This window comes from Planococcus citri, chromosome 1, assembly GCF_950023065.1.
Source record: "Planococcus citri chromosome 1, ihPlaCitr1.1, whole genome shotgun sequence".
NCBI lineage: Eukaryota > Metazoa > Arthropoda > Insecta > Hemiptera > Pseudococcidae > Planococcus > Planococcus citri.
Window position 1 is genome coordinate 69,027,349 of NC_088677.1, and position 576,716 is coordinate 69,604,064.

Here is a 576,716-nt window from a genome sequence, read left to right on the forward strand (position 1 = left end):
ATGAGTCGACTCGTTCGGGTCGCGCCGGGTCGCCGGTCGCAATTTAATCGACTACGAGTAGGTATTTTAGTGTTGGAATTGCGAGGGCGTGTAGTAGGTTAGTGACCGATTCTTAATTAGTTCTCAATTACGTTGCGTTACTACAATAAATAATGTGATCGGTTGATTGAAGTTGATTCGATGATGAGGCGAACAAGGGCTAGATACTATAGATGAGGGGTGTAATTCAAAATCCACTTAAGGGCGAACGAGTTCGAGATGTGTATAGGCTATTTGACCGAACGATAGATAGAGTATATGAGGGTCCCTCTTCACGTCGCTAACCCGCCACCCGCATATTTTTTGGCATTTCTCGCGATTAAGATGCATCCTAAGCTGATAATTTTGTTCCGGCACCAAGTATAACTTGGCAAAGAAATTAGTTTCATCGTTTTAGTTTTGGTTTTAGCGTTGAGCCGCGAATAACTCGGGTTTCGATTCGCATTACGTTAATGTGTTGTCTTTTTTTCCACTCTTTTTGTTTCTTTCGAGCGAATTGTTTATCCGAGTGTTATTTTTTCGCCTCGTCTTCGACCTGTTTACCATTTTAACGCGCTGACTGGAGTAATTTCGTGTTGAAATTCGATTAAGAGAGATGCTCGTCGTGATTGAGAGCGCTTAATTTCGGTTCGAGATGTGTTCAAAATGCATGGTAATGCGATTCGCGACGAGAGATGTTTGATTAAAATATAATTTCGCACGTCGTGTCGAGTATGTTTTTGTAAATTGATATTTGGCCGTATTCAAAATGCCCGTCTTCTCCGATTACAATAATTTATCGTCGTACTCGTCCGCTTATTATTATTCGCCGTATAGTTTATCGGCTCGTATGTCCAATGCTCTATATTCGTCGCCTGTCATCCCATCCACTGCCAGCTCATCTCATCTATACTCCAGCCCAGCATCTGCGACGAGGGGGTATTACCATCCGGCCAGACCTATATCCATCGACACAGCCAACATCGACGTCTCATCGTCCCAATTACCACTTCGTAAAACAAACACGCCGAGCACAGCTTCCTATGGAACGATTCACAGAGGCAGAACGGTTGTCAGATTGAAAATGTCCAACATGAAAGACAATCCAGCCCTGCTGAGGCAAAAGTCACCAGGTAGGAGATTAGTGGAGAAGTTCACCATTCCTGATAAATCGTCGAATGCCAGAGAACCGGTGAAAATAGCCAGCAGTGCTCCGATTCGCAGACATATATCGACCAATCGTCGTAAACCGAGCTTGATCACCGAAGATGGTATCCTGATCCCGGCCAGTAGAAAGAGCTCGGTTACCGACGAACTGCTCAAGGAAGAAGCGGCCATATTCGATAGTCTTATCATGGAGGAGATCGCCAGGACGAATGGAGTACCAGATCGTCGTAATAGTTTCGATTGCTTGCAAACTAGTTCGATTAAACCGAAGAAAAAGAGTAATAAGAGACATTCGGTCGATTTCAGCGAAATGAACGGAGGCGTTCGTTGCTCAGAATCTTTATGCAATTTTATTGAAAAATTAAACGCTCAAGTTGCCAGATCTCCGAGTGTAGATGAAAGTGTACCAGCTGTATCGGTTACCAAAGCTGCCAGCGATATCGATAAGGAAATTAAACCAACGACGATCAGTTCAGAAGCCTCCAAAGATGATGCTAATACTCTGGGCAAGAAGCTAAATTACGACGTTATTATCGAAGAGTCGCCGGAAAGATCTCCAGAGACGACGGTCACATTCGTTTTGAAAAAACCCGAAAAGAAAGAAGACCCTGCTCGAGTCGAAGAAGACCAAAATCTAAACAAACAAACCGGAAAGAAAGTTAAACTGAAGAAAAAAGCTGTCGAAACGTTATCCGAGCAGATAACATTGAATAAGAAAATACTCAAAGATACCAAACCCGAAGACCCTGTTAAAAAACTAGCTCCAAAAATCGAACCAAAGAAATTCGAACAACCTAAAACTATCGTCTCAAAATTGGAAATAACTAAAAGCAAAACTTCTCCGGCCATTGCTCCCCAATCAGTCCTAAGGAAGGAACTCGACCCGCCCAAGTTTCCTCAAAAAATCGAGTTAAACAAAAGCAGCTCTGTAGCTTTGATTAGCGATGTACCCGCTCAAGTGACCGTCGACCCTCCTAAACCAGTCCGTGTCATTGAACTGAGCAAAAGCAGCAAAGCTTTGATCGACTCGAACGAATCTGTACCAAAAGTAGAACCAGCCAAAGCCAAATTACCAGCTCAACCGAAAAAAATAGTAGAAAAAGTGGCTGCGAAAACTGTTTCGAAAAATGATCTGCAAAAAAGTGCCACCGACGTGACTCTGACTAAAAAATCTCCGAATAAAACAAACGCTCAAGTGAAACTGGTCAAGAAGAAGGTTTCCGCCGAAAAAGATGCGAATGCGACAGAAGAAGTGGCCAAAATTGCTACCAAAGTTGTGAAGAAATCCACCAAGAAGAAGATCTCGAATAAATCCGTCAAGGTGAGCACGAAATCGACGGATAAAAATAATAATAAGATATCGAAGAAGAAATCTGCCGCCAAAGTGACCGACGATGTTGCCCCTGCTCAAAATGGTACCAGCGAAACTACCATCCCTGATGAGAGTCAACCGGTGTCTCCGAGAAGAAAACGATCCATTAATTGGAAAATGGTCGATGTTGGCAAAACTGACTTGGAAGAAGAAGAAGAGATCGCCGAAATTAACGGATGGTTCCCGACCGAAGAAAGCGAAAGTGAAGAGTCGGAGGAGGAAGAATCGGATGAAGAGACGGATTCTGATGAAGATAGCGACGGTATGTTGATTTCTATAAGAGTAGTAGTCCCTACCCCTGCCCTTTGGAGTGATTTAACGTCTTTTGATTGCTGGATTATACTTGATTAACAACTCGATCACCCTAATATTCGTCCTGAAGTGATAATTACCTACTCGTAGTAGTGCTGGGCAGGTTTAGATTAAAATCCATACACGAGAAAATTCTCTTGAGGTTTATTTTGTAATTTTTTTCGGAAACCAAAAAAACACGCTGCCATGATGAAAGTACTACTTGTCCCATCCATTAAAGTGCAATTTTCAAATTTTTAGTCTGCACAAGTGAGAAGGGTAGAGATAAGGCCCTCTGAAAAGTGATTTTGGGGACATGGTTGGAACCCCAAAATCCAAGTGGGGTAATAATGTTAAGGGACTTCTCTCGATGCCAAATGTGTAATTTTTTCCTTGACGTCCAGCACAACTGCATTCTATGGCTTTTTGAATGCAATTTTTATGCATTTTTGGCCAATTTTGATGGCAAAACTGCTCCGAGGACCGGAGTATGGCCTGGAACCAAGAAATTGTTGGATGTTTGTTTAAAAAAAGGCTATTTGAAGCTCAAGTACGCAAAAAACGGTGTAAAAATACGATCACAATGCGATTTCATGTGCTTTAATAGGCTTCTCAACTCCCCTCTCCCCCACCACTAGAATTCAGCACTGCATTGTCTATTCGATAATATCATTCGACCCCTCAAAATGGTATAAAATTTTGTGCTGAACTCGAAAATTGCAACCATTTTTCATTGTGACCACAGTGTTGGACTCTTTCCATAAATCGATCAATTTTGCTCAAGTAACATTTTTACAATTAGGTATTTTAATTCGGGATATAATTAAATTTTTAATTGAGTAAGTATCCGTAATTTTTCCAATTTCTATGAACTTTTCGTGGTCTGGCAATACCTTCGTTATTCCTTCTTCGATTGTCGATTGTTCGTTGAGTGTTATTTCCAAAGTTCCCCCTTTCATATTGTTGCCTACAACATTCCCATTGTGTATAGATATATCTTTACCTGAGTTTACGAAACCATACCACCGGATACATACATTGTTGAAACAATTTACTTTGATGCTTTTTTCTCCGTCGAAAACCGTAAAATGGAAGTAGGGTTTGTTACTGGTTTTTCCTGTTAATTGTTCACTTTTCCCTTGAATTCGTCACTCCAGTGCCCAACCAACCATTTCCAATTTCAATTCTTTGATTGTGATCAAAGACATGCCTATAAAATGAAATAGTGAATTAATTTTTTGTTTTGGTTAAAATGTTCAAATCTTTTATGAATTGGAAATGGCATGTTTGTATTCAGGTGAATTTTCAAAATGTGATTAAATTCCTTAATAAATTAAATTATTTAATGAATTTTTATATATTTTATTAGGTTATGTACTATAATGGACTTGGTTTTAAAATATCGAAACTTTTGATGAAATTTTTGCCAATTTTTTTCATAAAATGGTCGAAAACATTTTCTTCAAAATATTATCTGTATTTTTTGTAAAATTTCAACATTTTTTTGATTAATTATTTGGAATTCTTTAACGAATTTTTCAAAAATATTCTGAACATTTTCATCAAAATATTTGAATTAATCATAGGTTGAAATATTATTATTACTTGAAAGTTCTCCATTTTTTTCAAAATTTTATTTTTTTCACAAATTGATGGGCAAACTTTCAAACTTTGAGCATCATGCATTTTATGTAGTTTTTTCATTTTGTAATCCTTTTTGAAAATTGATCTATCGAATTTCCCTCATTTTTCCGAGTACATCCATTCCGAAAATTACATCATAATCTGTAAACAAAAGACGTTTCTTCAGTATATATTTTTCTGCCTTTTCGTTTATTTGATTTTTAGGTGTATTGGTTATATGTAGTACATTTTTCCAGTTTTCTTTCCATTCTTTCTTCTTCGCATTTCCATATTGTTTCGTACATTTGGCCATAATAGGCATCTTCTATAGGGAAGTATTACAAAATATATTACCACAATATTGTTTTTTGAAAATAATAACTATGTACCTGCTCTTCTATTATCGAGGTACTGGTCTACCATTTCGTCATATTTTTTTTGGTACTCTACAGTTGAATAAAGTTTGTAGTTGGAATACGATTCTTTGAAATTTTTCATCTCTTCAAAATATTCGTTTTTCAGTTTTTCATCATTTTCCATCTTATCACCCATTTATTTGTTTGTAAGTATTTTTGACTACTTCTTCTTTTTTTTTTTAGATCAAACTATAATTTTTAAACGTGTATAGTTTTTATAAAATCACGAATTTGACGTGGGTGTGAAGAAGTAACAGCATCTGGGTCACCCAGCAATACTATTGCTCACCAACACACAACAACTTTCACGATTTATAAAGCAATTTACATTAATTACTACTAGGTATAAAACAATCAATACCTAGCACAAAGGTATGTCTCCCTTTCATTTCAAGTTACTGTTGTGGGAGGTATGCTGGTCCGCCATTTTCTTACAAAAACGATTTTTTTTCAAGTTGAAAGCCTACAGCATTTTCAAAATTTTACATCATGGAGTCCATTTTTATAAAAAATGAAAATATTAACAAATCTTGCAAAAATCTCAAAATTGTATGCAGTAAGAACCTAAGATTTTGAAAAAAATGAAAAAAGTTGCAAAATTTTTCTGTTTCAATTATTATTATTATTATTTTAGATTTATTAGGTTCTACAGCATGAAATTTCAAGATTTTTGCATAATTGGTCATATTTTTTCATTTTTTACAAAAAAGGACAACATGATGTAAAATTTTTGCAAAGTATGTCGTAGTTTTTGACTTATGAAAAATTCGCGTTCGTAAGAAAATGGCAGACTAGCATACCCCCTGTTGGAACATGAATATGAGAAAACAGATAATTTTAATCATCATAAGTAAGTATTCTTCAATTTGTATCTCCTTCTTCATGATCACTTTCTAATTCTGGTGTTATAATCGAATCTATTCCTTCACTGACTGCTTCCCATGAGAAAAGTAATTTTTTAAGCAACCAATAGATGATGCTTGACATCAACGCTCCTATAGAAATTCTACGAAGAGATTCTCATTGGCTTCTACTGATAAGAATTTTGACCAATTTTTGCCGATGCATGGCCACCTTGAATCTTATTAAAAGTGGCTGCATTACTAATCCATTCACTTCTCATGTTCTCCAGATTAGTGAAATCAGTTCGAATGCATCTATTTGAAGTGCATAGGCCTGTTACTCTCTTCAATAATAAGCTGTCTTCTATTTCATCAATCATTTTATATACACATTACTTACTGGAAAACACTGTTGAATGCAGCAGGCCCATGCCATCAATCACCAACGCTGCAGAATTTCACTCCCTTCAAATTGAAACAATCAGTTATAATTTCCAAATGATGTAAGAATTTTGACTTTTGAGTAACACTGTAACGTACCACGATGGCGCCTTCTTCTGTTGTTGATTCAATTACCGCCTGCCAAGTGGGGATATCTTCGTCGAAATAACAATTCTGGTACTAATCATTGTACTATCAATATTATAAAGATCAAGTTCGTAATTCAGATCAGATCAAGATCAACATCACTAACAGTGCTCTCAAAATGATGAAAAATCATGCTATAGTTTTTGCAACATTGTACAGGTATTAAATTTGTATGATGGATAAGTAGACGCATACCAAAGTGTCTGGATTATTATTCTCATAAAAATCTGATTGCAATTCATCATCAGTTTTACGTTGTCGGCATTCTGAAAATTGAATAAAAATTTAAAAGTAAAATACATTACACACACATAATTATGAAATTAAATTATTATGATGCCTTTGATAGATTAATTCTATGAAGTTACCTGAGGTTTACATATACAGGGTGGACAGAAATATCGGGTACCCCTAAGAAAGTTTTTCATTGAAAATATAGGTTGGCAACGTGAAATAGATGCATATGATTGGTGAAATGTTATCTCTCCAGTCTAACAACCAATCATGTGCTACCATTATTATCATTCACTGTGACCAACCGAAGTATTGAGCAGAAAACTTTTTTAGGGGTACCCGATATTTCTGTCCACCCTGTATGATAATGATTACTCTAGAGGTGGGTAATAATCCCTCGTATAGAATAACTTGGCTTTCTTACACAAAACAGCTCACTCAAGCACAACCGAAATAACTAATCGTGATATAAAATAGGTCAGAAACGGGTAAATAATATTTATTTTGTCAAAAGCGACAACGTTTCACTTAAAATAAAATAATAACTTTTAAATAAAATTGTATTGTAACCCGAGTAGAATTAACCATGAAAGTTGAATTAAATCAATTATTAACGCGATTATGTCTTTACATTGCCGGTCCGAAATACATAATGACGAGCTCAGCTTTGTTGTTAACAAAGCTGATTCCCAAGTATACTAGCCAATGATTTGTATAATGTCACGTATACAGACCAGGCCAATATGACATCTCTCACCTTCTCCCTCCTACACTACATATCACGTATACAGACCAGGCCAATATGACATCTCTCACCTTCTCCCTCCTACACTACATATCAACCCTTTAGTACAGGAAAATCAGTTCAAAAATTGAAGTGCATTCTGACAAATTGATAATCATAAAAAAAAATTTCAAGCAATCTGGAAGTATTTGATGAAAAGTAACTTTTTTTTATAATGTATTTCACATAAAATATGTTTTATAATGACTATTTTTCCAAAAAAAAAAAATTTTTTGGAGATGGTATTTCACACTCTACATGCGTCACAAGTGGTTGTTGGCATTATGGCACATTTTATGTGAGTAAGGAGACATTAATACTACCAGGTTGACTGAAAACATTTTGTATGTGCATCAATTTGTTAGAATAAAGTCGTTACATTTTTCCTAACCTGGGCCACTTTAAAATTTAATAATGTAGGTAAGGTACCTATACTTTATCAAGATACTATCCGAATTACCTGATTTCTGTTGATGAATATCAATTTCCATATTATCACTTTAGTTGTTTATAAGAATACTTTCATCACTCTAAATGTTCTATGATGTATCAAAATAAAAACAGTAGGATTATATCAAATGATCTCCTTCAATATTCTGTCACTCTTTGAAATGTAATATTGTTAGTGCCTACCGAATTAGCTTCATTTGTGCGAGTATCTACTATTTTTGATTTGTTATTTACTTTCAGTCTTCGCATCCGTTGACGAATATGTACTTGCCTTCCAATACTTTTTTTTTACCTTTCCTATCTGTTTTATCAAAATAATAAAATGAAATTAATATGTGAATGGTGTACTTTATACATTAATTATAAAAAAATACTTACCTTTACTATTTAAAACCACTTCTAAAACACAAAACAAATTAAAAACCACATCACACATTAAAATACTTATTCATTGAAATTAAAAATATAATTTTTCACAATTCAAGTACCGAATGGTGTAGGAAGGAGAACCGTGGGATTCGTCCCCCAGAGCACAAATTTTTGGGGTGCGCAATTTTCAAATGTGCAAATATCAGTGGATGCGCAAAGGAGGAATAAAAGGGGCCATTGCCCTCCTTGGCGTTGTTAAATCAAAATAGAACATACAAAAATGGATATTTTTTCGTTTCTTGAACCTACTATTTTTTCGAAATTTTTTCACTCTTGCTTCGCTTGAACAGTAGGTAATTTTTGTGGTCGTATTTTTTCGCCGTTTTTGCGTAGTTGGGCTTCAAAATAGCTCGTTTAACAAACGTCCGAAAATTTCTTGGTTCCAGGTCATGATCATACTCGTTATTAAAGCGGTTTCATCTTAAAAAATGGTAAAAAATGCATAAAAATTGCATTCAAGGTGCCATAGAATGCAGTTGTGAGGAGTGCCACGGAAAAAATTACATTGGCATCGGGAGACGTCTCCCAACACAAACCAGTTGAGGTTTTGTAGTTCCAAACACGTCCCCAAAATCACTTTTTTGAAGGTCCATCCTCCCTAGTACGGGGGTAAACATTTTAAAATGACACTTTCCTGAATTGGGGAGTTAGTACTTTCATTTTGGTCCATGGATCCTTTTTGAAAGTTATCCATAAAAATTCTGCCAACAGTGAATAATTTCTTTTTTTTTGAAAATTTTTCATTTATGAAATGAGCAGAGATTGGAACCATACGTTAAATGTTCTCAAATCGGTAGAAAGGGACTAATTGTCACACCACATATTCAACATTTTCGATCCTACATTTAAAAATATGGATCTGAAGGGCAGGCTCTTAGCTTCACCCTGGTCAGAAGAATTCGTGAATTCCCTCTCTCCAGAAGTTTGGCTATTTCACCATTTACGTCTGAAAATCTAAAACGAGGTCAGCGAATCGTATTTTTTGAACACCCCATAACTCGTATTCGCATTAAAAAAAGACTAGTACCACTTCGAAGCAAACTGTTGTCGGTTGCTGGAACATTCTTGTAAACCATAAATGAAATTTTATGCGGTAAAATTGAATTAGAGAAAAAAATATACCCTATCATTTGATACACACTCTTGGTTGTAATTCGTGTACATGCGATACCATAAAGATACGCTAGATAAAAACAATAATAAAAACAAGCAGCAAATTTACGACTTCCGTATTAGACTAGTAAATGCAGGCCGATTTTGGCCAACGTTTCCGACGTGTGTAAATTCACTATAGCGAACGCAGACGTGGCGCTTTTTCCTTTGACTACGAGTAATTCACGATGCCCAAGCTTGAAAAGCCCGTTTCAACGAAAATCTACGAGATGAGGTCGCGTATACAAATGTAGCTCAACCTAATATGTACGAAAACGACTCGTAGCGCGGAATATATGTACCAATACAAAATGAACCACAGCCGCATTCGCATAGCCATAGCCACTCGTTCGATTTTTTTGTCCAGCCACAAGTGGCATTTTACCAAATGAGTAAATGCTCGAGCGATTAATAATACGCGTTTTCTATACGAGTATATCGCTATGTAGTTATATTCGCACTTACACACACTCATACAGCATATACAGGTCGTCGAGAAAGACAGAAAAATAGAGATAGAATGGTCCACTTGACACGGTTATTTGTTTTTATTTCCATTCGTACGGAGTTCGAGTGTATTACCGGTTACCTCACTCTTCGTCCGTATTATGCAAACGTATCCGTATCCTACACGTACGAGTACAAAGCTACACACATACTTGAAATTTGACAGAGAGACGCGCATTCCAAATTCAAGCATAACATACCGTGTCTTCATTGCCTTCCTGTCTGATTCATCGTATCGTAGTAAAGCTAAAGCAGTGGTATAAATGTCAAAAGGAACGTTGAGGGTGTTGAAGTTGTGAATCTAAATAATTAGCGAGGTATTCGAAGTCAGCGAGTAGGTATCCTAGAAAACTTGAGAAGCGGTATACCTTATTAGTGGAGTGGCAAACAGCTGAAATACAGAAGAAAACTGCATTTGATGAAAGAAGCGTGAATTTTGGTATGATGAATTTTTGAACCAAAATGAAGTTTTTAAGACCGGGAGCCACTCGAGCTCCCCCCTCCTTCAAGGGGGGTGGGGCTTACAATTTTTAAAATTTTCCTGTGGATAGAGTTTCAATCAGAAATTCAATATTATGGTGTCTGCTGTTAGATATTGATCAGCACTTTCTATTTTCACCATTGAAACCATCGTCCCCCCTCTCCCCCTTGCGTGGGGCTCAGCCCCCCAAATTGTGGATCTGGAAGACGTTGAAACTCGGAAATGTAATTACGTGAAAATATACTAAGTAAAGTGTACAAATAATTCTGGTGGTTAATTTTTTGACTCCCTCCCCCCTCTGCCCCCTGTGGCACCTTAAAACTTGAAAAACGCGCAAAATTGCCACTTTAATGCCAAAACATGGTGGAAACGGTGAGCTAAATGCTAATTCTTCTTGAAACTGGTAAGAAACATTTATTGAAAGCAGTACGTAACTCGAAAAATGATGACTCCCCCCTTTACGCGCCCCCATCAACGCCCAATTGCAAAAAACACCCCACTGGTCAAAATTCCATCAGAATTGAAATATTAAGCCAGTTACTGTTCCATATTGATCGATATGTTCCGCTAAACGTGTTGGAATCATCGCATACCTCCCACCCCCTCATGGGGGCAGACCCCTAAAATGTGGAGTCGATGAAAACCCCACTTATTGAACTGAAATTCTGTAAATATGTACTTCTCTGGTCATGGGAATATATATAACGGTCCATTTCATCGATTACATTCCTCACCCCACCCCCTCCCCTCACCCTTTATATACCATTATACAAAATTTGATCAAAAAGTAACCCCTCGTGCTTTGTAGCACGCTCCATAGAAAAGTTACAGAAGTCGTTGTACACTTAATGGATAGAGAATTTCATCAGCTTTCCAACGGTATGTTTGTGATCATTGTGAGATGAAAACAAGCGAACCTGTGTCCATTAAAGTGAATGAAGGTTTGGGTTGTCTGTCCATGCGAAACCAATTTTTGAGTTTTCTGTCTCCTACTTTGTGTCGCGCTCAGTGGCGGACTGGCCTATGATGTTACCTGGCGATCGCCAGGGGCCCCGAGACACCAAGGGACCCCAGGGGCCCCCATGGGCCATGTTTAAACAACCAAAAAAAAAATGATATTTTCACTTTCTCTAACAAAAATTCTTGAAAAGCTTTCGCCCTCCTTTCGATCGGGCCAGTTTTCTTGCTTTTTTTAAAAATCTAAACCTTCAATTATTAGTATATTCAAATTCTAAAATTGTGTGTTCAAAAAAATAAACTCATCAGTCACCACAAAAAAACATTGTTTTTTACCTCTCGAAATACAAATTTTTGAAATTTTCTGCCCTCGCTTCACTTAGGCCTCTGTGGTTTTTTTTCAAACTGAGGTCTAGCTTTAATAAAAATCTACATAGATATTCAAATTTCAAGAAATGTTTTAACCAAAAAAAAACTGCACTTTTCCACCCAAAAGACGTTGTCTTTCTACTTCTCGAAATTAGTTTTTGCTCTCACTCCGCTCTGAGCCTGTTTGCTTTTCATTTTCAAATTTGAAATTTTTTAAAAACAAACTGTTATTCAAATTCTAAAATTTTGTCTTTGAGCTAAAAAAGTGAAGAAAATTTTTAAAACATCGTTATTTTTACTTCTCGAAATACGAATTTTTAAACGCTTTTGCCCTCGCTTTGCTCGGGTCAATTTCTATCTCTTCTCTATACTTATCAAAAAAAATCCATTTTTGAAACTTCCATAAAATTTCAAAAGTGAAAATAAGAATTTTTCATGAGCTCAAATGTGAATTATATGTACAATCAATTAACAAAGTACTGTAAAAACTCGTCAAAATTGGTAGATATTTTTTTCATATGAAAAATTTTTCGTCCGCCTTCCCTAAAAAAATCACCTCTTTTTTGCTATAATATTGAATAAAAAGACAAAAACAAAAATCAATCCCACAACTTGCATTCAAGTATCCAAACCTTGAAAAAAAAACAGCACGAGAAAGATTCTTAAGGTTGCACTGGCGTAGCCTAGAGAGAGCAAAGGGGGGCATTGTCCCCTTGCGAGCAAAAATCTGAAATAAAACATGCAAAAATAGACTTTTTTTTTGTTGTTTGGACCCATTTTTTCTAAAAATTTTCGCTCGGGCAGAAATTTTGCATTCATCATCACAAAATCATCACACATTACTACAGGGTTCCAGAAAATTACCCCTAATTTCGATTTTGCATGCCTAAAATCTGGTTTTGCCCCCTCCTTGAGAAAATCCTGGCCACGCCACTGTTAAGGGGGAAGGGAAAATTTTTGAGGGCCTCATTCGGTGTATCCGCCAGGGGCCCCAAACCGACCCAGTCCGCCACTGGCTCGCGCTCGCGCTTCAGAGGATCGTTACACTACAGAAGTTGTTTTATACTCGATCGATAGACAATTTTATCAGCTTTCCAACGGCATGTTTGTGATCATTGTGAGATGAAGGCCGGGGTGACCATTTGTCAAAAATTTAACGATTGCTTCTTGCTTGAACCAAACGCCCCCAGAGCTTCATTCACTTTATTGGACACAGATTCGCTTGTTTTCATCTCACAATGATCACAAATATACCACTGGAAAGCTGAAAAAATTCTCTATCGATCGAAAATGAAACAACTTCTGTAACGTAATATTCCTGTAAAGCACGACACAAAGTAGGAGACAGAAAATTCAAAAATTGCTTTCAAATGACCCGAGCATCCCAACCTTTATTCACTTTGTTGGACACAGGTTTGCTCGTTTTCATCTAACAAATATACCGTTGGAAAGCTGATAAAATTCTCTATCGATCGAGTATAAAACAACTTCTGTAATGAAACGTTCCTCTGAAGCGCGACACAAAGTAGGAGACAGAAAACTCAAAAATTGGTTTCGCATGGACAGACAACCCAAACCTTCATTCACTTTAATGGACACAGGTTCGCTTGTTTTCATCTCACAATGATCACAAACATACCGTTGGAAAGCTGATGAAATTCTCTATCCATTAAGTGTACAACGACTTCTGTAACTTTTCTATGGAGCGTGCTACAAAGCACGAGGGGTTACTTTTTGATCAAATTTTGTATAATGGTATATAAAGGGTGAGGGGAGGGGGTGGGGTGAGGAATGTAATCGATGAAATGGACCGTTATATATATTCCCATGACCAGAGAAGTACATATTTACAGAATTTCAGTTCAATAAGTGGGGTTTTCATCGACTCCACATTTTAGGGGTCTGCCCCCATGAGGGGGTGGGAGGTATGCGATGATTCCAACACGTTTAGCGGAACATATCGATCAATATGGAACAGTAACTGGCTTAATATTTCAATTCTGATGGAATTTTGACCAGTGGGGTGTTTTTTGCAATTGGGCGTTGATGGGGGCGCGTAAAGGGGGGAGTCATCATTTTTCGAGTTACGTACTGCTTTCAATAAATGTTTCTTACCAGTTTCAAGAAGAATTAGCATTTAGCTCACCGTTTCCACCATGTTTTGGCATTAAAGTGGCAATTTTGCGCGTTTTTCAAGTTTTAAGGTGCCACAGGGGGCAGAGGGGGGAGGGAGTCATAAAATTAACCACCAGAATTATTTGTACACTTTACTTAGTATATTTTCACGTAATTACATTTCCGAGTTTCAACGTCTTCCAGATCCACAATTTGGGGGGCTGAGCCCCACGCAAGGGGGAGAGGGGGGACGATGGTTTCAATGGTGAAAATAGAAAGTGCTGATCAATATCTAACAGCAGACACCATAATATTGAATTTCTGATTGAAACTCTATCCACAGGAAAATTTTAAAAATTGTAAGCCCCACCCCCCTTGAAGGAGGGGGGAGCTCGAGTGGCTCCCGGTCTTAAAAACTTCATTTTGGTTCAAAAATTCATCATACCAAAATTCACGCTTCTTTCATCAAATGCAGTTTTTTTTTCATTTGCCACTCCACTATATTTTACTATCAATTTTTTGGTATTTTTGTTGTGTTAGGTGTAGTGTGTGGGATGAGGGAGAGGGTTACGGTTGTCAGATCGAAAAAATAAGTCGATATTTGAACTCAGCGCCGTCAAATTAGTAACAATCGATATATTACTCCAGTTTTTAATTTTTTTTAAAATTTGGTCAAAATTAGGGGCCCTGTGCGCGTGAAGAAGTCCCATTTTGAAAATTAGGTTACTAAAAATAACATTAAAAAAAAATTTATTGCAATTTTTTCAAAATGTATTTTCCAATAAGTTTAATTACTGTTGAGTAGTTTCTCGTGAAAATCCCCCCCCCCTCCCGAATGAATGGTTATTCAAGGTCAAAATATAGGTAAATAATGATAAATCCTTCAGTAGACCATCGAACAGAATTTATGAAGAAAACTTTAGCGAATGTCGGAAGAGCTGACTTTATTTTTGGTTCGAATATTTGTATTGAATGAGCCTCCTGGCGCAGAACCCGCCTCACCTCATTTTAAGGTATAATGTGTTGAGATTTTGGACCGGTTGATCTTTGAAACGGTGGTTTGAACTTCATACATCAAAAATTGGAATTGATAAAACCACTGAATTAATTTTTGGTCTGCTTGAGTAATTTGTCTCGAGGTATAGGAGTCTTCAAAGTTGGGTTGTTCGATAAGAAATCCTAAAGATGTGTAGACATCATCCTGATATGATTGCCTAAGTCCTTCAGTTGTCGAAACATTTGGTCCAGCAAGAATAGATTCACAAGCACGCTCTGTATGACAATTTCTAGATATGCTTCGTTGTTTATCTGCTTGATCTTCTGAAGGGGGTGGTCCTTATTTTCGAAGTTGGGATTTTCTTCCCTCCCAACCTCCGAAGTGGTCAACATCTACAATACTAGAAAGAAGTACACAGTATCTCGGAGACCAAACGAATGAATTGTTTATTTATATTTCCGCGTATTTACAACGATCGACGTACGGGACATACTAGCCAACTATTTGTCAATACACCCCATATTTTTTTTTTTTTTTTTTTTTTATAAATTTTAACTATACAGCAAATAATTTTCGACTTTTGTTAAACTCCATGTTCCAAACATCACCATCATCCATTCGCCATCAATATTAACCAAAACAATCAAATCAAATATTCATCGCGTCTGAAAAATAAAATCAAAGATTAAGTATAAAATAATAATAATTTAAATCATCAAAATTGTTCACCAATCTATACTTCGTCAACCAACTTCTTTCGAAACTTCAAAAATTTTATTTTATTTAATGCTTTAGTAAAGAAATCAGCAATTTGATTATCTCCTTTAATAAATTCCAACCTCAAATTTCGCCTTACTACTTCATACCTTATGTAATGGTAACTCAACTTTACAACGTGCTTAAAAGTGTTTGAATCTTCGTTTTTGGCAATTTTGATAGCTGCTTTGTTGTCTTCATACATCGTTGGAATAATACAAATTTTGAGTATCCTCTTACATAATTCCTTCATACATACAACTTCTTTACACGCCATACTCATGCTGGTGAGAAAAAAATCCCTATTTTTGATTTTTTCCATTTTTGAGGTGTGGACCCCTCAATTGTCAAAAATTTTATATAATACAAATTCACTGTAGAATTTTAAAATTGAAAATTGAGTTCTGATATCTCTAAAGAGTCTCTTTCGAGTAAAAATGAACTCTTTTGACGATTTTAGCCCCATGTATTGAAAACCAAACTGACCCCCTAAAATAGCTGAAATGTAATGCAAAATACGAATTTCAGCTATTCTAGGGAACCGACTTGGTTTTCTAGGGACGGAGTTAATATCCTGATGAGAGTTCATTTTATTCAAAAAAGACTTTTCAAAATTGTTTGAACTTGAAATTTTTGAATTTTAAAAATTTTGCTTTGAAGTTGGATTTTTTCAAATTTTTGAAAATTAAAAGGCCCACCGCAGGCCGAATTTTTAAAAATGAAAAAAATAAAAAATTGGGAATTATTTTCTCACCAGAGGTCACCACTTTGAGGGCTAGGAGCAGGTGAAGAAATCGCCATTTTTTTTTTGTCATATGCAGAGATGGAATCGATTATAATCGATGCTACATCGATGATTTTCTTCAAAATAATCGGAAATAATCGATTAATCGGCCGATTAATCGACGGCCAAACGCAGCAAAACATGACGTCATGCGGAACGATCGGTACCTTGGCCCATTGCAACTTAACCATTGACCAATGAAAAAGCCTGAAATATTAGTACAATATAGGTAGCGCCAAGCTTCGATTAATCGGCCGATTAATCGATGCTGTCCGATTATTTTAATCGACCGATTATAATCGACTATAATCGATTATAATCGGTAATCGTTCCATCTCTGGTCATATGTATAGTATTTAAAGACCACCCTAATGTGTAAACTATGCCTGGGGCCCCCTTCCCCCTTTGTCAGCCTTCTGGTGGGTTAAGGTGGGAAAAATGATGAATACTAGTTATTTGAGGTGCTTTTTCAACTTTGGGTCCTCGTATTGGAAACAACCTAAGACGATATCCTTTCATTATAATTATTTTCTAAAGTTGGAAGTGGAGGTAGCCAACTGTCAGAAAATTTTTCAACCGAACAAAGCTAAATTAAAAGATTATATAAAAATTCATCATCGTCTAAAATTTTAGGTACCTACTTGCCAAAGTGTATTCGATTTTTGGTAAATTCTCAAATTTGGGGCAAAATGAGAAAAACTCAAAATTTTACTGAAGTGATCTAGAAAGCTAAAATTTGGTTTGTACCCTATTTTTGACCACCGAATCGATAGGGAACCGTTTCGAACTGTTTCGAACAGTTCTGAAACATTCCAGCAGATTTTTCAAAGTTGAAATTTCAACAAAATGTTATGCAGTAAAGTTAGATGAGCTGAAATTCACTTTATAACTTGATTTCAACCTGCTGAATCGATTGTTGGAGGCTACTTGACCGATTACTTACCATAATAAAATATTGAATTTAGTTTATGGCGTATTTTTAACATGGTGAAGTAGATTAGAGATGGTTTTAAGCCGCTTTGAAGCCTCCAGAAATTTTTGGGGGATTGCATTTTTTCCAAAAATGGTCACCAATACTAACAAGCTTCAATTGAGGTCTATTTTCTTTGCTGACTACCGTCAAAACACATCGTAAATTTGACGAACGAGTTCTACACAGTGCAAGTAAGGGTACCTCGCGTAATTTCCGCGCAATGTTTGTTTATTTTTGAAAAATACTTACATGAATTTTTAAAAATTTGAAAATTATTTGATTATGTTTATACTCTTACTTACTTTTTACTTTTTTCCATTAACGTGCCTTTCGCACTCGATGGATCCTCAAGGACCGGGTGGGCATGGAGGGCAGCTATAGTGATGAAACTTCCGCCGGTGCCCCTATCGGAGCCGCTATGTTGATAACATTTCTCGATCTCTTTCAATTGCACAAATAGGTACGTTTCTCATACGCCGCCGATTTTAAAATTTTCTCCATTATCGCCGTGAATTCGAAGTAATTGGTGTGAGCAGATGTCCCTGCAGTATTGGAGCCACTGCAGGGTACTCTTCTTCACACTATCGTTGATTTTTTGTGGGCGTCTAGCGAAATGTCCGATCCGATGACCATAAAAACATAGTTTCCAACAGGAAACAGATTGGAAGATTCGAATTCTGGAAAAAAGACCTAGCAGCGATGACGTTGCATTTTTCTTTTTTACGAAGAGTTCTTCCTCCAGCGCAGCGTAAGGATTTTCTTTGATGTTGACTCTTTCGTATTTCAAGTTTTCCAGTTAATATTGCGATGTTCGTAACTCATATAACTGGTGTTCGATTAAATTAGCTGACGTTCGTAGCCCGGATGTTTTTCATCAGGGTAGTGTTTTTGTGACGGAGATTGATACTGGTAGTCAGAGGAAATATCTGATCTCGAACGAGTTGGTGTGTGTACGCTGAAGTTTCATTTTTTGTGGAGCCTGCCGATTTCTATCTACACTCGAAAACATAAGACTCATTATCATTACCCATTTGCATCCTACAATTTTAAATTTTGTATTACTTCAAAAACTACTTCATTTTTTCATTTTTTATTTTGAAAACTACTGGATTTTTTTTTTTAAAAATCAGAGCTACCAATGATTAATATTTTGTGTTTTACCAACTGCCAAAGGTGCCGTTCTTCGTAGTATGGGGGGAGTATTACAATGTGGGCAATCTTTCCACACCTGAATTACTCTCAATTTTTGTAACTCGCTTAAAATCGTTATTGGCGTAGATTTCTCCGAAAATGAAATTAGTTCACGGTACATACGAACGAATATTCTCCATCTTCAATAAGTTATAAACAAACCAAAGCAAAACCGTAGTTCAAATTTCAAAAATTCCATTTCCCAATCATCAAATGTTTAAAATTCTAATTCTCAATCAATCATACAACCAAACAGACAAACATTATTCTTATATTTTTCAAAAATAAACAAATCGCGGTAAATATGGTAATAGCGCGAAAATTACGAGAATGTATCCTTACTTTGTGTATGTAGTACTCGTTTGTGAAGGTGCATTTCCTCAGAACGACCACTTTCAGGTAGTGGGGTGAAAGTGGTGTCAATCATTTGTGTTCTTTTGTGCACTTACTCTTTTTTGTGTGCTCCCCTCCGCCCCTCAATTTAAAAAAAAAAACATTTTGGTCGTTCTGGGGAAATGAAAATCGTCCACTTTGCATTAGAGGGGTGAAAAGGGGCGATTTTCATCGATTTTTATTTTCCCAGGTCGACCAAAATGTTTTTTTTCTTAAATTGAGGGGTGGAGGGGAGCATAAAAAAAGAGTAAGTGCATAAAAGAACACAAACGAAGCACAAACGATTGACACCACTTTCACCCCATTTCCTGAAAGCGGTCGTTCTGCGGAAATGCAGCTAATTTTCGATGTGTTTTGACAATAGCCTAGTCGGTAAAGAAAACAGACCTTTCAGTTGTACTTACACTCGTTCGTGATGAAGTTAATTTGTGTGAATTTCGTGACACTTTGAAAATGTTATATTTTCAAAATATACATGAAAGCTCCAGAACGATTTGAAATCTATCTCCATTTCTCCAATCTACTCAACATGTTGTAATTAAGGTATAAAGTAAATTTCAACATTATAATTTCATCGAGTACTTGAAATGTTGTAGAAATTTCAGTGTTGCCCTCTATCCAAATTTCAACTAAAAAATAACTGTCGTAGAGTTATTCAAAAGTGACCTTGTAACTTATCAAAATGGGTCAAAATTTCCCAAAAAAATTGAAATATTTCAATGAAAATGTTTGCTTGGATTATGATTCTTGAGATTTTTGATAAGTGTCATTCAATATCCATTAACGGTCTTAACCAAGTGTGATTGGTGAATACGCATTTTACCACTAGAATATGTTTTGGATCTTTATTCTAGCCGGGAGTGGGCCAAATATGTCAGCTAACAATACTTCACCTATTGTGTATGACTCGATTTGTCCATATTCTATTTGTTTGTGAATCTCGTAATTTTTATTCACTTCACAGATTATGCATGTGTTACATATTTCTCTGATGTCTGATGTATGCTAGAGATCCAGGATGGTAATATAATCTTTTAAAAATCATGTTTAATTTAGCAGCGCCGACATGACCATATTCTTTGTGTAGATATGTTATGGTATCGTAAAACAATTCATCTACGTAGTAGGTATGGTACCCGTGTGCCCTCCTCCGTTATTCGATGTAAGACTTTCTTTTTGCACGAATTTTCTTTAATTAAGTATTTTAGTCTTTTCTTCCTCTGAATTTCGACTAGTTTTTTATTAATAGCTGGGACGTTTTCTTCCAGAATATCTCAAATAATTTGGCATTCCAAGTCTGTGGATTGTGCAAGTGCAATATTCCTCAGTTTGTGCATTAGTTTTGGTACGTTTTCTTCCAAGAAATTGACTTTAAATGGAGCTAATTCTGTTTTGAAGTAACGTATTACCAATTCAGGTGCCTTTACTTTATATAGGGCTTTGTTGGAAAATCCCATGTCATATTGTAAATCGAAACCATTCAGTGTTGTTATCCATCCAGCAGCTTTTCGATGGGTTTGCGCTAAATCTCTGAATTTTTGGATTATTGGATATAAGTTTGTTCTTACATGTACTACACAACCGTAAATCCATCTTTGTAATTTTTTAACAGTTTTTACTAAGCACATTATTTCTCTATCGAACAAAGTAAATTTCTTTTGATGGTCTTTTAGCGCTAAGGCCGTGAACATAATTATATGCCAAATGTGAGAGTTGTACTTGATGAAGTAAGTTTAATACTTACTCCCTGGGAAAGAATGTGATACTTAATTAAAGTAATGCTCAAACCTGAGGAAGTTGGATTCACACAGTTGATCGTGAGTACTTTACTGTGTGAATCCAACTTCCTCAGGTTTGAGCATTACTTTAATTAAGTGTCACATTCTTTCCCAGGGAGTAAGTATTAAACTTACTTCATCAAGTACGCCTACTAAAAAACGACAAAGGCTATAGGTGGATAGGTATGGCAAATTTGGCCCCGAGAGCTTCAGGGTTGATATTTGCATGGAAGGTGGGTACCCTTGAGCACCTTCCGTCACGAAAGTTCAGACCCCCAGACACCCCCTCCCCCCACGTTTTTGAGAAATCCCCCTTTTTTTGAAATTACAATAAAAAAAAAATTCTCAGCCCCATGTGAACCGATTTTTTCAATTTTTTGGTATGTTGTAAACATCCATAAGAGGTATCCCCACAAAAATTTTCATCCCTCTCCCCCCGTATCCCCCTCCACAATGATGTTTTTTAGCTTTGTTTGCCCGTTATAGCAATGATCATGATTCTGCACAAAAATGAGAATAGTATTTTTAAATGTGTTTTCGACCACCAAAAAAACATATATTTTTTCCAAAAAAAAAATTTTGGTGGGTCGTGGTCAAAAATTGAAAAAACCAACAGAGGGGGGTTAAAAATTGATTCTGGTGTAAATTGTTGTTTTCGCTAAACGAGGTGTCGTTTCCATATGAATCGAACCCCCGGAACACGAATATGACGTCCAATTTTGTGCCACCCTCAACCACACCCCTCCAGTGCCTCTGCCCCCACCTCAATTTTTACTATTATATTAAAAGTTGAGCTGTATAATAATATTGGTGTCGTTCTCATATGAATCAAACACCCCGAACACGAATATGAAGTCAAATTTTATGCTACTCTCAATCACACCCCTCAGGTGCCTCTACCCCGCTCAATTTTTTTTTTGGAAAAAATATATGTTTTTTGGGGGTCGAAAACACATTTAAAAATACTATTCTCATTTTTGTGCAGAATCATGATCATTGCTATAACGGGCAAACAAAGCTAAAAAACGTCATTTTGGGGGGAAATATGGGGGAGGGGGATGAAAATGTTTGTGGGGATACCTCTTATGGATGTTTACAACATACCAAAAAATTGAAAAAATCGGTTCACATGGGGCTGAGAAAATTTTTTTATTGTAATTTCAGAAAAAGGGGGGGTTCTCAAAAACGGGGGGGGTCTGGGGGTCTGAAACTTTCATGACTGAAGGTGCTCAAGGGTACCCACCTTCCATGCAAATATCAACCCTGAAGCTCTCGAGGGCAAATTCGCCATACTTATCCATCCACCTATAGCCTTTGAGTCAATTTTTTAAAAAGCAAAAATTTTTGTCAGATTTTGAAGAAGCGAGAATTTTTACAATTTTTGGCATGTAGTGAAAATGTAGAACTTGGTAATTATTGGTAAAAAAAATGATACCTACTTTTTCTTAATTTTTGCCAAAAAAAAAGAAGAGAGAACTATATTGTATTTGCAACTTTCGTTTCACAAAAATAAACGAGACGTTTGGAGTATTTTTGGCGGAAAAGTACGCTTCCTTGGCAATTTTTCTAAAAAGTATGAGATCCATGTCAATTTTTCAAAAAAAAAAACAAAAAAAAGCGAAACTTGTGGTCAATACAGTTGAACAATAATAAATTACTTACGGGATACACTATGCCAATCTATTTCCAATTTGTACAGGCATATATCTTTCCGTTCCATCTGCCACTTTCTTCTTTGTTCCGTGCGTTGTTGTAAATTGGAATCATATTTTCTGAATCGTTCATCTAACTTTTGCGAAATACAATTAAATTCGATTTCCCAGGAATCCATTGCGAATAACACTCGCCGAAGTACCTACTAGGTACGTATCACACTGAATAGATAGAGAAGAGAGCGAAGGATTTGGAAGTACAGAAGCGAGTAGAAAGCATAGAGATGAAGGGAGGGGCAAGATATGCAGAAAACCAGATCTGAAAGTAGAGCCCTGCGTCGACGACGAAATGATCGGCGGCGGCGGCGGCTATGGTGAGTGCAGCGTTGTGGCTGGCGACGCGGTGTAGCCGATTCCAGCCCGCCTCCAATTTGAACGGGACCGCGATTTTTGGAAAGAGCATGTTCTAAAACCCCCCAAATCCAAATTTTCAGCTGCCCAAGTTCATTTTTCGATTTTTGGCGAATTTTTGAAAATCCAAAATTGACTATTTTGGTGATTTATGCTTTTTTTAAAAAAGTACGTACTTGATCAGTAAAAATGTTCAAAATATGTCCTAAAACTGATATTAACGCACAAATCAAAATTTCGCGATTTCCAGCCATTCTGGAGCCTCCAGCGCTATTTTTCAATTTCTCCAGAATTTTGAATTTGCTCCAGAAGGCGTGAATATGAATTTGGGCAGCTAAACATCGAGATCGCGGTATTTCGTCATTAATTAACCACACGAGAGCGAATTTTGCAGTTTCCAGCCTTCCTTGGGCCTCCCTTTAATCTTTTGATATTTTTATGATGAAAAAAGCTGATCAAAAAACCACTCTTGAGGTGTCCGCTCCAGAATCGACTCAAATGTGGATAAACTCGTTAAACAGATCGAGTACAACACACCACTAGATTTTTAGCTGCCCAACTTCATATTCACGCCTTCTGGAGCAAATTCAAAATTCTGGAGAAATTGAAAAATAGCGCTGGAGGCTCCAGAATGGCTGGAAATCGCGAAATTTGGATTTGAGGGTTCATATCAGTTTTAGGACTTATTTTGAACATTTTTACTGATCAAGTATGTACTTTTTTTGTTATACTAAGACGAAGAGATGTTGAGATAGGTACTATCTCAACCATTACAATCGTTTTAAATTATTCAAATTATTTGATTTTTTAACATTTACTTACGGCAATTTCGGAAAACTGCTTTTTAATTACACTTAGGTCTACTTGCGGAAGCGATGACATTGTAGTAAAAAACGAGAAAAACGGCGATTTTGGATCATCTCGACTTTCGATCTTATGTAAAAATAGAGTTTTCACATATTCTTCTGGAAAATTCACTTCCAGTTGATCGTAATCTTCCACCATTTTCTCAAAATCACTTATAAAGCGTTCGACGTCAAAACCAGCTTTGTACTTTAATCTTACGGATCTATCATGTAGCATTACATAATCTTGGGTTCTGCTCCCACCGAACCATTCAATTAAAGATGTCATCATCTTATATGCTGTCAAAATTGTTGAGATACGTTGAGAAATTGATTTACTTACTGATGCTCTGAGATATTGTACAGCCTGTGCATCTAGCATTACTCGTTTTGCTGGAGAAACATTGATCGCCATCCCATAGTCACTTTCAATAAACGGAGTCAAATTTAATGCTCGAAGATCGAGCTCGACCATACTTTTCCAAGCATTAAAATTTTGGTGACCGGACAGCTTTTCGTGCTACGCGATATTTCTAATTTGGAATGGCGGTGTCACATACAGTTTATCCAACGCGAGTAATCTCAAATTTTTGTCATCTTCGGCACTGTTTTTATGCAGAACCTGCTGCTGCTTGGTCACCTGCATTTCTTTTAGGATTTCCCATATTTTTAGGAAATGATGCTTCGAAACAAAATTCAAACAAAATAGAACAAAAAAAATTCAAAATTATAATGGTTGATGTTATATTAAGACGAAGAGATGTTGAGATAAGTACTATCTCAACCATTACAATTATGTGAATGACGTCGCTCTGGTTGATGAGACCTATTGTTTATGGTTATTCTTGATAACCATGTATTTGTGAGTTGGCGGCGCGAAGTATGAAGAGTAGGAATCTACGTCAACATTTCTTAAAAAAGCATAAATCAACAAAATAGTCAATTTTAGATTTTCAAAAATTCGCAAAAAATCGAAAAATGAACTTGGGCAGCTGAAAATTTGGATTTGGGTGTTTTAAAACATGCTCTTTCCAAAAATCGCGGCCCCGTTCAAATTGGAGGCGGACAGCTCAAGAGGTTCCCTTGTGAGATGGTTTCAAGCTAGTAGGTAGGTCTCTTTACAGAGGAACTCCTCTATTTTATTGGATTATGTCTGTGTTATTAAATTAGCAAAAATGACATCGTTATGTTAATTACATACCTAAATCATTCATTCTGCAATAACAAACTATCGTTTGAATTACTTTTGTTGGGCCCAAATGTACCTTGGGGCCCAGGGGGCTACTGCCCCTTTCGCCGCTTGGTAAATCCGCCACTGCAAGTACAACTTTATTATAAATCTCAGAGAATCTCTGGTACAAAACCTCACAATTCAACTATCAAACTGCGTTACATTTTCTAGAGAAACTCAAAATTTTCTACCAAAACTTCTTTATGACAGTTTTGACAAATTTTGAGACTATAATTGGGTCATAATTTTTGTGATTTTTGAAAAAAGTCGTAACGTGACAAATCAGAATGGATTAAAATTCCAAAAATCAAACAAATTTGAAACTAGAATTTTTCAAAATTGCTTTAAAAAAGTTTTTGTGGAAAAATTTTGATTTTCTGGCCAAATTTTAATCCATGTTGATGGGTCGCATAACGCTTTTTTCAAAAATCCCGGAAATTGTCAAAGCTCTAAATTCCTCAAAAATACTCGAAACATATTTATGTTGAAACATTTGAATTTTGCGCTAAATACGTAAGATTAATCCATTTTGAGGGGTAACTTGACATTTTTTCAGACATCTGAAAAATCATGACTGAATTTTGGGTCCAAGATTCTTCAAAAATCCTCGAGAAAACTTTTTTCTAAAAATATTTGAATTTCTTGCGAAATGTTGACCCATTTTGATAGATCGAAAGGTCACTTCTGAATACTTTCCCAACAGTTCGTTTATTCTGAATTAAAGTGGGCACGATCCCCATTGTGCAAGTCATTTTTCACGAACTTTGGCCCAAGGGACGTGAAACGGACTCGTTTATGCTATGGATTTGATTTTTTTTTGGGCCACCGACTTCATAACCCCTGCTTATCCATTTTCGTACTAAATTTGCACGAAAATCACACTCAAAAGGTACTAAGGCCGCCATGATGCAAATTATAAGCTGAAGTAATCATATAGTCGTAATGAGGGGAGTTTCAGTATACTATCCTCCAAAGAGCCCATTACATTTTGAAATTTTTTGGACACCCTGTATACTTGCTGGGATTATTTTCGAATTGAAAACTGAAAAAGGATCCTTTGCGATAGATCTCCTGCATTCAGCTCAAAATTATTATAAAATCAGTCGGAATTTTCGTTTTCAGGACACGCTGTATGTGGTGGAGAGCATAGCGACGTGATAGTTTCTATTAAAAACCGCTCTTCGAGTTTCCTATAATATTTGCCAAGAATTTCTGTATATAATTGGTGTATAATTATTGTAACACAGTTAGCATTCGGAATCGGTGGCTGCAGCAGCGTGAACAATTTTCAGTTTCGTCTTAACGGTTCAATTCGTCGGGGTACAAATAGGAATTTACGTATGTAGACATACGAGACTAAACGTGATGAGGATGACGATAGACGTGAGACAAAAGGGACGTTGAAATCTTTGCATAATAACGTCGCGTGCTCTCTCGTTCTACGTATGTATCTTTCGGTCAAGTATACATAGAGCTATGCACGATGTTGTTTTTATTTAAATATATACGGTATATTTAAAAATACGAACATAAACAAGCCAAAATTTTCGTCTCGACTGAGATTTAAAATTTTTGGCTTGAACGATTAAAAATTTCAGGTACGTGTGACGTATGTATTTTTTTACGCAAAAATTTCTTTCTCGCTTTACTCTTCGTTGCGATTTGAAAATATAGGTGAGAAAATTTTTTTCTAAAGGTGAACACGGTGTCATGTCAACTGATCGTCGAACAATATGCTTATACGAGTGTTGAAAAAAATTGAGAAAATTTACGCGTATTGTTGACTCGATTTGGAATCGAGATAACGATATACTCGTAAAATCTACTCGTACTCTATGTAGTTTAAGTTGTAAATTTTAACACGAGATTATACTTATGTAATTTAGACTGCGACGTGAACTGTCACAAAAAATGTGAAAAGCTTATGCCTAATTTATGCGGCGTGAATCAAAAATTAATCGTCGAAGCGTTAGCCGCCCTTAAAAAAGGTAAGTGCCGACGAAATGAGATTTCCTAAAACAGGTTTTACTTTTATCTCCTCTTGTATCTTTTTTTTTCTGTTTGTATTTTTTTAAATACGAGATAACAGGCCGGTTTATTCGCAAATGGTGGTAAAATTACATCTATCAAGATGTCCTTGTGAACTTGGCGACATTCGCATTTTTTTCGTACCTGCCGTTTTGGCAAGTACTTTAATGCATCTTCGGTTCAAATTCGACGAACGAATTGAGTCGTAAAAAAATTCGAATAAAAAAAGAAACGTACGTATTATTCGAGTTTGATGGAATTTTGAAAAATCGCCATCGAGGTAAAACGAGATGGAAATTGTGACGAAACACGGTGAATTTGAACTAGAAAATTTAGTTGCCAGTTTTGATGAATTTATAGTTTCGTTTTACGAAATTAAAATTAATAGAAGGATTGATTGAATAAGAAAAAGACTCGAGGTATAAATGACACGTGATTTTTGAAGCATTCTCTGACTTTTCTCAAATAGGTAAGCGAATGGGTAACAAATCGAGTTGGTTTGATAGTTGAATCTTGAACAAATTTCCTGTCACTTTTTCTTCTCCTGAACAATGAATACTTCCTTCTTGACAATTCGAAGTTCGTTTACAGTGAAAGGTAGGTACCTATCAATTGCGGTATGTTCGTTTTTAAAGATTATTTCCATCGTGATAAAGTTAACAATATGTAGGTATAGGGAAAATCTAATGGAAAATTCCATTCGAAAGTTCAACTTTGGAATAGCAATTTCACCGAAAATATTATGACAAGTTAAAAAAGAATATGTGTTTTGGAAAAAAACACCACCTCATTGAAACGTCTTTCGATTCAATATACTTACGTGGGGTTGTTTTCGTTAGTGGAAAATTTTTGGTTTTTTTGAATTGAATTTTTACGTAGAATGAAAATCGATGTTAAAATGTTTTGGTGGAAAATTTTTAATCTGTATTTTTTCTTTGTGAGGATATTTTTAAAAACGAAGGGCAATCAGTTAAAGCTAAACTTCCTTTTATAGTTCGTTTTGAAATTTCAGTCGGAGGTGAAGAAGAAATCGAAGCTTAATTACTCCATTTAACCATAACCGTCCAAAATTTAGATTAAGATTTTACCCTATCTTGTTCTTCGGTGTCGCGAAATTTTATTGTATTTAGAGAGAACAGCAGAAGTAAAGAAGAGAAGTCAAGTGGCTCAATTTGTCAAATTGAATGTTTATCAATTGAGCTGGAGTTTGGCATAATAAAAAAGTGAATCATCCACACCTCAAAATCAAATTTTGGGCTATTAAAGTTGATTTTTCAATTATTAATGAATTTTTGAAAATTGAGAAAATAATCTCTGTAAGTATCAATTTTTTACAAAAAGAAGAAATCTCGATATGAAAATTCGAAAATTGATTTGTTTATGTGGTGAAGTCTGCTCCTTGAATCAATTGTGAACACTTTTGAGCCAATCTGAGGCCTCCAGCAAAATTTGGCTCTTCTCCAGCCTGATAAAAATGCTTCAGAAAGCACTGAAGTCGATTTGGTTTACTGTAAAAAATCAGTGCCTCAAGATAACTCAGATTTGTTCAAAATGACCTCAATGGCTTCGAAGGGGAAGAAGATAATGTTTCCTCTATTTTCAAAAATTCACCGAAAATCAAAGAATCAATTTTGGCAGCTCAAAATTTGGTTTTTAAGTGTGGATGGGCATGGTTTTTCAGTGGGTCAAATTTTGGCTCGATCAGAGTTGACAGGTTGTGAAGGCTTCCCTTACTAATAATATTGTTTTTTTCATGCTGTTCTTGAATTTGAAAAATGTAAATGGAAAAATGGTTTCTGATGATATTTCTTTTTTTATTATTGAGAAAAAAAGAAGCAGGTACCTACTTTTCTGATCGTGTGCAGTCCTGATCGGATAAGAATTTTGATCCGGCCGCATCCAAGTAGAACATGGTCAGATTAAATTGGATCCAAGGAGTGTCAAGATATCTGATCTAATCTGATCTGATAAGACAGATTTAAACATTTTCTGATCAGGTTCAATCAGGTCTGCTCACATTTGATCACGCCATTGTGGGATGGATATCATAGGAATAATTTGATCTGTTCAGATATGTCAATTTCTCTTTCATGGGAATGTAAATTTCATTCTAATCTACTTGAACATTGAATCAAAAAATAAAGTACTTAAGTTCTCTTATCATTGATGCGTTTTTTTTTTTTTTTTTTTTTTTTTTTTTTTGTTGTGAAATGGTGTGTTCAGATCCGATCTAGTAAGAACTGATGTCATCTGATCGAATCCAACCAGTCTAAACAAGTCTCATCACTTCATCAGATTTAATCGAACTGAAATAACTTTAAGCTAACCAGATCTGTTTCCATTTGATCTGTTCAGAAATGTACTTATCAAATCAGATCTGCTCAGATGAGTCTTATTTTTTCACTGATCAGAACTTCACTTCATCAGATTTAATCGAACTGGTCTAAACAACTGCTAACCAGATCTGTTCCTATCTGATCATTTTCCCCCAAAAGGGATCATTTGATCTGTTCAGAAATGTGCTTATCAAATCAGATCTCATCAGAACTTAAATTTTTTCCCACTGAGAATGTTAATTTTACTTTACGTAATTTATAAAAATTGATCCAAAAAAAGAAGCAAATTCTCGATTAAGTATAGATAGATATTTTTTTAAATTGGAATTTGGCTGGTTTTTTCAATGTTGAGTCTTTTTTTTTGTGTAAAAATTGAACATTTTTATTTGTTTGGAATTTTTGTATGCTTAACTTGAATTTTTTGAAGTTCAGAAACCATTTTTTTAAGTAAGTAGGTAAAAAAAATTATTCAATTTTTTCATGTACATATTTTTGAAAAGTGCAAGTCAGCTACTCAGTATTTTTTTCCATTTTATTATTGATTTTTAGAGAATGGCTGGATCTGATCAGGTTTGGTCAAATCAAAATGGATTCAAGATATGATCGGATCTGATCAAACCTTTTGATCACACCTGATCACTTTCTGGTGAGAGTCGTGGGTATGATGTGACATGAATTTATCTGTTCGGATAAGCTCATATCAACTCCGATCTCCTTAGATACGGTCAATTTTTTAATTTGATTTGATAATTAGGTACAGACTTATCCCTCTAAGGTAATCTAAACGAAAAATGAGTAGATCTGGTTAGATAAATAAGATCAAATCAGAGCAACACTCACATTCAGTTTTTTTGGTCACATTCAACTTAGATCATCGTAGGGAAAACCAGATTGAGTTTGATCAGATCAGATATGATTTGGTCAGATTTGGGTACCCCCTGGATCCGGTCTGACTTCATCAGATCTGATGAGTTCAAAGTTTTGGTCGCGTTAAATAATCAGATCCATCAAAGAAAAACTCTTATTGAATTTGATCAGATCAGATGAAACCTCGCGTGAATTGATTACATCTGGACATTCTCTACGTTCAATTTTGATCTAACCAGATCTTATCAGATCAGAGTTAGTCTTATTAGATTGGATCTTATCTCATTTTTTTGAAATATGACCATCTCCTGGATCCAGTTTGATTGTATCAGATCTGATCAATCAGTTTTTTAGTTGCATTAAATCTATTCAGACCTGATCATATTATTCTGTTGGGAAAAACTAATTTGATTTGATCAGATCAGAATCAGGGTTAAATCTGGCCTGATTTGGTCAAATCCGGCCATTCCACTGATATAATTTGATCTGACCAGATCTTATCATATCAGCGTTTGATCAGATAAGATCTGTTCAGACCTGATTAGATCGTTCTTTTTTCCTTTGCGAAAATAAAAAAATTTACACTTCAATTTTCCAAAAATTTTATCATCTTTTGTACAACCTCAAAATTTCTCATCAAACGTTACTTACTCTTTTTTTTTCATGAGAAACTATTAATTAAACCGCCCAATATTTACCTGATTTTGAAAACTATTTCTTGAAATTTTCTGCGAAATTTTGCCCGAAATCCTTGCTAAAATTCCCTCTATCGTCGTCGTACCTGTCAAATAAACCAATTTGCACCGTTGTCAAAATAATCTAAAACACCTAAGCTTGCAGCTTAAAGCTTACATCTCGACTTTAGAGGAACGATTTTGGCAAAATTTCTAGCACCGTTGCGTTTATTAAATTATGACTCATTTTACAAGTTCGCCGCAAATTGGTGTATTTCATTCTATCGACCTTTTTTCCCCTCTTATATTCGCTGCTTTTCCATATAGCCTACCAGTAACGAAATACTAAATTCAACTCCCAAAGCCAACACTTTTCACGACGAGGAACGAGGTACGAGGGGTTGCGGCGAAATAACCTCTATCCGCATGTTAGATTGGCCATCGACCTTGAACCTCGCATGGGGCCTTACTCCTTATATGTATACTACTGACCGTTGTGCATTACGGACGAGGGATGATGGAGGGGAAAAAACAATTCCAGACATCGTTTTGCACGTATGTAGGTATGTATTTGTAGTGTGTAAAACAACAAAGGGGAAAAATTGCTAGATATAAAGTCTAATGATCAATAAATCAAAAGCCCAATGTTACGGGTTGCTTGCTAAAGGTACACAGTGGGGTGCAGGGTACGGTGAAAGTAACGTAAAAAATAATCTCTTTACGGTTTTCGTCGTCGAGTCGTAAGTTTTGCATAATAATTAAGCGGCTCATTTAGAAAAGTTTTAGTTTTTGCAAGGTGGGATGTGTATCGAAACCTAGAAAATAAAGAGAGAAGAGATACTGCAGTGTAATCTTTTTTCATTTCATAAATCATAAGCTCTTCGGTCTACACGTATATAAAGTTCAATTCTGAATAGCTCGTGTTTATTACTGCACGATACGACTACGAGAAAGGCATTCGCTGGCAACGGGAAGAGGATGGGTGTAGTTTTAATATACGTTAGATGAAAAAAAAATTCAAAATTTACGGATAAAATTTGTCGTATTGAGTTGTATCCAAAAGCATGGCGAAAAAGTTTTTTTTCCTCTGTAGAGTTCAAGGTGATACGTTCGTTGTATATTTCGTACATTGTAACTATAAATAAAATTAAGTTTATATAGCTTTGCCATTTGCGAATGAAACGTGGTCCTGGTCTCAGGCGCAGGCGGAGGCGCTTCTTGTTTCTTATCGTACGTTTACTCGACGTACAGGGTGTCCAAGAAAAAGGGATTGTGATTTTATCAAACAGGAGGCAAAACTCTCCACTTGAAAATTGGAAAAATGGGTATTCGAGTGGACGACAGAAGCTTTCATAAACGCACATTTTTTCGATTGGATGTTCAAATTTTCAATTCTGACATAGGTAGTGAAACTTTTTCTACCATTCTGGTTTATCGAAACAAATCAAAACCCTATATTCTTGGACACCCTATACATACACAGACTCGTATTTACCTACACTCGATGTTATAAAATTACAGCTTGTTGAAAACACTACTGAAAAAATTCTCGTACGTTGTGCTTGAGAAATTTGAGATTTTTATGCTCTTGCTCACACATTGTGTTCGTGTAGTCTGCTCTTCTAACACGCTTTTCTATGTAAGTAACGTGTTTTTTTAATATTTGGCTGCTAATCAAATGTAAAACGGACATTCGCGTACATTAAACGCTTTTTTATTATTATTATTACCGTTATAATTATTTATATTTATTTACTGTATAAATACCAACAGAGGCACCCCTACCGTAGTAGCAGGAAAAAGCCATTGTGGAAATTTCCACCTACCTACCTGAGCAATTTGAATCAACTTAGTTGTTTTGTTCGCATTCTACTTCCCTGAAATGATAACAGTAGACTACCTGTTACCTTTTAGATGTTACTATTTGACTGTTATTGTACTTAATTTTGGTATTTTTCTAAACGACGAAGCCTTTTTTTGCTCGCAGCTTTTGCACTTGATGAGAGTGAAGAGGCGAGGCAAAGGGGAAGGCAATTTGCTATATTTTTTGGCCCATAGATTATTTTGGTTGTAAATATTGTGATTTAGAGAGAGCGGCGCATGCTACACCATGCGATGCCGCGACCGAAGCCAAATGCTGGGGTTAAGTTCATTTGAAAATGTTATTTATATACCGGTACAGTTGTTTACGTTTCTACTTTTAAATATTATTTATCGTGCGCGGATATAAATTAGCTATAAAGAGACGATGATTTTTGGGAGCGTGTACCTAACTTGGATTTTATCGCGTTTAGTTTGGAAATAGTGGATGCCAAGGGGTAGAAGCGGAGTTTGGTCGAGGTGAGTTGAAGGGTGAAAAGTACTTACGTTGTCTTTTGAGTTGGTGATTTACGAATGTATGTACGTATATTTGGATGTAGTGAATTTGTAATATGATGCACTTGATTGTAGTTTTGAATTGTACGTATCTGTTTATGTGTATGGGTAGGATGGAAGTGGAAGTAGGCATATTTTTTTGAATAATGACTTCTCAATTATACCCAGGTTCAGTGGTGGTTCCAAAAAAATTCAAAACCTTGGAATTGGAGATGTTGCGAAATAAAAGACGAGTTCGACCTACAGGGATACCTCAATACTCTTAAGGTCTAAATATATGGGAGGGATGAGAAACTTGAACAAAGACAGAAACGACAAGAAACGTTACGAATTTCAGTCTACTAAAAGTTTATTACAAAAATACATCAGTTTTAGATTATTAAGAGGGCTCTTGAAAGCCCTTGCAGACAGAGCACAAGGGCTCTTCAACACCCTTTGCGGGTAAAGCAAGTACCTATGGTATTAAAATTTATTAAATATCAATGAAACAAAACAAAAAAAAATTATAAAATGAAACAAAACAACAAATATTATAAAATAACTGGTAGTATTTTGAAGGTTCATATTACTTACAGGTGCACCGATTATTTGTTTTTCTCATTAGCAGGTAGATAAAAGTTGATTTGTTGATTCAAACACTGAATTATATCAAGGTAGATATGTACCTATCAACATGAGCACAACAAAAATTGGAGCTGGTTGTAAAAAAAGGAAATTCCATACACTTGTGGTTAATATCTGAAACAAAACATGGTCATTTTGGGTTAACTAACCACGGAGTTGTATATTTGGGACCTTTATTAAAACATTTTAAGTGTGGTTGAGTGGATAACTGTCCAGGCTTGAAAAAATGGCCTTATCAGGACTACTCCTTTAATAGTAACCTAATACCACTGACAAACTTTTCATTTACATCCAACTTTTCAGTGAGAAAAATAAATCAAAGGAACTTTAATAAGTATTGCAAATTCTTACCCAGGTAATAAATTTCCTGATGAAATCAATATTCAGATTATTTGGTTGATTCTAAGAGTGCCCAAGATTAGTTCTCAATGGACCAATGAAATTGCTGTTCAAATTTTTTTGTTTTTCTTTGGAAGGCACAAAATTACTTGTTTGCTGAGAACAAATCAAAACAATACACATTTTTCTCTGAGAAAAATCAAACAAACTCCAAGTTAGCAAATTTTTACCTAGGTAATAAATTTTCTGAATAAATTGCTACGCAGGTACCTAACAAATTTCCTGATGAAATTGGTATTCAAATTTTTTGGTTAGTTCTCAAACTGCACAAAATTATTTTTCACTGGACACAGTTGTGCTAATACATATCACCATCATCATCATTTCAAAAAAATAAAATATGCCATCACCTTCTATAGCTTTTGTTGCATTATGGTAGACTTTCAATACTTACAAGGGTGGTTCAAAAAGTAAGTTTAACGTGTCCGTTACTCATTGAAGAAGTTGTCAAAAATAAAAAACAAGGTCATTTTCATAAAATTCAGAGTATATTCTATTTCTCTACATAATCACCATTAAGATTAATACATTTTCTATATCGTTTTACCAACTTTGAAACTCAGAGCTTGTAATTATTTCCATTCAGTTTTTTTAGGTAGCTTGTGACTGCAACCTTTATGTCTTCGATTGTCTCAAATCTTTTGCTGCCAAATGCCTCTTTCATTACAGGGAAAAGATGGTAATCACTCAGAGCTAAGTCTGGTGAGTAGGGCGGGTGATTGAACACTTCCCACTTGAATTTGGCCAGTTTATAAAGCGTGACACTCGCGGTGTGCGGGCGGGCATTATCGTGAATGAAAAAAACTTTGCGGCTCAGTATGCCGCATTGATGGTTTTGCCTTTTTTGAGGTAATCAATCAATAAAACGCCGTCTTGGTCCCAAAACACCGTGGCTAACACCTTGCACACAGAGAACACAGTTTTGCATTTTTTTGGAGTGCGGCGACCTTTCTTTACCCATTCCATTGACGATCTTTTCGATTCCAGCGTATAGTGATAAACACAAGTCTCGTCGCCAGTGACCACACGACTGAATAATGTTTCTCCCTCCTCGGCAAACAAATTCATGAACAAGTTGGCGGCTGCCAAGCGCTGTTGCTTGTGTTCTGGAGTGAGCAACTGAGGCACCCATCGCGCGCTCACTTTTCACATCTGTATGTGGTTAGTGGTCCCAAATGATGTCTCGTACCAATGTTTGGCCACATTTGGTTTTGCTTAGTAGTCGGTCACATATTTCGTTGAGAGTGTACCGGTGATCCTCTTTGATCAGCTGTTTTACAAGCTGAACCATTTGAAGGCTCATAATTTTTTCTCCATAAACTACACATAATTCTTCATGAATTTCAGTGGCTGTTTTTCCTTTTGCACCCAAATATTGTATCACCCTGCACACCGCAAACTTGGACGGATTTTTTATCAGCACTTTCATTTTAACACACTGTCAAACACACAAAAAACAAGCTACCGCGTTCAACGACACAAGAAACTGTTCAGTATACTTGAGAGAATATCCACCTAAAATTTCGTAGTCCTAGCTCTTAAGGGGAGGGAGAACGAGCATTGTTAAACTTACTTTTCGAACCACCCTCGGTATATACATTTTTACCATTACCTATCTTCTTAGGTGTCGGAAGTGATCTCAACATCCAATTTTTTGGGTGCTTCTAGTGGTGAGATTTTTGACACAGAGCTTGAAAGTGCTTTCCTCTTTTTCACATGGAGAGTTGGATTTCTCATTTCTTTGACCAGCTAAAAATGTAGGCGTTGGCAATTTCCGTATAGGAGTCAATTTAATTCTTGAATGCTCGTTGATTTTCACAATACATTCCTATCAATCATCTGACACTTGCATGGAGTTTGTATCTTTGTTCAAAACAGCTCTCTCAAAGTACCTATTCCCAATGCAGATGAATCTTGCACAGTATTACATCGTCATAAACAATATTTCAATCATATTTGGTGATTGGTCCAAAGTAGGTGATGTTGCATGAATCCTAGTTCTTCACTTTAACACTAATGTGGGCTGTAGTTGGACTTGCTCATCTTTTTCATATAAGCTGTGGTACATAAAATATCAAATATAATGATTTTCCATTGTTTTTGTTGAATAACTTGAAAAATGGAGCAAGCTCATAGGTGTTGAGAGTAAAAAATAATCTATATTTCATATGCTACAATCTTAGGCTTCAATTGAAGCTGTCCCTAAAACAAGTAGATGAAAGATCAAAGTTTAGTGTACATGAGTACTCACTCATACTCATCTTTAAATTGGAATAGAATGAAATTTTGAGTGAGCACATGGATGTTTGAGGATAGAAAAGTAATCTACCATTAATCCTCTACAATTTCAGATTTTGTTTGACTGTGTTGCTTCATGTTGTAAGAGTCTTAACTCTGAACTACCTTGACAAGTAAAAGCTACAGAGTCAAATAAAGGCTCAAATTGTATAGGATGAATTTATAGATCACTTTTTTATCCTTGAATACCTGTGTGCTCACTCAAAATTCCATTCTATTTCAATTTAAATAAGGCTAGAACTTGTGCACATCTAACTTTGAACTTTCATAATCTACTAACCCATTAAAGGAAGAGTTTTTATTAAAGTCTGTGATGGTGGGGTATGAAACATAGATTATTTTTCACTCATAAAACACCTATGTGCTCTAGCTCAGTTTTTTCAGTTATTAAACAAAAATGACAAAAAAAGCAATCTTTCGCTCATAAGACACCCCCTGCAAATTGATGGGAGGAGATGAGCTTAAAAAATTAATTCACTTATAGGTGGTAAACACTGTACAGGGTTTGTCACTAGAATGTATTGTATTTCAAATCGCCATTACTCACCTCCAAGTTATCCTACAGAAATTTTTTTTACGAAAAGATGCAGAAATCTACAGATTTTTATTTGGTATAAACGTTTACCACATTACTATTTAGTTTTAAAAATTACATCGTTCAAATGACCGCCCTCATTTTCAACACAATTCTCACAGCGTTTTTTGAAAGTTGGCAATCACTTTTTTGGTCAAATCTATTGAAATTTGGACTGTCTTGTGTTCAATGTTGGTGCGGAGTTTGGCTAAGTCTCTGGGTTTGTTCGTGTATACCTTGGATTTCAGGAAACCCCACAAGAAAAAGTCACAACAGGACAAATCAGGGGAGCGTGGTAGCCAGCCAAGATCGCAGGTGTGAGAGATGATTCGAGTTTTGAAATGTTTTTGTAGCAATTCCATCATAGCGAGTGTGGTGTGACATGTGGTGCCATCCTGTTGAACTATGTACACGACAACTTCCTCTTACGTTTCAGAGCAGGCACCAGAAACTCTCTACACCCGTCTTCAAATTCTGACATCTTGAGGGGGCGCTTACACAACTGCTAATTTGTGGATTGTTGCTTCACATGTTGCTCCTTCATTGATTACTCCTTTGTCAGTTGCTCTTTTTTTATTGTTGGAAAGGCTGTTTGTGGTCTGCCACATTTGTATGGTAGGTTGTGGTTTGCTTATGATCCAATCATACTCATAGTTCTGGCTGAGAAGACCTCATATTCATATTTTCTTCTTTTTTTGTAGAAGTCTATTCATTTTTCATTATTTTGGCCTCTTTTGGCATAGATGATATTCAGCACGTATTATGAATGCAAATTTACCATATTTGTGTTTGTGATCTTTTGATTGATTTAGGCAAATATTTTTATGCTGGTTGAAAATTTAAAATTTCTTCCAGCAAATTGTACTCCAAAGCAAAAAAGATGGATTTTGAGATTTTTACATCATTGGAAAGTTCTTGAAAACCTCTTTCCAATGATGTGAAAATTGCAAAATCAAAAATTTTTTCATTTTTATTCATTTTAACTTACATTTTGCGGTTCAGCAGTTCACACTTTTTCACGTGAAAGATTAACAGTTAGGTGAAGTCAAGTCTGAGTCAAGGTCACTGGTTTGATTGTCTTTTTCGGTTTGCTAAAACCTTTGGAGAGGACCTCCTTCAACTCCACCATCATGTTTTCTGCAAAATAAAAACAAAAGAATTAAGAACACCATTATCATTGTTTTTCAATATGTATGTACCTACTTAGTACAATATTTTCCAATTCTTTTTTTGCTTTATTTTGTTGAAACTTTTGTATTTTAATTTTTATGCAATTTTTATGATGAGGAATGCTGCCATTTGCTGATGTTTTTTTTAAATCATATTTCTGTCTTTGTACATACCTGCAGCATGATTTCTTCATTTTCCTAAAAAATTATATCATACACAAACATTTTGATTATCAAATATTTAATTAAACATAACTTTAAAAAGTACATTAACTTATTTACAGTTCAATGTTATTATCTCGGGGGGTCCTGCAGGGTTCTCCATCGTTCTGGGATACAGTTGTCCCTCGCACCTCATCCATCCCCATCATGTTAAATCAATTGCTCGGCCTTTCCATGTTTGAACTTGGGCATAAACTCTTTGAAAGTGGAATTATGCTGAATCGGCTGAAGGGCACAACGTGCGCAGGTCAACACCTTGTCCAGTTTTTGCCATTTTTTTTGTAACAGAAGTAGCGGTAGTCATTGATGGATTTGATTTCTGAGGAGGCTCCATATAATGACAGTAACACCTTGGCGCCTGCTTCGAATATCTGCTCATGAGTTGCTTTTTCATTGTAAAACATCCTTATGGAAGCATACAACTGTTTTTATTTTTTTGCGATTTTGAACATCCTTATTTTCGTTTTCTGGTGGAAAGCTGAAGTCGAATTACATCCAGTAAATGCGTGAAGAAATAAACTGCTACGATTTAGGCGAGTTGCTTTTCCATTGATGGCACACCTCAAAATCAAAATTGAGCCCCTTCTAAGTTCCAGAGGGGGCTTGGGGCTCAAAATTCCTAAAATGTGATACAGATTTTGAGGTTTGTGTTTTCAAGAGCACTGATTCCGATTCTGGAACCAATTTGACCTCTAAAACCAATGTTGAGCCTTGGAAGCAACGCCTTGAGGTCGGAAATTTCGAGAAATCTAATATTGATGTCAAATCATAGGTTTTCGAGGGTGTTGATTCTGATTGTGAAATTTGTTTGATTATGAAACCAAAATTGAGTCTTTCAGAAGGGACGCTTGAGACCCAAGCTTCCTTCTGAGTGACTCAATTTTCCACGTTGAAATTCAAACAGAATTCAAAATCAGAATAGATGAGCCTTCAGAAACCTGTGATTCGATACCATAGATTTTTTCAAAATTTTTGGCTTCCAGCCTCCTGTAAAGACTTGATTTCACTTTAGTTTATATCAAATATTTACCAAGTTCATGTATATCTACGTGTTATTGAACTGATTCATGGTTGCTATAAGTCACTTTAAGCTGTATACAAAATATTACCTGCACAAATTTCAGCTGGCATCGCAAATGCGTTTTGATATTTTGCGCCCCAATTGCCAGGTCGACTTTTGATACCCAATAATTCAATTGAATATCAGATCATTTTCAGATTAGCTCCTTCAATGCATTCTTAGCTCCGAATTTTGAAAAAAAGTGAGGAGGGGAAGCAGCTGAAATTTCTTCCGAGTTATTTTCAGGTTTCCATGCTCTAATAAAAAATGTGAGCGAGATCTACATATAACTACGAACATATAAGTGATCCTTGAGAGATTCCATTATAGCCGTTCTTCTACATACTCGTACAAAAATAATTATTTCAACGTGGGTAATACGAATGTAATGAGGAGTATGAGAAGGTACGTAATTCTAGGTAAGGGGTATGGAAAGGGGAGCGAGTACTATCACCTTGGAATAAACTTCCCAAAACGCAACTTCAAATCGTACGTATCGAAGCGTAAATCACATTTGTCGAGAGACCAAGAGGAAGGGAACTAGAAATTCCACCATTTAAATGAGCCATATCAAAGATCACTTTGAAAAATTTATCTTTACTTAATCGTCATCATCTTTACGTATCAGTTTACTCGCTCATCCCACCCTCGAGTACATAAAGAGGGCGATGAAGGGGAGGGGAAGGGAATGAAAGCGTATATCACAGGTAGCGTTACAAATTGAGTCAAAAATTGTTACGAAATTATCTATAGATATCTTCCGGATGGTAATTATTTTTCTAATACGGTCACTTTCCAAATGCTATAACCCAAGTCGTCGGTGCTGGTAATTTATTATTTTTGGAAAACGTCCACTTTTCTCACAAACTATCTCGCTGTAAAGTTTCGCTGCTCGCAATTGCTTTAACAGGTTTAGTACGTCTCTGACATGTTTATACGATTTATTATCGGACTTCGAACAGACTCCGCGCGAGTTATGAGTGTACCCGTAGTCGTACCCATTACCCCTAACCTTACACCCTTGTAGACAAATACACGCCACCGACTGATAAATCGATGCAAGCACCAACGATTCGTCTTTTTTCTTCAACACGAGCATCGTATCATTGTCGTAAAAAATTACCTAAGTGTTTTTGTCGCGAAGACCAATAAAAAATGGAAGAGAAATATGTATCTGCGAGATGGTAACCTTGAAAATAAAGCTTCATGTCTCAAAATGAACATAACACTTTGGCAAAACGTTGGGAAAATTATTCCAATCGAGAGTGAAATGTATTTTCCTTTATATATTTAATTTTCATTTCAAATGCACCGTACGAGAGATGTAATTGCTTTGTAATTTATTAAAGTTATTTTTAATTCGGGTACTTTGGTCGTGTAATAATCACGTGCTTCATTTACTATCCCTTTGGTGTTCTTTGTAATTCAGCCCACATTTTTTAATATTTCGTCGAACTGAGCAAATTTTTTCCAACTAAAAAATTATAGCATAGTCACGAATTATTTACAATGTTTCATTTATTCAATTATTTTATCTTCACTTTTTGAGGAACTGGTGCTAACGAGTGAGTTTTAATTGTAGAATTAAGGAAGGAAATGGGAGAAATAAATATGGTTTAGAAAATGTTGAACGTTGATAAAATTAAAAACTATGAGAAATATTACGATCAGAGGTTGATATTGCTTTATACTTGAGCAAGTTTTCATTTTTTTGACGGAAGTGCTCACGAGGAAGGTAAATGTAATTTTTAAACTGATAAATGTTGAGTCTTGAGTCGCTATAAAAACAGTGTCATGCCATGTAAAATTTTAAACACTGAATTTAATGTTTCAAATTTTTTAATATTCCATAATTTGTGATTATTGATCAAGTGAAACCCATGAATATTCAGTTTCTTTCCTACTTTTGACCAGTTGATTTCACTCACGAGACGTATATGTATATCAAATAGAGTATAGAGAAATTTAACCTATAATTATTATATGTAATATTAATATCCCGCGACTCAGTCGAAGATTAAATGTGTCGTATCGAAAATGGTTCATTGCCCTCGGCGGAAACCTGTAATATAAAAAGTCGTTTTGCCCATTTTATGTTTTTTCCAACATTTGCTAATTTAGTACTTTTTCTAAAAATTGTCAATTTTGCACTTTTTCTAAAAATTGCCAATTTTGCACTTATCAAAAAATTGTTAATTTTGCACTTTTCAAAAAATCGTTAATTTTGCACTTTTTTTCAAAAATTGCTAATTCTGCATTTTCTCCAAAATGGCTAATTTTGCACTTTTTCCAAAAATGGCTAATTTTGCACTTTTTCTAAAAATTGTCAATTTTGCACTTTTTCTAAAAACTGTCAATTTTGCACTCTTCAAAAAATTGTTAATTTTGCACTTTTTTCAAAAATTGCTAATTCTGCATTTTCTCCAAAATGGCTAATTTTGCACTTTTTCCATAAAATGTCAATTTTGCACTTTTTTCAAAAATTGCTAATTCTGCATTTTCTCCAAAATGGCTAATTTTGCACTTTTTCCATAAATTGTCAATTTTGCACTTTTTCTAAAAATTGCCAATTTTGCACTTTTTCAAAAATTGCCAATTTTGCATTTTTTTCAAAAATTGTCAATTTTGCATTTTTTTCAAAAATGGTCAATTTTGCACTTTTTCCAAAAATGGCTAATTTTGCACTTTTTCTAAAAATTGCCAATTTTGCACTTTTTCTAAAAACTGCCAATTTTGCACTTTTTCTAAAAACTGCCAATTCTGCAATTTTTTTCAAAAATTGCCAATTCTGCATTTTCTCCAAAATGGCTAATTTTGCACTTTTTCCATAAATTGTCAATTTTGCACTTTTTCAAAAATTGCCAATTTTGCACTTTTTCCAAAATTGCCAATTTTTTACTTTTTCCAAAAATTGCCAATTTTGCACTTTTTCTAAAAATTGCTAATTTTGCACTTTTTCTAAAAACTGCCAATTTTGCACTTTTTCTAAAAACTGCCAATTCTGCATTTTTTTTTCAAAAATTGCTAAAAGTTTTTGCTTTTTTTTGCCATTGAAATTTTCAAAAAAATATATTTTTGTTAGAATTTGGAAAAAGAAGTTTTATTAACAGAAGTTGCAGAAAAATCCCCAACTTTCATGTCACCTGTGAACCTTTTATAAAGTAAGCATCTCAAATTGTGGGAAAAATAAGTTTTAAAAATCAAATACTAAAGTCAAGTGTTCTCTAAAGAAAAGAACGAAGAGCTAAATACGAATTAGGTCTGATAAAATGATTTGAATCACTAATCAAATCACCACATTCTAAATCTCCTCATTCTGCCCTTAATACCTCTTCAGCTCCCTCCCCCGCCAGAAGTTTTGTCTGTAATTGAGAAATTGGAGCTGCGAAACTGAGCTGGAACATCGAGGCTTTTCTATTGAGAGGGAGGGGATCAGAGGTAAAATGATCGAGAATTTTCGATCTACTCATCAGAAAAAAATTTGAAAATAGGTATTTTGAAAAACAAATTGGGCCCTCCTACTCTTACTTTTCTCACTGATATTGAAATTGGTCCTTGAAACGAGATTACAGTGGAATTTTTTTTCTGCGAGGTACCCTGAAAATCCCCATGTTGTTGTAGAGTAAAATCGATGACTTAGAGATGGACGTATCTCCCCCCCCCCCTTCTAATCAATGCAGGTATTTTCAATGAAACTAATTCGAGTCATGTTCTAATCGTTACAGATTCCGGCTCATCTTCGGTATCTCCATCTCGTAACTCGAGTAACCAAGAACTGAATCTGGAAAGTATCAGCCTGGATGGTAACAGCAGCAGCAGTACTCCCCGAAGACCGTATTCTTGCCGTCATAAAATCGTTCACGAGTTCGAAGGACGTATCGTCGCTCCAGCATCGACGATCCCGAGATTCAAGAAATACACCGTTTACGATTTCAATTTCCTCAAAGTTCTCGGTAAAGGTAGTTTTGGAAAGGTTCGTATTACCTCTTGCTCTCGAAGTACCTACCTATAGGAAGAATGTTTGTATATACCTAAGTACTACATATATGTATAATGTGTATGTTATATTACGTTCGTCGAACCAGGTGCTGTTGGCGGAGCTCAAAGGAACCGAGTATTATTACGCTGTAAAGTGTCTAAAAAAAGATGTAGTTTTGGAAGACGACGACGTCGAATGTACGCTAATCGAACGTAAAGTTTTAACATTGAGTACCAAGCATCCGTATCTGTGTCATTTGTTTTGTACATTTCAAACTCAAGTAAGTAAAATGGCTTTTCCGTGCTGTGAATTTATTACCGAAAATGTTAAAGTTTAGTATACTTACGGTAGTTGCTCGACTTACACGTTAGTTCACGATTCGACGATTCTGTAAGAAGCATCGCATCGTATCGTCGCTCGTACATGTATAGTCTTTGGAGAGAGTATCTAATATATATTGACGACGATGCGTACCTATATGTACATGTAGTATGGTACATAAGTACTTCTACTTATAAATGTTTTGTTGTGTTATTTTTGCAGTCACATTTGTTTTTCGTTATGGAGTACCTGAATGGAGGTGATTTGATGTTCCATATTCAGCAATCGGGTCGATTCGACGAAGGTCGGGCTAGATTTTATGCTGCCGAGATTGTCTCAGGATTGAGATTCCTTCACAAGAAGGGAATCGTGTACAGGTAATATACAAATGTTGTCATACTCGTACCCACCTAATTTTTTTGAATTAAATGTGAGGAAAAGTCTAGGGAATTGATTCGAGTAAATTTACGTAATTTTTTTTTTTTAATTTTCAGAGACTTGAAACTAGATAATATTCTGTTAGACTGCAACGGACACGTTAGAATCGCCGATTTCGGAATGTGCAAACTTCAGATATATTTAGACAAAACGGCCGATACGTTTTGCGGAACTCCTGATTATATGGCGCCCGAAGTAAGTCGATGTGGATGTGGTTTCAAGTACGAATACGTCGTAAATCAAAGATATACCACGTTAAAGATACATTAACTGTTGTTACTTTGTCGTAAAAAGAATATTTGTAGACTGATGCGAGTCGTTAATGTCCGGAAATGCGGTTTGTTATGTAGTTTGATGACAAATAAGTTGGCAACTTTGATTATAAAAGTATCTATCTAGTGTTTCTAGAGATGTATTACGTCCTACGAAAGTTTTTATTCGCGTGGTGAATCTTTGGAATATGTTTAGAGTGAATTTTAAGGGTAAGTAGTTGTTTTGTGGTTACGAGTCGTTCGTGAATGATTTGGAGTGTTTGATTGTGGAGACTGTTGAAATGTTAAGAGGTCTGAAAAAGTGCAAAGAAAATTTCTATTGAAAAAAAAATGATATTTGAGGAAAAATGACTCGAGTAGGATGAGAGAGCGATGATGCATTTATTCGAATCTCGGTGAACGAAAAAAATTGGGCGTTTTTTTCCTGATTTTTCATTTGTTCAAGGCCTTTTTTTTTGCAGCCCATTTTTAGGAGTTTTTAAATTCTATCTGAATCTAGTTTTCAACAGTTCGCTATTTAGAATTGAATACTTTTATGCAAGAAGGGCCTATACTTCTATGTGTCAAAATTGCGCGCATGCGCGCATCGTGATCGGCCATCCTTTGGCTACCTACTCACCAAGTATCAACTTCGTGCTGCCTTCCTACACCCTACAATGACGTCACAAAATGTAACCGAACACATTTTCATCCAGTTAGTCCAGGAGAATTATTAGCAATATTAGCATTCCATAGGGAAAAGATTGATAACAAGCTGAATGTTGGTATAGGGGGGTTTTTTGATACGCTGAACACGAATTTTGGGTGTCCGGGTTAATCCGATGTACGCTTCTCCCTTTTTTGTGGACCTTTTGCCCCCCCAATTTGGTTTGTGGCGTATTACTCCGAAAATATGCATTTTAACGAAAAATTCCTTGTAAATATGAGGGGAGGGGGTTGAAAATAAATTCCTTTCATGAGATATTACAGTGCAAATGTGTGTACTTCACCTCCAGATAACCAATAGCTGATTAATAATGAAATTTTCGAGTGTGAAACAGTTGTTTTATGCAAAAACGACACATAGGTTTGAGCTTTATGCAAAAAAGACACATAACTGGGGTGTGTATTTCTTGTCGTTGCTCAACCTGAAATCAAGCTTCGGACTCGCCGTTTGCGGCATTTTATAGTCAAGGGATAGAAGAATCACTGGTAAAATTTTCAAAAATTTTGGTCACAATTTACCCACTTTCGCGACGTTCTGAAACTTTAAATGCGTTTTTCTCAAAACTCACTTTTTCGGCATAGGTCCTTCTTGCATAAAAGTATTCAATTGTTTTCCAAGATTTCGAAAAAAAAAAAAAAAAAATCTGTGAGGTTCTTCATTGAGGAGATATGTGAAAAGAAACTTTCAATAAAATTGAGCTATTCATTATTTTTCTCAGCATTTTTCAACGATGAAAACTTTTGAGGAAAAATAATTTACACTCAACGGGTGACAAATTTTGCTCCAATTGTTTTCGTATGGCCCCTGAATTTTTCTGGTATAAATATCGATTAAAATGTAAAAAAATGTCAATTTCTGTCTATTTCAAAGGGACAAAGGAAGAAATAAACTTTGTTTATTTCAGCGGTAATGTTCAACTTCAAGAGTAAAATTAACAAACTAAAAATTTGAAAATTGATTTTTTTTAGAGTTGAACTTTTGAAATTGCGAGCTTTCAAAACTCAAGAATATGGTTCAGACTTCTGAGTAAAACTGTCCTATAATTCAATTTTTATTTTGGTTCGAAATATCTTGTTTTCAAAATGGATACTTTCAATGAAAAGGAGTACCCCCCTCCCCGCCACAAAAAAATTGAGGACAAGATTGAAGAAAACATTGAAGTCATGTGATATGTATATCGAATGGCATGTTTTCAAGACTGATGAACACGAATATGACCTTATTTTTTCAATTTAACACCTTCCATGTGCTCCCGATGCCCCCCCCCCCATTTGGGCCAATGTCTTAAAAAATTGACAAATTACGTAGGTACTCTTAAATATTGAATTGAATGTCTTTAAAGGTACTGAACTACTGAACATACATAGGACATTGTTTTTTCGGCTCCCCCCACTTTCCGTCTCACTCCAGAAATCCAGTCTTTCAATTTTCTTCCTTCGTGAATATAGTGTTTCTTATCTTGAACGTTCGCTTTTTTTATGCTCTCACTCCAAAAGTTGTTGCGTGTTATAAAAAAATAATTCTCTATTTTCTTAATTTTTCCAAGTCTAAAAATGTTCTGTCAAGACTCAAAAACCCTTTAAAATTGAAAAAAAAATCAAAAAAATGATATCTAAGTAATGAAAAAATTTAGATTATTTGAATAACTAGGTATTTTTGATTTCCGTGGCAGAACTCGTTTAAATATCCCCATCCCCACTCATCCTCCTCCCCCTCCTCCTCCTCTTCTGTTTTTTTTTTCAAAAATACCTCTTCCATTGGGCAATGTTGATTCCCGGTAACAGTCCTCAAAATCAAAAAAAATATGTATATTGAGATGAAAGTCGGTGACTATTTTGTAATATTAAAGTCAAAATTCCTCAAATAAATCAGAAATAATAAGGGGAAAAAACTTGAGGTATGATTTTTCCAAAATAATTTAGTAAAAATTCCATTTCAATCTTTGTTCCAACTCTGAAGATTTTGCTCAGGAAAACGAGCATCATTCAACAGAGTGTCTAACAGGTCCTACTGGTCCTATTAGTCCTACTAAAGTCCTACTTTTTTTCAATTAGACCTTTTAAAACTTTCAATTTTTCCCCTTTTTTTCAGAATTTTGAGAGCTCATTTGTTGACTTTTTTAGATTCTGAGTTGCACATTTTTGAGAGCTTTCGCCCTCGCTTCGCTCGGGCTATTTGCTCTTCTTTTCCCACATAAAAAACGTATATTGTTCTAATTCAAGAAATGTTCAAAGTTTGAATCAGAAAATAAACTCCTCCCTCCATAAAGAAACTTTTCGTTTTCACTTCTCAAAACATGATTGAATTTTTGCATTCAAATACCATCGTTTTTATTATGCCTCTCAGGATACTGATTTCTGAGAGCTTTTGCCCTCGCTTCGCTCAAGCCCGTTCGCTTTACTTTGTCAATCTTGGATTTTAAAAAAATCATTATTCGAATTTCAAAATTTTGAAACAAAATGACGAACTTTTTATAGGTACATAACTCATTGGTCATTACTCAAACATCATCGTTTTTTATACCTCTCAAAATATACTTACTGATTTTCGAGATTTTTTGCCCTTGCTTCGATCGGGTCTGTTTGTTTTTTTTATTTATTTTAGATTTATACAAAAAAAAATATATTCGAATTGTATCGTTTTTATGCTTCCTAGAATATTAATTTTCGAAAGCTTTTGCCCTCGCTTTGCTCGGGCTCATTTGATTTTCTTTTTACATTTTCCATTTTTCAACAAAAAGTAACATTCAAATTTTAAAATTTTGAAGCAAATAGTACTTAATATGAAATATTTACCTACTGTCAAAAATTGAAGAATTCTGGTGAAATTTCATTTTAAGCAAACATGATGTGATGTTCATCAATTTTTAAAATTGATAAGCTGAAGATCAAACGAAAAATTGAATTGAAACATTATATTTTATGGCGTTTACGTACTTGTTTAAATAAAATCATAAGGTGTTTGAAGACAAGAAAAGCAAACATTTTTTACAAAAACTTGAATGTGAATTCCCCCTCTCTCTAAAAAAATTTCATAAGTGCCCGAAAAATGACCTGCTGAAAGTCCTGCTAAAAGTCCTACTTAAGTCCTACTTTTTTATTTTGAAATTTTGTTAGACACCCTGTTCAAGAGACCAGAAGATATAATTTTATAATTTTTTTTTTTTGAAAATGAGTCATTTTGAAAGGTTTCAATTCAAAAATTTGAAAACTGTTGAAAAAAATGTTCACTTTTTTTCTACTATGAGAAGGCTTTGGACAGAAAGATGCTCTTTAAATAACACGATTTTTAAAAAAAAATTTCCCCATCCGCTCAGTAATTTTTATCCCTCTGTACAAAGTCCCCCCCCCCAGTTGAAAAAAATTCACAAAATATTGTATGAAAATTTTTTCAACGGTTGTAAATTCCTGAGTTGAAAAACTCTCTTAATCTGAAGCAAAAATCAAACATTTTTGAACAATTCCCACCATTTTGACTTTTCTTTCTTTTAATTTCTTTGATTTTTTTCAATTTTGGAGGGCTTTATGCTGGGAGGATCAACATTGGTGGGGAAATAGGGGCGAATTTTCTTAAAAAGAAAGTTATTTCTAAGAATTTTGATTTATAAATTGAGAATTTTCAGTAAAAATGTTTTTGAATTTTTTCAACATTTGAGGGATGGAGGGAGGAGGTAAAGGGGGGAAATCCCCCAAAAAAATTCTCAAATATGAGCTATGAAGCATTTCTCCAAAAAAACTGCTTGCGAAGAAAGAAGAATTACGTTAAAAAATTATTTCTTTTGTGAATTTTTCTCAATTTTTCCAAAAAATCGTTCAATAAAGAGCCGAATTTGTTCTACAAATAATAACGACCTGGACATTTTTAATCTTAATATTTTGCATAGTTCTTATTCTAGCATAAGCAGAGACACCTACTTTTCTTCAAATGTTTCACATTTTTCGTTACCTATTCCAGATAATCAAAGGCATGAAATACAACCAATGTGTGGATTGGTGGTCGTTTGGAATCCTTTTATACGAAATGGTCGTGGGCCAGTCTCCTTTCAGCGGTTGTGATGAAGACCAGCTATTCTGGAGTATTTGCAACGAACAACCTCAATATCCTCGTTTCCTTTCAACTCACGCTAAATCTATATTAGTCTCAGTAAGTATTATAGCTAAGCACCTGTGAGAAATTTTGTCAACTTGATGCATGTCTATAAATTTCGACCGAAAACTAAAATTAATAATGTGATTCCAGTTACTAGAAAAAGAATCGCCGAAACGATTAGGATCATTGGGATGTAATTCCGGAGACGATGTAATGGCTCATGATTTTTTCAAAGGCTTAGAATGGGGTCGATTAGAACGTAAAGACTTAGAACCTCCTTATAAACCCAAAGTGGTAAGTCAGAACATCTACTAAATTACTCCATTGATTGCGATGATCGTTTTCTAACCTATTTTGATTTCTTTGCTCGTGTAGTTTCATCCTTTGGATACTCACTATTTCGATCGAACGTTCACCAAAGAGAAACCTCGATTGACTCCTATTGAGAAGACAATCCTCCAATCGATGGATCAAACTCAATTTAACGGATTCAGTTACACGAATCCAAATGCAACGGATTGCTGATCGATTATGCAACGCAGGAAGAGTCAAGAAGTCAGGTACAATGAGATATAATTCAGCTTGGGTTCCTGGTGGCGGATGACAAATGTGATTTCTTTTTTCTTAAGTTGATATTTTAAGTAGTCCTGGAGTTGAGGATGGTACGCTTGATTTTAATATTTTACTCGATGATGGGTTACCTACCTACCATTTTTATGTACTCGATGGCGGAAAGAACTATAGACTGATTGTTGTTGTTTTTGTTGAGATTGGTCTGAGGTACCTACGATTGATTTAAATAGGAAGAGAAAGTAAAGAGATGTGAACTGGGGGTTCCCTAAAAATATAACTTAATGTATTAAAAAGAAGAAGAGTAATGTTCGAAGGACAAAAAAAATATGTGATGCGAGACTTAATATTTTGTATTGTTACTATTTTTCTTGTTAACAAAATATAATTTTTTATATATTTTTCTACCGTTTATTTGAAAAGCTGCTGCGCAGGTTTTAAGGCAAATAGGGTAATATAGGGATCACTTTTGTCTCATTTTTATTCTTCTTCGGACTGGAGCTATTCCTGAAGTACGGTTTCATGTCTAAATTGATCTCAGGTTCGACAGCGTTCTCGTATTCGTGGTGTAATTTTTCCAGCTCGTCTTTCTCTCTGTATACCATACAGAAAGCCCTCAAAGTAAAGTAGTAAATCGTTTCGACCGCGCTGAGTAAGCTGAATCCTAAGAAGAGGCCAGCTATGCCTCCAAAAGCCACTGTAATATGGATTTTATCTTAGTTAATTGATCAGATTCGACGATACGATATGTAAAGTATGGTCCTTACTTACCGAATAAATCAACCCAGCCGAAGAGTACGTCTCTTTTGTATCTTATCATTGGCCAAGATACGAAGCTCAACTCTAAAGGATCGTTTTCAGTTTTTTTCCTGCAAGTATAGACTCGTTAGTTGAGTAATATTTCGATTCGTTTGTGTTTAAAATCCTCTTGTTTGACTTACTTGGAGTCCTCTAGTTTCTCTATTTCGTAAACTGTGTACATGCAGCTGAGTTCGCAAGGGCAATTGAAAGCTTTCGTGATTTCTTCTGTAGGTAATTAGAATTTGAAAATTCCATTTTTTTAAAATCAATTTTTTATTATTTTATTTCTTATTTGGTTGAATTTTTGCATCTTACCTTTAAATTGATCCAAACAAATGAGCCCTTCCAACTTACAATACTCGTATCCTTCTGTAAATTAATAATATTTTGCATTCAAACTTGGCAGATCATCTTGATGAAGCATCATTTCAACAGATACGTGATCTTTACCTATATTCGGATAAAAGAAAGGTATGCAACCACACTTCTCCTTCGCCATATTCATTCTGCATTCGGTCATACAAGCTCCAAACGTGTAAATATCATCTGTGATCAATTTTATCTCATCAGGGAATACGCAATGCCTTTGACGAATGCTCAATTGCCTCGCTTCCTCTGTGGTATAGGTCTCTTTAGGGCTGAACATAATTTTACCTACTCGTTTCGTCCAAATATGATGAGGAGCTAAATCGGTGACTATTTTTTCCTCGTAACTGTGTATGAATACCTAAAACAATGGTCGTTATGGTGTAGAGGGACGAAGCTGGAGAGGAATATTGACAGGAAAAAGGCGTTTTTCGAACAAAGCTTACCGATACAGGGTTGTCTTTGACGTCTTCGACGTCGAATTTCAACGACAGGTCGTTATCCGTTTCGTAAATGTATTTTATTCGGAAATCTTCCTTCGATGTGATGTTCGAACTGAAGAATAAATACGACAATAGGCGTAAAAATATGGTTTCGAGACAATGAAGACGGATTTTGTTTGCATAATATGTAGGTACTTGCCCGGAAAAATCATCTTCGTAGTGTTTCGAGTTGAATGTGTAGCAGAATCCGTGATCTGTCAAGACCGGGTAAAAGACCGAACAGCATTCGTAAGGGTCGCTTTTCCATTCGCAATCGGTTATCAAATCTTGGCAGGGGATTACCACCTGAAAAAAAGTGAAATTTAAGTATGGTGGAATTTTATGTGAACTTCTGAGGTGTGAGGAAGGGGAGATTTGCAAACATGACGCAGGTGTAAGGATTATAGCAGGACATTGAATTTTAATATGGGGTCCTATTTTTACAACTATTCAGTACTCTCTTTCAGCCTCCCTGAAAAACTTTCTTTGTTATAAGATCTGAAATGGGGGAAATTCCGTAACATCTGTTATACTCGTATTTTCGAAGAAGAAAAAAAAACAATTGAATACTTCTTGGTTTTGAGCACCAACTTGGAAGTAGGTTTTTAAGCCGAGCAAAAAAATTTTCTATAAAACAATGCCTCTAGTTTTTGTAAAAAATTGCGCCAAATATCCCATCCCCTCGCTCAAATTGAAAAAAGTTCAAATTTTTAAATAGAAATTTTCAACTTCTGCGTCAGAAATCAAACCACTCGAGTAAAAAAAAACTCCCCATCCTCAGTCTCTTGAGCCTCAAAGCTGAAAAAATGAAATAGAAGTGGATGGAATTTTTTTTATAAGTACCTATATTCTTTGAAGGCTCAGTACGGAAAGTTTAAAATTGTTTAGAAAATCAGGGAAAGCTTTTCTTCGAAAGTGAGGTTATTTAAAACGATTTTGTCGTGTAAAGTGAACATTTATCAAACTTTTTTTTAAATTTCGATTTTTTGATTTCATTTTTAAACTTTGGGGTTTTGTTTCGGGAGCGGAATGACTGGGAAGATTTTTTCTTGAACTTGAGATTATTCACTCGAAGGATTTCTGACGCCAAAATTGAAATTTTTTCAACATGAAGGGGGGAGGGAAGTGCCTACACGATTTCATTTTTAGTGGAGGTCTGAAATTGTTTTTTTATGAAACCCATCAATTTTTGAAAAGTTGCGTTTGTAAAATAATTGAAATTTGCGTGGTTCGCTTGAAAATTCGTGCCTGTGGCTCCTGTAACTTTTAAAATCGGCTGTTTCAGTGCCATGAAGCTTTATTTTTTGTGTATCCTACAACGTTGTATTGAAATCAAGATTAAAAGTTTTCATTTTTGCGAATTTTTTTATCCAATTTGGAAATTTGAGCTTGATATTGGGTCATGATTTCCGGTATTTTCGAAAAAGTGTCAAGTGACTTATCGAAACGGGTCAAAATTTTGCAAGAAATGCAAATATTTCGACAAAAAATGGTTTTTTGAGTAATTTTTCTAACTTTTTGAAGCCGAAATCATGATCATAATTTTCTGGATTTTTTAGGGGAAAAAAATGTCAAACCACCCATCAAAGTACAAATAGGTACGTAGGTTAAAAGTCTGTGAAAAATTTGAATATTTCAACAGGAATGTTTTTGAGCATTTTTGAATAATTTTGAAACAAAACCGCGGGTCATGATTTTTGCTGGTTTTGAAAAAGTGTCATGGTACCTATTAAAATGAATGAAAACGTGAGCAAATCAAAAACTCTTTCGAAACCTTTTTCGCGAATTTTTCAAGAATTTCAGATGAAACATAACTGTTCGAAAAATTGACGCTCATTATTCTTTAATGGTTCTCAAAGTCGAGCACAAATTTTTTGATTTTCCACCAAAACTCAAGATCTTTTTATTTGGTCGCGTGACAATAATCAAAAGTTCTTCCAAGTTGCTCTAGAAAAATTTTCATTGAATTTTTTTCTAATTGCCCGCCAAATTTTAACCTAGTTTGAACGGTCGCATGACAGATTTTTCACAAATCCCAAAAATCTCCAAAATTTCTCAAAAATATTGTCTTAAGGGCCCCTAGTTCCTCCTTCTTTTCATCTAGAGACCTCAACTTTTTTTATGAGACACTTTCAACTCGGGTACCTCTGCGCATTTGTCAAAATCCATGTTTTTTTCGATCCATCCTGTTATGTAATGAGGTATTAAAATACTTGAATAGGTATTTCGATGTGCATATTTAGATAAAATTTCGTCGATTAATGTATTGAGGTAAAATTACTCTCGAGTACGTTCACAAATTTCAGGCTATTTCATCTACACTGAAATACTGGTTTCGCACAAGTTGGCCTATAAAATTTGTTGAACGAATCTAGATTCTTTTGGTACCGGTATAGAAAGAATTAGGCATTGATACGATGAGTCGATGACAATTTATACACTACGTAGTACGTAAGTATTTTTTTTTTACGTCGTTAACAAAAAGTTGATCGAATAGAGTCAGTCAGTTGTGTTTTAAGCGCTTACGTCGAAACGATTAAAAATTTCGTTCAATAATTTTTAGCGAAATATCAAATTTGGAAAAATCGTGCGTGTCAAAGATCATGCAGCCGAAATCGTAGATTTTGCTTTCCAAAATATAGGACTTGTACGAAACTTTTTGACCTGTACAAAGTTGGATCGAAAGATCATGGAAAAGCTTATCACCAGCCAAAATTTCAAGCACTACAGTGCATTTTTTTATTTTTGGTGAATTTTTGAAAATTACATGAGTTAAATTTAATCCAAAAAGGAGGAAAAAATCAAAATTTTACCAAATTGATCTAGAAAGCTGAAATTTGGCATATACCCCATTATAGACCTGCCAAATCGATTGGAAACAATTTTAAACCATTTTGAGCTGTTCTAGAGCTTCCAGCAGATTTTTGAACTTGAACACGATATCAAATTCGACTGCTGGTGAGTTTGAGTCATTTTGGAGCCTCCAGCAAATTTTTGAAAATTCGTAGAGCCTCTGGTAGATTTTATAAATTTGGAATTTCCACAACATTTTATCAAATGCAGTTTGGAAAGTCGAAATTGATTCTGTAAACTAAATTTCAATACGCAATGAAGTCGACTGCGAGTAGATTTCAAGCGTTTTGGAGCCTCCAGCAGTTACTGCGCAGAGTAAATTCCGGCATTCAAACTCCATTAAGTTTCAAAAATCCGCTGGAGGCTTAGGAATTTTCAAACAGTCGCTGGAGGCTCCAAAATGGCTCGAATCCATCTGCACTCGACTTGTAGCTTGTTGACACTGGAGTTCAGAGTAAATTTGGGATTTCCAGCTTTGTTCCGTAATATTTTATGGAAATTTCGAGCATTGAAAAATCTGCTGGAGGCTCCAGTAATTTCCAAAAAGTCGCTGAAGACTTTAATATGACTTGAAGTCGACTGTAGGTAGATTTCAAGTCGTTTTGGAGCCCCCAGCTCCTTTTTAGAAATTACTGGAGCCTCCAGCAGATTTTTCAATGCATAGATATTTACATTAAAGTTGGAAATCTAAAATTCACTCTGCACTTCGATTTCAACACGCTATCAAGTCGACTTGCTTCAAAATGATCCGAAGGGTCTGAAATTTATCACGGATCACCCTCGCGTTAAAGTTTACTCGGTGATATTTTTTGGTTAAAGTTATGTGCGAAGAAATTGCTAGAAAATAATATGTAGATTTCTTAAAAGTCTCGTAGTTTAAAGACCCCTGGCTTTACCTTCCTTTCACCCAGATGTCTGAAATACTTGATCTACAATTTTTCTACCCTCAATTCTCACCCTAAAAGTGCTCTTGTACTTGTAAGTATTTTAACCTCTATGCATCAGGAAGATGCATAAATTCAAATCGCATCTTAAGTAAGGACATGCCCATTTTCCTACCCAACGTTTTATCATTTATAGTGTAACTAAAATACGTAACACAAAAACGACACTTTTTTCAAAAATGACTGCACCTCAAGGGCCATGAGACACTAATGTATGTTTTTAGGTATTGAAATGCTTGTCTATTGGCATTTCGATGTATCTATTTAGAGAAAATTTCGTCCATTTATGTCTTAGATAAATATACTCTCGAGCACGTTCACTTTCACCTACTGAGATTGCAATTTTTTTTTTTTTTGCATTCGTTAGTCCTATTGAAATAGGCTAGATACTGGTCTTGAAAACGTTAACGTATAAAAAACTAGTTGAACGAGTTTAGATGGCGCGGGTATCATCTGTCCACTAGTTGTCCGTCAAGAAAGAATTAGGTACCTATTGATGAGATGATAATTTATAACCAATCGTAGTATTTTTTATTACCTAACGTTTGTAACGAAAAGTTGATAGGATTAGAGTCAGTCAGTTGTGTTTTAACCGCCTACATCGAATCGATCAAAGTTCGTTAAATAATTTTTAGTGAATAATGGAAAAATCGTGCGTGTCGAATGTGATCTCCAATTTATTCGTTCACAAAATCAATATTTTCGGCGAAGGAAGCACGTATTACGGATTTGAATCAAAAATCTGCAGTAAGAATGAAAATCTAAAACTTCAGGATGGTTTCAACTCGACCCTACTCTATGGAAAAATCCTGTATAAAAATAAAGACGGACTTATTTCAAAATCGAATCCGGTAATGATTAAACTTACACCAAAAGTAGCCCTCAGCAAATGGACTTTGTCTTATTTCATGAACGAGATGATTTTCTATACAAAAATTCTACCGGTTTTGACTACTCGTGAAATTTCTTTGTATCCTTTATTTGCAAAATATCACCACGGTGAAATAATATTCGACGTCGATCAAGATCACTCGGCCTTAATTCTGGAAGATCTAACTGCCCGAGGATACAGAATGGCTGAAAAGAAATCGTTCCTAGATTATCAGCATTTAGCTTTGATGATGCGTAAGCTGGGTCAATTTCACGCTCATTCTTATAAAGCTAGAAACACGATGCCGGATTTATTTCACCCTTTGGTTAGTAATTATTGCCATGAAACGAACTTCGTCGTGAATGGAGAATTGCCTGGTTTTTTGGCCAAAGTTTGTCAACGAGGATTGCAACATTTGAAACGAGATCCTGATCCAGTTTATTCTGATTTTATTACCAAGATCGATGAAATGATTCAAGACAGCGAGAATATTTCCAAGAGGATTTTAACCGGAGGAGGTAATAATCCTGTATCGGTAATTGTCCACGGAGATTACTTGAGAAATAACGTTATGTTCAAGTATGAAAATAATGTTGTCGATGATTTAGTTATGGTAGATATGGCTACGTGTCGTTATGGATCTCCTGTAATTGATTTACTTAACGTGATGTACTTGCATGCTAATCAAAAAATGAGAAATGAACATTGGAACGATCTAATTAACGAATATTATACAGCTTTGAGGGAAACGTTTCCAGAAAATCGTATCCCTAGCAAGGATGAAATATTCAGGGAATTTGTTGATAAATCATTCAATGGGTATTTGATTGCATCGTGCTTTTTGCCTCATCTTATTGCTGACGATAACGATAATACGTGTTGTAAGAATTTCGACGAATGTCTTCAAACTCAAAATGAAAGTTTTACTGATGTTGTAGATGATGGAGCGTCTACTGTGGCAGATAGGATAGCCAAATTAGCGCTCGTCGCAGGTGGTAATGAGGCAGATGAAGCTTTGAGGGATGTTCTTCGAGATTTAATTGATAGGGGCTTCATTTGTAAATGAATGTAACCTTTTTTTGTTTATTATTATGCCCAGTGTAATAAACTGTTGAATATTTCTTGCTATAAAATTTTGAAATTGTTGGTTTTGTTTCTGAGACACGAAGTAGAAATACATACCTACCTACTGTACTATCTACATAATGGTGGATCGTGAATAAAAAAGTCTGATGGATTTTGGATGATTTCAGTAGAGACCTTCATTTTAAGTTGAAAGTCACTCGGAAAAAAATTTAGCTCTGGAGGTGCCCCTAGCGGGGAGATGTAAATTCTAGAAGGGGAACATTTTTGAAAAAACATCGTCTTTTTTGCTCTTGATTTTACCCAACCTGCTTTGGGAATAATGACCTTGTTCCAAAAGATGGTATGTATTTGAAATTCTGCGTCGACTTGGGCTTTTGCCATCAAACTCAAAGACCTTTTTTTTGCAAATAACTCATTTTTGAGCTCAAAATTTGTGGTTTGAAAATACTTATTTTTTCTTGAATATTTCGCATTAATTACGCTAAAACATTTGAAAATGAGGAAATATTTAGGACTTTAATAATGCTATAACTTTAAAGTCATTAAGTGTTGCCAATATCAAAAATTCGAGATCTGAGATCCAAAAAATCAAGGTTTTTTTCGAAAATACCATTTTACTATATCAGCATGAAACTTACATTTGTTAGAATATCTCTTAAATCGTCTTTGTAGAGATCCACTTCGCCTGAATATTCCTTCATTGTATCCAAGGTGTCGTAGGAAATGTTCGCAATCCTGGTTAGATAAGTTTGATAGAATTCAAATCGATCCTCCGTTACATTACCCCAGCGACTGTAACAATAGAATAGAACTATTTACTTACCAATTTTTGATTTTTACATCAACAACTGATGAATCTTGGCAACCAGTCAACTTCGGTAGAGCTGAAATTTTATTCAATGAAAGAGCACGTCTTCCCGAAAATCAATTTTTAAAACGTCAAAGTTGATGTTTCAATTTTTTTAAATAAGTACATTAATTTTTTACAAAAAAAAAAGAGAAGAAGAAGAAGAAGAATGAATGAATTTTGAGGTAATAATGTACTGATGTCAATCTACCCCCCCCCCACCACGAACGATTTTGAAGACATGTTATTTTCTCACCTGACTGATAAAAACATTTTGTATAAAAATAATCTTTTATAGCAGATGAAAAAATTCAAAAAAAAAGTTTCATTTCTGTGTTTCTGTTTTGTTTTAACTGTCATTTTTGAAGAACAAAAAGTTTTTTCTATTTTGAAAACACGTTTTAAAAATATTGATATGTTTAAATGGAAAATTTTTCAAAAAATTCATGTTTCACTTCTCATTTTTAATTTTGGAATGATGTCCTTCTTAGGCCCTTCTTTTTAGTTTTGAAATTCTGTTAGACATCCTGAAAAAAATTATATTTTTGCGACGAAATTCTTCCCTAAGTATTGATTTCGTCTTCAAAGAAAACTTCTCCCGCTCCCAAGCTATTTTGATCCCCTTGTGTAGAGCCTCCCAAAAATGAAAAAAAAAATGAAAAATGCAATTCATCATATTGGTAATGATTTACATATTTTGGAAATTCGATTTTTTCGAATGCATACGTAGATTGTAATTTAAACGTCTACCTACTAATTATGTAGGTAAGTAATTATTTTTATTTTTCGAGATGGAGATGAGATAAGTCAGACATGATTTACAAAAATCTACTTACAATTCATTCCTCAAATGGTTGATGTTTTACATAATTTCAGGAATTTTACAAAAATTTTCATAGGTAAGTAGTTTCCCAAAGTCCAGCATTAAAGTGTCAAAAATGTCATTTTTGAAAGGTTGATTTGATTTGAGAAATTTCTTGATTTTTGATTCAAAGACGTACTGTTAATTTTTTGGTAAAACTAGTAACTTTTGGTAAATTTCTGGGAATTTTTGGTCAAAAAACTGGTAATCTTCGGTAAATTACTGGTAATTCATGGTAAATGACTGGTAATTTTTGGTAAAGTACTGGTAATTTTTGGTTAAAAAACTAGTAATCATCGGTAAATTACTGGTAATTTTTGGTAAGTTATTAAGGAATGTTAATTAATGGTGAATTACTGGCAATTTTTCAGCAAATCATTGGAAATATTCAGTAGGTAACTTAGTATTGGTAAGTTGTTAATTTTGGTAAATTACTGTTGATTTGGTAATTTGTTTTGAATTCCTGTTAATTTGGTATTTTCGGGCAAATCACTAGTATAATTTGTGCTAAATTATCTACCTAAAAACTTGATGATGGTTTCTTATGCATCATGTTACCTTCTGGAAAACCAATAAATTGCTGTGTCAAACTTTTAAAAATGACTTTCTGATACAATAGTCAAGCTTCTGAAAATGGTGAAAAAGTTCTTCGAGGTTTCATGCCTTAAGTATCAATGATTTTTCATTATACTTGCAGAATTGAAAGAAATAAAAACCGTGATTTGAAGCTTTCCGTGCAAAGCAGACTTTGTACCAAATTTTAATACATTTTTTGATTTTTCAATTTTTTTTGTGAGGAAGGGGGAGGGAAAGGCTTTCTGCAAAGTAACAAATTAGCTTTAGGAAACCTAGACAGATTTTTCTAGAAAAAAGGGTCATTCAAGTAGAAGAATTCTGACGCAGAAATTTAAAATGTTTTGCATAAAAATTGATTTAAATTTTTTTTTCCAACTTTGGATGCTTTCTTGCTAGAATTGATGTTAATTGGGTCGTAAAAACTAACAGTTGTAGGAGGGAAATTGAGTAGAGGGATGAGGTAGAAGCAAACAAAATTACAGAAAAAATTATTTGAGTATAATTCAGAGCCTCACTATTGGTGACTGATCAAAAATGTCCTCAGATGTTTGTATATAGGATATATCAAAGTTTGTCAATTAAAGTGGACGTGCCCTTCCCATTACCCTGCCTTTATGAGGATTTCGATTTTCAATTTTTCCTGAAACCATTTTTTCAACTTCAGTTTTAGATTTGATTGTTACAATAATTTAAGCATGTATCGTAGTTTTTCTTAAATTTTTGGTTACTGTTTTCGATTGGTTGTTCGATCAAAAACTGATTTCCATGATGAGCAAATCATTCGTCAATTTATTTTTGGAAGCATATCAGAATTACTGCGAGGTTTGATTTTTTCCCTTGCTGAACTCGATTCGCTTCCCTTCTTTTCCCTTCCCTTCCCTTCCCTTCCCTTCCCTTCCCTTCCCTTCCCTTCCCTTCCCTTCCCTTCCCTTCCCTTCCGTACACCCTTTTCGCCATCAAAACTCCGTAATCGAACCAATGATCATCTGGAAGCCTACCTTATTCATGATTCAATCAAAGTACTAGATACATATTACTCACTTGGAAATATAATCTCGTACCAACTGCGGATCAGCCGGATTCTGCGGGCACAAGGTGACAGCCGGAAACGGCATATCCCATTTATGAAAATCCGTATCCAATCCGGTGATGGTCGGGCTGGTCTGAAATTTCTCCCACAACGACGATATTATAACCAACGTCACCAATAACCCAATTACGATGAAGCTGAACCATATGAATCTGCGATCCAAAAATAAATCATTTGTTTACCATCGTCATCTCATCTTTTGCTGTTGTGACTCACCAGTCACCACTACTCAGTCATCAAGCTGCGTAGGTAGCTGTAGTGGGTCATTAATTTGATATATACTGACTTTTCGTGAAAAGGTCGATCTTTTTCGGCGATATAGTGCACTCCGTGTAAATTACTATTGTTGAAGAACTCCTTAGCTTGGTATTTCCAACTAGTCTTGAGTAATTCGATTTTCGACAAGGTTTCCGATTCGCGATCTGACGGACGTTTATTCTTGGAGGCGTCCATTGTGTACTAATGAGTTGGCACGTAGGTAAAGCCAAAGGTATAGCTGTGTGTGTGTGGCTGTGGGCCGAACTTGATAGAGGATTTTTGCGATTGAAACCTTCGATAAGGGTAATGTTACGGTCATTTGGGGAAATAATCGTTAATGGGTCCGCGATACTTTAACCCTTATCTTGACCATATATCTCTCGAACGGCTATAGCGACCGTTATGTGTATGTTTTTCTCGTATAGTTGCAATAAAAAAATATACACATCGATTGTACGTAACTATAAGGTTATTAACTTTTTTTCCCTTTCGTTTTCTGTTGTAGCGAGAATATTTACATTACTGGCGACGGTTACGTTTGTCTGAGTCAATTAAAAAACAAACGAATACTTTTTTATATTTTTTTTCAATTTTATTAACTTAATTGGTAACGGGTTACGAGCACGTAAGTGTCCGTTTTACCAAAATAGTTCGTTTCCTGTCTAGTATATTGCTGCAGCAGGCAGGCCAGATGAGATGTGCGAAGTGTGCGGAGATGAGTGTTAAATTGTGGGAGTATCCCTGTGTGCGTTCATATTATATTTTTCGAACACAGTGAACGCGAGACACTGAATGATAGAGAATTTTATAAATAACGCCACGTCGCTGACTGTCTCTCGTCTCTCCAAAGTGTAGGTACTCGTCCCCTTGTATATCGTAGGTAAGTATGGTACTCGTAATCCACACTCCTCTGTAGGCTCCTGAGAGCAGCTAAGCGCCGAATTGCGAGATCGAGACGAAGCACGAATGACGAAGGTATATGTTTTTCTCTCTTTCCGGCTTGTCTCCAATTAGTGGCGTCTTTATGTTTTATCATTTGTCATGCAGTCGCTTCCGAACACGCGTTTCATATACGCCGAATATATTTTTAAATTACGCTAAACCAACCGGATGGATGGAGGATTACGTGGTATTTTTAGCTAATTTTTTTTTTACTCTTTTTTTGCTACCTATTGTATGTCGATGATTTGGAATGATCGAGAGTGAGAGTAATCTCTGGTTTTATCGACACCTACCCTATAGCGATCGTTGCGGCGAATATTTTTTAGTACTGTGGAGTTTGCTGTGGTTTGATTGGTAAGAATTTCATTCTGTTAGTATTGATTATTTTCTGTTTTGTTGTTATACATAGCTGTTGTGAAACAGTAGGTATTTCAGCTGATTAGTGCGAGTAGAGCTTGCTTATACCTACCTATTTTGAAGATCGTCCAACTCATTACTTCTTCAATTTGGGGCTATGAAACGAGAACTTCCATTGTTCTACGTGTCTTTGAAATATTGAATTCGACCAATCAGGGCCTTTGTTTTGACTTTACACTCCTCAAGCCAATGCTCTTACTTACTATTGACAATCCATTATGAAAAATAATATTTCCTCATTTTTAAAGTCAAGCATGCCTACTAAAGAATATGAAAAAATGATACGTATTCACTTCCTATCTATACCAATTTCTAAAATTAGGGCACTGGTGTCAAAAATCATCACCAATGAACTCTTAACTATCTCCTCCATTATCTGTGTATATTTAATGATGGTTTTTTATTAAATTAGTAATACGTAATTACACTTTACTGCTTCCAATCAAACAATTTGTATAGGTATAGGTACCTGTTAATCAATTTGAAAAAAAAAACAACAGATAGAAACACTACGAAAATTTTCTTTAAGAAGAAATATGATCCGCAGGTACTCGTAGGTAGGTACTTAATTTGGTACATGTGCGTATGTGTTTTATGACCCCTCATCTTCTCCTTTCTGTAAAAATAATAATGAAACGACGCGACGAAAAAGCTATTAAATAAAACGTTGGCACCTCGTATAATCATCAAAGTAAAAACGCAACGAGTAGAGGTATATTTGATCTGTGAGCAAAATAGTTTGTTTCAAAACAAAATAAATGTAGATAGATAGTACCTTTCTTTGTCGATCTAGCCGCTTTCGAGTGCACAGTAGCTAGTGAAAATGTACTCACTGAATCTCTTCTTAAACGATATACTCGTAATCTCATCAATGCTTTAGAGTAGGTACTAAAATGTCGAATAAATTACGTCGAAAGTAAACTTTTTTTTTTAGAGTTGCCGATAAAAATATTTATGTTCTTTTTGCTCAGTGGAAGGAAGGATACCTATGTATAAATTTGTTCTCGTCTAAAAAATTTTTTTTTGAAAATGTGGAGGGAAGTATATACGAGTCGATTTTTAAATAATATCTTGATACGCAAGACCAAAAATGATGTAAAAAGAAATTAAAAAATTCACAAATAGTTGTGAAAAATATTGTGAAGTCAAGTGCAAGATTTTTTCGCTGGATTGGGAATAAAATTAAAAAATTTCCTGATAGGTATTGATTGAATAATTAAAAAAAAAACGAACTAAACAGAAAAAAAAATCTAAACAACTCCAAAAAATTTGTATGATACTTAGAGATTGAATTTATGAAGAAATGTTTGTGTATTTTGAAATGTTAGTAAATTGTAACTTTTTTTTTATCATGCATTAAAAAATCTTCATAAAACAAAAAGTTGAAAAAATAACTTTTTGAGTAGTTGAAAATCTATAGATAAAGTTATGGAATTGAAAAAATAATCTTGATTGAAGAGCTTGCTTTGATGTAAGTATGAGTCTTACTTTACTCATAGATACATATTTTATTTTTTATTAAAATAAGAAATTGATACATACTTACATTATTTTTTCTTATGCCAGAAAATTCGCATTAAAATCCAGGAGATACATATTAGAGATCTGGACAACATTTTCAGCCCATTGACTTGTCTGTTTGGCTTTGCAAGGTAGTCTGTCTGTCTGTCTGTCTTATAACCTCTTGAGATCATTGACCCATGCGTCTGGACTCTCAAGGTCAGTGATCTACTTGTCTAGTCTCCCGAGGTTGTGTGTCTGCCTGTCCTGGCCTATCAAGGACTTTGACCCTTATGTCTGGTTTCTTAAGGTCGCTTGGCTTTCTATCTGACTTTCTCAAGGTCGTACGTTGTATTATCTGGCCTCTTAAGGTCATTGGCCTGTCCATTTGGCCTCTCAAGATTGTTTAGTTTCCTGTCTTGCCTCTGAAGGTTATTGACTTGTCTGTCTGCCTTCTCAAGTCTTCCTGCCTGGCCTCTTGAAGTCATTCATCCATATGTCTGGTTCTCAAGGTCTTCTGTCTGCGTGTCTGACCTCTTGAAGGGTCATTGATCCGTTTGGTTGGCTTATCAAAGTTGTCTAGCTTCCTATCTTCCCTGTCAAGGTCATCAGCCAATTTGTCTGACTTCTAAAAGTGGTTTAATCAGTCTTTAAAAGTCTGTGGAAATGAATGAATTTCATATAATCAGATGAATGACAAAACAAGAATGAATCTTTATTATTAAAGCAGGCTATTCAAAACAAACAAGTTTTTATTGAAAAAAGAACAAATTTTTATTCGATTAACACATCCATAACAATAAAATCTAATCTAAGTATTAAAGTAATAAAATCAATGTTCTTAGTCTTACTCAAAACAAACAAGTTTTTACTGAAAAAAGAACAAATTTTTATTTGATTAACACATCCATAACAATAAAATATAATCTAAGTATTGAGGTAATAAAATCAATGTTCTTACTCAAAACAAACAAGTTTTTACTGAAAAAGGAGCGAATTTTTATTCGATTAACACATCCATAACAATAAAACATAATCTAAGTATTAAGGTAATAAAAACAATGTTTTTACTAGAAACAGACAAGTTTTTATTGAAAATAGAAATGATTTTTATTTAATTAACACACCCATAACAATAAAATATAATCTAACTAGTAAGTATTAAGGTAATAAAATCAATTGTTTTTACTTGAAACAAACGAGTTTTTATTGAAAAAAGAACAAATTTTTATTAGATTAACACATCCATAACAATAAAATATAATCTAAGTATTAAGGTAGGTAGCCTACCTAATAAAATAAATGTTTTTACTTGAAAGTTGAAATCAAACGAGTTCTTATTCTTGATTTCTTGAAAAAACAAGTTTAATAAAATAAATGTTTTTACTTGAAAGTTGAAATCAAACAAGTTCTTATTCTTAAAAATACAGGGTTTTTTCAAAAGTGAACAATTTCTTATTAGAAAACAAACAATTTTTTACTTGAAATCAAACGAGTTCTTATTCTTGAAAAAACAAGTTTTTATTCATGGAGATCAGCTCTTTGGCATTTCTGAAGTATCAAAAGTATCAAAAGTATCAATGTGATGTATCAATACTTTCAATTCCTTCCAAGATATTGATAGTATTGAATAGTATTGAACTATTGATACTTTTCGCATCACTACATACCTACTATCAGTATAGGAAAATCGTTTAATTAAATTATTAGTTTATGTATTACACTTATCATTCTGTGGCAGAGTCAAAATAACATCGCTTATTTCAGCAATCACATCACTTTCAATAGCACCTACAACTGAATTATATTTGGTAATATCTGTAGTAATGTAAGCATTTGTGAACTGAGCCTCAATTAGAGCAAACCCGAGTCTTGGATTTGCTCTCCAAAAAAGAGGGTACTGCACTGAAATTTGATTAATAACAACAGACTCATTTGAAATCTACAAAATTGTCTCCGAAACTAGGCATTATGAATGAATTGGGGAAAAAATTGACGTCGAGGTCACCAAAATGTAGAAATGAATGAATTTAAAACTAATCAGATGAATGATGAAACAAGAATGAATCTTTATGATCAAAGGAAAATAAAATACAAACATAAGATCATGGTGTATTCGACAGCCAACAATAATTGAGTCATCGACATGCCGCCACAGGTCATTGACCTTTGTCTGGGGTTTCAAGGTCGTCAATCTGCATATCTGATCTGGTGAGGTCATTGACCCATCTGCCTGGCTTTTGAAGGTCGTCTCATCTGACTTTATATATGTATGTCCTCTTAAGGTCATTGACCTATCAATGTGGCTTCTCAAGGTCAATGGCTTTGTATAGTTTTCTCAACTTCAAGGTTGTTGATCAATATGTCTGACTTCTCAAAGTCGTCTGCCTTCTTGTCTGGCCTCTAAAGGTTGTTGACCTATCGATATGGCTTCTTAAGATCGTCTGCTTGCATGTCTCGTCTTCCCAAGGTCAATGACTCGTATGTCTCGTCTCTTGATGTCATTGTTTATTTGTCTAGCCTTTCAAGGTCACTGACCTACCTACGTGCCTACCCTCTCATGGTCGTCCATCTGCCTGTCTGGCCTCTCAACATTATCTGTGTGCTTTTATGGCTTCTCAAGGCCGCTTCTTGAAGCTCTCAAGATCATTGACCTGTCTTTCGTGTCTTTTAAGGTCACTGACCTACTTGTCTAGCCTTTTACAGTCGCTAACGGTCTACCCAAATCAGATGAATGGTCTAAACGTTGTGAATTGTTGTATTTTTTCAAGTTTTTCAAACTCTGATACGTGATTTATATGTACCTAGTAAGGTGCACCGGGGCAAGTCAGAATGATTTTTCGCAATTTCAACTTTGACCAGCTGTTACTCCCCTTCTAATGAACCAATATGGATAAAATTTATTATGTAGGTTCCCATAAGGGTTCTTAACCTATGGTAAAAATTTGAGCGCGATTGACACAGTAGCTTTCGCTCAGTGGAATAAAATATAAACTGTCCTGACTTACCCCAATTGGGGGAAGTCAGAACAGGCTAAACTTTGCAGAGGCGTAGATCACAAACTGAGCGTCCTAGAAAAATTGCACAGAAACAAAATTGTAGAGAATTTAATTCTCTTTGAGATCACTCTCATCAGATTTTCACTAGGACGCACGGTTCGTCCGCTATATGCGAAAAACTAAGAAATAGAAAGTCTGTATTTTAGACCAAATTCAAAATAAGTTCAAAACAACAACAAAATACAATTGAACCAAAGACATCTAAAATGAAACTGAATCGCGAAAATTTTTATGCCGTGATGAAGTAGGGGTAGTACCCTCAAGTCACCTTTAGTGGCACTTCGCCAGATATAAACCTCTAGGCGCTAGAGCAAGTTTTCTAACTTACCCCAAATTCCAACTTCCCCCGGTGCACCTTATTCAAATGTCAGAGAATGTTTATAAAATTCGTAACATAATGACGACAAGGACTTATCGCATATTTTTTCCAATCTTTAAAAGCCATACGATATAGAGAATTCAACAAAAATTATTTTCCCAAGTTTTCAAAAAATATTTATTCATTTTTTGGATCCGACCCTTCTGTCCCACCATCTTGTGCCCCAAACATGATTAAAATTCAAACAAATTTTGAACGACGCGTGATGATTTGTTTCTTCAATTTTTTGAATTTGAATTTTCGCTCATTTTTCGGACACAACTCTTCAATGACCCCCTATCCTTACCCTATTTTGAGATAAACAAAAGCAAATACGAAAAAGTTAGTTGTGGAGTGTCGATTCCTATTAATTCAAAGTGCTGAAATATACTGTTTTTTCTTTCAATCAACCCTTTTAAAAACCCCCATAAGTTATACATGTAATTTGAATGACTTTTTCTTGGAAAAACCTGCTTCACCATTTTAGTTTTTTTGTGTGTCAAAAATCTACTTTTTATTCGCAATTCGAAGCAGCACAGGGAAAGAATGATGCTCTTACGTAAGTAGGTAATAGTTATAGAAAAGAAGAAGAAAATACTGAAGAGTTGGCATTTAACTAGATTGATTGATTAATTGGCAGATGGCACGATTTTCGTGAACGGTATGGTTAAGTTATTATAAAAAGCACTAGAAAATAATTCCATTCAATTTTTACCCAGCGTCGGTTTGTATTTCGGGTCGAGTACCGGTACATAAAGCTTAAGTGCAGGACGATGAAGACGAAGACGAGGACGACAAGGACAGGGACAGGGACAGCGAGAGAACGCGAGTAGGTACGACTCGACTGTGTGCTAAAAGTGTATAAATATTTACGGTGGTAATTCACCGTTGCGTTATTTTTTTTTGACGATAAACAAAGTCTTTTCTTTTCTTTTTTTCAAGAGCTGGGTGGTTTTTCGTGACTGTGTAGTGTATAGTGGAGGTGGAGGTTAGTGCGAAAATACGCAGAACCTGTGCGATAAGACGAAAAACTGAAATTTTCACGCTAGCGTCAATTAGCCGAAGGAAAATAATTATAAAAGCGTGTACTTTTTGAAGCGAAACTTGCTCGCGAAGTGACATCTTTATGTGTTTTATTTTCGTTTCGGTTAAAACCACTTGCACATCGTCGTTTTTAAAACACGCTCTCGGATCATCATTCTGGCTCTAGTCCAGAATCGTCTCTCAGAGCTGAACTGATGTTGGTTCTTTGCTGTATGGTGCTATCGAATCTGCTCTAACACCTCAAGTGCCGGATCGTTTATTTGTTTGCGTTATTGGGATCTTTTTTTCTACTTCTATGTACGTGTTCGCGAGTGTTTTAGCATCGATTAGATTATTATTATAGCTACTTACCTACTTATCGACGACGTGTGTATGTGTATTATACTAATGCGATCGTAATATGGATAAAATGTTACTTGGTTGTGTTTAAAGAATGTTCGACGCGACTCGAGTGTTTGTTAAGTGGCCTCGGATATGTTCTCGTTCAAATCGAGCAATAATACGTTGAAGAATCGTCCAGTCAGCAAGGAAATCCAACCGATGCCGATCGATGTCCAAGCACCGGATAGCCACGGCGAAGAAGACGACACGACGGACGTTAGCTGCGCACCTTCGTTCAAATGTCAACAACCTTTTAATAAATGTAAGTGTTGGTTTTTATTGTACACTCTACCAAGTACGAAGGTTCGCTCAAGAGGTACCTACTCCGTTGAATATGCTTTTCAAAAGTCACTCTTCTGTGACTATTGCGTGAAAATTACGACGCCGAGGTCTCGTAGGTTAGGTACTTCGGCGTATTTCCTACCGTACCTACTACACAAAAGTATATCGCGATTCGTTAGCACAGCATACCGACAACACCACCATGAATGTAGTAGGTATAAGAAAACCATGGTGTAGTGTTCTCTGTTTCCATTCTATTGTTATCCAACGTGATGTATTACCCTATCCTATTCTACTGTTTTCGCTGTGTTCTCTATGTTCTGTGTTATCGTTTCCCTATTCAAACGAAACCCTAAACCGAGATTTTAATATGCCTCTTTGGTATGCTGTACCTACCTCTACTCTACCTGAGAAAGATATTGAGAAATCAGCCCGAAAAGCTTTTTCAAACTTTGCCACAAACGAGTCCTTTTACCCCCTTCTGCACTTTCTCATCTCGCTGTGATTATTATGTTCAATGGAACGGAATTGTGAAATTAATGTATCATAATGAACAAGTTTCGAAAAAGTATTTTTCGTTGCTTTTTGCGTAAATAATTGGCAGGGATGGGAAGGAAGCTGTTTTTTTTTTAAGATTTGAGAATTCAAAGTGTAAAAAAGTAGGATCAAAAAATGAGAGTGAAAAATTATGTCAACGATGAACGTAAATTTTTTAATTGAAATCGAAATTAGTTTTTATTCATTCGAGCTGGAGGATTGAATGAAATGTCAATATTGTCATATCTTGACTTGGGCTTCATGCCCAACTTGGATATTTTCTGGAAATTCCTTTCAATTCAATTTCATCAATTTGGTAAAATGATATCAAACTAGAGAGTGAAAAAAGTTGACGTAGTGTAGAACGGAAAGGGTCATACGAGTATAATGTTTCAAGTTTCGAAAAGCAATCGAGTTTGAATTTTATTTCTTTGGAATGCCAATTTCCATTTCACGATGCAAATTCTCTCCTTTCTGAATCCGTTCTCTTTGTTTTTGGGAGGTGCAGAGAAGAGTCAGCAGTGTTGGATTACCCACGATTTTAAATTGAAAGTACTAGTAATTTATGGAAAATATTTTTGATTATTAAAATTGCGAAAAAGTTTGACAGTTCTCTTTTTCCAGAGTTGGATATTTGTAATTTTTGTAATATAAAAACCTCAGTTTGGGAATTCTCTGTTTGTTCGGGGCGTCTTGAAGTCCTTCTACTTATCCTACGTACTTTTCCTGTCTTTTTCATCAAGATTTCCAGTTACCAAAAATTTTGATTTTTTTGTTCATTTTTCATCAATCGAATTTCAAAATTTTCTATTCATTTTCTCCTTACCGAATTTTGATTTTTTTTCACTTTCTCTTGTGTGATTGAAAATTTAAAAGTCAAATCTTTTATTTATTTATTTATTGTTTGTCAACAATTCTCGCTTTTTAAAAAATGGAAATCTTATTACTTTTCAAAAAAATTGCCAAGAATTAGTTTTTGGCAAAAAGTTTTAAAAAGTCTCACATTCTTTCAAAAATTGACAATAATTATCGCTTTTTCACCAAAAATAGTAAAAATTCCTCATTTTGTTGTCAAAAATTGACAAAAAATCTCACCTTTTTCGTCAAAAAGTTGAAAAACAGCACAACTTTCTAAAATTGTAAACCATTTTCTGTTTTTTTGATCACTTTTTATCCTCATCAAAATGTTTTACTCGCGTTTTGTATTTTTTTTGTTTTGTTTTTTTGGTTACTTTTTAGTCACTTTTTTGAGCTTTTTTGGTTATTAAAATTTCTATCCTTTTTTCGAAAAAAAATTTAGGCTATCTCATGCTTATACTAGGAATGAGGGAAGAATTGCCATGATGGGTGTTCAACCTCCGTTGGGGGCAGGTGGGGCGGTTTTTTTGGGTAGTTGGAATTTCTCGTTATAATGATCAAATTCGAAGACGGATTGCTCTAGATTGCTTCAACTCGGAAAAAATCTGTTTGCGGTGTTTCAAAAATAAATAAGAATATTTTCAAAAATATTTTCTAAAGATTTCAAAAGTTAAAAGTTGATTTGAAAAAAATCCAAAGAGCAAAAAAGTTTTATGATATTCACAGTCATGAACATTTCGTGATAAATGATTCGTAAAACTATGGAGGCTACCGAGCCCCTTAATTTTGGTCAAAATACCAAAAAAAAATGTCAGATATTGTGTGACATATCGTTTCAATTTGTTTTCGAGTGCTCCAAGTAAGTACATACGAATATCAACTAATTTTTTCGAATCGACCTCTCCACTGCACCCTATTGGTCCCAAAATCAATCCTGAAAATTAAAAAATTGAGAAGGTACAAAATTATCAACTTATTTTTTTTTGATTTATTGGTTCTTCAACGTCCCCTTTTGCCCCAAAACTTTGTTAAAAAATGTAAACAAATGTTGAATGTCGTGTGATATATTGTTTTATGAGTTGTCGAAAGCGCTTAATACGAATATGAAAATTTTTTTTTTTTTGATTCGACTACTCCTCCCTGGTTGACATCTCAATTTCCTAAAAATTGAAAAAAAAAATGTGTGCCATATGACTTTTTTATAAAATGAGAAAAGTGACATTTAAAGAGATTCATTTTCACTTGAATATCAATTACATATAAGTAATTATTTGCTTGAAAAGAATAAAAATGTGAAAAATGAAGTCAGTTGAAAGTTTTAATTTTATGTTAAGATCTTTTGGAATTAAAACTATTAAGAAGTGCTTGGAGGGAGGGGGGAGGTCAAAACCATTGAATAAAGCTTTTCTAATTGAAAAGGACTAAATCTAATGATCACGTAAAAATTCTAATTTTTTTTATTTTCATTATTTTTCGAAAACTTGGAGGTTTCCCCGTTTCCTAACACAACTTATTGAATCGTAAGTCAGAGGGCCGTAATTTTCAAAAGTTTTCCCCACAAAAATTAACTGATTTAGAGGGTCGTAAGTCGTAAATAAAATTCACAAAGAAACTTGGGGAATTAAGTTGTTTTGAAAGCTGATGCTGAATTTGACACCTAAAGTGAAAAACATCAAGGTTGTGAATCTTCATTTTGGAACTTGAGGTGATTCTGAGAGTCATTGTTGCAGAGAACCAAAAAAACAGCCAAAGCACACATAATTGTGTTCCCTCCAATAATTTTTTTTACCAGTTCAGAAAAGAAGCAAAATTGAAAATTTTTGGGTGAATTTTTTAAGTACATAGAACAAAAGTTGAACGATTAATTAACTTGATTCATCATCTCAGGCCTATTATTTTCTCGAAAATGGGAGGTGGAAAACCTTAGGTAATGTAATTTTCTCGGTGATTAGCAGAATTCTTGCATTGAAAAACTCAGCTAGATTAATTTGGCAACGTCGCAAAGAACTGTAATCCTACACCCCCATGTCAGAAATGTGCGTCAAGCGTGTGTAGAAAAAAAAATTGCCAAATTTTCATTCAACGGGATTTAAGATATCCTTGATTTTTATAGTGACGTTGTACTTGTAGCAGGCAAGGCAAGGAGGACTATCGGACGTAAAATCTGCATACTTACTTTTGTATGGTGAAAGTGGTACCTACTTACATTTTTTACTCAGAAATTAATTTTTTCGAAGAGAGTAGATAGGTAATTTACGATGCTGCGTCAACTTCAACGTGGTGTTTGTCAATCAACGACATTAACACTATGTATTATGGTACGCTCTTCATGATAGTACTATGAAAAAAAGAATTTGCGTTGAATCGATAGATGAGCCTGTCCGAAAACCTATTAAAGTAGAATAAAAAACCGCTAAAAATTTATTTTAAAAAAAATGAAATTTTTAGTAAAATTGAAGAAAAATGCATAATCAGAGCGTTAAGTGATGGAAAACCACTCAAAGAAGCATTAAAATCAACATTGATGATGTACCAAAATTAAATGATGTTAAAACACATTATAATACAAATATTGAATCATTGAATTTCTTGTGATGAATGAACATTTGATGTTTCTTTCAAATGAGTTTTTTTGTGATGAATTTGTTGAATATTTTGATGAATCAATCTAGGTACATCTGTTGGTTGGTCACCGTGCCATGTATAGCTGCAAGGCTAGAGGCACGGGTCATTTTATACTGTTACACTAATGAAAGAAGGTTGGATTTTTGGAGAAAGGAGAGTAAGACTGGAGGGTTATGAGCTATTTCTGGTAAAGTTTTGGGAAGGTTGAGTGAGTTTCTTAAATTGGTATGATCTTGACAGGTGAGTAAGATGTGGGAGTAGTGAGTTGGACTTTGCATGTAGAGCATATTGGAGGGGATTTTTTTTTAACAGATGAGAGTTGGTGAGGACTGAGGAGGGTATAGCCTGTATGTACACGGCATAAGGCAACCATCCGCTTCCTGGGTAAATCTTGAATGTTGGTGGTGTGACTTTGATTGGGAATTAACTGTGAACATCAACATATACTGAGAAAAATTTGTTTAGTATAAATTATCATAATTATAGTAAACGTGCACTAGTTTTGGCATTATAGTCGAAATTACTATAACTATAGTAAATGAAAAATACTATAATTATGGTATACTATATTATAGTTATAGTAATTTCAACTATAATAATACCAAAATTGGAGCACATTTACTATAAAATGTATTATAATTTATACAATAAGTACATTTTTCTCCATGTATGGCTTCCATCACATCAGATACAGGGACAGGTGTTTCTGGTACAGGTGAAATCCTTAGTGACTGCTTTGCTGCTAAGTCTGCTGTTTCATTTCCCAAAATTGCTGAGTGGCCTGGAATCCAGGCTATATGGTACATAACATCCATGTCACATTGGAGATATGAGATTTCTGAGGCAATTGGATGTTGCTTAGATTTAGATCTTAGTTGAGAGATGGAATTTAGTGAATCCGTGAAGATCACAACTTTGTCAAGTCTGCTCTCAATTGCCATGTTTAAAGATGTAAGTATAGCATATAGTTCACATGAAAGAATACGTCTTAACAAGCACGGAAGTGGAAATCGCAAAACGTCACAATCACAAACAACTGAAGAACCACAGCAATCCATGGATTTCGACCCATCAGTGTAAAATGAAATGAAATCATTATACTGAGCAATAAAGTTATTATAAAGTTATTAATGATTTGAGTATTGAGTTGAGCCTGAGCTAACATCGTTTTGCCTCACATAGGGTCCCTATATGTTTAATTTGAGACAAAAAAGTCACCTCTATGAGGCAAGAATTGTGGTGAATTAGTCTGAAAATCGAGCGCCATCTATTAGCAAAACTAAAAATTATGCCTTTGCCTTATACAGAGCGGAGGTGAAATGCAGTGAAAGCTGATAGCTGGAACATGTAGCCTAACAAAAGAAAAGATTCTTTTGTAACAGAAAAGACAGAACTACAATTAATGATTTAAACAGGAAGATGAATGTCTGGGGTAGGTGTCTGTCTAGGTGGTAAGGTATGTTGTATTTGCACAGCAACGTTATCTCCTCCTACCCCACATAACTGGTATTGATAGGTAAGGGATGTTTGTCAACTAAGTACTTTTAAAGGAGTACACCACCACTGCAGGTTTAAAAATAGGTCTTAAATTATGCGTAAATGGCAATCGAGCCTCCTTTAGGGAAGTAATTTTTTCCCATCAATTTTGAGTAATTTATCCTTCCAAACATATGTGTTTGGAGGGAATAATTTTTCAATTTTTTTGAGATGTGTTTAAGCACCATGTGATATGTTTATTAGGGTGAAATATTCTTTTGAAAAATAAATTAGTTACCTATTTGTGAAAAATTTCCAGCAAAAATATACTGCTTTTCATAGGTACCTATTAATTTTTTTTTTCAGAAAGTGCTTTGCATTAAAAAAAAGATACATAATTGCATACCTAAGCAGGTATCCACACACATACCTTAATAAGAGGAAAAGAAAAGACAAACGACTGTTTTTTGAGTCAAAAACAATGTTTTTTCAAAATTTAGTCCCAAAAAAGTGAAAAAAATGGGCAACAGTTCCACTTGAAAATTAAAATTGCACACAAATCTTCAAAAAAATGATGGAGCTTTGAAATTTGTGTTACCTATCTAATTTTTTCGAGATTTTTTTAGTCAGAATGTCAGAAAATTCAAATTGTAATTTTAAATTTTCCTATTCATTAGGGGAATAAGCCTGATGAAATTTTAAAAAGCAATAAAAAATCTGCAGTTTCCATTTCTAGGGTTATTTTTATCTCAAACTAAACACTTGATTTTCAGGGATGAAAATGGGAAAAAATTTAAATTTTTTTAATTTGGCAAATAAAGCATCAAACTTAATGTTGCTTGACTCAAAATTATATTTTTTTGGCCTCCTAATATCCAACGAACCCAACTCATTTAAATTCATATTTTTTCCGATCCTCAAAATCCATTTTAGAAATTATTTAATTTAGGTTCCTTTTCACACTGTAAAGACGAATCGCGTCTTTCATTTTCAATAGGGCGCCATCTGACACTCGCGTATGGTACTTAAAAAAATCAAATACCTACGAGCTAATTTGCATATTTTTGTCATTAGTCTCATATAGGTGAGAAAATCGTCTCAAATCGCGAATATAGGCAAAAAAAAGTGCCTCAGTGAGGCAAAATGTCAGCTCGAGAGTGTGTTCAAGTAGTGATGTATCAAATGAGAGAATATTTTTTTTAGTTTTTGTAGGATTTTCTGGATAGAATGGTGGAAGAGGATATAGTTGAATTGAGTTTAGAATATAAGAGGCTTTATGGAGATATGAGTCATAAGCATATATGGGAGATTGTGGTTAATTTTTGAGTGTATGGTGAGAGGGAGACCATCTACAGTTTTAAGTTGAATGAAAAATTTTGAAAGGATGAGTTTTGTTCGTATAGAGGGGAGGATTTCAGATGTTTCCTGATATAATAAGTGTATAGGAGTCGGATGAATTTTCTTGTGACAATCTCAGTGATTTATAGTTTGAAATGATTTTTTTTCTTTTCTTTTTAAAATGAATTTCCTGCTGTTGATTTTTAATTTTATTTCTATTCAAGTCGGTTTAAAATTTTTTTGCCATTTTAAAAGAAATTTTTCATCATTATTTTTGTCTTGCAAATTTTGGATTTTAATGAGTTTTTAGTGTTGAATTCTATGTTTTGGTAGCTAATTGATTTTTTAGTGCTCATTACGGATGAAGAATGATTTTTTTTGCAATTTGAAAATCTTGTTTTTTCAGAGTTGGTTGGCGATTTTTTAATGATTTTTTTCTTAAAATTATTGAGTTTTATTATTTAAATTTCAAAAATTCTCCAAAAATGAACTTTAGAGTTTGAAATCTCGATTATAGGTACGTACCAGCTGGTTTTAGGGAATACTCATACCCATCTAGTTTGATCTTATTCAAATCGAAGAGAGTGAATTCGAAAGGTTCCCTTGTCAGGTAAAATTCGACTTAGGGTTATTTTGATCCCTTGGTGAAAATATATCCATGCTAGACAATTTTGTAAAATGTTCTTCAAAAATACCTACCTAAATTTTTTTTTATTTTTTCAACAGAATGTGAAAAAAATTGGTCAAGTGAGACAGGTAGGAAAGGGGATGATTAAACACAATTTTGGTACTCTCCTCTTCAAATTCAATTTTCAAAGAAGAAAAAAAAAGAAATTTCTTATCTTATCGAAATCTAATTCTATAGATCATTGTACTTGGTAAGTATGATTTTTGGCATCTTTGTCTCTCATTATTAAACATTTTTATTTTGAGAATTGAGAAACTCGATGTAAAAGAAGCTCGTCAACCATGTGCGAGATTTTTTTCCAATTTTCGCACGCTTACTTACTTTGTCTCGGGCGGTGAATTATTTCTTATGTTACGAAAGATGCCAAAAGATGAATATCAAAAACGAAATTCGTCTCATCTGCAAGACTATCGTCACAATGTGTACCTATCCTCTTTGCATATAGAGTGTATCCACAAAAGAACACATCCCACCTATATACTTATTACTCGTATTTACCTACCTATTTGTACTTGAGCATGTAAATTTATACCTACATCTTACGTATCATCGCCTATGTAAACAGTAAACACATCGAGTCACTAGTCATAAGATGGTGTAACTCTGTACAAAGAACTCTGTCGTGTCGGTGGGTGCCATAGAGCATAATTTCATATTAAAAATTTACCTCGGCGACGATCAATCTTGTAAATAAAAGCAGCAAAAACGACGATGTGACGGCGCTCGTGTCGTTATAAAGTCTTTTTAACTGGTTAAACGGTCTGTAACTTACTGTTAAGAAGAGTGAATTCTTCGGTTGTCGGCGGCGGCGTTTAATATAGACGAATTTTCAACATTTGGGTGGTAATAAGTAAGCGTAAGAAGACGAGTGTAGGAGAGCGGACCTTCGGGGAGGGGTTTATTAATTACAGCGTACCGTACGACCCTGTTATTTCATTCAAGAAAGAGGTCTACTCGTAGGATACTCGCGTGTGTAGTTGTGAGAGAGATGATCAGAGCTGCAGAGTCTACTCTGAGGGTAATTTTAAATTAAAAATAAGTTCGATGAAAGACTACGAGTATAAATTAAATATGATGGCGCGCTGTCACAAAGTATACTAATATTTGGCCAGAATTCAAATTTATATGTACTACGGGGCTTTTCGCGTGCTGCTGTCGAGCAGAGCAGACGAGACGCGGTGTGGATATGCGTGTAGATAGGTAGACGAGAGTAGGTAGGTGTGCTACGAGTATATATTGAAAAACGCTATATAAAGTGTTCATTGACAAGATATATGGTTTCCAATAAAAAGAGAGACGCGTTGACGAGATGTTGTAACTCGAAGGGAAGCACCAGTAGTCCTCGGCCAGCCTATAGGGTGACGAAGAATGACAATATATCGCGTTTACATTGGACTCGTTTCAAAATTTCCAAATAAAAGGTAATCATGCCAAAAATGAATCATTAACTAGGCGCACCGGCATGAGCATGGGCATGGGCATCGCATCATCGGTTCACAAGCACATGTGCCTGCCTGGCCGACTCCGACATCACCGACACGAGCTCGACTCTTACCTGATCCGGAAATATACGTATACACACGTACTTGAAAATATGCTTACTTTCTTTGTGTTACAGGTAGTCTAGCCAAAGCTTGCGGTAAACAGACAAAAGCCAGTAAATGTAATGCTCCAAATTTATGCGTAGTCAAGCCTACCACTACGGAGCAAGACTGCTGTACACATTCCGACGCCTTCCTTCCAGTCAACGATAAATATAGTAAGTTTTTAGGTGTACTTTGGGAAATAATGCTCGTATACCTACTAGTACAAAAATACGAGTAGATGTAACTTTTATTTGGTAATTTATGTGTCAAGGTGCTACCAACGAAGAGACTATTTATGTTACTGTCAAGAAAATCGACGTGTTTATCGAACGAGACGAAGAGGGTAATCTGGGATTAACGCTGCAGGGTGGAGTGCATCAGAATCCTCAGTTGAACAGGCCTCTGGTGGTGACTCATGTCAGACCTGGTGGACCTACTGATAAGTAAGAGATTTTATACATATGTAGTTGGTTTGATTTTAATTTAGATTGCAAAATGTCAAATTGTGACAAAAAAAAAAAAAAAATGGGGAAAGTACGTTTTTCTAATTCTAACATTTTGTCATGATGCTACCTCACTTGATAGAATTTCCAAGAGGTAGAATGGACAGCTAGTAGTGGAGAAAGGAGGAAAAATATTCCATTTCCACTTTACAAAAATTAAATTTAGAATGGGTAATCTGGTACAAAGGTGGACGAAATTATGTTGTTGGCGAGGGGGGGGGTAAAGACTTAAATGTTCCATGTTCCCAATTTTCCGCCAAATTTTCCAAACTTTTTACCCCAGATGTCTCCTCTCGGATTTTTTCATCTATATAAATAGCCAAGTGTGGTTCGAACAAATTTTGGAGGGAGATTGAAGTACATTTATATGTGTATACTTTATATTCATTTCATTTAATTACAAATGGAAATTTCAATTTTATTCATTTTTATTTAGAGTAGTGTAAGTATGTATTTTATTCATTTTTTATGTCACATATGAGAATTATTGAAAGTTAGCCAAAAACTACCTTGAAAAAATGTCAGCTTTTTTGGTTAAAAAATAAGGGGGCACTAAAGAAAAAAATCGCAAAAAAATGTCGCGAGAAGTCGCGATTTTTGAATATAAAATTTTGGTAGACACCTTGTGAAATCGAGAATCAAAATTTTACACTTTTTTTCTTGTTAGGTACCTATTTTTCGTGTTTTTTTAAGGCTTTTAGTCTTCGAAAATAAAATTTAAATAGAAGGCAAAATATAATTTTTGATGTTCCTCTCACTTCGCTCCAGCAAAAGCTCTAGAAAACTTACAATTTGTGAGATATCTACAAAAAAATAATTTTTGATATAAGTAAGAAGTTTCAACGCCAAAATTTTGGCGCTTTTTGGTATTTTTGAATGAATTTTCGCTATTTCTTGCTGCATGATAAAATTTTTCAATGTTTTTAACTTTCGGAAGTTAATTTTTCATTTTTGAAAATTTTTGAAAAATTGTCGAGCAGAATTTAAATCCGCCCGAGCAAAGCGAGGACAAAAGCTTTGAAAAAATTGATAAAATTCTGGAAGTAAAACACGTTATTCGTGAAAGTTGGTTTTCATGGCTTGAGGTAGCATTTTCAATTTTTAGAAAAATTATATCATTTTGAAAAATATGAATAAGGCACTAGCGAGACGAGGGCAAAAGCTCTCCAAAATTCTTTCACAATTCTTAATTTTTTCAAGGACATTATTTTTATATTTTTTTAAAAAGAGCTGATTTTGGCAAAAATAGAATTAATTGTTTCCGAATTTTTCCCCTAAAATTGGGTATTTTTTGATATCTCAACCTATTGCCAATATTTTTCTTCGGGGAGGGGGCGGGTTCACACGCCTCTGAAGGAAGATAAAACACACAGAGTTGAAATTTCCTAGAGGTAGAATTGAAAACTTGAACTGACAGGGAACGGTCAGAAGTGTAACCCGCCGATCGGGATGAAACTGCGCCTGTGTGTTGGTGAGTATGCAACTACCAACGCGCTGTATACCTTTTGTCTGAAACATGTTTCCTTCTGCTAGCGGATTTGAAACAAATTATTTTTCAGACTGTTCTTTGGCGGGTCACTTGATTTTTTCCACGGCGCTGTCGTGGGAAAATTCTTACTGACCCCCGACTGATGAAGTGGAATTTTTCTATGGCACTGTCGTATTAAAATTCTTCCTGATGCGCAATCGTTGATTGAAAATTGTCCATCCAGGCTAGTTTTTTTCATTTTAAATAAAATTGGTTCAAGAATTGAGATACAAAATTTTTTTTGAAGCTTATAAGTGAATTATTTAATCAACGATCAACGCAAAATTCAGTTCAGGCATTTAAAATTTGTTTTCAGAAAGTTGGAGCGCAAAATGATGAAATATTAGGAAAAAGCGATCGACGTTGATTGAAAACTAGTTTACTTAGGGATTATATTGAAAAAAAGAAAACTCGTCTGCATATAAAAATTTTACCCACCGAGCAGGGGGTTAGTAAGAATTTTCCCACGACAGCGCCGTGGAAAAAATCAAGTGACCCGCCGAAGAACAGTCTGAAAAATAATTTGTTTCAAATCCGCTAGCAGAAGGAAACGTGTTTCAGACAAAAGGTATACAGCGCGTTGGTAGTTGCATACCCACCAACACACAGGCGCAGTATCATCCCAACCGGCGTGTTACACTTCTGACCGTTCCCTGTGAAACTTCATTATGGTGTCGTAATGGTTGCCTAAAGAATTTGAAAAGCGTTTCTACGGAATTTTTAAAGTGATTTTGCATTTTGCATTTATTCCTTCGAGGTACATACGAGTAGTTTGAAAATTTCAAAATAATTTTGGAATTCTCATTTCCTCTAAATTACAAAAATTTTAAAATTATTATGGGTTTAGTATTTCCTTTAAACTATGAAGATTTTAACATATGGAATTTGTATTTTCTCCAAATTACAAAAATTTCAAAATATTTTCGTATTTTGGATTTTTCTCCAAACTACGAAAATTTCAAAATTATTTTGAAATTCAAATTTCCTTCCAGTTATTGATATTTTATAATCGTTTCGCATTTTGCATTACTTACTCTTTTGGATTTCACGTTTCCTCTAAACTAAAAAAATTTCGAAATGATTTTGGATTTCGTGTTTCTTTCAAATCACCAAAATTCCAAAATTATCTTGCATTTCGTATTACCTTCTAATTTCGAAAATTTTGAAATTTCCTTCAATTTTTGCACATTTTAAAATGATGTCGCGTATTTTATTTCCTTCAAACCAAAAAGATTTCAAAATGATTTTGAAATTCGTATTATTTTCTTTCAAACCACAAATGTCGCGTTCTCTCCAATTTTCAAAATGATTTTTGGATTTAAATTTCCTACAAACTACAAAAATTTCAAAACCGTTTTGGAATTAGCGTTTCTTTCAAATTACGAAGATTTCGAAATTATTCTGGAATTTGAGTTTCCTTCTATTTTCGAAACCTTCAAAATTATTTTGAAACAAAATACTTGTCTCGAAAATTAACGAAAAAAAAACGTTTATAAGTTTATCGTTATTCTTATTTAGACCTATATGTATTGTTATGGTGTTTGATTCAAAATCATGTACTTTGCCCTGAAAATTCTCCATTATTAATTCATGTTTCTTTTTCGTTGTGTTTTCAGAGAAGGCACCATCCAAGTCGGAGATCGTCTACTGGCAGTCGATGGCTATTCATTAAGCAACGTCACACTAAACGAAGCTTACAATGTGCTAAGAACCACCAACAACCAGCCATCTTCCAGATTAACGATAGAATACGATATTACGAATATGAAAACTTTCAACGGACCTTTACTCGTTGAAATGGAAAGTCCTCATCCTCATCAGCTTGGACTCACGTTAACCAATACCCCTCACAATGCTGCTGTACTAATTGACGAAATTAAAACTGCCAGTATTGCCGAACGGTATGAATTCTTATACTTCGTACTTAGTACAGTACTTACCTTCCTGTCTACCTATTTATTAATCTTTCAATGGATAAAATAGGCATAGTATGTTATGTTACATGAGCATTTTATTCAAGTAGTTAAATTTCTCGATTAGGTGTGGAGCTCTTCATCCAGGTGATCAAATCCTATCTGTAAATGATACCAGAATAGAAGGCTCAAGGATGCCAGCGACTGAAGTGTATAAATTGCTGCGAATTTGCGGCGGCACTCATTCTAACCTTTTGCTGCAGATTTTACCAGCTTCTGCTTTCATTCAGAATCAACCAAAGACGCAGACGTCTTTTGACTCGATGTATCATAATTATTACGAAGTTCCTAACGAGTATTTAGTTCCTCATAATGTTCTCCATAATGAACCAGTTTGTGAGTACCTACTTGGATTTCTAATATTCTTATTTATGTACCTACATTTGTACTCCGCAATTTTTCGAATCAATTTTAATATGTATATTTCATTGGATTTGATTTTTTTTGTAGCTAAAAATGGTAAAACGAAGCGATTAGCCATTGCATTACATTCCGACGATAGATTAGGTTACGGGTTATCAATTCATTCTTTACCAAAATTCGGTGCACCGGTTATATCATCGATTACGCCGGGAGGACCTGCAGATCTGTAAGTGAATAAAAATATCTAATGAGATTTTCAGGGTGTTCACTTTAAGGAGGGAAATCCAGTTTCTTTGCCTAAACATCCAACAATAAATGATGATTTTTGCCTTTATTGCCAAGTTTTATTCAAAATTGACAAATAAAATCTTGTTTTTTGACTATAATGTAAAAATATATATTTTTTTGACTTAATCTCAAGAAAAAGTACCATTTTTTCCAAAATTGCCGAAAATGTCTTGGTTTTTGTAAAATTGTACATTGCAGAAAAAAAAATTATTTTCCCCAGAACTTGCAAACAGATTAATTGTGTGTTCCAAAATTGCAAAAAATATTTTTTTATTGAAAAATTGTCAGAAAGTGTTTTTTCTGTTTGCAAAAACTGTTAGCAAGTCCTATTTTTTGCCAACCAAAAAATTTTCATTTTTGTTAAAATTTTCAAAAATCATGATTTTTATCAAAATTGTTTGTTTTTTCCGAAATTTCCAAGAACGTCTTGTTTGTTTTCCAAACTTAAACTTGTCAAAAAGATCTGTCTTGCGCAAAAATTATCAGGAACTTCAGAAAGTGCTGTTTTCTGCTTAAAATACCACGAAAGTCTTATTTTCTATCCAAATGTGTCAAAAAATCTTAAGACAAAGTTGCCTTCAAAAAGATCCAATTTTGCCAGAATAGTAAAAAAAACTAAATTTTGTCAAAATTGTCCAAAAGTTACATTTTTTAACAAAACTGCGAGTAAGTTGGAATTTTTGCTAAGTCCAACTTTTTATCAAAGTAGTCAAGAAGTCTTGATTTTTATCTAAAAAAATATCATGTTTTATCTAAAATTGCCAAAAAGGTCCTGTTTTTCTGGTAATGATCAAAAAGTTTCATTTTTTGTGAAAGTTGTCAAAAAATCCTTTTTTCCTACCTAAACTTTCATAAAAAGTCTTGTTTTTGCAAAAATTGTCAGTTTTGCTTTTTTCATTTCCTCTATTAGGTAACCTTAGTCATTTTCCATTCATTTTTCTTCTTTTTTTCTAGTTCTTTTTGAAAAATGAATACCTACATTTTGAACCCAAAAATTCGAGCTTGCATAAAAAAAGTCTCCTTTTCACCAAATTGACCCCCTCTCCCCAATTTAAGTTTAGTTGGTGTTTGAAGGGTCTGGAAAATTGGAAATATTGTGCTGAAAATACTAGAAAAATGAGGAAAACTCAGCTCTTCAAAAGAGTGGAAATCCTGACTTTCGATGTACTTGATAACGTAGGTCTAGGTATCATTTAATGCTAGGTACATATTTGGGTTACGTGTCATTGGTTGCCTCCTCTGTTAAGTAAGATAGGCAACCAATTCTATTCATAAACCTGCTTCTATACGTTAGATTTTTACATCCATGCAATGTTCTAGTTGTATGTATTTACTTAGGTATCTACTTATCGAATCGATACCTTAATCTTTATTGAATGATTCCCCTATTTTTTATTTTCATTTTCAGATGCGATTGTCTTCAAGTGAACGATCGAATATTATCCATAAATGGTATGCCAATTGCCGGTATCACCAGTGAACCTCAACCTCTTCACAGAGTACCTGGAGTTGCCTTGGGTATGATCGAACTCGAAGTAGAATATGACGAATTCAAACCTTATATGACTTATTGTGACAACACTGTCACGTTAGAATTGACCAAATATAATAAGAAAAATTTAGGAATTACAATGACTGGTTAGTTGAATTATTCTAAAAAGAATATATCTAATCCTTTCGAGTCTGAATTCTAAAAAAAATAATTGTAAAATTATCTGTGTCGCAGGCAGTAGCGAATGTATGTTGATATCAGACATAAAACCAGGCTCGGTAGCTGATCGATGTGGGGTATTTTCCATCGGTGATAAAATTTTATCCATTAATCATCAAGTTCTAGCCAAATGCTCGGTCCAAGAAGCTTTAAGTATTCTGCATTCGTCTTCGGATACTGTATCGTTACAAGTTGAGAAACAATTCGTCGAAAGTAAGCTAAAAATCACAGCTTTAGATTCACTTGAAAGCTGAAAACAATATTCTAATAAATTCGATAAATAATCTGCGTATGTGACAGCATCCTCAAATAGTGAAAATGTCGAATACACTGTGCAGTTAAACAAACAAAATGGACCTATCGGTATAACCATTACTGGATCGGAAGTAATTCCTAGAAAAATAACTATTTCAGCGCTTACTCCTGGTAGGTACCTATTAATATTTTCTGTCAATTGCCAATCGTGCCTACGTATTTTACTTAATTGAACTTTGACAATTTCGCAGGAGGTTTAGCAGAAAAAACCGGAGCTCTACATGTCGGCGACCGTGTTTTAGAAATAGACGATCACGACGTCCGTAACGTATTACTTTCCGAAGCGATTACGTTGTTACAGAACACCGGCGATAAAGTATTATTTAAAGTATGCCGAAACACTCCATCGAGCTACGAGAATTGTTAGTAAGCTCACGTATTTTCTTACAAAATAGTTTTCATTGGTTTTGAAAGTTAAAAAAAAAAAATACTAAGTTGAAAAACTTTTGGTTGCGGCATCGCTTGTATGCGTACTCGCAGTTACTGCAGATGACGTACATAATCGAATCTACGGAAGCCCCGGATTACTTTCCGATGATTCAGCTGTTGAATCGTGGGAAAGTTCAACGCAACGTGACGTGTCGCCCAACGATACACCTTTTCAGCACATACAGCAGCATATTTCCGAAGGTATCTTCGTTTTAGTGAGAGATTTCAATTTCCTAATTGTTTTATCTACATACGAATTTACCTATTACATAGTATAAGTGTACGCTTGTATTTCGTAGAAAATGAACATATCATACCGAACGTTATTATTCCGCAAAATAACACCAAGATACGATTAGACGAGCCGGTATATTCGAATATTCCTTTTCACGCCGCTAATAATAATGTTAATCATCAGTATACGCTGCCTTATTATAACAGAATTCCTTTCCATGAAAATTATAAACTTTTATCGTAAGTTTACCACGTCGAGAAATTCATTAATTATTTAATCGTAACGTCGAGAAGTTCGCTATATTCTAATCAATCCGTACCTATGTACCTTTAAATTGTTAGAAATATTGATATGAGAAATCAACGTGTTTTGATGAGCTCATCCTACGCTGACGATTATAATAACACGTTCTCGAATGTCGATGAGATATTCAGTATTGCTGATTTCCATGAAAACGAGATCGCTGATTCGACGTCAAAAATACACCAGGTTGGATTTTCTTTCCATCTACTTACCTATCTGCGTATTTATAGGTATGAATAGGATAGAGTGTACGTGATTAATGAAAATTTCATTTTTTCAGGTTGTTTTATTTAAAGATCCGTTGTACGAAGATTTCGGATTTAGCATATCAGATGGTTTATACGAACGAGGGGTGTTTATAAATCGTATCAGGCAGGGTGGTCCTGCTGATAAACGTGGAGTGTTGCAACCCTTCGATAGGATTCTTCAAGTATGTTTAAAAATCACTAAACAAGTCTCAAAAATTAATAAATTCATCAAAGAACTTTTCGAACCCTTAAATCAACGCATCTTTTTCTTGTTTTTTCGACACCCTGTACTTACCTACCTACATTTAAATCCATCATTGTGAATTATTATCATTGCTCATTCCTCATACCTATCTAACCCATAAAACTATCTGTTTTCAGGTAAACAACACCCACACCGAAGACTTCGACTGCTGCCTAACCGTACCGCTGATTGCAGCAGCCGGTGAAAAAATCACGTTAACGGTGAAACGAAAAAACCGAGCTCCATCGGTCGATTCGCGAGTTAGTCAGTAATACGTATCCCGCTATTACGCTGATTCGGCGCTATATAACCACCCACACAAAGCTTTGAAGCTTTTGGCTTTTGTTTTAATACGTAACATGTACGCAGAGCATTGTATAAAATTCATCTTCCTATATAGTTTGAAATTAGGTAGAGTTTCTTGTGCAGTTTTTCACGTATACTTTTTGACGTATTGCTTCCAGCGTCATACCAATAGTAAAGTTGTTCCTTGGATGGAGAAAGCACCCAAAGTTCCGCCAAATAGGCAACTTGTTAAGAAACTCAGCACTACTCACACAATTTAGAGAATAATTCGTCCTATGTTAGGATGATGATTGCTTTACGAAGAACTACGAAAATACGAATTTTGCGGTAACCAGCAACGATGAAGATGTAGTTATTATGTAAATTTTGTACACTTTTGTACATGTTAATTTATAAAGCGCGACGAGAGGGATACTATAATGTGTACGAGTGTGAAAATCCATCGTCGTCGTGCGTTGCTTCTCTCGTCGAGAATTTTGTAAGTATACAATTTAAAATAAATTAAAATTGTTGCGTAGTTTTTCAAATGGTGGTGGCGGTAAATTATATGAGAATAGTACGTAAGTAGATATGTGTGGTGATGGAGCTTTTCAAAAATTCATCGTAGTCTGTCTACAACATATTTACTGTGTATCGAATTATTTTCCATATAAACGTAACACTGAGTCATCGTCAAGTGTGATATGTGATTTATGAAAAGACAAAACACCAGCATCTTTTAATAAACTCGTCATAGAAGATCGTGTTTGTTGTGTATTGTTAAAAATACGGATAATGTACTCAAGATATGACTCATCGGAATTGTTTTAAGTGGTTTTTAACTGGCTTATGAATATTACGATGTTTACCGTTCGTCTTAGAAATGTATTTGTCTTCTGTGCTAAATACTCTTGATACGAGTAGGTATTGTTCTATTCGAAGAAAATCTGTAGATGAATTTCACGATGAACATTTTAGGGCTCGTGCTTGATTTGATCACTTTTCAAACAACTAGTCACTGAAGTTACTAAAAAGAAATTTTGTTTAGTCTCGTAGATGAGGTTCTTTTTCAAAAATTCAATTTCTCCGAATATTAGCTTTATATTTTCTTGAAAAAAAAAAAATATTGATCACACTGAGACGTTGAAAATTAACGGCATCATTTTTTCCAACTTCGTAAAGAATTAAAAACGAAACGAAAGTGAATATTATACCACATCATTAACAGCCAAAAATTTAAGAAAAATCTAGGAAATTAATAATTCTCACACTTGACACAAAATCATTTTTATTTAGAAAAAAATTATAATAATAATGACTATCATTTTATAAAATCTACAAAATTAAAAAAAAATCACTTCTAGCTCATTGTTTCTGAGCAATTTTAATACTCAACATCGATACTTTGGCAATCAAACAAAATAATACTCGTAAATATAAATCAGTCTTATACGGTCTTTTTTCGCAAACAGAATCAACTCCTGCAAATTATCGTCTCAATTAATTTGAATATATTGATGAATATCCTGAGTAATGGAAATATACTGTTCCTGAAACGGTTGAGGTTGAAGGAAAAGCGGATTATTCTCATACTCGTAAATAGGTTGTTGATGAATAACTTGAGATTGGGTTTGAGAAATAGGGTAAAGAGGAGGAGGACGTTTTTCAAGTCTTCTCTTTTTAATTGTATTAATTGCTAATCGAGACACTTCGGAGTTCCACTTAGCTTCGTACGCGGTTGTAAAAGCATCTAGATCATCGACGAATTCCTTATCATTATTTTCAATGGCTGCTTCTTTGGCAAAAGATGCCATGTGTTTGACTGAGATGCCACAATGTCTAGCGAGAGTAGGTTTCTTGAGCTGTTTGGTCTCGGTTTCACATTCTGCCAAAACTTTAATCGTCTGTATTAGGTTAGGTACCTCTTCGGATTTCAAGATCGATCTCATGGTACGTTTATCATCGTCGACAAATTTACGAAAACTGATCAGTAATCGAGCCAGTTCTCTCATTTTTTGAGATATATACGCGTTGGTCTTTTTGCCTTTTTTATCTATTTCACGCAGGTTGATTTTTGTATCGTGTTTATTAATGTGTTCGAAGACCTTTTGGCCGTAGTTGAGGATGAGTTCGTCTTGCTTTGCTACTGTTGTGATGGGACCGGGTCTCATGATATTAAGTACGGCGTGTTTGAATTCGGTTGAAACGCCTTCTAAGTTGATTAGAGGAAGGAAACGTTCGCATTCTCTTCTATATTCTCTAGTAGCAGTAGCGTCGTCTGACGCGTTAACATTTTCTGAACTGGACGGATCTTGGTGTTTTCTTTTCAAATGAATTAGGCGCCGATGTCTCGCTAGACTTTTGCTGCGCACAGCAACGTGGCAAATACTGCAGACGATGTAGTTGTCGAGGTGTGCGTTGTCTTGGCTATCACAACCTTGTCGACGTTTAGTGAAAAGTTCGCCTGTACCTGATATGAGTACTTTTTGATTATGCATGAAATTGCCTTCGTTTCTGATTTTATCGATTATTTCTCGTCTTTTTGGATCTTTTGGTGGTATTTGTAGGAATTCCATTACCTCTGCTTCTGTATCGTGTCGATCTTCGAGATGACGAGGTAATTTTAGCACAGGTTTTTCGCAGAACTTGCAGTAATGCTGTTTATCCCATGACTTTTTGAATGATTTTTTTTTATTTATTCTAATGCCGTAGATGAGCTCCGAGGTCTGCGTGGATTCCTTCGTATTTGGATCCTTTTCGGTCTCTGAATCATTTTTCGGACTGGATGGATCTTTATCGGAATCTAAATTATCGACGAGGGGAGCAGTATCTTCGTCTTGATCACCGCTTGAATTGTGGCCTTCGTCATCGCGGCGTTGGCTATCAGTTGATGAAGAATTTTTTAGTACTTTCTTCGTGGATGAATTTTTTGGTAATTCCTTCGTCATCTGAAAACAGATAAATGAAATGGGTTTGAAATGGTGCATAAAAACAATTTTTTTTTTCTTTTTTGAAGTAACAAGCGATACTGCGTAGCAGATAATTTCTGATTTTGGACTCGTAACTTTGAAATCAAAAATACTCACTTCACCTTCATGCTGCCGTGACTTGAGACCGGTAATATCACGTCTGAGGGTTTCTACTTGTTTAGTCAAAGCACGCTGGCCTTCAACGATTTCCTGGTGAGCAGCACGGATTGGTGCTAGACTGGCTTCGAACAGTTGAGAAATGCGAGAAAAAAATGCATCAGCTGACATCGCAGTCACAGCCTGCTTCTTTGTGACAGGTTCTGAGGCAGATGGCTGATCGTTGCATATCCAGGGATTTTGATTATCTGCAGGTTTCTGGTACCAGGAGGTCTGACTCTGAGGAGTAGTCGAGCAGTTTCCACGTCCGTGGTAGTCCGAATTGCAACCGCCACATTTTGGAGTGTAGTTCGGTGCCACGATGATTTGTTCACCACAAGTGCCTCCGATGTAAGCCATTTAAACGATTGTGATATACCTGATGAATTTGTGAAAGATTACCATGAATAAGATCTAGAAACTTGCATTACAGAACAGCTCGGCGTAAAGCTTGTCAAGATGTTTGTTACCCAGAAGTATTTGGTCGTGAAACTTAGTGCATTATTAGCTGCTTCATGAAAGTATTTCTTGATGAAGTTCTATTCGGTTAGATGAATATTGGTTCATGGGTTTTTCATCTCCTATGCCTCTGGTCCCGACACAAATCTGTTATGGAATGACATGATCGATTAAAACTGTTACAGATTTTGCCCTACAAGAAGTGAAGAAGATTGAATTACTATGGATTATAATATTTTTGTTTCATTGATGAATGATGTATTGATATTTTACCTCGATATTTTCTCATTTGACTATTCTTATCAGTTTATTTTCCGGATTTGGGAGATGTTGATGTGAATTTTATGAAGATATTGAGAAGGAGAACGATGGAATGGAGTTGGTTCAAAATATCCGTCTGATTTATTGGAGTCACTCTTCAAAGACTCAACAGTCAATGTCTGAAAAGTGAAAAGCTTTCAAAACTTTTGGATCTTTTGATTTTTTATTTTTTAGAAAAGTTTTCTTTTATCATTATTATCAGCTCGTCAGCTGTTGGGTCAGTTGGGTGAAAGCGAAAGCATACCCGGTGAAATCACCGTCCTACTCACTCCATCATACCTACTTAGTCATAGCTTCAGAAAAAACCCTCCACGTAGCGCTACCGTTTGTAGTTTATCTGTGACTTCGACTTGGTCAAAAGAAAAAATCGTGGGTGTCAAGATGTTGGTGCAGCAAAATCGCATATAAAAAATTTTCGTACAACAGAGAGTAAAGGCTACAATGGCCGTAGCGAAACATCGAAGTTGTTAAAATATTAACGTAATTAATTACGTTCTCGCGTTAGAATTTTTATTCATTCGACGTTGAAAAATTTCGTTGTATGTTTACCTACCTGTCATGATGTTGATACAGGTCTGTTTCTTGTAGTGTTTCAAACAAAACACCATAAACATCGTATCAAAAATGTAACTCTCAGAGTATCTGTTTCGTATTACATCGAATCGAAGAGTATTTATAACACACCGGGAAAATGAGTAACGAAAGGTAAGTTGAACGATTCACGAGTTAATTCGCTTCTTACACCTGAATTGCTTCTTATGGCTTTTGTTTTTTACAGAGTCGAATGGGTGGAAATTATCGAGCCCAAAACTAAAGAGCATATGTACGCTAATCTGACGACTGGAGAATGTGTTTGGGATCCTCCAGTCGGTGTCACTGTGTAAGTTCCCTCTCGTTCGGATGATAACCGTAGTTTATCGAATTACTCGAGTAGTAATTATGTAATAATGATTTTTTCGTAGTAAAAAAACTGATAACAATCAATGGTGGGAGTTATTCGACGAGAACACGAGTAGATTTTATTATTACAACGCGACTTCTCAGAAGACCGTTTGGCACAGGCCGCACAACTCTGATATCATTCCATTGGCGAAATTACAAGTAATTGCAGGATGTTGGTTGCGGTTTGTTGATGGAGGGGCGTATGCGTAATCTAATGTTATTGTTTTTCCGCTCACTCAGACTCTGAAACAAAACACCGAACCTGTGAACGATGCTTCGTTGGAGAAAAAATGTAGAGAATCGGTTTCCACTCAGACTCCGGGACGGAATAGCAATCGTGTGCAAACAGCGGTGGTCACGTCGACGCGTCCGATTAGAACGCTGGTAAGGTCATTAATGCTATGGTCGGATGGCAGCACCAGGCGTCGTGTGCCGAGTAGAATCACTAATTAAGTCATTTGCGTTAATAGGATGGTAACGAAAACACGAGCATATTAATAAAACCGTCGATTCCGCGTCAGGCGGTAGTCAATTGCGAAACGCAAACTTCTCCGATATCTCCGCGTAAAAATCATCATCATCATCACCATCATCACCACCACCATCATCATAGGTTGTTAATTTTGAATACGATTAAAACATCCGTCTTTAAACTCGAAATTAATGTTTTTTTCCTGTTTTAAAATAACCCGAATCTAAATAATCGCGTATTTAAACAATTCGAACGATAAATTTTAGGCATAATCAACAACAACAACAACCACAACCGCCTCCTCAGCAGCAGCTACAACAGCAGCAGCCACCGGCACCTAATCAGGCAACTACTCCCCCTCGTAAAATTAATCAAAATCCTTGGTATAGGAATGCTCAGTCTCAGGTAAGATTATTTCAAATTGTAATTCCTATTTAATGAGACCTGAGCGAGAAATTTGATTTTAATTTTTGATTTTGTAGGATTCGGGTCGATCGAGTGATTCGAGCTCTTTATCTCTTCAATCTGGTTGTGTTAAATCAGTAGATAATGCCAACGCATCGATGCATTTAGCAAATACTAACGCTGCGAAGAAGGCACCCCTCAGTGAAGTCAACAGTATGCCTCCTTCCGGCCAAATTAAACCTCCTCAGATTCAAAGGAGTGTTTCTAGTGCTGGCCAACACCTTAATAAACAGAAGAGCTTCGATGTTGATATAAGTAAGGATTAAAATTCCACCTGTTCGGGCTCATTTGATTCGTATCCACCTGTCTGATTCTACGAATCGAATTGAAGGTCGACTTTGAGAATTTTCTCTAGAAAAAAAGTCATTATGGAAATGGTTTAATTTTGATTTGATTTTCCCCATAGTTCGTTGATTTTGAGAAATAGATCAAAAGAGCTGAAAATTGTCACAGTTTCTAAAAATAGTCTCATTTTTGAGTCACCGATGTATCGTTATCGTATAATCATATGTTTATCAGTCGTCGTTCCATGAATTGATTTTCCAATTGATGTATGGAATTCTAAAATTGATGAATGAATCATTTCTATCAGCATTAAAAATGTTTCAATAACTTGAATTACGTAGAATTTTCTATACTTATCTATTAAATAATTTGTGTTGGAAAATTCCAAATCGATTAATATTATTCATCGTCGACTTTTTCGACAGAATTAATCCCTTTTAATCAATTTTCCAACCATTTCAATGTGTAATGGATTTTTTCCTACCAACATGAAATTTCTGTTGATTAAACCCTATAAATGCTATTTTCTTCGATTTTTAATCGATTTTACAATGATGCTCGCAGGCGTAGGAGGAGGTTACAGTTTGGGCTACGAAAGTCGCGGTAGCTGCGCTCGAAGCACGCCTAAAATCATGTCTAGCAGCTTGAACACCACTAACAACCAAGTAACCCGCAGTCAGAGCTTCGCTCAGCAACGTTCGCCGGCTCCATCAGGGCCCATAAACTCGTCGCCGTCTGCGGTTACAGACAACGAAGAAGAAGACTCGATGCACGAAAAATACTTCTCTCCAAATATACTCGGTATTCACGGTAGTAAAAAATCTATGGAAAGTACTCCTCTGGTAAGTACCATACCGGCTGCGATTCTCGTTAGTCGTTATCTTGGATTTTATCCAAATATTTGCTCGTGTTGTATGTTGCATAACTCGGTCGCGAGCGAACCTGTTAATAAAGCGTGAAAGAGTAAAATACAACTTGAGTATGTATATTTGCTGTTGCAGACAAACAGACGTAAACACCATTCGGAAACTAGTTCGCCTACGGTGAGCAGCAGCGCGAGTAGCATCAAAGCGAGTACACCGGATTACGTGAACTTTGTCAATCCCCCGTTACCTCCGACGGGTACTCAGACAGCGTTCTCGCTTACTTCTCGTTCCTCGTCGTCTAATTCGTCGACCTTGGCTTCGTTCGCGAAACACCAGTTACCCCTGTTGAAGTCCAAGTGAGTTTATTGTCGGCTCGGGTTCGATCGAAGAGGGTCGAATGTCACGAGGGTGAAAGTCAGAAGCGGGGGGGGGAGAGAAGTCAGAAAAATTAACATTCCTCAAATTTGTACTAGAAATAATGATTTAATTTTCTAATCCCCTCCAAAAAAATTTGAAACAGAAATTCAGCAAATATTATTTTATCGACCTCGTTGAGGGAAGCCTTCCTCTTCCTCTCCTACCCAGTCTCAAAATAATTTTCACGATTTCATCACAAATAATTCTGTTCTGTTTTCTGTCTCCGTTCACCAGATCCGAAGCTAAATTCTCAAGCAGCGAAGATGTCCACGACGAGGACGCGAACAGTTCCAGCGTCAGTGCCTCCAGCAGTCCTCCTACAGCTGCTACTCCGCCTCGTAAACTGTATCACTCCAAATCCACAACTTTACCGACGGATAATAACCTAGATGGTTAGAATAGCCTCTTTTTAGTTGCTTTTTTCGCGAATCTTTTCTGACTCATAGATTCTCACATCGTTGACTAATTCTTTTACGTATCACAGAACCTAAAGCGCGTTCGGTTTCTAACCATTCTGGTGGATCTAATCCGCGTTACGGTGGTAGTAATAACAGTATTAATCAATCCTCGATTCCGGAACGTAAAACCGCAACACCGAATACGGATAGTACGAAAATGCCTCTTTACAGCAACATCGAATACTCATTTTTACAAAACAACGCTCAGATGTTACCGCTCCATCAGTATATTCTGGAACAAGCCAAACTCTCAGGTAGTTATATTCATTAGTTTAGCGATCTGCGATGCGATAGTTAGCTTTGCTTTAAATAGGGGGAGGGAGAGGGTATCATCCGTTCGTTTGATTAAAATTGACTCATTTTTATTCAAACCGCATTTCCCTTTTCATATTTTTTGCCGTCTACGTTTTGGGAATAAAGGGGAAATGGGTTACGATAGAAACACGTGTTCGTCAAATGTCGGTTCAAAATCATCCCGCCCTTACTGTGGGATTTACGATGTATGTAAATATTTTCTAGAAAGAGAAAGTACGTAGTATGAAGGACTGTGATTAATTAGGCGAAATTTTATAGGTTTGTATTTAATCTGCTCGGTACGAAGTTCCACGAGTAGTTTACGAATCGATTAATATTATAGAGTATGTTAATTAGTACACAGGTATAAGGTATTGTTAGTGTTACTGAAAGAAAATATGAGATAACAAAGTATGAAGATCGTGTGTACGTATTCGTGAGAGTAGGTGAATTCAATCGTTCACAAAAAAGTGTTTTTCGTAATTTAGCTATGTATGTAGATATTCGGCGAATGTTTTTTCTCTGTACTTACATACTTACTTGGAACTTACATCGGGATAAAAATTGGCCATTTCAGAGAACCGATATAATTCTTTGTTTTTGAAATGTTGTGGTCAAGGACATATTCAAATATTTTTTTCTATTTCTGAATCATTCGCACATTTTGTAGATATGATTCTGAAATGAGAAGAGATGAGATATTTGGATCAGAAGTGGATGAGTAGGGGAGGGGTATCAACTTACAGAAAATAATTTCCGAGCCTTCAATTTTGCTCAATTTTTTTGCTTGTTTTTAAATTTGAAAGCTTATCTGTACCTATTTCGAGACTGGTTTAATTGTGGAAAGTTCTATTTACTAAAATTTGAAAAGCTCTGCGTCAAGCTTTAGCGGCAAAAGCTCAAATTTTCATCGTAAGTAAACGAGCGGAATAAAGAGAATTTCAAATTTTGAAAAATTACAGTGAATACTATTTTTAGTTCTTTTTTTTTCAACGAACCAATTTTCAAAATGGGATCTCAACACCTCTGACGTAAGAGCATAAAAGCCCTCAATTTTAATCAAAATTTCAAAAGTGAAGTGAGAAACACGAATTGCTATCACTTACTTTCGATTCGATGGTTCTGACCCCTCCCTCCCTCCCTCCCTCCCTCCCTCCCAATGTCCCTGAAAAATTATCAAAATAGGAAAAATTACCTCTTTTGGGTGAGAGAACTGAGAACTCCTTAAAGGCCGCATTTCAAAAAATAATGAATAGAAAATATTTCAGGGAAGACTCTTCTTTCAATTTTAATAAAAATTCAAAAATAGAGTGACACCTTGATTGTTACCAATTTGAAGGCGCTGAGTTCGAATATTGCCCTATTTTATCGATGTGACCTCTCTGAACCCTCCCTTTTTCAATGCCCTTAGAAATTTCAAAAATAACAAAAAATTGAGTATGGCGTGTGACGTGTTGTTTGTGAGGTTTGTCAGGGCGCTGATTTCGGATTTGTCCTTGTTTTGTAGGTACGGGGTGCGCCTCCTCAGTGCCCCCCCCCCGCCACCTCATCATTTTGAAGAGGAAAAATCAATTTCCAACGTGACTAGTGTGACGTGTTGATTCTTACTAATTTGCGGTCGCTGAATACGAATATCTATTCATTTTTCGGATTAAACCCTATGGAAAAAAAACAGGACCAGAATGAAAGACATTGAGGAATCGAATCCAAGAAATAATATTTGAAAAAGTTACAATGAAGACTTATTTTCACCCTTTTTATAACCAAAATATTTTCTAAATGAGAATACGATTGCTCCAAATTTGACCCTCTTCTCCTCTGTCTCCTTTTTTTCAAAATTCCAAAAATTTATCGAAAATGACGTGTGCTAAATTTGATTATCAATTTTTATTTGTGTTTTCGTAGCCTCCCCAACTCCCTTCTCCACCGTGTCCTTTTTTCAAAATGCCAAAAAATTTATTGAAAATGACGTAAATACCAAATTCGATTATTAATATGACTCTTCAGTACCGTCTTAGCCCCCTTCAATTTTGGAAATATTGATGAATTATGGAAATGTGGTGTGACGTGTGAACTCGTGGTAAATACTCTTTTTAAAGATATTTTTAACGAAGTATAATTTTAAAAATTGAATCTCAACATTCCTCAGGGCTACAATTAAGAGGCTTCATGGAAATTCAAATAATGTTTGAAAGCAATATAGCACATTGATTGTTACCATTTGAAAAAGCTCATAGTTTAAAAATCGGATAATTTTTTAAACCTGGCCTTTGTGAACCCTACCCCACATCCTATCCTCGAAAATCGTCTGAGTTGAGATCAAAAAATTAAAAATGACGAATAAAGTGTCGTTTGTTGAGTTTTTGAGTGCTCTGAATTCGAATATCAATTTATCATTTTTGCAATTTGTTGCTTCTTTGCAAAAATTTACAAATGTCTCGCTTTTTCCAAAAATTGCTCAAAAGTCTCGCTTTGTTGCCAAAAATTGCCAAAAAGCCTCCGTTTTTTTAATCAAAATTGTAAACGTCTCGCTTTTTGTCATTTTCCAAAAAAATTACTTCTTCATCAAAAATTTGCAAAAAAAGTTTCACTTTTTCAGCAAAAGTTGTCAAAAAATATTACTTCTCTCAGTAGTTTTTATAAAGTTTTGCTTTTTGGCAAAAACACTCGCTGTTTATCGATTTTCTAAAAAAAAATTGCTTTTTTTACTTAAATTTACTAAAAGAGGATTTTATTGAAGTATTAAATACTTAATATTCATTTCAATTGAATTATAAATGAGGTTTTCAATTTTTTTCATATTTCTTAAGTATAGATTATGTATTTCATACATTTTTTTATGTCACATGCGAACTATTGAAAGTTGGCCAAAAACACCCCCCAAAAACTTTATTGCATGGGAACCAGTTTTTTTTTGTTAGAAACTGAGGGGCTACTGAAAGAAATGTCGCGATTTTTGAATATCAAAGTTTGGTAGACACCCTGTAAAAATTATCAAAAAGTCTCACTTTTTGCCAAAATTTAAGAAAAAGCTCTGCCTTTTGCTGATATTGTCAAAATTTTGCCTTTTTTCAGAAATTGTCAAAAATTCTCACTTCTATGCCGAAAATTGCCTTTTTTTTTTTTTTTCTGCGATATCAAAAAGTTGTGAAATAATTTCGAATTTTTGGACAAAATTCTGAAAAATATTTTTTTCAAATGCCAAAAAGTTTTTTTTTACATTTTTTTTTAAATTAATTTTTTAATGACTTTTTTCTTGGTACATTTAATACTGTTTTTCTCACGTCTTGTAACTTTTTTGGTTACTTTTTTGAACTTTTTTAATACTCAAGTTACTTTTTTGGAAAAAATTGAGTACGAACTCATTCTTTCAAGTTTCGTACATTCGTTCAGTTTTTTTGATTTTTATTACGTATTTTTCAGAGAAATTCTCCCTTAGCAAAATATTTTGACCTCGAATTTCGTATAAGTCCTCGCCATTGAAGATTTTTAGAGCAATTTTCACAATTAAATCTTGTTTGGGCAGAATTTTTCATAAAAAATTTAATTCAGAATTTTAAGAGTATTGTTTAATTCAAAAGTTGTGAGAGCCGGAGCTTTGGAATATCGTCCAATCCTCTACTGGTTGAACATACAATTTTTCCACAGTTCAATATTTACGATTTTTTGGTACTTTTTGACCATTTTTTCGTGTTTTTGGTTACTGAAGTATTTTTTTTTCAATTTTTGATTCATTTTGAATTTTAGGAAAAAAATAGAGGTTTGATGCTTCTATATCAATTTGCAATGTATTGGCTTTAAGTTTACGCTTTAATCATAATAGATGAAAAGGGGGGGGGGGGCGTAGTCAGATTTCAAGAATTTTATGTAAAAAAAAACAACAACAACAAATGAGTCATTTTGGTCAATTTTTTCTAATTTCCTAAACTCGTTATTTTTGCACAAAACGTTGTTTTCCATGCAAAAGGTATCATTCTCATGTCTCGTCTATTCAATTTCTCGGTATCGTACAATTTTTTATTCGCTAAGCAAAAATAAAAAACTCGAGAAACGGTCGTATTTGAGAGCAGCAAGGGGCCGAAGGGAATGATCGCACTATTAGAAAGAAAAAAAGGAAGGAAAGGTCGAAAATGGTGCGTGGGGAAGGGAGGAGGGGGGCTATATCGCAAAATTTTATTCATATTACGAAGACGATGATGGTAATGACGACGATGACGATGTTATGAGAAACACGATGAAGAAATCAGTGTAAAATAAAAGCCACCTCGTAGTCGAGTTATATACGTTGTTGCACATCGTATGTATTTCGCGTCGTCGTACGGTAATCGATAAAGTTTATTATTATTTTTTTTTTCTCCTTTTTTTTTTTTTACGAAAGAATAGCATCGATCATCTTGTACATGTACACTATAGATAGAAAACAATGTACGAAAGTAGAAGAGGAGGGGTGAGAGGATGAAATGGCGAAAAAAAAACTATTCTAATGACTCCTTATTTAGACCAATGACTGCTACGCCGTGAAGAGGTGTTTTAACTCTCGTAGTACGTGTGCCGAGCTTTTGGTACTTTTTCTCACCGATATTGACGTGTTGGATTTGTACACAGGTTGTTACAAGTTCAGCGATAGCGTTACAGAAGAAGGAGATTGGTCGTTGCAGTCGGAAGACGAGGAGCAGCTGAGAGTGGAGTACGATAGCGACGAGTTCGCCGACGAGTCGAATGTAGACGACGAAGATAGCAGCTCGCAGGAGTATCTGCATGACGAAAATCCTCCTCCGTTTTTACCGGACGAGTTTCGTAATAGTTCCAGACAGAAGAAGTATACGACTGGTGAGTAAAGATGTTTCAATATTGCATGTGATCGTGATCCTGAGCTGAATATTTAATTAATAATTAATTTGTGACGCAGATACAATTTGCTCGGTAGACGGTAGAGTTTGCGATTACGTCGTCGATGGATTGGAATCGCGTATGGCTGCTGCATCCGGTCACTGTTACGCTACCCCTAGCGGCGACAGTCTCCGTCACGGACTCGGTGGAGGATCGAATACTTTAGGAAATCATCAACAGTCTTCCGCTATAATACACAGACCTAATAATCTAGTCTCTACTGTTTGCTCTGGTAAGTCAACTCGATGTGTGCGTGTGTGTGTCTGAGAAGGTCGATCAGACAACGAAAGAAGCCTTTTAAATGGCTTCGGTTCGCGTGAGCTTTTAATATAGATTAAGACAGATTTAGTATATTAGTGGATAAGAAAGCTCGACTCGTTCGAGTAATTTTTTTTCTATCTATGGTCAGTGTTGTTGGCTTATTTTTGTATATGATTTATTACGTCTTTGATGATTACGTTATGTATTTTGGCTTTTTTTTTCGGTGCAGTTCAAAGCGGCCGAAGTACGTCGCCGAATACGGCAGCTCCGCTGCTGCTCGAAACGCAACATACGTCGCTGAAACGTCGTAAAGATCCGCCGCAAAATATTACACCAGCGTTGTATTCGCCTATCCTAGAACGACACGAGGTAATAAATCATATTCTGTGCACGATGCGTGCCTTGTGTTGGCCCGTTCTTTAATACAACCTAATGTATGTTTATCGTATCGAAAGTAGTATAGATGATACCGTACCTTCTTTAAATACGTAGTATGGTCGCGTTAGGGTATTCCCTAAAGGTGGATGGGTCTTACTAGTTCAGATAGGTTGTGTTTTTTTTTTTTGAAAGTAACTCCTCGCTTTTTGGAGAGTTTTTCTGTCCTCTTCGTAATAAACATGATGGACTGAAGGGTTGTAAATCTTTTTAGTCATTTGGAAATTTTCGATGTGACCCTCAATGCTTGTCTTGAAACGTAGCTTTTTACTTGAGAATTGAGTGACTTTGAAAATTTTGTTCATTTGACGTGAAAATGTTGGAAATTCAGTTCCTTTTTTCAGTTTTTTATCCCCTTTACCCTCTCCTTACCCTTCCATCTCAACTGAGGTGATCTCTGTTTTTTTTTTTTTTTTTTTTGTAAAATTGAGAAGGTTCGCGAAGGATAAAAATATTGAACCATTTTAGGAGAAACCTTATAAGAATCTAAGATCTACATTTTAATCTTGAACCCCTTTTCTATCGATTTCAGGTTGCAAAATTTTCAATAATATTCAAAATCATTATTTAAAAAAATTCTAATTTGAAATGTGCATACTCAGTGTGAATATCTTGATGACCTCGAGAAGTAATTTTTTCCACCTTCACCGGAACCATAGAAGATACTATTTTTTAGTACATACCTATGTTTTCCCATTTTTTGAAGAGAAAAACGAATTGAAGAAGTCTTAGCATTATTGACAAATTTTCATTCATTTTAGAGGATTTTCAATATTAATTGTCTTTGATTTTGGTTTCTTTTGAAACATTCATTTTAACAATGATTGTGATTGAAATGATTTTGCCATTTGAATAGAAATATTTTCGAAACAATTTTTTATATTTTTCATTTCCGATGAAAAAAGTACATTAACACGATTCTTCCTCCATAAGTATGGTAATTTTCAAATTATAGGATAGCGAATTTTGCTTCCATATGCCTTCCCTGCGCCCTCTCATTCTAATTCGGAGGCTTTTTCGCACAATTTTTCGTGTCAAAAAACAAAATTATGTAATTCTCAAAAGTGGGAATAAAATCAACCGAATAAAAAATTTCTGATTTTTTTTTTGGTCAATGGGGGGGGAGGGGCTGAATTTTACTCGACGTTTATTTCAGCTCTCGATGGCACTGATCGAAAGAAAATTCTAAATTACATTTTATGGTTAGGAAAATTTTGAGTACTGAATTTCATGTTTTTAATTCTTGGAATTTTTTTAAAAATTTTAATTTGGGCCTTTTCCCATTAAAAAAAAATAAAAATCGAAAGTTCAGTTATATGGGTTAAAATTGAATAAAAAAAACTGTTTATTTTCGGTCAAACTTCTTTAAAAGTCTTGTTTTTTCCAAACGAAAATTGCAACCAAAAAAAAACAAAATTGCCTAGAAAAATCTGTTTGTAGTCAAAATTTGATCAAGTTTTGTGTGTGTGGTTTTTTTTGCTAAAATTGCTGAAAACACCTGTTATTTTTGGTCAAAATTCCCTTGTCTCGTCTTTTTTTGCCAATTGGTACTGCTGAAAAATTTTTACTTTTGAGAAATAAAAATGCCAAGAAAAATCTGTTCAGAAATTATCAAAATGACTGGTTCTTTTTTATCAAAATTGTCAAGAAAAATCTTGTTTTTGCCAAAATTGCGGAAAATTATTTTTTTTGGTCAAAATTTTCAGAAAATTTTACTTTGAAATCGCAAAAAATCTGTTTTTTAGCTATCAAACCTTGAAAATCCTTTTTTTCCCCAAAACAGCAAAAATCTTAGTTTTTTGTAAAAATTGTAAAAAATACCTGTTTAATTAAAATTTTCCGAAAAGCCTGATTTTTTTATCAAAATTGCTAAAAAGCCTTGTTCTTCTGCCAAAATTGCAGAAAAAACGTTTTTTATTGGTTCAAATTTCCAGATAGTCTTGCATTTTTTTTCACTAAAAATCTGCTTTTTTTGCCAAAATTGCAACATCCTACTTTTTTGTAAAAACCATTTTTGCGTTTTTTTCCTCACAAAAATCTATCCTACTTTTTTGTAAAAACCATTTTTGCGTTTTTTTCCTCACAAAAATCTGTGTTTTTTGCCAAAATTGCAAACATTCTATTTTTTATTTAATTTTTTTTTGTAAAAACTACAAAAAATTCATATTTTGAAAAAATTGCCACACAAACTTGTTTTTTTATCAAAAAAAATTGAAAATAAAGTCCAGTTTTTTTTTGCCGAAATCCCAAAACGATTTGGTTTTTTCTGGTCGTACTTGATTGGCCTAAAAATTTTCATTTTTTTGTTCACTAAAATTGTTTTAAAAAAGTCCTGCTTTTTTATTAAATTGTAGGGAAGACTAGTTTCTGGTCATGATATTATTGTCTGAAAATTGATATTCTACGTATTTTCGACTTGAGGAATCGATTGACTCAAAATGCATTAGGATCTTTTCATTCGTATTTTTTTTTTTTTTTTTTTTTCAAGAATATAGTAATTTAAAAATCTGCCAGGGGTACAAAAACGACTCAAAAATCACCATCAATCATCTCGAAAAATAGAAAATATTTTCAAAAATGATGTTGAGCCTCTAAAATATTTGCTGATATGATTGTGTATTTTTGGAAGCTTTTTCATTTTTTATTTTTTTCATGAATCCTAAAATTTTTTCTCCTCGACCAAGGAATTTAATTAATCACTCAAAGACGTAAAAAATAATGAACTCGTGGCTCATGTTTTTATTCTTTTCTATTCCTAAGCGACTATGTTATGATAATTATCGAAGGTTTGTGTGTTATTTTTATTTTATTTACGTATGTATGTATTTGTTTTTATCGATACACTGTGTGGAATTGAATTGCGGATGTGTGTAGTAATTTTCGTACGTAGATAGCCTTTTTTTTCAACATTGAAAATTTTTAAATCAAAAATTCGAAATATTGAATCTATTTCAAGTAAATAATAAGAAATCGAGTTAAACAATATCGTGTCACCAGTTTTTGGATTTTTAAATGCTTGAATGCGCCGAATTTATATTGTGTGATCACTCGTCACGATGTTGAACGATTGTTGTAGATAGATTATTTTTTTTCTCCAAACTGAATGCGTCTTGTTTGGTCACTTTGGGTTTTCGTAATTCGTACTTGCCAGTTTTGCCATAAATTACGTTCACGTCGTCGTTGTTTTGCGTAATGATAATAATATTGCAATATTTACGTACAAATGAACAATTGAACTCGCATGAAGGAGTTACGAAGGAATGCTCGTTGCATGGTAGTTGATGAAGTTTTTCAAAATGTCGTCAGAAGGGGTTTTTCAAAAGAAAAGGTTGGCCAGAAAATGTGCAAAGTTTATAACAAATTAGTAAAAGTTGACAAATTGGGCAAAAAAATTACAAAATTGAATTTTTAAAAAAATTATTTTTTTTTTGATGATACATTTTATTTTAATTTTAGTTTGAATTTAAAAAAATGAATAGAAACCATGAATTCGTGATTCAATTTTTTTTTTTTTTGAGAAAATGATTAAGTATGATGGATGCTTTAAATGTAAATAAAACGCAATTTTTAAAAATTGATATAATTTGTTTTTTGTGTTTTTTTTATGGTACATTTTATTTCAGTTTTAGTTTCATTTTTCATTTGGGATCCATTTTCATGCTTTTAAATAGGGGGTTTCATCTTGAAATATTTTACTAACAATTTTTTTCCACGTTTTTCACAAATACTCCCAACTAATCGTACAAATGATTGGACATTTTTATGAAAATAACTAACCGTGTGTGTTTTATTTTATTTTACGAGTAAACAATGTAAGGTATTGACTATTTAGTGCTTGGATTTTTCATACAATACGTTGATTATTTGCTTTGCTTTAGCGTCTAGTCAATACCGCTAGTCAGAATATGTATTTCTACCGAAAAGATTTTACTCGCAGATCCGATCATGCGATTACGTATCGAGAAGACGTGAGTATTTTCGTAGGTAGTAGATTTGCTTGAACAGGGTGTTCAGTCTCTAGCAAATTCGAAAAAATTGAAGAGTTTCAATTTTTACTGCCAGATCAGTGAATTTTGTAAATAAAGCTCCCTCTCTAAGTGGAGAGATTTTTGTTATGTGTTGATGTACGTACATTAATTGGTGTGAAAGGGGGGGGGGGTAGTTGGTGTTTAAAAATTGGTCTGAAAACAGGAAGATATTGGAAAAATTATTCAATTCATTATTCATAATATGGTAGAGACTGGACACCCTAGAACTGCATGTTAGTTGATATAATTTGGGTATATGACGTGTAGTATAGAGTGGTACGTTTTATTTTTACACGATGGTACCTACATTAACTAGTATTTAATCGTAATTTTCAAACATCTAAGTAGCTTGGAGACATAATTATTACACATTTTAGTCGCATGAATTATGTGTGGAGAACGATTTATGATTCATCGTAACGTGAAATGCTTAAAAACTGAATTTAATGCATGTAAATTGCAGTTTTTTTTAGTAGATAGTAATAAAAAAATTGGTAGTTTGATACCTATTTTGAATTTGTATCGTTGTTTAACGTGATTTTTTCTTTTCCTTTCGCTTGGGAAAATTACAATTATACAGATGGGACGTGCTACGTTGAATCACGATAAAAAACTACCGTCGGATAGCGATATCGAGAAATACGCGCAGGATAATTTGAATATTCATAAAAAAGGAATCTTCAGGAAGAAGTCGTCGGTTCGAGCTATGCTTTCTTGGTCTAAGGTGAGCTTCGATTCGAGTACGAAATAATCGTGTTGTGAATTGATCGCGCTAATAAGACGTTTTGTGTTTTATAGGATCCTATTAGAAAACCAATGCTAGTCTTGTCGGATAAATCGTTAAAGAAAGACGCTTGCGATTTATTCAAATTGGTTCAAATCTATATGGGAGATCGTAAGGCTAAGATCGGTATGACTTTGAATAACGTGGCGTTGGAAATATGCAATATGGCCTATAACAAGGTGCCTATACGGGATGAATTATATATTCAGATATGTCGACAAACGACCGAGAATCCGAGAAAGTAAGTAGTATGATTTTATTGGGAAAAATTTGCCTCGAGTGAGGAGATTTTATTAAATTGTGTGATTTTATCAATTTTCAGGGAAGGCTTAAGACGAGGTTGGGAACTGATGGCAATCTGTTTAAATTTCTTTCCACCGTCTCCCAAGTTCCAGGTTTATTTGGATAGCTACATGAACAGGTACGTGATGATGGTGAAAAAAAATATAGACGTGTTGTGAATTTTTCTTACCTCATTTTCTGGTGTATTTTACAGACATAGAGATCCATCTTACGACTTTGCCGAAGTTGGAAAATGGCCTATACACGTTCAAGTGAGTCATTACGCCACCGTCTCCGTTAAAAGACTCGAAAGAGGAGGAGTCAATGGTAAAAGGCCGCCGAAAAAGCCTACCTTGGATGAGATCGATCAAGCCAGGGTAAGTTGAGTAGTAATTTTCGAATCCAATATTACTGTGGGAGCTGTTTTGTGACGAAATAGCCTTATAAAGCTCTGGCACATTATTTAAGAGAATCGAGCTCATTCATGAATTTGTGATTTTTTTTTTCATTCCATTTCTACGTGTTCAAAGAAAAACATTTCCTGGCTCCTCAAGTCATTATGATACTCTGGTGTGGAGCCCCTCCTCCAGCTATGAGAAATCATTTCTAAAATGGAATGAATCAAAGTCGATTATTTTTTTTTTTGAAAATTTGCCATTTATGCCAGAATTCATTTTAAGTAACCCTCTCTTCAGAAAAAAACCGTCTTCAGACTCCCGAACAATGCTGAACCCCTCGTTTAGAGCTCCCAAAATCTTTTTTAAAAAATGAAATAAAAAATAAAACGTTGTGAAAATCTTTATTGCTGGTTGAAATCTTTTAAATAACCCCCTCCCTTCCCCTTCCTAGAGAAAACTTTCCCTGCTTACGTCTGTTGGTTTCGAGAAGAAGATCATTTGGAAATTTTTGACACAAAAATTGAAAATTTTCATCATTTATTTTTTTTGGGAACTTTAAATGAGGTGAACATTCTTTAGGGGGCTTGAGGAGTTGAAGAGTTTTGATCAGAAATGAAAAATGTTCAAAAAAAAAAAAATCGTTGTGATTCAATTTTTTCATTTTTTTTCTTTCCAAGTTGGAGGGGGCGGGGGCATAAACAGAAACAAGGGTAGAAGGAAAGGGATTTTTTCAGAAAAAAAAAGGATCATTTTGAACAATTTTAACTAGAAATGAAAAAATTATTTTCAAAAAAAATTACCGAATTTTTGTTTTATTTTTTCAAGTTTGAGGGTCTCAGTTCTTTGAGAGAAGCATTTTTTAAAAAAAAATTGTGACAAACAGACATTTTTTTCAATTTTACAGACTTCAATTTATTTTACTTTTTTAAAAATTTTATCCAACTTGGAGATAGAGACTTCATAGATACAGAGTGTGTCCATTATCTGGAAAACCTGGGAAAGTGAGGAAATTTTATCCTTCTGTACACTCCTACTTATCCTGTTTTCCCTGCTTTTATTCTGCTTGTTTGCCAATACATCCTAAAAATGCTGATAGTGATTTTTATTGCTGAAGAAGACCTCCTGTTTTTCCAAAATTGCCAAGGAATTCCGGCTTCTTTGCTTATAAGCATTTAAAAAGTATCGATTTTTGCCTTAGTGGTCTGAAAGTGCTGTTTTTTTCTCCAAAATTACGGAATAAACTTTTTTTTTTTTAATAAAAATGCAAGAAATCAATTTTTTTCAATTTCCAAAAATTTTGAGTGTTTTGCCAAAATTGCCAGAAAATTTTCCTTGAAATTGCCAAAAAAAGTATCCGTTTTTACATTTTGAATATTTTGTCAAAAGTTTCAATTTTCTGAAAAAGTCCCGTTCTTGCTAGAATTGCCAAAAAGTTCCACTTTCTGCAAAAAATGTCAGTCTTGTTTTTTGGCTAAAATGTTACAAGAAGTTCTGTCAGTTTTTCGCCAAAGTCAACGGAAAGGTTCTATTACTTGCCAAAGTCAAAAAATTCCTAAGTTTGCCAACATTTCTGAAAAAGTCCGGTTTTTTGCCAAAGTTTTCAAAAAGTTCCATTTTGTGCCGAAAATCAAAAATGTCATGAAGTCTTGCTTTTTTGACTAAAATTCCATAAAAAGTTCTGTTTTCTGTCCGAATTGTGGTAAGAAGTCCTGTTTTTTTTTGTCAAATTTGTCGTTTGTCAAAATTTTTTAAAAGATTCGTTTTGTGCTAAAAATTTTATAAAGTCCTGTTTTTTTCTAAAATGCAATCAAAAGTTTTATTTTCTGTCCAGACTGTCACAAGAAATCCTAGTTTTTGTTTATGTGAAAAAGCCCTGTTTTTACCTGAAAAAATCTCCCTCCTCCCCCCTCCCGAAAAAATTTGTATTTTTTGTCTTTTGTCAAATTATCCAAGAGTTCTAATTTTCGTCATTTTTTGCAGATTCAAATATTTCGTCCTAGCATGTTCGGCAGCACATTGGAAGAGATAATGAACTTGCAGAAAGAACGCTTCCCTCATTATAGACTTCCATGGCTGCAGACTACGCTTTCCGAGCAAATACTTCGCCTACAAGGAACGCAGACTGAAGGAATATTTAGGTAAATTATTATTTTTCTATCCTCGTAGATCGTGTATCACCACTTGCATTATGATCTGATCAATGATCATTCGAGTAACCCGCGTTCGTTTTCAATTTTCAATGCAGAGTTCCCGCTGATATGGACGAAGTAATGTCGTTGAAGAATCAACTCGACAGGTGGGAAGTGCCGGACGACATAACTGATGCGCACACTCCGGCATCTCTGCTAAAATTATGGTACAGAGAGCTTTACGAGCCTTTGATACCTGACTCGATGTACGATCAATGTGTCACATATCACGACGATCCTCAGCGTATTTTAGCCTTAATCGAACAATTACCGGAGATCAACAAATTAGTTTTAGCGTATTTAGTCAACTTTTTGCAAGTACGTGTCCAACTACATACCACTGTGAAATGATCTGCTTGGTGTTTTTGTCGAGCTGATGGTGTAATATTTTTCGTATTGCGTTTGTAGATGTTTTCCAAACCGGATATCGTACAAGTTACGAAGATGGACGCCAGTAATCTGGCCATGGTGATGGCTCCTAATTGTTTGCGATGTACTTCGCAAGATCCCAGAGTTATATTCGATAACGCCAGAAAAGAAATGGCGTTGATGAGGACGCTAATTACACACATGGATACGAGATTTATCGAAGGAATTTTCTAATTTAATAAGAAACAAATAAACGAATAACAAAACATACTTATGTAGTGAGTATATAATTTTTAAAATTCGAGTTTACCAACGTAAAGTAATTTTCACGATAATTTTTCCCTTGTGTTTTGATTGCAGGTTTATAAGATGCTGCTGAATAAAACTATACCAAAGTTTTTTTTTATATATTTATACATCTTAAGGATAGTAGAGTTTTTAATTTTTGCTTCTTTTTTTTCTTTTTTTTTCGTTTTATTTTTTTAAACGACCTTTTTCTCTTTTTTTTTTAGTTAACTTAATTTAGGATTACGTTACCATAACCCATTTCTGCCAATTATTAAGACATTTGTTGATTGATTTTTTTCAAGAGTGAAGCTTTTATACTATGTATGTCATGTCATTTTAAAACTAAAACTTGTACGTTATTGACTAGCTTTACAACGTATTTTTTATAATAGAAAGAGGTTTTTCTTTTTTTAGCTTCGTTGTGGTCGATTGCATTTTTTTGATTTTATTTTTTTTCCTGATTTTTTTTATTTATCACTGTAGAAACAAACGCTGTCATGTCATCAATGTGTATTCAAATACGTAATAATTATGTATCTATATCTATAACTACTGATTTCGAGTAAGGATTTGTATTACCATGAAATAAAAGATAATTTGTAAATCGTGTTCTTATTGACAAAGTTGAATTAACTATCAAGATTTTAGTTGCGATCATGATCCAATATCCATGAAGAAGGGGATGATCACCCGAAGATGTGCAAAAATCGATCTTCATTTTTAAGATCAAGAATAATTCAAATTCAATCAGTTCAAAATGGTCAAAGTCAAATAAATACTGGTAATTTACGGTAATTACAAGAAACAGATTTCATGCGAAGTCACAGATCAGAAATTACAGAATCACTTACCGATTGATATGAATGTTTTTGTTTTCCTTCGTTTTTCAGCAGATTTTCGATAATTTTCATTCAGAAAAGTTTAATTTAGTCATATTTCTTTACTTTTATAAAATGTCGTGAATATTTCTCGATGAACGTTTAAAATCATCAACTATCTGTTTGACTTGCGAAGATGAATGACATCGCGAAGTTGGAATATCTTTCGCTAGTTTCAAAGATCAGCATCGAGTTGGGTAACCATTATGATCTCAATGACCAAGACTTGGGTAAGTTTTCTATCATTTTCATATATTAAAATGTTACTGTGATTCGGTTTCATTGTAATTTTATACTGTTCGCAGCTAAATTCATCATTCACTTATCCAAGGACTGCGATGGTTTCGAACAATTCAAAGCTAAACTGGTTGAAAATGGAGCCGAGTTTTCGGTACGTAAATTCAGATTTATTTTCAATACCATTTATTTCAACTCTCACTCAAATGTATTTCTATTTTAGGACTCGTTTATCCAAAACATACTACGTATCATCCAACACATGAAACCTAAAATATCCAAACCGAATGGAATAGACGATAAACCCGAAGAAGCGGAAAAAGAACAGAAACTAAGTCGATCGCCAAGTCCACTCAATGAGAAAAAGATATTAGCAGAACCTCCTTTAAAAGAAAAAGTGAAAAAGAGAAGTCGAAGCAGAGAGCCCGAAAGTTCCAGGGATAAATACAGAAAACGAAGTAGAAGTCGTGAACGACGTAGAAGCAGAAGTCGAGACAGGAAAAGGAGCAGGAGTAGAAGTAACGATAGAAGAAAAGGCTACAACGATAGAAGAAGAAATAGAAGAAGTAGAAGCAGAAGTTACGACCGAAGAAGACGAAACCGAAGTAGAAGTAAAGAAAGGAGAAGAAGCAGAAGTAACGAAAGAAGAAGAAGTAGAAGTAATGATAGAAGAAGAGATAGGGGTAGAGATAGAATAGAAGTAACTTCGGCTAGAAGTCCTAAACGAAATCCTTCTCCTGATAATATCGAAATGCGAATTCGTGAAAGACATCAGTTGGACTTACCTGGTGATAAGAATAATGTGAAGAAAGTCAAACGTATTTCGTCTCCTGAAAGATGGGAGTTGAAACAGGTATGAATTTTCTGAAGTATTTGATTGTAAAAATTAACATGTTGATGAAATGTTGATTATTAACATATTTTATGCTATTTGTATAGATGTTGGCTGCGAACTGTATCGATAAAAGTGAACTTCCTGATTTCGACGAAGTGACAGGAATTCTTCCTAAAGAAGATAGTGACGAAGAAGACGTCGAGATCGAAATCGTCGAAGAAGAACCGCCATTTTTACACGGTCATGGTCGTAATGTTCACGAATTGAGTCCTGTAAGTGTTTATCTTGTTTTGTGAATTTCATCTCGTTGGTATTTTTAATCTAAAATAACCGCTTGTAGGTTCGTATCGTTAAAAATCCTGATGGATCTCTGGCTCAAGCTGCCATGATGCAGAGTGCCCTTGCCAAGGAGCGTAGAGAGCAGAAAATGATAGCTCGAGAACAAGAGGTTGACTCAGCTCCGACCAATTCGAATAAAAACTGGATCGATCCGTTGCCTGAACGTAAGTATTTCATCATTCGGTGAAGCATAACTGCCATGTTTGATTATTATAATTTGTAATATTTACAGCTGAAAATAAGAACATGATTGGAACCTCTCGTGGAATCGGTATCAGTTCTCAGGAAATTCCAGAATGGAAAAAACATGTGATAGGAGGAAAGAAGAGCTCTTTCGGAAAGAAAACAAATTTAACTATTTTAGAGCAACGTCAAAGTCTTCCGATTTACAAACTGAAAGATGATTTGATCAAAGTAGGTTTTATTTAACTGATTCGAATCGAAATGAAAGCTACGTGTGATATTTTATCAACGTTTTTTTTTAAATTTTAAAATAGGCTGTAGCTGAAAATCAAATATTGATCGTTATCGGTGAAACTGGTTCGGGCAAGACTACTCAAATTACTCAATACTTGGCCGAAGCTGGATTTACCTCGAGAGGTAAAATCGGTTGTACTCAGCCGAGAAGAGTGGCTGCCATGTCGGTTGCGAAAAGAGTAGCCGAAGAATTCGGTTGTCGATTAGGCCAAGAGGTCGGTTACACTATTCGTTTCGAAGATTGTACCAGTTCTGAAACCATGATAAAGTGAGTGTTCGTTCAATTGATATTATTAAATTCGTAAAGACATATTTTATCAACGTGTTATTTTTTGCAGATACATGACGGACGGTATGTTGCTGAGAGAATGCTTGGTCGATTTAGATTTATCGAATTACGCGGTTATTATGTTGGATGAAGCTCACGAAAGAACCATTCACACCGATGTACTGTTCGGTAAGGATTTTGAAACTTATTCAAGAGCTAAGTTTCGTTTCGAAAGCATCGATACTGATTTACGTTATTTCTGCGCAGGTTTATTGAAGCAAGCCGTTCAAAGAAGGCCAGAACTGAAACTAATCGTAACCTCGGCCACTTTGGACTCGATGAAATTCTCTCAGTATTTCTTCAAAGCTCCCATATTCACGATTCCTGGTCGTACTTTCCCTGTAGACGTTCTTTATACAAAAGAACCCGAAACCGATTACCTGGACGCAGCTTTGATCACAGTGATGCAAATCCACTTGAGAGAACCACCCGGCGACGTATTGCTGTTTTTAACCGGTCAAGAAGAAATCGACACAGCTTGTGAAATTCTATACGAAAGAATGAAGAAACTAGGACCCGATGTACCGGATTTAATCATCTTACCTGTATATTCGGCTTTGCCTAGCGAAATGCAAACTCGTATTTTCGAAGCTGCTCCTCCCGGTTCGAGAAAAGTACGTAAAATGTTCATCCCGCGTACTTTTATATTTGTACTCCGACGACTGATTTATTAATCTGGTTCGAATTACAGGTCGTAATAGCCACGAATATTGCCGAAACATCTTTAACAATCGACGGTATATTTTACGTAGTCGATCCGGGATTCGTTAAGCAGAAAGTGTATAATTCGAAAAGTGGAATGGATTCGTTGGTGGTTACGCCGATTTCTCAAGCTCAAGCTAAACAAAGAGCCGGACGTGCTGGTCGAACTGGACCAGGAAAATGCTACAGATTGTATACAGAACGTGCCTATCGGGATGAGATGTTACCTACACCTGTTCCTGAAATTCAAAGAACTAATTTAGCCACCACTGTACGTAATTTAGAGCTTTTTCCACGTTTTGAAAATTTAGAAACTAGAACGAATGATGCTAAGTTTAACTTTTTTTTGTAGGTATTGCAACTTAAAACTATGGGAATTAACGACCTGTTGAATTTCGATTTCATGGACGCTCCTCCGGTGGACAGTTTAATCGAAGCTTTAGGACAATTGCATTCGCTCAGTGCTCTCGATAGCGAAGGTTTACTCACCAGATTAGGACGAAGAGTAAGTGAACGATTTGTTTACTGAACCTTTCTATTGGATGAATTTGGCTAAATGTTGATTATTTTCCAGATGGCTGAATTCCCATTGGAACCGAACTTGGCGAAAATGTTGATTATGTCGTTAAATCTGCAATGTTCCGATGAAGTATTGACCATTGTATCAATGCTTTCCGTTCAAAATGTATTCTATAGACCGAAAGACAAACAAGCTTTGGCTGATGCCAAGAAAGCTAAATTCAATCAAGTCGAAGGCGACCATTTAACCTTATTAGCTGTGTTCAACTCGTGGAAAAATAATAAATTCAGTAACGCCTGGTGTTACGAAAACTTCGTTCAGATTAGAACCCTGAAAAGAGCTCAAGATGTCAGGAAACAATTACTGGGCATAATGGATAGGTATAATTCGATTTTTGATTTTTTTATAACCACAATTGATATTGATCATGATTGCTTACGGTTTTTTTTTTTTTTTTGGTACTCGATTTCAGGCATAAATTGGATGTAGTTCCTGCTGAGAAGAATACAGTTCTGATACAGAAAGCGATATGCTCGGGTTTCTTCAGAAATGCGGCTAAAAAAGATCCTCAGGAAGGATACAGGACCTTGGTCGATAGTCAAGTTGTATATATTCATCCTAGTTCGGCGTTATTCAACAGGCAACCCGAATGGTATTTCAATTTTTTTTACTAGTAAATGTAAGGTGAAAATCCTAAATGTAGCCACCTGAAGGTTTTTTTCTCAGATAGATGCAACCTGGCGAGCAAAAGATAACACTTGTTGGCTTCAAAATCGTATCACTTGAAAGCAAAAAAGTCTCCCTTTTAAAAAAAATTGTCCAAAAGTTCAGCTTTTTTCTGGAAATTGCCAAAAAAAAAACCTTTTTTTTGCTGAAATTGTCAAAGTCTTGCTTTTTGACAAAAATTGTAAAAATGTTCATTTCGTTGCCAAAAAGTTGCAAAATTACTCCCAATTTTTTAAAATTGAAAAAACACTTTTTTTGGTCATTATTTTTCTGCATTAAAATGTTTTTTCGTTTTTTTGGTTTGGTACTTTTTCAAGCACTTTTGGTTACCCAAATTACTTTTTTTATACCAAAAATCAACTACGAGCCCTGAACTGTATATTTTGTGATGAGTGCAGTAATGTTGAATTTTGCCAGCTCAACCCATTGTGACTACTTTTGAGTAGGTGGCCACATTTAAGCATTTCACCTTACTACAAAATGGATTATCATACGCCTAGTACTACCTACTAACTCGATTTTTTTTTTTTTCAAAGGGTCGTCTATCACGAACTTATCCAAACAACCAAGGAATACATGCACGAAGTGACGGCTATCGATCCCAAATGGCTTGTGGAATTTGCTCCAGCCTTTTTCAGATTCAGTGATCCTACGAAATTAAGTAAATTCAAGAAAAACCAACGCCTGGAACCATTATACAACAAATACGAAGAACCTAATGCGTGGAGAATTTCTCGAGTCCGAAGAAGAAGGAATTAAAACTGCCTGGTTTGATCATTTATTTATCATCTATTATCAACGGAGCGGAGTTTCTTTTCAATTTTGAATGATGTCGATTTGAGAGTGGAACTGCGGTAGAAGGGTAGACCTAAAAATGAAAGAGGACAGTGGTCTTGTGTCTTTCTTAGTTGTCCATCTTGTTGAGATACTCTTCCTCTTGACGTTGAATGATGATGAGATCGTTTGTGGGGAATCTCCGCATGTTCGAATTTGTACTTGTTTTTTTCTATGTGTGTAACAAACTAGCAATATACGAATATTGTTCATTTTAATGAAGTATTCATTCATCGGTGTAGTTGATAAATATTTTCGAATCCACTTGATTGAGAAAAAAAAAGACAGTATTGATATTCTCGATATTTATTGAATGAAATGTGGAAATCAGTAGGTTTATTCAATTAATATTTCGAGTTTGTTTCGATCGATCAATACTGATTCTTATTCTAAAAAATCAAATTGAATTCAAAATTGAAAGTCGAAAAATAATCTTTAAATAAAAACAAAATCTCATAAGGTTTCTTTAAAAAAAAAATGAATCTTTTAATTTTAAAAGTGATGAAAAAGAACAAGAAAAAGGGGGAAAAATACGAAAATGAAACGAAATTCTATAAACGCATTATCTAGGGTAGGTATACCAAATTAAAATAACAAACTTTCATAATTTAAAAAATTTTATGACCGTTTGCTATGAATACATGTAAATACAATAATAGCTTTAAAAACAATTAATTCAACACACCACAGCTTAGAAATTAAAGTTATTGGAAAAACCATGATCAAAATTCAAGGAACTTTTGATCATGGGACGGTATCACAACAAAAATTTGAATCACATTTTATTTTTTAAAAAAAAGAAGAAAAACATTTTTAGATCACTGCTGCTCTTCCTTCCATTCTATAATAGATGTGATCCAGGGAACGACAGCAATCTAATCGTGAAGATCATCTTTATTACTTAACGTAGGATTTGCCACGGAGTTGGTCTTCTCAATCTCAAGAAACTTCTCTATCTGAGACGAAAACGGGATCGACGACCATATTTTCGTTTTATGTTTGTAGTGATACCACAAACCTGCATCGACTAATGCTGCCTTGATCGTATTCGTTTCACGCTCATCTCGCTGTATCAATGATGTAGGTTGAGTCTTCAATTAATCCGATTTCGTTTTCATCTTTTTTCGCTGTATCAATAATGCACGTCGAGTTTTAATTTTAAATTTATCCGATTCAGTTTCCATCTGTTGGAATTCATTTTAAAAAAAATTAAACATGGTACAAATTAGATAGGTACATTTAAATATTTTTTATTTATGTACATTTCACAATGTATCCTATACATTTACAGTAATCTGAGTAATCGTACCGCTACTGTGTTTTGGTAGTTGATACTTACAATTGCTATTTCCTCATAAAGTATTTCTCTAGCTGTTTCTATACCTTGGACGTAACTAGCATCGTTAGGACTTTTTCTGCAGCCTTTTTCAATTTTGTTTCAAGCCGGATGATTCTTTCACTCTGAAAGCAAGGCATCAAGCGAAAATTAATAAGATTGAGTGCTGAACAAACAAAATAAAAGAACAGAACTTACTGATATCGAAGGTTTTGAAGAATGATTAGTCGACCCTTCGGTGCTATAATTCCTACTGGAGTTCAGAATCCACAATGTAAATCTTTCTGGACTCGCCGCATTTGGAATGAATGGCGCTATATTCTTTAGAATTGACGTCTTCATTCTGTACATGCTTATCTGAAACCAGTTGAAAATTTATTTATATTGAATTATGGCGGAAAGATCGAAAGAAATGAAAGAATTACGAAGTTGAACTTTCAACTTTGATTGAGATTTCGTTTCACGCAGTGTATTTACGGTATTTACAGTATTTTTCGTTACATATTTTTATTGATTTGCATTTTTTTCCATTTTCGATTCTACAACATATCATCTGTGACATCGGAAATCAACAGAAACAACTCATGCGCAAATTAATTTTTGTACGCATTCGCGCCAAAACATTTTGAACGAGCAAAAATTTTTCTTGTTGTGGTTTGATTTCTCGATTTCATTGCTTATCATACTCAGAAAGCTATAATTAACGTATTTTAAATTAATTTAAAGGTAAAATTAAGTTCAGTGGATGTGTTAATTAGCAAATCGTCGCCATGTGGGATAAAATCACCTTGGGCTTCGATGCCGAAGAGGAGACGGTGAATTTCGGCTGCCGGAAAATGGCTGTCTGCAATTCAGCCGTATACGAAACCAACACTTTGGCTATATTTTCAAACGAAGTAAGTCTATCCGATTAATGTTTAAAAAGCATAAAACATTCGTAATGAGTTCCTTAATTGTTGCAGGAAGAAAACGCTGGCGATAAAATCCCCCAAGTTACATGTACAAGGTATTCAGGTTCAGACAGTGGTATAATCGTATCTATCAATGAAACCCTGGCCACTTTCAATAGCTCTGGCGATGAAATGAAAAACAAGTATACTTTCAACTCGACAATAGATTGTTTTGTAGTCACTTCTTCCGGATCTTTGGCATTTATCGCATTGAGTAACGGCGACTTGCACTGTTTAATATTAACGTCTAATAGAAATCCAGTTTTTTTAAGGTGAGTGTAGATTTGTCAAACGAAATGATATTTTTAGTTCATGTTGGTCTGAAATTACGTCATTTTTTTAGAAATATCGTGGGACAACTGAACGAGAGAACATTTACCAATATTTTTATCAGAGAAAATGATACTTGCTGTGATCTAATTCTAACTTCATCGGGTAGAAATATTTATAAGTAAGTTGTAGATTTACCCTGTATATTGGATATTTTGACACTACTTAATCGGTCATTTTATTGACAGAATCAAGAATTTAAATATCGCCGAATTGGTTCAAATATTTATATCTCAAACGCCGGAGAATATTGTTAAATTGACGGATACGTTGGTTGTTGAGGAAACTCCCTTACACGATGCGTATGAAAAAATACAAGTAAGATGAATTTCGGCTATGGGAGATTTCTGATTATCTATCAGTACGTTGATTGATTTTTCTTTTCGCAGATTATTCTATCGTACGAATATTACAAGTTCACTGAACGTCGATTATTAATTATTTGCGAATACGATACGAGGCAAGAATTATTAGTTTGGTCGGAAGACAACGATCTTCTTCATTCTTTATTTTTACCGCCGGAATGTAAATTGAAAAAGCTCCAAATGAATAAAGACGCAAAGTAAGCTATTTTGTAAAATTAGTAGGTATGCTAAATTAGTGAAAATTCTTCATTCTCCGTTTCCTTTCAGACTGATCTATGGACTTACTCATAATGGTTCTTTGTTGATCATTTGCGCCGAAACTTTTCAACCAATTTTACATCAACAGAATTTATCAATTTCCGATTTCGAAATCGTCAACGAGGAAGATGATAGTCTACTGGTTTTAAGAAATGATTCGCACCTGTTGCAGTTACTCTCCATGCCAGGGTTTCAGCCTAAATTCCAGCTTGAAGTAAACCCAGTATCGTTTTTGGCACGAAATCAGTCTTCATTGGATGATTTATTATACCTCGAAGGGCAGAAAAAAGATGCCGAAACGCTTGGCTCGATTCATTTAAAACTCGTCAGCGAAAGTCAGCCAGAATATAGGTAATTTAATTTGTTTGAAGAATTATTTGGTTATGTATTTCGTTAAACGATGAATTATTTTAGACTAGAGAGAATTCTGCGTCGGGGAAAATTCGAAGAAGCCGAAGAATTCGCTAGATCTTTCAACTTAGATATTGAAATCGTGTACAAGGCTCATTTAAAAACACTTTCCAATGATATCCAGCCATGGTCTAGTGGAAAAGTATCGCTTGAAGAAAGCAGCGCCAAGTTTAAAGATTTATTGAAGAAAGTTAAGGTAACCAAACTGTAAGATGCGACGGTTGCGCTAATGAACCGAAATAATGGAGGGTTTTTTTCACAGGATATCGAGTTTGTTGCACAATGCGCTGTTAATGCGATCTCATCTGATTATTCTTTGATGAAAGAAATTCTGAATTATGCTGAAAATCGTATTCGTATCCATCTCAGGGATAAGGTGAGTTGTTTATTTACACGATTATGATTTCGATGGAATTATTCTAACGTTAAAATATCACTTTACAGCGAGAAAAACCAACCAAAACGCTACAAGATCTTTATAATCAAATACGTAACGTGTTGCTCCGATTGAATACCTTCTTGGCCATCTCCGATCAAAATTTCAGCGCCGAAAAGTGGCTATCTTTTTACAAAGTGAACCTAATAGAAGAATGTCAGTCTCTTCTCAAACAAGTGAGTGTTTTCGTTGCATATTTCTGCGAGTTTTAAAAAGTATGTTTTTTAAATGATTGAATTTTTATTCGCAGGAGTGTCTGAATCAAGTGATTTTAATCTGGAGTCGACACGTTCACCAATTACGAGACAAACTGGCCTATGATCAAGCTATGTACTTCCTCAAAGCTATTCCTTCGTCGACCAATATCAAAGATGTGCTTCGCTGGTTACGTATATTTTTATCCGATTGTTTTGTCTTGTTTCCAAAAATGTTGCGAAACGTTGTCAATTGGTGTAAAGAAAAAGTCAAGTGAGTAGGACAATAATGTAAAGAGCTGGAGTAAATTTCGACATTTTTTTTTTCATGAATTTAATATTTTACAGCATGATGGAGTTACGCGGAGGACAAGAATGGCCTGAAAGTGGCGTTACCTTTTTGAAAGAATTGTTGAAAATCGTTCGACAAAATGTGCTCTCTTGTAAAATCTCGTCGGAAAATATTATTCAGTCTGAGTTCGGTAACGAGTCTCCTATTAAGGAAATCCTTTCGTATATAAAGATACTCAGTGAAATTACTATTATTAAGAAGAATCATTGCGTATTGGTCACAATCGCCGAATATACTCAGGTATTGGCAATTTGCGAAAATACTTCCTCTGTAAATTTGGAGGACGTGTAAGACAAAAAATTGACATTTTTATTTTTTCAGGACAACGATAAAGAAATAATTTTTACGATTTTGGATAAAATTCCGTTAGAAGAACTAAATTCCTTCGTGAACGGATTTTTGGCCAAGTTGATGTTGGAAAAGAATTTACACGGTGATGTCATAATTTCAGAGTATATTCAAGTAAGTTATTTTTTGCTACGTTCTCAGGACTCAGATGCAGAAAAAAGTAGCAAATTTAATTTTCTTGCCACAATTGTTAATCATCTGTTTTCTATTTTAGTGCCTTGTTGAAGGATCGGTGAACTGGTGGTATTGGGAAGAAGCCCCATGGGAAGGAAGAGTAGCTGTGTTGATAAATTGCATCTCAAGTATCGAGGTGTGTTTCATTTCATTATTATTCAATTTCACGAAGCTGGAGTTTTTATTTTCAAAGATCTACTATCCGAAAACTAAAATCCAAAGCATAAAATCTTAGCTACTTTTAAACTAACCGTTTGTAATATTTTTTCAATGTTCGCAGGAGAAATTAAAATGTGTATTGTGCGTTTTGAAATACTCTCCTGTGCCTTGGAGTTCGATTGTGAGCAATATCTGCGACGAAGCTCTCAAATACAAAAGCCCGCTCACCAAATTGATCAACGAACAGAAAAAATTAGTCAATTGTAAATTAATCTTGAAGAAATACGATCTAAAAGACAACGTGCTCACTAAATCACACGTTAGTTGGCTCCAATACGAGTTCTTGGGCGATTCTTACATCGAACTTTAATTCTTAACTCATTTCTGTTCAGGTCAATCGCATCATATTGTTTATATTTTCGCAAGCTCGCGATTCGATGCTGGACGACGCTTTACAAATCGCGAATACGTTTGATTTTGAGATGTGTACCGAAGTTTATAAACTCTTCGTTCAATATTTAATCGAAAAAGGGTAATTTTTGTATAGAAAGTATCTCTGTGGATGAAATTTATGTTTCCAATATGGTCGTTATCGTTTTATTTTTTCTTGCAGAGAATTCAACCAACTGCAGGCTTTCTTGGACGACGATAGCATATCTTTGAAGATAGTCGTTAAATGCTGTGAAAAAATCATCCTAAGGGCGCATTGTCTTTCGAAAGCAAAATGTTTTCGAGACGAGTACGAAAATTACATGGAGATCATAGATTCGGCCGATGCCAAGTTACTCAGAGCTCTTCAAAAACTCCAAGCTAACGGAGAACCTATTAAATCGGTCATTACCGCTGGTGTTTGTAAACAATTGAAATGTGTTCATTATCTTAATGTAAGTTGCCATTTATTTTATTTTTTAATTTTTTTGCTATGAATTTAAGTGTACAAAAAATACCTTTATTGTGATTTTTGTTTTATGCAGACTCATTACGATTGGGGTAACGTTGGAAATAATTTTAAGCTATCGCAGCAGAACAATATCTTGGAATATTGTTTAAAATCTTTATTAACGAGTAAGTAACAGTGATTTGAAAATACTTAAATCATTTGTACCTTGAATTCACCTCTTTTAAAAAAATTTTGTTCACAGATATGTCTCGTGAACCGAAATCAGTTGAAAAAGAAGCCCTCAAATTAGCCGAGTTAAGCTCCTACTTCGAATACACGAAGGAAGAAATTTATATCAAGTTCATTACACTGGCAACTCAGCAAAACGATACCTGCGTTGCGATGCACCTATCGAGGTAAGTTCTCGATAATTTTAATTTTTTCGAAATACTTCGTTTTTTGAACTGAAATAATTTTTTTTCATCTTCTGTTACCTTAGATGGCTACTTAAAGAAAACGAATTCACCGCTAACATCGCCAAACAGTTGATCAACTTGGCCTCCATCATTTTACAACACTGTATTGAAAGTACAGAGAAACCTTCGAATAACGTTGCCTTTGTTATACATCAGTTGATCGTATCCGGACTAAATACTTGTCCACCAGAATGGCTTAGCCAGGGATTGGAGATCAGCAATTGGTGTAAATTAACTCGACCATCGCAGAATGAATTTACATCCGAATCGGCCCCTGATACGTTGAATTATACTCATAGCATGAGTTTTACCAGCACCAAAGCTCTACTTACGGTTTATAATGTGTTTTTGTGTGAGTATTTGGATTTTTTTAAAAGTGCTTTTTAAAAAATTGACAAAAATTTCGTTTCTTTGAAAAAATTTCAAAAAACTGCGTTTCTACCTAAAATATCCCCCTTCCCTCCAAAAAAATCAGAAAGTCTCGTTTTTTGCCAAAATGCTGTAAAAATGTCTCGATTATTGAAAAAAAAAGTGTAGAAATATACTTTATTTTTTGCCAATAATTCCCAAAAGGTCTTTTTTGCTAAAAATCTCTAAGCCTTGCTTTTTTAATCAAAAGTTTTCAAAAATTCCCATTTTTCAGCAAAATTTCTAAAAATTGTCGGTTTTTCTGAAAAAATTCAGAAGTACTCGTATTGCTATTTTTTAAAAATAGTTCAAAATGGTTGCTTTTTGCCAAAAATTGTCATAAAAAAAATACACGAAGTCTCGTTTCCCAAAAATTGCTGCTTCTTGTTGAAAGTGTCAATTTTTTTTCTCCCTTCAAGATTAATTTATGCTTTTTATTTAAATTGAATTCGTAAAGACGTATAAAAATCAACGAAATGCGATTTAGTTGGAAAAACCCTTCCACAATTAAATGAAAAAGGCTCGTCGTATCATTTGAATGACTCATCGATGAGAACGCATTATTTTGTCAAGAATTTCTGATTCACTTCTATCTCTCTATTCATCTATTGACAAGTTTAGTTTTGAAAAAAAAATAACAATGGATTTGTTATCTACCCAGACTACGCATACCAGATTATATTCTGTTTCAAATACTTTACCAATTCTCCCCTTTTTCAAATCAAATACGCGATACCAAAATTATTTCTACTCATTCTCTTCATTTATAAATATTTTTGGGTTTTCAGCCGAAAATAATATGAAATCCGCATTCGGAAGCAGCGTCGAATCAAGTATAAATCAAACAACGGTAAGAAAAAAGAAGAAATTAGATGACGAGTTAAGTATTCAAATTTGCTCAATTTTGAGAAAAAATTTCACTTTCCAGGCACCGGATCAAATCTACCAAATGACAGATTTATTACAAAACTTGGTGAAAAACGAACAAGAACAAGTTTCAATGCAGGCGATAACCACTCTTCATTGGTCTCTTCTACATCATTGTTTCTTATCGAGTCAGCCTATGGTGCGAAACATATTGTGTCCTCACTGTCCTCTCATCGTCAACTTATTTGGATCATTATTAAATGTATCCATTTTTATAGGCTGAAGTATCACTGGTATCGCAAACGAAGATGTTGACTGCTCAGTGCATTTCAAAATTGCTGAAAAAGCTCATTGGTTCTAGACACTTGGATTGTCAGTTAGGATTAGCCCTTTTACACTATTTCCCTGTCGAAGAAGCTTCTAATTGGATTATGGAATCGACCAAAAAGTAATTAAATTTTCAAAAACTCATCGGTGCATTGATTGAATATACTGTGATGAATTTTTCATGTTTTCTCAGGTTTAGGCACGATTTCCAACGTTTATATTCGATCACCGAGCTCGGTATGGTGTATTTCCATAAGAATAAATGCACCGAACACTGGAATATAATTTATAAGCTACGTAAACAATGCGTATGGGGAAAGCAAATCATGGAATACGGATTTTCCTACAAAGGTTCGTTCGTTTATTGATCGATATGCCCAGAAAATGATTTTTTTACGAGTATTTCGTGTATTTACAGAGGCGTTCAGAGATAATCCTCAAGATCGTTGTCAGCTTTTACGTAAACTTATGTCTGTACCTTCGATGACGACCGCAACGTTGACTAAATATTGCAACGATGTGAATTTCGATTTGCAAAGTTGTCTTAAATTTTACCTAAAACACGTTTTGTTATCTTGGGAGCCAGAATTCGAAGTGAAAGTCGACGCAGTCACCGGAGAAAAAAGTATGTCTATTTTTTTTTTTTTTTTTTTTTTTTTGAATTAAAGAATTTATTTTGTTTTGAAAATTCGCTTCATCTCGATCGTTGATTTTATTTTCAGCTTTATTCATCAAACCTACTCAAGCCAAGTTGTTGCAGAAATGTCGAGAGATTTGTAGCTTGATTGAAAACACTAATGAAATGTACCAGTTAATCGCCGTCAACGTTTGTAATTCGGTATAGGATCAATTTTTTCAAATCGGTTGATCTTTTTAGAACTTTTACTAACTTTTTTTTTTATTCTTTGTGACAGGTGAATTACTATTATTACGAGGTATTTATGACATTGATTATTCTCCTGGAAGAGATGGGAATGAAACAAGATTCTAAGCTGTTCAGCATTTACCGAACTATTTTCTTGTTTTTAAATTCGTATCAAAGAATAAGGTAGGTGTTTTGGATTTGCTGCGATTCAACTATCGAAAGATTTGTTTTTAATTATGGATTACGTTTAAAAATTTTCAACGCAGTAAACCTCAAGAATTCGAGAAAGAACAATGGTACCAAATGTATCCGAATGAGCAATCTTTACCAGCCATATCCGAATACAGACTACCTTTTAAATTATTGTATTCTAAATTCTGCAAAGGAGATCCGTGGAAAATCATACGTAAGTAATATATTATCCAAATTTGCTCTTTTATTTCTGCAGTTAATCATTTTACGTATTTTCTGCGCAGAACACGAGTTAAATATCAACACCTATACCAAATGGTTCACTGTATTGGATGCTCTAGAGCTAGATAAAAATGTATTATGTTCGTTAGCCATCAATCAAATAGTAAGTTATAAAATAGTCTACGTCGATGGCTCAAACGATGAAAAAATCCTGCTGACGTCGCATTCGAATTGTTTTTTCCAGACTTCCGACGGTTTAATCGAACAAGAGATGACCAAAGAATGGTGTACGCATTTAAAAAATCAAAAATTATTAGCCGATGTGAAAGCCTGCGTAGATAACATCACGAATCTCGAGATGAGCTGTGCCTCTTTATACCACGTTGTTAATCATTTACCTCCTGGTAAGGAAGAAAATCACTTGGTAGGGGAAAAAATACCTATGCAGTGCTTAATGGACTTTTTTTCGCAGGTGCTGATCAATTGGCTGCAGCCAAGTTATGCCATGGGTACGCCAAACAATGGCGAGAAACTGAAAAATCCGACAAATCTGAAGCTGGATTTCAGAAGGTTGTATTCTTTTGTGGCGAATGTTTCAGTGAACTGATTCGTTAACTAATTGATTCGATTTTCGGTGTTACAGGTGCTCAAAAAATATCTCACTATCTCGACGACTCATATATTATACATTCATAATCTAAGAAAACCGCAATACCTTCAACTTGTACTGAAACCTTACGAACTGTTGATTGCCATCTACGGAGACCCTGTTATTTTACAGAAAAATACCGGAAACGTGATCATGTTTCCAGGTGAGTGGTCTATTTTAAAATCACCTCCTTTCGATGGCTAATTTTTAAAAACCATTTGTAAATTTTCCAAAGATATAAACAAAGCTGCCGAAGAAATCAGTCAGATGCACAAAATAGACGTTATGAAAGTACGTATGGAATTACTGGAAGAGTGGCTTCAACCTGAGAATTTCATAGCCAACGTATCCTGCGACGAAACGATGATCAAGCAGCATCAAGGCGACAGCGTTGTAGAAGCTAAATTCTCCGACGTCGAGTATCAGAATTTCCAAAGGTTATTGTCGTATTTGAAATCAAACTACATATATTTCAATTTCTTGTGATTTTCGTTCGATAATTTTGGTTAATTTTACAGAGCTTGTTACGTAATCGAAAGAGATATCGTTTCGTTCGGCAAATACCTGGTTGGAATTGTTTTCGATCAAAATTCCGACGACTCGAAACCAGTCAGTGTGAGATTACGAGCATTGCAATGCTTATACGCCGTCTGTTCGCCGGATATTTTGGAACAGATTACCGAACGATCGTTGGATAAATTAAGGTAAATGAAGAGTTAGAATTATTACATTAAATGCTAGTTTGAATTAGTTTTTAATAATTTATCGATAATTTCTTCATAAAGGGATCTATTAAACACGTTGAAATTCGTCATGGAGCTAGAAGTTCTCGGTTTGACGTATTCGGTACCGATGTTTGAATCATGCGATAAACCAGAAATCGCCAGATCTCTGCTAACGTTAAAGAATCCAAAAGCTATTAGACTAGCGGCTCATCTATGTCGACATTTTAATATCGATCAGAGCGCGATATGGAATTTAATCCTGAGCAAAATGTGTGATTATGAAATGGTAAGCGAATTAGAACTAGACGAATAATAAAGAACATTTTATTTAGACGAATAACTGTACAAATATTATAATACACTATTCTACAACTAGGTTAAAGAGCTCGCCCAAGTTTTACCCGATTTATCGGATAATTATCATACGTTAGACTTGACGGTATTTGAAAAATCATGGAATACGGTGCTGAAGTTACCATTGGAAAAAGGTATAAAACCCAACCTCCCTTTTGACTTAAGTTTAACCCATAAACGAGATATCTAATGGATTTTGTTTTACGTTGTTTTCAGCACCGGCATTTTTATCAGCCGAAGACACCGAGATGATCGAAAGAAGCGTCGAGTTGATTTATTTTTGCCCAATTATCGATCAAATTGACGTGGAATCGATCAAAAAACAATGTTTAAAAATTAACCGATCTGATCTGGCTGATAATATTTGTACCGTGAATTTATAAGTTGTGTGTTTTATTGGACTAAGTTTGTTTTTCGTAGTGTCAGTTTTTTGCTAAGTTTTTTTTACAGTGTAATTTTTTCGTGTAATCAAGTTTTCTTTTTTAATCAAACACTGCCGCCCATTTCTTTTTGTACTCTGGCTCGTAGTTCGTCTAGTTTTTTCTTACGTGCTTGTTCTTTAACTTCTTCCAGCATTCGCATGTCGTCTTCGCTCTGAGGTATGTTGTTCATTTTGTATAAATGTACCAAATCTTTCTCGTAAACGGCTGGATTGCTGAAGTACGTGAATATGGCGACGGGAAAGAATACGTAGACGAACATTTTCGTCGTTTCCCATTTCCATCGATCGAACCTGATTTTCATTGTTGAGCTAGAAATTGAAATAGCGGGAAATGTGAGTAGTGACTGTGTAAAAGGTGCAAGGATTGTGTTGTCATGATGGAAGTTCGATGCTTACCCTGAGTGGTGATGGAATTCAGGATTCCTGAACCGGAGTCGAGTTTGATGATGAAATTGGACGATTTATGCGTTCAAATTATAATTAGAAGGAATTTTGAACGTTGAAATCCGGCATAAAACTGCACAGAACAAGATAAAAATTCGTTCCGTTATCTGTTTTTATTTTTTTTATCAGCTGGAAAATTTTCCCCGAAGTGTTTTGACTCGTTTTTCCCTCATTTCACGCCATTGAAAAATGACGAAGGCACTCGATGCGTTTTCCACAGATAAAAATATTCAGATCAGTGCATCCTAAAATACACCGCGTGAAACGAAATCCAATAAAAAAAATTTATCGTCGGAGTTTCTTTTTGTTATCCGCGTGTTAAATTTTCGATAATTTCGTTACAGAAATTCTGTTTTCACCTTAAATTAATTCTTAAAAGTAAGTTCAATTCGTAATTAATTAATTTATACTTCATTCTGTTCGTTGTGCGAAGTTCGTCAACGTCTCTTGGTGCCGTGTTGTGACGATTCGCTGGTATCAAGAGATGCTTATCGAGCCAACGTTCTAATCATCTACGATTGTATTGAAATTGTGTGTTGATTGCAGAATAGTCTAAAAAATGACCAACAGCAAAGGTTACAGACGCGGTACCCGGGACTTGTTCGCCCGTAAATTCAGAAAACACGGAACTATCCCATTATCGAAATACCTCGAAGTATACAAAGTCGGTGACTTCGTCGATATCAAAGTAAGTGAACTGAAATCACGATTAATCAGAAAGTTGTGCTTTTCGAGTGCAGTATTTTCATATAGGATTTTTGTGTTTCTTTCGTAGGGTAATGGTGCCGTTCAAAAGGGTATGCCATACAAAGCTTACCACGGCAGAACCGGCAGAGTATTCAACGTAACGAAACACGCTCTCGGTGTTATTGTAAATAAACGCGTGAGAAATCGTATCATCCCGAAAAGGTAACCTAAACGTTTCATTCGTATCGATAAATAATTATTTATTTCATCGAGCTAATTGTGTATTACTACAATTTGTATTTCGTTACAGAATTAACGTCAGAATTGAACACGTAACTCATTCGAAATGCAGAGACGATTTTCTCAACCGTGTCAGAGATAATGGTAAAAGATTGAAAGCCGCCAAGAAAGCAGGAATTACCATCAGTTTAAAGCGAAAAGTAAGAATTTCGGATTGATTTTCTAATTAGTGAAGTGATTCGAATCTGGAAGTGATTGATTAATGATCGATTGTGATGTTCTTGTTTACAGCCCGAAGAACCAAAACCAGGTCACATCGTTAAGGGACAAGAACCTATTGTTTTGGCTCCTCTGCCGTATGAATTTATTGCTTAAATGTGTATTTTTAGCGAATAAAAGTTTTTACTAAAATAAGCGTCGGCTCATTTCACTTGTACGTAATTTTTTCATTACGTGTTTTCGCATTACTTGAATTTGAAAGCGTTCGTTGAACGGTAACACTGATATGCACGATGTGCGCCATCTACAGTGGATTTTCGTAACTAGAAACTTGCAATTACATGAATAATGGCCAGGCAACGAGTTGATTTATGGAGGTTATTTATTGTTATCGGTGATTAAATTTTGAGATGATAAAAAACGCGAATTTTCTGCATCATTTTTTGAAAATTTCTTCTCAACTCGATCAGTATGGAATGGTGAAGTTATTAGATTAATATGGAGTGTATAATAGTTGAAGATTTATTGTAAATATTGCTTTCAAGACTGATTTATTTTTACCATAATATGAAATTATCCAGAGCCGCACTACACATCAGTAACTGTATATTTAGAAACCATTATAATAAAAATGAGCTGGTAAGTGATAAATGATTCGTTGTTGAAGCTCCATGCATTCCTGTTTGATTAATATTCACTCATCTGTGCAGATAATAAGACGGTGCTTTAGCACCACATTCATTTGTAACCAAACCGACCAGACGAAACACCGGAAAGTTTGTAGTTCGGTTGCTGAAGCTATCAAAGATGTCAACAGCGGATCTACCATTCTATTCGGTGGTATGTTCTTAAATTTTGATCGTTCCTTTTCTTGAATTGTTCTACAATCGCCATTATCTTCGTAGGATTCGGTCTTTGCGGCATTCCGGAAAATCTAATCGCCGGATTACTGGCTACAGACATCGATAACCTAATCGCCGTCAGTAATAATGCCGGTGTGGACGATTTCGGTCTCGGTTTGCTCCTGAAGGCGAAAAAAATCAAACGAATGATATCCTCGTACGTAGGAGAAAATTCCGAATTCGAACAACAATACTTGAATGGCGAACTCGAGCTCGAATTTACTCCTCAGGTTGGTTCGATATTCGATGGCTCGTCGATTATAAATGGTGCGATTTCAAAGTGAATTGCGTCTAACGATTGTCTCATTTTTTTAGGGCACACTTGCCGAACGTATCAGAGCCGGAGGAGCCGGTATTCCTGCCTTTTATACGCCAACTGCATTGGGTACAATGGTACACGAAGGTGGTGTGCCTATCAAATACACGCCCGAAACTCACCATATCGAGAATGCCAGTCAATCTAAACCGAGTCAAATATTCAACGGAAAGGAGTTCGTTTTAGAGAGAGCCATTACGGGCGATTTTGCTTTCATCAAGGCGCATAAAGCTGATCCAGATGGGAATCTGGTGTTTAGGTTGGTTCATTTTGTATTTTCTCCTCTCCTCTGTTCTTCGTTGAGCTCTTCGAGAGTAGTGATTTAATAAACTAATTGTTATAACGATGTAGAAAAACAGCCAGAAATTTCAATCCGGTTATGTGCAAAGCTGCCAAAACGACGATAGTCGAAGTAGAAGAACTAGTCGATACCGGAGCTTTGGATCCAGATTTTATACACGTGCCAGGCATCTACGTAGACAGAATCGTCTTAGGTCAAAATTACGAAAAACGAATCGAAGTGAGTAGTATACTCGAGCGAGAATTACGTGCTCTTTGAAGCAGATTTATTCGATAGATGACCATTTTTTGTATGTTTCAGAGAGTGAAACTTCTCAAGAAAGATTCCAATTCGGTACTGTCTTCGACACCGGCTGCTCTGATGAGAGAAAGAATAGCCCGAAGAGCTGCCATCGAATTCCAAGACGGAATGTACGGTATCCTTTTTGATAAATGGCCTCGTGCCATAACCAATGAATAATATGTTTTTTTGTTTTGTTTTTTTTTACTCGAAGTGTTATTTTTAATCGCGAGATAAGCGTTATCGTGTTAGAAAGTCGTATATCTTGGGATGTTTTTTCTTTAACTCGCTTCTCAGTTAATCTCGGTATAGGTATTCCGGTTCTTACCAGTAACTACGTGCCGAACAACATGAAGGTCACTTTGCAAAGTGAAAATGGAGTATTGGGTCTTGGAGGATATCCCAAGTCACGCTCCGAAGTCGACGCTGATCTAATTAACGCCGGCAAAGAAACCGTTACGGTTATTCCAGGAGCTAGTTATTTCGGTAGCGATGAAAGTTTCGCTATGATTAGAGGGTATGTTCATTACTCTCTCCTCCCCCCTCTCTCCCTCTCATATGTTGTTTCATTCGAAGATGAAAATATGATTTTTCTTTCTGTTTTAGGGGACACGTAGATATTACTATTTTAGGGGCTATGGAGGTATCTCAATATGGCGATTTGGCCAATTGGATGATACCAGTAAGTAACCTTCTCTTCCGTTTTTATTTTCATTTTTTCGGTTCTATTTTTAATTTTGATTTCGATCTGTTTCAGGGTAAATTAGTTAAAGGTATGGGAGGAGCTATGGATCTAGTCTCAGCTCCTCGAACTAAAGTCATCGTCACTATGGAACACACGTCGAAAAGCGGTGAACATAAAATCATTCCCGCATGTACTTTACCACTAACTGGCAAAGGCTGCGTAGATATGATAATCACTGAAAAGGTACCCTCCTTCCTATCCTGCTCAACCTGAATTATCTTCTAAAATTCGGAGAACTAACGAAGTTAATTTTTTTTTTCAGGGAGTTTTCGAAGTAAATCGTGAATCCGGATTAAAGTTGATTGAAATCGCCGATGGTGTCGAATTACCCGATATCATCGTATCGACTGGATGCGAGTTTTCAGTTTGCGATGACTTGAAGCCAATGCAACAAATCGAAGTTCCAGCTTGAAACTGTTTTATTTATTTTTTGAAAATTATGTAATTTTGATTGTTTTAATAAACATTGTACGAAATAATCGAACGTTTCGTTGAATTTTACAGCGTTCCGAGAATATCGAACTGTGGATCGTGGATCAGCTGGGAGGGAAGAATGAAGAAATTTTGGAGTTATTTTTTTAGAGGTTCTTCAGGGTTTGTACTCTGATACTTTTCAAGTAACTGGGTCACTCGAGCTGTTGAAGGTAATATCTGGTTCCTTTTTCCAAATTTTGGTAATCAAAATTACTTTTTAAGTACGAGGTACAGAGTTCGATTTTGAAAAAATTTTATTTTGAATAAATTTGACATTTCTAGAGTTGCTCTTCTGGTGTTTCGATTAATGTAACGTTAGGTCTAGCTTCTAAGATGAGTTTATTACAAACGATTTCGTGTTCTTTTCGATAAAATGTGTTATTTAAAATAATTTTATATATTTTGCCGAGTTCATATTTGGAAATAATGGTGTTTTCTTTTTCTTTCACTTTAACTCGGGTCACCTCCTCCCATGCCTTGTTCATGCTTACAGCTTTCTTCTTGGCTATTCCAAATATCATATCCATTGAATTTGTGAAATTTGATAATATTTTGTGGCGTGTCTCGAGATTTTTTCTATCTTCGGTACTAATTTGTGTTGCCCATTGTACTAATCCGACAAAATTATAATCATGGCTAAGATCTGGAAGGAGGTTTTGTACGTAATAATGAGTATTTGCAAATGGTGATTTATGGTTTTTCTCAGCTTCGTTAATGTAGCTTCGTAATTTTGGAAATAATTTCACCAAATTATCCGTGATATTCTTTGAGTTAGACGAGGAGGGGAAAATATCACGATGTAACGTTTTCAAAGTTGATTTTAGCTCGACTCTCTTATTTTCGACATTATTGAATTTCTGTATTTCAGTGATTATTTCGAATAAAAGTTTAAAATCTTTTCTGACCCATTCACGTTCCTCCGGAGTTATACGAAAATATATCCAATGAATGTATATCGTCCACGTTTGTACGTTTGTAAACCGAACTTTTTGAATTGTGTTTGGTCGTTCTTTTCGTACTCTCCATATTTGTTCCAATATAATGTTATACGAGTTTTCTTTTCCTTTAAAATTAATGGCCAAGTCTTTTATGGTGTGTTGAATCTGAGGACATGCTAATAGGAAATCGGAAGTATGGAGATAATTTTGAACAAGTGTTACTCTACCGCGGAATACAGTGTAACATACATCCTTTATGTATTGATGCTGAAAATGAGTAGAATTGATACATTATACCTATGAAACAAAATTGTCAAGACTCAAGAGATATAAAGCAGTTGAATTTGAAACAATTAAATTACCTGATGCGGTTCCATTTCCTTTATACGAGCATCGTTTAGCTGGATTATTTTATCTATTTGCTTGATCATCATATCCTTTTGCTCAATCTCATTGGTGAACTTTAATTTTAGCTTTGATATATAATTACGTTGTTCGGCATTAAAATTTAAATGTGCAAGTGATTCTGAAACCGATGAGGCTGCTTTATGAGGATAAAAAAGTATTAGGGAAAAAACAGATACCATATTTGTGGCTCGCATAATCCAAGAAAGAGTTTTTTCTTCGACATCTACACAAATACCTATTAACTAGTGTTTCAAAGAGACTTTCGAGCATTCTTACAGCAATAGCTGATCATCTTATCTCTTATCTGCGCGAAGATTAATCAGCAGATATTCGGATATGATTAAAATGACTTAGAGTGGTGGAACAAAGAACACCTCAAAAAACCCTATTTCCCAATTTTCAGCTGCTCAAGTTGATTTTCCGATTTTTGGTGAACGTTTGAAGTTTTTTTTACCTACACAGGTTTGGAAATTTTTAGAATGAGCTAAGCAAAAGTTGGAAATTTTCTATTGATTTAATTCCACAAGGTCCTTCGAATTCACCAATTATTTTTTTGTTTCTCAAGTCAAATTGAAAAATCAAAGTCTTCAGTGAAGTGATCTCTTATCCCTTCTGTCTTCACAGTCTTAAAAACACATTACAGAAAGGAACAATAAGATAGTCGAACGTTTGGTTTCAACTTTTTTGGTTACCAAAGTTCTTTTATTTATCAATTTTTTTTTTATAAAATTCAATGTTTTCATGCATCTTGAAGCGAAAAAAAAAAACTTGGAATATCAATATGTAAAAAATTTACAAAAGTACCCTAAAAATAGCAAAAAATCTCACCTTTGTCTGAATCGTCAGAGTAGTCTCGCTTCTTGCTAAAAATTGTTGTCTTTTCTTCAGGGATGGAAACATGGAAAGCTAGCTGAAAGCTAAAAGCTGAAATCTGAGGAAGTTTGGGATTTTTGAAAGCTAAAGTTTTCTTTCTACTTTTTTACAATTTTATTCATTTAGTTCAGTTTATGTTTGAGTTCTTTTTTGATTTTCACATTTTACTTTTCTCAAGTTTCGGTTTTCTCGTGTTTTTTTTTCATTTTCCATTTTCCTTTCTATTCACCTCATTAAAAAAAAAAAAAAAAAAAAAAAGTGAAAAGCTAAAAGCTGAGGAAGTTTGAGCCAAAAGTTTAATCTTTCAGCTTCCCATCCATGCTTTTCTCAAGAAATTCCAGTAAGTCTCATTTTAAAAAAAAGAAGAAGTTACCCATACAAAAGTCTGGCTTTTCAATCGAAAAACCATATTTTTTGCCATTAGGTGATATCGACCAATAGATTCAAAATTATTGTTGCTATAGTGTGCTTTTTGTCAAAAAATTGTCAAAAATACTCGTTTTTTTTAAATTGACAAAAATTCTCGTTATTTCAACAGTTTTGCCAAAAACTGTCGTTTTTAGCATTAAAAAAAAATAATTAACTGATTTATCCTACAAATTATTTAAAAGTCTTGCTTTCTGCCAAAAATTGCTAGCAACAAGTCTCTTTTTTTCTTTAGCTAAAAAAACTCGTTAAAAAATGCGAAAAAATAATATAAATTCTGCCAAAAGTTGCTGCTTTTTGCTAGATTTTTTTTAAAACAAAAATTCAAATTCTTGCTTTTCAATCCAACAACATTGCTAAAGATTTGCCCCTCTTATCAAAAATTATCCAATAGTCACTTTACTTCTGCTAGAAATACCTAAAAGTATCACCTTTATGCCAATAATTCCGAAAAATTCGTGCGTTTTGTTGAAATTGTGAAATTCTTGCTTCAGAAGTCGCTTTTCTTCTGCCAAAAATTGCTCAAAAGTATCACTTTTTCGCCAGTGATTTCTAAAAATTCCTGCTTTTTGCTGAAATCGTAGAATTCTTGCTTTTTGCCAAAAATTCTCAAGAATTTGCGTTCGTCGTTTGCGCAAAAAATTCCAAACTCTTACTTTTTTCCAAAAATTTTCCCAACGTTTCTCTCTTTTTTTTTGCCAAAATCTCCAAAAAGCCTTCACTTCTGTTAAAATGGTAAATAAAAATATTTTGTTTTTTTGTCAGAAACTGAAAAAATTCCCACTTTTTTTGCCAAAAACTGCTTCAAAAGTCTGTCTTGTTTAGCAAGAAGTTTCAAAATAGTTCAAATTTTTAAAATTAGATACCAGGACATTTCAATTTGTAATGTTTTGGTTTTTTCTCGTTGATTTTTTTTTGCATTAAAAATGTTTTGCTTGCGTTTTGTTGCTTTTTTGAATTGGATTTTGCTTACTTTTGAAAAAAAAATTAAGTACGAGCCCTGCTATTACATTATGAAAAATATACGAAAAATTTCAAAATGATATGGTGCCATAGTGACGTGGATTTTTACCGAGCAAGGCGAATTGGAGGCTCATTTCAGACTACTATGGCAAGTGTCTGGAAAATTCATGTTACATATTTTGAAATTACATCCCAAAATTGGTAGCAATTAGTCACGTTTTGTATTTTTTTTTTTTTTTTACCATGATGGCAAGAATTGAGTACGAGCCATGGCCCTCCTAAAGACTGAAGATTTTTTTTTAATTATTACAGAATCGAGTGCCAAAAATGTCCTAGAGTATTTATTGGGATAAAATGAAACAATTTGCTCATATTTTTACTGCTTTTATGACAAAAATTAACCAGAAAACGATAACGAAATATAAAATGTACAATTTTACACGAGTTTAGAAATGATTTTTTAAAATGAGAAAACAATAAACATACGAATAAGGTTCAGACATGGAATGAAAAGCATTTAGGTACTTGTGGTTTTTAAAATGAAAATGAAGTAGAAAACAAGTTGGAAATTTTAAAATATTATAATTATTTTATTTGCACATAATATCAAATTTATAATAGGTCTAACGATGAGTTATTTTACTTTTTATTATTGTATTTTTTAAATTAAAACATTGATAATTTTAGGTTCTGCATCGAAGCATTTCACTATATCTTTAAATAGTAGGTATAATTAAAAGCTTTATAGGTCTGTTGATTGTCAGGTTATCCTTCATGTAAAAAAGTTCGAATCCGAACAATATCATCTATTAACTACACATTTATAGAATGAAATGAAAACGAATTATCAAATTACTTAGACACACGATCCTCCAATATTCGTCGCATAACTGGGGCACACGCAATTATTGCCCACCTTTATTTTTCCAATTGGGCAACTAAGTATTGGTTTAGGCTTATAGGTTCTGGACTGAAGCGCAGCAGCCCTTGGACCATCCTGCTCAGATAGTGGGTTCTGATTAACGTTCTCTGATGGAATCGTCTCATCTACCGGAACTGCAGGCTTAGCATTTGTTGGATTTAACAATAAAATAAAACATACGAATACAATAATTGTAAGCATTGAAAAATTCACGTTGAGTTTCATGATGAACAGATTGAATGGTAACTTGAACTTTATAAATGTTAGTTTAACGACGAATGAATGAGAAGCCTTGGGGAATGATAAAATTACTTATCTCGGAGCTCGACCCGTGTTGCACTGCTAAGTAGGTACCTACTTGCATAAATAATAAATTGGTCTATTATTAGGTCAACTTTTGATTTGTTTTAATTATTATTTGACATCATTTAATGCGGGGAATTTATATCGAAAGCGTTGATGCTGATAATAGGTGTACTTAGTATAATTATCTCTTATATGAGTTATATATTTTGCACCAGTTGTTTTGTTAAGATTTCATCAGAGAAAAACACAATTTTCCTAGAACTGATATTAGTGATATTTCAATATTTTATTTATTGTAAGGTGAGGATAATACATGACTTTAATTCAGAAAATTCTTTAATATATACTTAGCATTAGGTACTCAAAATACTTGATTAAAAAGTAATTTTAATCATTTGGATATTCGTAGTTAGTATGATTTTGTAGGGCTACCATTTATTTATTCACGCACCTACCTAATTAAGTGAATTATAAGGATGTAGGTACTTGCGGTTATTCACACGTCGAGGATATTTCCATCTGGTTTTAACGTTGTCGTTATGGCACAACGTAAAATATTCACACTTTCGGTTTGTTCTTCAATAATAGCTACATCCTGGCTAACATGACTATTCGAACCAAGCTCTTGTTCCACATCTTCGTGAATTTGATCATCCAAAGGTTTGGCAGCCATCAAATCCATTATAATATACAAATACATGAGAAACGCATAACAGTACAGGAAAATTCGCATGTTGATTTGAAATTCGCGAATAGATACGTATCAACATCAATGTAGGATGAATAATTGGTCAACGAGAAAATTTTAAATCAACTTGTACATTCTCGAAAGTGCAATTTAGTTATTTTTCAAGAGCCCACGCTTTGATGTTGGTTCTCAAATTTAATAAGGATGGGTTTATTAGTACCGATCTAACTTAACTTAGAATGTTATTATTCTACTCGAGTGTAAATCGTAATAAATTGAGAATGTTTCATCTCTTTCGTTAAGAACTTCGATAGGTACCTACCTAAGTATACTATAATTATATGAAAATACATTTTCGCAGAAATAGTGCGAATAGGATAGTAAAAGCTGAACTTCAAAGTTTCGTTTTTTGCCAAAAATTGTTGAAAAATTTCACTTTCTGCTTCAGATCACCCATTTAAAAAAAATTTTAAAAATGGTGGCCGTTTTGATTGACAGGTCAAACTAAATCGCAGATTTTGCGTTCCAACATAGGACTTGCACGAAATTTTTAAGACTGTACAAAAGTAGATCGAAATAGCAGGCAAAAATATATCACCTGACAAAATTTCAAGTGCTCAAGTGCCTTTTTCGATTTTTGGTGAATTTTTGAAAATCAAAAGGCCAAAAATTAAGGAAAAAATCAAAATTTTACCAAATTGACCAAGAAAGCTGAAATTTGGGATATACCCTATTTTCGACCTGCCAAATCGATTGGAAACTGTTTCAAACCATTTTGAGCAGTTCTGGAGCCTCCAGCACATTTTTGAAACTCGAAATTCCCACAAAATTTCATCAAATGGAGTTGGAAAGCCAAAATTCATTCTGCAAACTAATTGCAATGCGCTAAGAAATCGACTGCAGATGGATTTCAAGTCGTTTTGGAGTCTCCAGCGACTTTTTGAAAGTTACTGGAGCCTTCGGTAGATTTCTGAAACTTGAACTTTTCACAAAATCTCATCAAATGGAGATGAAGAGCCGAAATGTACTGTGCACTCCAATTTTAGCACTCTCTGAAGACGAGTTTAGGTGGGTTCAAGTCATTTTGAAGCCTCCAGCGACTTTTTTGAAAATTCCTGAAATCTCCAGCAGATTTTTGAAACTTGAAAATGGAGTTGGAAAACCGAAATTTCAGATTTGGATACAACTTCGTACGAACAAGAAAAACAGATTATGTGAAGGTGTGGTCTATCTTGAAAATTGAAGGGGCAAAATACTTTTTCAAAATCCAAGAACTAAAATCCAATTTTGACCATGGGGTTCGGTAGTAATTATGTACTTACTTTGGAAAATGAACAAAATTACCTATCATGACTTTTTGCCTAACTTGCAAATTGAAGGGACTACAAATGATTTTTTTTTCACTTCAAAAAAACGCGATGAAAAAATAAAAATAAATGCGGAAATGAAATACTATGTCAAAAAATAAACAAATTTTGTTACGATAATTTTTTTTTCTTACTCTATAATAAAGTTTTTGAAACTCAAATTTTGCCAATTTTATAAACTTTTTAGCGAATCCAAAAATTTTGAATTCCAAAAACTTTTTAAAGTCTGTCAAAATTGGATTTTAGTTCTTGGATTTTGAAAAAGTATTTTGCCCCTTCAATTTTCAAGATAGACCACACTTTCACATAATCTGTTTTTCTTGTTCGTACGAAGTTGTATCCAAAATCTGAAATATCGGTTTTTTAACTCCATTTTCAAGTTTCAAAAATCTGCTGGAGATTTCAGGAATTTTCAAAAAAGTCGCTGGAGGCTTCAAAATGACTTGAAGTAGAAGCTACCATTTAAAATTCTGAAAGAATTCCCAAGGATGTACCTTTTAATGCTTTTTTGAAATATTTAATTTTCGAGATGGGATCTTTTGATGGAGATGGAGCACCTCCTCCTCCAAATTTGGACAAAACTTTCAAAGAAAATCTGGGGCATGTGATGTATCGAATTGTACGTTCACGGTGACGCTGAACACGAATATGGCGTCAGATTTTTGATTGGATCCCATCTACGGTCCCCAACACCTCCCCAAATGGGGTAAAAGTTCAAAAAAGTGTTTTGTTTGATGACTTTGGTAACCAAAATTATGAAAAAGTTAGCAAAAATCAAATGATTGGATAGCAGCGATGATTTCAAGACAGTTTTGGCCTTTGCCCGATCAGTAGCAGGAGTTGAATTGGCCATTGACCAACCAATACTGTAATCAGAAGTACCTACACCATGTGGGTACACACTACACAAACACAATAGGTACGCGAAATGAACAACTCAAAGAAATTTCATACGATCATTTAATTAGACAAAACAAAAACAAAATTCATGGCCATATTGACTATGTACTTGACTAGAATAAACGAGATCTACACATCCCAGATAGGCCTTATATGTATTAAACATTACATTACATTAACTTGAGAAACTATATGATTGATTGTAACATTAACCTGAAAAAATTTAACGTTTAACGAAATAGTACAAAACATGAATAATATAAAAATTTGTCTATCTTTAGACATAATGAAAATATATAGCTAACTTTTATGATATTGTGCAATGTCCCTCAAAATTATCGAAATGAAATCAAAAACAAAAATTTAAAAATTCACATTGCTGAAATTCATGCTCAGATATCAATCAATACTCAAGTGAAAATACAGGGTGTTCCAGGACTCGTCTGCCAAAATTCAACTGTAGATACAGATAGGACTCGAGTAGACAAACAAAAAACCGTTATTACGTAGGTAGGACTGGTTGCCTATCTTGTGAATTGAAGGAGCCACTTCGCAAAACTAGAAATTTACCTATTTTGAAAAATTCATTAACAATAAGGAAATGTTTGAATCATTCAAATGATGCCCAAGGCCATAATCCATCGTACTCGAGTAGAGAACAAAAAGTATTTTTGTGACAGATTGCCTATTTTCAAAATTGAAGGGGCAAACTTGATTCAAAATTTCCATATTTGGGATGCTTCAATTAAAAATTTTCAAATTGTGTTTGCGCCTTCAATTTTGAAAATAGGCAATTTGTTCTAATAACATTTTTTGTTCGTCTATTTCAGCACTATGGGTTACTGAAGTCATTTCAATGATGCAAACATTTTCTTACTATCTGTGAATTGAAAATTCAAAATTTTCAAAATCTAGGACATGACATTTTGTGTTTTGATTCCAATTTTTCAATATTTCTTGAGCTTTATAGCTATTTTATGACGTCACATCTTAAAAATTGATGTCTGGTGAATCCAAAACAAATGAATTTGTGTTTAAAACACATTTTAAACATGTTTTAAACACAAAAAAAAAACGTTTATTTTTTTTTTTAACACGTTTTTGTACAACCCTGAACAGTAACAGTCGTATAATTGTATCAAAAATTACTGAAAAGTAAGTAATTTTTTTATAAATCCATCCTTTCAAATACATTCATAATAAAAATTACTGAAACGTAAGTAATTTTTTTAAATCCTTCCTTTCAAATAATTTCATAATTTTTCATTTCTCAATGATTTTTTAATTTTTGTTTCTAAAAAATTTTCAAATTTTTTTAATGCCATTTATTTTAATAGGTAGATAAGAATATTCCATACCTATTTAAAAATTCGTTTACATTACACGGCAATAAAAAAAATAGATAAGTAAGTAATTTTTTTAAATCCATAAAATCCATCCTTTCAAATATTTTTTAATTAAAAGAATTTTGGAGAACTTTGATAGAGTCCGCCAGCCTCTTCTACTGAACCGATTTCTCCTTTTTTTTAAACGTTCCTTTTGACATGTAGATATGTCATCAAGAAAAAAAATCGAAAATTTTGAAATTAAGGGTCAAAAAAATTAAAAAAACACGTTTTCTATTGTGTTCAAACAAATCGCGTGTTGATTTGAAATTCGCGAATAGATATGTATCAACATCAATATAGGATGAATAATTGGTCAACGAGAAAATGAAATCAACTTGTAGATTCTCGAAAGTGCCATTTAGTTATTTTTCAAGAGCCTACGGTTCGTGTTGAGTTTCAAATTTAATAAGGATGGGTTCAGTAGTACCAATAGTACCATACCTGACCTAACTTGAACTGTTATTATTCTATCTATCTATTCGTGTGTAAATCGTAACAATTAAGAATGTTTCATCTCTTACATGAAAAATTTTGATAGGTGGACAACAAAATATAGAACTACAGAGGTACATTATACTATATTATGTGAAAATACATTTCAGCAGAAATGCTATTTATTTTAATAGGTAGGCATTTTTTCTTACTTCAGTGAATCATCTCTTTCACCCATTTTTCAGAAAAATTCATTCATGTCTTCATTTTTTTAATGGAATTTCTCATATTTTTCAACAGATAAATAATCAAGAATATTCCATACCTATTTAAAAATCATTCAAGTTACTTCACCTTTTATAAAGTAATTTGTCCATTAAAAATGTTCAAATGTTTTAGTTGGAAAATGGAAAAATAAGGGAGGAATCTTGATACTGAAAATTATCATGGTTGTGTAGCTCCAAAAAATCCTTAAAAAGACAATTTTCATTTCATTTACAGAGGACTCTATGTAGAACTAACCATCAACCTACTTTGAGCAGTTCAAATGTTCAAAACTACTTTTAGTGTATTTGAAGGATTACAGATGGGGTACAGTACACTTCTAGCATGGTTTAAATTGAATCAAAATGACCCAAATAGTGTAAATTATAGGTATGCAGAAATACCACAATATCATTATGTGTTTAATAAAAAAACAAAAAAATGGACATCACGAAAAAACCATTTTAATGTTGTTTCACATCTGTACTCAGTTGATCCCAAGAAAGTAGAACTATTTTATTTACGTATGCTGCTTTTACACTGCAAAGGAGCAAAATCATAATGAAGATATTCGAACTATTAATGGAGAGCATTATGAAACATTTGAGGGTGCAGCATTAGCCCAAGGCTTAATTAAATAATCCCTCTCCTTTCGTATTTCACTAAATAATTTATTCGTTTTTTTTTCAAGTTGAAAAAATTTAACAAATTTAAACTTAAAATATTGTAGTACGTTACGTTTACAGGTAAATTATTCTTGATTTGTTTGGCATCTAGTACTAGTAAATCGCTTGTACTTAGCTTGCACAATCGGAAGTGTGAAAAATATGTAGACAAGTAATTTTTTAATTTCATACTACTTAGTATGATCCTAGACTTTAAGTCGCCCAGCTTTGCCTCGCTCCTTAAACTATAGTCTATCTCCCATCTCGTATTTCACTAATTGCATTTTTATTCGTTTTTTTTTTTTTTTTTTTTTGGTTTCAGATTAAAGAAAAAAATTGATAAATGTAGTCTTACTTTTTTAAAAAATTGAATTCTTGATTTTTGACATTTTCGCGAATTTTTTTCTTTCTTGGAGTAAGGCTCGGTAAACTTCATTTTTTCCCCTTGCAATTTTTTTAAAAACAAAATCTATTATCTTCTCTTCTGTGAATGATTTTTTTTTGAACAAATTTGTAAGTGATCAATAGAATTTCAAAGAAGTATAGAGAGGGTGCAGAAACTGTGCCCCACAAAATTTTATCAAAAGACATTAACAGGCTCGTACATTTTTTATTTTTTATTTTTTTTACATTTTTATATTGAATTGACGGAGCTAACTTTGAGCTTTCATAATTTTTTTTTCTCTGGCGCGGATATTCATCCGGTTTTCATGACCTACTCGTAGCGAACTCTTAGTAGGTATTTTAATGAATTAAAATGTCCATGAATTTTATCCTCTTTTTAGTTTCAACTCGTTTTTCACCCAAAGCGTGAAGAGCTTTTGCCCTTGCTTTGCTCGAGCCTTAAATATTACCTAATATTTTAAAAAATACCTATGTAATAATTATAATGATTATTGTTTAATTTGTTTCAAGCTCGGTCTTCTGATGGAAGGCCTTAAGCATTAATCGTGGCGGTGGCCAAGGTATAGCGATGTGGTATGCAGTAAAAAGCAAAATAAGAAAGTAGGCACTTAACTAGGTAAGTAATTTTTTTTCTCAGCAACAAGTACAGGAAGTACATCTAGATAAATACCTCCTATTTTAATTTAATACCTACGAGTAAGTAACTGTTTTTTTAGATTGAAGTTTAAAAAAAAAAATACTAGTTTTTAAAATACAAAATATTTTTGGCTGAATTCCGAACGTAAAATAATATGAAAAAAATTTCACTCAAAACTTTGAACTCGGTTTCCCAAAATCGCCATTTTTGAAGTGACACATTCAATATTTAATAATTTAGAAGCAATGCCAAATTCAGGGAATTGATTTGAAATTTTGTAGTACAAAGACCACTAAAATTACGAAAAATGATTTTGAAAGTTTGTCAATTAGACACGATGTGAATTCCAAAAATTGATTAAAGGTTTTGTAACTTTGTGGATAATGTGAACTTAATAGTTGAAATTTTGTAATTTTGAAAATATACTTACAAACGCTAAAAAGCAATTCATAATTTAGAGGCATTGTGAATTTAGAAAATTGATTGACAATTTCAATCTAGAAGCAATGTGTAATTTTGGGAATTGATTTAAAATTATACAGTATGTACCTACACCTACCTATAGAGCCAATGAAATTTCAGACTATGTACTCCCGTATAAATCCCCCATGTCACCTCTGGTAGGCTAAGGAACATTTCTAGCCCTTGTCCTAAAAAAAAAACCAAGGCCTTACTCACAAAATGGCGGCCATTTTGATTGACAGGTCTGCCGAAATCGTTGATTTTGGTTTCCAACATAGGACTTGCACGAAATTTTTTAAACCTTACTAATGTGGATCGAAAGAGCAGCAAAAAATTTATCACATGTCAAAATTTCAAGAGCTAAAGTGCCTTTTTCGATTTTCGGTGAATTTTTAAAAATCAAATTTATAGGACAAAAATGAGGGGAAAAAATCAAAATCTTACCCAATTGACCTAGAAAGCTGAAATTTGGGGTATACCCAATTTTTGACTTGACAAATCGATTGGAAACTGTTTCAGATCGTTCAGAGTAGTTCTGGAGACTCCAGCAGATTTTTGAAACTCGAAATTCCCACAAAATTTCATCAAATGGAGTTGGAAAGCCAAAATTCATTCTGCAAACTAAATACTAATTTTAATGCGCTAAGAAATCGACTGCAGGTAATTTCAAGTCGTTTTGGAGTCTCCAGCGACTTTTTGAAAACTACTGGGGCCTCCAGTACATTTCTGAAACTTAAAATTTTCACAAAATTTCGTTAAATGGAGATGAAAAGCGGAAATTTCATGTTTCTAAAATCTGCTGGAGACTCCAGGAATTTGCAATAAGTCGCTGGAGACTCCAAAACGACATGAAATCCACCCGCAGTCGATTTCCTAGCGCATTGAAATTAGTTTGCAGAATGAATTTTGGCTTTCCAACTCCATTTGATGAAATTTTGTGGGAATTTCAAGTTTCAAAAATCTACTGGAGGCTCCAGAACTACTCTAGATGGTCTGAAACAGCTTCCAATCGATTTGGCAGGTCGAAAATGGGTCATGTCCTTAATTTCAGCTTTCTAGGTCAATTTGGTAAGATTTTGATTTTTCCCCTCATTTTTGGCCTAAATTTGATTTTTCAAAAATTCACCGACAATCGAAAAAGGCACTTTAGCACTTGAAATTTTGTCAGGTGCTGAATTTTTTCCTGCTGTTTCGATCTACCTTTATATGGTTCAAAAAATGTTGTGCACGTTGGAACGAAAAATCTGCGATTTCGACTCACCTGCCAATCAAAATAGTCATTATAATATTATGAGTAGGGCCATGTTTATTTTAGGACAAGGGCCAAAAATGTTACTTAGGACTCCCCCACTAAGGAAAAAACTGTCCTGGAGGATCGGGGAGGGGGTGCAATAGATCCTTATGCGGGCCTTCCGTCTAAAAAGCAAAAACAAAAATAAAAAAATTCAGATTGCTGAAATTCATGCTGAGATACGAGTATCAATCAAAACTCAAATGAAAAAATGTTCTAGGCACCTGCACAGATACGATACGAGTAACATAAACAATCTGGCTGAAAGTACCTGAACCTATTTTACACCACATTTAATACCTACCTGTGGTACGTACTTTTGCAAACCAATACAAAAAAAATTTGCAATCTTAAATAAACATTTGCTTATGGTTAGTATTATTATAAGTAGGTAACTGTAGTCGTGTAGTCCTTCCTCTTTTTGGAAAAACTTACATAAAATCACCCCATCAAATTAAATTTGTGTACATGTGTTGGGGAGGGAGGGGGGGGGTGGTAAAACATTTTTTTGCAAGATTTTTGCTCCGAAAAATCGTTATTAATTCGGAAATTTTCCTTGAGATCGTTAAAATTTTGATCACCATCAGCAGTCTCATCGACAACTTTCTTCCTTATTATACATTACATTTAGATATGTACATACTACATATATGTATCATCTGCTATTCTATTTATAATCTTAGACACAAATTTGCTTATGGTTATCACTGTAGAAATATTTTTCTTTTGAATTAAAAACGTATCCTTGTTTCATGGTCAATAAACACTGGAAAGAATACATCGGAATTATTTACTTATATCGCGTTATTTTGTATGAAAGCAAATTCGGATTGCAAAGAGGGATACAACGAGCGCTAGAGAGGATGTTAGAATTTAAATTTTCTGAGTGGTTAACGCAGTTAGCTCTTTTAAAAATGAAAAAATTGGATCAAAATAAAATTTTGAAATTTGGTACAAGAAACAAAATAGGTACCTACCTAATTGTCACATGGGGGTTTTCAAAATTTGAGCTTACTATGATGCAAGTAGGTAAGTATTTTAAGAAAAAGTTTCACAATTGGACAAAATGTTGCTCGATAATCGAAAATAATAGCTCGTATTAAGTACTTATTTTACATTATTAAACTGCTAAAAAACCAACATCATCGTCATTTTTCAACTAAGTAAATCAAATCGAATGTGATCAATAACAACGTTTACAATACTGTACAAGAGAAAACCATAACTTGTCTTTAAGAAAAGGAGCATACCTAGTGCAAATTTACATCAGGTTTACAGGAAACCATTGACAGATAATATAAGACCTATCTAAGTACATTAGGGTGGATATGAGAAATGAAAACGTCATTGGATTTTGATCAAATTCAATGGAGACCATTTTGAGTACCTGGAAAGTTACCCGGAAAAAATGTCAGCTCTGGTTTTTTTTTTTTTAAATGATAAAAAAATATGTTTTTTTCTATTTTTTTCATTAAATTATCAGTATAGACAGTATATAATTCTGTTTCGCACAGTTACATTTAAAAAAAATAAAAGCAACACTTATATAGTCTTATATTGTACGAGTAAAGTCGATACTCGCGACTGCCGCAACATTTACAAAACGCTGGCAAAAATAATTACGAGTAGGTAAGTAATTTTTTTTAAATTTCCTATGATCAGAAAATGAGTAGTTTCCTAGACTTCGAATCGATCACTTTTGCGATTTTTTTCTCTGTTTTCAGCGAATTTAAAGAATTTTTATGACATTTCAACAAATTTGAAAGCAATTTTCTTAAAGTTATGCCTGAGTATGCTAATTTTTCACAAATTTAAGGTAATTTCCAGTAGGTACCTGGAAGATTAATTGAACAATAATTTTCATTTTTAATTTCCACATTCTTAACAAATTATCATTCAGCTTTGAGAATATTCGATTAAGCTTTGATGATTGCGTTCAATTTTTAGTCAAAATCATTACTTTTTGATGACTTCGATGACTGGTAGACATCTTGGATGCTGACGTTTTTCAGTGGAGGTATTCTGTACCGGTGATAATTTTTTTTTTTAGGAATTTTCAAATGGTGGTTGCTGTTCCGCCGCCATACAGTTCATTTATGGACTTTTGGTGAATACCTATTCGAAAAGTCAAAAAGTTCAAATAAGCTGCATATGACGAATTTTCAACTTTTTCATGGTATCTACTCTAGTATAGGTAAAAAATAACAATGAAATGATCGTAAGGTTGAGTGACGTTATACTTACATTCATACATATGTATAAAATCATTTTTAAAAAAACTCTCACGCATTTAGCGTGAGAAGACCGACTTTTCGTAAAAAAAAGGTCTTTTACGAACGAATTGCTCCACTTTTTTTAAATATTCATTCGCGAACGAATTGATTCGTATGAGTGACTCGTTCGCGAAGAAATCGATTCGTGTAAGTAACTCGTTCGCGAACGAATCGATTCGTATAGGTGACTCGTTCGCGAACGAATAGATTCGTATAAGTGACTCGTTCGAGAAGAAATCGATTCGTATAAGTGACTCGTTTGCGAACGAATTGATTCGTATAAGTGACTCGTTCGCGAACGAATCAATTCGTTTAGGTGACTCGTTCGCGAACAAATGGATTCATTTACTCAATTTTTGGTGAATCATTCACGAATGAATTGAATTATTTTTTGTGAATCATTCGCGAACGAATTGACTTTTGTTTATGAATCATTCGCGAACGAATCGATTAGTATAAGTGACTCGTTCGCGAACGAATCGATTCGTTTAGGTGACTCGTTCGCGAACAAATGGATTGATTTACTCAATTTTTGGTGAATCATTCACGAACGAATTGAATTATTTTTTGTGAATCATTCGCGAATGAATTGATTCGTTTAGGTGACTCGTTCGCGAACAAATGGATTCATTTACTCAATTTTTGGTGAATCATTCACGAACGAATTGAATCATTTTTTGTGAATTATTCGCGAACGAATCAATTTGTTTAGGTGACTCGTTCGCGAACAAATGGATTCATTTACTCAATTTTTGGTGAATCATTCACGAACGAATTGAATCATTTTTTGTGAATTATTCGCGAACGAATCAATTCGTTTAGGTGACTCGTTCGCGAACAAATGGATTCATTTACTCAATTTTTGGTGAATCATTCACGAACGAATTGACTTATTTTTTGTGAATCATTCGCGAATGAATGGATTCGCATAAGTCACTCGTTCGCGAACGAATTGATTCGTTTAAGTGACTCGTTTGCGAACAAATGGATTCATTTACTCAATTTTTGGTGAATCATTCACGAACGAATTGAATTATTTTTTATGAATCATTCGCGAACGAATCGATTCGTTTAGGTGACTCATTCGCGAACAAATGGATTCATTTACTCAATTTTGATGAATCATTCACGAACGAATTGAATTATTTTTTGTGAATCATTCGCGAACGAATTGACTATTGTTTATGAATCATTCGCGAACGAATTGATTCGTATTAATGACTCATTCGCGAACGAATTGATTCGTTTAGGTGACTCGTTCGCGAACAAATGGATTCATTTACTCAATTTTTGGTGAATCATTCACGAACGAATTGAATTATTTTTTGTGAATCATTCGCGAACGAATTGATTCATAAATTAAAGAATTGATCGATTCGTTGGCGAATGGTTCTTTCAAAAAATTGATCATAGCGCGATTTATTCAATGCCAAAGTTCTTCAACAAATGTGGGACAGTCTCGTTTACATATAATGGCACTTGAAAAACATGAAATAAAATATTAAATAATTGAAATGTGCCTCTGCAGTTTTTTAATGAAACTGTTTACTATAATCAGTAATAATTGACATTTCTGTGCTTTTTCATTGAAAAGTTGGAATACTTATTTCAACTTTTCGATTAGGTATTTTTGCTAATTTTTCAATTACCATTATAAAATAAAGGAGATTGCGTCTCACACCGATGAACATTTTTAGGATCCAGAAATATCTACTACAGCGCGGCGTATATCCACATAAGTAATTAATTAGGTATAGTATTTACACTTGAATAACTTCGGGTATTAATACGTATAGACGTACTTACCGAGATCTCGATCAGCAAATTTTTCAGATGATTGTTATTTATTCGAAACGGAATGTAAGGTGTAAATTAGAAGAATTGTGAAATTCTTACTGAGAGGCGTATACTTGAGACGCGAAATTTCATTTAACAAATACATACAACGGACGAATTTACTCCGAAAAAATTATGAATTTCACATAACTTATCTATGGTCAATAATATTTTTTTTTCGCGAAAATGTAATTGTGATACAGTTAATACATATACTTATCAGAATTTTACAAAGAACATTTCACTACTTAGGTAGTAGTTAGTAGGTACCATTTCGAGGGCTCTACTATTTCTAACTGCGTTATATTCAACGTATGTTTCTTATGCTTTGTACCTTCTTCGAAATTTAGTCACTGAATTCTATTCTTAGCACTGGAATGCTTACGCTCGATATGGCCCTAAACTACCCGAGCAATGATTTCATTTAATTCTAAAAATGGATTCGTGCATTCTTCGTCTTGTGCAAGTTGTGCAGCTCTTGAAAGAGTTTGACTATCAAGTTTATTTGAGCAAAAAAAATGAACTCGCATTATTTTTCAACATCTTTATTTACTTACCTATTTACGTAACTATACGTACATGATATGGATTAATGGATATTAATTTATGCTCCAAAATACATTACATATGCAATTTTCAATTTTCAATGTTGTACCTCTTTTTCTTTTCAGTTACTTTTTGATGTACTCTACACACCTACCTACGTGATAATTTCATTTACATTTTATTCAGCGTATAACGTCAATGACCTAATGTTTCTATCTATCTCTTTCTAACATGCTCGCTCGAGTCACGTCGTGGGAATTTGGCACCCCTGGCTGAAAACAATAATAATTGCAAATTCGAACGCAGTGACTCAAATTTACTCCAGAATCACATTCTGTACTCGTAAAAGGCCTAAAAATATGAAAATATTTGTTAATGTCAAAGAGGTTGCCTACTCTCAAGGCGAAAAAATCATTCGAAACGTGGGAGTTTTTAATCAGTTTTTCAAGAAAAACATTAGCGTTGATTAATACCTACGCGTTTAATTCGAGGTAATTTTTAGACGATTTTGTAATGAATTATATCTATACATACCTCCTCCGTCTTTCACAGTCATTTTTTCAACGTTTAATTTAGGACATTAGGAAGAAAAATGTACAGCGAATATACGTACTGAATATTTGAAGGTGTTAAAGAAGTTGCATACTATCAAGGCGAAAAAATGATTGAAAACTAGTATTTTTTTGAAAGCTTTTCAGGCTATACAAACTGTTGTAGTGGGGGGAGGGGTTTGATACGCGAAGAATACATCCATTTCTGGTGTTGGTGCTGCCCTTAAAGGTCAAAGTTACCCTGAAGATGAAGCTTCTTTCGTACAAGTCGAACTTTCAGGTACAAAAAAGCTCGATCGATCAAGATAAACGAGCTTGACGTGATCAGCGATGCTGAATTAGTAATAATCGACTATTCGTACAACCCTATTTTGCTTTCATTCGGTCAAAAAGCTCAATTTTGAAAAAGCACAAATTTTCCAAATTTGATCATTTTCGAGCATATTTGATGCTAAATGAGACCAATTTCATTACGAGAATATACGATATTAGGAGGTTCGATACTCCTAATACTTCAACTTTTGAATCGGTTTTGCGAGCTTTAGAGAGCTTTTTAGACTGTACGAAGTGTACGAATAGGGGGGTTTTTGGTGTCGGCGAATCCATTTCCGGTGTTGGTTCTGCCAAAAAGATCAAAGTTCCCAGCAAAATGAAGCTTTTCTTCAAAAAAGTTGAGCTTTTAGGCAGAAAAAAGCTCGATCGATCGAAACCAACGAGCTTGACGTGATCAGCGATGCTTAATTAGTGATAATCGACTATTCGTACATCCTATTTGGCTTTCATTAGGCTGAAAAGCTCAATTTTGAAAAATCCAAAATTTTCCAAATTTGATCATTTTCGTGTATATTTGATGCTAAATAAGACCAATATCAATAGGAGAATATACGTAGGATATTAGGAGGTTCGATACTCCTAATACTTGAACTTTTGAATCGGTTTTGCGAGCTTTAGAGAGCTTTTTAGACTGTACGAAGTGTACGAATAGGAGGGTTTTTGGGGTCGGCGAATTCGTTTCCGGTGTTGGTTCTGCCCAAAAGCTCAAAGTTCACAGCAAAATGAAGCTTTTTCTCAAAAAAGTTGAACTTTCAGGTAGAAAAAAGCTTGATTGATCAAAATAAACGAGCTTTACGTGATCAGCGATGCTTAATTAGTGATAGTCGACTATTTGTACATCCTATTTGGCTTTCATTCGGCTGAAAAGCTCAATTTTAAAAAATCCAAAATATTCCAATTTTGATCATTTTTGTGTATATTTGATGCTAAATAAGACCGATTTCATTAGGAGAATATAGTATATTGGGAGGTTCGATACTACTAATACTTGAACTTTTGAATCAATTTTGCGAGCTTTAGAGAGCTTTTTAGACTGTACGAAGTGTACGAATAGGGGGGTTTTTGGGGTCGGCGAATTCGTTTCCGGTGTTGGTTCTGCCAAAAAGCTCAAAGTTCCCTTTGAAATGGAGCTTTTTCCCTAAAAGTTGAGCTTTCAGGTAGAAAAAAGCTCGATCGACTAAAACTAACGAGCTTGACGTGATCAGCGATGCTGAATTAGTGGTAATCGACTATTCGTACGGGCTATTTGGCTTTCATTCAGCTAAAAAGCTCAATTTTGAAAAACCAAAATTTTCCAATTTTGATCATTTTCAAGTAGATTTGATACTAAAAGAGACCAATTTCATTAGGAGAATATAGGACATTAGGAGGTTCAATACTCCTAATACTTGAACTTTTGAATCAATTTTCCGAGCTTTAGAGAGCTTTTTAGACTGTACGAAGTGTACGAATAGGGGGGTTTTTGGGGTCGGCGAATACGTTTCCGGTGTTGGTTCTGCCAAAAAGCTCAAAGTTCCCTTTGAAATGGAGCTTTTTTTCATAAAAGTTGAACTTTCAGGTAGAAAAAAGCTCGATCGGCTGAAAGAAACTAACGAGCTTGACGTGATCAGCAATGCTGAATTAGTAATAATCGACTATTCGTACACCCTATTTCAATTTCATTCGGCCAAAAAGCTCAATTTTGAAACCTTTCGTTATACAGATAGCGCTGCTATCATGTTTTTTAAAAATTGAGGATTTTTCGTTAATTAAGCACGATTACAGCGTATGAGGGGTCAATTACCACTAATTAAACATCGCTGATTACGCATACAGCATTCATTGTACCGTGTATTGACTTTTCAAGTATGAAAGTTCAAACTTTCTACGAAAAGCATCATTATCTGAACTTTCGATCAGTACGTACATCAGAAATGAATTCTCCGTGTCAAAAAAACCCTCCTAGGACAGTTCGTACGCCCTAAAGCTCATCTTAAATCTCGAAAAAAAAATTTCTTAAGATACAACTGTGGCGCTATCTGTAATGTGAAAAGCGAACCAGTTGCTTAAAAAGAGAACAAATTTTGGAAATAAAATGATGCAGCGCTTCAGGCGGCCAAATCAGGAACTTCTTTTGTTATTGGGGAAAAGAGATAGAAAATACCTTTTTCTATATCCAAAATTGAGATTACAAAAGAACTTCTCGTTCTCACCGCCTGAAGCGCTGCAGCATAAATTTCGAAATTTGTTCTCTCTTTAAGAGAGTTGTTTCACCTTTCGTAACATAGATAGCGCTGCTATCACGTTTTTTAAAATTGAGATTTTTGCGTTAATTATGCACGATTACAGTGTTCGAGGGGTCGATTACCATCAATTAAACGTCGCTGATTACGAATATGTCATCCATTTCACTGCATACTGCGTTTTCAATTTTGAAACTTTAAACTTTTTCTCGATGACCTCAACAAATTTCATCATTTTCAAAGTCGAATGAGTAATAAGTCGTACGAAGGGTCGAAATGGGGGGGTTTCCGACCCCGCGAATTCAATGTCGCCATTATTTTCGACCTAGAACGAGTATTTACGAAGTAATTGCCATTTTCAATCGACGAATGATCATCTTAACGTAAAAACACACCCAAAAAAAGGAAACCAGTACGAATATTTTCAAACATAAATATATTTTTAAAAATGATAACATTATATACAATCTATCGAGATATATAAATACATGAAACAGAACGCGAATCGCGTACTCGACCGATGCCAATGACCTAAGGCCTTCGTCGTCGTAGTCGTCGTTAAACGTACGCAAAACTCAAAAACAACAGAATCGAAAAAAAAATAATAATAAAAAGAGAAGAAAGAAAATAAAAAGGAAATAAAACACGCACACAATAAAGACGTAGGTATAAAACAATACATATATACACACAAACACACGACATACAATTATTTAAAGAGTATAATAGTAAAGGTACAAAGTGAAATTTTCAAACAATACAGTCTGATTTGTTTACAGAGATTATGATATGATTTCGTTATCGAAACATCTACGTAGGTATAATAATTTTTATAATAATAATTTCTAAATAATCGTCGCGATTTTTATTTTTTACCTTATTATTTCACCTACAATGAGTTTCGAAGAAGAAGGGAAAAAAAGAGTAACACTAAAATACAAACACACAAGAAAAAAAAATTCACCGTAAACAGCTAGAAAAATAATAATAAATAATGGTAATAAACGTATCTTTCAATAATATTTTCCCTTTGAATTTTTTTTTTTTAAATGGCGTATCGTATCGTATCGTCGACGAGAACACACGACTCGAAAAATTAATAAATAAATTACACAAACCCGCAATAGCAGAATACTACACAACTCTTACGCCATCAACAGATTCACTCACATGCACACACACAGACACACAAACACACACGAAAATGTACTACAATGACACCGAAATAACGTAGAATAATTGTGGGAACGTCAAAAAAACGAAAAAAAAAATCTCTGAAAGTAACTTAACGTTACACTGAAAATCGAATAACCGACTGAATCCAATACAAATGTAAAAATTAAAAATATACAAAAATAAAAGAAAGGAAAAAATAAACAAAATAGAATTTTCGAAAAAAAATAATGAAAATGACGGTAACGTAATTACTCCATTTTTTAAATAAAATAAAAAATACGTTCTTAAAAAAAAAATTAAAATACCATTTACGTAATTTTTTTTTTACTAAATTTAAATATGGTAATATCACTTGATTTTTATTTCATTTTTTTCTTTACTTTATTGAAAAAAAATACGTCTCTTTTTCGATCGAGTTAATTATTGTCAATACTAAAAAAAAAATAAAAAATAAAATCAACGTTATTATGATTCCGTTTCTAAAAAAAAAAAATATTGATGATTTGTACGCTATTTTTCTTCTCTATAAATTTCTTCACTATCGACACGTTTTTTTTTTTGTGCGTTACAATAAATAATAAATAATACAACGTAAACACGAGGGAAAAAAAATAAATAAAAAGAACAAGGATAACGAAAAACGTAAAAGGAAAAAAGGAGAAGGAGAGGAAAAAGACAGTCCAAACAACACGTCGTCTTAAACGCTAACAACAACAACAACAATATTAATAATAATAATATTAATAAATAATATTCGAGGAGAGGAGGGAAAAAAGGGATACTTATATAGTCGAATATTTTTATGGTATAAAATAATAATAATTCGTCTATACGAGGCGTAAAAAAAAACAAAACAGGGTACGTAAGGTAGGTAGGTAAAAATTACGTAGGTAGGAAGAGAGAGAGAGAGGTAAGTTGTACACGATTGGCCTATTTTCATTTTTCAATTAAACAGGTAGTACGATACCAGATAGAAGTTTATCAGTGGGGGGAAGGGGAGCTCCTCGCAACAGCCATCATTTCTTCTCGTTCTGTACCGAGTCAGCACCATTGGCCGCAGCCGCAGACGAATCACCAGTCGCTGACGAAGTTGTTGTGATCGGTGATTTGTTGTGATCTTCGGTCGTCGCAGCTGAGCTGGTCACACTAGATGACACCTGTTGATGCAAAAACAGAAAAAAAAAACACCGCGAATTAATAACTCGTACTCTTAATTCGTCATTTTTTGCACTTTTTAGACCTTTGGTACATGCGAAAAAACCGTGCTTAAGCGATATACATTTTACGTACTTACATCTCCTTCAGCGACTGTAGCAGGGGCAGGGGCAGGAGCGGGAGTTGTGGCACTCGAAGCGGCCGAGTTTTGTTCGTCGACGCGTTGTTGTTGAAGTTGCTGCAATTCGTGCATACGATGGACCTCTTCGCGATATTTCTGCAACTCTTGCCTCCATTTCTCGCGTTCTTCTTCGTGATTGGTGATGACCGCGAAGAGCTGAGTCAAGTTGGCGCTCAACACGCTGCTAATCGATTGTATTTTAGGAACCGGTAGAGGGGGAAATGTGCGGGTAGGTGATTTACCGCCGCCGGCCGCGGTAGTCGCCGTGCTGCTGCTGGTACTACTTGATACCAGAACTTCGGCGCTGGCTGCGACCGTGTCTTCTTCGGTCACTCGCAGACATTCGTTTAGGATGCTGGTTAATTGGTCGGCTGTAATGAGAGAAAATACGAGTCGATTGTTAGGATTATTCATTCGTATAGCTATGACAGTTTACTCTTGAAAAGACGATGATGTAGACAGAATTGCCCCCTCCCTGTCATTTATTGAAATCAATTTGCAAAAAAAAGGGGGGGTCACAGGGAAACGCTCAGGGGCAAGCTGGATTTTGGTATACTGGTCCATTTTTATACACTGAATACAAATCCTTGGTATGGTGTCCCCTCCTGATCGTGGTCAGCTTTCCCCAATTGTACCCCCCCAGCCGACAACGAGGGGGTTTCACCCATATCTCTCCAAATATTGCGGTCCTAGCCAAAAAAAGGGGTTCATGAAGGTAGTTCTACGTCAAATTTCCCATTACGTCAGCAGGGCCTATTCTAAGGCGCAGCTCCGCACATTTTGCGCAGTTCCAAAAAAAATGTGTGTAGTTCCGAATTAGTTTGCGCAGTTCCAAAAATTCAGCTACATAAATTTTTCCATTTACTTATTTGAAAAAAATTTTGAACAAACACAAAAGTCATAAAGATAGACAATGAATATGAGAAGTAGAATTTGTGTAGGTTTGGAAAATCAAAAAAATTACCAAAAATCATGGATTTTTACTTCTTTGAAATCAAAATTTTCAAAAATTTTTGCCCTCGCTTCGCTCGGGCCAAATCACTTTCCCTTTGCATTCTCTTATTCTAAGTTACAGAGTAGAAAAATTTTCTTCTCACATTAGAAATACATGCTGTTTCACTTGAAATTCACCAATAGTTGGTCTTTTCATTCCTGTCATAACTATCCACCAGAAAGTCCCAATTTTTTGCTAAAATACCAAAAAAAATTCCAATTTTTCGTCAAAAATTCGTACACAATCTGAAAACATACTAGGTACCTAACCTACTTCTACTTAATTTTGTCATGAAAAAATGAAGAATTGTGAATTTTTAAGAGCTTTTGCCCTCGCATTCCTACTTTTGAAAATGTTTTAATTTCCTGAAAACAAAAAATGTTGAAGCCATGAAAATTAAGTTTCTGCATCAAAATTGTTGTTGTTTTACGTTTCGAATTATCAATTTTTCCCAGCTTTCGCCCTCGCTTCGCTCGGGCTAGATCATCTTTCTTTTCTTTTCTCTGACCCGAGTTAGTGTAGAGTATAGAATAATTGACTTCTCGCATTAAAAATAGGTACTTAATTTTGTTTTACTTCTGAAAGTTCAGAATAATCATCAATTTTCAAAAGCTTTTGCCCTCGCTTTGCTCGGGCCTTCATCATTATTTTTGATCGGTCGCATCGTGAGCTATGTTTGCGCAGCTCCAAATTTTCCTTAGAATAGGCCCTGATTACGTGACCTATGAACCAAATTACTGATCCTTTTTTACGACAAGATTGTCAAAAAAGTTCTGATATTTGTAAAAATTGCCAAAAATACATTTTTTTTTCAAAATTGCGTAAAGAGGATTTTTTGTGGAAAATGTCAAAGTAGTCCTTCTTGCTGTTGAAATTGTAAACTCCATTTTAGAAATTTCCAAAAAAAGTCCTGCCTTTTAATGTTACAAAAAAGTGACATTTTTTTTGTAAAAATTTGCCAACAATTCTTTTTTTTCAAACTTGCAAAAAAAGTTTTCTTTTCTGCCAATATTTCAAAAATGTAGGTATGTACTACTTTATGCCAAAATTGTAAGTGTCTTTTTCCACTAAAGTTACCACAAAGTCCTTTTTTGCCAAAGTTGAGAAAAGAAGTCTTGGGTTTTTTTCTAAACAGCAAAAAAAGTATTCAATGAAAAAGTATACACAACTAGCTATTCAATGAAGAACAGATTGATGTTTCAATAACAATATACAAAGTCTTAATTTCATCAAACGATGAATTTTCGCATTAGGTTAAATGTAAAAAATCAGGACCAAGGCATTTTGATAATATTCAAGGAATGGTAACTTTATCAGGCGGATTATTCAGCAAATTCTACTGCACTTTCATTTCATTCTATTATGAGAACATCAGGGACTGATAACTTCTCAGTTTTCTAGGATAAGTGAATAGCATCAAGTCACCAGTGAAAAACCTGTGCAGTAGACTCGATTCTACGAAGTCAATTGGAGCAAAGAGGTGTCAGATATGCAAAAAATTCAAATAGTTAATTTTTTTGATTTTTCATTGAAATTTAAAGAATGAAAGTTGTGACATGAAAAGAGTTTCAAAGATGAGTTACAAATCTGGTAAAATGATGTGAAAACTAGAGACTGAAAGCAAATAGCTAAAAGCCGTAAAAAGCTGATATTTTCAAGATTTTGGGAAGACAAGAGAAAGCCAAGCTTTATAAATTTGAAAGCATAAGCCAGCTGAAAGCTTTATTTTTCCAGCTTTCTTACTGTATTTTAATTTATTTATTGTATTTTGCTCAATTTTCAGTTTTGTGTTCAAAAATCAAAATTTCAAATTAGGCCGCAATATTTTGAAATCATCATTAGGTATTTAATTTTAAAATATTTAAATATGTATGTATTAAGTATATTATATCTAATTGTTGAAAATCTATTGCAAAAAAATATGTAAAAATCAAAAATTCTAATCAGAGACCAGATACAGCAGAAAGCGAAAAGCTAAAAGCCGTAAAAAGTCGATATTTTCAAGATTTTTGGAAGTGAAAAGAAAGCTTAATTTTATAAATTTTAAAGCCAAAGCCAGTCAAAAGCTTTATAATTTTTCATCAGAAGCTAAAAGCAAAAAGCTAAGCTTTATTTTTTGGCTTCCAGTCTCTGGTAAAAGCACCTAAATAAGAATCAAAATCAGGCTTGTCAGACCAGACCAAAAAGCCGAACTGATGACCATGACTGGACCCAAAAATGCACACAAGACAGAGTGGACCAGACTTGACTAACCCCTTTGAAACAAGAAACAGACCTAGACTGAAGACCATGTAAAAAAATTGGTCCAATGACCGTGGTTTGGACTCCAGTTACATCCAATTTTTCAACTTTTTAATGCCAGTTTGGATGCCCGTTTTGATAAAATTTCCATTATGATTCAGTTTCTTTTGAAGTTTTAATATTTGGAAATCAAAAATCCCATTTTTCAACTCATCTGATGTGTTGGGAAGTTTTTTTCTTTCTGAACAATGAAGACTGTTTTTTGGACCAGAGCTAACTCATGACCAGGATAAAAATTTCTGGTCAGGACTGGACCTGACCAACCTACAAAGACAAAAAAATTGAACAGAATGACTGAACCACACTGTTTGATAGCTTCAAACAAATACCTTGATTTTAGAGCGACTGCAAAACCTGAGTGATCCTACAAACCTGCTCAAAATCACTGAAAATTACCAAAATGTTTACCTCAATGACAATCCCGTGTATGTACAAACAAAACTGATTTTATGCGTCACTGACAAGGTTCAGATACGAGTATACTCGTACCTGGGAAGGTTTGTTGAGTCCTGATTGAACATTGGTTAGCTTTGTGCATCTTCTGCAGTTCACTTTTGCTGCACTTGAATGCAGATTTGATATTTTCCATTTCAGGGTAACCCAGAACTCTATCAGTGACACACAAAGCCAATTTTTTTTTCTGGACACACACAGAATTGCCTTTAAGGTAATGTTTCAAGGTTTCAACTGATGGAATTTCAGTAAAATTGACCAGAAATGCATGATAATTGAAAACACACAAAAAATATCTATCAAAATGAAGTAAAAGTGAAATTGTTTGTGAAATTGAAGGCAAATGTATAAAAAAAGGTGTAACTGTAAAATTATGGAAAATCACTCAAAGAAGCATTGAAACTGCTGAAAATGACAAAAAATAAATATTGATAATACAGTAAAAGCAGCTCATTATTATTATAACAGTTAATGTTATCAATCGCTTTATGTTATTAAAATTGTTCGGTCCAGATCAGGTGACAAACAGATGGTACCTAGGCAACAATGCGACCTTTAGAAGAGCAACTAGGAAAAACCTGAAAAGCCTAGCTGATTCAAATGAAATAAGACGCAACGACGCTGAAACACTATGGGTCAAAATGAGAGACAAGTCTGAATGAAGCAGCTCAGAAGGTCAAAAAACCAGCCAGGACAAAACAGGAATGGATTACAGATGAAACATGGAAAGTAAAACAGGAAAGAAAAGCGCTGAAGGCAGAGCTTGGAAAGGCGGGAAAGCAGTTGCAATATGAGAGGAAGAACAGAGAGGTTAGGAGAAGAGGCAGAGAAGACAGGAACAAATACATCAACAAAATATGCGCCGAAATTGAACAACATGAGAACAAAAATGAAACTAGAGATATGTTCCAGAAAATCAAAATTATCACACTCGCGTTTGAAGCATGACCACTCCCTTTAAAAAATGAAGAGGGAGCTGTGCTGGCAAATAAAGAAGAGGTAAAGCAGAGATGGCAGAAATACTATGAAAAGCTGATGTCAGATTACACACTAGAAGATGAACCATATGCCACAGAACCCCCTGATGATGATGAGCCGGATATACCGAGAGCAGAAGTAGAGGTAGCCATAAAAAAGCTGAGGAAAAACAAATCAGTGGGAGCAGATGGTGTAGTTGCAGAGATGATAACAGCAGCAACCAATGAGAGTACCACAATATTACACCACATATGTAACAAAATATGGAGAGAATGTAAATAGCCACAAAACTGGACCACATCCATATACATACAAGTACCTCTGCACACAAAAAAGGGTCACAACTCAAATGTTCCAACTACAGAACAATCTCCCCTGATATCTCATGCCAGCAAGGTACTCCTAAGCATCATACACAAACGCATCAAGTCATTTATACTTCCTCAAATAACTCCAGAACAAGCAGGTTCTGTTCCAGGAAGAAGAACGACAGAACAAATCCTCAACATTTGTCAGATAATTGAAAAGGCTCAAGAATTCAACAAAACCATCTACCTCTGCTTCATCGATTATGAAAAAGCCTTTGATAACTTTAAGTGGAAGATATTATGGGGAAACCTTGGAAAAATGAGAGTACCAAAGTACCTAATAGACCTGATACAGAACAGGATTTCAAATTTTTGATTTTTTCCCAGATTTGATTTTGATAAAATTATCTTTTTACAGAAACTGAAATAAAAATTTAGAAAAACAAAACTAAAACAAATCCAATCTTAAAATGAATAAATTTTGATACAGAAACCAAAACCCAATCCCAAAATCAGTTTGGATCCACAGCTTTGATATCAACACACTTCTCAGAAGTAGATACCTTAAGTGAACTACAGGGTGCCCAGAAATATTGTGAACCCCAAAGAAAGTTTTTCATTAAAAATATAGGTTGGCAACGTGAAATAGATGCATATGATTGGTGGAATGTTATCTTTCCAGTCCAACAATCAATCATGCGCTATCATTATCATCATTCACTGCGACCAACCAAAATATTTAGCAGAAAACTTTTTTAGGGGTTCACAATATTTCTGAGCACCCCGTATGTCCAAATAAACAATGTAAAAATTTTTGACAAATAATTCACTTTTTTTCAATTGGTTTGTGTACATATAATAGATAATTCGCTATTATGTCATTAAATTGAGCTGGGACAAACGTTATAACATTTTAAGCTGCTTTTACTGTATTTGTATTCAAAAATAGCAGAAAATATGCAAAAAAAATAAAATGTGAAAATGCATTTAAATCTTTGAAAATGACTAAAAATAAATAACTTTTTCATGAAAATTGGCGGAAATTTATGAAAAGCGTTGACATTCAATAAGTACCTGAATTTAAAGACCAAATAAGGCAATGTTACTGTCCTGTCAACGTTGAAGTCAAGTCAAGTCAAATCAATGTCAATTTGACTGTTCAAACAACATCGAAATTCTGCAGGATATTTTTCAATTCGAATCATCATTTTTTGCCAATTTACCAATTCGATAAAACGAATGCCCAATAATTACATTTCAACGCAATTCCGAACACATCCATCGTCAATTCTTCGTTTCCATACAGGTAAAAAAATACACTACAAAATACAACTAAGATGAGAGCCATTCGCTCAAACTTACCTTGATTGACGGCTGCCAAAACCAATTCGGAAGCTTCTTTGTTGAACGCTGGTTCAGTGGCTAGATCGGATATGGTTTCGAATTCGTCTTTTGGCACGTGCAATATATCGGCAACTAATTTCTGCTTCTCTTGTAGCGCTTCTCTTATCAGTTCATCTTTTCTACGTAGTCTTTCTGCAAACGGGAACAAAAAAGAAGAAAAAAACATACAGAATGAGAAAAAAATCTCTTTCAATAAGCTCCACGCGAATACGAAGAGTAAAAAAGTAGCACCGCAGCCCCGGCATCGGCATCATCTCGTACTCGTATCATCTCTCGCTAAATCCGTAACAGCTTCTTTCCTGCACACGATATCAGGCTCCTGATCCAGCGTCCGATTCGATTTTAACGATAGAGCTGTCACGTTCTCTCGTTCAAACCCCGAGTATAAGTAATAAGGTCTTCGGATCAAATACCTCGGTAATAATTTTCTCTTCATCTCTTAAGCCGCAACAAGCCCCCACTGAGAAAGCAACTCGCACAAAGGGATGGAAATCCACCATGTTTGCCGACGACGCGACGCGTTGGTAAAAAAAAAAATCAAGAAAGAGAGCGAACAAAAAAAATATACAGAAAATGATAAAGTAAAACTTACCCAAAGGAGTGAGTACCGCTTCGGCTGTATGTACGGTTCGCTCGAATACCGAAACTTGCGAAGGTTCGATTAACAAATTCTCCGGAAGTCGTTTACGTTCAGCGTTAACAGCGCCTTTTCTCCGTTGACCCGGGCTAATGCCTCCGCCGCTCGTACCTAAATTACAAACGTACACATAAATTTCCATTTATTCGGACTCCTCGGCTGTGGCCGCAGCTCGCGCCACCTCCCACCTCTGCCTCACTCGCTCTCGTTTATATACCTTTTACTCTACCGAGGTCTTCGGATCTTTACATCTCTCGCTCTCTATCTCGTTTTATCCTTCGTACTACGTATACCGAACCCCTTTGTTGGAGCTTTTCTCTTACATCGAATTATCTTTTCTCTCCATCTCCCTCTTGCTGCTAGACCTCGCCGATGGTCTCTCGTTCTCGCTCTTTTAAGGTATTATACTGTGTACTTTGCTGTTGCTTTTCATAACCACTAGATACATTATGCGAACAAGTTCGCTTACGAATATAATCTGCGCTCGCGGTATGCTCTCCCACTCACACCAATGCAAATACACTCTTCTTGCTGCTTGCCTAGCTATCGTACTTATTTTGGTCTTCCTATCTCGTAGTCGTTTCAGCTTTGCTCTGCAGCTGTGTGGTTTTTTTTTTCACACCTCAACATACCGAGTGTTCTGTTAATAGCTGCAAATAGGGTGCCCAGAAAATTCAGCTATCTGAATCACATACTTGAGTGCAATTTGGTTTGTCGATTTTGAGAACTTAAAGGGGTGAAATTGTCAAGAGTTATCTATTTCGAAGGAACCATCTTTTAAAATGTCATGTTGCTGTTGAGCTCGAAGTGAAGTTGGGGTTGATGCTTGATGCTCAAAAATGCAATCAATGTTGAAGTTGATCAATGGAAGTTTTGAAGTTATTCTTTTGAAGATCAATCAATATTATAAAAGTTCATACCCAAGCAAATTTGAAGTTTCAATAATTTCGAAGTTGATGTTCAGAAGTCGAATTAACATCGAAGCTCGAACAACACTGAAGTTTGGAAAATGTTGGAGCTGAAGTCGATCAATATCGAAATTCCTACTCATTGTTACAGTTGAGATTTGGTCAACGTTGAAGTTTGTTAATGTTAAATCTTAATCTCAAATCAATGTTGAATTTCATGTTCAATCAATTTCAAAGATCAAGAAGTTGAAAGGTTGATCTTCCTGTCAATTTGCAAATTGATATACACTCAATTTCAAAACCAGTTTTGAAGTTTTCATGAAGTTTTGATGTTGATCATCGAATTGTCCATTAATGTTAATGTTGTACGTGCTTCAATTGAAATCAAGAAGTTATGTTCAGAAATTCAATAATGATGAAGTTTGTGAAATTTCCACAGTCAAACATGAAACATGATAGTCCAGTCGATATTACTTATGCATTAATAATCGCATAGTGATGTCGACATTTTTGCAATTTTTTTTTCAATGGGTACTCATAGAGCAAAAAAGAAAATTCCAATATTTTATCGATATATAATATTTATCTAGTAATAGTATGTATTGATAGGTATTTGGAGTAGTGAAACTTTTTCCTCAGTAAATACTAAGCTAAAAGATAGACCACACTAGACCTGAAAACATATCTTCTGCAACAAGGATGTATTTTATTTTTCAGGGCTGGGATAGGTCCATAAATGTTCACCAAAATAACTTCTCCTATGATGTAGGCTTCTATTTGAGCATATTCAAGCACTTTGTGCATAGCGTAATTCTTATTCACTTTGCATACAATGCATGCAAGGGATGCTGCCGATATTACTGATCGTAATTCTTATTCACTTTGCATACAATGCATGCCAGGGATGCCACTGATATTATTGATTGTAATTCTTATTCACTTTGCATACAATGCATGCCAGGGATGCTGCCAATATTACTGATAGCTAATCGATTAATTTTCCCCAATTTTCACGATTATCGTGATATCATGATACTAACAACTTGCAATCTTTTCTGCAAGGATTGCTATTGTGCAACAAGACATTTACGTTAAAAACTGGAGGGAGGTTGTAGACTTTTGGAAGTAAGCTCCACCCACTGTTTTAACATAAATGCAGTGTCTGATTTTTCGCATTCATGTTAGTGATTCTTGTGGAAAAGACCGCAAGTTGTTAGTATCGCGATAACACAATAATAAGCTGATAATTGCAATAGCTCATTTGTTCAATCATTCAGCCAGGCTTGTTAACCGAAAAACAAATACTTCCCGGTAAGGTTATGGTTAAAAATTTAACAAGAAATTCAAAATTTAGGTTAAGGTTACGGCTAAGGTTATTCATTTTTTAAAGTTAAGGTTTAGGTTCAGGTTATGGTTATTGATGATCATTTTTTTTGGTTAATGGTCAAGGTTAAAGTGGCAGTTTTTTGTGGTAATTTTTCCAGTTGAGGTTAAAATTTTGGTTAATGGATAAAATAGCAGTTAAAATTTGAAAATTTTCAAGACTTTTCTCTGAGCTTGAAATTTTGAAGTTTGAAAATTGAAAAACTGGTAGACTAGTACATTTAAATTCAAAATTCAACAATTTTTTCAAGAAACAATTATTTATCATCTCATGTTCACGAGGTACCTGGGTTCAAACCCACCTACAAAGGTAAGCTTGTGTGTGTAATTAAAAATCTTACATGTAATTATCAACATTACACGCCAAGTACTGGGGGACTACCAGTTATTAGCCAAGCTAACAGATCATGCACGCCATCTGTTAGCAGAATCAAAAAGCTGAAACTGGTTTGAGCATCTATAGAGGTCAACACTGAGGAGCTTAGGGTCTCTAAACTACCCAGCTAGCTCCAAGGTGCTTGTGTAGATGTCACTAGTAAGCAAGTGGGAAACTACTAGTGGAAGCTCAAAAATAAATTTCCATGAGATACATCATCAACGCGATCGAGGCAACGCCAACATAAAGGATGTTAGCCCAAATACCCAATTTGGCATAAGGGTATGCGTTGATTTGTACGTGATACCACCTCCAGCAGTTATATGACTCAATGACGATGATCATTAATATATCATTCAAGGTCGAGCCTTAATAGTTCAATGACTAAAGAGTATGATGCAACTGCATATGGTTTCAAATTTTTTGAACTTTCTATTCATGTTTTTTTATTTCATCTTTTGATCATTTTTTTGATTAAAATTTCAAATCACTACAAATCACATTGAAAAAACCATAGATAGAAAGAAATAAAAAAAACAGCACTTTTCAATTTTTTTTGATTTCTAACCGTTTTTTTTTTTTGAAAATTTTTCAGTTATGGTTACAGTTACGGTTCATATTGATTTCAGAAAATTGGTCAAGGTTATGGTTAGTGATATTTCAAAAAAAAAAAAAAATTTTGATCAAGTTCAATTTTTTTTCGGTTAAAAACTGGTTAACAAGCCTGGATTCAGCTCACAATTTTATTGAATTCCCCTCCCCTTTCTTTCTGAATGAGATATTTGTTAATGGAAATTCACAACATATAATATAGATTTATATTGTATAGATCAACTTTCTGTTGATTGCTTGATTCAAAAGTATTAATTTTGCAGTAGATAGATATCAATAAATATCAATATTGGATAATTGATACTTTTGGGTATCCATGTGCCCTGAATACCAATACAGAAATTAGCGGTATCAACATCACTGTTTATGCAATGTTGAAGTTCTCCAATGTTGAATTTGTTGGCTAATCAATAATTTGAAGTTCAGGAAGAGTGACTTTGATAATCAATTAATTTTGCAGTTGATTTGACAAGTTGGGGCAACGTATAAATTGATCCAGTGTCGTTTCTCAAACAACTTACTATCCAAAGATCCAACCTTTTGCCCAAAATTTCCTATTCCAGGACGTGTGAGAGTGAGTGGAACGGTGAAGGAGTCCAGCATTCCTACTCCTTTGATAATTTTTTTCAATATCTATAAACTGGGCCCAGAAAACAGTTGAAGAGGCATCAAGATGAAATATTTCGCCTATTTTTGGTCAAATTAATGTAAGTATAAAGGACTCTAAAATTCACAAAATGGTTAAAATCCTACGAACACGGCATATTCAGGGTTGGAACTTTGGAACACGTCTTTCAAACATAACAGAACACTCTCCGCCGTATGCCACTAAATTCCCTCAAATCACACAAAAACCACTCATCTCCACCTTCAATGATCCGAATCACTCCTCTAGTGAGAGCACATCGTACCGCAATAAAAATCGCAATGGTTTACCTGATTTTCTAGCAGCGGCATCGTTACCATGACCGGAATCATCTTGAGAACTAGGAGCATTTATACTCGGAGGTAAATTTGCGGTATCCGATACGCCGCCATGTTCGTTCCTGTAAAAGAACAAAATTTTCAATTTACACACGATCCAACGTTTATTTATTTTCCACAAAAATACACCATATTATAGGTACCTAGAAACACCAACCTAACGTCCAAAAACTCTGGCTGTCACAACTACATACAAACAACCGCAGATACACAGGGTTTGTACTTTGTATAGTCGAACATACAGTTATAGTACAATCGAAATCGAGTTACGAGCCCGAATCAGTGACACGACGACGACCAAAACAACCAACCATTGTAAGTTGACATCGCTTCTTTGAAAAGGGTTCCAAAGCACAAACGTATCTTGTCTATTTACCCCGACGCGACACTTCGCCGTCCACTCGCACTGTCCTTTTCCCTGCACTCGGCACTCGACCTATGCTTACAATTTGTAATTATTCGAATTTGCGCGCGAATAGAAAAAGCTCAAACGTCGTGCAGCATCCGCCACGCTGAGCCGGCGTTCATTCTGCGAGCTTTTAATTAATTTCGATAACGACGACGAGGACGTCGTCGTCGTCGTCGTCGATTTCCACGCGAAACGACGACGACGACGTTCGCCTCTTTCACCCCCTATTCTCTCCTCTATACGCGCTTTCCATTTCTCTGCGTGCCAGCCAAGCTCTCTTTCTCGCAGGCCGACACACAAGACATGGACCTTGAGCTAATAACTAAACTCTCAGCATACCCAAGTCGATACCGCACCGTGCCCAAGGCTGGATTAAAATCACGTCGTTTGCAAAAAAAATTTTACGGCCCCGTTATCCCGAGCGTTCGTTCCGTTCGGCGTTCGCCGAATGATAAAGTTTTATAAGCTTCCTCCTCGAGTCGAGTCGTTTCAAACATTTATACGATTTTCACAGTTTAAAAAGCGGTACCAGCTACGACAGCGGCTGCAACTGTTCGGAGAACCCGGCTCTACGAGTATAAGAACATCCTACGCAGCTGAGGCCTTTTTATCGTTCTTTCCTGCTCACCTGACCTGTACACTTTTTCACCCTTTGCAGAAGAATAAGCTAGCTAAGTGCACAAGCAGCCCTGGTTTCTAGGTATTTGGTGTAGGTATGTAGATTACAAGTAGGTACCTGCCTAAGTAATTCACTAATTGTTGAAAGTGCAGAGTAGTCTCATAAGTGGACCTTCAGCTGCGAGATTTGAATGTATCGACTATCGAGTATTATTCTAAAACTACATATACAAGTTGCCTCGAAATCCTCGGATAAGTTTTTCAATAATTGTTTAGCCAAAAATTTGAAGGGGCAATGAACCACAAATATTATCGAATTTTTAGAGGATTTGTACGTCTGGAAACGCAAAGGATGGAGGGAAATTTTCTACATCATGAATATTTTGGCATTCGTCACACACTTTTGAAAATATAGTTTTTTTTTTGAATTTTATGAAAATGGGAGAGGATAGAAGCAATTTTTTTTATTGATTCACTTCAATAATTTTTCATAAAGAAACACGTATCATTTCCCGAGGTAGTTCACAAAATCAGAGGAGGAGAGAAGGGACCCATAATTTCAACGAATTCAACTTTTTTTTTTAACGAAATGGCCCAACTTTGAGTCTCTAGACTAGTTCAACTTAAATCAAATCTGTTGGTTGAATTTTTGAAAAAAATAGATTAGAGATTAAAATCAGTACATATTTTTAAAATTTAATCTCAAAACTAAACCTTCAAGGTAAAAGTTTAACATTTCGTAATGAAAGAAAAATGCGTGCCATTTTAAAATTTCCCTCTCCCCCTTCAACGAGAATATTTCTTCATTTCTTTTATCCATCACTCTAAGGCTTCTCAGTGATCGACTGGAGAATGCATTGAGGAGTCGAATTCAAAAAATAAAATATTCCAATTTCCAAATATCAAATTGTTACAAGGTCAAAAAGAAGCTGAATTCGAGCATCAACTTTTTAATTCAACTTCTTCGGCTAAATCTTCCCAGCAAAAATCGATCATGATTGAAAATTGATTAATTGAACCCAAAAATCGATTCATTAGCGATTTTCGATCCCGTATCACTAATCATGTTCGAAAAGAAAAATCAATCTTAGCTGTGAAAATGCGCTTCAGGACCGACAATCGAACATGATCGAAAATCGATTAATCGAACCTCGAAAATCGATTTATTTGCGATTTTTAATCCCATAATGATTAATGATGCTCAAAATTAAAAATTAAATTTTACTTTAAAAATTGGCATTCCGGATCAAAAATCGGTCATGGTCGAAAATTGATTGATCGAACCCAAAAAATCAATTCATTAGTGATTTTTGATCCCATATCACGAATCATGATCGAAAAGAAAAATCAGTCTTAGCTGTGAAAATACATTTCCGGATTAAAAATCGAACATGATCAAAAATCGATTAATCGAACCTCGAAAATCGATATATTGGCGTTTTTTGATCCCATAATAATTAATCATGCTCAAAATGAAAAACAAATTTTACCCTAAAAATTAATCTTCTGGATCAAAAATCAATCATAATCAAAAATCGATTAATCGTCAGGTTCTTCAAAAATTGATTTATTTACCATTTTTTATCCAATAAATGCCAGATTATTGATCATGTTCGTAATCAATTCAGCCTAAACTTTTAAATAAAAAAATCGATTAATCAAACCAAAAAATCGATTTATTTGCGATTTTCGACCCCGATACTTGATGATTATTCATGCTGAAAATGAAAAATTAATTTCACCTTTAAAAACGGACTTCTAAATTAAAAATCAAACATGATCAAAAATCGATTAATCGAATCTCAAAAATCGATTTATTTGAAATTTTTGATCCAATATAGGATACGTAGATTATGTTCGTAAATGAAAAATTAATCAATTCAGCCCAAACTGTCAGATAAAAAAATCGATTAATCAAACCCAAAAATCGATTTATTAGCGATTTTCGATCCCCATAGTAATCAATCCATACTCAAAATTGAAAATAAATTTTATCCTTAAAATTGACTTCTGGTTCAAAAATCGAACATAATCGAAAATCGATTAATCGAACCTCAAAAATCAATTCATTTGCGATTTTCCATCTCATATGTTAATGATCAATCTTGATCAAAATGAAAAATGAATTTCTCCCTTGAAAATAGACTTCTGGATCAAAAAATCGTTCATGATCAAAAATCGATCAAACTGAACCTCAAAAATAATCGATTAATCGAACTTCAAAAATCGATTTATTTGCGATTTTCGGATCCCATCATGATTAATCACGTTCAAAATGAAAAATAAATTTTCCCCTTGAATATAGACTTCTGGATTGAAAAATCGATCATGGTCGAAAATCGATTTATATGTGATTTTTGATTCATCACCTATGATTTGACAATTCATCCCAAACTTTTGGATCAAAAATCGATCTTTCAAACTCAAAAATCGAGTTATGTACTTACGATTCTTAGTCTCACATGATCAATCATGATCGAAATGAAAAACAAGTTTTAGCCTCAGGAACAGACCATCGCGATAAAAAATCGATTTATTAGCGGCTTTTGATGCCATTATGATCAAATGTTCGAGAAAAGAAAAACCAATTTCAGCCCAAATCGCCGGATCAAAAATCGATTAATTTGCGACTTTCAATCTGAAAAGATCAATCAGAAGGTTCGAAACAAAATTTTATTTTCAACAGTAAATCAGGAGAAACTGAATTTTAGAAATTCGGAACTTTTAAACCAAATACAGACAGATTAATTCACTTTCCAATGTATGTACCATCAATATTTTCAAGTCAAAAACTTGTGACATTTTTGGAGAATTGGGGGGGGGGGGGGAAATCACTCATTTTTCCAATTTCATCTATGAATAATTTATCCCCACCGCACCAAATACTTCGACAAAGTGAACCCAACTCGGTAATATTCAAATCTCGCAATTAAATATCCACTAAAACAAGACTAGGTACAATTTACAGCACTCATAATAACCATAAAAAATATTAAAATCCAACTTACTCTTTGGTTTTAGCGAACTGGTTAACTTGATCGATCTCACTATCTAGATCATGCAGAGGAACATTTGATACGTCGGACGATCTGCTCTTATGTTTATTTTCCTTAGCTTTGCTATAAGCGTCGGCAGCTTCCGAAATTCGGTTAAACCATCTGTAAACACAAACAAAAGTTGGCCGAAATTAATGGAGGAAAAACAACATCGTCGTACAAACATATAGCATGTAGTACTATAGCGGTAAAGCTGCGGCCTCTTTTCATCTGCCTCATCTTGAAAGCGAAAACGCCACAGAAGAATATCCGAGGCTCGAGCTGGGAGCTGATGACGACATGAGTCGAGTAAAATATTGTACGCACAAGTTTGATTAACGCCTTTATTGTTGCCTTTTTTGAATAAATTCTTAATTAAACTCGGTTATAGGTACGAGTAGGTATACAGTTGGAGAATAGGTATCAGTACCACGTAATATAGTGTAGATAAATCGTCGAGATTCGGCCCCGAAAAAGGTCTCTTTCAGGTGTTTTTCTGCACAATTCAACACCACCTTGCCAGGACTCGTCAACACGCTTTCAAAGGTTTACCTAAACACTACGATCATTATAAATGAGCCGGAAATAATCACTGGAGCGTGAAAATAATACCTACTACGACGTCGAGTCGAAATACGCGCATATTAAACGCGTAAATAAACACGTACAAAACGTGTATCATCGACACTCTGCATCTAATACGTATACAACAAGCAATCCTCTATAGCTCTTATTTACACGTGTCAATGCTCGACGATTACACAGCTATACCTACGTGATAATGCCATCTCTATACGTATATGTATAAGGAATTGAATCAAATTCCACATTCACCAACTTGTTCTTTACACAACCAATCTGAAAAATCAGTTTCAACCTTTCGGAAAAGTCATTATAAAATGGCTCATCTCTCCTGTCCTCGCTTCACCTACTCGATAAAAAAATTTCCAAACCTCGTTTCAAATACACACACAATGCTCATCCTAATTCGGTACCACGATTTCGATTCGATGCACAAAAGCACACTCGATTATTCTCGTTTACGTATCAAAAACAGCTGAAACAATACAAACTAAAAAGCAACCGAGACAGTCTTCAAAAAAGTAACGCGAAGAAGAAGAGCACTGGTAGAAGAAACAAAACACTTGATACCTCGCTAATTCCGCCCAACCAGCAGAATTGTGAAAATTTCTCGGAAAACGTGCGCAACCCGCTACCGCTTCAGCCAACAGCTATATGTATACGCAACGAATAAAAAACTTTTTTCATTAAATCTTTCCTACGAAAGGAAATTCCGTCCGACATTAATGCTACAAAATATCAAACCCAACGACGACAAAAGTTCCGCAAAACTTGCTCGGATGTGTTTTTACGAACGTAAGTATCGTTATACCGCGACTACGACTACGACGACGACGACGTTTAGAAAATGTGCTGAATAAGAGGTGAGAGGAAGGAGGGGGAAACGAATGTAGAGACGGTTTTCCCAATATATACGACGACGATGCAGTGCAACCTCCAGCATTCGTGCAAATATTACTTTGTAGATACGTAGGACACATGACATCTTAGCAACATATCACCTGAAACCATTAGAAAAGTCACGGTGACATTTACTTCGCAGAGTTTTCAATTTTTACCCGAAACTCGAGTCACGTGTTTGAAATAATCACAAATTTCAACTCTGAAGCACATTTAAAAGAGTGAAAAACTAAGTACATGTCACACGTGGTTCTATATTTTTCTCGAAACGGAGGCTTAGACGCCAGGGGAAGGACTGAGTGAAAAAATAACTCAAAATTTCAAATTCAGCGTCTTCGAAAACATACAAAACTATACATCACATATACTTTTTTCAAAATTTAGACATCCAAGTGCCTATGGAAGGAGTAGGTGGGGTCTAATCGAAAAACTAACTAGAAATTCGAACTCAGCACCCCAAAAACCCAAGAAAACGATATGTCACACAAGACGTTTTGTTATTTTGAATTTTCTTAGAGATTGGGGGCGAGGGCACCTCCCTCAAGGATTTTGGTCAAATTTTGAAAAAAAAAATGAAAATCGTGTGACATATCGATTGATATGTTGTCGATAACGCTGATTTCAAATTTTGACTCAGTTTTTACGTACGGACCCCCAAAACCTTACAATGAGCCCTCAAATTTTGAAAAAATTGAAAATTTCATGTGACCTATGGTTTGCTTGGTTTTCAGTGATGCTGACTTCGAATTTTGACTTAATTTTTAGGTAAGAGCTTCCTGGAGGGACTGAGTGGTAAAATAACTCAAAATTTGAACTCAGCGCCTTTTTTCTTTACTATTTAGATATTCAAGTATCTATTGGTGGGGGGGGGGGGGTGAGGAAGGGTTTGATCGAAAAACTACCTGGAAATTCGAACTCAGCACTCCAAAAACCCAAGCAAACGATACGTCACGCAACACGTTTTGTTATTTTGAATTTTCTTTTTGAAATGAGGGTGGGGGCACCTCCCCCAGAATTTTGGTCAAATTTTGGAAAAAATTGAAAATTGTGTGACATATCGATTGTTATGTTTTCAATAACGCTGATTTCGAATTTTGACTCGGTTTTTAGGTACAGACCCCCGAAACCCCACAATGAGCCCTCAAATTTTGAAAAAATTGAAAATTTAATGTGACCTATGGTTTGCTTGGTTTTCAGCGGTGCTGACTTCGAATTTTGGCTCAATATTTCGATACGAGCTTCCTGGACCCCATAATAAGCCCTTAAACTGGAAAAATATTAAAAAATCAGAGTTATCTATGTTTTGTTCATGATTTGCACTAGAGAGCGGAGGGGGAGGAGGAAGAGAAGGAAGAGGTCAAATTCAGCACCCCAAAAATACAAATAAACGATGTGTCACAAAACACGTTTTGTTATTTGGAATTTTCTTTGAGACTGATGGGATGGGCACCTCCCCCAGAATTTTGGCCAAATTTTGAAAAAAATGAAAATCGCGTGACATATCGATTGTTATGTTTTCGATAACGCTGATTTCGAATTTTTACTCATTTTTAGGTACAGACAGTCAGGCACCCTAAACCCCACAATGAGCCCTCAAATTTCGAAAAAATTGAGACATTCATGCGACGACCTATGGTTTGTTTGGTTTTCAGCGGTGCTGACTTCGAATTATGACTTAATTTTTTGAGGGACAAGGAGGAGGAATCCACCTACATTTGAAACATTTTCTCGAATCATCAGGGTCAGATTGCACAAAATGGTTCTCCAATTCTCACATCAATCATACCTGAACGCTTGCGACGGCACATTGAACAAATAATTCTTAAACGATGCGACCTGCAAAGCCGGCGGCGACGTTGACCTGCCTGACGCCGGCGACGACGATACGGTTTCTTCGGGCACCTCTTCATCTAAACTTTCGCCCGTACCGACCATCGAGTTCAATCCGACACACAACACTTGCTGAGGCGACTGGTGGTCATCGTGGTCGCCACTGCTGCCACCGCCGCCGACGCTTCCGCCTCGTACGCGACGTCCTCCGGATCCATCGCACAAATCGTACGTTCCGGTCGAGGCACGATAATGTAACCGCGTCTTGTACCACCAGCGATACCCTAGCTCCACTTTGAACTTAACCACAGTCAAGAATACTCAACGAGAACTCGCGAGACTAGATGACGACTCGACTCGACTCGACTAACGTACGATAAACTATACGTAATCGCAGCGACAATAATATTTCAACACACGAATACTCGTATATAATCGCAACGATCGATAGTATTGCCAATAAAAAGCGTATATACTCGTTCGATCGTAGCCACCTCCGTGAAAGCACCAGAGAGAGAGAAAAAAAAACGTCTCGATACGAACGAAAGCTTCTGAGGTAGTGGCAATTTAACTTTTTTTCTTTTTTGCGCCACACAAACACCGATATAATAATATGTAGGAACAAACGCAATATTGGCGCTCGTTTTTCTCTCTTTTCCTCTCTCGTGCTGGTAGACTCGACGCAGCCGGCCCATGCCCATGCTGCCGTGTTAAAACATTAAAATCTATTAGTAGAAGCTGACTTTTACACGCTTCGTCGTGCCCGAGCCCAATAATACGCGCGTCCCGCGTCGCGTACACATACGAGTAATTTACGACGACTGTAATTATATCGCATCGCGGCCGAATGGAACGTGCAAACATCGCCACCTCCTTTCATTAAGCTTGCCAACTCGCCGATTGATGTGGGCAGCAGCGTGTAACGCCAGCCATCGCCCAGAAAACCCGCAACAGAAAGAGAAAGAAAATCACAAACATAGAGAACAGCTCGCGTACAGTACTATACACTCGCAGGGATGACTAATGAACGACAACAGTAGGCCTTCTTCATCAACACATACACATCGTGGATAGGCATACCTACTGACTGACTATGAATGCGATGTGATGTGATGCTGTTCTGTAACTACTCTTTCATCGCTCATTCTATCTTCATCGCCATTTCCAGGGATGGCGGAGTAGTGCGGCGGGCTCTGGCAGTAGACCGATGCCATGGTAAACAAACCATTAGAAATCTGCATCATTCATTTGATCAGCAGCGTTGCACAATAAGGTGTCTGTCTTTATGAAATACTACAAACAAATTCGCTCGCGAGACGACATTGAAAAATTTCATTTGCATGCTCGGATACTCGTAATCTGGATCTGGATACGTGGAACTCACACGAAACTCATAATTCAAAATCACAAGCCATAAAGAGCTTGAATCTTGGAAAAAACAATGATTTTGATCAAAGAAATTTCAATATTGCAAACGTCAATCAAGTAGGTATCACCTTTGAGAAGCCGAATTTGGGAAGTAACATTACTGATTCAACAATCACAACGTTCCTGGTTCGAATTTGGGAAGGGGTGGTGAGGAGAAAGTTCAGAAGAATCAACAGGTACACATCACGAGTTAAACCTTGATTTTAACCAATTGGATCACATGGTTTTAATTCCTTTGAAAAATTATTGTCTGTTGAATTTTTTAATCGTCAAGTCGTAGTTCTAGTTTCGTGAAAAAAGTCATGGAAAAGTCAATCTCAATTTAATTCATCATCATGATTTTGACCAAAAAAAAGTCTCACTGTCAGCTGTCTTACGATGACCATCAAATATCATAATTCTGATTCCTGATTTTGACCAAAAAAAGTACCGACGTTTCATAATCACCTTAAAGCATAAGCATTTGGATTCCCATTTCAAAAGCCAAAGGTCATAAGCTTGATTTAATATCAGAAAACTTCTGGTCTAGATTTTAAAAAAATCACGAAAAATCTTTCACTTCAATCATCACGTTTTTGACCAAAAAAACGTACCTTGAATAGCCCTGATTATGGACCAAAAAAAGTCCCATTGTTTTACAATGAGAGAAACATAACGATTCCGATGATTCCCATTTCCAAAGCCCCTAAGTATAGTAAGGTTGTTCAACATCAGAAAACTTCTTGTTTCGATTCAGAAAAAAATCACGAAAAATCCTTTATTTGGAATCATTCTGATTTTGACCGAAAAAAGGTCCTAACGACTTCAGATGACGTCAAAATAACATGATTATGATTTTTATCTTGAAAAGGTCACAATTTCAGTCCAACATCATAAAATTTATAATGAAATTTTTGGCTTTGATCAAAAAGTCATTTATCATAATTTTTATGACCAAAAAAAAGTCCCAATATGACCATCAATTTCTATCTTAAAAATTCACAATTATTTGTAAAACATCACAAAGTTAGAGTTTCGATCGAAAAGTCGTGACATTTTTTGCACTTCAAATACAATTAGAATAAGTAGGTACATTATAAAATGTCTGGTTTTGACCAAAAAGACATGAAACATTCTTCACTTTGGATCAAAAGTCACGTAAGGTTCTAATCAAAGCCAAAATTGAAATGAAATAAAAAATCATTACCTTCACTAAAAAAAAAGTCCAAGTTTTATGATGACCAATGATCATCAACACCAAACATCTCAATTATTAGTAAGAGAAAAGTCATCATTTTGACTCAATTCCTGATTTCGATCAAAAAGTCACGAGCCCCTTTCATTTTGAATCATTATGATTATGGCCAAAAAATGTGAAATATTTTTTTATAATGACCATAAAATATCCCAATTTTTTGTTTGATAATTTGAATTCTAAATTTCTAGAAAGTCAAAATTTTAGTTCAACATATGAAATTCCTGGTTTTAATAGAAAAGTTTTGGAAAATCTTCTGACCAAAAAATGGGTCCCAAAATTTCATAATGATCATCACATTTATCATCATTTTGATTTTCTGCTTCAAAAAATTCACAAAAATTCGCCAAAAATGAAAAAAAAAACAACAGCAAAATAATCACTTTCTTCAGGTATTTACAAAAAAAGTCCCAAAATATCGTAATTTCATTTCATAATTCATCAACTTGAATATTCTAATTGAAAAATCCATATTGTGACTCTTCATCTCAAAGTCACAAAAACTTATTGCTTTGATCAGAAAAAGAGCAGTACAACAAAATTCGTAGAAATTGGCAACTTTAAAATACTCAATTTTTTTTTTAAAAAAGTCACAAATTTTTCAAAGCAATAAAATCAATATCAAAAAATGAAAAATACCTAGGTACATTCTTGATATTTTTTGGAAAAAAAAAGTAATTTAGATACTAAAGGAACTGATGGTCGTCAAAAAGTCACAATTCTGATTCAGAACTCAAAAAGTCACAATTTTTAATACGAGTAATACCCAAAAAGTCACGGTTTGATAGAAAGAGACGACACAATTTTGACATAATTTTAGCTTTTTTTTTACCTCACCAAGATCATTAGTTAATGTATATTGAATCGGAATTCTGACCTTTTTTACACCTAATATTCCATAAGATCGTGATCTTTTTCTACGTTAACATTTTTTTGATCATATTCTGACTTTTTAGCGTTCCTTCAAGAATTTTGACTCTAAATTATCACATTTCCATGACCCAGAAACATGATTTCTATAACATTGTAGCATCGAATCACAATTTGCGTAATAATTATTGGATCATTCAAATTTAAAATACATTTCAAAACTAGGTACACGAGATAACACAGCAGTAGAGTAGTCAAAAAGATATTCCAAATCTCTCAATTGAAAACTTGACATTTTCTGTGTTAGGAAAGAGTATTGGGGATTTTAAGCCCAAACTCGAACTCGATGGGAGTGATCATCGCGTGAAAAATGGAAACCAAAATTATTCTCATATCGTCGTCAGTCTCTCGAACTTTCTCACAATTTTTCCAACCCTCTTGTTGGCTGAAAACATGATTTTTGCTCAACTCTATGACCTCTTATAGTACCTAACATGACCGTTACAGCAATAAGTACGAATACCTGCTTATACCAACCTCTACTCTCCTCCTCCCTCTGACCATCCAACCAAATCATACGACTCTATACACATTACAAATTAACCAACAGTAAAATACGTCCGCGTATCTAACACAATTATTTGTTCAGTCGACCGAATCTTGCGATCGAATATCCTGCTCGTATCGAACTTCGAACAACACGACGAATTCAATCCAATAATTTGATCGTAGTCATGTTTACAAATAAAACATCGTCGTCATCACCGTCATCGATCCGGTACATCGAATTGTAAATACAAAAGTACCAACAATAAATCACAATCGCGATCCATTCCTGCGTACTGAGCCAGTAAGTAAAAGGGTTACTGACTCGTTTGCGATTGAAATCGTCATCATGATTCATGAATCGTACACCATACACAATCAAATCGACCAAAATCTCAACGACAACACTTTGCAACTGCTGGTGCCTCCTTATTTTGAGACAAAATGGATAAATCTCATCGTCAGATTCGGCAAAGCGATGATGATGACGACGACCTTAACCTACAATACAGATTTCTATAATGGAATAGTAGTCGAGTCGCGGAGTCTAAAATAAACATCGCGCTTATTTCGTTGCTATAAAGACCACAAATGTCACGACCAATGTGCCAGTCGCCATCTCTCGTCCAGTCTTTCTCACGTCTTCGTGTTCATGTTCATACATACGAGTACGTATGTATGTACAATGTAAACGCGACGACATACGACCGCGTGTTTTTCCACTTCCTCTGCGAAAAAAAAAAACGACCGAAAAAAAAATCCGCACACGTCATAAACGTCGTTACACGCAGCAATATGGTCGCAGTACTCCGAAAAAATTAAAAAAAGGTCGATTAATTTATTTATATCGTCGTCGTTATTTAATTCTACACGCGATTCTCTCGTTTGTAGCTACTGTTCGTAGTACATACTCGTATTGTAAAGGACACGAGCCAACAATGATAGTAAATATGCATTAAGGCTAAAAAAGTTATTATTGCTGCACGTTTGACTACGACTATGTAGGATTGGGCCGAAACTTTGGTCATTTTATCGTTTCTTCTGATATATCGTGTGTCCCTAGCTCGAAAATTCCGATAAATTCGGAGATATAAGAAAGGATAGGAGGAAGGACCGAATGAGTCAAGATGAATGGTTACTATTTCAAGCTAGAAGAAGGAATCGTGCAAGAACTGCAAGAAGATGAGGAAAACGGGTAGGTAGGTATGCAAGATGCTCTATAAAACACGTTGTAGGCGATTTAATTTTGGATTTACGACCGTTTTCCATTTCATTTTTCTTACCCTTGCTGCAAGCCCTTCGTCAAAGATTGCACAATTTAAAAAAAAAAAGTTCATAAATTTTCCAAAAATGTTATGGCATTGATCACTGCGGAGGCGATCATGCCTTCGTAATAACATTAACTACAACGCCTCGGCATTTCCAATCAATTTTCATTCAATTCAATCCCACTTATTGTCATTCACTTACCCTTATTATGCCTACCCGATGAAAAATTCATCTCCACATCCAACTTATCGAAACTTTCTCACCATCACCACCGAGTTGACCGTTACTGTGACAATAAAATCCTATCCGTATTTCTCTCAGTCTCATCCACACCTACACCATCTTGTAAAACTACAAAGCTTCAATACTTCAGCCTTTGCCCAACCTAACTCACTCCAAAAGCTCGACCATACGAGTTTGATGCGTCTATCTTCGTCAATGTCTCATTAAATATCGTTTATCTTCGACGAAACCATCCATCAAACAAGGATACTTGTTGCTTTTCAAGCAGCTTTCGAAGGATCTGAAAAACCGCAGATATTCATCTTGTGAGCTGCGGCATTCATTCGTGGCACCGCATGCCACAAAATCTTCATACAACTGTGCACTTTCACACTGTCAATGATGAGACGATACCGCAGCAGCTCTCTTTTTCATCATCATCTCCACACACGTGCTAAATAATATATTCGAATCGTCAATGAAAATGAAAACGAACACCAAACACCATCCCTTTCAGTTCGCGAACCCTTTCGTCGACAATAGACATATTTTATGAACGTATATGTAGAGAGATGCTACCTAGCGAATTAATGTAGCATCATTCATTGTCATCGTTGTCACTCGAACGTAGACGTCAATTACCGTTATAATCGGTAGATTAAACATCGTACGCGTATATTATGCTGTAAACACGCAGCATTCATCAATCATCGAATTATATAAGTGTTACTTTGTATACTATAGTAAAGTACACACTAGAAACGGTTTTCGAGAGCCTGTTCAGTATAGGTACGTACTTATGTGTATAAATGTACAATATTATGCGGCGCGAGGACATCACCGGTGCCACCTTGTTGGCTATTTCGGTAAATATGGCGTCTTTATTACGCTTACGCGTACATATAGAGTACCTAATTTAGCAAAATAGATACCTATAACGTTGGCTCGTTTATGGTGTTATGTACCTCACATCATCATCAGTATCATCACCCATTATCATTTTCATATCGCTATGAGAACAGAAACATCAGCACAAGGTGTAATATCGTCGACAAGCAGGGCTGCAATGTTCGAGAAATTCAAATTCAACACACCGTGCACTCCTTTCAGTCAAATTAGGCGATTTTGAGACACAGAAGGAAGTAATCGAAAAAATAACTCCAAATTTAAACTCAGCACACCCGAAACCTAAGAAAATCATATGTCACACGACTTTTCATTTTTTTTCTTCAAAATGTTGATATTAAGGTGCCTGTGGAAGGGGTAGGAAGGGTCTAATCGAAAAACGAAGTCCAAATTCGAAATCAGAACACTAAGAACTCAAACAAATAATATGTCACATGACATATTTTATTATTTTGAATCTTCATCAAAATTGTATACTTTGCTCCCCTGGTCCCATAGTGTGTCAAATCAAATTTCCCCCCGAAATTTGGTCAAGTTTGGTGGGGGCGATGAAAATCATGTGACATATCGTTTGTTACGTTTTCGATAGCGCTGATTTCGAATTTCAACTCAATTTTTGGATACGACCCCCCCTCCCCCTAAACACCACAAGAAACCCTACATTTAGGCAAAAAATGAAAAATTCATGTGACCTATGGTTTGCTAGGTTTTCAAAGGTGCTGATATCGAATTTCAACTCATTTTTTTGATACGAATCCCCCCTCTCCCCTGAACCCCACAAGAAGCCTCGCATTTCAAAAAAAAAAAAATGAAAAATTCATGTGACATATGATTTGCTAGGTTTTCAAAGGTGCTGATTTCGAATTTCAACTCATTTTTTTCGTTACGAGCCCCCCTCTCCCCTAAACCCCACATAAAACCCCACATTTAAAAAAAATGAAAAATCCGTGTGACATATGGTTTGTTATGTTTTCAGAGGTGCTGATTTCGAAATTCAGCTTAATTTTTTGATAAGAGCTATCTAGATCGTACAATAAGCCCAAAAATGTCAAAAAATTGTAAAATCCGAGCGACCTATGGTTTGTTAGGTTTTCAGAGGTGCTGGTTTCAAATTTCAACTTACTTTTTTGATACGAGCTCTCTGGATCTCACAATGCCCCCTCTCCAGTTGAGAAAAATTGAATATTTCGCGTGACTAGTGCTTAGGGGGAGGGGAGGGGGGTTCAGAGATGCAGATTCCTAATTTTGGCTTGATTTTTTGAAACGAGTTCCCTGGAACCCTATCGTCATAGACCTTCATATTTCATAAGGGGCCCTGTGATAATAATTCGAAATGAAACCATCATGGTTCAAAATGTTTTTTTTTTTTTTTTTTAATCTGGTTCGTCAAGAGCCAAAATGAACCCAGAGCGAATGTCAGGTTCGGTTGTTGGCCGTTGGGTAAACAGCCTTAGACGGTAGAGAAACGTATGAAATGAACGAAACATTTCTTCAAAAAATTGAGAATTAAAAATTCAAAAACACGTATTCTTGAATTTTTTGAAACCACTTTTAGACAACACTGTCAACAAAAATTTTTGCATGTCACAACACACTGATCCTTCTCCCACTATCCAAGCAGAATCGATATTCATTCGCATCGATGACAAAAACAAAGTCAACACGACTAGCCACTATTACCAATATGCACTACCACCCCCATCCCTCCATCTCTCAACTCAAAATTACCATCTCATCCGATAAAAACACATTCCCTTTTTTCAGCCCATTTATACTCGTAACCGTACCCTCGGGCGAAAAAAAATTACCTTCCTACGCGAATACATATTTTTCCACCAGCCTGACAAAATGCGCGTCCAGCTTTTACTTTACAACCCTGTATAGCATCTACGTTGGCGCTGGATGGCGCCCACCGAAAAATAAAAAAAAATAAAAACCCTTCCATGGGGATGGCGGCCGATACACTATACGAATATGCACGTCGTTCGGGTATTTATACGATGAAACTTTTTTCCGGCCGATTTTCATTGCTTTTCGCTCGAATCGTCTCTCTCTTTCTCTCGGTATAGTATATCGTTTACTTCTTGTATACTATACTATACTACATATTATATAACTAAATTCTTGACATTTCTTCGCTGCTCTACTACCCTCTTCCTAAGTCGAATCGAAATTAAATACAATTTGCCTGCGTCTTTTCGCCTCCTCTTATAATTTTTTTCCTTTTTCGTAAGCTTTCCTCGACTCGTATAACACGTATATTGTATGCTCCAACAGGAGACTTCATATTGTACATACCTACAGTACACGTAGAGGTAAGAGTGGATGTTTCAACGTCATCTTCAACCCGACGACGACGTAACGTAATACCACGCAAATTCCTATTCACGCTCCTTTCTTTTTTTTTCACCTTTTCTAGATCATGAATATGAATCGAAAATATGTGTATCACGAATCTCTACCTACAACATAACACGTCATCGGCAGTTTTCTCATTTGTAATATATCCAGGTAGAGAAAAACAGTAAGTACAGACAGATACATATCTCATAATCATATCTCTCACATCCATATCCTTCATATATACGCGACGACAAGTTTCAGTTTTATAAGTTCAACCTGTCTTCTTTGCTTATCTATCAATCATTCAGATATATAAGCTTTTAACAAGAAAGTATCTATAACTAAACGTTGACCATATCTGGGGCTCTATGGTACGTGTCAATAACGCATATTACTTGAACTCCGAGTCACCGCGTCCATTCACTTCATCGACAGTGAAAAAATTCACACACTTGTTCGACTCTCGCATCGATTCGATTTGTGTAGCTCGAAGTACGAGTACCTTAAGTCATTTCATACAAAAATAGGCTAATAGCGAATGTACTACTCGTAACTATTTCGAAACATCAGCTCGATTTTGTAGCTTGTAGCTCGTATAGTATTTCGAATTTGAAAGTTTTTTCACGAAACTTTTAGGTAAGTTGTACAGGAACTGTAAATGGGGATAACTTTCGTTCGAGTATTTTATTCGTAAAGTCAACAGTTTGAGAAATAGACGAGTTTTCCACATAACGGATGGATTCTCAGAAAACTGGGGGGAGGGGAGGTGGTGATAGACACACACGCTCGATTTACTCGTATACGTATCAATGCGTAGAACAATAAATCAAAAATGAAATGAAACCTTATCGAGCAAAACGAAATTTCTGCAGTACAAAGTGAACATCTTACGCAGAGCAGAGAAGTCGAACAAGTTGCATACTCAGTTCGCCGTAAAAACAGCACCCAACGCGGTGCCGGAAATTACGAGTTAGGCAATTTCAACGTCACGATAAGCTCGCCAGCTTTCCAAACACACACACAGAGCAAGGAACGAACGGTTGAACGAAACGAGCCAAGTTTCTAATCCATTTCTGGTGGTTTCATCGTTTTGCATTTTATTATCATAAGAGATTCGAATCGAGTGACTTTTGAAACTCGGCGACGCGGTGAACTGATTTTAAAAACAACTTAGCTTCGCTCGATGCGACTGCTGCGGTCTTAGGTAGTAGGTACTTTAGTACAGCAGGAGAGCAGAATCAATTCGGAGTATTTCACTAAATTAGATTCAAATCCTACTTAATGGGAGTTTGAAAAAGTGACTCTTAAAGCCACGTTGCACCGTTACCACCTCTTCTTTACTGCTTCGAGATGGTCTTCCCTCCTTCTACTACGTTTCTCTTCATTGAGAATTACATTCCACAGAGGAGTGGATTTCGCGCGGATTGGATGACAATTTTCACTTTACAAGTGTGTTCTTTCCCAAATTTAGAATCAAGACGATAGGATAGCGACTAGCAGGAAGAGAATTTTTCCAAAATATTCCAACGGGAAATTGCTACAAAGATCAATTTCCTCAACACTTGAACAATTGCTCATTTCGAATATTTAGAAACGAACGATTTGCTCCATTTTAGGAATCTGTCGTGTTACTACGAAAAGGTATACTATTTTAGGAAGATTCTAAATATACGAGTATACGTAGACTGAGAGTGAGACGGATAAATGCAAATATACGTAGAAAAAAATCGAACCGAATCGAATGAAATTAGTATCACAAAATCTGCTATTGACAGCTGCCATAGGTACTGCTGAAATAAATCGAACGGAACTACCTAGAACCTATCCATAGATTACTCACGCGTGAATATTCTCATATCAGAGCGACCAGAAATGAAATAGCATCATTTGTGGATGGTTTAATAAAATCAATTGTAGCAAAAGTAATCAATTTTGAAATAAAAACATCAATTTTTGACATAAGTTTTAAAAAATTTAATTACTTTTCGCTGAAAAAATCAATTTTTGACATACATGCTTGATCAATTTTGGATGAAAAAATCAATTTTAGGAAAATAATCAATTTAAAAAAAAAAACATGTAATTTTTGACATAAAAAATAAGTATACCTTGAGCAATCAAATTTTGGCTGAAAAAAATTAATTTTAGAAAAAGCAATAAATTTTGGCTTAGGCACAAAAAAAACAATTTTGAAAAAAAACAATCAATTTTTGACAGAAAATACTTGATTAATTTTTGGCTGGACTGGAAAATCTATTTTAACAAAAGTAATCAATTTTGGCTTTGGCACAAAAAATCAATTTTGAAAAAAAAAACAATCACTTTTTTGCGTAGAAAATATTTGATTAATTTTGGCACAAAAATCAATTTTTTACATAAAACATACTTAATCATTTTGGCTGAAAAAATTGATTTTAGGAAAAGCAATAAATTTTGGATTTTGCTTTGGGACAAAAAAAAATCAATTTTGGCACAAAAATCAATTTTTGACATGAAACATAGTTAATCAATTTTGGCTGAAGAAATTGAATTTAGGAAAAGCAGTAAATTTTAGCTGGGGCACAAAGAATAATCAATTTTGGAGCAAAAAATCAATTTTGAAAAAAAAAACAATAAATTTTTGACATAAAATATGTACTTGATCAGTTCTCGCTGGAAAATCAATTTTAGCAGAAGTACATTTTTGACTTTGGCACAAAAAAAATCAATTTTTTGCAAAAAATGATAAATTTTGGCGCAAAAAATCAATTTTAGCAAAAGTAATCAATTTTGGCTTTGACACAAAAAAAAACCAATCAATTTTTGACGTAGAAAATATTTGATCAATTTTGGATGTAAAAATCAATTTTAGCAAAAATGATCAATTTTGGACAAATATCAATTTTTGACAAGCAACATAATCAATTTTGGCTGAAAAAATTGATTTTAGGAAAGGCAAATTTTAACTTTGGCACAAAAAATAACACTAGGCAACAATTTTTGACTTTTTTTTTGTTTTCGGGTTGAAAATGGGCTTAATCGATAGTTTAGACCCTAAAACAAAAAACAGAGTGGGATTTTTCAATTTGAGTTGTTTTTGTGGTCAGGAGAGATGATCAAAGTTGCAAAAATGGCCGTTTTTGCCCTATTTCACGAGTTTGTGGCGACATCAGTATTATGTTTCAAAAAAAACCAAGGTCATATTCGGATTCTACGCACTTTTTTAAGTAAACATCTTTACCGGATTTTCGATTTTCGAACATTCAAGCGCATACGGAAGATTTTTGTTTAAAACACGAGATTTTTACTACATGAGAGCATCGCCCGCGTGAACACGGTTCCGCGCCACGATTACGTCGTGGAGTAACGCCAGCGTTGCGCGCTCCGAGTTTTAAAATATGTTTCAAACAAAAATCTTCCGTATACGCTTGAATGTTCGAAAATCGAAAATCCGGTAAAGATGTTTACTTAAAAAAGTGCGTAGAATCCGAATATGACCTTGGTTTTTTTTGAAACATAATACTGATGTCGCCACAAACTCGTGAAATAGGGCAAGAACGGCCATTTTCGCAACTTTGATCATCTCTCCTGACTACAAAAACAACTCAAATTGAAAAACCTCACTCTGTTTTTTGTTTTAGGGTCCAAACTATCGATTAAGCCCATTTTCAACCCGAAAACAAATATGCCGTTGCCTAGTGTAATCATTTTGGCGCAAAAATTAATTTTGAAAAAAAAACAATAAATTTTTGACATACGAGAAATTACTTGATCAGTTTGGGCATGGGAAATCAATTTTAACAAAAGTAATAAATTTTGGCTTTGGCACAAAAAAAGCAATTTTTTTTGCAAAAAATAATAAATTTCGGCGAAAAAAATCAATTTTGAAAAAAATACAATCAATTTTTGGCATAGAAAATACTTGATCAATTTTGGCTAAAAGTACTTAATCAATTTTGCAAAAAAAAAAAAAAAAAACAATCAAGTTTTGACCTTATAAAAGAGTAATCAATTTTGGCAAAAAATGTTGACTTTAGGTATAAATAATTCATTCTTGGCATAAAATCTTAGAAGTAAAATCTTTGATTCTGGCATCAAATGTACAATTTTTGCATAAAATGGTCAATTTTTTCCTTAGAACAATCAGTGTAGGCGTAAATAGACATTGAAAGATTAAATTTTTTGACCTAATAAATGATCAATTTATTGAGATAAAATTAGTCTGTTGTCAGTTCAGGCACGAAATACTCAACTTTGGCACAACATGGTTGAATTTTTAGCACAGAATAATCAACAACTTTCACAGAAACAACATTTCAAGCATATACAGAAGCAATTTTGACATACAGTTGTGAATTTCGATGCAAAATGAATAATTTTGGTATAAAATAGTGAAGGCATAAGAAATTTAATTTCGACGTAAAATGATCAACTTTGAAGCAAAAGTGATTCTCAGCATGGAAAAAATACGAGACGCAACGCAACCATCACTATAATCAAATTCACAAAATTCCCCAATAATAACAACAACAACAACAACAACACTTGGCAGTTTCGAACAAATCCACCGAAAGTCGGCTGTTTTTCTCAAAATTTTGAAATTTGCAACAATTGCCAAAAAATTGGCACCACCCGGTTTCAAAATATTCAACTCAAAGCGAAAGTTTCCGCGGAATTTGGTCACAAACTCTCTAAAAAATTTTTTCACGATCCACCCAAATATACACGTAGATATTTCTATCTACCTAATCTAGCAACCACAAAAATCATTCAAAAAAAACATTACCTCTGCACCAGACTTCCTCGTCTCTCCGGCTTGTACTCCTCGTTCGGATGCAGATTACAATTCGAGGCTGTCTTCACGTTACCCGAAGAGGCCCCGTACGACACATCGTAACTAGCCCTTCTTTCGGGCCCACCTAACGACGTCATCGAGCAATTACAACTGGATCGATCGTAGCTGGCTCTACGTTGCTCGGTCGTGTAATCGGAAAAACTACTCCGGCGATCGGCGTCGAATACCGAGTTCGGTTTCAGTAGTTGATTTTTGTCGCATTTCTTAAATATATTCGATCCGACTCCGCCATTTTTCGACGATTTCTTATGATGCGAATCTTTCTCTTTGGCCGGAGACGTGACCGAGACAGCGCACTCTCTGGTGAACTTGACGCTGCCGGTGCAGTGTGCGAATATGCTGTCGTAATTGTGATGATGATGATGATGATGATGGTGCGATTTCTTATCGCTTTTCTTCGTATTATCGGGCGCCGGCTCGACAACCGCCACGTTTTTATGTTTATCGCGAAGCATATCGATAATCGAATCGAAACTTAATGCGGTGGATGCTCACTGGTCGTCGTGTATTGGCAGTATAAAGTCTCGTAAATCATCTCGAATTCTCGGACGCCGACGCCGCAGCCATAGCCGCCGTCGCCGCCAGCGTCAACTCGCACATGAGAGTATAGCACGAAAAACCAGCACAACAACGATATATGTATGTACGCGAATGCGAATAGTTTATCTACTCGTACGAGTATGTAGTATGTATAACCGAATAGTCGGCCACCTACGTCCTGTAGCACCGAGAAAAATCTGGACGTCCTTCGTTAAACCACCGCCACTGTATCCTCTACTACACTTATCTAGATGAAAAACCGTATACATTGTTTATTATACAGGATGTCCCACGAAATGCCAGTCGTCGATCGAGTATTTTGGATTTGAGTATAACCACAGAGAAAACCTGAGAACTTTACAGAGACCGGATTTCTTACCCTCATATTGCATTTTGGGTTTCAAATTTCAATCTGACACATGAGTGCCCCTTCTTAATTTTGGTCAAATTATGAAAAAAAGTGTGATAAAATTACGTGAAATTTGAACTTAGGGTCGCCAAAGACCGGAAAAAACATTTTCACACAGAATGTCTCTTTCCCTCCGAAAATTTCAATATTAGAGTGTCCGTGGAATGGATAGGAAGGGTCCAATCAGAAAGTGCAGTTGAAATTCGGACTCAACGTCCTGAAAACCCAAACAAACGATATGTCACATGGCATATTTCGTTACTTTGAATTTCGGGGAAATTTATGACCCCCCCCCCCTCTTGTCACATGGTCAAATTTTGAAAAAACATTGGAAATCATGTGACCTATCGTTTGTAATGTTTTCGATAGTACTGATTTTGAATTTTGACTTCATTTTTAGGTACGGACCCCCCTAACCTCACCATAGCCACCATAAGCGCCCCAATTTTGAAAAAAATTGAAAAATCCATGTGACATATGGTTTGTTAGGGTTTCAAAGGTGCTGATTCCAAATTTCACACTCATTTTTCGATACAAGCTCCCTAGGCCACTCAATGAGCCCCCAAGCCCCCAACTTTCAAAAAAATTGAAAAATTCGAGTGACCTATGGTTTGTTGGGTTTTCAGAAGTGCTGATTTCGAATTTCGACCTCATTTTTCGATACGAGCTCCACAAGCCCCTCAATAAGCTCCAAAAAATTTCAGAAAATTCAAAAAGTCGAGTGACCTATGGTTTGTTAGGTTTTTAGATGCGCTGATTTCGAATTTCAACTTCATTTTTCGATACGAGCTCCCTAAACCTCACAGTAGTCTCTTCAAAACAGGTATTTCTTCCCATACTCAGTTCCGGCCATGCACAAATCCAAAATATGGGACACCTTGTATACCGTAAAGTCCTAAAAATCGAAAAACACCCCGCTCGTCGTCTCCCTCACAATGCACGTACACGTACACCCAGAGTATAACTTTTTTCCCCGCTGCACGAGAAGAGCTAAATTAAACCGATGAAACTTCGATACAAAATTTTACGAACAGACACCAACACAAATAAATACTCACACAGGTGTGAGCTTTCCATCGGCTCAGCTAGTTGGACGATACTTGGCTAATTTTCCCACTCACTGCTCCCGCTTCCTACGCTGGACGTCATGGTCGTTTTACCGTACTATACAGACTCCCCCCAGTGCCACTCTTTCTCTTCATTTCGTATGTGTATTTACACGGGGCAAACACATTATTACGCACAAAAGCAAATAACCGGCTATATGTACTTTATTATACGCTATACTACGGTTTTTCAAATAATCCTTTTTATTGTTTTTCTTTCGCCCGCGTCCGCGTCCGCATTTACTCCCTTCACTTCGTCGTCGGCTCAGTTTGATCGAAAGTTTATAATTTTATTATCCGGACCGACCGACCCGACCGTAGCTTTTGCAGTACTACTATACCCATCGGAGAGAAGTAGGGTAAATATATGCCCAAATTTTACCAATTTGGTTGAGAGCTTTTTTCCGCTGGCTCAGCTTCGGTTCCATCTGTGGGCTTAATTTTCGATAGATCGTATATAGGTCGGCATACTACATACTAAGTTATTCACGTTATGTTCTCCTCGAAGAAGGCCATCCCAATTCGACGCGAAAAAGCTGCCGTCTGTCTGCGATGCCTATAAAATTCATAAACCCATCGACCCCCCCCCTCCTCCTCGTCTGCTTGAGAACTCCAATGGGGAATGTTTTCATTCGTATTTCGTACGCACACACAGGCAGGCAGACGGAGGCAGACTTTACGCAAACAAAAATATACACACACGATGTGAAAGTATAAACAACGCGACGGCGACGATGAATTATTTCGACAACTCTCCGAACAAGCGGGCAAAAAATTTCGTCGATTCTTCGACCAAGAATTTAAATTATTTAATTACACCTTATTCGGTCGCGCGACTCGACGTGCCCGGGTCAAGAAGCATACGATATACGCACATCAACCAACGTAGGTAGTAGGCGAAAAAGGTATACGTACGACGCGAACTAATTACCATAATAAATTCATCGAGTTTTGGCATATTCTGGACAGTTTAAGTTTTCCATATCGTAGTAATAATAATACACGGCGAGGTGAAGTAATATGTACATCGCTCGCTCGTCGTATGCATGCGGTTCAGCTCGCGAAACAACGTTTTTGCCGAGTCGTGTTTTTATCCATAAATAAACAAACACGTCCACTCTCTTCTTACTTCTTCGCCCGTTTAGGATACGCGAACACAAGTCGCACTCGTAGTCGTCGTAGTCGCCATCTTCTTCCAAGTTGTAATTAAAATTACTATCTACATACGTTCGTTCGATCTTTCTCTCCATCTCGCTCGCTCATTCATATACACAGCGATAATAATTTTCGTATTTCGCCAGACACCATCCTGACCTTGAAAAAATTTCATCCCAACGAACCGTCGTCAGCTGAAATCGTATACTCCAGCAGCACGCTGCTACAATTATTTATTAGTCCACCTCGTAGTAGCTTCGTAGCTTCTCGCACACATCTATGTATGTACATCTTTCTCATTGCGTCGTCGAGCCGTTGTCGGGAAAAGGCGAATGCCTTTTGAAAAGCACCTACAGTGCGATTTACCTTTCACAAGACCGTTAATCTTCGCTACCGCTACCACTTTTGACGCAACGTAATGGGAGTAAAGGTCTTTGGTTCTTCGGCTGGTTTAAATAATCGTCTTTCACGTCGTCGCTCGACACCTTTATATACCTCTTTTTGGCATTTTCTCCTTTTGTCTTTCCGTTCGTTCTCTTCTCCTCCTCTTCTTCTTCTTCTTCCACCCTGATCTTTCTGTGTGTTAATCTTCGACCTATCCGTTCTGGCGCGTCTCACTGTGCGGTGCTGCGTGTGGCGCCATCGCCATCTTATATAATATCGTATATCTTCTCTCAAGTCGGATGCTGTACGAGTGCTTGCTGAGCTTTCCCAAAATTATCTACCATACCACACTAACCCTATAGTCGACCTCGATACTCGACACGAAAAGCAACGGCGAACGACGACGCCACATGCTGCCGAGTCTTTTTGACATTTTCGAAACTAAATCTCCCCTCCACCCTCCCATCGCCTTTTTCCTTATTTTGGTACTTCGAAGAGAAGATTTACGAGTGATTTAGAGAATGATACGCGAGAAGGTTTCATTTATTCGATAATGTTTAATTACGTAACCTAGATAACCGTCGATTGTATTCATTTTCAGAGAAAGGTGTCGAATTTTCTCACCATTTTAATCTACACCAGATGAAAATCCACATTTCTGCGTCTTATATCGAAAAAACACCACCGGATTCGAATTCGGCATCGTCGAAAATCATGAAATCGATATGCATGACGACTTTTTATCAATTTTTCGAAATTCACCCCCTCCCCCCACCATATTCACAGCCGACTTCAGGGATAGCATAGAACCTGGCGTTTTTTCTCATTCACTCCCTAATCAGCCTCTTCCCCCCATTTTTAGACATTTCAGACACGTTTCATTGGTAAGGAGGGTCCAGGGTGAATGGAGGGGGGGGGGGGGGGTGTTAGTTGGGTCAAGGTTAAATGAAGAATAGGGTGAGGTGAACGAAATATAATAATTGAATCATCTGTATCTATGCAGAATATGGGCAAGATTCACATCATGGCTGAGAATGTGAGAGTTTTGAAGTAGGGAGGGGGTTGACGAGGGGTGATAAGGGGTGGGAGGATGTACGCAATATGGAATTGATCAAAATGAACTCGCAACAACTGACAACAAGAATAATATCAATTTTCATTTGTGCTTGCTTCAATAAGAAAAAAAGTGACATACAAAAAACCGATTGAGGGGGTTGAGGGGTCAAGTGGAGGGGTTAAAATGTAACCATACAAGAAATCATAATATAAAACGCGTACAATCTTAATACATAATGACGTGAAAATACATATTTGGAATATTGAGCCAAAAGCCAACTTTGAACCGAAAAATTATTCTCAACTGATAAAAAAATGGAGGAGGGGGGAGAAGGGGGAGTAAAATTGATCTATGATAAAAAATCGATATGCATATCGATTTCATGGTTTTCCAAGACGCAGAATTCGAATTCGAGGTTCATTTCGATCAATTGTGAGGAGAAAGGGGTGAAAATAGGTTAATGATGGGAAAAAATCGTCATACAGGTCGAATTTATGATTCTGTGAAGTCAAATTCGAATTCCAAGTTCATTTAGAATTTCAACGAGCAAAGGAAGAAGAAGTAAAACAGGAGTACTGTAAATACAAAATCGACTAATATATCAAGTTTTTCATTTAAAAGGAGAATGGATTTGAATCAGAGATCAATTTCACTTTTTTATGAAGGGAAAAAAGTAAATATTTGGGGAGTTTCCAAGAGGGAGAGGGGAATGGGGTAAAAGTCAAATCAAATTCAATGCCAATTTCGTATTCTGATCAGCTGCAGAAGAGAAGGAGGCCCGGAAGGGAGAGGGGTAAAACGAATCCACGTTAAATATCGACATGAAGGTCGATTTAATGGATTTTAAGAAGGGTAAATTCAAATTTGAGGTCCATTTTATGTTTTGGCGAGTTGATGAGAAATCAAATAAAGAAATTCTACGCCTCTTCGGAAGTGTTCGATGGTAATTTTGTGCGCTGAAAGAGCAGAGGGAGGGGTGAAAATGAATCTGTGATGAATAATCAACATGAGTGTCAATTTCATGGCTGTTGAAAGCGTTTAAATGAATGGGATGAAAAAAAATTGACGATGGAAAAAAGTCATCTTGAGCATCGATTCAACGGTTCCTAAGGGTGTGAAATTTGACTACTACGTTAATTTCATATTCCAGTGAATACAGAAATGGGAGAGGGGGTGAAATCATTAAGAATAAATCGACTTCTATTCAATCGTTTTGGTTCTGAAAATGGTTGAATTTGAGTCAAAGGTCGATTTTGGCTCATTATGATGGGAATCAGATGAACGTGGGTTTATGATGAAAAAAATCACCCCCACCTAAATCAAGTTTGTGGCCTTTTGGCTTATCCGAATTTGAAGTCTAATTCGAGTTTTGGTGAGTTGAAAGGAGGGAGTAAAAATAGATCATCATGTTGATTAAATGACTTACAAAGCAACTAAATTCGAATTTTAGATTCATTTAGTCTCATCATGGAAGGGGGAAAAATGAACATGGGGTCAAAAACTCGATACTTCGCTCATTTTACGACTCGAAATACAGAAAAAATGAACTGAAATAACCCTGCACAATCCCTCCAACCCCCTCTCCCCTCATATAACTTCCCATCTACATTTCTCCAGCACTCATTTCACAGTTAATTTTCAAATCCGCGTCGACGCCATCGTCATCGACAACAGAGACGAATACGCATTTAAATTACACACACAAACAACTCCTCGCCTCATACGTATACGTACGAGGTATATTTCCTGGTACCGTGTCAGTGTCAATTTTTCACGCTTCTTTCGCCTCTCTCTTCGCTGCCCCGCGACTAGGTTATTCGCATCCAAATTGCGATATTATTTCGCGGCCGAGCGAATTAAAATACACGAAAAAGAAGAGAAAAAACGCGAGACAGACAGGTTCATATTTTTTTTTCATTCAACGGCGGCTCGGCTTCAGCGTAACAACATCGTAGCACAGGCAAACAACCCTTCACGGACATCTCGAGACGCCTCCTCCTACGCGCCGAGTAATATTTCTTCGGCATCGCGTAGTCGGTCGTGTTTTATGCACGGAACAATGCGGTGGAGGAAAAAAAATCTTACACGAGAAAAAAATTATTAATTTTTCTCTTCTTCGATAAATCTTACGCGATTTACCCGCCACCATGGCTCGTGCTTCTTTTTTGCCAACGAATCCTTATCCTTACGCGATACGATTACTTACGTAGGTACATTTCCAGCCAGCTACTCGGCCAACGCAACTGTGGCCATACCCTCCACCATCCCCCTGTCCCTCCTTTGCTTCTCCATTCTATTCTCTTTAAAGGAAAAAACGAACGGGTAACCGCGTCGCGTCGCCTCGTTGTGCTCTAAGGTTTCTCTACGGGCCCATTTTTACGTCTTCTAGAAAATTTAATTCGTTATTTAATAATCTTTCTGTCTCTCTCTCTCACTCACTCACTCTGCAGCTCTCGTTCTTGAGCCCTTCTTCTCTTGCTCTCTGATACTTTTTCTCCTTCGTTTGCTTCTTAACCGAAGCAAGAAAATTAACGATAAATTATCCCACCCCCGATCACCTGGCGTCGTCGTCGCTAATCATATTTTCAAACTCTATATCGTATTTTGCCCGCCGTTAACTCTCTCTCCCTCCCCCTCCCTCCGCCCTGCTTCATCGCTACCCCCTTTCCGAGGTATCTCTTCGGCGTTACCTTACTGTTCTGTTAGCTTACCTTACGTTGTTACGAAAACGCTACTTTAAACGTAATTACCGACGTATTTATTTCGCAAAATCTCATTCCACGCGGCATCTCAACGACGACGACGTATGACCTTGGACGTAAAAATACGTTAATATAAGACGACATATTTCCCTCCCCCCCTCCTCTTTGGCCTCACTTCTCTTTGCCGTTCAGCATCTTCCTCATCCGTCGAAAATTGAAAAAGGTGCTTCTCATCAAGTTTACCATGTTCTCTTCGCTGCACAGTCAGTAAGTATACATACGATACACATACGAAGCATTTTTTTCTCTCGCGGTTGCTCCATTGCCCCAATTTCGAGTCGGTGCGTTCGTTGGGCTTGGGGGTGGGAAGCGTCTTACGTTGCCTCGGCCTCACCTCGCCTTGCCGACTTGATTAATTTAATAGACGCGTGAATTTTCTTCAGGCTGTGCCTTGCCTTCCGTCGAAAAACCGACGAACGACGAAACAACGAATACACGAACGAATTTGCCATGTGCAGGTGAAAGAATCAATCTTTAACCCTCTGTTCACCCCCTTCTCTGTCACATTTGTTATTTTTTTTTCGCGTAAAAAATATCCATAATACGTGCCATGTACCATACGAGAGGGAGACGATGCAGGGAGGTGGTTTTTCAACAAGCACGCGAAAATCTACCCGCAACGTGAAAACCACGAATAGCAGCAGCAGCAGTAGTAGCAACAGAGTCATGCAGATTTTCTCTTGTGCGAATATTCACGCGGTCAGGTACACCTACTACTCGCTTAATATGCTGCCCTAGGTGTTATTTGAAGATTGACACGAGGCGATGAACGACACGTGAAGTTTGGAATGCAACGAATGAAAAAATTCTCACGTGGGCCTCGTTGAAGCAGGTTGGGTGGATTTTAAAAACGTTTTTGTATCGATTCGATATGCTGTATAAAGGCGGGGAAAAGTCGTTCAAATTTGGAAATCAGGCTGTGCATAATACAGAGAAGTAGAAGGATAGCAAAGTTCCTAGCTCCAACACATTTTTTGCCCATCTCCAATATCAAAGTCGAAATATTGAAAAATCTGCGAAAAAAGCTTTAGAAAGATACCTCCTTTAGGGTCATTTCATCTCAGCTCGTCAACTTCCAACTCAGGAATTTTCAATCCAGTTCAAGCTCAACAACATTTTCCAAAATTTGGTGTCTTTAGAGTTCTCGGGGAATAATCGTAATCCTCTGCTTAGTCCAGCATTTTCAGGAAGGAGAAAAAGGGGGCCAATTTTGTATCCACTTTTAGAGGTTTCATCAAAAGTGCCCAAATTTGGAATCTTGACCTTGCAAAAAAAAATTTTCACTTCATCAAAATTTCATTTTCAGAGTGTCTTAACAAAACTCCCAGACAAAAAAAAACCATTACTTTTTCATGACTTATTTTCCACATTTTTACCGCATAAAATATCCCCCACCCCCTCCACAACCACCAAAAAAATTAAAATTTAAATAACTAGAAGCTACGAGGAATTTTTTTTTAATTCGCAGGCAAGCAGGTATTTCTGTATTATCATTTTTCTAATTTTTTAAACAAATTTTTCATTTTTTGATTTTGTTTTCATTTTATCGGATTTTTAAAAATTTTCAAGTGTGTTTCGAGCAAAACTCGTGACTTTTTCATGACTTTCAAGACCGTTAGACACCCTGATTTTTCATTCATTTTCATGAAATTTTTCAATTTCAAATTTGGGGCTCTTCAATGAGAAATTCCACTTTTAAATTAGCAAAAATGTTTTCGAACCTAAAACACGTAAAAAACACAATTTTTTGATATTTTTTATAAACAAGCAGAGAGGGGTAAAGAGTCAGGGGGGTTTGCCATTTTCATAAAAATTCAAGAGGATGAAAATAACTCGGTTGAAATTTTTCCAATTCTACCCCTCCCCCATCCGAGTTTCAAAACTCAGCCCCAACCAACAACAAGAAAAAAATACTCAAATTTTCAAATTCTGCCATAATTAAATATTTTCTGCGAGCTACCAATTTAAAAAAAAATCAAAAATGGCGCCCTAAAAAGTCATATTCTTCGTAAGCTGTATAACATTGACTCATTTTATCAATTTGACTCCCTCCTCCTCTCCTCCTTCGTGGGTTCCGAGACACTTTGTGTGGCAGACCTATCTTTTATCTTATTTTAGGGGCATCTAAATTCAAATTCTGAGTAATTTTTAAAATTTCATCTTTCCTTACTTTTGCATGGCTCTTTTTCTCAAATTCGAAAAAATCAAAAATGATTTTTTCACGTGTACCTAATTTTTAAAAATTTTGATTTAAAAAAAATTCCAAATGACACGAGACAGTTTCTTTTTTTGTATAAGCTGAAAGAATTGTTTCATTTTTTCAAGTCAACTTCCCCTCTTCCTCTTCTCAAGTGATCCCTAAACTTGGCCAAAAAAAAATACTCGTACATACATATTTCTGTCACATTTTAGGAACCCCATCACTCTGAATCCTCCTTATCTCAAATGTGAAAAAAACCCAAATAATTCAAAACTTCGCAAGAATTTCGATTTCAACCTCCCATAATTATTTTTCAAGTTCCACTTTCCAACCCCAACACTACCAATTTTGAAAAAAAAAATTGAAAATGAGACGAGACAAAAGTTCTTTTTTTAAACGTTGAAACACACGATCCGATTTTTTGCTTCGACTTCTTCTACCTCCTCCTTTTCTGCGAGTCCCTTAATTTTTGGTCGAAAAAAAACCACAAAAATACAATTTTACACAAGAGTAATGAATTCAAATCTCCTCATTTTTCAAATTTCGCTCTCCTACCCTGACAAACTAGGTGTACACGCCCATTTTGAAAAACAAAATCCAAAATGATGCGAGATGAGAATTTTTTTTTTTTTAATGAGTTGAAAATATTGACTTTTTTAAAATTTGAACCCCCCCCTCACACCCATCTCTTTTACAAATTTAAATTTTTCGTTCCCTGCAATTTTCACAATTTTGTTCATTATTTTTTTTTTTCAATTTTATTTTTTGCAAAATTTCTGGTTTTGCTGAAAAGTTGATTTTTTGAGAAAACGTAATGAAGAAAAATCTCGACTTTTTCAACCTAAATAGACAATTTTTTGGGAAAATGGAGAGTCCTAGGAGAAAAACAATTTTTTAAATAAAATTTTATTTCTGAGATATTTTCAGCAAGAAAAAAAATAAAATAAAATTTCTTAAATCGACGACTAACATGAAAATCATAATTTTTTTTCCTTCAGTTTCTTTATCACAAGAAATATATTTTCATTAGAAAATCAAGGGTTGCACCAAAAAAACAGAAAAAAATTGCAAAGCATGAAATTTTCATACGGTTGAAACGTGATTTGTTTTTTCTCAGATACTTTAAGCAAAATTTAAAAAACTCAACCCACTAATCTAATATGTATTCTTTCCTTTCTCGTACACATCCATTCGATTTTCAAAGTTGAACGAAATTCCACCTCCACAAATCGAACCAAAAGTCAAAACTCGAAAACCTTTACTTTCACACATAACGTCATTCGTTGAGCAGACAGAAAGAAAAATCACGCAAAAAATATTTCTACTCGTCACGTTCCAAACTACACGTTGATATATGTACATAAACGTAGGTAGAGGTACTAACCACGAGTAAATCTGCCATGAAAACTATAAAAGATCGAAAAATGCACCCCTACTTCTCCCTTCTCTCTTCACCCTATACACTTCGCAAAAGAACTCCAGAAAGCGAGATAGAAACACGCCGAAGTAACGAGTTCGAATTATAACGAAATTACGCGTACACAGAAACACTATAAGTCTATTCTCTACGCTACTCCTGCACCTTCACTCCTCTCTCTTTCTCTGTCATTCGGGACCATCTCACCTCACACCTACGATCATCTTTCTCTCTCGTCGAATTTGAAAATTTCATTCGCCACCTGTGTACTTATCTATACAACAACGTTACCGAAAGTTGTTCGCGAGCTGGTTTTAATTAAATCGCTTCTATTTACGAGCTAGTGTGACTTGGGTTTGCTCTCTCACTCTTCTCTCTGCATAGATATCTCATCTGCCACCCTGCTCCCTCTTTCTCTCTCTGCTTTAGCTCTACTCAAACGTACACAGTAGGTAAAGGTATAGACAGGGGACACCGTGCTTTGCCAAGTTCCCTATACTCAATCCCTCTATTGTCTTCGTTGTCGCACAAAAGGCGCCCAAAGGATACCTTTCTCCAGCGTATAGTAAGATATAAGCTGCTTTTAACTATTAGCCGATTTCAACATCTCTCTACCTCCTTTCACCTATTCGCTATATGAACCTGTACTTTGAACTCCCCTCCCCCTCCCTCGTCCCAAATCACTCGTCGAACGAACGACTGCCTTAATACCCTTAATACTCTTTGCCTGCGTTTAGTCGACCGACGACGACTGGTGTGTATTTTGCGTGTACCTTACCCCTAACCTTATACCCTGCGAAAAGTCAACTTCGTGCTACACACACATCTTATAGGTACTCAACAAACGCAGACTCGAGCTTACCTGCCTAAAATACCTACCTGTAGCAGATTAAGACGTTAAATTGGCACGCTCGAGTATTTCTCTCGCTTCGACGCCTGCTCGTTTACTCTTCATACTCTAGGATCAAAGCACCTTTCCAGTTTCCATTCGTCGAGTATTACGAGTAGATTATTCTGTTTCGTCCAATTTGTTGACATCGCAGTCGACGTACAGTCGTAAAACGACGTTGCAACAATCAGAAAAAAATGAAACAATTATCGCCAAACGGTAACAAACAACAAAGGCAAAGTGACAAGGGCAGGGATCGTCGACAAAAAAATGAACGGTGCCCTTTTTTCAATTTCTTTCGCCCTCCTTTAATCGTCTAATGCACGAGAAGAAGAAAATTAATAGGTAGTCGAAGTATATAGGTAGGTACAACACGAAAGAACTTCGCCAAGAACAATTGGACGAAGATGATGGTATAAGAGGAGGTGTCGAAGACGGCAACGTGGATGAAAGTTGAAAGAAAAAAAAACAGCGGTCGTATTTATCGATTATGAAGGTTGCGAGTGTGCATTGAAAAGATGAAGTTCGCGTATTCGATAATTATTTTCATCTTCGTCCTTATGGAAATTTTTTTACCAACCTTACCGAGTCTTTATTTTCCCAACGAAAACGTTCCAGGTAAAATCTCGCATCTTCCGAAGAGGCAAGAGTATACAGGGGTAAATCTAGTCGGAAATTCTTGGAGGAGAGCAAGTTCTTAAAGCTGGCAGATTTTTTCCTTTTTTTTTTTTTTGTATTGAAAGAAAAGAAAAGGCGAGAGGGAAAAATAGCGGTTGTTTCGAGTCTCTATATTGAAGCAGGAAGTTTCCATATTTTTTACTGCACAGATTTTGGCTCCAGATTGTCAGATTCAGATTTCAATAACATACCTGCCTAGAAATATTTAACATTTGTATGGAGAAGAGAAAAGGGGGAGGGGGAACTGGGCTTATCGCTACTCGTGAATTTAGATACGAATTTTTTTAATCGAAAAAATACTTACACTTCAAAAATAATGTAAAAAGAAATCGTGGAAAATTTTATTAAAATATGAAAAACTGAGTAAATATTACGAGAAAATAGAGACAGGAGAGATTTTAAAAATAAGTGGGATGGGGTCTTTTAACAAAATACTGGATGCTTCGAAAATTCCAAAATTTTCTCATTTCTTTATATTCGCCATTGGGATCGTAGTATTTTTCCAATTCATAATTCATTCAAAACGAGAGGGGGGAGATTCAAAAACATAATTTTTGCAAGTTGAAGGTTTTTTAGTCCGAACAAGAACACTGGAATGAAAAAAATTAATGAAAATTTTTCAAGTTTGATGGAAAAAAATTAAAAAATCAACACCTTTCTTGAATTTTTGACACGAAATAGAACTCATTTGGCAACAAATTTGAGTCTTTCTGGATTGAAAATACCTAGGACACTTTTTGGAAAATTTTGGTAAACAGAAAAAACCCTTCGAGGCAATTTTGAAAAAAAGCAGAACTTTTTGACCATATTCGCAGAAAACTGAACGTATACTGGTAATTATAGCGAAAAACAAGATCTTTCCTTGAAAATTGCGACAGATACAGGACTTTCTAAAAATTGTGGAAAAAGGACTTTTTTCGTACTTTTTGCAAAAAAAAGGTCTCCTCTTCGAAAATTTGAGCCAGAACAAGATTTTTGAAAATTATGACGAAACAAGATTTTTTTCGAAAAATTATTCCAAAAAACTGTTTTTTTTTAAAGATTATGGCAAAAACACAATGCAAGAATTTCTAGAAATTTTGACAAAAACGAGACCCTTTTTTGAAAAAAAAAAAAAAACTTTTTCAAGAGACAAATATAGATGATTGACAAGAGAGAACGAAGGAGTTAGGAGAAAGAAATGAAAATGAGGAAGAGGAGAGAGGAGAAGGGTTTCCAAAATCAAAATAAAGAACGTGATTTTTTTTGTCACAGTTTTTGGAAAGAATTTAGTTATTTGTGAACTTGCACCCCCTCCCCCTTCACTCTTCTTTGCTATGATAATATCAAAAATTAAAAATATGCTCAACATATCCTCATCTTGAAAAATCAAATTAAAATGCAGCTCAAACTACGAAAATTAATAACAACTATTTTTCAAAAAACAGAATGAATAGACATTATTTTATACGCCATCTTGATTCGATAATTTTTGGAACCTGCCTCATTTATCGCAAACAATTCAATAAGTAAATATTCCAAAAAAATAGACAAAATTGAAAAAAAAACTAGAAATTTTGCTGACAAATTTCTTTAAAAAAATTTGTTCAAAAAAAAGACCAAGTTTTGATGGAATTTTCAAGCCAAGCGCTATTCATTAAAAGCCTTCAAAACCAATGAAATTGAAGCGAGAGGAGGATGGAAGAGGGAAGGAGGGGCAAGGGAATCAAATCACTCAATTAATTTAAAATAGATTTCAAAAAACAAAACAAAAAATTCGAACACTGCCAGCCAAGAAAGCTCCTTTTTTCAAATTATTCTATCTACTTCTCTCTTCCTTCCTCCCCGCCCTCAAAGTTTCAAAATATTTCGATTTTTACAACGTAAACTACAAATAACATTTAAATTTTTCAAAAAAAAAAAAAAACTCTTGAAATTATAAAAAAATTCTCACATATTTCAAATCAAAACAATGCCAATGTTGCCAAAAATTATCGGCGAGAAAAAAATACCAAAAATACAAATAATCCGGAAATGTGATTTTCATTTCCAATCCTTAAAAATCGACAACCTCCCTCACCTGCCTCACTTCATCACTTCAACACATTCGAAACACCTCAAAACCAGCAAAATCAACATCGCGAATTTCGAATAAACTAAAAACTCGTGAATTGTAAAAATTACCACCGATTAAAATTTTTTATTACTTCTAGTATGTATGTATGTACCTAGTCGAACCACGTTCGTTAAACTTGCATTTCCAGCTTCTTTGTTGATTCGAAAAGCCAAAAAAAAACCTACCGACACGTCATTTTAAATATATCCACGGTTTAAAAAAAAAACTTGTCCCCTATAAACCAGGCAGGTAATTTCAGTAATCGGTAATCGATTTCCCAACCTCGTAATTGGCTCGAATAAAAATTGAGAAAAAATTCACACTCGTTTTTTATTTCAATCGATATGTGTAGGTAATCGAGTTCAGATTTTTGTTTATTTTCATTTTTTTTTCTCTTCCTTCCTATCTCTCTCTTTCTTTTTATGTATGCAATGTATATTTCTTCACCCACATAATGCGAAACGCAATTTATGTACAAAAAATGAAAACAAACAAAAAAACACACGTATACTAGATAAATCACAACAACAACAACGACGACCTCGCAACAAATCAAAATCATATTACTCGTATTTTTGAAAAAACGTCGCATCTTCTCTATGTACGTACAGTTTCTTCAAAGCGGAACATCTTCCAATTATTATTTTTTTTTCGCTGACCAATGCGTAATTAAAATTACCTACCACGTAGAGAATATATATAGGTAAACATTTCGACTCGACGTTTTTTTGGCCAAAAAATGAGAAAAATAATTTGTAGAAGAAATTCTCCACCTTCGAAAACTACTTTCAAGGGTACAAAAGAGTACAAGCAGGGGGCGCAGATGCAGACGAGGAAAATTCTAACAGTCGCAGCGTGAAAACTCATTAAAAATGCACTAAATGAAAAGAAAAGAGCAAAAAAAAACAAAGCACCAGTTAGGAACATGTACCTGTTACACGAATCGAATAAGTACCTAGAAATAGGTACGTATACGATCACGTGCGTCCTCTACATAAACACAGTCGGTCAGATTAGCCGTAATTTTTAAAGAGAGGAGGAGTACGACGACGAGGTGCTCGTTGATCTTGACTTTCGTGCCTCATATAAATACATAGTCACACACTCGACCCTTTAGCCAAGGCCTGGTAAGCATTTTACACCGTTTAACCCTCCTCCCCCGTCCCCATATCCTGACGTCCTTTTTTTCACTCACTGCAACCTGCTGCTGCTGCTGCTACAGCGTTACTCCGCGTAGTAATTTCATTTCCCCTCCTCATCGAGAGTGAAAAAAAAAAACTCTAATAAATAAATAAACAGAACAGAACCGGGCGAAGGAGAAAAAACGAAAATAGAAAAACAAACGATACAACAGCTAATAAATAAATACGAGAAAATCACGCGACATTATTCACCCTGCTTATAAATTACTCACGTTTATATGTACCCGTAGTATACGTATTTTCGCGAAATGAAAACAACCACACAGCACAACAGGCACACGTTACAACACGCGAGAGAAGCAACACCTTTTACTCGTATATTTTGGCGCGAATCGAATCGAATCAAATCACACTCGAAGGCAACCAAGAATCGGTGAGGTTTTGGTTTTTTTTTTTTTTTTAAATTATACCGAAAAAAAACACCACATCCGCATTTTTCACACACGGCGGCCAAAATCGACCACGAACCACGACGATTTTTCACCGACGTTGTCGCTCTCGAAGACGACGTTCGTTCGCACGTCGGAGGGAAATTCTCACCGGTCGGTTTGTCGGTTGGGCTTACCGAAGAGTAGGACGACGATTCGAGCCACACGAGCACCGTAAACTACGAGTACATACACCGAGTCGACAGAATTTCCCCAACAACACCGGCTACGAACGAATTTCGCGGCGTGGCGCCACCGTCGCGCGTCTTTTTACTCTATACATTGCGAAGTTGTGCTTGCGCCATTGCCCCATCATCATCATCGCTGCTACTATAGGTATACTATAAGATACTCAGCATCGTCGCTGCTGGTCCTCATCTTGGTCGTCGACGACGATTAATTTACTCGCTCGTTGGCGCGAAAAAACGTAAACGAACGTGTCGATTAGATGGGCCAACGGGCACGAGACGTGCATTTTCTCTCTCTTTTTATTAAAGGTCGAATTGTCTATTTCCTCAGCAAAATAGGACTAAATTCGTATTCGTATATTTTTATATTTGGACTGCTAAGAGAACAGTAGGTACGTATGATTGGTCGAGAAATTTTTCTCAAAAAATAGCATTTGTAGGAGACCTTAAAACACAAAATTAAGAAAAAAAATTTTTATGAAAAATAAAAGTGCCAAATAGTTAGATATTGACCTCAATGCACCTCACTAGCAAATTACAAATTCGTCAGATCCAAAAAAATGAAATGAAATGAATGAGTTACAGGTATGGTTGACAGGACCCAGTCTAACCCCCCCCCCCACCCCCCGCCACCAAATCGCTTTGCATAGCTCAAGGAAGACCAACTCAGCTTGTAAAATCGACCCTCCCCTCCCTTACACTCCCTTTTAAGACCGAGATTTGATCAATTTTGACAAATTTTGAGCCCCTTTAGCCAAAGCACGATACTCGTAGCTACATTTTTTCAAAAAATAAATTCTCAAATTTCCTCGATTAATGAGCGAATATCAGTGATGAGAATGGATTTTATCAAGTACGAAGAAGAAAACCCGCAATCAATTCGACAATTTTTCGTTGTTGTTCTTGTTATTTAAAAAAAAAAAAAAATTTTAAAAATTTTGAATACGACATTAGAAGTGTCCAGCTGGAATTTATTAACTACTGAATAATATTCGTGTTATGAATCTCAAGAGAAAAGCGAAAACTAAATTTTCAAGCCTTCAAAATCAAATCAACTCACGTTAGGATTTTGATAACATTGATTTTTTTTTTTGGGAAAAACGTAAGAATCTCGCTACGAAAAGCTCCAGATCTGCAGAGAAAAATGATGAAAATTTTGTTTTCGAACATGTACGAAATTTTATCGTTTTCATTGTCGGAGTTTTTGTAAATTTTCAAAAATTCGTCAAAAAGCCAAAAATCGAGTTTGATAGCAGAAATTTTCTAATACAGGGAGTTTCGAATAGTCTTTTCAAAAAATAATGTAACATTGAACGAAAAAACATCAAGTGGTACCCTTGTCAGCTGTTTTAACGATGATGGATGCATACAAGAGGGTGATAAGGAGGAAGAGGAGGGTGTGATCTTTAATCCCAATGAAGACTGTAAGAAAATTTTGAAATTTTTTTAATTTCAAAAACTACATTTGATTTAAAAATAAATTGAACCCCATTTCCCTGCAGCTTTCAGAAGAGCAAAAATTTCTGAAAAATTCCAAAATACTGCACTTAGTGGTCCTAAAAATACAACAATGGCCAGCTCAAATTTTCAGCAAAAATACAGTTTTTTTTTTTCTAGAGTAAGTATTCGACTCATCTAAGGATGTCTTTTTTGTTGGGGGGGGGGGAGGAGGGAGATGACCGAAACTTTATTTTTTAAAAGTTGAAATATCAGAAGTTGTCTGTTTTTTGAAATTTTATGACTGCGGATCTCAACTTCAAAAAGTGGTACAAGTTTGAAATTGCTGGCACGTTCATTTGAGTCTATTTCATCACTATCTACCCCCTCCTCCTCCTTTTCCTCCTCCTCCTCACACTTTTTCCCATTAAATACTTCGTAGTGATATTCAAGTTGATCGTACACGAGGTTTGTTTTATTTTGCTGGATGATAGGGGTTGAAGACGAAAAAAAATTATGAAATTGCATATCAAAATAATGAACCCTGCATCACCAATCTGCAGTTCTATATTTTCAAATTTCTAAAAAAAAAAAATGTAGGTAAATTTTTGTTTCATTTCTACTTTTTATAAATACATATAATTATTCGTATAACGATCATTCAAAGATGAAAATTTACATTTACATCAATTTTTTCATTTTTAGAACGAAAAATTGCCACACTTCTAAACAAAAGTATTTTATGAGCTTCTGAAAAACGAAAACATTTCAAAGATAGAAAAACGTTTCCGCTTTTTTTAAATCGCTCTACACAAATAAATGGCCAATTATTCCCCCCCCCCCCCAAAAAAAATTACATAAAATAATAATCTACATTAAAATTTTATAATTTCAAGCGGAAAAGAAAAGGGAAAGGGCGAGGGGGGTTCAGGTTATTGGGGACTGAATATTATCACGTTCTTTCGATGCCTGGTCAAAGATTTTTCGAAACTCTCCCTCTTCTCTCTCACTCTTCAAGATAGGATAAAAATCTAGAGACGATACCCCTCTCCCTCTAGTTCTATTCAAACACCCTTAATATCACAGCCCCCACCAAATAAAAAAAACTCAGTTGAAATGAACGCAGCTCAAAATTATTTAAAGCAATTATGTAATTCAAAATATTATATGTATGTACCTACTTGAATATATGTACAATCAATTTTCAAAATTGACTTGTTTTCAAAAAAAAAAAAATCCACAAAATGTGAAAAAATTGAAGCAATTTTACAGTGAAAACAAAAACTTAAATAAAATGAGAAAAATGATTCCAAAAAATTTTCATATTAATAAATAAAAAATGAACAGAAAAATTCAAAATTTCCAAAAATATATTTTTTTAATTTGAAAATTGACGAAAAAATGCAGCAAGATAATATTACTTGGGGCTACTTTGTAGGTGTACTTGGGTAGGTATTTAATCAAAGTTTCCTAAATCAAAATCCAAGAAATTTTATCTATCATTAATTCATCAAAATCAAAGGCTTCAAAACTAGGTAGGTTTTTAATTGAAAACTTTACTAATAGGTTTTTTTATGATATTTCGTGAAAAATTTTACTATTTATTCATTTCTTGGGAAATCATTTTTTGGCACAAAATTTTCAAAATATTTTACACATTTTTTTTTTTTTTTTTGGTTGAAATTTTATCAATATTATTTGAGAACTACTTTTCGTGATTTTTTTTCAGCCCCTTTAGTAGAATTTTGACACGTAGATTACACATTTTTTTTTTTTTTTTTTTGGTTGAAATTTCATCAATATTATTCGAGAACTACTTTTCGAGATTTTTTTTTCAGCCCCTTTAGTAGAATTTTGACACGTAGATTAGATACCCTATTTCGAATAATTTATTTTGAAACCCATGTTTTTTGAAATTAAATTTTAAAAAAATATAAACAGGTATCGATATCAAATTTCAGGGTTTCTTTCAAATTTACGTAAAACACACAAGTTTGCAAATTCCCTGCCATGCTATATAGATAAACAAAACTCAACTTCGACTCTTCTCCCTTATTAAACGTCCAAGATACCATCATCCCTTTCAAACACTATTTCTAAAAGGGGAAAAAAAGCCCATCCAATTTCAATCCTACCTACCCTTCACCCCACGACCAAAAAGTACATAGGTATAATCCAGTAAGAAAAACAATTTACCAATCCGTCCAAATTTCCTCGTAATTTCAATAGTCTTCTTATCGTGAAAACGAAAACCCATACCCCCAGTCAGCCTCCTCGTACAAGTATCTCAAATCCCTATCCATCCTCTTCTTCGTCGTCATCTTCGCGCGTTCAAAAGTCTGGAAAAATGTTATCCTATAGCCGACCGTCGTCGGCGTCGTCAGCCCTCAGTCTTCGGTATATAGAAAATCCTTCTTGTTCGCAGGTCGGACACGACTCGACCGCGGCGCGATGTAGCCGCCGGCGGATGTTATTATAAAGGTACATAGTGCGTATCTCTACGTTTACGTATATACGACGAGTACAGTACACGCCGAGAGAGGATTTTGACAGTTGCGTAATAGCGTAAGAAAAGCCGAGAGCCGGGGCGAGGGCCGAGGGGGCAGCGGCGGTGGGACGACATTGAACCAGCCAATAACTATGACGTCAATAAAATAATTTTCCAATTTCAAAGCCTTCCTTTGTTCGGCGCGCCGCGCCTTTGCCTGCGTTCGCAGACCCTGGTCGCCTATGTACGGTACGTACGTATTCTCTTCTCCGTAAGTATAGGTATATACCAACGCAGAGCAAATCATCATCCTCATCGTATCCTATCGTCATCGTCATCGTCGTCGTCGGTCGTGAATTCAACTACAGAGCTACGTACACGTAACGTACGAAGGATGTACGAAAAAATGTGCGATGAAATTTGTCGATATTGTACCATAAATTATCAGGGCGTTTTTATTAAAAGTCTGCCATGCTTCAAATTTGAATGTAACGAGGATACTTTGTCAATGGAGAACTTTTTCAACATTGAAAAAAAAAATACAAAAATATGACGAAAACTGAAAATAAAATTCCAAACTTCCTCCCTTAAAGGACGAGCCTTAAAAATTGAAAAATCACGAAAAAACATTTTCTAGCAAAGTGCTCGATGGTATTTTGCTAAAATTTCCAAAAATTGAAGCCTTTTTCAATCAAATATTGGACCAAAAGATGGAAAAAATCAAAATGAAAATGTTCCAGCTTCTAAATTTTCATTTTCTAAGGTTGATTAGTGATTAAATCTAAATCTAAGCTATACATATGAGATTATGAGACGTTTAACGTGACACCCTGTATATACCTAATTCTTTCTTTCAAAATAATCTTATCCCGATTCTTCTCCCCTCCTCTCCTTCATTCTCCCTCAATCCTCATCATCTACTCTCCTGAATCTCTCACACTCAGTAACATCACGGTCCACAAACAATTCGAGCGTACACAACCAATACTCGTCGTACTTTAAGCACTATGCTACCTAATTCAAAAATATACTACGCTTCGTCATTTCATTTACTGTTCGATCGAACCGGTTCGCGGCTCGTAGATGGATTATACACAATTAAACGAGTTAAGCGATTTTTTTCTCTATATCTTCTGGTCGCGATTCGTTTCGCGTGTGCGTGTGTGTTTGAGAAGTACACGCTGCTAATACGAGTACGTATACGATCGCGAACTAACAATAATTTTTTATAAATATGACATTAAAGCACGTACATCGATACTTAGTTCTGTCTTGTACCTACACTACACAATACACATGCATACGTAGGTACAAATACATACGAGCGATCGCCAGGGCACAGGTATCGTCTCTCTTCGCTCCCCTTCCCCCCTACAGTCGTTTTTCTCGCTATGCATTGTGTACTATATGGTGTATATCTATATATGGAGTGAGAAGTATGCGAAAAATTCGTCGTTTAGGGTATTTTTTTTTAATGCTTATATTCTTATTCTTCTTCTTGTACGTTTCGTTGTAGTTGTCGTCGTCGTCATTCGTTCACGTAGCTCGTACTTGACACGTTGACATGATTTTTCCCATGTCAATTCGTCGTCTATCTCTGTCTGTTTTTTCTGTTCGCCTATTTGTAGCACTGGACGCATTACATTATACATTACATAGCCTACACGTTGACGTTTCGACGATAGATATTGCACGACACGATGAAGCTACGGTATGGTTATGATGAATAGATATGACAAGACAACGGGCGCTAATCAACTTGTACATACGTGTATGGTGTACGTAAACTAATAAGAGGTATTTTTTTCTATAGATGTAAGTACAGCAGGTACATCGAGGATCAAAATACGTACATACGATGAAATAGAACGAGCGCGCGATTAAACGAAAAAAAAAGAGAAAAGCTTTAAACACTTACGTATCTCGTTCTGACAACGATGAAGCGAGTAGAGTGTACCACTGAGGTTCGCCCTCTGGTTGATTCACTAGATAAAGGACTTTTTCTGAAACACAAGAAAAAACAATAATGTTAAATATTGTACCTAGACAAATCCAGTCGTATGAATAATTGATTAAGTGTCAACCAAATATACCTAGGAATACACCTATAATGATAGGGATATAAGTGAGGGATAATAGGGGACGTTTTCAGAACGTTTTGATACCGGTTTTCAAAACTTTTCCACAAAGTTACCAGATCACATTCAGAACGCCTCCATAATACTTCTAGAATTCTAGAAAGTTAACATGTTTGCAGAAATATTCATAGAAATTTATCAGAATATTTAAAAAATGTTTCCGAAACCATTCTAGAATTTCTTCACAACGTTTCATAATCTTTCTATAACGCTTTCGAAGCGTTTCTACAACGTTTTCTGAATGTTTCTATAATGTTTTCAGAGCTTTTCAATCGTAGTTTTAGAACATTTCCACAAAGTTATCAGAATGTCTTCATAATGTTCAAAATGTATCAAAAATGTTTCATGTCTGCAAAAAAATTCTTATAAATTTATGACATTTTGAAAACGTTTCCACAGCGTTTCTGAAGCGTTTCCAAAACGTTTCTGAAGCGTTTCCAAAACGTTTCTGAAGCGTTTCCAAAACGTTTCTAAAGCGTTTCCAAAACGTTTCTAAAGCGTTTCCAAAACGTTTCTAAAGCGTTTCCAAAACGTTTCTAAAGCGTTTCCAAAACGTTTCTAAAGCGTTTCCAAAACGTTTCTAAAACGTTTCCAGAACGTTTCTAAAACGTTTCCAGAACGTTTCTAAAACGTTTCCAGAACGTTTCTAAAACGTTTCCAGAACGTTTCTAAAACGTTTCCAGAACGTTTCTAAAACGTTTCCAGAACGTTTCTAAAACGTTTCCAGAACGTTTCTAAAACGTTTCCAGAACGTTTCTAAAACGTTTCCAGAACGTTTCTAAAACGTTTCCAGAATTTCTAAAACGTTTCCAGAACGTTTCTAAAACGTTTCCAGAATGTTTCCAAAACGTTTTTAGAATTTTTGGAAACGATTTCAGATGCCTCCCACAAAGATATCAGAGTGTACAAAAATTGAATTATGCTTGGAAAACACTTCTTTTTTTCAGAATGTTTTGAAAAATTTCTAGGACGTTTTCAATTTTGTAACGATGCCAAATAAATTACAGAAAATTTCTACAAAGTGACAAGAATGTTTCTGTAACGTTGTCAGAATGTTTCTCGAACGTTATTATTAGTTCATATTAACAAATTCATAACTTTTCCAAACCGTTACGTAATGGTACCAAATTCACAAGTTACTATCATTTTCTCAACAAAAAATAATGCTTCCAAGGATTTAAATGTCAAAAATTTGGAAAAATTATGAATGAACCACCATCAAAAAGTTCACCCAATTGGTAAAAAATAATACAGCCTCCATACGAGTAGATAAAAGAGTTCGAGATTTTTACCTGTCTTATCACACATTTCGAGATCTTTTGGAAGAATTTTTTTTAAAAATTGTACTTGAAGATGGCAGTTTTTTCTAAATTTACGTTGAAAGTGACCCTCAAAACGCGTTGAAAAACCTTCAGAGTTTGAATTTTGAGGCATTTTTTCTAAAAAATCGCACCTCTCTCTCCCTCCTGAAAATACATCATCTTCTTCTTCTTCATCAATGTTGAAAATGGACCTTCAAATATGATTGCATGTGAAACATGTGACCACAAAAGTCGTTTTTTTTACAACAACTTATTTCCTAATGCCCATATTCACAGCCCACTACTCCAAACAACTCGAAGATAAAACCTTATGAAGTGGGCAGAAGGGTCCAAATAAAACAATAGCACCGTCAAAAAAAAACCATACTTCATTTCCATTCCAACAGAGAAAAATTTTCGCCGAAATTCGCACCTTTAATCCAACCCTTCGAATATACAAGCCACACAAAAGCGAAAAAATAGAGAGCTCAGCCCCCTCCCTCCATCATCCCCATCTAGGTCTGTCAAACAGCTTTATTTTCAACTTCATATACCTAGCAGCAGCGGCACAAGTACATACTATATTTTCACTTGGCATATGTGGAAACTGGAAAGCACACACAGACACGGTATGTGGCAGAAGAATGAAAACCGCGAAACAACAGAACAGATAGACCGAGAGAAGAAGAGAGTATATCGCACGTGTCTGACGATATTTCAATTTTTTTACCTATAAAAGGATGCGCGTTTTTTTTTTTTCGCTCGTTTCTCCGACACCTTGCTCGTTTTTGTACTCGTATGTAGTATTTTACTTCAACACAATGCTTTCGCGGTATATACCTTTACCTACTACATACATACCTTTCTACGTATGTATACTATGAAATATTGTCGTCGACGTTCAACGTTCGATATACTATACTCACTCTCTTTCGTAGGTACGAGTACATCTCTCTTCTACCTATAGCTACCTGCCTGCCTTACCTGGCAGCAGCAAACGAGGGTGGGGGGAGGGACAGGTGAAGAGAAAAAGACACCGGCATATGGGTTTGATAGATGGGAAAACCCATTACCGAGAGCTTTTACCGACATCGTCGTCGTTGTATCGTGTAAAGCGTTTCGTCACGTTGTCGGGCGCGTTAAAAAATTAAATTCTCCCAAAGAAACAAATGTCAAACCCTTTCGAATACCGGAGCGTGGTGGTCTCCCCTGTCGGATATGTATCATTATTAGATGGAAGAATAATAGTACACACACGTATAAAAGTACAAGGTACAAGGGAGGCAGGGTGCAGGGTGCGGGGAAAGCAAATGACATGTACGTATACGAAGCCAATATTACGTACGGATACACGATAATGCAATATTTATCCTTTCCCTTTCCATCGTCGTCGTCGTCGTTTCGTGTTATTTTGATTCCTTCGTTAATTTACGTTTCAACACCACGGCCACCAATCGCCATCGATTTTACTAATCAGCCGACAATCGAGCAGATTTTTCCGGTATTTACACCGCAATGCGATTAATATCTATGGCCACGCAGGTACAGGTGCGTAATCTGTAGGCTTAATTAGCTCTGCGAGTCGACCAGTGTCGAGATTAACATCGGTATTATTATAATAAAATGGCCAAAAAACACTCTCGAGTCGATGATATCAATCGAGAATTTTTCCCATGAAATTACCATCAAAACCACAACTCCTTCCTTAAGCCCCCCCCCCCAAAAAAACTAGTTTTTCTATTTTTGAATCAGGCTCTGCGAAAAGAAAAAATAAACAAGCTAATTGAACCAGCCCCTTTCCATAATTTCCCCCCTTCAAATTGATAAACAAGCAATACATCATCATCATTTTATAACGTTGAAATTCCTCGGTTTTATGTTCACCCATCAGCTAGGGCGAGCATCTTGGTTGTACATAAACGAAACATGGATAAAATTACAAAGTATAAAAATAGTAAAAATACACAAACTACACCATACATCAAAATACTACCCACTAAAATAAAAGTAAAACTGAATGCTTATTAAGGCTCCACACGAAAAAGAAAAACACAGGAAGAAGAAGTAAGTACAGCAGGCAGAAATTTAATAAGGCAAAAAATACGAAAAGAGAAAGAAAAAACGCGTAAAATTCTATCTATGTAGTAAATTGCGCAACGGTAAATAAGGAACACACGACAGATATCAAATGGTTGAGTCGACTCAGAGACAAGAATAAGCAAGGAAAGGGGACTCGAGCAACAAATTGCAACTTTTTATTCGCCCGCTGTTTTACCAAATAAAAGACTCGTATTTTTTCAATTTTATTCCAAATATTACGACAGATTGATTCGTGTTGTAGAACATGGCTTAACAACAACAACAACAACAACAACAACAACTACGACAACAACGACAGAAAAACGTAAAGGTCCGTATAAGATGAAGAAAGTACAGCAGGGCGAAGAGAGAGAGATATACGAGCAACATCGCGAAATAACGTTGATTTGTCGAGCTTTTGACAACGCACCGCGTACACGTAGGTAAAAAAAACAGGTTAAGAAAATGAAAATTGCAAAAAATTTGCTTCATCGTGGCGAAATAAAAAAAAATTCCTCGCGACCGATAACAACGTAGGTACTACAAATGCTTTCATTATAAATAAGTATTCGCATTCGAGTGTTCCATTTACGCCGCAAAAAAAAAACAACAAGTCTCGTCTGCGAAGTAAAAAGGTATTTACTTCTCCGAATGGAATAAAGTTCCGAGTTTTAATAATCGTACGAGAATAAAAAGCCGGAAAAATTGACGCGAATCGATTCCGAAGAAAATTTCGTTCGCCAGCGTCGAATAAAATTTTATTAGGTGTTTTCTCGAGCGTTCGAATCAATTCGCAAAATAAGGCGGAGGGAAAAAAAAGAGGATGATAGAGGAGATGGAGAAGAAAAACGTTACGTTGCATATTTTATACTTATTTGTCGTAGAAAAAGAAAACCTACGCGGAATCTTTCGGAAAATGGATGCTTCAATGAGTAATTGAATCGTTCACGAACGAATCAACATACTCGTTCGAGATTGAATGAAATTTCAAATTGAAACGATTGATTTTTATAAACTATAAAAGGATCATTTCTAATTCAAATGAATGAAACCGTTCACAACAGAAGATTTTTCTAACAACAAGAAGGGAAGAATCGTTCGCGAACTATTGAATCAGCAGTCCAGTAAACATAAAAGTAGGTAATGGAGTAACATTTTACTCAATTTTAAATCGAATCGAACAATCATTCGCGAAATTTTCACCCAACTTGTTCGAAAAACGTGTGAAAGAAAATTCCGAGAGGATCGTTCAAGAACGACGATTTCCTTTGATTTAGAAGAATCGTTCGCGAACAAATGAACCACCGATGACATTCATTTTTTTTTTTTTTGGTATTCAAAAAAGTTTTTTTCGATAGATCACTCAAGAAATTTAGAAGAAAATCTTCTCAGTAATTTGATTATCAGAAAGTGAATCGTTCGCGAACGACTTCAGTCAATGAAGATGGGCGAATAATAAAAATCCATTAAAAAAACGAAATCTTGAATGACCATCAGTGGGGCAATTTGGAGTTGTTCATTTCTCAAAAAAAATTATAGACGTTGGCGAACGACTCGTTACTTCAAAATGAATCATTTCGTTCCCAAAAGCTTGAAAAAATTAATGCAGGTTCCGTATTTAAACGATCGAATTTATGAAATTCTGAAAAAAAATTTGCTAGTCGAATCGAAGCCACAGAATTGCTTCATATGAGTTGTTTGTGAATCACTGAATCGATGAAGAACGAACCGGAGCTTGACAAGTAACTAAACTTTTGCTGAAAATAAATTCAACTTGACCCTAATACCCGCTTTAAAAACGAGAGGGGCGAGGCAGAATCTTGCATGACATCAAATTTATTAAAAATTGGGACAAATGAGTCGAAATGTTCGCGAATCACGAATTTTCGTTCACCAAGGTCAATTTCATCGTTCTCGAACGAATGAATCATTTTCATTTTCAGAATAAATTTTGAAATTATAGATCTCGATATATGGTTTGGTCGATTTGCTCCAAAATCAAAACCCAAGAAGTTCGCCAACTCATTTCAAGTTCAGGTGTTCACAAACGATTCGTTCGGATAAGAATCCGAATCGAGTCGTTCGAGAAAATTCGTTTGATAAAAAATCAAAATACTAGCAAGCAGTTCCTTCAAATCGTCAAGTTCGGTCGTTCTGAACCCAATTGTTTGAATAAGAGTCAAATCGTTCACGAACGACTCGGCCAAAATTTCAAAGTTCGAATGTGAATGATTCGTTCGGTCAGAAGTTGGGTCGTTCACGAAAGAATTGATCAATTGACAATCGAGTCGTTGATTCAAAAATGCCAAAATTCACATCGATTTTCAACTTTGGTAATTCACGAACAATTCGATTAAATAAGAACCAAATCGTTCTCGAACGACTCAGCTGAGATTTCAATTCTCAAGTTTGATTGTGAACAATTCGTTCGAGCGAAAATCAAGTCGTTCGCGAACGGATTGTTCAACTGACCATTGAGAGTCGTTGGCGCAAAAATGCAAAATTCGTTCCAATTTTCAACATCGATCGTTCGCAAACGATTCATTCGAGAGAAAATGAAGTCGTTCGCGAAAGATTTGTTCACACGAGAATCGAATCACTTTAAAACAGTTTGCTTCAAATTTCAATTTCAGTCGTTCGCGAACGATTTGTTCGAGTGAAAATTCAATCGTTCAGGAACGAATTTCAACAACATTGAAAATCGAATCACTGGTACAAAATGCAAAATTCGTTCCAATTTTCAGATTCAGTCGTTCGTGAACGATTCGTTCAAATAAAATCAAAGTCGTTCACAGAATATTTATTCACACGAGAATTGAATCGCTGGAAATCAGTTCATTTCAACTTTCGAGTTTCAATTTCAGTCGTTCGCAAACGATTCGTTTCAGTAAACAATCAGTTGTTCACCGAAGAATTGCTCAACTAATAAATTTGAACCTCTGGCACAAAAATGCCAAATACATTCAAATTCTCAAGTTTAGTCGTTCGCGAAAGATTCGTTCGTATGAGAATGAGGTCGTTCACAAAATATTTGTTCCCATGAGAATCAAATCACTTGATAATGGTTAATTCCTAGTACCAATGTCAGCCACTCAGTCGTTCATGAACGATTCGTTCAAGTTAAAATTGAGTCACTCGTGAATAAATCGTTCAATGAACAATCGATTCACTTGGTCGGGCGCGAACGAATCGTTCACACAAAATTCGATATTATGAGCATCGAATCACTTGAAAACAGATCATTCCGGACTCTCATTTCAGTCAGTTGCAAACGATTCGTTTGAGTAAAAATTGTGTCGTTCAAGCAAGAGTTGTACCATCGATAATCTAATCGTTCGCGAACGATTCGTTCACAAGAGATTCGATTGGATCAGAATCGATTAATAGAAAAATTGATGATGATGATTGAAAAATTATTTAGTCTAATCTAAATTTCAATTGAAGTATTTCGTGAACGACTCGGTCAAAATTTGGAATTGGATTGTCCATCAACGATTCTTTAAAACAAGAACAAAGTCACATATTGTTTGTTCACATGAAACTCAAATCAACAAAAAAAATTCAGTCGTTCGCGAACGACTCGATTAAAATGCAATCTGAATAGAACAACCAGGAGTTGACAATCGAGTCGTTCGCGATCGCGAATGAATTCTTCGAAAAAGAACCGAGCTATCCGCGAACGATTCAATTCGAGTATCAAGTTCAGTCGTTAAAACGGAATCAACTCGTTCATCAACGAACGATTCACCTATTCGATAATTCGAACCAAAGAATCAATTACTCAGCAATCACATCTCCACGGAAATTTCTTCATCAAAATTCCTTCCACTAAGCAAGGTAAATACCGTTCAATTTCAAAGCACTCGACTATTTGCTATACACGATCCTGTGTATATTTTAATCACGAGTTTATTTTCAGTTTATTTTTCATTATAATAAAATTAACATTTAAATGGCAATAAAATCGACAAACAACTGGTTCTACCAGGGTACGGAACGAGCCGTTATAACCGTGAAAAAACCGGTACCAACGTAAAATTACGACAATTTCAAAACATTATTTTAGAAATACTATAAGGAAAGAAAGAAAAACTCGCACTGGCTCACGATGACGAGACGAGCGTGCGGTACGCCTTTTGCAAGTACCTACTCGTACATGTTTCGAAACATCTCGACTTTACATGTTGTTTATAAGGTAAGTACATAGTATAAAGTTTAGGTAGGTAAATCAATCTCACGAAGTCGCAAATAAACGAAAAACCTTGTGTACCGTCGACGACGAGAGTAAAACAAACACCAAGACTACCGGATTGTACTCTTATACACATAAATGAATGTACAATATGTACACAAACACTACCATACACATGCACCCAAAAACATTATAAAAACACATCACACACAACACACACAAAGCCACGTAGTGAGGGGCATTCCGACTCAATCAAAGTTATAGAAATTAAATCCACCTGCATCTCGCCAGAGTAACAGAACGCTAGTCGGCGGGGAGGGGGGGACAACACGAGCTAGATGAGAAGAAGAAAAAAACCTTTAAAATGACGAAAATTCAACTCGCAGATATCGAGGAGGAACCTGCAGAAAGGATTATTTGTTTGTGTAAATAAAAACTCTCTTAGGTATAGAGAGCTCTCTCGACACGCCAAGACGAGCGGCGGCGACGCCCTAACAAAATATTATTTACTAACGAGTGAAATAGTACCCTTCGCCTTCGCGTCCTCCTTATTCGTCTCACATAGCGAATCTTCGAGTCGTCTTTTCCGAATATATACATGATAAAAGCCAGAAAAAGAGATAGAAAATCGAAACGAATTTCTTCTTCGTAAAAGGCAAAAGCAGCGAAAAAAAACGAAACGAAACACGCGACGAACGCGGCGGCGGCGTTTAGATAGCAAAGTACACAAATAGCGATCCCAACTCCGAAGAAGAGTAACAGGCAGAGAAATAGAGAGAGTAAACGAAGAATTTTCTACACCAATGAATAGTAAATTTTTTCCAAAAAAAAAAGACGTCGGTACTCGAAAATGAAATTTTCCTAGCGTTTGGAAGATACGTTTTACTTTACTCTCCAACGCTATGGGTAATTTTTTGACTTCTTTTACATTTTTTTAAACTCATCTGCCAGATGATGAGATGAATTTACAATAAGCTCGTTCGCGTTGCTTATACCACCATCGTCGTATTCGTTTTCCTATGTAAGTTACTCGAAACGTGACATCTTTTAATTCGCGCCAAAATTGTAAAAACGTTAAATTTTTACGACAATTTTTATCGATTTCTTTATATTCCTTTTCCAGCCGAAAAACAAAAAAAAAAAAATACAATTACGTTTGAGAATACATTATACTCGTAGTAGGTACGAAAAATTTCAGTTTGGCCCACCTAAAGCCTGTTTACTACGTTCAAACGAGAGTAATTTTTAAATGAGATTCGCGCCAGCTGATAATGGATGAAAATTTACTCCGCAACACATTTTCCTCGCCATGTTTGTTAAAAGCGCGATAAATAAATTTCCATTCCTAATGAGCTTTTTCGTACCATTTCATTAATTTGCCCGATGACGAAAAATATACAGTATCAACAAACGGCGCGGCGCGAAAATTATAAAAGCTTATGATTTATTCTGTTTTTATTTTTTTTTCGCAGCCGCAGCCGTTTCGAAACAACGCCGACCCCCTTCCCCCTTCACCCCTCAAATCAACCAAAAATCAATTTCGTCGTTTTAAGAATAATAATTCTGCTCAAAATAATATGATTCGCAGCAAGACGAAGTGAATCAAATCTTCCATAACATAACCAAGAACGTCAAAATCTTCCAAGACAAATATCTCGACGAAAATTTTTTTTGTCGAATTTTTCAGCGAGATCGACAGAAAAATTCTCGTGAAATTCAAAAGTAAACCGAACACCTACCCTCAGATTCCATTTGTTAACAATCAAAGTACGTTAACCCGTGTTACAAAGTGAAAAGGGCAGAGAGGAAGGGGTGGAGAAGAGTGGAAAAAAAATCACTCCGAATTTCGATAAAATTTAACACAGGGTGGTTCGCCATAAAACAAAAACTTTGCATACCTACCTACGTAGGTACACAAAAGAAGTATAGAGAAATTCAGGTCAAAGGAATATGAGTTGACGGAGCCTTTCAAAGAACAGACGTAATAATTTCTAAACCTGTAAACATTTTCGATTCGTTGAAAAAATTCAAAGAAGTTTGAAATTAACCCTTTTCTTTTACAGTAAGAAAAGCCATGCAAATATTACGTTCATTTTATTTTTTTAAAATTTTTTTTGGTGAAAAAATTGACCTAAAATTTAATATATTATGTAGGTTTTCTGTTGTTCAACGTCATTCAAATTGATCGTTTGATCATTTTATTCCCGCCAAAATTAACATTGCATTGACATTCAAATTCAATTAAATTATCTGAGGGACCTTTTTCATTTTTGGAAGTGAGAACTCCCATACTAAGCCCATTTTAATAGGAATTATCATCTCAAACTTCAATTTTCAAATTGCTGGAAATTTTTTGAAACTTTCGCAGTCAAATTTCTCTCGAGTTTTTTCACCAGCCAGTTCAAACAACTTTTCATTAAAATTCGACCGAAAAAAAAATTCGTAAATAATTACCGTATAGTTTATAATAAGGTGACCTATTCTGGCAGATCTAAAGTAATAATAATAATACATACGAGTATGTCTGTACAAAAACGTATACGTATATTTGGAGCAGAAGAAGGGCAAAAAGGGACCAAGCAGACCAGATATTAACGCACTGTGCGTACACGAGATCTTGAAAAAGAAACCTAACGTAACAGAGCGATATTCGAAGAATCCACAAAGAGAAAATTTTCGCTTTATAGCGAAATTATTTGTATTTGTTTTTCGGCATCTGTGGTAAAGAGGCTGCGGTTACAACAGACGCATACGACGTCGTCGGCAACTGACTAAGCTTACAATACTGATGCATTCTCATGCAAAAAAAAAACTATAATAATACAACATGTACGAGAAAGTATTACGTATTTATGAGATTATTAGGACGATGAAATGATATTTTGGATTATTTTTAGAGAGGTTTGTGGCCGCGCGATGCGGCGGATATGAGATGTCGTAAAATCGTAACAGATGACGATGGAGAATTTTATACTTACGCAGAATTTGTTGTTTCTGTTTTTGTTATTATTGTTGTTGTTGGTGTTGTTGTAGTTTCTATCGCGTGGAAAAACTTTCTTCAGTATTGGGTGATTCATTCGGAAGTCGTGTGTTTCTCATTTGTGTAGGGTTTCTCGCACAGTAGCTGTACGAGTATGAATCATTGACACAAAGTAAAAGTTGCGAAGTTTTTGGACAGCCGAGGCCGAGGCCGAAGCGAAAGGGGTGGGGGAAGGAGGGCATTTGTTGACGTGAGTTGAATGTACGAATTGTTTTCGTCGTAGAGGTATTTAATGGAAAACTAAGAGCATCATTTTTCGATATTTTTGTCCCAAGTTGAGGCACACTCGTTGCAAATGATTCGTATTTCCCGAAAATACAGCGATAAATGAACGAAATGAATCATTTGTGAAGAAATTTGATGAAAAAGTAACGTTTTAACTCATACTTTCAAGTCATGATGTAATTTCAATTTATTTTAAAACTGGTTCAAGTCGTTCGTCGGTGATTCGTTTCAGAAATGGGCGATCCGTTCAGTATAATCAAGAACCGAATCGAACACCATCGCCATTTCTTGATATTAATGCAAAAATAATGATCGTTCGTGAACGACTCGGCAGAATTCAGAAGAACCATAAAGTGACTCGTTCGCGAACGAAACTTCATTTCACGTATACTCGAATTTCAAAAGGAGAAAAATTAATGCAGTGCGGTAAATTTCTCAAATTCATTTTATCTCCAATCAATTAAGTCGTTCGCGAACGAATTATCGCATAGTTGAGTGAATCTTTCGCGCGAACGATAAACTCTCTTCAGAAAAGAAAATATAATTGCGGCATAGCAAACCACATTTCACGACTTCGCAACCTGAATAATGGATTTTCCCCTATCGATTCAGTCGTTCGCGAACGAAATATCACGTATTCGAACGAATCGTTCGCGCGAACGATCAATTTCTCTTTAAAAATGAGATAGAGAAAAAATATTCTAAAATCGTAAACCACGTTCATTTCACAACTTCACAACGCGAAAACGATTTTTTCAAAGTGATTCAGTCGTTCGCAAACGAAATATCGCGCATTTGAACGAATCGTTCGCGCGAACGATAAACTCTCTTCAAAAAATAAGATTTAATTGCGGCATCGTAAACCACATTTCACAACCTCGTTGGTTTGAAACGATTTTTCCCTACCGATTCAGTCGTTCGCGAACGAAATATCGCGTATTTGAGCGAATCGTTCGAACGAACGATCGATTTCTCCCTGAAATGAGAAAGAAGAAAAATTCTGAAATCCTAAACCACGTTCATTTCACAATTACACAACTTGAAAACGATTTTACCAAAGTGATTCGGTCGTTCGCGAACGAAATATCCCATATTCTCGCACACGAACGACTCTTCCTCAAAAACGAGATAAAAATAAAATCGTGACACCAAACACCACATGAGGAATTCAGGAACGATTTTTCTTCACTGATTTGATCGTTCGCGAACGAAATATCGCGTATTTGAGCAAACCGTTCTCAGAGACGAACAATTTTTTTTTTTTTAGAAATTGAAACAAATCATGAAATTGCGAGAAAAGCGCACTTCACGACATCACCATTCAGGAACGAATTTTCTCCACTGATTCAGTCGTTCGTGAACAATTACATCACGCATTCGAGCGAATCGTTCGCGTGAACGATCACATCCTTTTAAAAAAATGAGAGAAATCAAGTGACAAAACATCGATAACATCTTTCCTATGACTTCGCTATTCAAAAACGATTCCTTTTCTATGATTCAGTCGTTCGCAAACGGTGATTCGATCAATTTTCGAATGAATCAGTATTTAACTTAATAAAATATAAACCTTCGGTTATCCATGTACTTGAGAAAATATTTCCTCGAGAGTTAATCGAATCGTTCGTGAACGATTAAAATCGCAAATTGACGTAGAAAATTTTCCATAAATTCAGTCGTTCGCGAACGATTCGACAAATTTTCGAAACATTCAGTTAAAAAAATACTTATCATTTTTTCGATCGTTTGGCCAGTAACGTGTCGTTTTCAGAGTTCTACATTGGAACGATATTTTCCAGAGTGAAATTAAATCGTTCATGAACGATTAAAATTACACATTCACATTTAAAAAATCTCAGTTTTTCGTTCAATTTTTCACATTTCAATCCATCTTAACCGAATTAGGGAAACAAACGATTTCATATCAACGTTTATCCAGCTTCGTGAATTTCATTGCCAACTCAGCCATCTAACTCAGAAGCCACATACTCGTAGTCCAGCCCAGTCGTCCGTCCACACATAACAAAAAACAATCTAAAATCTACCCTTTTCTCAACCACCCCGGCACATTTGCACCAAAAACCACACCTCTTCGATTCGCGCCGCTAAAAGTTTCCTTTATCGTGGCTTTTTTCCCTCCTAGTTTCATGTTATTTTTTTTTTGTTTTCCTAAAAACACATAGCGTACGTGTACTGTACCGGCTCCTCTTCGCGCTCGTACCTTCCATCAGCGTTCAGCGAGTTTCCAAGGCACTTAACCAGCCCAGAGAAAGGGAAAAAAACACTCGCTGTATAAACGATAACACAGATAGAAGAACAAAATAGTATACGAATAGAAGAAAGAAATTCGTATATATCTCGTCGTCGTCGTCGGTGGGTTCGCGTATATAACAAAAGCTCAACGAACGAAAATGCTACATTCGCGTGTTTTTCGCAGTATCGTATATACGTTTACGTACGTATGTAAGTATTGTATACAGGGCGTTTCGAAAATGAGCTAAGATAAACCCTTCGAAATGGAAAAATATGGGACATTTTTTCAAGACACTCCAAAAAATTGGTTTGATCATCGTCAACAGCTCTCAAATACCCCAACAAAGGCTTCGTGCTCAAAAAATGTGAAAATTCTGATTTTTTCCCTAGATTTTGATTTTAAAACTTCTGAAATTTGACCCGATTAAATTCGAAAAAATTAGCAAAGGATCAAGCTCTCAAATAGCTCAAAAAAAGAACAAAATTCAGAAACGTAAAAATTTCATTTTATGTACCAATTTTTGTAGATTTTAGTTAGAAATCATGCCAAAAATTCAAAAAAAGAATCAGGAAGATATTCAGACTTCAATAAGAGGGCTCAAAAATGAGGCTTAAAGTAACAAAAAATTCAAAAATTTCATTCTTCTCTCAATTATAATTTCAGTTAAGATCTTTCAAAAAATTCAAAAAAATTACTCGATGCATCAAAAAGGGCTTTAAACTCTTTACAATTTTCAAAATTTCCAAATTCTTTCTCAATTTTAATTCTAGCTCAAAATTTTGCAAAAAAATTTTAAATTGGACTCGAATTCTGGAAATGTTTTAAAAAATGGCTTTTGGCTTCGAAAATTTGGAAAATTTCAATTTTTTACTTGATTTCGATTCTAGTCTGAAATGTTTCCCAAATTCAAAAAAAAACTGGAGAACCTGTATCCAGACCTCAAAAGCCCTAAAAAGTAATCGAAGCCACAAAAAAGTGAGAATTTCGAATTTTGCTTAGATTTCATTCTAAAATTATTTCAGTAGGAATTCTAAAAAAAATTGAATGAGGATATCATTACGCCCCTCAAGTGCCCAAAAAAGGGCCCCTCCAACACTGAAAACGTCAAACTTCATGTCAACATCGAAAATAATGAGCAAATCTCAAAAAAATACTTTAAATTTGCCCCTATCGTTTCAAATCCACCCAAACTATACCTCGTCGCAAGATAAACTGCCTATTCACCAATTCAAAGGTAGGTTATCTCACTTACGAAACACCCTGTACGGTAGTAAATTGTACACGACTATATACGTACGCGAGAACAATTTGATAAGAGAGAAAAATATATTATGGTAGATATACGTTCGTTTTTAGCAGGCATCCGTTCTGTCGGCCCTCCTTCCCTCCCCTCACTCCTCCACCCTCATTCCATCTCAGCTAGTTTTTGTTTTCGTTATTTTATCCAGCGCGGAGGAGTTTTTGCGGCCGAATTATCGCGTCTATTACGGAGGGACGTACGCGGACGCCTGCTTTGCCACCCCATCGTTTAATGGTATAACCAGAGCCACCGTAGTACATAGTGGCCACACAGCTTATCGAAGAGAGAGGATGAAGCTTTTGCGGCGGTTACTCGATTAATTTAACACACCGCTGCGGTATCCATCTCTCGACGACTTAGGCTCCGCTGCTCGCAATTAGAAAATCGATTACACCTCCTATTTTCTCGTCTCTCTTTGCTGTCGGCCAGGCTTTGTAAGTACTTTACCTATCTACCTGCCAGTACCTACCGGTGAAAAAGATGCAAAGAGTGGAGAGAGAGAGAAAGTGAAACCGAGGCGAAAAAAACTAGCTAACAAAACAGGGGCGCGTATAAAAATACAGCTTTGGAAGGCATAGGTAATGGAGCTGAGGAGCGTCGAGTCGCGGTCGTCTCGAGTATACGAGACGACGATATGACGACACAGCATCATCGTTCGCAAGCCAGTAAGTCAGACCAGAATGTATTTACTTTTTAAAATACAGCGTAAAATATTTACCAGAGCAAGAAACTTTTTAACAACTTGTGCAAAAGTATACGACGAACTAGGTATACGAAGAAGCCAGACGTATAGTAGGTAAAGTTTAAAAGCTGCCTGCTGCGCCTCGAGCGAGCTAACTCGTTACGATGAGGAGTCTACCATATACCTCTACCTGGTCGACCGATGACGACGACGACGATGCCGAGTATATTACGAAGGTACACTTTACGATCTTCTATAGTTAGGTATCTCCCACGTACCCTTTGCCCAACCAAAGATGCTGTATAAGGTATACTTTTACCATATCCCTGCAACCCTCTTTCACCTGCTTATGGGGGATGAAGTGTTGGCGATGTCGACGATGTCGAGGTTTCGACGACTACGACTGCGAAGATGCTTTAAATAAATTACGTTAATCTCGAACGTTTCTCTAATTACGCCGAACAAACCGTCTTCTCTTCTTCGCACCTTTTTCGTTGCTTTGGTGCCGAGTGCGAGTTCATTTACAATTATAATTAACGCGATACCTTGCCGCCGCCCTGCGCCACCGATGCTGTTAAGAAGACCTTAGACCGTAGAGGCCTAAAATTATACCATCGTCGGTACCGAGATCGACCGACGACCGTGTTGTAATTACCTTTTCATTTCATCTCTGAAGGTGTTTCGGTTTTTTGAGAGCTGCCAGCGGTTGTAATAATGTTATGGTCGATTTCGGGGTGAAGGTGAATTAGAATTTTGCCCAGCGTTTGATAGTTTGATATTTAGAGATTTTTCTAGTAGGGCTACGTATGTTTTTTTTTTCAGAAGATATCAATAAATTAATGATTTTTATTGAGAGTATGGTTGATCAGTACTGGCAACTAGAAATATTCGAAAAAGCATCGTGGGTTTGATTAATGTAATTTTGTTGAAAGTTTATTCAATTTTTACGGCAGATCTCAGTTTGTGTAAGAGAATTCATTGCTTTGGAATTCAAATTTTAATCGATTTCAAGATATTCGAGGACATTTGGAAGTCATTTCATGAACAAAATATGAACTTACTCAGCTTGATTCCATATTCAAAAATACGGATCATTTCAAAAAAAAGCACCACTTAAATAAATTGTTTATGCTCAATTCTTCACAATAACTTCCATTCTAGAAGAAAGCGTCCACCAAAAAAATGTCAGCTCAATAAGAGAAAAATAATTAGGAGTCTCTGCCCCTCCCTCTCCATTTACAAAATTGTAGAAAAATGAATCCTGCAGCAAAACTTGCCACAAATTGCTCAAAACTTCGCCTATGCCCTACAGTCAACACCCCCCCGCCCCCGTTCACAATGGCATTACTCACCAATGGTATGAATTTGGACTATTTTCATCAATTTGGGGCCAAGTTATGCTTGTCCAAAAAAATGACCTTTCTGTAATTTTCAACTTTGACCCTCCAAACTGCAGGGGTCAATTTTAGCCCCCGAAAGAACCCCATTCCCCAAGTTTGACTTTATTTGATCGATTAGAACCGGTTCCAGGTCATAAAATGTAAAAATTCAAGTTTCGGTGAAACTTCTATTTTATAAATATAAAATGACTGGCCTACCGCAAATAGCCCATTTTTTACAAAAATTTGGCTAAAAATGACTTAAAAAGTGAAAAAACACGAGTAAAACATTTTAATGTACGTAGAAAAAAATCACAAAAAAATATAACATTACAAAATGAAACATTCTGGTTTTTAATTTTGAAAAATTGAAGTATTTCGTAACGTTTTGATTTAAAAAAAAAAAAAAAAAAAAAAAAAAAAAAAAAAGATATCTACTAATAAGAATTTTAGCAAAAAAAGAGAAAAAAATGACTCCTGAATAAACTTTGAAAAATTGAGATTTTTTTGCCAAAAAATAAAAACAATTATAAGCAATTTCGTTCAAAAAAGCGTTGTTGACAATTTTGGAAAAACAAGAATTTCTGACAATTTTTGGAAAAAAAGGAATTTCTACAAAAATGATGCGTCTTTGGAAATTATTGGCAAAAAATTGGTTTTCCACAATTTTTATCAAAAAAGCGATAACTTTTTGATTTTTTTTTTATTAAAAAACAAAGCAAAAAAGTCTTTTTTCAATTTTTAACTATAAATTACAGACTTTAGCACTTTTTGACATAACAGCAAGAGTTATGGTAATTTTTTAAAAAAGAAAGAAAGAAAGAAAAACTAAGACTTTTTGGAATTTCTTAGGAAAAAACGACAATTTTGAGCTAGACGTGAGACTATTTGGCAGTTTTAACAAAAGACAGGACATCCAGCTCAATCAGTTTTGCTTGCTGAAAATAGTCACTTTTTCACAAAAAAATTCCAAAAATTATTTGGTAATATTTTTTTTCTAAAAATAACCTAAAAGTGCTACCTATTTTTTTACTATGAAAAATAGGCAAAAAGTCTCACTTTTTAACCAAAATACCGAGTAAAAAAATTATCCCTTTTTCAACAAAGATTACGAAAACGTATCATCTTTTTGCTCAAAATACTTATTCGATCTTTCTTTTCGCCAAAAATTCTCTGTTTTATAATTGAATAAAAATTTGGGAACGACAGTTTTGATAATGATGCCAATTTTCTTGGAAATTTCCGTGCTTTCTAAAGAAAATTTTCGTACTTTCGAGTTGCCTAGGTCATATTCTTGCTTTCTTCGCGATTTCGAGCCTTTTTTGTGTCGATAAACAATCTGAAGGGGGCTAGGGTGACACCCAGTGTAAATTACTGCTGAATTTAGGATCGAAAAAAAAAACAGGAAATTTTCTCGTGAAAAAACAACAACTTTGCCGACTGGGAGTACTTAGGTAGTAAGTAGGAAGTAAAACATTTCAAAAAAATTGAAAATAATCGCTATCGTTTAATGTACATTAATGCGCGTCCACCTTCACATACACGAATCTGCGATTAGATTTTGATAAAAACGCGACGACGAGACGAGTAGGTATTTACGTATACGTGAGTTTTGCAACGACCAATGAACGACGCAATCGACGACGCCTTCGCTGACGACACGACGACGACGACGATGGTCTAAAGTTAAATTGCGTACATCAAATTCGAGCTCGAGCTCGGTAATATGCGCCTATAGAAGCAGTAAAAATAAACAAAATTTTCTCGCGTTTGTTTACCTACAGCATCTGGTACCTACTTTTGTCTCTTTCAAAAGCTTTTCGTTGGCTCATTTACGGGTCCTCGATTTCTCATTGGCGCTTTTTTTTTTTTACATGTACAGTACTTCACGTACCAGTCTCACACGTAGGGTACCTCTACCTCTGAATTCGGTACATGGTACGATCTCCGAACGTAAACAGAAACACTGAAACCAACTCCATTACAAATGGCGAAAGAAAAGAAAATTCGAGAAAAAAAACCTCAACTCAGCTACTAAATTCTAATCTCTGTGGCTTTGGGTGGTTAACCTTTTTCGTATATTCGGGCTGTCGCCATTGGCTAAATACGTAATATTACGTCTACGAACCAAGTTTTTATCGCGTAAATAGAGGTACATTCGTAGAACGGTAAGTACGTGCTGTAGCCTGTATCCAGAGTATAAATTCTCTCTCTTTTTTTTTTTTTTGTACTCTCAATGGTACGTATATACCTACCTAGAGTACCTACGTCATTCGCACGTCATATTCAATATCTTATTGTATATCTAATTTCTCTGCCTCGACCATCGACCACGATTACAGCGAACAATTCTCTAAAGAGATGTACCCCGCTATACGTTTACCTACGTACAAGACTATACACCGCAGCAGCATTGGCATTTATTTCATTTTGAAACCTAAGAGAGACATGAAAAATAGAGAAACAAAGAGAGAGAGAAAGGGGAAAAAAACTCAACCATTTTATATTTTCAAATGGCAAATAGAATCACTGGATGATGAAGGGGTTCGCAGTACAGTTTGATTTCTGTTCCAGTTGAAAATAAAAACAAACAAAGTAAACAGGGAGTATTGATCATTCGAATCTTATACACCTCAGTGCTACAGTACGTTCAGTTGTAGGTGTTCTGTTACGAGTACTACTGTTGTCTAGGTGAAGTACTAGCTACCTACCTAATACCTTTTTACCTATCATCTACCTTGTTGAGAATAAGTTTTGATTGATTTTCGCACCATTCGTCTTTATCACCATTTGCCAACGACCGTTTTTCTCCTTTTTCCTTTTTTTTTCAATACCCTCGGGAGATACTAGAATTGTGAATCTCAACGAACCAGGCTAGGTTTTGGATTCGAGCTATGTCCTCATACCTACCTACGTGTGGAATTTGTTAAACGCGCAGTTTTTCGAATAAATTTACGCGTGGTCAAGTTTTCTCGAATCGCTCGAGGACTTTTACGCTTTTTTTCGTTACGTTTTCAAACTCTTTTCTCACAAAGGTATCGAGTTACGATTTTGTGGAATTTAAATTACCTACTACACGTGAAAGTCGTCGACTTCTCGTATCCTGCATGCGGATAATACGCCAACATCGAGGCTCGTACTAAATTTTTTCCAAAACAAAGTAACTTTAGTAACCAAAAAAGCTCGAAAAAATAACCATAAAGTAATCAAATTACCAAAAAAAAAAAATAGATCATTACGAATTGAAATGTTCTGATTTTTCATTTTAAAAGTTGCACTATTTTGAAACTTTTTGATGAATAAGCGAGACTTTTTTTTGAAAATTTTCGACAGCAAAATAAAGACTTTGCAATTTTTGGCAAAATCAAACGAGAGACTGACAATTTCAACAAAAGGAATGGTTTTCCGGCAATTTCTGGCAAAAAAGCGAGCTCTCGAGAAAATCGAGGTTCTGAACTCCTGACGTGTCCCCGAAGTAAAACTCTTTTTTATTATTTTCCAACTGGCTATAATGCATTTTCAGCGTTACGTTTACAGAGCATTTCCTTCACTTCTGCTAAAATTGTTAAAACTTATCTTTCTGCCCAAAATGGAAAAAAATCTCATTTTTTTAACATTTTCTAAATTATCTCATTTCTTGCTAAAAATTGCAACTTTTTTCGCAAAAAAAATCCCAAAAAATATTCGTTCAAGTATTTTCCTATAAAAATTACCCAAAAGTTTCGCTTTTCTGCCAAAAGAAATGTCAAAAAGGTCTTACTTCTTGACCAAAAAATTGACCAATAAAGTCACCCATTTTAAATAGAAATCGCAGCCAAAGTATCATTTTTTCCCAATAATTTCCAAAAAATGTCACTTTTTCTGAAGTTGGCAGTCTTGCTTTTTGCCAAAAATTATCAAAAATTCTCGTTTTTTGCAAAAAGTTCCAAAAAGCTTCGCCTACTTTTTTCCAAAAATTGTCCTAAGGTCTTGCTTATTGTCAAAAATTCTAAATTTTTAGCAATTGGAAAGTCTAGCTTTTTTATTCAAAATTTCCAAAAGTTACAGAAAAAAGTAATACGTACTTTTCAAAAAAATGTAATTTCTTTGGCAATAATTTTCAAAAACCGCTGATTTTTGCTAAAATTGTCAACTATTTTCCACTATATTTTTTTTTTTCAAAAATTATCCAAAAGCCTTACTTACTTATTTGCCAGAAACTTGGCTCCAAAAATTTCAACCCCTCTCCAACATGTATCAAATTGGACAATTGCTCAATTTATGACCCCACCACTATTTCAAATGCTTTTGCCCAGATGTTTGCTAAAACCTCTAGTGATGAAGCTCTTGATCAGAACTTCCTCAATTATAAACTAAACAATGAACCTACCCTTCATATTGATGATGCTACACATGAACCTTATAATTCCCCCATTAGCATTGATGAATTTAACACAGCTCTCTCTTCAGCTAGAAACTCAGCCCCAGGTGCTGATTTAATTCATTTACAATTTATTAAAAATGCACCAGAAAATGTGACCCTCTTACTATTGGAAATTTTCAACCAAATCTGGACATCTCATTCTTTTCCTAATTGCTGGAAAACTGCAATAGTTCTACCTCTCTTGAAACCAGGTAAAAACCCATTTGATATCAACAGCTATCGCCCAATCTCTTTGACTTCCAACCTCTGCAAACTATTTGAAAGAATTATAAACAGGTGCCTCTTATGGATCCTTGAATCAACCAAAAAACTATCCCCATCTCAATGTGGTTTCCGCTCCTCTAGATCAACTTTTCATCAATTAGCCTTCATTAACTCTGAAATCAACAAATCTAGAAAGAATAAAACCCATTTCCTATCAGTTTTCTATGACATTAGTCATGCCTTCGATACTATTTGGAAGTTTAAAATTATTAAAACATTACACTCATGGAACATCCAAGGTAACCTACTGCACTTTATAGCCAACTTTTTAAAAGATAGACACTTCAGAGTTAAAATTTCAAGTGAAATCTCTGATGAATATTCTCTTGTCAATGGAGTTCCTCAGGGTGCTGTTTTGAGCCCAACTCTGTTCATTGTAGGAATTAATGACCTCACTGAAGCTATTCCCTCTCCAATCAAAAAAGCTTTATTTGCTGATGACCTCAACATTTCTTTATCTTGTAATGACATAGAACTTGGTGAATCTCTACTACAACAAGCCACAGACCAGCTGCTATCATGGTCACAACAAAATGGTTTGAAATTTTCTCAGTCTAAATCTGCTGCCCTGCATATTTGCAAACGAAATAAATGTGCCCATGAAATAAACATACACTTCAATAATACTCCAATTCCAACCCTTCCCTCTGTTAAATACTTGGGTATCATCTTTGACAATAACCTCTCCTGGTCCTCTCATATAGAAGAAATTAGATCCAAATGCTTCAAAAAAATGAATCTGCTCAAGAAACTTTCACACACTTCTTATGGTTCTGATCATCATACCTTACTCAAACTATTCCGCACACTCATCAGACCAATTTTAGATTATGGATGTTCTGTCTATACTTATGCCCCTGATAGTCGCCTACACAGGCTAAACACTATTCAAAATACAGCTGTCCGAATTTCCACTGGAGCCTTTAGAACTACCCCCACTGTAAGCCTTCTTAATGATGCTTCTGAATGTCCACTTGACATACGTAGACAATATATTTCCACATCAACATACTTGGGCATAAAATCAAACCCTGACTTCAACTTAAAGTTGGAGTATATAATTCCTATACATTCACTATCTGTAAAATTCCAATCTTTTCTCCAACAAATTGAAGAAAATATCATTAAAATACACCACTTGTTAGTAAACCCTATCCCACCTTGGCAATCTTTTAACCCTATTATTGACCTATCCTTGACAGAATTTAACAAAAATCACACCAACTCCATCATACTTAAGACATTTTCTTCTCCTTCTTGACAAGTACGAAGAATTCAGTCATATATATACTGATGGTTCAAAAACTCAACAATTCACTGGATGTGCAATCATTCATGGCGATGTATCTATCCCCATTGCTCTCCCCTCCCTTTGCACTATCCTTACTGCTGAACTATATGCAATTAAATCTGCAATTTCATATTCCCTTGATTTTTCTTTAAATAATGTCATAATTTTTACTGACTCTTTATCTGCTCTTTTATCAATAAAAAACTATAGGTCAAAATATTCACACCCTATATCACTTGAGATCATTGAACTCCTTCAACTCTTCCAAAATAACACACCCATACTATGTTGGATACCTTCACACTCCCAGATTCAAGGAAATGAGCTAGCAGACAAAACAGCCAAACAGGCACACCTCCACCTCCCCCTTGCCAACATACCAATCCCTCTATCTGATTTGAAACTCCATTCCAAAAGACTAATGCACGAAGTATTTCAATCTTCATGGTCTCAAGTCCCAAGTTCAAATAAACTCAAAAGCATTAAAAACACCACATCTTTATGGAAAACTTCTGAGCAACATCAACGTAAATCTGAGGTTCTTCTCACTCGACTCAGGACTGGCCACTCCCTTCTCACTCACCAATTCATATTCCTCAAACAGCCTCCTCCGTTATGCCCAGAATGCAACAACATCCCCCTAAACATTGCTCATTTACTAATAGACTGCCCTTCCTACCAGAATGAACGCTCCAGACACCTAAGTTCTAACCAACTACAGGTCCTCCTCTCTGACAACCCTTCTCGCACAGACGAAGTAATTAAATTTCTAATCTCAACAAAATTATATAAAAAAATTTAAAATTGTATGTACATACTTATCTTTTTTTCCTGTATAACCTAATTTTAAGCTTTTCACTCGTAAATACATACGAGCCTCTAGCCGATAAGTTGCTGTATATGGCTCATTATATGAAATAAATAAATAAGAAATCACTAAAAAGTATCTCTCTTTTTTGCCAGTCATCCCCAAAAAATCTCGCTTTTTTCTGAAATTGTCAAAGTTTTGCTTTTTCCCGTAAAATTGTAAAAAAATGTTGTTTTCTTGCAAACATTACAAAAACACTCGTTTTTTACAAAAAAAAGTTTCAAAGCCTTATTTTTTCAGAAATTGTCAGAATGTTTCGTTTTTTGCTGGAAATAATTATCCCCTTTTTGGATCTTTTCATTTTTTGGATGAGACAGGATGTGATTAGATCCGACTAGATTTCATTGAAAATGTGATCTGATCCAACCGGAAAAAGTTACATTTTTAGACCGCAATTGAAAAAAAAAAGTTGGAAATTTACTAGCCCAACAGTCAACACCCGTGATATAGAACATCTGTAAAAAAAAAATCATCAATTTTCAAGGTCTATTTTACCCTCACCACTTTTGCTTTGATCAATTTTTCAAATTTTAATAGTATATCAATTACGAATTCTACGCTATATTTCATCTGAAATGAATCAATTTTTCTTCCCTTCTTTTTCGCGTCGATGTAATTGAAATATTCAAACATGCACTTCGACAACAGTAAACAACTGGAATAGAAATTACGCAGCTTTTTCAGCTACTCTAATACAAAAACATGTACCCTCCTCGCCTGCCATCCGTCCAAACCATCATACACAAAGTTTCGTACGAAGTAGCATTCGTGAAATATTATTTACTTCATTTTCATTTTTATTTTATTTTGTTTTTTTTCCCCCACAAAAGCGCGAAAAACTCAATATCTGGAATCATTGATGAATGAAAAACGAAAGAGAAAAATTGTGAGCGAGAAACAGCTACAGGGAAACCTCAACCGGGAGTTTATTTTTCATCAAAGTTACCTTACGCGTCCCGTATATGTTCAACACGTTTGTTTATAAATTATGGTACGAATATACGCATCAAAATCATCCTTCCGTATTGACCTCGTCCATCGAGAAATTCATTCAGGTGTGAATTAATGTACACAAAGAAACATACCGCGCTCTCGTACACAATACCTACATTACATTATACGTACACAGGTACCATATACATTTTACCAAAGCTTCCTTTCAATATACTCGTATACGAGTAATATTGTGTTTTCACCCTTCCAACATTATGAAGTTATTTTTCATCGTAAAATATGTACGCGTTTAAATAACACCTTGATGATATAGAATAGTAGGTAGGTAAATACGAGTATAAAACTTGGCTTACCTCTGGCTTGAGTTTTGACTAGCACTTCGGAGACTTTGATGACTGGACACCAAAAAGCCGGACTACTTTCTTTAATTTTACTATTCATGTTGAAAAATTTCAATATGTATTTTTCGTCCGATTTTTGCAGCAGCACAATTATGTCTTGTAACAGCAGCACGTACAAATCCACCAATTTCGGTTTCTTGTCCGGCCTCGTATTATCTATCATCCATTTCAGTACGCCTTCGTGTATTAATTTATGTTTAGTTAAGTCTAAATTCTGTTCAAACAGAGAGAGAGAGAAAAAACAACAAAATTAATAACAAATATAGGCACACAAAAATACATCAAAATTTAATATTGGCAACACTGTTGCGGCGATCCTTTCGAAATACTATTTAATATTCGCGTACCTATACTACCTACACGTATAACAAGAGCACATATTTATAGGTCATACCCTGCTCCAAATAGGTACACACACACACACGGTGGTGCTAGTGGTTTTTTGAAACGACTAAAGCTTCAAAAGCACCACCAACAAAAGCTAAAACCAAACCACATACGTGAAAACCGATCTCTATTTAAAGGCACAAGTACCTACTACCTACTGCGTACGAAAAGTAGGTAGATAGGTAGGCAAAGGTATGGTATTTCATCCAATGACGAGCTAATATTTCGAAAGCTCTACAACTACTCAGCCAAGGGAACAAGAATCACATTTAAAAAGCTTACACAATACATCTACACATTTCAAAAATAAAGTTCAAGTCTTCTCCTCATCACAGCTGTCAGTCGACTATTCCCAAGGAATTAACTTCCAATCGCATTATCGCCGCGTCAAGGGGGAAAAAAATGAAAAATTAACACATCGAAACAACAACGCGAAAAAAATAAAAGCAGGAACTGATGGAGGGAGGTACAAAATACAGAGATACAAGACGATACACACACAAGAAGATACAGGAGATCTAATCGTGAAAAACACTATAGACGTGTACTCGCTATAGAAATGCTATAAACGACACATTAGACAAATTGAATATGAAAGTTTAAAAGCGTCGTTTTGTGGCGACGGCGACGTTTAAAATTACATTACGAGAAAATTTCGTCGCTCGTTTGATCCCCTTTTTACTATAACTCAATATCTCTCTTTCTCTCTGATCAGTTTTTATCCTTTTTTTTTTTTTTTTTTTTTTGACGAATTTCTCCAAATTGGATAAAAGTAGGTAAGCGAGATTTGGCTATTGTGTTCGAATCGAAATTCGATTTTGAAAAGCAATGAGATTGGGTTGGAGAGGGGGGGGGGTGAATTTCGTATGTTTTCAAAAAGCAATCTTAACGAATCTTGCAGTATTTAAATAATCGCTCACTTGAACATTTAGAAATTAGGAGAAGAAATTACGCGATTACGAAATATTTTTCAAGATAAATTTTCAAATACGACAGGATTCATATTTTTTTAGGGGGGGATATGTGGGAAGGGAGCAGGCGCAGACTGGGTCACTTGGGGGGGCCCCTGGCGGATGCATCGAATAGGGTCCTCACAAAAGATTTTTATTAGTGTTTAATCTCAATTGGAGAGGGGGACACAGAGGTCCAAGCGAAACAAGGGCTAAAAAAAATGTCAACAATTCGTATTTTGAGAGGTAAAAAACGATGTTTTTTACGATGAGTTTATTTTTTTGACAACACAACTTTAGAATTTGAATGTACATATTTCATTGATTAAAAATTTTCGATTTTGAAATCCTAAAAGAAAAGCAAACTGGCTCGAGCGAAGCGAGGGCATAAGCTTGAAAAAATTTACGTTTGGAGAGAGTGAAAATAGTACATATGCATATTTTTTTGGTTTCAACATGGCTCAGGAGCCCCCTTGGTGTTTCGGGGCCCCTGGCAATTGCCCCCAAGAACGGAGGGAGACACAGTAAAGAAGGAAAAGATGTCATAATCTGAATGCAAAACGTGTCTTGGATGTAAACATTTAGCTACAGAATAGAGAAAAAGCAAAGCATAAATTTTACTTTCGGATAATCCGAAGAATATCGCAGGTAATTTTTTTCAATCTCGAAATACTCGTAATTCACCTCAAGGTAAGTTCACTATGATCAAAAATTACAAAAATGTCAAAAAATCGAGCATACTTTCAATCTGAAATTCATTTGTGAGGGGAGGGGGAAGGAAGAGGAGTTGGAAATATGGAAAAAATGGCAATTCATCGAAACATTTTCATTAAAGAAGTGCTTTATGGTCTTTGTTTGTAACCCAGCAAATCCATCGCGAAAACAATTTCTATTATTGCCTACCGTTTTCAAGGGATTCCCAAAATCGTCATATTTTTACATCCTTCCAACAAAAAACGGAAGGTAAAAAAAACGTTTTTGAAGATCGCGTAGGTAATGAGTTTAAATAGGCAATATTACGTCCCTCTGCATAATTTTTTTTTCAATTCTTCTTCAATGTGAAATAGTAATTTGAAATACAAATACCTAATTCTCGATGATAAAATAATTTTAATTTTGAACGAATCTTGAAGTCTTTCAAAAAAAGAAAAGGAATTGGATCTTCAATTCGTACAAATCAAATTACTCACTTTATGGAATTCAAAATATTAGACCAATCAGATGATTACACTTTTAATGGAACAAGAAAACGCCCCCCCCTTTTCTCCCTTTTTCATGGAGTTCCATTGTTCTAGAAAACAGAGTGTTTTAGAACGTAGAAATAAAAATCCATTTCATAACGTTTAACAATAAAGCAAATCTTGAAAACAAATTTTAGGCTACGAAAGAAAAATCTATAAAAACTTGAAAACAGAGAAAAAAGAAAAAAATTCATGATCGTTCAGATTTTTGCCTAGCAAATCTGTAAATTACCATTATCATCCAACAGATTACCCCACTATCAGGTAAAATACCGTAATTACCCAGTAAATGTACACATATTACCACAATTACCCAATAAATTACGTAATTATATGTAAATTTTCGTATTTGCCTGTAAATTACGGTAATTACCCTGTAAATTGCCACAATTGCTTTGAAAATTACCGTAATTGAATTAAAATACAGTAAATTATTCTGTGAGTTACTATAATTAAATTACACTTTAAATCAGAGTAATTACCCAGTAAATTACTGCAATCTTCGACCTGGGAGCTAATTTTCAAAATTACAGAAAATTTTCGGAGTTGAAATTCAGTGATTTTTAATCTTCTTTTTTTTCGGTCAGAAAATCAAAATAGTGTTGTAGACTTCTCGACGTTCTAGTTGAAGTATAAAAATAATTTAAGAAAGTTATTTCACTAATTTTTTTTTTTTTTTGAAGCAAAAAATGAGGGGAAAAATTCTATTGTTATTAATAAAAAATTCCAACTCCAAAATTCCCATATCCATATTTCTTCAAATACAAGGATTATACCACTCACTTCCCTTTTTCAGAATAAATACACACCTAGAACTTGAATTTCTCATCCACCATCCCTCCTCCCTCATTCGATCATTCCCTCAAAAAGCGAATTCGAACAAAAGATCTCTCTCGATCCGGCACCCCATTACACTCGAAACAGAAATCCGACCATCATATCGCAACAGCGACGGTATCCTCGTTTTTCTCCTTTCAAAGACATCATTTTTACTCCGTATCGTGACATTAATCGCAGCCGACATCGACACTTCGATACTCGACAAAAGACAATTTCCCAAAACACCTATTAGATGAGACACTATCGATCTTGAATTCTCTCGTGTTTTGATCCAATTCTACGCAGACTGAGACTGACCTGCTCGCCTGCTCGCATAATCTCTGCGAAAACACCGCTGAAAGCATCTTTCAATTTCGCAAAAACCCATTTGTGTATTTTTGGGGGCGCTCGCGATGGAATTTCGTGTACCAAATTAGGTCACGATGGTACCCTGCGTATACTTGTATTATATTGTGGTATAGTAAACGACGAAATAATCCCCCAAGTTTATAAAACGTTTGCAAACAACTGGCAACCCTGATTCCGCTATTGCTACATTTCAAATTACACTCTGGCAAATTCATTACTCATTTTTTCCATTAATTTAACAATAAAATTAATCCGCACGCTTAAGGGTATCGCGCGCATCGTAGTATCTGCTGCAAAATACTCTCGTAAAGTGGAATATAAAAGAGGTGGAATTTTCCTACGACGACGACGGCAACGACGATGATGGGACTGTAGTGACGAGAAACCGAGTAAACTGAAAATTAAAACGAATTCGACGAAAATACAAACCTATAATTTGAAAGTAGGTACATAATTGGAATAAAACGAATGTAGACTGTTCAGAGTGTAAGGAGGAGGGAAGAGGGAGGCAGCGAAGAATACTATCAAAGATGATGGAAAACGCCAAGTTTATAATCCCGTTCGTTCGAATATTTCGATATTTTAAAATACACCAGCTATTCGATTAAATAATTTCAAATTGAAAATAAAATAAAATTGATAATTTAATGACCACACGAGCCACCATCTCGAGAAAAAAAACTACTCTTCGATGCGAAATTCGTTAATAAATTCGTCATTTCGACTTCCTCTTTTACTACTCCTGCCTTCTTCTCACCTAACACGTCATTGGAGAACTGCACGCGATTTCGCCTGCCAACGATTACGAGAACGCCGGTCAGGCTGAGGTATGGGGGGGGGGGGGTACTTCTGGCTACGCTACACGATCGTTCGAATCGATAAGAGAAAAAATATGTTAATTAAATTGCATAACTTTACGCCTGCCTCAAATAAACGCAACAGGGAGAATCGTTTATGCAACACACTCGACATTACAAAAGCCATAACTATGGTCAGCACATTTCAAGTGCAGAACACGGTCGCAGCAAATCGACTTCCTTCATCGAGAAAATGTCAAAATAAGCGACACGCGATGCAATTATTAATTACCCTTCTCACGTAAGAGTTATTGGGCAAGAGTGAGCTTTAACGACGATGGATTTTTTTCTAGCTTTATTTTGGGTTTTCCAAAAATACGGGTCAATGTTATTGATAATGGTTTTTTACGACTTTTTTCGTTTTATTTTTAGAACTCCACAATATTTTACTGTGTGATTTTAACTTCGATATAACCAAAAATAAAAGCAGAAAAATATACATAAATTCAAAGGATATAGGTTTATAACGAATTTAGATCGAATTCTTCAAAATAACATTGAAAATGTACGATCACATTTTTTCGAAATTACGATTTATTTTATATTGTTCTTAAACGAACGTGAAAATAGGAGTAATAAGGGGGAGAGGGGACTTGGCCCATTACAAGATCGTTCAATGAGATAAGTTTGAAGTTTTCGTCAAGATAACAATCAAATTTCAACATGTTTTCAGCACCTATTCTATTTTATTGGGCTTAATTTGGACTTGAAATCAGAAATAACGATTTAAAACAGCTAATTTATCAACAAAAAAATCTGAATGCTCTATCAAAATATTTTCAGTCCTTAAATTGAAAACTTTACCTCTATTTCACCTTTTTTCACATAAATTTGTAACACCAAAAAGGAATTTTGTGGAAAAAACTTCCAGAACAATGGTTTTAACCACCAAAACCTAGTTAACGATCCATCGAAAATCATAATTCATTTCATTTTCAAAAAAATAAATTTTCCTCAACTTTCAAATACGACTTTGAAAATACATTTCAAAAATCATTTTTAATGCAGCTTTCGAGATTTTCATTCTAATTTTCGACCTTTTCAGCAAAGAAAATTTTTTGAAAATTTTTTTTATCAAAGTTCTGCAATTTTTAAAAAGTGGTTTCCAGATAACTAGCAACAAAAATTCTCCTTTCATCATTTTTTTTTCAAAGGTGTTTCTTCATGAAATGCACATACTAGAAAATTATGCAAAAAATTAATTTTTCATCACAAGAAATCGACAAAAATTCAATTTTACAATTGAGAGAACAAAAATTGCTGAACATCAAATTTTTCACAGCCAAATATTTTTTCGTTTCTGAGACTTTTTGATCAAAAGTTGAAAAGTTCAATTTAAATCAATTAAAAGTAACTGAGCTGAATTTGAGTTTTTTTTTTAGTTTTTCGATCGTAAAAAGTCTATTTTTGAGAAAAACTAATACTTATCGCAGGAAAAAAAATAAAAGGAAACAAATCCAAAAACCATAATATTGAAATATTTCGAGAAAAAAAATCAGAAATCCAATTTTGATGAACAAATTTCTATTGAAATCTAAATTTGAAAAACAAGTGCTTCAAATTCACGAGGCTGGCGAGAAGACCTCCCTCACCTTTCTTCTGCGCTAATGAAATAAAAATAATGTTTTCAAAATCGAAAAATTTCTCATGAGAAAAGGAAACAGTTTTATAATTTGATTTTGCAATCTTTTTTTTATGAAAAATTGAAATTATTAGCTTTTTAAAAAATTCATTCCTATGGTTTTCATCCAAAATTCTGGAGCCATGATCTTTGATAAGAATTTTTATCATTTCGAATATTAAATAAAAGCAGATCATTTTTCATGACGAAATTAATGATGTTTTACTAAAAACAATTGATTCATTTGTGCAACAGAAAATGGACATCATTTCATTATTAGATGAAAATCAAAAATAATTTTCAAAATGTATGGGGAATATTTCAATTTTCTCAATTATCTAATCAAAAATCACGATTTCGAAATTTTGTTCGAAATTTCGTCAATCGAACACAATTTATCCCAAACTAAATTTTTATTCTTTTCATTCATTCATCACTTTTTTTTTTTTTTTTTTTTTGTAGAAACGACTGTGGTGAATTATAAAAAAATATGATCATATTATTCCCCTCCCCCGTCTCTATCACAAAATATGTACACACTAAATTTTCTTCAACACTTTTGTGTGAATGTAATATTCAAGACAAAAAAAATCGAAATTTTTCATTCAAAATTACACATTTCTTCATTTTTGATTGTGCAGTATCTAATTGAAGAGGAAAGGAGAGTGGAACAAAAAGATAGATAGATATTTTTCAAAAATCCGAAGGTAGATAACGAAAGAGAGACAGTTTTTTTTTCAATTTCGACTCAAAAAATAGTGAAAAATTAAGAAATCAGAAAATAATGCTCTGCTCCGAATCGCAAAACTAAATGAAAACAAAAAATTGTAAATTTTTGGACACAGATATTTTAATATTTGAAAAAAAATTAGATTTTGTTTTACCTAATCAATGTTTATTCCTTTCTCGGTGACTTTCTAGTGCCAAATTGAAATGAGGCCAAAAAACCTATCAGAGCTTTGAAATCTCAGCAATTCTCTACAGTTTCGATTATCGAAAAAAAGATAATAATATGATTCATCATTTTTTTTTCTTTTTCAACAATTAAAAAAATATCACATAAGTATTTTGATCAATTCGAATTTCGATAGACAATTTTTTTCAATTTTATTTAATTTTCATCAAAAATCAAAATCATTTTCACGGAAAATTTCTGCGTAGGGAGCTCATAAAGTGAATAGTTTAATTCTATCATTTCTAACCTAAAATTGATCATTTTTTTCACCTTCATAAACCTTATTTTGTCATTTTCTACAGAGAAAGAAACAGAAAAATCGAACCTAACAAGCTACTGAGCCACCCATCCACCCAAAAATCTTCACCGCGATAAAAATATGCAAGGATCGCCGCAACACATACATCGCAAAATACATACACATGTACAAATTACACATAAAATATTACCCATCACCGCATAAAGAAAAGACAAAATAATGAAACGTACTCTAAATTCATTGGCTACGGGAATATCCTTATCGAAGTTAGTCTTATCGACGATTAGTTTACGTTGTATTTCGGCTAATTTATGTTGATCTTCGGCGTCTTTCACAGCCTCGTTGACTCGATTCAGTATCTCTTTGCTGCGTTCTAAAGCACGCTGAACGCATTTCTCTTCTTCCGGATTATTCTTCGTATGCTTGGCTAGGTTCTCAAATAATAACGGATATTTGGTTAGCCTGCGTTGAGCAAAAACAAAAAAAAACACAAACAAATCGCATTAATATTCGTGTCGTACATAAGCATTGAACACACAGATTCTCGCATTATTGGCAGCATATTCGAATAAATTTTTCCACGCAGAATGCAAAATAAACACATAAGCTAATACCTAACCCCCCAAAAAATTTGAAACATCCTGTACAAAATAAGTTCGATAATTTTGCAACAGCCGGAGAAAAATTTCAAAAAATAATGCATTTTTTTTCGCAGCCTTAATCTCTCCAGTGTGGCACTCTTGACAACTCACCTAAGCATTCCGGTCGGTATAATATCTTTTAATTGAAGCCGTCTGCAAATCGGATTACATTCGGCGTCGTTTAAAAATTTCTGCAGATTTGGATCTTTTCTTCTGCGTTCTTTCAACGCTTCCAAGGCGATCTGCTGCCTCGAACAAAAGGTAGCGGCAGCATCTTCGAATATTTCGCCTTCGGCGCCGTCGAACTGCAATCAAATATTAATCACGATTAAATATCGTCGAGGTAACATCAAATTATACAGAGCAGTAGGTAAATCAGAATAATTAAATTCTATAGCTGCAGAAAAAGGGGCGGTTCGGCATTTTTTTCGTTTTGCCCTCTTCCCTCCCACCCTAAAGAAGATTCATTGACATCTCAACATTTAAAATATGAACTTTTTTCCCAAATTTTTCGTCAATTTATGTAAACAATAAGAGCTAAAAATTATACTTTGAATTCCAAGTCAAACATTTTTATTTTTTTGAATTTAGTCTCCTCTTCGTTGAGAATTTCAAACTTAGATTTCCAAATTTTCCTACAACTAAACTTGAAAACGTTACAACACTTTGCAGCCATTGCACCCTTTTTCTGCCTTATTCATCGTGAAAACAACCATCCGTATCAGTTTGATTTTGATTTAAGGTAGCTTTCGATCATCTGATCTTCGCAAACTTACCATTTTTAATAAAATATCGCCGATATCGCCAACGATGGAATTTTCTTTTTTCTTCAGCTTCATATTATTATTAAATTGCGAATGTATTTCGAGCATTTCGTCTAAATTAGCGAATAGTAACTGTAGCTGTTCAGGAGGTATTATCTGCAGCTCTCTCATTGGCTGATAAAACAACTGATCTAGTATTTTCAACGCTCTAACGTGAGATCTTTCTGTATGAAATAATTCTGCAAGGGATAAGAGGAAAAAAAATTAATCGACAATTCGACATGTTACGTAATTTAAACTACGTAGGAGTGCATAGCTTGACGTCCCCTTCTCCCCTTCTCCTTCTAACCGCACACTGAACAATTCAAAGCATTCGAAATTGATTCAAAACTGTAACTGGAGGATGCAGAAATTTTTTACTTCCAAAATTCGTGATATTTTATAGTAAAAAAATTCACAAAATAGATTTTGAAATTTAATTGAAACCACAAACTGTTTTTTCATCAATTTTTTTTTCAATATCGTATTTTTGTTTCAAATTTCTCCAATATCCTCAATTATCAACCCAAGAGCTGAAATTTAAAGAAAACAAAATTCAAAATCCAAAAAAATTCCTCACCCTTCCCAAAAATTAACAAACGTAGAATTTTTTTTTGCAAAATCTCGCTGCTAATAATCGGTTATTGGGATTATAGTTGTTTCAATGCCAACGTACATATGTGATAAACAAAATAACACATATACGATGCCTATACAGGAGACTGCGATGTGCGGTCAAGCGTGAAAAAAAATTTCCTTTTCATAACGTGACGACGACGACGACGCTGCCTCTGCCGTGCCTTTACACTCACCCTGCGCTCTCCTCGCCACATCAATCAGAACACTCTTGGGCTAAGGCCAAAGCATAAAAAAATTTCCATTTGTCGCCACAACTCGACGACAGCAGCAGCAGTAGCAGCGGTAGCGGTAAGCAGCGGCTGTCATCGTCGTCGTCATCGTTTATAATATTATTTATTTGTAGATATAGAGGTAGGTAAGGTATGCACTAGAGGTAAATATGTGTAAAAGATACACTGTCTTGACGATTATGTAACTAACCATTAATAACTTCTTGTCTTTTTTTCTCGGACGACGTTAGATTTCTCAACACATCCGGCGGCACGCATTTAGTCCAATCTGGCGGATCGGGTTCGGCTTCTGTATCGCTATCCCATGCCGTTATCCTGCTGACTGGACACGAGATTAGACTACCGGTAGAGGAACTGCAGGTATTTGGAACTGTGACGCTGGTATTCTCGCAGCTTCCTTTGTTACTGCTGCCGACTACTTCTAACGAATTACTAGGACTATCTAAACTTCTGCAAGGTGCCAAAACATAATATTCGAGAGTTAGTACATAAAAAGTTACAAAAAATGATTATGAAAATCTCGTCGATGGAAGAAGACAACGTACTAACTGGATGCCAGCGCCAGATTGAGATTCGAGAATCAATATTGTGGTTTACCCTCCCCCTCCCCTCCATCTTGAAAGATTAAGGAGATTTCTTCAACTCCAGATGTGATGATATTATGCTGAAATGCTCAAAGGACATTCAAATCCAACAAAAATTAAAATGGTAATTTTCGCCATCGTTGATATTCTGATTAAAAAATTTTGACGTCGTAAAATTCCAAAAAATTCAAACTCTCGAAAAACGTGCGAAAAAACTTCTGAAAAAATGTCAGAAAGGTCAGTTTTGAAGCGACAGAGAGAATCGTCGTCATTTTGAGTAAGTAGTATATGTAATCCATTTTGATGAAATGCAAGAAAAATTCAAACTGAAATCACGAAAATTTACAAAAAAAATTCTCATCTTTCGAGTTGAAAAATTTCAATTTTGAAGCCAAAGTAAAAATCACTCCTATTTTCAAGCTGAGCGAAAAAATTTATCACAATTTGATAGGTCACAAGCGTACTAATGAAAGCAGGAGCGCTAGGGATAGCTTCAATAATTTCGAAAAATCTGTCTTCGAAGGAGGGGTGGGGCGAATAAAAAATTTTAAACCATAAAAAATGCAGGGTGTCTAACAAAACTCCCAGACAAAAAAAAACATGACTCTTTCATTACTTTTTCTGTTCATGACATATTTTTCACATTTTGACCGCATGAAAATACCCCCCCCCCCCCCAGAAAAAAGTTGAATAACTTGAAACTGCGAGGACTTTTTTAAAATTGTAAGTACATAGGTTAGGTATTTCAGTTTTTTCATTTTTCTGATTTTTTGAATAATTTTTTTTCATTTCATGGGCTTTTAAAAAAATTTTCAAGTGTATTTCGAGAAAAATTCATGACTTTTTCATGACTTTTATGACTGATAGACATCCTGAAATGGCGTAATATCAAATAATGGGATTTTTATGTACTAATTTGGAACCAGTTTGACCCTAAAATCAGAACTAGTGTCGATTTTAACACCTAAATTAAAATCATGATGTTTTTTAGAGGCTGAATCAGGACTTTCATTTTCTTCAATTTTGAAAATTCCAATTAAGCTTACGAGTAATTACATATCAAAGCAATATCCAATCGAGGTAGAAAGCTGATGCCTGAATTAGGCAGGTTTGAACAGCGCTTAAGTCTTCAACAGATTTCAGCGAATTCACAGTTTCGGAAAAATACCTTTAAAATGACCCAAATACTGCAATTTTAGCCACCCCAACGTGATCGTGCCCCAGCTTACCATCAATTTAGAAACAATTCTTGCCAAAATTATTTTTTTTTCTCTAATAAAATACAATCATAATTTTTTGGAGGAAAAAATGATACATGAAAATTTAGTTACATTATGCATTTCAAGTAAAAACGATTCCCTATTTCCTGATTTTCCTTCAAGTACAAAAAGAATTGTGCCAAGGAGTAGCCCTCGCCTTAAAAAATTCAAAAAATCCCAAGTTATCCAAAAATTTACCATCTCTGTGTTGAATTCTGCTGAAAAATCATTGTTCTAAAAAAAAACCACTCCTGCTCCCCCAAGCTTTTTTGATTTCCCTGTTTCAAGTCCTCCTCAAGTTTGCAATTATTTTTGAAAAAATGAAATAATAAGTCAACGAAAAATTTAATGGAAAATTTTCATGATTGCAGATCAAAATCCTTCTAAATAATGTCTTTTTTGATAAAAAATTCCACTCCTCTCAAAAAAATATTACCTAGTTTACTACTGCGAAGCCCCTCAACGTTGAAAAAAATCAAAAATTAAAGTTCCATACAAATTTTTAAAAAAAATTTCGTTTTAGAGGAATGATGGTTTTTGTAATTCTGACTTTAAATGGAAATTTTTTATAAAATTGTTACGGGGACTTCATTTTTTTTTAAATTTTGAGGTACTTCATATAATGGAACTAATATTGAAGGGGAAGGGGGCGAGGAAGATTTTTTCCTAAAAAAAAAGACTTTGTATTCAGCAGAGTTTTGAACAGAAATGAAAAAATATCAAAAAATGTTCACTAATTTTTATCTATGTACCTACATTATTTACATTTCATTTCTAAAAGTTTTTTTTTCAACTTGCTGAGAAGGGCTCAAAAAAGGGGATCAAAATAAATTTGGGGACCAGGGGAGGTTTTTTTATTGAAACGGGGAGTATTTAAAAGAATTCTGAATGCAGAGATGATGAATTTTTAGATAACTTGGATTTTCGGCGAGGCCAATATTGGTAAAAAGACCGCAAAAAATGAAAAATTTGCATTTTTTTAATTTGGGGGTTTCCTAGCACGGTCTAATTTTCACTTGAAGAGCAAAATTTCCGGGGAATTTCACACAAGAATAGATAAAAAGCACTATCATTTTACATATTTTTTTTAATCGACGACTATTTACGACTCGATCCGTTTTTCGAATCAATTTTTTACCAAATTTTATCATTGTCGAAATTTTTAATCCTTCACAACAATAATACAAACTAAACACCTTCGCATCCCCTCCCCTTCACCACGCCAACGCTGCAAGTAATCCTTCGTTTAATGCTCACTGCTCAAAACTCAAAAGCTACCCACTCATAAGTAGGTACTACACCACCCTCCATCTCAATTTTCACCAATTTACCAACCTTTTTCATGTACCTACTCGTTCGTACTTCTATTCATCTCAAAGTCAACGTCCTTTTCAAAACTCACTCTTTCTTATATACCCATAGAAAATCAAAACCAAAGTCGACAAACTTCTTTGAAGGAAAAATTTCAATACCATCATTCAACCGTACGTACCTTACGACTTACGTATTCAAATCACCATTCACCCTGCTCCTCCTTGCTCCTTCCTCGTGACACCGAGCAAACCAGCATTTATCCAACAATGGCGGTTATACTCGTACTACCACGTGTTCGCAAAACTTTCACAACTACATTTTACTTTCCTTTTTTTTTTCTCTTTCAATTTCTTCGTACACTAACGTAAGTGAAAGAAAAACGAAACATTCTCATTAACGAAACCACCACCAATCGCCCCTCCCTCTTCTCTCTCAACCCTCCTGTGACAAAACTCATTCAACAGGGGGATGTTGATATTAAACACAAAAGCTCTATAATACAGAATTATATAAATCCAGTGGTACCAGTCCTTTCCACCATTTTGCATTGTTACGTCACCAGTACTCTCGACGAATAAACGAGAAGAGCAGAGGGTGATGGGGGGAGGACATCGTCGAGCCTCAAAATCGTAAATGCTACGACTACGAGTTGCGGTTTGCGGTGGCTGTGTGGTGACAAAAGGCACCGAAGAGCTCATACAATAAATAATTTCGCGAACATTTGCTCTTTTTTGCGGCATTCTCGGGTTCGGAAATTGTGGAAAAGTCAAAATAGTTGGCCATTGTTACACTTTCACCACGTCGTCGTCGTAAGAGTAAGATTGTCGCACACATAACCATACAGAGTGATTCTTTTCTCAACATTTCGAATGTGGCAGCCTGCAGTGTTGCCCTTTTATCGTTTCACACGCGGCGTAAAATGTCTTCGGGTCACGAGAGTTTGCTCGATTTTTTCACAATATAAGGCAGTATACAACAATGTCCAAATTGAAAGAATACTCTTTTTCGCACCGAAGAAATTTAAATCAATTCGCACCAAACGCCTGGCTCAGTTCGGCGACTTTATCGTTCGGATATTCGGGTCACCACCTTCTACCCCTTTGTTTTCAAGTCCAGCAGTTTCCCTTTATGGCGGATTTCTTTCTCGTATAAACCTATCTGTTTGAAAAATCTTTCAGTCTCAGTGTTCCTCTTCGTCTTCTACTCATCGCACGTCGTCGTCGTCCTCGCACTCGTAATTTCGCAGCATCGAAAAAGAGATAAACGATTAACAGCAGGGAGGAGCGGTGGAGGAGATGGGAGGAAAGCCCCGCTTTTCTCATATCGATACAGCAAACTTTTCTCCGGTATAGTTTGGCTCGTGGGAAAACTCATCGCAGCGGGAATGCCTCTTTTTAACGAGCTGGAAAAAGCCGAACGCTATTTGCGGTCGCCTGCCGAGCCAGCCTCTCTCGCTATCCGCCGTGGAAATAATAACAAACGATTAAAAACTGCAGAAAATATAGAGAGAGGAGGGAGGGGACATTTTCGCACTGATGCTGACGTCTTGTCCCAGGTCTATATTATAGGAGAGGCTACGGTCGACGTGGTATTCCTTTAGGTATCGATAATTCGCACTTCGTTTTTATCTCTTGCCCCCTCAACCTCACAATATCTGGGATAAAAAGCACGACAGTCGAACGATATTTGTTTCGATGATGAAAAATTTCGAGAGCTTGGAGTTTTTCCCGACGAATCGAACGAAATGTATCGACCTGTTTAAAAATGTCCTACTTCATATGTATTCGTTTTTTTTCACTTGGAATAAATTGGGGGAAATTTTTTTTTGCACCGAAACGCTCAGGATGGCGGAGCTTTCCCCCCAGATCCACATTTGTGCCCCCAAACACAGTTTTTCGCGTTTTTCTTGTTTCCTATCATTTATTTCGAAAAATTAGCTCTAAACAATTTTAGAGAGCGTAAAATTTTACACAAAATTGATTCTATTAAATTTTTTGTACGACCCTCCCAACGCGAGATACGCCCCTCCCCTTCTTTCGTAAACGGCTATATTAATGTTTAAGATAGGTGAAATGGTCCCCAAGAGCTTTATGGTCGATATTTACAGGAATAATGGGTATCATCAAGAAACTTCCACGTGGAAATTTTCAGACCCCTAACCCCTTCATCCCGCGCCCAGACAAAATTACTAATGAATGCTTTATTAAAATAGGAGAGGAAATCGTTACAAAAGTGTTGACCAAATTCTTTAATAAAATCTTGAAAGAACAAAGGATACCCAAAGATTGAAAATATGTACATATTCATGATATCATTTTAATCTGCTTTTTAAATCCGAAAATCTTGAAAGATTATCTTGTGAGGTTCTCTTCATATATGTAGTAGACTAAATATCACACATTTCAAAGTAAGGTGCGGGAAGGCCGGGGGCGGGGAAGGAATTTCCATTTCAATGATTTATCCAGTTCCTTAAAAACTAGTAGCGAATTTTTGAAAACATAATTTTCATACCAACTTTTGAAATCACGGGGTTTTCTTCTGGTTCGCAGCAGACCACCACCCAACAGAGTGCGAAACTGGTTGGTGTCAAAGTGAGAGCGGGGAGGGAAATTTCCCTCCGAATTTCCCTGAAAAAGGGGATTTTGTGATGGCAAATACGCCCCACTGACGAAGCAACCATGCAGATGCTATTTTTAGCTCACATCGCCGAATCGTTTGGGTTTTTGAAATTTCCCAGCCCGTTCCCATATCTACTCGTATATACCTTTGTACCGATTTTTCCAACCGCGAAGAACAAACGAGCGAATACACCGAAAGTGAGAGTTGTCAATCAAAGAGGTAATATTTTTAGCAAACGAGAGAAAAAAAAACACGAAGCAGAAAAAAGTTGGTTTACTCGGGCGTGCAAATTTTACGAGAAAAATTTGCCTTCGACTTCGACGACGACGACGCTACTCTGTATTATTTATTTTTTTCGCATTCTCATTTTGGGAGCAGCTCGATGGAGAAAAAAATACCTGGCGTTCTACCTGTTCTTTGCCCTCTGCGCTCACCTTATATTTTAAGGCTACAAAGATTGGGAAATGTGAATAGTGATGTTTCGATACGAATAGTTTACCCATTTATTTCCAGCCTCCTCGTCGCTAAAAATTCTAATTTCGAACGTTTTTTTCCGGAAAATTGATTACAGGACCGCGATATGATACATATACACAGGTAGATTAAACCAAGCACATATTCAATTTTTTCAACCAAAAAAAAAAAAACTTGAGATACTTACCAAAAAAGTTTTAAAAAATAAACAAAAAAAAATCACAAAAAAAACAATTTTTTTTTTCAAAAATCAATAACTAAACTATAAACATTCCAATTAATTATAAATCTGTAAATAATGAAACTCGATGGAGACTGGCAATTTTAGCAAAAAGCGGGACTTCAATAATGAAAAAAAATAAAGAAAAAGAGAGAATTTTCATCAATTTTTAGCAAAAAGTAAAATCAGCAAATTTTTGGTAAAAAAAAGTGACCATCTTTTAAAATGTAGACAAAAAGCGAAACTCGGACAATTTTAGTAGAAAGGCAACGTCTTTGGCAATTTTTTTGAAAAAGAAATGTCGTATATTTGGAATTTTTTACAAACAACACTTTTTAGCAATTTCGACAACAGCCGGATCGTTTTCGCTATCTTTGGCAGAAAGCGAGACTTGGATAATTTTAAGCAACCGCAGAACAGTGTATTCAATTGAAAAACGAAAAAAGTGAATACATAGTTATAGGGCCAAGGGGGAAAATTGAATTTTGGAAAATCATATTCTTGAATTCCGCACTCCAGAGCAAGAACGATGAAAGTCAATTTTTTTTCGATTTTGCAATTTTCACATCATTCGAAAGAGGTTTGCATAAGCTTTCCAATGATCTAAAAATCTCAAAATCCCCAAAAAAAATGGACTTCCATCCTTTTTGTTCCGGCGGAGTACAGAATTATCCAAAGTCGAAATCGCCTCTCAAAATCGAAAACGAAAATTTGTCACGAGAGCATCACCGAGCTCCTTCAAGTACCAGGATAGGCAAACGTGCATACTTGTACTCAAGAATGGGTTACCTATGTTGCAATGTTGCTAATGAGAAAGGAGTTATTTTGCGACGAGACACTCCGCAGCGCATTTATATTGCATATAAGATGTTCAAAGTTTTGAATTGTGTAACTTACCTACCCAGACCCACCGCAGCTTTGAAGTAGTTTCACCAGTGGTTTCGTTATCACAAGTGATGGTTTATGTTGACTCAACTTGAACGACATTATAATAAGATCATCAACGCGAATCGAAAAAAAAAATTTTAAAAATGCATTCGAAAACGTATGTTATTGCTATAGTCGATTAATAGCGCTAGGATTCGAAAAAATTGACCAGAAAATGCACACGAAATTTATAAGATCAACTTGAAAAAAATTAAACCATGTAACATAGGTGATGAATTTGAAAACCGAATAAATCTGAAAAATTCTCAATGTGATGACCACTCTACACAAATATCAAAACTAATATGAATTTCAACACCCTAGACGAAATCTCAATCCAAATTATAATTTCAAATTTCAACCCCTCGCTCCTCCACTCCTCCTCCCAATCCTCAAAAAGAGGCGAGACATTTCAGCCAATAAAAATTCAAGCCCTTCTCACCATTCTTGCCTACTACATAGCACAGGGATCAAATTTTGTTAATAATATCAAAGAACAATGGGCAAGCTTATTTACGTAAATCAACAGAAAAAATTACAACATACACCTACTGGGCATGAGTAACCAGTCTGTATATTTCCATCATACATAACGAAATGTGTCTAGGGACAATGCTTAATATTAATAAAGGAAATTTTACGACACAATTGGGCAGTAAATTTACAACCCTAAACCCTCCTCGAGTCCATTCCAAAACGCACCCATTTATTTTTTTTTGGGGGGGGAGAGCTTCTGGAATTTTTCAAGCGAAAATCACTAATTTTTCACTATACCTTTTCGCAACTTTTAAAAAAACATTTTACAGGCAATTTTTTACCCCCCCCCTCAGAATTTTTCCCACCTTTTTCTGTGAATGATGCCCGAATGACTTTCCCACAAAAAAAATCAATGCTTCAAATAGAGCATTTCATTAGGTGCTTTTTTCTACATTCTCACAAAATTGAAGGAAAAAAACCGAGGTGTAAAACGTAGCAGAAGTTTCCAATTCAAAAAAAAAATTGATCGACAACCAAATTTTTGAACATTTACAATTTTTCATTCGAATTATTAATCCCACCCCCCCCCCCCCCCCTCCGAGCGAATAAAATATCCGTTGATTAAGACAGTACAGTTCAGACTTTCATGCTGATGAATTTTTAGAGAATTTCGTTTTGGATAAAACATAAATTTTCGCAGTGACCTAAAGTTCAAAAACTTTCAAAAATTTGTTTAAATTTTGTTCCGAATTTTGAAAATAAAAATAGACGTTGGCAAAATATTATTTTTACTTCAAAAAATTCGTACAAGAACTTCCAATAAATTTTCTACAAATAAACGCTCAAAATTTCTACAGGTATTCAAGTAACAATCAGGGACGTCGAGAAGGAGAAGGGGGAAACGGTGCAGTTCGACCCGAACCCCAGCTTTCTGTAATTCCCGGCAAAAGATGGGTATGTGATGAAGAAACCCCATTTTTCTTTTTTTTTACTTCTCAAAACACAAATTTTCGAGAATTGAAATTTCTAAAAAAAAATATAATTTAACATTTAAAGTTTCAAAGCGAAAAAATAAACTTCTCGCGTGAAAAATATCGTTTTCACGCCTCTCGAAATACAAATTTTCAACAGCTTTCGCTCTCACTTGAGCCCATTCTCTTTTCTTTTTCAAAATTAACATCCTAAAAATCAGAACTGCTCAGAACGATTTGAATCTGTTTATAATCGATTCGGGTGCTCGAATAGGCTACGAGTACATGCCAAATTTTAGCTTTCTAAGACATGTTTTTTTTTTTTCATTTTTGGCTCAAAGATTTTCAAAAATCAGAAAATGTATTCAATCAGCTGAGATATTGGACGATGATGTAATATTTTCGCATGCTTTTCCGATTTCGGTTGGCCCGGTTCGAAAAATTCTCTGTTACTTGGAAATTGGAGTAACGCCCACGATGATTGTGTTTTGATTTTTTCAGTCAATTTACGCAACATTCCGTTCAAATTGTAAGTATTTTTTTCAATCGATTTCAGCCTTTCAAGCACGAATGCGTTTGGATGATGGAGACCAAAATGCAAATTCAAAACACCAACCCAGCGGTTTTTGGAAAATAAAGTATACTGTGTAGTCATCGAGAAAACGTTCCTTGGAATCGCCCCTCCCCCCTCCCCCCGTTTGAAGGACAACTGATCGATACAAATTCGCAATTCGATGATCTTTACTCGACGGAGCATTTTTTGAAAAAAAAACCTGAATCTAAATAAGAAAATCACATCACGAGGTTCGAAATTTCTTTCGCAAGAGTTGCCTAGCTTCTTATTCGATAATCCAGAATAATACAACGAAATGAGACGAAATAACGTGGAAACAAACGCACCAATTGCTATAAAACTTCGTTGTTTTTTTTGTGTAATAAAATAAATACGCGAGAAACGGAATAAATGAATAAAAAATTGTACAAAAACACAAAAGTTTCCGCGGGCCAAATGTTTTGTAAAAAATTCCCGCGCCATTGAAAATTGTTACCCTCATACGCCCCATCGATTTTAACACTCACAGCCTCGTTTCCTTAGTGTTCTCTTCTATCGTCTCTTTTCTTTCTAATTCGATAAAGGCGTTTGTTTTAACTTCGGTTAAAATGCGAATAAAAAAATTAATAAATAATCGAGTCTCGACGACTCTGGAGTATGATAAACTGAAAGCTCGAATGGAACCAGAAAAAGGAGATATTTCGCTATCGAATTTGCAACTTTTACGTACGAAGGTACTTTGGTATTTCAAATAGTAATAAAATTTGAAAAATCGTACTTTTGCCGGAATTGCAACAATATTCGTACATACTCGTAGAAATTGACCAGTAGGTTAGGTAATACGAATATCGTACTCGAAACCTTCAAAAATGCATCCGCGAAAAACTCCCACGAATTAGGTATTCGTATCTGAAAAGCAACCCTACCTCAAGGTCACTCTTTAGTATTCGTAAATGAAATTGTAATTCGAAAACATGTATCATTTTTATGACGCTCCAGCACGTTTGTACCCCCAATCCCCATGGCTCTCCACTGTGAGTTGATGGTATATTGATGAATAATATCAGTGATACGTACGTATACAAGAAGGTATGAGAGTCTGGGGAATGAATAATAACGTACTTAAATTCACGAGCAGGTAAATAAGTTATGTCATTTTATTCCAACTTTGTAAAAAAAATAATTTAAAAAATGAATTATTCAACCAATCAACATTCATCTTCAAGTACAAGGTTTCAAAATATCCCATGGGATCGCTGTCGTCGGGCTCTAATACGAAACTAGAGAGAGAGAATGTGAATTGGAAAACTCATTTTTGATATTTGATTAAATGCAGGTGACATTGAAACATTTTCCAAATTACACATTTGTAATTTCAAATTTTTCCTTTTCAAATGATGAAAAAAACATCTATGAAAACGAATTAAAATGATAACATTTCTCGCATCAATCGCGTCGTATCAAATTATGGCAAAAATTCTAAACTACGAGCTATAAAAACCATCTCTCGACAACATCGTCAATGTTGTCAGAATTTTCGCGACACTGGCGCTGGCGCCGGCATCGACATCCCCCGCAGCAGTTGTCTTCGACTAATCTTACAATATTTAAATAAACATTTACCTAAATATAAAGTAATTCGCAATACATAATAATAATAATAATTTATGTAGGTAGTAGGTACCCAAAATATCTCTAGATACGTAAAATATGTACGCATACGAACCTCGAAGATAGATTTGAATTTGAGGAACTTCCAGAATTGGTACTAGGATATGGAAACTGAGAATTATTATCTACTTCTACATCGCTGTAACATCAAGAAAACAAACGCAAACGTGAATTAATTAATTATTCGTATAGTATATAAAACAACACAGTAACATGCTTTCACAAAGAAAATAATACATAATAACGATAATAATACGAATTTTACGTAAATTACACGGCGATGTACGTATACGAGTATTTCACTATGTATAAAACGAAGGGGCAAGGGGCGAAACGAAGATGTTCTCTCTCTCGGAATAATAAAAAATTACACGAGTCTCGATAAAAACGCAACAAAAATTACGAGCTCGTAAAATTACGTACAACGACGACTTGTATTTGTATATGTGTATTGTGTACTGTGTCGTATGTATTCTGTATTCGCGAAACCAACCGTACAAATTTTTTACTGCTTTGGCTCCGCGTACACGTCCGGTAATTTCGCAACAACGTGCCCGAAAAAATTCACGTATTTGATTCGACTTCCTCGAGCGATTAATGCTGAATTCCCAGCCCCTCACCCCCTCCCGTTCGTTGGTTTATTTGTTTTTTAACCGATGGATCGGAATTCCTACTATTCTATGATATCGTTGTCGTCACGTCTTTTACTCGGAAGTCTCCTCAGCGACTCCGTTTTGAGAAAAAAAATCAACTATTGGGTGAAGGAGGCTCTGAGCAATGAAATCTAAAAAATTAATCAATTTTCGAACTCGATGACCCGAAATTAATGGCAATTGACATGTCGCATGTCATTTTTTTCGCAATTGGTGCACTGAAAGGTCACTGCTGAGGGGTTGAATCCAAAAAATAGACCGATATTCGTACTCGACGTACTCGAAAACCAAACAAACGACGGGTCGCTCGATTTTTCAATTTTTTTTCAATTTTGACCGAAATTAAAAGCGAGGGTGAGGGGTTCAGAGTGCGTGAATTGAAAAAATACGCCTATATTTGAATTCGGCACCTTCGAGTTAGTAACAAACGATATACCACTCGCTTAATTGACATTTTTTCGTACTTTGACCGAAATTGAGAGCTTCTAACCCCCCCCCCCCATCCCCCCGTCTTACCAGGAATGTTTAAGTACCATTTTGAAAATTGGTTTACTAAAAAAAGGAACAGAAGAGGGTCTCTGATGCGATTTACAATTTCAGGTTGTTCAAATTTCAACAAGATTAGTGGGCCTTTTTTCCACCAACTACCCTCTCTCCCACTTTTCCTGGGTGTCCACAGTTTTTGGCAAGTCATTTTCCCTGACTTTTTCAGGTTTTCCAGACCATTTTTTCCGAATTTCTATACTTACCCCATACTTTAATTGAAGAAGAAGTTTTTTTTGGGAGGAGGGGGGAGGGAGCGTATTTTTTTTTCATAAGTTTTTCTTCGATACAGTATTCGTATGACTTATGAAAATTTTTCTTTTATTTTTTGGATTTTTGGAAGCCTCAAAATGTGAAATTTGTTTATTTTAAAACGAGAAACAAATTGGCTCGAGAGCTTTTGAAAATTTCTATTTCGAGACAGACGCCCGAAAACAAGGGCTTTTTTAATGCGAGAGTTTATTTTTTGGTTTTTTAAATTTTATAATTTGGAATGATGTTTTTTTGAAGGAAGTTACTTTTGAAAAAAAAACAGGCTCGAGCGAAAAGCTTACGAAAATTTGCATTTCGAGAGGCATAAAAACAAGTTTTTCTTTCCAATGTGAGGACGAGTAATTCTTTTTTGGCTTTTAAAATTTTGGAATTTGAATGTTTTTTTTTTTTTTTTTTTTTTGAAGGAAGCTGATTCTGAAAAAGAAAACAGAACAGGCCCAAGCGAGGGCGAAAGCTCTTGTAAATTTGTATTTCGAGATGCATAAAAATTATGTTTTTTTTTTTTTTAGTGAGAAGTTCATTTTTTGGCTTTAAAACTTGATTTTTATTATCTAGAAATTTTCATCTTTCCTTCGAAAAAGAAAAGAAAACAAGTCCGAGCGAAGTGAGGGCAAAAGCTTTTGAAAATTTGTGTTTCGAGAAGTAAAAAATGAATTTGTTTTCTTTTCATCGCAGATCTTTATCCAAAATTTGCAATTGATCGTTTTTTCAAAATTCCATGGATTTTGCCTGAAAATTACAAAATTCCCTGATTTTTCCAGACTGACCAAATTCTCTGACTTTTTCAGGTTTTCCAGGCTTGTGGACACCCTGTAATTTCGTCGCATAAGCTCATAATTTCTCAACAAGCAGGAATAAAACTAAAACATGAAAAAGTAACGCATTTTTGATTTCAATTTGGAAGGGGTGGGGCAGGGAGGAAAAAGAGTTTCATATTTTTGTTTTTAAAAGAAATTCGACAAAATGGTGAGAAAGCCCGGAAAAATAACGATTTTAAAATGGAAAAAAAGCAGGATTTTTATCATTTTTGTCAGAAAACATGAAACCATTTTTGCAGTTACGACCAAAAAAAAAAAAAATGTATTAAAAAGTTATGAAAAATTAATAAAATGTTTCATCTTTTATTAGCAGGATTTTCAACAATATTTAAAAAAATAGGATTTTTTGGCAACTTCGGCTTAAATAAAATTAGAATTTTTAATAATCTGATCAAAAAGCCAAAATTTGAGATTTTTAGTCGTTTTGACAAAAAAGCAGATTTTTTGCTTAAAAAAATGGCGAGAAAAAATCACAAAAACGAGTAAATGAAGATAAGATTTTAAAGTTAGATTTTAAAATTGAAAAAAGCAACATTTTTGGCAAAAATATGGGGTTGTTTAGCAGTTTTAACAAAAAAGTATGATCTTAGGAAAAAAAAACGAGAAAAAACTTTGAGAAAGCATCAATGAAAAATTTCTACGTTTCATTGGAAAATGAAACGAGCAAGATAATCGAAATTTGAAAATTATATATAGACAAAATAACGGTATTTTTGACATTAAAAAAAAAAAAAAACAGTAAAATAGAAGCAACCCACCCCCAGACTATACTTTGTATACTCAAAGGAATTCGGATGACTCAAAAAAACGTGCTGTAAATTTAAAAATTTTCGAATTTAATTTCGGTTGAAAATGAATAAGAACCACTCTTCAGCCTTCCAAACAGTGAGAAAGGTCGAGAAACTTTAAAATTTTTTATGATTTTTAATACCTGAAAAATAGCTTATTCCGTTGAAAAATATGACGCTGATATTCAACCAAAAAAAAGCACCATTCGTTCGTTTCGTGTTTTCGTACAGATTTCAAAATAACGATAATTAATATCGATTAATTTCCCAAAATTCAGTGTTTTATAAGAGTATTTTGAAAATTATTACATCCATTTAATCGAACTTTGCCGAACAGATGGCGTCCGGTAAAGGGTTTTTGTCGTCTTGTAAATGAATCTTTGGTTGGGAAATGGTCGTTTTTCATTCGAAATTGGACACTAATTGCGCTAAAGCAGCGCGAGATTGTTTCACGCTCGCCTTAATAATATGTTTGCGGCGGTGTATAATAGTAATTATCTCGAGAGTTTATGGGTGGAGCGCGGGGGGGGGGGTATGATTCAGAATTCATAGTGGAGGGAAATATAGTGAAAAAGCGTGAATGAATCCGAAGCAGGGATACTTCTATTCGACGAGGCTACTTGTGCCAAAATTTCACCCCCCCCTCCCTCCAACCAACTATCCTACTATTATTTTATAAAGCTAAAAAAATTGTAGGTTTTTTCTTTTCTTTTTTTTTGCATATCAAGTACAGAACTCGTTTCGTCACTTTCATCGTGCTTAACTTTTCAAAGAACTCGAAGCCAATAAACGTATAAGACCTTTACTATAATACCCAACCGCGCAGCACGACCACCATCAGACACTCGTATCATCTGTCTGGCAATCAACAGCAGACTCGACGTATTCGTCGGCTCGTCGAGTTTTCTCATCAACACCGGTAATGAGAGAATACACATAGTCGAGTCTAAATGCGAATTAAATTCGTCCAAAGTCATCGAGACCAATAAAAAAACAGTCGCCTCGGTAATGGAAAACCTATATACGTAGAAATTTATTGCAAACAGACGATACTCGAGTACCCGAAAAAAAAAAAAAAGGAAAAGGAAAACACAAAAAAACCTTAGCAATTCGTTACGATCTCCCTGCACCATTTAGCCGAGGCGTTTCGTCTTTATGTTGTGCTGCCTTCGTAGGGTAATTTGTAATATAGCGAAATAATAACCCGCAATTCGAGTCGACTTTAATTTATTCTCTCGTCTTTCTTTTCCTTCTGCGAAGACACAAAGTGAGAAAATGAATGACGGGGGGAATGACTATAGAGAATCCAAGTACATAATATACCATACTACAGACGACGACGTACTGTGTTCCAATAATTCTTCGGGAAAGTGAGAAGAAAAAACACGAGCTTTAAAATCGATTTTTTTTTATCGTTTTCAAACGAGCTTCACGTCAGGTAGTAGTTTTCAGTGTTTTCGAACGTCGATTCTTCGACGAAAACGACGACGTCCGAAAAATAATAGGGAACCGTACACTCGTGAAAAGTTTACCGAGTTAAACGATTATTATCGAGAGAGAGAGAGGAGCTGAATAACACACTCGTATCTACACAGTGATGCTTTTAAACATATCTGTACAAGATGTTACACACGGTAGCACTTCATTAAGGCCGAGTTGTTGGTATTTCTCTTCGCAGTTTTCATCTCGTTTCAAGTATCGCAGATACCTTCATCCATCTATCGTTCGCCTTCCTGTGTCTCGATCCATTTTCAACGCTTACGAGGGTGTCGACAACGTCGTCGTCGTCGTCGACGAAAAAGCGTTGAAAAAAAAAAGAGAGAGGAAAGGAAATAATTAGCCCTTGTTGTGGCCGTTACAGTACTTTCGACTGGGGATGGCGCTATACACACACACTCGACGCTACAGTACGTAGCATTCGCACCACCAAAGAGTCGTAATTTAATTAGTCGGCCTACCACGTATCGTATCGTATCTCGCACAAATACGCACACTTCACATACACGACCACCATCGCAGCTGCCCCCGTCTTCCCTCAATACCCGGCGGCCATCGTATAGGCTCAAAAATCGCCCACCTAAAACACATTAACCTTTTCGAAACAGCTGCGGCATCCGCAGCTCGAGCAGGCAAGCAGTCAGGCACATACACACATTCACATCGTATCCCGGTTTCGGCCCCGGCCCCGGCTCCGGCTTCGGCAGCACTATCACGTTTAATATTCGCGCCCCGGTTACCATGGTAACCAGTACCATTCGGCTTCATTCATACGAGATATCGCCAAAAGCTCGTAATATAAATTTCACCATTCCACAAGCTCTAGAGCGTCGAGCACAGATACACAGAAGCCGGCATGATAAGAAAAAAAAAAGTAAACGAAAAACTCTCCCGGAGAAACGCGCTATTCGGCGACGACGACAATGATGCCAGGTTCCCTGAAAAAATTCTAGCACTTTTCCTTTACCTCGACTCGTCTCCTCGCGTGTTCTACATACGACATCCAGAATGGAGAACCGCACCGAGAGAGTTAAAACGTTTTCCCAAGTGTTTGCTGTAGTAAGCAAGCGTCTTTGCTCGTTAACGTATCGTTGGACGACCAAAAGCTCGTCTGGTAGTTCCCCATTTCTAGTCCAATTACACGGTAATTTTGCTAAGTGAATTTCGCGATTATACTGCAGAACAGAGCGAATGCGAAGGAAAATGGAAGCTGGCTCGTATGTAAAAGAATATGCAGATATAAATACCTACCTACTTAACGTGAACGAAACGAGCGAGCTATTTTATAATCGTTTAAAAAGTTGAAAGCACGACCCTTGAATAAAATGCAAGAAGTTGGAAAAAGGAAGGAAGTTTACTGAAAATTTTCCAAGTACAGAAGTATCGGCAAATTACGACAAAATGTCGATTTCATCAAACTATATAAATTACACTGTTCGTTCAAAATTAACAAAAGTAGGTATTTAACAGGGTGACTATTATTCATTTTTTGGTTCTGTTTTTGTCCAACTAACTTTTTTTTGCCAAAACGGCCAAAAATTCTATTAGTTTTTGGCCAAGAAACTGCTGAAAATCCTACTCCATCGCCAAAACTGCCAAAAATTGTTCATGATTACCTCCAAGTTCAATATGGTAGCAGAGCATGGTTTTTTTAGGGTAAATTTTGATTTTCTTTCTGCGCTAGGGAAATTTGTATTATGGATATCTAGAATTCCTCCTCGGTTTCACTGGTTTCACGATTGTGACCTACCTTATTGGAGGCTTACATCCAAAAGTTCAATATGGTAGCAGAGCATGGTTTTCCGGTGACAATTTTAGTTCTTTTATATGCTTAAGGAGTCGATATGATGGTTGCCTAGAATTCCTCTATGGTTTCATAATGTCATTTTTTGACATTTCAACTGCCTCATTTGGGGACACAAGTTCAATATGGTAGCAGAGCGTGGTTTTTTGGGGGAAAATTTTGATTTTTTTTTCTGTGCCAGTGAAATTTGTATTATAGTTAGGTATCTAGAATTCCTCCTTGGTTGCACGATTTTGAACCGGTGACATACTAAATACCTTCATGGTATTCATTTTGATTTTGGAGAAATTGAAAATACCAATCTTCTTATAATCATTGATGCCTATGCAAAATGGCCTGAAGTTTTTGTTGTCAAGTCTACAAATTCTGCTCAAGTCATCGAATGTTTCGAGAAATGTTTCTCACATTTTGGTTTGCCTGAGGTTGCTGTCAGTGATAATGGGCCTCAGTTTGTTTCAGAAGAATTGAGGGAATATTTTCACCAAAATTGCATACATCATCTGACTTCTCCCAGTTATCATCCTCAGTCAAATGGGCAAGCTGAACAATTTGTGCAAATTGTTAAAAAAGGATTAAAATGCACCAAAAATGGTCCCTTTTTCAAATGTCTACAAGTGGTCCTACGTTCATATCACTGTGCACCTTTGTCCAATGGAAAATCATTTTTCAAATTGATGTTTGGGCAAAAAATGCAAACTGTAAAGTCTGCTGTCAAACCAATTTCCAAAATTGAGCAAAATTCTCAACTGCCAAAAAAGAGAATTTTAGGAAGGTGAAAAAGTTAAATTTCACCTATTTTGTGGTCCTAAAAAATGGGAAGTTGGATCCATTTCTGGTAAACTGGGGAATGTAGTTTACCTAGTTAAATCTGGCGGTAGAACTCATCGCTGTCATATTAATCATCTTTGCCAAACAAATTTGAATGAATTCAATTCTGCAATTTTGATTGATGATCCTGCGCCTGTCTCTGCACCAATTGTACCTGATCAAGCTCAGCCCGAATTTCCCATCCAGCTTCAGCCTGCAGTTCATCGATCATCACGTATTCGTCGACAGCCCCAGTGGTTTCAGCCTTCTTAGAGGGGAAGAGTTGTTATGTCGTCAGCATATTCTTATCTTTAGTTAGTATTGCTTGGTGTATCATAGTTTTAAAATATTTGTATCAGTCTTGTACTATGCTTGCTTAATAAAACATTTCAGATGTGGTTTGTTCTGTTCGTTCTCTTCTAGTACGTTTTAATATGACTTTAAAAAGGGGGAGGGGAATCAAAACAACATGAAGACGTATTTTTAAAAAATTTCGAAGTTCATGATACTAAGCCTTTGAAGGTTGGATACCTGACATTTTCAGCACGCTTATTCAAGCCCATTTGACCACTACTGGGACCCCCTTTGCTTTTTCAAAATTTGAGGGGGAAAATGTAAAAACAATTCACTTTGTTATTCACATGATCTCTCCATTCGAATAAGAATGTTACAGTACAAAAGTAATATCCAAAATATTATTAAAAGAAGCAAAAATCGGTGGTCTCAAATCTAACCTCCTCTCCCCCCCCCCCAACGGCACTCAAAATGACGATGAAGTCAGCCAACTAAGCCAATCACTGATGGCTTTCTCAATTATTTTCTTTTTTCAATCTTTCCAAAATACATTGTTTTCTCTTCAAAAATTCACTCCCTCCCCCTTCCAAAAAAAGAATACTTCCACCACCGTTACGACTCGAAACTCCACTCAAACGTACAATAAATCTCAAAACTAGCCATTTCAATTAAATAAACTCAACCTACATACCCTCTCACTCGGTACTTCTCAATATTCTTTACCTTTCTATCAAGCGCCACCACGTGCCTTAACGACCACTTCCAACTTCCAACTACTCGTAGTACAAATAACACGTGTAAAATGGTCGCTTTACAAATAATGACCCAGATAGTGAACCAGTACGTCAAATCTGCTTATACCTTAGCTTACCTTCAGGGACACCTTAAGTCAATTTACGTACCTATTAATCGAGTGACCTAAAAAAGAAAGAAAAAGGCACCAGATACGAGAATAAAAGACCCAACACGACAGTCTAGGCAAAAAAGGAAATAAATAAGGTAATCGCCGATTCGCCTCGGTCAACCTTTTCATAGTACCTCTTTTTCCCCTCCAACAAATCCACTATCCTGAAAATTTCATCAAATTGCCAAGAAGGAATCGCGACCAGCGAAGAGTCGATCTTTCACAATTCAATCTCGAGTTCCCTTAACACTGCAGTACACGATAAATTAAACGCGTTGCCCTTCCCTATGCTGCCTGCCGGCTTCATCTGGCTGTTTTTCCATCCCAATAGTGTACGCCTGACAAATTCGTTTCAAATTATTTTCCAAATGGTACATAGGGAATGCGAGTAAGCATATTATACGCAGTATAGCCACCAATCTCGCCTGCTTCGCCATTATATGTACTATATTATGTAGGTCAACGCAAAATCAAATCCTGCCAACTTTGCTCGCACACAATGTACGAGTAGGTAGAGGTACCACATAATGTCCCCATGGTACATAAAAAACCTGGGCTACGCACTTTCCTTCGTGTCGTGTCGTCGTGTCCGCAGCACACATCTAATCCTTAAGCCTTCATTGCAACTTTCCCAAAAACTTTTTCACCCTTTCGAATGGCCAGAGGGGAGGGGGAATACCGCCGGGTTGCGAGCTATAAAATAAGGAAATTCGATACGCGGCGTCGTCGTCCTCGAAGTAAGAGAAAAAAAGCCATGCATACCCTTTTCTTACATGTGGACTCGAGCAAAGAATGAAAATACATATAACGTCAAGAGGTCGAATAATACATAACCAGAGCTAACGGTAAGCTGCCTGAACCTAGCCTTTTCGTACATTGTGCATAGCAGCGATGAGCGAGTATAAGAAAACGAGAAAAATCGACTTTAATTTCACTTAATAGCCGTCAATCAGTAAACATTATCTCGCTTACCGCCATTCCTCCTGCATCGATACATAAATTTTCCTCCTTAAAGGCTCGCATCGACTAATCAAGTATACGTAGACGTACAGTTAAAGAGCGTCTTTGTTGCGATTTCTCCCCTATCTGTAGGCAAAACAGAGAATCACCTTTATCCAGACCCACCTTAAGACACCTTTGAATTCGATTTTGCTCGACCTCGACAAATGTGCCCCGCCAGCATTTAAAACAAAGAGATACTCGAGGATAGGAAGGTCTTCTCTGGGTACTAAAACATTATCCACGAGTGAGGGAGGGGTAGGGCGGCGCGGCGAGGAGGAGAAATTCGCAATAAATTTTCATTTCAATCGTAAAAAAAAATCGAACTTAATTTTTACTATCTAATTTGTAGGTATCATTGTGCGGTAGTAAGTTCCATCGTCGAATAGTCTACGAAGAGTAGGATCGCGTATAGAGTATTATGCTGCATTTGTGTACGATATAAACGATACCTCGCTCGTGAGCACTTTCTCTGCACCCGGCTCTTTTCCTTTTGCATGGCGTCTTTCTTCTTTACAACGTAAAACAAACATAAGTTACGTCGAATAAATACCATAATCGTTTAATGGGTCCTCGATCGGGCGCCAATATCGCGTAATACAGGATACTCCGAAAAGTTCCTTCGTCGTTTTAAAATGCTATATACTCAATATCTGTGCTCACAATATCCATTTACTTACATCGACGATACAAAAATAGTTCCATTACACGTTGAATTACGTAGGTAAATAAGTTGGGAAGTTGATCTAGGTCAGATCATGCCCTTTTTATGAAGAAACTACATATAAAGAAGTCTTAAGGATTCATTTCAGTTCTCCCATCCTTCTTCCATTTTCGAGAAGAAAAAAAAACAATTTATAGCGGACAAAAATTATTGCAAATTATTGAAAGCAGATCGTTTCACATTTTTCTTTTTCTGACACACAATACAGAGCAATTAGAGATGAGGAAATTCAAGTTCAAAAGCTTACATTTCCTTTGATAAGGCATTTTTTGCTCGAAATAAAAATCTTGAAGATGAAAACTTTCGAACCATGGGTACATTTTTATGATTTAAATTAAATGCATAGGACAAAAAGTGATAGTTGAAACGAAAATGCATCATAATTTTGAAACGTTCGATTTTTCTGCCAATTTTACAAAAAATAAAAAAAAATAGATGGATCATTTTTCAGGATTTTTGAGGGTTCTTCCTTTTACTTTTTCAATCACTTTCCACAGATCAAAAATGCACTCAACATTGAAAAAATTTTTAAAAAAAAGCATTTTCCTCAATTTCAGCAAAAATCGTATTTTTTTCTCATTTTAGACAAAAAAGCGAGTCTTCTAAGCAATTTTAACAAAAAAAAAACAACAAAAAAACAAAAAACATGACTTTTTTACAAATTACACATTCTCGCTCACAACTTGAAAACAATTCAAAATTTTCATTTTTTGATCCATACCATTTGATTTTCCAACTTGCCTACAAAAATACGTTCGAGTTTCCAGCTGGAAACCAATTCAGAATTTGTATTAAATGAAAAAAAGTCCATTCCTTCTCAAGATTGTTATTCTATAAAATATCTAATATTCGACATTTTTTCCCAAGTTTTTCTCTTTTCCCTGCCTAAAAATGCATGCATATCAAGATACATTCGAGTATAACAAATAGAAATTATTACATCTTGAAATTTTTTGCATAGTAATTTCAACTTCCTTCAACAAGCCTCCACCCCCCTCCCACTCCTGAAAAAACACCGGGGAAATATTCGGATTTGTTAGGATCTTTTTCGACCCCCTCTTCCTCCCCACCCCATATGTTTTGATCCCTTTTTCGATGTCAAACGTTTGTTATCCATTTTCTGACACTTCAAAGTAATAAACATTTTTTTTTCATTTTTCCCTCCATTTTTCCAACTTTTTCAAGTTGAAAAAATTTTTTTTTTTTCATTTCAACATCTTTCCATATTAATTTTTTCAGAATTTACTGACAATCAAAAAAATTGGAATATTAAATTTTTTGATATTTCATATCATCTTCAGTTTACAAAAAAAAAGTTCCTCAATTGTTTGGCATTTCAACAAATTTAAAATCATGGTAAATATTCAACGGATGAGGGGGGGGGGGAGAAGAATAGTGAAAATTGAGAATATTTTTTATACTTCTCAATTTTTTCAATTTTAAAGCTACCTATTTTCGACTTTTCAGCATTTTCTTTGGACATTTTCTTCAAGTTTTTATTGTACTTAGCAAGTTTCTGAAGGCTGAAAGTATCTCAATTTTTAAACGCAGTTCCACATGAATATCATTTCATCAAATGATACCTTTACACCCTCTATATCCGAAGATTGTTCAAGGAACAAATAAATCCCTAACACAAGAAAATCGTCGACCAAAAATCTTTCAATAATTTTTACAATATTCGAGGATTCGCATGATGAAAAAACACCATACCAAAATCGAAACTACTCAAACGTTCACATTCTACCAAACTTCGCCCCCTAATGAAATTTCATCAAACGTACCACCAACTAATGAAAACTTCGCCTAACATGATTCTCAATCAGCTAAAAGCCGACTCCTCCTCCTTTCCTTCCTCACTTCTACTTCTGACATTCGTCAAAACACTCGTCAAATTCGCGAATGAGGAGGAGCAGCAGCAGCATCAACAGCAGTACCGAAGATGACGATAGGAGCGGGTATGAGGAAGGGTTATAAAAATCTTCGACTGTACTGTACTGTACGCAACACACGTCGCGTCTGGGCGCTAATAGCGTTAAAAATCGCCAAAATTCCGAATCCGCACGCATACTTATCGGTCTTCTAAATTTGAAACAAGGCCAAGTGTATGGAACGAGCCAGATTTCAAATCGGATGACAGATTATCAAACAATGTGGCTAAAATCGTAATTATCTGTGTCAGAGAGTTCGCCAGCTCCCCTGGTCGAACCGCGAACTAATAAATGATTAATTTTATACTTATATACATAATATACTCGTACGAGTACATACTAAGATGAACACGTAACCGGCCTTCTTCTGGTCTGCCATTCAACGAATGTATTTATTTCTCTGGACATTACACACCCCTGTTCTGCCTCTTGCTCGTTCATCCATCTTATTTACTCGCTCGTCGTTGGTCTCTGGCTTCAATTCATAGATTCTCACACCATCCCTCGTCCGATCCTCTCATCAATGTAATGTAAAAATAAACCTTCTCTCGACGTAAACTAGCATTTTAAGGTGAAATAAACACATAAATAGAATATTACCGCAGCGCCGTATATTTCGCGAAGCGATAGGAGGTGAGGTGAGAGGAGGGATAGAAAAATCAAAACGCTTGTAAACATGATAACTCGCCACCTATTCCACGTAAGGAGAAAATTTCTCGTCGACGAGCTCGTCGCATCGTTTAATACCCCTTTTCCAAGTAGGTACGTATAAAAACAAACCTACTCGTACATTATGTGCGGTTGTACCTCGACTAGGTAGGTAAAGGTATACCTGTGCGTGGTCGTCAGCTTTATCACCCATCCTGCCATTTCCCATCCCTGACCGCGTACTGGTACCTATATTTCTCAATTTCGTCGCAATAACCATCTCGCCACACTTGTCTGTTCTCATATGTGTTCTTCTTTGCTTTCCTTCGAGGTGTATAATGTATTCCTCTCTGCACCTCGCTTCGTCATTCGCGCGTCGTTGTCTTTCGTTCATTTGCTGTATGGCTGTGTCAAAAGATCGCAATATTATTACATTTTAATCGCTCATCACGAACGTTGCGTCACCTTGACAACCACATCATCGAGCTTCGCCAATAAACCTTCTCATTTTCTCGGATATGTACTCGTACTCTCTCCTTCATCGTTATAAATGTACTCTTTCCCAGGCTACAGTTCGCTAATCATAGGTACATGTTTCATTTTCCACCATCGTACGATATTATTTCTCAACACCAATAGCTGCGCATTTACTCCTTTACCTATATTCAACCGCAAATCCTATAGGTGAGAGGTACGGAGAGGGCAGGAAGAAGAGACAGTTTTGACATGTAATTTTTTTTTTCCTGTACGCAGCACATATACGTGTACAATACTTTGGAACACACCCTGAAGCATTTCGCAAGTTGCACGCATCCCTGCGCTACATATTGTGCTTCCCGCAGTAGTTCTGCGTATAACATCTCCATCGTACGTACATATAATGTGACAAATACACCTGCATTTATATAAGCGAGCGTAAAATATTATATTAGATTTTCGCAATCCTGCAACTGTTCCATTTTATCGTTATTTGCTTCCAGCGTGAACGCAATTTCCACTCATTCTCGAGCTTCTAAACAACTTTTTCCTGCCTGCAGAACATAAAACCTGAACTGAGAATCTCTGATATTTTGGATAATCGTATCTCAAGTTACAATGTTTTTGGGTCGATCTACTTCATACAGATCAAAACACGAGCGCGATTCTGAATTTACAAATAATAATAAATGGTTATGGGCCCAACATTCAATCTCCAACCAAACGTATTCGAGTTGGTTGTGGGCCCTCATATCTGTTTCAGCTAAAAGAATCCAGTTAGTTCAAGGTCAAAGAAGAAAAAAATGTAAACAGACTTTCTAATCCAGCAGTCATATGGTTATGGGCCAAATCCTCTAATTCCTCACCAAAAGAATGTGAATAGAATTTCTAATCCAACAGTTAATAGTTATGGGCCCAATCATATGGTTCCTCATCAAAACAATATGAACAGAATTTCTAATTCAGCAACCAGTGGTTATGGGCCCGATCACCTAGTTCCTCACGTAAAGAACTCAAGTCCAAATCAATGATAATAGAGGCAAAATTGGAAGTAATATCTCCATTCTACAATCTGAGAACAAAGATCATGGTGCCAACTTGATTTACTGACATCTTTAATCTGAAGATGATGGTTATGGGCCTTCATGTGCACCTCAGCAAAACAATATGAATAGAATTTTTAATTCAGCAGCCACTGGTTATGGGCCCAATCATGTAGTTCCTCACCAAAAGACCTCCAAATCCAAAATCAATGATGATAGAAGCAAAATTGCAAGTCACATCTATAGCCTATTCTACATATTATGTAGGTACAATCTGAGGACAACGATTATGAGGTCAACATTTTAATGCCACCTCTAATCTAAAAATTATGGTTATGGGCCTTCATGTGCACCTTTGCCAAAGGAATTAGATTGATTCAAGATTATTCCAAGAAAATAACACAAAGAAAGCTGTAAGGTAATTCAGTGGTTAAAGATGAAAGTGGAAGCAACATTTACAATCTGAAGATATAGGTTATGGGCTCAACTTGGTTCAATGACACCTTCAATCTGCAGAAGCTCAAAATCATGGACATGTTTTTGGCTTCAAATTCAATTCGCAGGTTGCCAGGAAGCAGTTGGGAAGTTCTGCGCACATTGGCACTAGCCTTGCACTATTCACTTGAGGAGTATGCCTGTCCAGTGTCCACTCTGTAGACGCTCAGCCCATGTTGATGAAGTGAATGCGCATTTAAATGAGGCATGCAGACGAGTGACAGACAGACTGTCTCAGAACAAACCACCACTGATTCAGCATGAGATTGCATCTGAGGTAGAAAAAATAAAACCAACAAAAAACCCTCTGTCTGCATCCAATGTATGGATACTGTGAACTGGCACAAACAAGACTCAAATCCACGGATTCTAAATTCTGCATTTCACCTAATTTCAGGAAAAAAAGAAGTGGAAATATTTTATAGCCAAAAAAAAAAAAGTGAATGCAAAAGCTTTTGAAAAATTTTCATTTGTGAAAAACAAAGCAATTATTTTCAAGAAAAATGAAGGCAAAAGCGTTGAAAAATTTAATTTGTGAAGAAAAAAGCAATTATTTTCTGATTCAAGACCATACAAATATTAGGTAAATTTTGTGCTTTTCAAAAATGTTGAACAAAGTTTTTCATAATTTTTTTTTTGAGATATTGGGCTGCTTTGTAGGCAGGCACATAAAAAAAACATTTTGAAACTTCTCAGCATTTTTTAGAATTTTTTCAAGAAATTTTGCATACATATAAAAAGGTTCCTATTTTTCTTCCGAATTCGGCAAAATTCAAAAAATTACCTATGTAATGCGTTGATTTCTATAAAATTTCCAAAATGTCCTACTTTTTTCAGTTCTTTCTACTTGAATTAAAAGAAGTCGTGCTTATGCAGAACTTTTTTAAAGCATTTCTGAAAATCAGCACTTTTTAAACTTATTTGGAATATTTATCAGAAAAACAGAATTTTATTTGATTTAGATAAAAAACTGGGCATTTTCGAAACTTTCGTAGAAATAAGTAGGTAGGTATTGTTTTTGAACTTTGGCAAAGAAATGTAGGAATTGGAGATGTTACTCGCAATTTCATAAAAAAATCCAGACTTTCTTCACTTTTGGATGGGAAACCCATTCAAATACACCACCACTAAATACACAATCCTACGCACTAGAAAACCTCAATCCACGCGCAAGCGAATTATAAAACCTTAATCCACGCGCATGCGCACTAGAAAACCTGACCTCACACGCATGCGCACAACGAGAACACACGTTGTCTAAAGACGCTTGTGATGAATGAATTTTGTCTGAGCTTCAGAAGCTAGATGAGATTAGTTGCAAGAACTTGACAGAATTGAAAGACGACTTTCGAGACCTTCATGACAACGATCATTATCTTATAAAACGACACTGTACGATCCAAAAAGATCGAATACCCAACTATCTGAAACCATTCTTCAACACAACACCCACAATGGGTTTGCATTATATGGGGCCATCCAATAGAATATGCAACGAAACAACAACACCTTTCACTTCTGGAATCTCCTCTTTCGCCATTTTGGTACACAAAATCATCCACTACAGGATGAGTCCAGTCTGATACCCTATCTCGGTAACATTTCCGCCATCTCGTCGTCATTCACCCGGATACTTCGTCGAATAAAAATTCCGAAAAAATTCCACTCCGAGGTATTTTTTCATTTCGTCGCCTTGCGACGTGTTTACGCCGAATTGAAATGGGTAAACGAAGAAGAGGAGCAGAAAGAAGGGGGTTGAAACTACAAAACAAAGGAAATAGTTTACTCGATGGGGTTACTCGGTGTGGACGAGTAACGACAACACAATAGCGAGAAAAAAAACACCTACCTACCTATACTCGTCAACTGACCTTTAAAAATCACACTGTTATTGCCCGTCAAAAGTTTGTAAAACTATAGAGGGAAGAGCTGCGAAGCTGCCATGAAAAAAAAAACAAGGAAGCTTTTACTTTCCGCTGAATTATAGGTACCTATGTATTAAACGATAGCTATAGGTATGTATCGAAGGTCTTCGCTTTTCACTCATTCATCGTATTCGGTCGGATTCTTAATATTTTCCAAGTTGGCGTCGCGAGGCGACATTTTTATTTTACTAGGACGACGACGGCGACCATTTTTACTCGTATTTTCTAAGGAGAAAAAAATTTCATCCCAATAAAAATTCATCGGACGTATTCGACGCGAGATATTAAATTATCAAACGATAATATAATTTTGATTAAAGTTCGAACGGTACGAGCATTTTCGCTAATCCTACCCTTCTCAACCCTTCCCTACCATCGACAACGATAAATATTTGCTCTACCAAGTTTTTCGCCGACAACGATGTCGTGGCCGCGAGTAGTTTCCATTTTCAAAACACAGAAGGCTGCAAGCCGCACCTCATCTCTTCGATCATTCTGCTGCCTTTTCTTGACACCCTCTTGAACTCCTCAAGCTCTCACACGTAAACAAAGTGTGATACAAATTAACCAGCGCCTTGGTCGTCGCCCTCTTCGCCTTTCCTTCGTTAAATTTTTCCCAAAATTAAACACTTTTCTTTCGCAGTACATTTACAATTCGCAGCGCAGCATATTGTACCTACGCGGCTCAGCGGGTTTCATTAAAAAAATGAATTCGTTTCGTGCTCGTCGTGTTTTTTTCTCTCTCTCTTGCCAACTTCCACCCCTACTTCGTTTCATCCCCTATATGCGATGATCGAAATTACAGCCACGACGACAACAACAACAACAACTATACGACGATGGATATACGCGTAGGTATGTATTTTTTCCCGCCCGTTTCGCCTCACCTTCAACCCTTTCCCTCCCCCCTGCACCTGGTAGTACTTTTCCCGCACTAGACGTCATTTCTCGTGCTGAGCGTTGCGCTTTTCCCTGTTTAAACAAATGAAAGCGAATTTATCTTTTTACCAGAGTTTGTCCCACTACGCTACGCCTTCTCCCACAACATCTGCTGTACGCTGCCCCTGCCCCATGTCCGTACTACAGTAAACAATATTGAAAATTACCCAAGTTTTTTTCTTTTTTTTCGCCCATCGGACGCAAGTTGCGTTATTTCCAAACATCCCTGCTCGTCTGTCCCTTCGAAGCTCCAACACCTGGACTATACTTTCTTTGCTAATTCGTTCGTCGGTTAAACTTGATATTTTAAGTATTCGAGTCGAGTACGAGCACGTGGCCATCCGAAAGTTAATTTGTTGGAAAATGAAATACTTTCACAACATCCACCCACCTCCTTCTACTGCTCCTTTATGCAAGCACCTTACCTAATATCTACCTATTACGTAATTTTCAATCTTATCTCCCCTTCGAGCACTCAAGTCCAATGAAACTTACCCTAAAAATCACACATTTTCCACTCACTCGTGGGCTCTCGTACAAAAACTTAGAAATTTACTCGTTCCACTTCGAATCAGAACTTCTATTCAAGGAGAAGGTCAGTCTTTAGAAAATAAACGTAATTTCTCGCTGATACAAAATACAAAAAGCATCATTTACATAAATCCCAGTAACGAAAAGGTAGATAAATAACTATAAGAAGCACACCCGTATACTTATATCTCGTTTCACATGTGTACTTATTTGATTTTTTGTACAAATAGTTCATTTGAAATATATCTACGACAAAAAATACCTCGTATATGAGCAAGGGTATCATTTTCTTCAAATAATACGCGAATTACGTGTTTCGAGTCTTTCTTTAGCTGGGGTAACACAATACACGATACAATGTGATTGAAAGGATATCATTGCATATCACTCTTCGCAAACGCAAGTTGAAATTAGAAAATCCTTGGCATTTTTTCACACTCGTACCTTTTTTGATTCCTTGTATGTATATAGGTACTCGTATTATGCGTTTTTTCAACACGACACGGTACTTGAAAATATCCGAATACTTGGCGTAGTTCTTCACAAAAATGTTTCCTTTCGACGTGGTCTCGTATTAATACATACCGTTTCCTTCACCTTTTTTGTTTGTACATTTGATGCAACTACGACGTATTGTTATGTAAGATAAAGATATGTTTACGAAGGGTATCGAGATAGTTACTCGAAAGTTTGTTTTCGTAAAGTTGAGCTTTGATTCATTTCTAATGCATACGAGATGAGAATGTACCTACTCGAATGTCAACATTGACCATTATAAAACATATGTACCTCGTAGCCGAGAGTATCCATTAGCTAAAGTGGTCTTTCACGATACATGAAAAAAAAGTACCTAGTTCTTTTTATAGGGAAGACGAGTTGAGAGAGGAGAGGAATATTTAGGTGGAAATCAGGTCAGATTTGGGTTTGTATCCAAAATTCAAACTTGATTCGAGCATAACGTTATGGCAGATATATTTTGGAAAATACTGGGGGGGAGGGGAAATGCCTGAAATAATTTCCAATAAATGTTATCAACAGCTATACATCAAAACACCAAACTTGAACTCTAAAATCTAAAAATCATATGTCTACTTGAAATTTTGCTTGAAACAATCAAACTAGAAATTTTGAATCCAGAGGGCAGATGCTTGAAATATCCAATCTTGAAATTTCAAATCTCGAACTCATACTTGAAAAATTCAAACATGAAATCTTCAAATTACATAGAATCTCGAATTCATACTTGAAACATTAAACTCTAATTTTTGAACTTCAAATTCAAACTTGAAACAGTCAAGCTTGAAATTTTGAATCTAAAGAATTCATGCTTGAAATATTCAACCTTGAAATTTCAAATCTTGAACTCATATTTGGAAAATTTAAACTTGAAATCTTTAAATTTAAATCTCGAATTCATACTCAAAACATTCAAACTCTAATTTTTGAATCTGAAATTCTAACTTGAAACAGTCAAGCTTGAAATTTTGAATCTAAGGAATTTATGCTTGAAATATTCAAATTTGAAATCCTGAATCTCGAATACTCATACTTGAAACAATCAAACTTGAAATTTTGAATCTCGAATTTATACTTGGAACATTTGAACTCCAATTTTTTAATCTAAAATTTCATACTTGAAATTTTGAATCTAGAAAATTGATCAATTGATGCTTGAAATATTTAAACTTGAAACCTCGAGTCGAGAAATTGCTACCAACTTGAAATATGCAAATTGCAAACTTTGAAAATTTGAATCTAGATAATTGATGCTTAAAATGTTCGAACTTGAAATTTTGGATCTGGAGAATTGATATTCGAAATATTCATACCTGAAATTTTAAATCCGTATCAGAAGCATCTTCTTTCAAACCTCTGCTAGTTGACAAGCTTGATAGCTTGAAATTGGTTAGTAAAATAAAAAATTCAAATTTTCTAATTCATGAAACCAATGACTCGATTTTTTTGTAAGACGACCCCAAAATTTTCATTTTTCTGTCATTTTTTCGAAAGGGTGAGAAAGAGGAGGGGGAGTGAGGAAAGGTTTGAATCGGCCATCAAACACTACCTATTGTACACAATACACAATCATACATCGTTCGACGAATTTTTCGAGCAAGACGCAAATGAAAACAGAAAAAAAACGAAAAAAAAATTCCAAGCGAAGAGCAATCCGAAGAGAAAAAGATAAATATTAAGTGAGGTATTCTCGGTGTACTATTATATTGTAAAATACGTAATAATATTCGCGAAATAACGCGTTTGGAAGACGTTCAAACGTTGTTTTAAAGCATTTTTCGCCCGATACAACCCAACAGGGCGAAGGAACGAGTAGTCGACAAATTAAAAGCGTATAATGGGAAAAATTAGTTACGTTTATAAGAGCGGCTGGTTGGCTGACTGGCTGAAGCTGTAGCAGACGCGAAGCAGCCGTCAAGATGAACAAGGCAGTAGGGGAGGAGGGGGGGCGATCTCGAGCTCTACAAGACGCGAAATAAGCTTTTTCGCCAGAGTACACGAGTAGAAGAGAAAATAATATATATTTCAGAGCGGCGCGGCGCGAACACGTGATAAAGATACGAGCGAGTCTTGATCTAGTAAATTGAAAATTTTAAAAGGGTTCGAATTAATTACGTCGAATATAGGTTAAGGTTCACGCATCGAGATATGCTTCCGAACTAGATGTGGACTGAAGAGGGAGGTATAGCTGGTGGTGGAGTTTTCCTCGTTGCAGCTTTGGTACCTCTACCTATACCCTACGAACGAGGTGTTGCTGCGGAAAAATGGATACGTGGATAATTAATTTCGGATATGAAAGCAGAACCCTTTTTTTGTGGAATTTAATTTTCCACCGATGGAGGAGAGAACAGAAGAGAGGAGACAGTGAAAGCGAGCGTAGAATTATCTTCCCTTATATTTCGAGTTTTGGAAATCCCAGCTCATGGGTTCCTCAAGTGTATTAAAATTGAAAAATTCAAAAATCGATTTAAAAAAGGTCATCTACACTGGAAAAACATCAAAATTGATCGATTGCAAATCCACCCACATCGACGATTTCCCATCAAAACGAGTTAAATGAGCCAGTGCAACTATGGAATAAGAAGAAACGAGACGCGTACGTGAATAATTGCACGCAAACACGCTGCATTATCAGCGCAGGCGACCAATATTTATGCACCATCACACGGATAATGGCCATAATGAACCAAACCGAGTGTAAATTCACCTCGCGCCAACGAATAAACAATAATAATATCGTACTCGTCGTTCGCACGTTTTATTTATACCGAGTTGTGTGAGATGCCATGTCGCGGTAATGCTCGAAAAAGAAGAAAAAAAAACACACAGCATCGAAAACAATGTGATGGTGAAGACGGCGGCGCGGCCAAATGGTTGACCGATAAAACTAGCTCTATACGTACGATGGCCACGCGATCTACTTAAAACGTGCGCGATCGGTTCACCTTGGGAGACGATTGTAGATTTCCGACAATGCCGCTCCTGCTGCAGGTGATTCAAGAATGAAGCAAAATATTAATTATTAATCGCCGGTCGACAGTTGTCGGAGGATAACAAAGTGCGGAGAAATTCTTCAAATGGCTAATGAGAATATCTCGGACACGTCGAATCATTGCGTGTTCCCCGCGTACTTCTTCTAGGTGCAAAATGATCGTGGTGACTTTAGTTTATAGGGTCTTTAGTCGATAGAATGAGTCCAGTAGTCCAGAGAACCCAAAAAAAAGGGGGGGCTCTGCTGTACATATGGTTGTTATCTGTTAATTGAAACGATTTATGGGGCTAGAAATGTCACATGGTAGCAGAGCATGTGTTTTTTTTTTCAAATACGTTTGCAAAATGTAAATAGACATGAAAAATCCCAAGTCCAAATTCTACTCGAACAAAGAAGACCAAGTTGGAAACAACCAAGATGATAAAAATTTCACATGGTAGCAGAGCATGTGGTTTTTCAATAAATGCGGTGGCAGCTCAACAGTGATTGGGAAACACTAGTATTTGTCTTTGCTACAAAAAAAGAGATGTGTAAAACACTGCAATAACTTGCAACTAAGATTTTGGGGACTATAGCAATTGAAATTTTACAAGATTTTCAAAGAGAATAAAAAGTAGCTAACGAGTTACGTACGAATTCTATTCGGAAAATTTCAACAATGTCTATCATAGAAGATCAACATTGGGAACGAACTAAGTGGGTAAAAAATTAAAAATTCCATATGGTAGCAGAGTATGTGTTTTTTTTTTCACAAAAGTGTTCTCAAACTTTTACTCACAGACTTAAAAAATTCAAGATGATTACTATGATGTGTAAGTAGCAGCTCTCTATAAGAAATATGCGGCCACCCATTCTGAAGTTACCAGAAATGTTTGTTATTATTTCATTTTCTGTTGTTATTCTTTGTTATGAAATATACATTACAACTCAACGACTCATCAGCTCTTCTAATTTCTAATTCCAAATGTACCATTACAGTACACTAGGTATAGAAGATCACAGGGCTAGAAACGTTTCATGGTAGCAGAGCATGGTGGTTTTCTTCATATACCTTTGCAAAACAGTGCAAATAGACATAAAAAGCAGCAAATTCCAAATTCTATTCAAAAAGAAGAAAAAAAATTATGAAAATTGCACATGGTAGCAGAGCCGATGGTTTTTCAATAAATGCATTTGCAGTTCAACAGTGATTGGAAAACACTAGTACTCATCTCTGCTACAAAAAAAGAACACTCCAATAACTTTCAAGATCTTAGGGGTTACCCAAAAGAAATTTCACAAGATTTTCAAGTAATAATAAAACCAAGTAAAAAGAAGCCAACTAGCTATGCACAAATTTCATTCAGAAAAATCAAGTTTGCTATCATAGAAGATCAACACAGTTATGAGAACATCTGAGCTGGCACTGTGCTATTCAGTGGGGGAGTATGCCTACCATATTTGGAGTCATTCAGCACATGCGAGTAAAGTTGATATACCCTTAAATGAAGCATGTAGATTGGTGACAGGATGCTTACACCCAACACCATCTAATAATCTGTATGAGTTGAGTGGGATCGCCCCACCAGCAGTCAGACGTGAAGTTGCATCCATGACAGAGAAGACGAAGATGCTAAAAAAATCCGCTGCATCCTAAGTATGTATGGATATGAAGAAGTGGCAGAAACCCGCCTCAAATCAAGACACAGTTTCATGAAAGCAGTTGAAGAACTAAGAGATACTCCAGCACAGATCGTTACCTCAATGCCCAATCCATGAATGTCCTTTAAAAAAATTGTCTGTTTGTGTCACTGATAAGACTCTGGGATGCCCTGAATTGAAAAATTTGCATCTGAGTGCAGTAAAAGTGCACCACGGAAGATGCATGAAGCTGACCGATGTTCAATTAGAACTCAACAAACCCTTCTGAGCATATCGGAACCTTATCAGTGATGCATAAAATCATACTTTTTTTATGGACATACACAGACTTGGCATTAAGGTAATAAGATAGATGTCCCATATGGAATGCAGGTGCTGAGGGAAGAACCAGGCAGGAAGCCCTACCAAGTGGAGAATATCTGAAATATGGACTGTGGAAAACACTTAACAGATTGATGAGCGGAGTCACATGATCCAAGTACAACCTCCATAGATGGCAGTTGGCTGATGATGATCTGTGTGAATGCAGTGATGTTCAGACTGACAAGCACTTATTTGAGTGTGAATTATCAGGAAAAATCAATCCTGGAAAATTAAATGGGACACTTGACGATTACACAGTTAGATTCTTCAAGTACTGGCAGGAGAAGGGTATTTAGATTTTTTTCATGTTAAGTTGGCATGTCAACCGGATACGAGAAAAACCCCACTGGGAACAAAATAAGTGGCTAAAAATGCCATATGGTAGCAGAGCACGTGTTTTTTTTTTCAAAAACGTTCCCAAAATTTTACTCAGACACTTTGAAACTTGAATGAAGATGATTATTATAGAAGATCACAATATTTTGAAAGCATTTTTTTACCACACAAAGCATTTTCCTGATGATCATATCAAAGAAAAATAGACAGGATTAGGCTTTTGAACGTTTCCACAAAACAAAATACAAAGACACGACCACCATCCAATCACAGAGAGTCTAAACCTCAAACTTCGATACATACACAGGTCACTTATAAACATAACGTATTAAAAGGGTCAAGCTTGAGATCTCGAGTGGTAACTTTTGAAAATCCACTTACCGCCACATATCATCTTCGAAAAAGCACAAAGATACGTACAACGTACGTCGTCTTCTCTCCAATCAAACCATACAGATTTGTGACTTATACACTGACAAAGAATACAATATTCGCGACACGAGGCTGCGTAATAATCCACCGCAGGTATGATTTTACAGTTTACACTAATTCACACGCGACAAATGACGAACCGGCTCCTCGTATACTGCACAGTGAGCTAATCGACCGTGCTAAAACGCTGATTCCGTAAGATTTGATTTAGCTGAAAACAACGCCACCACTACACCGTTGTTCTTCCATACGAACACAATGCATTTTACTTTTGTTTTCTCGTCTTTCTTTAAACGTTAACCACGAGTTCTACGTAATCGTAATATTTTCCTCTTTTTTTTTCTTCAAAATAAACCCATTCAACTACGCCCGTGCGCGACACCGAAGTAATACTTCAACCACTTTTTTTTGCGACAATTACCGCGACTCTATTAAGTGGAAATATCCGCCAGCGTCATCGAATATTATACCTTTCGGACACGCGAACTCGCCAGTCGATCGCGAGGTGAAAAAAAAAAGGCCACACACAAAAACTGCTGAGAAATTATCGACACCGAAACGGAGGCGAAAAATGACGTGTGAATTACTACACTACAAACGCATAATAACGAGAAACGAACGACAGTACGATACAGACAATGGTAAAAAAATGAACACCTCTTCGAGCACCAAACACCTACTAAAATATCTTATTACACGTTATATTATTTTTCGTGTCGACTAACCTACTAAAAATACTCGATACGATGGTGATGGTTATTTTCGCATAAATGTCAAAGTCGACCAACCGTTACGAAAATTTTCACCTTTTTATACACATTTTCTCCCAGTATGGCGCAGATAGCAGCATAATTTCCCTCGCAGCTCCTCGTCTCATCTTACCCCTACCAGGTTTCCCTTTTCATTTTCATTCTTATATAATTTTTTCATCACCGAGGTAAGGGTATTAGGGGAGGACATGGTACGAGAAAAAAACCCAGCCACACACGATACGTCGTCGTCGTGCTCCCTGGTTGCTATTTTTTGCTTTATTCTTTCATTAATAGTCGTCGTAGTCGATAGGGATGCCCTCCTCATCATCGATGCCATCAAGCTCACTATCAAAGAGCTTTCGTTCTCGTATAACGGACACCGAAGCCTTTCAATTTCATCTTCGCTGCTAATTATCATCGCCCAGAAGAAAATTAAAAAGTAGCGAAAAATGGATATTTTCAACGAACCGAGGATAGGAGGGCGGAGAGGCAGCTCTTGCCATAGGAAAATTTAAACAAAGCGGGATCAATTTACCATAATGAACGTTCAACAATGAAAATAAAATAGTCTAAATATACCGACTTTAAAAAATATAAAATGAGCAAAACACAGATAGAAGTTTAGACTGCCCGGGTATTTCTACGTATAAGGACATGAAAACAATGGGACATTGAAATTGACCTATAAAAAAAGAATTGGAAAACGTAATCAGATGACGACGAGGAAATCAAGTAAACGTAGATGATCAGACAACAAACATGAGCTTTGAGCTCGTTAAAAATTGAAGAATAGAATAGAAGTATTTAGATGAAAACCCGGTCAAGTTTGAGTGATTCTTTGATCTCGAAAAGTGCAAAAAAAGTTGAATGAAAATCCCATAAAATCGTACCCTCCATCCACAATTTTTCAACGAAAAAAAATGGACTTCCAATAAAGTTTACACTTTTCTTTTGCGAATTTTTGGCATACTACTTGAGAGACGTTTTTAAAATTTAAAGTTGGGTCAATTTTTAGCAACTTTTTGGTATATTTATGTAAAAATCGCGACCTTTTTTATGACTTTCGCGACTTTTTCCGCGACTTTCGCGATCTTTTCCGCAACTTTCGCGACCTTTTCCGCAATTTTCGCGACCTTTTCCGCAACTTCCGCAATTTTTTACGCAACTTCCGCGACCTGATAAATTTTTCAAATTTTTGAAAAACAGAGGACAATTCATGTTTTTTTGGGGGTTTCTTTAGGTCTTGAGGCAGTCTTGAAATCTTGCAATCCCAAAATGAATCTCGGAGGCTGGCAACACTGAGCACGATATAATCATTAATCACACACGATGAGTCCCAAATCATTTGAACCTCCTACTCCTCCCCCTTTTCCACTCAAAATTTCCCTATTCAACCATACTTGATAAATCGATCCTCCGCAAGTGATTTCTTATTACCAACCATTCCTATACCATCAAACTCGAAAAATATATTCCTCATACACACTCCCCTCCCTCTCCCCTCCCCCTCTCCCTATCATACCAGAAAAATAATATTTCAAGAACACACGCGCGCAGAAATACGCGGATTTAAACAGACGCCTTATCCTACAAGAGAAATAAATTACAGGTGTGCGATGAAAAGCAGATGTGCGCGAAAACGCGTATTCTGAATGATTGAGTATTCTCGTAGCGTGAAAATGTTTCGTAGATTTTCGCATCCATCTACAAGCCATACCCACCTATACATCTAAACGAGTAAATCTCTTTGATGTGAACGCCGATAGCGTAAATTGGATCACCTAATGAAACTCGTCACACAGATCCCATCCATCCATTTCCATCTCTACCCGACTCATCTCACAGTCACAATCCAAAAGACTAGCCCGTGAAGTCGAAAAAGGTCGACTAATGAATTGACAAATGCGCGTCACCCTACCCCTCACCACTCCCAACGACGCCTTATACTGCGTAGTTTGTTTCTTGTTTTTGCTTTTACGCGTCTTCTCTTTCTTCTTATATTTATACGGTACGTAAGTATACCTACTACATATTACCTCGACTGTTTCTTATTGGTGTTTTATTGGACGGGGACGACGATGTTGTCCGGTATGTTTGCCAAAGTTCCGGTCACGTTTGGTCCTATATACGATACGTTACGCTACGTACGTAGTAGTACGAGTAGGTTAGGTATGCACGGTGAGTATACTCGTATTATATAGTGTTGTTTTCCCTTTCGCCAAAAGGGATGAAAACACGATGGACAGGACGAAGGATACGCCAGCGGTGCGGGGATTTAATATAAAAGTTATTTCGGTTACTGGTTACTGCTGCGGTACCATAAAGTGTCGATGTCGTGCCGCTTTGGGAGTTTCTCGATGATGTGGATAACGCGCCTAATTCAAAGGAGACCTATTCAACTTTCGCAATTACATAACAATTGGTTCGAGGAAAGGGCAGTGCGCGGAGTGAGGGGGTGGAAATGAAATATTGAACTCCTTCGGTAGTTGTAATGTATCGCCATCAGACCATATATTCCGCCGTCGATCGAAAAACAAAGCTCCACTCCCAACTTTTTAACCTACTCTGAAATGGGGACAAAATTCTCAGACTGCTTCCTCTCCCCCCTCCCAAAATAACATGTGGGTAAGAGAAGAATAGAAAAGGAGTCAAAAAAGTTTCTTAATGTTTCTTAATCGGAATTAACACTTTTAGCCACTTCTGACTTCATTGGAAGTCAAAGATCTATTTTACCATCTTAATAGAAATTTGAAAAGATTTTCTTAGTTACGTTTTTTCATTTTCTCCCCCTCTCCCGGAATTTTATCGCAGGACCCTCATTTTTTTCATAAATCAATTTTATGCGAAGAAATTTTCAACTTTTTGTAATCGTTCTATCACAAAAAATTGTTTTTTGGGAACAAATAAAATTCAAACGAAAAAAAAAAATTAAAGGAAAAAAATTCAGAGCAGAAAATTTTTTACTCTTCGAGTGTGATTGAGTCTTTTTTTCAAATTCAAACGTTTGATTTTAAACATGTACAAAAGCAGAATTTTTTTAATGCTTATTTTGATTTTAAAAAATCAGTACTTTTTTGCAATCACGTAAAAACATTTTGGACACTTCTTCGCAATTTTAGTAAAGATGTAGGAATTGGTAAAAATAAATAAAGACTTTCTTGTGAATTTGGAAAAAAGTACAACTCATGACTTGTTGGAAATTTTGATTGAAAAAAGTAGCATTTTTACGTAACTTTGACAAAAAATCGACACTTTAGCAATTTCAGCAACAAAAGTAGGACTTTTTGGTAATTTTAGCAAAAAAATGGGACTTATTGTTAATTTTGGCATAAAAAAACATTTTTACAACATTGACAAAAAATTCAGCAATATTTTTTTTGAAATTTTAGGAACCCCTAAAGGAGGACTTTTTTGCCTTTTTTTTTTAGGAAAAAGTTGACTTACTTACCGGTAATTTTTAACTAAAAGAAAAAATCATCACTTTTTGGTAATTTTGATAAAAATGTGGAACTTTTTGCTAATTTTAACAAAAACCACAAGATTTCTCTGTATAACTTTGACAAAAATATCGGCCCTATTTTTTGAAATTTTCGGGGCCAAAAGGAGGACTTTTTTGTGTTTTTTTAAAGGATAAAGTTGACTTAAGGTTATTGGTAATTTTTAACCAAAAGTGGATCTTTTTGAAAATTTGGACTTTTTGGTATCTTTTAACGATTTTGGCAAAAATATGAGAATGACTTTTTAGAGATTTTGACAAAAAACCCAACTTTTTACATTTTGACAAGAAATCTGATTTTTTTTGTAATTTTAGCAACGCAAGCAGGATTTTTTGGACATTATTGAAAAAAATTGAGACTTTCTTGGAAATTTTTCAAAAAACCAACATGTTTTGGTAATTTTGATAAAAATGTGAACCTTTTGTTAATTTTGGCCTAAAAACGAGATTTTTTCTTAGAACTTTTGACAAAAAATTAGGACTTTATTCTATTTTTCGCTACACAAATTGTACTTATATTGGTAACTGTGACGAGGAATCTGAACTTTTTGAAAACTTTTACAAGGAATTATAGGGTTGTTTTGCAATTTTAGTAACAAAAGTGGGACTTTTTTGAAATTTCAGCAACAAATGTAGGACTTTTGAAAATTTTCACAAAAAAGTACGACCTTTTTGATAACTTTGACACAAGAAGTTGAACTTTTTTGTTGCTTTTGGCAGAAAACAATGGCACAAAATGCTTCTACAACTTTGACAAAAATAAAATACTTCATAATTCTACTATACTGGCGAAGGGAAGACTTTTTCTCGGTTTTTGAAAAAAGCGAGACTTCTTTTTGGAAATTTTGACAAAAAGTGGAGTTTTTTCACGATTTTTCAACAATAAACTATGCCCAAAAACCAAGCAACTTTTTGGCAATTATGGCTAAAAAAATAAGACTTTTTTTTTTACAAATTTGACAAAATCATAAGCGTAGGATTTTTGGTGATTTTTTTTCAAAAGCTCGCTAATTGAGCAAAAAGTTTTTTTTTGCATTTTTGACCAAAAAATGAGCCTTTGTCGCAATTTTGAAAAAATGAAAGGCAAAAAACTGAGACTTTTCGAGTATTATGTCGAAAACAAACAAGATTTTTTTTGCAATTCTCACAACGAAACAGGACAAGATATCTCCAGATTATTTCAGAGCCACTTTCTCGTCTCCTCCTCCTTCTCCCAGGGCTCCAAACATCAAAAATAAAACATCAAAAAGTATACATCAAACTGGCGACCTTTCCCTTTGCGATCTCTCGCACTAAAACCCCCTCCAAAGCACAGAAAACAGGCACCGCTAATAAACGCCGCCGCGCCGCGCCTTTATTTCATTAAACGGTCCAAAAAACAATTTCCCAAAAACTACCCGAGTCCGCGTAAAAATCTCAAAACCCGTATAAAAGTTTGCAAACTTTTAAAACGATGATTTAAGGCGGCCAATATACTCGTAGTATAAAAAAAAAAGCCCGTTAAATTAGGTATAAAGCGAATAACGACCTCGTTCACGCAGAGTTGTTAAATAATCCACCCATAGCGCCACCCTCACGCTCCCCCCATCCATTCCTCGTATACTTATTACCATTCCATAAGCTTGTAATTCCTCGCCCGAAAAACTTTTTCGGATATATACGATGGCGAAAAAGCTCGTAATGTATCTAGAATCCGCAGAGTGATAATGCGCTGCGTTTTTATATTTATACATCTTATAGTTAGGTACCTACTGAAAACGCAGCTCGTTTCGGCATCGTTATTCTACGTACAAGGTACTACCTATACACACAACACAGACGTATCAATGGGTATTACACGGTGCTGGCATTGGTCGTATGCTAGAGAGAGAGACAGCGAGAGAGAGACAGACAGACACAGAGAGTACTATACGATAATACACAGTTCCACACATACTCGTATACCGAGTAAAAACCACATGCTACTTCCTACCGGCACCTTTCACCTCCTCCTGGCGCAGTTTCCGCGTCCGTGCGAAATACGATAAACGAACAGTCGAACACACCCGAGCCGCGTATTGCGGTATATTTTGGCGTGGCAAATGTTTACAAGCTTTTAAGCATCGCTACGAGTGGCCCTGACAGGCAGAGGGTGGGCATGAAAGTTCATCGTACAAAATTCTGAACACTGACGAACGAACGAGCGAGGATGCTAATGCGGTATCTTCGTCGTGGTCGTCGTCCTGGTCGTGGTCGTCGTTGCATAAGGAGAAAGCATACTGACAGCTTGCTTTCTCTCACCCTTATATACCCTTCGAGAACATATTTTCAGGCTAGCTTTATATTATTCTCTCGCTTTCGTTTAGGGGTAGGAAGATATCCTGAGAGTGGGGAGGGGGGGGGGGGGGGGGGGTCGTTCGCGGTTCATTAGCATAATTCTGCAGAAACCAGAGTTTGCTTCCTTCTTTTTTTTTTGGAGGAAACTGCATCGTCGTCGTCGAGGTTCAAAGTCCGACGACGACGACTGTATTCGTAAGTGATTATACATGAGAGGGGAATTTACCTTTCCGAATGACAGCGTCTGGAATCGATGTAGATATCGGTACTGGCTACCTCGGGACTTCCGCCATTGCTTCTACTCTTGCCTATGGGTATGACATTTGTCATGTCAGCGACACCGGTTTCGCACGAGACGCGCGCACGTGAACACCAAACCGATAGATGGTCGCGATCGACGACCAATTTGGGTGGAAAGGAAAGGGGAGATGGATAGATCGCACGATACACAATACACCAGCACCACCAGACGACGACGAGGTGATCTCAACACTCCGGTTTGATCATCGATTCGCGTGTTTATTGCGGCTCGTTCGGCCAACAAACCATCGCACAACCCTTTAATTTACCTATTCGTACGATGAAAAGTGCAACACGATGACGACGACTTCTGCGAACTCGAACTCGACAAATTACGTACGTAGGTCGCTATTGGATATGCGAGGTAAACCAGCACGCGATTTACAACGTCATCGTCACGAGTCCCCCGGTGAAATAATCCTTCGTTTTGTGGCCGTAATATGCAAATATTCATCCGCGACCGACCACTGTATCGAAAATAACTCCGCTAAGCGCCACGACCACCGACATCCCACCCCTTCGCTTCTCACTATATGTACCGCAAATTGCGAAAATTTCTCTACACACACGCGAAGAAGACGCGATACGGTTGCGATAGGGTGTGAAAAAATTCGTACAGACGGAAGACCCGAATCAACGAGAGAGAACGATGGCAGGATGCAGGATGCAAATGCAGAAGATGATGCCGATGAGGGAAAAAACACACACAAAAATGCTCGAAGGCGACGTCGTTAGCCACAGCTACACAGCGACAGACTTTACCCAAAACACATCCACACAGATGTTGAGAATAGCGCGAACCTCGCGCGACCACCGACGCAAGCGCTCTAGGGGCCACGGCCGCGTCGCGTCGCCGTCGTCTTCGTCGCAGCCACCACCGACACCACCGCGGCCACCGTCGGTCGTATCGTTAACGCCATTCAACAAATTCGTTCTGCCAACTCGACTACTATACGCTCTCCTCCGACACCTTACCCTAAGGTAGATCTTCATACACCCCCGCACTACACCTGGCATCTGTTCCTTTGCCTCATCTGCAGCACGTAGCAATAAGCGTTTTTTTGCGGTGGTATCCGCAACCATAGACAGATACGAGTAGATAGGGACAAGCAACCGTGGGCAGGGTTCTCAGAGGTACCTACTTGGTACATCGTTAATAACCTCTCGACAGCTAATGACACGAATAATTAAATAATTAAAATAAATAACTTCCGAAACGCTAAGCCACCCCCGCGAGCCTTGCGTGGTCACCGGAGACTCATCCTATAGACGATAATTAATCAAACACCGCCATCCATTCCCCAGGACGAGTACAGAAAAGTGTTCAATTAGGTATTCGATGATGATTGCCTTTTTTTTTCGCCCCTTCTGCGTCGGCAAGAGAAACAAATTCTGACGTTTTTTCATCGTTTCTAATTCGTTTTTAGTGAAATGTTTCGGGACACGATCAATTCATTATTGCTGGTTTACGAATTTGATCGAACGTTGCTGGCTTACTAATGATGGGGTGAAACACAGGTTGGATTTTGTTTTCATTATGAGGGGAAGAAATGCCAATATTTAGTTCCAAACCAACAGAAGATTTCAAAAGTCCTGAGTGGAGAAATGAGGATTCAAGTCAGTGGAAGTATAATCATCCCTCCTCACTACCAAAAATATTGTACCTTCCAGAGTTCAGGTATTGTACTCAAATTTTTCTCAAAAAAAAAAGTAACTCTGGTAACCAAAAAAACTGAAAGATTAAGTAGCCAAAAAGTAATCAAAAAAATTTTTAATGTAAAAAAAAAGTGGTATGGTAACCAAAAAACTATAATCCATATTCATACAAAACATGATAGCAGTTTTTTCAAAAAACACAGAAAAAACATAAAAATTCGAATAAAAACCATTTTTTAAAAAACTAGCGAATGCTCAAAACACATAATTATCAACACTTCGAAAGTAAACTAGATCAAAATGCAAAAAGAAAGCATGAAAAAAATATTGGATACCGGAAACATGATCGAAAAATGTGTTGAACTGATGAAAAAATTGCGAAATTTAAATACTCGTAAATGAAGAAGGGGAAGTCTTTAGTCTACTGATACAAGAAGGAACAAAATTCAATCTTTAACCCAAAATCACTTCAAAAAATTAAACACAAAAATACCAATATTGTAAAATTGCAGAAATGTTGACATCAGCGAGGATTTGATGAAAAAAAATATATATTCAAATGTTGAGAAACAATAAACAATAATAATTGTAAAAAATTCAATAAAAATAAGAAGAATTATTTAAGAACGAGAAACTTATTAAAAATCAAAAGCAAAGGGCGAGGGGGGATTGCAATCCAAATTTGGGAAAATAGTGATTTGTGAAAATCACTTTTAAAATTCGAATACAAAAAAATATACTGTGCTTTAAAAAGAAAAAAAATCGTCCATCAAAACCTGACAAAAATTGACACGTTCCAAAAAAAAAAAAGGAAAAAATGCGACGAAATGATTGAAGTTGAGAGAAAATGATCAAAAACAGGAAGCAGAGGAAAGATCAAGATCTGGAGAGAAAAAATTAGTCCAAGTCCAAGAATAATGTTGAAAACCCTCTTTGCGGTCTTATTTTAAAATCAAAATCATAAGTCCCTAAGAATAAAACTCAAGAGCAAAATTCAAAATAAACCCAAAAATCAGAAAAATTCAAAAAGTTGAAAAAAAAACACGAGAATTCCAGAACAAAAATTCGACTAGAAGTAGAAAAACTCCACTGAAAAAAATCGTGCTGAAAAGCACTCAAATTTACGAAAACACATCGCCCGAATTGAAAAAAAAACTCACGAAAATTCACGATAAAAATTACGAAAACTTTAAAAAAAATTAGGCACAAAAGAAAACATGAAAATTTGGAGAAAATCGTCGAAAAATTGGTAAATAAAATCTATGAGAACTCGAGAACTCAAAAAAATATAACGTAAAAACATCGAAACAAAACCACAAGTCTTATAGTCTAAAAAAACTCAAAAAAAAATCTGTGAAAAGGCGAATTTCACAAAAATTTAAGCAGAAAAAATAATCAAAATCTGCAGGAGAAAATTAAGAGAAAATTTTATAAAAAACTCGAAAATTCAACAACTAAGAAAAGTTTTGCCGAAATTAAGAACAAAAATTCAGGCAGAAAAACGAATCAATAAAATTCAACAAAAAAGTCATAGAAATGATGAAAATGGAAAACTCAAAAATTCAGTTCAGAAAAAAACATTGGGAATTCAGAACAGAGAACTCACGAGAATTAAAACTACTAAAAGTAGATATAAATTCGGAAATGAACCAAAAATTTTTGATAAAAGTCATCAAAAAATTTTTAGCAAAACTTGAGAGGATTCACGAGAGAAAAATAATTTGAACTTGAAAAAAAAAGTTCAAATGAGAGGGGAAATCCGGAGGACCTCCCTCCCCCATAACCGGAAGGGAAGGGAAAAATCGAGATGGATCAACGAATGAAAGATATCAAGATGCAAAAAAACCGTCAGTAAAGGTGAAAATGAAAAAACGAAGTCATCAAATCTTGAGAAAGCCTCCCCTCCTAAAAAAAATATTCAAAATATGTAAAGAAAATCATAATTTTTGGAAGAAGAAAAATCACAATTCCACAAATGTAAGCAAAAATAACACTCGTTTTTTCAAAGCACAAAACTCAAAAAAAAAACTGTTGAAATAAAAAAAATGCAGTCAAAATTTAGGAAAAAAATGACCATAATTCAGATCAAAACTAAAATCGTGAAAATACGAGTTAAAAAATCTGTCAAACCTGGAGAAACTTCGCCAAAATTCAAAGAGAAAAAACATGAAAATTCCGGAAAATTCATCGGAAAACTTGAAAAAAAGAACTTGCAAAAATTCAAAAAAATTATACCCGTCACAATTGATAAAAATCTACAAAAATTCAAAAGAAAACTCACCAAATCGAGTAAGAAAAAATTCACAAAAATCAAAAAAAAAGTTATCGAACAGAAATAAGGAGAAATTCCAAGTAGAATTTAATTAATAAACTCGAGGAAACATTTTTACGAAAAAATCTCGACAATGCAAGGCGATGAAATTCCGCGAAAATTCAGGCGAAAAAAATTCTCAAAATTCAGAACAAAATTATTTTGAAAAAATCACCACCAAAATTCAAGATGTAAAAATCAATCAAAACTGGAGGAAATCCACTAAAATCTATCGAGAAATTAAAAAATAATAATACCTGTCAAAATAAGGAAACCCCTAAGAACATTTCAAAAAAAAAATCATCAAATTTGATAAAAATAAAATTCGTAACGTTGAAAAAGCATCTCTCTAGCAACTTGCCAAAGAAAATACCTCAGCATTATCTCACCGACTTATATAAGTACACCATAGGTATATGTACATAAACAAAGCACAACTCATTCGTGTGTACTCCAACTACATACAACCTAATAGCCCCCTTTCTTTTCGAAAGTCGCTCTAGCTTCTACGAGTATACTAAATCTTCGCTAAGCCGCAACGTGATATCGATGCAGAGTCCTGTATCTGTGGCTGGTTTAAGCCGACTCGACGCAAAAAGCTTCTTATCTTCTCCAATCTGTCTCTCTCTCTCTTTGCTGCGATATACTACATACGAGTATAACTATGGGCCGATGGATGGAGCTACGGAGAGGATTTACGCGGCACTGGTGTGTCTTTGACACGTGTTTGTTTGCGACAGCGACGAATATAATCGCAGGACGAACAGGTACCACTCGTACGAGTATATGACAGGTTTAGTGTATGATAGCGTATGGTACTATGTACGATTGTACATGAATAGGTACGAGAAATGCCAAAGCGACAGCCAAAACAAAGGTGTATTTAGCGTAACGTCGATATGGATAGGTTGGAAATTATTCGCGAATTAGACTCGCGTCGTTGGTTCGAGCCAGGGCTGAAGTTCGGATACGAGTATACGAGTATACATCGAGTATGTAAGGGAACTCAGTCTTCCTGTTTTATGACATCGATGTCGAGAATTTATACGATACAGGAGTAGATACGAGTAGCGAGCTGGCGCGAAACGGAGAAGTTAATCCGCAATCTGATTATTTCCTCGGGATAAAATATATTGGCGAAATAGATATACACAGACGAAGAGCGATTCGTTACAGCTATTTTTCCTCGTGAAATAATATGATCTTGCATGGATGCAGCAGTAGGTACCTAACTACCTATTCGACTACCTACCTCGCATTTTCATATGCTTATTAGAAGCGATAAATGACGAAATTATGTGCAGCGTACCCAGTATTGGAAAATATTCTCACAATATTGATGATGCATTTTACGCAGTTGGTAATTTCGATCGAACCGGTTTGATAGACTGAAAAAATGTATTCGATTTTACGACTTGAGGACCTCATTAGTACGAGTATTACAATGCTGAAAAGTTAGAAACACAGCACAGCAACTTTTTCAAGGCTAAGTATGTTGTTCTGATTTGCACAAATTTCTGCAATTCTGAGGATTTGAGGTTACCTAATATGAAAAATTAGTTCAAAAAATCCAACGAATACATCGTACAAGCATCAAATTTCATAGTCAATCGAGAAAGAACCTGTTGAATGGAACCGGTTCGGTGAAATTTCAGTTGGAAATTGAACGCTGATTTGAATTTATTGATGAAACTGCAGTGACCGAGGCATATTTAAATACGATTTTCTATGATGGGAAACCGGTTGCAACCGGTTCTTGAATTCGTCATTGGCATAAAACTGGTTTGAAATTTGATCGGATATTTGCTCATTCAGCGAAAACAGTCTGCGCATCTTTTGATTGACCATAAAAAGCATGTTCCCAATGTAAATGTCGAAAATTGAGAAACGTGTACATAGGTATATAGCAACCGGTTTAAAGCCATGACTTTTGAATGAGGAATTGGTGATTTTTCTCGCGTCAGAAGTGAACTATCTTGCAAATTTTCCAATTTAGAAACCGGTTGCAACCGGTTTCCAAAATCATCACAAAGTACCTTTCGAGGTAATTTCAAGAAAATGCTCTTGTACAATATTCTACATAAGATTTGTCAACTGAAATGACTCGTATATGGATGGACTGGCGTTGATTTTCTAGAAAATGAGTACTGATTTTCTGTCGCAACCGGTTCGAAACCATTTGCTTGTTGTATTATTCGACTAAAATTAGATAGAAAGCGTGGATGGAAAAGTATCGGAAAATTTTCCCTCCGCATGACACAATCATTGCTTTATTTAGTGAGGGGAATTCTCCCATCGAGGAAACGAGTTGTCAATTAATGTTGGAAAAATTTTAAACCAGTTCGATAATATACTGTATAGGTAGGGCCAGCTCGTTTTCAGGAAAAAGTGGCATCACCGTGGTTGCGACGGAAACATTTATTGCTAAAAATTTTGCAATTTGGCCGCAGAAAATAAATCGAAACATGTTGATGGTGGTGTTGTTGTTGTTGTTTCGAAAACTTGAGTAAACGAACAGAAATCCCTTTCAAAAAATTTTCAAGATTTGAATAAACTATGAAGGAATGGGGGGGGAGAGGAGAGAGAATCTCAATGTTTTTCGGAACTCTGCTCACTCAGATTGCTTGAATTTTGAGAGGAAACTAAGCTTATAACTCTCCAACTCGATTAATGCATTTTTACTCGACATTCATTCCCTATTTTTGTAAAATGAGTTCTCGTTTTCATGGACAGGCAACGATACTGTTCGTAGAGTGTTATTCAGGAGTTCCAAAATTGAGAACCTTTGATTTCAAATTTTTCAAATTTTCGATTTACAAAATTGAGAATTTTGGACTCCATGATCGAGAACTTTTGATTCCAAAATTGAGTATTTTTGGTTCCAAAATTAAAATGTTTAATTTTAGATTCCAAAATTTTGATTCCAAAAATTCTCAAATTGAAAAGTTTTAGTCCAAAATTGAGAATATTGTGGACCCTTAATAATTGAATGTTCTGGGCCCAAAAGTGAAAATTTCTAGTCCATAATGAAGCATTTTCCATCACAAAGCCAAAAGTTTTCAACAAAGGTGAAGGGGGAGGCTTTTCAAAAGAATTATCGTCGGATTTTACCGGAAAAGGTAGGATTTTTGGCAACACGGGTCCAGATTAGCTTGAAAAATCACTACTTTTTCACAACCTGGTTTAATCGTCTCTCTACAAAATTTTTAGAAACGTCTTGAGTTGACCTCGTTTTTTTTCTATCCCCCCTCACTCCCAAAAAACTAGCAAGTTGAAATTCACCATAAAAAAAAATTCTTATCACAGAAAAATCTGTTTTTAAATCAAAATTAAGAGGAAAAAAACGTATCCTGCCAATTAATAAAAAAATTTCAACTTTGACAAAAAACCAAACAAACAATTTTTTCAAATATTTTCAAATTTCGGGCTCATGTTCGTATTTTTACTACTTTTACAAATACTACCAAAACTCATCTCGATAGCCGAAAAAACATTAAATCTACACGGGTCACTCAAACTATATACAGCTTACGCAGCACATCAAATCCCTTACTTAGCTATCCTGTGTATCTCAATTAAAAATTCCAGTCACGAAAACTGCTCCCACACGCTTCATCTTCTTCCACAGATAACACAACGCATCGTACGTACAATTAATCGATAAAAAATAAATGAATTGATGGGTGTCGGGTATCCCTTCTCTTCGGCACTTTATAATTTCCTTTGGCCAGGATATCGTATAGATGGATGGATGAAAAGTGAAAACCCAAGTACCTCTCGCGATGCCTGCCTTATCTAGTACCTCGAAAATGTATAATCGAGCTATCTCTCAAAATCCTAAAAATACACTTCGACGAAAGATTACCGGCGCCCTTCGGCTCTTTTCGTACCTCAAAAAAAATGTAACCAAACGGAAGGCAAGAAAAAGGAGTACACGATAGAAAAAAATTCAGCTCAAGTAATGACGTCATAGTCATAAACTACATCACACGCGACATTAACGCGTCTGCTTTTACGTAAAAGACGACTACATATACGTAGACGAGAATACGAGATGTTGAGGTATTCTTCTTTCATTTTTTTTTCTTACACCCATTTCGAATTCGAATATGGAAAAAATTGAGGTAGGCAGCTCTATTCGACGATCTTTTGAGTAAAATCTCATCACTTTCACTCATTCTCATGCCGATGCTGGTCCATAACACACAATATTGTATAAACTTTATCAATCACCGGAGTGAACGACGACGAGAGTCAAAAGACAGTATCTCTTCGTGTAATACGACGTGTATCTTCCTACACAATTTTACCCCCCTTTTCGCCGCCATTGCTGCCAGTATGCTTCCTCATCGTGTAAAATTGAGAATGAAAGAGAAAGAAATTTCACAATGAAACGACGACGACGACGACGAAGACGAGACGACACATACGAGTACGCGAATATTATATAAATGCGCCGCAAAAATAATATACTAAGAGACGATTGAAAATATTTATAAAATTTGGTCGCCCCTGCTCTCTGTTGTGCGCACCAAGGCTAGACACCGCGCCCTCGAGAGAAAATCAGCCACAGCCGGACTACCCGATAATGTAGAAAATTGTGTCACTCACCTATTAGCGCAATTCCAAATATTTTGTCCGTTTGCCAACAATATCATTTCTACGTGTAATATCTTAAAAGGACGCATATTCTTGCAAAGACGTCTGCTTTTACGCCACACCATATTTCGGCGTATTTTCACTCGTAATCGTTTCTTTCTACTGCCCATTGATAATAATGGATATCGATAATCACATCTCCCAGGAACTATCGCATTCGATCATTACACCTCTAGCACTCTCTTTCCAGTTCAGGGCACTTTCGCGTATTCACACTGACCGAGAGCTCGACTTCGGTAGACGAGGGGTATTTTGAAAACACGTCGAGGCGACCACGACCGCGACAGGGACCGGGACCGCGCACCCATTCATTCGTCAAAATATAAACATTATAAACGCCGACCAGAATAGATCTGGCCTGGCGTTTCCCTGTTCCAATTTTTCGACGACGACGACGACGAAGTTTAATTCGCTAATTAAAAAATACTAAAACGTCGAGAAAGAATACAACGACAACGACGACGACCAACACCACTATTTTAACTCGTGTATAAACACACGTAGAAAACCACAACACAAACCGTCCTTGATATTAAGTGGTAATATTTACCGTAAAAAAAAATGTATATTACTCGAGAACGAATAAAAAAATATACAACGTTATCAGCACCTTATAAAAGATCGCGCTTGAAAGCTGCATTACGCTCTAGAAAAAATTAGATCGAATTTCGATTAATAAAGGAAAAAAAATTGAGAATAAAACGAGTTTAAAACGGTGGTTTTTTTTGTCAAGCATTCGTCGAGACAATGGCAACAGCAGGTGTGAGTTTTTATTCATCGTATAAAATTAACCATTAAATAATAATCTGGGTGACAGAAGAAAAAAACATACGAGAGTTATTAATGATAAGTATATTTTATGCTCGACGCGTTATCGAATTATGCTCGATATATCGTTACCTAGACCTATACCTAAGAGTAAGATCTATAAAAAGAAGGGAAAAAACGTGTTATTTCGTCGAAAGTTTTAAAAATCGTATTGATTAATGTGTTATTTTGGTTCGAATCACGAGCGTAGGTAAATTTACTCGAAGTACTGCTATACTCGTATACCTGCAGCACATGTCTCAATGAATTGGAAAATTTAAGTCGTAAAAGTCGCGATCGTCGAACTGGCAACACTGCGTTTGATTGCATATTTTTTAATGCACCTGCTTTGATGAATTGATTGCATATTTTTCAGTGCCTCAGTTCAGGATTGTCACCCCGTAAATCTTGCCTTTATTGGATAATGCATTGTGCCAAAACACAGACGAATATGCAACCAACAACTCAGTACTGACGCTGGAAATGCTTCTGAAACATATTCGGCATCTTCACGGATATCAGAATGATGAAAATGCATCATAGGTCACAGCCGCCTCACAGGCCCTAAGAACCAGGCGAAAAAACTGTGCATTTCGAATAAAATACACACGAAAACACTTGAAATAGGTGTCTGCATATTTCCCCATCTTTCAATTTTGGAACCGCAATTTTTCTGTATCAAACATTTTGTTTTCTATTAGTTTTCTAGCAACAAAATTACAAAAATGTTGAATAAAAAAAAAACTATAGCAGAACATCACATTAAACTTGAAAAAAAATGAAAACTAATTTGAAAAAAAGAGAGAGAAAGAAACGAAAACAGAAAAACTTGGAACTAACAGAAATGTCTGCTTTGATGAAAAAGTATCAAAGAATTTATTGAGAGGTCACTGAGTATAAAATATTGTTTCAAAAAAAAAAAAAAAAAAACTCGACAAAGAGGACAGTGTTTTTAGAACCAAAACCATCAATCAAAACAAATACAAAAAAAAATCAAAGAAAAATTAATAAATAATTTTTCAATTTTCAAAAACATCCTCTCAAGTCTCAACGTACATAAATTATTTGAATTTAGAAATTTTCAGGCCTTCCTCCTCCTCCTCCTCCTCATCTCTAATTTCTTCTTCACAAAAATTCAGACATCAACTCACAGAAAAAATCTCAAAAAGAAATCAAAAAGAAAAAATTTCATATTTTTTTCCAAGGTATTGTTTTTTCACTGCAACTTTTCATAGATATACATTGTTTTTCAGACATTGTACGATCCATTGTTTGTCAAAATCAATTTTTATCAAAATTAACCAAGAATAGGCTATGTACATATTACTTTTTTTAAGCCAATTTGAAAACAATTCTTAGATTTTTTCACCACCTGCCTTCCCTTTCCCTCCCGCGCACTTTCAAAAAAAAATGTTTAAAAATTTCATCATCGAATTTTCAGAATTTCTAAAATTTTAGAATTAATTTCCAAATCTGTTTCGTATCTACCTTTCTATCAAAATTTTGAAAAACGTGTTTTAAATTTCAAAATATTCCAAGACATTAATTGAAATTTTAAAAACAAGATTTCAAAAAATTTCGTTAAAAAATGTAAGAAACAAATTTGGAAACTGAATTCAAAATTTTCAAGATTTTGGACATTTTGATTTCCCAAGTTTCTGCGAGGAATCTATTTTTCATCGCTTATTCTTTCAAATTCATGAAAATACGGATTTAAAATTGACATTTTGAAAGTCCAATTTCAATAAGCAGGTAGGTAAAAAAAGAGAATTAACTTCAAAACTTTGAAATTATGAAAAATTTGAAATGTTTTCTTATTTCTTAAAACAGATTTTCAAATTGTAAATTTCAAAGCCAGATTTTCATAATTTAAAAAAAATAGAAAACAAAAACTACAGATCTAATTGGATTCGAGGAATGTCCGGATCTGACCAGACCTGATCAGATCCAAATTGAATTTTCAAAATTTTGAAAAAATAGTCAATGCTTCTATATTAGTTTGAATTTGATTGAAATCAGAATTTGAAAATCAAATATTCAGAACTTTGAAATACTTAAAATCAAAATTTGTAAAAAAAAAAAAAAAAAAAACATTTCAAACTTGAATGATTGATAAATTTGAATAAATTACGTTGGTATTTCTGATAAAAAAATACAAAACAGGCTATTATTAAAATTAAATTAACACACTTATCCGTATTCAGGATCGCTCAGTCCGAATAAGAAAACATTGGCTGATGAAAATACGGGGAAAAAAATATACCTACCTACAAAGCAAAAAAATTTCCGGTTGTTCAAAATGGTTTATAGAGAAAGTTGGATGATGGCAAAATTATTGGCCACAATACAAATTTATTTTCACTGCTTGTTCCACTGAAAAATTTCAAATTCTCATTTTCATAATTTTCAAAAAAATAAACCAATTAAAAACATGTTTTTTTTTCTTGAATCAAGACCTATAATCTTTAAAGGCTTCTACTCAACTCTCAAAAACTTGCTCACATCTTAAATTTGGAAATTTTCAAGCCCCTACCTCCACTTTAATCTCATTTTCTCACAAAAATTCAGAAAAATGTTGGGAAAAAGTCAATAGAAAAACATCGTATTTTTTGTACAACTTTTCATTGAAAATTTCACCAAATTCACCACACTTTTAATCACCTTTATTACCTACCAGTGTACAAAAAAAACAACTCTAAACTTGCAAAATTTCATACAATTTTATGACCATTTCCATGCCTTCAAAAAAAATCTAAACTCTTGAAAAAAATATTATTTTGAAAAAAAATTGGTATTTTTTTACTTTTTTACAACTTTTTATTAAAATTTTCAACCACCAAATTCATTCCATTTTTTTTTTACAACTTTCGCTACCTGTTGAATACCACAAAAAAAATGCACTCTCGAACTGAATATTCGCAAGTGTTTCCCGTTAAAAAGAAAAAATTATAAATCAAAAACTATCCCCATATTTATTCATTTTTGGTTCGAAATAAATCAAAATTCTATTAAAGACACACTAAAATCAACGAAACTAGACCCAGAGAAATTGAACAATGAAATGTTTCAAAGTGAAGCTAGTTAACTGTTACAATTACCTATGTTAAAATATCCAAAAATGTACTTCGATTATAAAAATAAAAATATTTCGAAAAAAACTGAAAAATACCAGAAAATTTTTTTAAAAAAATGAATAGTAAAAATTTAAACTAGAATTTTTTATAACAAATCGTTCAACTTTACATCTTCCTTTTCTCTCCTATTCCTTCTTGCCAGTTGCCACAGCCACACTGTACAGAAATCTTCAAAAATATCGTCGTCGAGACCAGGTCTCCACACAACATTCAACATCAATTTTCCCACATTCGGCAATAACTTCAACTTCTATATTCTCATAGATCAATGTCAAATACAAATATTTGAATTTTCATCACTGTAATCAAATCACAATCTATACCCTCTTGACTCGAAAATGACAGCAAATCGTACCAGCATTTTACAAATTTGAATTTACAATAATCTTGTCTTTCATTTTAGCTAAATTAGTCGCCCGAACCTTATCCTTATTTCAGCAAATACGAGTAGGTAATTCAAGTACATACACACTTCTATATTTATGCACTTGCATCGCATATTAATTAGATTTTTATCTCGGATCGAGACACTTATCATCTTAATACAGATTAACGTATCACTCGGCGATATTAAAACACTAAAGCACGCTACATTTACCTACTCGCAGAAGTATACTGCACGAGCTTCGCATCAGGTCGCATCATCGCGTTGCATCGCCTGATCTCCTGTCTCTGCTGTCGTTCATACTCGTCATACTAAATTTTACACCAATCCACTTATAACTTCACGTTACTTGATGTATTAATAGATAATTAAACTATACACAGGCAAACGCAGGCATTTTCCTCCCTGTCTCTCTTTCCCTTTCGCTCTCGTAACCTGTAGATACAGAAAGAGTACTCGTACAGCTACTAGTACGTTGAAAACATTACCATCGCATCGCGAGCCCGTAATTTAATACCGATCGTCGACGAATAGAACGAAATACCGCACTCTGATCCCATGCCCAGGTATATACGGCTATAGGTAATTTACAACAACGTACTATACTATAGTAACCGTACTAATCTAATTTGCAAAATGCGTATCGTAGTAAGGTACGTATTCGGTGGCGAGCTATTTAAACGGGTAATTAATAGTCGGCCGAATACGCGAACATCGCAAGAAGCAGAAAAAACCCGCTCGATAACACCACTATCGCATTAATCCGATGAAAATAATATTCGAATGTCGTCCGCTATACGTTTAACGAGTACATCGCGTGAGCTGGTCATTTTCGACTCTGCTAAAGACTAAAGAGTTCGTCATCCATCACGATGGCGACTCTGCAGACGACAAATTCCGATACCCGTAGCTCTGTGCATGGATTCGCCCTTCGTATACGCCATCGCCGCCAGTAAGTATCCGACACCAAAAATCATACATTTGCCCATAGAAGGGTACTTACGTATTAGTTTTAGATAGATTTGGATCGCTGGTCTTCCTCCGTTCTCGAACTTGTCTCTATAGAGGGGAAAAAAGCGAAAAAAATTATTAAATTATATTCTTCGAATAATCTTAACATAATTTCCTGCTTGTATAATAACTCGCGATACCTCTCCTCGTCTTCTTCAAATACCTTGGCGAACTAATCGATGGCAATGAATGGCTATACGTTGGTGAAATTTCACGACTCATTACCCATTTCTCGTAAGTAATCGTCTACGTCCTCGTCGCTGTTACGATTCGTAAGCAACATATTATCGTATTTAATAACCCATCGCAGCAAGTACACGAGCTTCGAAATTACTTAATATTAGGTAATTAGAAGCTCGTTCTAGCCCTTCCTCTAGTTATGCAAAATTAACACATCGTCGTATTCCGCAGGTACTCTAAATAGACGTATCTTCGATACAAAATTAGCATAGATGGTAGAATTACGCGAAAATTAATCACTCCGCTCCCACACAAATACTCTGCCTTATACATTTGTTATTTATATCGCGAATGATAACAAATGACCGTTAATTTATCAATAGCGAAGTTGACCATCGGATAACCGTACTCCTCGCAAACAAGGATACCTACCTTAAATTTTATCCATAAAATAAAACGCAAAATTACACAAATATCTCGTATTTTCCATCCGAATAAAATAAATTGCATCTTCTAAGACTATTCTTACAAACCCTACCCTATTTTTTCCTTTTATCGTCGAATAAATCAAACTAATTATTTATTATATCGCGATAGCTGTCGAACAGGATTACTTAGAATACGACGAGATAATGAGACGAAGAAAAATCATTAATTTCCAAACGCAGATCACAAAGAGAAACAATATTCTTTTGAAACAAAAACACACCGAGAAATTGTCAAAACAAATCTGAAAAAAAAAGAAAAAACAACAACAACCTTACGAAAACAACCTATCCAACGAATCAAAACTTTGGAAAATATTTTCCACACACAAATAATTATACAGGTAGAAAAATACAAATACATTTACACACAAACGAGGAGTGAGGGGGAAAGAGGACGGGAAATCAATCATAAATCATCTATATCGATTAAGTACGATATAACAGCAGATGTCGTTGAAGCTTCGAAAAATAGGGCGTTGTAATTTTTTCTTCTTCTTCGAGCAACTTTCAATTTCTTTCGCAACATGAGACCGAAAAAAAAAAGAAAAACCAACATAATAAAGATAACAAAACCTAGATAAACCGAGGAAAAATTTTTCATCATTGAAAAACTTTACCAAAACCGCACACAACCAAGAGTACCTACTCGTACGTACTTTAATTATACGACAGATTTTACTCGGGGCTCAACACCACCAAGCTCGACTTCAAGATCGGTAAAAATAAATTCAACGATATTGCTAATATTTATCTCGCCTTATCTTTATGTTTTTTAAGCTTCCAGAGTATAGAAATAATAATAATAATACCAAAATTGGTCATTTACTTTTAATATCGTTTAGAAGAATTTAATTCCCGTAGAGTTTGGCGGTAAAAGCGAAATTCTCACCGAGAGTTTAGTTCTCTTTTTTTGGTGGAAAAATCACCACGACGAAAAATAGGTCACGAATAATACGATAAGGTGCACGTTCGACCAATAAAATCACAGCTAATTACAGTTGACGAAAAAAAAACAACCTTGTTACGATATTTTCGACGAAAAAAGCAACGCATTTCTTTGGAATGGCCATCGTTAGCGTTGTTTTTATTTTTCACTCCCTCTGTATTCCCTGAAAGCTGAAGAAACAGAAATCAAATCAATTTTTTCATTTTTTCTTCTCTTTTTTTTAAGCTAACGCGCGATATTTGAGGGTAAAATGTTTTGAGCAGCGATTGGAAATACATTTTTAAGAAAAAAAATTGAATTTCGTGATGAAAATACAATCAAGTATCGTTTTTTCTCCCTCATCATTGCTCAATATGATCATCATCCTATTTATTCATCAACAATAAGTAATTTGGACTAAAATTGAACTGCAAACAACAGACAAAAAATAGATAAAATGTTTGAAATTATTCGCAATAAATAAAAAAATGATAAAAATAAAAATTAGGATTGTACATATTTTTTAAAAAATAATTTCAGCTCCCTTTCCTTATTTTGAAAATTTTAAATTTAAATTTTCGGGTGTTTGCTACAAAAAACAAAACAAAACAAAAAAAATGAATGGATAATATTAAAAGCATGAAATCTTTAGAATTCAGAGACCTCTTTTTTTATCCTACCACATCCTCACATCACATCAATGAATCTTTCAAAAATTATTTCCAAGACGAATGACTGAAAATATATCTAACAATGTTCATTGTCTAATGTTTAGCATTTCTTATTTTTCATTTAAAAAAAAAAAAAAAAAAAAAAATGATGAATTATTTTATAAAATTTACAAAAACGCAAGAACCAAAAATTGAAAAAAAAATGCACAAAAAACTCCACTAATCACATCATATTATTGACCTCTATCTTCACACCTCACTCTTTTTTTCAATCCAAATGAGCACTTACACCCCTATAAAATGCCTCTACCCCTCTCTTGACTCCTAAAAACCTCGACCATCGAACCAAAAACAGAAATATTTGCCAAGACATAGGCAGATAAAATATACAAAAAAACAACCACACATCGACCAAATTCTCGACCCCTCTCTTCTTCACTTCTTCTACCCTAAACCATTTCAAAAAACGACTCCATTAGTAACACACGTGATACACGAATCGATCCCAGTTCACGCGCCGAAAACCACCACATCTTCATCAATGAACCAGAAAAGAAAAAAATCCCCCACAGAAGGGGGATAACTAGTGGGGGGAAAAAAATCACCGCCAAAATGAACCTATCTGAGGCAAAATACGTCACGTACATATCGTAAGAAAATACTCGTGTACAAAGAAGATTTTACCTCTACCCCTGCCTCTGCCATACCCTATGTTCAATACAGTCTACCACGTAGCGCGATCTGATGGAGAAAAAGGATGAGGGAGGGTTCGCCTTCGATATATTAAATTTAGGCAAATTTTATACATAGCTTTCGTCTGCTCTTTTCTTCGTGTATCCTATAAAACATAATGGTACCATAGACATAGACATAGCAGCCGAGGAGAAGACATCACACAGTCGCATCAACGAACGTGACCGAATTTAATTTCAGTATAACATTCCGTAAAGTTCAATAATCCGTTTTAATAAACCTCATCTCTTCGACGTGACGTGACGTGCCGTGCCACGTCTTTTGCAAAGCAAATACCTACCCCACCACGTCACAGAACAAAATTAGCGATACTGTGCGATACCAGAGTGTCTACTAAAATCAAAAAAGCGAATTTCTCGCCTTTTTCTTGCTTTTTTCTTGCTTCCAAAAATGAATTTTCTTACCCCCCTTCAAATTTACGCATCTAGATAATCTTCGCTAACCCCTCTAACCCCCCTCCCTCCCAAACAAAATTTCTCAAAAATTTATTCTTCAAAGCAGAGAAGTGAATTAATTTCTCAAATGAAAAAATAGTAATAAAAAAAGTGATAAAAACAGACGTTGAGGCATGTCTACTGAAGTGAATTCAATTCTATGATGAAAACAGTAACAAAATAAAAAGTTAACTCGAATGCGGATCGAAGTCAGGTTATTTGGGGGAGGGGGTGTATGCTGTATGATGTCATTTTTCCATCAAAAAATTGTTATTTTTCCGACAAAAATCAAAATTTCAACGTGCTAAATACCAGTGACATATACAACAATTACAGGATCAAACCATAAAAGAGCTTATATTCTTATTTGTGATTGAGGGGAGAGCAAAATCAGAAATTTAGACACGAAAAATGGACATTTCAGGTAGTTTTCAGAAAACTCTTCACAATGAATGATCATTGTATTGAAATGAGGGTAAAATTACAGCTCGAGCGAAGCGAGAGCGAAAATTTGTTGAAAAAATTGGTGTAAAAAACGAAAAAACGACCATTTTGTATGCTTTATTTTACATTTTCAGCGAAGCTCAATAATATCAACAATTTTGAAAAGTTAGTCGTTCTGTTCAGAAAATGAAAAATTTGCACTTTTCAAATGGTTTGGGTATTACCTGGAAATGAAAAATTTCCTATTTAATTTTTGAATTCTTGAAAATTTTGAAAATAGCATCTTGAATGGCCTGAGCGAAGCGAGGGCAAAATTTTTGGAAAATTTTCAATTCGAAAAGTAGAACATCATCAATTTTAACAAAATAAAAACTTAAAATTTTGGTGGGATAACTTCAATTTTTCAGAGATTTTGGATGTGAATTCTTGGAAATTTTCTTGCTTTTCGAAGGAATTTCTACACTATTTTCTAACTTTCTTGCCACCCATGTGAATTTCTCGCCTTTTTCTAACTTTCTTGCCTTTTTCTTGCCAGTAGACACCCTGGATACATATTTACAAATTTAGCAACAAATTATTCGATTCGATGTGTTAGTAAGCTCAAAGCAGAAAAGGACGCGATGAGGGGTAAAGGGGATAAGATTAATTTTGAGCTATTTCCGATGCCTGCCTACCTTGCACACAGAGCCTGGCTATAAAATTTCTATTTTTGGATCGAATCGAGTATACGTGAACGTAATTCTCGGAGGAAATTTAAATTACATCCTCCCTCGCGAAAAAAGAAAAAAATTAAAACTGAACAACAAAGTTTTCCAAAAATAAAATTCGTAAATGAAATTAGTGAAAAAAAAAATACAAAGTACGAAAGAAAAAATTATTGCCAACTGTTGGAATTTTTCTCCATCAGAATGAAAAAAATCCAAATTACAAGGCAGTTTTTCGCCCTATTCGTCGCTTTTGCCGAGGTAAATGTAGCGGGAAAAATTGAAGGTAATTAAAAACAAACATTTTCCAAATCTCGAGATTTAAAAATAGCACGATGTGGACTTTTCATCTCCATTTGAATTTTCGAGTCCTCGAGGTGATTAACCCCTCCCCACTCACAAAAAGAAATCGGAATAGCGAGTTTTTTCGAACTGCATATCTCAAGTTTTGGTTTTTTTTTTTGAAAAAAAAATGATTTTTTTCCAAAATATTCAACAGTTTTAGGATTTTATTTATTTTTTACTACGTACTTTCGTTGCTTTTTTACCTTTTTTCATCACCGGAATATTTTCTGAGAAAGAGTTACATTGATTCAAATTCCTTGAAAAAATTTCTATAGTTCAATTTCAATTACGTATTTTGAATTTTTCTACATAAAACTTCATGAAGTTTCTAAAAAGATACAGGAAATTAATTTTTCTTAAGGGACGATCTTCAGTTCACTTCTTCTCATCCTTCTTCACAATAAAAGAATCAGCCAAGTAAAGGTCGTTCACTATGTATTGCATTTTTTCGGAGTGTTTTCGAAAGACTGGCCCTCAAAGGACGAAAAAAAACAATTTTAAAAATTTCAAAATCATCGAAAAAAGCGACATGAATTTTGCAATGTTTTCTCAGGCGATAATTCCGCTTTCGAAATGAATCATTCAACCCCAAACTCTAAATTCAAGATCTCCGCAGAGAGCTACATTTTTTGCACTCATTAGCATTTTTTTATATTTTTTGAGTTAACCCTCCCCCCCTCTTCGATTCTGTGGATTCAGACACTCATATTGGATTTTTCAATATTTTGGACTCCTCTTCCCATCTCCTAATTCACTATGGAGGGGAGGGGGAGGTTTCATTTTTGATTCTAAGATGAACAAATATTTTTCAGACTTGGAATCAGCACCTTCAAAGGTAAATAATTCAATTCAATACCATGCATATTACTTTTTTTGATAGCTTGAAATTTTTTCACCCCTTTACCCTCTCTTTTATCATTTAGGGGTCAATTTTTCAAAAAATGGATACTTAAAAAATGTCAAATACAAAGATGAGAAAACCCCACCACTCCAAAAATTGAAATTTAGCCATAAAAGAGAATCCAGCTGAATTTGAATTTTTATTTTCACACCCAAAACTAGGTCTATTTTCAATTCTTCAAAATCTTCGATCCTTCTCCTCCCTCTCTCCTGCTTGGAACAAATAACCATTTTTGGGTGAAGTCTTTTTCCAAAAAAAAAAAAAAAAAAAAAGAACCAAATTCAAAGACTTGAGAACAAGGCATGTTCACTCAAGTAAACATACAAAAAAGGGTTGTCTACTGGGGGGAGACATAAAAAATATGTCTTGATTTTTAACCTAATTCACTGAGGCGATTTTGAGACTCTTAGGTCAAGGCAAAAGTAGAGCTATGGGACCCCAAACTTGAGTATTTTTCTTAAAAGAATGTGTTTTTTCCAATTCTCCGGACCTCCTCCCCCCCAAATGGCACACCACCTTAAAAAGATGCGTTTTTAGTTCCTGAACATGCTCACTGCAAAGAGATTCAAATCCTAGATCACTTGGCTGAAAACTTGAAAATTGCGAAAATCAAGATTTTCCTAGTTCAAAAAAATGAAAAAAAAAATAGTCTTTTCAACTCGACAAATCCAATCTATAGCTTCCTGATTCGTATTCAAAGAGTCAAATAACCCCAATCCAAACTACTAAAGTGATCACTAGGAACACTTGAACTATCAGATATCGATTTTCGATGAAAATTTCACCAATTCACGATTGAAAATCCGGCCAAAAAACGAAAAAAAAACAGAAGTTTTGCCTATTCGCAACATCAAAGGAGAAAAATCACAAATTTAGTCATCCGAAACCTGTATCAACCCAACTAAATCCACTCGTACGTTTAATATACAAAATCTCGACGTATCACCCTGGCCACCGTCCAGGCACTCTGTGAGGATAAACCCACACCATCGAGATCTCATCGCGGTACCATTTTCAATTAATTAAAAACCAACGCGAAGGCGTTTATGTATCGATGAAAAAATAAAATATTATACGTTTCGATTTTAATCGCATTTCCCTCGCATTCGTGCAGATTTCCCTTTTACGGAGGCAAAACACACCGCTCGCTCCCTGGAACCATATTCCGTCAAAGTCTGGTCAACACAGACTGAGGCAGAGGGGGTGAAGGGGCTTACATAGATGTATCTCTCCATATGCTCGTAATCGTATACCCTGCCCACATATCGTAAAACAAACATAACCTCGAGGGATGTAACAAACATCCATATACCCTACGTATCGTTTACGGCGATGAGGTATTTCATTAATAAAAATCCATTCATCGCTCTACGAGATTCCATTCCGAATGCGAGCTGTTCACGTAACGTATGTATATTGCCACCAATCACCGTAGACCATCGTTCGGCAGGTATTTGAAGACTGCAGATCATCGTCTCGGACAGATAAGGATGAGGAGATGTACCAATTTATACACTAGCATCACGTATCGATGATCTCACCTTCGGATGTATCCTCTCCTTATAACTTTCGGACCTGTTGATCGAAGTGCCAGCTTTGCATCGTTGCGATAAATGATGAGAAGGAGGTGTTCTGCAAGAAGAGAAAAACAAACGACGAGACGAAAATTAATTTACGTACGATCGTAAAAAAAATCTACGTACTACATAAACAAAAGAAAAACACACAATAAGAGGGAGAAAAATATCGAAGAAAAAAAAACGCTTAAATCGACAGTAATTCTATATAATACTCTTCGTTTACGTCATCTCGTATAAATATACGTACTGTGTGTGTTTTATTGGCACGTCGCAATCGGCGTAAGGACATAGCTGTTCTGACACAAAAAATACCAAGAAAATGCATAACTTAATATAAAGCTAGGTAAGTACAGACAGACCTTCTACTCACCTAACCTATCAATAATACTCGTACATACGACAAAATCATTCATTAATCGTTGTCGTGTCTTCTCTCGCTGATTCCACATCTTCGAAACTTTCAGCATCGTACTATTCTTTCATCCGCACAACCTTCGAAGATCTCGCGACTAAACATTCACCCATCATTTGCATCTTTTTTTTTATTTTTATTCATTTTTTTCTTTCTTTCTTTCTATATGAACTCGCAGCTTTGGATATTATTCAATGGCACGGGATCGTCGTCGATTCATTTTTCATAGGTATCGAAATATCGTTTAATGCTGCCGAGCTGCTGTCAGACTTCGTAGTACAAATACTTTATATACACTTGTGTTACATATACAATATACTACCCGAAGGCGACCAAGCGAAAGAAAAATTTATGTACGTCAAAAATACTACACGTCGTCGTTATGTTCTTCCCTTCCCATGCCCCTTCTCCTATCACGTTCAGTTACAAATTTGTACTAGAGCAGTACATAGGTAGGTAGGTAGGTACAAACGAATTCGATCAAATACGAGTACATAAAGGTAGGTATGGTATATAAGACCTACTCATACGAATATAATGTAACAAAACCAAAATCGTGTGTAGTTAAAATAATGACATTTTTGCAAGATCATTTTTCCAATCCAAAGATGAAAGGTTGCGAAAGGTCATCCCAACCGAACACCGAACCCTTCTCGCTGACCTGCAAACGTTTTGCAGGCCAACTGGAAATTTTCATTGTCAGAGATTATTCTTCTATTCGAGCTCAAAATTCTGAGACGTGATAAGCGAACTGTAAATTTATCTATTCTCATTTCCATAAAAATTCAGCTATAAATCATCGAATAAATTTTTTTTAAATTGCGATATCAATGGTAAGTGTTTTCTTTTCTATTATGAGCGAAAGAAAGGTGAACGTTTATCGAGTAAATTAAGATAACTCACGAAAACGAACTTCTTCAGACCCTGACGACTTCAAATCGAGCCAAAAATTGATTTCGAAGTTGAAAAAACTACCCTGGTACCCAAATTTATAGCAAGAACTGGATTTTTGGCTGCCAAAATTAATTTACACGCCTTCTGGAGAAATTCAACAAGCCTTAAAAAAATCAAAAATCACACTGGAGCCTCCAAAATGACTGGAAATGAAAGAGTTGGAGGGGGGAGGAGTTGGTATTGTTTTCAAAATTCATTTTCATAATTTTTACTGAAAAAGTACACATGGAAAAAAAAGTTCTAGAACACCACATTTTTTGAATGTTCAAAAAATGGCCATAAATCGAAAAATCAATTTGAGCTGCTAAAGTTTGATTATAAGAGCTTCAGACCATGTTTTAACTAAAAATCGCATTCCTTCACATTTTCATAATTTTTCGACTTTTTTAGAATAGGAGCTGGGAAGGGGTCACTGAAAAGGCGGGTACCCAATCTGTCACAATTTTTTTTTCGAATCAGACTCAGGAAAATTGAAAGAGGGCCCCAAAATATACCCCTGGAGCCAATTTTAGCAGCTGAAACTCGTTTCTTCATTTTTGATGAATTTTTAAAATGTCAATTTGGTCTATTTCCAATCAAAAAAAAATTGTCCTAATTAACATTTATTAACATGCTGAAATTCGGTTCCTCTTCCTACCCTATCTTCGACCTCCGGATTCTATTGGTGAATTGGAGCCTCCAGCTGATTTTTCGGATTCTCCAGTTTCCGAAAAAATGTCTACAGAAAGGGGTAAAATTAAATTCAGCACCTGTAAGCTCAGATTTTCCATTTTTGAGACTTTTGGCTCGACTTTGATACACATACATACATTTATTTTCAAGATCCGTTAGTGGTGGTTAAGATCCAAAAAAAATTCCCAGCGATCAGAAATTTTTGAAAAAAAAACGAAAAATTTACAGCTAACAAATGATTAGTAAACGAAAAAAGCTCATTTTAAAGTTTTTTTAAGAGATCATTTTACTAAGCTACCTATTAATATAAGGATCACTGAACGAAGTAAAAAGTCCCAACTCAATTTTTGCCCCCTCCTTCCTCCCATTTCACAAGCTGAAAAAATATTAAATTTTCCACTTACCTCCCCCCCCCCCTTCTCCTATCACACATCATACTCGTCTGAGCGAGTTTTCCTACACCTACATCTTCGATTGGAAAAAATTCTACCTTGCGAAACGTTATTTTTAAACGGTAATACTTATTGTACGAAGAAAAACGCCAATTTTACACAGCACACATACACACGTGAAATTTTCGCTCGATTCGTGACCTTTTTCAAGCTTTATACGCCCGTTAGACATTTCGTTAGGCCAAAAATATCCTCCGTCGATTTTGTCTTTTCTTCTCGTATTACTAAATTTTTCGTCCATCAATTTTCTTTTCCCTTCAAAAATTTCATCTAACAGGTAGATTCTATTTTATTAAATTTTATAGCGAAAATAAGGCAAATTATGGCTCCTAAATGGAGGCCTCTATATTTCTGGCGCAGGTAAGTAAACATCTCGTATTCAGGTAAATACACCTGATTACTTTCATTAAAGCTTCTCACAATATTCGCATGGTAATCAAAAATACACCTCTATTCACCTCATCGCTGCTCACTAGCAAATTTTTTTCTAAATTGTTCGCCAAATTTCATCCAATTCGTGTCTCTCTCCTCGACAGAACTGCTTTTTTCTTCGAAACCTGTATTTAAAAACCATGTTTTTGAAAAAAAAATGTAGGTATTAGAACTTTTTTTTTATCGCGATAATCGAAATCATAGAACAGATACGTTTACGTATATGTCACGTTAGCTCGCCTCGCTCGTGTACACAAACACATAAGCTCCCGTGTTGAGAGCTGCAGATAACGCAGGCACAGCAATAACGCTGTAAAATATAAATTTCAAATCTCACACTTCGTAAATCACACACTCCGCAAACCAAACAGTTATTATTCGCTTATCAGTTCGCGAAACTGATAAGTCGAGAACCACTCCATAAAAAAATTGTGGCTTGTTTCGATTACGCGTTCTCTGCTCGTGCTGCTATTATAAATTACATGGCAAATGAGTAAAAAATTACGATAGTTAAAAAAAATGGTAATCGGCATTGGCAACAATACCATTCGTGGTACGATATACGTACTCCTATTAGATTATTCGTAGGGTATAGATAAATTTTTGAATTTTTATTCAATGTGAACGCGAACACCACCATCTTCTCTGGCATCTGCGGACTGCTCGAATTACAAAATTGTCTTTAAAATTTCATCGATCGATACGAAAACGAACAGAAATCATCCGTCAGAGATTTCGTAAAAAAAATAAAAACCTGCTGTAAACGTCGAAGCCGAATTTTTCCAATGTCACTCGATTAAAAAAATACAATTTTTTGTTGAAAATTTGAACTTTTTTTTAAAAAGAGGGACAGGGGAACTTACACTTTCCTTTTTAAAAATATCATTTTTGAATTCTTTCAATTCGAAAACCAATTTTTTCAACACAAACATCAAGTAACCTCCAGCTCAGAGGGATTAAAAAAATAATTATCGAATTGTAAATTTTAAAATGCCTTCTGTTGTACGATATTTCATTCAACTTCGAAAAAAATTACATTTCCTGATTAAAACTTAATTTTCCCAAACTTGAAGATGAATATTCAATATGGCTAATATTTGTGAAATAATCTGATTTTCAAACAACCACAGATGGATAGATTGAGAAATACCATTAGGGAAGGGGGACACAAAAGAAAAAAACACTGAATCCAGCTAAAAATGTTTTTATTTTCCCCCGATTTCCCACCTTTTCGTTAAAAAAATTACAGGTAATTTCGACCATTTCTAATCAGACCTCAATTTTCTCAGCTTGACGACTGATTTTGTCGATATCAAATGAACAATTTACTCATCATGCTGCTGTTGCTCTTCTCTTCTCGATCCTGCACGAACATCCAGTCATCATTCACTACTTCTAGTAAATCTGACTGGAAAATAAAAAGCATCAACATTTTTCATTTTTTGATAGATTAAACATTCGAAAAATACTAATTCAATTTTTTCTAGAAGTTGAAGGTCAATTTTCAAATATGTATTAGATAGAGTCCACAATTTTTCCAGGAATTTCATCACAGAGGAATAGACCTTGGAGAACAATTCGGAGGAGACGGGGGAGAGCATAAAAGCTGAAGTTCCCAGATAAGAGCTGACAAGGGAACCTTTCCAACTCACACTCTCCAATTTGAACACGAAATAAAGCTAGATCGAAAGAGCCAAAGTTCATTTTTGAACCTCTACGGCAAATTTTTGAAAAATGTAAAAAAAAAACAAACTAAAAACCCTGTTTTATGGGCGACTTTCAATTTTCTTCATGAGAGATGATTTTTTTTTACCAGAGTGAACAAATGTGAATAATTCCTTAAATTTCACTCTCACACACCAACAACTGGTAGTTTTGGCCCACTTTGGTGCCTCCAGCGAGTTTTTAAATTTCTCCAGAAATTTCAAATCGCTCTGGAAGAATCAAAAAGGTGAAATTGCTATTGTTTCCGAGTCCTGTGATCGTATAGACACGTCGGACGAAATCTTGCCCAAAAAGTCACTCGTGATACGCCTTCTTTGAAAAAATTGATTTTTCCCACTTTTTTTTGGAATTTACAAATCGGTCAAAAATTCACTTTAGAACTCACACTCCTGGAATTTCGGGGTACCCACCTAAAACGCCCTAGTGAGTATCTACCCAATAAGCGTCAACCAAAGTTATACATTCTAAAGTTGATCTTTGGCCCATCCAGAGCGATTTGTTGTTAATTTCTGGAGAAATTTGAAAACTCGCTGGAGGCTCCAGAATGGTCCAAAACAACTAGTTGTTGGTATGTGAGGATAAAATTGAAAGAATTATTCACATTGGTTCACTCTGGTCAAAAAATGTATCTCTCATGAAAAAAATTAAAAATCGCCCATTAATAAAAGTGTTTTGAGTTTTTTTCAATTTTCAAAAATTCACCAGAGGTCCAAAAATGAACTTTTGAATCTGAAAATTTTGACCAAGTGGGTTTTGAAATATGCTCTTTCGATCTAGTTTGGTTTCGTTCAGATCGGAGAGCGTGAGTTCGAAAGGTTCCCTCGTGAGCATCAACTTTTTCACTGGAAATGAATTTTTTTTACCAATTTTTATAAATTTCCCAGAAAAAAATATTCAATTTTTCCATCATGGAAACCAATTTTTTCAGCATCAGAGAGACAATTTGTCTCCTCTGCGGCTTCTTCAGTTAGTCTCGACCCTGCTTGATCATCAGTGCCATCACACATTGCACCAATAAGATCCACCGCCACCTCAAGAAATCAGACTACAAAGAAGAAAGCAACGAAAAGCTTCACTTGAAGAAAAAAAAACCAAAAACTCAGACAATGCTAAAAATAAAAAATAAAAAAAACGAAGAAAAAGAAAGACCAAAAGAACGTAGCACCGTACAAAGGTTCATAATGCGTACGACTTTCCAATTCGATAGCAGCGGAAACGTTTTGAATGGGTGTAATACTTCGGGGAAACGTATAAGCATTTTTGGTTTCCTGTAAAAGGTGGCTCCTTTTCTACGAGTACAACTCTCACTCGCCGTTCTCTTCTACTCCCTTTTTTTTTACAATCCAAGAACAGTAAGATGGTACGATGTGAGGAAGGTGGAGGGGGTACCTACACGATTTTCAGCGAATGGTTTTTCACGAGACGAGACACGAGACGTACGCGTAAGTATAGTGTACGTAGTAATGCACACACGATATAGGAGTATACGATATAGGAGTATACGATATGGTAGAGTAAGTGCAGCTGTGTCAGCTGCTTCTACATAAAATGCCCAAGTACCTATACGTAGACAGACACACGGTAATTCAAGAAGAGCATTTACTAGTTCAAGTCGCCGGAACACGAGCCATCTGAGGATGAAAGGAGCTAGAACGGGCTCTTACCATTTCAAAAGAGACATGAAAAAAGACTGTCGTATCGAATGTACACGTACATCGTGCCCTCCTTTTTATCCATTCCACCTTGGTCGAAGGTTTAAAATGATTTTTATGTAGCATTTTAAAAGGCTGACGAGATTTTGTTTGGCTAAGCAATGGTTTACAGAAGGATTTGCAATTCGCAGATGAGTCCTGTTTTTCACATACACAGAATGTGTTACGACGACGAGTAATCCGTTCAATTCTTCTCAATACCTATACTCGACTCTTATTCAAAATTGCCGTAGTTCGAGTTGAATTACGATATCGACGGGCGACGAACGATGAACGACGTAAACTATTACCATTCGTACGAGTAGGTACATAATATAAGAGGTAGTTAAAGGTACGAGTTGGAGTGCGACGACGATGACGACGAGTAGGTACGTAGGTGAACTCGAACTTGAATTTGCATACATTATACGTAGACGTACGAATAGGTAAGTAAGTATTTGTATAAATGGCTGGCTCAGAGAGCTCTTCGTAAATAAGCGACGAAGCGTTGCGTATCGTCGTAATCTTCGAATACATTCGTAATATTCGACTAGCGTGAAATTTCGAGAATTGTTTGTAAATATTTAACGTGTGTATTATGTACTCGTTCCTCGTACGTATATTAGGTACCGACTATGACGAACACGAAGACTATATACGAACAAGTTCGCGATTCCCCCGATTCTCGATTCGCATTCGCGCATCTCGAATAGATTATGTCATCTTTTTTTTATCGACAATCGCGTAATCTTTTCTTTACTTCCCTCTTTCCGTCTCCTTTACTCATCCGTTTTGCAAATTTCGCGATATACATACGAGCGAATGCGCGAAAGGAAGGTGCAGGTTTTTAGCGTATTATGAATATTACGCGAGCCAAGGACGCCAAATGAACTATAGGGCAAGGTAGCGATTCAAAAACTCTCGAAAAATCATACATTAGTACCTACGATATCGAAAGTAAACCTACATTTGAATATGTAAATTTATATTTTCATGCAATCTCCTTTCCTTTTCAGTTTTCATTCGTTCTTTTTCAATCTCTTTGGAATACAATTAGTATCAAGGCAAGGTGTTAGTCGACTCATCCTCTCATCCCACTTCAACAAATCAACAAGCGAGGTCAAATTTATGACAAGAGGAAATTTAAAATTAGAGGAAAATTTTTCAATATAAATCAAAATTATGAAAAAAATAAATTCATTCGAACAGTGTTGCCAATTTATTAAAAATTCCATGTATATTTTCAAAAATGAGTTAATGTTGCAAATAGTTTCATTACCTACTTATTATTTCGCGTTTCGGGGTTTTTTCATTTTTTTTTTTACAAATTTTTATTGAAATTTTGACTGAATTTAATACAATAGTTTTCATCTTATTTTTAAAATCACTGCCTTCGTTACTGTTTGAAATTTTTCAAGATGGTAGAAAATCGAGTGTCATGGAAAATTTCAAGACGACGTCCTCGAATCAAAGTTCTCAGACAATTCTCAATTGGTTCTTCAAACTTGAGTGAATAACGATTCATCAAAAGCTACCCGAAAAGAAAAGTGTTTTGATCAATTGAAACATTTTTCGTCGAATTATCACCAAAATACAAACAAAATTACAATCGAAAATATCAGAAAAAAATACGTTATTTCATTTTAAAAACGCATACTGTAATTTAGGTGGGGAGGGAACTTTCCATTTTAGCTGATTTTCTCGTCAAGAGTTCAAAAAATTCAAGAATACAGACTAAAAACTAAGTGAAAACAGTTCAACAAACACTTCTCTTTTTGAGCTCATGTCAGCAACAGGTAAGGAAGGGGGAGGCCGACTTACGTTCGTTTTTTTTTCCAAAATGGATGGAATCCGACAATACGAATTTTTTTGTGAAATGAATTCAAAAATTTGAGAATCCCAAATCAGAGTCTAGCTCACCCCTCCCCCCACCTCACCTCACAAAATATACTTATATTCAACCATTTTAATATTCTTTCCAAAAATCCGAAAAAAGTATTCAAAAAATTCCTAAAATGCGAGTAAGTCAATTTGATATGAATATTTTTACAATTTTTTTTATCAACGATTTTCATTGAATGGAGGGGGTGCATTTTTAACGTGGGCCAGAAAAAGACCTGGATGAAAAAAATTCTTCGAAATCCCTCACTCCCACCTTCTCAAAAGAGATATATAAGAATAAAATCAGGATGGCAATCAGAACCACTCAGCAAAAAGTACATAATATACTTATGACTTTTGTATGGCTAAGTTTGCATTTTTGTAAGTACTCTTTTTAAATAACTGTTGCGGAAAAAAGATACATTTTCAGCCAAAAAATCGATTATTTTTATTGTAAAAATTTTTTTTTCAATTTTCATCTTCAACAATTCAATTTAAACGTAAAAGCATATTCAGACTAAAAAAAATTTAAATTTGATTATTTTTAATACCATAAAAAACAAAATTTTTAAAAATTTACATAATTATTAAATTGAAATTGAAATTTTTTCATGGTGATTTTTGACTAAAAGTATGACTTGTAGGACTGCAAATCTCAAAGTATGACTTTTGTATGACTTATACATTTTTGTGTAAAAATTATGTAATCTGATGAAGAGCAAAAAGCTACGAATTCAATTTATCGATCATCGAAATGACTGCAATGAAAAAATCAATCGATTTCGCTTCATCAAAAATGAATTAACTTTCGATTTCTTGCAAGATGAGCAAACTTTGAAAGCTCGTAAGTTATAACTCGAGAGTCGAGACTGATTTAACTTTCAACTAATTTATTCGCGTTTCAAAGAGAGCAAATAAATTGAAAATTTCAAAACTGAATTTTCAAAATGAAAGCTTAAATTTTCACAATGAGCATAACAATTGAAAGATTGCATTTAAAAATTCCGAAAAATTACAGCGAAAATCACTTTTCTATACCTACTTATGCCTTTGGGATTTCAACACACCCCTGAGAGACCTAAAAGCTAACAATTTTGATCAAAATTTGAAAAAAAAATCAGAAGTTAAAAGACACATTGATAGTTGTTAATTTGAGGGGTGACAAGTTCGAATATATCAACTCATTTTCTCTCTCTTACACACACATTGTGACATTTACCATTTACCCTCCCCTCTCACGATGCCTTCGAACGTAATCAAAACACCAGAAAATTAATAATGCCTTGTGATACATCATTTGACAGGTTTTCCAGCGCATATTCACTCATTTTTGTATTCAGCCTTCAGTTCCCCTCCAGCTACCCCCTCCCCTATTTTGAAAATACGAAATTTGGCGATGTGTCGTGTGACATATCGATTCCTACTAATTCGAAGTCGCTGAATTCAAATATCTATTCATTTTTCGAATTCAGCCCCTCAGTGTACCCCTCCCCCATCGCTCGTCCCACGATATTCCTTTCCTGTAAAATTCTCGAAAAACGCACTTCTTTCAAGGTCCTTTTGTCGCAGAAAAAAATTTAAAGACAAAATTTCAAACGAATTTTCTTTGTGATTCAATTTAGGCTTCTTCACGACGTTTCGTTTTTTCCTTATTGACAAAGTTGTCTTCCGGAAGTCGAAATGAGCAAAAATTCAACATCAGCTTTTTCCGAAACCCTTCCGCGGATTTTCAAACCACCCTTTGAATTTTGTATCTCAATTTAAAATTAAAAATAAGACACGAGACATCAAGCAACGAGCATGGAGGCGGAGACGTTTGACATTTTCGTCTACACACAAAAACAAGCGAGACCATCCTTTTCAAATCTATATAACAAAATCCGGTCAAATTTCCATTTCTTTCGGACGGACACGAATCTATTATTAAATTCAAAACAATTCGAACTTGAGAGAAAAAAAATCCCTGAAAAACACCCAAGGATTATACATAGACATACACTCGCTTCATTTGCAAATCGTACAACAAAGAGCTAAACCTAAATCACAGAACATACGTATGTATATTTTTCAAAGAAATAAAAACCGCTTCCATTCGAACAATACAATTTTTTTTAGCTCGTCCTCCATCTCCAGCCTCGTGTGCTTTACGTCTATACGATTCGATTTCATCATCGCTCGTCGTCGTCGAAACAATATCTGCTTTTATGCAGAGATAGGTACGAATAAGTACGTGTTTTATTAACATTTGAAAAACTCGTCTTCACTCCGTTAACCTGTTTGCATTTCACTTTCGTACAGTAAAATGAAACGGAAACAGCTCGCGGTCGCGGTACTTTGTATATTAAGGTAGGTAACGTAACGTACAACGTAGTTACGAGTATAAAATATATGGTAGCTGGTAGCAGAGCAGCACAACAACACACCGACTAGGTACATTATGAATAATGAAAAATTCTCTTCGAGGCTTTTCAGTTTTCAAAATGCGACTAGTATAGGTAGAGGTGTACTATACCTACACGTCTGTGTACACTACAATTAATAATGTGCTTGTGTACGCAATTACTTTGAAACAATATTCCGCAGCAGCGCGCGCTTTGCTTTGAATGTGCTTGCGCTAGGCCAGCAGCAGATAAAAGCTTCGTCGCTAGCCGCCTAATAAAAACAACTCCATTGTACCTCGTCTACCTATAGATACACGGTTTTAAAAACAATGACAAAGGGAGACATTTTAGCCGCGTTTTGAACTTAGCCTACTGTGAAATTAACTTCGCTATTTATACTTCAAACGTCGTCGCCGCCGCGCCGCCACCATCAACTATATCCCTTTGCCCCAGCTTCGCTGCGCCTTTTTTATACGTACATCGACATCATCGCGCGACAAAACAATATAATATATTCCACGAAACAAAACAAAACTAAACGAAAAAAAAAGTACCAAGGTTAAACATCATAATACATTATGGAGAACTCGACTCATACATATAACAAATGCGCGAACATGTCTCTATTATTAACGATCACGAAATATAAAAAAATCACGCTCAAAATATCGCCAACACTGCGCCTGCCTATGGTCAAGTGATCAAATTTTGCCGCCAAAAAAAGAGGAAAAAAAATTCAAGCCTGATGTACGTTTTTCCAAGTGTAGCTTAAGTAAGTGTATAAGCTCGTAAACCACCTCGGTCGTAAAAAATAATCGCAGACAATGACCTTCGCAGGCTGGAGACTGGAAAGACAAAAACTGAAGAACGACAGGAGGAGAAGCGAGCAACAGAAACGTACGCGGTACGAGAAAAGACGCCAAAGAAAACATTATTATCCGTTTTAATTTCTACGAGTTTGAAAAATTTTACCCATCATTTTCGATAAGTTACACGCGATGGCAATTTTTCTTTATCGACTTTTCAAGGCGTAGCTGGTAGCTAGCTATATGTATAGCTGGATGGGGGCAGGAAGAGGAAGGCGACTGGCGAGGCAAATCTGATGCGTTACTTCACACATGTCCACTGTTTCCAGAATTCATTGAAAATTGCAACGATATTTGCTGGATCCACGAATTTGATTTTCAATATAATACATATTTTTAGCCACAGGCACGTAATGGAGCCAAAGGAGCAGTTTCGAATCCACAAATAAGCCTTTCTGTCAAAATTTTCACTTAAAAGGGTGGGTAATTTTTCATTTTTGTAACAAAATTTACATTTTTAGTCACAAATCATTTTTTTCTCCAAAAATTTGTTATCTGAAAAAACGTTGCCATTTTTGTTAAAAATTGTAATTTTCTGTCTAAAAATTGGCATTCCTTGTCTAAAATTGTCATATTTGTCCTATGTTGCCACTTTTTGTCAAAAATTGGCATTTTCTATAAAAAATTTCAATTGTTGTCAAAAATGGAGAATTTTTGGCAAAATTGTCGTTTTTGTTCAAAGTTGTTATTTCTGATAAAAAAAAATTGCAAATTGCATGTCAAGGTTATCATTTTTCGTCAAAAGTTGAAGTTTCTTGTCTAATATTCCCATTCAACTGTTGTCAAAAATGGTAAATTTTTGGCGAATTGACATTTTTGTCTAAAGTTGTGATTTCTGGTAAAAAATTACAACTGCATGTCAAAGGTTATCAAGGTTATCATTTTCCGCCAAAAATTGAAATTTCTTGCCTCTTATCTAGAGTAGCCATTTTTTGTCAAAAATTGGCATCTCCGGTAAAAAATTTCAACTGTTGTCAAAAATAGTACATTTTTGGCAAAATTGTCAGTTTTGTCTAATGTTGTGATTTCTGGTTAAAAAAATTATAACTGTTTGTCAAGATTATTATAATTTTCCGTCAAAAATTTGAAATTTCTCACCTACTTAGGTATCTGAAGTAGCCATTTTTTGTCAAAAATTGGCATTTTCTGTAAAAATATTCGACTATTGACAAAAATGGTAATTTTTACCAAAATCACCATTTTTAATCAAAAATTGACATTTACCATGAAAGATTAATTTCAACTGTTATCAAAAATGGTAATCTTTGCCAAAGTCATCATGTTCTGTCAAAAATTAAAATTTTTTGAGATAGATTTTGCCAAAATTGTCATTTTTAATAAAAATTGGAATTTTTAGTCAAAAGTTGACACTTTTTGTAAAAAATTTCAACTGTTGTCAGAAATGGAAAAATTGTCACCTCTGGACAAATTATCTTTTTTTGGTACAAATTCACCGATTTTCATCAGAATGTGCCTCATTCACCAAAACTGTCAATTTTACGTCAAATAAATCTTCTCATTCTTCGATCATGAGAACTAATCGCTTCAAATCGAAAACTGTGATTTTAATGTCATACAAAGTGGTCTTTTTTGATCAGAAACTGGATTTGTTGGTCAAAAATTGTCATTCTTGTCTAAAATACCCATTTTTGGGTGCAAAAACAACGTTTTTCGTCAAAACTCGTCTTTCTTTCTAAAAACCGTCGTTCTCCGGTCAAATAAGACTTCTCATTTGTTCAGAAAACCCATCAATTTCAGATTAAAACCAGAGATTTTTTCTACCAAAAATTGTCAATTTTGCCAATAACCACGACTTTGGGTCAAAACTTCTCTTTTTTAGGTCAAAAACTGTAACATTTTTGTCAAAAACGTCATTTTTGTCGAAAATTTGAATTGTTCCTCAAAAATAGTCACTCTTTGGTCCAAAACAGTCTTCTATGGGAAAAAACTTAATTTTTGGCCAAAACACTTCAACTTGTCGTTGCTGCTATTTTTAGCCAAACATTTCTCAATTTTATTTTTCAAGTCCAAAATTGTGCATTTTTCTTTTTTTGCTAAAAATACGCCATTCTCTGCCAAAAGTTGTCATTTTGGTCAAAAATTGCAACAGTTGGTCGCCAAAGATTGTAATTTTCAATTACAAATTTTCATTCTTCAACACAAATTGTCATTTACTCGTATAATCAAAATTTCAATTTTTCAATTCAAAATTGACATTTTTGGGCAAAAATAAACCTTTTGAAGAAAGAGTCTTCATTTTATCCTTCAAAAATTGTAATTTCAGTTAAAACTTGCACTGTCATTTAATGACTCAAGTTGTTTTTCAAGATTTTCATTTTTTGATCCACGATCGAATCGACCCATCACTTTTCAACTGAAACTGTCTTATTTCAAAAACTGTCAATTTCAAGTCAAATCTTATCGCTTTTTAATCAAAACTCGCCATTTTCAGATTAAAAAACAACTGTGATTTTTTTTTTAATCGCAAATCACCATTTTTATGATAAGCTATACTTATCAGTTTTGCTCAAAAGCTGTAATTTCTGGCAAAAAATTGCTTTTTTTGCTGAAAACGAAAACACGTTCATCAAAAGTTGTGATAATTCTCATCACAAATTGTCATTTTTTTTTTCGTCAAAACTCACCATTTTTTTTGTCAAAAAATCCTTTTTAATTTTTTTAATTCAAAATTTCAGTTTTATTCACAAAACTGAAGTACATTTGAAAATTAAAAACACGCCATTTTTACCATCAATTTTCGTATTTTTTTCAAAAAATACCGTTACAGTTTTTGAAGAGTACGTATTGTTTTCATCAAAATCTGCTATTTTTAATTTGAAAACAGCTATTCTCTGCTTGAAATTTTTTTTATTCCTAAATCAAAAATATTTCATCTTCAAGGAAAACTGATATTTTGTGGATGATAATTGCCAATTTCTGAAAAAAACAGCCAGTAAATTTTACAATGCTTTCTGCATTTCAGCGTCTCAGCATCGAACACGAGAGCAAAACATCTCAAAATTTACATTCAATGTTTGCCAATACCGAACTACCCATCAAACATACCCAAAGACCCAGTAAACTACTTTCCTCCCACCCTCCCCCTCCCAGCTATTACATTGATTTCCACCAAATCTACGACCAGCAGTAAAACACGTTGAATTTATCTCAAAACCACCACCATCCACTAGTGGGAATTTCAAATCCCCAAACATGGACTAATTTCATTTACACTACGCCTATTTAATATTAATTTAGTAGGTAAAGAAGACTGAACGTAGGTATAGCGAACAACGTGCAGCACTTAAACCAAGTTCTCATCATGCAACCTCACGTTTTCATTAACCAATTGCGTGTCTCGACGTGAGGAAATGTACGTAGAAATCCAAGTACACGTACATACATATAAATGTAGATGTTATATTCCCACTACATAAATATGTACCTACGAACAATCGTTCGTCATTTCGTCTTACAGCTTCGGCAGCAATTTTGAATTTGACAATCGACACACTCGTACATATTTTCTAGGTATGTAGAGATACTCGTAAGTCGTAGGAAGGTACAAGGCATGTTGTATTACTTCATAATAAATAGGTAGTCTATAACGCTACTTGGTAATCGTTTTACAATGATGTAAAATCTATTTCTCAAACGCTTTGTCTCTCGTCATACTATAATAAAAATACATTCGCAGTACACATTACATACATATTTACAGCCCTCCCTACACCTCCTTCTCATCGTCACAATATAATTTGCTAACTCGTTCGGAATTCTCTTCTTTTTATTTTACTGCCTTCTTTCTCATCACCTCTGTCGTCCTCTGTCTTCCTATTACACGCGACCATAATACTTCTACTTATAATAATTTTTCATATCGACAACTACGTTAAAAAAAACAGTATTCACTTACATATCACGTAAAAAATTCGTATTTTCCGAATCGATGAATTGTTTACTCGTCTGTTTTTCATCGGTTTCTTTAAACGAATCGACCAGATTACTGCCAGCATTGTTGGATTTATTGCTTTTACTACTCGATGACGATTTCTCGCCTGAAACAAAACCAATCATAGAGAAAATAATTAGAATATTATTCGACGTAGGTAATTCTCATCTTTCGGTATATAGACGAACTGTTTATTCTGACTAATACACACGTATGTCGTAGGTATATTTACACGTAAGCTATCGCAAAATTACGTATACGTAGAGTACACTAAACTAACGATGACGAACTATTAATAGGTAGGTAGGTAGTTCACCATACGGATATGAATGTGCATATGAATGACACCATCTCGTAATATCTGCAGCATAGGTGTATCTAATCCTATACTCTATTTACGATGATGCTGCTATATGGGTGATGAAGATGATGATGATGTAGCCACCATAAATAGTCCCAAGATTTCGGTATTTTTTTGCACCTGTTCCTCTTTCTACACATCACACACCAACACACGTACTGAACAAGACGACCAGCAGGCTACATAGCTTCGCATCCGAGTGTGTCTGTGTATCCAAGAACGACAATTTAGTTAAATAAACGTACGTTTTGTACGTAATGTACGAATATTCGGATGCTGCCAAGAAAACCACACACATAATCCTACATACTCCAACCTCACCTTTGCACGTGCTCGGGTAAACATATTATCACCTAAATGAATCTCAACCGAGCAGCGAAATAAATTTGGGAAAAATATCAAAAAAAAAAAAAAAAAAAAAGATAACATACGCGACTAGTAAGCTAATGAAAGTAAGATGAAGGGTAGAGCAAGACGTATTAGGTAACTTAATGTGTAAATGTTGATGTACCAGGAAAACAGCCAGCCACACTTTGCCATGCCACATATGCCAATTACTACTCGTACTCGTACATACATTGTAACGTAACGTAATACACAATAAACACGTTGGCATATGTACGTAAACATTTACATTTACATACGAAGGAAAAGAAAAACGCTCACGATGCAATTTATTTTCCCACACTATATCATTACCCCTATGATAATATGCTCGGCTACATCCGAGACAACAACGACCAAGCCAGGCTAGGCTATTTATGACTCACGAGTCGGGTATTTCTCTCTCACTGTACGTTCGAGTACCTATTTACTATGCGTTTGTCGATGACGAGTGAATTTTTTCGAAAAATGTATCCATCGTCGATTCTACGAGTATATGGTTTTTTTCACATTCGTAGTTCGAAACACAGCTCGTAAATTCATCAATGCCTTATTCGAGCATCTACAATTCCACTGCATAATATAACACAAGATCAAAATAGCGATTCGTTTCGTGAAATTCGAACGTGAAAATTGATTGACAAATTTACGCGAATGTATTCTGAAAAATCTACGTACCCACGTAAAATCAATTCGCTGAAACTGATTCATTATAAACGAGTCAAAATACGTAGTTTGAAAATTATCGGTTTCCTTTTCATCATCATCAAATTATTTGAAAATTTTTCACAACTTTTTTATCGTATGAATTTTCGAAAAAAATCATAAAAATACTCAAACATGTAGGTGGGAAGGGAAATATCACGAGAATCGAACGATGAATCATTTTTAAAAGATAAAAGAGCAGTTGGAAATTAGAACTGATTTCAATTGAGTTTACTTAATTTGTAAATTTTGAATCGAACAACATAGAATGTACTTTCGAGCAATATTTTGAGCGAAAAAAATGAAGACCAGTAAAAAAACATCTCAGAGCAATGTTTAAAAAAAGAGTACTTAAAGAGGATTTTTTAAACCAGTTCAATCATTCACTTCAGCTCTAACTAAATTTTCACATACCATAAGTGAATTATGGATTTTTTACACACAGTCAAGATGGTTGGAATCAATTAGCTTTCCTACATTTAAACCAATTTATTGGAACACGATAAATGCGTTAATTTAAATGATGTGAACCGGTTTGAAACTGGTTTCGACCTCTTATAAACTGGTTGGAACAGTTCAGGTCAAATTGAAAAAATCCAACTGAATCAAGTCCACATTTTATTAAAGATTTTTTGTAAAAATTTACCTAAAATACGAAAAGCTGTTTCAAAAACTTCTAGTTTAAACCGGTTTCAACTATTCTACCTGAAATCAGCTTCTTCAAAGGGGAATTTTATAAATGCTCTCAGAAACAAGAAGAATCAGTTTTGAATTTTTTTTCATTTGAACCAGTTCCAAACATTCAACCTGAATCAAGTCTCTTTATTGGAATTTTTATAGAAATTCTTCTCGTTTGAACCGGTTCTGAGAATTTAATCTAAATTTAGTCTCTCTGTCGGAAATTTTTAGAAAGTGCATCAGAAACATGAAGAACTGGTTATAAAAACTTCTCGTTTGACACGCGTTCTGAATCCAGTTTTTGAAGGAAATTTTTAGGAATTGTATGAATCTGAAACATGAAAAACTGGTTTGAACCGGTTCCGCGATTCAACCCGAATCAAGTCCCATTATTGGAGATTTTCAGTAAGTTCAATTAAAACATTAAAAACAGGTTTTGAAATTTTCTCGTTCAAACCGGTTCCGGTCATTCAACCTAAATTCAATTTCTTTGAAAATTTTATCTGAAACACGAAGAACCGGTTTATAAAACTTCTCGTTTGAACCGTTTCCAAGACGAGTTTTACCTTAATCAAAACTCTATGCCGAATTTTTCCTCAGAAATTCTATCTGAAATAATTATGAAAAACATAATCAGCTATCACCAAAAAAATTTTCATTTTTTTTTTTTTGATTTTAATAGAAATTTGAAACCCCTGTAATAAAGTGATGGTAAGAGCTGGAGACCCAAAATTTTTCCCTCGGTGTTTTGAGGTCACCTGACAACTTTTTTCAAATTCCCCTTCCAGTTTAAAAAAAATTCAAAGTAGCAAATTGGAGTGCCTTTCAGTTCTTTACTCAAAATAATTCTATTTTTTACGACTCGTGGAACCTTTTTTGCCTGATTGGTGATTTTTTAATCATCTTTTATTTTGAACTGAAGTTGAACTAAAATTCGAGTCACCAAAATTATTGAGCTTTCAAAAAAACGTAGAAAAATAACCAACTAATGTCTGACTTGTATAGAAATCAAAAATAACTCACAATTTCTGTGAAATTTCAACTGATAGCGAGCATTTTAAAAATGTTTCAATTTTTCTGATACCTACGAATGAAAAGTGTGGGAAATGTCACAAAGTCGTGTCGCAAATTTCTCAATGCTTCGCTCTACTTCACCTTCTTCCAGCCTGAGAAAAAAATAGAGGGTGTCTGCCTGACTATATAGAGAGAGAGGGAGGGAATCTCCCTTGGTTTTCCTCTTGGCTATCAGAAGTATAACACCTGTGTAGGGTTCCCCTAATGCAAATGCATTAAGCATTATTCAGCTCGCAACGCTTGTGAACCTACGAGTATAAGATTCAGCTATGAATCTGTTTTGGAAAACTGCATCAAATGAGAAAAAATGAGGAGTATTCTCAGTAAGTAGGTAGATTTTAGTTTAGTTTCAATATTTTTTACCCTTTTTAAAAAATACGAAACGTCCTAGTAAAGAATTACTTACAGAAGAATAAAAAAAGACAGCTTTTAAACAAATGAGATCATTACCCTTGACGTCTGTTCGACAAATCCCCTCACACATTACTTAATACGTACTAAATTTGTCTCGATGGGGTTCTTTATGTAGAGTAGACGATACAGCAGAGAGACGACACGACAAACCACACACCGCACCAAAGTTGAAAACCAAAGCACGTATAGAGTAATTGATTTCACAGAATTGGGTTATGCTCGTACATTACATATACATAGGTGAGCAAAGAGATAGAGAGAAATGTACAGTGCATTGAAAAGGTGAAGCGACGAAGGATTGCAGCTACTTAAAAGATGGTCTAATTAATATTAGTGCAGCAGCTTTCAACGCAGGTTAGCATTAGCCTTGCTGCTATATTCGCGATGTAAACATTTCACGGTAACGTGCGGTTAGAAAGAGATGTTCGTGATGAGAGACCGGGGGTTGGGGGGTTGTACGGATCGATCTATGTTCTATGAGACTTGGACTTATATTGGATCATAGCCAGAGATGATTTCAACGAAGCGAACTTCCATACCGGTGGTATTTGGCATGAGGATATGCGTCAGGTAATACACAACGTCGAAAAGTATATATACTCGTACTTTGGGGTTTGACAGCAGCCGAGGGAAGGGAGGGTAGTCGGCAACGCGAAACAAATAACCGAACTCGTTAATCAAAAAGCTTTCTTTCTTGGCTTTTTTCTCCCCTCCCTCCCCCGCCCAGGGTTGGGTTCGGCTCGACTGTGCCCTGCTTGTTAAGTCTCTGTATAGTCTCTCGCACTCTCTCAGTTTGAGCCAAGATTAGGATCGGTGTGGCCGTTTAAAAGGAAGCCAAAAGGTTGATAAATGCTTTAGGGATACGCGAGTCGAGTATATGTACTACACGACGACTAATACGACTATGCGTAATTATAATACAAAATGAGAGAGACGTACAGTCTGGGCTTATGGTGCGCAGAAGGTGTGTGTATTTTTTTCTTTTTCCAAGTAGCAGGTGGCTCTGTGATGCTGGCGGTTTTTTTGTTCGCGTATTTGTTTTAATACCTTTTGTGTAGTAACGCATAAGGCAGCTCGTTTATGTACATTGATCGAGATCGTTTTATTGTGTAGTGTTGTTGTATTAGTATTATAGGAATAGAGAGAATTACTAAATGGCGAATTTTGTATTACGCCTAAAGCGACCTGTTGTGCGAGCAGTTCCACCCTAGTGGTCTGCGTGTCCTGTCCGTGTAGTGTGTAGGTGTACGTTATATGGGGCAGTTAAACGAGAATATGTGAAGGAAGCTTCGGTCTCTCTATCTAACTTTGCATCTGCATAATATAAGTGAGATGAAAATTCGTTCAAAGAACAACGCTGGCGAGGTAGGTAGAGGAACAGGAGTCTGTAATGGCTTTGGTGTGATGTGGTTCGTACAGTACTTTGTCCCTTTCGATGTTTTTTTGCTTTACACCTCGATAAACCGTCGATTCGGTCGCTCTGTGCCGTTAGAAAGACGTCGAAAAGAGAGAGAAGGTCTTCTAATAAGAGTGGCCTTTTGTTGGTGTTTACGTTACGAGCACGTAGGCAGGTGTATCGCTATTTTCGGTGCTGGAAGATAGAAAAATAAAAGCTACGATCAGAGAAGACGAATCGAAGAGGGAGGTGGGTCGATGACTCAGAAATTTGATACAAAATTGCGACGTATCGTGATCCCAAGACTGATGGAAGTGGATAAAGGGGGTTCTTCTATGTTTGGAGAAAATTGCACGTGTCTTTGGATGGCTCTAGCTGACTACGCTGCGTAGAAAATATTTAATATGTTGTGTAAGAGTTTATTTATACCTATCTACATGAGGGGGGAGGGGGTAATCGTTGTATCGACAATGTGTGTCGTCTCCACGTTGATATTTCAAAGAGGGAAGGGGGAAAAATTGGTCGTAATTTGTCGACTTACGCTCCCTTCTACGGATCATTGAGACTTTATTAGCCGTTTTTTTGGCGGATTTCGCCTTACCGAGATGTGGATTTCATAAACCTTTAATTAAGCTACCTTGGTTCGGAGACAGAAAGGAAAAGAGAGAGACTGTAAGGCTCGTCGTTCTCCTTTCCTTGCCTTTCCTGCGATAAGAAAACAAGCTCACGCCTCCATAAATTTCGTTTTAATATTCCCTGCGAAGCGTGGAAGCTGGAATTTATATTCATTAATTTTAATGCTCGCGAGTGTCTGCCTCGTCTCGCCGCGCCGCTCAGGTGAGTGTGTAGCTCTAAAATCCCCGATACAAATGGAAATTATCAAATTACGACGATGTATTTTCGGCGTTACGTTCGGAATGTAAATTTTCGCGACGTGTTGCGGATGTACGAGAAGGTAATAAGCGAATAAGCACAGCGTATATTATACGTACGTATATACGTACTCGACGTGTAGAGGTACGTAGTGTATAAATGCAGAGACAGGCACAATATAGTTGGAATATGGCGACGCAGGTACACGTAGGTAGGTAAACCGGGGAGAAGGGCAGGTAAATTTCGCAGTTTATTTGGTAAAGTTGTAATTTTTCATTTTGAGGTTTTCAGTTTTCGAAACACGCGCTTATACTCTCTCGATATGGTGATTTAGGTAATGAGAAGAGTTTTCGCGGAGCAGATAAGAGAGAGATGAGGAGGATAAGGAGGAGAGCACAGGTATGTACTATACGTATTACGTACGTATATTATACTTGACGTCATTGTAAATTGTTTAGTGTTTACTATCATCGGTGCTCAGGTTTGAAAATTTACCTCTCCCTAGACTCGGTTCATTTTGAAGTACGCGAGGCCACGCGAACGAAAACGTGCTGGCAAAAGTTTGCAAATTAATTTTACCTAAGGTGAGAATGTACTCGGGTAGCTGCTCCGCTGTAGCTTCGATGTAATTGTTGCGAAAATTTGAACGATATGCGTTGATTGTGTTGAAAATAGATGGGCAACAAAGGAGCAGAGGAGGGGTAAAGCTCGTACTGTTTCATGAGGGTGTCTCGTCAATAATTACTTACGAGTATTGATGTTGTGAACGTTTTTGGTTCTTTCGGATGAATTGGTTCGAACTGGTTTTATCGACGAAAATCGTAATTTCGAGGAAATGAACTAAGTAGATAAGACGATTTTTTTCCGTCCATATGAACACTACTGAGAAAAATTCTGAGATTCTGTAAACCGGTTTTGGCAATTCAGATGAACCAGTTTCGAACAATTTTGGATACTCTCTCCCATTAGCATAAAGCTTCAGTTCTTTCTGAACATTTCATCGAAACAATTAGTTTTCAGAAGTTTGTATCGAGTATTCTTTCCTTTTCTTTATTGTTGCTACTTTGAACCGGTTTTGAGAAATTTTCAAATTGGATTTTGAAATCGGTTCTGCTTTTGAAAGTCACGATATCGATATTGGAATTGGTTCAGGTACTCTTTGCGAGAAAGTTACCAATTTCAAAATTAGTTTGAACCAGTTTGAGATGAAGTACTGAAACCAGTTCTTCATGTTTCATATTGAACTGGTTCGAATATGTGAGAAAATAACTGTTAGAAGGGGGAGAAAAAAGGGGTAGAATTTCAAATATTCTTTGAAAAAAATAATATTTTCTCGCATTTTCAGGGTGTCTACTAAATCCAAAAAACAAAATTTCGTACCTTTTTCGTACTTTTATCGTATTTTTTTCGTACAATATATTTTTAATAGTCATACTTTGAATCTACATGAAGGAGAGGGGGTGTATCATGTCATTTCGGACACAAAAATCAAAGTTTGAACGTGCTGAGCAGTGTGGTCTGGGCCGTCAAGAGCCAATGCGAGACCGGAACGTATATAATTTGCCCATAAAGGTCTTTTGAGAGGGGGAGGGGGTTTGATTGAAAATTGGTCAACAGAAATAGGGAAAAAACACCCATTTTGCAGATTGAAGTAATAATCATAAGACTTACAAAAATTTTCACTTTCTGTTTTGAATTTTTGGGAGTTCAAATGCGATGTTTTTCCAATTTTAAAAGAAGAAAAAATTTGATTTCAAAAAACTTGAGAACGAGACTTCGAAAAAAAAGAGTAAAGGCCCGAGCGAAGCTAGGGCAAAAACTTTGGAAAATTCGTAATTCGAGAAAACTATAAAAAAAAACAATGTTTTTAATGCAAAGAGTTCGTTTTTTGGTTTTTAAAATTTTCGAATTGGAAAGATTTTTTTAGGATGTGAATTTTGATTTTTTTTAAAGTCAGAGACAGGCCCCAGTGAAAAAAGTCAGAGAACAGGCGCCAGTGAAAGTGAAAACTATTGAAAAATTGTAGAGAAGTATGCGAGAATTTTACTTTTTCACTTTGAAACTATAAAAATTGAATACTAAGTTGATATATTTTTTTCAAGAATTTCAATTTTCGAAGCGAGGGCAAAAGCTTTAGAAAATTGTAGTTCGAAAAGTAGAACAATATCAATTTTAATGTAAGAAAATTTGTTTTTCTTTTCTCAATTTTTTAAAATTTTATCAATGGTTTTTTGGGGGAAAAGGCATCGGGCAAAAGCTTTTCTAAATTTGTAGTTTCAAGAAGCAAAACAGTAGTAATTTTGATGTGAAAAAACCAGTTCTTCCACCAATGACATTTTAAAAAGTTTGTTAAAAACTAACTATGTACCTCACCTACCTACTTTCCAAACATAATTATGAATAATTTGAGAAATAGAAAACAATAATTTAGCCCGAGCGAAGCGAGGGCAAAAATTTTCGAAAAAATAAGAATTTTGAGGATATATTGGTGATTTTGTCGGCAAACAATCCTTTCAAAATTTCGTACAAATTTCGATTTCGTACATTTTAGACGTTTTTTCGTACTTTTTTGGGTCATTTTCAAATTTCGTGCTTTTTTCGTAAATTCGTACTTTTTTCGTCCTGTAGACACCCTGATTTTTGTTTCATTTCATGAAGATACATATATGTACTTAATTCAAGCCAATTGGTTGAAACCGGTTTAAAGATTCTTTTTTGTGACTGGTCTTTATCGTTACAAGTGGTTTCAATGCTTGAAATATTGTTTTCAAGTTTGTTGGCGGGGATAAATGGCTAAAAATAGTTTTAAACCGGACACAAATTCGAAAATTTCAATTTCGTATTCGATTGAAACCGGTTTTGAGGAAGCTTATGGGAGATTTCGATCAATAATCAATTCGGTTCTTCTTGTTTCAGATAAAATTTTTAAAAAATCCTAGTAAAGAAACTAAACTTGAGTTGAATGATCGGAACCGGTTCGAACGAGACATTTTTTAAACCGGTTTTTCACGTTTTAGTCGAACTTACTGAAAATTTCCAATAATGGGACTTGGTTCAGGTTGAATGGCGGAACTGGTTCAAACAAGAAGTTCTTCAAACCAGTTTTACACATTTCAGGTACAATTTCTAGAAATTTCATTCAAAAATTGGATTCAGGTTGAATTCTCAGAACTGATTCAAACGAGAAATTTTCAAAACCGGTTCCTCATGTTTCTGATGCACTTTCTAAAGATTTCTGACAGAGATACTGAATTTAGATTGAATTCTCAAAACCGGTGTAAACGAGAAGTTTTCAAAACCGGTTGATCATGGTTCTGATGCATTTTCTAAAAATTCCTGACAGAGAGACTTGAATTTCGATTAAATTCTCAGAACTGGTTCAAACGATAAGTTTTAAAAACCGGTTTTTTATATTTCAGCAGAATTCCAAAAACAATTTCCAATAAAGAGACTTCGTTCAAAAGACAAATTTTCAAAACTGGTTCTTGTTTCTTAGAGCGTTTATAAACATCAGAGGTACCAAAAGAAGCTGAATTCCGGTTGAAATGTTCAAAATTGGTTTAAATGAGAAGTTTTTGAAACAAGTTTTTCATGTTTCAAACGTAGTTTTACAAAAAAAAAAAAAACTCCAATAAATGAACTTGATTCAGTTGGAGTTTTTAAATTTGATCTGAACTGTTCCAACCGGTTGATAAGAGGTCGAATCACGAATTAAAGAGTCAAATTATACAAATTTTCGCAGTTTTCAAAATATGTTATGTTCACTTTTTTCAAAAATTTTTGGAGTACAAGATCCTCTCTTCAAAATGGTGTTTATCAGAATGGAGGTTTACTTCTCGACGATCACTTTACACGATGTCTCAAAGGGTATGATCAATTTTCTAAATCAAAATAAACCCATTCTGAAATCAAATTAAACATTTTTTTTTGTTGAAATAAGTACAAAATTGAAACCCTTAGCATCAGATGACGAGGTCGTGGGGGGAGGGGGTGGCTGATGAGGACAATGTTTTCTACACGAAAAACAATTGTGGTTAATTGAACTCACAAGATTCTTTAATTTTTGGGAGAAACTATCAAAATTCTCTGACTTTTGCCAGTTTTCCAAAAACTGAACGCCATGCATAATTCCTTCATGCTTCGTCTGAGGGACAGAGAAGCTCCGAACCTCATTTCTACACTCTCCAAGTACACTTGCACTATCTGCTCGTTGTACTCCAAGCCCCACATGACAAATTGAACGCGAATCGTTTCCGAAATAAACGAAATTCTCCGCGTTGGTCCAACGACCGACGACGACGATGAGGCAAAGATGACGCAAGCACACACGACAGCGACAACGACAACAACGTGACATGACACTACACCACACGTGTAAAATTTCTCGTCTAAAATTTCGCCATTTCGCTATTCGTTGTCGGTGCAAATACGAAATTTTCTCGGATTAAAAACAGTACACAAACACCCTCACACATATCACACATCTCCACTCACATCACATCCAACCTTCTGTTCGTGGTTTCGTATTCGCTCATTCTGCAGTTCGTCGTCACCTAAAATATTACTCAACAAACACCACATATGTACGATGTACGTCTACGTATAGTCAGATCATGACATATACGAGCACTACCACATGTACAGCAAGCAAACCCAACTTTGCAAACTCTACTCTCGCTTCTGCAGCAAAATCTCTCATCTCCCACGCGATGCTACCATAGTACCAGTGAAATCCAAATCCGCAAAGTGTACTCACAGCGACCGAGACTAGGTTTATTGTTCTTTGAGCGTGCAAAACTCTCTCGTATATATATACGTACGTAAAGCCTCACTCTTCTTTCTTCGCCTAACCTACGCCTTCTGGGCTTCGACGAAAAAGGTCAACTCTGGCGAAAAGTATTTTTTTAAATCCTCTCGTCAGTCAACATTAACGACGCTGTAAGCATCCGGGGGATTTTCCTGTCCTATCGTCGCCACCACCATCGCTGAATCGAACCGAACGGCTGCTTAAATAAGTATACCGAATGCTCTTGCGACTATACGACTAAATTATCTAAATTAATTCATTTTCTTCTTCTCCTCCTTCTTCGTCTCCTTTTTTCAGCTACGTAAAAATCAATCGCATACACTCGACGACGGTTCTGCACTCGTCAATGCTTTTCTCGGCAACATTACGTAGTTACGTACCCTTTTTTTGTGTGTTCTTAGTTGACCTCGTAATGTCAACATTACCTTCCTGCATCACTCGTACTTTCTAGCCACAGTACTTTTAGCCGAGTACTCAAAGTTTTCCAATTCAGGCGGATATTTCAAAAGAATCCTCATTTTTTTCATTTTTTTTTTCATTCAAATTGAAAAAAAAATGTCATTTGCATATTCGTTTTTTTTTTACTTTCGGAATTCTGAATTTTTGTTCATTTCGTTATCTTCCTAGTGAGTCTCTTTGAATACGGAGAAATGTCGACAGTAAATTTTGACCCATACCCTTCGTCTTCTTCCTCCTCACCTCCGAAATCGAAACATTTGGGAAAATTCCCTCTTAAAAGTCCTGCTTTTTGACGAAATTTCCAAAAAGCTCCATTTCTTTGCAAGTTACAGAAAAAAAAGTCTGGAAAATTTCTTTAATAGGTGAATAGATTTTTCACCCATTCGAATAAATAAGCTTATTTTTTAATGAATTGAAAAAAAAATGTGAAAAGAACGAAAAGGAAAGGAAAGGAAGAAATTACGTGGGAAATTGAGCGAAAAAACATCGAGCTAATCACTCAAATCTTTTATCGAGGGATACAACACGATTAATCCATATTACGTTGATGTAATTAAATCCAACCAACCAACGAGGCAGCAAACATGAATAACTATATCTAATCGAGGATTTTTTTTCCCTCGCTCGCTTAACAAACAATGTCTAAGACCGGCTATACGGACAAAGATGGACAATAAAGCTCAGCATGCCATCGTCGTCGTCGTCTAAGAATTAATTACTCATCATCATCATCGTCGTGGCACCCGCGCGTATGAAATATCGCCCAGCAAAGATCACTTTCAGAGAGCTACAATAAACAGCAGCTCAAACTGACGATACGACGACATCACACAGGACGACGAGATGAGACGTTGTCGCAGTGACAGACGAGCGTTTTTTATTTCATTTTTTTTCTGCTCGTCGACTCGTCGTCGTTATAGTACTTTATACTTACTTATCCGAGCAGAGGCGATTTTTCCGAGCTTGTGAAAATCATGGTCGAGAGTTAATTGCGGTATCTCGACGTTAAATATAAAAACAGCCCTTCCACCTACCGCCTTCCCCTTTGAAAAAAATTATCCGAGCGGTACCACCCCGCCCCCGGGCCCTGATGCCAAGAAAGACGTGCACGGAGAGGAGCAACAAGAACAAATACAGCGAACAGATTACGCAGCACCCGCAGTTCTGCTCTTCTCGCTCGACCCCTGACGAGAGCCAGGTCCCGGACACAGCATCTTGTTAACGATCGTTTGTCTCTTCTCTTCGTCTTCTTATAGGGAACGAACGCGCGATGAAAAATTACCAGTAATTAAAACTCGTTATAGTTGGCCATTTCCAAGTGTATCGCAGTGTCTCCCGACATTCGGTTTTAATTGTTCGAAAAGAAAGAGAACGACGGAGAGGGGAAAAAACAGTATGAATAAAAACTCGAGTTTAATGGAACAGGCAGAGAGACGGAGGGGTGATGTTTGAGAGGATGATTCTGCGCTGCAATGTCACGTTATGTCATCGCACGATACAGGAAGAATTTTCTTCAACGATGGGTTGTCTTTTGTCTTTTCGATTCGATTTCAATTACGAGTATTTTGGAATTGTGTTTGTTTGAGGGGTTGAAAAAATCGTGAAGATTGAAAAATGTGTTTTTCTATTCGAGGAAGGGGGAAGACGAATACCTTATGCACTTTTTTTCAAGATCTCATCCATTTCTGCGTCCCGAAAAATGTACGATTGTTGAGAGAAAATTTTCAAAACATTTCAGCATGCCATCTACTCCACTCCACCTCTCCCTTTATTTTCGTTTCTTTATTGAAAGGTCAACCAAGTAGCTGCGTGAATTTTGATTTATTGCGAATTTTTGATACTTGATCATGAGTCACTTTGAATCGTCAACAGAATTGTTGAAAATTCTGAATCAGTATTGACGTCATCCAAGTAGATATTCGTAACAGCAATAAAAGAAAAAAATTCCGAGTCCACGAAGAGTTCAATTAAAAAAGCTTAACAAATGCCCTCCCCCTAGCAATCAAAAATTTCACATACATTTTCAGATTTTTGGGGACCTTTTGAAAATCTACAGCTGGATGTGCCTAAATTTTTACTTTTCAAATCGATTGGAAAAAGTTTCGGCTTTTGGGCCATTCTGAGTATAGACAGTTCCGAAGCCTTCAGAAATTTTTTGAAAAAAACAATTTTTACAAAATCATGCGTATGATTAATTGGAACGCTGAAATTTGGTTAATGTCACATTTTCAGCCTCCAAAATCGACTGGAAGCGGTTTCGAGTTGCTTTGGAGCCTCCATATGAGACATTATGGAAATTCCAGTTTTCCAAAAATGTTCCAAAATTCAACTTGAGCACTTACAACGATAATCTACGTACGTGTAGCATTTTCGCGCCCCTAAACAGAATGAAAATTTCCGCCTCTCTCTGTTTTTTTCCAAAGGATTCCCTTACCTCTTTTTCATTTTCAATTTAGAATGTACTCTAATGTAAGAACTTTTGCAAAAAAAAATTAATTATCGAATTCTTTCGCATTTTTTTTGTACATTTTTGGGGCTGAGGGGGGAGGGGGGAATGCGAAAAAAAATCTAAAATAAATTTTCGAAATGATACGGCCATCCTAACTTGAAACAAAATTATAACCAGAGTGATAAAATCTTTGGAAAATCACCTAGAGAGCATTTTTCAGCATCTGAACATAATTGTCGACAATTTTTTTTCGCAAAAAGTGCTTCAAAAACTTGAGATCAGAATGAAAAACCATCGAAAGATGACGCTAAATTTTAGTTTTCAATTTTGGTAAATGTCTGAAAATAACTTTTTTTGGGAGGGAGAAGGAGGAAGAGGAAGAGTCAGGAACCAAAATACATATTACTTACATATAACTTCGCAAATACATGTCGAATAATTTTCATTTTTTTTTAAAGAAGTTTAAAAATTATAAAGGAAATATTACTGAAATTGGTTAATTTTTTTTAATCTTCAAAAATCTTCGAAAATGGGAACATTAATAGAACCCAAAACAGCCCAAATGAAGCAAGGGCGAGAGCTGAAGAAAATTACACTCTTGCTGAAAAAAATGGAATTTTTTAGTTTTAACAGTTTCCTAATTTCAACAATACCTGGCTTTCTAAAAGTTTTGAAGTCGATTTGCACAGCTTTCAAGACACGTCTTTTTGAGAAACCTGGAACTTTCAAAATATTACTGGAGGCTCTTGGACGACTCGAAACCGCCTCCAGATGACGTGTGAGGTCGGAAATCTGGTATATGTACAACTTTTAGGGCACTTTTCGAAAAACTGGAGTTTTCAAAATATCGATGAAGACTCCATGGAGTACTTGAACTAGCCTCCAGTTGGCCTGTGAGGTTGAAAATGTGATATATGCACCAAATTTCAGCTTTACAAATCAATCGGATGCAATTTTGTAAAATTTATCATTTTCAGAAATTTGCTGGAGGCTCCAGAATCGCTCAAAGCTGCTCGAAACTGCTTTCAATCGATTTGAGATGTCACAAAAATAGGGTATGTGCCACATTTCAACGTTTCAAGTCAATCGAGTAAAATTTTGATTTTTTTTCACATTCTAGACCCAAATTATTTTTTAAAAATCGCTATCGAAAAACCAACAACTTTACCCCCCCCCCCCTCGAGTATTCCTTTTATCGAAGAATTTAGTTGAAATTCGAGATATGTACCTCTCCCGCATAAAAAAGTACTGGCAGTAACTGGCAGTATAACTGCAATTGCGGCAAAAATACTGCCAGTTACTGGCAGTTGCCAGTAAAACTGCCAGTAAACTGCCAGTAACTGTGTGTGATAACTGGCAGTACGGAAGTATTTTTGCCGCGTTGCAGTTGCCCTTCCATTTACTGACAGTTCCCAATTAGTAACTGGCAGTTTGCATCCAGTTAATGGCAGTTTATAAGCAAGAACTGCGTGGCAAAAATACTGCCAGTAACTTTTTTATGCGGGCTCGCTAACTAAACCCCAAATATTTCAATTTTCTCGCCAAAGTCTTACATTTTCATAGACCTAAGAAGTTCAGAAAGGGTCCAAAAACTGATCCTTTTACGATCCTTTTAACATAAATGCACCGCGTTTATATGTTTTATCAATGCATTGCAGAAACAGGAAACCTGCTCGCATTAACACATGGTCTAGCCTATCCGGAATAAGAATTAGTCCGTTCGCATTAAATTTTCGATACCAGACTCGGCTAACTATACGTTTTCGGGCAGGAAATACTCGTCGTTTATATTTCCAAAGACACACGACACACGTCACACAGCATATGTGTCCAATTTTCGACACTTTACCGCTGGGAAGTCTCTCTGTTCTCTTTGTATAATATACAGTATGAATTTATGAAGTACGATATGGAATGAATATCCATCAACAACACCGCCACCCTCACTCCTGTCATATTCGTGTCTGCCTCGCATAGAAAGTAAAATAATTAATAATCAGTTCGCGTGACAAAAGTAAAAGTCTCGGGGACCCGCGGACAGCCACGACCCCATGATGAATATTTCATCGGGCCCTGGCTGCGATTGGATCAATTATCGATTTCGCCCCAAATAAACGTGTAAGTACATTTTGGTACATGGAATACGTATTCACGAGTACATATAGGTATGAGATCCCCTGTAACTCGTACTTGTATTTTCCTCTCAGATGAGTACCTCAACAAGGTACAATACGTTGATGAATTTCGTCATCATTAAAATTCCGTGAAAAATTACCTCATTATTTTGATGTCTGATTAATTGATCGCGGATTGTACGCGAGTCGCGAACGCCATAAAAGTGAATTTCTCTCTCGGCTCTCTGCCTCCTCACTCTAATTATTTCTCGTTTCATTAACACGATGGCATGCCTGGACTGAAAAAATTGAAATTGAAAAAAAAAAAAGAAACACATTGCGTCGTCGTTTCCAAGCAGACTTTTTGTCGACCAATTCGCCCTTATTACGAAGCTAGTGCCGTCGAATTGAGACTCTATAGTAAACGAGTCTGTAACACGACGTTTCCGGCTCTCTTATGTACCACTCTAGTTTATTTTAAAAATAAAACAACGCCGAGTATTCATTTTTTTAATTCAGTCCAGAGACCAGGAATACATTTATACGTTACGTTGTGTGATATACCTACCTACATCGTACGAGCATCTGTATCGTTCTGTCAAAAGTTATTGTAGTTTAGTAACCGAGCAATGTACCTACTTATTACGTGCAATAAGGTTGCATACGCACGTGTAGGTACATACGAGTATAAGAACCAACCAGAAACGGTTATCTTACACCATACCATTGCCTATTTACCTACGTCCGCGTCCTACCTTATATATGAATAGCGTGCGATGTGTAACCCCTTTTCGGTGTCGGCGAACCCTTCCTGAACCTTAATATATGCTCCAAAGCTTCCGGTATGAATTTGGTATGACGCATGGTGGCGTGGCGGAGGAGTTGGAGAGGTTATATGTACGGCCATCACATTGGTGGTTCAATTGCCATCAACAACATGTGCAATGTGCATGTGAGGGGGATTCCTTCGCCGAGAGAACCTGACGAAATACACTCTATTACGTACGTATTATCCTAGTCCCATAATTCATACGGTACGCGAGAACCGCCCGCAGAGGAATCGACGAACTTAATTATAATTAAAATCATTTATGACGACGATGAGCATCTGCTTGCAGGAGAGGTAGCAAGGTGCGGGGTGATGGAATCGTATAGTCAAGTTTTTGCGATGTGGTGACCCATTTGGTAAAGTTGAAAATTCAACCCCTTTTCCCAACGTTCATGGATTTTGATATTTTGGGCTCTCTTCTTGAAAAAAAAAGGATGGAAAGTGAAAGTTACTGGATGAAAACGATGGACCCACAATTCAGTGAAAATAATATCAGATGGCTTCATTTCAAAATAATACGTATCTCAATTGAAACACTTTCTTTGAGCAAAAATATTCATAAGAAAGCAATTTTTGTGGCGTTTGTTGGAAAATTTCAAAGCTCAGAGGGGGACTCAACCCAAAAATGAAGTCGAATCGTCCGAATTCGTTCAATTTTTTTCACACGTATATCTGGATAGTACAGAAGAATTCAGCCATTATGATTCCTGTCCTCACTTTTTAGAGGAAGGAAATTTAAATCGTTCATTGATCACGTTTGGAGAGAAAATCTAAGAAGAAACAACAAATTCGTTTCTTTCCTGCTCCAAAATAATATCGAATGCAAGTTTATTTCTGAAAATGCTCCCTGGATGGGAGGTGTCTACAAATGTTTGATTTTGTCAGTGAAGAAATGTACCAAAAAGTCAGTCTCTGGCATGCTCAATTTTAAAAATTCGAAAACAGCGCTAAAAGAAATAAAAAATGTATTAAACTCAAGGCTGCTCACATATGTGACCCGCTCCAACAAAACCGACCATTTCGACAAAATTTCAATAAATGTTTTTTTTCTCAAAAATCTGATCTTTGAACCCTTAAAATACATTTTAAAAGTCATTATTTTGGAAACTTTCTTTCATTGAAATGGTCGGTTTTGTCAACGTGGGTCACATATGTGTTTGGTGATCTCAAAGATGTCATTACTCCAGCTCATTTCATTTTGTAATCAAAGTCACATTTCAGTCGATAATGAATTGGGTGTTGTTAATACAATATACAAATTAACCAACATTTGGAATTCATGTAAAAAGGTTTTACAATCGTTTTGGTCTGTTTGGTACAAATACTATCAACTGACAATACTGGCAATTCCATCGAAAAATGGTGTTTTATCCTCCTAGAGGAATGGGGTGAAACTAAATTTTACCACAACCATCTGATTTGCTGATTTAAATCTCGTGGACACCTGAGATTCAAACCAGTTATAAACTAACAAATCAGAGCAGTTTTGATAAGAGTTAGTTTCAACCCAGACCATTCAGATCGCACTATTGTTGCGACAAAAACGCTCAATGTATTTTAAATGGAGTTGCCAGTATTGTCAGTTGATAGTATTTGGTTTGGTATAAAGATTACTTATCCAATTTATGTAAAAATGACAACTCTACATAGAACAAAGAAATGCTGTTTGTCGCGTACCAAGTGTCAGAGAAGCAGTATTAATAGAAGAGGATGACTCGAGTGGAAAATGGAGATTTGGTGTTGTCGATCAGCTTTGTGTTAGGAGAGATGGCAATATTCATTCAGCAAAATGTTAAAATCAAAATGAGTATTATAACTAGACCGATTTAAAAGTTGTACCCCTTAGAACTTAATTAATGTAAACTTTAAAGTAAATTTTGTCTCTTGTCAGGAATGTATCAATTTAAATAAAAATGAAAATATGATTTCACTAGTTATATGTATTTGGTTTCTTGTAAGTTGAATTAAACTTATTTTTTCTTAGAAGGAGTCTCATAATTTTCACTCAATGTGAAATTTCTCTTATCTCAAAACTGATTAAGCTTAGAGCAAATCTACCTATTAGTTGAGTTTTTAAAAACAGTAGACTGAACATTCAAAATCAGCCATAAAAATTTAGAAAAGCTTAAAATTCAACTTTCATTGTAAAAGCTTCACTTTTCATGATGAATACAAACATTGAAGGCTACCATTTGAATGAAAAAATTACTTCAGAGCACGTCTTTTCCATTGTCCTTTCAACATAACACTTTTTGAAATGAGATCTCAACTCTCCAAACACAGAAAGGTTTGCAATTATGATCAAGTCTTGATTTCTTCAAGATCTCCTCCAGCATTGATTATTACAGCTCATAATTGCTGGAATTCCTTCACATTTTCTTTTCCTTATGAACTCATCTTAATTGTGCTTTTTTTATCGACATTCTTTGTGTCTTTCATGACTTTTGTTTTGCCTGTATTTATGGTCATCCCTTATTCAAGTCCTACTATGATTATTAATTGGTCAATCATTTATCCTGGATTAGCAAACGGTAGCAACTTGTGGTTGATTATAGTTGCAAATCTGAGCTTATAGCTGCAAAATGCAAATGAAGTGACAAAAGGAGTTATTTAGATCTCAAGGTTGTTTCATGAACTAATCAATCTATTTGAAATTTCTATTTTACTAATAGATAATGAAAATGCTATTAGAATAGCAGAAAATGTGGAATTTGAGACCAAATCAAAGAAGATACATATGATTGTGGTATAGCATGCAAGCTCAGAGCAGCAGTTAGTGGACATCTTGACAAAAGCTCTTCATACACGTTTTCAACTGTCCATTTTACGTGAAAAATCTGGACTTTATAGATTTAATTGTTGATCCAATTCATCGAATTAGGAAAAGTATTAAAAATAAATAAAAATTGCATTATCGGAGGTATTTATTTACTTTGTAATTACCTCGTAATACCTATGTAATTCTCAAAATGAACTGGTTGAAATGTTTTCTAAGAAATCAATAATATTTCTACATTGACTTTGGAATTTTCAAATTCGTTTCATGTAACATACGATTTCACCATTTCTTTTCATACATATTTAATTTGTTGTAAATATGTTGTATGTAAAATACATTGTTAAAATCGCTTCAGTGTGCTTATTTTCTACAATTTTTTCTCATTTTCAACTGATAATTATTTTTAGAACCAGACAGAAGAAAAAATTGAGCAGATGAACCAAAATTAAGAATTTTAGAAAACCCTAATACTTATCTCAAAATTGCACATCATTTTCATTTTTCGTACAATGATGAGCAAAATTTCCAAGCTCGTTCCACTACTTCTGCTTATTCTTTCGCAAATAAAACGCATACCATTTTATTTCGTCAAAAAGACGAATAAAAGAGAAAACACAAGCGAGCATTTTCAACCCGTCTTTTTCTTTTTTTAACAAGCTACGGTCAAGTCGACCGCGATTCTTAACCATAGTTAGGTAAAAATAGCCCCTAATTTTCCACTTTTAAAATAAGCGACCGTAATGGATACTAATTCGAGTACTCGAATATACGTAAGGTATATATTTTGAGCATCGTTGAGAAATCGTGCACAGTACGTAGTATGAAAGTAGCTTAGTTTCCAGTATAAAAATCATCCTTGGGCAATCCTCAAGTACCACAACGTAACGCGACGCGGATAATCCTGCAGTTGAAACACTTTTTTCCTTGTTCGTTTTCTCGTTTTATACTTTTCAATCCTCTCGACGTTGTCGTCGTCGTCGTCTTCGTCTTCTTCATTTCTAAAGAATTAAATTAATTAACTTTTATAATACGGTAGGATTCGTCGCTCGTCGCGATGGATGGCGGATACAGCATCGTCTTCGTCTTCGTCGTCGTCTTACGTTAGAGATTTTCCCAACAACGATGAGGACGACGAGCGAAGAGGTGACGTTTAAAAATTATACGTTTAATTCTCATCTGTGACTTATTCTTTTCAACCCTAAATCTCTTCTTTCGAAATCAAGACATCGCTCGTCGTCGTTGTCGTCGTCGTTTCAAAAGCTATACGCGTATGTAAATGTCAGCACTCTGCAGAGCTCAGCTTCCAACCCCATCTTCTCACATTCTGTTTTTTCTCAACAAATAATACAAACTTCTTCGACACGTTAAAGTTGGTCGTTTTTGTTACCGACTACTTATAACGTCGACAAAGTTGCGTACAGAAAAAAAAAAGCAGAAGAAAAATACCTACGTAGAAATCGGATAAACGTGTTTCGTTTTTTCTCGAGTATTAAAAGTTCGGTTCTCTTTTCGAGAAAGCCTAAGAAGTAGGTATTTTTCTCGTTTTATATTTTCCATTCCTCCTCGATTCTTTTCTTCCTCGTTTTTTCCCTTACTTTCCTTCTGTGTTTTCGTCGTTGTCGTCGAGGATGAGAACGTCATTCATGCCTACGAGACAACAACATTGAGGAAAATACTCCGAGAAAAGATATGGAAATTTACGCAGGTTCGCTACTGCAGGTAAGTGGTGAGTACGATATAAAAGAAGTGAGGCTCGACCCGAACACCCGGGCTAACAGGTGCTTGTTTTTCGGGCACCTAGCCATGCTACCTATACCTTAGCTACACCTACCTACCTACTATAAAATTTTCAAACTCTCAAAACTTTGGTCTCGACAACGACGAAGAAGACGACGACAACCGCAAAACCGTCCCAAATATCGCGCCTTATTGTGTCAGCTACGTTTTGGTTTTTTAATTACGCTTTGCTTTCGTATAATGAAAAACCTTCCTTCGCCTTTTTACACCACTGCCATGCCACCCCGTGCGGAGCCAAGCTCTTATTTGCGGTTCTTCGTCCAATATGCAGATACACTGAAATTCAAGGGGTTTCCTCTCTTCTCTCCCCTCCCCCTCCTTCCACCTCGCGAACTCGAGATGATACGGAGAGTTCTATAGTTACTCTAAAATGAATCAGATTTCTGAATTCGGGGTTTCAGCGATATAATTTTTTATTACAACACATCACACGAGTTATTTACGGTAGGTGCGATAATATTTTAAAAAACTGTTATTAGATTAGATAATATGCATTTAAATAATTACAACGTCACCGCGCAGCGATATTTCACCGACCGGATACAAGCGATATAGTATAACAGAATTGTTTTCTTATCTCTTTAACAATTAGATAATAGGTTTCGTTTGTCGGAAAAACATGCACAAGTTGACAGGAAAATCATCGCAGCGGATCCTCCCTTAATAGCCGAATTTCCCAGTGAAAAAAGTCACTTCACCCAAGAGTTGGTTTTGAAAAATCACACATAGGCTTAATCCTAATACATAATATTGATTGAAGGCAGATGGGATCGAATATTGGATGAAGTCACCATCAAATATTTTTCAAATTTCTCAAATCTATTAGCGTATCGCTTGAGGACAAATTCTAATGCATTCGAATTTTCGAAAGAAGGATAAAATGAAAGAAATCTTTTCAAAGTTTGATTTAAAAAATAAAAAAAGGCTCTTTTCTTTGAAATAATGTATTTCATTTTTGGAATTGAGGAGGGAAGGGGTTCAAAAATTTTTGCAATTTTTTTTTTCCAAAAAAGAAAGAAAATGAACCAAAAATGTCAATGTTTGATTTCAAAATGGAAAAAGAAGACTTTTTTCAGATATTTCAACTTTGAAAAGGAGAAAACGGAGAAAGGGTGAAAAAATTTTCAATATTCTACATCGCAGAAAAATTTTTCAAACATCGAAATTTTGGAAGAAGAAAATAAAAAAATTTCTAAAAATGGGAAAAAAGGCACAAATGGTATAACTAACAGAACACCACGAAAACGCAAGACCAAAGCAGGGCTTCCAAAAGGCATTTTTTTTTCTTCAAAATATCAATTTTGAATAGGAGGGGTGTTGAGCCCACAATTTTTCAATTTTCTAGAAAAAATGCAGAATAACTAAATGGAAAATTTAAAAGTTTGATCAAGAAATCTGGAACTGAGACTTTTTTTTTGGGGGGGGGGGGAGGATAGGTCGAAATTTTGCCAATTTCTTCCTCTTAATTTTTTTATATCGCTCAAGAAAAAAATATCTAAAAAATACCGAAATGACTTCTTTTTCAGAATTTTATGACTGTAGGACTGTAGATTGAATTTCCGAAATTTTTGAAACATTCGTTTGAGCTAATTTTTACTTACTGCCAATATTTAACCCCCCCCCATTTTTCCAAAAATTTGAAAAAAATATACGAAAATTACCCATCCTAGAGTTGTAAAAAAATTTCAATCGTAGTTTTGGATTTTTGACAAATTTTTGACAAGAAATGCTCTTCTCCATTTTTAAAAAATATTACCATTTTTAAAAAATATTACATCCTTTCAAAAAATGCAAAACGTGTCAATGTTTTAGAAAAAAATTGTCAACACTTTTATAATAATGCTTTTTACATTAATTTGCATTTTGAAAGGAATAAAAACGACGTTTTTTTTATGTGAGGACGAGTAGTTTTTTTTGGCTTTTGAAATTTTAGAATTTGAATAATATTTTTGAAGGAATTCGATTTTCAAAAAGAAAACAGAACAGACCCAAGGGAGGACGAAAGTTCTTGTATTTGTATTTCGAGATGCATAAAAACGATGTTTTTTCGTGAGAAGTTCATTTTTTAGCTATAAAACTTGATTTGTATTAGAAAAGAAAACAAGCCCGAGCAAAGCGAGGGCAAAAGCTTTTGAAAATTTGTGTTTTGAGAAGTAAAAAATAATGTTTTTCTTTCACCACAGGTCCTTATCCAAAATTTACAATTGATCGTTTTTTCCCCAAAACTCCAGGGATTTTGCGTGAAAATTACAAAATTCCCTTACTTTTCCCTGACTTTTCCAGATTTTCCAGGCTTGTGAACACCCTGAATATGCACTCACATAGTGCTCAAAATCTGTATCAACAGCATTGAAAAGTAGGGCAGGGAAAACGGATAGGGACCACTTCTATCCAAAAATCTACGAGTATGTTCTGTTATTATTATTATTTTTTTTTGAATAAAGAAATACATGACCTAAATATTTGTATTTCAACTTTTCAGCTGCGAAGAAGAAATACCTACATTTATTATTGTACACGGCTTCGAGGGAAAATAACCAGAAATTTGGTCTGTTCAAGAGAAGGGTCACTGTACATAATCTGGTACCATCAAAGTTTCCATCTCAAACTACATATATAATATTCATCGAAACACACACAACGTAACAAAATACATACGACCTTTCCTCTCCCTCGCTTGAAAATCGAGCACAATAGCCTGGGGATTTCGTATCATTCGCAACGTATAGGAAAATCCGGTTAAAATACATATAAGCTCGTTAGCTGGTATACGCGGTTGATTCACTTCACACATACAGCACGCTCGAATAATTTATTTAACTTGATTCATCATACTGTTTACATGATTCCTAGAATGACAACAACCGTATAGGTACTCGACTCGTCCACGATATTGAAAAGGGGGAAAATTTTTTTCAATTTTATTTGTCCACTGTCACGTTTCAAGGAGACCTTCCATTATGTACCCACACGTAAGAAAGAAATTTCCCAAATTACATAACTTCCTCATACGTAGGTCTAGGTAAACGTAACTAACGTATTCTATCAATTTAAAAGCTCGTTTCGAGTCACGTTTCAAAATTCTCTCCCCCCTTCCACAATCCACATCCCTGCATCTTTCTTTTGAATTCTCTACGTACACAAATTTGCTACCCCTTCGAGGTTTAATTTCTCACTTCCGAATAACGAGAAAATGTGTAAAAAGCCTCCATAACAAAGTGTAATCTACTTGGTATTCTCGGTACCGTATCACAATCGTAAAATCATTTCTGGTAATTTACATCGTTTGTGAACGAGCCGACTCGAGACTTGCAGCCCCATTAAAAGGTAAAACACAGGCGAGAATACGAATAGCGAACATACACATTACACAGCGTACGCAGAAAATTGCCACCCCTTCGTCTCCATCTTACCCCAAACCTGCACACGCAACCCCCTTGCCCTTTCTCCTCGCCCAACCGTACGGTACTCATTTCCTGGAAAACATTCGTATTCGCTATCGCCACCGGGTAAGTACTTTCGTTCTTCTCGTTAAAAAAAAGAAAAGGACAACGACAATGATACAGATGTGTGAGAGAGAGAGAAAGCACATAGCAGACGAAGAGACGACAAAAAGCTCATCAACATCTACGCCACGACGACGACGACGACGACAACGAGCAATCGAGCACCGAGTAAAATTCCAGTTCTCCACCGAGCTAATATAATAACTAAGTAATTTTTTCATATTTAAAATTTTTTTTAACGACCTCCTCCCTCGTCGTCGTCGTCATCGTTTGCGCCTAAAAATGCTCGTTCATTTTCTCCGCGATAATTTTCACTACCCTTGCCGCGACACGCTGACGCGTGAAACGAGATATTTCGCTGCCAGGAAATTAAAACCTCGCTCTGACTGCGAAAAACGTAATTAAAGCCTTATGTACGTCGCTCGCAGCGGTGCCGGGCCGAGCCAGGCCACGCCGAGCCGCCGTGGCATCGATGCGACGCGACGAGCACGGTCATCCTTTACCAGAAAATGTGTTTTTTCACTACGATGACGACCGTGATGACGATGACGATGATGATGATGCTGTTGATGTTGATGATGTTGATGACGACGTAATATCTAGGCTTTTGTATAGCCTTTGAGATGAAAAAATAAAATAAAAAGATCTACTAGGTACCGAATATTAAACGCGATAAAAGGAATAATAGGCGGTCTTTTGCTTTATACGTATTACGTACTACGAGTAAACAGCTATAAAGGCCATATTAGGTACGTGTTTCTTTTGGTTCCCGACATGACTGGCTGAGAAATTTGCTTTGTCGGGTAAATTGGTAAGAACGTTGATTTCGCCTGCGAGCAAATTGAAGACATCGTCGTCGTCTTTTTCTTTTACCAAAGGATACACGTACTGGTTCGTTTCCAATCAAATTTCAGCACAAAGAATTCCCGAATGAACGAAGGAGATTTCTAAACCGAAGTTTTAACGAATGAATACGTACAGGTAATTTGCGTACGTAGCGAATTATCCCTGTGAGAGAAAAAAACGTTTATCGAAGGAAACTACCATGCTTAATAATTTAATCTTACTTCTTTTGAGAATGATTCTTTTTGAACGAATGAATCGTTCGCGAACGATATGCTCAGCGCTCATCCAGAAACTCCCATCCTTATAAAAGCTTGTTGTGGTGAGAAAACCTTCTTAATAAATCCATCAATTCCGAAAAGATCAGCATTTGGGAATGATACGATCATTCATTGGAACAAATCGTTCGCGAACGACTCTCTTGTGGAGACTCCATGTTACTTGAGAAAGGTGCTATATCTTCTCTCCACAATGTTGATTCAATTCAAAAGTACCTCAGGCATCGTTCGCGAACGATTCGTTCATTTCATCAAATGAATCGTTCGCGAACGACTTGCTCACCGGAGAAGTCCATACCAATGAAGAAGTTGCGAGTAGGAAGAAAACTGCCTTGAGAAATACAATACATCAATTATTAGGCACATTATCGTTCGTGAACGATACGCACGATTAGTCAAACGAATCGATCGCGAACGACTACCCCACCTTGAAAATAACAATTTCCACAAAGATGCAGTGGTGAGAAAATCTCTCTGAAACATCCATCAATTCTGCAAAACGTTTTATCGTTCTTGAACGATTTGATCGTTCATTCGAACGAATCGTTCGCAAACGACTTTCTCGTGGAGACTCCATGTTACTTGAGAAAGGTGTGATATCTTCTCGCCATAAAATTGATTCAATCTGAATACGTCTCAGTCATCGTTCGCGAACGATTCGTTCATTCGATCAAATGAATCGTTCTCGAACGACCTGCTCACCGAAAAAATCCCATATTAATGAACATGTTGCGAGTAGAAAGAAAACTCTCTTGAAAAATCCATCAATTATTAGGCACATCATCGTTCACGGACGATACGTTCGTTTACTCAAACGAATCGTTCGCGAACAATTACCTCATCTAGAAAATGAAAATTTCAACAAAGATGTAAGAGCGAGAAAAACTCTCTGAAACATACATCAATTCTACAAAACGTATCAATGATTTGATCGTTCATTCAAACGAATCGTTCGCGAACGACTACCTCATAAAGAAACTATAAACTGAACAGAGGAATAGAGTTGAGAGGACATCTACAAAAAAAGAATTCAGCAAGTTCGAGTATGATTTGACCAGCCAGAGAATACATCCAGTTACAGAATCGTTCGCGAACTTATAGATCATCAAATCATTCTAAAACAACTGAAAAGAGTCGAATACTAAAACTTTTGGAGAAACATTTTCATGATTTTCTGACCTTTCACATCAATCATCGTTTGCGAACGATTCAATCATGGAAAATGATTTTCCTAAAAAAAAGAATCAGTAAAAAACGAAAACGTTCGCGATTGATTCGACCATTTCCAAACGAACCTTTCATCGTTGTTTCTCCTTCTTTCACAAATAAATTATTAATATCGAAACATTTCCTTTTTCTTACTTTCGGAAAATATCGCAATCCATCTCAAAAATGATTCGTTCGTTCACGACCGACTGAGTCAATTTACCAATAACTTCATAAAAATACTACTTTCAAAACTTAAACTCATTAGAATATAGGTATTACTTAGGTAGGTAAGTACGTACTACGTATCTACAAAGAAAAACTAGAGTAACTAATCTCATCATGAACAGTAAGTAAAGAGTAAATCTTTTTCCATCGTATTCTCATCATCTCACGTGCAATTGCATTCATTACAACCACTCAATTTTTACCCAAGAATAAAAGCAAAAGCATACTAACGTAATCTTCACCTTAATTCAATTCGAATCGAACAATATACGGAAAACCGAACCCAATTTAACCCTTAAAAGCTCGAATCAAAAAATCTCTCTCTACAAATACATAACAGTATAAACCACGAACGAAATTTCAAATCGTTTTACCTCATAATAAAATATTCAACCTTGCCGAAATCGACTCCTCAATACCGCAATCTTACCTATCTCAGCATGCATATGTCTTTCTCCGTACGTACGCGTATCTGTTACAGCATTTTATATAGCATACATCTCGCTACAGACAGATGCAGGCACACATTCAATCAATCTAGCAAATCGCTCGAATACATTGTAAAGTCAATTTCATTCCGCTTACAACCAAACAAGACCTTCGTTGGCTTCGCTTCGCGTCGAAGTCGAAATAGCCAAGAGAAAAATCTCTCTTTTAAAAAAATAAAACATCCTCAAGACAAAAAAAAAACCACATCGCTATCTTTCGTTTAGTTTCGTTTTATCGCAATAGAGCTTTAGTACATACAATAGATACGAGCAGATATACGCGTACTCCGGTGTAATCTTCCTTATATAGAAAAAAAAGTTACTTGAACTTTAAATCAGCGTGCACTGAACCAAAAAACTACATCGAGTGAACAAATTAAAGGAGCAGTACTGTTTTCATACAAATTGGATCAACGTTAACTTAAAAAAAAATGAAAAAAGAAAAAAGGAATTCGTATTTATTCAAATAAAATTTAATCAGAGTGGTCTTATTTTTTCACCCCTGGTTTTCATAAAATAGAAAAATTTGTTGAAAATGAAAATCGTTCGAGCAAAATTGGGCGGAAAATTATTTGAAATAAAAATTTAAAACACTTAAAAAATTATTTAGAAAACGTGAAAACACCGTCAAAATTATGAAAAAAATGTTCAAATGTTCTAAAAATTGCCATAAAAATATTCATAAATGATAAAAATGTTTAAAATGTGATAAAAATTTAAAATTTGAAAAATATAATATCTATGTTAAGAGTTGTAAAATTATTGAGAAATATCAAATTCGCTAAAAACAAACTGAAAATAATCGATATCTCGAATATTTAAAATTCGAAAAAATATAGATTTATGAAATTTTGAAAAATTTTACATTGGTCAATATCTTTCCCCTCCTTAATGCTCACGTTCTTGATTCTTGTGAAAAAATGAAGTTGAACGTTATGAATTTGACACTCAAATTAAAACTGGGCCTCACAGCACAATTTTTTCAAAAAATGTCAACACAAAACAGGATAAATATAAATAACGAATTATCAAAAATTTTCGTACTTTTTTTGCATCAATTGGTGAGATTTTTCCATAAATCATAAAATTTGTAAAATAACTTACTTATTTTCACCATATACTTAATAATCTATTATTCTTATGACGAAAATTCCAACTCACCTGAAACAAAAAAAAATACAATAAGGATTAGTTATCAAAAATTGCACATCATATTATTATTTTTTGTGCTATACTTCAATACATCTGACGTGAGTCGCAAAAAAGGAAAAATACATAGAATTATAATTTTTATACCAGGATGGCTTGTGGAGGGGGAGGGGGGACTAAAAACTCTCAATTTCTTCACTGGGTGAGAAAACTGAACGGAGGGAAGTCCTCGACTTCAAAATATTCCCTTAAATTGTATTGAGTCATTCGCCGAACTGCATTTTACTGCACTTTCGATGCACTTTTTGGACAATCGGGGCCATTTTTCTGCCTTACCACATCATAAATCAACTGAGCCCAAAAAATTAAAAAAAACTCATCAATATGTTTCATTTCATGTATTAGAATTTCAACGAAACCTCCTTCTTGAAAATTGGTTCGAAGTGCATTCCAACTGTTTCAAATAAAATACTTTTGCGACCTATCAAAATGAGTTAGAATTTAGCCCAGACCTCGAAAACAGCGATGATTTTCTCTTTTGGCCTCAAAACTGACCTTTTTTTGGCCCAAAATGGAATTTTCAAGTGACATTTTTACAATCAATTGAAATATGTCTTTTTCACTCTCAATTCTCAAAATAATTTTTATTCACATATTGAGCTCAAAGTTGACATTTTTTTGCTCCAAATATGGGATTTTTGAGAAAAAATGTCACGATACGTTATAAAATTGAGACTAACGAGTACCTATTCGAAATGAATTAAAATTTTACGCCCAACTCGGAAATAGCGTTGATTTTCATACTGGACTAAACAGGTGCATTTTTTTTTTTTTTTTTGGTCCCCAAAATAGGATTTTTATGATTTTATAAAACAAATCGCTGTGACTTATCAAAATAGATTTAAATTTGAACACATTTAACTTAAATCAGTAAAATTTGTAAAACTTTTTTATCGACACTATCGCAAAACACAACAATGCGACTTGTGAAACAATCGAGAAATTTTTTTTTTATTCTCCCAGCCAATCACCATCTGAAATCACGCGATCATCTCAACCCAACATTGTCTATAGCCTTCAACTCGAACACCACCACTTTACATAATACTCTTACCTCTTCATACAAGACGCGAATACAAAAAACCCGAGAGTAAATTTTGAATTATCAACTCGAGCTACCGAACAATCCACAGGGTCGAAAAGTAACCCGGGGTCTACATAAACTAAAGTACCCTACCAGCATCGCATCGTCGTTGTGCTCGATGAAACTATACAAGATACATCAGCGAGAAATCTCTCATTATCAAGGAGCCAAATTCGACACGGTTTTACGACCGGGCCAAAAAAAAAGAAGTAAAAAAACAACACAGCACACCCTCGACCATCGACATTACTTCGTATCATTTGCAAGCGAGCCATCTTCTCGTCAGCAGAAATATTCGTCGGGCAATTTCGCTTTCGCATTTCAAACGTTTTATTTCGCTCGCGCTAGTGGATTTCGTTCTCTCGTTACTACCCTGCCAATAAAAACCACTCGCAACGAGACAAGATAAACACAAGAGCCGAAAAATTCTACGTGACAGTTTTCCAGCGAGTGCGAGAGAAAGAGGAAAAACAGAAGTACTTACACTGCAGACGATAAAAAAATTCGATATTTTTTTCCTTAACTCTGCGTTCGCGACGCACTGGTTTTCATTATTCTTTTCAAGTTCCTCGCTAAAATTTTACGCGATTTTGTTTCTCCTGTTATTGGCTCTCTACGTTTCTTCATTATTATTTTCTCTCTTTGATACCAAGTATTATTATTTTAGCCAGATATTCTTTTATTCTCGCATTATCATCGTCATAATTATCATCAACGCAATACCCTATCGTAGGTTAAATAAATACAAAACACCACGATATATGTACACAATATATTATAAGCGAACAAATACTACATAGGTTTATGTACGTATCGTTGATTCGTATCAAGCAAGGCCAACTGTTGCTTCCTTATTTACGTGTGTATTTGTGTGTAGATGTCGGTTTAACTGATTAACGATACGGTCGCACGTACCAAAATACGAGTAAGCTGACCAAAAAAAAATCATCGTATCATCTCTACTTCGGCCAGCGAATTGATAATAATTTACGTATCTATCTACGTATCCAAAAAAGGTATCATCTTCCGGTGACATTGTACGTCGCGACGCAGTATCTTATCTACTCGTATACAATATCCCTCACCTACTGGTGACTGGTGCGATAGAAAAACCATGTCAAATAAGCGATACTCGGACGAAAACCACAAACGATTCCATTTTAGCTCATGGGTCAGTAGATAATGTACATATTCAAAATTGGCCAAAATTTGCTCAATTCTGCACTTTCAATCCCTCAAAACGACGCCTGTTTTCAAGAAAAAAAATACCTACTACATTTCCTTAACTGTTTTGATCCCATTGTATGGAGCGACTCGATTTCAATCCTGCATTTTTTGGGCTCACTCATCAGAAAAAATCACAATTTTTGAAAATTCAGACTTGAAGTCGAGTTTTTATATTTTCAGCTGATTTTTTGCATTTTTTTTCATTTTCTCCCCCCCCCCAAAAAAAGAGTTGAATTTGTCAAAAAATCCCCCTTTTTTCATCCGCTCCGTTTAAAGGAAAAAGCTTGCCTCGGGCTTCCAAACAATGTTGGTGCCCTAGTATGAAGCTGAAGCCCTCCCACCTCCCCTAAAAAAAAGGGAAAAATAAAAATTGCATTCTATGAGAATGTTCTGAAACATTTTCGAATTTTTCTCCAGGTCAATCCGAGCAACATTTTTGGTGAAAACCTTTCTAAAATACCTAATTCTCTTTTTAAGAAAAAACTTCTCTCGGTTTACAAAGCAGCGTCGCGTCGATTGGGTCCAGGGGGCAGGGGGCTCCATAAAAAGCGCCCAATATTGTTTACGGGCAATGGAGGTACTTTCTTGAACAGTAGGTAAATTAGGATTCGTTCCAGAAATGAACATTTTTCAACATTTTCATGGACTGCAATTTCCATATTTTCCCTTTCATCAGAGGGGGGGGGGGGGACTTCGCCTTCATACAAGGGCACCAACATTGAATGGATGTCCAAGGGAAGCGTTTTCTTTTAAAAGTGGCGAATTAGATAGAAAAATGGAAATTTTTTGACAGATTGATTTTTTTTTGGGGTGCAGGAGGGGAGAGAATACAATAAAGTTGCAAAATATCAGCTTAAAATATAGAAACTCGATTTCAATCCTGAATTTTTTGGGCTCACTCATCAGAAAAAAATCACTATTTTTGAAAATTCAGGATTAAAATCGAGTTTTTATTATTTTTAGCTGATTTTTTGAAATTTTTTTCTATTTTCTCCCCCCCCCAAAAAAAAAACAAATTGAATTTGTCAAAAAATCCCCTTTTTTCATCCGCTCCGTTTAAAAGAGTATCGGGTCAAAAAAAAGACGATAGAGCGAAAATAGGTCCAAAATTTCATTCAAAAACTTCAAAAGGCACGAAATTTTGACGTCGAAACTTCTTATGAAAAATTATTTCTTTGTACCTCAAAAATTGTAAATTTTCAAAAGCTCTCGTCGTCGCTTCGCTCGGGCAAAAATTGTTATCTTCCATTTTTGAATTCAATTTTCAAAAATCAAAACCCGAAAAAACACGAAAAAGGTGCAAATTACCGATTTTTCATTTCAGTATATCAACCTTGAAAAATTGCAACAGAAATTTCAAAGCCACTATTGCACATTTATTTGTTCACTTGAAAATTCCAGAGAGAGGGAGCGGAGAGGAGGGGGAATTCATATTTAAAAAATCGAGAAAGTATAAAAAAGCAGCATATAAATGTGGCTAGAATGGCAAAAAAAGCTTAGTCCGGCACCGCGTTACATATTTATATTCTCATATCGTGGGCTTACAAACGAACCGAGCAATCGAATTTTTTATTTCCTACACTCCTCTCTCTTCACCCCGTTGGTTTTCAACTTCTACCCTGCTATCGTTAGAGTAGACGAGGTAAATCATCATATAACTAATACTCAGGGCGTTATAGAAGATCAGAATGGGGGATGATGAAGGATCGGTATTGGCGTTTTATTTAATTAGATTCGGTTTTTTTATTTTTTCACCATTTATATGTACATTACGCGGTTATATCGGTACTATTTTTAAATCTTTCGTTCGTGCATTAGGGTTCGCGAAAGGTATTAGAGTGTTCGACTATCACGTTGAATTTCAATTTCGCATTCGCTATGTTCGATTGAAATTTTTTTCTCACTTCGTCACGTCGTTGCTCGTCGTCATTCATAGCCAGGGCAGAAACGATAGAGGGCTGTAGTGCTTTGGATAATATGTATAGAGAAATAAGCAGGAAGACCTGCTCCCTGCTCCACGTCTCGAGTCTATCGAAAATATTGACTTTGATGGCGCGATAACACCCAGACCCCGGAATCCCTACGTCCGAATCTGAATGACTCATACTCGCGTTCACGTTGCCGATGGCGACTGGCAGAGGGAAACCGCACCTTGAATGCAGTACACCACTTATTATAAGCTAGCTATATGTACAAGCATTATTATGAGAAGTAGAAAAGGTATACTAAAAATCTCGTATAATTATCGCCTCGTCTCACCGCCTCCTCCTGTCCGATATTCTGCTCGTTCGCGAGTCATTTACATACTAGTCACATTTGCAGCTGAGCCAGAGCCACGTTTTGCCTGCTGTGAGCGTACTTAAACTTCGCCATGAAATTTCCCATTCATAACACGAAGACGCGTTTACCGCATTAAATGACTGGCGAATATTTTTTTTTAATGTTTCGGAATCGGAATACGAGTTGAGAAGTCGTTCGTGGTAATTGGCAAGTCTATCCAACAAGCAGTATGGTGAGCACCTCCGCCGATTACCTGTTCAGATAAGGTAAGGGAAATTCGCAGCCTGAGGGTAGATGCTGGATAGAGTTCGCGAATGCGTCACCAGTGCCAGAAAACAGCACTGAATTCGGGTTCATCTTGGTCAGCAATTGAGTAATCAACAAAGACGAATAGTTCGTAAGATCGATTCGAAGTTCAGGAGCCAGGATAAGCTTTCACAATTATACGAGTAGATTCTTTGAACTTTCATATCTCAGTTTTCTGTGAAAATTTTTCATGAAACGACCTTGAAATTCAATTTCCAAAATTTTTTTTTTTCAAATAAAAATCCCTACTGTCAATCTCTTTATTTTTGACCATTTTTTTTCAATTTGAGAATTATGTCACTCCAACATTATTGTAAATTAATGTCATAACCACTGCGGAAAATAATTTTTCATTATTTCAAAATTTTGGATTTTGGCATCAAAAATTTTTGAAATGATATATTATTCAAAATTTTTTGAGTTTTAGGTATGTTGGTATTACCTGGAGAAACTTTTCCGAAAATTTTCGTATCCTCATATCGAAAATTTATTTTGGAAATCTGGATAGGAAAAATACCAATTTTGAGCATTTCCACAAATTCCAAAATCAAATTTTGAGCAAACCTCAATTTTTTTGAAGAATCTGCCTAAAAAAGTTTTACTCCTTCCCATATAATGAAGTTTTTCAATTTTCATCCGTCAAATTCTTTTCGGGTCTCAAAGGGGTAACACATCGCCCAGGACAAGGAAGGGTGAAAAATGGAGGAGAGGAATTTCTATAAGAATATTCGCACCTCTACTTAAAAAAATTATCATCAATAGAGATTTTTCATTTTCATAGCGTTTCCGAGGTAGGTTATTCATTTATTCATTATTCATTCATTCATTCATTCATTCAAAAAAATGATTTTCTCGGACTTTTCCTAGTTTTCAAGACCTTTGAAATATCAACTCATTTTTTTCAAAAAAAAGTAATTTTAGTAACAGGGTGTCTTTTGTCTAACAAAACTACCAAACAAAAAATCATGACTTTTTAATGACTTTTTCATGGCCTATTTTTCACATTTTTACCGCATGAAAATACCTCCCCCCCCCAAATTAAATTAAATAACTTGACATGGCGAGGATTTTTTTGATTTGTAAGCAAGTAGGTATTTCAGTTTTTTCATTTTTTTTGGCTTTTTGAACAAATTTTTCATTTTTCATTTTTTTTCATTTTTTGGACTTTTTAAAAAAATTTTTAAGTGACTTTCGAGCAAAATTCATGATTTTTTCAAGACTTTGATCGCTCGTTAGACACCCTGAGTAACCAAAAAAGTGACAAAACATGAACGAAACATTCTGACCCATGATTTATAAAATCCATGCTCGAATTTCGTAGATTTTCCAATCCAGAAGTCGTCCAAAACGTCCCAGCCAGATCTCCTTCTGCCACGTTACCGATCTTTCTATATCAAGTAAGTACCTAATCTATGGCTAATTTTTAATTTTCTAATACGAGAGAAACCTTATACTATTACGCAACAACGATACATTTCGTAATTGTGAGATTAGCGAAGCCATTTGTCGACGACGATGATGAATGCTGACGCGATTGTTTCGGAAAAACGGCACATTCGCCTGTATTGTTTCGACAATTCGCGAAAAGACGATTATTTGTAATTCAAGTCGAATTTAACACTATGACGCTTCGATTGTACGTGTGTATGTGTTTGAAATTGAATCTCTTTCTCACTCTATGTTTATAATGTTTACATACTGCCTACAGATTTGAACAGCGATGAGTGTAAATGAATACAGAGCGAGAGCTACTACCCCCGTAGAGCTCTGACTAAATGTGTGAGCTCGAGCTCGCGCTCCATGATTTGTATACTTCGTATACGTACATACATCGTCGTACGATTCATTATACGGGTCTTTTGTCTATATCTCTGTATGTTTCAAAGAGCACGCTTTAGCTTTAAATCGTTCGCTTTTAATGAATTTTATTACTAGATACTCGTACGTTTTCGTCGTCTTTTTCTGCCTATTACTCGCGACCTCTTCGTCTGGCTATTCCACTGTCCTCTTTTTTCCCTCTCTTTCTCGTACATACAATAATAATACCTTACATTTCCGATTGAAACGAAAGCGTAGGTGTTTACAAAGACATAGACACTTGGACAGCTAGCGTTTGTATGTATCATTGCGCATCGGTCGAGTCGGTAATTTTGTGTCAAAATTTATCCTCTATGTTCCATGAGAGCTTCAATAATGCTTTAATGTACAACAACCAGATCGTTAAATTTAAAATTCATCGTTTGAAAATTTCAACAACATCTGCGCGATCGATCAGTTACCTATAGGCTATAGCCAAACTACGCAGCACGTGTTTTGGAATTAGTACAAATACGAGTAAATGTTGCGCGCATATAAGTGCAGTATTTTCTGAAGGGGAAACGAGCGAAAAATTTTTCATCGGAATTAGATTTATTTATGCGAAAATCTAATCGCGTTCAATGAAAGTAATGGTAAATATACAACGCCTCCCCTTTCCACCTTAATTTTAAACAAAAACTATTATAATTCGACTGCTTGATTGGCATGACCTTTAGAATCGTGAAACTAGTCGGAATATGGCATGGCTAGATATTATAGTACACATTGTATGTACTTTATCGCAAATTTTATCTCCATAGCGCTGGTATGTAGATATCCGGAAGAGTTCGATAAGCTCTTGGTTTCCCGCTGATTGTAAATTAACAACTCTGATTCGGAAATAACGATGGCCATAAACGCGTAAATACGAGTAACAATATCGGATTCAATTTCAGCGTAGTCGAAAACTTTCGCGATCAATTCACATCGTACGTAGGAGAGCGAGGCAGTTTTTCATTATGAAATGCGAGATTTTCGAATGGATGCAGGATCCTTACACAGACATTTTTTGCAGAATAGGATTGGGCTTATTTAAAAGGGTAGCCTAACTTTGAAACTGGAAAAATTAAGCAGAATTTGACGCAAATCACGTTTGAATATCTTAAAATCGACGAATGTGATAAAATTTAATCATTTTTTGGAAATTATCACCCTCTTTTCTAATCTTTTTACTTTCCTTGCCTCGAATAAATGTGGAACACATTCGTATAGTGTGTTTTTAAAATTGATTCTATGCTTTGTAAATTAGGTATTCAAAATTTAGAGTCGTTCACTGTTCAATGTGTTTCACAGTGCTGAAGGAAACTTGTTCATTCTTTCAAAAGAAGTCACAAAAATGATTTAAACTTCACCACAGAACTGGTCAGGAATAAAAAATTGAAATTTTATCATTTTTTTGCCACTTTGATTGAAATTTTGACAAGATTTACAACTTGTTTATTTCTTGAATAGCTTTTTAAAAACACATTCACTTTAGAACTACTTTTCCTACTTTTACTCAACTAAGTATACCACTTATTGTACCTATTAAAAATTTGAATTTTCCACTAATTTTACAAATCATTTAGAGAGGGAAAGAGGCAAGGAATTAGTTCGTCCTTATTTCCAAAATTATTTTTAAAAATGATTCAAATTTCATCATAAAAAAATGATCAGAAAGCAAAATTTTTATTTTTGGAATTGGAAACCCTAAAACAACAATGATTCTTTCATCATAAAAAAATAATCAGAAAGAAAAATTGTTGTTTTTTAAAAATTTTCTTCATTTTTTGAATTAGAGACCTTGAGAAAAAAAACAATGATTCAAATTTCATCATAAAAAAATGATCAGAAAGCAAAATTATTATTTTTTTAATTTATGGAATTGAAAACCCTAAAAAAACAATGATTCTTTCATCATAAAAAAATGATCAGAAAAAAATTTTGTTTTTTAAAAATTTTTTTCATGATTTTGAGTTTGAGATCTTGAAAAAAAAACAATGAATCAAATTTCATTTTTCATCATAGAAAAATAATCAGACAGATTTTTTTTTGAATTGGAGACTTTGAAAAAAAAACAATTATTCAAATTTCATCTTTCATCATAGAAAAATAATCAGACAGATTTTTTTTTTTTGAATTGGAGACCTTGAAAAAAAAACAATGATCCAAATTTCATCATAGAAAAATTATCAGAAAGCAATATTGTTTTTTTTTCAATTTTTTGAATTGGAGATCCTGAACTAAAAAACAATGGTTCAAACTTCATCATAAAAAAATGATCAGAAAGAAAAATTGTTTTTTTTTTCAATTTTTTGGATTGGAGACCCTGAAAAAATAATGATTCGAATTTCACCATGAAAAAATGATCGGAAAGAAAAATTGTTGTTTCAATTTCTAGAATTGGAGACCCTGAAAAAAAATAATGATTCGAATTTCATCAAAGAAAAATAAGAAAAATTTTTTTTTCTAATTTTTTGAATTGGAGACACTGAAAAAAAATGATTCAAATTTCATCATAAAAAAATGATCAGAAAGCAACATTGTTTTTTTTTTCAATTTTTTGAATTGAAGAACTGACCCTAAAAATTAATAATAATTCGAATTTCAGCATAGAAAAATAATCAGAAAGAAATTTTTTTTTTAATTTTTTGAATTGGAATCCCTGAAAAAGAAATGATTTGAATTTCATCATAGAAAAATAAGAAAGAAAATTTTTTTTTCTACCTAAGTTTTTGAATTGGAGACCCTGAAAAAAAGCAATGATCCAAATTTCATCATAGAAAAATGATCAGAAAGCAATATTGTTTTTTTTCAATTTTTTGAATTGGAGGTCCTAAAAAAAACAATGATTCAAATTTCCTCATAAAAAAAATCATCAGAAAGAAAAATTGCTTCTTTTTTTAATTTTTTGAATTGGAGACCCTGAAAAAAAAACACTCACTTTTTTACTATTTCTCCTACATTTACTTCATTTAAAATTTGAATTTCCACAATTTTTCCAACACCAAAAAATGAAATGGTCATCATCATCACAAATGGAAATTTCTCAGCAAGCACTAAATTTTGCCATATTTTTGAAAGAGGAATAAGAACAGGGAAATTCTATAAGACCACAATTATGAAAATTGTAGAAAAATTTACTTTCACCCAACAAGAATGGCTACAATTCAGTATTGAATTGTGTATTTTTCTCATTAAATTCGTCAGAAATTTTTACAGTCACAACTTTTCATCGTTTTCATACCAATTACAACTTCACGAGAGTAGAAGAAGGCAAGCATAGAATCAAAGGCAGACAAAAAAGTGCTTCTTACACTAGTTTCAAACAATTTTTCAAAAATTGTACTCAAATTTAATTAAATTACTTACAGGAGTGTCCAAAAAAATTCCAAATTGAATTGAAAATTGCAATAAGATTTTTCCACGACCTATTATTTCATTTTCAGCACGATTCAACAGGTATTGGAGAAGAAATTGAGGCCACTAGAATCAAAAGTGTACTTCTCCACTTTTTTTCGAAAATGAGTTAAGTATGGTTTGGTATACTACAACATGTGCCGCATCCGATGAAAATGTCAAAATTTGAATTTTGTGCCAGGAAGTATGGTAAAACAGCGTGTAAAGTTAGGTGTTGGAATCAAAACTGCACTTTTTTAATGGAGAAGTGCAGTTTTGAAACCAACCTGGCGGAAATTTAATGAAGGACTAGTGTTATGCCTTGAAATTAGGCTTGAAATTGAATAAATTCATCAAGTGAGGACCCTTCCTACAAAAAACACCTTTCATTTTCATTAATAAAAATTAATTTTTTTTACTATGAAAAATAAGGAAAATTATTTCAATTTCCAAATGAATGGTCTAAAAATGCAGTATTATTTCAATTTCTTAAACTTTACAAGATTTCCTGAACGTTTAGCACTGTATTGCTAAAAAAATGTTGATGAAATGCGCTACAAAGATGTATTAAGTGTAAGGTTGGAGACAAAACTGCACTTCTCCAAACTTGAAGCGGCTCAGGAACTCTTATGGCAACGTGTAGGGTAAAACAAACATGCGGGTCACTATCGGCATGTTGGTACGAAAATATTAGACCTGTTACCTCGGTATTTTATGTTACGATGAATGCTAGGGAGGTTTTTTGCGTTTTTCTCAAAAAGTTCAAAAATGGAGAAGTACACTTTTGATTCTAGTGGCCTCAAATGAATTTTGAATTCACCGACTTCTCTTTTTTTTCGATTTTTTTGTGCGAGTAAAACATGCTTGAAAACAATGATTTTTCTCAATTTTTTTATGGACTTCCCAAACCAATGAGCAATAATTTCTTCAAATTTCACTCATTCAAGAGTCTCAGACTGATCAAGTGGTTGCGTTCAATTCAATTACTATCGAAAAACCCCACCACTTTCCATGAATCATAAATTCAGCTGATATTACAAAAATGGCAACACTGTTTGAAAGGTAAACATCGACACAAATCAAACAAAAAACAACTGATATCTACAAGGATATCAAAAACCATCGATGATAACTACTTGAGAAAACACCGATATGGAAAGTTGAATTTGCTAATTTCGACCTGTTTGCTCAAAAATGACCGAAAATGGCCGGACTTTTGGTCTATATACCATCTCGGGTGAGATAACAGCTCCGATTTCGAAATCATAGCAAATCTTGCATTCAAAAATGACCAGATCAACGGGGATCTTGAACCTCGAAAACAATTTCACGCGACCATTCATCTACCCAACCTTAACTTAATACCACATACTGGAGACTTACTCTCTTGATCGACTAAATTCAACGACTCCTCCGAGATGAAATATCGAGGTAGAGCGATCAGCCACGACGGTGGTCTAGATCGATGACTAGCATTCTCCTTGGATCTTCTAGTAACACCGCCGCCTCCTCCGCCGGCGCTGACGGTAGGCACAGTCAGCTCGCAGCACGTATTCGACGAATTGGAATTACTGCAATTCGAATTCGAGTTTTTCTCATCTTCCTTATCTTCCGTCGTCCCACCAGCACCATCCACAACGATCCTATCCGGTCCATCCGTCATATCCAAATCATTCTGATACGTAGACTGAGCGATCATCGAGTTACGTTTATTCGAGCTGAATATACCCGGATTGAAATTCACAAACTCCCAGTCGGCTGCCTCATCCGAGAATCCGTTCTGTTTACGCGGATTCTGATCTTCTTTGATGGGCGCCGGTCTGTGCAGCTCTTCGACGCTGGTCGCGTGCTTGAGCGCGTACTTCTTGCCGCGTATTTTACTCTTGAAGCTGGACATGCGAAATCCATGCTCCGTCGAGAACCACATCATTGCCGATAGGTTGGTCAATCGATCCAGCATGAGACGCGGTCGGCCAGCGCCCGCGCTCGCGCTCGTTTTACCGGCACCTGGATGCCGCTTTTTCGAGGTCTCCAGTTGGAGAATTTTTTCTAACAGTGTTGGGTTCCTCGCAGCGAAATCGCACCACTGACCCGAGCACTATCACCTCACTATCACTATTTCAGATCACTATCACATTCACCACTATTAATGATCATAATCATCACTGCACTATCACTTTTTTATCATTCGCGTTCACTTACGACGATTTGTATACGATAAATTACGCGATTTTTACGACGATCAACACTACTCTCACTGCACTATAGACGATCGCGATACGAGACGATTCAGGAGGCCGCCGTCGCGATAACCCCGGCGTGTACTTCCAAACTCATTGAGACAATTATACTAATACACGCCGCCGAACAAACCCTATACACAATACGCAACACACATACAAGAAGTACTACTATAATAATACGTTAATAAACATTACACAGCGCCACAATGGTTGTTGCGACAACCATGCCGTGCCGCGGTAAAAAGAAGAAGCACGGACGAGGAAAGGAAGAGAAAAAAACCTCGCGTAGTGGGGGAGTGTATATACACGCTGCCGTCATCGTCATTGATATAGCTACCACAGGGTATCCTAAAATGTATGTACTACATACGATTTGTAAAAACGATTAGCGCCACTTGTATGCTGTACACTAATACAGCATATGGTACTGACTCAAATTCAAATCAACGAGAAGGCTAAGGCCACAGGATCTCCGCCAGTCATCTCTGATAGCAACCGGTTCTCACATCTCTCGGAGCACCTATTTCAAGGGTTACGATTCAGATTTTTCTCTCTCCACTTTCGAAACGTATGGTAGTTGGACTTTGAGCCACGAGCACGAGTCGAGCGACGCGAAGGGTACGAGTGTTTCCGGACTCCAGTACTGGATGACGTAATTTTTGGACATCTCGACTGGACAATGGACTTTAGTACGGTATGGTACGGTGCAGTGCGGTGCAAAGTACTCTCGTCTTCGTTCGTCCCTTTACAGTTAACTTCCCTTCTGACAGACAAACATGGTTCAATTTACACTGGCAGAGGAAGTGGCTATCAGCACCCATGTAATTCTAAGAAGGTAAAGGAAGAAATATACTGGGCAATACTACGTTTTCTTTGGAATTTTCAAGTGATCGAGATACATTTCCGGTGCGGGTGAGAGGGAGGGGTGCACACTTGACGAGGAAACGACAACAAGCAGTGTTCGATAGTGATGGAGATTACAAATTTTGCCTGCATGATGAACTCAAATAGATTTCCACTTGTACCTACCTACCTGAGATCATCAAATTTTGTTAAACACTTTTTCAATGGATTTGTTTTCCAGCTGGATGGATCAGAGTTTTCTCTGCAAATTGAAAAAAAAAGTCAAGAGAACACACTCACCTAACACCTTTGATTGAGGAAGTACATAGACAGTCAGTAAATCTGGAAAACTCACAGGTCAAAGCTTCAAATGACTCAAAATTAGAAAAACCATGAACATCTTACCCCTCCCCTTGCCCTCTATCTCAGAATTTAAGAAGAGGAGAGTATTAAAAAGAAATTCGAGATCAATTTTTCAAAAAATTGGAAAAATTCAAATTTGAACTTTTTTTGAAAAGGTTTAGGTAATAATTTACAAATCATCAAATGAATTTATCTCAAACCATGAAAAAAAATGATACTCGAGGTGTTGGTTTTCGAAAACGCTGATTCTGATTCTGAAAAACGTTTGCTGCCAAAATCAAAATTTAAAAACTTACACTTTGACACCTGTATTGCATTTTTCAAAATTTTGGACTCTAAATGCCTTCCTTGCAGACTATTCCAATGAGAGGGTGAGGGTTGATTTTTGACTTCAAATCAAATGGTTTTTGGAATCAAAGCTTTCAAAACAATCGCACTATGAAACCCACATCACTTTTTTGGATTGTTTGAACCCCCCCCCCCCAAATAAAAATGAGATGAATTTTTCGAAAATCCTAAAAAAAAAAAAAAAGAAGAAATGTGACCTAAAAAGTGAATACATGGAGACGCAACATTCTACCACGCACTTTTTTACCCAGCACTTGGCTTTTTCTAGTGATAACGCAACCCCCCCGCCCCGTTTAATCCATATTTTGAAAGAATATATAAATATCATTTGACACATCGTTTGTCGTGTCTTCGAATGCACTGATTTCAAATTTCAACAAACTTTTTCGATACTTACAAGCCACCTAGAACTCACAATACTCACAATAAGCCCTCAAATGTCACAATAATTGAAAAATTTGCCAGACCTGCGGGTTTTCCAAGTTTTCAAAGGTGATTATTTCAAATTTCAGCTTACATTTTTGAACGATACAAGCCCCTGTGTACCTCACAATAAGCCCTTAAAAAATATTCGAAAAATTTGCGTGACCTGTGGTTTTTTGGAGTTTCAAAGGTGCTTATTTCAAATTTTAAATTGGGTTTTTTGATATGAGCTTTCTTGTAGAGCTCTCGCAATAAGCCTAAAAATTTCATAAAATTGGAAAAAATTCGGGTAACCTCCAACTTTAAGCTTTTTATCTCTATAACGCTCCGTTTGAAAAAATTAATCAGTAATGTACTGCCTTTCTTTAAAACTGAAGAGGTGAAGTTGATTTGAAATTTCCAAATTTGGGTTGGTTGCTCTAAATTTCCAAAATGTGTTTGCCTCTATAGGTATAATTTTGAATAGGTAGTTTTGGAATTTTGAAAACGAGTAAATCAATTTTGAACTGACTTCATCGACAGTTTAATTTTCATTTTTTAGAAAAAAAAAAATTTAGAATGTGTCTCGTAACCTTCTCTTCAGAAAAAGATTCTTAAAATGATTCTAAAAAATGTACATCGTCACCCGCTTTCCCTTGCTCCTTTTTCATTTTCACCTAAACCATTAAATATCTTTCAGAGAAGAAAATTTGGCCTTTAAAAATGAATCTCTTGAAAATAATATTGAAACATCCTGCAAAGCTTCGAAGAGTATTTTTTCGAATAATAACTCATGAGTCATAATTCACTCCATAATTTTTTCATTTTCTTGATAAATGTTCTTGAGGGTATTTTTTGAAATGAATTTTCAAATTATTATTTTCTTGAATAGGTACCTATTTTGAGACATTTTCTCTATATTTTCAAGGTGTCCACTAAATCTAAAAATGAAAAAAGATGACCTTTTGATGACTTTTGGATGATCAAATTTCCATTTTTGAACGACCTTTTCTGAAAAATTACGCAGATTTGAATTCAACTCTGATGGGTGATTTTTGTGAGTAGAATTTTTCGCACTGATCGCAGAAAAAATTTATGAAAAAATTCCATCGCGTCATCAACATTTTTAGCATTGATGTCACTATTACCACTGAAATTTTATCAATTTTTTGGTTTTGTGATAATTTTACGGTTTTTGTTACTCTCTATCTCTATGCGATTTTTTCACGATTTACCCTCATTTCAAATTTCATCAATTTTTTGTAATTTTGCACCATTTTTTTTCATACTTAACTAAGCATTTTTAGGATATTTTTCTCAATTTTATTACAATGTTTCATCAATTTTCAAACAATTCAAACTAAAAACAATAAATTTGCTAGGAGGGGGGGGGTGTCAATTCACCAATAATTTTTATAACGATTTCCGCATCTCTGACAAATTATCATTTAATTTTGAGAGTGTGTATTTGATTACTTTTTGGTAATTATGTTCAATTTTTGGCCGAAAGGACGACTTTTTGACGACTTCCATAACCTACAGTCCAAAATGATGACTTTGATGATCTGCTAGAACCTTGATTTTAGACAATTTTTTAGATCATTTTTCACAATAATGAATGAATGAAAAAATGTTTATTTAAAGACGCCCAACATCTAGGCTTTTAGCGTCTGCAGTAGTTATATACATTAGAATACATAGATTTAAATTTTTAAACTAATCAACAAAATCATAATTTGAGCATGCTTCGAACATTTTTCGAAAGAAAAAATTTTTAAAACAAATTCTTTTTAGACGACTTTTATCAACTTACATACGTGTATTTTTAATTACTCTCCGAACATTTCTTAAAAGAAAGTCTTCTCCAGATTTTTTAGATTACTTGGGGGGGGGGACAAAGTTTAAAATTTTCAATCCAAGAAATGAAAAAAAAAAATACTTAACCAACACGAAATTTTTCCGGATACACGTTGCTGTAATGAGCGAGTAAAACTTCGCCCATTACAAACCTCTCGATAGGCAAACCAAAGCTATACTCACACCTGTGCAAGCATGGCCATCACATCGTCATACGGAAAGAAAATAAAATGAACCGTGTTCCAATTTAAACATACGAGTACTACAGTAATACACACACCACAGAGTCGAGTATAGACTACCTACTAGATGGATACGTATAAGTATAATGCTTCATCGAGAAACTTTTCCTGCACATTCTAAAATTCTACTCATCAAAGTTTTCTACATTAACGATTACCAACAACCAAACAAACACCAACAAAACACGCTTTTCCGCCCCTAACATCGCGTATCGTAATCGTATACGTATAATGAAAAATTCTATTACCGAGAAGATTTAGCCAAGCAGAAGCCTCAATATCTTACGTACGTTCATAGAGAGACCGAGTGACAAGCTCGCACGGATCCATATCCATCGGTAGCATCATCGATAAACTTTATTTTATTTCCCTCCTCGTCTACATCGTATATACGAGTATACATCTTCACCTATCCATAGTCGTCGAACTAAGCGATGAAAATTTCCGAGTTTTAAATATATTTTCTCGAGAGGCAGAACATAAACTATAAAATCAAATTCCCATACAACGCCGAGAGAGAGAGAAATACATAGAATACGTAAGAAGAAATCGAAGTTGGGACGACGCAGCAAGGCAGGCATTAGGCAGAAAGAAGGATTATTTGACGCGGCAAAACTTTTCCACACAAGATGAGGTTTTTTAAACGTAAGACGCGAGCACGAGGCGCGAGCTTTATCGCGATGTACGTGGGTACGTAATCGTACGTATTCTACCTCTTTGCCTACCTATATGTATACGTAGTTTATATACTTTCGTAATATTAAATTGATTGCACGATGATGACAACGAAGACGACGACGAGAACGAGAAATCTCGAAGGAATGGCTCAGAAAATATTCCTAGGTACTTTCGAACGTGCGATGTGCGTGTATCGTGTACCTTTGGTTGGGGATGTACCATACCATACAGTATCTGTGTTTGTTGAGCTTTTAGAGCAAACATATTCGCGAGGTAAAGATTCATTCAATTTTCAATGTGCTTCGATTACCTACGCAATAAAATACACACTCTACACAGTACACACTGCATACTTAGCAACAGCCAATATCATTCTCGCGGTACCTTTACGTACTCGTATGTGCTACCTGACTATTCATTCATTCATCGGGTACAATAATTCAAAACCGCACGACCGTTTTGAATCGTACTACGAAGACAAAATGTGTAAAAGAACGCTCGCGCTTCGATGATTTCTGTATTGTATAGTGCAGATATGCCAACGACATGTAAATAAGTAAGCTATCAGCATCACAACACGACGACAAAGACGACAACCATTCTAACACCAACGTACACACTGCTCTCGAGTGTTGTACTATAGTATTAGTAACCTCGAAATAATACGAATAATTAATACGACAATGAAACCGCGATACAAAACCTCTCTCCTCATTCTCCATCTCCCCAACCGCACGTTCCACTCGGTGTCGGTGTCAGCAAATATACGACAGAGATGTAAAACAATGCGGTCCATGTGTGCGGTATACTCGTCTATACGGATACCGTATATCGTGTATACCTCTCAACATTGTACGTATAGTAGGTACTAAATCTATACATACGCAAATACTTTGTAATATAGTTTACGAAACCGAAACCGAAGCGGCAATGCGGCGTGACAGATGAAAGAAAGAACCAGAGAGGCTGCGGACATGGATGGATACGGAATCGCGGACGTGTGGCAAAGGAGTATGGGGTTTTGTCATCGATGATGCCCAAGCCCACCACCATCATCGCCGTGCCATGCCACAAGACCTGCAGAGTTGTGAGCTGAGCGGGGTAAGGGTACGCTATGAGAATTTGCTCAATTTAGTCTACGACGACCTTGGAATACTTGAATATGATTTAGCAATGACGACGATGACGACGACGACGACGAAGAAGAGGAAGGTATTCCCCGAATTTTACATCGAAAATTAATTCATTTATTATACGAACCTGTCTACCCGCAGTATACCAACTAACTCGAGCAATATAATTTATAACAAGATGACTAATGAACGAACGAATTCAACAGAAGTGATCAGTTTTTTTTCTATTAGAACCTGGGGGAAGGTGAGGGGGGTTCAAAACAGAAAGAGACAGATAGACTAAATTCCACCGCCTCATTCCGTTCCGCGAATGGACTGCATTATGCAAATTGCAACACGTTTTTCGTGTGAAATGATATTGAGCTATTTTCAGAAACCAGAGATCTCGAAGCTGAAATCTCACCATTCGTAATCATTCAAAGCCTATCTACAAGCACAGAGACGAGCAGAACGAGCAGCAGAGCTCTTTTTTCAAATTCAAAAATTTTTGGGATGAATTTTTGTCTAAGAGATTAAGAAAATTGTTGCTCTGTCTTTTGACCACGTAGATGATTCAGCAAAAATATCAGCAGCTTTTCATAGTGCCTGAGCAAAAATCCTGATATTGTTTCAATTTTGTTCCTGAATTGGGCACAAAACTTTCTGAAAATGAGATATTTCTAAAATGAGGATTTAAAAAGTGTTATTGTTTTCAATATAGGTACTAGGTAGCTCAACATTCTCTCCAGAATGCAAAATGAGCGACTTTTATAATAAATGTTGAGATTTTTTCAAATTTCCTAAAGCTAAAATTAATAAAACTATTGAGGTTTCGCTCAGACTTTGGCCCGAAGAAAGATGATTTTTCTTCTGACATTGCGAATCCATCAAATACATATTTTGGTACAAGAATCGTTCCATGTCAACTCTAGAGAAAACCACGATTTTCAACCTCATGATTTTTGGTTTCACTTACACTTACCTTGACCAAATCTACACCCCCCCCCCCCCTAAATTGAGGGAAAATGCCTTCAGTTGGGTCAAGCCTTTCGAAAAAAAGATAGGGGAAAACAGGATTTATTGATGGTATAAACACCAGCTAAATCGAGTTCAGAAAAACAAAAAAGATGACGAAAACTGAAAACTTGAACAAACTAAAAATAAAAACCAAAGCAAAACCTTGACAATAAAACCAAAGCAAAAACCTTGACATAAAAATTAAACTAGAAAACCAAAAGCTATAAAAAGAAAACCACAGGAAATCAAACATACAAAAAAATACAAAAAGTGGACACTAAAAAAAATGAAAAACAAGAACAAAAAATACATAGAAACAAAACTGAAAACCTCAAAAAATATAAACATAAAAACTGAGAGCCCCAAAAAAATTTAAAAACGAAAACTAAAAACCAAAAAAATAATAAAAATAACATGAAAACTGAAAAATCAAAAAAAAAATTAATGACGAAAACCAAAAACACCAAAAACCTCTAAAAAACAGAAACTGTTCACAAAAAACATGAATAAAACTCGAAACTCAACAAAAATTAGATACAAAAAAAAACACAAACCAACCAAAGCAGAAAAAAATCTGAAAATGAAAACAGAAAAACCCAAAAACCCCCCAAAAAAATGAATAATGAAAACGAAAAGTGGAAAGTTAAAAACCAAAAACTCGTACCGATCGACAGCATTTTCAAATTCATTTTTTAATTGAAAAGAAATTGAAAAAAATAAAATGAATTTTTTGAATAATAGACCAGTTTACAAAAAAATTCAATTACAGCACAAAAATTCATAATTTTATCTTTCAAAAGAAGAAAAAATAGAATAAAATTACATTATCGATCTTTAAAAATCGACTTTGGAAAAAATATAAGTGCCGAGACAGCATCTTTCAAAACATCAACCAAAAAAAAAAATACTGAAAGAAGCGTGAAATGAAGTTGGCAAAAAATTCGCAGAATATTTCAAATTGGCATAAAAATTGAAACAAAATTTTCAAATGATTCAATTTTCAGACGAATTCAGTTATTTTTACAATATTACGATAAAATAGGCAAATATATTCAGCTTGAAAATATTTTTGTCGACAGTTTTTGAAAAGTTTTTGCCAACATTTGAACAATTTTTTCTGATTTCGAATCATTTTTACATTATTTTAATATAATTTCCTGAAACCTTACTTGAGGTTTTAAAGCATTTTCAATCATTTTTTGATCAACAAAGTACTAATTTTCGACATATTTTTCATGATTTCAATAAAATTTTTGACCCTCTCCAGCCAAATTTCACCAATATTTATGAAAGTTTTCCAATAATTATTTTAACACAACTTTTTCGAAATTTTCAACAATTTTTCTGAAATTTTCAATACGTAACTTTTATGAAATTTCCAGTAATTTTCCAGGTAACTTGATGAAAAAAATTCAATAAAATTCATTAAAAATTTGGATAAATACATATTTGTTTTTACAAAACGATTATCAAAAGATCTGCACTAAGTATTTTAAACAACAGTAACTTCTCTTTAGCCATTTTTCAATGCGAATTTTCGGAGTGAAAGGATGGTAGGAAAAAGGAGAGACAAAAATTGGATGGAAATGGACCAGTTCAGTTTTATCTTCAAATCGTAAGATTTATAAAATTGTCTATTTTAAAATTTTCTAGCTTTAAATCCTGAAAATCTCGAACTATCTAATCAATAACTTGCTTTCCTCTTCCATTTCAACTGCTCATTTCTCGAGTATCTTCGCTTTAAAGATTTGACATTTTTCAAAACATCGATCCAGATGTTTAAGAACTGTACCCTTGCATTTTGAAACCTTCCTCGTCCTTTAAAAAAGAACACCCTCCAGTCCTGCACGAGCACGCATTTCAAGGGGACCAAATTCTAATAAAAATTCTCAGAAAATTTTTAAAAAAGTCACAAGACATCAATGTAGGTACTACGTAACTCTAAAAAATAGTCTTTGCTCGTGTCAGATACTCAAAAATATTACTTTTTTTGAGCATTCTTTTGACCTTCTGTTGAATTGAAAATTTCCAGTTTGATTTACCACATGTTCCTCAATCCTCATCCTTCATATTTTTGTTCTCAGAAAATTTTTTTTATCAACTTACCCTTCCATTTTCTTCATAAAATTAAATCATTATGATCAGGAAACACTCACCTAGAACAGAAAAAAAAAGAAATTCTTTATTAGTCACATATGCTGCAAATACATAAGGTACTTATATCGATTAAAATTATAACCAGCGTATACCGATGCAATATTCTAAAACCATAATTTAATCATCTCAACATAACCATAATTATACCTTCGTTTCTATTTAAATCCCACACACAAACTCGCAAATAATACTCAAAAAAATCCATCCAAACTCCTCGACGTTGAAAAAAAAAACACACCCCTACAAAATACCTACAACGCAACGAAAAATTCTCCAATTTCCACCCTTACAGCAAAGCAAAAAAAAAAGCACTGCAACGTCTCTCGTACCACCTGCACCTGCTCAGCCTCCCATCCACATCTACTTAAAAATAACCTCGAGGAATAAACAATTCGCAGCGTTCGGCGGAATCGACATTGCTGATACAGAACTCTTCTCTTTATCTAATAACAAACACCAGCAACATTTCAGCGCCATTAAATGAAAACCCCCTCGTGCAATTTACGTAATTTTTCCACCAACCCCGACAACAAACGGCAAGTTGAGTGGGGTTCCAACTTAAAAAAACACACCGAGGATATACCTACCAAATTGTACTCGTATATACTACCACTACACGTTCAAAGTCGAGCGAATGGTACCGTTATTTCATCTTTTTCAAAAGTTCAACACACAAACACAAACTCTTCGTGCAAAAGTTACGAGCAAAAAAGCAGGAAAAAACCTTGATAAAGTACATCGAGGAGAGCGAAAAAAAAATGTTTTTACCGTAATGAAAAATTTTTCTATTACTATTTAAATCGCGTATATATCCCCCCTCCCCCTCTTACTACATGTGGTGTACCCAGATCCCCGACACAAACAGCCCTGACTAATAGCCTAGTAAAGTAAACGACCGCGTCAGGTAGCATCTGGAAGGGGGAGGGGGGTGAAGCGAATGAACAGCTTTAGCTACGGATTTCTATTCGCGCCGACCAACTTTCGGTTAGCTTTTGCTTCTGGTCTGGATATATTTTTTTTCGCTCTTTTGCCACATTTTATTTCACGCTACTAAACAACAGCCATGCAGGGTGAAAAAAAAATACCTACAGAAATATGGCTGTAAAGTTTAGCAATTTCCAGCGTTTTCGAAGCTATATTTTTTGGCTCTGTTTGACGACTACTACGACGACGGTGAAAAAATTTTTCTCCTTCGTTAGGTTGCAGCTTCTGCGTTGCGTCGGATTATTTTACGAGTTGCGAAAATATAGACGAAGAAGGCGAGAAGGGGGAGAAAATGCCTGAGACGCGACGCTAAAGCCATATTTAGAGCTTGGTTTTTTTCTTCAAGTATATCCGAATATACACTTCAATAGAACCTACGTACGAGTATTTCGACGAAAAAAAAATTACATTGCGGGATTTTTTATTTCTTTCGGTATTCCATTAACTGAGTAGGGAAAGAGGAGGAGGGGAGGAGGGCTCCTGTATCGAAGAAAAAAAGGTCCTAGCTTACGTTTAATTGTCACGTACACTACAATACAGTACTTTCGGTCACATGTTGTACGAGTACCAGACTTCGGATACGTGAATTCGTCATTACATGGGCGATTCAAAGAAATACGTACATCTTGAAAGAAGGACGTATACGAGTATTAAAGAAAGAAAAAACGAAATTGTGAATGAAAGTCTAACCTAACGTAGCTCGTAAATAAATGAATGGGAAAAAAATTTCGAAATTTACGATCTCTAGTTTGGATGCCAAGCCAAAATGTGCGATGTGTGTGTGTGGTTTTAGAGCAGTCGTACGTCAGACTAGTCTGTATATTAAGCTCCTTTTATCTTTACCCCTTCGCTTCGTCTACTCATCCTGCTTTTTTTATTCCCTTTGCTTTGATGCTACGTCGTCTAGTTTCTCAACCAGGATTACGTTGGAGTAGATTTACGAGGAATTGCCTCCTCGTCGTCGTCGTCGACATATCAACTAATTACGAGTATTACAAGATTGGAATTTTATATTCTGCATACGTAGGTAAGTACATACGACGACGTTGTATATGTATGAGATTAAGCGAGCGAAGATTTAAGGTCGTTTAAGCGATTTTCAATAATGAAATGCAACTCGCATTAGTCGTCCTATTCATACTAATGTCGGAATTCGTTACAAAATATCTCCGCAGAAATACGACATAAGGAAGCGTGGGTCCATGTGCATTGTACATTTATAACAGGATGATGAATTTAAAATGTACTTTCCATGAATCGTAATACAGTTTGTTGATACACAATCGGAGTGATTCATGCGTAGAATGCTCCCACCCTTCAAACAAGACGATAAGAAACTTTAGCAGAAAAACACGGATATCAATCAATTAGCAAGTAGGTACTCGAAAATTTGATGAATTTGAAAAATGCCAGATACAGAAAAGGTGCAGAAACTTTCTTCGCAGCAAAATGAGAACTTACAACAGTAGATGATAAATAAATAATGAAGCATACGAGTATTCCTGCGAAAATGAATCAGAAGAAAAGTATGAAATTTTTGAATACTAATTTCTTCATCGCCGTGTAAATTTTATAAACGATTTAATGGAATGATAAGAGAATAGAACTAAAGGTCAACTTCTTTTTTCGCTTTCATTCTGCGATTTCGACAAAACTGGAACACTCGTACTTGGAAAAACCGTCTAAAAAATCTTCAAAGATGCTGCCAATGTTCCAAGACGTAGGTATTTCTACTTAGGCACGCCAAATTTATGGAGATTTGATACAACTTCACAGAATCGTCGTTCGTCGAATGAGTGACGTGACAAACAGTATTATACGAGTATGTACCAAGCAAACAACATATAATATTTCAATTGGGAGGAAAGAGCTTCGCAGATTTTCAATTTTTTTCATTGTTTGTCCCTTTTTCCCGATCGTTGATCCATACGAGGGGTCAGATGGGGGGGGGGGAGAAAGTCGTATTATTGTAGGACTTAAAAAATTGGTTCAAGTATCAGATGAAAATTTCACCCTTCCCTCTGATTCGACTATATTCTGAAATTAATTTGAAAAATCATTAAAAATTGAAATAGACGTTTTAAAAACTATCAACTCTTATTTATTTTTTTGATGGACGTATGGGGGAGGGAGGGGGGGGGGGGGTGAAAACGTCACTGAAAAAAGATTTTATGTGCAAGACAAGGTGCCAAACTTTGGGTCACCTTATCAACCGTTTAACGTCAGAGATCAAGATCAATAATAAAGGCTGATCAACGTTTGGCACCCCTGATCAAAATTTGACATTCATGTTATAACCTTAATTAGCTCGAAAAATTTACGAAATATTAATTATTTGACATCAAAAACATAACTGGCAGTATTTTTTCACTGCCTCTCTCCGTTTTGAGGAGAAAGTATTCAAAATGCGCGATTTCGACAGTGTTTTTTGCGATTCAAAAATGAGGATAATCTTCATTTTGCTCTTTTATAGATCGGTTCCCAAAGTTATTAAATTTTATAATTATGAGAAAATTATACATTTTCTGATTCCCCCCCCCCCCGTTCCAAAACAGGGATGTCAAGTGCCTCTCAAAACCTCACAGAAGTTCGAAAAAATCAAAAAAATGTCTCGAGAACTTTTTTTAAAAATCTCCAATTTTGACGTCAAAATTCTTTTAAATGCGCACTTCGTATTCTACCCCATCCCTCTCTCCCTCCCTCCCTCCCTCCCTCCCTCCCTCCCCTCTTACCAAGCAATGTCTCCTTCTCATAATATAATACAAAAATCGGTCAAATTTTCTTTAAAAAATTTCAATTTATACGTTACGTATGAGGTGGCTCAATAATGCTAGTCTTTTTCCATATACAGTTCTACAAATTTGAACAAAAAAGATACATTTTTCCAAAATTTGATCATTTTTGAGTCAGAATTACTCTAAATAAGCCCATTTTCAAAAAAAGACCCCCCCCCCGGCTGTCTTCATCGTACTATTGGTTTCCGTTCATAGCGACCTCAAATTTGAAAAAATGAAGAAAAAAACATATAAATAGGTACCTACCTACCTACCAAAAATGAAAGGGGAGGGTGAACATTTTTTCAAAAATTATCTGCAAAATGAAATTGAAGTGTAGATGAATAAAATTTCAATCTTATTCACGTCTACATTTGGCCACTTACAAAAAAAAGATCTTTCAGTGTCGAAGAGAGGGTGGAATCTTGGAAAAGGCGGATGTTAAAAGTAATTCCGACGCAGAAATTGAAAACTCTCAATTTTTTATACGTGATAAATTTTAAATTTTTTTTTTTAAAAATCTTAGTTGACTTTCATTTTTTGATTTTTTCCCCTCATAATATTTGATTGGAAGCTCTGTAAATGGAGATCAATCGGTGTTTGAGGGGCCGGGGGGATTTTTACAAATACGCATGAATAAAATTGGAACTTTTCAGAAAGAAAAATCACTCCAAATGAATGATCTTTTCACTGATCAAATAAATAAATTACCACATCTTCAGTAAAACGTTCTCAATTTATCAAAATTATTCGCACGCTTCAGATTTAGAAGTGAACGTGGTCGAAAGCCCGAAACTTGACCATTCTCATTTCAATAATCTAATTTCTAAGAAAAAAAAACACATCACAAGATATAAAATATCCCTTTCGGCGGATGGCGTACCCGGTACCTATGGCGGATATTGTCAGAATTTCAAGTACCCCAGTAAGTAAGACGAACCTTTGAAAATTAAAACGAAGGACGCAGACATGAATCTCGAGTCTTCTTCTATTAATTTCCTGAAATTCGGACGAAATTTCGGTTCTCAAATTACCAAGTCGTCGATATCGACATCCCCTTAACCTCCCCCCAATCCCTTGTCTCTAGGAAACTTTCGCATCGGAAACACACGAACACCGATGCAGAGGTCATGGTCAAATAAGCCCGAACCGACTTCGTTGGTAATTTGGTTATTAATGAAATTTTGGAAATTTACCAAAATTCGAGAAATCAATATAAACATCATCTGAAAATTCAGACGCGTTCTAAAAGTGAAGCGAAAACAGCGTATAATTCATTCAGTCGCTCGCTGACGCTGATCAAAATTGAAAACTTGAAAAAAAAACCTCGACGCAGGGTAAAAAATTTCTCAGCGAAAAAAAAAACTTGGAAAATATCCACAAATGTACGAGTACGTGTAATTTTACTGCGATTCTTTGAAAAAAAAAGAACTTGAATAAATAAATCTATTTTACGAGCATGTTTTAACTAATCGGTTTTTAATTATAAGCTAACGCTAAATCAAATAAATTACCTATAACTTCTGACACATATTTATCTTTTCGCGATAACATTTCTAAGTATTCCTGATACGATGAACGTAATTTTAATTCGCCCGAATAAGACTGATAGATATTGATGAAAAAATTAATCACATGATCAACTGGGTATCCTATTACGAAACGGAATTCCGATTTACCTCCTTCTCTACACTGGTTCCAAAAATATTCGAGATTTGGTCATTTTTTAGGAAAATTTCGCGAAGAAGAGGAGGATTTACTGTGAACTAGAAAAATCTACTTCTCGATACACCTTCTTTCAAATTTTTTTCTCAGAATTCGCAAAATATATTCTGATACATGGTTTGCCTATACCTAAAAAATCAAGGCATAAAAAAAATCCATCGATGCGATGTTTTAAATCTAATTCATTCAACATTTTCCTACTCTTGACAAACAGTTAGACTTGATTAAAATTTGAAAAACTAAGGCCCAAATTCGAGTTCAGCGATATCAAAAACATACATACTACATATTTCATGTGTCATACGAATGCAACCATTTTTTTTTTACTTTTACCCCCTTTAGGGAGGTGCTGGGGGCCATGGATGGGGCCCACTCAAAAATCTGACGTTATATTCGTGTTCAGCGTCACCAAAAACATAGAATTCGATGTATCACATGCCCCAGATTTTTTTTCGAAAGTTTTGCCCAAATTTGGGGGAGGGGCGCTCCCCCTCCATTAAAATATCCAATCTCGAAAATTGAATATTTCGAAAAAACATCAAAAGGTACATCAATGGAAATTTTTTCAGAATTTTAAATGGCATCTCCCACTTACAGCGTCATTTTGAAATATGAACTTTCAATTTGAAACTTCAACTTTCAACTTTTGAAAATTTCAAAATACTTAAAAAGTTCAAAATGCAATACCTTTTCGAACTGTGAAATCAGTTTAGATCAAAGTATCATAGTTTTGGTGGTATGCGCTACTGAAGTTGAGTATCTCGAGACAATGTGAAAATAATTGAAGCCTCCTCAGTCCTCACCCACCCCATGAGAGGGCAGGGGCCAAACTGATTGCGGGTTTCTTACTCTCATTGAGTGGGTAGACATTGTAAAAAAAATTTGACTGAAATCGAAGCACAATATGATTCAGAAACGTTGGTCGAATTCAGGTGAAATGACCCAATGGACTCTATGTCATGGATGACAAACTGAACGAAATTTGCCCAAAATCTTTACCCTTTCCCCACCCCACCCTTTTCAAAAACCAAGACTAAAAAAAAATTACATCGTCTCACGGACATTTTAACAAGAATGAAGCCAATTTTTTCATTCAGAATTCACCTTATCTGATGCATAAAAATACACGAGCACTTTCAAAAATCTCAAATCCTTAAGCACCGTTTATAATATCCGGATATGAACAGAGATAAGCGAAAATTCGAATTGAATTTCCAATAATCCGCGTCTAATCGCCTCCCTCACATTTTACGTAAATCTGCACACTGAAAACAAAACCCACCCTCGTCGAACGAATCATCGAAGAAGGTAGCAAAGAGGAAAAAAAATTCCCACATCGAAGAAAATTCGATCCGAAATAAATTTATACGTGTAGGTGTAGGTGGATACAATACAGCCAGTTGGGTACCCCTAATTTCGAGGGTAAATTTCAATAAAGTCCATTCTGCCACCAAATACCTACCGGTATGAGTAAAACAAAGCAATATCCCACGTCGCTCGTCCACAACACCAAATACTATATACCCGTACCTTACCATACATAAAAACATAGCGTATACTTTCCACTTGGCATTTTTACACACTCTAGATGAACTCCTATATCTTTACTCTGATCACATTGCGTCACGTACGTATAACGAAACTCGTCGACAAAATCCACAAAGGTCGTATTATTTTTTTGGATGCTTTTTACGTTATACTCTACTCTTCTTCCTGGGCTCGTTTATTTAAAAAAACCCACACAACACAACGTCGATCTCTATACATACTCGTATAGATCCCCTTACAAGCCCTTTTCATTAAATCAGCCATCATTTTCTGGGCGTTGATAGCGTAATGTTCGTTTCATACTGCTCTTCTCTGCACATCTCCCATCTGCTAGAGCTTTGCTTTCATCACGTGTTCGATTCACGTCGAATAACGTTTCCTACAATGAGTAGGTACGTATTTTCGCAATATTATAGGTGATGGTGATGGTGAAAAAAAAAACGAGTCTCGTAACTCTTATGATTTGGATAAAATTTGACGTTTCACGAATAGGTAACGTAATACACACTCGACGTGTCTGCTCTTCTTTCTTCTGCCTTGCCCTGTTCTAGTGCTCTCGTGTCGATGAGAGATGCTTCGGATCAATTTTCTCTATTATTACATTTAGGAAATTCTCGCCACCATCTTCATCGTGTATCGAGCAGATAAAGGCCGCCGACACACGTCTATCATAATATACAATGTATACTACTCGTGTACTCGTATTATGCACATCTTCATAATATTTAACCTATCGAGCTGCCAATGCGGCGGTAAAAAAAGCCACAGTCATCTTGTCACTAAATGTCGTATAAATTCGTGTAGTACAAGACGTACAAAGCGATGAAAATTTCACCTTCGAGTACAATTTACCTATCCCAGTAACTCTAGAGCTTCGTATACGCCATAAAAACGTCACAATAACGTCATTTTCGTCGTCTCATCCCACAGTCAACATTTTCCTGCCATTTTGCCATCCTGCTGCAGCCGTTCTTCATCAACGTCATCATCATTATCTGCTCTCCTCAGTCCTAGACTAAGATGATATCAATCAATACACATCAGTTACCCTCACACCTCACAACAGTATTCGTACATTTCGACAATGAGAAGTGAACGTCGAAACGTCGTCGTCGCGAGATAATAACGTCAGAGTAATCGACACGTCTGAGTTGATTCTCGCCCTTATAATCTTTCGATTGTACAATAAGAATAAAGTTTCACCTCCACCGGCACCTGAACCCTCATAATAATAAATTCAATGTTATTCTTTCGTCGTTTCTTTCAAAATACATCCTTATATAAATTCACGAAGCGTAATACTTAGTTTGTACTCATCTTCTGCAGCACACTGCATCATCGGTACAACAAGGTAGAGATGCTCTTTTTTTTCACTCAACTTTAATTCATTCGCAAAAGACAAAGTAAAATCCAAGAAAGGGATAAACGGAGTATTAAGAATGCACTGAGGTGGCAAAGCTCGAACTTATTGTACGTAGTACGTACTTCATTTGAAATCGTTTCGAGTTTATTTTTCCAAATACAATAAAAGTGCACTTATCGCGACGTCTCAGCGATGTGCTGTAGTTTTGAAAAGTCGACGAGATTTTCCGCAGTTTGAAAAATAATCCGCGATAGAGGAGCGAAAATCTTTCCTTACCCCTACCTCGTCCATCTCCTGATGAGAAATTTTTATCAAGTTCGAAATTGAATTCTACATCTTAAGTAAGAAGGATTAGGCAGAAAACCAGGGAATCTTACAGAGATATACCTGGGAATGCATTTTTTTCATTTCATTTAATGTTTCTTATTTCATTTTCTTGATTACAAGTTAAATGAAAAACAGCTTTTACTTTTTTTTTTTTTTTTTTTTTTTTTACAAAGGTTGAAGATTGAATTGACGAAAGCATGAAAAAAGAACTCGACAAGGCGTTTAGAAACCTATCAAAAAATCATACGCGAATGTCACACAGCAAAATTTGAATACATCAAACGACTGTCAGCCGTCAGGAGAAAACACGAGATAAACATGTTGCCTATTACGGCATCTTGAAGGAGCAAATCGAAATTGCAACGAAAACTGATCTCAAACGAGCGTTTGACTAACTCTAGTATTTAATGGGATGGACAGAACGTCAAAAGTGGCTTATTCAAGAATATGATGGGCTAAAATTAACTTTTGATATGATTTTAGAACGTAATTGAGGAGTCGTCGTTTGAAATATAGTAATGAAAATTAATATCACGCAAAATATTGGACATAAAAGCTGTTCAACATTTTAACGAATTTTTTCTTAACAGAAAAAAATGTTGTGGAGTCCATAAAAATAATTATTTTACAAATGAATGTAACAGAATTATGTTAAACTATCCAGGACATTTGATTATTTATCGAAAAATTTATTGATTTTACAATATTTTTGAACAAGTTTTACCAAATTTTCAGCTACCTACTTATTTTTATTGAATTTTGATTTTTGAGCAAATTTTAACATTTTTGTGAAATCTTGAATGATATTTTGAATGATTTTTGTGATGCGCCGGCTATTTTTATTTATAGTATTTTTATGATTACCTAAGTATATCAAAAATTTTCCAAATTTTGAACAATTATTATGGCTTTTTAAATATTTTTTCATCTTTTATAATTTTTAAGATCTCCAAATTCCCTAAAGGGATTTTGTAAAAAAAAAAAGAATAAATTATTTCACGATTCTTCGACAATTTCTATGTACTTATATTTCTGCATTTAAAAAAAAATCAAAAATGGCTTTATTACGACCAAAAGATTGGGAGTAATTCGAAGATGTAGTGATTTGATTTATATCATTTTTTTTAGACGTCATTCATGATTCATAATTACTTATTCTTATAATATAACTTATGAGCCATGAATCATGCTCACGAATAATTTTTTTGCTCCTTGTTCTCTACATTATTGGAAAAAAGTTCTACTTTTGCAAATTTGTCAAAAAAGTCTTAGTTCGTCAAAATTTCCAAAAAAGTTTCATTTCTGCTAAAATTGCTAAAAAAAACCTCATTTTTGAAAAATTGTCAAAAAAAATTCAGTTGTTTCCAAAATTGTCCCTTTTCCAAAATTCTCAAAAAGTCCTAATTTGAGTCAAAAATCTTTTTTTTTTTTGCAAGGTGGGAAAAAAGACTAGTTTCAGTCAACATTTTCAGAAAAGTCCTGCTTTTGTAAAAAATGTCAAAAATTCTTGTTTTTTTCAAATTTGGCAAAATTTATTACATATAAAATTTTGAGATAGCTTAGGCATTCTTTTGAAGTGATATTTCAAGCAATTCTTGACAATTTTCAGTCACTTTTATACTCATTATACAAGGTTTTTTTGCGTGAAATTTCATGAAATTCTTACCAAATTTCATTCCAATTTAATAATATTTCATATTTGATAAATTTTATCAAAAATTTTCAAAAATCTACGCAATTTTTATGATTTTTTTTCTCAAAATCCAAGATACGCATGTCATGTCATTAATTTTTACTCCTATTGTTTTACGCAATTTTCGTAAAATCATTTTTTTGGTAATTTTCAAAAAATTTTGAAATAATGCAATCCGACGAAAAATTACAGAGGAAGGGGAAAATGGGCATATCTTGGAAATTTTAATTCACAAACACAAAGATAAAGAAGCAATAGAATCAAAATGATACAAAAATTGCGTGAATTGAATAACTTTTTAACGAATCATGATTCGTGATTCTTAACTCAACGAATCACGAATCACTGATTTGAATCCCTTTTTTTTTGAGCAGTGATTCGGAATTCGTGATTCTGATTCGTATTATTTTTTTCGTGATTCGTCCCAATCCTGAAATTGACCTTCCAAAATGAGGTTCAGAAGGAAGAAAAGAGTGATCTTGAAAAACTGTCGAGTATTCGTACTTCTGAGTCAATTTTTTTTTTTCGAGACCTAACTTGATTTCAATTTTGGAAAAATAAAAATAAGTGCCACGAGCCATATTCTCCGGCTTTCTTTCACTCGTCAAGATGTCACTTTCAGAAAATGTCGACAATTTTCAAGATTTTTAAAATTGAAATTCGACATCCTCACGAAGGAGGTAATCCAGCTAGGGCAAAAATTTTTGGAATGGATGAAGCTATGGATCGAAAGATTATGCGAAAATATATCACCAGCCAAAACTTCAAGTGCTCAAGTCACGAGTGCATTTGATTTTTTTAACAACTTTTCAAAATATTTGGGTCAAAAATGAGAAAAAAATCACAATTTCACCTAATTGACTTGAAAAACTAAAATTTGACGATTGAATGCTCTATTTTGGACACGTCAAACTGATTGAAAACAATTTCGAGCCGTTTTCAGCACTCCCGAAGCTTTCAGCAGATTTCTAAAATATGAGAATTTCCACTATAAATTTTTCCAAATGAAGTTGAAAGTGCTGAGTAGACTGAAATCAAGTCAAAATGTGAAGAATAGAATGTGATCTGAATTTCAGATTTTCACTTCGAAAAGCAGGAGAACAGTGAATTTTTTCAAAATTTCTAACTAAGAAATCGTTGGCAGAAAAATGATGTTTCCGAATTAAAACCTCCGATTTCAATTACAAGGATACAACAACTTCATTTTTTGGTAAAATTCATGGAAATTTCTACTCATTAAAAATCCGCTGAAGACCCTAAAACTGGGTTCAAATTTTTTGTTTCAGACGAATAGGAATTTTTGAAAAACCAGAATGACCAGATACCTCAAAAACTTGATGAGAAAGGGGAGGGGGGGTGGAGAGGAGTCGGATGGATCCCATAAAACACAGATATCTTAATTGTTTATCAACACGTCGAAGCGTACACATTCGAATATCGCGTAATTATCCATAATTTAGTCATAAGAGGACCGAGAGAGGGAAGGTGCAGTCGTACCTCGTGAATTTTTCATCGTGCGGTCAATTTCCGACCTTTTTTGATACAGTCACTATAGTCGTAATGTCGTGTACTCGACGGTAGTTTTACATTTGCCAATGTCGCCATCGTCGTCGTCGTATTTTAATATTCGAAAACATTTCAGCTTGTGTACCAAATACAAAATGTACATAAATAAATATGCATAGAATAGAATGTCCAATCCAAGCAGTACATACGGACCTATTCTAAAAATGTGACGTAATAAAACCAACACACAAACACTATAAAAGGTACACACGGTATAATTCCTAATCCTATACTATTACTAGGTATATTCATTAGTTACTCAATTTTGCCTTTTTTCTATCTCAATTCTATCGCGATCGACTGCTGAGTTTTCCAAACATGAAATTAGCGTGTAACGAAGTTAAATTATTGGCAAACGAGTTTGTCAACGGAACGAGAATTTTTTCCGGTAATAGCATCGCGGCAGCAGCGGTAACCTTTTATACGACCAAATTTCATGACCTACATTACGATATACGAGTACCTATATTACCCATACAGTACAACATATGTAAATACACGAGCGTGGGAGTACACCCTTTTGCATCAATCCAACACTCAGCTATCCCTGCTTGGTTCTTTCATAGCTTACAACATAGTACATATAGGCACACCGCACCGCCATCTTAAAAGCTTCCAGTCTCTTTGATTATGACTAATGAACAAGTAATATGATTTTAAGCGGTTTATCGTTAATTGTGTACCTTCATCGTCGTCTGAAGAAGGGATCCGCAGCAGAATAAAAGGCAGATGTATGCGACGGATAGGTAGGTGAAGTTTTGTTACTTGGCTTTAGTTACGAACGAGGCGGAATTACCTATACACAATTACACCCGTGCACGATTATAAGGCTGACTTTTCATTCCTCTCGTCATTCCGCTCGTGAAAACAAACCCATCGAGCGAGAGCGAGCCGAGCTTCAAAACAACAGAGAACAACACAACATTCTGCACAACAACGATGAAAGAAAAACGATACGAATACCGGATACGAGGGGGAGGAGGGGGCAGGGGTTGAGGTAAATTTCTTTTTCCTCATTCTTGTTGTTCGAGTAGCAGCTATAGCTCAACGTAGACGTATATGAACCTCTCTAACCTACGTGTAGGTATAGGTAAGTTTAACGAAGTGTTTCGACGAACCGTGTGTGGTTTTAAGTAAGTATTTTTTTTTTTTTTACCTTCGATGAGAAGATCGAGATTGGCAAAGATTATCGGCTCGAGAGCAGCATTGTTTTTTAAAGGCTTTAAAACGGAATTTATTGCGTCGGTTTTTTCTTCCAATCCAACCCAACCCAACGTTGAGTAAAGTAACGGAGCGAGATAGTCGAGGTACGAGTAGAATTTCGTGTTATTTTGTATGGTATTATTTTTTTCAAATTATAGTCGATGAGGCCATAAATATACCTATATTTTTTTTTCAAGGTACATTGGTTTGTTTTTGTACCGAGGGTTATTTTTGATTAATAATATTTTATTGATTGCGGCGGACGTATTATCTGGATTCAGATTTTTCCCCAGAATTTTTCAATCAATTCGATGATCCGACGATTTTTTCCGAGGTTATTTCCTGAATGAAACTCAGAAAAAAGTAAGTCCCTGCCGAAGAGTGGGGTACCTCATTCAATACCTCGGGAAAATGTATTAATATCAGCGTATACACCTCTCCCTTCCTGCCGCTTCCAAATATCGTTCTCAGAAGCAGATCAAAGAGACCAAAAAAATACATACAGTTTGATACAATTATCTTATATGACGTCAAAAATTTTGATTATTTGGATTCTTTGTCTCCTCCTTCCTCCTCAAATCCTCCAAAACGGTTTTCGGGGGCGATAAAATGAAATCTTTAATAACTGATTGCATTTTTTTTTCAAAATTCTACTCGACCTTTTTGCCTTTGAATCAATGGTGTTTGTTTAAACGACTCAAGAACACCATAAAAATTCCAGAAAAATATAAGAGACCTGTTGGCAATCACAAAATTAAGTGTTCCCCTAATACAACATTCCTTGAACGCGAAGAAGAGAAAATTTCAGGAAAATGATTGGAGATGGAGATACTCAAAATTATTGCTTTAAATGAATAAATTTTGAAAATATTTCAAGTCGGGAAAACTGTTTCGAATGTTGGAAAACTGTTGATAAAATAATAAAAACTAAGTAAGTACATAGGTACCTGGGCTACAAAAATGTTCAAAATATCGTGAAAATCACTCAAAATGTCATCAAAGTTTCCAAAATGTTGATAAAATTTGCTTAAAAAACATAATAAATATAACTGAAAAATTGTAAAAACTCGTTTAAAAATTATGCAAAATCACCCCCCCCCCCCCCCTCCGGGAAAGTTCACCAAATTTTCAGAAACATTTCAACAAATCACATTCATAATTGACTAACCGTTTTAGTCAATTTTACGACAACTTTTCCAATTTAAACAATTTTCTACGGTATTTTGAATAACTTTTTGCATGCATAATATTTTTTATCGAATAATTTTACGAAATTCTAGAAAAGTTTAAAGCCAGATTTTTTGGAAAATTTTCAAACTTGGAGGAACTTTGATTGATTTTTCAAGGATTTTCTACACTTTGCACATTTTTTTCGCATTTCAATGCTCCTCATTTTTTCTGATCATCTCTTTGTGTTTTACCTCCTCCCTCTTCCTCCCAGACTTTTCTTCTCTTTCCTCCTCCCAACTTCCTCTCCATTTTGTACCCTTTATCCTCTTTCATAAATAAATAATGAGGATGTCTCTCCCTCCTTTTTTTCTCTTCTCTTATTCCTCCTCTTCTTACCTCCTCCTCTACCCCTTCCTTCATCAACTGGTTGACTAACGAAATCTCAAAATCAAAAAGAAGGACTTTAGAAGGTCATTTTCAAAATGAAAAATGGGCAGGCCCCCTCGCCCCCTCATTTTCCCCCTCCTTTATCAACTGGTTGTCTAACAAAATCTCAAAACCAAAAAGAAAGACTTTGAAAGGTGTGGTCATTTTCAAACTGGAAAATGGGCTAAACACCCCCCTCCCCCACCATTTCATGTTTACAAAATCACCTCAACAAATATTGCAAAACATCGTAATTATCAAAAAAAACACATCTAAGATGATAAAGAATTACTCAAGCTCTTTTAGCACTAAATGCAAAATGGATTCTAACAATTTTTAAAATAAGTGTTTGGTAGGAAGTTATTTTTTATTTTCAATTTTCGCTATTTCAATGTTCACAAAAAAATGGAGATTTTTCATTGCTCCATTTCTATTCAAAATTACAATTTGAAAATTCGAAAAAAGGAAGGATTTAGGGGAAAAAACACCCTGAATTCTGCTCCCCCTCCGTCTTCCTCTCTCTCTCTCTTTCTTAACTTCCACTTCTAGAAGAGGTGAGCATTAATCGTTAATCATTAAATTACAAAGTTCCACAAATGAAATCATTCTCTTCACTGCCTCGCCACATCACGCCATTTTCTTCCTCAATCATTTTTTCCACGCTTTTAATAAAGAAAATCAAACCTCAAACATCTAAAAACAGAAAAAAAACCTCCCACGAAGAAAAAATAAATCGAAAATAAAAACCAGTTACCCACATTCTCGGTTCCAGAAAGTACGATTACCTAAAGTAGACGAACCCTCCATGATTTTATTCAAATCGACGAAAAAAGGCCGCAACGCGAGTCGAAAAAAAAACCTCGATTCCATTGAAATTATTCTCGCCAAATCGTCGAATTCAATTCATGCGGATTTCGGTATAGGCTATAAAAATTCCTCTTTTTCGAACGCCTTTTTTCCTGCTATTTCTTTGCGTTTGCGGAATAGGAATGCTTTTCAAAGGCTCTTTAATTTTTTGATCTTCGTTCGGTTGGTTGACTCTTTCATATCTGAGCTATGAGCGTTGTTCGCTGCGGTAAGAAAAACGTCGCGTGGCTGGGTTAAAGGAGAATAGGAGGGGAGGGGGGACGAGTAGTGAAAAGGAAAAAAGCGACTAGACAATCGTCGTCTTCGTCGTCGTAGGTTTTCCTTACAATTTTCTATATACCGGCTGATCGGCCATTCAAGTGGCATACAATTCATATGAAAACAGCGCTGCTGTGCACAATGTAGATGTAATGTATATTGAGTAAAATCGTTTTGTCAACGATTTTCGTTCTTCGGTTATTGACGTAAAACGATTGTACTGTATGCGGATTTTTTTTTTTTTTTTGTTGAGGCAGCACTCTCTATTTCTCTCTATACCTTCGTAGGTTTTTTAGAAGGAGGAGGAGGAGGATGAGGAGGGGGCTCGGGGAGTGTGTTATATGGCCTTTCCATCGACGAATTAAAAACGCAAATACACCATTAAGCAAGCAAATGGCACTTGAGGTATATTAATGTGATTGTATCACTCCATCCCCTCAACCTTTTTGATATTTCAGCGAGAAATTTTCCAATTTTTTTCAACATTGAACAATTTTAGGGGTCTGGAGGCCCAGGAGCATGATTTGTACTTGGTAAGAATTTCCACCTTCCTTTATAATGAGCCTGAAATACGCCTTTATACTTCGTCATTTTCCAACACTAAATTGAGCAATACATAAAACACGATAAGTGGTGCTGTCGACGCGACGTGATGACAATACCATCCAATTCATCCTCCAGCTGTTTCGAATTGAGCACGTACATAGAATGGCAGTTTACTAGTTCTCATTGCGACGACGATGAAGACGATGTTATAGACTATGACGACGACGATAGTGATTTTTATTCGTTATCAGTTGTCATTTTAATTGAAAGGAATGAAAATCCTCGACCTTTATCGATTCCACCACCGCCTCTCCCATCATCGTGTCCTATTTTCATTACCTCCGCTGCTCCCTTCATCTTCCTCTTTCATATCTTCTTCTATCATATTTCCTGGAAGACGAGTCGATCGAATCGTGAAATTTGCGTATCGAGACCATGTCCTTTACCCACGTGTACCCAGCAAGAGCCCACGATAATTAAAACGACAGAGATTGCTATTTCATTTCTTTTTTCTGTAGTACTTTTCGTTCTTTTACTTTTTGAAACAGGTAAATACTGCGAAGAAAAAGGACGAATTTAACACGCTAAGGGGAAAAAAAATACATCTTATTCGAGGTGAGAGTGGGTGGATATAGAGTAGTCGGGACTTCGGGGGAGAATAAACAGGGCAATAGATAAAATACGAAATGAAAAATTCGTTTCCTTCAATCTTTTGTTTGGTACACGTATTTATTCGTCTAGATTTTCAAGATGTTTACCGAGATGAAGCGTCATTTATTTATTTTCAAATTTTTTGCCAATTTGAGAACAAAGATAGAAAATGAGACATCCAATTACGTAAAATTTTCAGTAAAAAAAAATTGGAAATGGACAACGTGACACCGTAAAGTCGCAAAAAACACCTAAATTTGCATACAATATTGGAAAATGTACATCCCAAAACTTCAATTTCGAGAAAAAAATTCACGTTTGTAAAAAATTTTCATCTACGAAGACGTTCCGGTTTCGTGCGAAATTTTACAACTCGCATTCTAGAAGTTTCGGCTGAAAATTTCGCACTTCTTTCCAACTTTCCAGTCACCCATCAATATTCGTGTTCGTACTTTTGTACTCGGCGGCGTACTCAGCGGACACCTTGATGAAGTGTTTTTCACGAGGTAGGTAGGCAGCTTTGCAACGTCGAACAGTAGGTAATCGAATCGGAGTTTTTTTTCTCTCTCGACGGCTGCGAATAAATGCGTTTCCGAGAACGACGAAGAGAATACGTAATTGAATCGGTCAGTGCAGAAAGGTAACAAGTCACATTTTTGAAAAAAATTTTTTTTGCGGAAATGGGGGTTTCAAAGTATGGCGGATCGACTGGTGATGTCAGATTTCCGCAAAACTGCCGGGAAAGTGGTATTTGGGCGCAGAAAAAGGGCGGATCCGCATTTATGACTTTTTTGTAAAAATTTTTAAATTCCTTGAAAAATAACTAACATTTTTGAGAAGACCATTTTTTGAAATTTAAGTTAATCTCTGAACTGAAAAAGGATGAAAAAATTAACAACTTCGACAAAAAGTCTTAGAACTCAAGGGGTTTTTGGTCAATTTAAACGGGATAGCAGTCTAAATGATGTACTTAGATGTAGAATCAAGCCCCATTCGTGCCCGAGAAATTTCGAAAGAAATTTTGTCAATTCAGTGCAGAAAGGGTCTAAGTCCCATTTGTTTAGGCAGCAACAGCACTGGCGCACGTGAATATTTTTTTTTGGAAACTGCGCTAAAAGTTGTGTCTTGGGGTCCTCTTTCAATGACCTTAAGCATGTTTACTGAAATTTTTTGATTTTTGAATGAATCAGTTTTTTGTTATTCCTGAAAAACGCAAAAATGGACTTATGCCCTTTCTGCACTGACCGATTCAATTACACTTTCATTTATTTTTACAAAGTATACACCTAGTATAGTATACTTCTCGATGAATGACCCTCTCTTGCCCAGCTTACGAAATGAAAATCTACGACTATCGAGTCGAGCTATATAGGCAAAGACATCAAGTTCGAGAGCTATTCAATACCGCTATCGAGTTTTAGCAGGATTTGCAGAAATTTCCTCCCTCTCTGTGCTCTAGGTTTTTTTTTGCCTCGAATTACGTGCCTACTGCCTACGCGCTCTTTACCAGCAAACGGATTAAAATACCTGTGGGAGAAACTCTCAAGATCGAATAAAGCATTCATGACGCGATTTCTCGATTTTTTTTCTCAACACTCTGGGAGAGAGGGAGGGAGGGAGGGAATTCGTAGACCGAAAAAAACAAACCGATTTTTTTGACGAAAAAGAAAAAATAAAACGAGAAAATGAGAATAAGGAAATTATTCGTTTCACGAGTTTGCTTCTTGAGAGACTCGTTTCTTCAATCTACAGTTCTACTCGTATAGGTAAATTTGATAATGCACTTTCCTTCAGACTATCGCTAAAATTATTTCGTCTACAGAGAGTTGAAAAAATAATTTTGAAAAAAATTCAACGATCAAAATTTTCCACTGTAAATTTTCAGTTTTAAAAACTCGTCATCTTTTAAAAATCAAAAAATGTGGGATCTTCAGTTCAATTTTTTTTACCAGCTAGAGTTGAATTTTGGAAGAAAAAAGACTTCCAAAAGCCATGACCAAAATTTCAGCAGGCCAAACTGATTTCTCAATTTTCGACGAATTTTCAAAAACTTTATAATAAAACTACGTTTTTTTGAATGAGTTTCAGAAAAAAAGGCAGATTCCACTGTTTGATTGTAAATTCAGTCAGTTTTAGTTTCATTCCTTTCCAATCAGCGAAATTATTCGATTTTTTTGGAGGTCGAGGACGAGAGGAGAGCACTACATAATGCCTCAAAAACCAATCTTCATAATTTCTGGCCTATCTGGAGCTCCCAAGATCCCATTTTCCAGCAAAAATTTTTGAAGTCGTATGAAAGCATTAAAATTAACTAAATGATTTTCCCTGACTTTTCCAGGTTTTCCGGATTTTCCAGAAGGGTGAACACCCTGAAAATGTTAGCTTCAGTCAATTCTCACATGGCAAACGAAAATCTATCATTCCGGAATTCAAGAATTCAAGTCCTGCTGGAGGCTCCAGCTTGGCTGAAAACGATGAAAATCGAGTTCTGCGAAGACAAGAAGACCGACATAAGACTAGAATATTATTTATCATTATCATTTTTTCACGAACTAAATAAAAAACTAAGAAAAAAAAATAGATCGGATGAAACAAGATCACTTTTGAGGTGTAATAGACTGAAATTTTCTGGGGCCTCATAATTTCTGCATCTCAAATAAATTCACGCCTTCTTATTACTACATATTTGGAAAATTTGTAGATAGAATCAAAATTTTGCCACGGGCTGTAGATTGGTTGAAAAGTACGAAATGGTAAACCCGGGTAAAATGGTTGAAATTCCCCATTGGGTATCCATATACTTCTAAAAAAAATGTCGAATCCAAAAAAAATTCCCTTCGCTCCCCCTTCCTTGCCACACATTGACGAAAAAACGCTTTTTTCGAGGAAAAAATCCTACTTCAACGATTCTTGGATAAGAAATCTTTATTTCATCCAAAATTTATACAGAAGAGACATGAATCTAGCCATGTGAATTTTTTTTCAAACTTTTTTGACCCCTCTAGGAGGAGATTCCGGTACACAAATCTTTTTTTTTTCTAAAAATACGTTTAGCAAACCTTACTCAGTATTCTTGGAAATTTTTTCAAATTTTTTCTTCAGATGGGCCATGTTTAAAAATACAAAAAACTTAAAAATATGTTTTTTGGGTCATGGAATCTTCAAAAAAGCACTATTGCCCGAGTTGAAATTTTACATGCAGACCTTTAAAAACAGTACAACACGAAACAACTTCTTGAAAACCTCATTTTGGGCCCTCGTGCACCCCCCCCCAAATTTGGGTCAGAAAAAGATTAGCAATATGGGCGTCCTTATCATATGAATCGAACCACCTGAACACGAATATTAAATTAGATTTATAGTTGGGTCCCATCAGGACCACATTTGGAAGGTGGGGACTGGGGGTATCCTAAAATTAAGTTTTTTGAGAAAAATGCGACAATATAGCGCTATTTACGATTTGTAAGTTCCTTGATCAAGGTTGACCGCTGACCCATGGTCTTTTTAGATAAATTACAAATAAAATTACTCACTTAGTACCATACACGGCTACGAAATTCATTAGCAAACTCTCAAAGTCAAAATTAGCACTCACCTGTAACAAAAAAAAAACAATCATTGATTAGTTGACTTAATCACTACATTAAATCTACTAATTTTACATCAGACATCGAAATCAGATACAAAAAATGACAATAACTGATCAAAATTTGAAAACACCATTTAAATACAAGAAATGGGAGAGAGGAAGGAGGTACGGTATAGAAAATCATACAGAAATGACTCTTGGCTAGCTTCTGCTGCATTCAAATTCGAAAAAATCCGCTTGAAAACAGTCCAACATGCAAAAATTGAACGTAAAATTACTTTAGACCCCTCTAAAAGAACCAGAGAGGAGGCTATTATTTCATCATCGAGTACCCAAATCACACAAGACCCAACTTCCACATTTTGGCAGCAAAATTCGAGCAATACCTTTGTTACTTTACCAGACAGCATACGAGTAATTTACCACCCTTCTCCCTCCACTTTAATTTACGCATCTCCCTCATCTCACAATCGATCCCCATCGTCGTCGTTCGCAAATCCACTTAAAATATTCGAAACCATTTCGCCAACAACAACGCGTACTCAGTACCTAGTACTACGTACATCTTTATCTACATAGACAACTTTTCCGGCCAAATCCTTCAATTAAAATCTCTTTTACACGATATTATTCATCCTCGTCGCTCCACAGTCCACACACCGTTCATCATAGTATCAAAATCCGTACACAAACCACTTAGTCGAAAACTTTGTTAACTTTCATCTCCTAAATTGCATTCCTCTTTAGTCTTTCACACAAGCATCGTAGCTACTAAAGGTACATTATATCGTGCCCGTGCCTCACCATTCTACACGAGTGAAAAAATCCACCTCACAATAAGGTACGTACAAAGCTGACTCGTCCGACAAAACTTTCTTCTTCCACCCAACGGCGTTTAAAATAATAAAAGGAAATGAATATCAAATAATAAACCCGAGTAAAAAGAAAAAAAAAATAACACAGAGAAGAAATAAAAGAAAAGGCGCATCAGCCAAGGTTAAAATGACATAAATCATTATCTTCATAAATCATAATTGACAGTAACAAATGTTCGGTTTTTTACGCGGCATACCTCGCCACACCTTACTTTACACCCCCTAGCTTGGTCGCCCTCATAATATCGCCTCTCTAGGTGCACCCCTGTCTCGCACTTTAATTTATTTTCAAGGCGTTGCTGCCGGCAGCAGTGCTGGGCCATGCCACGAGGGTGCACAAGAGTCGGTATTATTATTATAGATGGATAGACAACGGGAACAGGCACAGGCACAGGCACGGGCAACAACAACAACAGCAACGATACCGAGAAACTGTGCTCGCAATTGGGAAGAAGAAAGAAAAAAAACTTTTATAATTTTCTATGTGTACTCTGAGCGCTCGCTGCTGCTGCTGACTCGTCCCAAGGTAAGTATAAGTACTACCTATACTTCTTTTTTCCCTCCCTCTCTAGATCGAGTTGAAAACTTTTCTTTACTACTCGTTCGCAGTACCTACAATTTCTTCTTCTTTAATATCCAAGTACCTACTTTTTCTACACATCTACTATACACGTCGGAGAAGTTAGAATGCATTCTGTAGCATTGGAATGAATTTTTCGAAAAAATTCACACTCATCAGCCAAACCGAGCAACATTCTGTCCGAACTCATAAAAACAGTACACAATCATTCTGAAACATTGTTCTAACAGTATATAAGCACTTTTCAAGTATTTCTGACTATTCCAGCTGAGGGTAATTGTATTTTTTTTTTCAAAAATATTCAATCTTCTACATTCTTTTTTTCCCCACTCAAAGGCCAAGACATGTGACGGAATGAGGCAAACGCCATATTGTAGCCCATCTCGAAAAGGACATTTGATGAAATTTTCAAATGGATCGTATGTTAAACATTGCATTAAAAAATGTTTAATCAACTTGTGATTTATTTCAAAAATATTCAAACTGTTATATTATTTTTTTCTCAGTCAAAGGCTATGTCATGTGACGGGTTGAGGAAAACGCCATCGTGTAGCCCAACTCAAAGGGGACCTTTGTCGAAATTTTCAATTAGATCGTATGTTAAATATTGGAGTAAAAAAATTTTATTCAACTTGTGATTTATTTCAAAAATATTCAAACTGTTAGATTATTTTTTTTCTCAGTCAAAGGCTATGTCATGTGACGGGATGAGGATAACGCCATCGTGTAGCCCAACTCAAAGAGGGCCTTTGACGAAATTTTCAAATGAATGGTATGTTAAATATTGGAGTAAAAAAATTTAAATCAAAGGAAACTTGTGAATTTTTTTCAAAAGTATTCAAACTTCCATATTATTATTTTTCTTACTCAAAGGCTATGGCATGTGACGGAATGAGGCATACGCCATATTGTAGCACATCTCAGAGAGGACCTTTGACACAATTTTCAAATGAATCGTATGTTAAATATTTGTGTAAAAAAATTTTATTCAAGTTGTGAATTTTTTTCAAAAATATTCAAAGTTCCATATTATTATTTTTCTTACTCAAAGGCTATGACATGTGACGGGATGAGGTCACAAGTCTTGGCCTTTGAGTGATTAAAAAAAGAATATAGAAGTTTGGATATTTTTGAAAAAAATCACAAGTAGGTACATAAAAAGTTTTTTCTGCAATATTTAACATACGAACTCTTTGAAAATTTCATCAAAGGTCCCCTTCGAGATGGGCTACACGATGGCGTTTGCCTCATTCCGTCACAAGTCATAGCCTTTGAGTAAAAAAAAACTGTTGAAGTTTGAATATTTTTGAAATAAATTACAAGTTGATTGAAAATTTTTTTAACCCAATATTTAACATACAAACTCTTTGAAAATTTCATCAAAGGTCCCCTTCAAGATGGGCCACACGATGGTGTTTGCCTCATTCCGTCACAAGTCATAGCCTTTGAGTAAAACAAAAAAAAAACTGTTGAAGTTTGAATATTTTTGAAATAAATTACATTTGATTGAAAATTTTTTTAACCCAATGTTTAACATACGAACTCTTTGAAAATTTCATCAAAGGTCCCCTTTGAAATGGGCTACCAGTTGGCATATGCGTCATCATGTCACAAGTCTTGGCCTTTGAGTGATTAAAAAAAGAATATAGAAGTTTGGATATTTTTGAAAACAATCACAAGTACATAAAAAGTTTTTTCTGCAATATTTAACATACGAACTCTTTAAAAATTTCATCTAATGTCCCCTTCGAGATGGGCTAAATGATGGGGTTGGCCTCATTCCGTCACATGTCATAGCCTTTGAGTAAAAAAAAAAATGAATGTGGAAATTTGAAAACTTTCGTAAAAAAATTCACAAGTTGATTAAACATTTTTTAACCCAATATTTAACATACGAATTCTTTGAAAATTTCATCAAAGGTCCCCTTTGAGATGGGCTACAATATGGCGTATGCCTCATTCCGTCACATGCCATAGCCTTCGAGTAAAAAAAATAATAATATGGAAGTTTTGAATATTTCTGAAAAAAAATCACAAGTTTCCTTTGATTTAAATTTTTTTACTCCAATATTTAACATACGATTCATTGGAAAATTTTGTCAAAGGTCCTCTTTGAGTTGGGCTACATGATGGCGTTATCCTCATCCCGTCACATAACATAGCCTTTGACCGAGAAAAAAAATAATATAACATTTTGAATATTTTTGAAATAAATCGTAAGTTGAATATAATTTTTTTACTCCAATATTTAACATACGATTCATTTGAAAATTTCGTCAAAGGTCCTCTTTGAGATGGGCTACAATATGGCGTATGCCTCATTCCGTCACATGTTATAGCCTTTGAGTGAGGAAAATAACAACATGGAAATTTTGATATTTTTGAAAAAAATTCACAACTTGAATAAAATTTTTTTACCCAAATATTTAACATATGATTCATTTGAAAATTGTATCAAAGGTCCTCTTTGAGATGGGCTACATATGGCGTATGCCTCATTCCGTCACATGTCATAGCCGTTGAGTAAGAAAAAAAAGAATACAGAAGTCTGAATATTTTTGAAAAAAAATATCACAAGTTTCCTTGGATTAAAATTTTTTTACACCAATATTTAACGTACGATTCATTTGAAAATTTTGTCAAAGGTCCTCTTTGAGATGGGCTACAATATGGCGTATGCCTCATTTCGTCACATGTCATAGCCTTTGAGTAAAAAAAATAATAATATGGAAGTTTTGGATATTTCTGAAAAAAAATCACAAGTTTCCTTTGATTTAAATTTTTTTACTCCAATATTTAACATACGATTCATTGGAAAATTTTGTCAAAGGTCCTCTTTGAGTTGGGCTACAATATTGCGTATGCCTCATTTCGTCACATGTCATAGCCTTTGAGTAAGAAAAAAAGGAATATGAAATTTTTAATATTTTGGAAAAAAAAGTTATAGGTGCTTTTTGATGTAAAAAGCCTTACTCGAGTACTTTAACTTTAAGAAATACTCGAAAAACGGTTGTGTAGTGTTTTAGAGATGTTTTAGAAGGACTAGGCATCGTTTTTATTTGTTTAGATATAAAGCTGCTCGGTTTTGCTAATGAGTGTGAATTTCTCCAAGAAAATCATTCTGATTCTGCAGAATGCATTCTAACTTCTCCCACGTCTACTATACGAGCACCTATATCGTATTTCCACCACCAACGCGATCCTCATCGCAATACATTATATCGCGCGTTAAAAAGTTTACAGTTAAATAAACACATATACTATACGCGAGTACTCTTTCTCCCTCCCCTCACCCCTCCCATTCACTTTTGTTTGGCTATTCGAACTTCTTCTATAATATACGTGAGTATTCTCTTCCTCGAGAATTTCTTTTCGAATTTATCCCATCGAATCGAACACTAATGTACGAGTAAGTAACTCGGTGACTCAAGAATTACGTCACGGTCATAAAAAGTACCTACACCCCCTCCCCGGCACCAAATCACCCTTCTGCGAAAATGTTGTCAACATCTCGACTCTCGACCTTTTCGTCGTTCACTTTTTTCATCCGCAAAACGAACAAATATGAACTGAATGAGTTGCATATCTTCGATGCCTGATCTTGGTGAATTGAAATTTACGGCGAACGAATAGGCAACTTGATTAACGTCGAACGAGAATACGCGCGCGAAGGCGTGTCACGTTTGGATGCGGGGCGAAGAGGGGCGGTTAAAATCTATCATAACAGAGCCAGGAAAAAAAATATGTGACGAAGACGCTACGACGATCGATCTTCCGAAAAATGAATATTTTGACGCCAATTACGTAATTATGTTTTTTTTAAAGCGTTTATTTTTTTTCCTCGAATGAATAAAACAATTTCGCCTTTTTTTTCATTGATAAACGTGGTAATCTTCGTGTCATCGAACAAAACACAACAAATGGAAGGTAAGAAGAAGGAATACGTAACAGGATGGGTTGAAAATGATCACGTATGTAAACTAAGGTCCTCGTAGATGGTTCCTCATTCCTTCTCGTAATGAAAGATAAACAAAATACGAGTACAACACACAACCTTCATCAGATTATCACTAGAACAGTTTTCGATCATGATATTTAAATTTATCCATCGTTGAAATCTAGCCTAACAATGTTTTGCTTTGATTCTGTACATATCTGGCCTTCATCGTTTCTTCACGATTCGAAAAACAAATTTTCGTGATCTTGCTTTTTAAAATTAAAAAAAAATTAGCACTTTCCATATTTTTTTTTTGAAGAAAACCTTTTTTCCCCTCTGCTACATAAATACATGACCACAGTTTGCATCAAAATTATATTTTCACACAGTTCCCAAATCCACACTCTACAAATTTTCAAAAAAAAAAAAAAAAAAAAATGAAAACAATCAAATACTGTGTAACTTAACCAAAAAAGATAAAATGCTGCAGCTCCCCCCCTCCGATCTACAAATTATAAAAACACGACCCCCATTTTTTCCAAAATACAAACGGTCAAAGTATTTCTGTAAAACTGAAAAAAAAATTCCCCATGTTTTTCTTCCTCGTTAGAGAAATCAACCGCAGCATGTGAAAAACGGTCGTAAAAAGTTACGTAAATTACACGTAGCGTAGTATAAATCCAACTGCGAAATTAACAATAACATCATACATCGTTTATCATCGTAAAACACAATGAAATGGGTTGAAATTTCATCTAAATTTTCATCACGTTCGAGAACAATTTCCAACAATTTACGAAAACTTTGCGCATTTTGAATAAAATTTTCGTCTTCTTTTAGCGCTCTTTTAAACGTAAACTTGGCCAATTTTACGAAATTTTCTGCAGAAATATATTTATCTCGATCTTTTTCGCAAATATATACGATACAAATTCTAGAAACATTTTTTTCCTCCTTTGTTCCGGTCACAGCAGGCGAAAGGAAAAATACCGAAAATGTAGACTTTTATAGAAAAAAAGGCCATTTATAACCTATCGCAAAATAGCGAATTGTTTATCATTATTTTATTACTCGCGATATTATAATATAATTCGAGCATGAAAGAAGAAGAAAAAACAGAAAAGAATGATGGGTAAAGTTATTTATAGCCGAAAATTCTCGTGCCGACGACGACGACGTTAAGGGAAAATTTTCGATTCTTATTATTATCTGATTCGTTTATTAGAATAGAAGAAAGCTATAAACGAGCAACGAATTTCCAAAATTTTTCGAAGGGTAGGTAGTAGGTACCTACTTTTTATGTCACATCATGTCGTTTGATTTAACGCCAAGTCGCGCTGGGAGAAACTTAACGAAAACGTGGGTGAACTGAAGGAAAGGGAAGGGGATAGGAAAATTGGATGCAGAATAACGCAGGTCCTAGGTACATTAAATTCGATAGGTGAAGAACAGGAATCGAACTCTAGTGATTCTATCAGCTTGAAGATTTGAAAATTTTCGACATTTTTCAAGCCCTCTTCCCCTTCCCTTTCTCCCCATACCAACACTTTTGTGCTCTGAAAAACACGACAATCCAGCGAAATATAAGCGTAAAATCGTAATCAATTTGCCAAACTAGGCTCATTTTTTACCTTTCTGAGCATAAATCTGACCTTTTTTTACTTCAAACTATATTGTGGTAAAGGGGGTGAATTTCTAACCAATTTTCGATGAAATACGCGTAACTTTTCAGCCGTATACAGAGCTTTCTGGAGACATTTTAAATTTTTAACAAGGCTTTCTCAAATGCAGTATATTAAATTAGACCCACTGTTGAAATAATTCATGTTGAGAAAAATCCAAGTCCCAAGTAGGTACCTACTCTAGGTACCTATACCTACTTTGTAATTCGTTTCAATTTCTGACTTCGAAACAATTTCATTCTACATAGAATTCAAGGCTGACGACGACAGAAAATCCATAAAATTGGGTTGAACTTATTTAAATTAGACAAATTTGAAAACATTTCAGTCTCAATAAAAGTTGAGCTTATTCCAATTTTGAAATAATTATTTGAAAAATTTGTACTCCCTTTCCCCTCCGCATTTCTTCGAAATTCAGGAAGTGTATTACTCTTACATTTTTGTACTTTTTTCAATTTGTTGGTGTGGAAATGGGTGTTAGATCAAAATTTATTAAAAACGCAATTTATTCAGGCCATGATTTTTACATTTTCTAAAAATATTAGAAAAATTGGAAAATTTTAGAATTTTGAAAGCAGGAGAAAATGATTTGAAAATTTCAAAGTCTGATAGAGAAAATTGAAAAAAAAACAGAACTTTTTGAAAATAATTTTGGCAAAAAAGCAAGACTATCAGGAGGAAATATTTTCAAATTTTTCAAAGAGATGGATGGATGGAGGAAAAAGAAGGGAGCGAGCGAGTGAAGGAGGAAAGGGCATCAATATTCATTAAAGTCAAAATTTTTCTATTTTCAAAGAGAACTAGATTTTTTTTTTCAAATCCATTTTGAAAGAAGAATAGAATGGATAGAAAATTTTTATCCATTTTGATTTTTAAATAATGAAAAAAGTCGTAACTTTTTTGTATAGCTTTGGTCAAAAAACAGGAATTTCTTACAATTCCTGCAAAAAAAGAGCATTATTTTTGCAATTTTTGACGAAAAGCAGAGCTTTTTGACAATTGTGGCCAAAAAACAGAACAAAACCAAGATACTTGAGCAGAACTGTTAAACACCCAGAAAATAAAAATTTTTCATTTCAATTTAAAATTCAAAAAAAATTCCACAGAACTTTTTATAGAATATATATATAACAACTCCTCAGGGTTAAGTAAATAACCAAAAAAGTTCGAAAAAGTAACCAAAATCGAGACAAAAATTATTATAATGCAAAAAAAAAAATCACAGAAAAAAACTAGAATTTTTCATTTTTAATTAAAATCTAAATAAAAATGGAACTACTCGTAGATAGAAACTTATATAAGTTTAGTTTATAATTAAAGTATAACCACTATTGCTGGCACCTAATTTATAATTATTTAAATTTATTTGTAATGGTTAAAATAAAAAATTAATATTATTTCTGTCGAAGAGGTAAATTTTGCAAGTTTCAACTAGAATTTTTGGCAATTTTGAGCAATCAGTGAGAATTTTGAGATTTTAGACAATTTTAGCCAAAGAAAGGACTTTTCAATAATTTCTGGTACAAAAAAAAATTTAAAAAGACACGTTCGAAAATGAGTGAAATTTTTCGGAATTTTTTGCAAAAAAACACACAATTAATGACCTTGTTTTTGACAAGAAACGTGACTGTCTGGTCATTTATACAAAAGGCGAGACTTTTTGCTACTTTTGGCAGAGAACGAGACATCGATAATATTTTAGCAAATGGCAAAGCATCAGATCTCATCATTTTTTGGTAAAAAAGCATAATTTTTTGGCAATTTTGAAAGAAACCAGGAATTTTTTACAATAAATTTGCAAAATGCAAGATGTTGACTATTTTTGCAAAATGCACAACTTTCAAGGAATTATTAATAAAATGAAATTTTTTGACAATTTTTGGTAAAATAGCGAGATATTTGGGGTAAAAGAGTGAGATTTTTTTGCAATTGAAAAAACAAAATTTTACGTCAGAAAGAAAGTCATCAACGGTTTTAGCAGAAAGCGAATTTTTTTGGCAATTAATTTGTAAAAAAAAGTAATTTTTCGCAGTTTTCGCCAAAATACGAGATTTGAAGAAATTGGATTTTCAAAAATTCCCAAAAAAGTAACCAAAAATAACTTTTAGTAATTTTAGTTACTTGGTTACGTAGAAAGTAACCGAGTACGAGCTCTTTAAATCATTCTTCCTCTCGTTCACTTCAACCATCATTCCTCTGAAAATTTTAATTTTTGGAGTATAGGTTCTTATGGTTGATTTTTAAAACAATTTTTGTGGTTTTTTTCACATCTGCAAGAATTCTGTCAAGTTTCACCATGTGACGTTTCTTTCGAAAAATTTCAACGATTTTCAAAAAAAAAAAAAATTAATTTTGTCTCAATGGGCATCAAATGATCCTCGGTGAGAAAACTCGAAATTTCTAAAACAAACGTAAGACTAAACCGGTTCCAATTTTTTTTTTTTTTTTGCAAAAATTTCAACCAAATGCATCACTTTTTCAAAATAAAACCGCCGAATAATTTTTTTTCAACGATTAATAGTCGTAGTTTCTCTATTAATAATATGAATCACCTCAAAAGTTCCATTCCTTCAGCCACAAAATTCCCCTTCTCCCCCCTTCAAGAAATTATTTCGCAATCACGTGCTCGAAATACAATGGATGAGTAATTTATTCGCCACGAATTACCTGGTAACGTGTTCGCCGACGAAGACGACGTATTCCATAATGGTAACTTAATAAATCGCAACTTCAAGCTGCTACTTCGCTTCAACGATGTAGCCCTAGTCGTGCCAGTGCCAGTGCCGCTGCTACTTGTATTTTCGGACCCATCCTCTTCCATAAATGAGAATGATCTATCGACAACGCGATCGGATCAACGTGACGATCTCGAAAGACCCAAGATACTACACATACGACGAGGAAGACACAAGGGATAGGCAATTGAGACGTCGATCACACCCGATCACCTCGCGACGCGAATAAATACATCTCAATTATTAGGTACATTACTACATTCGCCATTAAAAAAAAAAAAATTGGGGAAAAAATTACATCACATATTAAAATAATTCTCGTACTCCCTTTTACCCCTTCGAGCACAGCGATAGCATTATTACACGAAACTCGAAAAAATTACACGACACAGACGACATATTTTTTGGGGGGAAAAAATTTCACAAATTATACGAAATAATTTTACTCGACTACATCGATACTGACGAATGCACAATTTACGATTATATACGAGATTCGTAACACTGCGAGCACGACGAATACGAGGACGACGACGACGACGATGATGACGAGCTTACCGGCATAGTTGGCTTTTTCATCGTTATGTTTAAGCGCAAGCAGACAGACAGACACACGTACTACGTACGTACGTACTTACTGATAAAACGCCGCCGCCGCGAATAATACGTAGGTATTTTTGGTGTACCCTACCGTGTGTATAGTACGATAGAGAAAGATACGCGCGATGCGATGTGAAGTCGCGCCAGCGTACATCGTACGAGTATTGCGTCCCTTCGCAGCCGGTAGACGTACCCTAACGCACCCCTAAGGTATCGCAGGGCTTTCGTATAGTACACGAGACTTTTACAAAACGCAAAAATGAGCGAAGAAAAAATGCCTTAGTCGAGCCGCCGCCACCCCCAACGTAATATTCGTATACAGCACTCAGTCGTATACTACACGAGAGAGCATCAGCATAGCACAAGGCGAATCATAGTACTGTATTCTTTCTCTTACGTCTTTCGCTCTTCTCTCTTTCCTTTTTAATAAACTTAATTCGTCGTGAAATTTTAAATTTATGCATAAATAATTATCGTAGACAAATAAAGTAAACGCAAACGAGGTGCCCCGTCTGCGCCTTTCCTTCTTTGCAAATTTTTCTTATACTCGCGCCGTCCAAATTAATAAATACACGAGTACGCGACTTTCAAAAACAACTCCCTCCGCATTGCTCTTCTCGTCATTTCTCGCTTTTCCTCCTCGCGGTACCTTTTTCTTCATCCCCTTTCTCGCTCAGTCTGCCTCTTTGCTTCTTCTTTTTTTCCCTCTCATTTTCCCTATGTATACAACGTCTGGTTAAACAAACGTATCTTTAATTACATTGCTATGTATAGTATACCACTTACAGGCACTACCTACTTCGGTATAATTTACTTTACATCTGAGCTCTTCGTCTCTCCGCACGCACTCAGCCTTTTCCTCTCTCTCTCTCTTTGTGCGCGGCTTATTTTCGCTGATTCTTTTTCGCTCTTTCTCTCTCACTACCCCAAAGTTGGCAATTTCGAGTCGTCGAAGCCGCCGCCATCGCCGCCGAGTAAGTATACAGAAGAGAAAATTGTATTTGTTTTTTCGCGCGCGCCGGTTATAAGCTTCTTATCCACACACTTGAAAGCTTTCTACATCTTACCCCATGCCCCCTCCTTTTTTTTCAACCAGAGTTATTGTCACGAATAATAACGAGCAATTTGTTGTCGAGATCGAAACCTCGATCATTCACCTTAGTTTTCACCCATGTGGGAATGAAAATTTTCGGAAAATATACTCTATGTATACATACACTATACAGGCAGGCAACTAAGCAGTAAGGTATTGAGCTTCTCAGAGAAAATTTTTTTGGGGTAAGAGAAAAAATATGTCTGGAAATCCATGTTTTTGAAGACACTATAATTCCAATTTTTCACTCAAATTTACACCGATCCCAGAATCAGTGCAGAAATAGGGGAGAGAGAGGGGGAATACACTTCACTCTCAATTTATTCTAATATTCCATCAAGATTTAAAATTTCATAATTTTTGATTTCGAGTTACAAAATTTCAATTTCAAATTTCAAATTTTGATTAAAAAGTGTCACATTTGACAACAAAGTTTCAAATTTTGACACACGAAATTGAAAAATTGAAAAAATTGATGAAAAAACTTCAAACTTTGATCATAAAATGTCAAACACTTTGATGAAAAATTTCGAAATCTTGACAAAGAAAAATTAAAACATTTTGAAGGTTTGTTAATACCGAAGTTTGATATTTTTATGAATCGCAAAATTGAAATTTTCTCATCAGAATACTCAAATTAACAATATTTTTTCTCCTATTAAAATTAGACTTTTTAAAATCGAAGGTTGAAGCTTTCAGTTTCCTAAAGTTGACGCATTTGAAACTTTTTTACCAAAGTTTTCACATTTTCAAATCCATTTCTTCATCGTCAGTTCAGATTCATGTTTGACATTTTTCAAACAAAATTTCAATCTTTTCATCAAAGCTTGTAATTATTTTCTTATCATGTAAATTGACAATTTAAACCAAAATTTGACATTCTTTTCCATCAAAGCTTCCATTTTTCAACATTTTTTTACAGAAAATTCGGAACTTGTGAAACTAAACTTGGACATTTTTAAAATCAAAATTTTTAGGTTGAAATTTGAAACTTTTTAAACAGATGCTTGACGTTTTTAAATTCAAAATTTGAAATTTTTTTCTTTTTTTCTATTATTAATTGAAAATTTACATCAAAACATAAAACCTTGATCAGAATTTCTTTACTAAAAATCGAAATTTCTCATCAAAATTTTTAATCTGTGATTTGAAAACTTTGCAACAAAAAAGACAAGGCATACATTTTTCAGGGTGTCTAACAAAACTCCCAGACAAATAATCATGACTTTTTCATGATACCACATGAAAATCCACCCCCCCCCCAAAAAAAATTAAATAACTTGAAATACCAGAACATTTCCATTCATAGACGCAAACTGTCTATTTTTCGTTTAACTGTCGCGTCTCTCAAACCCGAGGACTTTGGAAGGGCCTTCTGGAAGGACATTTTCAAAATTGAAAATGTATTGATACCCCCCTCCCCATTTATTTTTACAAAATTGCAAAAAAAACATCAAAAATTTATAATTTAAAAAAAACTAAAAAATAATCAAGAAAATAACATCAAACAATGAAAATAATCAATCGGTTTTCATCAACAAAACATTAAATTTTTTTGACGCATACTTGGGTAAAAAAAAGAAAAATCCTGAAAAATTGCGTTTTAATTTTTCGCTCGATTTCAGTTAAATGGCAGAATTATTTGAATATTCGGAAAAAAGGACGTAAAAATTAAGTATTTCAGATTTTTTGAACAAATTTTTCAAATTTTGATTTTTTTTTACATGGGCTTTAAAAAAATTTTTAAAGTAGGTATGTTTCGAGCAAAATTCGTGAATTTTTCATGACTTTTCATGGACACCTACTAAAATTCATGACTTCTTCAAGATTTTCATGACTTTCATAACCAGTTGACACCCTGTTTTTCCATGTTATGAATTTTAAAACATTTTCATCATCTCACAAGAAACAAGAAAGTAAACAAAAAAATACCAATTTTTTAGATTAAAAAAAAAAAAAAAAAAACTAGAAGTCGCGAATATTTTTTAAACAGAAAAATTTGCTTCGTTAAAATTCCTAAACTTCTACAAAACAACGTGACAAATTCTAGACAACAATTTTTCGAAAAAAAATCACCCTAGTATTTTCAAAGCTGATAATTTTCTAGAAATGATTAATTCCTTCTAAAATAAACCAGCTTTCTAGTTTCTAGTCATGCAATGGCAACAGGTCGAACTTCAGGTCACCAAAGTTTCGCGACGACGCGACACACGAATTAACCTTTTCAAAGTATAACTTTTACACAAAATACTCGGTGTTCCAGAAATTACACTACTGATAAAAACAACAACAACTAAACAGACTAGACCAGTATTTCAGGGAACTATGTATTACGATTTGAAAAAAAAAAAAAAAAAAACACTCATAAGAAAAATTAACGTGAAATCTACCAAGACCAAATTTTTATCATTATTTTGAATCTTTCTTAGATTTGTATTCTTTACGAGTTCTGAAAATTTCGAGTTCAACTCACAATCTCAGAAGAGCGAATAATTTTGATCAATTTTTTTCTGAACAAAAATTCACAATGAAAAACGAGATTAAAATTCTTTTCTGCGAGGAATTTGAGATTTTGAATTTTGAATCCCAGATCCTCAAAAATCACGAAATCTGGTTAAAAAAAAAAGAAGATACAAAACATCCTTTAAAGGCTACACAATCATTTTCAAAAATTCTGATTTGTAAGAAACGACCAAATTAAAATTTTCAACGAGTATTCTGCAAGACTTCAATTCGTTGATATTATACTTTTGAGTTGACATAAACATAGCTAATATGTGTATTGTGTATTATGAGAAAAAATAACACAAACATTGAGAAAATGTTTAAATATTATGAAACCATGTTCTCAAGTTGCAAATCGGACATTTCTAAACAGAAATGAATGAAACAATTGAACCTTGAAATCGAGTATCATTTTCAAAGCAGTCGAGCTGTTCCCTACGTACTGTACGCACTGCAGATTCTCACTCCTTCACGCCTCCCGCTTCCTCGGGAAAACTTAAATCGCATTTTCGAGGCCAGACCGAGTTAATTAACACACTAATGGATGACCAGTTTGAACAACAAAGAGAATTCAAAGACAGTAATAGGAGAAACCAAAAACCCTCTATGAATCAGTGAACCGAATATGGTGTCTCAGCCTCTCAGGGGATCGAATATTTGATCTAAAATTATCACACTAGTCGCCTAATTATTTATACGGGTAGAGTGACCCAAATTCTAAGCCAATACAGTGTGCAGAAACCTTTATTATACGAGTATATAGATTAGGCACCGTATTTCAGCCACCGCCCACCTCAAGGCCAATAACTGAACGTCACATGTTGGCAAAAAAAAACTGTCCACATATTACATTCTTTTCATTTTCCAAGCACCCTGTAACACCTGTAGCGGTCGACCTAGCGCCTCGTGTACATAATTATTCGCAATTACGTGTATAATGGTAGCTGATGCATACTCGTACGCAGGCGAATACTACGAAATGAACAAGGTATTATACACGACTCGTTTTATACTAATGTAGCTATCAACTTGAGCACTTTTCTCGTAGCTTCGTTCGTAATACTCGACTCATACAATACATGTGCATATACATAACATACATAGTTACAATCGACCTCTCCGCATTGTACTAATAGCCTCCTCCTCCTCCTCCTCGTCCTCCTCCTCTTCCACATCAGAGCTCCATTCGTGCGACAAATTAACGACGAATTATCCACGAATACCCATCATAATCCGCGAGTAATGTACCCACATTACGTGCAGTACACCCGACTGCATAAGTACAATTGAAACATTAATAGTATACGAGTACATTATACAGGGTGTCCGGGTGAGAACCATCAGCGTGCAATGATTCAAATTGGGTAAAATCAAAGTATAAAAATTTGAGGAGGTCGATATAAGGCAAAAACAACTTTACACCTTCTGTTTACGAACTGATGAAAAACTAGTTAATTTAAGCATAAATAATGAAAAAAAAAAAAAAACACTTGAGGTGCGAGGCTGGAATTGATTAAAACTTCAAATTTTCACGCAGAGATCCCTCAAAAATATGTGAAAATCAAATTTTTTCTTTCTCAAATAAATTTACATTTTTTTTAGTGAGATTTGTAAAATTTATTCAAAGAACCAGAATTTTGCTGAAGGCTTCAGATTGGCTGCAAAAGACGAAATTCGTTTTTGAAATTTTCACAAATCAAATTATTCTTGCTGGAGAAAAAAACGTATCCAATCTTTTACCCATTATTTCTACAGCTTTTCAAAAAATCTCTAAAAATCGAAAAATTGATTCACACAGCTGAAATTTTGGCTACAATGCTTTTTCCAAAAATCGATTCCAGACTCTCGAATGGGTTGCTGGTGAAATGAGATTCATTAAAATACCCAAGAAAAGAGCATCGTTCATCTTGGACATGGTCACAATGATGATTAGGATTTGTTCTCACAGAGTGACTCATGGAGAGTAATTATTACTTCACGCCATCAAAATGATGTAAGATTTTTGCATAAATTATAAAATGACTTACTCGATCTTAAATATGTCCACCAAATTCTATAGCAACTCTCAGAGCAAAAATTTGTACTCACCTGCAACAAAAAAAAAGTACAATTATGATTAGTTGATTTCAATCACCAAACGATCTCGTGATTTAATAAAATAATTAGTTTATATAATACACCACAGAGTAATTTAGCAGAGGCAGACAGATTTTAAAAATGTTCCTGCAAAAAGTTGGATTGTGAAAAAAAAATTGAATTCAAAAAATTGCTCACTTTGAAGATAAAAGATTCCCTCAATTTCATCAAAACGATGATAATGATTTTCAAAGCCACAAACTCCCTCCTCAATTTTTTTGCACCCACAAAGAAAAAAATCCTTATTTTTGACGTTTTTGACGACTTTTGACAGCTCACAAGAAAAAAATGTTCACACCGCTATAAAATTGAATTGAAACGGGGCCAAATGTTACGAAGAGAGAGGGGGAAGGACCAATTACAAAAAAATTCCGTTTAACAAATTCTAGAATTCAAAAAAATATTGGTTACAAATAAAAACTGAATTTTGAAAATTTTTTTGACAATCAACAAATACTGAATGTTTCCAAATTTGAAAAAATTTTCATTTTGGATAAAATGTAAAATTGTGTAATAAATATCAGAAAAATAAGCCAAGGTTTTGAATATTTGTTGAAATTTCATACTGGAATTTGAAGGAGAAGACGCAAAAATTGAGAAATTAGCAAATTTTCAATTTCAAATTCCAAAAGTAACTATAGGTAAAAGCGATCAAAAATCCAAATGTACAAAATATATTTTTCATACAAGTGCAGTATTAAGTATTTTAAAATTGACATTTTTTCTACTAGGAAATTTTGATACTGCATAGAAATTAGAAATACACGTCTAAGTTTTCTTTCAGAAATTTCAAAACGAAATTCCACAAAAATTTGCGACATTCGACCCGATTTCATCCCAATTTAGTCGAAATGTGAGAAGTTTCCTTCAGAGCTGCAGAAATCACCAAAAAAGTAACGAAATTCGGTGTTTCAGGACATTGAGGACCCCACAAAACAATCGAGGGAAAAAGGACTCGAAAAAATTTCCAACTGATGAAATTTTTATCGCAGATTTTCATTATTTGGCCCTTCATTTTAATCTGCATCTTTAAAATTGGCTTCAGAAATCTACATACTGCCCGATTTTTAAAATCAGCGATGACTCACATTCCATATTTTTCCTTCAAATATTACAATCAAACTGACTGAAGTATCAGTTCATTTTTTCAGACGAGAATTTTTGAAATTCGTCCATTCAACTTCTTCAGTGCGAAGGGGGGGAGGCGTTAAACGATTTTGAAAATTTCAAAGAACACATCTAATGCTTCAAAACGAGCTTCAAATTGATACGAAATTCCAAAATCTTGTCATTTGACCCGATTTCATTCAAATTTTGTCGAGATGGGAAAAGTTTTCCTTCGGAGCTGCCAAAATTACGAAATTCGGTGTTTTGGGAGGTTGAATTTTCGTCTTGCGAGCCCCAAAAAACAATTGAGGAAAACAACTCGAAAAATTTCCAACCGATGACATTTTTATCGCAAATTTTCATCAATTTGGTCTTTCATTTCAATCTGTCTCTTTAAAATTGGCTTTAGAAATCCACATTGCTTAATTGTCAAAATCAGCGATGACTCAAATTCCATGTCAAATATTACATACCTACAATTAAACAGACTTTTCAGTTCAATTTTCCATACGAGAATTCTTGAAATTCGCATATTCTACTTCTTCGTTTGGAGGGGAGGGGAGGGGAGGGGGAATTTTAAAAACCAAAAATTCTAATGCTCCAAAACAAGCTGCAAATCGATACGAAATTCCAAAATCTCGGATATTTCCAAACCCGCAGCGAGTTGAGATGGTTAAGATGTTCTACGGTGCAACTTGTACCTATACGAATCAAATTACATACACTCGCAACCCCAACGAAATTTTCGGCAACCCTTGCTTATTAATAAAGCCGACATGGCGTAGACAACCATCCTTTTAATATTCTCTACCAACAGGTGTCATCTACGAGAGTCTTTTTAATCACTCTTCCTCCTCCTGCTTCCCTCTTCTTTTCTGTTCATTACCTCGTTTCGTAATTCTTTTCGCCTCTCGTAGTCATCTCGACGCCTCGCATACATAATTTCATACGCAATATCACTCACACCTCGATCTCTGTGAACCATATTAGCGAAAAAACAGAGCTCCAAATCATAAACCACCACAGCAGACGCAAAGTGGAAGAAAATTTTTTCACTCTCGCTTCTTCTTCGACAACGTGAACGCGTTTAAAAAAATAATAATAATAAAAAGCGTAAACACGCCGCCGAATAAAACAGCCAGAAGAAAAACGAACAAGATGAGGAACAGAACTGAAAGAAAACATAATACGAGTAACTTACAAACTGAAGGAATGAAGGGAAAAAAATACGAGAACATTCTGCTAAACATCTGTTTTTTCTTTTCAAGGTTCTCTCGTATATACTCGTAGATACAACCAGACCCTAGCTTGGGCTTGGCGCAAAAATGACGAAATTTTCCCGCCGCGATGTTCAACGAGCTCGACGTGACGCCTCCCTGCATCGTCGATCGTCGTTTACACACATTTTTCTCCTATAAATTTGTTTACACCGTAAGAGACGAAATTTTACAACCTATTATACGAAACGTACGTAAAAGCATACCTATTTGCCAATTTTCTCGCACCTATCGATCAAATCAACACGATACGAGGTACATTGACACGTGTTTTTCACAAAATATAGGCAGTAATTGGGTAAAGGTGACAAAAACCCTCGTGTATTTTACTTTCAGTCTTCATTTTCAGATCGCCCGTAATATAAACGAGTATTTTTACATCGTATGTACACGACCAATAAAAGTACACAGAGCAATTTAAAGAAACCGAAATCAATCGATGTAAAATTCTTTTCAAAATATAAACATCATCGTGTGTACAATCACCTTCGACCCTGCACCCTCTTTAGCTTTCCCAGTCCTTCTTTTACCTACGACTATAGCACGTTTTCCTTTTTCCTCGATTATATGCTACGTATTCCTTTAGTCGATGTCATCGTCGTCGTCTTCTCGTTAACGAGCTCATTATCGTGTCCTCGTGTGTACACATTCCGTGTATAAAGCGTATATATACGACAGAACGACGTGTTATGTACATTGCGAGAAATCACCTTGCCCCTTCATGTCGCAGGATACCAACTTATATACATTGAAAATCGCGAAATGCACGCCCATATTAACACGTTTAGGTTATTTTTATCGTATAATTTACGATAAGTACAGTTAAAGCATCGTAGTGTAGTTGCGAAGTAAACGAAGTAGACAAAATGGCCATATCGAGGTAAAATTTGGCTCAAATTTTTAGCCAACGACCTACCAGATATTTTCAATTTATAGGAGTTGAAACGCCATAAAGGTTTAAAATAAATATTCAGAGTATAATTTGAAAAAATTCCCACCTCAATTCACTAAATGACCATGTTATCTTTCAAGATTCTTCTAAACATGCACAAGTACATCCCTCACTCGTACCTGTCTCCAATTCCTAGCACTTTCGCATCTCACACAGCACATCGCGAAAATCTCATTTCAAACGAAAAAAAAACCACAACCACCTCCAGTCCTCCACGAGCAGAAAAATTCCATCATCCAGCCGCAGAATTCCAAGAACGCGAACGCGACACATCATCGTCGTCGGTCCGGTATAATTATGCGAGATAAACGCTGGGAAGGGATCCCACAGAGGATTGAAATTTAGTATGTGTCGGTGTCGACCTATAGCGACCAACCGACCGAGGTCCGAAAAACCGAATATTTTCGGCGTGTTTCAAGAGGAGACGACGATTCGCTTCAGCTGCGAATCCTCGAATCCTCGAATCGAGATGCGAAAGGCGAAAATGAAGCAGGCCAAGTGTATGGAATACGAGCTTTACTACGGATTTAACGAGAACCGAATACGTCCAAGTTGGGTACTTTAGCAGTGATATACGAGTATTTTCGTTTTTATTTTTACGCATCGAAGAAGATTTTCATCCTTTCCTCCTGCTCACTCTGCTCGATATCCTTTTGCACGCTATAGCTGCAATAGTGTGTATACGAGTATAGTTCTATATTATGTAATACAGATACAGATACTCTATAGAAATACCATCGCCACGAGCCAGGAGGCCAGAGCGGCGTCGTCGTAGATGTTGTGGCCGGGGTCGGGGTCGGGGTCGCCTTCGGGTTCGTTATAAGACTGCACTACATATACGTGTATAGAGAAATTTTCTGCGAGAGAGGTACGACAAAATTACCGTAGACTAGGCGTCGGCGTAGTGTGCTTTCAAGGTTATCGAGCCATGCTTCTTTTGCAGGAACTTTTTGGCAATTTTTGGCAGCCAACGAAGCGACAATTTTTGCAATTTGTGGCTAAAAGGTCAATTTTTGGCAAAAAGAAAGACTTTTGCATTCGTGGCCCTATACCAAAAAACAGAACCTTTTGGGAATTACTGGCAAAAAAGTGATACTTTTTAGACATTTTTAGGAAAAAAACTAAAGACACTATAGGGTGGTTCTTCTGACTTAGAAAAGTAATTTTTAGCAATTCTACAAAGAAGAAAGATTTTTTTTTAAAAATTGAGAGTCCATGACAATTTTATAAAAAAATAGAATTTTCTGTTTGGCAATTATGGGCCAAAAATGATACTTACCGATTTTTTTTTTCACAAGTTCTGTCAAAAAATCAGGACTAGGACCGTTCTTTAAGAAATATGAAACTTTTGGCATTTTTTCTAAAAAAATTGGCGCTTTTTCTAAAAAACAAAAATTTTTGTCATTTTTGAAAAAGCGAGAATTTTTGAGAATTCTTGTCAAAATGCAAGATTTTGACAATTCTAGCGATAGGAAAAGCTTTTTATCAATTCCGGTAAAAAAGCTATGTAGAATTTCGGACAATTGATTAAAAACATGGAGGAATACCTATTTGGGGGAAAAAAGGCAATTTTTCAGTAATTTCGCTAGAAAGCGAGATTTGTTGATTTTTTCGAAAACCAAGACTTCGACAATTTTGACAACAGGCTAGATTTTATGGCAATTATTGGAAAAAAGATGTTTTTTTGCAATTTTGATCGTTTTCAATTCTGATTGGAAAAGCAAGGATTTTAGAAAAAATCTAAATAAAAAATGAGTTATTTTGAAATTTTTTTTGCAAAAAACGACAATAATCTGCGGTTATTCTAGAAAAATGCAAGATTTTGACAATCTTAACAAAATTGTTCAAAAAAGGGGAAGAATTTTTGGGGGCAAACGTGTAATTTTTCAGCAATTTCGTTAAAATGCGAGCTTTTGTTGATTTATTTTTACAAAAAGCAAGACTTTGACAATACCAGCAAGAGGCTAGATTTTATGAAAATCATTAATATTTTGACTTTTGATTTTTGACCTTTGATTGCGGTCATATGAAACTAATTACCAATCAATAAACTGATGTTACAACATCCATCCACACTATAGTCAGATTTCGTCCATTAGTTTTGATGTGATGGGCGGTAAAAAAATTCAATTTATTACCTACATTTACAGAATACTTTACTGGAGTGAGAAAATACATATAGATATATTTTTTTTTCGAATTTATCCCTGAAATTAAGTCTAAAAATGATGAAAACATTAGAAATGATCATTAAACACCACGTACCATCATTCAAACACATCATTCAAGAATCAACATGATGAAAAACATATAAAAATTCACCCAAAAAATATTAATTCTACCGTGAATACTCAATGATGTCATTTAATCCCTCTTCTATCGGCCGGGGGTGGTGGCGCACTCCTGTAAATTAAGCTAAATGGTGGCCTGATCGTGACCATTGATCGAGGCAATGGCCGCCGTGATGATCGACCAAGTGATATAGGCATTGGCCGTGATTCGATCATTTTGAGTAATTGATTTTACAATAATTTATTATCACAATATTTGATGATCGATTAATCGATATCAAAATAATCGAATAATCCACAGCGAAATAATCGATGTCGAAATAATTGATTGATCGATGTCGAAATAATCAATTAATCGATATCGAAATAATCGATCAATCGACATCGAAATAATCGATTAATCGATGTCGAAATAATCGATCAATCGATTATCAATGTTGAAATAATCGATCAATCGATTATCAATGTTGAAATAATCGATCAATCGATTATCAATGTTGAAATTATCGATTGATCATTTTGCTATCAAGAAATCGATTATTTTGTATCGATTAATCGATTATTTTCTTATCGAGAAATCGATTATTTCGCTATCGAGAAATCGATGATTTTTATATCGATTAATCGATCATCAAATATCAACTACCCAAAATGATCAACGGCGGCCATTGATCTAGATCAATGGTCACGATCAGGCCACCATTTAGCTTAATTTACAGGAGTGCGCCACCACCCCCGGCCGATAGAAGAGGGATTAAATGGCATCATTGAGTATTCACGGTAGAATTAATATTTTTTTGGGCGAATTTTTGTATGCTTTTCATCATGTTGATTCTTGAATGATGTGTTTGATGACGGAACGTGGTGTTTAATGATCATTTCTAATGTTTTCATTATTTTTAGACTTAATTTCAGGGATAAATTCGAAAAAAAAAATATTTTCTCACTCCATTATTCTTGAAAGTTGTTTTTTTTTTTACCGCGCATCACATCAAAATACTTCGCAGAGAGGAAATGTTGAGGTCCCAAGTACATACATATGTCACAAAAAAATATTGAAGCGGAGTAATTTTTTTCAACTTTTTAATGTAAGCTTTCAACCCTCGCATCATCATTAAAAGTTTAGCTTTGATCTCGAAAGTCCAGTTCCACAATTTTCAAATTTTGACCCACGATTTTGAATTTTTATCTGTTTGGTTTTTTTTATCAGTTTGTTTGTGAGAAAATTTTTGGGGCAGACATTTTTTTTCAGAGGTACCCGGTAATGTTTAATCAAAATTTCAAAAATCCGAGGTCAAGGGCATTTCACCACTTTTACTAGAGAGTACCCTTTGTGATTGTGCGATTTATGGCATCGAACAAAACCTAAACTTTAGTCTAAAAACATTATCTAGAAACATTTCCTAATCTGAGTACCATACCATGCCAAATGAGTTCGCGAAATTTATTACAGACGAGTTGGCGAAAAAATATCAATATAGAATAGTAGGTACAAAATATATGAAGAAGAGACCTCAATAAAATAAAGACGGTGGCCCTAGTCACGTCGCATATCGATTATTAGATTTCGTTTCCGAGTGCTCGCTCGCATACAGTAATAAGCATAGTATGTATCTCTGCTTCTCTATCTCTACCTACCTTCCGCGCTGAGAATTTTGCATCGAGAGAGGCTGCAGAGCAGGGTCTCTACGAGTATATGGTTATTTAGTAGAAAATTGAATTCGTCTAGAATGGTTGGGTGATTTATGAAGCGGCTCGGTCCTCGAAGCGCGACGTCGACTCTTTAATACGAGATTAAATTATTAGCGAACGCTACATATTTTTATGTACTTTTTTCCCACAGAGATAGAGAATTTTTACGGTTCATTTTTGTAGATGTACCTTTTTAGTCGTTTGAATTTTTCTCATCTCTGCAAATTGGTCGATCGAAAAATCGCTACAGAGATGGCATACGTATACGATATTACCCATTGTCCTAGAGGTATATGCTAAAAGTATGTTAGTTCTGTCGTGTAATTTGCATTCTATGCAGTTGTTCGAATCGTAATGAAAAAAAAAAAAAGTAACTAGATTCTAGAATGATTTAATTTCGTTGGTTGTTCCATAAAAGAAAAGTATATCTACGCTACGTACCTCTCTCTACCTATGTATTTGCCACAAATAACAGAAAAAAGAAGGCTTTCACGTCGTATACAAGTTTCTCGATGGACGTGGCAAGCATACCATCATACATATAAATAGTGTCGGAAAATTCTCCTCAAGAAGTAAAAGGTCGCGTAATTTTTTTCCGAAAAGGTCGTACAAAAGTCGTACATCACATTTCGCTCGTCTACATTTATTACAATCATGTTTCGCATTCGCGTGCACAAATTTCGTCTATCTGCGAAACATATACGAGTAGACAGGAGTCATGTACGCTTTAATGGTTGTAAAAAAAATTATTCAATATCGAATAATTTCGTAGTATAAACATCATCTGCCTTAAATGGGGTTGTTATGGTTTCTAGTGGAAAGGAGGAGAGATGTGGTGATCGACATGCGACCACAGCCTTTCAAAATACATACGTAGTAGTGCGAGTAAACATCTTTTTCTTTCGACCATATTCGAGGTTTGTGTGACCGCATGGATGGAAGAAAAAAGCCAGTGTTTTCATCGCGTGTTTTTTACTCGTCTCGACATATTTTTATGTATTTTTCCACTCTCGTTCCACATGTACGAGTACTTAGACCTACAACTATATACATACATGTGGTACGAGCGAAAGGAAATTTGTCGAATACACGACAACGTGTCAACAAAAACACAGAAAGATGAAACGAGCGAGCGTGCACGCGATTTAGATTCTCTCGCAAAGGGATTAAAACAGCTAAACTGACGGTAGAAGGATAAACAACGATTTGGATATTTTTTGAAACAATAGAATTTTCCAGAAAAAGAAAACAAAACAAGGAGACTTTCGCGTTTCACAAAGCTGGTATCCCAATACACAGAAAAGTTTTAGGACTGGACAAAGCTAGATCGAAAGAGCATGAACAAAAAACACTTTGGAGCTTTGAAGAATTAATAAAAATCTTAGACCCAAAAGTGGCGAAAAAAAATCAAAATTTTGCTTCTAAAGTGTTGAAAAGGCTAAAATTTGGTATGCGCACTATTTTTAACCTTCCCCCACCCCCACCTGGATCAATGAAAACTGTGTTTGAGCTGTTTCAGGGTGTCTAACAAAATTTCAAAATAAAAAAGTAGGACTTAAGTAGGACTTTTAGCAGGACTTTCAGCATGTCATTTTTCGGACACTTATGGAATTTTTTAAGGGGGAGGGGGGATAAAAATTCACATTCAAGTTTTTGGCCAAATTTTTGTAAAAAAATGTTTGCTTTTCTTGTCTTCTAACACCTTATGATTTTATTTAAACAAGTAGGCAAACGCCATAAAATATAATGTTTCAATTGAATTTTTCGTTTGATTTTCTCCTTATCAATTTTAAAAATTCATGAACATCACATCATGTTCGCTTAAAATCAAATTTAACCAGAATTCTTTAATTTTGATTGTAAATATTTCATATTAAGTACTATTTGCTTCAAAATTTTAAAATTCGAATGTTATTTTTTGTTGAAAAATGGAAAATGTAAAAAGAAAATCAAATGGACCCGAGCGAAGCAAGGGCAAAAACTTTCGAAAATTAGTTTTCTACGAGGCATAAAAACGATAGAATTCGAATGATATTATTTTTTTGGAAAATCCAAAATAAAAAAAAAGCAAACAGCCTCGAAAGAAGCAAGGTCAAAAAATCTCGAAAATCAGTATATTTTCGAGAGATAGGTATAAAAAACGATGATGTTTGAGTAATGATGAGTTACTTATAAAAAGTTCGTCACTTTGTTTCAAAATATTGAAATTCGAATAATGATTTTTTTTTTTTTGAAAAATCCAAGATTGACAAAGTAAAGCGAACGGGCTTGAGCGAAGTGAGGGCAAAAGCTCTCAGAAATCAGTATTCCGAGAGGCATAAAAACGATGGTATTTGAATGCAAAAATTCAATCATGTTTTAGAGAAGTGAAAACAAAAAGTTTCTTTATGGAGGGAAGAGTTTATTTTTCTGATTCAAACTTTGAACATTTCTTGAATTAGAACAATAAGTTTTTTATGCGGGAAAAGAAGAGAAAATAGCCCGAGCGAAGCGAGGGCGAAAGCTCTCAAAAATGTGTAATTCAAAATCTAAAAAAGTCAACATATGAGCCCTCAAAATTCTGGAAAAAAGGGGAAAAATTGAAAGTTTTAAAAGACCTAATTGAAAAAAAGTAGGACTTCTGCATAAAATTGTTGAAAAGTAGGACTTTAGTAGGACCAAAAGGACTTTTGAAAAAAAGTAGGACTTTAGTAGGACTAATAGGACCAGTAGGACCTGTTAGACACCCTGTGTTTTTTGGAGCCTCCAGCAACCTGGAACGAAACCTAAAGTTTTGTTGGGAGGAGGGGGGGGGGTGATGTGCAACCGAAAATTTGTCGACTGATACGAGAAAAAAACTGCAAATTTTTCCGAATAAAACGAAAGATGAGAAAACAATATTGCCAGTCGACATTACAAGTAGGTCTTCTTATAGCTTATGATGACTTATAAAAAATTTTCGTTTTCCCAGTTCAATTTTTAGAAGCCTCAAACACGGAATTCTTTATTTTGTAAAAGAGACAAATTAGCCTGAGCGTTGCGAGGTCAAAAGTTTTCATAAGTTCGTATTTTGATAGGTGAAAAAACAATGTATTTTATGCGAAGAGTTTAATTTTTTCGGTTTCACAATTTTAGAATTTGAATGATGATTGTTTGGAAATTCTAAGTTTGAAAAAAAAGCAAACAGGCCAAGCTTTTGAAAATTCGTATTTTGATAAGTGAAAAAGCAGTGTTTTTTTATGTAAGAAATTTAATTTTTTTAGTTTCAAAATTTTAGGACTTAGAAATTCAAACTTTAAAAAATAAAAGCAAAAACAGGCCCGAACAAACTGAGGGCAAAAGCTTTTGAAAACAAAAATCGTATTTTGATAGATGAAAAAGCAATGTTTTTTTTTCATGCAAGAAATTTATTTTTTCTGGTTTCAAAATTTTAGGATTTGAATACTTAATGGTTTCTTTTTTAGAAATTCCAACTTTAAAAAATAAAAACAACATGGTATCTAACGGAATTTTTTTTAGAAAAAGATCACCATTTTTTCACTATTTTTCAACCAAATTTTCAAAAAGCTCTTCACTCAACTATCCCCCTTCTCCCACACACAAAAAAATTTAAAAATCAAATTTTTCACAGGAAATTTTTCAAAAAATTTAAATTAAAAGAAAATTTGCACACGAAGTATCTTTCAACTTCATAAAAAATAAACTGTTTTTTCAATAATTTGAAGAGTTTTGTTACGCGTTTTAATTTTTCAATTTTTTTACTACCTTTTTGACTCAATTCACTACTTTTTCACTACATTCACTACCTACCTATTAAATACCCTGGACAAACAGGGTCGTATGAAGCGAGGGAAAAATCTACCAAAAATTTGAATTTCGAGAAGTAAAAAAACGTTTATTTTTTAATTGTGAGGAGTTCATTTCTTGATTTAAACATTTTTTGAGTGTGAATAAGCGATTTTTAGAAAGTTTGATTTCGAAAAAGAAAAACCAATAACAGGCCTGAGCGAAGCAAGGGCCGAAGTTTTCAAAAATTTATAGGTAATTCAAGAAGTCAATTATTGGGTATTTCTTTACAGGAAGTCAATTTTTCCACATTTGGCATTTTTGAAAGTTGAGTAAGCAAACACCTAGGTACATTAAACAGACATTTTCCATAAGTAGAAATTCAGAAACAGAAAAACTACCTATTTACATTTTTAGATCGAGCGAAGCGAAGGCGAAAGACTTTTTCAAAATTTGCATCGAGGGGGGGGGGAGGTCTACCCCAAGTGCTTTAAAACCAGAGTTTCTTCCCTTGTTATTTCACTAAAATTGGTTAAATTACTAATAACAGTACCTTTTGGTCGGGTTTTTCACAATTTTTGCCTTGAAAAAAAAAACATACAGTATACACACATTTTAAAAGTTGAAAAAACTGAAAAACATGGGGTCATTTGAACTACTGTTTTCTTTCAAATTACAAATATTTCATACCATTTGACCAAGAAATGCCCAAGATGAACGCTACAAAAAGTGAAAATCTCAATTTTTTTAGGTTGCCCTCTCTCTCACCCTTCGCAACGTGGTCAGCTTCTAAATCATATTTCACCAGCGAAAATATTTGGCTACAGAAAAATTCTAAAAAAATTTAATGATCAGTGATCACGTCATCAAGTGGGTATAGTTTTGAGTTGCAGTATGTACTGTTTAGAAATACGAGTATATTCTAAAAATATTTAGTATAACATTCGTCACGTGTTCGTTTTGATTTTGAAAAAACAAAAAAAACAAAAAACCATTGATTTGTTCATACCTACTTAAAGAAAAAAATAACTTTAGTCGAATTGGTAGGGGTCAAAGTCACGTACGGTCTCATCCATTCATCAAAAAAAAAAAACTTTTCAAGTTCATCGTCACTCTACGAGCATCTTTGACTCCCCCTTTGAAAAAAAAAGTTCACCCCTTATTTCATCCTCAATCAAATCTTATCGATAGGTATCGCAATACGTTGTAAAAGTATACACAAAATCTCAGTAAACGCGAACCAACTTTCATCTTCTTCTCTTATAAGTACCTAGATAAAACTGAAAAAGAAAATACCAAAGACAGAGTACGATAAAGAGATCGCATAAAAAAAGAAAAGGTTAAGCGCACGCTACGGTATCGTATTTCAAAATAAACACCTCCCTTTGGTGGCTCGGTACTCGTACATGCGGCGGTGTGGCGAAAAATAGCCCGACATTGGGAATATCCCGCCCTTTAAATATCCATAAACGTAAAATTATAACCCGAACAAACATCATTCGCGTCATTTAAATTAACCTCTCGACGCAGATAAAACTTGTAGTTTTTTCCAGCCGACCAACTCACTCTCGTTCGCGTTCGCGGCGTCGTCGCTCGTCGAGCACGCGGCTATAATATCGTAAAAGTACATTGTGCGAGAGTACATCGTACTGTTATCGTCCTCCAATAAACCCTCCCTTCACACCTCACCTCCCTTCATGATGCTTGGTGCCTTTGCTTCAGCAGTGCTGTTATATCCGTGCTCAATATCCATTTTTCAATACTCTTGTAACCTACTAGGTACCTACCTAAATACGGTACATTTCGAGTACATACACGACGACGATGATACGATACGATATACGGGCCATGGAGATGGAGAATACGAGACCATAGAGTGCTGTGTGTGTGTACAGCTTTCCTTTCGCTACCAGAGTGTTGTAAATGCTTGCCTTGCCTCCCTGTCGGCTGCCTTTTGCCTTTTATAAAGTACGTCGTTAAAGGACCGTGCGAAAATTTTCATTCTCCATAAACACGACGTTTTACATGTTGATGTATGGTTTACGATGCCAGAGCGATATGGTATGGTTTGGTATGGTATACGTATTGTTGTAGTATTTCGACGAAAGTACGTACTTTATGCGGTAAAGTATTCGGCTGAAAATCACCCTTATGTCTAGGGCTAGGCGGCGGTAGGCAGGGGCAGGGGCACGGGCTGCGATGTTCTGTTCGGTTCGATTTCCGTGCCATCATTATGGTTTCTGACCCTGCCTACCTTGTCTCTTTCTGTTCTATCATAGGCTTCGGAATACGATTCAATTTTTCAGCCTTACGACGCGACGCCATCCACTACGCCGAGGCGGCAACTGTGCCGGAAAACTTTCTCAAGGCGAGTGTTCTCTTCCCCCCCTCATCCCTTTCCCCTCATATACTCTGTCAACCAGAGTTTCGAAGACGGTGGCGATGGCTGGTGTAGACACAGACGTAATACGCAGACCAAGATACGACAAATGCCGACGATTAAAATACGATTAAATCCTTTACGGTGAAGAAATTAAGGCCATCCCCAAAGTACTGTCAGTTGACCTCGTTTGTATAAGCTCTCTCAGCGTCCTCCAGCAAAGGGTACAACATAAATATGTGGTAGATAAAATTCAAAAACAATTTACAACGGAATCTTGCGCTCAGATTTGAATGAAACTAAGTTACTCGTAAATCGAAATCGAAAAACCATGTTCGTAGAACCCTCGTGACTGGAAGTTCATTTTTGGATGTTAACCCAATTTTTGGAAACTTGAAAAATTCAAAAAAAATCGTCGTTATCACGATTTTTTAATATTTCTAAGTGAATAATTACTCAAACCTTCATAACCAAAATTTTAGTCACCGAAACTGAGTTTTCAATTTTTGGCGAATTTTTGAAAATTGAAAATTTTTGATACGCTTCTTTAAAAAAAAAAAAAATCCATTTCTTTGGGAAAATGATGAAAATTGATTCAGAAACAGGGTGTCAAACAAACCTTCCAGACAAAAAATCATGACCTTTTCATGGCCTGTTTTTCACATTTTTACCGCATGAACCCCCCCCCCCCCCCCAATAAAAAATTAAATAACTTGAAACTGCGAGGAATTTTTTTCAATTTCTACTTAAGCAAATAAGCGTTTCATTTTTTTCATTTTTCTGATTTTTTGAACAAATTTTCAATTTTTCAATTTTTTTTTCATTTTATAGGCTTTTAAAAAAATTCAAGGGTGTTTCGAGCAAAATTCATGACTTTTCATGACTTTCATGACCGTTAGAGGCGTTAGACACTCTTTTAAACCAATTTCCCTGAACTTAATTTCACCAAATACGGTCATTCTGAAGCCTACAGCGTGATTTTCGATTTCTCCAGAATTTTAACCTATTTAATGAGTTCGTTCATAAAATGATCCGATTTTCAGACGGACATCTCGAGTGTTTTTTTTTTGACAAGTAGATATTAAATAGAAAGGTTCAAAAAATTAAGTAAAAATTTTCTGTTCATAGGGCGAATGACTGCACGTTATATAAAAGCTACCTCCGTAAATTCGAATCTCGCAATTTCGAGCAATTCTGAAGCCTCCAGCGCGACTTTTCGACTTCTCTAGAACACTAAATTTCTCCAGAAAGGGTTAAAAGCGAGTTACAACGTACTGAAGACCTATTCAACGAGTTTATTCACATTTGAACCGATTTCCAAGTGGAAACTACGGTTATAGTTTTTCTGATCAACACTTTTTTTCACAAAAAAAAATCAAAAGCTTCCTGTTCCACGAGAAATTTGTGAAATTCGCACGAATGGCTGAATTTTGTCTAAAACCAACCCCCGAATTCGAATTCCACAGTTTTGAGCAATTCTGGCGCCTCCATCGCTATTTTCGACTCCTCGAGAATGTCAAAATTTTTCCAGGAGGAGTAAAACTCAATTTTATCTGCAGCTAAAAATCGAGTTGTGGCTTATTCTCGTCCTATTCAACGTGTTTACCCACATTTAGGCAGGTTTCCAGGTAGAAACCCCAGGTGGGTTTTTTTGACCAACACATTTTCAATGATGACGGAGAATTCTGTTTATGGAACACCTTCCAGGAAGCTGGGAATCGGCTCAAGTCCGAATAAACTCGTTGGACAGGTCGAGAATAAATCACAATTCTATTTTTAGTTGCCCAAATTAACATCTCCACGTCTTCTGGAGAAATTTTAAAATTCTGGAAGGATCTGAAATCGCGGTGGAGGCTCCAGAATGGCTGCAAATGGTCAAATTCGGTTCGCAGGAGCAGTTTGAGAATCAATTTTTATGATTTTTTTGAAAAAATAGGACATATTTTTACAAGAGGCGTACACTAATCGTCGAAAATGGTCAATTTTCAATTTTTAAAAATTCACCAAGCCCAAAATCGAAAATTCAATTTGGGTAGCAAAAATTTTGGGACGGGCACCTCAAGAGATTCCCTTATCAGGAGTATCAGTTTAAAAGTGAATTCTTGACAAACCTCTATACTCCAAAAAAGGCGGGAAAGTTGAATTTTCAATTTTGAGTAGTTTATGTACATATTTTAGGACATTGTTTTGACTTTTACTCTTCTCAACTCAAAATTTTCAAAACCGAAACCTTTATCGAACGTATGATTTCTTAACCTCGCACCCCCCCCCCCCCCCCTCAACAGGCGCAAACCCTAGACCAGCTTTCAATCACACGTTAATATAAACGAGCACCGATCGATTCTCCGCTCCAACTTCGTTCGTACACTTTTATATTAAACAAATGGACCACTCGTTCCACTCCATTTAAACCGCATAAAAATTAATCGTTTGATAAAAATTTATCACGTAAAAATTTCTCAAGGTCAGCGAAATTCGCGCATTTCACGTTAATTTTGAGCTTTGATCAACAGCACGTATACTAATACGAGGGTTTCGGTCGCGTTAAATTCGCCCATTACCCGCCCAATAAGCGCGTTACGCTAATTACCGCTGCGTTGATTTGGCAGCTTATCAGCTACCTACTATCGAATACATACACAGACACACTAATAAACCGTATAAATATTCGCGTCATCGTCGGCGGCGGCGTCGTCGTCGTACAACCAACAAAATATTCTCATTATGACGAAAAAAAGCTTTCGAAAAATTTCATTATCGTGTAATACGTAGACACTAGACAGGCATACTCTCAAGTCTGCGACTCGCCAGCAGTGTAAACAATACGCCACCCTTGATATGTACTCGTAAATCATTTTCGTCGAAATTTGAACACGATGACGACGACGAGCGACGCGATCGTACGAATAATCCCGATGACGACAGGTACGTGATACATTATTGGCTCAATCCACCGTAATTTTTACCAAATACCCTCCTAGAGGGACCTTTAAATCTACGACCAAAATTCTGGCGAAAAAAATCTCGACAAAAAACGTGCTAATCGCTTCGAAAAAATTCCATCACGTAAACCAATGACGAGGTACCTCTACCTACTTCAGAGCGGTAAATCAGAATCACGAGCTGATAAACACGCAGCCTATGGTTTTGTGTGGCGGAGAGGAGGGGGAGGCAGGAGTCTGCTATACCAGTGTCCGTCAAATCAATCCTCTTCCTCGTAAAATTAATTTACGTTAGCTGTACTTAGGACGATGAGGCAAAAGTGAAGGGATGGAAGGAAGAAGGGTGACGTAAACGTATTTTTCGGCGAGAATTTAATTTAAGCTCGGATTAATATTAGTACATCGGTCTATCATATCTGGGGCTCGTCTCTGGTTCCACGTTCGGGTTCGGTTCGCATTCGGCGGTCGTTCATATTATCGTAAGCTTCGTTTAAAACGATTAAATTAGGTGCCTAAAGTACGTCTACGTACGTATCGTCTACGCATAAGCGATCGCCTACTCATCGAAAAGATATCGACTGCCTCTTTCACCCTGCACACGTTGCGTTGGCTTTTAGTTGCCGAGATTTTACGCACAGATATGTCTCATCAAAATCGTTAAATTGTATATCGGCAGAGGTGATCCCTGCGTCGTCCGCCTCTCTCGTATGTACAAGTTCCCAAAAACAGCATTCATCGTCATCAGCATCGAGGTGGGATGATGGGGGTGGTGGTGGTCGTCGTCTCGGGCCAGATTAATAACCCGATTTACTGGCTTTTCGATGGAATTTTCATTATGTAACCCTCGAGTCAGTCGTCGGTCGGCTTTATTATTTCGCACGTTTGTAAACCTTCTGCTCGTGCTCTAGCTGGCTCGTATTATTATAGCTTTCGGCAATACACGATATGATTTTCCGCCTTGGTCGTCGCGAAATTACGCGTAGGTACCTTAATTTCACCAACTTATACCACCTCGAGCTCGCTTTCTTACTGCTTTAACGCTTAACGCTAACCGCGTCTTAAAGAGACTTCAGATTAAACTATGTAGTTAGTATGGTAACACTTCGGGTTTCCTGCAGGTACACGCGACTACGAAATCTTACTACCGAGCCTGCTCGAGAGATAGCAAAAAATTTTGGAATTTGGAAACACATCAACTCGTAAAGAAACCTACCCCCCCCCCCACCCCAATGGCACCCATTTTTCGCACACAAAGTTCAATTTGCAGAAGAGGGATCTATACATTTTTTAGAGGAAAAAATCCATTCATGTTCATTGATTTTTTTCTAAAAATTCACTCAATTTTTAGACATCCCCTCAACCAGCTACGAAAATTACTTGAATACAATTTCGAAAATTTTAGAACCCCTTTTTCTCTTCCTAAAATCAAATAAACTGGAATGACGTCACGTAATTGGATACCTATAATGGCACTAATTTGAAATAAGACTCGAACACTAATTTTTATGACCCTAACAACCAAATACAACATCAAGTTCAGGAGCCTTTCATCAACAAAGTATTCTCAAATTCGAAATCAGCACCTCTGAAAACCCAACAAACCATAGGACACACGAATTTTCAATTTTTTGAAATTTTTGGGGCTTGTAGAAAGGCTTAGGGAGGCTCGTATCAAAAAAGTGAACTCAAATTCGAAATCAGCACCTCTAACAATCCAACAAACTATAGGTCACACGAGTTTTCAATTTTTTGAAAATTTGGGGCGTATACAAGGGTTTAGGTAGGCTCGTATCAAAAAATTAAATTCAAATTCGAAATCAGCACTACGGGAAACCTAACAAACGATATGCCACATCATTTTTATTTTATTTCAAAATTTGATCAAAATTGAGGGGGGGGGGGCTCTTTCAAGGTGTCAAAATCCTAGAAACAAAACATGCTTGGATGTACTCAGTAAAATATAATACACACTCTGGATTCTTTTTCCATTTTCAAGCGATGAGCTGTAGATTTCGAAAAATACATATATTTTAAAATTGAGCTTTTGAAAAATGTTGAACTTTGAACTTTTAAGAAAATCAACTTTGAGGGTTCCCAAGAAATTAAACTTCGAGCATTTGTAAAAGTTCAACTCAAAGCTTTGAAAAATAATTCAAATTTAAATGTTCACAAAAAGTTCAACTTTGCACTCTCGCAAAAAGGCCAATTTTGAACTTTCCTAAAAAGTTCAATGTCAAAGCTGGTCAAAAAACCACTCTTGAAGTGTCACTCCCAAAATCGGCTCAAATGTAGATAAACTCGTTAAACAGATCGAGTATAATACACAACTCGATTTTTAGCTGCCCAACCGCATATTCACGCCTTCTGGAGCAAATTCAAAATTCTGGAGAAATTGAAAAATAGCACCGGAGGCTCCAGAATGGCTGGAAATTGTGAAATTTGGATGTGGAGAGTTAGTTTTGGACAAAATACAGCGATTCGCGTGAATTTCAAAAATTTCCACACAAGCTTTTGATTTTTTGGATTTTTTAATTTTGAAAAAAGCTGGTCAAAAAGCCACTTTTGAGGTGTCACTTTCAAAATCGGCTCAAATGTGGATAAACTCGTTAAACAGGTCGGGTATAATATACAACTCGATTTTTAGCTGCCCAACTGCATATTCACGCCTTCTGGAGCAAATTCAAAATTCTGGAGAAATTGAAAAATCGTGCTGGAGGCTCCAGAATGCCTGGAAATTGTGAAATTTAGATTAGGGTTATTAATATTAGTTTTGGGACTTGTTTTGACCATTTTTACTGATCAAGTACGTACTTTTTAAAAAAAAGCATAAATCGCCAAAAACAGTAAATTTTGAATTTTCAAAAATTCGCCAAAAATCGAAAAATGAACTTGGGCAGCTGAAAATTTGGTTTTAAGGGTTTTAGAGTATGCTTTTTTCAAAAATCGCGGTCCCGTTCAAATCGGAGTGGGACACCTCAAGAGGTCCCCTTGTTAAAAATTTTGAACTTTCAAAAAAATTGAAAAAAAAAATTCAAATCTAAAATTTTCATCCTTTGCATCATGTATTCAATATAATTTTCTTCTCGAGTAATTTTTTCTGCCTCCTTCATCGAAAATTTCAAGAAAAGGGGAAGGAGAAGGAGAGAAAGAAAGGGTGAAAAGATGGAAAAATTTCGAAATAATAATATTATTATGTTTTTACCCCCTTCACCGAGTGCACTAATCTTAAGGAATTTTTTTTGAAAAAATAACTACTATTTGTCACCACCTTTTTTCAACCCCATTTTCAGAAATCTGTTCACTCGACCCTCCCCTCCCACCCCCTCCCCCTCAAAAAAATTAACATAGCCTCATTTTTCACAGAAATTTTTTGAAAAAAATTGAAATTGGAAGAACATTTGTATCAGTACAAAGTATTTCTTAATTTCAATCAAAATAATTAAAGAACAAGTTGCCAGCTCCAACAAAAATTAACGTTTTTTTTCAATGATTTGATGGTTGTTGTTGCGCGTCCGAATTTTTTCACTACCTTTTTGACCACTTTTCCACTAATTTAACTGCCTGTTATGCCCTGAATTCATTGTTTTCAATTTTCAGTTTTTTTAGACTTTTCAGAGATTTCGGCCGATTAATACTCGTATCTCAGATTAAAAAGAAATAATAGCTACATATATCAAAGAGGTGGAGGAGGGGGTCGGGGGGGTTCCAGAATTTCATTTCCCAGGTCTTTCGAGCACCTTTAGAATGAACATTTTTCACCGATACGAATCTCTGTCTCCAATCTCAACGGGAAAAAAGGGCTCTTCCGCGAGATGACCTGCGATATCTCGCCTCCTGGCGCAGAACTCCCTTCGCAATAAAAGTTACCTAAAATCGCACGACAGGTTCGACGAGAAGTTTTCCATTCGCGTATGATGAAAAAATAACTCGATTCGAGTCGATAAAACGAGAATACGAGTATAAGAAACATAGAAGGAAAAAATAATATAAACTTAGGACAATTCAAACGAGCGACGACGACGCTGTATATCTTCTTTATCAAATTCTCTCTAGTTTTCGTTAAATTTAGCTTCTTTTTACTTCTTACGAAGCGCGGCACAACGACATCGTCGAAGTTTTACGATCAATCTACAAGACTCGTACGCAGGTACAGTAGGTAATAGGTATATCAATAAATCGCGTCAAAAACCTTAATAAAAAACCTCCATATCGAATTGGACGCTGGAATCAGATGGTATACGAGAGAGGAAAGGAGGAGAGGGTATTTTTACACCATCATTGCAACGTTTTCTCTTTTTTATCGTTAAGGATGCGATTTGAAACACGACGCTAGAAAAAACAACTATCTCTAAATCTCTCAAGACAATGGCGATGAACTTGGACACGAAAAACACATCGAATACATCGATTTCTCTATTTCAGGTATACAATATGATTTATGCTAAGCTCTTCATTTTCGCATTCATCTGTACGATACTGTGCTGTGCAATTCTCTGTTTCTTTCGGTACAAGATTTAGTCATCGGCGGGTGAGAAAACGGCGCGAAAGCTGCGACGTCAGGCGCCATGCCTGACCGACGCATTTCGAGTAAATTCGACGAGGCGTCTGCGACATGTACTATAACGATTCTTCATCTTCTTAGTCGTATTGCTCCTTTAGACCAGGTCCTTTTCACAACCTTATTGCTACAGCAGGTCTAACCAGGTTTGTCCAGGAAGATGGCGAGTACTGGGTAAAAGGGTACATACCACCCCCTTGCCATAATAAACGAACACAATATTTTTATTTTCAGGGTACCCTGCCATCTCTAACACTTGTCTCTACACCCTGCTCTTCATCTAACATCCACTGGACCACTTCACACCATATCCTAGGACTTCGCACACCTCATCCTTAGAGACAACACAGCAAAACACGAAGAGAATAGCAATGCAGAGAGTCAGCTACACATTGTATCGTACGTATTTGCCCGATCCCCAGAGATACAAATACATATTACCCTGTATTCTTCGCTCACCTAACCTTTTCTCTTTACCTTTTCACTCCCGCCCTCCCCCTCGTCCATCTTTTTTCGCTTTCGCGAGCGTTGTTATTGCTAAAGCCTTTTCTTCTTCTTCTCTTTTTACGGCATTTTATTATCATTTCGATTCCAATCTACGTTTACTATATTTCTAATGTTCGAAAACGACGACGAAGACGACGATTTAATCAGCTGATAACGACCGCGTATCTTTTAGCCTTTTTTCAAAACTTTTTTTTTCACCCTTTTCGTACAGTAATTCTCGACGCTATTTGACGAGTCTGCCGGCACGTTAAATGTACCTACATACAGGGTGTCTCGAAAGAAGACCATTTTTTTTTTACATCGATAGGATACTGTGAACTGCGAAGGTGTAATGCCGAACAAAGTTGGGTTGTGTTTGTTTGTCTATATCTTTCGAAATGCAGGGGCGAATTAATTTGAAATCCGATACTTCATCTCTTTGTTTTTCGCACGAGTTTCCAATCGTGTATGTTTAAACAAAAGTTTACCTATTTTGATTACTGTTCTGCAACTTTTCGTTTCGGGTATTTATTTTTATGGTCATTTTTTTTTGTTTTACTCCTACGGTCATCTTCTTACACCTTCTTGTATAATGTATTGATGTGTACATGGTACATAGAAGAATGCACGTCACAACAGCACCCACAAGATTTTCGTCTCGAGTTCGAAAATCCGACTATTTTTCCATCATTCCATCCCACTTAATTTTCTATGATTGAATTATTTTTTTCATTCGAAAAATAGTAATTGGCATTTCATTAATTGGATACAAAGTATAAAAAAGCACGATAGATAATATTCCACAGAAATTATTTTCCGCAACTTCTTTGAAAACTCTCCGTACAAAACGTCTGAAGATCATAACATCACCACATTAAACACTTCCAGTCAAAAAATCTAAAGAGTAAAGACCATGAAAATTATCACGCAAGAGAAATCTCAATGCATAAAAATTTTGAAACTGAAAAATCTCAAGATAAAACAGTCATTTGATAGAAAAACCGAATGAAAAAAAAATCGAGACACAAAAATCTTGATATTGAAAAACTTGGAGACTTCCTACAATTAAAAAACGTTGAGACAAAAAATTTCAGAGCATAAAAATTTTTGAAACTAAAAACTTTTGAAGACCAAAAGATTATCTGAAAACAGAATTTAAGGCAAAAAACGTTGGCACTAAAAAGCCTGGTGACTAAAGAAATCACAAAATTTGAAAATTTTGGGGCAAAAAATTTCAGAAAACGAAAATCTTGAAACTGAAAAATCTGGTAACCAAATAAATTACCAGGCAAAAAAATATCCGGAGACTAAAAAATTGACCAAAATGAAATCGCGTACGAAAAAATCTGAGCACTGAAAAATCCGAAAACTAAAAAACCTCAAAATCAAAATATTTTGAGACAAGAAATCACCAAATAGAAAATGTCGAGATCAAAAAATCTCAGAACAAGAAAGAAACTAAGAAACCTGGAGACCAAAAAATCCTCAGACAAAAAATTAGAGGCAAAAAATCTTGTAATCTGAAAATCTTGAGACCAAAAAATCTCAGAACAAGAAAGAAACTGAGAAACCTGGAGACCAAAAAATTACCAGAAAATAATTCCAGGCAAGAAAAAATGTTTCAAACAAAAATTTTAGAACATGAAAAACAACTCGTAACTGAAAAATCTGGAGACCAAAAAATCCTCAGACAAAAAAGTTGAGGAAAAAAGCTTGAGATTGAAATAACCCGGGGATTAAAAAATCTTGAAATCTGAAAATTTTGACCAAAAAATTTCAGGAAATAAAAAACATCTTGAAACTGAGAAATCTAGAAACCAAAAAATCCTCAGACAAAAAAATTAGGGAAAAAATCTTTAGACTGAAAAAACCTGGGGAGTAAAAAATCAAAAAATCACCAGAAAAAAATTCGGGACAAGAAAGAAGAAAATGTTTCAACCAAAAATTTTAGAACATGAAAAACAACTCCTAACTAAGAAATCTGGCGACCAAAAAAATCATCAGATAAAAAATTCAAGGCAAAAAATCTTGTGACTGGAAAAACCTAAGGACTAAAAAATCTTGAGACTAAAAAATTTCAGGACAAGAAAAACATCTTGAAAGTGAGAAATCTGGAGACCAAAAAATCACCAGGAAAAAAATCAAGACCAAAAATCTTGTTACTGAAGAACTTGGAGACCAAAAAAGTCTCGAAATCAAAAAATCACCATGAAAATTCACTAGACATAGAATCTGGAAAACAAAAAACCGCCTGAAAAAATTCGAGAAAAAAATTCTTGGGACTAAGAAACTTGAAAACTAAGTCTCAAAATTCAAACGATTTTGATGAAAAAAATATTGAGACCAAAAAATGTGGTAGTGAGATCATACAATTTTTCAAACTAAGAGAGACCAAAAAAATTATAAAACAAAAAATCACATGGGAAAAAAATTTAGACAAAAATTATTGAGACTACTCCCAAAGGCTAAAAAATCTGGAACTCGAAAAATTTTGAAAAAAAACGTACAACTGAAAAAACTAAGTACTTACAGATAAAGAGCCAGATCAATATAAAATAATCTGGACACCAAGAAATCGTCCGATGAAAAACTTTTGGGACAAAAAAATCTCTAGGAGGACAAATCTTGAGAAAATTTTGAAAATATGAAGTAACTCGAATTCTCATCAATGTTCAAAGTTTTTGAGCTCGAACACATTTGCTTTATGAAATTTAGCTTCCTGGTGTTCCCTTTGGCTCCAAATAAAAACGACGTACCAAGGAGAGGAGACGGGGCGGGGAGGGGATTGAACTAAATCTTAACAAATTCGTCAGTACAAAGACTACGCAAAAAAATCAAACACCTCCTGAAACACAAAAACCAGGCAACTAAACACACACATTGCATGCATTTACAACACAACAGTCGCAAGAAACTCATCTCCTGCATCTGGGACACCTTGTATGGCCGGTATTTTTCGCCAAATAACCTACAACCTTGTCCTGTTTCTTCATTTTTTTTCTTCTGCCAAATAAAAAGCTGCTTATTATCGTCGCACCGAGGATAACAATTTCAGCAGCTCGACGTTTCTCGCTGTGCGTTGCCACCTCCTGCATCACTTCTTCTTTGTGCCCATCGTCGTCGTCTTCGTCGCATCGTTTACATAATCATCTTTCAATGGGGGTTTTTCCCTCCCTGCAGTCCCTACAATAGCTCTGGCTGGCATGGCGTGGCGTTTTCTCTTTCACGTAATTTTCTCACGCGCGCTCTCGAAAACAAAACTCATTTTTCAATATGAATTCTTCTTCGGATATATACGAATGAAAAATACACTCTACGATTATATCAATGCCAATGTCGAAGTCGACGCCGGGCCGCGCCAAGGTTAAGACGTCCCTCTGCACTCTTCGATCGTCTCGATTCAATTCGTATAATCGACATTTTCCCTCAATCGTCGCTCATTTTTTTCCATTTTCCTCATCGCCGGATATATAAGTATAATATTGTTAATCGGATAAATTGAAAAACGCCTTCTTCCAGTTTCGTTTTTCGTTTCTCGTACACGATTATGCCATCTGTTTATGTATATGACATGACACGACATCAAAACTCGAACAAACCACAACGACGATGACTGCGATATCTGCATTTGGAACACAACACGCAATACACCGAAGAAGAAGAAGAAGAAGAAGAAAAAGGAAAAATCACACCAGACTATAAAAATCTTTCAATCAAAGTAAAACCAATATCAATTTCACGATGTAGGTAAACGTCGTCGTCGTCGTCGCCGCAAAAAGAAAACATAAACAGAGAATGGAACCGTGCAGCAGGCGACGGGGAGCAGGGGAGAGGAAAAAAAGCACAACTTTACCGCGAGCAGCACACAACAAAGTACCTTACTCGTTCGACGTACGTTCGAAGCCCGTTCAACCGTTAAATATCAAAATAAAGCCGACATTTTTCACCGAATGATATTTATACCTTAGCTTATGTAGTACGGGGCGTGATCGGCTCGGCACAGCGACGCAATATGTACCTCGAAAAGTACACGCACCGCATAAACAGACCGACCTATTCGACATATGCTACGTAAACAGATGTACGAGCAATATAAGAAATAGGCGAAGAGGTACTCGGGTAAAAAGGTATCGAAAAAATACGCCGCGTCAAACGCGAAGAACCTCGTGACCTACTCGAAACAAAATGAAATAACCCCGAAGAGTTTTTACACATAAAAAAAATACAGGCACAAGGAGTGAAATAAACTCAATAATGCCAAACCACGAGCAACTCGACGAAATAAATACAGCTACAGAACTTCACTCACCTAAGTCGTTATCCGTTGACGAGCCTTCCTCGCGATCTTCTCCTTGTCTACGAATCCTTTCGACTGCAGAAAGAAGAAAAACAAAACGAATTACATATTGAACATTCAGTGATACGTGCTAATACATTATTTATAATATGATACATCAGCCAATTCTAAATAAATCTAAAAATATCAAATTTCTGAATCCCAAATCTACATAAACAAATATGGTAATGATAGCAAATCTATTACTAATATGAAACTACATATTACCACTTTTGAAAAAACTGGCGAGATTTTCAATGCGAATTTCTTAATTAAAATGCATTAACAAATTAACAAATTTGCTCAGTGCACAGTGCACTCTCTAAGCGAAGCAACCTTCGCTTCGGTAGAAGTTGACGAATCCAATTTACAAGGGATGGCTTTAAATATCTACGTTTTCAACTTCCTAATTAGATTATCTGCACAGTGGAATTTTCCACATCGATTGGCACACAAGGAAGTTTCCACATAGCTTTTCTATTGGGAGCGAGAAGAGCTAAAATTTACTTTTTTTCCATCAAGTTTTCAAAGAACAAAAATTCAAATTTAGAGAGAGGACTTCACACTATAACAATTTTTACTAATCATGACATAAAACTAAAATTCTTGGGAAAAAATGATTTTTTTCAACATTACTGGGAGGCTTTGTAATGGCGAAAAATCGTCTTAGATGGACAAATCGATTAAGTAACCCCAGTAACCAAAAAAGCTCGAAAAAGTAACCATAAAATGGCTAAAAAAAAATAACTATTCTAGTGAAGAAAATAATCATTCAAAAAAACTAAAACTTTTCATATTTATTGAAAATCCAAAAATAGAACTCGATAGAAACTAGCACAATTTCAGCAAAAAGTAGGACTTTTCGGCAATTATTTCCAAAAAAATAGAACTACTTAGCAACTTTTTGATTAAAAAGAGCGAGATTTTTTTGACAATTTTGAGCAACAAAGTAAGAATTTTCGCAATTTCTGGCGAAAAAGCGACACATTAGGACAATTTTTGAAAAAGGGAGACTTTTTGGAATTTTATGAAAAAAAAATGAAACATGATTTTCAACAACTTTTGGCAAAAAAACGAAACTTTTTAGCAATTTACACAAAAAACAAGATTTCTTGACAATTTAAACAAAAAATGAGACCTTCAGAAATTTTTGGTAAAAAAGGGAGAAACTTTTCAGAGAAAAAGTGAGCCTTAAGTACTAACAGTAATTTTCTGAAAAGCTACAATTTTTGTTGAAAAAAAAAGACTGTGATAATTTCAGCAAAAAGAAGACTGTTTGGCAATTATTGATACAAAAGTGATACTTTTTCGTAATTTTTGTAAAAAAAAGTTGGATTATTTTGAAATTTTCTGATGAACAGCAAGACATTTTGGTAATTTTTTTTACAAAAAAGCAAAACTTTGGGATGCTCAATTTTTGAGGATTAAATTTTTTACCGATTTTATCATCAATTTTTTTGTACTTGATAAGCAAGACTTTCAGGTAATTATTGGCAAAACGCTCTTCACAATTTTTGTCAAAAAAGCGACACTTTTCTCTATTTTTTTGCAATTTTGTATGATTCCTGCCAAAAAAAAAACAAAACTTTTGAGCACTTTTTGGAAAAATGATTTTTTTTTAAATTTTTGTGAAAAACCACGATTTTCAAGGATTTTTAACAAGTAATGAGACTTTTTAGCAACTTCGAAAGGGCATGATTTGTCATTATTTTTTGCAAAAAGCAATACTTCGACAATTTCCGAAAAAGGTAAGGCTTCTTGACCATGAAGGTAAAAATGCAGGGTGTAACCAGTTGGAAAAGAATAAAAAAGTGTATACTTCTAAACTCTACTGTTTCTAAATTCAGCGAAACTATGAATAGCCCAAATAGCAAGTGAAACAAAATTAATCTAGAAAAATTGACTGAAATCTACGTTCACTTGTTTCTACGTGAAAGATTCAACCAATTTTTTCTCTTTTTGAAACCTCACACCATCGCAATTTTTTCTCAGCAAAAAAAGAGCTCCATCGATCTATCGTTAAAATTTCATACGCTGGATCATGAGTTCACTAGCACATTACATAGCAACTAAATACTCAAAATTAAACCCGCAATCGCTCCTACTATATTCCAAAACGACTACATCTCTATCTACATTCGCACATCATCACAAGCTTACACACATCTGAGAAAAGCACAGGAGTACATACCGTAATCGTAAATAGAATCTCTATCTATCGTGTCCCAGCATTAAAAATGACAAAGAAAAAAAAATGGAATTAGAATTGAAATTAAACTTTCGGATGGCAAAATACACAAATGATAAATCGTGTACTTGCCATCGATTAAGTAAAAGTACAACTAAAATAGCAGGTTAAAATTATGATAAAGTAGAATTTCTAGCGGCACCTCTCTTCTAGAAAGGATACTCACTTTGAGGAAAATTCAACGTACTAGGTTTCCTCCGCGGATCGTTTCGTTCGGGTCGAATTTTATCCATGAAATTTCTTAATTTATCATTGCCGCGATCTTTTTTCATCGCTGGTCCCGGGCATGTTTCTTCGAGCACTTTGGCACAAGGTCGATGGATATTTAAATTACAATCTGTCGAGAAAGACATGAAAAAAAAACCGTACACACGATTAATAAATAAAAAAAAACAATAAACAACAAAAAAACACGTGAATGAACGTAAATAAGAGCGAAAACTATTCGAATATAGTATCATCCATATCGTTTTACGCGCCGTCGACCGTCGAGTATCCTGCGGCGACAATTTTAGCTCTTTTTAACACAAATAAATAAAGATTCTTCGATGGCGTAGGCGAATCAGCCGAAGGGTTATTCGAATATAGAGAAAAGTGAATTATAGTATAGGGTGTGATGGCTATTTCGAGGGCTCGATTTAAAATAGCTGTGCATACTTGAACTAAAATTTTACCATCAACAAACAAACAAACAACAGGAAGACATAAAGAGATAATGCGTTGAAATGAAACAGTTGCACAAGTAAATTTAAATGATGAACGGAATTTTTTCGAATCATTCGTGATGGAAATTTTTGTTCAGTTTAATAAATTAGTAACGCTTCCGATTTTTGAAAATTTTACCAAATAACTACAGCAAAATAATATTGCAGTTTATAAAATCGGAACTGAAACGCAATGAAAACAGAAACGTAACGAAATCATAACGATAACCTAACCATAACAGAAACATAACCGTAACGTAACCATAACGGAAACGAAACTGTAACAGAATTGTAACGTTAATGAAACTACAACAGAAACGTTACGATAGAGAAATGACAATAACTCTAACGAAACGGCGACAGAACCATTATGACTTATGTTAAGGAAGCTGTAATAAAACCGTAACGTTAACGAAACAGAAAAGTAACGATAACGAAACGAAATGGCAACAGAAACATAACTTTAACAAAACTGTAATAGAATCGAAACGTTTACCGAACCGCAACAGAAACATAACGTTAACGTTATGTAACGGAATCGTAACGTAAACGAAACCATACTAGAAAAGGACAACGACTGATTTCCTACAACCGAAAATAACGATACAATGGTAAATTCTTAACAAATACGTGACAATAACTTAACAATAACAAAACCAATATCAATAACGCTAACGTAACGTAAATTAAACTCACACTCACTTGAACACTGGTATCCTTGCGGTCCGATACCACGAATAATATTCTGGCAATGATTGCAGTACGTAACGGTAAAATACTGATGAGCAATAAATTGATGTCCTCGAACGGTCACCTACACAGCAACCAGAAAAAAAAACAACGGGGTTAAAATTCATCATCATTATACCTACACGTGAAATTCAGTTTCGTAAAAAAGAAACCTGACTTTCTCTATCAGTTCATGAGTTGGCCGATTTCTCGGTTCTTTTTGCTGGTTGTGTTCTTATTGTACGAAAATTACCTTCATTTTTCTCATTCTATCAACACCGAAGATACGATATTTTCTAGACATAACGCAATTTTTTCTCGATATAGCCGTATTCCCAAAGAATTTCGATCCATCTTTCAACTTAGCAGCGGTCGTATTTTCACTAGTTTGCGTTTTTCGCTTACGCTTCGCACTCGTACTACGAACACGTGCCACGTTGACCTTCTAAATTATCATGTGCATACAGTTACCGACAACGAAAGCGAAAAAACACGCACGCATGCATACAGAATAACTTATAGAGATAGACAAGACACGCGTAAAAGAACAGTTATTGCAGGAGTAAAAATTGCCTCAGCGGCTGTTTCTCCATCACATCGAACATGAATACGTGTGGGATAAGAGCGAATAAAAAAATATAAAAAAACAAATTCAACGTACTTTTCTACCCTTCCCGATGAAGCGAGCCTTGAAAAGTGACTTATCTTTCGATACGAACGTCGGACATCGATCCAGCATCGTATTAAAGTGCTGTCCTCGGAAGCCGAAAAATTTCGATATTATTGTACTCAAGGCTGCGGCGATGGTGAATTTTTCATCATCTACCTTTTCTTTATCCAATTCTTCGCTGTAATTAGAAAAAAAACACGCCGAAATGTTAGTTAATTCGTCGTCGCATCGTTCGGCACCACGTGCAAGTATCTTCCTAATAATATGTAAAATAATTTCAACGCAGCACTCACACATAAGGTTCCAATTTAGGCACGAGGTAATCGGCGATCACTTTAAGCTCTTTACTTTTATCCTGGTAGCATTCTTTGAGGCCCTCGTCGTTTGGACCGTATAATGTGGCCAGTCCGGCTATTCTTTTTTGCTGAAAGTCGGCTAGTTGCTCGTTTAATTCGTCTTTGGCTTTGGCACGAGCTTTCCAAAATATCTGCGAAAATTTTATAGTAAAAGGTTCCATTAGAATTCAATTCAACCAACGATGTAACGATTTCGAGCGATAATACGATTCAAATTAGCGTACCTTTTTAAGCATTTCTTCTTTATCGCTTTCGTGAACAAGAATATTATCGATATCGCGAGCAATATTATCGTCGACGTTCTTCAACTTCAGAGGCTGTAAAAATAAAAACGAAAAAAATTAGTGGCTATTTGTACATTTTAGTTGAAATATTTCCAATATTTTTCTCATTCAAATTGAGACGATATTTTATGGGGTAGTTGTAGCTCAACTGAACCTCCCTCTAAATGAGAAAATTGCAAAAGTGAATAAAAATTCGAATACTCCGGAGAGAAATATCAATACGTTGCAGATTTCGAAGAAACACGACTATAAAATGATGACTGAATATCATGAGCTGCAGAATTCCAAAAAAAAAAACAACAACAACAAAGAGCACAGCTTCCAAAGGACGATTACTTCAAAAAACAGATTCCACGGTTTGAGGAATTGTCGAATTCCCACTTGAAAAATTCTTTCTCATTACATAAACTTGGCAGTTGAAAATTTCAAAAAAAAAAAGAAGAAGAAACAGGAAAGAGTAAAAAATAGATTTTAAAATTTAAAACACAAAAATGACTTTATTAGAACCCATCTCCTCTTCCTTCTCTCATGATTTAGGCAAAAATGTCAAAAAAATCGACAATGTTTTGTAGTAAAATACTGTAAAAATACAAAACACAACTTGGATCTCATCTAAAAATTTCGATTTCATCAAATTCGATTAAGGCACCCTCCCCTCACCTCTAAACATCGAATTTTGAGTCAAAATCTGAAAAAACTATACAAATATAAATCAAAATAGGGAATTTCAGACATGATTTTGTCTACATTTTTAAAATCTAATTTTTCTGAACCATTTGCAATACCCTGCTTTCCAATTTAATTAAAAATTTGAAAAAAAAATCACAGAAAATTTTTAAAACATAAGACATTGTTTTGATGACGATGCACACGATTTTGTCTACATTTTTTCGATTTGACTTCACTACAGCGTTCCTCTGCTTCATTTTTGTCGAAATACTATATAAATGAAAAAAATCGAAAATTTTCGAAACAAAGGTAAAAATTTGCTTTTAAAAAAATACTTGATACAATTTTGAATCATTTTTTTGAAAATTTGATTTCACTCGAGTCGATCAGAGCATCCCCTCTCCTTAATTGATAAAAATCTGAGAAAAATTGTCAAAGCTTTCGAGAAACGAATACAAAAAAATAAAAATACGCACGATTAAAATTCTTGTTTTTGGGACAACCCCCCCCCCCTCTCATCCATCTCTCTTATTTGATTCGAATCAAAATACTAGGAAAAAAAGGTGCTAAAATCGCGAAAAATCCTTATAAAATATGATTCATCCTAACTTATTAAGTGATTTTAAGCCAATTTCATCTAATTTTATTCCGACAAAACCGACCTTTGTAATCTTCTTTCTGTTCGAAATTTGGAAAAAAATTGTCAAAAGTTTCGAAATCATGTAAAAATTTGATCAAAAACTTAACCTAAACGATTTTTTGATTTGATTTCACTCAAGTCTTTCGGTGCATTCACTCCCCCTCACCTTTCTCCTTCTACATCACTGTAAAAACATAAGAGGAAAAAATCCCAAAACTTTTGAGAAAATATTTGACACGAATTTAGTGGCAATTTTTAGAATCTGATTTCACCCACAGCGATTAGGACACTCCTCTGACCCTCCTCCCCTCCCCCCTCCCAATCTGAGTCAGAATCCGGAAAAGAGTGCCAAAGATTTCGAGAAACATGCACTAAAATTAACCAAAAGAAGCTATACTACACAATGATTTGACTGTATTTTTTCCATGAAAATTTCACGCAGATTCTTCAGCTCCCCCCCCCCTTCAAACACAGCACAGCTCTTCAATGTGTCAAAATTGAAGGGGACGTCAAATTTTTGAAATATGCATCACAAATAAGTAGGTATATAGTTTAAATAACTTGAAACGTGATTTCACCCAATTTTTCGACCCAATCCTTTCTCTATAGGGAAAATTCAACTCAGGGGATGAAAACCTCACAGAAATAAGATTTTTCTACTATATATTTGCCTAATCAACAATTCAACTTACCGCTCCGGGACCGAGAAAGCTCGATTGAATTTCGTACGCCCATTTGCGCATCTCTTTGCCATTGCCCTCTTTATATAATTCAGTAACTAAATAAAATAACTGCGAAAAAAACAATAAAAAAGTTCAAATTAGCACGTTCAAAAAACGTAAATAAAATCCTGTGTTCGGCTCTCTAAAGATTATACTATTGATACTCACTATACTAGAAGGATCACTATTAGATATCACATAATTAAGGAAGACTGCCAAATGAGCATTATGATCCAATAACTTCGATATGCTTTTGAAAGGGCCTTGTTCTTCTAATTGACTCTGCGAATATAAAAAAAAAATCGTTATTATTTCGATCTCGGCGGAGTTCAAAGGGTGGTGGGGGGAGGGGAGGGAAGGGTGGTCGACGTACCGTTTCTTGATCAGACATATCGTCATCCTCCATCGATATGATTGTATTTTGCAGCAAACTCGAACCGTTCGGAGAAGACGAATCGAGTCGAAAGGAAGAACTCTATAGAGAAAAAACAAAAGAGAATACCACACGTTAAAAATACTCATCGTAGGGTCGGGTCGGGTCATTTCGTTCGCCGCTTATTCCAGTACGAGTACATCGTCGACGACGGATAAATTTCGCACTTACATCTCTCCTGTTGCTTTCATCGAATTCATCCGGAGGTGGCGGAGGTATCGGAGGTGATGGCACAGACGACGAATTATTACTGTCTTGACGATGCTGCGGCGTACCGTGATAAGGAGGTGGCGGTGTACCAGGCGGCGTACTCGTCAGAGGCGATTCCACACTCCATGATACGCCTCCTTTGCTCCTCTTCATCGAACTCAGATCGCCCAGAGATTCGGCGTTCAGCAGGCGTTTAGCGGCATTCGCTATGAAATGATTCAATTCGCAGGTAAAAAAACAAATCACGCCACAAATTAGCATAATATCTCGTATTTGTATAGGGACAGCATCGCTTACCCATACTATTGACCCTATCCGGATTGGATTTCGTTCGTTGGTGATGTACCGGTACCGGCGAAGTGGGTGACTGTAACAAGAAAACCATAACGAGTTAGTCGATTATCTATTAATTACGCATACAGTTTCCAATAGTAGATCACGTCGCACGTGACTAATCCAAGGGGAAATTCTCTCTTATCAGGTTCACACCGTTCGACAGGTACATGCGATTAGTTCGGTTGTTAATCGATTCGATAACGAAGCGTTAATATACGTACGTACAAATTTTTTTTTGGTAAATACACGTTATATGGCACATACATTATAGTAAACAGAAACACTCAACATACGACACGTAATGTACTATTTTCAGCACCCTAAGCAAATCTCCAGCTAGAGCTCGGGGATACGTATAGCATCATGCAAAGCGAACACTCAAATTACCTTCAACGAGAACACCCTCATTTGTCCGCATCTGCAACCCCAGCCCCAATCGAAGAAAGCACCTTTTTCGCAACGATAAGGACGATAACACCACCGAGAAAAGCTCGAAAAACCGTACTGTACGCGAAAGTCTACCTCAATCGTAAGACACAACAGCAGGTAGAATATCGTTCGACTGTCTTAGGTACACAAACGAAATTCGCGCACTGACCAAACCGAACATACTACACGCCGTCCAATCGTACTCGATCGATTTATACACAAATACAAAGCACACATTCCATTTTAATGTTACGTAAACAAAAAGTAAACGACTGTTTATTTAAACTAGCAAAAATAACCTATACACTCCTTCGTCCACATAGTACGTTCATTTCTCATATATATATTATATACGCAACATCATCGCAAACGAAGAGTACATACACGTACATATTACTTACTCGTACATACACACGTAGACGTATAAACTTCCCAATAAACCATCATAAAAGAAGAACACCAATCGCCATATCCATTCAAGAAAAAAAACGAGTAAAACATGGTGTTTTTTTCAATTCTTTTTCAACTTTCCGCCAATATACGTATAGTAATCGTAAACATTGAGAAATTCGGTAGACGGATCAGCAGAGAGAGGAGCCTCGATCGCAAACGATTCTCGTAATAAAAATTTTACCATTACTAAATATCCCAAATTTAATTTACTTAGTCACTCGTTCAAAATTGGATCGGCCAATTTGGAAAATTTGCACTCGATCATTGGCCGATTTACCTCGCGAGTACAATCCGGCGAATTGTTGATCCTCACGTACGACGACGCGACGTTGTCGTCATTCGGATTTAAATTCGTCCGAACGTTTACAAATAAACCGTATACTCATTCGGTAATTTTAACTCGGGCAACAATTAAATTTTTCGATAAATATTGATCATCGTCGTACATACGAGAAACTGCATCGAACCGTGTGAAAAAATACGAAAAATCGCCAATTTATCGAGCGATGACGTGATGCTGTCTGTACATAGATCGTCTCGAGATAAAGATGTTTTTCAGCGAGAAATTATCGCAAGTCTGTGTTGGCAGATTGGACAGGGAACGTATTTTGAAAGTAGGTGAATCGAATAATACACAATTGTGAAAAGTGACATATCAGAAGAGATGACGAGAAAATAACACCATGGGGGTGAGGCGAGGAGGGGGGTAAAACTAAAACCCCATTGAAATTCAATGGTAAAATTGCAGCACAAGAAATATGGGTAAAATTTACCGGAAAACATGCGAAACAATCGGTGAATTTCACTGATATTTCACAAACAGAAGGACTAGGTAATGTTCAATTTGTTGACACGATTTCAAACCCTTTGACACGTATTGCATTAAAATTTTTCAAAAAAAAAAATACAATGGCTAGTTACATAAACTGAATCCGAAACATTACAAAAACGTAACATCCCCAAAAAAGAAACTATTACAACAAAAACGCTACAATAACGAAATGGAAACCCTACAAAAACGAAATGATTATACCGGAAATTAACAGAATGCACAAGAAATGAGATAAAAATCGCAACAGAATTAGTATCCATTCATAATTTTCGCGATATTCACGAAATAACACAATCGGAACGTAACAAAAACGTAACCGTAACGCAATGGAAACGATAAACATGATAATAGAAACTTGATTTAAGAGTTGCAGCACAATAAAAGAGCATGCAGCAACAAAATAAGGCGTGATTTTTTATTCAATTACTATGTCAAGCACTGAAAGTGAAAACTCCTTTACTTATTATGATACTAGAAACCCTACAAAAACGTTTTAATGAAACATGTCAACAGAATGTACAGATAGAAAATGGGAGAAAAGTAAGTAGGTAGTGGCAGAATAATTTTCAATTTCAATTTCAATTTTTCACGATTTCCAAAAAATAACACTACGGAAACGTAACAAAAACGTAACGATAACCAATGAAAACGATCGAAAAAGATCTCAGCAACCAAATGAAAACGTTACTCGAGAATTTAAAAAATATATCTTTCAGCAGAATTGATGCAATAACCAATAACGAGATGAAAACCTCACAAAAACGTTTTCATGGAAATCATAAAATATCGAATAAAAATCCACATTCTTGGGACAAAAACGAAACAGTAACGCAATGGGAACCATTAAAATCACCAAAATCAACGAGATAACGTTAAGGAAACGCTACAAAAACGTTAAGATGAATCACAAAAACGTCAGAAAAATAAATATAACGTAATTGAAATTACAGCAGAATAGTTTTCAACCTCAAATCTCATAACTCTCGCGAAAATACCAAGGCTGAAATGTTACAGTAACGTAACAGAAACCATTAGGAACTATAATAGAAACTCAATGGAAACGTTACAGTACAATAAAAGTGTAATATTCTACAAAATTGATAAAATAACGCAATGGAAACCATTCAAAACCGTTAAAATAACATAACAAATGAGCTGAAACGTAAAAATAACGCAATAGAAACAAAACTGTTGCATCAAGGTAATGTATGATCCTGAACATGTATAAGAACAGAAATTAGTGCAAAAAAGAAATGAAACCGTCAAGGAAACAAAACAAGAACGGAACGTACCAATATCACTAAGGAGTTGAAAAACCAATTCAGTGAGACCATTCTAATGCAATAATAGAAACATGAAAAAAAGTCAGGGAGGTGACCAGTAGTAGCCTCATGAAAACGTTGAATTGATGAAATAACGCAATTGAAACCGTACAGATACATTATAATAACGTAACAATCGAATCAACATAAACAAGAAAATAATGCAACAGAAACGTTACGATGCAGCATTGAACATAAAACTAAATAGGTGCAAGAATGGAAAGTTGACAAAAGCATAAAACGTTCAGGTAACGAAATAGAAACGTTACAATATCGTTATGGATACTGGAAACAAACAAACAAACAAAATGACGCTACAGTTTTTCGATGGAAGCGTCACTAAACAAATTAATAATGATAAACGGAATCATTTCAATGAGATCTTAGTAATGCAATCATAGAAACGTAACTATAACGCTACGGGGACCCATAATGGAACATTAAAAAACGTTAGAGTAACGTTACATCAAATTGAAAACGATCTTATAACGTAATCATACTGTTATAATAGCGCGATAAATAAATGGAAATGTTTCGGTAACGAAATAAAATCTTCGCCATATCGTTTGAAGTTGAAAATCTCGCATTAATGTTACAATTTTATGACTGAAACAATCCCATAACATAAAAATAACACAATAGTAACGCTACATAGACAGTCTAACGATGGAATGCCATCAAATCAAAACAAGCGAAGTACATATGAATGAACCAAAGAAACAGAATGATGGGAAGCTCTTAAGACATCAAAAAAACAGAAAAAAACATTCAAGTACAAAAAATTACTTACATTCAACTCGCTTTCAAGAATTTTCAGCGAAAAAAGTCTGGGTGCTCATTATTTTTGGGAGATGATTTTCTCGGTTCCCCAGTTTCCGAAATGATTACGTCAACCAATCGTAAAGCAATGATGATAAATAAAAAAGGGCGTGTCACACCAATGACCAATTTTTTCAAAAAAAACCTTCGGGTCAGTTCCAAATCTTTAGAAAAAATTAGGTTAAATGTCCCTCCCCCACTCCTCTTTGCCACAATCTCAAATTAACTCAATAATGCAAATGAATCGAAAAATTCGTTTCAGAAAGACCGCAATTTTATCATTTTTTTGTTCGTGTAAAGTTGAAATTTTTTGGTGGGTGGGGAGGGGAGAAGAAGGAAAAGGAAACATATTTATATGCATTTTTGAGGGAATTTTTCACGTTTTTAGGAGATACATATTTCATTCAATTCCAAATTTTTGTACATATCTATTTTATTTGGCTAATTTTTCAATTTTTTCCACAAAATTTTCCAAAGAAAAGCAGAGTAAAAACAAAAGCAAAACACTTCGTTTGGCATTTTTGTGTGTGAATTCTCCACATTACTTTACAACAGGAACGTGTAAAGAGCGACGAGAGGGTGTCTAGTTGTCACCGAATGTATTGCTGTTTTTAGTGTTGGGGGGCGTTGTGTCCGCTCACCTCGGCTTCGCCTCGGTTGCGCGGGTCGCTTTGTTGTTCATACTATGTCTGTTAACTTCCCTCGGCCTTCGGCCTCGGTGAGTACAGTTTTTTTATAAACAACCGCAAGTGCTACATACACGGTAAATGTCCAGCCTCCGTCTGAACTCACCAAGGGGAGTAATGCTCATCGAGTGAAATATAAATTTTAAACGGCTCGGCTTCGCCTCGCCTAATTTGGCATGCCATTCGATAAATAATATTAATAAATTTAATCATTGTTTGAAAACAAAAAAAAATAATTTCATTACTTTGTCTGTAAAAATTCAACTCGTAAAAATAAAAATCGCGAAAAAAAATTTTGAAAAAATTTGTGCCGTACGCGGGAATCGAACCCAAGACCTCTTGCACAGCAATCCGTTACCATAGCCAAGCCGCCACGGAGGCAGCTTGCCGGTTTGCGTTTTTTAACCGTTTACAAGTTGTGAAACATGGACGAAAACTACCCCCCCACGCGCGCGCACGTATACGCGTACGTACGTAGGTGTACTAGCGTTCCCTCTCGTCGGTCTTTACACACTCCTCTTTACAACATGATGAATTGATGAGTCGATCGAGGGTAGTTCAAAAAGTAAGGTAACACTGCTTCTTGCGACTAAACCTTCAACTAAACCAGTCGGCAGACGGTTGCTATGGCAACCAATTCCTATTCATTCTTCTTCTTACATGACATGACTAAAAAGATGAATCCTTCTACACTTTCTAGTTCTACCTTTACTTCAGTGTTCGTTAAACGTGTTTGGCCAGTGGTTATAATGTGCGCGTCCATTACAGTTGCCGCCAAATGTGAACAGCGCGCTGTTATACGCTTTCTGCACGCTGAAAAGCAATCTCCAGCTAATATTGCGCGTCGTCTGAAGAATGTATATGGCGAAAATGCCATGTCCAAAACTCACGTTTTAAAATGGTGTAAAAAATTTGACGCTGGTAGAACTAATATTCACAATGAAGACAGGAGTGGCCGCCCATCAGCTTCAGTTATCTCCGACGAACTCGTTGAATTGGTAGGAGGAAAGTACGTACCTAAATCATGACAAATTGCCCATTTCTGAACTGTGTGAAAAACATCCGGATGTGTCGAGAGGTACACTGTAATAAAATCTGCGATCGTTGGACGATGAAGCAACCGAAGAAGACATCTTAAGAATAACATGGCGGCAACTTTCTTTCTATGTTTAAAAAGGGTATCATCGAGCTAATCAACACGTGGAATAAGTGCCTCGACCGCGGATGTAATTATGTCGTGAAATAGAATGTAGCTTTTATATATATATTTTTCATAAATAAACTTTCTGTGATTTGTAGTTTTTGAGTTATTGCCTTGGTTACCTTACTTTTTAAACTACCATCGTTAAGGAAGATTGCTACGTTTTAGAGAATTTCTGACATTTTTAAGGGAATTTTTAAGCGTATACTTGGGGCTTTTGTTGAAAGAATATCAGAGCCTTACTGATAAGGAACACATACAAACACCATTGCACACAATACACCATCACCATATGAAAAACGAACATGCAATTTTTGTACAAAAAGACAACACGCCCAATAACATCACATCACAACTCCATCGCGATCCTCATCATTTCCATCCAGCAGCAGGAGGCGAGGCGCCCTCAAACAGCACGAATTCACCCATATCCAGCACCCCGATCACCATGCATCATGCATTCGCCCACTTAGGCCCCCGCGTTGGCCTTTCTTTTCGGTTTCTTAATACTAACATATCATACTTACGCTCAGATCTGTACAGACGACTGAATCTTGACATCCATCGACGTTATTACTATTACTGTGCAGATATTGTCTAGGAGGTAAAGGCGGAGGAGACGTTGTTGTAGGGGACAGACCCAACACCGGAGAGGTTACAGTGCGCGGATTACGTGATGGCAATGGAGGAGGCGACTCCAAGTTTGAGTCGCTAACGTTGGCAGAAGACACGTTCGACGACAATGGTGTCGAATGCGCCCCCATACGCGATGGAAGGGTCGATAAGGGAGGAGGAGGTGGAGGAGTCGTGGGAAGCTGAAAGCAAAATAAGCATACACTGTACATTAGTCTCCGGGGAGTGAATGGTCGGGAGGGGTGAAGGGGAGGGGGCAGAGAAGACAAAAAACAAAGCCGCATAATCGCAAGTTGGCTTTGTTTTAGTTTTAAATTCTATTCATTTTTGAATATTGTTTCGATAAGAGTTTTTTTTTCTTCATAAATCGATGAGCTATCTTTCAGAGGTTGGTATTTCCTACGTATGATTTTTGCATTATCACTCGACAGTCCAAAGGTCTGAATGGTGACAAGTCCCACTCACAATCCGAATGAAAATGATTTTTTTCGAGGAAAAAGAAAACGGCGGCCGCGATGTGTACAGTATATGACGCGTGAAGCTACAGCGTTACAATAACTTATTAATGTAAATGTAACCCTTGATACCTCGTTGTGTGGTGCAAGCGCCGCCGGCCTCAGTATCAATGGTCAATCGAAAAAAGACGCTGACGCGTTGACAAGTTAGTTCTAAGGTAAGTAAAATGTAAGGTAGGATATATTTTATAATTTCGTTTTTTTAATTTTTAGTGGTTGAGTGTACGTATAGTGGGTGCGCGTGTGTATAATACATTCTCTCACATAAGAGAGAGGAAAATGTCAGGGGAAACCCATTTCCAAAAAATTTGCAAAACATTAGGTAAAAAAAAAAAGGTTTAAAAAAGAAAAATACATACATAATAACGGTGCATAGCGCATGCTCTACACTACGTACGCATTGCGCATGCGCGCGCGTCTGCGCCGCGAAACGAACTCGTAAAGCGCATGCGTCATTAACTCTTGTATTATGCGAATACAATAAATCAACTCGCATTAACGCGCACACGCACACACAAATCAAACAACGCTACTCTATCATCGCACGCAGCAACAGGTAGTTATTGGGTAATAATAATTAATTAATAATTACAGCTACGATATTTCGATTCGATGGCGATGTTTTTGTGTAAAAAAAAAAAAATTAAAGAAAAAAAGCTCTAATAAAATAAGGTAAGGAATCGATGCTTCGAAAATCTTACTTGTACGTCGATAAGGCCGTTATTCGGAGACGATGGCAATGTGCTGCAATTCGAATTCGAGGTGTTGCCTTGTAATTGATCTTGCAATGTTTTCAGTCTTCGTTCGGCTCCGATCAAATCGCGCGATATTTGTTTCTCACTCTGCGGATCTGTACATTTCACCAATTCGCTACGTAAAGCTTCGATGTAACGTTGTTCTTTCTCCACCATTAGGCGAAATGTTTCCAGCCTTTGGCATTCTAATTGACGTCGTTTTTCGTGCTGCAAAAAAACGAGAAAGAAGAGAGATAAGACTACGACGAGAAGTGTTTGATCAATACCATACAATGAACTAGGTTTTTTCTATTGTACATACATAACTTTAAAATGAGAAATTTGCAGTTATTCTTTCGATAACACAAAGTATCGTTAACAATGAAAATACTAGTTTGGGTGGGGATGACCATTTCGCGAGTCGAAAAAGGGGAAGGGACGGAGGGAGCAGAGAAGATAAATCCAGACCTAGAATGACTTGATGAAAATTAAACATTTCTGGTTCTATCTTCTCTTTACATTCCACATATGATGTCAAAATCACACCATACGCGAATAATTTAGAAATTATCGAAAATGATCCAAAATCTTTCTGATTGAATTTTGCGCATTACAATGTTTTGGAACCCCTCAATTTTTTTTTTTTTTTTTTTTTTTTTTTTTAGATCAGGTATTAAAGTTTTAAAACTTGTGAAATTGGGTTCCTTTTGAAAATTGAACTTGACCCTTGGATTGAGGAGGGTAAAATTAGAAAATGAAGGCCATTTTTCGAGAGGATCAGCAAGGTATCAACTAAATCAAAAAAACGAAAAAGGATGCACGTATTTTTTCATAACTGAACATTTTTGTGGTATTTTTCTCAATTTTTTACAATGTTTCATCAATTTTCAACCAATTCAAACAATTTTTATGACAGTTCAGTAAATTTGCAAGCAATTTTCGCAAAATTTTGATCAATTGTGCTAATTTTTTCATCAATTTATGGTAATTCTTAATAACTGAGAGGTCAATTCAACAATAATTTTCATAATAATTTCTGTATTTTCGACAAATGGCAGTTCAATTTCAAGAATTTGATCAACTTTTTGTAATTGTGTTCAATTTTTGACCAAAGGGATGACTTTTTGATGACTTTGATGACCTGACAGATACCATGGACTCATAATAAGGACTTGGCAAGCTTAATGGGAAAATAAAAATATACCTTAGATATCTCTTTAGCAAGTTTTTACCTTTCAATCCCATATATAAACCCCATTTTCAGGATCGAAAAAATTAATTTTCGAGCTATTTTTTGCATTTTTTTCACTTTTAGATCTGCCTGCATCCTCCTTAATTTGATCAAAGGGGCCACAACTTAGCAGGTGGAATAAATATGTACCTATAGGTGTCATAAATGTGTCTTTTGGAGGTTTCAGACCTTTAAATCCAATTTCGTTCATCTCCAGGGTTTGAAAAAAATCGGTTTCTGACCACAAGAAAGAACAATTCATTTTCTCTAACTAACGTAGGAAGTCGAAACTTGAAGAACATACTAACCCTCCACAGCAAAAAACATATCCTTATAAAATTATTCTCCACCCTCATCTCAAAGTAGGTGAGAATGAAAAATCGCAGTCAATAATACAAATTTTCAGATCAAAAAATCTCATATCACCTGACGGATATTTTCAAAAACTTCCACTTCGCTCACAAAAATGACAAAAAGTCTTTTTGAAAATTTCTAAAATTTCTAAATCCATTACCCTCCTTTCTCTCCACCCCTCCACAACTCCTTCAAAAAAACATACCAAAATTATTGATAAAAATGTAGTAAAGTTACCATTCTTAAGTTCACTACTTTCTAACCTCTTTCACATCTAAGTAATTTTTAAATATTAATGAACTACATCTTCACAAACTTAATAAATACCTCGCATGACTCATTCTAGCAAAAAAAAAAACGATAAAATTTTACCAGAAAATAGTTTCTTTGATTTTACAACATTTTATGAATAGTTAGACCACGATCGACCACAAAATGCAATTCACCAAGATCACATTTTTTCACTGAGAGGGATGAAATATTTTTTTCACCAGACTTTCGAGATTCGGAGCTCTTAAGAAATCAAAATATTTTGCTTTGAATTCGCAAAATATTTTCCAGAATAAAAATGGATTAGTACATAGGTAAATCATAACGAATTTTATCTCGACCTTCCCTTGGTCAGGAAAAGCCTTGAGGGGGAAGGAGACGAGGGAGATGACATCTCTAAAACAATATATTCTTAGACAAAATTTCCAATGAGCTCGATTTCAAGTAATCCTCCATCTGCCCATAGTAGAGGGGAAGGATTTGCTTTCTCACAGCAAAACCTTTCCAAGGAGAAAGTATCTCAAATTGGTGACAAAAAATACAAAAGAAAATTACGCCCCCCTCCCAGAAAACATATATGTACCTAATACATACCACAAATCATAGAATTTCGTCAATTTCATCTTAAATCCGACCTTTTCAAGAACAAAATTTCAGAAATATGGTCAAATTTGTCACGGGTTCAATTTTTCCTCAATTTTAAATTCACTACTTAAAACACGTTGAAAAAATTTGAAATTCATAAAATCCGATATGACGTCATTTCGATCGCGACATTGAGTTTATTTAAAATTTCAGAGTCCAACTCGGTCTTACATTTGAGAAATAATCTACGTTACGACCAATCTGACAATCTAAAACCACGAGAAATGTATCAAATACAGTAATTTCTAGTCATACAGAGATGGAAACACAATTTTCGACACTCGTCCTCTTCTTAGAATGATTTTAAAAACAAGTTCCAGAAAATGTTCACCAAAAGAGATCCTCGCAATCGATATTCTAACCAGAAAAATTCACTTTTACACAATTTTCACATCAATCAACGTGTAACTTACATCGACAGGTTGAGGTCCGGTGATACGATCACGAGCCGGAGCCGAATGATGATGATGCAGCGGTCTCTGCAGATTCGGCATCGTCGTCCGGGTCGGCGTACTGCAGGTCGTGGTAGTCGGCGGCATCGGCGAAGGACTGCGATTATTCGGACTACAATTCGTACTGCTCAACGAGGTCGGCGCCGGAGGACGAGAATTCGATACCGTTCGTTTCTGTACTGTAAGCTCTACTTCGTCGACGCAAGCTAAATCACGAAAAAAAAAAAACGCGTGAATTAATACGATACAATACGTAATGTACAAATGTACATACAAATGGCAAATACAAATATGTAAACACTAAAAAAGGGGAATACCCGAAGGAAATTGTTAATTTGATTTTAATTTCGCACGTCGAGTCGAGTCGGGTCGTTGAAATGTACACACAACGACCAGAACGAACGTCTACTACGGTCTCTCGACACTTAGGTCATTTCGGGGATGAAAAATGAACAGGTGACGTAACGAGAAGAACAACGTAAATCGAATAAAATCGCAAAAGGTTGAGTATAAACTTGTCGCAAGAAATACACATACACAATACACACTTGCACTTGCTACACCTAACCTATCTAGAGAGATACGTCGTACCCCTACTCACTTTTGTGCACATTATCACAAATCACAACAAATATAATATAGTATACGAGTATAACAAAAGAGAAAAATTCCGTAACTCGATGACGAAGCGACAATACGTCTTGATAAAGTTTTTCTACAACAGGGTGCGCAGAAAACTAAACGTTACGTAATAAAATTTTCACTACATAGACAAGAGTTTTTCAAATTCTCACTGTCAGCAACACGTACTAAATTGCGCCAAAAATGGCGACTTGTTGAGATAACGATTAATTACCTCGTTGATGAGTAGAGTACGTATGTGTCTAGACAAAGGGCTATAATTTTAAACAAAGCGAGACAAAAATGAAGATAAGTATTGTACATTATTTTTCAAACGTGTTCCTTTCGTTTTGGGAACAAAAAGGAAAAATGTCATGAAACAGTTCCCCTAAAAATGTGTCAAATTTTAACATGAATACACGAACACGTTTTTTTTTCAAACAGCTAAATTCAAATACCTACGCGATACGTTTTGTTTTTAATTTTCTAAACGGATTTTCAATTCAGCTGTTTCGCTCAAATATCAAAATTTCAGAATTATTCTGAAAAATAAGAAACGTTTCAAAAAATATTTACAGTCCAAAATCCACTTGCCAATTAAATGTGAAAGATTAAACAAATATGTACATACAGAATGAAAATTTTCTCAAGAACCCGGACAAATTGATGCTTACTTATTTTGAATTTGTATACATATAACGACATCAATTTTTAAAAATTATAAATATTTTTTCAAAATAATATTCTGATGTTCTAGAGGGAAAAAAAATGAGAAAATACAGATTGAAAAATCCTTTAAAACTACAGAAATTTGCAGATGTTCTACTTTAATTTTCTATCAGGAAAATATCTTTAAAAAATTTGAATAAAATCAGGATTATGCTTAACATCAGAAATGCACTTCATTATGTGACAATGAGATAGCCCCCCCCCACCGCCTCCACCCCACAAAAAACAAAATTTTGAAATGAAATAAATGTATGCGCGTCAAAATTAATCTGAGATGGATTTCATAAGTCAGAATGAATCTTTTTTCCCGAGAGAGGGGGAAAAAATCATGAAATGGATTTAAAAAAGGAGAAACTGAGAACTGAGAACTGTGATCTTGAATTTTTCACAATTTGAATACAGATTTCACAACACATTTCTTCAAGTCGAACGGAAATCCGTCTTGATCTTACAGAAAATTTGATAATTTCTTTATTGAAAAAAACTCTAAACCTTAAAACCCATTTTTCTAACAAAAAGGAGGGAAGGAGGAAGGGAAGGGATGGGAGAACTATGTACCTTCGTTTTTCTCTGAACTCAGTCTTGGTTTTTCTTTTTGAAGGAATTTTCTTGGATGATTTTTTTAAAATTTTGGTTTTATTGTTTTAGTGAATTTCCATTCTCCCCCCCCCCAACTCTAATAAAACTTGGAAATTCCAAAACTGAACTTTTGCAGATGAAGCTCAACTCATCAGTTTTCACAACAAGTACAAAATTTGAAAGGTATCCTTTGAAAATTTGTAAAAAATCAGAGCTAGATCTTTTTTCGTTCTCTTTTCAACAAACTAATTTTCGAAATAAGATCTTAACATCTCCAAGGAGGCTAAGGGTCCTCTAATTCATTGCTACTGATTTGATGACGCTGGGTTAGAATATCAACTTATTTGTTGGATTCGACTTCTCTGAGCCCTCTTTTCTCGCCCATCTAAGCTCAACACGGATCAAGATACCAAAAAACCTCGATTTCAAGCTTTAATGTTCTGAACTCGAATATTCACTCATTTATTCAGTGCTTCTCCAACCCCTCTTCCTCGTCTTCAATTTCGAAAAAAAATGTAAAAAAATGAAATTTTACTAATTTTGAAAAAATTGAGTTTGATTATTTTCATTATATTTTTGGTATTCGACTTTCTCCTTTTCGATATAACCCCCCTCCCTCTCTCCCTTCACGTTTTCCAAATTTAATTTTAGCGTAAATTCTTATCATAGTTCATCAGCGGCGGCGGGATATTTTTGGAGCACTGCCCTCCTCTTCCAGACTCAAAACAATTATTGATACAAATTTCTGAAATAATTTAAAATTTGACTTAACGTTGCTTGCACTTTTTCCACTTTTCACCCCAATCAAATCATTCACAAATAATGAAAAATAAGTGTCAATTTCTCAATACATTTCGAATTTGGTCTCGAAAAAAATGAGTAAAGTTACTACTTACATATGTAATTTCTACAACCCATGATCTATAATCTGAGATTCTAGCTTCATGCCACTCTCTTTCACTCCAAGCAGAGGCGTGCCGAAAGAGGGGAGGGGGTGCGGAGGAGGTGTCTCAGCCTCTTCCTCGACAGAAAATTTTAGACAAAAATTTGTGATTTTTGGGAAAAGTTTGGTGAGTTGAAAAAAATTGGAAGATTAGGGGAAAAGTTGCAATAATTAAAGAATTCCAAAAAACAAGGATTTTTACTTCTTGAACCATAAATTTTCAAAATCTTTCGATTTTCCATTTTCTTTCTCTGACTCAAGTTCGAGAGTAGAAAAGTTGACTTTTCATACCAAAAATAATGTTGTTTTACTTGAAATTTCCCTTCCCCCCCAAAAAATATTTCTTCATTCCAGTCAAAACTGTCAGAAGTCCAAACTTTTACTAAAATATCAAAAAAGTCCTTTTTTTTGCTAAGAATTTGGAAACAATTTCTAATTTTTGCCAAAATTGATTCGTTTTGAAAATACAAAAATTCTGTCCAGAAAGAAACGAAGAATTGTGAACTTTTTTAGAGCTTTTTCCAGAGCGAAGCTTTAATTTGTATTTTTAAAAATATTATAATTTCCTGAAAACAGTGAAAATATTGTAAAAATTTTAAAATGTTGAAACCACGAAAATCAACTTTTTGCATTAGTTATTTTACTTTTCAAATTATCAATTTTTTTTTTAATTCGACTGCACAATTTTTCAAAAGTTTTGACTCATTTTGAGAATGAAAAATTAAATTAAAAAAATTCCAGAAACATCGTTTTTGAAAATTTGAAATTATTCAACATTTATGTTTCCAACTCTCACTTCCAAAATTCGTTCGAACCACATCTGCCGAATGAGCTGAGAAAATCCTCGAGGAGGTGAGGAGGAGGATCTGGGGTAAAAAATTGGAAAAATTGCAGCCCCCCCTCGACCTAAATCAGACTCTGCCTCTTACATTACTCTCTAAATTTGAAATAGTGAAATTTCACTGCTTAGCAGTCACGACATTTTGGCTTCTTAAAAGCAGTAGTTTTTTACTGCAAAACAGTGAAGATCAATTCAGTAAATTTTTTACTGTTTTGCAGTAAAAAACTACTGCTTTTAAGAAGCCAAAATGTCGTGACTGCTAAGCAGTGAAATTTCACCGTTTCAAATTTAGAGAATACACAAATACACATGATCTGGTTTTAGAAAACATCAATTTCAAACTTCAACTAGTCAAAAATTGCATCGCAGTATTCTTTTTAATATTACGGAACACCCTGTACCCCTTGGCAATACACTGATATTTTAGCTTCGATCGAATTACTCATAGTTTGGAAATTTTTATCATATATCTAGTCTATCGACTCCGCCAAAAAATCCCACCCTACTGTAAAGACTTTCGTTTATCTAGTTTTGACTCTTCCGCATGTGTCCTATACGCCTATATGATAACGTTATACCTATTCGAAATAGGTGGAACCACGACTACATTATGTACAATTAGACTAGATAACTACATAATAATAACTATACGATCGAGCACGTACATTTAATCAGGTCTACAACTTGAACATGAGTTGAATGCGTCACGTCGGTTCCATTCACCTGCACATACACATACACGAATAAATTAGTAAATGAGTAACAATTAGATAAAAAATGTATGTATATGTATAACGAGAGAGAGGGAGATAGAGATAGAATATTATCGTATTCGTACGTACAGTATGTATTTCGCATACGTACAATAAACTGTGTATGAGCAATGAGCATATCATACAGTACGTCTAGCACTAGCACCCATGCTTTTTTACCTATACTACATGGATACACAGTCACACACGCGTCACCGTCGCGTCCGTCCGTTAATGTGTACTTTATCACTACAGAACAGCCGTAATATGCAACCCTCTCACTCTGACAGCCAATAGTAAAATATACACTCATACAACCGAACGAATAGATAAAATAGTACGTAAACATACAAACCTTGATAATCTTATCACCGCTATGTAATCCCGCTCTTTCAGCTGGACCACCTGAAACATACAAACGGACACAGTTTGTTAATCGACTCAGCAATATTATTATCACTATTCGATTATGTAATATTATTTGCGATGGGCCGGTAGTATAGTGATCGTTTTCGTCAGCTGGAGCTGGAATCGGGTAACCCCTCCAGCTCCACCATCCTGCTGTTGCAGCAGCAATCAACCAGGTATATGGAAGTCTCTACCTATACATTGTAGTGCATTGTCTTCTGCTGCGGTGCAATCTATATGGATCGATACGCACGCGACAGGGACAGATGTACCCTACCCTCGACTCTTCACCCTCTTGGCTCCTTTCAACTTCCGAATATGTATCGCGGATCAGCGGATGGGATGGATGGTTTTCTCTAGAGCATTGGTTCTATACGTCCAGGGACCTAATAATTTGCACAAATGACAGCCATCTCGTTCGGCACGACAGCCTTGCCTTCGAATTCGAATGGTTTGAAAAATAGAGCAGATTGATTTACACAGATCGAATCGACAGTGCAGGGGGTTTCAAAACAACAAAGTACTGTAACTTTTTCACTCTTACATAAAATGTAATTCTCGTAAATCAAATAAAATTTGCAGCGCAGACTCCCCTTCCCCGTTCTCGACTCCTTGTTCTTTCTATTTCTGAGAAAATAGTGTACGGAATGGGTCACTCGAGGAATCACCCTGTTTCTCAGTTCTCCTCACCGAATCATAAAACTGAGAAAGTAACACATAAAGGATTGATTTGTTATATTCAGAGCGACTAGTTTTGGACAAGGGTTCGCAAAATGTCTCTTAGGAAAGTGATTAATTACTCTGGATTCATTTTTCAACTCAAGTTCCAAACAGACAGGCAAAGGGTTATGAATAGTAAAAAGGAGTCACAGCAGGGTACCCTAAAATGCTTTTCAAAAATGATCAATTGATTTCTTCAAGTATAGGTACACAATACACATACTTTTTAACGAAGTGAACGAAGTCAAAAACAAAATCATGATAAATAAACAGTGAAATTATTCAAATTGAAAAATTTTTTCAGCAAGTGGTACCAAAATGCAGAACTTTGATCTGCACAATAATACTATTTTTGGAAAGAGTCTGGTTAAAGATCTTCATAAGAGAAATTTTAGCTGCCCAAATTGGTTTTCATATTTTTGGTAAATTTTTGAAAATGAAAAAAATATTACAATTTTCAGACTTCTTCAAACCATTCCACCAATTTCAGCTGTTCGACGATTTCCTAATTTTTGAATTTCTCCAGAAGGTACGAAAAATCAATTTAGGCAAATAAAATTCGACTTCTGGCTTATTCTCAGCGAGTTGAATGACTTCATTTACAACTGAGGCGATTTCCAGGCAAATAGCGGGAATATTTCTTTGACGAGCATACTTGTGAGATGAAAATTAATTTCTAGAAATCAAAAACGTTTTGTTTACAGAGGAATTTTTCAAATCCACACGAATCATCAATAAATTCTTAATCACTTTTTTCAACTATTTGGAATTCTTTAGCAAGATTTTCAATTTTTCCAGTATTTTTGAATTTTTCCAAAAAGCGTGGATATAAATTTGGTTAGCTGAATCTCAAGATTTGGTTTGTTGATCTGTTCAACGAAATTTCAAAATGTTGACCAAAAAGCCGCAAATATTTGTCTGGAAATTGCCTCGATGTGAATTAACTTATTGAACAAGTCCAGAATGAGCTGGAATTTGATTTTCAGCTTCCCAAATCAATTATCACGTCTTTATAGAGAAATTCAAAAATTCTGAAAAAAATCGACGACTGTCCCGAAGGTTTGAAAACGGCTGGAAATGGAGGGGTTCGGTTCAAGGGAGTCGAAATTCACTAAAAATCGAAAAATTAGTTCATTTTAGGCAGCTGCAATTTTGGGTATGGGATTTTAGATCATGGTCTTTCCACCGATCAAAATTTCATTAATTTTGGAGATTTTTTGAAAAAGGCCAAAATTTTTCATTAGCACCACCCTCACATCAATTTCCTGCATAAATGACATATTTTAAGATGAGAATTCAAAAATTAGTTCATAATTATGCTGAAGTGACCCCCCCCCCCACCTAGAATTTCAACAAATTTGCTAACGATTTCCGCAAAATTTTGATCAATCATGTTAAATTCTTCACCAATTTATGGTAATTTATTTTCAGTAATTGGGCGGCCTATTCAACAATAATTTTTATAGTAATTTCTGCAATTTTGACAACGTTTCATTCAATTTTGAGAGAATGATTAATTTTTGGTTATTGCATTAAATTTTTGGCCAAAAGGATGACTTCGATGACCTGTCAGACACCTTGAGTGAAATCTCCCCCCCCCGGGGGGGACGCTGTGATCAACTCCGATACCAAAAAATTTAATCCTGTCATGACAAGTTTGAGGAGGTGAGTCGATCAGGACACATGAATGGTAAAATTTACACAGGCAAATTGGAAAATTTTGTATTGAAGATCTTCCAAAATTTTCTATTTCAGGAGCAAATCACTCAATTTATCCTTAGGTACCTTTCCTCACAAAAGCCAAATTGAATACGATGTCTTCTGGAGCAATTCTATATGAATGCTGCGGAAAAGGTCGATTTTTTCTGGTGGCTCCAAATCAGCTTAAAAGTGACCAAAAACTATAGAAAGAGGAGGAGGTAACCGATTTTCAGGGGTTTCATCTCGAGATTTATTCAGAAACCTAATTTCAGCAATTTTCAAAAATTGGCCAAAAATCGAAAAAGTATCTTCAGCAGCTTCAAACTGGTTCCTAAAGTGAGGGTAACGTGCCCTTTCACTATTTCAGTGAGCCAAATTACATCCAGATAGGATTAGACAGGTTACCAAAGTTCGTTAGTACGTATGAGGGATGATGATGAAATTATCAAGTTCATTCACTTTTGAAAACCACTGATTCATCTTTCATTGAAAAAACTCGAGGGACGTAACATTATTAAATTGAAAAAGTGCTAATTTTTCCAGTTAAAATCATCAGTGTGTATAAATGAACCGATCATGAGCATTTTCGGACCTAACAATAACCCTCCATCTCGAGGAATTTTTCGCAGAGGACATTTTAAAGATAGAAGTGCTTCAAATATCTCCCACTCACAGGGGTCAAAATCCCATTTTGTTCAAAAAGAGAGGAAGAGGGAAGGGGCAGATAAACTCTAGAGTTGACTAGTTTAAGTAAAACCACATCAAAGTAGTAGTACGTGGATGATTTCAACCATTTAATCAATCACAGCCAACTGATCTTCCCTCCCCAAACAACTCGATTCAGAAAATCTGGAAAATTAATTCTTTTCTTTTTTATATTTTAATCGAAGCCAAAATTCTGCAGCAGTCGAATATCTTCTCTAAAGAACGTGTTTTCATCAGAATCAAATATTTTCAAAATTCCTTTTCGTGATAACCAATTTTTATTCTGATAAGATACCTCGTCGCAGTCACGACATCAAAATTCATCCACAAAATCCTCGTATCAACCCAGTTGATAACATTTTTTATGGGAAAATGTAATAGGGTCTAAGATTTAGATGAACTCGAGCCTTCCTAATCAAACAAGATCCATTCAAAGATCATTACACCGTCATAAAATTCACAGAAACCAAATGATTCAGCAACCCCAGCAGTCGAGAAATTGACAACAGATTGAAATTCGGCCAAACCTCAGCAACGTATGTATCTCACGAGTAACAATCAACCGGGTATCACCAGTGTTTCGTTACAGGTGACGACTTGATTACCAGACAAGAATGAAATTGAAATTTCATACCAGATAATTTTTCGCCAAAGCGAAAACATTCTCTGTTAGGAAAAAAGCTAGCGAAAAATTACTAGCGAATTCTACGAATAGATTAAAATTCCGTTTCTTCGTTTACGATCACTTATTTCAAGGTTGGCTCAGTCGACTTGTATGATTTCAAAGTTGAAAATTATCATATTAATTTCGTTGGTAGTTGGTACTTTTCATTCTTTATCACGCTCGGTAATCTTTAATCAACTCGTACTGTGTAGCTGTCATCGGTCAGCGGAGTAAGAAATGTTTTCGACGATTTTTCTTTTTCTGATTTTATACAAAGAAGAGATTCGAATTGATGCGAAAACGTTGTTACGTAATGAGAGAGTACCAGTACGAAGGAATGAAAAATCGTCTTTTCGAAATTAGGTTACCGTGATAAGCTGATAATGAAATAATAAACGAATCATTGGAGTATGAAAAATGGACAAACAAAGAATGAAAAATATACAAAAAAGAGAAATATGAGGTATTTGTTGTCATATCGTGGATGGCAGGTACCAGGTACCCGGTACCCTTGCGTAATTACTGAGTCATATCGATACACGGTCATCTCTTAGTGGTATACGTACGAGTATTTTAGATGATTGATTTCGATGAATACGCCCTTACCTTCTTTGACAGATTGAACGTAGACTGGATTATCTCCGGATATTTTCATACCGTATCCTCTGTTATCTTTAACGATGGTCAGTTTCGAGATCGGATGAAGATTATAGTGATTCGAGCCGAGTAGATTTCCTTCCGGTGATGTAGCCGAACGTGGTCTGGAACTTGGAGTTCGACGTAACGATGGCCCATTCGATAAGTGTAACGTTGTATTTACACTACTGTAAAAACATCACAATAATAAATGAAATAGAAACAATTCCAATCCGACGAATTAGTCACTATATTCTAACGTAGTAAACGTATCATTGACAATGATGAATGATTACACTCCTGTATCTGTTTTATTGTTTACGTTATCGAGTAAATAATCACCATTCACCATTGTCACAATATTATTAATATATTACTCGGGTAATTTAATCCGTTATTAGATCATTAGCTAGGTGATGTGTTAGTAAAGCTAATCGTAAACTCCTTCGAGTGTTTGGTTTTGAGTAAAGAGAATCAAAATGCTTATTACTATTACCTTTCCCTCGTTAGCGGAGAAGTAGGTCTTTCTTCCATCATTCCAAACAATGATGACGAGATTGACGTAAGATTGTAGTAAATCTACTTTGTCATAAATACGTAAAACCTCGAAACATTTGTAACGTACGAAAAAGCGAACCGCGAAAGCTCTTCAACGTTTTCATATCACAATTAAAACACCATAATTGAGCGAAATTATTTCATCGTATCGGATCCAATGAGCAAAGCGTAAATAATAAAAACCCATTAAAACTATACGGTTAAAGCGATACTCGGTAGTAAAAAATCACATTACGATAAAATGAACTTTATTTTACACTTTTAATAATTTGACTTATTTTAAGGCACTTTCTTATTGCTTTACTTATTTTATAAAAAAAATCACCCCGCACTTCCGTTCTATTAATAAACAACACCAACAAGTGTTATTGATGCATAGTTAGCCATTTTGTCCCAACTCCCACTCTTTAATCTCTATTTACTGCATTTTATCAAAATAAAAACAAAGTTTTTTTTATCAAAATGGCCGCCGTGATAAAAACGATGCTTCGACGAATCCGTTTGAAACGTGTCAGTTTTTGAAAAATGTTCGAAAAATGATATTTTTAGTGGATAAACATTTTTAAAAATGTGCAACGAAGCATTTTTAATAAATTTGCACATTTTTAAAGATAAAAAACGATAAAATAAGTTCCAATATAACGAAATGGCTGAAATAAACAAGTTGAAAATTTCAGACGCAAACTATATCCGCCATTTTGTGACGCCACTTTTCACACATTTCTTATCAACGTGTCGCTTATCAATCGAGATCAACGAATTTGATGAAAATTTATTCTAGAACTTGGGCAATATCGTGAAAATTGAGTAAATTTGGCTCGAATTTCGATACTCGTTGCTTATTTCATGAAGAATTTCATTTGATTTACGTCTAAAGTACAAGAGACAAGCGTTGAAAAGTAATGACATTGGCTGATTTCGTTCGCAAGTACTTGGAAGAGCGACGCAAAGTTTGCGAAGAAAAAGCCAGGTACCGTATATCTTTAGCATTTCTCCACTAATTCGTATCATTGTAACGTAAGGGTAATCTATGCAACTTATTCTGATAACCAGAAACACTCCCGAATGAATCTCAACTTCATTTCATGAGTAGATGAAGATATTTTACAATCGGGAAGGATTCGTTTGCTTTACTAACTCTGGCAATTTTTGATTGATTTACAGGTTTTCAAATTTCGGTCGTGATGTGCTGTACTTCAGTAAAGAAGGAGAAAGTAAGTAATCGTTTTTGATGTAGGTTTATCAGAGATTTTGGCAAACTATGCTGAAGATGTTGTAATTTTTACCTGTGATAACGTCGTACTGAGTTTGCTATACCTTTCAATCATTCATAATGACATATTCTACATTGAAACTTTCATGATTCATTTCAGATACCAGCTCTTCCTCTTCGGAATCATCGAATAGTAAATATTTCTCAAACACATTAGAAAAGTAAGTAAAACACCACCTCAAACACCTTCCTCCTTCTCACCTTTCTCATAACTACGATCGTATTGTGTTTCTTTACAGAAAACCCAAACCACAAAAAGACACATGTGTCAATTGCAAGAAAATCCAAACGAGTAAAACCGTCAAAGTAACCAGAAGACCGGATGGGGTACGTATTACTGAACAAAATCCTACGCCCAAATTATTCCACCACGTAATAAAAAATGACACTTCGTTTAGAAAATCGAAACCGAAACGACGATAAAAGATAGCGAAGGGAACATAGAAAAAACTATCTCATATCAAGATGGAGACACAGTGTACACAACTGTCACAAAAACTGATCCATCTGGTCGTACACAAGTCAAACATAATGTCAAACGAGAAGGCCATCCTGATGAAAATTCAAACGATTCGTTGGTTCCAGTGATAGATCAATTTGTACCGAAGTCAAATTCCGATGACGATTATGATTTCTGGTTCAATAAATTTTTCGGGTAAGTTGATTATCACAACTTCGTAATCGAAGTTTTCGTCTCGAATTACATCCGATATGATTTTTACAGAAAACCGAAACCTGCACCAGAATTCTTTACGAGAGAGAACGGTGATAAGAAAGATTCAACGATGCAAGATTTCGATGTAACTGATAAAGTGATGCAAGAAGCGATGCCATTCGATTTCAATAATGTCGAAGATAATATTAGCAAATTGTTGAAAATGTTCGAAAATGACTGTAAGTATCTCAATTTTTACATCTTGGAATACAGTTATCAACATTTTTCATCGTCTACTTTTTTCCTTCCAGTTCCTAGTTCCTTTAAAAGTCAATCGTTCGCCGAAGATTTTTCGCCAAAAACCGACGATGCGCCGAAATTTTTCGAACAGTTTGAAAACGAGACTCAGAAACCAGCTCCCAAGAATGGAAAGTGAGTACGAGTTCTTCTCGTGAGAAATATTCCTTTGTCGACTTCTTCAACGGCGATTTGTTTCTGATTTCAGAACACACGGTAGAACTAAAAAAGGAGATAGAGACTTGCAATCGCAGGTTGATAGCATTATGAAGAATTTTCTTTCTCCCAAGACTGCAGGTTTATTCGAACAATGTACGTGTAATAAATAAGAATTCAAGTTTTATATTACTATATTCCCATCACCATCATTAAAACCACCACCACCACCACCACCAATCACTGAGTAAAATGTGAAAAAAATACCTTAATCTGTAGCTAATCAATTCTTCCTCCCGATATTCCAGTTGCTGATCGAGCCATCGTAGAAGTTCCAGACGAGAAAACACCGTTAGATAAATTCATAGAACTCGACGAAGAAACGCAAAAAAAACGATTATCTATATTACAAGAAAGAAACGAAGTTATGAAAAGACTAAATAGTTACTTCGATAGAAAACTAACCATCGACGACGGGTAATCATAATTATTCACTTCCAAATTCCACTTTCCGCTGTCATTTCTTCGAAATATGCTCAATGACGTATTTATTTACAGAAAACAAGACGTATATTCCGATATTGAACCTGTAAACGACGATGAAATCGCTTTATTCGTTCCACAACCGCAACCGAATCCAACGCCCAATTTGAATGATTTTAGTCAAATGCTTGCCAAACAATTCGGCCCGTTTAGTGGTATAAATTTCAATATAACCACCAAATCGAAAATGAAGTTCCCCAACGGTGTAAGTTTTCTTCGACGATTCTTGTTTTTCACTTTGGATCGTGTTTTAATCTCGATTTACTACATTCCAGAATCTAAGGACAGAAACGGTGAAAAAGGATAAAAACGGTAATTTTGAGAAATCAATTACCTACGAAGCTGGAAACAAGGTTTACACGTTGATTACAGTTACCACTCCGTCTGGTCAACAGATAGATAGGCAAAGGAAGCTGAACTTTTCCGAAAGTGAGTCTTTTATTTATTTTTTTCTGCCATACGAGATCTTCGAAGAATTAAAATATGATTAATTTGTCATTTCAGACGAATTGTCGAATTTCAAGAAGCAGTGGGATGCTCGTTATCAGTCAGATTTCTCCGATTAGTGTGTTATTATTCCTTTTATCAGTGATGTTCGTTTCTCGATTACCTTTTCTCTTTCTCACTTATTCCTGTTTTATTTAGTACAAAATATAAAATTATGTAAATTGATTTTTTTTACGTGTTTTCTTCGGTTTCGAAAACTTCCAGCAGTTACAAGAAAATGTTAATATGGTTGCATACCTAAACATCTACAGGAAGAATTAGATTCTAGAATCTTGAAGAAAGTCGTATTTCCTGAAACCAGCAAATAATTGATGAATTTCTGAAAAACAATGCACAGATGAAAAATGAACATGCTACGTTCGTTCCTTAAAAAAATACCTCGCTAGAATTCTGATGAAAAATTCTAAAATCACTCGCGTTCAAGTGTGGCAATTTTGTTTCTTCATTTCGAAATCATTTCCGGCGCACTCGGGTCCTACAAAATTCTAAAACCTACTAATCAAGTGAACTAGCCTCATATAAATGGCCAATAAACATGCATATATTTTAAAAATACGTATAACCAATACGAATTTCTATAAATTTCAATTACACATATAAAAGTTCGACTATATAATAAATAATTTAATGACTGCATCGACGCGAAAATACGCGCCTTAAATAGGAAAAAAAAACAACCATATTGCTTTTAAATTCCCACCACCGGAATGGTACATCAGTGACAAAAAATATAGAACTTACTCGTGTAGCTCGAGAAATCTTAAATCATCGAAATGAAAGCATTTTTGGACGAACTCGAGCCTCGATTTGCAGAAATGCGCTCGAAATAATGAGACCGGGGCAGGAATTACAATAATATTTACGTAAAAACTACGCGTTTATTAAACTTAAGGTATAGGAGACGGAGAACGAGTCGGCGACGGAGGTGTCATCTGAGGTTGCATTTTGATCGGGTACATAGCTGCTTGTAAATCGAATCCGGGTGGCATTGTCATCGTTCCTTGAGCCTGGAATTAGAAACATGGATCGATTAAATGAATGATTTAATCATATTGACGATCGTTTGATCATTGGTAAATATGATTTTGTAGCATTGATAATTAAAACGATAGGTATCTGAATTCTGAATACTCACTTGCAAATAGGTAATGAGCCTGCGTAATTCTTCCAACGCGTTGGCCTGCATAAGTATGTAGTTTTTAGCCAATAGTAAAGTAGCAATCTTGGACAGTTTTCGGACGGAAGGCGAATGAGCGTAGGGTATGACACCTCGAAGTTCATCCAAAGCGTCGTTCAAATCGTGCATACGTCGACGTTCTCGAGCATTTATATTTAATCGGACCATTTTGCCTTGGCGTGATTTCGACTTGCCTCCGGTTCCGGTATTCGGCGCGTTTATCGTGTTACATGATTGAGATGGCTCCGGAATTCTGAGGAAAATAAATAAATAAAACTAATGAATACCTAATAAAGTAAATAGGTAGATATTAACTGAACTCAAGAGATTGCAGAAGAAACAAATTGTTTTTTGCCCCACACTCTGGCGGAGTAGGAGTTTCAATTAGGCTACAGATCTCAACGATTCAACCTAAAATTCAAGTGACTTTTGTTCCAAATGTGAAAAATATCTGGACTATGAAAGAAAAAACAAAGGAGAACACCCTGAACCACAAATTCTCGTCATTTAATAAGTTGAATTTTCCACTAATAGGACATAAAATGGGAATTCTTCACCAACTTGGACCAATAGTTAAATCTGATGTTGTGTTCCGATTTTGCTTTATTTTTTTCACGAATTTCCATGACAATCCCAACCCTAAAGTTTGAAGGAAAAGGGAGGGATTCGAGCTCCTGATTCTACGAATGGGATTTTTTTTTACAAAAAAGCCAAATTTTGATGGCTCATATTTTGAAACTGATGCAACTTTGAGCAAAACTGTCAGTGAGAAGCAGTAGAAAATAAAATCGAAGATTCAAAATCAATAGGTAAATATATACGATACAAAAATAAAAAATTTGAAAAGCTCAAGATTGAGATTTTACAAAAGTCTAATTTTTCATGAATATGTAATGTAAAAAGTGAGACTCCACCATTCAAAGATTTGAAGAAACACCATTGGAGGGCCCTTTCCCCCTTGTTTTCAAAAAACGAATTTCCAAAAAATACTAAAAACATTCAGTGAAGGGGACCTAAGGTGATTGTGCAAATTTTTTCTCGAAGTTTTTTCATGCTTTCATACTCTACATACAGCTGTTAGTTTTTATGGGAAAAAATTCACTGAAAATTTCAACGCCCCCTCTCTTCTTCCGCTGAAAATGAAGTCGCGCTGGTAGCACCTCTTCCAATTGGTTGAAAAAAATCAAAAAATTGTTATTAAAAAGTCTCTCAATAACCTATTCTTGAAAAAACCTGCCTTTAAAAGCTGAAAAAATACAACATGAATAATTTTCTTATCAAAAAATTTAGGTATTGAAAAATGGGCACTTGTTTTTAGGTTTTGTTTCTTCATTTTTTAAACTGAGGGTAGGTCGACATTGTTTGGGGAAAGCGGAGAAAGGGTCTTGAAAACGGGGTTGTCACAAACGAAAAATGTTGGAAAATTGCTTATTTTCTTGAAAAATTTTTCATCTGCTTCTTTTTTTAATTTTTTTGCAATTTGAAGAAGGGGCCTCCTGGCACTACTTTTACTTAGACCTAGAGCTCAATAAAATAAAAATGAGAAACAATTTTGACATAAAATCCGAGAACTTCACAAGACGTGAGCTTAAAAAGTGAAACATCAAGATAAGGACCATTTTGATTTGGGAGGGAGAGGGGAGGAAAATAGTACCAATTTTGATCAAAATTCAGAAAAAGTTTTCAAGTAGAGTGACACATTGATTGAGTAATAAATATAATTTGATAACAATGAGTTGAAGTCTACCAATTTTGAGGGAGAAAAAAATCTTCAAAAATAATGAAAATATGACACGACGTGTACATTAATTCAGAGGCCCCGAGTTCAAATGTAATTTACCTGCTCATGTTTTCAATTTAAACCATCAGTACCCTATTTCTTTCTTCCAATTTTGAAAAAAATGATGACGTCAGGGACCAATGAGAGTTTGAATTTGAAAAATGAGCAGATATTTGAACACAGCACTCCTAAAACCTCATAAAAAGTCTTAAATATTTCATTTAAAAATGAAAAAAAAAAGTTGGCAATTTTGGACATGACAATGAGCATTTTTGGCAATTTCTGGCAAAAAAGAGAGACTTTAAAGCAATTTTTGGGGAAAAAAATACGTTTTGGAATTTTTTTGCAAAAAAAAACGCAGTTTTTAGTAGGTAGGTAAGTAGGTAATTTTTGATAAAAAAAAGTAAGATTTTTTGGCAATTTTTAACATTTTTTGGAAGAAAAAAACGAGATTTTTTAAAACAAATTATACGGTTTTGCAATTTTTGTTGCAAAAGTGAGCCTTTTTTGGGAAAATGTTGATAAAAAGCGATCCTGAGTAAAAGAGCAAAGTTTTTTTGGCCATTTTTGACAACAAAAAGCGAGGCTTTTGGACAATTTTTGGAAAAGAAGTAAGAATTTTTTGTAAACAAGCGACACTTTTCATAAATTCTGGCAAGAAAGAACTTTTTTTACAATTTTGACAAAAGCCATGACTTTGTTTTTTGATATTTTTGGAAGAAAGCGAGATTTCGACAATCTTAATTTGAGGTAGGACTTTGTAACCGTGACGCTAAAAACGAAGTGTGACCAGTGGAAAAAAATGAAACTACTTTCGTAACTTATTCACTTTTTGGCAATTTTTGTTTCAAAAAGTAGAGCCAAGATTTAAAAAAATTGAATTTTTGAAAATTTTTGAAAAAAAAACTTTAGTACCTAACCAAAATTTTAAAAAAAAGTTAGGTATTTTAACCATGTTTAAAGGTACTGATGGGGGGGGGGGGGGGGGGTTTAAAAATATTAGATCGAGAAAATTATCCATGATTCTAGAGATGTTGTGATTCCATTTTAAAAAATTTTCTGGTAAAAGAGCATCAAAAAAAGCCCAGAGTGTAATTTTTCAAAAATTTCAGAACACATTTCTCAACTTTTGTTCTCATTGGGAAACCTTGAGCTTTCACTCAGAAAGTTCTTTTCAGCTTTTCAAACTCTAATTGTCGATTTTGAAATTTTTGAAATTATTATCTACTTTCTTTGAAGCTCATCAACATATTTTCTGATGGAGAGCTAGCCAGGTTTGATAGGTTAGCAAAAAATCGCAGATGTGTAAAGATTACGAGTCTCCTCCCCCCTCCTCCATACTTTTGACAGCGTGAGGCTCCTTTTATGGTATCATGGATAATGGAAGGGAACTCCTAAAAAAAAATTGAGTCCAACTGAATTACCTACCCTAAACTAAATCCCAACTTCGTTTTTGTAGAATAAGCCAACAAAGTGACTTCTAAGTAATTTCTCTCCTTTCCCCTACCTCAAAAAAATCTTGAAATCCGAACGAAAGCTCTTACCTATTCATTGAATGAATCTACAAAAGAATGGTATTTTACAATAATGGTTGAAAAAAGAAGACACCCAGTCAGAGGAGGTTTTGTCAAAATAAATGGATTTCATGCTACGTACATATACCTATACAGACATTTTCTAAGAGGGGATGGAGCCAGAAAATCTGAAAAAGAAAATTTACTGCACAAACCACACTAATAGTGTTACGAGTACTTCTCATCGATTTCCATCCATTCAACAGGAATTAGCACAAAAAAAATTTATTTGGATAAAATTCAATCAAAAAGTCAACACATCATTGTCAATCTCCATCATTTTGAAACTGAGCTTATCAAGAAGAAGATCTTGAAACCAAACTGCAGCATAGTTCATGAAGCAACTGGCAAATTTCAGGAAAATATCGAAATGCTTTGACATTTTCAATGACATAAAATACCAAAAGAATAGTAAACTCACGAATAGGAACATTAATTGATTAACATTGAGAAAAAAGCTTCAAAAGTTTGTCAACAAGTCGAAGCTTGAAATAGAGTAACAATTTCTCAATCTCAATCAAAGTAGCATCGCAGCTGCGACATTTTTCAGCCAAATCAAGACCATTTCTCATTATCAGTTCAGAAATTGACTCAAAAATCAGATGAAATCGTCGTAAGAACTAATCCACCGCACATTGAATGGCCTTCACAGCCTGTTCTCAATACAACACAACTAAATCTGAGCACCAGAATTCCACAAAGGAGCTTTTTCTTCACCTTATATGTACCTACACTTCTAATGCATAAAAGTATCAATAGGTAGCTTAATAATAATCAACAGATCCACAATGATCTGCAAATATTCACCTATTTTCCGAATGATGATGATGCGTGGCCGGCAGCGGAGGCGAAGGTCTGTTTTCATTGGACGGTACACCTGATCCGGACGAAGGGTAGTAATATCCACCTAGTCCAACAGTTCCCAACGGAGTTCTTCTTCCAGGCACCGGACTGGTTTCGTTTGAGTAATACGTACCGCTATTGCAATTTTCCATACTCGTATTTTGGGTAGTATCACAATGCCACAGCATAGGGTTCGGCGGGCTTCTCATGAAAACTCGCTGGGCTCGATTGCAACCACCACCGAAGCAAGTTCACTGATAAATACGCGAGCGACGATTTGGATTTATTATCACAAAATCTCAGCAACTTGAAAGAGCGAGAAAAAGAAAAAAAAAGGTCAACGCTAGTTGTTTAGGTAGGTATACAAAATATCCATAAACCTTCTACTTGTTTACTATTTTTATCCCTCGGGTAAATACCCAAGACTAATTTAATGACCTATAAACCGTTTATACACATTTATAATTACGACGACGAGTTTTCATTTTTGTCAATAAATGAAAATGCGAATTTCGGTCCAGATGGCGTGCTTGCGTTCGCAACTGTCGGTGGCAGGGCAGCGGCGACAACCCGGCCCGCAACCCTCACACAGCTCAGATGCTGGCGAGCTTAGATCGAGGGTGCGTTACCATGGCGACGACTGCGAGCTTGTCAGCGTTTATTTAAACGCATCCCCCGCACCTTGCGTACTTTGAATCTTTTCGGCTATCGATTTTTCTCGCATCCGGCTCCCTGCGGCGCGCTCTTCCGCTCCGTCACCATTTCCATAACTGATTAGCAGGTCATTTTTTTCCGTACCGCTGGACCGAGGTTTATTGAACTTTCCGTAAGAGCAGACTCGTTAACAGCATTCACCATCGTGATATGTTCTCGCGTTTCTCGATTCGCAACAAACTTTAGGTACAATATCCGAAGCTAATTTAAAGCCTGGTCCGGTAATTATCGACAGAGGTACCTTTGCTACAGTAGAAGCTCATTAATAGGATACCTTTTGAAAAAAAAAGCATACCTATATCATATTTTAACGTTAATTCCTCCAAAAGCTTCGTATATCTCTTGCTCTTATTCATCGTCCGCTTCCTGCAACATTTCCAAACAATTTCATTAATCAAAAGAATTTACAAACATTAAACGTAAAAAGCAGCAAAAGTAACCGAGTTTCGAAAAAAAAGAGTAATTTAATCGTAATTCGCTTCGCTCCCCTGCTTACGATATACTTTCGACGAGCTCTGCTAAACTTTTTAAATTACTTGTGTTTTTTTTATAGCTCGGTTTAGGTCAATGACTCATTTCAGAGGATTTTTTTCACCATAGAGGACGAGGGGTTGAAACAAGTCGAAGATAATTCCATCTCGCAGCGGTGTTGTTGTTGTTATTTAAATTATACTCGCGTGCAATTGGTGGCTGTTGCCGCGGGATTGGCGGGATTTTAAATATATACTTAGGACGAATCACTTTAGCGAAAATTTTCATTACTGTCTTATCTTCTCTTGCTCTTGGTACTTACAAAGAATTATTTCAACGAACCTGAAAACGACCTCGTAATCTTATCCGAGAGAGTACTTTTTTATACAAGATTTTAATTCGTTTTGCAATATTTTTGTCTCGTGTTGGTTTTTTTTATGTACAAAAATGAGTTCAGAGGTTCCGGCCTGCGATGTTTTATTTAGGCATAAAAGTATGGAGAATAGAGAGTGCGAGGTAGAGATACGATGAATTACGAGTTGATTTAGCTACCTACTTCAAACTGTGCACAGCGAAATGGGGAAATTTTCCCATGAGATTTGAAAAATCGATACGGAATTGAAGAGTAGGTAGAGGAAAAAAGTCGAAAACTTATAAATAGAGCAGAGTGAAAAAGAAGACGAATTGCGAAAAAAAATCTAAATAATAAATAAGTTAAGCACCTACGCGAAAATTAAGCCTGCGACAAGTTGTTCGAAAAATATGAAAAAATAAGGCAAAATTTCTCGTAAAAATAATTGAAGTTTTATGATTTTTTTCCCCAAGTGGATGGGATAACTACTAATTAACGAGATTTTTTTTTAAAAGCTTGTGAATTTATTTTTAAAAAATTAAACAGGTAGTGCAAAATTTGGCAAATTTGCAGACATTCTGAGAAAATCCAATTTGAGAAAAAATCTATCAAATTTTTCAAATATACGTACTTAACTTACACTTCTCCTCCTCTTATTTTTATATTCTACAGTTGCTTTTGTTTTGACGAAATTACAACGAATATTCAATTATTCATCAATTTTGGTTGAAATTTATTCCATCCGAAGTATTCATCATAATTTCGCTAAAAACTACAACTACCGGTACTTTAAATAAAAATCATGATCAAAACTTCAAAAAATTCGTCAACAATTGGAAAATTCCATAAACCATGAATTTCTGAAGAGGAAAAAAAGGGGCGAGCGGCATATGAAAGTTACGCCAGTTTTTTATGCATTTTCAGGAATTTTCGGACCATCTTTATTCTTTACTCATTTTTTTTTGTTGATAATTTTGCAATTTACGTTTCAGTTTGGTTGATACTTGGAAATTTCAGCTAATTTTTTCATGTTTTCAAGAAATTTGGTGAATATTTTGGGCAATTTTTCAATATTTTACAAAAGTTTGGAAATATTACATAATTATATTTTTTCATCATTTTTAATGGATTATTCGTCAATTTTATACCTAGCTTGTTCATCGATTTTTTTCCACCATTTTTATAATGAATGCCTCGCCAATTCCATACCTAGCTTTTCTCTAAAATTTTGACAGTTAGGTATTTTGAATTTTTAACCAATCTTATTCGTTATTTCAAATTGTCAAAGCTCATATTCAATTTTTCCAAAAAAAAGTAACAAAAATTTTAAAAGGTAATCCAAAAGTAACCACAAAAATTACAAAATATGAGCAAAACATTTGAATATTTAAAAAAAACACACAAAAAAGCTAGAAAATTTCATTGAAAAATATACTTTTTGGCAATTCCTAGCAAAAATATGAAACTTTTTCCAAATTTCTGGCAATTTTTGAAATAAAGAAGGGAGAATTTATGGCAATTTCTAGAAAAAGACGAGATTTTGATAATTTAAGCATAAGGTAGAGCTACTTTTCGGTAATTTTTGGCAAAACATCGAGACTGCCAAGTAATTTTTGGTAGGTACCTATTGGAAGAAAATTGAGAATTATTTGCGAAAAAGCAATTATTTTTAGTAACTTTTGTCAAAAGTGTAGTCTATCAGCTATTTTCAGCAAAAAAGAGGTACTTTTTGGCAATTTTTTTTTTCAAGAGGATAAAGACAGATTTTTTTGCAATTTAGTAAAAACTGAGAATTTTTGTCAATTTTTGGCAAACAAAAAGACGTTTTAGAAATTATTTACAGAACGTGATGCCTTCTTTTATGCAATTTTTGTCGAAAAAAATCGACTTTTTTTTGCATTTTTTGGTAAAAACAACATGACTTTTTTGGACATTGTTGATAAGACAAAAAGCGAGATAAACGTTGAAAATTTGACAGAAAAATCAATTCTTTTAGACAATTTTTATCAATAAGGCGAGACTTTTAGACGATTTTTTGAGGAAAAAGTGAAACACCTGAAATTTTTGGCAAGGAAGTGACAAACTCTTCGGGCAAATTTCAAAAAAAGTCGAGCCTTTTTGCAATTTTTGGCAGAAAGCGATCGAGACTTCGACGATTTTAGCCACACAGGCAGGGCTTCGTAATCGTAACTCTAAAAAGAAAGTGTAACCAGTTGAAAAAGAATAACTTCGAGTTCTGCTCATACTCCTGTAGTGCTACATCGATTTTTAACAATTGACGGATTTTTGTTCATTTTAATTGAGTTTTGCGAAATTTTAGAAATGTTTCCAATATTTTACATTGAAAAAAAAAACGTTTCCAACTTTGTTTTGATTTGTGATAAATTTTGCCATTTTGCCAATTTTCCAGTGAATTCAAAATTCTGTCAATATTTCGGAAAATTTTCAATAAGCACAATTTTTTTTAGAAAATTATAAGTATCCGTGCTGGGCTTATTTTTAACAAATTTTTCGATATTTCATCCATTTTGACAAGATTTTCAAAAATTCGTCAATTGAATTTATCTTGGGACATTGTAATTGAAAAATTCTTCCTGACGCTGACCAGTGGCGTAGCCAGGATTTTTTGAAGGAGGGGGCAAAACCAGATTTTTAGGCATGAAAAATCGAAATGAGGGGTAATTTTCTGGAAAGCTATCGTGATGTGTGGTGATGTCATGAAAATAAATGCAAAATTACCTACTGCTCGAGCGAAAATTTTTAGAAAAAATGGGTCCGAACAACAAAAAAACGTCCATTTTTGCATGTTTCCTTTCAAATTTTCGCTCGCAAGGGGGGCATTTGGATACGCCAATGACGCTGACGCGATTTCAAAAAGAAAATTCACAAAAATCTTTTCAAATAGCAAAAATCTAAAATATTGAAAATGTTGAAGCTTCAGGAAATCACCAAAAAAAAAAGGAATCACATTGAGTAGCTGGCTTTTTGGGGAAGAGAAGGGGGTGGAGGGAAGAGGACGAAGGTAGTGGAGAAAAGCTATGCGAATTTCCCAAAAATCAAACTATCGTGCATTTTGAATTTTCAAAAAAATTACTTTGGGGCAGCTGAAGTTTGTGTTTTCAATATATATATGGGGGGGGGGGGATTGTATGCTTCTTTCAAGAATCTTAGCTTTTCATAAATGTCGAAAGTTCAACAAGCAAAAATCATCAAAAGGGGGAGAAATCTTATCAAAATTTCGTATGCTTCAAAGTATAAAAAAAATCACTCAAGGTCCATGAAATTAGTTTTGGCGGCTGAAATTTTGGTTTTCATTTTCCGAGGGTGGAGGGGTGATGGGATCTACGTTCTTTCGGAGAATCAAAAATTGTGTCAGTTTTTAAATTTCAAAAAATCCGAAGGGTAGCATCTTGCTGAAAATTCTTAATTTTGCACATTTTGAGTAAGTACTTTGATGTTTCAAAAAATCGCCAAAAATCGAAAGATTTTCCTGGGAAAATGAAAATTGTTATTCTCCTTTTTTGCGTGAAAGGCTTACGGGGAAGAAGGGGAGACATTATTGTCTTTTTAAAATCCAAAGTATTGAACATTTTGAAATTTCAAAAAAGTTTTAAAAATTAAAAGAGAACCTGGCGGAGCTAAAAATGTTTTTTTTTTGGAGTTAGGAGGGGAGAATTATGAATCGTTTCAAGTAAGTAATAATACCCTCCACATAAGATTTTGGAGTGTATCAATCAACAAAACATCAAAAACATAGATCATTCTTTTGAAATTGAGCAGAAAAAAATCAAGATTCACATCGATCAAAATATTTTTAAATGAATAGGTTCAGAAGCAATTTAAATTCTTCACTATTTTTAATATTGATGTATCAAATTAGATCAACTTTTCAAAGGAAAAAATGTGCGGATAGGCATTTAAAATGAAAATAATAATTTCAATTTTCTACACGAAATTGTTATATTTTCATTTCGAGTTGGAATTTTACGAAAGGTCAAGAAATATTGAAATGAAATCACGAAAGATTTTCCCTCAGACATTAAAAGAACTTGAGATGAGGAGACGACGGTAAATCACCCAAATATTCGAGAAAAAAAAACGCCAAACTTCACTGGTTTTACCGACTTTACACTAAATTCAAAAGAGACCCGGGCATTTTCGTCACACTCACTGAATTCCATCTCCCTAAATTTACCTTTCCGCTCCATTTCTCATTACTTTCCGACGATTAAATCCTCTTATTTAAAATCTGTAGTAGGTTAGTTAAGTCTAAGTACCCTTCTTTTTTCATCAGTATTTTTTCACGTACGAGTTGAAAAATTGAAAAACGGTCGAGCTTTCAGCTCGCGCAAAAAGCTTACACCTGATTCGACGAAATAATTAAAAATTTATACCACTACGCAGAAGCAAATGTACACACCTTTATAGGTAGTGAAACGAAATCCCACTCGGTTCATCTTGGAAAACGTCTTACGTTGGCTTTGGTCTCGGTCTTGGTCTAAAAATACTTCACGTAGTCGTCGAAGCTGCGCGGCTTTTCTCATTAGCTTTCCAATCTGGTCTTATGGAAATCTGCGACGACGAGCCGAGCGATGAGGCAGAAAAACATGTCGCAAAAAAATAGCCTACTTAGCAAGCAAAAGGCGCAGTGAGAAGTTCACCAGCGACGACAACATTATATCGTCTTGGGATATTATGGAAATTACGTCGTAGGTGTCTTCTTATTTAGGTACACTTGTGTTGTATGTACTGCCATTGATTGTAAGTTTGCGCGATCTCGTGAACTGTGAGTTCTCGTCCCTGGGCACCTGATGAGACAGAAAAGCAAACAAGTTTATAGGGTATTTTGGACGTTGTTGTAGTTCTCATAATATTACGAACACAAAGTGTAGGGTAAAGGGCATACAACCGAGTGGATTTATTCGATATAGGTATACCGTACGACTCTCGTATATTTATTTAATACTTATTCAAAATGGGTTAAAACACGAAGAACCAAACTCTCGCATATCTAACCCTAGCAGCTTAGCTTATATTCGTCTTGGCAAAAATCTAGGTCGTTAGGTAACAGGTATAATAGTATGGAAAATGTACTATTAAGTCGAGGAACGACAGTCGGACCGCTTCGTCGTTGGTGAACGAGGAAAGGAAATCTTACCACTTGAAATAATAATACTGGAATGGAAAACACGTCGAAAATCAGAGTATAAAACGGCGAGAGAGAAAAGTTTGCGCGAGATGATGGGAAATTAAACCGAGCGTCTCGCATTGTTTGCATTTTTACCATCTTCTATGGTTGAATTCGACAGCAAGGTGAAGCCGGTGCGGGGTATCTATTTAACGAAACTTACACGAGTAGGCATAGTAGTAGCACGATGCGAATTTCCACAAGTCCTTTGAGTACACAACGAGAAAGTTTTTTCCACGAATATTCCTCGTTTTATTGGTTGAAAAACCGCTTGAAATATACACGCTCGTGTGCTCGTCGTATTCGTGTGTGTAGGTACAGATCGACACAGGACCTGTGTGGAAAAAACTGTACTCGATTAGCTGTCTATCGTGGTAGGTATACTATAAAGTAATATAATATAATATAAAATGTCCGACGTTAATACACACAGACACCTAATGCGGCATCAAAGCGAAAACAATCAAAAAATATAATCCCTCATCACCTGATACAAATACGAAAAACGCTACGACGAGATATACGAGTACGTATATAGCCATAGGAAGCGATAACACAGTAGCGTGAGTCTATATAGAGTGTACATAGAACTTGGGGATAGTGAGGAGTATCAGGGGATACCTTTTAAGCGAGTTCAAAGGAATCGTAAATTATTTTAGGAGCTTTCGTAGTATCTATGGTAACGGCAGACTGCGCTAATGAGACGCAAAATTCATTAACGCTGCCGGCTGCTCGCTGGTTTTACCTTTTGTTGGCACTCTCGAAGGTAGGCAGGTTTCTACCTCGTCGTTTAAGTACCTATGCCGAAAATACGCTAGTAAGTATATAAACACACAGCCACAGCTTCGTCGATGGCGAATTTGCAGAATTGCCATTACCCGGCCAACGAGGTATTTCCATCTTCATTGGGGGGCACGTAGGGTAAAATTCCTTCGAAATGTCACCGATTTGAAATTTGTTTAAGAGAAAAAAAAACGTGTCCCTAGAACAGGTACATCGTGTACGCGTTTCCATATGTAAAACGCTGAAAAAAAAAAAAGAAAAAACTTTCACAGAGGCGGAACCGTGATGTAGTTTGGATGCTGTAAATAGGAGCCGCCCTGCAACAACGATGATGAGGGAGCAACGATAGAGGAAAAAAACCTTCGGAGCGCATGCGTTTTTTCCCATCGCTGCAAAAGGTCGGCCGAAGAAGCGGAGGCGGTCGAATTTTCAAAGATGTACTACTGTTTCCTCATTTTCAGATACGTTCTTGCAAACGATCGTCTCCCGGCGCTTACTGTTTTATGGGATGTTGCCGTAACTGTCTATCTTCTTTACAGCCGAATAAAAGTGTGCACCAGTTTCGCCGATCTCGGGTATGTCAAGTTTTCATTACTCTTTATCGTAGTTTTTTTTCACGTTGTTATAGTTAGATATTTAAGACGAGGTCCAGCAATCTGATTCCGGATGCTGGATAGCGATTAAAGAACTCGATGAGCTATTTTTAATATACCTGAAATGAGATGAATTTATCTCGATTAAAGTACTCGGCTGGCTTTTTAAAATTAATGCAACGCTTTCTGCAACCGCAGCGAGACTGGCAGCTTTGAAAATGCGAGTAACGTGGGCGCTGAGTGGGCATATTTTGCGACGTCCTCTATTTTCGGATGAATTCTTTTTTTCAATCTGTAAAAATGCGATAAAAAATAATCAGAGACGTGTAAATTGATACAAAATTCTCATTTCGAGAGTGTACTTGAAATAAATTCGAGATGGAAGAGGGATACCGAAGACGTCGCGAAGAAAAGTGGCTGCAAAATCTCAAGAAAGGAAAAAAAACGTCAAAAAAATTACGTAAAACGCCACTTTAAACTCGAGGAACGAGACGTTACCTTTTTTTTTTGTAGATTGCTTAATAGAACTTCGTTCTGCCCACGTATTGTTTTGGCCGCAGAAGGGTTCTTGTCCAATTTTCGAGTGGCAGTCACGATCTTCTCTTTATCTCAGCAAATCTCAACCTTTGTGCGTTTGGTTTCGAGCAATTTAACGATTCGGTGATTCAGATTTTCGATTTTATTTCAAAATTGCTAGTTCAGAAATCGAGTTGAAATAGATTGAATAATTTATTTCGCATTTTTTCACTTCTGAAAAAAAAAGAAAAATACAAAATTATTAATTATAACTGAAAAAGTCTAAGGAATTCGTTCAGAGTGGGAGGAAGAGAGGGGGGTCGAAAAAATAACGTAAAAATCCAGAGGAAAGGTTACGAACCAAAAATCTCTTCTTCAGATATGAAAATCCGTCAAATCTGTATCATTTGATCTCAAAGTGCAAACTATTCAGCCCTTGGAACTTCTAATACAACGCAGCTTGATTGATCGTTTTCCCACTTTTATCTCATTTCTGGATTTTTAATTCAAAAAATTAATTCTTCTGAATAATTCGCTAGAGAAGGCAAAATATCGTGAAATGGAAGACATCAATTTATAGACTTTCGAAAATGATGAATTTTTCTTCATTGCTTCAAAATCATTCTTGAAAAAATCGACGTTGAATTATTTCGGCCATAAAACTTATTTTCCAGCAATTCTCACCAACTCTCCATTGAATAAAATTACCTAGATTCAGATAGGAACGATACAGTGTTAAATCAAATCATAAAATTCCAATATAAACGATAAAATCAAACCCCTGGTCAAAAAACCACAACTTTCAGCGGGTAACATTGAAATAACATGATGATCATTCATTATGAATACGTCGATGCTGAATTAATTCAGAAAAAAATACATCACCTTGCAATTTTCATCATTTTTCCTGCTTTTTCATTCAATAAAATTACCTAGATTTAGATACGAACAACGCAGCTATGAATTAAATCCCAATTTCGACACATCTCGATTCACAAAAACCTGCAACTTTCATCCGCGTACATTAAAATACAATGATGATCATTAATATTTCCAACACAATATTGAATAAAAAAAATCAGCGAACCTAATTTCAAGTTGAATTGATTAAGCAGCTAATCGATGGAAACTGAGTAGGTACCCGGTCCGTTTGAATGAGGAACGTGGAAACTGGGAAGCGATGAAATAGAAAGTTGTGTAGGTAGGGGATTTTAATAAGCTGTCATTTGCATTGCATATCTTACTCCTTGAAATATTACTTCCGATTCTTCGTCAAATCTGGCTAAATTTAAATAACTTAGAATAGAATATTGTCAATCTCGTAATAATCATTTTTCGTACTTGGATAATCTTCGAATCGTATAAATTTCACATTCCATTATCATTATTATAATATCTTCTTCGCGTTTAAACGTCGTAAAATATTCAAAACCTGAAAATCTGCAAAATTTAATAAACTTACTTACAGAATAACTGCCTCGAAACAATGCAAAAACCCTTCAAAAAATTGGGAAATTCGAGCTCTTGTAACAATATACTTACGCATTCGTATCGATTTAGACAGAAAAATAAGTCACCACGAGCAAAATAAAGGAATCAGCGCTGTGAAAATGATATCGCCGCATAAACAGATCGCAATTTTGATAAAGTAAAAATAGGGTCGCGTATATAAGATCATTATCTTGGCCTTTGAAATAACTCCATCGTTGGAAAAAGCTGCAGATACTCGTTTGAAAATTTTCCAAAAATATAATCGAAGCAGGAACGACAACGAACGTTATTGTTAACCTAAGCAAAAATAAAAAGATCGATGAAATGAATTCCAATTTCTACACAGTGGATTGAATAACACACTTGGTGTATACTTGGAATTGGCATCTTGGTAATCTACACTTTTAGCTGTAATATGTGTTTACTGAGAAGATTAAAACGAGAACGTTGTTCAAATGGGGAGGAATTACTTACGTCATCGTTGATGTAAAAGCATAGGGTTCTGCATAATTAAATGTGTTTTCCGCCAGAGAATTAATTCGGCTTTCTATAACTCGATCGATTAATCCTTTGAAAGGTATCACTATAACTGATTTGGATTTTATTTATAACGTGTATAGTTTTGAATAATACATCTTCACGATGGAATCACAATAAATGCTCTGTGAACATATTAGATACAGAGAGAATATGATAAGAACTCAAGTTTCATTCCAAAATACGAATTACTCTTCTTTTGTTTCTACGTTGAATCTTCTCTTATATCCTGCAGATGAATAATGAACTGATACCTAACAATGTGAGTTAGCGAGTTGGAATTACTTTACCAGACAAGATTAAACATTTACCTATCCAATATGGTAGTTGACGACTGACGTTCACCTAGGTAGGATTTGAAGTAAACTCATCTACCTACGTATTTCGTATCTTCATCATCTTCAAGCGAGACATTTTTGCATTTTTATGATTTCATTATATTTATATATCTTCCTACTTATCTTAGTTCGGGAACTTTTTAACGATTGACGGAGGTTCAACTTTTTGTTCTTAAACTTACTCGAAGATGAAAGTTAATCCTCGGGGATATTATAACTTGTAATAGCAAATTCCAGCCAGCGAAGAAAAGACTGGCTCAAGTCTCGGGTTTCACTTGTGGATTCTTATGTAAAGTTTGATACACATATCATAAGGCACGAGATGAAGCCTTAGACTGGCCATATTTATCATCAATTCACCTGTAACATTTAAATTAGATCATTTTGTAATTATTATAACTTTTGTTAATATATTTACTCAATGTATGGTCCTCGTTCTGTAAATTCGCCACGTCAGATGGAACATTTTTCATCGTAGCGAAATATAATTTGATAAAATATCTACGAAAAGTACCACTTGAGGCGTATACGTACGTACAATTACATTTTACGATCTAGTTACCTATATATTTTTAAAAAAGAAAGTTTGTACGGTTTTATTTCAGTCTAGCTACGATATCTTGGTAGGTTTCCATTTCTGTTCTGCTATACGAATATGGAAATCTCGTTCGAAAGATGACAGAAGGTTCAACGTTTGTAATGAATTAATTGCTAATCTTTATTTACCTGTGAACAAAAATTTTCAATATATCATAAGACTTGTATTAAATATTCTTGAAATGACAATGTTAATTAAACATGACATTCCATACGAAAAACATTTGCAAGATGATCATTCAAATAGGTAGATACATAAATAAAATATCGAATTCTCTCATCAACTTCTGCAGATGATCTACATACATCGTTCCTTTAACTAAACAAATTCAACATTCGAGAAGAAAATTGAAAGAAAACTGAGTCAAATACCTACGCCATTATTTTCCAATATACCTACCTACAGCATCTGCGATAAAAATAATCGACGAAGAGCACCTCGCAGGCAAGTATATGTATAAACAAGCGGTATAAATTTGGTATACTTTTTCACAGGTAATTTTAATCGATTCTGTGCTGTACCATAAAATAGATGCGAGTTTAACCGTATATAAATTTATTGGCCGATAAAAGAAAGCGTAATAATCGGCGAATATTTTTCGCAGCATTCGGTTTCGGCGTCGGTGGCATTATCGTCAGAAGCTCATGTGTAAATATTCCATTTTCCACCTTTGAGTAACTTTTACAGTTTTTAAGCAAGTTGTACGATAGTTCATACAATGTAATTTCGTCCATCATCATCTAAACATATCGATCTGTTGGCATGGCAACCACATCACCAAAAAGCATCCCTTTTCATTTCACCCTATCTCGCACTCACTACACATTCCGAACATTGTCCTCTTACGCGAATGAAATTTTCTTTGAATTTCACTTTATCCGCGTATTCGTCGTTCGTCGCGTACACTCGTTCATCGCCCTGCGATCGTTTTTTCTTCTTCGTATACTCGTATGCACACAATACACCCTTTTCAACACATACTCACTATAATAAACTCGCCAACGATTCATTTTTCCCAAACAAAACATCGTCAAGATAAATATTTTCCCATTGTAGTTTATCTTGTCGTTTTCGACGATACGTTACGTGTAAATATGATCGTTTAGGTTTAGGATTTGTAAACAGCTTCTCGCAGCGACGATGGAATGGCTGCTCATGCCGGCAAATAGCCTAGCCGTTCGTTTATAGGGAACCTATATAGGTAGTCGAATTTCAATCTACAGCGAATAAATATTTACTCGATCGAGATTAGCAGGGAAATAAAAATTAATATTTGACGGTTATTAATTTTCATCGTATCTTTACCTATAGCTATAGATAACGAATACACGAACTGACGTACCTACCTGTGATTACTCTGCGGATTTCCCAAAGGAACCGACGATGAAGATTTACGTCGAAAGTAAACTACCTATTCGTCGCGAATTTTCTCAATCGTAGCTTATATCGTAAACTAAAATCATACAGGTTAATCTGAATTGTATTAGCATAACGTCATTTTTAATTACATCTTCCGTCGTCGGTTTTAAAATATCTGAAAAGAGAAAAAAACAGCATCAAATTATCGATTCCTTTTTACATAATATTATCCGAGATGAGTTATTAATTTACATTTACAAACACAGATGGCCAATCAAACGAGGCCACGCAGTCTGACAAAATATCATCTGTTTCTATAGTAACGAGCGTTTTTCATCTTCAAAGGGTATTTCGATCTTTTGCAAATGTTGCTTTTATGTCATTGAACGCGTAACGTTACGTAGTCTGCGTTAATACCTCCTTTTTCCTTCGTAGTATTTACATATTTATTAGTTTACGCTCGTTCGCTCATCTTTTGCTGGAATGCTAATAAAACACAGCGGATGAACGAGTTCGACGAATTGTTAATTACATTTTCATAAACCGTCTTGCTTGGTGTAATTTGAATACTCATTTTTACAGATTCACTTACAGAGCAATCCATTGGAGATGCTGGAAGCTAGGTTGGACCGGTACCGGTTCACTGCAGCGAATTATCGTCACGTTTTATACATTTTAATACGAATTATTAGGGCTAGGATTTTTATGCGCTAAAAAAACAGTTTTAAGCGCTTATAAAAAGCAGTTAAAATGGCCAAAAAAAGCAAAATTATGCGCCAAAAAATCTAAAAAAGCGAAAATAAGCGGTTTGTAAGTGCATCATGTGGCATATCAGAATGCAGGTATTTTTAAGCTGATTGCAAAAATCCTATTGAATTTCCTATCAAGTTTAAACTGAATTATTTAAATCAAAAAAATATAAAAAATCATTTATTTTAGATTTAATTTTTGAACAAAAACATAATGTACCTACAAGTGACAGATTACAAGATTTAGGTAAATAAAAACTAACTGATTAAAAATTCAAATGTTCGTTTGCAAAATCAGAGATCAAAATGTTTTTATTTTTTTTCCCAACTAAAATAGTTTGAAAGTGATTTTTTTTGACAAAACAACGAAAATTTGAGTTTTTAGAACGATTTTTTGTCGTTTTTCTTCGAAATATGCGCTAAAGTACTTGAAAAAGCGCTAAAAAAGCGGTTATCGGCCATTTTTTGCTGAAAATAAGCAGTTTTAAGCGTTTATGGTCTAAAAAAGCAAAATTATGCGCTAAAAAATTTTGCTATTCGGCTTAAAAATGCATGAATCGCAAAAGAAACATTGTTATGCGGTATCTGCTGCAGCGCATTCAGACAAGCATTTGCATAAAAATCCTAGCCCTACGAATTATGAATATTACCTTCTTATAAATCCACCTACATTGATTGAATTGTCGAAATAAATACACTGAAACTGAACAAATTCGTCAATTAATTCATTAAAACAATGGAAAATATTAAATATCGAGCTAAAGCTCTATCCGGTTCAACTTCAACCTTACCGGTTTTTCCAAGAAACCGAACGTTGAATCGGGTACTTCGTGTTGATTCGTTTCGTTCCGGAAATTTTTCAGCCAATCGCATTTATTCATAGCTACCAAAAACTAGAACGTAAATTTCTCACGGATAATCTTCATTCTTCAACTTGCTACGTTTAACATTAACTCGAATTAAAAACGTATATTTTTTTGAAAAATTACTTAATTTGATTTAAAAGTAAAATTCGACGACAAAAACACCCAAATTTCGAGCAAAAACAAATTTTTCTGCATAAAAATGATTTTTTAGCCAATTATACAAAGTGAGTTGGCAACATTTATTCATTGTTGTTTACTTGTTTACCGGAAAAATTTTGATTGATAATGCAAAAAATAATGTGGAATTGAGATTTTTAATTAATTATCGTAGATTTATAATATATTTAATGATTAAAACTTCATTTACGTCAAAATGGTGAGTAACTTTATCCATATTTTACCTTCCCGAAGCTTGAATTTGACCAAGACGTTGTGTTTCAGTTGCCGCTATCGTTGTTGAAAACTGCTCAAAACCATCCCATGGTGAGTATATTCCTGCAATAAAAACAAGTAATACTCGATTAACTATGTTTCTAATTAATAATTATTCTATAGTTGGTCGAATTAAAGAATGGAGAAACATATAACGGACATTTAGTATGCTGTGATAGTTGGATGAACATAAATTTACGTGAAGTAATCTGCACATCTCGAGTAAGTTTCGAATACTCAGTACTCGAAGATTGTGTTAGTTTCTGCAGTGATTCAACCTACAACTTTGTCTTTATAGGATGGAGATAAATTTTGGAGAATGCCGGAATGTTACATTCGAGGAATAACTATAAAATATATTAGAATACCGGACGAAGTAATCGATATGATGAAAGAAGACATGGTAACTAAACAAAAAGCTCGCGGAGATGGCCGACCTGGACGTGGAGCTCCCGGACAACGTGGAAGAAACGCACCTAGAGGTATTTGTTCGCTGATATCCTCGTTATTGAATACTTCCTGCGTAGATAATAATAATTTTTGGGTATGTTTCGCAGGATCTTTGGGAGGACGAGGCAAAACGACCGGAGGTGTTGTTCGACATAACCCATATCCCAAAAAGAATTAATCGTGTAATCGTTAAATATTTTTATTAAAAAGTATGTATATAAAAAAAATAAATACTATCGATATTATCTGTCTTATTCGTTGAGCTTTTTAGTTTATTTTGTACGCTTAAGTAACTTCACTCGATGCTCATTCCTCCGGTTAAAATCTCAACATTATTCTCCTTTTTCTTCCATACCTGCTAAATCCTGAAGCTTAGATAAGTTTGATTCTAGTTCTTGTTAAAATCTTGATGATGTTATCGTCTTCTAAATCTTTCATACACTTGGCAAATAATTCATCGGTGATTGGCTGAAACAGAATGAAATATCAATCATGAATATTTTCGAAATCGTTCGTAGATTTATCTAATCAACTTACCTCGTGACTTCTTTCTTTTAATCCGGCGAGTAATTCTTGCCTTTCGACGGTGACCGCATCGGTATCGTTTTTATATTTCTTTTTCAACTGAACGACAACTTTATTCAACTCGACGGTGACCAAGCGTTGTTTTTCTTTGGCAGCTGTGCTGACACCGCTTGTTAAAATACTAACGTCTACTCTACCGGTAAGTGGATCTGTGGCTGATTGTTTCAAAGCTTCGCGATGTAATCTGTGGCAAAAATACACGAATTTAAACCCCGAATGTATGAAAATTAATCTAGAAAGTTATAAGTTCATACCTGAAAGCTTCTTCGACATCGGGAACGTCGACTATAGAAGATAACCTCATTTTAGCATGCGCTTCTGCTAATCGAATCAATGATTCGAGCTGTCTAGGATACGCAGATACTTGACCACGACCACTACCCAATTTTCTCATTTCTACGTAAAAAGTCACCAGTCTTTGAGATGCTGCTTCGTTCAAACGAGGATGAATGTTTTCTTTAGCGTAGGCGATGTAATCTTTTAAAATGCTCATATCCTTCAAAAAGAGAAATAACACGATTAGAAACGCTTCAATAAATGAGTCATTTCGAATGGTGCATTCTTTACCATTAATTCTTCCTCGTCTTCTTCGTTACGTCTGTGGTACAGGGAGACTAAATGCCAGGCTAATCTACGATCGAATTGATCGCTTTGTGGATCGAGCATCAAGAATATAAGATCGAATCTCGACAATAAAGTATGAGGTAACATGATATTGTCAATAATTGTCTTATTCTTGTTCCATTGCGATTCGCATGGATTAGCTGCAGCTAAAATCGATGTACGAGCGTTCAATTGACAAATAATACCGGCTTTCGCAATACTTAGCGTTTGTTGTTCCATAACCTGTAACGGGGCAAATTCAAAATTACTTTTTTGATTTTTGAAAACGGAAGAGAGGGCTGAAATCATTTTCGGAATCGATATTTACCTCGTGCAAAATACTTCTCGTAGAATCGTTCATTTTATCAAACTCGTCGATACAACAAACACCATTATCAGCCAAAACCAAAGCTCCCCTGAAATTAAAAAATTTTTTTACACACAGACTGTTGAAAAATACGACTAAAAATATTCCAGTATTCTTACGTTTGCAAAACAAGTTGTCTGGTTTCAGGATCTTTGGTTACATACGCTGTCAAACCCACAGCAGATGATCCTTTACCACTCGTATACTGACTACGAGGCACCAAATTGTAAACGTAGGTCAATAATTGCGATTTACTCGTACCAGGATCACCGCATAATAAAATATTGATCTCAGCCCTGTAAAATATTCGAGCAATTAGCACCTTCGTTGGTAAGATTTTTACATGGGAAATATTCCGGTGAACGAATAATTACCTGAAAGTTCCACGACCGGTATGCTCAGATGATTTTCTAGTGCCACCGAATAATTGCAACAAGATACCTTTCTTGATATCATCGTTTTCGTAAATCGACGGAGCCAGTGCTCGAGCAAGACGTTCGTAGATGTCGTCTTTTTTCGACAATTCTTGTATTTGTTCGATTTTTTCAGGAGGGAATTGATGCAGTTTTCTACGAACAGATCAAAATGACAGATTAATATTTTATAAATAGACGTCTAATGTGTTTCTTCTAAAGCAGAAACTCACCCTTCTTCATTAACGTATAATCTTTTCTCGTCTAATTTTCTGAAATGTACCACGTCGATGTAAGTTTTGTAAATGGATCTCACGTTACTGACTCGAGGATTAACTTGGATCGGAACAGCTCGATAAATACCAGTAATAGTGACACGTTCACCGGGTTGTACAGCGTCCACCATATCATTATAGCACATCAACATTACAGTATGAGGAGTCTGACCAGCCGGAATGTCGTCTGTAATTCCCACAACCTAATTAGTTTCAGAATACTCGTACAAATGACAGTAAAATTTCCATTTCAAGCTTACCAGGAGATTCTTGTAATTTAACCACTTGTTTATCAGTGAACTGGGATCGATTATGGACCAATTGAAAACAATGATTGGTCGAGCAACTTGAACACAACGTAGGTTCATTTATGTATCCTCTTTCGATTGTAACAGATGTCACGAATGAACACACAATGCATTTGAAAAATGCCTCGCGAATTTCTGGGATAAGGTTGCTGGTTCTTATAACCATGCCACTGATCGTAATCAAATGATCGATATCTGGGGAAAAATTGATCTTTAGTATCACACCACGTAAGAGAAATCAATTAAAAATATTACCTTCGGGATTCAAAGCTCTCATATTCTTCGTTTTACGAGAATTGTAAGGACGAACTTGGATCTGATGTTCTAACACAGCAGCAGGGTGTTTCTCGAAAAACATTTCGTTGGCAGCCATATCGAAAGCGGGGATTACTTCTTGAGGATAGCATATCAACTGTTGATATAAATCGGCGTCGAATGATTCCAAATGGGCGCAATTTACGTTCAAGAATGGCTCTTCCAGGACACGAATCTAATTCAACGAACGTATTATTATCAACTCCAGATCATTTTTCGAGAAAAATTCAAAATTACACTCACCTCCTCGAGTTTCTGCATGTACAGAGGTAAAGTTCTATCGATTTCTTCGGATATTTCATCTTCAGCCGGAGATTCTTCGACAAACTCCACGATAAACCGTTTGAATTTCAGTTTACATTTACTAATAACTACATTGGTTCCTAGAATAACGAAGTTAGGAGCAGCATCCGACTCAGAGCTTTGGCTAATGACGCCTTCTTCTTCTTCCTGCAACCAAACACATTCAATAAATCGATTTCAAAACAAACACAAACGAATCGAAACAACTTACGTTAATTTGATCAAAAGCCAAGTTGACTTGTCGAACTCTGCGGTCGGTTCGTATATCAGGACGCTGACGCATTGGCGTTCCTCTCAAACCAGACCGAGTCGATCTAGTCGATCCGACAGAACTCGGGGTACCATAATTCATCGGCGAACTAAGATCTATTTCGCTCATACCTAAGCCATAAAACACAAGATTTACACCAAGTTCACAAAGACTAGAAATACGTTCATGATCCAAAATTCATACCTTGATGGAATGGGCTACTGAAAGGAGCGTTCTGAGGCTGTGATGTTGGATCAGCTTCAGAAGCTGATACATGATCTCGTTCAGAAGTACCCGGTACTCGTCGACGAGACGGTGTAGTATTTCTACTCGAAGGTGTTCGTATATTCGCGTCACCGTTGACATGACCATTTTGTCGTCTTTGACTACGAGGTGTGTTTCTTCTGGGAGTCAGAGAACCGTCATTTTCCGATCTACGTTCCGGAGTACGAGGTGGTTGACTGCGAGGACTGCTCATATTCTGTTGAATTCACAAAAATCCAAGTTATTATGAAGCCGGATAAGGTGAGATATCTGATGTGTTTCTCAAAGTGAGTGTTATGGTACTTACTTCAGGTACTTTTCGGACTCTTATAACTTAAAACGTGAACACGAGAAATTAACAATGGCACAACACATAAAAATTACTAAAACGGAATGCAATACAGTCGTTAATTATCATTAAAAATATCAATTAATTCACAAGATAAAAGAAAGAAAATAATGAGGATGAAAAGATTCCGGCGGCAAAAATGTTTTGACAACTTTCAAACACAATAAACACACAGGTATGCAACTTTGTTCAACTTTTTGGCTTTTTGAAGAAACAAATTTCTGCAGCACGAATAAAAATTCCGGGTGTTTTTTTTGGCAATTTTTGACGAATATACTGAATTTTTCAAATAATTTGAAATAAAAATCCTCAAAATGAATACTGAGAACCATATTTTATCAGAATAAATTTCAAAAAACTGAAAATTTCCCAAAAAATTCGAAATTCTATTTTTAGTATTTTAAGAAACAAGATTTTCTCAAAACCAACCTTGTTGATTTTCGAGTATGTGTCGTTGTTCGGATTTATTTTCGAGAATTTTTCAACAATGATACAATGAATTTCGAACTCAATCCTCTTCAAAATTTACATCTAATTTGAAGGATAATTATTCAATTTCGCGACTATTATCTTTTCCAAATTGCCTAATTATCTAGCCGAACATCAACGTAACCTTTTTTCATTTCAATGTAATGTTTCCGGTGCCAGAGTAATCCAAAAATGGCTTTCAGTTTTCCTGTATTTTCGTACATTGTTGCATTGATAGTGGACGCATTTCTTATATTTTTCGCTATATTTCACGTAAGTATTCGTAGAAATTACCTCACAAATGTGGAATTCGCTTCAGTGTATTGAAATATGTCGTTTGTTTTCCAGGTGGTCGCTTTCGATGAACTAAAAACCGACTACAAGAACCCTATAGATCAGTGTAACAGCTTAAATCCTGTAAGTGACTCTATTCGAAGATCTCTATTTTAAAATATCATCGCATTAATTCACTTCTCGTGTGTTTCACAGCTCGTTCTTCCGGAGTACATTCTGCATATATTTTTCAATTTCTTGTTTTTGTTCTCCGGTCAATGGGTGGCGTTATTTATAAACATTCCGTTAATCGCTTACCACATTAACAGGTGAATAATATTGTTCTCAACTGATCGAATTCATTTCAAGATGAAGTATTTCTAAAAAATTACTCTCATTCGCAGGTATAGAACCCGTCCAACGATGTCCGGCTTCGGTTTATACGACCCAACATGTATTATGAACGCCGATACTCTTTCAAAATGTCAAATGGAAGGTTGGGTTAAATTAGGCTTCTATTTGATTACCTTCTTCTACTACTTATACGGGTAAGACAATTAATTTAATCTTATAATAACCATCACACATCACACTTTTGTCACTTAGCCTTGAATTTAATCGTGATCGTCATATTTTTATTTTGTTTGCTTCGCAGAATGATAAATTCGCTGATCACGGTGCCTGGATGAATAATTAGAATTAGAAACATTATTACCTCGTACGCTTATATGTTTTTTATAACAATTCAAGTAACAATGTTACACCGTGTCTATAATCGTCGCCTTAGTGGTTTTACTTATGTCCATTTTTAATTTATTTTTAAATTTTTCTCTTATTTATTAAGGAAAACTTATGTATTGTGTGTACGTACACCGGGAATTACTATTTTATAAGTTTGTTAAACTTTCTCGTGTATTTAAAAGTTTATTTTAAACGGGATTTTTTTTTCATCCTTCAGTACTTGTAAACTTGATTCACTTGGGTTGATTTTTTTGTAAGTTGAAAAAAAAAGAAACGTTGATTAGTTTTATTCTGTTAATAAAAAAAATGTACATAACGTAGTTATCTCGAGTTTATTATAGTTCTGAGTCAGCGTATATTGTCCTAAGGTCGACATGTTTCTAATATGATGTTTTTTACACAAATACCTCCAGTTTTTTCATCATCGAAGAACAGCTTTTCGGTAGTACGACTGTCGAAAGAACCCAATGATTTTAACAATAATAATAATTTACCAAATCGGGTATTTTGTCTGATGGCGCAATACTCGTGAAGCATCATTTGAGTTTGGTCTTGTAACACTTCAACGTGAAATCTATCGTGTAAATTTTGAGCATCTGTAAATCACGTTTTACGTCAGAACGAGTCTTATTGTCAGTGCGCAGTGTTTCGTATCTTATCTTTTTTGCGATTAATTAACCGCGAACTTACCTGGTTTGAATAATGTTAGAGCTTTCAGGCAGGCGAATTCGGTGTAGTCTATTTGTAACGAGTGGAAACGAATTGTAATATCTTTGAGCTTTTTTTGGAATTCGTGCAGTTTAGAATTCTGGGCGTAATTTGCGCAGCTCAACAGGCCTGTAAAAGTTCACATAAACTTACTTGAATCATATAACAATGTTCGGTATGGTAAATCAATCAAATAAATTACGAGGTCGCGAACAGAGGGGAAAAGAGAATCTTGGAATTTTCAATCAGGTACTTTTCTACCTATTCTCTTGAGATCAGGATTTCATCAGATGAGAACGGAAACAAAGAACACAAACGAGAATTTCAAAGATATTACAGCTAATTTTTGGATAAAGAGGAACAACTTTCACAACTGTTCAGACATGAATCTTTTTTTCGAAAAATGTTCAACGAAGAAAACTAATCAATTACCTACCATCGTAAATAGAAAACGACCACTGAATAGAGTTCAGAATGAATAATTCATTCCACGTTTCAATTAACAATGTTCTTCTATCTCTTTCGTTCAACTGTAACATAAGACAAAAATGTGCTGACTCAGATAATAGCTGATAAAAGTGATGAGTAAACGAAACTGATTCTCAATTACCAACCTGTAAAAATGATGGTATACTTTTAGTCCATTTGATGGTAAAGGTCAATATTTTTAAAGCACATTCGTTTATATCTTTGGATAAAATATAATTCACAGAAAATGGAGCATAAACTGAGGAGGTTCCTTCTGTATTTAAAAAAAAATAATAAAACAAATAGGTTAAAAAAAAGAATTTAACATGTTTAACATTATTGTAGGTACTGAATTGAACACTCCTTTACGTTTACCATTATTTTGATTGCGAATTTCTTCTGAACTCGTTACTTCGTTTTCATTACCATAATGACGACTTTTTAAAAAATTACTGGAACCAATGGTAGTTTGTAAAGCTGTAAAAAAAAAAAAAAAAATGAAATAATCATATGTGTAGGTACCTACATTATTTTAATATCTCACCATCAATCATCAATCAATAAATAATAATGATCTATTATGTTTCCTAATTTACTCACCTGCTACATTTTGAGGCACAATATACGGAGGATGATACGGTATAAAATTCTGATAAACACTTTGCGATTGAGGTATTACAGTTAGATCCCAGGTAACCGAAGATGAAGGCAAATGGGTACTATATTCTTCAATAGTTGAATTACTCGTTCTAGGAGCTCTCTCGTGTTGTACAGCTAAAAAAAAATCAAGCAAAAAAGCATATAGGTACTCTTCGGTAGCGATCTTATATACTTGAGTAAAAGTATAGGAAACACGATCCAAGTAAATACAATGTTTATTTACGACTAAAACGTATTAATTGATGGGAAGAACGCTTGTGGTTTTGACACATGATGTGTATCGAGTATGTGCTACATTGTAGAGTACCCTTTTCAAGTACACGAACAATATGTTTACAGAAAATATAAGTATGTGGTATTTGGCCAAGTTGGGCTGACGATGAACATTATACATAAAGAATACGTATCAATAGGCTAACAATATCCATCGTATACGAGTATTTTGCAATATTCTTACCATCTCTTTTCATATTAACTCTTAAACATTTGGCGAATCGGCAGGCTTGGCACTGGTTTCGACGAGTCACGTCTATTAAACAATTGCCTCCTTCTTTACACGTGTATTCTAGGTTCCTGTTTTTTTTAAATGGAAATTAATTTGGGGTTTAAAATGTCAGTGTAAGCATTTAGCAGTGAGACAAAAAGCAAACAGGCGACTGATTTTTTTTTTTTTGACGGAAATAGAATAGGTAAATATCTAACACTTAATTTTAACCATTTTTTTTACATTTTTATTCATTTATGTACCTACGTATGTTGATTCAAATGGGATTTTTTATTTTAATGCATTCAAATTTTATATTTTTTTACTATTAATTCTGAGAGGGAATTTTTTTCCAGATTTATCAATTCATTTGAGATTATTCATTTGAGTGTTCTTTGTGGGATTTTTCCCCATTTTTATGCAAGTAGGTACCTACATATAAAGGTGGAAATGAAAGATGGGTGGTGGAATTGAGAATGAATAAGGAGGTAGGTTTGTTGAGACTAGCCTCACGTTATTTGAATTCGTGCAGTGCTTTGTTTCACCCCCTCCTCCCTCTTTCCTACCTGAAAAGATGAACCATAAAAACTTCGATTTTGGAATGTTTGGGGCAGTTCTGAAAAAGGTTTACTAGGGAATCTCATGAAGTGTCCGCAAACGATGGATTTTTGGAAAGAGTGAGATCTGTAGCCAACATAAACAAAATCTCAGCTGCCCACAGTGATTTTTCAATTTTAGGCGAATTTTTGAAAATTCATAATCGACCGTCTTTGGCGATTAGTCCAGAAGCTGAAGCCAATAACAATTTCTTCGAAACAAATTTCATCATTCTAATTCATTCTGGAACCTTCAGCACGATTTTCAATTTCTCCAGACTTTCCAGATACTTTTTCGACCAGCATATTTTTTACTTACTAAAAATGAAAAAAATCAGAAATTCTCCGTTTGTAGCTTTTGAAATTTGTACGAATGGTCGAATTTTGTCTAAGACGAAACACTAGGATTCGATTATTTTTCCATTTTGAGCAATTCTGGACCTTCTAGAGCAATTTTTGATTTTTCCCGAATTTTTAAATTTTTCCAGAAGGCATGGAAATTTGTTTGAGCAGCTAAAAATTGAGTTGTGGCTGATTACTTTTTAACCTGTTGGAAAAAATAACGAATTGTAAGGGCTAAAAAGTTGAAATTTTGAGCTCAGAAAAAAGTATACCTTTGGGTGGCTTGGATGGTTTTTGTTCACCGATGACGTGATCTTTCATGCAGTTTTTCTGAAAAATGAACATTTGCTCTATTTGACTCAGACTAACCATTTGGGCCAATTTCCAAGCAAATACATCATGTGTGTGTGTGTTTTTTAAAATGTTTCTCTGGTAGGTATCTATCTGGAAATTAGCTTAAATGCAGATATAAACTCGGCGAAACGGTTAAAATAATAAACCACAACTCGATTTTTAGCAGCTAAAAATAATTTTTTACCACTCTCAATAAATTAATAAATTCTGGGGGAATCGAAAAGTCGGTCAAGAGGCTCCACATGAGTCTAGAATGGCCCGAAATGGGAAAAATTTGGTTTAAAGGAGCTTGTCATTTTACCTTCTGGACTAATTTTTGTCATTTTCACTGATTTTGTTTTAAAGAGAGAATAACAGCATAAATGGTCAATTTTGCATTTTCAAAATCTCGCCAAAAAATTGAAAAATCAATTTGGACAGTAGAAAATGTTTGTAATGGAAGTTTCAGACCACAGGGGCAGGGGCACGTAACATGCTCTCCACACAAATTGGGCAACACCAAAAAATTCTTGTGCAGTTGGAAAAAACTTGAGCAATTAGGTACATACCTACAAAGAAATTGCATTTTTTGAAAATTTACACTGATGAAAATCGACAAATGATAAATAATTACAATTTCTTAGCAATACTTCATTTTTGGAAACTTTTTGTAAAAAATTGATAATAATATTTCCAGATTCCATGTCCAAAGAATTTCGAGTAACCAAACAAAGCTTTCACCAAAGTTTTTGCAGAAGCTTTCGCCAAAGTTTTAGCTAAAGCCATAGTCAATAGATGTGTTCTTTTTACACGGATTTTGGCAGATTTTCAAGAATCTGGATTTATGGACGTTTTTTAAAATCTCTTTTTTTCAACACTTTTGAGATTACATTCACCAATTTTTCAAAACCGCAAGCCTTCTTTTTCGAAGTAAAATCCAAAATCCATTTTCAAAAGCTGCTACCCGAGCAGATTCTTGTGGATTCTAAATCCGGCAAAATTCACATTCTCAAAAATCTGCCAAAATCCCCGTTAAAAGAACACGTCTAATGTCTTTGCTAAAACCTTCGTCGAAGTCTTGGAATTTTTTCAAAATCAAAAACCTTCACGACATGTGAACCTGCTTTATTATACTTTTTGTGGTGATGTAAACATTTTTTCTAATGAGTTGTCAAGATACTTAATTTTAAAAAAATGAATGCTGCGTTTTGGGGCATTCAAATTTTCCTTCGAGGATTCAACTTGAGCAAAAAGATGAAACTTCTTTGGATTTGGTTTTGGAAATTCTTGAAAGTCAAATTTGGGCCAAAAATGAGAAGAAAACGAAAAATTTCACCTAATCGACCTACAAAGCTGAAATTTGAAGTACATACCATTTTTGACCTTCCAAATCGATTGGAAACGGTTTTGAACCATTTCTCGAGTAGTTCGAAAACCTCCAGCACATTTTTGAATGAAATTTCCACAAAATTTTATCAAATGAAGTTGGAAAGTCGATTTTCACTCTGAACTCTGATTTCAACATTCTATCAAGTCAACTGCAGGTGGTTTTAAGCCGTTTCGAACCCTCCAGCAAATGGGGGGGGGGGATTTCAGGTTTCCAAAACAACACCATAAAATCTTGAGATTAGGCTTCAAAACGACTTGAAACCACCATCTGCGAATCGAAATCGAAATGCAGAGTGAATTTTGACTTTTCAACTTCATTTGGTGTAATTTTGTGGAAATTTCAAGTTTCAAAAATCTGCTGGAGCCTCCAGAACTATTCGAAACGGTTCAGAACCATTTTCAATCAGATTTGAAAGGTCGAAAGTAGGGTTTATTCCAAATTTCAGCTTTCTAGGTCAATTTGGTGAAATTTTGATTTCTTTTACAGCTCATGTTTGGTCTAAAATGTGATTTTCAAGAATCTACCAAAAATCAAATAATGCACTACGATTTCAGCTGATCTGTCAATCAAAATTGTCATCATTTTTTCAATACTTTTGAAGCCAATTTTTATTGACTAGTTTGCTTTAAACAAAAAATGTATCCCAGAGAATCAGCGGGGGGAGGGGGTACAATACCCCTATTTTCATATGCAGGACTGTCTTAATCTCATTCCCGCCACAATTTGTCAACACCTCATCGAAATGTTGTCACCAATCGCTTTCCACCCCTAATTGAAAAGCTTCTCAACCCGATTGGCAATTGAGGTCGTCAGATTTATTCTGATAGTCATATCCCAAAATCTGACGACCTCAATTGCCAATCGGGAACACATCACATAGGGCGATTGAATACCTGCGAATACTTCTTTTGAAAAATCCTCGACATCCATCGCAACTTGGAACACCGTAATGTTTACCAGAAGCTTTATCGCCACATACGTGACAAACAGCGTCCTTGTCCATAGGTATGATGAGGCACCTGCACAATAGACATAAAATACTCATAAATAAAAATCAATAAACATAGATAGATACACACTTACACAGCACACACCTACCAAAAAATACACTCACTCTACAGATAGAGGGCACCTATATTGTAGAAAAAGCAGCCAAGTGTCAAATAAAAAATTCACGTTAACGATATACTCGATTTTTGTACACATTTGGCCGACTACACGATAAACTCCTATACGAGTATGTAATAATATACGCGTGGTATTCGTCAAAAGGGGCGTTTTGACTTGACCATAGTGTAGGAAAAAAAAACTCGAAAAACAAACCTTGTTTGTATAGCGGAACGTTCAAAAAGACACACGATGAAGAAATGAGCGAAGGGAGTCGGATATTTATTATTCATGTGCGAACCAAAACACCGGTTTATCAGTTGATTGCGTCGTGTGTATGAAAACACAATGCAACACCCTAAATACAAACGACCTTCAACCCTTATATACATGATGTGTAATATGGTTGGTAAGTGGGAAAAAAAAACATAACGGAGCGTGTTTACCTTCAATTACACACCTTTGTCGGAGAGGGTTGGCTTTTGTAATTTTCTATATCATGTCTCATTTGACCACGTACAGTCAATCGACTAATTTTTGGCTGCTGTCGACGTTGTTAAATATTTAGGCCAGATTTATCTACCTTACTTTCCGGTCTTGCAAATGATCGAGCGTGTATCGTGTAATAATTCAAGTGGTACCCGATTATTATCTAAATATGAGAAACGTGGCGTCTGTTAGGTAAACAGACTTTTGACTTTGGAATTCACTATTCAGGTGGACATAGATTGCTTAGGAATAGGGCGCTCATACAGGGTGTCCAGTGAGAGGTCAGCGAAACTTCAGATTTGGATATAACCAGTTACCATTGAAAATATTTTGGATGAAGTAGTTGCCTATCTTCAGGTTTGAAGAGACAAATTACGTTCTTCGAAACCAATAGTTGTGATTCATTTTTGACCTTGGGAGTGGGTAGAAAATTGAAAACTAAACAGAATCACATAATATTAGGTATTACTTTTTGCCTAACTTGCAAATTGAAGGAGCTATATTGATGAATTTCAATGTCAAAAAATAGTAATAAAAAAAATGATTGGCGGAATAAATAGTACATAGGTTTAGGTACCTACATCTAAAAATGAACAAATTTTGTTATTAAAGGCTCATTAGGTGTGGCACTACTCATACCTATAATAGCTGCTCGCAGATATTCTGTCAGACCAAGCAACCGTATGAGAAAAGAAGATGGCTATTTCAACAGAACTTTCCTCTCTGCAAAAAAGATCTAAAAATATTCTTCACGTTGACTAGAATGAGTGTGCCACTTTTTGCAAAATTATTGAGCTTGGTGGAGCACCATTTCATAAAAAAATCCATAAGGCAACCAATTTATCCGGAAGAAAGATTGGCATTTACAATCTCGTAAACTGAAATTTAAATATTTTTTGAACCTTTTTACCAGTTACCAATATAATATCAATCAGGAAATTTATTCTTCAGTTACTTGGCTCATGGCAGTTCCCTAACTAAAGCAGCTATAGATTGGCATTGGGGCATAACTACGGCATGTTCAGTTGTGCACAAAGTTTGCAGAGCCATTACATCAGAGCTGTCTCCGCGTTATCTTAAGCCTCTACATGAAATGACACTGGAGTATGTACTGGAAAGGGATTGCAAAAGAATACTATGATCTTTGGGATATGCCCTTCTGTGTGGGGTCTCTGGATGGAAAACATGTCCACATTCAAGCACCTTGTAACAGCGGCTTCCTATACCATAACTATAAAAAAATGTTCAGTCTCAATGTTTTGGCAGCATGTGATGCCAGATATAGATTTACATTCAACTCTAAAATTTTTGAAGTACATATTTGGAAGTTTAAAATTAATTAATTATTTATTTTATTTATTTATTTATTCATTTATTTATTTTGTTTGTAAATTTACCAATTTTCAAGCTCTCAAATCTTTTTAAATTCCAGAGTAGAAAAAAATTGATCATAACAGAATTTGTTCATTTTTAGACGTAAGTATGAGGGGCGTTTCAAAATAAAGGGGACAAGACAGTCTGGGAGGGCAACGGTGATAGTTAGGGTAGTGGGGGCAACGGCAATTGAAAGCCCTCGGTATAGACTACCAGTACATATACCAATTTTGAAGTGTTTTGGTCAAAGGTGTGCCGTGTAATAGGTACACTTTTAGTGATGAGTGTGAGAATCAAAGTTGCCTCCAAGTGTAAGCATCATTCTGTTATGTTTTTTTTTTTTTTTTTTTTTTATAAAAATGACCTATAAAGCTGAAATTTTAGATATAGGTATAGGTACCATATTTTCGACCTGCAAAATTGATTGGAAATGGTGTAAAGCCCTTTTGAGCATTTCTGGTGCCTGCAGCAGATCATTGATACTTGAAATTCAAATTTTCACAAAATTTCATGGAAATCCCAAGTTTTAAAAATCTACTGGAGGCTTGAGAACTGCTCAAAACAGGTCAAAACCATTTCCAATTGATATGGCAGGTCGAAAATAAGGTGTATCCAAAATTTCAGCTTTCTAGGTCAATTTATTAACATTTGAAAAAAAAACGTATAACACGATATTTCTTGCACTTGGCGGCAATCTCGCTCCAAGTGCTCATCTTTAAAAGTGTATTACATGGCACCCATTTGACGAATATACTTCAAAATTGGTAAGTATACTGATAGTCTATCCCAAGGGCTTTCAAATGCAGTTGCCCCCATTACCCTAACTATCCCCGTTCCCCTCCCATACAGGTTTGTCCCCTTTATTTTGAAACGCCTCTCGTACTATCCATCTCCATAATCATTTCTTTCATCACAAGTTTTTGAAATTGAAATTCATTCATGCTATTCAATTTGCAAGTTAGGCAAAAAGTCATAATTTGTGACTTTGTTTAGTGTTTGATGTTCTATCAACTCCCAAGGTCAAAACTGTCAAAAGTAAATGTTGACCATTAATTCCAAACAAAGCAATTTGCTCTTTCAAATTTAAAGACAAGCAACAGCAACACCTTCACAGAACATTTTTTTTCCAGTAGTAGGTACCCAGTTATAATTTAAATCTGAAGTTTTGCTAACCACTCACTGGACTGTGGACAGCTGGACACCCATAGTTGTTAATCATCATAAAAACAAAATGGCTGACAATAACAAAATAAGTGATCAAATCAACGTTGATAGGTAAGTATATTAGATGAAAGGCCTATATCACATGAAAAGTAACATCTTTGATGATGTCGACTTAGGAGAACCAGTTGAGGAAAATGCCATTCTCTCAGATGGCAACAAGTCAGTACAAGAAGATGATACTGAGCTCACCAATCAGTTTAATGCAGACTTCAACTTGTTGAAAGATGAATAATTTGTACTTATCTGAATTAATTAGCAACACCGAATATCATAAGATGATTCCTTTCTGGTGTTCTTTTCTTACAGACACAATCTACTCTCTAAATTTGAAACAGTCAATTTCACTGCTTAGCAGTCACGACATTTTGCCTTTTTAAAGCAGTAGTTTTTTTTTACTGCAAAACAGTGAAAAATTACTGAATTGGTCAGTCAAAATGATTTTTTACTGACCAATTCAGTAATTTTTCACTGTTTTGCAGTAAAAAAAAAACTACTGCTTTAAAAAGGCAAAATGTCGTGACTGCTAAGCAATGAAATTGACTGTTTCAAATTTAGAGAGTATAAGGTACCTACTTCCCTTGGATGGAAATTGTTATCATTATTGTTTTTCATTATGTATAATTAATTTGGTTTATATTTAGTTTGCAATTTTGCAATAAGATATTTTTGTTAATAAAACTGTTTTTCATCTACTACAACTTGATACTTAAATAACCAGAAATGGTAGCCATTTGGTCATGTGAGGAGCCTATTGTACCAGAAAACAAGCTTCTCTTAGTATGTATTAATACCACAGTGGAGTGAAAGCTCTAAAGATACTGAAAAAAATTTAGACCATTTCAACCTATTCATAACCAACAAAAAGATATTGTTAGATTTTTACTAGAAGTTATCAGAAAACAACAAAAATGACAACGATGATAATTTCAAAGAACTCTGTAATGTAGATACCTATGTGAAATGTAAAAATAATTCTAATCCTAATAATTCCTATCAAAGCAGAATGGTACAATGGAAGCATGCTGGCCTCATAACCTATAGTACCTAATATAAAAGGCAACAATAGACAATGATAAACGAATTATTACCTACAATAATGTTTTAAGGTCGTACCTAAGTAATGAATTTGTATGTTTCTAACAAATTGTTAGTTGCCAGCCTAAATCATGAACATCTTGGTAGGACCCGCACACAACATCTCAAAAAAACAAATTGAAGCTCATAATTATGTGTGCAAAATGGGTAAGTACCCCATTATCTCACAAAAGAACAAATGGATGGATGTGTTCAAAAGTGTCTGAAATGGAAAGAAATGCTCAGAAAAGACCCAAATTTTATAGAGAGAGTAATCACTTGTGATAAAACATGGGCATATCATATCATATTGGAATTTGAAAACAAAATGTGAAATATCTCAGCTGAAGCATGTTGATTCTCAGACCACAATAGAGTTCATCAGTCAAATTGACAGGAAAATTGATGATTGTTTCATTCTTTGATTGTCATGGCCTTGTCTACTAGTACTAAGTAGTGGCAGGTATACCTGATAAAACTACTGGGAATGCTAATTACTACCTCAAAGTACTGTAATAGCTGCAATATCACATTCACATCAGAAGAAAGCGACCTGAGATTGGTGACATGGTGACACTTGGATACTGCACCTCAACAATGCAAAAAGCAAGACCACATACAGCTTGTGTTGTGAGAGAGTTCTTAGAAAAGTTTGCGATTCCAGACATGCCTCACCCTCCCTACTCACCTGAATTAGAGAAAAAATCTCACTGTTGTAAAAGCAGGGGAGGTGACCTTTAAGCAGCTTGAATTGGAATTCTTGTTTTTTTATTTGAATACCTCTTATTGTAAACAAGAAGTTGATAGGTACACAAAACACAAAACTTCGTAGATGTTATAAGCAAAGCAGAAAAAATCACAACTGAGGAAGTTGAATGTGAAAATGTTCAAGAAAACAGTTATCCATTTGAAATAAGGGAACTCATAGGTACATATAACAGAGAAGAAATGCTAGGTGTGTTTGGCATACCGATTGCACACCTAAAAATGAAAATATATTCAATTTGGATCAGCAGTAAGTTGAATTTGAAGATAAGAAAATTTAATCAAAACAACTTTAGGTGGTATTGGAAAGAATTGAGTCCAAATGAAAAAAAAGAATACACATTGTGAAAGGCTACAAAGAGTTTGAAACATCCTGAGGTCCAAAACTCTCCCTTGAAAAATGAGTTCAACCAGTGGATATGTAAAGATGGGGAAAAGGCAGAGATGTTTGCAGATCATCGACTACAAAACATTCCAAGGAAACATCTAAACCTCCTCCTTAAACTGATTTCAAATATTTTATGCCCCCTTTGGCGCAGACAGCATTTAGATATTTGATGAATAAGGAAACAGTAAATTCAGAACAAATTTCAGAAATTGATATTTTCCTTAAAATATTATTCATAAATGATTGAATTGAATTAATCTGAATCTAAAAAAAAGAAGCTTTTTCTTGAGAAAAAAAATCAAAGAATCACCTTCCCAAAGTCAATTCAATATTACAGAGCAATGAGCAATAGAGCAAAATTAACCAAGGAAAAATTATTGTAAGAAAAACTGTACCTACTGAAAAAAAAAACGTTGGAAAAAGGATACTTTTCTTAAGGAACCATTTCCATAAAAGTTTTATCACGATGAGTTTTTCAGGAAAGTTCCAATAAAAAATTTACCAAAACAATTTTTTTAGAGAAAAATTTCTTTAAAAAAGTTTGTTCGGAGAGAAACATTCCAGAGAATTCTCTCGAGAAAATCCTTATTGATAAAAGTTAGCAAGGTAAATAATCATTTCTACAAAGAGTATTCCAAAAGTTACATTTTCAAGGCGATTGTACATATGTAGAAGAAATTCTTCGGAAAAAATTCGTTGAAAAAAATAAATCATGAAAAAAAATTCTTTGAAAAAAGTGCCTTGAGGAAAAATTTTGATGTCATGGAGGAAAATTTCCTTCAAAAGAGAACTGTTGAGAAAAACTTGAATTTTCCCAATGCTTCTCGGAAATTTTTCTCCGGCCATGAATTTTTCAGAGTAAATCCAGAAAAAACGTTTCTCAAAAAAACTATTGCAAAAAGAATTACATATCCAGAGAATATAATTCCTGGAGGTAAACTTGGAAGAAAATTCTCTCAAGAAAAATAATTTTTTTGGCCAATAATCTCTCGGAAGAAATTGTTTTAGATTTCTGGGAAATCCCAAGGAAAACTTTCGTGCGTGAAGAAAATTTTTCTTTAAATGAACTCTTGAAAAAAAGAATTTCTAAAGAATTACATACTACAAAAATATTTTCCTCAAAAAGAAGCGTTAAAAAAATTCTACAGAAAAAAACGTTCCAGGGAAATTCTCTGGGCAAATTTTTCCAAAAATGAGTTTTTCGGAGTAATTTTAGAGAAAAATTCACGCAGCAAAAATTACTTTGAGACAGATGTGTCCAAAAAATAAGTATCTTGAAAAGTAATTTGCTTGACAATAATTTTCAAAGAATAGTTTTTCAGGGAAATTTCAGAGAAAAATTCCTCAAAATTCACCAAACAACAACCGTTCGGCCAAAGATTTTCCAAAAAAAAACACTTCGGAGAAACATTTTCAATTAGCAGACATTCTAAAGTTTCAGGAGCTGAAATGTTTTTTTAAATTCTCGGTCAATTTTTGAGAATTAAATTCTGGGCCAAAATGGGACAAAAATCGAAATATTGCCAAATTGACTATAAAAAAAGAAACATTTGAAGAAGTCGAACCTTCTACAAATAAATTCCACTCCTATCGCAAAATTTATGCAACACTTCTTGAAACACCCAACAAAAGTAACAAAAGAATCTCGAACCATACCTATATCTACCCTTTCGTAAACCTAAACTCAATATACGAATTCGCAAGTCACCGAAATATTTGAAAATCAGTTATCCTTGTAATTCCCATCATTATACAATAATTAAGCGTTGAAAATGATCGAAAAAATTTGCAAGCTCTTGGTATAAAAAATGATAGAGCTATTGAGATGAATCGATGGGATGCACATTAATTATTTATCGACAGCCTGCCTATTGTAACCCTTTCTTCACCAGTTGTATGTAAATTATAGAAATAATGATGTTCGAGATGAGTCGATAAAAAAAAAGTATAGAGGATCAGGAGATATTCACACCACAACCCGAAAGAACGTTGACGTTTCAGGAACTGAACTAGATATCACTCAATATACTCGTAGATGTACGTAATAGGCAAATAAAGTCTTTAAATAAAAATTTAAATAACCACAAAACGAAATTTAGCCCATCTTTAACATATTTCATCAGCAAAATTTTACCACAAAATTCATATAAATTTCACACAACTTCCGACCAAAAATCCTTATCAATTTTCCACTTTTAAATACCTATACCAACACAAAACCAGAATTAAAAAAATTCCACTCTTCATTTCCGAAGCGTTAAAAATAATAATAAATCGGCTTAGGAATAAAAATAATACGATAAATTTTCACTTACCTGAAATATTAATACGCGAGATGGAAATTCGCACAGCACGACGCATAACTCGAACTACAAATGATATTCAGTAAGGGTGAAGCTACATTCACCGAGAACACCCTGTGAAATTTCCATTGGATAGAAACCGCAAAAGGGTTGGCTTTTAACTGCCCTATCATTAACTTGGCGAGTAGACTTGAACGTTAACAAATTCGCTGATCGTAGGATACGATTGCACGCGTGTTCAAAGGTTTAGCCAATTAACGTAACCTATTTTTCCCCTTAGTTTATTATTATTTTTTTTTTTTTGGGAGGTATTTTTAAATTTAGGTTTAGGATTGATTGGAATATTTTATCACGAATGTGAAAAATACATGAAATTATAATTTTAAGTTTCGTGAATTAATAAATTTTTTAGTTCAGGAAAAAATATACTTAGGTACCTATGCATTTTGAAACGAGTTTATTTAGATCATTTTCGTCAATTGAGCCAATAAAATTAGCACACTTAGATTCTATAAGACCAATTTTTGAGCATTTTCAGAGCTCCCGCAAGTTTTCAAGTTTCTTCAGAAATTTTGAATTACTCTCGAAGAGCCAAGAATGAACATCAATGTCAAAAATGAACATCGGAGACCTTCTCATAGTTCTCATTATTGTTTTAATTCGTTATCACAAAATTCTCAGAAGAAGGAGGCGAGGTATCGGTCCAAATGGTAATTTTTCGGTAACGAATCATGTTGTTGTTTGAATTATTATGGAGAAAATTCACTTTAAAAAACTTGCACGCCGAAAATTCTCCAATAAACATCCAAAATGGCTGAGAAGGTCTTCAATCAGCATCAACCGAAGTTATAAATAGCCATTTATTTTTTTACCTTTTTACTTTGTTATTACAAAATTCAGGGTGTGCCAATTCAAAAAAAATTCTATCAATAGAGCTAAATAATTTCTACCAAAAATTTCGAAAAATGACAATTTTTGAAACAATGTGTAATTGTAACGAGCAACTCATTTCTTCAAAATTTTGTAAGTCAGGTCAGTAGAGCCACTTGACTTGAAAACAACATTTTGGGGAAGGGGGCCTTCGCAGCCTCCAGTAAGTTTTTATCAACTTTCTCCAGGAAATTCAAATTACTCAGAAAGTGAGAAGGTAAAAAAATAAATGACTCAAATTCATAAAAATCAACTTGCAGTCTTTCATTTCTCCTTTTTTTTTTTTTTTAGAATTGATAGAAAAATATTGGTTTACTCTTGAGATCAAAAAATGCCCACATTGTAATTTTTTCAAAATTCTCAAACGGTAGCTTCCAATTTCAACGTTCACCATGGAAAGTTAAGCTTTCATCTTGAAAGTTAAATTTCAAGCTTTTCAAATAGGTAATATGTAGAATAAGGTAGGATCAGCAAATTATTTACGGCGAACAGAGTATGCAATTCTATTAACACCATTTCATTTAGGTTTTTTTTACAACGACGCAGGCGCGCAGCAGGCCCCTCCACCCTTCTCCATTAAATACGAGTATAACGTTAGATGGTACTTTATGCGTTTCAGCAAATAATCAAATAATGTGAATACAGTGATGATCATTCTAATACTTTTATTATTCAAAAATTACAAATATCAAATTAAACAAGCAATTCACGTATAACAGATAGGTATACCCATTATAATAAAAATTCAATCAAGTACTTGATACTTTATAAAACTTGTAATATCAGGTGCAAATAAGTACATCTTATAATTCAACATCTTTGATACATGGCGAGGGAAAGGGAGGGAAAGAAAGTCTCTAATTTTACGACCATTGGCTAAAATAGTTTAAATGATGAGTACAAATATTTTTTTTTCTTTCTTTGAAAAGTTTATTCATTGTGTAAACACACGTCTTTAGCCTGATGGAAAAAACTCCATTGACATTTTTTTACTACTTTTAAAACGCAACAAAGCATGATTTCTCTCAGCAAAACGTTTATACGCGTATTGTGTACTTGTTTCCCAAGATATATGGTACAGTACGCAGTAGGCTTAAGTATACGAAACTGACCAAGTGACAATCACACTTCTCGATTTTGTTGTGATATTTGGGTTATACTGGTACGTATATTGTATATTATATTGTAGTTTAACTAAGACCTTATTGTGACACACTTGACACTTATTCCAAAAGTTGGGTCTCGTGTTTTTTAAAAATTATTAATTAATTATTTTTTCAATTTATTTAGTTATACATATAAGTATGATAAGTCTATTAGAAATATTGAAAAATATAGATTTTACAGCTGCTTTAAAGTTTGCTGTTCACTAGATAAATGTTCATCACAGAAAAAAAATACGAAAGTTCTACAAAAACGTAGGTCACATCGTTAAAGCTTGTTTCAAGTCAAATAAATCCAACAATAAATATGCCTACCAAAAGAAATGAAGCTCCTCCTTTCATTTCAGGTACCTGATTTTAGCAATTCAATACATGGTAAGACGATATCATATTTTTCATATTTTTACACCATTATGTTTGTCATATTTCCAATAATCGCATATTTTTAGCATGATACATAAGTACTTTATGTTTTTCTCACATTTCTTATTCATTATTCTTCGACGATCATTCCGATCAACCGTATTTTTCAAGAAGGTACCTATAACTACTTCAAATGCGTCTTTTGTGAAACCAATAAATCCGGTCAGACTGTTCCTCCCAGTTTAAAAAAAATACCTAACAGGTAAAAACAAAAAAACACGATGAATTTAATGATGAAGCAGTAGTAAGAGTAAAATGGCAACGGAAGATTTTGGTTTGTTTGTTTAAAATATTAAATGGGGATGGGGGTTGAAATTATTGTGGTTTTATGTAAAACATTTAAAAATGTGTAAATTAAGAAAGATTGACATTTGAATAGAAAATGACACTGAAAAGGACATTATGCAATGATTGTGATGACTGATGATAAGTTATTTTACCAAAATAAAAGTTCAAAATATGTGCTGTGTTGTGTATTTCTATAGTAAGTATACATAATTTATCATTGTCAAATGATAGAATATTATAATTGTTTGTTATTAAAATCGGTCTTTCCCAAACAACAACGATTATAGAGGGAAATGACGCCATTGTTGGGAAATATCAGAGGAAACGAAAAACAGTTTGAAAAATATTTTATTTCAAGTCGTCAAAAAAATAAGCACGACTAAAAATTCAAAAGGACTCGAATCTTTCACTTTCACATATGGTACTGCGACGGTTTCTCTAATACATTTTCTCTAAAACGATTTTCTCTAACACAAAATTTATCTAAAGTCAATTTTTCTAAGACACATATTTTCTAATGAAAATTTTTCTAATGTTATTTTTTCTCTAAAACAGCTATTTCTCTAAACCATCAACTTCTCTAAAACATTAAATTCTCTAAGACATCACTTTCTCTAAAACATCAAAGTCTCTGGAATTACCCCATTGTCCTTCAGTTTTTTTGGAGCAGCAGGTAACTCTTTCCGACGTACTCCCTGCAACGATCTGCTGGTTGTGATGGTAGCTGACTCAGCACTTCGTCTGGAACGCCTTGTAGTTCTGTTCGGAGCAATTGAGCTGGCCGTTGCTCGGGGTGTCGTTCTGCTTTTCGTTTCATTGACTCTGCAAGTTTCTCAGCGGTGTTTTGGTCAACAGTTGGCGGATGGGTGTGCTCAGATTTTTTAAACACCTGAACTGGGTGACCATTTGCAGGGTCGCTAGTAATCGCCCTTCTGGCACATTCTTTACGATACGACTTTTTGCAAGCCCAGTATGCACGGCCGTTTATTACGCGCGAGCTTTGATAGGCGTACCCATTCAGGTACATTTGCTTTCAAGATATCTCAGCAGTCATTTTTATTGTATGACTATGAAGTCTTCAGGAAAACACAGAAGTAGGTGTTAAACTTCAACTTCTCTTTGCTGGGCAATGCAGAATTACGTTGCAAATTCTGTCTTTTTGATAACATTGTTTTAGAGAAAATGCGTTAGATAAAGTGACGTTAAAAAATTCATTATTAGGGAACAAAGTTTCAGAGAAAATGACGTTAGAAAAATTTGCTATTAGAGAAAACATCATAGAATCTCACATATTCTCAGATAACACCATTAATAGTATTCAATGCATGGTAAGACGACATCATATTTTTCATATTTTTACCCTAGGTAACGTTTGTCATGCATTGATAGAAATTTTTCGTTAAAGTTACATACTGTAAATTTAGCATCATTCACAATATTTTTGGTAAGTGTTGCCTTTTTACAGTAAATATTACGAAAAAGCACAGAAAAAATCGTAAAACACAGTTTTTTGGGGTACCTACCTATTTATTTCAAAATTTTCTGTATTCAAGAAGAAGTTTTGTGTAACCAGTGAGATAAATTGTGGAATGATTACCTAAAATTTCAAGTAATTTACACCGAATTTCAGAGCAATTTCAAGTAATTTACACCGAATTTCATAGCAATGTTAAACTGTGAATTCTAAAGTAACAATTATAAGGTAGGGAAAAACAACTGTTGCAGCATAATTTAAAGAAACAGTAACTCAGTATTTCAGGTATAACTATGTACTAGTTGTTGTGAAAATTGTCCAGCATCGCCATATCAATCACAATAGGTAACAATTACAAAAATCAGAATTGTTCATAACTTTTTCTGTCTTTATGCGGCAATAAATTCAGTAGGAGTTTTACTGAAACATTGCGTTATTTCAAGGTTATTCTACATCTTACATAATATGATACTAGTGTTTTTTTCGAGGTAATAGTTGCAGACAAAAATTCCAGTAATGTTGCATTTTCTATTCTGCAACGTATTGCAAAAATTTTACAGAAGATATTAGTTTTTTGCAAGTTTTCCCTACTTCAATCAAGGTATTAAATCCTCTCTCTATAATAATGATCGCTTATAAAATGAGTAACTTGTTCAAACTTCAACACAAGTAAATTGTTATCGCGTTAGTATGGAGAAAAAAATGTCTCCAAAATTTATATACTTATATTTGTTTTTGAATTATATTTTATATAGATCCAAAACATCATTAAGCTCCGTTTAATGCAATTTGAAAACTACCCATTCAAAATTAAGTAAGTACTTTATGTTTTTTTCACATTTTTTATTCATCATTATTTAACGATCATTGCGATCAACCATCAGCTTCATATCAGAGTAAATAATATTTTTACTTTTATCCTGTATCTAGGTATTTTTCAAGTACCTATACCTATAATTACTTCAATTAGTTCTTTTTTCTGCATTCTATCTCGCAGACCGCATCCATTTCTATTAAAATCAAAAGGTTCAATATTGAATCAAAGTAAGTATATGATTCTGAATTTGTAATACATTTTCATTGTTAGCCTCAACGAAATCTTTAATTTGTTTGTTCTGTGAAGGCACAAGTACGTGAATTCCTGCGCGAAGTTAGTATTTTGGGGCAATAAACGTTTGTGTCAAAAGAAAACTACTGAACCAATATGAGTTCAATTTCATACCTACACTGGTAACGTCAGTTTTTAGAAAAAAAAACAAAAAAAAAGATTTTTGACCTCTTCTTTCCTATTTCTAAAATGTGTTTTCCCCCATAGAACCCCTAAAATGAAACATTTTTGCTATACCGTATAGAAAAGAATCAGTTTTATTTTTTTCTCATAATTTGACTTCAAAACTGATTGATTTTTCATTTACCTATATAGTTCTTGTTTAATCAACACTTCTCAAAGCTTTCATAGCTTCCGCAAGATAAAATACGAGTAACACTTCTTGTCACACACAATAATAAGAAACCAAAAAAAAAGGGGAAAATAAATTTTGCCCTCCCATTCAATTTGTAGTGTTTAGTGAATAATTATGTCTGTGAGAGTAAATTTTCGAAGATCAAAATCGAGCATTAAAAGAAAAATGATGACTCTCATCAGAAAAATCTCAAAAAACGAACCCTTTTTTTCCCTTTCTGTCAATGACCAATCTACATAAAAAATATGAAGAACTAAAGAACTCCCTCAATGCGGGAATTCAACAATTCATCTCACATTTATTAAAATTAGATGATTAAATTTGTATAAACTAGAAAAAATCTAGTAGTAATTGACAAAATTAGATGCAATTTCATAGATAATTTTCAATCATTTCAGAACCTCTTGACCAGGAACTTTACAAAAACCTGAAATTATTTAAATCGTTTGAGAAAAATGCCAAATTTTTTCATCTTCTCGGAGAAGATAAGTATCAAAAATGGTAAATTCATGGCGCTAATTGACTTCCTTTCAATTCAAGCTGAAAATGAGTGTATCTGCTCCTCCGATTGTTCTAAGTGCCTTTCTTCTACTGAAGGATCTGCTGTGTAAGTATCATTATTGTTTATTTTTGTAGGTAAATAAAAAAAGAAATAATCATTTTTTTTAGAAATGTACAAGAAAGTAAAGTTGGAGGATTGCTGCCCAACATTCCTGAGTAATTTTTTGTAAAACAATAAATAAAACAAGAAAAGGAAATCCAGCAAGAGCATGAAATCGAACAAGGGGATGAGGGAGAATACTCAGATGTCAGTGACTTGAGAAATAAATATCTATTTTAAAAGAACATTTTTATAAAGGTAATGACATTTGTATAAAAGGGTACTTCAACCCTAATATATGGCAGCCCCAACCCTCGGATCGCGCCCTCGCTTCGCTCGGGCTGATCACCTTTTACACCAACGATGTATTTCATTACCTAATTACATAAAAAAAAAAAGGTTTGTAAGTTGATGTGCGACATGATCTTAATTCATGATCTAGACAATTCGCTATTTGAGTCAGATCAGGTGTAAATAATAACACCTACAATATAGGTAGGTTTTTCTTTTTAGTAAATATTTTTGTTTGTGAGGATTTTAAAAATAAACCAAGTAGTCTGATATGAGGTTCAGAACCAGAGGATGTTCTGTAGCAATACAGACCCATGCTCAGTAAAGAGATCTTACTAGTTACAATGTTCGACTTCTCAAAAAAGGGCTATTATAGTCAAGAAGCATTAAATGATCAACAAGTCATAAATCAAACCATCATAGACAATCAAAGATGTGTAGTAGCCGAAGAGGTTGCAGTAATATACACCTCTTTGTCTGCTCTTACGGGTTCTTTTGGGGTTTGTATTTCACTATTATTACGGAGTTGTGCCAATTAAACTGGCTGATGCTATTACTCATAAGAAAGAAGCCGATTTCAAAGAAAAACTTGAAATATAAGGTCTTCATTTCAACGTGAGGTACTTGCTTAAATATATATTACAAAAATTGAATTGCAAATGAAAACAGTATCTAATTATAGGTGCATAAAAATGTTTAAAAATGACAATTCATGAATTTTTGGCAAATTTCTATTTGAATTTACTTACTTTTTGGTATTTTTTAGTGATTATAACGCATTTTTGAGTGTATTTCTATTACATCGATGAGTTTTCAACACTGCTTCATGCTCTGTTTGCAAATTATTAAATTTTCATTATTTTTTGATAAGTTATTAGAATAATTTTAATGCATTTTTGAGTGTTTTTACAACATTTTAACACGTTTTCAATAATATCTGCTATAAAATTCCACAATTTGAGAATTTTCCGATTCCTTTCTCCATAACCATTTTTAGGATCCAGACAGGAGAAATTCGAACAAAACTTTTCACTATCCTTTTTTGTCGTTGAAAAATTCCAGCATTTCAATAAGAAGAATTCTCATATCAACACGAAATTCGAATGAAACGAGGTTCATTGATGTTGAGCAAATCGAGGGTGGGAGGGTCGATTTCGGAATATTGAGTTTCCGAAAAAATTTATTCAAAAACTGAATTTTTTAAAAAAATGTCAACAATTGACAAAATTTTATTTTTTCTAAATTTAAACAAATTTTCCATTTGTGATATGTACCTACCTACTTTGAATATGTATTACTCACGGAGAAATAAACAAAGAAGCTTCCTGATTTTTTGGCTGAATGTAAAATAGATATGAATCTACTTAGGCTTAAGGTTATTTAATTTCTATAAACCATTCAACACTTCATATTGAAAAAGGTAATGATATTTGTATAAAAGGGTACCTAAGCCCCAATCATTATTAAAATATCAGAGAGACTGCTCCGCAGCCCCAACCCTCGGGTTTCGTCCTCGCTTCACTCGGGCTGATCGCTTTGTACGCTCGGACGTTCATGACCTACTTGTAAAAAAAAATAAATGTTTGTTAGTTGATGTGTGACATGTTCTTAATTCATCATGATCTAGACAATTCGCTATTTGAGTTAGATCAGGTATAAGAGTAAATAATAACACCTATCATGTAGTTTTTTCTTTTTAGTAAATATTTTTGTTTGTGAGGATTTTAGAACTAAACCAAGTAGTCTGATATGAGCTTCAGAACCAGAGGGGGTTCTGTAGCCATACAGACCCATGCTCAGTAAAGAGATCTTACAAGTTACAACGTTTGACTTCTCAAAAAAGGGCTGTTATGATGGTCAAGAAGCATTAAATGATCAACAGATCATACTTAAATCAAACCATCGAAGGTATGTAGTATCCGAAGAGGTCGCAGTGTAATATAATATACATATGTACCTACACCTATTTGTATGTTTTTAGGGGTTCTTTTGGATTTTGTACCCCACTATTATTAGGGAGTGTTCCAATTAAACTGGCTAATGCTATTACTCATAGGAAAGAAGCCGATTTCAAAGATAAACTTGAAATATAAGGTCTTCATTTCAACGTTAGGTATTGGCAAAATATTGCAGAAATTGAATTTCGCAAATAAATGCCAAGTTGTGAACGCCAGTTAACCAATGAATAGCTCTGCGAACGCCATCAAATCTCCGATAAACACCATATTCGGCTTCACTGGTGAAATTTTGGGTACTTGGAAATCAATCTACTCACCAAACATAATAAATTACCATTCGATCAAGGAAGGTGTTCAATCTTGGTTAGGAGGACTGGCCCCATTCGAAGTTCACACAACTAAGGATTTTGACAATCATTTTAGAAGTGCCGCCACATTCAATGCCTTCGAATCACTCACATTGATGGACTTTTTTTGTAAGATTGGTTACAAAGGTTAGACCCTATGACAATACTATCGATGAATCAGTAAATTCTGCCAAAGTTACAGCTTCTATAGTCAATATTATTGCAGAATTTGAAAAATTACTGAATGATCTATCCATTCAGTACAATTTACCAATAAGATCTCAAGAATTTGATCCCATTGATCTGATGTCCAGATTGGAACAGGAGCTGATCAGTGGTAATCACGTAAAATCAGAAGAAATTATATTCCAAACTGTAATGGAGAGTTTCCATAATTTGGACAATGCTGAATTTTGTGAGCATGTTGCCCAAAAAGTCGGCGATGTATTTGTGGTGAAAAAAGAAGGGGAGTCGAATTTGTTACCTTCAGTTGCAAATCACCAGCATAAATAAACACTTGTAAACATTTTACAAAGTTTTCACATTTTGTATGCTCAAAGTTTGAATCACATTCACATTCTTCCTTAATGACTTGCATTGTCTTATTCACAAGGGGACAACTTTTTAGATTTTAGGAAGATATGTACTACTTACTTGTTATTAATAATTTACCTTAAGATTTGTACTAGAATTAGCCTCAAAAGTAATTATCTAATCTTTCATGTACCTAAATATATTTTGTATACCGGGTAGGTAGTAATTTTGATGAAGCAAATTTCAATAAAGTAATAAAAGGTATAGATTCTGCCATTTTTCTCCTGACCAGCAAACCTTCACAACCCCATAAACTTTAATTGAGCTGAAATCTCATTCATCAAGGAAGATAGGTAAGGTGCACTGAGGGAAGTCAGAATTCGGGGTAAGTCAGAAAAGCTGCTCTAGCTCTTAGAGGTTTATATCTGCCGAAGCGCTACCCAGGGGTAACTTGAGGGTACTACCCCTACTTCATCACAGCATAAAAATTTTCGCGATCTAGTTTCATTTTACAGGCTTTTAATTGGTTCTTTTTTAGTTGCTGTTTTGATTTTGATTTCAAATTGTAACTAGTATTTTTCAAACTGCTTTTTACCTCAGAAGAAAAAATAGAAATTATCAGTAAAAGTAATATTATAGGTGTAAGTATTCCTAAAACAATAATGTAAAATCCCAAGTATTCAAATTTATTTAATTTTCAATTATTCATTATTTATTTCGCTTATTCTGGATTGTACGTACATAAAAATGTTTTAAAATGAGAATTCATGCATTTTTGGCAACTTTTTATTAAAATTTACTTACTTTTTGGTCATTTTCAGTGATTTTAATGCATTTTTGAGAGTATTTCTAATATGTACAACAATAAGCTTTCAACACTGCTTCATGCTCTTTTTGCAAATTGTTGAATTTTCAGTACTTTTTTATAAGATTTAAGAATTTTAATGCTTTTCTGAGTGTTTTGCATCATTTTAACTCGTTTTTAATAACATCTGCAATAAAACTCAATTAATTTTGAGCATTTTTCAATTTCTTTCTCGTAACCATTTTTAGGATCCAGACAGGAGAAATTCGAACACAAAATTTCATTCCTCCTTTTTGTTGTTGAAAAATTCCATTTCAATACGATGAATTCTCATATCAACACGAAATTCGAATGAAACGAGGTTCAGTGATGTTGTAGAGCAAAGAGAGGGAGGGGTCGATTTTGGAATATGGCGTTTCCGAAAAATTTATTCAATAACTAAATTTTCAAAAAATTGTCAACAATTGACAAAATTTTACTTTTTCTGAATTTGAACCAATTTCTATTTCGGATATGTGCTTTTAATATTACTCACGGAGAAACAAACAAAGAAGCTCGCTGATTTTTTGGCTGAATGTAAATACCAATTCTATAACATCTATAAATGTACAGCAATTTATCCACAAAGTGCAGCGAGGAAGTACAATATGTGGAAAATTTAGTTGATGGATTAATTACTGATACTTTGGATCGCAGTAAAAACAGACCCGAGCCCTAGCAGTTTATATTTCAGTACAGGTACTGTAAGTGGTTATTCATTATTCAATGTTGTCAAATCCATTTCAAAAAATTAAAAAAAATCTCAGGGTACAATGTACATGTTATTGAACCCATAGATTACAAGTATGTAATTATGACATCATTTTTTGTTTCGATACAATTTTGTAGGGTGGATGATATTAGATGCTATGCATAGGTGATATTTGAGTCAAATCAGGTGTATAGGTAAATAATAACACCTGAACACTGTTTTTTTTGTATTTTAGTCAATATTTTTGTTTGTGAGGATTTTAGAAATAAACCAAGTAGTCTGATATGAGCTTTCAGAACTAGATGGGAATACCCAGGCTCAGTAAGGAGATCTTACAAGCCACAATGTTCGACTTCTCAAAAAAGGGCTGTTATGGTCAAGAAGCATTAAATGATCAACAGATCATAAAACAAACCATTGAAGGTATGTGGTGGCCAAAGAAGTTGCAGTAATATAATATACCTACACCTATTTGTCTGTTTTTATTGGGGATATGATGGCGTAGTTGTCAAGGCTGTGCATATAAAAAAAACGGCTTATCTCAAGATAACTGGGAGGAAATTGCATATGGTAAGAGGACATCATATTTTTCATATTTTTACACCATAATTTTCGTAATATTTCCAATAACTGAATATTTTTAGTATGTTGTAAGTACCTACTTAGGCTACTTACTTTTTTTTTAACGTGCTTTTTTATTCATTGGAGTTGTTCCAATTAAACTGGCTGATGCTATGTACGTATTACTCATGGGAAAGAAACCGATTTCAAAGATAAACTTGAAATATTAGGTCTTTATTTCAACATTAGGTAGGGTCACGGGTGGTTAGTTGTCAAAAAAAAAGTTTTTTGAAGTTTCTGAAGCCATTTATGAATATTTCTTTGCGGTTTTGGGCTCATTTGAAAGCTTGATTCTTTGCGTGTGTTTTCTTTTTTTAAAATTGAATTTTGGTTCATGTGATGAATAGTTAATGGTGGATTTAGTGAGGTATTTTTTTGTGACAACTAACAACCACCCCTGTTGTAAGTTGTCAAACACGCATTCACTATTGATTAAAAAAAAACTTACAATTCAATTTTCGAAAATTTTCTAAAAAGAAAACATGTGAGAAGGACTAAACTTTCAGATAAGACCAAAAACTTGAAAAAATATCCATAAACGACTTCAAAATCTTCAAAAAAACTTTTTTGTTTGACTGGTCATTCTTTGAATTTTTTTTGGGTAGGTAAATCGACCAATTCAACTTTTTTATTCGTTTTATAGAATGAAAAGCAGATAGAAAATTATTCAATAATGCAATAAATTGTCTTATTGACAACTAACAATATTCCCTTTTTTGACAACTAGCAACTTCTCGTTTTTTCACTTTGTACCAAACGTTTATATTCATGTGGAAATTTTTTGTAATTGAACATGTATCAACGTAAGTATATTATTCTGAATTTTTAATATATTTTCATTGTTAGCCTCAACGAAAGCTTTAATTTGATATTTTTATCAGCTTTGTTCTGTGAAGGCTCGTGTACGTGAATTCCCACGCGAAGTTAGTATTTTGGGGCAATAAACGATTTGTGTCAAAAGAAAATTACTGAACCAATATGAGTTCAATTTCGTACACTGGTAACGTCAGTTTTAAGAAAAAAAAATTTAAAAAAAAAGATTTTTGACTTCTTCTTTCCCATTTTGAAAATGTGTTTTCTCTCATAGAACTCCCTAAAATGAAAATTTTTTGTTATATACCGTAGAAAAGAGTCAGTTTCATTTTTTTTTCTCATAATTTGACTTCAACTGATTGATTTTTCATTTATTAGTTCTCGTTTAATCAATACTTCTCAAAGTTTTCTTAGCTTCCTCAAGGTAAAAAATACGAGTAACACTTCTTGTCAGTTGTCACACACATGAAAACAAAAACAAAACAAAAAAAAGGGGAAAAATAAATTTTGCCCTTCCATTCTATTTGCAGTGTTTGGCGGATGTGAGTGTAAGAGAGAAATTTCCGAAGATCAAAATCGGGTATGAAAGAAAAATGACGACTCTCATCAGAAAAATGTTGTACCAAATGGCAACACTGTTCATACCTCTATGTAGTTTTCTCATACAATGTATCTGTACGTTCAATATGTAATACAACGTTCTCGTATACGGTACTTTTACTCTTTTATTTCTCGTGTACATATCTCATGGTTACTTTTGCACAACAATGGTTATGGGCCCAGAGTAACGTTTATTTTGTGTGTTCTAGTCAAAGTTTTAATTTTTTATGTCAAGCCCAATTTTGTTTCTATTTTGTTTCCGTTTTGTATACTGTCTTAATTAATTTTTTCATGTCGCGATCAAGTTACCTTTTGTCATCATGTTTGATCCTGCCAACGTCACATATACTGGCATTAGACCATTTGATGGAACAAATTACGACACATGGAAAACTCGAATGTTAATTCTATTGAAGAAAGAAAAGGTACTTGATATTGTTCTCCAACCTATTCCAAGTGTTGCCATTCGTACCGAAGCTTGGATCAATAGTGACGATTCGTGTTTACAATTGATCGTCGCTCATCTTGCCCAAAATATGACCCATATAATTCATGGAAAGAATCACGCGAAATTGTTATGGGATGCTTTGGAAACAAATTACCAAAGCAAATCGGATGCCCGTATGTCTGCTCTTCGTGACGAATTATATGCGTATTGTTACAAAGGTAAAACTTGTGAAGATCTGCGTTCCTATATTGTACAATTCAGATCAACGGCAAATCGATTACGCGAACTCAACGATTCAACCCCAGACAGACAGTTTATCTTGCAGTTACTTCGATCGCTACAGATACTATTCCTCCCAATTCGAGCTAATATTGAAAGCCATATCGCCGACTATGATTGGGATAAAGCAACGTCTACGATTTCCGATTATCAACTTTCTGCTTCTCAAGTTTCCGAAGCCACCGCATCAACGACTGATAACGTTGAAAAATTAAAAGATGAGACTCCTGTTTCCAGCGCATTATACGCTTCAAATTCGTCTCGAGGTAATTTCCGAGGTCGTGGACGTGGTAGAGGTAATTTTAGAAATTCAAATTCGAATACTTATAATGCTAATGCTAATGGTAATAATAATGGTAGTAACGGTAGCTCTGGTAATAATCGTCGTAACGTTAGGTGTAATTATTGCAAGAAATATGGTCATATTAAAAATGATTGCTTTAAGCTTAAGAATAAAAAGGGTAGTGCAAACCTAAGCCACGCTGATACCGATAATTTCAACGAATTCACCTTTTTGTCTGTTAGTAGTAATTCTGATTTTGGCTCTTGTAATGGAAAAATATCAGGCGCTCTTGATAGTGGTGCGACGCGCCATATGATAAATCGTGATATTTTGCAAAATTCTATTACTCTTCGTGTTCCGATGAATGTCACAATAGCAGAGGCTGGTAGAAGTTTAAAAGCGACTAAAGTAGGTACTTTACGTGTTAAGACAGATAAGGGTTTTGTTTGTGTTTTTAAAAATGTTTATTATGTGCCGAAATTAGTTCATACGTTATTCTCTGTTCGATGTATTGAAAAGTCTGGATTTACTGTCACTTTTAAGAATGATACACCTACGATTTCGAAAAATACCACAGTGTTAGCTACTGGTATATTGATAAATGATTTGCATATTATGGATTTTGAGCTTATTGATAACCCTAGCGGTGCTTTGTTAACTGTTCCGCCTAGTGCGGACTTATGGCATCTTCGTTTAGGTCATCCAGGTCAATCTGAGATGAAATTAGTTTCTAAACAGGGTGTCTTTAGTGAAGAGCTCTTACAATCATTATCAACGTGTGACGAATGTCAAGTTTCAAAACAGTCCCGAAGACCACGTTCATCTTTACCAAAATCAGATACATCGTACACTCGTGCGAATAGCCTTTTGTTTAGAATTCATTCGGATGTTTGTGAAATAACTGGTTCTCCTATTGCGGAAAAATACTTCGTAACCTTTATTGACGAATTTAGCAATTTTGTTTATGTGTACACGATGAAGAATAAGTCCGAAACGTTGTCAAAGTTCAAAGAATATGTTGCATTAGCTGAGAATACTTTGAATACGAGAGTCAAGAGGTTAAGGAGTGATAATGGTGGTGAGTATATTTCGGAAGAGTTCAAGAATTTCTGTAAAGAGAAAGGTATCTTTCATGAATTTACAACGGCCTATTCACCTGAAAGTAACGGTAAATGCGAGAGATTAAATCGTACCTTGTGTGATGACACAGTTTTTTTTTTATTTGAAATTTAACGCATTGGTAAGACGATATCATATTTCTCATACTTACACCATAATTTTTGAAATATTTCCAATAAGTAATCAAATAATTTTTAGTGTGATATAAGTAAGTACCTCTTGTAAGTACCTAGATGTCATATTTTTATTTCAATTAAATGTTTCAACATTTTGTTCATAGCTGTTGACTTTAGCTGATTGATTATTGCTGATACGAGTATATTAGTTCTTGTTTAATCAATACTTCTCAAAGCTTTCACAGCTTACTTAACTTCATCACTGACCTTCAGGTAAAATACGAGTAAAACTTCTTGTCACACACATAAAAGAACCAAAAAAAAAAAAATGGAACAATGAATTTTGCCCTTCCATTCTATTTGTATTGTTTGGTGAATGTGACTGTGAGAATGAAATTTTCGAAGATCAGAATCTACGTAAAAATTTCAATTTGATATTCTCATGAGATTTTGCGAGAGGGAGAAAAGAAAAAACACAATTTTTATTCAAAAAATAAAGCATTTGTAACCAAAGCCAAAACTGTTTCAAAAAATTTATTCAAACACTGAATTTTTTAAATTAAATGTCAACAATCAGCGAAGTTTTACTTTTTTTGAATTTGAACAAATTTCCATTTCGGATACTTTGAATAGGTAGAAGTCTTTGTAGAAAGAAATTTTTGAAATTTTAATTTGAAATTTGAGGGAGAAAATGAGACGCGAGCATTTAATTTTATCGAAAAAATTGAGATGTAACCCAAAATTTTGTAAGTTGATATGCGATATGATCTTAATTCATGATCTTGACAATTCTTTTTAAAACAATGTTAATTGAATCGTAATGAAGAGTATAACTTTAAGGGAAATATCAAACCAAGATGAAAAAACTTTAAAAAACGATAAAAAAGTAGAAGAAATTTTGCAACTATCTCTCTCACTCCTTTATTAATTCTGAAAAAATAATCAGCGTCGTGTAAATGCAATAAGTGCATTTTCAGTATACTGTAAGTGGTTATTCATAATTCAATAATCGTCAAATCCATTTCAAGAAATTAAAAATCTCCTGGTATTTGTTTTTGAAGCCATAGATTAGATTACAAATACTTATGATATTATTTACTTGGGCGCTATTCAAGTCAGATCAGGTGTAAATAATAACACCTAGAACATAGTTTTTTCTTTTTAGTCAATATTTTTGTTTGTGAGGATCTTAGAAATAAATCAAGTAGGTAGTCTCTTATAAATGAGCTTCAGAACCAGAGGTGGTTCTGTAGCGACTGTAGCCATACGGAGGACCCATTCTCGGTAAAGAGATCTTACAAAATACAAGTCACAACGTTTGAGTTCTCGAAAAAGGGATGCTATGGTCAAGAAGCATTAAATGATCAACAGGTCATATTTGTACTTCCCTATTATTAGGAGTTGTCCCAATTGAACTGGCTGATGCTTTTACTCATAAAAGAGTGTATTTCTATTAGGTACATCAACGAGTTTTCAACACTGCTTGATGGCTCTTTCTGCAAATTATTGAATTTTCATCATTTTTTGATAAGTTTTCAGAATTTTATTGCTTTTTTGAGTGTTTTTATACCATTTTAACACGCTTTTAATAATATCTGCTATAAAATTCCATAATTAGAGAATTTTTCGATTCCTTTCTCGTAACTATTTTTAGAATCCAGACAGGAGAAATTCGAACACAACATTTCATTCCTTCTTTTTTTGTAGGTAGTTGGAAAATTCCAGCATTTCAATACGGCGAATTCTCATATCAACACGAAATTCGAATGAAACGAGGTTCAGTGATGTTGAGCAAAGAGAGGGAGGGGTCGATTTTGGAATATGAAGTTTCTGAAAAAATTTATCCAAAACCTGAATTTTTAAGAAAATTGTCAACAATTGACAAAATTTTACTTTTTCTGAATTTGAACAAATTTCCACTTCGGATATGTAAGTACATTGAATATTACTCACAGAGAAAAAAACAAAGAAGCATAACTAACTGATTTTTGAAAATGTGAATACCAATTCCGTATCATCTTGTGCTGTAAGTGGTTATTTATAATTCAATATCGTCAAATCCATTCCAAAAAATGTTGAAAAATCTCAAGGTATGTTTTTTCATTTTAGTCAATATTTTTGTTTGTGAGGATTTTAGAAATAAATCAAGTAGTCTGATATGAGCTTTCAGAACTAGATGGGATTCTGCACCATACAATCCCAATACCCATGCTCAGTAAGGAGATCACACAAGCCACAATGTTTGACTTCTCAAAAAAGGGCTGTTATGGTCAAAAAGCATTAAATGATCAACAGATCATAAACCAAACCATTGAAGGTATGTGGTGGCCAAAGAAGTTGCAGTAATATAATATACCTATACCGATTTGAAAAACAGGGTATCCTAAGACAACTGGGAGGAAATTGCATATGGTAAGAGGACATCATATTTTTAATATTTTTACACCATAATTTTCGTAATATTTCCAATAATTGATTATTTTTAGTATGTTTTAAGTAAGTATCTACTTACTTATGTTTTTAACGTGCTTTTTTATTCATTGGAGTTGTTCCAATTAAACTGGCTGATGCTATTACTCATAGGAAAGAAACCAATTTTTAAGATAGACTTGAAATATTAGGTCTTTATTTCAACATTAGATAGTTACCTACTTGCCAAAATATTACAGAAATTGAATTGCAAATGAAAACGGTAATGTAGGTACATAAAAATGTTTAATGACAATTCATGCATTTTTGGCAACTTTTTATTAAAATTTATGTACTTACTTTTTGGTTATTTTTAGTGATTTTAATGCATTTTTGAGAGTATTTTGATTGCATCAATGAGTTTTCAACACTGCTTCATGCTCTTTTGGCAAATTATTGAATTTTCAGTACTTTTTTTATAAGTTTTAAGAATTTTAATGCTTTTTTGAGTGTTTTTACATCATTTTAACACGTTGTTAATAATATCTGCAATGAAATTCCATAACTTGAGAATTTTTCAATTCCTTTCTCGTAACCATTTTTAGGATTCAGATAGGAGAAATTCGAACACAACATCGAACACAACATTTCATTCCTTCTTTTTTTGTCGTTGAAAAATTCCAGCATATCACTACGACGAATTTCCATATCAACACGAAATTCTAATGAAACGAGGTTCAGTGATGTTGAGCAAAGAGAGGAAGGGGGACGATTTTGGAATATTGAGTTTCCAAAAAAATGTATTCAAAAACTGAATTTTTAAAAAATTGTCAAATTTCCATTTCGGATATGTATCTACTTTGAATACTAGGTACTCACAGAGAAACAAACAAATAAGCTCCCTGATTTTTTGACTGGATGTAAATACTAATGTCGTAACATCTACAGCAATTTATCCACAGAGTGCAGTGAGGAAGTAGAATACGTGGAACAATTAGTAGATGGAATCAAATCGCCAGTCATATCAACACAGATGGTAAGATGACATCATATTTTTCTTTTTCATATTTTTACATCATAATTTTCATCATCTTTCCAATCATCGCATATGTATTCTCAGAATAATAGGTAGGTACCTATGTATGTAAGGTGAGTATATTTTACATATTTTTCATTTTTTATACTCTTCAACCCCTAGAGTAATTCAGCGAGTAGATTTCGAACATATCCAGAACCTAGACTAAAAAATTAAGTAGTCACACTTGAAATAACAAATTTTAGTTCAAGTCACAATTCACATTGGAAAATAGGGATTTGCTCAATCTCCTCAAAAGTACGTTGATTTCCCAAACCTAATTGAAACTTCAGAGATGCACATAGAAACAAATGGTCACATTTAGATGTACAGAAATAATACGAGTATGTTATAAAATTCCACAATTTGAGGATTTTTCGATTCCTTCTCCTAACCATTTTTAGGATCCAGACAGGAGAAATTCGAACACAACATTTCATTCCTCCCTTTTTGTTAATGAAAAATTCCAGCATTTCAATACGACGAATTCTCATAACAACACGAAATTCGAAAGAAACGAGGTTTACTGATGTTGAAAGAAAAGAAATAAAAAATTCATAACCAAAGCCAAAATTGTTTCTGGACCAAAACTAAATCCAAAATTCGTGTTGGTTTTGGTCACTGCACAGCTCAGCCGCGCCGATGGATGCAGCTTGCTATCTATAGAATGTACAGCATTGTGCATTTTACTACGAATAGTATGGTAATTAGTAAATGAATGAAGTATGTACACTGGTAAATCGTGTTTCATTTACCTATTTGGAGGAAAATTTGATTTTATGACATTACTAATTTTCATTTTTTCAAAACGAATTCTTCGATGAGGCTCGATTGAATTTGAAAATATATGTTAATAATACGCATAACAATACAGTGTAGCCATTTCTCTGATACCTACTTGTCGAGTTTGAATCAACGAAATTGGAATTGGAACGAGGTTCAGTTATGTTGAGCAGAGGGGGAGCCGGGGGAGGGTTCGATATAGGAATACTGAGTTTCCGAAAAAATTTATTCAAAAACTGAACTTTTTGAAAAATTGTCAAAAATCAACAACTTACGTAAACCGTGGTCATTTTTGAAATTAAACGCAAGGAATTCGTAAGACGACTTCGTATTTTCATATTTTTACACCTTAATTTTTGTCATATTTCCAATAGGTAATCGAATATTTTTAGCATGATATAGGTACGTACCTAAGTACTTGTGTTCATTGCCTATACTTAATCAATTTGAATGAATATTCCAATCAACCATTAGTTTCTTATTTGAGTAAATAATTTTTTAGTTTTATCCTGTATCTGTGTAGCTACCCTGAAAATACATAACATCAACAATTCGTCATTAAGTCATTATCCAAGAAGAAAGTAAAGTTGGAGGATTTCTGCTTAATACTCCAGAGGAATTTTTTGTAAAACAAGAAATTAAACAAGAAAAGGAAATCCAGCAAGAGCATGAAATCAAACAAGGGGATGTGGGGGAATATTCGGATGTCATTGACTAGAGAAAGAAATATCTATTTTAAAAGAGATAGTAGATATGAATCATACCCACCCATGCTCAGTAAAGAGATCTTACAAGTCACAAAGTTTGACTTCTCGAAAAAGGGATGCTATGGTCAAGACGCATTAAATGATCAACAGGTCATAAATCAAACTATTTGTACTTCCCTATTATTATAATAAGAGGGAAGCAATTGGCTGATGCTTGGTAGGTACATCAACGAGTTTTCAACACTGCTTGATGGCTCTTTCTGCAATGCTTTTATGAGTGCTTTTCAATCATTTCAACGCGTTTTCAATTATTTTAGTACTGTTTATGCGAATTTTACTAAAATTTCGTCAAGTTTTAGTGAATTATAGTGTTTTTTAATGCGTTTACCTGTCCAGTTGAAATGAAGAAAAAATTGACTACCTATGCAATTGAATTTTTCTTACAACACCTTTCGGGCGATTAGAAGGATTTGCTCAATATCTAAATTTCGCCATAAATATACCAGGTATCTGCAAATTCTACCCCATCGAAGTCAACAGGTCATGTCAACACAGACGGTAGGTAAGATAACATCGTATTGTAAGTGGTTATTCATAATTCAATATCAACAAATCCATTACAAAAAACTAAAAAAATCTCGAGGTACACGTTTTTGAACCCACAGATTACAATAATTATGATATCATTTATTGTTTCAACACAATTTTGTATAAGGTGGATGATATTAAATGCGATACATGGGCGGCTATTTGAGTCAGATCAGGTGTATAGGGAAATAATAACACCTGAACACTAATAAAATACGATGCGCACATTGTATAGGAAGTAGTTCACTTTTTTCTGTCATTGTCTGTATTTTTTTTTTTTTTTTCAGTAAGACACCTCAAAAGGGATTTCTTTTAAAAAGATTTCTTGGAGAGCATCTGTGCAACACTGCTGATGTTGACAGAATACACGAGTAGTCCTCGAAGGGAAATTTCATTTTATGTAAGAAAAATCCTCATCAAAATTTACATAAATTCACTCATTTCTCCAAACAAAAATTCAAAAAACAAAATTTCTCCAATATAATCAAAAACTTTGAAATGAAAACTACGCAAAAAACAGGGAGAAATGGTGCTATGATGTCATCAATAAGGTGCTCGGATCTTGTCAAGATGGACTCCTGATACACCTTCAAAATTTTCACTCCCCAAGGGAAAATAATTGAACTTCAGATCTGGTTCAGGTCTTCTTTATTGAGTTAGATCAGGTATAAATCTAAATAACTGATCGCATTCGATCAAAATTTTGATCTGAGCAGATCTGATTAAATCAAATTGGATTCAGAAAATGTCCGGATCTGATCCAATTATACATATATCCACTTGGTCATCAAATGGGGTGTCATATTTTCCACACTAAAGGCTCATACAAAATCTAACTTAGGTCTTAGCTAAGATACCTACGTTCGAATCTTCATTCTTTGTTTTCATACACATATAAAGAGGTTAGTACCTAAATGGCACTCTTTATTCAAGTTTGAATAGTTTATGTTTAATTTCACTGAAACTTGTAATTATGTAGTTTGTTCATTTTAAGTGATTTTTGCAATGATGATTTCATTTATGTACCTATGTACAATTTATAGAAATTCCCTCAATTTCCTCAAAAGTACGTCGATTTCCAAAACCTAATTGAAACTTCAGAGATGCACATGGCAAGAAAAAGTCACATTTAGATCTATTTTTTCAAGAATAATTTTTTAAAAATGAGTAAATTATTTTTTCGTGGGAAAATCTATAGCTATTTTTCAAAAATAATTAATTTTTTTTTAAATATCCAAGAATATTTTCTAATATTTTTAAAATACTTATAGGTTGAATATTTGAATTTTCGTAATATTATACTTCCAATAATTGAATATTTTTAGTACTTATGCCATAAGTAAGTACCTACTTATGTTTTTCTTGTGTTTTTTATTCATTATAAGTAATAGATTATTCAACAATTATTCCAATCAACCATCAGTTTCACATCTGAGTAAAAGATATTATAACTTTTATCATATATCTAAGTATTTTTCAAGTACTAATTTCACTTCATCAGCTCGCAGACTTCACATTGTTATTTCAATTAAAAGTTTCAAAATTTTGTTCATAACTGTGCTGCGAAAACGCTTCTTTAGTGAAATATACCACAAATATTCATCAAAAGCAAAAGCCAAACGTTTTATCATTGTATGGTGTACAAAAAATTACCCACCCATGTAAAACGAAATAATCACGTTGATTAAAACGCTCACGAGAAGTAAAAACATTGAAAATCGAAACCCATCGAGCAATATTGGATTATTCAGCATAGTATGATCTTGGTCGATAAATCATATGTTTTTTTTTAGAGCCCAAATCTCTCTTCAATCAATCATAGACGATGACTCATGATTGCAAATATTTTCTATGTGAGTGGTTGTAAGTTCAAATCTTACTGAAAAAAATCAAAATTTTTAAATATTTTCAATTTTTTTGCATTTTTTTGATGAAATTCATCAGATTACTTCATATATTCAGCATAAATTACATTTTTAATGTTGATTAGACCATTTTCCAGTAATTAAAAGATTATCATGATGCACTTTGTAATGATAGAAAAATTAAATAAATAACAAAAAATTACTTCCTTGTATCAGATGAAATAAATATACCTACATAGTAAGATGACTTCATATTTTTCATATTTTCACACCCCAATTTTCATTATCTTTCCGATCATCGCATAAGTATATATTTTCAGAATAAGTACGAGTAGGTAAGTATGTAAGAAGAGTATATTTTTCATATTTTATATTTTTTATGAAAACGTCAGCCCCTATAGAATAATTCAGCAAATAGATTTCGAAAATTATCCCGGGAGAACTAGCACTGAAAAATTAGGTTGTCACATTTGAAATAAAAAGATTCAATTCAAGTCACAATTCTGAATTCACATTGGAAAATAGGGATTCCTTCAATTTCCTCAAAAGTACGTTAATTTCCCAAACCCAATTGAAACTTCAGTGATGCACATGGAAATAAAGAGTCACGTTTAGTTATACAGAAATCTGCCATAAAATTCCACAATTTGAGATTTTTTCGATTCCTTTTCTCCTAACCGTTTTTAGGATCCAGACAGGAGAAATTCGAACACAACATTTAATTCCTTTCTTTTTGTTTCTGAAAAATTCCAGCATTTCAATACGATGAATTCTCATATCGCGACACGAAATTGGAATGAAACGAGGTTCAGTGATGTTGAGCAGGGGGGGGGGGGAATTCAATTTTGGAATATTAAGTTTCTGAAAAATTCATTCAAAAACTGAATGTTTTTTTTTTTTTTTTTTAAATTAAATGTCAACAATCAGCGAAGTTTTACTTTTTTAAATAAACTTCCTATACGTACTCTAAATATAGAAGTCAACGCACGGTAAGACAAAATCATATTTTTCATAATTATTTTTACATCTCAATTTTTGTAATATTTCCAATAATCGAATATTTATAGCATGATACCTAAGAGTAAGTTCCTCCACCTATTTATGGTTTTCTGGTGTTTTTTATTCATTAGGTATAATTGATTATTTTGCATCTGAGTAAATATTTTTACTTTTATCCTGTATCTATGTAGGTATTTTTCAAGTTGGTAATCGTATTTCACTTCGTCTCGCAGACGTCACATTTTTTTTTATTTCAATTTCAAGTTTTAAAATTTTGTTCATACTCAACTGTACTGCGTAAACGCTTCTTTTGTGAAATAAATATTATTACTTCATCGAAAGCCAAAGCCAAAAGTTTTGTCATTGAATGACTTACAACATATTTCCCAATTATCACGTTGATTAAAACGTTCACAACAAGTAGCTAGGTATATATTTAAAACTCCAATCATTGAAAATCGAAACCCATCGAGCAATTTTGGATTGTTTACCATGCCATGAGCTCTGTTTATAAATTTATTGACTATAATTTAAAATCCAATGCTTTTTTAGAGTCCAAAATAACATCAACGATTAGTTAAGGTATTCAGGAAGAAAGTTAAAGGATTGCTGCCTAATAATCCTGGAGCGCTATTCCCAAAATTTCGTTATCCACTCCAACAAGAGGACGAAATCTAGTAAGGGGATGAGGAGGAATATTTGGATGTTAGTAACAAGAGAAATTCCATTTTAAAAAAACATTTATGGATGTAGTTGAGTAGATAGAATCCCTTAGACTTAAGGTTATTTAAACTCTATAAGCCATTGATCCCTTCATATTGAAAATGGTAATGAGAATGAAGGGGGGTGTTCAGAGAAAATATGCAGATACGCAGGAAATTACAATATACCTCTTTGTCTGTTTTTATGGGGTAAGATATCATAATATTTTTCATATTTTTACACCATAATTTTCATCATGTTTCCAATAATCGCATATGTATTTTCAGAATAATAGGTAAGTATGTGAGGTGAGTATATTTTTCACATTTTACATTTTTTATAAACCCTTCAACCCCTAGAGTAATTCAGCGAATAGATTTCGAAAATTATCCACTGAGAAATTGGACTAAAAAATGGGGGGGGGGGGGCGGGGAATGCAGAGAATTTTTCGATTTCTTTCTCCTAATCATTTTTAGGATCCACACAGGAGAAATTCAAACACAACGTTTCATTGAATGAAACGAGGTTCAGCGATGTTGAGCAGAGGGGAAAGGGATGAAGAGGTCCGATTTTGGAATTTTGAGTTTCCGAAACAATTTATTCAAAAACTGATTTTTTTTAAATTGTCAACAATCCCCAAAATTTTACTTTTTTTCATTGTAAACCAGTTTCCATTCCAAATACTTTGAAACCTTCTATGAATATGTAGTAAGAGTAAGTAATCTTTGTCGCCCTTCATTCACGTTTTTTTTCCTTTCCAAGATATGTACAGGGAATAGATTTAGTACTACCTTAACTCCAATTGAGCAAGTCAGGAGTACTAGCAACAAGGCACATTTTTTTTTTCATGTAATTGGGAAATGTCATTATGTAAGTACATTTCTGAGGATAAAAAACATCACAAATTTTATTTTTTTTTCTTCTTATTTTATCGAGTTTTTCTAATCTTTATCAAAACCTGCGATTTTTATCATCATTTGAATAGGAAAGAGGAAGACCTCATCCTTTATGATGATTTTTGTACTTTTTTTTTGGAAGTTTCTATTTGTACTTGTACCCACCAATGCATTTTTGCGCAAGTAGGTAATTATAAAGTAGGTGAGACTGTAAACTTCACCTGCAATTTCAATACTTAAATGAAAATTCTCGGTAAGTTTTCATTGCCCTTTTCAAGTTCTGTTTTAGTAATTCCATATCATGTTTACAGGTTTCTAATAAATTATATTCAATTATCATAAAATTATATTAAACTTCAATCGAAGAGCTCTTTTCTCAAAAGGGGCCAAGTCATTTTTTTCACATTGAGAAAAATGAAAAAAAAAGTTTCCGCTCAAGAGTGGTAATGTTGAATTTTCATTGAACACATAGGTTTTTTAATAAATAGCAAAATGTTCAGAACTTTATCATCTTTAAAATGGTTGTTTACCGAAAGCTGTAGGTATCTTTCACCGTTCAAAAGTTCCGCTTTGATTAAAACATAAAAATTGCACCATCTCCAGTCGTTTCCTAAAGTAAAAGTATGCTATTACGGTGAAAATGAGTGATTAAAAAAAAAAATCAAGGAATATGTACTCGAATGTTTTAGCATGATTGCGTTTAGTTTTTAATAGTTCAAACGGAATATTGCTCGGTTTTGCTGATGAGTGTGAATTTTTCCGAGACCAAAATAAATAAAATAGTAAGTTGTTTTCATTAAGTGAGGCAAACATTCCACCTGCTCTAATTTCCCTACCCTATGTACGTAGTCTACTCAATTTTTCTGTTTTTGTGGTACTAAATATCACTTTATGTGGTACATATTCTTGAATTGAAATATGATTTTGAGATTATTACTAGGTATATACCTACTTGTATGTTTTTCTAAACCAAAATCAAATTTTGTGAATTCTTTACAGCACACACACACACACACACCTCACTCAAATGAGTGATAGTTTCTCTTCACTTTCTACGGCAACCACGAAACCTCTTGAAAGCTTATCGTGAGTTTTTGCAACATAAAGTATAAAGTGGAGGAGAGAGAAACAGCCTAACACCAACCAAAATGAACAACAAACGAAAAACTCGTAATATACTTAATATCACATTATTGTCGTATTATAAGTTTACCTAATTTAAAATTCTCAAATAAGGACATTTTCCTCTTTTTTCTCGTATATTTATGTAATCTGCCCTCTTTTACTGCAAATGAGTTCCTTGAGCAACCAGAAAATTAGGAAATGCTACTGCATGCTCTAACCATATAATTGAGGAGGTGGATAGCAAAACGCAATAACTCCATTTTTGGTTTTTTTGGGAAATTAGGAAAAATTGTCAGGAGGGGAAGGGTGGGGGGTCGAGTTCCGAAATTGGTGTCAAATGAAAGGGGAAGGTGCCACAAATGAAATTTCCACTTAATTTCAAAATTTCGGTCACCTGGGTAAGCACAGTGAGGAAAAGAAAAAAAAGTTATTGCGTTTTGAACGCAAAATTTTTTTTTGGTGTTTTTCAGCAAAAAAACGTACTTTTTATTTGAAAAAATTGAAAAATTATAGAAAAAAACTTATGTTTAATCGAGAATTTCCAATAAAAAACAATTAAAAAACTGGAATGTGAAATTCAAACAATTCCTGTGTGTGATATGGCATTCAGAGAGTGGCAACGAAAGCACAATTTTTTTAAGTACCTAACTCCTACCCAACGATTTTCAGTACCCATCCGATGAAAAAAAACAGTGTTACCACATCTGCGCAACTGAAATGTATAAAAAGTAGTGGAGTTATTGCGTTTTGCAAACAAAATCTCATTTTTTAATGCATTTAGCTCTAAAATCAGACTTGTTTTCCTCGATTGCGCTATGATATTCAACTAATGGACAAAATCTGACACCGGGAATGGATTCCTCGTTGAATTTTACATAAGGATAGATATCAAACTCAATTTTCGTAATTTTGGAGTTATTGCGTTTTGCTATCCACCTCCTCAATTATGTATGCGTTTGTTATTAGTTTTTGAATTTAATTTTTATGAGGTGAGATCATGTGAGATGTCAAGAAGTTTTGATTTGGTAAGTCTAACAATTTGTTAGGAAATACTCGTACATACTCACTTAAAGTAATTGATTGTTTTCAGTGTTATTTTAGTGTCATACGTGAATTGCAAATATTGGTTCAGAGTTATAAAAACCATCATGTAAGTTTGTATGTACATGATCATATCTTTTACTGTAAATGAGTTACTTGAGCAACCACAAAGGCACGATTGCGTCATATCATGGTTGTTACTCGTTATCTCAAGTAGGTACCTAATGAAAAAATTCATTTAGTATCATTGTGAACCAGATATCTTAGCAAAAATCGTAATGTACCTATTTTAAATAAATTAATTTCCCATCGTAAAATCGAATGCAACGTGAAATAAATTCATCATGATAGGTGAAAAAATTGGACTTGAAAGATAAGTTTATTAAAATTGTCATGTTTGCCATCTAATCGAATGCAATTTATTTCGCATCATGATAGGTGAAAAATTCAACTGGTCATGAGGTACGTAGGTAATTATGAAGTAGGTGAGACTGTAAACTTCACCTGCAATTTCAATACTTGAATGAAAATTCTCGGTAAGTTTTCATTGACCTTTTCAAGCTTTGTTTTCTTAATTCCATATCATGTTTACAGGGTTCTAATAAATCATATGCGATTATCAGAAAATTATGCTTATTAAACTTTAATCGAAGAGCTATTTTCAAAAGTAGAGCCAAAAGTTATTTTCTTCCACATTGAGAAAAACGAAAAAAAAAGTTTCCGCTCAAGAGAGGTAATGTTAAATGTTGGTAAATTCCCGGGGCTGTCTCCTTTCTCAACGTGAAATAATAAATGAACAACTCACTTTGGAAAAGAGCTTATAAATCAATTTTGGGCAAATTACAATGTTTTTAATGCTTTTACATCTGTTTAGAAATGATTTCAACAATGTTTTGCGCATTTTGTTTGCTGAATTCCATTAAAGTTTGCTTAATTAGGGGATTTTTTTTACTGAATATAAAACTTTTATTTGAGTTTTTAACATGCTTTCAAATGCTCAACCTTCACCATTTCCTGTTAAATTGAACTAATTTTAATGTTTGTTCCTGTTCACAGGTCATTTTGGCGATATCTTATGGAATTTTTCCAATTGTGAGATCCTCATTTTTCACAGTTGAATCCCTTTTCTATTTGGTCAGAACTTCACAGTATATGGTCAGAATACAAATTTGAAATGGTAAGATAACATCATATGTATTTTTCATATTTTATACCATATTTTTTGTCATCTTTCAAATCATTACCAACATACATGTATTTTCAAAACAATAGGTAGGTAGGTAGGTATGTAGGGCAAGTATATTTTTTTATAAACACTTCAACCCCAGATTTTGAAAATTATCAAGGAAGAACTTGGGCTGAAAGACTAGGTTGTCATATTTGAAATAAAAAATTTTCGATTGAGGTCACCATTCACAATGGAAAATAAGCATTTCCTCAGAATTGATTACCAAAACCTAATTGAAACTTTAGAGACACACATGGAAACAAAGGGCGACGTTTAGATACAGAAGTCTGCTATAAAATTCTATCATACATCCTCGCAGAAAAAATTCGAACACAAAATTTCATTAAGGATTCATTTGTGTTTTGAAAATGCTATCTTCTAAGTATATTATTTGCATTAATAATGCTACAACATCGAAAGATATCGTTTCTGAAACTGCGAAAATATTTTGGATTACAGTAGTGCCAATTTTTTTTTTAGTCGGTATTATTGCCACTTTCAAGACAGCAAAAACTAATGACAATGACAATGAATTTTTAGATATTTTTCTCGAATTCTTGAAATTGGTAAAAATGACTACAAAATTGGCACAACAGTATTCCAAAACATTTTGTATGATATTTTTTTTTGGAACTGGACAATTTTTTGCAAAACAGGTTGCTTATGGGCTAGAGGAAAACAGCGATTTTTTTTTGAATGTCCTCTCTTCAAGAACTCATATCAGGCCTCCAGTGACTCAAACGGGATAAAATTTTTCTGAGTAACTTACAAGTATTATTTTCTAACGTTCCAGAGTAATTGCTAATTGGAAAGATGTGTGCTATTCGGCATAATGAAAAACATTCAAGAATGACATTTATTGACGTGCCTCCATGTAGGCTTCGTAGTAAGTAATTTAAAATGCATTTAAAATTTTTTAATGGGTTGTTACCTTCATAAAAGTAATTGGTGCATTTTTTTACGTTGAGGTCAGGCAAAATTTTTCAGCTCTTAATGTTACAAGTAATTACACTTAACTTCAGGTTTATGCAACAGTTATGCATCAATGCATTTTTTTCAACATTTTCAACTTACATACTTGAAAATTTCTCTAATTGATAAAAAAAAATGGCATCATAACATGTCCAAAATTACGTTAACGTGATATTTTACAAATGCGTTTATGCGTAGATAGGACTTCTTAAAACGCTAACAACCTACATAAAAGGAAACAGATTTCCAACAGCCAATATTTGACTCTCAAAAAAGTTACTTCCAGTTGACGCGATTTTTGCCCTAATTGAGACACGTCCACTTTATTAGAATTGTGTGATTATTTTATAAAAAGTGAATAGTACGTAGTCTGGACGTGGTATTTATTTCTATATTTCCGGAATATGTCAACAAAACCTAGCACTTTTCAGTATACCCTCATCAATAGAGCCACAACCATCAATCTCATTAGAATCGAGTGAAGTTGTAACCGGTAAAAAAAATTAAGAAATCTATCAATTCCGCCATTTACGACTTTACCAGAATGAAGAATATACACGGTGTTTCTACAAGAATTCCCCCTATACACGGGTGCATTATTGAACATTAGATACTCAGATGTGAACCAACCTACCAAGAAGGAAATTTGTCATTTTTTAAATCAATATTTGAAAAATTATCCATTTTCTCCCCTCCCTCACAGAATGTACGAGTATTCAGGATTAATTGTTCCTGGATACACAACTGACAATTTTCAGCAAAGCACATATTTTTCTAACTAGGATACTTGGGAAAAAGTCCCATCAAAAACAATAAATCAATGTCTGCGAATTGAAATACGCAAATGTACCTAATAAAAAAAAATAATGTTTGTAAGTTGATGAGTGATATGATCTTAATTCATGATCATGATGATCTAGTCAACTGTTAAAATGTTATTTGAATCGTAATGAAGAGTACAACTTGGAGAGAAAATATCAAACCAAGATGATAGGACTTAAAAAACAAGATAAAAAAGCAGAAGAAAGTTCGCAACTATCTCTCTGACTCCTTCACTAATCTACATATCTGAAAGAAAATGCAGCATTAATCGCGATGAGGGCATTTTCAGTACACTGTTAGTGGTTATAAAAATAATATTTTGTTTTTCACTTTCTATGACAATCATGAAACCTCTTTGAAAATAATCGGGGGTTTCCGCAACATTTTTTATGAAGTGGAGGAGACAGAAACAGCCTAACACTACTCAACATCAAAATCTTAATATTTTATAAGTTTAATTTAAACTCAAATAGGGACATTTTCCTCTTTTTTCACATTATTTTAAATATAATCTGTCCTCTTTTGGGTACTGTAAATGAGTTTCTTCAGCAACCAGAAAGACAAGAAATGCTAACTCCATGCACTAACCATAGTTATGTATGCATTTGTAATTAATTTTTGAATTTAATTTTTATGATGAGCTGAGATGTCAAGAAGTGTTGATTTGTCAAGTCAAACATTTTTACCGTCTGTTCGTTCTATTGGTTCAGATTTATAAAAACCACCTTGTTGTTAGATTGTCGACTCGTATTTTCATTTTAAAAACGTTCACGAAATTACATTTTATAAAAACGTTCAATTTATTAAAATTACATAACGAAAAACTTATAATTAGGTACTTCACAGAGTCAAAACTATGAGAATAGATACTAAAATAGAACTAAAATATTCGAACGAATTTGATTTAATAAAAACTAATTCAACTCCCAATTGAGCACATAATCTGACACTTGTAAGTTTGTACATGATCATATCTAGGTATGTATGAGTAGATGTAAAATGCCGATTCTGGCACATTTTGACACTTTTGGCACACTAACTGTGCTAGAATCAACCTACCTGTCCCAGAATCCAGCTACCTGTGCCAGAATCTAGCTACCTGTGCCAGAATCTAGCTACCTGTGCCAGAATCCAACTACCTGTCCCAGAATTCAGAGTGTATATTTGAACCATTGTGAAGTGTATAATATAGATTTGTGTTGAATGAGTTGTCTAATGTGGAGCATACAAAGGCAGAGGCGTTGAAGTGTGCTGAACCAGGTACCTAGCTGCTTTCTTTCTCTCATTCCTGCACAGTCTCTCTCTGTCTGTCTCTCTCATACCCAATGCAGCCTCTCTCTTATTGTTACCTGCTGCTTTGCACTCAAACACATTAAAGAGATTAAAGAGCAACCTTGTTCATGATCCAGAGATTGCTTGAAGTTAAGAAAGGAATAGAATTTTTCAACTCATCTGTATTTTTAATGATCAATGAACCACTGAAGAAGAAAATGTATCTTAAACTTGACAATTTTTTTGTTTGATCACCTAATATTGCATGATTGAAAAAAAAACAAGGCTCCTTCTTCATGTAACCAGTTGCTTGCATACATTGTAACACATTAAATTATTATTATGAGAGCAGATTGCTTACCTTGATCGTGACTAAGAAGAAATTTTTTTTAAAAACAAAATGACTGATATAATCAATTATGTTGAGTTTTTTGAAGATGAGCTTGTATCTATGGTGAGTATGTCGATGTCTGTACCTACATTGTCAAGTAAGCCACCTACAACACCACAGAAAAAAACTGGTTGTATCCAAAGTGTGTAGGAGTAATCTCGACTTGAACTTCTCTCTTTGACTCTCTGTAGCACAGCTACTGCTTCCTTGTGGTCTTGCTGCTACTCAATGCAGCAGTTGTCGTTGCTACTCAATGCAGCAGTTGTCATTGCTACTCAATGCAGCAGTTGTTGTTGCTACTCAATGCAGCAGTTGTTGTTGCTACTCAATGCAGCAGTTGTCGTTGCTACTCAATGCAGCAGTTGTCGTTGCTACTCAATGCAGCAGTTGTCGTTGCTACTCAATGCAGCAGTTGTCGTTGCTACTCAATGCAGCAGTTGTTGTTGCTACTCAATGCAGCAGTTGTTGTTGCTACTCAATGCAGCAGTTGTCGTTGCTACTCAATGCAGCAGTTGTCATTGCTACTCAATGCAGCAGTTGTCGTTGCTACTCAATGCAGCAGTTGTCGTTGCTACTCAATGCAGCAGTTGTCGTTGCTACTCAATGCAGCAGTTGTTGTTGCTACTCAATGCAGCAGTTGTTGTTGCTACTCAATGCAGTAGTTGTCGTTGTTATGAAATGAATGAATTTATACTGCACTAGGTACATCCAGAGCAGATAGTGTCTACTTTTTTTCAACTGACTTGACACTGAAACCTTCAGCAGCGCACCTTCCTTTTCCTTCATTCTCACAGTTATATCCGCTTCATATTTGGAGAAAAAAATTACAAGTTGGACACGTTGTAAAAGTACCAGTAAGTTTTCAAAAAAACAGTGTTTTTTTCGTGTATGTTCACATTGGAGAATTTTTTTAATGGAATAATTAGGTGTGTGAATTCTATGATTGTATACAACTCCCCATTAAGCAACAAGGAACCAATGTTTATGTTAAAAATTGAGGGAATCAAGTCAACAAAAAAGGTTAACATCCTGTTTGAATATTGAAATATTTTCAAAAATTGAAGAATTTAAAGCTCCATTGCATTTACAACACAGATTCCTTTGGAAATCTCTTTTCAATATGAAATAATATCAAATAGCTACCATCATTGGAGTAATGCTTCAGACAACAAATATGAAGTACATACTTATTCTCTTTTATTCAATCATTTCACATTTTCACTTTCAATCTTACAGTTCAAATGACAAAAAAGTGATCTAGAAATTGAAATTGGTTGGAAATTTGAAGACAAACATTTAAAAAAAATTTCACTCCCTCACAATTTGTCAATGAATTGACTATGTATTCACTATCACTTGCTGAAAATTTCCATTGATAGGATTACAAGCTCACCAAATGAATTGATTTATCAGTCTGAGATTTTATCTAATACACATTTATTCTAAACACAGGTAACGTAAGCAATGTATAAGAAAAAACAATTTGTCTCATGAAATGCATTGTAAAGCAGCAAGTTATTGCAACAATTATGAACATTTTTTGTCTCAAAGTAAAGAAATGAAAAATTTTCATCTCAAAAATTCAATATTTTACAAATTTACATTCAGTGAGAGTGAAATTATTTCAATCTAGGAGGTTTCTTTTTCACCACAATGATAAGTACCTAATCCTTGAATCTACTTTGAAAATCAGACTCAAAAATTTTGAAAAAGACTAGTTCATTTCATATTGTACGATATTTTTTTATTTAAATTTTCAATATTTTCACTTTTTTTTCAACAAATGAAATGGTGAGAATGATTATTTCATTCCAATCCCTCTCAACATGAAAACAACCACTTATGACCATTTCTACACATCTCCGTAGTGTGTTACTAATTTTTCTCAAGGTATTTTTCCAAAGCCTCCAACAAGTAATTTTTTATTTAAGGTTGAAATGATGGAATTTTTAAATAAATGAAGATGAAAATGAATTCACGTATTGTTTTATTTATCACCATCTCAGCAGATATAAAAGTGATACCTACTGTACCATGCACTATGTAATATCAAGCCACTAACTCATTCCAAAACTGAAGCAAAAATGTAAAATTAGGAGTGTTTGTCTAGTGCAACATGACATTTAGGGAGGGATATGATTGCTTTCCCTACTTATTGTGTACACATTTTCATAACAATAATCTCTTAATATAGAATTTTTTTCAGGTACCTACATTTCTCTTTCTGTTATAAGGTATTAACTTCAAGTGCAAAACATGTTTGTTGAGTTTTTCAAAGATGAACTTAGGTCTGTAGTAAGTGTGTTGATGTCAATGCACATCATCGAGTGTACCACCTACAATATGAGCACAACATGAAAAACTGATTGCAATGACCGCTTGTGTACTAGTAATCACGACTCACACTTCTCTCTTTGTCTCTCTGTACTGATGCTACTGCTTCCTTGTTGTTGCCATTGGGTAAATTGTTTGACCAGGTCTTGCTCATACTTGTTGTAGCAGCAGTCGTCATGAATGAACAAATTTATATAGCACATAGGTACACAATACACATAGAGCAGACACCAAGCCCTTCAGCAGCGCATGTTCCTTTCCTTTTTGTTCTTGTACATAGTTGCATACACTTCTCCAAATGAAATGATTTGCATACACTTTTGTATAGTATGTAATAAAAATTATGAAACCAATGGTCCTTTTCTGTGGTACAATGAATCCGAGAACAAAAATTTTGAGAAATTCTCAGTTTTAGTTCTTTTCATGTAGAATAACATATCAAAAATTGGACTGACATTTTTCATTTTCGAGAAGAAAAATTACAAGCTTGATACTAATTCCAAAAAATACCATCAGAAACTTACAAAATGAAAATTTTTGTATTTATTGAGATACAAGTATTTGTAGATGAATATTTGAAAAAATTCTCTCCCTTGTACCTAATTTATCAACAAATTGACAATGAATTAATTACATACTGAGATTTCTGTTGAAAAGGCTACAGACTCTTCAAATGAACTGATTTACATGAGATTTTGTAGAGTACCTAATAGAAATTACGTGGCAAATGACCCTTTTCTATGGTATAGTGACAAATTATTTATTTTGAAGGGAAAGAAATTTTCAAACTAAGAAAAAAAGAGGTTAAACATGATTTTTTTTCAAAAAAAAATGGTATCATTTGAAATAACACGTTAATTTACATTCACTGTTTTCAGATTTTTCCTGTGTCTACATTATTTTTTACTGTAGAAAGCTAGTAAAAATATAAAATTAGAGCTCTTGTTGAGACAAAGAAGGTATTAAACATTCAGAATCATACGTAGATTTTCTAATGTTTTCTTATGAATAACTCTTTGTACTACTTGACCCACCCATCTGTTCCACTTGATCACATATGATTGGAACCAAATTTCATCATTTGATATCACTCTTGAACCTTCATCACGATTTTGAGTTCTCCAGCATTTCAAAATTGCCTCAAAAGGTGAGGAAAACTAAGTTGTTCAGTTAAAAATCGAGTTGTTTTTGATGAGTTTATCCACATTTTGGACCTCAGAGAGCTTAGCAAGTGAGACTATTTAGAAAAATGAAGCAAAACGAATAAATATACTTATCAAGGAAAAACCATTCAAAAAAATCAAAAGTTACCTATCTATTCAAACAATTTTTTTTTCAATTTACATAAATTTAAGATTTTTGTAACCACTCACAAATCACGATGCAGAATAGTAGATAAATGAAAATCACATGTCATAATAATAAGGTAGATAAGTATAATTTTCAACTATCTATGTACTTATGTCAACTTGTAAAAAAAAATTCTCACTGAATCCTATCCAGTAGTCTTACTCAAGAGCACAATACACTTTTCAACATTTTTTATCATCAACACACTGAGCAAAATCATTTTTACTACCGATTTTCTCAAAACTTTATCCGATGTCAAAAGTGAATTTTTATTCTAAACTCCTCAAATGAATGAAATTAGTAGGTACATATTGTGATGGTGAAATAGTAACCCATCTATGATTACTCTAGGATGATAAGCAACAGAACAGAAGCAAGGAAAAAATAATCTCAACGAACTGTTTGTTGTGAAATGTATAAAAAAATGTTCAACTTTTTTTCATTCATTTGATGTTATGCCAACAATATTGTCCAGTTTGTCTCATCACAACTTGAATAATCCCAATTAATGTAACAACTGTGATCAAAGACAGAGTGAATTGTTTTTTCACTGATCACTGTCTATAATTTTGTGTATTGTGTAGTGCATCAAAATACATAATACCCCAAATGTTTTTAAAATCTCTCAAAATAGCAATGAATTGTTCAAAATTGTGAAATCAGGTGATGGTTATGGTGATGGAGTTTTGCTTGGTGAAGATGTACAATATCTTACAAGTTGATTGAACACGTTCTTGGCTTTTGAAACGTATGTTCACTTCTCAATATTTTACGTTAACAATGTCTGTTTTACTTGTATTAAGTATGTTTAGTCAATCCAGCTCAAGTATGAGGAATGGATTCCTATTTTTGATCTTATAAGTTGATTGAAAACAGTTTCAAACCATTTCAAGCATTTTAAGCAGTTTTGGAGCCTCAACCAGTAGGTAGATTTTAAAAATTGAAATTCCCACACAATTTTACAAAGTCCAAATTTAATTTATATCATAACTTCACCTAATTGATTCGATTGACAATGGGTTTAAGCTGTTTTGAAGGTTCCAGAAAATTGTTACCTAGATGTTTTAATTTCTGAAAAAAGTGTTAAAATCTATCCAACATAAAAAAATCAAAATTCAAATAGATTCCAAAATAGTTTGAACCATTTCAAACAAATTTAAATTACCATAAAATTCTAACAAAAGAAGCTGAAAAGTCAAAATTCACACTTCATTTTGATTTCAACATGCAGGGTTGATTTTTGATCTGTTCTGTGGGGCACTGTGAAAGAAGGTAGGTAAAGCTAAAAATGAGAATTTTCAATGTTTACAATCTCTGATTACATACTTGTTTTTGGTTGATAGGCTATTGAATCATTTTTTGAAAATTTTAGCTTGAGAAATATAATTTTACCAACCAATCAACTAATTCCTTAACTCTTTAACCAACTAAATCTGGGTTAAACAAGCAGACAGCTAAACAATTCTATCTAACAAAAAATTATCACTATGTACTTGACTCAACCCAACAATTGATGTATAAAAATGAGATGAGAACCAAGGTACTATACACTTGTGCTCATGTAAAAATATGTTAGAATGTAACTTGTAAGTTTAACAAAGTTGCAAGTCTCTGACTATGGTGGTAGTTATGTAATATACTCCATACTAATTGCTGTATAATGTGTTCAAATGTAAATCAATAGGTTATAGAAAGAAATAGAGAGTGTAGGTGTGAGAAATAAAATAAATTCAACACAAGTCTGCTCCTCTACCTATGCTTTGTACTCTCATTAGTCAACTTGATCCACATCAATCTCTGTATACTATTCACGATGTCATTTTTTCTTCAATGGTACACAGATCATTGAATATACACTTACATACATACCTACATATAACCAGACGAGTTGAAAAATGATAAAATCTATTCTTCGTATACTCGTAACATCCAACGTAAATAAAAACACATCTTACATTTAGTCACGATCAAGGTAAGCAATCTGGTTCCATATTAATAATCAAATGCGTTACAATGTATGCAAGCAACTGGTTAGGTGAAAAAAGAGCCTTGTTTTTTTTTTCAATCATACAATATTAGGTAGCAAAAAAATCAAAATGTTTGTCAAGTTAATTGGTTCATTTTCTTCTTCAGTGGTTCATTGATCATTAAAAATACAGATGAGTTGAAAAATTCTATTCCTTTCTTAACTTCAAGCAATCTCTGGATCATGAACAAGGTTGCTCTTTAATCTCTTTAATGTGTTTGAGTGCAAAGCAGCAGGTAACAATAAGAGAGAGGCTGCATTGGGTATGAGAGAGACAGACAGAGAGAGACTGTGCAGGAATGAGAGAAAGAAAGCAGCTAGGTACCTGGTTCAGCACACTTCAACGCCTCTGCCTTTGTATGCTCCACATTAGACAACTCATTCAACACAAATCTATATTATACACTTCACAATGGTTCAAATATACACTCTGAATTCTGGGACAGGTAGTTGGATTCTGGCACAGGTAGCTAGATTCTGGCACAGGTAGCTAGATTCTGGCACAGGTAGCTAGATTCTGGCACAGGTAGCTGGATTCTGGGACAGGTAGGTTGATTCTAGCACAGTTAGTGTGCCAAAAGTGTCAAAATGTGCCAGAATCGGCATTTTACATCTACTTGTATGTGGTGAACTAGTAATCTGCCCTCTTTTACTACCAAACGTTTTTTTGGAACTAATCAAATTGATTTTTTTTTTGTGTCAACAGATATGAATGCGCTTCATTCGAAGATTTTTCTGACAGCAACCCGATTGTAGTCAAAGCAATAGACGGCAAACATTTAGAATTAATTTGCAAGAATAAGAAGTTACCTGAAATTATCATAAAATCCGATTAAAATTCCATCAATGTTGAGTAAATTACAATGTTTTTAATGCTTTTACTTCTATTTAGAAGTGATTTCAACAACGCTTTGTGCTTTCTTTTGCTAAATTCCATAAAATTATAGTGCAATTTGATCAATTTTGGGAATTTTTTTTACAGATATAAAATTTTTATTGAAGTTTTGATATCATGTTAACATGCTTTCAGCAGCTTCTTATTCATTTCAAATACCTATAGTGATTTTGCTAAACTTTCATCAGTTTTTGTTGATTTGTTCTAAATTTAATGCTGTGTTCATGCTCATAGGTCATTTTGACAATATTTTATGGAATTTTTTCAACTGTGAATCACAGTTGAATGGTACTTATACCTATATATATATATGGACCTAAGTATCCTCGACGTCACCGTACATAAACAGTACCTTTTGGTCACCAGGCTTTTAAATGCCTCCGGAGGTGTATTTACTTCATATTCGTAACCAGCACAGTTATAATAGTGCTTATACTCTTTTCCCCACTTGATTTACATGCTTTAAGTTTATACAAAAAAAATTTACGAGAATGGTACCAATTTGCCTCCGATTATAAACTGATCTCTTCCGTGACCTTGTGTATTTAAAAAGATATTGACTATACCAAATTGTCACCTGCTGCCTTGCCTAATAGATTACAACTACGCTGGCTACGAATACGAAAATATAACACAACTGGGAGCATTTAAAAAGGCGGTGACCAAAAGGTACTGTTTATATGCGGTGACGTCGAGGGTATGTCAGTGTTGATGGAACAAAAATTTTAAAATCTGTATACAGTAGGTGTATACATGACCTTTTCGTCACCGGACAAACTTTTCCCCTTTTACGTTTCAGGGAAAAACAAACCGTTTGGACTTGGTATACACAGGGCAACGTTTTCGTCACCGGCAAAACGCCTCCGTCACCGATTTCGGTGACGAAGAGAACGCGTGAGTATATAAAAGGTGACGTAGAGGTACCGTTTGCATATCTATGTATATATATAGCCGCATACAGGTAAACTCATAACGTTTTGTATAAAATACAAACTCACGTCCCACCTATAACTTCGTTGCTGTGCATGCGCTCGACGCGTCACCCCATAGGCCTGATAGTACTCGATGTTAGGCCGCGTTATATTCGTTAACTTGATTTTTGGGTGACCTGTGGAGAGGTATCTCATTGCCGAAACATCAATTTTTCAGAAAAGCTTTTTTTTAAAAGTCCCATACGTCTCTGTTTTTCGCAAATAGCTTTTTAACAAAGCATCCCACAGAAAAATAACCAGCTCTGAGCAGAAAGAAAATTTTATTCTCTACAATTTCCTTCATTGCATTTTTTTCCTAGGATGCATACTTTTCCCATAAAATCACTGTTTAGACTGAAAAACACGAAAATTCGGACCTGTATAATCAACTCTAAATTAAAATTGAGCAGTCAAAAATTTATTTTAGACGATTTTTGACCACGCCATGTGAAAGAGGACATCTTCAACCACCAAAATCACCAAAAAGAACGTAAAAAACGTAAAAAATGATTCTTGGCAATAAACACCTTTTCCTCATGTCCTTGTACATAATACTTAGGCTATGCACTCATTTGAAAATTGAGTCAAAAGAGAAAGTGTATAAACGGCAATCTCACGTCCCTGCTCAAACTTTGCCAGTAGACTCCCCACACCTTGTAGATTCATATGGCACCTCATCGAAAAGTCACGTCCTAAAAAGGTTATGAGTTTGTCAAAACGTTATGAGTTTGCTGGTTAATCTATAAAAAAGTTACGAGTTTACCCCCTAGAATATTTATACCTATACGTAGATATGCATTCAGTTTTTTAAAGCTAATTCAACAGTGCACATTCTCATGAAAGAGGTTTGCAATAAAATTACAATTTTTGATTTGTGTGATTACTATGCTTTACCTAATAGTGAAAAGCGTTTCCAATTCTCAATCTTTCATAATATATTTTTTTTTACAGACTTCATCTAGTGATGTATTTAAACCACGCAAATCAACAATTATACTCTTCAAGCAGCTATGAAGTACATTGAACAATTTCAGATAACTGTCAACAGAAAGCCATTCAACGTTTTTAGAAATATTTTCTCTGGCAAACAAAAAAGTATTACTTAATATTGATAATATGCTCGATTATTTTCTTCAGTTATGAATACGTAGGTAATTTAGAATGCATTTTCAAGTTTTTAATGGGTTTTTATTTTTATTAAAATATTTAGGACATTTTCTACGTTGTAGATACCTATATTATTGAGGTTGTCCAAAATTTTTTAGCTTGTAATATTACGAATAATTTCACTTAATTTCAGGTTTATTAGGTATGTATGTCAGAGTTCCATGTAATTTTTTTCCAAAAGATGCCATATTCATGCCTTGAGTGTATTTTTTCATCATACGTAATACTTGTAGGTATGTGAATGTTTCTTTGATTGATGAAAAAAGTGACATCTTAAAATATCAGAATTACGTTGACATCATCTAGGTTTTTTATACCTAGTGCTTGTTCAAAGACATCAGAATAAACTTAAGGAAAAGGACATGGCATTCATTAAAATGAATTATCACGAGTGAAAGTTGTGTAAGAGTAAGTAATCTTTGTCGACATTCATTCCCTCATTTTCTGTAAGATGTAGGTAATATTAGCTTTAGTATGTAATGTCTAATGTACTATCTTATATAACTCCACTTGAGCTAGTCAGGACTGGTAGTCCAAAATGTATTGCTTAGTGAATATATCCACGTGGGAAATTTTTCATCTTTTCAATGAACATTTAAAAAATGATCCAAATCTCCCTTACAGTACGTATTCAGAATGAATTGTTACTGACTTGGATACACAACACGACGATTTTCAACAAGGCACATATTTTATCATGTACCTATAATTGGGGGAAAATTCCATCAAGAACAATAAATCAATAATATATCGTTGATGTACATTTTTGAGGATAAAAAACCACAAATTTTCTTTTATTTTTCTTTATCGAGTTTTTTTAATTTTTATGAGAACCTCCAATTTTTATCACCATTTGAACTGGAAAAAGGAAGACGTCTTTATTCTTGGTAATTTTTGTTGATTGTAGAACAACAACACAGCTAAATCTGGACGAAGTAGTGTACACCAAATGAATAAATGTCGTAAGAGTAAGTAATCTTTGTGGCTCTTCATTCACGTATTTTCTTCAAGATATGTATAGGTAATAGCTGTAGTACTGTAACTTAACTCAACTTGAGCTAGTCAGGAGTAGTAGTCCAAAATATATTCCTTAGTAAATACATCCACTTGGAAATTTTTTCATTTTTTCAATCAACATTTAAAAAATAATCTGAATCTCTTTTACAGTACCTATACGTATTCAGGATGAATTGTTACGGGATACAAAATGTTATGACGATTTTCAACAAGGCACAATTTTTTTCATGTAATTGGAAAAAATCCCATCAAGAACAATAAATCAATGTCATTATGTACAGTTTTGAGGATAAAAAACAACAAAAATTTTCTTTTTTCTTCTTATTTTATCGAGTTTTTCTATAACCTTTATCAATAGCGTCCGATTTTTATACTTATTTCAATAAATAAAAATTCTCGGCAAGTTTTCATTTTCAAGCTAACTATGTTTTCGTACTTCCATATCACGTTTACAGGTTTCTAATAAATTATATGCAATTATCATAAAATTATATTAAACTTCAATCAAAGAGCTCTTTTCCAAAGAGAGGCTAATTCACTTTTTTCCACACTCAGAAAAACAAAAAAAAGTTTCTGCTCAAGAGAAGTAAAGTGAAAATTTCAGTAAATTCCCTGGATGGTCTGCTTTCTCAATGTGGAAAAATAAATGACTTAACTCACTTTGGAAAAGAGCTCTTAAATCAATGTTAGGTAAATTACAATGTTTTTAATGCTTTTACATATGTTTAGAAATGATTTTAACAATGTTTTGCACATTCTCTTTCGATGAATTCCATCAAATTTCACTGCTGATTGATTAATTTTTGGATTTTTTTTTTACAGAATATAAAACTTTTATTAGAGTTTTGATATCATTTTAAGATGCTTGAAACACCTTTTCATGCATTGTGTCATGATTTTGCTCAACCTTCATCATTTTTTGTTGATTTGTACAAATTTTAATGTTTTGTTCCAGTTCATAGGTCATTTTGACGATTTTTTATGAAATTTTTCTAGCTGCGAAATTCTCAGTTTTCACACTTGAATCCATTTTCTTCAGAGTTAAATTGTCTTTTATTTTTTTCTGAATTGTGTTTTTCAGTTTTTCCTTTGTAACTTTTTTCTATGAACACAAACATGTTTGGAGTATGGCCTCTCCTGTCTCCTCCACTTCAATATCATTTCTGGAATTACCAGTTTCCAACCTTGCCTTTGATGAGGAGCCCAAAAGAAAAATGAAAAATCTTGAAAGGGGAACCTTTTTTACCCTTTCTGTCAATGACCAATCTACATCAAAAATTTGAAGGATTAAATATTGCCCCGCCCCCAATTGGGAATTCAACAATTCATCTACATTATTTTGATGATTACCTAAATTTGTACAAAACAAACTTACCAAGTGAGTATTTTTCTTCCAGCAAAACATGAATGTTCAATCACCATAATTTCGGAATCAAACTCACATCAGAATACGGATTTGAAACAGTAAGATATGGTAAGATGACATCATATTTTTTTATATTTTTACACCATATTTTACATCATCTTTCCAGTCATCACATGTATTTTCAGAATAATAGGTAGGTACAAGTACTATATAAGTACCTACGTAGGGATGAGTATATTTTTTTTAAACTCTTCAACCCCTATATTAAAAATTATTCAGAAAGAACTAGGGCAAAAAATTAGGTTGTCACATTTAAAATAAAAAACGTCTTCAATTCAATTCACCATTCACATTGGAAAATAGGGATTTTCTCAATTTCTTGAAAATTGACTTCCAAAGAGAGACTCACATGGAAACAGAGAACCGCATTGGGATGCAGAAGTCTGGTATAAAATTCCATAATTTGGGAATTTTTCCGATTCCTTTCTCCTTACCATTTCCATGATCCAGATAGGAGAAATTCGAACACAACATTCTATTCCTCCCCCCTTTTTTTTGTGGAAAAATTCCATTTTAGTACATATGATGACTTCTCATATCAATATGAAATTGGAATAAAACAAGGTTTAGATATCGGGGGGGGGGGGGGTGATTTCGGGATATTGAATTTCCGAAAACATTTGCTCGAGAACTGAATTAAAAAAAAAAAATTGCCATCAATCAACAAAATTTCACTTTTTCTGATATGAAGTTGAATTGAACAAATTTCCATTTTGGATACTTTGAATTGAAGGTCATTGCCATAGAGACAGACATCTGCGAGATTTCTCTCCTTCCCCAGTAAGAAATACACATAGGTTACAAATAATTTCATCTAGTACAAATCACTAATTTTTTTGTTTTCTGGTGCTCTTGTAAGTTTGTATTTGATCATATCTATGATGGTGAACAGGTAATCTGCCCTGGATTACTGTACAGGAAATTTGGACACCAATTCCAAGGTAATCACCCAGGTTTGGTTGTGAAGTACAACAAGGACTTTACACGCGCACTGGTTTTCCCACTTAGCCATGAGAAACAGTATAGTGACTGTGTTATACCCATCCAATTACCTAATGACCAGGTGAGGATAAGTTAAACCCCAGTGGACCAATTCCAAAACTTATGTGTATAAATGAGTTCCTTGAGCAACCAGAAAGGTAGGAAATGTCAACTGCATGCTCTAAACCATGTTATGAATTTAATTTTCATGAGGAGTTGAGATGTCAAAAAGTGTTAATTTGGTATTGCTTTTATTTTTAATGTTATACTTCTAGCATCAAAATTCTCCAGCATTACACAAGAAGATTTTTCACAATACAATATAATACAGATACACACATGTCACATATGTATAATAAGGAGTACTGGTATTTTTGTACATTTGTTTTTCACTTACTTATACAATAGTGAAATCTTCTTGACATTTTACTATATTTGTCTATGGTAGTTATTCTTATTAAGAAGAATTTTGTTCAAAGTAATAATTGCAAAGGCTAGGCCCAAAGTTATGTTTTTTTAATTTGATATATTTCAACTATTGAATGTACAGTACATTTTTGAGAATAAAAAACATGATACATTTTTTTTTCTCATTTTATTGAGTTTTTTAAATCTTTATGAGAATCTTCAATTTGTATCACCATTTGAAATGGAAAGAGGAAAGACACCATTTGGTGGTGCCAAAGTATAACATAGTAAATACCTTAATAGGTATGAAACTTTTCTTTTAACTAAATTCCCTCATACCTACAAGCCTTTGTGGTTAGGAAACTAGGATAGTGACCTCGAGTACTTGCCAAATCTTCAAGCCAACCTCAAAGAGTACATGTACAATTGGGAAAAATTGAATTTCACTCGTGTATTCGATCAGGATATCAATGAATTTAATCATGCTGAAGCAAGCAAGAATGATGAATAAAATGAAGAGCTCAGGAGCATAAAAGAGGGAACATCTGCATCTTTGTAAGTTTGGATTATGTATCCCCCTGCTTGCTGGCATGAGGCCTACCAACTGTTTGAGTCGTCTATCAACACGGTGGAATCTAGGTATCATGAATATAAAATTAAAGAATTCGGCAATTATCAAATAATTCAATAGGTACATATTTATACACATAGAGCATGAAATGACATACTCTCACACAATAATAGACATTCAAAAATTGTAATGCCGCTTGATACTGTAAGTGGTTATTCATAATTCAATATCGACGATTTTCAATAAAGCACATATTTTTTCATGTGTGTACTTAATTGGGAAAAAATCCATCAAGAACAATAAATCAATGTTGTTGATGTACATAAATATTTTTGAGAATAAAAAACACCACAATTTTCAGAATAATACATACATAGGTAGGTATGTAGGGTAAGTACCTGTATTTTTTATAAACTCTTCAACCTCTAGATTTTGACAATTAGGTATCCAGGGAGAACTTGAGCTGAAGAATTGCGGTCGGTGTCATATTTGAAATAAAAAACTTCAATTGAAGTCAACATTCACACCGGAAAATACAGATTCCCTCAATTTCCTCAAAATTGATTTCCAAAACCTAATTGAAACCGCATTCCTTTCTCCCATTTTCAAGATCTAGACAGAAAAAATTTGACCAGAACATTTCATTCCTTCCATTTTTTTTTTGTTGAAAAATTCCAACATTTCGGTACAATGACTTCTCATATCAATACGAAATTGAAATGAAATTAGGTTCAGATATCGAAGTGTTCATCTCTGTACTTTGTGTAATTGTGAAAAATGCATTCATTCATGTTACTGTCGCTGAAGAAGGCAACTATAGTGTGCTGGTTAATGTTATATCAAAATAAATGCGTGAATAATTCGGTCATGTGTACCATTTTCTTTCAATACTCCTCTTTTTAGTAATCTAATTGATAAAAACATGACATCATAACATGTCCTAAATTATGTTAACGTGATATTTTACAAATGCATTTATGCGTAGGCCTTGCTAAAACGCTAACAACCTACGTACAAGTAAAAGGAAACAGATTTCCTACAGCCCTTATTTGACTCTCAAAGTAGTTACCTCCAGTTGACGCGATTCTTGCTCCAATATTACAGGTATAGTTGAAAAAGTACTACATATGCATAGGTAAAGCAGTAATTTTTCGTTTTCGTTTTGTGAAAAGTTGAGTTTTTGTTAAGTTACCAATGTTTAGTTTGGTTATATTACTGAAAATAACGTTCTCATTTTGTTTAATGGTTTTTTTCATTATTCATTATTCTCCTCAAAATTGGCTAATTTCAGTGATTTTAAAAGAAATTTGAGGAAAAAAACAACATTAAAACCATTGAAAACACAAAAAATATGCAGAAAATTCATCATTAGGATTAGGTGTGATTTTGAGGTTGAAAAAACGAAAAAATTTCATGAGGTACAAAAAATTTTCAAGAAAGTAATTTTTTTAAAATGTTGCTCAATTTTGCTGTTTCATCACTGATTCTGTGGCAAATTTCAGTGAGTTTTATGCTAGAGCCTATTTATATGTACTTTAAAATCAGGCTATAAGCAGTAAAAGAAAGTTTATTGCCTAGCACGAAAATAAGCACGAAAATAATTAATAATGAAAGACATTGGATGCCAAAAGCTTCTTAGGTACCTATTGATGAGTAATTGAATTTACAATAAAATAATATCAGTATTCAATTGTGATGAGTTTTTGTTCCAAATTTAACAAAAGGCTAAATACAAATACGTATAAAAATTATCATTCTATAAGTAGTTTATACTCTTGAATTTGATTTTTTTTTTAAATTGTAGGTACCTATACATATTGAGAATTTTCAATGTATATTATTCAAGATACTCTTTTTCTGTATTGGCTAATGCATCAACCTTTAAATGGAAATAATTTCATTTTTTTTTTAAAGGAACTTCCCTAAATTATGCACCTATTTCATCAGTTGTTTTGCAATGTACAAATTTGATAACTTATAAATTGAAATTTCTCAACAATTCTTTTATTGTGAAGTGTTATTTGGATAATCCGGAATTGACAATAATTTCTCTCAAAAAGTTTACTTTCAACTTTGACTGTCAAGAAAAATTCAATATTTTTCATGAAGAAGTTGAAGAAAACTTGGAGTCGATATTTTTATTACATTAAAAAAAGATAATTTTTCTGAAGAAGACGATATCCAAATTGAAATTGATTTCAACCAGCCAAAATTTTTAAAATTAGCTCATATTATTCTCTGTTTATTTATCAATTTTTTTAGGGCAAGATAACTTCTGATAGAAATCTAAATGAAACCAACACCAGCAATACTTATAGCGATTTTATCAGGTCTAAATACTTATTAAATTCCAAAAAATGTGAAATATCTTGTGTTTTGTACTTCTCTATTATAAGGGGTTGTCCCAGTTGGCCCAGTTTAAGTGGCTGATACTATTACTCAAAAGAAAGAAGCCGATTTCAGAAGAAAAACTTGAAATAGGTACATATTACACTTTTATTTCAATGTTACTTTGCAAAATATTACAGAAATTGAATTGCAGATGAAAACACTACACGAAGAGGTTAAAAAAGCGCAAGTACATACATAGTTTCAAGAAACCTGGTACAGTTATTCAATAGAGTTAACATCTTAAGTATAGGTATAGGTACGTTTATGCACCTTTGGATACCAGACCTATATAATATGTAAATGTTTTTTTTTTTAATTTCTATTAAAAAAAAAACAACAATAAATATCTCACAACAGAAGACTATGGATCCAAACTCAAAATTTTTTGTATTCAAAATGAAAATTCTCGGGAAGTTTTCATTGACCTTTTCATGCGTTGTTTTATCATAAAATTCTATTAAAATTTAATCAATTGTTGGGTTGTCATCTAATTTTAGTGCAATTTGATTTATTTTGGTAATTTTTTTACGTAATAGGTATAAAACTTTTATTTGAGTTTTGATATCATTTTAACATGCTTTCAACACCTTCACCTTCTCATGCATTTTGTCGTGATTTTGCTCAACTTTCATGATTTTTTGAACAATTTTAATCCTTTGTTCATGCTCATAGGTCATTTTGACGATTTCTTATGGAATTTTTCCAACTGTGAAATACTCATTTTTCACAGTTGAATTTCTTCTCCTTACAGTTTGATTTTACTTGTTGGAGAATTTTTTCTTTTTTTTCTCTCTGAAATTGTGATTTTTGAATACTTGAAGAAAACCTCTGAAAAACTGATATTTGGGGTGGTGCTGTCCTCTACTGAGGTTAGCACACCCCCTAGCAATGAGGACTTTTAGTATGCTGTTTAGGGTGGTATTCCACACATTAAAAAAGTCTCCTTTCATCAGAATTTTTCAGAGGTCAATGTCTAATTCTCTTAACTAACAAGGAGTCTTATCATTTTTTAGGAAATAAACTGTGGTGACTGGGACTATCCTTGGTATTCAGAGGGATAGGCTAGTCAAGACCACGATATATTAAGCCCAGGGAACCTAAACTTGACTGATATCCTTACGAAAGAGTATCGAACAGCAAAGGTGACGAGACACCGCTAAATGATCATAGACCGCAAAATGATGTGACAATTTTATTGTAAACATCTCTGATATAAACCCGGCGATGAAAGTTACAAATAAAAAGCACAAACATTTATAAAAAAAGCACTTGCAATATCGATTGCAAGTGGAAGCTCTGAAATGCATCCGAACCGGAACACCAGTGAAAAAATACTTAACGTTTTGTAACGTCTCTAATGGCGGAGTGGCTATACTCGAACTAATCCGACAGAGTGCACTACTTAGTCAGTGCTGCCACTCCGAGGGAACACATCTTCCCTTTAGGTGGAAGCTGTGGGCGCATCCCCTACCGTCACAAAACAAATTAATTTTTTTCCGTGTCATCCAGATAAGAATGCACTTTTTTCAAATGTTTCTCGGACAGCAGTCTGATAAGTCATTAAACAAACAGACGGACAGCATGCCAAGATGGTATATGAAGATCCGCGGAGTTGAAATTCCATCAATGTTGGGTAAGGTAAATTATTAAGTTTTCAATACTTTTACTTCTGTTTAGAAGTGATTTCAACAAAGTTTTGTGCATTCTTTTGTTAATTTCCAACAAATTTTAGGGTGATTTGACTATTTTTTTTTTTTTTTTTATCGAATAAGTAGGTATGTACACATTGATAAAACTTTTATTTGAGTTTTGATATCATGTTAACACGCTTTCAACAGCTTCTCATGCATTTTGTAGTGATTTCGCTCAACTTTTATCATTTTATTGATTTGTATTACTAATTTTAATGCTTTGTTCATGTTCATAGGTCATTTTGACGATATTTTATGGAATTTTTCTAACAGTAAAATCCTCATTTTTCACAGTTGAATCTCTTTCCTCAGAGTTAGATTGTACTTGTAGGTGCACTCATTCCTTTTTTCTAAAATTGACAAAAATTGAGTTTTTTCAAAAATTTGAATTTTTTTGTAAGTACTTATTTTTCTTAAAAATCACGTTTTTCTGTTTTTTCCCTTCAAAAGTTACCTTTGTTTGTTTTTTTGAAATATGGCATCTCCTGTCTCATCTACTTCAACATCATCATTTTCTAATCTTGCCATTGATGAGGGGCATGAAAGAAAAATAATGGCTCTCATCAGAAAAATTTCGAAAGAGGACCCTTTACCAATAGAAGCAATAATCCTCTTACTTGTAGTTGTTACATTTATCATTATCCTTTTCTGTTATTGACCAATCTATGTACATCAATTGTATACTTTAAAATCATGAATAGAGATAGAGAACATCGGCTTTCAATGATTTTTTTTTCTGGATTTTATTTTACGTCACTTTATGGCAAATTTCAGGTCTAATTTTTACTAATTTTCGCTCATTTCGATACTTTTTTTAAAATCGTGGGCTATTGTCAACTCAATTTCAATTATTCTACGCCATATTTTTTACGAAATTTTATTGAAACTTGTTTATGTACATACTTTTTAGTAAGTAATTTTCAATAATGTATTTTGAGTTTTTTTTCTAACACTTATTCGTGCTCTTTTTGCAAATTATTAAATTTTCGTTGCTTTTTAAAGTGTTTTTTTTTAGAATTTTAATGTTTTTTTTTTTAGAATTTCAATGTTTTTTTTTTGAGTGTTTTTATGTAGTACATACATCATTTTAACGTGTTTTTAATCATTTTTGAACACCTTTTTGCGAATTTATCTGAAAATTTCATCGATATCTTGGTGTGTGTGTTATGAGGCAGTGACAATTTTTGCTACAAAAATGCATGCGGAAAAACTTATTGTTGATAAATTTTGGGAAAAGTTTAGTGCACCTATTTTGTGCGTAGCCTATAATTCTTGAACTTTGAGAGCAACAGTAAAACTGGCTCTTCGTGGTTAAGTGCCATTCAGATGAAATTCCAGGATCGCCATCTCAACTTTTTAAACGTACAACAATACTGTTTTCACTGTCTGCAAGGGCCAGGCCGGGTCAATGATAGCGTAAAAAGCATCCGAAATAACGACACAAAATACCTGCTTAATGATGTGATAGAAATTCCTCAAATCAAACCATATCATGAGAGAAGTTACATAGGAAAACAACTTGCTAAAGTAAGTAATTTTTAAATAGCCTATTATTTTTTCTCAATTTTGCTGTTTTTCACAGATTTTGTTGCAAATTTCAGTGATTTTTATGCTAGAGCCTATTTATACTTTAAAAATCAGGCGATAAGTGATAAAAGAAAGTTATAACTAGATAGCGCAAATCTTTTAAACTCAACTTGACGTGTGTATACTTAACATTTATTCGTTTGTCACTGTAAAAATAGGTGACTAAATCGTCACGGTTGGTGAGACTCAAACTATACTAAATACTTTTTGTCACAAACGAAAATTACCTAACCTTCAGGTATAATACCCCCCCCCCCTCAGCCTTTGATTATAAAATTAGGCAATGGGTATGTCAGACTGGAGGAGGCTGACTTCAAAGGAAAATAAGCAATATTTTGGCAATACTTAGGTATATTTTATTATTATCATATTTCTGCATGAGAAATATTTAAATTATCATTTTCTGAACAGATGCTCTGCCAGTTAAGGGGCTCTCAGAAATTAGGTGTTGAAGATAACAGCCGTGGATGACGCCGTGAAATTTTACACAGATAAAAATGATGACGATGGTCAAAAGCCAAGTGAAATATCATCATTTTTAATTTGTGAAGATTACAAACACCAATGCAAAAAAAAAACCGAATAGTGGATCATGGTAAGTCATTATTGAAAAGTTTCAATGTAAGGAAAAGTAAAGATATCGCAGCACACAGCAGTTTGCTCGTTAAATGCAACGAGCGGATAAGGAATAGTTGAATGATAAATCTATCATTTCAGTTATTATACCTAACAAGATCAAAACCGCAATATTGTGAACCATTACAAACCAATTTAAACAATGGTCTTTTCACAATATTTAAAAAAATTGTTTCAAATTAATCCAACTTTTTACTCGTGTTATTAAAAAATTCTATCTTTCAAACCAATTCAAAAGAAAAAACAGTCCTCAAAATGATGCCACATCAACTCCTAATCGATAAAAAAAAACTCAGCAGCAAATAGCAAGTAGGTAAGTATCAAATAAGTGTGACTCGCTAATCGTCCCTTCCCTCTGGTGTTTTTTCCTTTCTATTTTCTAACTTAACAAAGCATATTTTTTTCGCCACGAAAAAGCCTTCTCACTTGTATGTATTCCGCAGACGTACTCGTAAGTATATCTGTACAAGTTGAAAGTTTTTCAAAACTGCCTCTAAAATGTAAGTGAAGTTGAGTGGAACGATTGATAAAAATAAACAAGTTTTTAAAGAATGTTAGCGCCTGAATTGTGCGGCTTACACAGAACAGCTATTACTTTGCCATTTAAAACGCTGTCTGCAGATGTCATTTTTCCCATTTTACCCATCACTCGGATGTTGTGTCGCGATGCTTTGCTGCGTGTATCGATGACGACGCGACGTTGCTTTTTCGTAAATCTATATAGCTCTATAGCATCGTCGAGTGCAATGATACGAGTATGTGGCGATATGTTGACATTATTCGAGTACGAGGTGTAGCGGCGAGGGATTAATTAGCATCGAGGTCACTCGTTTGTCGAGTGTTTTTCCTACAGATTGACCAAGAGTGAAGGTAAATTGTCGAATAGGAATAGGATATCACTGCGGAAGTCTGTAATGAAGGAAGAAGGGTCGAAATGAAAATATGTTCATTCACGAATGATCCAGACAAGTTTTTATGCAAGGTGAGAAAATTTTATTTTTCTCGTCAATATCTAATTTAAAAATAACTGATTTGGGTGTAGATGATTAAAATGAACGAAAAGAACCTGCAACAGGAAGTTAATTTATAAACTATTCAACCTCCTTTATTGGTAAGTTTCACACCAAAAACCATGCAACTTATTTATTTTTCGTTCACATTCTCGCTAATTCAATTCAGTTTTCTCCACTTTAAAAGGAGTGGGGATGACCTAGGAAGCTGAAACTTGGATATGTTTATCAAGACGGGGGTACTGACCCTGACCAATGGTATGATTTTGGACCCTTTTCATCCATTAGGAGCCATATTATGCCCCTCCAAAAAAATGACTTATCTGTAATTTCCAATTTTCACTCTCCTCGTTCCAGGGGTCAACTCTAGCTCTAAAAAATCCCATTCCCCAACTTTGACTTTATTTTGTTAATTAGAACAGGTTCCAAGTCCCCAGTCATAAAATGTAAAATTATTAAAATCACGTCATTTTGAGGGGTGGTAGCTCCATCCCCCTTGGGGTTAGGGAGTAGGTCGATAGCTCATTTGATAAGTATTTGAGAGGAGATGAAATGATCACTAAGCTCTTTCAACTAAAAAGTCAATGGTATTTTGAAAGTTTTTGACAAAAAATTGATTTTGGGGATCTTTGATTCCACTATGGAAGAGGGGGGGATTGAGCTCCAGGGGTAGGGCCGGAAGATTTTAGTATGTAGTTCATCATACCACCCCAGACAATATTCACAAAAAAAGCCTTTGGCTGGAGTTATGTTTGGGTTCACCCATTTTTTCCCGCTATTTGACTGGGTTATTTCTCAAAACGATGCAGACCAACGGAGGATTTCTCTTGAAAAAAGGGTTTCTGACAAAAGTTTTGACCAGAGACGAAAAACCTGCACAGATTTTTGCAGGCTTCAGTTTTTGCGGACTTCAATTTTGGCATTGTTGTTTTTCCGACTTTGGGGCATCAATATTAATAGGTCATTAGGAAAGATTTACCTAGATTAAAAATGTAAAATTTTCAAACAATTTTTAGATATTTTAATAAGCATATCCTTTTTTTTTTTGGCGAATTAACCTTTTTTTGCTTTCAACAAAAAAAATAAATAAATAAAAGATGGATTACAAGCAGGCATTTTTTTTGTATTTCTTTTCTGAGGGGGACGCTAAATTGAAGTTGCAAGTCCCTAATTTTCATACCCCCCCCCCCCCCTGTTCAGAAAAAATGAAAAATTCGCACTTTTCAAACAGTTTGGGTATTACCTGGGTATTACGAGTATTTTTGGAATTTTCCTACTCGATTTTTGAATTCTTAAAATAGGTGAAAGTAGCATTTTGAATAGCCCGAGCGAAGCGAGGGCAAAAGCTTTAGAAAATTTGTAATTTGAAATGTAGAACAACATCAATTTTAATGAAAGGATTCGATTTTTCTGATCTGAACACCTTTCAAAATTGGTGGGATAACTTCAATTTTTCAGAGATTTTTTGGATTCTTTGGAAATTTTCTTGTTTTTTAAAGGAATTTTCTATACTATTTTTTTGCTTTCTTGCCACTCATGTCAATTTCTCGCCTTTTTCTTGGTTTCTTGCTATTTTCTTGCTAGTAGACACTCACTACTGAGGTAAAAACTTGAATGCTAAATTTTAGATTTAGAACAATTTCCGAATTTTCATTTTGTCGTTTTTTAAAAATTCGTTCATTTGTTTAATCGTTATGAAAATTTTTCAATACTTTCGAACTTTTCTTTGGAGGGACGGCGTCCCCCTGCGTCCTCCGTCAAAAAAACAACCAAATTACAAGTATTACTGGATGAATTCTTTTAAGTAGGTAAGGTAATTTTTTATACTCGAGAATTTCTTGTTAAATTAAATCGTAATTTTTTTAATGTAGCTTAGGTAAGTATAAATTGAGCCACAGCCAAAACATTACAGGCACCAGATGTATTTCAGTGATGGGCTACTTTATTGGTACCTATTTATTTAATAATCGTATTTACGAGTAGATAGGTACCAGATTTGTTCATTCTCCCGAAAAAGTTTGAAAAATGGACAGAGGTCGTTTTGGAATACCGGGCGTTAATACTACCCAGTAGGTACATCTGCTTGATTCCATTTTAATGATTCACAGCATTTGTATTTATGCCATTGTGAAGTTTGGCAGTATTGATATGTTTGTTGTACATGAGGATTTTTCAACACTAGATTGATGTAGACAACTTGTGGGATAAATTCGATCAATTTTCAATCATATATTTTTTCAATTCTTTTTCATTTTTCATTCTTTTTTTTTTTTTGAACAGGATATTTATGTCTCTAAATAGGCATTCTTTGCGAATACCAAGTTTAACCCAGACGCAGTGATGGAAAACTGAAACTGAAAAATGCAAAACTGATTTATGGTAGTTCGGTTTTTCCAATAAATTTCCCAAATATTACGAATTTGATGGGAAAAATGGGAAAATCAAAACTGAGACTAAAAACTGTAAACTGTGTTACGGTTATTGTGATGTTTTTTCATTTTTTATATTTTGATTTAGTTACGTAATAAAGTTAGAAGTTCTGCACCACCTCCGCTGTCAAGAAATTGTTGATCGATCGAATGATCGTTATCACTGTTGTTGTTACATAGTGATTCGGTTTTGGACCTTTATGTTATAATGTTATAAACATCAAAATATTAATAATTATACCTACGTTAAAAGTTCATTGAACTTTATTTGTTGGTTTTCGTACCATAAATATTTTTAAGATGAGGCGATTGGATTCAAAAGCTGCAATTAATTTTCATTTAAAAATTGTTACTTAGTAAGCAAGTTGATTGTAAATTAGAATCAAGACAACAATCCCACATAGGTACTTATGTAATAGGTAGATATAAATATTCATATAAAACAGCTAACAAGACATAGGTACTTTTTTGCAATCATTTCTATCAAATTCTCAAAAATCCTAATTTTCACTCATTGTTAGAGAGTGCTTACAAAAAAATTGAAACAAAAGTAGTGAATATTAGAAATTATCATTTTTGCAAACCGTGTTCGTAGAAGGTGACGAATTGTGATGAATATCAAGTTAAAAAGTTTAAAAAAATCAATTTTTTTGAAAAAATGTTATAAGTATGCCATGACCAGATTACATGGCATTACCTGGTGAAACAGGTGACCGAATTCTGAACGTTTTAAAACTTGCAGGGATTCATAACTCATAAGTACGGAATAAAATCCTTTTCAAGAAGATAAAAAAAACAAAAATCATGGTGGTGACACATAAGAATATACCACTCTACACTTAATTTATCTTATAACTACGTTATGTAAGTAATGTCATTAAAATGTGGACAAGAAACTGTATTATATGCAATCGAACAACTGGTAAATTATAAATTACACCAGAAAAAACACTGACGAGTTTTGGAATGCTGTCAATATTTGTATCACATGCAGACAGCAAAGATAAAACTTGAAGTACCAATACCTATTTCGTGTTAGGTATAGATAATGTAAGTAACTTCATTTTTTGATTAATTTTCAGCTTCGTTTTAATTTAGTTTCATTACAATCAGTTTTATTTTTAAATGCAATCATTTTTTTTTTGTTCCATTATGGACTAATTTCATTTTATTCGGCACCTATACTTAATTTATTCATGTTTACTTTTTTTTTCAAATTTAGGTTTCATATTATACTTTATCTACTTTTTGTTTTGATTTTTATATGAGTGTTGTTTTACATGCAGTTGCAGTCTTATTTTAATTCATGTCAATTTTGATTAGTAATCTATTTATTTCATTGTCGTTTTGAATTTATAATGATTTTATCGTACTTATACTTTTCGTCTTGTTGCATTTTTTTAATTCAATTTTTATTTCATTTTCATTTACATATTCTGATTCGAACTTGGTATGATTTTGATATTTTTATTTCAATTGGAGTTTCTATAGGTATCAAGTGGTAGGTACCCACTTCATGCGATTATGTAATTTAATTTAAATTATACTTGGCAACCGTGTTCAGGTTGAAAATTGGATTAATCGGTACTTTAGACCCTAAAACAAAGAACAGAGTGGGGGTTTTCAATTTGAGTCGTTTTTGTGGTCAGGAGAGATGATCAAAGTTGCAAAAATGACCGTTTTTGCCCTACTTTAAGAGTTTATGGCGACATCAGTATTGTTTTGCGAAAAAAACCAAGATCATTTTAGGATTCTAGTACTTTTTAAAGTAAACTACTTTCCCTGATTTTTGATTTTTAAAGTTTCAAGCGCATATGGAAGATTTTTATATTTAAATAATATTTTAAAAGTCAGAGCGTGCGACGCTGCCGTTACTCCACCACGTAATCGTGGCACGGAAGTGTGTTCACCCGAAGCTCAAATTGAATTTTTTGTATTTAGAAAAATTAGTGTTAACTATGCACTTGAAACTTCGAAAATCAAAAATCGAGGAAATCAGTTTACGTAAAAAAGTGCTTAGAAACGGCAATTTTAGCAACTTCGACAGTCTCTCCTGACCACAAAAACAACTTAAATTTTAAAAAACTCACTCTGTTTTTTGCTTTAGGGTCTGAACTCTAAAAACTAGAAGCCCATTTTCAACCCAACCACAAAAAAATGTTCAGAATACTCAAACTACCTATCCTTCATTTTACTCTGAGCAGAGATGTATAGGTATATATGTTCAAAACGAAAAGTGGAGTAAGTAATCTGTTTAATTTTACACTCGATAACATTAACAATAGAGAAAAATCAAGATATACTTATTTGGTAAGTAAAAATTTCACCAATTTTACACATGTTAAAAATAGAACTCGCTTTTTTCTATTCAGAAAAAATCATCATTCAAAAATCAAACTCTTAACGTCAAAAGTATTGTGTTTTCGCCTACCTATCCAATAAAAAATACCATGTTTGGATATTTCAAACATTGAACAGGGAAAACAAGATTTTTAGGATTCGCCCACCAAGTGGAACCCTATTAGAATCGCTATGAAGAATTCTTTGACGCACCACATTATTTAGAAAAGTGTCTTAAGTGTTGCGTATTACGTTACACATAAGACACCTTTGTACTTGCCAAGTCACTTTCAGTTTCTTCAACAAAGCTCTTTGCTAAGCATTTTCAACTTCGGTTTTATCATCCAACAATTTCTATGGTTCTCCCAATTAAAATCAAAGAGAAGAGATTAGAGAACGAGTATTTTTTATTTTTTATTATTGTTTTGAACGTTTGTTTGAGGTCAAATAATTTGAAAACCTACTGCGATTTGCGAATATTTGTTTCGTCAATATTTTTATACCTGAACATTTTATGAAAAAGCTGCAAAATTGCGGACACCAAAAATTTGAAAAATAATTTCAAATATTCACGATTACAATGACTTTTTTTCTCTTATTTTTCTATTCTTTTCCACGCATTGACGTTATTGTTTCCACTGTGTTAAAGAAAAGAAAACCAAAAAACTAGATACTAATACTCGATGAATTCTTTTAAATAGGTAAGGTAATTTTTTACTCGAGAATTTCTCATTAAATTAAATCGTAATTTTTTTAGTATAGCTTAAGTATACTTAAGTATAAATTGAGCCACAGCCAAAACATTACAGGCACCAGATGTATTTCAGTGATGGGCTATCTTACTGGTATTATTTATTGTACCTAGTAATAGCATTTAGATAACAGATTTTTTCATTCTCCTGAAAAAGTTTGAAAAATAGACAGAAGTCGTTTTGGAATACCGGGCCTCAATACTACCCAGTACATCTACTAGATTCCATTTTAATGATTCATGACATTTGTATAATGTAACTTATGCCCATTATGCCATTGTGAAGATGAAGACTTTTGGTAGTATTGATATTTTTGTTGTACATGAGGATTTTTCAACACTAGATTATAATGTAGACAACTTGTTAGATAAATTTGATCAATTTTCAATCATTTTCATTTTTTTTTTTTTTTTTTTTGAACAGGATATTTATGTCTCTAAATAGACATTCTATGTGAATAATAAGTTTAACCTAGACGCAGTGATGGAAAACCAAAACTAAAACAGGAAACTGAAAACTGAAAAATGCGAAACTGATTTATAGCAGTTAAATTTTTCCAATAAATTTCCCAAATATTACGAATTTGATGGGGAAAACAGGGGGGGAATCAAAACTGAAACTAAAAACTGTAAGAATATCGTGATATTTTTTAGTTTTTTATATTTAATTCAGTTACGTACTAATAAAGGTAGAAGCTCTGCACCACCTCCAGTGTCAAGAAATTGTTGATCGATTGAATGATCGTTTTTGTTGTTGCGTGTTATTTGCTTTTTGACCTTCATGTTATCAACATCAAAATTAAAGTCCAATTTATTTCATTTAAAAACAATTGTTACTCAGTAAGTAAGTTGATTGTAAATTAATAGAATCAAGACAGCAATCCCGCATAGTGATGTGTAGTAAATATTCAGACAAAAGGCTAACAAAACCTACTTTTTTGCAATCATTTCTATCAAATTTTCAAAAATCTCGATTTTCACTCATTCTTAGAGAGTGCTCGAAAAATTGAAACAAAAAATGTGAATATCAAAAATCGCCATGTTTGTAAACCAGTGAATATCAAAAATCGCCATGTTTGTAAACCATTGGTCAAGTTAAAAGGCGTAAAAAATGTATTTTTTAAAAGAATGTCTTATGTCATGACCATATATATTACACGACATTACCTCGTGAAATAGATAACCGAATTCTGAATGTTTTAAAACTTGCAGGGATTCATAAGTAGGTACAAAATAAAATGCTTTTCAAGAAAAAAAAATGATTGTGGTGACACATAAGTAGACCAGAGACCACCTTACACTAATTTTCATTATAACCATGTCTTATCATTAAAATGTGGACAAGAAACAGCATTATATGCAATCAAAAAACTGATAAATTACACCAGAGAAAACACTGACGAGTTTTGGAATGCTGTCAATACGAGTATTTATATCAGTGAAGATCGCAACTCTTCTCTTGAGAAAATCAAGTGTTTTTTTTCAAAAGTTTTGTGTTCGTGTTTTTTAATATATCCAATATGGCATCAACGTCATCTTCAGCCAAAGCCACATCAAACCTAACAATTTATGAAGCAGGAATTAATCATTCATTGAAAAGATTGCGAAAAGGTAAGCCTTTCCTTCCTCTTCAATCGCTAACCAATCTATGACAGAAAACGCTCTGGTGTTCCATAGGCCTACAATGCTTACACCCCCCCCCACACTTCTACTCATAATTACAAAATGACTACTTTACACTTAATTTTCATTATAACTATGTCATGTCATTAAAATGTGGGTGAGAAAAAGCATTATACACAATTGAACAATTGATAAATTACACCAGAGAAGATACTGACGAGTTTTGTAATGCTGTCAATATTTATATCATTGAAGATGGCAAAAATAAGCTGGAAAGTATTGTTCGTTTTAGGTAAAGATATTGTAACTTCATTTTGATTACCTAATTTTTTAGCTTCATTTTAATTTAGTTTCACTGCAATCAGTTTTATTTTCAATTGCAGCCATTTTTTTTGTTCTATCATAGGCTAATTTTGTTTTATTCGGTATTTAATTTATTTATGTTTTATTTTATTTTATTTATTCAAATTTTGGTACTCTCATTGTACATACTTTACTTACTTTTTGTTTTGATCTACATTTGATTAAATACCTACTTATTCCATCATATAGTTTAAAATTCATTATGATTTTATCATACTTATACTTTCTGTCCTGTTGTATTCTTTAAATTCAATTTTTATTTCATTTTATTATGATTTCGTTTTCACTTACCTTATTACGTATTCTGATTCGTACTGGACGAATGATGAGACAATATAAATGTACAAAATTGTTTTGTCCTGTGTTTTTATCGTAACGTTCAAAACAAGAAGTGGAGTAAGTAATCTCTTTAGTTTTACATTCAATAACATTAACAATAGAGAAAAATCAAAAAATATTTGTCAAGTAGAAATTCCACCGATTTTACACGTGTTAAAAACATTTGGGAAAACTTTAATTGCACGACAGAAAAATCCCACGACGAAATTGTGTTTTTGAACAACAGGGATTTAACGACAGTTTTGGTCATTAAGGGCCGATTCCGCATACACGATTGCATACCCGGTCCGCCTGATTTTCGAGTGTTGAGATCTTGAGATCTATCCGACGAAAATCGATGAAATTTGAAATATAGATACTATGAAGCAATTAGAAAAAAATGTCGGATGGGATTTTTAATTACTTGAATAGTTTTGGAATTATCAATGATTGAAAAGTGTTCAAATTTCGTTCATTTTCAATTTCAAATTCTGCGAAAAATACTCAATCAAATGAAAATCGCTTCCGACATTTTCTTTTAATTGTTTCAAAGTATATATATTTCAAATTTCATCTAATTCTGTTCAGTAGATCTCCAGATCTGAAGATGCATGCTGATAAGCAAGGTTTACACGCTGCTAGTTTATTCAATTCAAACTACCGCAAGTAACTTGATTTTTTAATTAATTGACGGATTATCCATTCTATTTCACGATGAAAAATAATAAGTACAAGTAAATTTATTTGATCAGAGATGATCAAGTACTTAAAAGTGAATGTATATGAATTAAGTAAACTTGCAACGTGTGAATCTTAGTCAAGGATTCTGCCTGCTGCTTATGCAATAAAGTATGCGGAATCGGCCCTTAAAACGACAGCATTGAACGACAGACCTTGAACGACTAGCATAGAAAATTCACGCCACGAAAAAGGGAATGCACGACGAACATGGGAAAGCCCGACGAAATTATTTCAATTGCCCAATACCCCAAATTTTTGTCCTCTCGTTTGAATTAGTGTACATGAATGGAGCAGTATTTGTGAATAATGAATGGTACGCTTGTTTCAATAAGTGATATCTTCTACTTGCGTGAATTGTGTCCCTTTTTCGAGTGAGGTGGCCATCTCACTACCAATTTGGACGAAGTCATATCAATGGGCTGTTAACAATGTCCCCATTGTAGAAGATACCTGCACTTCCGAAGGTCAACTTTTCTTTGCTGCTTCCTTCTCAGCGAAAAAACCGATTTCAGACCGCATAGTAGAGAGGTATACACGAAAGTAGGTATGAATCATGGAAAGCATTCGACGAAATGAAAAATGAGATGTTCAGTGTCTGGGCTATTTCTGTAAAGGATGATGTACGACAATCAAACTGCACTTGCCCGTTTTTCGCCAAGAACACGTTGTGCAAACATACTTTGGGGATGCAAATACGACTTGATAAAGTATCTGTGCCAATAGAAGCCAAAAATGTGCCTCTAGGGCAGAAAAGAAAGTGGGGTAGGCCAAGCAAGGCTAAAAAGGCACTCCTCATCTAATCATTCATACCTACTTACTGTTCTTATGTTATGTACATTGATAATATCTTTAATTCTTCAATAATTAATCGTTTTTAGAAATTTGATTTTGTGAATAAATTCGTCGCTATTATCATTATGTGGTCGTTCATTTCCTAAAGTCGTCGATGCATTTCATTCTATTTGTCGGGCATACACTGGCGTTCATTTGATTTTTTTGGCGTGCCCTTCAATTTTTGTTGTCGTGCGATTGTTGAAAACTGTTTCCGTCGTTAAAAAAGTGGTTTTGGGTCGTTAGCATCTGTCGTGCAAAACACTTTTTTTCTGTCGTTCGAATGATTTAATCTGTCGTGCCGATAAATGGCACTCAAAATGAAATGCATCGACGACTTTAGGAAATGAACGACCACATAATGATAATAGCGACGAATTTATTCACAAAATCAAATTTCTAAAAACGATTAATTATTAAAGAATTAAAGATATCAACGTACATAACATAAGAACAGTAAGTAGGTATGAATGATTAGATGAGGAGTGCCTTTTTAGCCTTTCTTGGCCTACCCCTCTTTCTTTTCTGCCCTAGAGGCACATTTTTGGCTTCTATTGCCACAGATACTTTATCAAGTCGTATTTGCATCCCCAACGTATGTTTGCACAACGTGTTCTTGGCGAAAAACGGGCAAGTGCAGTTTGATTGTCGTACATCATCCTTTACAGAAATAGCCCAGACACTGAACATCTCATTTTTCATTTCGTCGAATGCTTTCCATGATTCATACCTACTTTCGTGTATACCTCTCTACTATGCGGTCTGAAATCGGTTTTTTCGCTGAGAAGGAAGCAGCAAAGAAAAGTTGACCTTCGGAAGTGCAGGTATCTTCTACAATGGGGACATTGTTAACAGCCCATTGATATGACTTCGTCCAAATTGGTAGTGAGATGGCCACCTCACTCGAAAAAGGGACACAATTCACGCAAGTAGAAGATATCACTTATTGAAACAAGCGTACCATTCATTATTCACAAATACTGCTCCATTCATGTACACTAATTCAAACGAGAGGACAAAAATTTGGGGTATTGGGCAATTGAAATAATTTCGTCGGGCTTTCCCATGTTCGTCGTGCATTCCCTTTTTCGTGGCGTGAATTTTCTATGCTAGTCGTTCAAGGTCTGTCGTTTAATGCTGTCGTTTTAATGACCAAAACTGTCGTTGAATCCCTGTCGTTCAAAAACACGATTTCGTCGTGGGATTTTTCTGTCGTGCAATTCACTTTTTCTGTCGTTCAATTAAAGTTTTCCCTTTCATTTTATTTGTCGGGCATACACTGGCGTTCATTTGATTTTTTTGGCGTGCACTTCAATTTTTGTTGTCGTGCGATTGTTGAAAACTGTTTCCGTCATTAAAAAAGTGGTTTTGGGACGTTAGCATCTGTCGTGCAATACACTTTTTTTCTGTCGTTCGAATGATTTAATCTGTCTTGCCGATAAATGGCACCCGTACTTTTTTTGTTTAATACAGATATAAACCAGAGCAACAGACATTTTATAACAACAGAAGCTTATCCATCCCTCGACGCCGTGAATTTCATGAAGGAAGAGTAGATAAAATTCTTTTTCTGGGTAAAAGTTTAACTCATTCACATGAAGGAAGGGGTTATGCATTTCCTTTTCTTGACAAAACAATATCCAGTTACAGTATTACAATTCCAGATAAGAACAACAAACTGTGATTTTGGTAAGTCAATATTGATGTCGCTTTCTTATTCAGTGATTTTTTTTTTTTTTTAAATAACTTTTTACAGTGAATATTTTGGGATAGTAGCCCCAAATCTATTATTATTATAATTTTTAAATTACCTACCTAACACGTATTATTCGAGTTTTATTTTTTTTTTTTTTTTTTGGGTGTTTGTAATTACTTGATTATTACACCCGTCGTATAAGATTTAAATCGAGTTGGTAAGGTCAAGTTTTTTAATTAGGTCTAAGAATTTTTTAATTTCGGAAGGGTCGTCTGGTATGAATAGGGATCTTTCATCTATTTGTAGGGATAGTCTGTGCTGATGTAAGGAGGGACATTGAAATAGTAAGTGTTGGACAGATATAAGTTCTGAGAGGCAGAATTGACATGTGGGTTTTGGGGCCTTTTCATAGAGGTGATTATGTGTGATTTTTGTGTGGCCAATTCTCAGTCTGGTTATAATGATTTCTTCAAGTCTGTTTAAGTGGGAGAGGTTTTTCCAAGGATGGACTAATTTTTTATGTTGAAAGAGCTTGTTTGTGGTTTGGAGGGACCAAAAGTTTTGCCATTTCTTAAGTGTGCTTTGGGTGAAGATAGATTTGAGGTCGTCAGCTGTGATAAATATAAGGGGAGAAAGGATGGTGGCAGATTTTGCATTAATGTCTACAATTTCATTTCCCAAGATTCCAACGTGGCTGGGTACATACATAAACTGTATGAAGAAGTTTGAATTTTGTAAGTCAAATAGAGTTTTATGAATATTTTGAATTAGAAGGTGATCGGAAAAAAGATTTTGGATAGCAGTTAGTGAGCTGAGGGAATCACTTTGAATTAAGAAGGACTTATTTTCTGATTCATAAGTGAGTATGTCACAGAGACAGTGGAAAATAGCTGTGAGTTCGGCAGTGTAGATTGAAGAACAGTTATGGATTTTAAAATTTGAAATTCTATCATTTATAGAGTATGCATATCCTGTGTGAAGTGTTGGTATTTTTGATCCATCTGTAAAGCAAAGATTGAATTTTTTGTATTCTGATAAAAGTTCAAGATAGTTCTGTTTTATTACTAATGGAGAGTGGCTATTTTTTGGGTAGTTAATAAGCTGTAGGTTGACTTCAGGAGGTTTTAGAAGCCAAGGGGGGTATAATATTGGTTTTTGGATGAGAGTTTTGGGATTGATTTGAAGATCATTCAACATTGTGATGAAATTAGAAATGGGTCCTTCTATATGATCAAAATGTTGGGGGTTGGGTGGGTTAATTGAGTTTTGGAGTGGATGGAAAGGGTTGGTGGATGCATTTGAGATGAATTTGTTTGTTATAAGAGTTCTTCTGAAATCTGGGGGTAATTCTGCTGCTTCACAATATAGGCTATCTATTGGAGAGGAATAGAGGGCTCCTAAACAGATCCTTAGGGCTGAATTTTGAATTGTTTTTAGGATATTTGAAGTTTTATTTGAGATATTTGCAAAACATGGGCTTCCATACTCAATTTTACTGCGAATTAGAGATTTATACAAGTGAAGTAGGAGTTTGCGAGATGGTTTATACTTGGTGTTTTTGATTATTTTCAACAGATTTAGGCGTTTCATGATATCTGATTTTACTTTTAGAAAATGAGGAGTCCAATTTAGTTTTCTATCAAAAGTTAAGCCAAGAAATTTAGTTGTGGTTTTGAATTCTAAAGAGTGTCCTTTGAAGTTGAGGATGAGATCTGGAGGAATCTTATTTTTTTTGGTGAAAAGTATACAGTGGGTTTTTGACTCAGAGAAGGTTAGACCATTTGAATCTGCCCATGATTCAATTTTTCCAAGGGTTTCTTGGATTACTTGAAGAGCTAGTTGAATATTATTTGAACGAAAGGAAATGTTTATATCATCAGCAAAGATTCTCAGAGAAATGGGTCTAGAAACAACATTGGAAATGTCATCAATCAAAAGTATAAATAAGACTGTGCTAAGAACTGAACCTTGGGGGACTCCATTTTCAATTTCAAAAAACTCCGAGTATGTATTGTCAACTCTCACTCTAAAAGTACGGTTTGTTAAGAAATTCTGAATAAAGTAAGCCAAATGTCCTCTAATTCCAATGGAATGTAATTTTTGGAGAATTTTATAACGCCAGGCTTTATCAAATGCCTTTTCAAGATCAAAAAAGACTGAAAGAACACTTTCTTTATTCTGGAAGGCCGAACTAATTTCTTTTTGGAGACTGAAGAGGTGGTCTAGGGTAGATCTTTTCTTTCTGAAACCACTTTGATAAATGCTAAGAGAGTTTGAGGAATTAATATACCAATTAAGACGTTTAATAACCATTTTTTCAAGTACTTTGCAAGGAACTGAAGTTAAGGAGATGGGGCGATAACTAGATGCCAGATTTGGGCTTTTATCTGGTTTTAATATTGGAATGATTGTTGCAGTTTTCCATAATTTTGGGAAGGAATCCGAAGTCCAAATTTTGTTATATAACTGAAGTAAATCTTCTTTTCCAGTGTCTGAAAGGTACTTTAACATGTGAGGGTGTATTTCATCAGGTCCAGGGGATGAATCTTTAATGTTGTAGTTTAGACAATGATTTAGCTCTTCAAGAGAGAAAAGAGAGTTGTATGGTTCTAGATTTTGAGATGAAAAGTCTAAGGGGGTGGATTCTATTTGTGTTTTTAGTGTTTGGAAAGCAGAGTTATAAGAGGCAGTTGCAGAAGCTTTTGCAAAGGATCTAGCTAAGGTGTTTGCAATGTCATCTATTGAGTTTATTTCAGTGTTGTCATCTACTAAGTAGGGTATTTCAGTAGGTATATAACTTCCTTTAAGGATTTGAACTTTTTTCCACATTTCTTTTGTAGATGTGCTTTGGGTGATGCTCAACATGAAATTATTCCAACTTTCTCTTTGTTTAGATAAGTTGATTTGGCGAGCAATAGCTCTTTTTTTCTTGAAATCAATGAGGTTGTCAAGAGTGCGATTTTTTTGGTACTTTTTTAATGATCTTTTTCTATCTTGGATTGCAGTTTTTAGTTCATGACACCACCATGGGACAGATTTTTTGGGAACTTTGGTAGAAGTTTTTGGAATGGTTTCTTCAGCTGCTTGGATAATAGAAGTTGTGAAATATGAAACTATAGTGTCCAGATCATCTGGTGTAAAGTCAATTGGGAGAACTTTTTTGTTGAAATGTGACCAGTTTACCTTGTTTAGAATCCACTTGGGACATTTTTCATGTGTGGGTTTCTGAGTTTGAAGAGGGATGTTGATGCTAATTGGAAAGTGGTCACTATAATAAAGGTCATCATGGGGGTTCCAGTTCAAAAGATGGGAAATGTTTGGGGAACAAAAAGCTAAATCAATGTTTGAATAGGTACCATTAGAAATGTTAAAGTGAGTGTGTTTTGACTCATTTAGAAGGAAAGTATCATTTTTCAGGAGAAATTTGTCAATTACATTACCTCTATTATTTGTGATACTTGATCCCCAAGTTTTGGAGTGGGCATTAAAATCCCCTACAACAATATAAGGTTTTGGTATTTGGGCAAAAAGTTGATCTAATTCATATTCTGTTATGACCTGGTGAGGGGGGATGTAAACATTACAGACAGATATTTTTGACTTATAGAAATTTGGAGCCTCAATAGTTATTGCATTTGCTTGGATATTGCCTATAGAAATATTTAAGGTAGATGATGAGGTAGTTTTTTTTACAAAAATTGCTGTGCCTCCACAAGCTTTATTTCCTCCTTGAAAGTTGAAACGATAAGAGCTGTAATTTCGGAGGTTAAAAGAGTGATGATTGCGGAGATGTGTCTCTTGTAAGGCAATAATTTCAGGGTTAAATTTGCTTATGAGAGTCTTGAGTTCACCAGAGTGGCTATAAACACCATTTATATTCCATTGAATGAGAAAATTCATACCAGACTATTTAAAAAAAAAAAAAAAAAAAAAAAAAAAAAATTTTTTTTTTTCGGGGGGGGGGGGGGTGAGAAAAGATTGAAATTTTCCAGCAATTTTTTTTTTTTTTTTTTTTTTTTTTTTTACAAATTTCATGTTTGTAGAAAATTTTAAAATTTTGTTTTGATTTAATAGTCCAAAAGTAGGTAATTTGATTTGATTTTTCTTTTGTTTTTTCTTTGTTTTTTGTTTTTTGACTGGCTTAAAAGATTCAAAAATTATTTACAATCAAGTTCCTAAATGTGTGACACTTGGATAAGGGTCTTGCTGTCCTTTAACCATTTCCATAAGTAATCTGAAGTTGGTAAAAGAGAGAGGGTAGTGCATCTTTTTTTTATCAAAGTTATCTTCTATTGACTCTAATAGTTGATTAATTGAAATTGGCTCTGGTTCATCTAGTTTAACTTTTTTGATTTTCCTCTTCTTCTTCTTCTTCTTTTCGTTGAATTCGTGTTCTTTATATTAATTTAATTAAGAAATAAAATATTTTTTTCAACTTTTTATTGCCCGTGTTTCAATTAGTGACTCAAAGTTTGTTCGATAAGAGTTGTGTTTAAAATAAACGGCAAGTGCTTCAAAGGAATTGCAGTAAGTATTTACTTGTGATCATCTTACGATTTTTAAGAATAAGATAGATAGGTATGACTCTTTGATCATCAATTTTCAATTCAAATCACACACTCTTCCGCCAAAAAAAAAAAAAAAGGGAGTCCCATGAACATTCGTTGTTCTTCCCTTGTTATGACTCGAACCTCGTAGGTTTGCATTTTCAGCCTGGAGTCTCGCTCCTTATAATTCTTTGGTTTGTGTGCTCCAGAATAAGTAAGATCGGCGATCTCATTCGACACAAATTAACGAAAAATTATGTTCACAGTTCAGTAATTCCTTGGTAAGTTCGAGCGCTCTTGAGTAAATAATCTTTTTTTTTTCCTACTGACCAACTTGATGCTGGTAGAGTAACCTCATACATTTTAAAAACTGCCTAGTAAAATAACAAGTTGGAAAAAATAATTGTGCCATCAAAAAATTCATCGAGTCAAGTAATCTTCATTATTAGTTTTTTTTTTACAAATCGTGTTATTTATTTTACAATTATCATTAGGATAGCGTCATTCTTGGCCGCCTTTTAAGGTTAAAACTGATTAATGGAGAGGTTAATGTGGTGCATTACATTTAAAAACATTATTTGTGGGAACAGATTTCAACTAAAAGCTGGGATAGAAATATTGGTATGGTAATTAGAGATAATGAGATTGATTGAATAAATACGAGGAATTTAGTTTGAATACGGACGGTGACGAGTGTGAGATACCAAACCTAATAATATACACACATTCTTCGCCTCAATTCATCTCATCCTATAGACTTTTCAAACTAAAAGAAAAAGGATCCTAAAGGTATAAGATTAGGTGTATAGGTGCTCAATTCGTACGTAATAATGCTTCTTCTCCTAAATGATTCATCAGTTGAAAACCCCGATGAAGCGACCAAATCACATTGGTATTATTATCTGGGTACTTTTGAGCACCCAGATCCACTTTTCCATGTCTTTCCATCTTTTAAAAATTTCTGCTGACATATGGAC

At 35.0% G+C, this 576,716-nt stretch overlaps 19 protein-coding genes and 2 long non-coding RNA genes across 34 annotated transcripts; 11 read left to right on the forward strand and 10 right to left on the reverse strand.

The window, feature by feature from the left end:
- The first annotated feature begins 423 nt into the window (after window positions 1–423).
- On the forward strand, window positions 424–50,207 carry LOC135833369 (uncharacterized). The gene is made up of 8 exons (XM_065347177.1): window positions 424–2,819; window positions 43,159–43,406; window positions 43,519–43,692; window positions 43,956–44,110; window positions 44,228–44,366; window positions 49,104–49,292; window positions 49,389–49,532; window positions 49,614–50,207. Exons 1-8 carry the CDS (start codon window positions 788–790, stop codon window positions 49,761–49,763), a joined length of 3,231 nt encoding a protein of 1,076 aa, XP_065203249.1. The 5' UTR covers window positions 424–787; the 3' UTR covers window positions 49,764–50,207.
- LOC135833523 (sodium channel protein Nach-like) lies at window positions 50,141–51,341 on the reverse strand. Its single transcript, XM_065347374.1, has 5 exons — window positions 51,060–51,341; window positions 50,925–50,978; window positions 50,750–50,834; window positions 50,580–50,677; window positions 50,141–50,505 (listed from the first exon to the last, which is right to left on the reverse strand). The coding sequence occupies exons 1-5, from the start codon at window positions 51,253–51,255 to the stop codon at window positions 50,246–50,248; spliced, it is 693 nt and encodes a 230-aa protein (XP_065203446.1). The 5' UTR covers window positions 51,256–51,341; the 3' UTR covers window positions 50,141–50,245.
- A 10-nt stretch (window positions 51,342–51,351) lies between these two features.
- On the reverse strand, window positions 51,352–61,039 carry LOC135836135 (pickpocket protein 28-like). The gene is made up of 6 exons (XM_065350773.1): window positions 60,873–61,039; window positions 60,538–60,738; window positions 57,850–58,003; window positions 51,618–51,763; window positions 51,422–51,530; window positions 51,352–51,372 (listed from the first exon to the last, which is right to left on the reverse strand). Exons 1-6 carry the CDS (start codon window positions 61,037–61,039, stop codon window positions 51,352–51,354), a joined length of 798 nt encoding a protein of 265 aa, XP_065206845.1.
- LOC135833439 (uncharacterized) lies at window positions 55,812–57,271 on the forward strand. The gene has a single exon (XM_065347304.1). It carries the CDS (start codon window positions 55,896–55,898, stop codon window positions 57,189–57,191), a length of 1,296 nt encoding a protein of 431 aa, XP_065203376.1. The 5' UTR covers window positions 55,812–55,895; the 3' UTR covers window positions 57,192–57,271.
- Window positions 61,040–61,914: 875 nt separating the features above from the next.
- Grip (Glutamate receptor interacting protein) lies at window positions 61,915–86,898 on the forward strand. Of its 2 annotated transcripts, XM_065347453.1 has the most exons (17): window positions 61,915–62,140; window positions 68,597–68,807; window positions 77,968–78,108; window positions 78,207–78,378; window positions 81,583–81,867; window positions 82,007–82,275; window positions 82,390–82,528; window positions 83,999–84,228; window positions 84,317–84,514; window positions 84,602–84,727; window positions 84,808–84,978; window positions 85,097–85,246; window positions 85,345–85,519; window positions 85,622–85,769; window positions 85,864–86,013; window positions 86,213–86,335; window positions 86,540–86,898. In XM_065347453.1, the coding sequence occupies exons 2-17, from the start codon at window positions 68,639–68,641 to the stop codon at window positions 86,639–86,641; spliced, it is 2,748 nt and encodes a 915-aa protein (XP_065203525.1). In that variant the 5' UTR covers window positions 61,915–62,140; window positions 68,597–68,638; the 3' UTR covers window positions 86,642–86,898. The 2 variants fall into 2 exon arrangements, 1 of the variants encoding a protein (XP_065203525.1); XR_010556530.1 differs by lacking the exon at window positions 61,915–62,140 and having other exon boundaries at window positions 68,208–68,807; window positions 86,213–86,436.
- A 733-nt stretch (window positions 86,899–87,631) lies between these two features.
- Window positions 87,632–90,475, reverse strand: LOC135833914 (uncharacterized). 2 transcript variants are annotated; one of them, XM_065347842.1, is made up of 4 exons: window positions 90,218–90,475; window positions 89,956–90,091; window positions 89,447–89,864; window positions 87,632–89,308 (listed from the first exon to the last, which is right to left on the reverse strand). In XM_065347842.1, the coding sequence occupies exons 3-4, from the start codon at window positions 89,843–89,845 to the stop codon at window positions 87,857–87,859; spliced, it is 1,851 nt and encodes a 616-aa protein (XP_065203914.1). In that variant the 5' UTR covers window positions 89,846–89,864; window positions 89,956–90,091; window positions 90,218–90,475; the 3' UTR covers window positions 87,632–87,856. The 2 variants fall into 2 exon arrangements, with proteins under 2 accessions (XP_065203914.1, XP_065203849.1); XM_065347777.1 differs by having other exon boundaries at window positions 89,956–90,137.
- Window positions 90,476–90,647: 172 nt separating this feature from the next.
- Window positions 90,648–108,992, forward strand: RhoGAP93B (MyTH4 and RhoGAP_KIAA1688 domain-containing protein RhoGAP93B). Of its 2 annotated transcripts, XM_065347591.1 has the most exons (23): window positions 90,648–90,970; window positions 91,044–91,145; window positions 91,228–91,366; window positions 91,448–91,591; window positions 91,678–91,820; window positions 91,946–92,084; window positions 92,162–92,399; window positions 92,994–93,271; window positions 93,431–93,651; window positions 93,947–94,104; window positions 94,197–94,424; window positions 99,070–99,294; window positions 99,374–99,586; window positions 99,845–99,984; window positions 103,929–104,018; window positions 104,659–104,802; window positions 104,877–105,103; window positions 105,185–105,283; window positions 105,359–105,521; window positions 107,523–107,680; window positions 107,788–108,049; window positions 108,140–108,378; window positions 108,461–108,992. In XM_065347591.1, the coding sequence occupies exons 1-22, from the start codon at window positions 90,957–90,959 to the stop codon at window positions 108,332–108,334; spliced, it is 3,720 nt and encodes a 1,239-aa protein (XP_065203663.1). In that variant the 5' UTR covers window positions 90,648–90,956; the 3' UTR covers window positions 108,335–108,378; window positions 108,461–108,992. The 2 variants fall into 2 exon arrangements, with proteins under 2 accessions (XP_065203663.1, XP_065203737.1); XM_065347665.1 differs by lacking the exon at window positions 103,929–104,018.
- A 271-nt stretch (window positions 108,993–109,263) lies between these two features.
- LOC135834154 (ATP-dependent RNA helicase DHX8-like) lies at window positions 109,264–114,482 on the forward strand. The gene is made up of 14 exons (XM_065348023.1): window positions 109,264–109,496; window positions 109,572–109,657; window positions 109,727–110,356; window positions 110,443–110,610; window positions 110,679–110,841; window positions 110,910–111,091; window positions 111,175–111,422; window positions 111,493–111,611; window positions 111,690–112,096; window positions 112,174–112,455; window positions 112,537–112,689; window positions 112,759–113,084; window positions 113,177–113,356; window positions 113,967–114,482. The coding sequence occupies exons 1-14, from the start codon at window positions 109,403–109,405 to the stop codon at window positions 114,187–114,189; spliced, it is 3,261 nt and encodes a 1,086-aa protein (XP_065204095.1). The 5' UTR covers window positions 109,264–109,402; the 3' UTR covers window positions 114,190–114,482.
- A 57-nt stretch (window positions 114,483–114,539) lies between these two features.
- Window positions 114,540–116,098, reverse strand: LOC135834499 (uncharacterized). The gene is made up of 3 exons (XR_010556685.1): window positions 115,799–116,098; window positions 115,604–115,725; window positions 114,540–115,448 (listed from the first exon to the last, which is right to left on the reverse strand). It is a non-coding gene; the product is annotated as an uncharacterized LOC135834499 (long non-coding RNA).
- A 121-nt stretch (window positions 116,099–116,219) lies between these two features.
- Window positions 116,220–126,057, forward strand: rod (rough deal). Its single transcript, XM_065347934.1, has 36 exons — window positions 116,220–116,496; window positions 116,563–116,822; window positions 116,894–117,001; window positions 117,069–117,198; window positions 117,270–117,442; window positions 117,513–117,854; window positions 117,918–118,110; window positions 118,177–118,290; window positions 118,359–118,526; window positions 118,601–118,818; window positions 118,893–119,136; window positions 119,218–119,358; window positions 119,459–119,554; window positions 119,699–119,896; window positions 119,970–120,109; window positions 120,191–120,461; window positions 120,552–120,642; window positions 120,720–120,873; window positions 120,957–121,285; window positions 122,130–122,191; window positions 122,270–122,407; window positions 122,487–122,656; window positions 122,729–122,886; window positions 122,954–123,160; window positions 123,258–123,373; window positions 123,450–123,583; window positions 123,667–123,806; window positions 123,877–123,977; window positions 124,059–124,218; window positions 124,287–124,384; window positions 124,458–124,626; window positions 124,699–124,900; window positions 124,982–125,167; window positions 125,249–125,474; window positions 125,565–125,676; window positions 125,759–126,057. Exons 1-36 carry the CDS (start codon window positions 116,371–116,373, stop codon window positions 125,923–125,925), a joined length of 6,042 nt encoding a protein of 2,013 aa, XP_065204006.1. The 5' UTR covers window positions 116,220–116,370; the 3' UTR covers window positions 125,926–126,057.
- Window positions 126,058–126,647: 590 nt separating this feature from the next.
- RpL21 (ribosomal protein L21) lies at window positions 126,648–127,769 on the forward strand. The gene is made up of 5 exons (XM_065348320.1): window positions 126,648–126,806; window positions 126,975–127,116; window positions 127,204–127,337; window positions 127,426–127,555; window positions 127,647–127,769. Exons 2-5 carry the CDS (start codon window positions 126,988–126,990, stop codon window positions 127,728–127,730), a joined length of 477 nt encoding a protein of 158 aa, XP_065204392.1. The 5' UTR covers window positions 126,648–126,806; window positions 126,975–126,987; the 3' UTR covers window positions 127,731–127,769.
- Window positions 127,770–127,965: 196 nt separating this feature from the next.
- Window positions 127,966–130,596, forward strand: SCOT (Succinyl-CoA:3-ketoacid CoA transferase). Its single transcript, XM_065348118.1, has 10 exons — window positions 127,966–128,213; window positions 128,285–128,414; window positions 128,480–128,706; window positions 128,792–129,051; window positions 129,144–129,312; window positions 129,394–129,508; window positions 129,670–129,889; window positions 129,979–130,054; window positions 130,130–130,300; window positions 130,380–130,596. The coding sequence occupies exons 1-10, from the start codon at window positions 128,142–128,144 to the stop codon at window positions 130,527–130,529; spliced, it is 1,590 nt and encodes a 529-aa protein (XP_065204190.1). The 5' UTR covers window positions 127,966–128,141; the 3' UTR covers window positions 130,530–130,596.
- Window positions 130,397–132,275, reverse strand: LOC135834320 (uncharacterized). Its single transcript, XM_065348210.1, has 2 exons — window positions 131,892–132,275; window positions 130,397–131,796 (listed from the first exon to the last, which is right to left on the reverse strand). Exons 1-2 carry the CDS (start codon window positions 132,129–132,131, stop codon window positions 130,870–130,872), a joined length of 1,167 nt encoding a protein of 388 aa, XP_065204282.1. The 5' UTR covers window positions 132,132–132,275; the 3' UTR covers window positions 130,397–130,869.
- Window positions 132,276–138,428: 6,153 nt separating this feature from the next.
- LOC135834546 (uncharacterized) lies at window positions 138,429–148,375 on the reverse strand. 2 transcript variants are annotated; one of them, XR_010556711.1, is made up of 3 exons: window positions 148,006–148,369; window positions 145,887–146,041; window positions 138,429–144,692 (listed from the first exon to the last, which is right to left on the reverse strand). It is a non-coding gene; the product is annotated as an uncharacterized LOC135834546 (long non-coding RNA). The 2 variants fall into 2 exon arrangements; XR_010556705.1 differs by having other exon boundaries at window positions 138,429–146,041; window positions 148,006–148,375.
- Window positions 148,376–152,106: 3,731 nt separating this feature from the next.
- RhoGEF2 (Rho guanine nucleotide exchange factor 2) lies at window positions 152,107–464,394 on the reverse strand. Of its 10 annotated transcripts, none has more exons than XM_065350872.1 (36): window positions 463,935–464,393; window positions 463,409–463,626; window positions 458,960–459,009; window positions 458,518–458,575; window positions 454,101–454,345; window positions 451,155–451,415; window positions 449,833–450,120; window positions 443,525–443,594; window positions 443,189–443,433; window positions 442,958–443,059; window positions 442,753–442,866; window positions 442,555–442,653; window positions 440,494–440,586; window positions 440,207–440,400; window positions 439,905–440,091; window positions 439,497–439,688; window positions 439,217–439,328; window positions 437,977–438,147; window positions 437,754–437,777; window positions 435,536–435,598; window positions 322,637–322,778; window positions 307,216–307,306; window positions 299,822–299,877; window positions 254,685–254,768; window positions 243,751–244,010; window positions 242,665–242,891; window positions 242,000–242,193; window positions 241,478–241,709; window positions 233,742–234,003; window positions 208,917–209,001; window positions 169,573–169,722; window positions 165,490–165,599; window positions 161,230–161,385; window positions 160,596–160,769; window positions 154,158–154,570; window positions 152,107–154,020 (listed from the first exon to the last, which is right to left on the reverse strand). In XM_065350872.1, exons 1-36 carry the CDS (start codon window positions 463,973–463,975, stop codon window positions 153,880–153,882), a joined length of 5,604 nt encoding a protein of 1,867 aa, XP_065206944.1. In that variant the 5' UTR covers window positions 463,976–464,393; the 3' UTR covers window positions 152,107–153,879. The 10 variants fall into 10 exon arrangements, with proteins under 10 accessions (XP_065206944.1, XP_065207030.1, XP_065206861.1 ...); XM_065350958.1 differs by having other exon boundaries at window positions 437,998–438,147; window positions 439,211–439,328; XM_065350789.1 differs by having other exon boundaries at window positions 439,211–439,328.
- A 357-nt stretch (window positions 464,395–464,751) lies between these two features.
- LOC135837028 (uncharacterized) lies at window positions 464,752–467,592 on the forward strand. Its single transcript, XM_065352194.1, has 12 exons — window positions 464,752–464,966; window positions 465,161–465,210; window positions 465,370–465,430; window positions 465,509–465,596; window positions 465,668–465,924; window positions 465,994–466,163; window positions 466,236–466,356; window positions 466,430–466,533; window positions 466,686–466,854; window positions 466,936–467,125; window positions 467,196–467,349; window positions 467,425–467,592. Exons 1-12 carry the CDS (start codon window positions 464,899–464,901, stop codon window positions 467,484–467,486), a joined length of 1,494 nt encoding a protein of 497 aa, XP_065208266.1. The 5' UTR covers window positions 464,752–464,898; the 3' UTR covers window positions 467,487–467,592.
- Window positions 467,593–467,946: 354 nt separating this feature from the next.
- Window positions 467,947–473,366, reverse strand: Oli (Olig family). The gene is made up of 3 exons (XM_065352428.1): window positions 472,766–473,366; window positions 468,563–468,857; window positions 467,947–468,434 (listed from the first exon to the last, which is right to left on the reverse strand). The coding sequence occupies exons 1-3, from the start codon at window positions 473,008–473,010 to the stop codon at window positions 468,315–468,317; spliced, it is 660 nt and encodes a 219-aa protein (XP_065208500.1). The 5' UTR covers window positions 473,011–473,366; the 3' UTR covers window positions 467,947–468,314.
- A 14,212-nt stretch (window positions 473,367–487,578) lies between these two features.
- On the forward strand, window positions 487,579–488,483 carry LOC135837371 (U6 snRNA-associated Sm-like protein LSm4). Its single transcript, XM_065352654.1, has 5 exons — window positions 487,579–487,732; window positions 487,798–487,839; window positions 487,912–488,010; window positions 488,087–488,270; window positions 488,346–488,483. The coding sequence occupies exons 1-5, from the start codon at window positions 487,730–487,732 to the stop codon at window positions 488,414–488,416; spliced, it is 399 nt and encodes a 132-aa protein (XP_065208726.1). The 5' UTR covers window positions 487,579–487,729; the 3' UTR covers window positions 488,417–488,483.
- On the reverse strand, window positions 488,422–492,409 carry dpa (disc proliferation abnormal). The gene is made up of 14 exons (XM_065352074.1): window positions 492,229–492,409; window positions 491,862–492,138; window positions 491,619–491,788; window positions 491,348–491,554; window positions 491,045–491,279; window positions 490,742–490,984; window positions 490,440–490,668; window positions 490,168–490,362; window positions 489,913–490,089; window positions 489,755–489,842; window positions 489,391–489,669; window positions 489,078–489,319; window positions 488,776–489,007; window positions 488,422–488,706 (listed from the first exon to the last, which is right to left on the reverse strand). Exons 2-14 carry the CDS (start codon window positions 492,133–492,135, stop codon window positions 488,611–488,613), a joined length of 2,667 nt encoding a protein of 888 aa, XP_065208146.1. The 5' UTR covers window positions 492,136–492,138; window positions 492,229–492,409; the 3' UTR covers window positions 488,422–488,610.
- A 323-nt stretch (window positions 492,410–492,732) lies between these two features.
- On the forward strand, window positions 492,733–494,072 carry cni (protein cornichon). The gene is made up of 5 exons (XM_065352537.1): window positions 492,733–493,011; window positions 493,087–493,155; window positions 493,228–493,340; window positions 493,416–493,559; window positions 493,667–494,072. The coding sequence occupies exons 1-5, from the start codon at window positions 492,931–492,933 to the stop codon at window positions 493,698–493,700; spliced, it is 441 nt and encodes a 146-aa protein (XP_065208609.1). The 5' UTR covers window positions 492,733–492,930; the 3' UTR covers window positions 493,701–494,072.
- LOC135837107 (protein dissatisfaction-like) lies at window positions 494,024–507,514 on the reverse strand. Its single transcript, XM_065352311.1, has 9 exons — window positions 507,470–507,514; window positions 499,627–499,752; window positions 496,046–496,161; window positions 495,529–495,702; window positions 495,304–495,405; window positions 495,075–495,202; window positions 494,897–494,990; window positions 494,443–494,589; window positions 494,024–494,348 (listed from the first exon to the last, which is right to left on the reverse strand). Exons 2-9 carry the CDS (start codon window positions 499,734–499,736, stop codon window positions 494,116–494,118), a joined length of 1,104 nt encoding a protein of 367 aa, XP_065208383.1. The 5' UTR covers window positions 499,737–499,752; window positions 507,470–507,514; the 3' UTR covers window positions 494,024–494,115.
- Between the last annotated feature and the right edge of the window lie 69,202 nt (window positions 507,515–576,716).

Bases quoted from the DNA above. Each gene is read 5' to 3' on its own strand.
- LOC135833369 (XM_065347177.1), top strand. From the start codon at position 788: ATGCCCGTCTTCTCCGATTACAATAATTTATCGTCGTACTCGTCCGCT. The intron at 49,293-49,388 runs GTAAGTATTATA...ATGTGATTCCAG, and splicing joins CTAAATCTATATTAGTCTCA to TTACTAGAAAAAGAATCGCC. The intron at 49,533-49,613 runs GTAAGTCAGAAC...TTGCTCGTGTAG, and splicing joins CTCCTTATAAACCCAAAGTG to TTTCATCCTTTGGATACTCA.
- LOC135833523 (XM_065347374.1), bottom strand. From the start codon at position 51,255: ATGTTCAGCCCTAAAGAGACCTATACCACAGAGGAAGCGAGGCAATTG. The intron at 50,979-51,059 runs GTAAAGATCACG...ATTAATTTACAG, and splicing joins TTTCTTTTATCCGAATATAG to AAGGATACGAGTATTGTAAG. The intron at 50,835-50,924 runs GTAAGATGCAAA...AATTACCTACAG, and splicing joins TTGTTTGGATCAATTTAAAG to AAGAAATCACGAAAGCTTTC.
- LOC135833439 (XM_065347304.1), top strand. From the start codon at position 55,896: ATGGAAAAATCGTGCGTGTCGAATGTGATCTCCAATTTATTCGTTCAC.
- LOC135836135 (XM_065350773.1), bottom strand. From the start codon at position 61,039: ATGGACGCCTCCAAGAATAAACGTCCGTCAGATCGCGAATCGGAAACC. The intron at 58,004-60,537 runs GTGAGTAATATG...CTATTGTTACAG, and splicing joins GTACGAGATTATATTTCCAA to TCGCTGGGGTAATGTAACGG. The intron at 51,373-51,421 runs GTAAGCTTTGTT...ATTCCTCTCCAG, and splicing joins TCAAAGACAACCCTGTATCG to CTTCGTCCCTCTACACCATA.
- Grip (XM_065347453.1), top strand. From the start codon at position 68,639: ATGTTCTCGTTCAAATCGAGCAATAATACGTTGAAGAATCGTCCAGTC. The intron at 81,868-82,006 runs GTATGAATTCTT...TTTCTCGATTAG, and splicing joins ACTGCCAGTATTGCCGAACG to GTGTGGAGCTCTTCATCCAG. The intron at 86,014-86,212 runs GTATGTTTAAAA...ATCTGTTTTCAG, and splicing joins CCTTCGATAGGATTCTTCAA to GTAAACAACACCCACACCGA.
- LOC135833914 (XM_065347842.1), bottom strand. From the start codon at position 89,845: ATGGCTTACATCGGAGGCACTTGTGGTGAACAAATCATCGTGGCACCG. The intron at 89,309-89,446 runs GTGAGTATTTTT...ATCTGTTTTCAG, and splicing joins CACGGCAGCATGAAGGTGAA to ATGACGAAGGAATTACCAAA.
- RhoGAP93B (XM_065347591.1), top strand. The intron at 93,652-93,946 runs GTGAGTTTATTG...TCCGTTCACCAG, and splicing joins TTACCCCTGTTGAAGTCCAA to ATCCGAAGCTAAATTCTCAA. The intron at 108,050-108,139 runs GTACGTGTCCAA...TTGCGTTTGTAG, and splicing joins ATTTAGTCAACTTTTTGCAA to ATGTTTTCCAAACCGGATAT.
- LOC135834154 (XM_065348023.1), top strand. From the start codon at position 109,403: ATGAATGACATCGCGAAGTTGGAATATCTTTCGCTAGTTTCAAAGATC. The intron at 109,497-109,571 runs GTAAGTTTTCTA...TACTGTTCGCAG, and splicing joins TCTCAATGACCAAGACTTGG to CTAAATTCATCATTCACTTA. The intron at 111,423-111,492 runs GTGAGTGTTCGT...TATTTTTTGCAG, and splicing joins AGTTCTGAAACCATGATAAA to ATACATGACGGACGGTATGT.
- rod (XM_065347934.1), top strand. From the start codon at position 116,371: ATGTGGGATAAAATCACCTTGGGCTTCGATGCCGAAGAGGAGACGGTG. The intron at 120,462-120,551 runs GTAAGTTGCCAT...TGTTTTATGCAG, and splicing joins AATGTGTTCATTATCTTAAT to ACTCATTACGATTGGGGTAA. The intron at 124,219-124,286 runs GTAAGGAAGAAA...TTTTTTTCGCAG, and splicing joins TGTTAATCATTTACCTCCTG to GTGCTGATCAATTGGCTGCA.
- RpL21 (XM_065348320.1), top strand. From the start codon at position 126,988: ATGACCAACAGCAAAGGTTACAGACGCGGTACCCGGGACTTGTTCGCC. The intron at 127,338-127,425 runs GTAACCTAAACG...ATTTCGTTACAG, and splicing joins AATCGTATCATCCCGAAAAG to AATTAACGTCAGAATTGAAC. The intron at 127,556-127,646 runs GTAAGAATTTCG...TCTTGTTTACAG, and splicing joins CCATCAGTTTAAAGCGAAAA to CCCGAAGAACCAAAACCAGG.
- SCOT (XM_065348118.1), top strand. From the start codon at position 128,142: ATGAAATTATCCAGAGCCGCACTACACATCAGTAACTGTATATTTAGA. The intron at 129,890-129,978 runs GTATGTTCATTA...TTTCTGTTTTAG, and splicing joins AGTTTCGCTATGATTAGAGG to GGGACACGTAGATATTACTA. The intron at 130,301-130,379 runs GTACCCTCCTTC...TTTTTTTTTCAG, and splicing joins ATATGATAATCACTGAAAAG to GGAGTTTTCGAAGTAAATCG.
- LOC135834320 (XM_065348210.1), bottom strand. From the start codon at position 132,131: ATGCGAGCCACAAATATGGTATCTGTTTTTTCCCTAATACTTTTTTAT. The intron at 131,797-131,891 runs GTAATTTAATTG...ACTCATTTTCAG, and splicing joins AGGAAATGGAACCGCATCAG to CATCAATACATAAAGGATGT.
- RhoGEF2 (XM_065350789.1), bottom strand. From the start codon at position 463,975: ATGATGGAAGAAAGACCTACTTCTCCGCTAACGAGGGAAAG. The intron at 439,329-439,496 runs GTAATTTTCGTA...GTTGCTGTGTAG, and splicing joins ATAGAATGAGAAAAATGAAG to GTGACCGTTCGAGGACATCA. The intron at 209,002-233,741 runs GTAAGCCAAGTT...CTTGTGTTTCAG, and splicing joins AGTCAAAACTCAAGCCAGAG to AAAAAGTCCTTTATCTAGTG.
- LOC135837028 (XM_065352194.1), top strand. From the start codon at position 464,899: ATGACATTGGCTGATTTCGTTCGCAAGTACTTGGAAGAGCGACGCAAA. The intron at 466,534-466,685 runs GTACGTGTAATA...CCGATATTCCAG, and splicing joins TGCAGGTTTATTCGAACAAT to TTGCTGATCGAGCCATCGTA. The intron at 467,126-467,195 runs GTAAGTTTTCTT...ACTACATTCCAG, and splicing joins AAATGAAGTTCCCCAACGGT to AATCTAAGGACAGAAACGGT.
- Oli (XM_065352428.1), bottom strand. From the start codon at position 473,010: ATGAGAAGCCCGCCGAACCCTATGCTGTGGCATTGTGATACTACCCAA. The intron at 468,858-472,765 runs GTGAATATTTGC...TATTTTCCTCAG, and splicing joins CATCATCATTCGGAAAATAG to AATTCCGGAGCCATCTCAAT. The intron at 468,435-468,562 runs GTGAGTATTCAG...TTCTAATTCCAG, and splicing joins GGCTCATTACCTATTTGCAA to GCTCAAGGAACGATGACAAT.
- LOC135837371 (XM_065352654.1), top strand. The intron at 487,840-487,911 runs GTGAGTATATTC...ATTATTCTATAG, and splicing joins CTGCTCAAAACCATCCCATG to TTGGTCGAATTAAAGAATGG. The intron at 488,271-488,345 runs GTATTTGTTCGC...TATGTTTCGCAG, and splicing joins TGGAAGAAACGCACCTAGAG to GATCTTTGGGAGGACGAGGC.
- dpa (XM_065352074.1), bottom strand. From the start codon at position 492,135: ATGAGCAGTCCTCGCAGTCAACCACCTCGTACTCCGGAACGTAGATCG. The intron at 491,555-491,618 runs GTAAGTTGTTTC...GTTTGGTTGCAG, and splicing joins TGGCTTTTGATCAAATTAAC to GAAGAAGAAGAAGGCGTCAT. The intron at 488,707-488,775 runs GTAAGTTGATTA...ATTCTGTTTCAG, and splicing joins TAAAAGAAAGAAGTCACGAG to CCAATCACCGATGAATTATT.
- cni (XM_065352537.1), top strand. From the start codon at position 492,931: ATGGCTTTCAGTTTTCCTGTATTTTCGTACATTGTTGCATTGATAGTG. The intron at 493,012-493,086 runs GTAAGTATTCGT...TTTGTTTTCCAG, and splicing joins TATTTTTCGCTATATTTCAC to GTGGTCGCTTTCGATGAACT. The intron at 493,341-493,415 runs GTGAATAATATT...TCTCATTCGCAG, and splicing joins ATCGCTTACCACATTAACAG to GTATAGAACCCGTCCAACGA.
- LOC135837107 (XM_065352311.1), bottom strand. From the start codon at position 499,736: ATGGACAAGGACGCTGTTTGTCACGTATGTGGCGATAAAGCTTCTGGT. The intron at 496,162-499,626 runs GTATTCAATCGC...TAAAAAAAACAG, and splicing joins TTCAAAAGAAGTATTCGCAG to GAACCTAGAATACACGTGTA. The intron at 494,991-495,074 runs GTTGGTAATTGA...CTTATGTTACAG, and splicing joins GTATACCATCATTTTTACAG to TTGAACGAAAGAGATAGAAG.